Source organism: Hippopotamus amphibius, chromosome 17, assembly GCF_030028045.1.
Source record: "Hippopotamus amphibius kiboko isolate mHipAmp2 chromosome 17, mHipAmp2.hap2, whole genome shotgun sequence".
In the NCBI taxonomy this organism is placed as follows: domain Eukaryota; kingdom Metazoa; phylum Chordata; class Mammalia; order Artiodactyla; family Hippopotamidae; genus Hippopotamus; species Hippopotamus amphibius.
Window position 1 is genome coordinate 24,045,159 of NC_080202.1, and position 508,068 is coordinate 24,553,226.

General features: G+C 36.0%; 4 protein-coding genes across 15 annotated transcripts; 1 reads left to right on the top strand and 3 right to left on the bottom strand.

Annotated features, from left to right (window-relative positions):
- Positions 1-12,378: 12,378 nt before the first annotated feature.
- Positions 12,379-201,563, bottom strand: BRIP1 (BRCA1 interacting helicase 1). 6 transcript variants are annotated; one of them, XM_057715253.1, is made up of 20 exons: positions 201,504-201,563; positions 199,653-199,766; positions 193,976-194,087; positions 192,201-192,374; positions 184,276-184,400; positions 182,591-182,710; positions 143,704-143,994; positions 138,315-138,536; positions 135,674-135,873; positions 130,996-131,128; positions 122,484-122,638; positions 120,153-120,318; positions 119,895-120,035; positions 116,376-116,537; positions 67,965-68,124; positions 66,819-66,940; positions 36,512-36,624; positions 23,021-23,103; positions 19,820-20,053; positions 12,379-18,310 (listed from the first exon to the last, which is right to left on the bottom strand). In XM_057715253.1, exons 2-20 carry the CDS (start codon positions 199,737-199,739, stop codon positions 17,562-17,564), a joined length of 3,549 nt encoding a protein of 1,182 aa, XP_057571236.1. In that variant the 5' UTR covers positions 199,740-199,766; positions 201,504-201,563; the 3' UTR covers positions 12,379-17,561. The 6 variants fall into 6 exon arrangements, with proteins under 6 accessions (XP_057571236.1, XP_057571237.1, XP_057571238.1 ...); XM_057715254.1 differs by having other exon boundaries at positions 201,458-201,533; XM_057715255.1 differs by lacking the exon at positions 201,504-201,563 and adding an exon at positions 201,071-201,323.
- On the top strand, positions 160,584-160,832 carry LOC130840127 (LYR motif-containing protein 4-like). Its single transcript, XM_057715259.1, has one exon. It carries the CDS (start codon positions 160,584-160,586, stop codon positions 160,830-160,832), a length of 249 nt encoding a protein of 82 aa, XP_057571242.1.
- A 1,545-nt stretch (positions 201,564-203,108) lies between the features above and the next one.
- INTS2 (integrator complex subunit 2) lies at positions 203,109-259,135 on the bottom strand. 6 transcript variants are annotated; one of them, XM_057715480.1, is made up of 25 exons: positions 259,047-259,135; positions 257,469-257,775; positions 256,528-256,666; positions 254,647-254,749; positions 252,628-252,741; positions 251,561-251,691; positions 251,221-251,298; positions 248,771-248,997; positions 246,963-247,088; positions 240,433-240,504; positions 240,230-240,344; positions 238,020-238,088; positions 236,026-236,160; positions 234,715-234,891; positions 233,792-233,903; positions 223,144-223,248; positions 220,504-220,668; positions 219,276-219,477; positions 215,826-215,951; positions 210,796-210,994; positions 207,083-207,334; positions 206,628-206,735; positions 206,389-206,494; positions 205,231-205,407; positions 203,109-205,127 (listed from the first exon to the last, which is right to left on the bottom strand). In XM_057715480.1, exons 1-25 carry the CDS (start codon positions 259,063-259,065, stop codon positions 204,958-204,960), a joined length of 3,534 nt encoding a protein of 1,177 aa, XP_057571463.1. In that variant the 5' UTR covers positions 259,066-259,135; the 3' UTR covers positions 203,109-204,957. The 6 variants fall into 6 exon arrangements, with proteins under 6 accessions (XP_057571463.1, XP_057571462.1, XP_057571460.1 ...); XM_057715479.1 differs by having other exon boundaries at positions 207,161-207,334; positions 251,125-251,298; XM_057715477.1 differs by having other exon boundaries at positions 251,125-251,298.
- Positions 259,136-266,288: 7,153 nt separating this feature from the next.
- MED13 (mediator complex subunit 13) lies at positions 266,289-358,502 on the bottom strand. Of its 2 annotated transcripts, XM_057714333.1 has the most exons (30): positions 357,709-358,502; positions 355,638-355,872; positions 347,108-347,276; positions 329,603-329,748; positions 328,575-328,772; positions 326,957-327,151; positions 326,235-326,397; positions 325,929-326,039; positions 317,852-318,532; positions 307,338-307,551; positions 306,249-306,330; positions 303,394-303,515; positions 301,714-301,804; positions 301,367-301,581; positions 300,887-301,083; positions 299,238-300,154; positions 291,913-292,074; positions 288,713-288,936; positions 286,900-287,089; positions 285,552-286,008; positions 282,074-282,293; positions 280,992-281,183; positions 280,576-280,799; positions 278,743-278,885; positions 278,090-278,248; positions 277,787-277,972; positions 275,937-276,085; positions 274,044-274,217; positions 271,320-271,420; positions 266,289-270,961 (listed from the first exon to the last, which is right to left on the bottom strand). In XM_057714333.1, exons 1-30 carry the CDS (start codon positions 357,772-357,774, stop codon positions 270,829-270,831), a joined length of 6,516 nt encoding a protein of 2,171 aa, XP_057570316.1. In that variant the 5' UTR covers positions 357,775-358,502; the 3' UTR covers positions 266,289-270,828. The 2 variants fall into 2 exon arrangements, with proteins under 2 accessions (XP_057570316.1, XP_057570317.1); XM_057714334.1 differs by lacking the exon at positions 278,090-278,248.
- Positions 358,503-508,068: the final 149,566 nt, after the last annotated feature.

The window sequence follows — 508,068 nt, forward strand, 5'->3', positions numbered from 1 at the left end:
GATCACGGGCTCTAGGCACGTGGGCTTCAGTAGCTGTGGCACGTGGGCTCAGTAGTTATTGCTTGCGGGCTCTAGAGCTCAGGCTCAGTAGTTGTGGAGCACAGGCTTTGTCGCTCCACAGCATGTGGGATCTTCCCTGGACAGGGCTCAAATCCGTGTCCCCTGCATTGGCAGGGGGATTCTTAACCACTGCACCACCAGGGAAGCCAGACAAGATATTTTTATGGTCTAATGTGATTTTTTAATTGATGCAGTCATTTAAGGAGTACTGGCATGCAAGTACTAATTTAGTAAAAATAGGAACAAAAAAAGAGAGAAGAGATAAATAGGCATAAATAAGAGAAATGTCAATAAGAAAAATAGATTTACAGAAAAATTTAAAAACTAATATTATTCAGTGGGTGTTTTAAAGACAAAAGGAAAAACAGAGATGTTAAGAACTGTAAATCAGAGAAAATGTAGTTTGTTTACCCTGCATGATAATAAAAATATAAAAAATATATCTTCCACAAGTTATTGTTACATATGATGCAACTGGGTTAAAAATACTAACATTTCTAGAGAACATCTCATTTTCATCAATAAGATGCCAACAATAGCTATAAAAACCACCTTCAGTAAAGCCAGAAACAACAGAACTAATCTTTCATTTGCATGCAGTACATTTGCATGTACAGCCATTTCAGATTTTAGATCTCCAAATACCATCAATGCTTAAAAAGAATTATTATATTAAAACAAACAAAAAAATAATATCCTAATTTTGTTGTGCCACTATTAAGTAAGATTAAACAAGAGAATGAAAAGTAAATTATATCTCAGTAACACAGGTGATGGCTATGTTCGGTTAACGTATGATAAATGATATAATTTCCTAACTCACTAATAAAGTGTGTGATATGGATGGATATGATATACACATAACTATAAAAGAGAAAGTTGTATTTGAAAGCTAATCCCCAGTGGTCCCAACCAAAATAAGGTTATGCTTACCCTCCTGTCTAAATTTCTTATCAGGCAAGACAATAGAACAAAACCTTGTTACAAAATTTTAATTACATTTCCAATTGGGAAGAGTAAATTAAAAAAAATAAAACATATAGCCCTGCCAGAACTTTTCAGTGTTCCCATACTGCCAATTTTACCTTCCTTGGAAGAAAGACAAGCTCTATTTTTTTCCCACAGAGAAATATTAATTGTAAGGCATAATTCACCAGCCCACCAAGGAATAGTACTTAACTATGCTCTTCCTGTGAGCATTCAATTAACTGTATGCTTATAAATGGCATTTCCTCTGAATATGTATTGAAACTCACCTTATAAAATCCACAGCAGTAGAGCATTTCTTGTTGCTAAGGGACTATGATACCATTTCATGATGCTAAAACAGGAATATTACAGTTTAAATTGTTCATATACCTACCTATCATCAGACAATTTTAAAACTAAAATGCTAAATTGTCTAACCCCTAATTCTGTTAATGCTGGGATAATGAATGAACTTGTTCATTTTGATAACTAAAGATTTCTAAAGTAACATTAATAACAACAATAATAAAGCATTATTATTATGACTATTGTTGCATGAGCTCTTGCATCATCATTCCAGGCACCATTCTAAGTGGTTTACAGGAATTAACTCATTTAATCCTTATAACAACCATATTGGTTGGGTATTATTATTTCCCCAGTTTTGCACAAAAATAAAGCACAGAGAAGTTAAGTAACTTGCTCTAGGTCATGGAGCCCATAAAGAGGCAGAAGTAGAATTTGATATCCAACCGGTCTCACTGCAGAGTTCACATTCTTACCTGCCACATTATATTACACTAAGAAAATATTTTTAAAAATTGTACTACACTTGGTTACCTGGGATTTTATTTTATTTTTTTAAGTGATGTTATTCATAGTTACTTAAGAACATACCTAGTCTTATTCATAGAACATATTTGGTGAAAGTACTTCCATCCTCTGATGGAACTGTAAAGTCTATAACAAATTGTTTACATTACTATTATAACTTTGAATCTGCTTGGTCTAGGATATGCACTGGCAGTTTACCTTGAGTTGAAATCAAATCCTTATTTTACAAGGCTAATCTTTGGCTCATGTCTTTGCCTCCAATGTATATTTAATCCTGATTAGGCTTAACAGAACAGATTAAAAGACAGAGATAAGACAGAATTACTTTAACAATGCAAACTTTTAAAGTGGAATTTCACTGCAATATGGAAACACAAATGGTCTAATTTTTCTATGCTGCTGTACTAAATAGCTTTTTACTTTTAGCTTTAATACTTATCGTTTAATGCCAAATACTAAAATACTATACTAGGAATAGCTCATCTTTAGTAGTATACATCTTTATATATTTTTTAATTTAAAGAGAGAATGGGCCTTATTAATTATATTAATCCTCAGCATAGTAGTATAGTTATGCATAAGCAGCTCCATATTAAATTTCAAGAACAAATGTATATAAACTTACCCTTGATTCAGCAAGGTTTCTAGGGTCACTTATTTCAGCATCAATTAAAAGACATGAGAATAGAGACTGGTTGATACAATTTCTACACTGTAAGTAGCTGGTTAAAGAATATTTTTCCATATTCCAGATGGCATTTAAAGATAAACCTGTCTCCATGCCCACAAAAAATTTAAAAAGGCCTTTCATAAACCCTGAACTACCAGATTCAACATCTCAGTTTCACTTATAAAGATCTAATAGAAATTGAACTGCATTTTTTTTGAAAAGGGAAAATTTTAACATTAATCTTTAGTCTAACATAGACAAGAATAGAAAGTAAGTTTAAAAGAAAGTCATAGCTTACATTTGCTAATGTCTATTGTGTAAATTCATTATTTAATTTTACTCTCATAGCAACTTTGAGGTAAGTATTATTGTCCTCATTTTACAGACAAGCAAACTGGGTTTCAGGGAGTATCAGTTAAAGTTAGAAAAAAGTAGCCTGGGATTTAAAATGTCCAAATCCAAAACTCATGCTCCGATCCCTTTGGCTTAGTGCCTCCTAAGAATCAAAACTGTTTTCAAGAGAAAAATGTAATTCTTTCTTTTGAAATAAAACCATGTTTAATTGAGAACACTACAAACAAATCTCTAGTCTATTGTACAATAAGAATAATGCTTACATTAATTAAATGTGAAATGGTACCTTAAAAAATTTTAACACCAGTTAGTTTTAAAACAGAAATTTGGTTATCACATAAGAACATGAGAATGTATTCTTTCTCATAATAGAAGCTATAATGGAAAATACATGAAGATTCATATTCTGAGAAGGCTATTTTAAAAGAATATTACTTTAAATGCAAATAGTTCCTCAGCAATTAGAAAAAGCAAAGTAATTTTGCTCAAACTTCTACATTGTGATATGTCTATAGGAGTAGCGTTGTTCCTTTTATAGTACTTTCATAGCAATAATAGGTATCACCATTATACATCTGCTTTCAGAACAACAAGTTTCTCCATGTTCTTTAGTTGAACAATCCACTAAACAAACTTCAAATATGCAAGGACAATCTTTATGTTGGACTGCCTTTTTAATAAAGTAAGTAAAACTCCAAGTTTTCATGAAGAAAGTGAGAATTCCAGGGGTTAAATGAGCACTCACTATCTTTGGTAGGAATTAATGGTGCTATACAACAGAGGTGTTCAGTTATGGCAGAAAGAAGGCAACAGATCAAGAGAGAACCTCTCCTATACACACCACTCTCCCAATCTCTTTTGGGATTGAATTGCATTTGTGTCTGAAAGTCACTGAAAAAAAGAGGAGTGGAAACTCATGAGGAGACATTGCATGATGTAGCTAAGAAAAAAAAATTAACAACATGGCCTTTCACTTCAAGCTCGAGGGTATACAGATGAAATGGGAAGGATTTGTGTTATAATAAGACTATGAATCTATGAGTTGCAGTTCTCAAAAAAACTTACAGTCTTCCATATTGCACTAAGCTCAAAAGTTCTTAACAACCACATATTCATTTTTTGATAAATGAGTACATTCCCACAAGAAAGAATTTCCAATTCCAGAAAAAATATTGAAATTGGTCAAACCTGCAAAGTACTAAAGGGAACATTATTAGAACCATATGATCTGACCATATGTTTCTGCAGACATTTGTAACCAAAGTAAACATTCAGACTTGTCATGAATGGTCCACCTTTGAGGGGGTAGCAGCAGGGAAAATCCCAAGTTATAGTTTTAAATGTCTTTTATGCTTAAGTATTGAATGAATGGATATTATCATATAACTTATGACTCTCAGTTTTTAAACAGGTAGAAAAGAGTTTAGAGGAATCCACTGATGTTGAAAATGGGTAAATAATAGACGCTTGGTTATTTGAAGTCAGGACTTTGGAATAAAACTAATACGTTTCTCCTTGGCCATATTGCTTCAAGGAATGGGTGGAGTTTAGGATTATTTCTGGGTGAGTGCAGGGCCTGGAATAAATCATACTGTGTGGCCTAGTCCCTTCTACCCAACATTGAAAACAGGTATTGGCAGAATAAAAATGAACATGATGAACAGCCTTGAAAGTGGCCGGAAAATTGTAAAAGGGCAGTAGGCAACCTGCGACTTATTTATGCAAAAGAAAAAGGACTTGGGTTTATAGGTCATTTGTTGGTATATAATAAGCATCCATGCCATTGTTTTTTAGGAAGAGCTGGTGGAACCCAGTCCCTCTTATCCTGTAGGTTGCTTCCATGAGTTACTGCCCATCTTTTACCCAGGTCAAGCCTGTCAATGCATGCATGAGATCTGGATTTTTATGCCTTGGGAATATTTTTTGGGAGTCATTATCAGACACAGATAGATCAATGCCTCATCTGTCTCAATGTGGCATTTCTTATTTATACATTTTTGTTTTGAACAGAGTTTGAGATTCTGTTTTATTTTTTCTTCCTTTGCAATTCTTGAGGCAGTGGAACATATTTTAAAAAGCGATTTAAAAATTGTTTTTCATTTTAGAAGTCAAAAGAAAATGAAAACAGTGCCTTATCTACACTTGAAGACTTTAGAAAATGACAAGGAAGCAATGTAAGTTTACCTACTTTATTCACTGAAGTCTGATAAACCATTTATGTGGCTTTTAAATGGTTAAGGGCAGCAATGTCGTGGGTGACATAAAATCAATTATTTTCTTCTGATCTGTACCCAACTCAGTTAAACAATGACAAAGTGTTTTGTACAATTTAACATTCAGAAATATTCTTTGGGTTTTCATCAGCATGGTACTCTTAGAAAAAGCTTTCCAAAAGAATTCCTAAGAAAGAATAAGGTGAAAAATATTTAGGAAAGGCATAGCACACTAAGAATGATATTAGTTTCCTAAAAAAAAAAACCTACTACTGGATGCAGTAATTTATTAAGGTATTTGTATATATATGTTAGTCAGTTAGAAGACAACTCAATGGAGAATTATTGGCACACAGTGGTAACAATAAAACAAGTATTTATCATTAGAATGTATTATCACCAATATGTACTGTTTCTCATAAAAAACTCTAGAGTTAGATGAAATCCAAAGAATGTGATTGAGTGGCTTTATAATTAGTATCTTAATTTTTAAATTCTTGGTCCTCTAAAATTATACCTTTCTCTTAGAGTGCCTTGAGAAAGAGGCTAAGTTAATATGAACTAAACTACATTAAAAACAGTGTGGCGTGTTGCTATCAATGACCTTGGTCCACGTACTAAATTTCTCTAGGCCTCAGATACCTCATGTTAAATATAAGGGAAGTAGATGATTTCTAAAGTTCTGGCCTACTTTAAAATACTAGAACAGTAATAAAAGTATAATAAACCAATAAAAGCAGTACTTAACTAATAGTTGCCAATCTCAAGATAACATGGTTCAGTTCAGTTTGTGAAACTAAGCAGTGCCATAAATTGAGTACTTACTATTTTAAAGCAGGTACCAGATGCAAGAGTGACAAAGACAAACAAGGTCTTAATTTATACAAACATATAAGTCTGGTACAAAAGACAGAAGCAAAAATAAACAACTTAATGTTGAAAATACTATGTCAAAGTTATGCACTGCCGGGGGAAGCAAGAAAGTTAGTTGAAGTATACCTAATGCAGCTGGGTGGACATGATAACTTTTCAGAGGACTAATGCCTTAGTTGAGCTTCTCAAGATGAGTATGAGTTTGTCAGGTAAAGGGGAAGGGAACTCTGCACAGGTGGAAGAGCATTAGCATAGGCAATGGATGTGAAACAGCATGGTTTATTTTAAAATATTGACAGACCTATCACAAGTAATGAAATTGAAACTGTAATAAAAACATCTTCCAACAAACAAAAGCCCAGGACAGACCAGATGGCTTCACAGGTGAATTCTATCAATATTTAGAGAAGAGCTAACACCTATTCTCTCAAACTCTTCCAAACAATTGCAGAGGGAGGAATACTCCCAAATTCATTCCACGAGGCCACCATCACCCTGAAACCAAAACCAGACAGAGATATCACAAAAAAAGAAAATTACAGACCAATATCACTGATGAACATAGAGGCAAAAAACCTCAACCAAATATTAGCCAACAGAATCCAACAACACAGTAAAAAGATCATACACCATAAGCAAGTAAGGTTTATCCCTGGAATGCAAGGATTCTTCAATATTCACAAATCAATCAATGTGATACACCATATTAACAAATTGAAGGATAAAAACCACATGATCATTTCAATAGACGTAGAAAAAGCTTTTGACAAAATTCAACACCCGTTTATGATAAAAACTCTCCAGAAGATGGGCATAGAGGGAACCTACCTCAACATAATAAAGGCCATATATGACAAACCCACAGCAAACATTATTCTCAATGGTAAAAAAATGAAAGCATTTCCACTAAGGTCAGGAACAAGACAAGGATGTCAGCTCTCGCCACTACTATTCAATATAGTTTTGGAAGTCCTATCCACGGCAATCAGAGAAGAAAAAGAAATAGAAGGATTCCAAATTGGAAAAGAAGAAGTAAAACTGTCACTGTTTGCAGATGATATGATACTATACATAGAAGATCCTAAAGATGCCACCAGAAAACTACTAGAACTAATCAATAAATTGGGGAAAGTTGCAGGATACAAAATTAATGCACAGAAATCTCTTGCATTCCTATACACTAACAACAAAATCAGAGAGAGAAATTAAGGAAACAATACCCTTTACGATCGCAACAAAAAGAATAAAATACCTAGGCATAAACCTACCTAAGGATGCAAAAGACTTGTATTCAGAAAACTATAAAACACTGATGAAAGAAATAAAAAATGACATGAACAGATGGAAAATATACCGTGTTCTTGGACTGGAAGAATCAATATTGTGAAAATGACTATAATGCAAAGTAACCTACAGATTCAGTGCAATCCCTATCAAATTATCAATGGCATTCTTCACAGAATTAGAACAAAAAATTTTACAATTTGTGTGGAAACACTAAAGACCCTGAATAGCCAAAGCAATCTTGAGAAAAAAAAATGGAGCTGGAGGAATCATGCTTCCTGATTTCATACTATACTACAAAGCTACAGTAATCAAGACAGTATGGTACTGGCACAAAAACAGAAATATAGATCAATGACACAGGATAGAAAGCGCAGAGATAAACCCACACAGTTATGGTCACCTAATCTGTGACAAAGGAGGCAAGAACATACAATGGAGAAAAGACAGCCTCTTCAATAAGTGGTGCTGGAAAAACTGGACAGCTACTTGTAAAAGAATGAAACTAGAACACTCCCTAACACCATAAACAAAAATAAACTCAAAATGGATTAAAGACCTAAATGTAAGACCGGACACTATAAAATTCTTAGAGGAAAATATAGGCAGAACACTCTACGACATAAATCATAGCAAGATCCTTCTTGACCCACCTCCCAGAATAATGGAAATAAAAACAAATGGGACCTAATGAAACTTAAAAGCTTTTGCACAGCAAAGGAAACCATAAACAAGACAAAAAGACAACCCTCATAATGGGAGAAAATATTTGTAAATGAAGCAACTGACGAAGGATTAATCTCCAAAATATACAAGCAGCTTATGCAGCTCAATATCAAAAAAACAAACAACCCAATCCAAAAATGGGTGGAAGACCTAAATAGACATTTCTCCAAGGAAGATATAGAGATGGCCAACAGACACATGAAAAGATGCTCAACATCACCAATCATTAGAGAAATGCAAATCAAAACCACAATGAGGTATTACCTCACACCAGTCAGAATGGCCATCATCAAAAAATCTGGAAATAATAAATGCTGGAGAGGGTGTGGAGAAAAGGGAAACCTTCTGCACTGTTGGTGGGAATGTAAATTGATATAGCCACTATGGAAAACAGTATGGAGGTTCCTTAAAAAACTAAAAATAGAACTACCATAGGACCCAGCAATCCCACTACTGGGCATATACCCAGAGAAAACCATAATTCAAAAAGATACATGTACCACAATGTTTACTGCAGCATTATTTACAATAGCCAGGATATGGAAGTAACCTAAATGTCCATCAACAGATGAATGGATAAAGAAGATGGAGCACATATATACAATGGAATATTACTCAGCCATAAAAAGGAATGAAATTGAGATATTCGTAGTGAGGTGGATGAATCTAGAGTCTGTCATACAGAGTGAAGTAAATCAGAAAGAGAAAAACAAATATCGTATACTAACACATATATATGAAATCTAAAAAAAATGGTACTGATTAACCCTGTGGCAGGGTAGGAATAGAGATGCAGATGTAGAGAACGGACTTGAGGACACTGGGGGGAGGGGAAATTGGGACGTAGTGAAAGAGTATCATTGACACATACACACTACCAAATGTAAAATAGGTGGCTAGTGGGAAGCTACTATAGAGCACAGGGAGATCAGTTTGATGCTTTGTGAAGACTTAAGGGGTGGGATAGGGAGGCTGGGAGGGAGGCTCAAGAGGGAGGGGATGGGGGATATATGTATACATGTGGCTGATTCACTTTGTTGTACAGCAGAAACTGACACAATACTGTAAAGCAATTACACTCCAATAAAGATTAAAAAAAAAAAACTATTCTTAAGTATAAAGTTAGCACAGGGTGGCAGGAGATGAGGTTGGAGATGCTGGCAAAGACCAGATCACAAAAAGTCAATTATGTCTTGGAAAACAAACTTATGGTTACTAAAGGGGAAATGGCGGGGTGATAAACTAGGAGGCTGGGATTAACACATACACACTACTATATATAAAATAGATAACAAATGAGGACTTACTGTATAGCACAGGGAACTGTACTCAATGTTTTGTAATAACCTATAATGGAAAAAAAACCTGAAAAAGAATGAATATATATATATATATATATATATATATATATATATATATATATATATATTTGAGAAACTGAATCACTGTGCTGTACACGACACTGTAAATCAACTGTACTTCAATAAAGTGAAAAAAAAGTCTGGTATGTCTTCATGTAGAGTTTTGACTTGATCTTGTATATAAAAGGATTTTAATCAGGTGAGTGAAATGATTTGCTTTTTAGACTAGCTAAATGGCAACAAAGTGAAAGGGGGACTTTCAGGGATGGAGTGTTGGCAAAGGGACTAGTTAAGAACTATTACAGGGACTTCCCTGGTGGCGCAGTGGTTAAGAATCTGCCTGTCAATGCAGGGGACACAGGTTCAAGCCCTGGTCCAGGAAGATCCTACGTGCTGCAGAGCAACTAAGCCTGTGTGCCACAACTACTGAGCCTGCGCTCTAAAGCCCATGAGCCACAGCTATTGAGCCCTCATGCCACAACTACTGAAGCCCACGTGCCTAGAGCCTGTGCACCACAACAAAGAGCAGCCCCCACTTGCCAAACTAGAGGAAGCCCTTGCACAGCAATGAAGACCCAATACAGCCAATAAAAACTAATTAATTAAAAAAAAAGAACTATTACACTAGTCTAGAAAACAGATTATGAAGGTCCGAATTAATGCAATCGCTGTGAAGATGAAAACTAGGGGATAGTTGAGCAATATTGCTCAACTCAAAAACCTGGATGACTTGATAGTTTAATATTTGGAGAACTAGATGGATGACAGTGCCATCAGCTGAAACAGGAAGAGCATATTTCAGAAAAGAATTGTTTTATAGAAATTGAGTTTGAGATACTATGGGATGTCCAAGATGTTGAGCAGTCAGCTGGATGATGGGTCAGGAATCAGCATGTAGTTCAAGAGGATACGATTATCCAGAGGAAGCATATCAACTGGGAAGGGAATTGGGCTGACAAAAGAAGCAACATGCAAATTTAGTCCAGTTACTGGTGGGTTAGGGGAGAGAAGGGAACTAGTCAGGAAAAACACATGAGCTGAAAAGCAGTGCTGAGAATCCAGTTAAGACTAGAAGCCATAACACTGTAGTGGCACCAATCCACGCTACTATACGTAAACTTGAGCAGTGCTCAGCTTTCCAGTGTAGTAACAGCAAAGACAAACTGATATTAAACTAGGTTTGGGGACTTTGCAGAGTTGGGATAGAATGACAGGGGTGGATAGGAGTTCAGGACACCAGCGGGAGAATAGTTCCAGTGACTGACTATGAAGTCCAAACTTGGAAGTGAGGAAGGAAAGACTGAAGGAAGCTGATAAGCTGGGAGAGAACAGAGGGAGTAGGTGTAGGAGGAGGAATGGAGTAGGGTATAGTCAGTGGAAGTGGGTAGATAAAATGGAGGTGAAATCATAGGAGTTGAAGTCAGAAACTGAGGCTTAGGTATGTTGATAAGGTGTTAGGAACCTGGAATTGAAAGTTATGACACTTTGGTTCTAGTTCTAACTCGAATGTCACTAGTTATCTAAGGTAATGTGAAACTTTTGAGTCGTTTTGAGGAGATTCCTTCTCTTTATCAAAAAATATTTACTAAGCACCTACTATGTGTCAAGCAGTATACTATGCTCCAGGATGGTTTCTACCCTCAAAAAGCTAATACACGGGGATATGTGTATAAAAACAGATGATTGAACCTGGTGTACCCCCCCCCCCCAAAAAAAAAAAGCTAATACACCTTAGTACATGTTAACGTATCTTCATTTAATATTATTAAAATATTGTAAAATTATTCTGGAAAGTGCCCCTTCAGATAAAAACTAAGATTGTGAGGTTTGCCTTCAGACTTCTAAAAAGATACCTTTCATAGAGAGATTCTGGAAAACAAAGGTGGACTAATAAAATCAATACAAAAGCACAAAAATATGTCAAATGAGTGGCAAGTGCACCACGATCTTGATTGTGGTCTCATTACAATGTTTTATTTTCCTCATTTATAAGAATGAAGATAATACCACCTGTGTCGCTGACTTTGACAGGCTATTATGAGAACCAAATGAGCTAACAGTAGTAAAAGCTCTATGATACACTATACTACATGCTATACTCTAAGGCACTACAGATGTACTTATGTTCTTGCTTTGTTCCCTCTGGGTAGAGAGCTGAAGATGGGAACTTTAGGAAACGCAGCATATCCTGAAATTCCTCAAGAATATATTTAAAGTGGTAAGCATTTTTCCATTAAAATTAAAAACAAATCTGTCAGGATGCTTCCTGTTAACTTATAGATTATGCTGTTAACTTACAGATCCTCTATAATCATAACTGTGCGTGACAGTGTGCCTACACTCAATAAACACTGCCTTGCCTGTATTACAGCTCTTATCACACAGGACTTATAAGTGTTTGCTTATATGTGAGTTAGGCTGTGAATTCCTAGAGGGTATATCCTTGTCATACTCATCTTTGGTATCCCTAGAGTATAGCACAGCTCTTAATATAAAGTAGGCTCTCAAAATGTCAGATGAATAAGTAGATAAATGATTAAATGCCAGGTAATATGAAAAGTGTTTGGATTCTTAGGGGTCACAGTGGGCCAGAGAGACAGACTTCTCAACAATTAACTTTAATATCATACAGTAAGTATTACACTGGGACAAAGACAGGAAAAATTAACTTTGTCTCAGGGTCATAATGGGCTTAAGAGGTTTATAAAATAGCTGGCGTTTTGGCTCATCAGCTGGCTGACATGAAATTCAATTCCTATTTTAGAATCCAATTGTGCCAGAATAGTACTGTTTATGGACATCACAAACAGAATCTACAAAAATCCAAAATTCTTTGTAGGTTAAAATTGGTAAAATCATACCATTTGGAAAAAAAGAAAGAGAAAAGACAATCTCTGGCCCACAACTGAAGGAGCAGAGAAAGTGTGAGGGATATAATGCTGTTAGGGCAGTAAGAACAACAAATCTGGAAAGAAAAGGGTCACCAGAGTCTAGAAGTTAGTCAAATGAAATAGGCATTTATGAGAGCCAAGTATCATATACAAAGTCTTGATAGAAACACATTATTAATAGAATGTATCAATTAATTTACCCAGTAAATACAGTGTTGGGAGTACAGCAGTAAACAACAGACTGTCCCCCATCCCCAACAAAAATCCCTGCCTTATGAATCTTACATAAAATGTTCTCAGTGCAACTTACAGATTTCCGTGTTCCGCTGATGACGTTTTTTGTTTGCAACATGCACACATCTTAAGATACAAAAATGAAATGTAAAACATAGAAAATACATTTTCACAATATTTAAGTCTTGCTAGTAAAAGAGTAACTACATAGAATTTTTGATAAAGCTCAAAGTGTCTTTCAGCACTTGGGCCAAATTCTAACAGGTTTATTAGTCCTTTTGAAGGTGCCATTGCAGGATACTGAGATAATAATTACACTAGATTACTGTTGCAGTTTCCTAACAACTACCATTTGGACAGTGGTTCAAAATTTATAAAGTACTTTCACATATTGCATATCATCTCATTTAATCATCACAATACTTTTCTTAGGTAGATACTGCTCACTTTTTTCACTCTCAGAAAATAAAGCTGAGGCTCAATGAGTTAAAATAATAAGACCAAGGCCACTTGGTAAATAGCAGGGCCAAAACTAAAACTCATACTTTTGACCCCAAATTCCATTATCCATTATCTTTCTCCTTGTCTGATGTTAAAAAAAAAAAAAAAAAAGCTTTTATGCCCTCTATTGCATCTGATACTCATAATGTTTGATCTATTTCTTATGCAATTATTATTTACTAACATTTTAAGGTGAAAAGACAGAAGTTCAGAGAAGATAAGCAACTTGCCCAAATTAAGTCAGCAGGTGGAATAAGAACATGTTTCCATGTCTAAAAGTAACTAAGCCCATGTATACTGCCAATCAACTTTAAAGACTGAAATATGGAAATATTAATATATCAATCTACCTTACTGTAATTTAGGTAAGCTCATACGAAGGATAGTACAAAGTAATTTTTTATATTTCCTACTGCCTTCTGCTTTAGGTAATAATCCAGCTCCACAAGCAATAAAATCCTGACTGTCAAGGTGGATTACTTGGGTCCTTTTACAACAGATACAGTAAAAGAGATCAATGTTTGAAAGGATGGTTAACATTTAAACATGAATACCATAACACCAGTTTGAAAAAAAGAGAAAATATACCAAGACAATATTTGATCCAAAATAATAACAATAAGAACTTAATATCTCTAAATCTTTTCAACTATATATGAATCATATATAAAAGATAGCATCTAATTTAATTTACATAAATGACATGCCACTTGTACAATTAGTACTTTGTAATAGCAAGGAGACAAAGCAAACCTTTTAAGTTTAGTTTTGTAAATACTGATGTAAAAATTTAATGTGAAATGATGAAATTTTGGGGAAAAGCACAGGAGGATCAGAATCACACAAGACCAAAATGAAAAAATACAAATTATAAAGCATACTAAAATATCTACCTCATTGTGCCTTGTTAACAAATATTTCTTTTAATCAGAATTTACCATTAGATTTTCAAAAGTTAATTTCTGGGAATACAATTTTTGTTTTCCTTGTAATACATTGAAACTTGTTTTTTACAGAGTGGAATTTGCTATAAGATGGATTGTTCTGGATCTTGTCCAGGAGTTTAGTTACTGAAAGCACTTCATTATAAGATGGTTTTACCAATAAGGTGATCCACTGGCTCAGATCACATGGATATTATAACAAGGCCCCATTGTAGAGTACAGGAAGCCAGGCAGCTAATGGTCTATCAAATGAAACCTTAAGAAACAAAATGCTGTTTTTGGTGGGTAGATATGAAAATCGTTTCAGGTTAGAGAATCATAAGCCTAGGTAATCTATTTAAATTTCCATTTCCTGAAGTGATGTCTTTACGTTTAATTGCTGCACAGATATTTTATATTACAGTTTTAGCTTCCTTAGACATTCACTGTCTGATGTGGTCTTAAATTTATGTTTTATTATGAAAAAGTTCAGAAAAAAAAGTTCAGTATTTTAATATTACCTTTCTGTTTACAAAAAATTGACTGCCCTTGTCTATGAAAATAGACAAGAATCTACCACAAGTTTGTAAAGGTTAAAGTAAAATCTTTTGTAGCTTACTGATAAATCTGAGGCTAAAAAGATCATGAGCAAGAATAATTGTGGAGTAAGCAAATAACAAAATAATGCCATCAGAGATTAAATGACTTCAATAACCAGTCTTTCAAGTGATTTTACAACAGGCATTTTGATTTCATGAAGTTTTATAAGCAATTCCAAAGAATTAAATACTTTGAATGTGTTTTACTGTACGAACATAGCATGACAAGGTCATGTTGCAGAAAGATAATATGGAAAAGCCTTTAAAAAATCAGTGTCTTAAATAGAAAGAATGTAAATAAAAAACACTATTCTTATGTGAACTTAGAAACAATACCAAATTAAAAACCATATAATAATTAAATGCATAGTAGTAGAATGAAGAGTTGTCATTAATTTCCAACACAATTATTAAAAGTTTTAAATGATTCATGTAAATTTAAAAAGTCAAGTCATGAAACATCTACTCTTTGAAATGTACCCTTCTTCCATGAATCAAGCCCTTTCTCCAGCTGGTAGTTTTCCTGGTTCATGGCCTGTATGTTCTATGTATTTTCAGCCCTTAAATAAATTCAGTGTTAGATAATTATTTCATATGCATTGAATGGGTAAGGCAAATTACTTGATAAACAATTTCTATCTTATATATCTCAAAAGCCTTAAAAAATAAACTGGCCAAGTAACTTTCCCTTCCTACTATATGATTTTTTAATGTCAGTTTATCTGTTTATCAATCAATCAATCAATCATTAGGGAAGGCTTCATATAAAGCCAGAGTGTAACTCCAGATATATGATTGATGTACCAAGTAATAATTGAGGGTTCGCCCTGTGCCAGATACTCTCTTAAATGCTTTTACATGTTTCAACTTAAACTTTCTAAAACATCTCTTTAAAAAGTATTTTATCACTAATGAAAATGTTCTACCTCATACTCTTCATAAAGGCTAGTACTTTACTTCTTGCAATATACCATCCTCTTCAAAGCTGTGATCTGAGGAGACGATACACCTGCTTCAACCGTGATATCATTGTACAAAATTTTCGAAACACCTCTTGGAATTACTGAAAGCTTGTGCCACATCTCTATGTACATTCTCAGTAATGGAAATTTTCAGCCTTGGAGAGAATTAGATTTTGGAAAGAATAAATTATATCTAGGGAAAGGGATGGTATTTGAGATCAAGTTGGATAATAACACTAAGATAAGACTAAAAAATAATGTGCTTGATTTTTCTCATGTAGTTTACCAATTCTTCTAAAGGCAATTTTAAGGATTCAAAAATATTTTAATTGTAGCACTTTTAAAATAAATACTTGCTTTCCAAGTTATTATGCATGTATTCATTCAATTATTCATGTTACCTTTTATGCAAATGATTTGCTTTATTGTAAGCATTTTGCAACAAAAGCAGATGAAAATTGACTCAGAATAAAATATCAACATATATTCTTTTAAATTATGGATTTTTAAAGTTGAAAGGGATTTACATGATTTTATAGTACTAAACTACACATTTCACAGATGAAACTAATTCCCCAAAAGGCATGGTGATTGCCAACACGGGACTTAGCAAATTAGTGGCAGTGCCAAGAATAGAGTCCAAGTCTCTTTTCTTCCACCTGGTATTTTTGCTACTAGCACACTACCCTTTATCTGTGGATTAAGAACGATACCAAAGAGGACAAATTATTTCACCCTTTCAAAACAACTTAAAAATTACCTTATAATCCAGTGTTTGAAACTTTCTACTGATCACCTATGAAAAAGATCTACTAGGTGGGACTGAATGTATCCCAATCTACACATAAATTCTTTAACTAGTAAATTATCAATTTAAATTTCTTTGAACTATGCTTAGAGTTGTAACATCCAATGCTATAGAAACAATTAAGCTGTCTTCAATATAGATGCCATCAAAATGAAAGTAAACATATGCATATATAATAAATCAGTTTCAAATGAATAGAAGATACCTGACTGTTGAGCATTTTTACTTGAAAATAATAAACCACATCAACAACTTGAACAGCTCATAAAACTTCAATTCAAATCACTCACGAGAAGCCTAAATATCTATTGAATAACAGATGTTTCTCAGAAAAGATTAGTGAATGTATTTTTGTAATGATGTCAGAGAAGAGCTTCTTTTATAACCATTTTTGATCAGAAGTATAGCTTCATTCACAAAAACACAGTGTCAAAATTCACAGAGAGGCTTTCTGGGCCATAAGGGAACATTTTTCAGCTACAATTACATGTTTAGGTTTACTTACTAAATTTATATTTGAAGTTTTCTATCTTAGTTGCATAATTGAAGCCTTTATGTTAGAAAATGTCACTTTTTTCCACAAGGATGATGAAGCTAAATAATTAGAATTGAAAATTTAGAGTCTTTCATTTGGCATTTTATAATTTTATATAAATTTGTTTAAAACATGCTTGATTTTGGTTTAACAAACAAAAAATGTAAAACAATTTCAATTAAAAATTAAAAGTTTTCCTCAATTCTTAATTACTTATAAGTAGGCAGTTTAATACAGGAATACACTTTTCAAGAAAACTGTGATTTCTAAAAAAAAAATCTCTCAGCCTGATCTGAGGTAAAATCTGTAGTGAAACATGACTGAGGGGTGACTGGATCAGATCGCTGTTAATTTTTATGCATCAGTATAAAAAAAATGTATAAAGAGGACTACAAAATACAAATATTTACGTGAAATTTAAAGTGCCTTAGGAAACTACATATCTTCCATATTGATTAATTTAATATTGCATTTAGCTAAGGAAGACTTGGAGGAAAATATTTTTTATGAATCAACTTATCAAAACTTGAGAATAGTAAAACATATTTCTGAACATAGACTTTGGATTAAAGTGAAAAATATATCTCAAATTAAAAAAAAACTATGCCACTTATCCAATGTACAAATTATCATTTACAATAGAGTTTAATATAAGCATGATGACATGTTTTTATAGCTTGACAGTTAAGTATTATTACCTAACACCAGGAAACACATCTTTATTTTCGGAAGGAGACTGTTTAAAGTTCTTTATATCCGTTTCATTAGTTTTTTCCCAGTTCAAATTCATTTATATGAGTCATTTTTACATTACTACCAATGTTATCAACTTTATTTTCTTCAATATGCATGAGCGTATTTAACTTTGTGTCTATGCAATTCTCAGCTTTCATTTCTCTGACTGAATCCATTCTTTTCATAGTTTTAATTTCAAAAAGATCTTCAGCTAAAATGCAATTTGAATTATTAGCCAATCTATTGTCTCTATCAGTTCCGACCAGTTCATTCTTTTCTTCATTTGTATCTATAGGATCATAAAGTTCAGGTGTAAAATAGATAGATTCATCCTCTGCTTCTGTTTCAAAAGCTGTATTTGAAGTACAATGTTCAGCTTCTTCACTTACTAAAGACAACTGAATGTCTGGATCTTCTGGATCCAGAAGAGTGGCATCAATCTTTACTGATGATGGAACAATGGTTTCTGATTGAGGGCATGGTCCAAGCGATGTGTTTACTGTCAAAGATGAGGACTCAGATTTATCAGTGAGTGGCAAAACTGCTTCGCATCCCTTTTCTGTTTTGAAAGTGGAAGTACTAGAGGCACAGTCCTCTGATGACCTAAACTTAGGTGTTCCAGTCAGAATTTTACCAGTAAAATACTGTCCCCCCAAATTACTGCCAGACCAGCTAAATCTGTTTGTTTGTTTGCTGAAGGTTGGGCTTGTGGATCTGGAAATCACAATTTTTTCTGCTCCTATTGCCTGGGCAGACTCTTCCAATAATACTGGATCATCTACAAGTATAAAAATATGTGTTAAATTTCTGCTCCTAACATAATATTTATTATATTAAAATGATTTTTGTTAGAAATACTGAAATAACTATATAGGATACATAATTCAGAGCTCATAACAAGTAGTAGCAGGACTTCCATCTTAGAATATAAAGCACAACATACTAACTCTAGAAGGAATCTTAGGTCTCCAGTGGCACCCAGTACAAGTTATAATGCTGTCTGGTAAACTATCAAATTCCACACCAGGGATCTCAGAAGTCAACAAGAAAAGGAAGGGTAAAAAGAGGAAGAGGAAGAGGGCTGAGTAAAGGAGGGAACAGGCTGTAAAAATGCCTTAAAAACCCACTAACCAGTGACTGAGAAAAACTGACCTAGACTAATTCCCTTAAGGAAACTGACAACCACAAAGACTAAGTCATTGGCTTAAAGTTATAAAATTGGTTGGTAATCAGACCTGGACTAGAACCCAGGTTTCCTGATTACCAGTATAATGGCCTAGGATTCACTATGACATTTAGTTAGGATAGAAGTATTTTACTTTAAATATTTATTTTAAATATTTAAAAAGTAATATATTAAACTGCTATTATATATTAAAACAAAGTGATATCCAATGATAGAGAACACAGTGTGGCAAACTTTTTCTGTAACGGTCCAGACAGTAAATATTTTAGGCTTTGCAGGACATATTGTATCTGTTGCAACTACTCAATTTTGCCTGTTCTAGTGCGATACATACTCAACTCTGCTGTTGTGTACAATATGTAAATGATTGGGTGTGGCTACGTTCCATTAAACTTTACTTATGAAAATAGACAGCAGGCCAAATTTGGTCCATAGGCCAGAGTCTGCTAATCCCTGATAGATTATATTCTAATATATTTTAAATTACATTTTAATTTTCTAGATTATATTCTAATCCAATATATTCTGATATTGTAAAATATTTTTTATCAGTTAGAATAAATGACTCACTTCTCTAAGAAATTCATGTAAGATAAGTATCTATAAATTAGGTCAATTTTTAATATCACTTTTAGAAAAACATTACCATTTGCATAGTGCTTTACAATGTGATATTTATCATCTTATTAGATTTTTACAACCCAACCTGGAGGGATAGGTAGGCAGATATCCTTTCTTCTATTGACTCAACAAGTGACTTGCTGATGGGGTCACAAAGTTAGTTGGTGGCAAAGCTTCTTTGTGGAAAACCAGAAAATATGCGTATGTCTCCTGACAAAAGTTTGGTCCCATTCCGATACATCATACTATTGCATTATTTTATGATAACACCTTATGTAACAAACCAACATATTTAAGGACATTAATCTGTAGCATAACAAATAACATTTCACTAAATACAATGAAAGACTTCTCTACCAAATGTAAATGGGCAGAACTTGTCATAATTTTCTCCTGTTTGGAGATGATGCCTCTTGGTAAAGATGGACTTTTATTTATCATTTTAGGATATGGTAGTTCTTAGAGACATTTTTGCTTTACCTTCCCTAGGATAGTCTGGTGATAGATGGCTTGCTGCTTCTAATGAATAAGTTGAGGTATTATCCTTTAAACAAGCCACTGCAAGCATAGACTCACTGCCCTGTACAGATTTTCTTTCTTCTTTGGATACATCAATGACCTTTTGGTGCTTTTTGGAAAATTCAGCCAAGGACTCCAGTGCACTCTCAAAGGTTGAATGGTGCTGAATCAGCTGTCGAACCCATTTAGAAAGTCCTAAGGCAAAAAGTAAACCCAGCAAAGAAACTTTGGTTATTCACTGAAGATATTATGTATTAAGAAAAAAAATTAGATAACTTCTCTGGTGAGGTAATCTACTTTGAATTTAAAGTATATAGAATGGTTTTCAACATTTTTCCTGACTTTTTACCTTCGTATGTACAATATGCTCTTGTATCAGTAGCACTTCTCTTTACATGCAGTGATTGTCAACTGGATGGAAGGAAGAAGCAGTGGGAGTAGAATGGAGGTGGGGAAATGTATTATTTGTCAATTTAGAATAACTGGGGAATAAGGCAAATTTAATTTTATCGTAATTTCCCACAAAAATTGCCTATCTTTTAATTGCAGAGAAAATAGAAGTTCTAAACAACACAATCTTTTATTCCAACTTTTAAATTTGACTCCTTTAGCAAAAATAAATTCAAGATTACAGTCTCATAGGTTTTGTTTGTTTGTTTGTTTCCTTTCTCCTTCCAATTCCAAATACATCAAACTATTCTGAGGATAAAAGGAATAACAGTTTTATGGGCAAATCATGTCCTATCTGAATATTTATTACATAACTACATTTTAATATATAAATAAAGCTATAAGGGACAAGACTTGACCCTGTGACATGTGAAAACTGCATAAAAATAAACCATATTAACAGCATAGGGACTGCCTAGGTGGCCCAGTGGTTAAGAACCTGCCTGCCAATGCAGGGGACACGGGTTCGAGCCCTGTTCTGGGAAGATCCCATATGCCACGGAGCAACTAAGCCTGTGTGCCACAACTATCAAGCCTCTAGAGCCCGTGAGCCACAACTATTGAGCCTGTGTGCTGTAACTACTGAAGCCCATGCGCCTAGAGCCTATGCTCTGCAACAAGAGAGGCCATCACAATGAGGAGCCTGTGAACCACAATGAAGAGTAGCCCCCACTCTCCACAACTACAGAAAGCCCGTGTGCAGCAACAAAGATCCAATGTAGTCAGTAAACAAATTAAAAAATTTATTAAAAAAATAAAAATAAAAAAAATAATAAAATAAAATAAAACACTTAAAAAACAACAACCCCCCCCCCAAAAAAAAAACAGTATAAGGTGTTTCAGAGCATGACTCACTTCAGAATGAAATTCAGATATCTGAACTTTAAAAAATAAATATTCTCTGCCGATGTTACTAAAACTATCATCTTTTGGAGTAGTTTAAAAAATCACCATGGTGGGACTTCCTTGGTGGCGCAGTGGATAAGACTCCACGCTCCCAATGCAGGGGGACCGGGTTCAATTCCCTGGTCAGGGAACTAGATCCCACATGCATGCTACAACTAAGAGTTTGTATGCCACAACTAAGGAGCTAGCGAGCTGCAACTAAGGAACCCTGGAGCCACAATTAAGGAGCCCACCTGTTGCAACTAAGACCCAGTGCAACCAAATAAAACTAATAATAATAATAATAATAATAATAATAATCTATGTGGAAGACTAAAGCTTTAAAAAAAAGTCACTGGTATTTTAAGCTGAGAGAAAGATAAAGATGGGGCTTCAAGCAACTTGAACTATTGTACTTTTATTTCATATACATTCCTTTAGTTTTTTTTTTTTTGTTTAATGGAGCTTTTCTATCAGCCTATTCTTATGCAAATTGAATTTAAACAAAAATTAGTCATCAAAAGGAATTTGTATGTCGTTGTCCTGTTATTGCCTAGGTAAGATTTCAAATTTTATGAGTCTCAGAAAAAATAAAAACCTTACAGCAGAAAATAATGAAAAATACTTAATTCAAAAAAATCAACAAATCTAAACTATGAGGTAAACATTTCAGTTCTAGATTTTAAAATAAGAAAAAAACTTAAAAAAAGCATTTCTTTAAAGTTCTTTATTTTTGTTTGCTTGGGGAAAATATTTACACCAAATAAAAATATGAAAATTTCCCAAATTGAAAAATTTTAGCATTATAGTATTGCTTTCATTTTGAACTTTTTGTGATCAAAGAAAGCCTTTTCAGTGTAAAATGTCAGTTTGCTTTTGAAAACCTGAAAGAATCTGAGCTCCACCTGCTGACTAAATATAAGCATTTAACATTTGCTTTTGGTTATGCTTTGGCTTGCTTTACAGGGAAAGAGAAGAAAAGACTAATAAGCAGCATTTCCTGCTTCAATCCAGGTGGATATGTTTTAATATTGAACCTAATATAATAATTAGGCTATGAAATATAAAATGTAGAGTCCATACCCATAGACAGCTAATCTGAGAGAAATTAAAAAATTAGCATCTTCTCATTATAGTATGGTATGAACTTTTTAGCTCTAAAGATAACAATAAAAATGCAAGTATTTCCAACAGTTCTTTAATAAGAGATGGATTCCTGGTATTGATTCTAAAGGGGCTGTGTATGAAAACTATAGGCACACAGTATTTGTTCATTTGAGTGCGGAAAAGGGACCATCTACTTGATCTTGCAGCATTCAATGGTGCTTTTTCTTCCTTTTAGAAAATACTAACTCTGACTAATGTAAACTCTATAACAACTGAAGCATTTCTAAACAAACAAACACACAACAATAAAACTCAAAGAATCCAGAACGAAAGAATAAAAAGAATCCTAAGCACTAAAGGATTGCTTGTGTACTTAAATGTAAAAATATTTCTTGGAAAATTAATTTCTGTGGAACAACTTTTTCCCTGACAATGCTAAATAAATTATTGCTATGTTACCGAATCAAATCCCACATTCTGGTGAAACTGAAGGATCTTCAATGATTAATACTACGTCGGTAACTAACCAGAGTCTCCTTCACAAAGATTTTTTGTAAACATAGAAGCATTAAAAGGCTAGATTTCCAGTCAATGTGAATTTTTCCATATTTGATCTAGTAATTCAAATTCTCTATCCAATTCTTTGTCTTTAAAAATAGGAGTCATTAAATACCAAAGATTGTTACTAATTCTTACTCTAAGCCCAGCTGAGAATCTTACCAGATATATATCGACTTGGGTTACTCCTGAAGCGATCATCCACTAGAATAAGAGCCCCCCAATCGTTTTTGTGTCGAATACACCTATAAAAAATAGGGAGAAAACAAAATAAATATAACAGTGAAAATAAAGCCACATTTCTAGTGGGAAAGACAGAAGACTGAGAAAATCAATGATGTGTTGAGTATCAAAATCAATGATGTGTCCTCTAATCAAAATCATTATTATGAGTTAAGTTTTTAGAAACTACTCAACACATTGTACCAAAGTAGGTGTATTAAAAACTCTGCTCCTTTTGCCAACTACTGAAAACTTATATCCAAAAATGTTACATGCATTCTATTTTGAAAGTCAAGAAAATTAGAGAAAATATTTCCCAAAACCTTCCTTACACACACACAATATTTTTTACCTTAAGTATCATATTAGCTGTAGATTTGATGTACATAGCTTTTATTCTGGTTTAGCAAGTTTTTATCATAAATGAATAATTAAGTTTGTAAAAAAATTTTTGCACCAATTGATATAATCGTGTAGTTGTTCTTTCTAGACTGTTAATATGGTAGATTACACTGGCAAAATTTCAAATATTGAGCTTGCCTTTCTTTCATTCCTAGAATAACCACCATGGTCATGGTGCATTATTCTTTTTATAGATTGTTGGGTTCACTTCGCTAGTTTTTTTCATTTAAAAAATTTTAATAATTTTAGTGGTTTTTTTTTTTAGTACAATTACAAGGTTCTGCAACCTATACCACTATCTATTACCGAACATTTTTACCTCACCAAAAAGAAAGCCTGTGCCCATTAGTCACTCCCAATTACCCAGATTATTCCATTTTGCATTAACTTCTGTATGAGGTGTGAGGTACGAATCTAACTTCATTCTTTTCCATGTGGATATCCAATTATCCAAGCATTATCTGTTAAAAAGACTATTCTTTCCTCACTAAAATGTCTTGACACTTCTGTCAAAAATCCATTCACTGTAAATACATGGGTTTGTTTCTGGACCCTCAATTTTACCCCTTGTTCTGCATGTCTATATTACGTCAATACAACACAGTCTTGATTATTGTAATCTTGCAGTAAGTTTGAAATTGAGAATTGTCAGTTCTCTGATTTTGTTCTTCTTTTTCAAGATTTTTGTGGCTATTCTGGGTGTCTTTCAATTTCCATATAAATTTTAGGACTGGCTTCTCAACTTCTGCACCAAATTCAGTTGGAATTCAGGTTAGGGATTATATTAAATCTGTAGATCAATTTGGGGTGAGTGGTATCTTAATGTCTTCCAATTCATCAGCATGGACTTCTTTCATTTATTTAGAAATTTCTTTCAACAATATTTTGAAACTTTCAGGGTACTTTCATTAAAGTTATTTCTAAGTACTTGCTCTTTTGATGCTACTATAAATGGAATTCACTTGATTTCACTTTTGGATTGTTCATTCCTAGTGTATAAAAATGTAACATATTTATATAGTGAATATGCATCCTATAATTTTGCTGAACTTGTTTTAGCTCTAAGTAGTTATTTTTTTATGGATTCCTTAGGATTTCTATGTAGAACATCATGTCATTTGCAAATTTAAAGATAATTTTACTTCTTTTCCAATCTGGATATCTTTTATTTCTTTTTCTTGCCTAATTGCACTGTCTAGAACCTCCAATACAATAATGAATAAAAGTGGTGAGAGTGGACATTCTTATTTTATTCTCAAACTTAGGAGAAGATAAAGACTTTCACCATTCAGTATAATGTTAACTACTGGTTTGTCATAGATGCCCTTTAAGGTTTAGGAAGTACCCTCTATTCCTAGTGTGTCGAGTGTTATATCATCAAATGCTTTTTCTCATCTTGAGATGATCTTGTGGTTTTTGTACTTTATTCTACTATGGTGTTACATTGATTTTAGTTGAACCGATAAACTGGTTGGGTGTTAAACCACCTTGCATTCCTGAAATAAATTCCACTCGGTCATTGCGTACAATCCTTTTAGTAAGTTGCTGTGTTCAGTTTTCTAGTTTTCTGTTGAGGATTTTTGCATCTATAACCATAAGAGATACTGCTCTGTAGCTTTCTTGTGATGTCTTTGATTGCTTTTGGTATCAGGCCTCATAGAATAAGTTGGTCTCATAGAATAAGTTGGTACATGTTTCCTGTTCTATTTTTCATAGGTGCTTGTAAAGGATTGGTATTAATTCTCTTTAAATGTTTGCTAGAATTCATCAGTGAAGTCATTCTGTCCTGGGCTTCTCTTTGTGTGAAATTTTCTGCTTACTAATTCTTCTATCTCTTCACTTGTTATAGATCTATTCAGACATTCCACTTTTTGAGTGTCAGTTTCCAAAGCTGTGACTTTCTATGAATTTGTCCATCTTACCTAAATTATCTAGTTTGCTGACATACAATTGTTGAAGTATTCTTTTATATTTCTACAAGTTTAGCAGTAACAACTCCTCTTTCAATCATAATTTTAGTAATCTGAGTCCTTTCTGCATTTTTTCTTAGTCAGTGTAGTTAAATGTTGTCAATTTTCTTGATCTTTTCAAAGAGCCAGCTTTTGCTACCCTGATTTTCCCTACATTTTGTATTCTCTATTTCCTTTATTTCCATTCTAATCTCTATTATTCCTTTGATCTCTTTGCCTTGGGTTTGATTTGCCCTTCTTTTCTTAATTCCTTAAGGTAGAAGGTTAGATTATTGATTTCAGATCCTCTCTTTTTTTGTTTGTTTTAATATAGGCATTTATAAAAATAAATTTCTGAGCACTACTTTCACTGGATCCTAAAAACTTTGGTGCACTGTGTTATATTCATTTATCATAAGGTATTTCCTTTTTTCTTTTTTTTTTAACTTTTTATTTTATTTTTTAAAATCTATTTATTTACTTATTTATTTTAGTGGCTGTGTTGGGTCTTCGTTGCTGCACACAGGCTTCTCTCGTTGCGGCAAGCGGGGGCTACTCTTCATTGTGGTGCGTGGGCTCCTCTTGTTGAGGAGCACAGGCTGTAGGTGCATGGGCTTCAGTAGTTGCGGCACATGGGCTTAACAGTTGTGGTTCATGGGCTCTAGAGTGCAGGCTCAATAGTTGTGGTGCACATACTTAGTTGCTCCATGGCATGTGGTATCTTCCTGGGGCAGGGATTGAACACGTGTCCCTTGTAGTGGCAGGCAGATTCTTAACCACTGTGCCACCTAGGAAGTCCCATCGCAAGGTATTTTCTAATTTCCCTTGTGATTTCTTCTTTGATCCATTGGTTAGGAGTGTGTTGTTTAATTTCCACATATTTATAAGTTTTTAAATTTTCCTTCTGTTACTGATTTGTAGTTTCATTTGACTGTGATCAGAAAAGATACTTTCTATTTTGACCATTTAAAAATTGAGACTTATTTTGTAGCCTTACATCTATCCTGAAGTATGTGCCATGTACACTTGAGAAGAATGTGCATTCTGTTATTGTAGGGTGGAGTGTGATAAATATGTTAGGTTTGTAATTGTTGGTTTATAGTGTTTTTCAAGACCTACCTTTTTGGTTAATTTTCTTTCTAATTATTCTATCCATTACTGAAAGTGGGGTATTAAAGTCTCTAACTATAACTGTTGAATTAATGGACTGAAAATTTTATTAGAAAATACCTACATCTCTAGCAACAATTTTTGCCTTAATGTTTATTTTGTTTAACATTAGTATAACCAAATCAGTTCTCTTTTGTTTACTGCTTGTATGGTATGTCTTTTTCCATCCATTTACACTTGACATAGTTGTGTTTTTTAACCAAAGCATTTGTCTTTCAGGCAGCATACAGTTAGATCATGATTTTTTTAAAAAAAGTTCATTTTGCCAGTCCTTACCTTTTGTTTGGAGTGCTTAGTCCATTTATACTTAAGGTAAAATTACTGATAAGGTAGAATTTACTTAGCTATTTTGTAAATATCCACTTCAGTATTTGTTTTCTACATCTTTGTTGTTGTTGTTCTTCCACCATTCCTTCATTACTGCCTTCTATGTGCAACAGATATTTGAGCTATTTTGTTAATGGTTGCTTTGAGGATTATAATAAACACCTTAATTTACAAAAGTCTAGTTTGGATTGATATCAACTTAATTTCAATAGTATACAAAAACATTGCTCCTGTATAACTCTGTTTCTTCCCCCCTCACCCTCGTGCTATTACTTTAATATAAATTATATCTTTAAACATTGTACACCTGTGCAGAAAAGAGTTAACACAGCAGGCCAAGTTGCTTATCCCTAGAAAGGCCTGCATATAAGGTAGCCCTTGGTTGGTGTTTAGATTTCAGGAGTGTTCCAATCAGTAACTGATAAGAGAGTCTCACTGTGTCTAAAATATCTGTGCAAAAATACAGTTAATGCTGAACACCTGCCTTGCTTCTGAGAGTCTAGACTTTGGGGAAGTGCTAGGCAGAGGCTGCCTATATGACCAGCCCAAATTTAAAAATTGGGTGCTGAGTCTTTAACAAGCTCTCATGATTGGCTATTATGCATATTTCATACATGTTACCACAATTCATTGCTGGGAAACTAAGTGTGTCCTGTGTGACTCCATTGAGAGAGAAGCCTTGGAAGACTGTACCTGGCTTCCCCTGGAGTTTGCCCATGTCCAATTCTCTTTGCTGTTTTTGCTCTGCATCTTTTCACTGCAATAAATCCTAGGTGTGCATACAGCTATATGCTGAGTCTACCACTGCTCCTGGTGAATAACTGAATCTAAGCATGGTCTTGGAGACGCCCAAGACAATGCCTACTACCACAGACTTAAATTTACTGCTTTATGCAGTTGTTTCAAAAATCAAATAGGAGAGTTATTAAAATATAGTTATGTTGTTTTTTATATTTACCTATTTGCAGATGATCTTTATTTCTTCATGTGGATATAAGTTACTGGTTAGTGTCCTTTCATTCCAGCCAGAAAAAAAGATTCCCTTTAGTATTTCTTGTACAATAAGTTTTCTAGAGATTAATTCTCTCAGTTTTTGTTTATCTGGAAATGTCCTGCTTTCTTCTTAATTTTTGATAGTTTTGTTAGATACAGATTCAAATGATAGTCTTTCTTTCGGCGTTTTAAATATGTCAATTCACTGCCTTCTCTCCATGGTATCCAGTGAGAAATCTGCTTAAATTATTGAGGATACCTTTGTATAACGAGTTGTTTTTCTCTTGCTGCTTTCTAGATTCTCTCTTTGTCTTCTGACAGCTTGATCATAACATTTCCGTCTGGATCTCTTTGAGTTCAAACTACTTGGAGTTTTCTGATTTTCTTAGATGTGTAGATTAATGTTTTTCATCAAATTTGGTAAGTTTCCAGTCACTATACTTCAAAAAAAAAATCTTTCTGTTCCTTTCTCTCTCTTCTCTCCCTCTAGGACTCTATGTGTATATTGGTATGCTTGATGGGGTTGTACAGGTTCCTGAGGCTATCTTAATTATTCTTCACTCTTTTTCTTTTTGTTCCTCAGACTGGAAACCATTCTTTCTTCTTCCTGCTCAAAATGGCTGTTGAGCCCTTGTAACAAATTTTTCATTTCACTTATTGTACGTTTCAACTGCAGAATTTCCATTAAGTTCTTTGTAAAAAAAATTCTATCTAATTATCGATATCCTCCATTTGGTGAAACATCATTCTCATAGTTTCGTACAGTTCTTTAGACATAATTTCCTTAGTTCTTTGATCATATTTAAAATACTTCATATACTAACTACAACATCTGGACTCCCTTAGGGATAATTATTATTGACTGCTTTTTCCCCTGTGTATGGGGCATATATTCTTCTTTGCATGTGCCATAATTTTTGTTGCAAAGAGTACATTTTAAATAACACAAAGTGGCAACTGTGGGAATTGGATTCTTCCCCTCTCCCCAAGGATTTTTGTTGTTTCTGCTATTGTTGTGACTTTTCTGAAATCATTTTGTAAAGTCTGTATTCTGTTATATGTGACAATTGCTAGGTCAGCTTGGTGGTCAGCTAATGATTAGACAGAGATTTCCTTAAATATCTGGAATCCATACGTCTCCCATTCTTTGCCAAGAGGCTTTGCATGTGTTTTGGACACATTTTTGAGCCTCGATCAGGTAGGTAACAACTCTACTTTAGTCTTTACTTCCTGCTTTAGCAGACCCTCAAGATCACACAGACATGAGAGCTTAGGGCCTTCGTAGGTCTTTTGATCACGTGCACATCCCTGGTCATGTGCCCAGTCCTACACATATGAGTGGCCTACTAGAGTCTCAGGAATATGTCAGAACTTTTAAAGCCCCCATGGACATCTCATTTCCCAGCTTTTCTCTTTAAGCTTTTCAATTAGTTTGTTATTTGTCCCAATTTTCATTCATTGTCTCAGGAAGCTGTGAAGTTAAACAACTGACTAGGTGAGTTCTGAGACAGGTCAAATAAAAACATTCTTGTGAAGGGGCTCTTTCAAGGAACTACCAGACAGGTTTCACAATGACAATTCTCCAGGAGTAAGATCCAGCCCTTTCTGTGGCTTCACCATCATGTGAGACCACTGTAAACTTGGAGAGAGGGGGATGGGAACTGTGCAAGTTAAAATGCCACAAAACTCACTGTTCTTGGTGAGATTCAGCCATTTTCATAAATGTTTCCTGGAATGCTGTAATTAGGTTAATTTCTAGAGTTTTGAAAAAGCTGATAACTATTTTGTCTTTTTCTCATTGCTTTGATAGAGAATTTTCAGAGGCCTTTACTTTGTCATTTGCATGGTTCTCACTCAATTTGCTTATATTCTGTTAAGAATATTTATACCTATAGTCATGACAGATATTGGTCTGTAGTTTTCTTTCTTTCCTTCCTTCCTTCCTTCCTTTCTTTATCTTTCTTTCTTTTCTTTCCCTTCCTTTCTTTCTTTCTTTCTTTTTTATATTGCCTCCATCTAGTTTTAGTAGGCTACTGCAGGCTTCATACAATGAATTGGGAAAGGTTCCATCATCTATATTCTAGAAGAGATAGAACTGGTGTTATTACTTCTTTAAATGTTTGGTAACATTTGTTAGTGAACCCATCTGGGTGGAGATTTTTTTTCAGAGGGTTTTAAACTAAAAATCAAACTTCTTTAATAGAAGACTATTCTGTTATCAATTTCATCTTGAGTAAGCTTAGTACTTTGTGGGTATTCAGAAATAGTCCATTTCATCTAAGTTGTAGAATGTATGTGTATAGAGTTTTCCCCATATTATCCTTTGAATGTCTGCAGGATATGTAGTAATATCACCTCTTTTATTCCAGATATTGGTGGTTTGTGGCTTCTCTTTCTTTTTGGTCAATTTACCTATAAGTTGGTAGATTTTATTAATCATTTTAAAATTGATTTTATTGATTTTTTAGTTTCACTGATCTCATTGACTTATATTCTTATCTTTCTTTACCTTTTTTTGTGTGCTTTACATTTATTCTGCTCTTCTTTTTCTAGCTTAAGGTAGAAGTTTAGATAATTGATTTCCTATCTTTCTTGTTTTTGAAAATAAATATCTAATGATATAAATTTCCCAGTGAGCACTGCTATAGCTGTGGCCCACAAATTTTGATATGATTATTCTCATTTCTGGTGCGTTCAAAACATTTTCTAATTTTCCTGTTTTTCTCATGGAGTTTTTAGAAGTATGTTCCTAATTTCCAAGTACTTGGACACTTTTATGCTATTTTTCTGTTACTGATTTCTAGTTTGTTTATTTCCAGTATGGTCAAAGAACATACTTACTTTGATTTCAAATCTATAAAAATATTTTAAGTTTATCACCCAGGATATTGTCTACATTGGTACATATTCCTTGTGTTTATTTTGCTACTGTTGGGTAGAATGTGCTATAATGTCAATTCAATCTAGTTGGTTAGTAACATTAAGTCTTCTATCTCTTTATTGGTTTTGTGTTTTCTACTTCTATCTATTACTGAGGGGAATTATAAAGTCTCCAACTATACTTGTAGATTTGTCTCTTTGTCTATTCAGATGTCAGCTTTTGTGTCATGTATTTTGAAGCTCTGTTTTTAGGTGCATACACAATTAGGATTCTTAAGTCTTTTTGATAAATTGACTGTTATCATTATGCAATTTTCCTTTTAATACCCCTGTAATTTTCTTTGCTCTGAATTCTACTTTGTCTTGATATTAATATAGTTATTCCAACCAGTTCATTGGCATTTTGAATTCTGGTCTTCTTCCCCGAACTGTCTACTATTATTTACTTTTCAGAGGGCTCAAATAGCTGCTCCATGCATTCTATTTAGGTTTTAAAGATAGTACAGAATGTACTTACTCCATCTTATCTAGAATTAAAACCTCTAGACTCTTTAAAAAGTTAATTTTAGCTTGTAAATTTTAATTTTTAATCAAATAAACAAGCATAATTTAAAAGTCAAACAGTATTATAATAGTTTTAATAAAAATAGAATTCTCTTTTGCCTACCCACACCACATCTCCAATTCCCGATCTCAGAAACAATTAATTTAAAATATCTTAGATAGTTCTGGTGGTCATTTGCCTCCATATTTCTAAATAACATTTATACTACTACTACTTCTTGGTTTTTAACCATTAGAAATAATGTACTGACTCTTCCTGTAGGAGATGTTTATCTCATATCACTGATAACTTCACTACCTCTCCATTCTCCTAGTAGCGTTATATCACAATTCTTCTGTAAATCAATACTCAGTGGATTACCATCTACAGATGAATTATATGATGCACTATGATTACATTTCCTTTCCTGTACAAGATGCTTTTGTCTGCCTTGGAGTTAATAACTCTCCCTCTCTCCTTTTTTGCTTAATTTTCTATGTTTTCTATAACTAATTCCCACTTTATCACAGCTGTAAGAATTTTTCTCAATATGGCTGAAACCTCCGTACTCAAAAACCAATCTAGACTACTATGGGACTGCCACACAGATTCATTCTAGAGCTTTCTTTTTTGTTTTGAGAATTCCACTTTTCTGGGTTGAAACTCCAGTTTCCTGCATACTTCGTATTCCTCTTTCTGAATTTTCTCTTCTTTGATGGAGAATATCTTTCGGTAGAATCCCGAGGAAGTATGCATTTGAAGCAAATGTTTTAGGTCCTTTAATATTGAATACTGAAAGCTTTATTCTGTCTTACAGTTTATTGGTCATTTGGGTTGCTTAGAACTTAGATTGCAAGTCAAAAATTTCCCTCAAATAATTGAAGATAATTTTCAACTGTCTTCCAGGTTCTAGTGCTGCTTTTAAGAAGTCTGTTTTAATTTTGATTCCATATCTTTTGTATGAGAGTTGTCTTCTTCTCTCTGGAAGGTTTTTGGACCTTTTCTTTACCTTAGGTACTTTGAAACTGCATAGTGAGGTGCTCTGTAGCTTTTCCCCCTTTACTTGTACTTGAGTGAACCCTTTCATCAGGAAACTATATCCTTCAATTCTGAGCATTTTTCTTGAATTATTTCTTTGACATGTATCTTTCTCTATTTTCACTAGTCTCCTCATATGGAGCTCCTATTTATCAGAAGTTGTTTCCTGCATACTGATCTTCTAATTTTCTAGTTCTTCTTTTCCATTTTCTTTCTCTTTGATTTTTGGATGTGGGAAATTTCAATTTTCTCTCCTAAGCCCAATACTGCATTTAAAATTTGTTGCTACCATATTAATGTCTAGGAGCTTTTTCTTATTTTCTGTTCTTGTTTTATGGAGGCAATATCTTACCTCCCTATCAGTGTTACCGATAGAATTTTTTAAAGTTTTCTTCTATCCAAGGGTTGGCAAACTGTAGTCCACAGGGAAAATCTGGTCCACATCATGTTTTTGTAGAGCCTGCAATCTAGGAATGGTATTTACATTTTAAAGGTTAAAGAAAAAACAAAGAAGAATATGGATGCAGACTGTATGTGGCCTAAAAACCATAAAATATATACTTGTCTGGTCCTTTACAGTACTATTGCACTATTTCTGTTTTCTACAAGTTCTTCCACCCTGCTTTTGTTTTGTTGGTATCATTTTGGTCTCTGTTTTTCATTTTATAGACTTTCTCTGAATATCTGGTGAAGACTCCATGTACTTGTTTAAGAGCAAGGCACTAAAACACTGATTGGCAGCTTTGCATACATGGGTGGGGCTTATAGGCTCCAAGGCTTTGCAGTAAGGTAGGAACAAGGCCACTTTGTTACTAAGTGTAGGTCCTTATTCATGGGGTGGTCAGTTTTCTTAGAGAGGAACAATGTACTTTCCTGCCTTGAAGACATAAGATTGATTGTCAGCCTACTCAGAGCTGAGAAGAAAAAGAGAATGGAGTTCTCACATTCAGTAGGTAGACTTTTCTTACCCCCATATTTAATACATCCTTAGCTGTACCTGTAGTTAAAGAATATATAGACTCTCTAGTTCATTCTATCTAGAGAGTAAACCTGGGCGGGGGAGGGGGCTTTCTAACTACTTCTTATACTAACTTGTAGCCAATCTTTAGTTTAACACTACTTTAACTGACACTTTAGAGCACCCAGCAAGTCCTAAGCTTTTCCATGCTTGAATCTGGAAGATCTTGTTAGCTTTCATGACTATAGATTTAAATTTCAGCTTTCCCTTGCCTGCTAAGTCATTCAATCATTCATCTGTTTTCCACTGTTCAAAATTTATTTACAGCTCATCTGTCATTGTTTCTTCTCCCACTCTTTTCAACTTTATAGGTTTGACATTTTTATTCCTTTACTATCATGGGATTTTGAGAGGGGGTGAAAATTAACATAAATGTTTGATTTTTCCATAGGGACTTAAAAAATCTAAATTTTATATGACATTCTTTTGTGATATTTTAAAGTAATCCATAGGTTCCAAGGCATCAGACCAACCATAAAATTGGGCAGGATAGGAAGATGGATATTGCCAAATATTACATTAACAGTGTTGAAAATCAATGCAAAGTCAGTGTGCTATTCTATTTTGGTCCCACCTTAAGTTTATGTTTAAAGTGTCCTACAGCTGAAAGACATTTAAGTTAACAAAACAGTTCACAGAAAAAGGTTTTACCTTTTCTTTTTTCCACTGTTTTCATACTGCCTTGCTCAAATGAATTATGCCCACTTGAGACAAAGATTATACTTTAGTAAAGCAGTCCCGTTAGGAAACTTATAGTGCAGTTGTAACCTGGTCACAAAACCATCTGGCACATTCCTGAATGCTGTTATTACATTTCATGGACTTATATTACTTCAAATGTTCTAACAGTCCCATGTGGGCTTAAACAAAAGATAACATTTTTTAAACTCAATTTGTTTCTGCTTACTTTAGTCCTTCTAGACATATCCCTTATAAGAACAGAGCCTTAGTATAAGCACCTTTTATGTCAATCAATACACATTACGAGTTTTACCAAACGATGTAAAACATTCACTTGATTTTTTTAGTGAATGTTTCTTTGTAATAAGTCGCTACTTGTTGATACTGTTTCCCTGAAAATCAGTACAATGACCATTGCGCTATCCACTTTTTAATTAATAAAATACTGAAACTATAGTATTATACATCAATATTATAAACACATGCTTTTTTTGAAATGCTCAAAAAGTATGTTTTGAAGCTCTAGAAGCTCTCTGGCCAATATGGTATAGCTGGAAAAGCACTGAAACTGGCATTTTTCACTAATTCAACAAGCACTTATTATGCATCTATGCCCTAAGATGGTTACTTAGAATGTAAAAACGTCTAATACATGTTTAGGGAAGCAGAGAGATATATAAACAGGCTATTCCAATACAATGAGATATATACTATAATAGAGACAAGTATAAAATGCTATGGGTTTCCTAAGGAGTAAATAACTAGTTGAAGAAATAAAAAAAGTCTTCATAAAGGACATGACCTCTTCACAACTAGTTTTGACTGGTAAACTTGTCAAATGAATTGTATGGTAACTTGTATACCAAGGCAAAGAGTAATGAAATTTAATAGCTTAATAGTAAGATGTCTATATTTAATAGTGAGAATTTTCGTGGATACAGGGTAGGACAGAAGGATGAAAAAGCAAGTCTTAAGGTTTTAAATGTAGGTGGGGTCAAGACGTGAAGGTGCATTTAGTAGCTATGTGACGTTAGACAAGTAATTTCATCTTTCACAACCTGTTTAATATATGTAGAAAAGGTTTATAAATGACAAAATAGGATACAAATGTACTTTTGCTTCATGGTTTCTTAAAATTCATGGCATTGCTTATATTAAGAGAAAAAATAATCAACTGAGGTAAAAATATTTATTTTCCTGAAGTTAAGCATAGTGACTAAAAGTCAAGAATTTTGGAACAAATATTCAGGCTCCCTTAGGAACTATTTGCTGAATATTAAAATTCAAATAAAACAAACAGGTCAATCAATAGGAAGAGACAAAGTAAGTAGATGAAATGCTTCAAGAACAATTTCCAGTGCAACTTGATGCCAAGTACCAGTGGGATTTCTAGGCAGAGAAGGGCAGCACCTTAACCACATCAATAGGTTAAACATAGAACTGAATCATTCAGTTTGAAGAGAAACAAGTGCAGAATATTATTCTGAAATGATGGGGAGGGGAGTGGGTAATGTGTTCTAGGACAAATCCAGCTGTTGCAGTTATGTCATCAGCATATGTAAATCTGAACTCACATGCAATCTGGTATGCTTATGTATAAATGAGCTAATATGAAGAAATAAGACACCTGAGAAAAAATCTAATTCCTAGATTGGTTAGGGCAGATAATGCTTACCTGTGAGTCTTCTGGCTAAACCGAAAATGTGTCAAATGGCCATGCTTTCATGATTTTACACTTAACCTGTGTTCATCTATGTGAATTATCTGAATTTTATTTGTACATGGTTATTATATGGTTAAACTAATTACAACTTCACAACTACAGAACATAAAATGTTAAATTAGATTATAAATAATTTAATAATTATAGTGTTTATAAATTTAAAGTGCTGATGTCCTGTGCACCATGTGATATTATGGTATAAAATGGTGATTTAAAAACTAGTTCCAAAAAGCACAAATCTTAATGGACCAGAATCTTCAGAAAAAGGAGTACTATAATTAAATTTTACTGTTAGTTGCTGTGAATTCTTTAGTATCATGAATACAGTTTGTTTTATCTCTTCTTAAATGGTTTTTACCCATAAAATCATCATTTAGGTTCTGATGTTCACAAGATAAAATTTTATTGCTTGGTGGTGAGCTTCTATAAACATTTACTGAGAACTTCTGTTGTACACTCACTGACCAATCATAAATCTTTAAACTTTAGCAAATATTGAGTTTTATTTTGGGTTTCATTTATTCCATTGACTTTCAACTTTCACTTCTGACATCTACCACTGAAAATATACCAATTCTTAGGGTTCTAGTGAAATAAAATTCCATCAAATTTATTATAAGGAATAAAGTAGCAAGGCTGGCTCTACACATAGTCCTGGTCAGAGATAATATTACAGTAATGTTACATTAAATTTTACTCCACTTACCTACCAAGGGCCTGGTTTAAAGCCCTGTATGCTTGAATTTCGTACCACTGACGACCTGGTAAAAGACCTCTTAATTTTGAATGCTGGTCATTATATTGTCGCTTTAGTTCAACCTAATAATTTAAAGATATATAAAAAATATAGTAGGTAATTGAAGCTCATTTAAAAACTCTTATTAACTTCTAACATTTTAAATATCATTTAATTAGGGTAGAAAGATTTGCTTTTCAGTACTAAACTTTTTTCAGTTCACTTAAAACATTTCTGTTCATCTTTACATTACCTAAATTCCTACATGCAGTTAATTAATTAGCTGTGTGATGTCAATCAGTTTTATTGAGAAATAATTTATATATGATAAAATTCACAAACTTTCAATGTACATGTAGATAAATTTTAATAAATGTATAGTCATGTAACCACCACCACAATCATAATTTAGAATATTTTCACAACCTAAAAACTCCTTCCTATCCCTAGTCAGGCAATTTCCTTTATCACTGACCCTGTCAACCAATGACCTATTTCCTGTTTTGCCTTTTCTAAAATTCTATGTAACTGTTATTATACAGTATGTAATCATTTGTGTCTGTCTTTTTTCACTTCGCATAATGATTCTGGAATTCATTCATGTTGAAACATATAACAATAGTTCATTATTTTATGTTTATCCAGCCTGATAATCTCTGTTTTTTAATTGGGATGTTTGGGCCATTTACATTTAATATAATTATTGTTATGATTTGGTTTAAATCCACAGTGTAGAATGCACATTCTTCTTAAGTGCATATGGAACATTCTCCAAGATAGATTATATGTTGGGCCACAAAATAAGTTGTAAAGAAATTTAAGATTGAAATTACATCAAGTAACTTTTACAACTGCAATGGTAAGAAATTAGAAATTAATAACATGAGGAAATTTGAAATATTCACAAATACCTGGAAATTAAAGAATATGTAACTGAACAACCAATGGGTCAAAGAGGAAATCAAAAGAGAAATCAAATAGTACCTTGATACAAATGAAAATGGAAACACAACAAACCAAAACTATGGGATGTAACAAAAGCTGTTCTATGAGAGAAAGTTTATACCAAAAATGCCTACATTAAGAAAAAACAGGGCTTCCCTGGTGGTGCAGTGGTTAGGAATCTGCCTCCCAATGCAGGAGACATGGGTTTGAGCACTGGGCCAGAAAGATCCCACACGCCACAGAGCAACTAAGCCCGTGCACCACAACTACTAAGCCTGAGCTCTAGAGCCTGCGAGCCACAACTATTGAGCCCATGTGCCGCAACTGCTGAAGCCTGCGTGCCTAGAGCCTGTGCTCTGCAACAAGAGAAGCCACTGCAATGAGAAGCCCATGTACCACAACGAAGAGTAGCCCCCACTCACTGTAACTAAAGAAAACCCATGTGCAGCAACGAAGACCCAACACAGCCAATAAATAAATAAATTAATTTTTTAAAAAAGAAGAAAAAACAAAGATTTCAAATAAACAACATAACTTTACATCTTAAGGAACTAGAAAAAAAAAGAACAAGCTAATCTCAGCAGACAGAAAGAAACTACTAAGATAAGAGCAAAAAAAGTGAAACAGGGACTTCCCTGGTGGCACAGTGGTTAAGAATTCACCTGCCAATGCAGGGTACATGGGTTCAATCCCTGGTCCAGGAAGATCCCACATGCTGCGGAGCAACTAAGCCCATGCACCACAACTACTGAGCCTGTGCTCTAGAGCCTGTGCTCCTCAACAAGAGAAGCCACTGCAATGAGAAGCCCTCGTGCTACAACAAAGAGTAGACCCCACTCGCCACAACTAGAGAAAGCTCACGTGTAGCAACGAAGACCCAACACAGCCAAAAATTAAAAAATTTTCCTAATTAAAAAACAGGAAAAAGAAAATCAATGAAACTAAGAGTTGTTTTTTTAAAGATAAACTTTTGCTAATTAATTAAACAAAAAAGGACTCAAATAAAATTGCAAATGAAAGCAAAGATTACAAATGATACTGCAGAAATATAAAGAATCCTAAGAGACTACTGTGAACAATTATATGCAAAAAAAAAAGGATAACCTAGAAGAAATGGATAAATTCCTAGAAACAATCAACCTACCAAGACTAAATCATAAAGATATAAAAAATCTGAACAGACCTATAACAAGTAAGGACATTAAAGCAGTAATCAAAAACCTCCCAGGGACTTCCTAGGTGGCGCAGTGGTTAAGAATCCACCTGCCAATGCAGCAGACATGGGTTTGATCCTTGCTCGAGGAAGATCCCACATGCCACGGAGCAACTAAGCCCATGCACCACAGCTACTGAGCCTGCACTCTAGAGCCCGTGAACCACAACTACTGAGCCCATGTGCCACAACTACTGAAGCCCACATGCCTAGGGCCCACCTCCACAACAAGAGAAGCCACAGCAATGAGGAGGCTGCGCACTACAATGAAGAGTAGCCCTTGCTCACCACAACTAGAGAAAGCTCGTGTGCAGCAATGAAGACCCAACTCAATGAAGACTCAATGCAACCAATAAATAAATAAATAAATTTATTAAAAAAATAAATAAAAAATTAAAACAAAACAAAACAAAACAAATTAGAAACCTCCCAAAGAAAAGCTCAGACCAGATAACTTCATTGGTGAAACTGAAATTCTACTAAGCATTTAAGGAGGAATTAACACCAATTCTTCCCAAATGCTTCTGAAATACTGAAGAGGAGGGAACACTTCCAAACTCATTTTAAGAGGCCAGCATTACTCTCATACCAAAGCCATGTAGGGACACTATAAAAAAAGAAAATTATAGGCCAATATCCTGATAAACATAGTAGCAAAAATCCCAATACCAACAACAACAACAACTGAATTCAATAGCACAGTAAAAGCACATCACAATCAAGTGAGATCTATCCCTAAAATACAAATTGGCTCAACATACATAAATCAATAAATATGATACACTACTGTAACAAAATGAAGGATAAAAATCATATTATCTCAATAGATGCAGAAAAAGCATTTGATAAAATTCAACATCCTTTCACGATAAAAATTCTCAAAAATTAGGCATAGAGGAAATGTACCTCAACATAATAAAGGCCATATAACAAGCCCGCAGATAACATCATAATTAATAGTGAAGAGCTAAAAGCTTGTTCTCTAAGGTCAGGAGGTGACAGAGGTGCCCACTCTTACCATTTCTATTCAACAAAGTACTAAAAGTCTTAGCCAAAGCAATTAGGCAAGAAAAAGTAATAAAAGGCATCCAAATCAGAGAGGAAGAAGTAAAATTTTCTGTTTGCAGATGACACAATCTTATATGTAGAAAACCCTAAAGAGCTACCAAAAAACTCTTAGAACTAACAAATGAATTCAATAAGGTTGCAGGATACAAAATCAACATACAAAAATCAGTTGTGTTTCTATACACTAACAACAAACTATCCAAAAAAAAAAAAGAATTAGGAAAACAATTCCATTTATGGATTGGGATAATTAGTATTGTTAAAATGTCCTGATTACCCAAAGTGATCTACAGATTCAAAAAAATCCCTATCAAAATCCAAGTGACATATTTTACAGAAATAGAAAAAAAGAATTCTAAAGTTTGTATGGAACCACAAAAGATCCCAAATAGCCAAAGCAATGTTAGGAAGGAAGAACAAAGCTGGAGGCAACACATTTCCTGATTTCAAACTATATTATAAAACTTGGAGGGCCAGGACAGGGAGGGTGGTGGGGAGTTGCGGGAGGGAAGGGATACAGGGATATGTGTGCAGATGCAGCTGATTCACTTTGGTGTACCTCAGAGATGGGTACAAGAGTGTAAAGCAAATATATTCTAATAAAGAGTTTAAAAAAAAAAAGCTTGAGTAATCAAAATAGTATGGTACTGGCATAAAATCAGACACTCAGGCCAATGGAACAGAAGACAGAGTTCAGAAGTAAACCCATGCATAAATGGTTAACTAATCTTTGACAAGGGCACCAAGAATAGAAAATGGGGAAAGGACAGTCTCTGTAGGAATGGTGGTGGTAAAACTGGATTATCCACATGCCAAGAATGAAACTGGATCTTTATCTTACATCATATATAAAAATCAACTCAAAATGAATTAAAGACTTAAATGTATGATCTGAGACCAGAACATTCCTAGAAGAAAACAGGAAAAAGCTCCTTGGTCTCAGCAATGATTTTTTGGATGTGACACCAAAAGCACAGGCAACAAAAGCAAAAAAAAAAAACAAGTAGGAGTACATTAAACTAAAATACTTCTGCACATGGAAAAGAAACAATCAACAAAATGAAAGGACAACCTATGGAACAAGAGAACCATAATCTGATAAGAGGTTTATATCCAGAACACAGAAGGAACTCATGCAAAACTAACAACAACAACAAAATAAATAAATATAGAAAAGAGAAAAAACAAAAGAAAACCTGATTAAAAAATGAGTGGAAGTCCTGAATAGACTTTTTTTTCAGAGAAGACATACAAATGGCCAATGGTTATATGAAAAGGTGTTTAACATCACTAATCATCAGGGAAGTGCAAATTAAAACCACAATGAGATATCATCTAACACTTGTCAGGATGGCTATTATCAGAAAGACAAGAGATGGGACTTCCCTGGTGGTCCAGTGGCTAAGACTCCATGCTCCCAATACAGGCGGCCCAGGTTCCATCCCTGGTCAGTGAACTTGATCCTGCATACCACAGCTAAAGATCCTGCATGGATCAACTAAGACCTGATACAGCCAAATAAGGAAAAAAAAAGACAAGAGATAACAAGCGTTGGCAAAGGTATGCAGTAAAATGAACCTTTATACACTGTTGGTCGGAACATAAATTGGTATAGCCACTTTGGAAAATGGTATGGATGTTCCTAAAAGAATTAAAAATAGAACTACCATATAATCCAGCAATCCCACTGCTGGGTATATATCTAAAAGAAATAAAATCAGTGTCTTGAAGAGATGTGTGCAATCCCATCTTCACTGCAACATTCTTCACATCGGCAAGATACGAAAACAACCTAAGTGTCAGTGATGAATGGTGAACGGGTAAAGAAAATGTAAAATATATATACACATACACACATAAAGCAACCATACTCCTATAAAAATTAATTTAAAAAAAAGAGCTCATGTGATGTATGGAACCAACATTGTATAAGATCTGGATTGGGAACCCTCCTGTTCTTGGTAAAAAATAAATTATAATACAACTTTAAAATATATGTGTATATACACACATACACACACATATATGCATGTCTATATATAATGGAATAGTATTCAGCCATTAAAAGAAAATCCTGCCATTTGCAACAACATGGATGAACCTGGAGGATGTCATACTAAGTGAAATAAGCCAGACACAGAGAGAAACACAGCCATGACCTCACTTATACATGGCATCTAAACTGTTAAACACATTGAACCCAAGAATAGAATGGTGGTTGGCAGTAGGTGAGGGGTGGAGGAAATGGAGAGATACTGGTTAAAGAATATAAATTATAAGTTATTTTTGGTTATAAGATGAATAAGTTCTGGGATTTGAATGTATAGCATGGTGACTATACTCAATAGTAATGTATTGTATATTAGAAATATGCTAAGACCTTAAGTGTTCTAACCACACACTGAAAAAAATGTTAACTGTGAGGTTATGGTTGTGTTAATTGACCTGATTATAGTAATTTTACAGTATATGAGAATGAGTCAAAAATTATCTGCACTCCAGTTATATTAAAACTTCTGTTGGCCGCACTGTTTTATCAGCGCTTTCTGTTCTAGGCTACTATCTCCCCAGTCACTACTGTGCAGGTGTGAACCTGTTACATCAGTTAATTTGTAACTGCGGTGCGAGCAAAAATGGATGCCCCACTTGTGATTTGCACAAAAGAAGAGCAGCATGCAGTGATTCGTTTCTTGTGGTCTTGGGGTGTACCTGGTGCCATTATTTACCGAATACTTTGTGCGCAGTATGGAGAAAGTGTTTTGTCATGAAGAAGTGTGTATGAATGGATAGAGAGATTCAAGGAAGGTTGCACAACCGTTAGCTATCAAGAAGGAGCCAGGCACCTGTCCACGTCCATGGCTGATGACAACACTGAGCGTACACGTGAAATGATTGTGTTGAATATATGAGTGACAGTGGATTATGCTGCGAATCATTTGCAAATCAGCCATGGTTCTGCCTAAGAAATAATCCACGACAGACTTAGGTTTCGAAAAGTTTGTGCTGAAGCCTAAACTTCCGATTAAACGCAGAGGATTGCTATCCAAGGGCGTTATGATCTTGCATGACAATGTACATCCACACACTTCTGCCCACACTGTTGACACTCTGCAAAAACTTCATTTTGAGGTATTAAAGCATCCTCCCTATAGTCCTGATCTTGTTCCATCGGACTTTCACCTGTTTGGTGCCCTGAAAGCACCCCTACGAGAACGAAGATTCACTTCTGAGGAAGAAGTGAAGACAGCAGTGCATTTATGGCTCACAGCTTTTTAATTGGAATATTATTGCTTTACACTCTTGTACCAGTTTTTGAGGTACACCAAGGTCAATCATCTGTATTTATACACATATCCCCATATCCCCTCCCTCCCTCGACTCCCCCCCACCCTTCCCGTCCCAGTCCTCTAAGGCATCTTCCATCCTCGAGTTGAACTCCCTTTGTTATACAACAACTTCCCACTGGCTATCTATTCTACAGTTGGTAGTATACACATGTCTATGCTACTCTCTCACTTTGTCTCAGCTTCCCCTTCACCCCCTGCCCCCCCAAACCTCAAGATCTCCAGTCTATTCTCTGCATCTGCGTCCTTATTCTTGTCTTGTCACTGAGTTCATCAGTACCATTTTTAGATTCTGTATATATGAGTTAGCATACAATATTTGTCTTTCTCTTTCTGACTTACTTCACTCTGTATGACAGACTCTAGGTCTACCCACCTCATTACATATAGCTCCATCTCATTCCTTTTTATAGCTGAGTAATATTCCATTGTATATATATGCCACATCTTCTTTATTCATTTGCTGATGGGCATTTAGGTTGCTTCCATGTTCTGGCTATTGTAAATAGTGCTGCAATAAACATTATGGTACATGTTTCTTTTGGGATTATGGTTTTCTCTGGGTATATGCCCAGGAGTGGGATTACTGGATCATATGGTAGTTCTATTTTTAGTTTTTTAAGGAACGTCCAAACTGTTTTCCATAGTGGCTGTACCAACTTACATTCCCACCAACAGTGCAGGAGAGTTCCCTTTTCTCCACACCCTCTCCAACATTTGTTGTTTCCAGACTTTGTGATGATGGCCATTCTGATCGGTGTGAGGTAATACCTCAGTGTGGCTTTGACTTGCATTTCTCTGATAATTAGTGATGTTGGACATCTTTTCATGTGTTTGTTGGCCATCTGTATGTCTTCTTTGGAGAAATGTCTATTTAGGTCTTCCGCCCATTTGTGGATTGGGTTATTTGCTTTTTTGGTATTAAGCTGCATGAGCTGTTTGTATATTTTGGAGGTTAATCCTTTGTCCGTCGTTTCGTTGGCAACTATTCAGCCTAAAACATTTTTTAATGAGGGAATATGAAAGGTTGTTGACCGATGGAGAAAGTGTATTGAAAAGCAAGGAGATTATGTCAAAATATGATGTATTTGTCTTTTCTAAAAGTTAATTAAATTCTATAGCCAGAGTGAGGATAATTTTTGACTCACCCTCGTAAAAATAAGGCACCACATTTTACACCTTAAATATATGCATTTTTTATTTGTCAATTATAGCCCAAAGAAATTGGGGTTTGGGGGTGGTGGGAAAGAGGTCCATACAGTGTTGTGGCAAACTTTCTACTGGCCTTGATCCTGGTTTTGGAAAGATGGGCATTTTACTTCCCTAGTAAAGATCTTTCATGGCCTCAAAACACCACAAATAACATTGAAAGCCAAATGAAAAACTGGAAAAAAGTTCTGTTATCTAATATACAATGAGCTCATACACAATCAATAACAAATCTAACTATTAAAAGTAAATAATCTGTGAGAAAGCAAGTCATCAAAGATGAATGATAAATGGCTGGTAACCCACATGAAAAGATGCTCAACTTTACCAGTAAACCAAGAAATGCAAATTTAACATTTCCATTGTTTTTGTTTATAAAATACTGACAAATATTTATCAAATATTTCCAATAAGTACAGATAGATAATATGTACAAGGATATTCATTGCATCTTTGCAATGAAGAAAATTAAGAAACAACCTAAGTGTACATCAAGTGGATCAATAAAATATACTACATTTATTCTGAGATAAATATTTGGTTTTTATATAAAAAGAAATAGATCTATATATTTTGACACGGAAATTTAGCCAGGATATATATTTTAAATAAAAAATCAAGTAAAACACACACACACACACACACAAATGGCCAGGTGTCATGTTAGGAATAAGGACCACAATTTAGAGCAATGACAATTTTAAACTAGCCCCCCAAAAGACTCTAAACCCTAACAAGAACCACAGGGGAAAGAGAATTTAAAGACTGTCCTTTGAGCCTTTCCCAGATCTCCCCTAATATATTGTTAAATAGTGTCCCTGTAAGTTCAAGATGATCAGCTGCTAATTGAACTGCCTACAAAAACAAAAATCAATATTCTTCAGAGAATAGAATCCAGAATCTCTATTACGTACCATTCACAATGTCCACTACAAAATAGAAATTACTAGAAAGATGATCCATAATCAAGAGGCGGACACTAGAAACCAATCTAGAAAGGGCTCAGCTGTCGGAATTAGTAGGCAAATACTTTAAAGTAGCTGTTATAAATATATTTAAATAACTTAAAAACATATGGTTTAATGACTGAACTTTAGAAAATCTCAGCAGGGAAATGAAAATATAAAAGAAGACCCAAATAGAAATTCTACACCTGAAAAATATATAACTTAAAAAAAAATTCATTAGATGGGATTAACAGCATATTGGAGAAGGCAAAATAATTAGTAACTCAAGATAGAGCAACAGAAATAATGCAATACATCAATTAGAGCAAAATAACTTCATACACACTAACAACACTGGTTGGTGTAAAAGAATCAAAGCATATATAAAAGCAGTCAGTGATGATCTAAACAAATTTAAGAATCGGAGTTGAAACAGCACTAATGCATTTGATACAATATTTACTGCCTCAAAGGCTCCACTATTAAAGGCCATCAAGAATTTCTCACTTTTCCGAGTGACTGAATCTACATTCATTTTCTATCTAGGTAATAACACACAGAGATTGTATTAAATTAAACTTATGCTCCTTTTCTGGAACAGAAATCATAATAAATTCTGCTATATAGTCCTTGAATTTGATATTATAATCACACCTCTTTTCAAAAAGACTCATAGTTAATTATGGGGCATAAAACTACATTCCTATTGAAAGAGGTGTCACACCAAAGGGTACCACATACCCAGCCGTCATCTGGTCTTCATAAAAATCTTTAAAATTACAACATCTCAAAAGTGAACTACTTTTACATAAGGTCAGAGAGAATGGTATACACAAATCAGACTGATCTATTCAAATATATGTTAACGAGCTTTTTCCTATAAAACGCTCTCCCATAAAAAGTAAAATGCAAGTTTTTTTTTTTAATTGGAATATAGTTAATTTACAATGTTGTGTTAGAAAATGCAAGTTCTGAGTGAAAGGAAATTATGTATTATGATTTTACAATTTTCATACACTGAAAAAAGGGAGTTATGTTTTAAGCTTCTCTCAAGAATGCTACAGTTAATTATGCCTCAATAAAGCTTAAAAAAAAGAAACTAAATAAGAATGCCGTAGAAACATTAAAAATATGCATTTAAAGTAAAAAACTGATTTAATAAAACAAAGAAATTCTTGATAACTTAAAAAAAACACTTAATTCCGTTCAGTATTTATAGTTTTGCCTGTGTGCAAGGTATCTGTGATAGGCACTAGGAACACAAAAACAAGTTAAAAATATTTTCTGCCCAGCAAGAGCTTACAAGAATGGAAATGAATGAGTACAAATAGCCAGCAAGTAAATATAAATGCTACAATATTAATTTTGATTACAGTGTATATAAAAGTAAGATGAGTTGAGAAATGAAGACATGCTATGAGTTTGATACAAGAGTAATGAGGGCCTTACCTGGAAAGGCAAAAGGAATGGAAAAGAGGCCCAGTTTCTAACACATTTTGAAGTTACATAACTTAAGTGACAAAGTAGATGTGGGGCTTATTAAAGAGAGAAAAGTCAAAAATGACTCCAAAGTTTCCAGCCACTGAGAGAAGGAATCCAGTAACCCACCGAGAGAAGACAAAAAGAAAAGTATGTTTAAAGAAGATAAACTTGGCTTAAGACATGTTGAAGAAATAATTTCTAAACCAAGAATAGACATTGATAATGAGGTTAGCTAATCAGAAAGTCAAAACTGAAAAAAGTGGGAAATCAAAGATCTTAATAATAAATGATAACAATATCTATCAAGCTTCTATAATGTTCTATGTATAGCACAGTGTTTAATAGTGCTTAATAGGTGTTACTATATCATTTAATCATCGCAACAATCTTAAAAAGTAGATACTGTTACCTCAATTTACAGATTAGAAAAATAAAGTTTAAAAAATTAAGTAACATGTGGAGTGTGACCCAGTGTGTAAGTAGTAAAGCTGGAATCTAGTCTATCTCCAGAGCTTGCTCTCTTAAGAGTAAAAACTCCAGAGTCAGCACACTATATAGCTTCTCTCAGTGAGATGTTAGGTAGTCAGTTCTACTATTGCTCACTTTTCCTATTTAAAAATGGAATGAGTATTAAAATCTAATTAAAATAAAAAACAGTTCTCTAATGACAATTTATTCACATAACAAACTGCTAGTATTATAAGTTTACAAATTGACTATAATTCCTAGGAACTAGCTAATACAATGTAAAACAGTAGGAATTGCTCCTTTCAGTCATTCAGCTTTTAAAGATCTCAATAGCATATTTTTGAAGTATAAGCCTAATCAAAGGTACAAAGTTATTTTCTTGAAAAAATTTCGGACTTCCAAGATAAATTAACAATTTACAGTTTTAAAAAGTTGTAAAACTACTCAAAACAAAATCTCTTCAAAACAGTCTATAATACTTTTAACCTTTTGACATATATATAAGTACACTTTTGACAAGTGGCTTTCAAATTGGAAGATAATGCATTTTATTTTATATCCCCTCAAAAGGACGTGTAAAATTTCTAAGTTAAAACTTATAGCTTGACTATAAAGGAAGTAAACTTTCCTTTAAGTATCATAGAATATGCTTTTTAAAGTAGTATAGTGAATAATATGGCACCATAGGAAATATTAGGTAATATTAAAAAAATAATTTCTGACAATTCAGTAATAAAGTATATTATAATATTTAGGGATTAAAGGAATAAATTTTTAAAAATTCTATCCAACTATACCTTTACTACCTATCTCTCAAAACGTTACTAAGCATTTCTCCATATCAACATTATTTCCCCTCCCCCAAATTTGCATTTATCCTTTGTCAGACATAATAGCTTAAGGATTTTCAAAATTTACTACACCATGTTAAGACAAAAACTTTATAATGATCACTCTGCCTCTGACAACAGCTGCTTTAGGAAATATTAGTTAGAAATGAAATATTTAGAGGCAATATAGCAAATACTAGATTAAATAAAATTCTCTCTCATTGGTCTTTTTCATTAAAATGAGTTAATTTTTTCTGTATAACTACATTATTTCAACTTCTTGCAAATTTTCAAGTACTTTTTTTACAATCCAAATGGCCTTTAATTACTGCCAATATTTTACCTAGGGAAATTATTTTAGGTAAAAAGTAAAGAAAAAAAAACTTTTGAAAGTAAATATATATAAAGGCTAACTTTGAAATATTTTTTATTATATAAAGAAGCAGATATTTTAAAATAAATTTAAAAATTATCTTTGGGTGAATACATTTAATTAGGGAAAGCAAAACTAAGGGTTTGGAAAAGGTAAAAAGCCAGTACACCTCATTTTAATGACATCAGAATCTATTTCACTGTACACTTAGGAATTATCAGGCACAAAAATCACTGCCCAATTTAAAATGACATAAAGCATATGTGAAAAAGCCAGTTTTTCCTGCCAGCAAATAGCCTAAATGTTAAGTAAACCAAAGGCTGAAAGGAATTAGCTGAAATGTCAAAAGACAACCTTTTACTTTTACCTGCTCATCCTTATAAACAGATTCTCATCCCTCAGGCATGCTTTCCAAATAAACAGTTTCAATGTGCAGCAGCAAAAGGCCCATGGCAAGCTCTGCCATCTTGTAACTGTCAAAGAGATTAGTCTTTGATCTATTTGGGAGGTCACGTCCACATTCACATTAGCTATACAGTCTAACAGCATTATACCTGTTGACCAATGCTTCTTTAATGCCTAATGAGACAGACATTTTATATTATGGAAGTTAACTGTGAATGTTTTTTCTAAGTTTTGACAGAAAGTAAACACCATAAAGTGAGCTCAAGTGTGGTTTGGAAAGATGATCGTTTAAACCAGTTAATATTACTTTTCAAATACACTTTACAAGGCTTTCCCAAAATAGAAAGCTATATTTAATTGTACACTCTGGAAGGAGTTTAAACCACTTGCTCCCCATCCCCAATAAATTAGTGTATGTGTAATTTTGGAGGAGTGTGTGAACAGGAGAGAGAAGGCAAACTATTTTATCAGAGGTTGCAAACTGAAGGCCCAAAGTTGTTTTTGTGTGGCCCGTACTGTAGCTTAAAATAATCTGAACTATTTGGCAGCTCTCAACTAGCTCACTCATTTATATAATCTATTTAACTCCTGTATCAGCTTATGTTTGTAACCCATTGGTTCAGGTGTCACTGATTTGCAAAACTTTTTTTTTTGTAACAAGAGTTCAACATTCACACAAAATGAAAAAACCCTTAACAAGGTAGTTTCTAGACAACTGAAAATATCTCTGTATCACAGGCTAAACTGATATAAGTAGAGATGAGATCCTGAATAGCAAAGATAGATAATCAAGACTGAAGTGGGACTTAGGGAATTATGTGAAAATACCCATATAGCATTCAAGCAGAAGTTATATGGGTTTGGATTCTGATTTTATCATTTCAAAATGCTTGAGATCAAATAGTAAGTTCCTTAAGTTCCCCAATGACTCAGTTTTATTGGAGACAGTATAAGTAGTATACTATGGATAGCAGTAGTATATATAATAACCAAATATTTACTGTGTATGTCAACAAGAAATTTAAGTCACAATTTTGAACATTAGATTATTTTTTCAATTTAGTCAGACTCAACAATGCTGGCCTTAAATAGCTCTGTACAAGAGTAGCCTTTTACAAGTTTTATAAGTAGCTTCTGAAGAAATAAATGGTGTGATAAATATGAGCTGGAGCTATAAATGCAACTCTTCACTTTACTACAGCCTCATATGAAAGACGGTGGAATTTGTCCCAATTCATATAGATATGTATTATGATTTCAGCAATAAATGCCTTCCTAAAAGCTATCAATATAGGCAGAATACACTTTTATTTTCTTGTATGTAAGCTTTACTACAAAAGTTCCAGCCTGGAAATAAGATTAAGAACAAATAATCAGCTAAACTTACTAATTAAAAATATTAAGCAAACTTTGCCTCAGAAAAATAAACAAGTTTGAGGCTAGCAAACATTCAAGAAGAACAGTTTTATCTTTAGCCAAGGTACAGAACCTAAAAAATGTAAACATTTATAGCAAATCAAATCTGGAAGACAGAGACTGTGCATTAGAGACATTTATTGCTCCACATCATCGCAGTGTAAACACTTTTACGAGGGTATCACAGTATAAATTCCAATGGTTAGAGTTCTAAACTCAGAATAAGATCTTGTATATGATCTTATATGAAATAACTTAGCTAGATAAAAGGAATATAGCTGGTTTTATTTCATCTGGCATACTTTCAAGATTTCTGAAACACCAAGTTAACCAAATATAGTATATATATTTTTTTAAATGGGGAAAAATGGGTTTCTGCCAAGAGTTAAGAAGCCAGGCTCCCTTTTAGACTTAAATACACACACACACATACACACACACACACACACACACACGAAATGGTTTTCAATTGTTACTTACTCTCCCTGTTACACTACACTAGGAGTTGACCACGATAGTCTACCAAGAAACAAGAATCAAGACATAGTAACAGAAATAGAACTATCTCACATATGCTTTAAGGCTGCTTTGAATAAGACATTTCTTGGCAGAGAAACCTATATTAAACTTTGTGCCATAAATTGTCAGTGTTGAAATAAATAGCCTAAAAATTTCAAATACAAAAAAAAGAACAAAATATATTCCCCTCAAATCAAGCATCTCTTGCTCTCAACATATTCAACCTCAACTGGTTATAATAATTTAGCTACTAGTCTAGAATAGTTTATTGGTAACTCCGTAATATTCGAGCACTCTGAATAAAGGCTTTAGATAATAATGCAAAAACATCTGTCAGTATGGAGCATTAGATCTTAGTGATTTTTTTAAAATTATGAAAATAATTTGTCAAGATAAGAGCCCAGGAAAAAAAGCAGAAATTAATATTTTTCTATTAAAAGAAAAAAAAGACAGTTAATACTTTAAGACATGCAAGAAACAACTTAATGTACGCTTGTTCTGTAAAGCGCTGTTTAGAATTTTTTTTAAGAAAAATAGGCTTTGTTGCAATTTGACTATCCATAATAAAAGATTATCAGAAAAACCTGAAAATGCTTGAATTATCATCTCTAAAAAATACTATACATATATAAATAGTTTTTTAATTTTTTTTTTGAGGGAAGAAGATATAATGGAAAAAGCACATGGCTTAGAGTCAAAGCTTTGGCATTTATTAGTTAAGGGGTCCCCAACCGATGCACAGCAGGAGGTGAGCAGCGGGCAAGCAAGCAAAGCTTCATCTGTATTTACTGCCGCTCGCCACCGCCTGAGCTCTGCCTCCTGTCAGATCAGCAGTGGCACTAGATTCTCACAGGAGTGTGAACCCTATGGTGAACTGCGCATGCGAGGGATCTAGGTCGCTCGCTCCTTATGAGAACCTAATGCCTGATGATCTGAGGTGGAGCTGAGGCGGTATGCTAGTGCTGGGAAGCAGCTGCAAATACAGATTATCATTAGCAGAGAGGTTTGACTACACAAGAGACCATAATAAATCTATTGTTTGCAGATTCATCAAAACCCTATCAGTGAGTGGCAAGTGGCAATTAAGCTTCATGTGGTGGCAGGCTTTATTTATAGTGGCAAGTGAGTTGATGCTTCAATTGTACAGCTGCATCTGGAGACAGGCTTTAGGTCAGAATCCGACACTTATTTTAGTCCGCCTGTGGCCTCCTATTATTGTATTTACCACTTTGTCCGTGCCTCTTTTCTGCACTGTGCACTTGTCTCAGTCACAATTTTGGTAAGCCGACAGCTAACCCTAGCCAAAATGAGTAAAAAACAAAGGTCGCTGTAGAGCTTCTTTGAATAGGGGGGAAGCCCCAAAGATAAGACAGCAGAAGACTCTAAGACTGCCAACAAAAAGAAAGCTGCATTTAAAAGAAAATACCAAGATTCCTACTTAAATTATGGGTTCATTGCAACAGGTGATTCACATTCTCCAAGCCCCCTTTGTATAATATGTGACGACCGGCTACCCAACAAAGCCATGAAGCCTTCAAAACTGCTTCGTCCCACGGAGACGAAGCACCCTGAATTAAAAGACAAGCCTTTGGAGTTTTTCAAAAGAAAAAAACGTGAACATGAAAAACAGAAGCAATTACTGAAGGCCACCACTTCATCAAATATGTCCACATTGAGAGCATCATTCTTAGCGGCTAACCACATTGCTAAAGCTAAGAAGCCCTTTACTATTGGTGAAGAGTTGATCCTGCCTGCTGCTAAGGACACTTGTCGTGAACTTTTAGGAGGCTACAGCTCAAAAGGTGGTATGTGTTCCTCTTTCGGCTAGCACCATAACTAGATGAACTGATGAAACAGCAGAGGATATTGAGGCACAACTGTTAGCATTAATGAGTCACCGTGGTATGCAATCCAGGTTGACGAGTCTACCAATGTTGACAACAAGGCAACAATGCTTGTTTTTGTGCGATATGTTTTTCAGGAGGATGTGCATAAGGATATGTTATGTGCACTTTTGTTGCCAACCAACACCACAGCTGCAGAACCACTCAAGTCTTGGAATGATTACATATCAGGAAAACTGAATCGGTCATTTCACGTCAGTATATGCACAAAAAGAGCAGCTGCCATGACTGGATGACTTTCTGGTTTCACTACTCGGGTCAAAGAGGTCGCTTCTGAATGTGAGTCTACGCACTGTGTCACCCATAGAGAAATGCTGGCTAGCCAAAAAATGTCACCTGAGCTTAACAATGTTTTCCAGGATGTGATTAAAATTATCAACCACATTAAAGTACACGCCCTTAACTCAAAAGTCTGTTCATGCAGCTCTGTGAAGAGGTGGACGCAGAGCACACACGTCTTCTCTTCTACACAGAAGTGAGATGGCTTTCTAAAGGTGGATCCCTGGCCAGAGTTTCTGAGTTATGAGAGTCACTCCAGAGATTTCTTTTAGAAAAAGTCACCACTGGCAGCATATTTCAGTGACACAGAATGGACTGCAAAACTTGCTTACTTGTGTGACAATCTGTCACTTCAGGGAAGGACGACAACTGTGTTAAAGCCGGCAGATAAAGTGGCTGCATTCAAAGCCAAACTGGAATTATGGGGGCAATGAGTGGACACTGGGATTTTTGACATGTTTCAAACATTAGCAGAGATTTTGAAAGAGACTGAGCCAGGGCCTTCTTTCTCCCAACTGGTGCACGATCACCTATCTCAGCTTTCAAAAGAGTTTGAGCGTTACTTCCCAACCACAAAAGACCCCCAAATTGGGAAGGAATGGATCCGAGACCCATTTGTGAATAAGCCAGGTGAATCGACTTTGTCCGTACTAGAAAGGGATCAACTGCTTGAGATTGCAAATGACTGTGGCCTTAAAAGTATGTTTGAGACAACTTCAAATCTCCATACGTTCTGGATTAAAGTGAAGGTGGAATATCCAGAGCTTGCCACAAAAGCACTGAAAAGCCTGCTTCCACTTCCAACATCCTATTTTTGTGAAGCAAGGTTTTCTGCAGTGACAACAACCAAAACAAGATTACGGAGTAGATTGGATGTAAGCAACATACTTTGGGTGTCACTGTCTTCCATCACTCCCAGATGGGACCACCTAGTTGCAGGAAAACAAGCTTAGGGCTCCAACTGATTCGGCGTTATGGTGAGTTATATAATTATTTCATTATATATTATAGTGTAATATAACAGAAATAAAGTGCACAATAAATGTAATGTGCTTGAATCATCCAGAAACCACCCCCTGCTCCCTCACCCCCAGTCCATGGAAAAATTGTCTTCCACAAAACTGGTTCCTGGTGCCAGAAAGGTTGGGGACCGCTGTATTAGTTGTTTGACCTTGGGTAAGCCACAGTACCCCATTTAGCTTCCTTTCTCAGTTTCCTCCTCTGTAAACGGAAGAAAACAATTCCTGTACACCTTACCTCATCGAGCTGGTTCGAGAAAGAAATGACAATGAACACGAAACAGTAAAGCATCATATATTAGAGATAAGTGGGCTGGAGAGTCAGTACTTATCCCATATTTATAAAAACCAATATAGGTTTGGGTGGGCTTTACATACTGTTGTAATATATTGTTGCGTGTAAATGAAAAAAGTCACAGGACTGACAGACAACACAGTCCATCTATCTTAGGCTGTTCATCTCAAATCAGAGTTTTGACACTTAGATCAACTCTCTCTCAAGGCGCTTAACCTATACTACTTAACATATGGACACCTTATTTTAGGTGACTAAAAAGTTTCTTCAGCTTACAAAGTGGCTACGTTTTCATCAAATATCAATGAAAATACATACATTGGCAGGACACATAGAGAACAGTGTTCAGTTTTGAAACATACCTTTTCCTAAATGACTTCTGCAACTGATCTTAAATTTTCTGAGAAATTATAACTAACATTAGCACACTGTAATATCCTTCGAAATATTTTTTGATCACTTTGCAACCAATGAGCTGTATTTGAAGAGAACTACATAAAACACGTTGGTGGTGTAATCTACAGGATGAGGGCATGATTGTCCTCTATTAGTCTAAATATTATTTCTTACATACATCTTACAATCTAGAGCTTCCCTTCTTCCCTAAAGTCACATATGAGAGCCAAATACTATGAATAAAGCCCTTCTAGCAATAATAACTAACAAAATGAAATATTGTCTTACATAAGAAAGCAATGTGAGACAGACTGTAAACAGAACCCTAGGCTCTTAAAGGAATGTGCCAATATTTAGAGGTTTTGTTAAGGGGAATGAGTAGTACTGTATTCAGCAAGTGACAGAGACCTGCACCTACTCCTGGAAGATAAGGAGGTCTCTCATGCAAGAGGCTTGTGGATGTGAGAAGATGCAAAACTAAGTACTGAGGCCCTGGGAGGACTGCACAAAAGTTTAGTGGCAATGGCAGGCATAGAAAGTAGAAGCTAATCCCACTGAGAGGAGGCTCAGACTCAGATTTCACGTGATCAAACACCTTTAAAAATGAACATGAGCAAGAGAAAATGTATATGCAAGATAAAAGATTACATGAGTACTGGAAAACACTGAAAACATACTTAAAACATTAAAACTCTATTACTGCCACAGCCCAACAAATGAATTTTTATACTTTTGCCAGCTAGATTTTTATATTATATCCAAATTTATCTTTCAAACATAAGTAAATGTTTGATTTTTAAAAAACATTTATTGTTTTCTACCTTTGCAATACTATTGTTAGGAATGTTTGATTCCGAGCTTCTCAAATGTGAATGTTTGAGTGTGGGAATAAAGCATGTGGCTTTATTAGCACTTTAAAATCTCATACTTTATCTTAGAAAGTAATGAAGACTTCTGGTTTCAGGAAGGCAAAAATTTTTTTCTTCTTCTTTCTTCACGTCTTAAAAACCGACCCCAAATTAAAAGATAAATAAGAAAGAGAAATAGTATCTATCTTCAATTAAACTAAGGCATCTGTAATCTTAAACCCAAATACGTGACTGTTGAAAGCAGATGGACAAATTGTAAATGACTAAGCAGAAAGTTCAAACCGAGGCACCCACAGAGCTACTGATGGGAAATAAGCCAGTTAGGCCAGCAGCAGTACAGAAAGGCTGAGGAAATGGATGCACAGGGAAACTGTTGGAGGATGTGTACTACAAAGATAAAATAAGAAACAAGAAACAGGAGGAAGATCTGAGACCCAGGAAACTTGGGACCCAACACAGAAGACGAGCAAATCAAATTCCTAGGATGACAGCAAAGGGAAATCTCAGGATACTGCCAGTTAAGTGAGCTTAAAGAGCAACTTAAGACTTCATTGAAGGAGGAGACTGGAGAGCTCCAAAAGGAATGTCTTCAGGGGGAGAAAAAGAACTGACAGGTTCTAATTATCTGACAGGTCTTATAGGAAAATTGTATTAGAGGTGTTGCACAAATTTATTGAAGATTTCTTCACAGATCAAGAAAAATAAAAAAGTTAAAGGAAGGAAGGAAATCATGTGACTACAGTGAACAATATTTTCATAGTCATGATAATGTGAATATTGACTATGGATTTAATAAAAAAATGTGATAGAATAATATTGGGAGGATGTAAGAAGGCAAAGGTGGAGTAAGTGAGCTAAAATCCTATCTCACGTAGGAAGTAAATAGTTAATGTCTAAAATTGATTAAGTAAACATAAAATATGGAGGTAAATACCAGATGAAACAGATAAAAGAAGTGAAAGTTACTGCTTCTCAAAAGCAGAGGCTGGGAAAGGGACAGAAACCAAGAGACTGTTAATATAAGAAACCATCTACAGTTTTTAGTATAAATCAGGCTCCTAGCAAAAGTTTTACTGGATTTTTTCAACTTAATAAAAAATAACAAAAAATTAACGCAGACTGTTCATTTTAATTCATGACATACATTTGTACTGGGTTGGCCAAAAAGTTCATTTGGGTTTTTCCGTAAGAAAAACTATATACAACAATATAAACTATATAAAACAATGGTGTTCAACTGAGAGTGATTTTGCCTACCAGAAGATAATTGCAGTTTCTGAAAACATTTTTGGTTGTCACAACTGTTGAGGGAGAAAGGTATGTTAGTGGCATCTATAGGCAAGTCCAGAGATGCAGCTAAACATCCTACAATGCACAGGGCATCACTCACAACAAAGAATTATCCTGTCCAAAATGTCATTAGTGCCAAGCTTGAGAAACCCTGCCATTAAGTAATTTTAAAGAACAAATCTGGTAATTTTGATGCGATAGGAAATTACACTATGACTTATTATGCAGCTTACTATACTCCTTGGCATACTGGGATTATTTGTCCCAGAGGTAGAAAGCATAAATTGAACTCATTCCCAAGGTATCAAACCTTAATCTCAGTGAAAAACAGGAAAGACTGATGTTGTAAACACTGAACAGTAATGTCTACTACAGTTTATGTTATTTTTGACCTTAAGGCTTTATAATTGGGCTAAAAAAAGTGACACACTCACCTGAAGCCCATCTACATATCTGCACCCTATAAGCTTTAAGAGAATCTGACTAAGTAAATTGATTAAAATCTACCACAAATAAAATTCTGCTCTGAAGAAAAAAATTAAAATTATTTTCAAAGAAGTTAAAAAACTATTTCACTGTTTCCCTTGAGGTAGTGCTACTGATTATGCTATGCCAACAGAAAAAGTGAAGTGTCAATCAACCTTACAAGTCCCCAGGGTGATAAATTTACTTTTAAAACCTTCAACTTACTATGAGAGCAAAAGTAAAAATAGGTTAAAAATTTCCTGTTCTCACCAAAAAATGAGATAAACACAGGAAAATAACTTCTGAATTTTTCAAAGAAACAAAAGTTTTATTTGTTTTATTAATTATCCAAAGGTTTAACTCATAGCTATATTCAGGCATGGCTTTTTTTCTAAGGAAATATAATGATATAAGTATTGGAAGGAAAAGGCAATCAATCAGACTTGCTGAAAATTTTGTGATTTTAAATGTTTCCTCCCCAAACCCAAAATATTCCTTTAAGAAATATGGGAAATCTTAAAAAATTTAAAAATACCTCAGCAATTCATCCATTTATTTTGTATCTTTATGTTTGTTTGTTTTTCAGGAGGGATGGGAACAAAAAATTTGGTTATCTCATTTTTCTCTCTCCAAGGCAAATTATAAGTTGTCAGTGGTAGATGGCATACTTAGAATCTGCTTTAATAGTACTTTTAGCCAAACTATCTTTTAAAAAAAAAAAAAAAGCTGGAAAAAAAAGTTTTCTGAGGAGGAAAAAAAGGTTTAAGTAATGAGGATAAACTTATTCCAGACATTCAGGGGTGACAAGGTTTTTCTTCCATATCTGTGATTTGGCCTAAATGTTTCCAACAATTCCAACAGCAAGTTGCTGGACTCCTAACTGTTAGAGTTTAGTATTACAGCCCTTTAAGTTTATACACACAGCCATTTCCCCTGGGTAACCACATATTATTATCAGGGCTAGATCCAGGTGGGTTTCTGTATCAGATGCTACACTACAACCAGAACTCCACTACATTCTGACCTCAGGCTCTATTCCTGGATCTGGTTTCCCATAGCTCAGAATAAAATCTTGAATCCTTAGAATGGCACACAGGGCCCTAAATGATTTGGCTCCTTAATGAGTCTCCCTGCCTCTATTCACATGCCATTCTTCCCAGCTCACTCTCTATACCTCAGCTTCTTTCAATCCTGGGAATAGCTATCATCTTTCACACCTTAGGGCCTTAGCATATGCTGTTGTATCTGCTGAGAAAACTCTCATCCATTCTGCTCACCTACATAACTCCTAGCCTTCTTTCCTGTGTCAGCTTAAATATCACTTCCTCAGGAAGTCTTTCTTTACCCCCAAAGACTAGGTCACAATCCTGTTATACATTCTCATAGTTCCTGTGACTTTTTTCTTACAGCCTTCATCACAACTGTAATTAACTGTTTCTTTATTACTTTAATTCCAACATTCCTCACCAGACTGTAAACTCCATGAGACGAGCAGCTATAATCTGTGAGTGTATCACCATGTCACCAGTCTATAAAGTTCTTGGTACTCTAGCCAGATATTCAAAAAATGGTTGTTTCACTATTCTGTATAGTCTTAATAATTTGAATAGTTTTGTAATCCAGCCTTTGATGAGGCCATTCCACTTGATCAAATGTTTGTATGTTTGTATCTCAATGTAGACAAGATTCAAATCTCATTTCTCTGCTTCCTCCACCTATTTTAGGCAAATCAGTCAAAGTAAATGGATATCTGGATGGGAGGCGAAAGGTGTTGCTCAACTTCACTTTCCCTAAGCATCAGAACACCCAGATCCTATCCAACCAAAACATCCTGTTACACGTTCAAGTCCTTTACTAAATTATAGACATCATTAGAAACAGCATCCTGTTCATTTTTGCACTTACTGTACTTAGTACAAATTAGGCTCTTAGTGAAAGTTCGTTAATGAATGAATAAATGAATGCTAAAACACTCAAGATCATTAACACAATGATAAAAGTGATTCAAAAGGAATACATGAATCTACTCAAAATTATTAGAAAAGGTTTTTGTTTCTGAAATTAAGTTTGTCTTGATACACTATAATCCCCTGCATTCCTGCCTTCATTCATCTACTCAGGAATACTCATACTCCTGCCAAAGTAACAAGAATAATGAAGGAAGAACATCAATCTACTTAAAAAGAAATGTCAGATCCAAGAATTCTAATATTGCCATCATCTAATAATATTTTGACACTTGAAAGCACTGGTATAATGTGCACTCAATTTTATTAATGCTGTTATCCTCTGGGGCAAGCAAGGGATAACAGCCCTTTTCTGAGGTTTATAAAACGCCAAGAATGCATGGAAGCTTATAAATTTATGTGTTTGTTATAAAGTCAATAACTAATTTAACAAAATTAAAATAGATGCCAGTATTTTTCAATCATTAATGTAGTTTTTCAGAATTGATTAAAAAATAATATACTTAAATAGTTCAGTACCTTCAGAGCTAAAAGAAGTTTCCTAAATGAAAAAAGGAATTTATAATGATTATCATATGCCAATACTAAGACAACTAATCAGATCACTATCTGAATTTTACATAGTTTTCAAATGAAATCTGTTTTGGTGACTCAACATACTATATTACTAAAGCAAAATAATACAGAAACATAAAATTTACTATCGTAGTTATTTTAATCATTGTAAGAGCTCTTTTGATATTGAATATTACCATCAAATTTTATTAAACCTATTATAGAAATCTAAGATACCAACTTGAATATTTTTAAAGCATAAAAATTTTTAGGCACATGCTATGGTTTTATGCATTTTTCTTGAGAGGAAAAGGCACAATATCTATGAAGGGAGAATATTTTTATATACTACTAAACTGTGCTAAGGAACACAAATAAAATGGAATTTAAAATCTAAATATTGTACCTTACAACGTCTCACAAATATGCCCATGCCACCAATTTGAGATGTGGATGCCTGAATTATAAAGTTGAGGGTTGTTGTAAGTTTTTAGATCATACTAATTGGCCAAAGGATTTGCTTTGGATATCCAGTAAAAGGGCAGTGTTGTTATACTGTGACTTAATTGCATTAAAAGAAAACAACTTTTCTTTTAGTTATATTTTCCCACCAACATCTAATCATATAAAGGCCTTGGTTCACTCTCCTGCCCCTCAAATACTTTGCTTTAGTGCACAGAAAGTTTTCTTTTTAGCTATTACACGATTAAGTATGTCCTTACAGAATGATCAGAAGCATCTGGGAAAGGCGGAAGTGAAAAAAATCCTCACTGGGAAAGTTAGCTTAATGCTTGCCCTTCAGAGTGGCCCATTATCAACATTTCACAGTGGGTTTCTTTATTTTCAGGTCCCTGAGGTATGTGCAATAAATTATGACTTGAACTAAACAAGTCACACTTGGCTCCAAAATGAAATTTTCCTACCTCTACTTTCTAGTCCCCAAGGTGGGAAGAGGAAATCCTGGTCACAGCCAAAGAAGTCATATTTTTGGCTCTAACATACATTTTCCTGCTTCTCTAAAAGCCAAACTCTGCAACTGAGACTACAAGAGTTTTAAGTTAGTACTTTAAACTATATTTTAATTTTTACTTCCATAATCTGTCTCAAATTTAAGAAAAAATTTTAGTATCACAAAATTAATGCCACTGCCCTCTTTGTCCTACTCAGATCACTTTTCTAACTCAGACACTGACCTTAACTCTTTAAAATATGAATTCAAATGAAAAAACAGAGAAAATAAAACAGAAATAGACTGTTTTGTTTCCATAAGATAGACTATTTCAAAAAAAAAAAAAAAGATAGACTATTTCAGGTTATCATTTATAAATAATTTCTACTTATTCTGCATGATAGTCTCAGTATTAATGTAAAACTGTAAAGTTCTACTTTATGGTCCGGTAATTTGAAGCATTGTTTTAGGTTTGGAAGAGCCATTTATGGAAATCATTTAGTTCATCAACTCATTTTACAGAAAACAAGAATATGGCACACCCTGAGGTGACTCCCATAGAGTCATGTCTTGTATAATCCTCTCACCTTGAGTGTGAGCAAATCCCAAGGGTGATGGGGTAGTCATTCCCTTGATTAGATCATCTTATAAGGCAAAGGTGTGAGGACATTATTCCTGTGATTATGTTGTTGTATGATTCCATCTTAGGAGACTGGAGCTAGACAGCATCTTTTTTTTTTTTTTTTTTTTACACATTTCCCCCCCCCCCTTTTTTTGAGGTGTACAATTTGATATTTTTTTCTTTTTAGTTATCTATTTTATACATATTAGTACATCTACGTCAATCCCAATCTCCTAATTCATCCCACTCCCCACCCCCCCGCTTTCCCCTCGTGGTGTCCACACATTTGTTCTCTACATCTGTGTCTCTATTTCTGCCGTGCGCTAGTCAGTATCTTGTCGGCTTTGAAAAAATAACCTGCCATGCTGTGAGAGGGCTTGTGAGGAGGCCACATAACAAGAAACTCTGAGTAACCTATAGGACATGAGAGCAGCCCCTGGCTAGATCAGTCCTACAACTATAAGGCACTGAATTCTGACAACATCCTAAATGTGCTTGGAAGAAGACCCCAAGATCCAGATGAGAAAGCAGTCCAGCCAACACAATGACTGTTATTTTGTGGAACTGTGACCAGAGGACCCAGCTAAGCCACGCCCAGACTCCTGACCCATGGAAACTGAGACATAAGAAATGTGTGCTGTTTTAAGCCACTGTGTTTGTGGTAATTTGTAACACAGCAATAGAACACTAATATAAAGAGTGACAGCCTGTATAATCAATATATTCACTCCATCATTATGTTCTACTATGGATTAAATAAGGTGTAAAATGCTACTGGAATTGAGTATTCCCTTCATAACTCCTTGAAAGATCTACGAGTGTAACAACACACTGTGCTGCCTTATTGTAAGTTACATGAATGTTTACTACTGTCCTACTCATTATCACCTAATCATGATCACTATTCATGTCACACCTTAATTAAAGAGTCTAGAAATTGCTCTTATTAATAACAATGTCAAGGAAAACAACAAAACCAAATACTATTTTGATAACATATTAAATGTATTTAACTTTTAGTTTTATTTAATTAATTTTACTTTAATATTTACTATATATTTAATGGGTATAATATATTTAAATATATAAGTACATTTTAAGACAGACTAAATATAAATATATTAAATAAACATATTTAATCATTTATTGAACACTCACTATATTTCAAGGCAATATTTAATTGTAGAGACAAAGATATTTAAGAAAGTTTCCTAATCCTTGAGGTAATCTAACATTATAAAACATGTTTATAAACACTAAAATATCATACAATGAAGGCAGTGTAAGTATGTGCTTTAAGAAGTAATAAAAAACACTGGTAAAAATAACTAAGTAGGTAAATATAAAAGCCAATATTACTGTACTTTTGGTTTGTAACTCTTTTTTTCCCATGTGATTTAAGAGGTAAATGCATAAAACAGTAATTGTAAATTATGTTAATGGCATACAATGTATAAAGATGTTATCTATGACAATAACAACATAAAAAGGGAGAGACAGAGATTAAGATGTTACTTCTAATCCCCAAGGTAATACTAAGTAAATAACTGAAAAATATACACAAAAGGAAAGAAGGGAATCAAAATAGTACACAACGAAAAAAACAGATAAACACAGAAAAGGGCAACAATGAAGAAACTGAGGAACAAAAAGCTTATAAGATATGCAGAAAACAAATAGTTAAATGGTAAAACCAAGCCCTTCCTTATCAGTTATTACTTTAAATGTAAATGGATTAAACTCTCCAACAGAAAGGCAGACACTGGCAGAATGAACACATGGTCCAACTGTATGATGTCTACAGGAGACTCATTTTAGATATAAGCAAGTTAGACTTGTCTTACAACATATACAAAACCTTCTCAAAATGTATCAAATATTTAAATTTAAGAGCTAAAACTAAGAAACTCTTTGAAAAAAAAACCAAACAAACATGGGGGCAAATCTGCATGATCATGGATTTGGCAATAGTTTCCTAAATATGACACCAAAAATACACAGAGCAACAACAAAAAATAAAGTGGCCTTTATTAAAATTTCAAACTTCTGTATTTCTTTTATATACTATAGAAGTGTACAAACTATTATTTTCAATAACTTGTTTGATCACTTATGAATTTTAAGAAATCCATAATGATGCTATGAGTTATTTCAGATACTCATATTTCAGGTACTGACTGTTATATTCTGGCCATTTCCAAATGATAAAAGTCCTTAATTATTATAAAAATTATATATCTATACCCTGAAAGCTTATAAACATCAGTCTTTTGAATGAATGCTTGCTTTATAAATATCCTTTAGTTATTTTTAAAAAAAGGTCAGGACTCCTTTTTGAAGTCCTTATTCTATGTACTTTTGCCATGTGTGGTGGAAAATACCCACCCCCTCCCACTGCTGTTGACTTTGGGCTTGGGCATGTGACATGCTTTGGGCAATATGTTAGTAGATATGACATAAGCAGGCATTTGAAAAGTGCTTACATAGTCAAGCCTGCCCTCTTGTACATCTGCCACTGCAATAACATGGTTTGGCTGGTCTATTGGTCCACAAAGAATGAGATACATATACAGCAGAGCTGATCCAGCTGAGCTCAACCTATGTTAGTCAAACCATAGCAGGGTGACTGAACGCAGCTGAAACCATTGCCCACCCCACTGTCACAGGTGTTGACCCATAGTAAATGACTGGTATTTTAAGCCACTGAGTTTTAGAACTGTTTGTTAGACGGGAAGAAGTGATCTAATCATATGGCAACAAGAAATACACTTCCCTTACAAGTCTTTCCAGTAAAGACTTTTCCTCTTTATCTGTCCCTAGATACTGCAGCTTAGATTACTCTTGAGTCCACCCTATTTGCCCCTTTTAGGAACCACTAGGGAAACTCCTTTAGAATCACCCACCTCTCCCCGCTATGCAGACCTAATTGAAGCTCCTGTTATTTTGCTGTTTTATACAACTAGAACCATTGGAATTCAGATAAGCACAACTATGAAAAGCAGGACCATTACTGAGGAATGTCAGAGTAGGTCACTGGTATCTTTTTTTTTTTTTTTAAATGATAGTCTGAGCTGTTGCCTGGGAAGAACTTATCTTGAGGAAAGAAAGCATTAAGAAAGCCAAGAGTGGTGCAATAACAACATTCAGAATCACGGTTGTTGGGAATGAGGGTAGAGAAAATTGAAGGTAAATGTAATTTTTTTTCTTCACAAGTAACATTTTATTTAATTTTAAGGATTTTTCAAAGAATAACATACTAAACACCTGTATTCTCCCCATATTTTCTTTAAGCTTGTTTTTTAGTAAAACAATTATTACAGGAAAAACTAAACTCCCTTTTGATAACTACCCCCAATATCATTCCTTTCTCTTCTCAGACATAATCACTATATGAGTTTGATATGAAGTCTTTCAGGGCTTGTTACTTTGCGAGTGTAATATTTAGTACAACCTAGTTACTAGCCATAAAGCTATCTCCTTTTCTGGTTCTCAAGGACTCATATATAGGTCCAAGAATGAAAGAAGATATGAGCAAAAGTTGAAAGAGCTAGTTTTGGGGGAAAAAAATTTATATTTAAGACATGGGAAGAATATGTGGTAGAAAGTATGGGAAAGAGATTCTCTCCACTTTAAAGCATAGTTAGTACAGTAATATAGGGCCAAGGTAAAGTGATAAGACATCAAAAAAAGACAGTACCACTGCCAGCAGCAGTGCAATCAGCAACACTCAGCTTCAGTGGAATGAGCACTAATGCTGTTGAGGGTGAACACAACAATTTTCTTGAGTGGATGTCTACCGTTCATCAGTAGCAGTAGTCAGAGGCAGCATTATCCACTTTGTAACAGGAGCCCTGGGAATGGTCACCAGCACTCTCAATTGTAGCACTGGTGGCTGGAGAAAGGCAGTGGAAGCCACCAAAGTTACTGTAGGCTGAAAGGATTAAATACCCCCTGAGGACTTTCAGAAATTTTGAAAGAGGTCCAGAGGTTAGGGAAGAGTAGGAGCTAACTAGAGAAATATTATTACCATTAATATTATATAATTCACAGTGTCTAGTAAAATATTATCAATAAAGAAGATAACTGCCCAGGGAAAGAATTCTTGCTTTAGTATGAGATCCTAACAAGTTGTATCCTGGGAGGGATATGGGTTATACTCAGTGGAGTCAGCTCAGTGGCCAGAAAACCTCAAGTCTTGGTCTCAGGTTGCTAGCACCTTCAAATTCCTGTAGGAAGTAAAAGAAAATCCTCCCTGATAAAGATAACATCACTTTAGGCTTCAAATTATTAATACAAATAATTTTTCAAATATGTTTAGCAAATAATTAGTGATAATGAAGTGAAACTCCTGTTTCTGGCCAAGGCAGAATATCTGGTTTAGGAATATCCCTCCCACTGTAAGTAATTGTAAAACTGGACAGAACAGATAAAAGCAACTGCTTTCAGGGAGAAGACACCAGGGAGCATAAGACTAATCTCAGAGATAAGTGAAATCTATTAGGTGAACTCCATGACTCTCAACTCTCTTCCTGAGTATAATCTTCTGACAGTAGCACAGAGCACTGAAATACAAGCAGAGTATGGTGGTCCTGCTGAGCTGACGTGGAAGATATCAGAACTTGAAGCAGTGGGGCTTCCCTGGTGGCCCAGTGGTTAAGAATCCGCCTGCCAATGCAGGGGACATGGGTTTGATCCCTGCGCCGGGAATATACCACATTCCCATCGAGCAACTAAGCCCATTCACCACAACTACTGAGCCTGCGCACTAGAGCCTGCGAGCCACAACTACTGAGCCCACCGGCTGCAACTACTGAAGCCTGCATGCCTAGAGCCTGTGCTCTGCAATAAGAGAAGCCACCACAATGAGAAACCCACGTGTCACAATGAAGAGTAGCCCCCACTAGCCACAACTAGAGAAAGCCCAAGTGCAGCAACAAAGACCCAATGCAGCCAAAAATAATATAAACAAACAAACAAGTAAATAAATAAATAGAACTTGAAGCAGCAAAAATCACTGAAATCTGCAGGGCAAGGAATGGCATTGGAGAGAAGGGAGATAACTAGAGAAAGGGCCCCAGAATTCCCTGGGGGTTCCCTGTCAGTCTGTGGCTAAGAGTTTCATAAACACAAATTGCTGGGCTCTACCTCCAGAGCTTCTGATTCACTAGGTCTGGATGGAGCCTGGAAATATATAGTTCTATTAAGTTCCCAGGTGATACTGATGTTCCCGACACAGGACCGCATTTTGAAAATCACTCTTATTGAGCAAAAGACAGTGTAAGTTAAACATAAAATAAACCCATATCTCCTAAACCTTTCTCACTCATTTTGAGTCACTAGAGCATTAAAATAAAACGTATGATGACTTAAGAAAAATATATAATTAACTTTACACAAAATTAACAACTTCTGTGATAAATAAAACTTCTTAAGGCTTTGATGGCCTACCTGTAGATCTTTCACATTTGGAAAAGGAATTCCTATTGTTATGACAGCACGGGCATTATCATCTGAGAAATCCAGACCCTCACTCACTTTACCACGACAAACTGCCACCAGAAGGGCTCCATCTTAAGCAACAGAAAATCAACATTTTTAAAAGCACACTCAAAACTCCCAGAAATTTCTTAGTTTTGTCATTTTGAAAAGATGTGATTACTAAGTAATTATAATACCACTTTTAAAAGAATCAAAATTTTAAAATATTATAAGATAAAGTTTTTAAAGTTCAATATCTTCAAATAAAGAAGGGAAACAAAATTACATTCAGGTGCAACATGGTAGAATCAGTCTGCAAACTTTGTATCTCCCAGTTAAACAATACAGAAAAACCATGTCAGAGTAGTAACTTGCATGTGAACTGAGCAACTGTGAATTAACTGTTTTATCTTTAAAATACTGAAATTGAAATCACTACCTTCATCACTAGAATGTAAAGTTATCAGAATAATTTAAATAACTCTAATATATACTATATATCAAATTGAATCAATATTATATTTAAAAGTATTTAAAACACACACACAGAACACTCTTGTGTATAATCTTACCATACAAGGATATTGACAATTATGTTATAGTATCTTTATGATGTTGCACTGTTCATAAGTTACTACTATTAGCTCTTCCTGTCAAACTTTTTATGGGCATTCTCTAACTTTGAAATTTAGCCTTCACTTATGTTTTGAAAACTCAAGTTTACCTCATATAATAAAACATAAGCACAAAGTATATTTTTTGCATAAAAATGTAGGGCTTGTTTGGCTAGTAAGGAAGATATTAATGCACACGCTACTTATCTCCTTTAACAAAACATTTTAGGTAGTGTAAGGAAGTCTGTGGCATGATACCTGAACGCATGCTGTTTCATAAAACTGAACTGGCATCTTCAAGTGAAAATATTCATAGGAGAACAACGCCAAATAAAAGAATTTCTTTAACCTATTTTCTTTTTCACTAAGGATTATAAAATATAATTTTTTCCAAGTGTGACTCGTTTAAAAAAGATAACACAAATAAAATCCTAACAGCACCAACTTTTGACTTTATGGTAAAAAAATTTTTTTCACTGACCGCCAAATGATTTCCAGTTACCTTTTTCTCCTTTGTACTTGATCGCATCATAGTACATCTGCAGTAATTCATCAAAATCAATTTTTTCTCCTCCCTGTGGTTCTACAATGACTGTCTTCACCAACTCCAGTTTATTCCATAAACCAGTGGAGAGCCAACGTTCTTTTAACTTTTCTAATAACTGAAAAGGGGAAAGAAAAAAAATGTTTTTTTTTGTGTGTCCAACTAAACAAACTTACATCTATTTGTTGAAAGACAATGTGACTACAATGTGACTATGGCAAGAGTATTAACCTTTCTGTGCTTTACTCCATAAATGAGGAAAATAATTATATATCATAGAGTTGTTACTGGGTAAATTCATTAACCGATTTAGAAAGCTTTGAATGATGCCTGACACAAAGTAAGAGCTCCACAAATGTCAGCTGCTGTGACCATTACTACTACCACTAACATTACTGCTGCCACTACTACTACTTTTATCATTGCTATCTTAGGGATTTCAAAAGCAGGAAAAAATTACTTCTGTCAGAGTTCATAAATTTTAAGTTATCTCTAAATCTAAGGTGAAGTTCTTAATATCTTAACTAAACATTCTTTAAATGGAGATTCTTTAAGATCATTTTACCTAAGCCACAGGCAGCTATGCTCTTTGAAAATGTGATCATCATTAATAAACTAAATTGAGTAAATATATAAACAGAGACTTAGGTAGCCAACAAGTAGAAAATATAAAGGCACAAATGGAACACATACAAAAATAACCATGTGCTAGATTACAAAAGGACTTTCAACAAATTTCAAAGAATTTTTATCAGAGTAACCACATATTCTAACAACAATGCAATTTTAGATTAAAAGTCAATAATACAAAGTTAGTGGGGAAAAAAAACATATAAGCCCAACATAAAAATTATATTCTTAAAGATCATATGTGTTATGTCAATTACATCTCAATAAAGCTGGGGAGAAAAAAAGAAAATAAATAACAACAAAAAAAGAACATATGGTTTACAATTTATTTTATTTTCTGACTGTGCCGCGCAGCATATTTGATCTTAGTTCCCCCACTAGCGATTGAACCCATGCCCCCTGCAATGGAAGCTCGGAGTCCTAACTACTGGACCTCCATGGAATTCCCAAGATGGTTTAGAGAGGAAAATACAATAGAATTCAAGACATCTTAAATATGAATGATAAAATAAAGCACCCACAATTCAAAACGTGGGATGCAATAAAGGCAATACTTAGAAATATGCTTATAACTTGAAATGTATTTCTTTAAAAAATTTAAAACTAATGTAATTAAGCATCCTTTTTAAGAAGCTAGAAAATTAAACAGAAAATGCAAAGAAAGCAGAAGTTAATAAACATTAAGAGTTGAAACAAAGATAAAAGTCAGTAGTAGAGATTATTATGACTTAAATTGAACTGTTTTATCTATTTGTTTTACGCAGAGTTCTATGTAATATGGGCCAATTATTATAATATAGGCAAGCACCAAGAAATTACTCCAGGATCTCTAGAGAACAAAAACTAATTTTTATAAGATGGTTTATTTCCTCAGAATTTTACCTTATCTATCTTCAGAAATAATCTTAAGAAGATTATAAAACAAAATTTTTAAAAAATCACAGCTATAGTCTAAATGTTTGTAGTCCTCCAAAATAATATGTTGAAATCCTAATCCCCCAAAATGAAGGCATTAGCAAGTGGAGCCTTTAAAGGTGATTAGGTCATGAGGGTGGAACTTCCACAAATGGGATGAATGCTCTAATAAAAGAGATCCCACAGAGCTCCCTTGCCCCTTCCACCACATGAGGACACAGCAAGAAGGCACTGGCTTCTGACAGGAAGAGGCCCTCACTCAACCATGCTGGCACCCTAATTTTGGACTTCCAGCCTCCAGAGCAATGAGAAATAAGTTTCCATTGTTTACAAGCTACCAAGTCTGTGGTATTTTGTTACAGCAGCCAGAACACAGTAAGAAAATCAGTAACTGGTAAAACAGTTCACTGCATACTTATACATTGATCAAGGTGTTTTGATCAACAAAAATAAAAATTTCCCATAACACCATGTTAACAGGTAAAAAAAAACCACATAGGGATATTATTAATTTAAAAATCTTCTTTACTTTGAGTGCCTCGATGGTGGCTAGTAGAATTTACTTTTTGAATATGCACTTTCTGAATCAAAGTTTCTCACCATGCAAATTCTTAGTCTGTTCTGGCTGCTGTTATTCAGCTAGAAGAGTGTAAAAATATCCCAAGGATATAAAACCAGATGAAATGTGTCATGAATTTGCATAATTGTTGGTTCTTAGTAGAATTAAATTCAATGGTGGTATTCTGTTTTCTGGAAACAGATACTATTTCGTCTCTGATTCCTTGAGTCTGAGATAATAGCAATTTCAATGTTTTGAACATTCAAGATCTGGAGAAACACCTAACATTTTACTTAAGGAAGCCCATTAAGTTGATGATTCCAAAATATATTCCATTTTAACAGATTAACATCTATTTAAGGGAAATCTGAGAAATAAAAAAGAAATTGCTTCAATGTACAAAATTCCCCCCAAAGAAATCCAGCAGGGATATTTTCCCCCATTATACAGAACAGAATTCAGAATATCAAAGAGTTATACATGATTTAGAAAACATCTTAGAAAATTTTAAAGCAGGTATGGTATATGCAATATTTCAAAACTTGTTACCAAAAAAAAAAAGACATTCTATCCACTGATTTTGAATTCTAAGAACCTCAGAAATTTATGGACAATGAAAATGGCCACAGGCTTGTAAATAAATCATAAATATCACAATTAAAAAGTATGATATGCACTATCAATCACTTCAGAAAACTTTTATAGCAAATACAAATTAAATTGTCACATGTTACTAGGTCTTTAAAAAAACTATTTGCAAAATAAAGCTGTTAAGCTTCTTGACATATCTAAAGGAACTTTTAGCTTTAAAGCTCTTTGATTCTATTAAATTTTTAAAACTGAATTGTCACGGTATAATACTGACATATAAGATTATAATTTGGACAATAGAAGAGAACAAAACGGAGGAAGGTGGGACACACAAAAACAAACTACTTTTTTCTAGGTTTGCATTAGATCTGAAAAACTTCGTTGCTAATGCAAATTTTATAACTCAGGCAAAAGTTTTTCCCTACATAGTCATTCAAATTTGCTTTAATTACAAAGGAAGAATTATTTAAACTATCCAAACGTAGCTAAGAAGCTATTAAACTAATTTTTTTCAAGAAAAAATTCATGCAACCCAATACCTATTAGTCTTTCCAAAGGTATATTAGAACCAGTTCCAGAGGTATATTTTGGGCAACTCTAGCAAAGCTGAGGCAGCAAGAGACAAAATATTGATCATGACTAAGAGAACTCTTGTTCAGAAATCTGCTCTTCAGTTATATCTATTTTAAATGTGTTGGTGAGAATATGGAGAAATTAGAACTCCCATGTACTGTGGTAGGAATATAAAATGGTGAGGGTGCTTTGGAAAGAAGTCTGGCAGTTCTTCAAAAGGTTAAACATAGAGCTACCATATGACCTAGCAATTACACTCATAATCAAATATCCAAGAGAAACGAAAACATATGTCCACACAAAAACTTATACATGAATGTTCACAGCAGCCTTATTCATAACATCCAAAAAGTAGAAAAATCCAAATATTTTTCAATTGATTAACAGATAAGTAAAACATGGTATATTCATACAATGTAATGTTATTTGGACATAAAAATGAATGAAGTACCAATGCATGCTATAATATGGATGAATCCTGAAAACAACATACTAAGTAAAAGAAGTCAGACACAAAAGACTACGTATTGTATAATTCCATTTACATGAAAGCTCCAGAATAGGCAAATGCATAGGGACAAAAGTAAATTAAAGGTTGCCTAAGGCTGGGGAAGGGAGAAAGTTTGGAGGAAGATGGGATTAAATGAATGTGGGGCTTCTTTTAAGAGTGATGAAAATGTTCTGAAATTAGTGAACTTGGTAAATCTAATAAAAACCATTGAATTTATACACTTTATATGAGTGAATTGTATGGTATGCAAATTATAGCACAGTAAAGATATTTTATTAAAACAATGATAAACAGGATACAGAACTTCCAAGCCACTAAAAGGGGTGGGGGTGGGGGGGGAAACACAAGTCAAGAATAAGAAACAAGAGGGGGAAGACGTAAAAGAAAGCACAAAATAAGATGGTAGAAAGTAAGTTCAAATATGCCACAGAATCAAAGCAAATACAAGAGAGAGAATCAAGATGGCAGAGTAGGAGGACGTGCGCTCACTCCCTCTTGCAAGAGCACCAGAATTACAACTAACTGCTGAATAACCATCGACAGAAAGACGCTGGAACTCACCAAAAAAAACCACCCCACATCCAGAGACAAAGGAGAAGCCGCAATGAGACTGTAGGAGGGGCACAATCATGTTAAAATCAAATCCCATAAATGCTGGGTGGGTGACTCATAAGCTGGAGAACAGTTATACTGCAGAAGTCCTGAGGGTTCGGAGCCCCATGTGAGACTTCCTAACCTGGCGGTCCAGCAACAGGAGGAGGAATCCCCAGAGAATCAGACTTTCAAAGCCAGTGGGATTTGATTGCAGGAGCTCCACAGGACTGGGGGAAATGGAGACTCCACTCTTGGAGGGCACACAAAAAAGTGTGCTCACCAGGACCCAGGAGGAAGGAGCAGTGACCCCATAGGAGACTGAACCAGACCTACCTGCTGGTGTTGGAGGGTTGCCTGCAGAGGTGGGGGGCAGCTGTGGCTCACTGAGGAGACAGGGGCACTGGCAGCAGGGGTTCTGAGAAGTGCTCACTGGCATGGGCACTTCCAGAGTCCACCATTAGCTCCACCAAAGAGCTTGTAAGCTTCAGTGCTGGGTTGCCTCAGGCCAAATGACCACCAGGGTGGGAACACAGCCCTACCCATTGGCAGACAAGCAGATTAAAGTTTTACTGAGCTCCACCCACCCAGCCCAACCCACCATCAGTCCCTCCCAACAGGAAGCACGCATGAGCCGCCTAGATAGCTTCCTCCACAAGAAGGCAGACATCAGAATCAAGCAGTATCAGCAGGATTTCATCTTGTGGAACTGAAAATCACAGCCACAGAAAGACAGAGAAAAAGAAAAGGCAAAAGATGAAGGGACAAGATAAAACACCAGAAAAACAACTAAATGAAGAGGAGATAGGCACTCTTCCGGAAAAAGAAATCAGAATAATGATGGTGAAGATGATCCAGGACTTTGAAAAAAGATTGGATGCAAAGATCGAAAAGTTGCAAGAAAAGTTTACCAAAGACCTAGAAGAATTAAAGAACAAACAGAGATATGCAACACAATAACTGAAATGAAAAATACACTAGAAGGAACCAAGAGCAGATTAACTGAGGCAGAAGGACGAATAAGTGAGCTGGAAGACAGAATGGTGATAATCACTGATGCAGAAAAGAGTAAGGAAAAAAGAATGAAAAGAACTGAAGACAGCCTAAGAGACCTCTGGGACAATGTTAAACGCACCAACATTCGCATTATAGGGGTCCCAGAAGGAGAAGAGAGAGAGAAAGGATCCAAGAAAATATTGGAAGAGATTATAGTTGAAAACTTCCCTAACATGGGAAAGGAAAGACCTACCCAAGTCCAGGAAGCACAGAGAGTCCCAGGCAGGATAAACCCAAGGAGAAACACGCCAAGACATTTAGTAGTCAAATTGACAAAAATGAAAGACAGAGAAAAGTTATTAAAAGCAACAAGGGAAAAACGACAAATAACATACAAGGGAACTCCCATCAGGTTAACAGCTGATTTCTCAGCAGAAACTCTACAAGCCAGAAGGGAGTGGCATGATATATTTAAAGTGATGACAGAGAAGAACCTACAACCAAGAATACTCTACCCAGCAAGGATCTCATTCAGATTTGAGGGAGAAATCAAAAGCTTTACAGACAAGCAACAGCTAAGAGAATTCAGCACCACCAAACCAGCCTTACAACAAATGCTAAAGAAACTTCTCTAAGCAGGAAACATAAGAGAAGAAAAGGACCTACAGAAACAAAAACAAAACAATTAAGAAAATGGTAATAGGAACATACATATCGATAATAACCTTGAATGTAAATGGACTAAATGCCCCAACCAAAAGACACAGACTGGCTGAATGGATACAAAAACAAAGCAAATACAAATTTAACTCATTTATTAAAAATGAGACAGATTGTTTAGAAGAAGGGAGGGAAGGAGGAAAGGAGAGGGGGAGAGAAAAAAAGAAAACCAGCTATATGTTGTTTATCAACAGAGGTGCTTAAAATTAAACCACAAAGAAATCTTGAAAATGAAGATATGCGAAAAGATAAGCAAGGCATATATTTATCAAAAGATGTATCACAGTCATAAAAAAATAGACTTCAAAGTAAAAAGCTTAAAAGGAAACATAGATATATATTCCATACACATAAAAAGTGCATCTACTGAAAAGATATAGCACTTATGAATCTTTATGTACTTAAGACATAGTTTGAAAATATGGAAAAAAATAACTGGCAAGGAATACAGTGATAAACTGAGCAACTCCCTAAATACTATAGAGAACCTCAACATACCTCTCTAAATTATCTACAGATGAATTAGATGAAATTAATATGAATATAGAAGATTTAAACTTAAAAGAATCATCAATCTTACTCTAATATATGTAGGAAACGGTGCTGAATGAAAAATAATAATCCTTTTAAATGTGGAACAGTATACATAAATTCACAAAGGCATATCAATACATTTTAAATATCTGGAATCATATACAGATTGACTGGAAATAGATATTAACAGAAGGGTTACTCATACCAAAACATAATATATTTATCTACATAGAAATCTGAAAAAACTCTCATAAAATTCTAGGTTCAAGAGGAAAACAAAATGGAAAAAAATTACTTAGAAACACTGTAACTATTCTAGGTTCTTTGCTTGTCCATATGAAATTTAGAATCAGCTTGTCATTTTCTACAAAATGTCAATAGCAGCATTATTTAAACAGCAGAACATAAAAACAAGACCAGAAAGGTCTTAAAAATATTTATTAAAGGTAATGCGTAAACTGTGCTACAGAAACACAATGGATTATATGAGGGTGGGTTAAAAATTATCCGCACGCCAACTTCTGCTGGCCTCACTGTCTTATCAGCACTTTCCATTCAAGGCTACTGTCTCCCCAGTCACTGCTGTGCAGGTGTGAACATGTTATATCAGTTCATTTGTAACTGCGGTGTGAGCAAAAAAGGATGCCCTACTTGTGATTTGCACGAAAGAAGAGCAGTGTGCAGTGATTCGTTTTTTGTGACCTGAGGGTGTGCAAGACCACCCACTTCTGCCCACACTGTCAACACTGAAAAAACTTCGTTTTGAGATGTTAAAGCACCTTCCCTATAGTCCTGATCTTATTCCGTCGGACTTTCACCTGTTTGATCCCCTGAAAGCACCCCTACGAGGACGAAGATTCACTTCTGATGAAGAAGTGAAGACAGCAGTGCATTTGTGGCTCATAGCTCAGCCTAAAACATGCTCAATGAGGGAATATGAAAGCTTGTTGACAGATGGACAAAGTGATTGAAAAGCAAGGAGAGTATGTCAAAAAATGATGTTTTTGTCTTTTTTAAAATTTAATTAAAATAAATTCTACAGCCAGAGTGATGATAATTTTTGACTCACTCTCATAATAAATAATGAAAATAAATAAACTTTTGTCATGGATTAAAAAAAAGCAAAAAGTTAAAAATTATATACAATATCATGCCATTTTTTAAATACTCAAAAAAAAAAAAAAAGCAAAACTAAGTAACATATTGTTTAGGAATACATATGTATTCTGAAATACATATGTATGTGGTAAAGTCACTTTAAAAAAAGAATGAAAATAAACTTTAGGAATTATTAATTCTGTGGGGGTGAACAAAGTGATAGAAATTTAAAGGAGCATCCAGATAGCTTTAACAATAATATTTAGTTCTCAAATGATAGTTTTGATGTTTTCATTTTATTAATATACTTCATAACTCATATATATTACATGTGATTTTATATAAGTATGAAATATGTATTTCTTGTTAATGCCTTTAGTAATACCAAGACAGCAGGGTTAGAGGATGAAGATAAAACAAACAAAAACAACAATAAAAATATTAATCCCTAAAATGTGGCAGAAACAACATCAGAAATCTAAGAATAAAGCAGAGAACATTACGGAAAAAGTCCTTGCCTTCATGGCATTTATAGTGAGAGAATATGACACACCTAAAGATGCAGAATAAACATAGCCTGAAACTCCAAAGTTTGCGTATATTTAAAGCCCCAGTTGCTCCTCTACATGAATATTCATATGTCTAATGGCTAATAAAATTCACCAGTTAGATATCTCAAAGGCACCTGAAATGTTTCATAAAAGACCAACATTTATCCCAATGTTTTCTTTATCAACAAAGGATATCACCATTTACTGATTTGCCGTGAACATCGAATCATCCTTAACAGTTCCCTCTCCCCATCATCTTCCATATTCAATCTATTACCAAGACTTGCTAATTTCTGTCTTCCAAATCTCTCTCCATATCCAAAGTCACCAGTTCAAGCTATCATAATCTCTTGAAGGGCTACCCCCATAGGTTCCTGATTGGATTTTCTGTTTCTTATCTATTACTCGTACATCTCAGCCAGAGCAATATTTTCAAAATACATATCTTACCACTTCATCTACTCATATGTCCACTTTAAAAATTCAATACGGGGTAAGCCAACAGATTCTCCTTGCTTCCATGGAAACCCTGATTCAACAATGATACATGGACCAGTTACAGTTGTGAGAAATCCAGAAAACAGTTAAGAGGTTCCAGCCTCCCAGATGACTATGAAACCAGCTGCATTGAAGATGGTAGGAAAATCTTGGCATAACTTCTGTCTTTGTCCCTCCCCAACCCAGCTCAGCATAGTACAACTGGGAGAAAACTTCCAGCTCTAAGCTAACTGCCTAAGGGAGTTAAAAGAAGACTGAAACATATGTCTAATGCACAGACTTTTAGGGGGGCTGCCTAGGGGACTGGTTTCTGTCTTGCTTGAATCTATGTCCTGACAGGAAATGGTGCCAGGTTGGGGGCCACTGAGTAAAATGGCAAAGGTTTAAACTAGCATGCACTCACCTGCCATAGTCTCTTCCCCTGGCTCAGTGCTTAACTACTGTGATAAAATCACCAACTCCCAGCTTCTCCCTAAGGAGGGAAATTATTGGACCATATGTCCAATGTTCAGGCAGGGTGCTGCCTGAGGGACTGGTTTCTGTGCCACATATCTCAGAATACTGACAAGATCCAGCATACTCTAGATGCCAAGGGGCCACTGAGAACAAAAGAGAGCCAAGCAGCTTGCTGCCACTCCAGAAGACTAGCAGATAGAGGCCAATACAGCTTGGCGGCCTCTACCTTGGATAGAGAGAAGAGAATAGTGGGGAATGTACAACATTCCACCTTTTTGGGGGAGGGGGGCAGCCTGAGGGACTAGTTTCTGCTTGTTCAACTCAGAGAGCCAATAGATCTGGCATATTCTAAAGGCCTGCAGAGAACAAAAGAGAGCTGAGTGACTTGCAGCAGCTCCAGAGAATCTGTAGTACCACAGACAAAAACCAGAGGGAACAAAAAATTATGAGCTCTTGAAAAAAAGAAACTGGAAAATCCTTCTAATCAAGAATCTACACACACAAGTCAAGAGAAGGCACATCCACAGAAAAGGTTTGAGAGGCCTCCAGAATCTGCAACTAAGCTAAGTGGTGAAGATCTTTCCCTGTACAAAGCCAGTTCATAAAAAACTGGGAGAGGTGGCTGATTTTCAAGTGATACAAACCCAAAGTTACATGGGACATGAAGAAACAGGGGGAAATGGCCCAATCAAAGGAACAAAATAAATTCCCGGAATCAACTATAAAGAAATGGAGGTATGAAATACGTGATGAAGAATTTTAAATAACCACCATAAAGATACTCAACAAGCTCAGGGAAATGATATATGAACAAAATGAGAATTTCAAAAAAAGAGACAAAAAATATAAAACAGAACCAAACAGAAATTTTGGAGCTGAAGAATACAGTAACTGAAATAAAAAATTCACTAGAGGGGTTCAATGGCAGACATGGTCAATCCAAACAATCAGTGAACTCAAACATAGGTCATTTAAATGATCCAGTCAGACAAGTATACAGAAAAAAGAACGAAAGAGAGTGAAGAAGGCCTGGGGGATTTATAGGACACCCTCAAGAAGACAAATATACACAAATGGCAGTCTCAGAAGGAGAAAAATGTGAAAGAAAGGTACAAAGTTTATTTAAAGAAACAGTAGCCAAAAATTTCCTAAATGGGGGGTGGGGGGGGGGGAATAATGGATATCCAGGTTCAAGAAGGCAACAGACACAAAAAAGTGTGACTCCAAAGAAGGTCACACTGAGACATTATAAACAAATTGTCAAAAATCAAAGACAGAGACAATTTTGAAAGCAGCAAGACAAAGCAAGAAGGGAGTAGGATGATATATTTAAAGTGCTGAAAGAAAAAAAAAAAAGTCTACCTATCAGGATCTGTCTGATGGCACAGTGGTTGAGAGTCTGACTGCCAATGCGAGGGACATAGGTTCGAACCCTGGTCCGGGAGGATCCCATGGAGCAGCTGGGCTCCTGCACCACAGCTACTGAACTACGCTGTAAAGCCCTCGAGCCACAACTACTGAGACCATGTGCCGCAACTACTGAGGCCTGTGTGCCTGGAGCCCATGCTCCGTAGCAGGAGAGGCAATCGCAGTGAGAAGCCTGCACACTGCAGCGAGGAGTGGCCCCCGCTGGACACAACTAGAGAGAGACCGAGTGCAGCAACGAAGACCTAATGCAGCAAAAAATAAATTTATTTATTTATGTATTTAAAAACATAAAGTCTACCTACCAATAACATTATTCAGTAAAACTGCCCTTCAAAAATGAAGGCTAGGAAGGGGAGGAGTATACAGAGGAAGGAAAGTGGAACGGGGTGGGGGGAGGAGGAGGAAGAGGAGGAAGAGGGGAGATAAACACTCTCCCAGAATAACAAAATCTGGGGAAGTTCATCACCACTAGAGCTGCCTTACAAGAAATGATAAGGGAAGTCCTTCAGTTGAAATAAAAAGATGTTAGACACTAACACAAAGCCATAAAAAATGGACTTTAAGTCAAAAACTGTTAGAGACAAAAAAAAGAATATTATATACTGAAAAAAGTGTCAATTCATGAAGATATAATAATTATAAACCTATAAATGCATAAGAACAGAGCCCTAAAACATATAAAACAAAAACTGACAAGAGAGAAATAGACAGTTCTACAATAGTAGGAAATTTTAATATCTCAATGTCAATAATGAACAAAACAACCAGACAGAAATTCAATAAGGAAAAGAGGACCTGAAAAATACCTAACAGACATATATAGAACACTCTACCTAACAAAGCAGAATACACATTCTTCTCAAGTGTGTGTAGAACATCCTCTAGCATAGACCATAGGTTAGGCCACAATACAAGTCAAATTTTAAAAGGATTGAATGGTTTTTCTGACTAAAATGAAACGGAAATAGAAATAAATAACAGAAAGAAAACTGGAAAATTCACACATAAATGAAAATTAAACAACATACTCTTTTTTTTTAATTGAATTATAGTTGTATTAAAATATTATATTGCTTTCAGGTGTATAGCATAGTGATTCAGTATCTTTGCAAATTATATTACATTATAAATTACTACAAGATAATGGCTATAATTCCCTCTGCTATACAATATAAAGAACACACTCAAACAATCACTGGATCAAATCAGACATCACACGGAAAATTAGAAAATACCTTGAGACATATGAAAAAAAAAAATAATGTAACTTATGAGATACAGTGAAACAGTGCTATGAAAGATATTTCAGCTATAAATGCAAACAGTAAAAAGAACTATGTCAAATACCTAACTGTACATTTTACAGTACAACAAATTAAGCCAAAAACTACCAGAAGGAAAGAAAAAACAAAGATTACAGCAGAATAAATGAAATAGAGAATAGAAAAAAATAGAGAAACAAAAGTTGATTCTTTGAAGAAGACCAACAAAACTGACAAATCTTTAGCTAGACTGACTGAGGAAAAAAAAAAGAAGACTACACCACAAAAGAAAGTGGAAACACTACTAGCAATTTTACAGAAATAAAAACGATTATAATAAGACAATACTATGAACAATTGTATGCCACCAAGTTGGATAATAATCTGGATGTAATGGATAAATTCCTATAAACACACAATCTAAAAAAACTGAATCATGAAGAAAATAAAAAAATCTGAATAGACTTAAAGCAAGTAAGGAGACTGAATCAGTAATCGAAAAACTTCCAACAACAAAAAGCCCTAGACCAGATGGTTTCACTGATGAATTCCATCAAATATTAAAGAAGAACTAATATCAATCATTTTCACACTCTTTCAAAAAAATGAAAATGAGAGAACATTTCTTAACTCATTCTAGAGGCCAGCCTTACCCTGATACAAAAGGCAGATAAAGACATTACAGGCAGGGATGTGTGCTCACTCCTTCTTGCAAGAGCACTGGAATTACAACTAACTGCTGAACAATCATCGACAGAAAGACACTGGAACTCACCAAAAAAGGCACCCCACATCCAGAGACAAAGGAGAAGCCTCAATGAGACAGTAGGAGGGGCACAATCGCGATAAAATCAAATCCCATAACTGCTGGGTGGGCGACTCACAAACTGGAGAACAGTTATACCACAGAAGTCCACCGACTGGAGTGAGGGTTCTGAGCCCCATGTCAGGCTTCCCAAACTGGGGGTCCAGTAACGGCAGGAGGAATCCCCAGAGAATCAGACTTTGAAGGCCAGTGGGATTTGATTGCAGGACCTCCACAGGACTGGGGAAAACAGAGACTCCACTCTTGGAGGGCACACAAAAAGTAGTCTGTGAACCAGGACCCAGAGGCAAGGAGCAGCGACCACACAGGAGACTGAACCAGACCTACCTGCTGGTGTTGGAGGGTTGCCTGCAGAGGTGGGGGGCAGCTGTGGCTCACCACGGGGACAGGGACACTGGAAGTCCAGGAAGCACAGAGAGTCCCAGGCAGGATAAAGCCAAGGAGAAACATGCCAAGACATATAGTAGTCAAATTGACAAAAATTAAAGACAAAGAAAAATTATTAAAAGCAACAAGGGAAAAACGACAAATAACACACAAGGGAACTCCCATAAGGTTAACAGCTGATGTCTCAGCAGAAACTCTGCAAGCCAGAAGGGAGTGGCATGATATATTTAAAACGATGAAAGGGAAGAACCTACAACCAAGAATACTCTACCCAGCAAGGATCTCATTCAGATTCAATGGAGAAATCAAAACCTTTACAAACAAACAAAAGCTAAGAGAATTCAGCACCACCAAACCAGCCCTACAACAAATGCTAAAGGAACTTCTCTAAGTGGGAAACACAAGAGAAGAAAAGGACCCACAGAAACAAAAACAAAACAATTAAGAAAATGGTAATAGGAACACACATATCAATAATTACCTTGATTGTAAATGGACTAAATGCACCAACCAAAAGACAGACTGGCTGAATGGATACAAAAACAAGACCCATACCTATGCTGTCTACAAGAAACCTACTTCAGACCTAGGGACCCATACAGACTGAAAGTGAGGGGATGGAAAAAGATATTCCATGCAAATGGAAATCAAAAGAAAGCTGGAGTAGCAGTACTCATATCAGATAAAATAGACTTCAAAATAAAAAATGTTTCAAGCGACATGAAAGGACACTACATAATGATCAAGGGATCAATCCAAGAAGAGGAGATAACAATTATAAATATATATGCACCCAATATAGGAGCACCTCAATATGTAAGGCAAATGCTAACAAGTATAAAAGAGGAAATTGACAGTAACACAATAATAGTGGGGGACTTTAACACCCCACTTACACCAATGGACAGATCATCCAGGCAGAAAATTAATAAGGAAACACAAGCTTTAAATGAAAAAATAAACCAGCTAGATTTAAAAAATATCTATAGGACATCACATCCAAAAACAGCAGATTACACATCTTTCTCAAGTGCATATGGAACATTCTCCAGGACGGATCACATTCTGGGTCACAAATCAAGCCTTGGTAAATTTAAGAAAATTGAAATCGTATCAAACATCTTTTCTGACCATAACGCTATGAGATTAGAAATCAATTACAGGAAAAAAACTAAAAAAACACAAACACATGGAGGCTAAACAATAAGCTACTAAATAACCAAAAGATCACTTAAGAAATCAAAAAGGAAATAAAAAAATACCTAGAGACAAAAAAAACAAAAAAAACCTAGAGACAAATGACAACGAAAACAAAACAATCCAAAACCTATGGGATGCTGCAAAAGCAGTTCTACGAGGGAAGTTTGGAACAACACAATCCCACCTCAGGAAACAAGAAAAATCCCAAATAAACAATCTAACCTTACACCTAAAGATGCTAGAGAAAGAAGAGCAAACAAAACCCAAAGTTAGTAGAAGGAGTGAAATCATAAAGATTAGAGCAGAAGTAAATGAAATAGAAACAAAGAAAACAATAGCAAAAATCAATAAAACTAAAAGCTGGTTCTTTAAGAAGATAAACAAAATTGATAAACCTTTAGCAAGATTCATCAAGAAAAGAGGGAGAGGACTCAAATCAATAAAATTAGAAATGAAATAGGTGAAGTTACAATGGACACCACAGAAATAAAAAGCACCATAAGAGACTACTACAAGCAACTATATGCCAATAAAATGGACAACCTAGATGAAATGGACAGATTCTTAGAAAGGTATAACCTTCCAAGACTGAATCGGGAAGAAATAGAAAATAGGAACAGACCAATCACAAGTAATGAAATTGAAACTGGGATTAAAAATATTCCAACAAACAAAAGTCCAGGACCAGATGGCTTCACAGGTGAATTTTATCAAACATTTAGAGAAGAGCTAACACCCATCCTTCTCAAAATCTTCCAAAAACTTTCACAGGAAGGAATACCCCAAACTCATTCTATGAGGCCACCATCACCTTGATACCAAAATCAGACAAAGATACTACAAAAAAAAGAAAACCACAGGCCAACATCACTGATGAATTTAGATGCAAAAATCCTCAACAAAATACTAGCCAACAGAATCCAACAACACATTAAAAAGATTATACACCATGAGCAAGTAGGGTTTATCCCTGGAATGCAAGGATTCTTCAATATACACAAATCAATCAATGTGATACACCATATTAACAAATTGAAGGATAAAAGCCACATGATCACCTCAATAGATGCAGAAAAAGCTTCTGACAAAATTCAACACCCATTTATGATAAAAACTCTCCACAAAATGGTCATAGAGGGAACCTACCTCAACATAATAAAAGCCATATATGACAAACCCACAGCAAACATTATTCTCCATGGTGAAAAACTGAAAACATTTCCACTAAGGTCAGGAACAAGACAAGGATGTGCACTCTCCCCACTACTATTGAACATAGTTTTGGAAGTCCTTGCCACAGCAATCAGTGAAGAAAAAGAAATAAAAGGAATACAAATTGGAAAAGAAGTAAAACTGTCACTGTTTGCAGATGACATGACACTATACATAGAAAACCCTAAAGGTGCCACCAGAAAACTATTGGAACTAATCAATGAATTTGGTAAAGTTGCAGGATACAAAATTAACACACAGAAATCTCTTGCATTTCTATACACCAACAATGAAAGATCAGAAAGAGAAATTAAGGAAACAATCCCATTCACCATTGCAACAAAAAGAATAAAATACCTAAGAATAAACCTACCTAAGGAGGTCAAAGACCTGTACTCAGAAAAGTATAAGACACTAATGAAAGAAATCAAAGATGACACCAACAGATGGAGAGATATACCATGTTCTTGGACTGGAAGAATCAACATTGTGAAAATGATTATACTACCCAAAGCAATCTACAGATTCAATGCAATCCCTATCAAATTACCAATGGCATTGTTTACAAAACTAGAACAAAAAATCCTAAAATTTGTATGGAGACACAAAAGACCCTGAATAGCCAAAGCAATCTTGAGGGAAAAAAAATGTAGCTGGAGGAATCAGACTGCCTGACTTCAGACTATACTACAAAACTACAGTAATCAAGACAACACAGTACTGGCACAAAAACAAAAATATAGATCAATGGTACAGGATAGAAAGCCCAGAGATAAACCCATGCATCTATGGTCACCTAATCTATGACAAAGGAGGCAAGAATATACAATGGAGAAAAGACAGCCTCTTCAATAAGTGGTGCTGGGAAGACTGGACAGCTACACAGAAAAGAATGAAATTAGAACACTCCCTAACACAATACACAAAAGTAAACTCAAAATGGACTAATGACCTAAATGTAAGGCCAGACACTATAAAACTTCTAGAGAAAAACACAGCAAGATCTTTTTTGGCCCACTTCCTAGAGTAATGGAAATAAAAACAAAAATAAATAGGTGGGACCTAATGAAACTTCAAAGCTTCTGCACAGCAAAGAAACCTATAAGCACAATGAAAAGACAACCCTAAGAATGGGAGAAGTTAGTTGCAAACAAATCAACAGACAAAGGATTAATCTCCAAAATATATAAACAGTTCATGCAGTTCAATATCAAAAAAACAAACAACTCAAACAAAAGATGAGCAGAAGACCTAGACAGGCATTTCTCCAAAGAAGACATACGGGTGGCCAAGAGCTGCTCAACATCACTAATTATTAAGGAAATGCAAATCAAATCTACAATGAGGTATCACCTCACACCAGTTAGAATGGGCATCATCAGAAAATCGACAAACAGTAAATGCTGGAGAGGGTGTGGAGAAAAGGGAACCCTCTTGCACTGTTGGTGGGAATGTAAATTGATACAGCCACTATGGAGAACAGTATGGTGGGTCCTTGAAAAACTAAAAGTAGAGTTACCATATGACCCAGCAGTCCCACTACTGGACATATACCTAGAGAAAACCATAATTCAAAAAGACACATGCACCCCAATATTCATTGCAGCACTCTTTACAATCGCCAGGTCACGGAAGCAACCTAAATGCCCATCAACAGATGAATGGATGAAGAAGATGTGGTACATATATACAATGGAATATCACTCAGCCATAAAAAGGAACGAAACTGGGACATTTGTAGAGACATGGATGGACCTAGAGACTGTCATACAGAGTGAAGTGAGTTAGAAAGAGAAAAACAAATATCATATATTAACACATATATGTGGAATATAGAAAAATGGTACAAATCAACCAGTTTGCAAGGCAGAAATAGAGACATAGATGTAGAGAACAAACATATGCACACGAAGTGGGGAAAGCTGGGGGGGGGGCGCGCTAGGGTGGGATGAATTGGGAGATTGGGATTGCCATATACACATTACTAATAAGAAAAAAAAATCAAACTATACACTTTAAATATATGCAGTTTATTGTATGTCAATTGTATCTCAAGTTCTTAAAGAAAAAACAAAAAAACTCAAAAAAAAAAAAAAAAACCCCAAAAAAGGACATTACAGGCAAAGAAAACTATAGACCAATATCCCTTAGAAATATCAATGCAAAAATCTTCAACATATACTAGCAAACAAAATTCAGCAACACACCAAAAATATTATACATCATGACCATTCGGGATTTACTACTGGAATGCAGGGGTTGTTCAACATATGAAAATCCATCAATGTAATACACTACATTAATAGAATGAAGAAAAAACACACATGATCATTTCAATTGATGCAAAAAAATAATTTGACAAAATTCAGCACCCTCTCATGATTAAACACACACACACACACACACACACACACACACACACACACACAAGGAATGGAAGAAAATTTCCTAAACATATTAAAGGTCATATATGAAAAGCCCACTTTTCAACATCATACTCAGCAGTGAACTGAAAGCTTTTCCCCTAAAATCAAGAACAAGACAAGGATGCCCTGATTTTGCCACTTCTATTAAACAGAGCAATTAGGCAAGAAAAAGAAATAAAAGGTATTCAAATTGGAAAAGGAAGAAGTAAAACTATCTCCACTCACAGATGACATGGTCTTATATCTAGAAAACACTAAAGAATACACACACACACACACACAGACACACACAGAAACCACATTTGTTAGAGCTAAAAAATGAAATCAGTAAAGTTTCAGGATACAAAATCAACATGCAAAAATTGCTTTCATTTCTAATGAACAATCATAAAAAGGAATTTTTAAGAAAACAATTCCATTCACAACATCATCAAAAAGAATAAATTTAGCAATAAATTTACCCAAGGGATAAAAAGACTTGTATACCAAAAACTATGAAACCAATGAAAGAAATTAAAGAAACATAAAGAAATGGAAAAACATCCAACATTTATGGACTGGAAGGCGTCTGTTAATGTGACAATACTACCCAAAGCAATTTACAGATTCAGTGCAATCCTTACCAAAATCTCAACTTTTTTTTTTTGTATGCTGAGAAAACTGGATAGCCACATACAAAAAACAAACAAAAAACAAAAACAAGTTAAACCTTGCCTACACCATACATAAATTAACTCAGAATTACCAAAGTATAAGACCTAAAAACTATAAAACTATTTGAAATAAAAAACAGGGTAAAATATTCAGGACACTGGATTTGGCAATGATTTCTTAGACACCACACCAAAAGCACAGGTAACAAAAAAAATATATAGATGAATTGGACTTCATCAAAATTTAAAAAAAACTGTGCATCAAAACTATCAAGAAAGTGAAAAGGTAATCCACAGAATGGGAAAAAATATTTGCAAGTCATTGATGTGGTAAGAGATTAATATCCAGAATACATAAAGAATTCCTACAACTCAAAAGCAAATAATCCAATTCAAAAATGGGCAAAGGACTTGAACATTTTTCCAAAGAAGATATACAAATGGACAACAAGCACATGAAAAGATGCACAACTTCATTAATCATTAGGGAAATGCAAATCAAAACTACAATGAGATACCACCTCACACTCATTAGGATGGCTACTATCAAAAAAACAGAAACTAAGTGTTGGTAAGGATGTGGAAAAATTGGAATACTCGTACATTGCTGGTGAAAATATAAAATGGTATAGCTACTATGGAAAATAGTTTGGCAGTTCCTCCAAAAGTTTATAAACATAAAATTACCATATGACCTAGCAATTCCCCTCCTAGGTATATCACCAAAAGAACTGAAGACAGGGACTCAGACAGTTGTACATCAGTGTTAATAGCAGCATTATTCACAACAGCAAAAAAGTGGAAACAACTGAAGCATCTGTCAACAATGAATGGATAAACAAAAAACATATGATGAAATAATACTCAGCCATAAAAAGGAACAAAATTCTGATACATGGTACAATGTGGATGAACCCTGAAAACATTATGGTAAATGAAATAAGCCAGACATAAAAGGACAAATGTGATACGATTCCATTTTTATGAGGTACCTAGAATAGTCAAATTCATAGAGAAAGTAAGTAGAATAGGAGTTGCCAGGGACCGGGGGTGGGGGTGGGGGTGGGTTGTGGCGGGGGGGGGGGGTGGCACCAGGAGAATGAGGAGTTACTGTTTAAGGAATACAGAATTTCCGATTGGGATGATGAAAATGTTTTTGGAAATGGATAGTACTGATGGTTGTACAACATTGTAAATATACTTAATGACATTGAATGGCTAAGCAGCAAGTTTTAGCCTGTGTATATTTTACCACCATTTTATAAATTGAAAAAATATAAACACACCCACACATGTACAAAGACAAATACTACACAGTAGTATAAATGAATAAATTAGTTAACATGTATCAACAAGGATGAATACAATCTACAGATGTTGAGTTAAAAGCAAGTTACAGATAATTAACAAACAAATGGTTTCATTTATATAAAGTTCAAAAACAAATTAAGTGTATATAATATATATAATTATATAAACTTTTTTAAAAAACAAGTAAAACTAATATCTCTAGAGATGGGAGAATATGATTGGCAAGGGGCACATGCAGGCCTCTAATGATATGAGTAATGTTCTACTTCCCAAGTTGGGTGGTAGATACTTAGACATCCATTTTATTATTTAAAATGTGCATATTAGTTTTAGACACTTATACACACATTATACTTCACAATTAAAAACATAAAGACTAAACATTACTCTGGTATTAATATGGATGAGCTAGAAGAGGGGTTAGAGTTGGGTACATTTAGGCTACAATACAGTAATCCAGACAGATGTGGCTTGAATTAGAAAGTGTTAAAAAAATTATGCAAAACTTGAGAGTAAGCACTCCACCCCCTGAAAGGCAGCATAACCTTTCAATTTCATATGGAGGCAAAGGCTCATCCAAGGATTATACAGAGAAATGCACTTTATTGAATTTACTGTTCACTGTTGATTAAGATCCAGACTTAGAGAAATTACATTTTAACTTGTATGTTTTTGTCCAGTAGAAATGCAAATGATTTCTGTCCAGGAGAAAAGATAACCCCAAAGGTTACAGTTTACTGACTTGTAGTACATGAACCAGATTTGTATTCAGGCCAGCAATCTTATATTCTATTCCTTCAATACACTGCCTTTAAGTACACAGCTCCTTAAATGCTCTCTGAATCAGCGTTAACATCATACTCATTCCCTCGTTAATCAATAAATAAACTATTTGACAGATGTTCACTTTATATTTACATGTGATTCATGATTTCACCTTTTTGAAATTATAGCATAAAGAACACTAAGCAGACTATGAAAATATTTAAAATTTAAAATGAACAAGGTGTGATCTTAGATTGGATGTGATAGGAAAAGGAGAAGGTTCATAGATGACCCCTGGTTACCTGACTAGCCCCAATATAAATGGTGGTACCATTCATTCATAAAGGCAACACTGGAAAAAGGCCAAGATTGGGAGGAAAGATTACAATTTCATTGTCTTTGAGATGCTCAGATTGATATGTTATGTAGCACTGTGTGATGTTGTGATTTATAATAAGAAATATATATATATGTATTTGGTCTTTGTCCCTGTTCCTGGCACAGAGCTTCTAAAACCCTTGGAATTTCCTGAGCATTAAGAGCTGTAGGGGCATCTTCTGTTCTCAGTTCCTGAAATAGCTCCAGAGCAATAAAGGTGAAAAGACTTATTCACAGCAAGTCCCTTTCAACCACACCTGAGTGTATGTTAATTAGGTGACTTTTGGACAGCCCCCAGGTAATCTAAGGACAGTGGCTGGTTGCCAGCAGAACTGCGATATTGTGATTTATAAGAAAAATATACACTTGGTCATTCAGATAACCAAAATATATTACACATATATATTTGGTCTTCATCCACTATTCCTGGCTCACAGCTCCCCAAATCCTTGGGAATTTCCTAAGTGTGGAGAGTGATAAAGACGTCTTTTGTTACAGTAATGAGGTGGCTTCAGGAGAGCAGCTCAGGATGGGGACTAGGTATCAACAGAGCCAACCACCTGATTAGAGGGATGGAACTATCAGTCCCACCCCCTCTGTTGTTAGGAACCTCCTACTGTGTATCTCTCCATCTGGCTACTGACTGATATCCTTTAATATCCTTTTATAATAGATTGGTAAACTAGTGAGTAAACGAGTTTTCCTGAGTTCTGTGAGCTGTTCTAGCAAATTAATCACACCCAAAGAGTGGATCATGGGAACCTCTGATTTATAGTCAGTCTGTGAGAAGTATAGGTAACAACCTGGGCTTACAACTAGTGTCTGAAGTGGAGGGCGGTCTTGTGGGGCTGAGCCCTTTACCTGTGGAATCTGATTCTATCTCTGGGTAGATAGTATCAGAATTGAGTTGAATCTTGGACATCCTGCTGGCATCCAAGAATTGCTTGTTGTGCTTGCTGGAATAGGGAAGTTTACACACACACACACGTTACACATGCTGGAACAGAGTTGGGAACCCTTTTCAGGAACCAACATACAAAATTTTTAATCCCACCCCCAACCTCCAGGGAGGGGAAAGGGGCTAGAGGTTGAGTCAACTGCCAATGGCCATTGATTTAACCAATTGTGCCTATGTAATGAAGCCTGCATAAAAACCAAAAAGAATGGAGCTCAGAGAGTTTCTGGGTTGGTGACTGCATCCACATGCCAGAGGGTACCCAGTTCCATAGGGACAGAACCTCCTGTGCTCGGGAGCCCTCCAGACCTCACCCCATATACTTCATCTGGCTGTTCATCTGTATCTTTTATAATAAATATCCTTTAATAATAACCTGGTAAATGTAAGTCAATGTTTCTCTGAGTTCTGTGAACCATTCTAGTAAATTAATCAAACTTTAGAAGGGAGTTATGGGAACCTCCAATTTATAGCGTGTCAGTCAGACACACAGGTTAAAACCTGAACATGAGATTGGTGTCCGAAGTGGGGGCAGCTTGGTGGAATGGAACCCTTAACCTCTGGTATCTGATGCTATGCTCGAGGCAAATATTGTCATAATTGAGTTAAACTGTAGGACCCCCTGCTGGTGTCACAGAACTGCTTAATGTATGGAAATCCACACATCAGGTGTCAGAAGCAAAGTTTTGTTGTAACAGATTACTGAGAATAGAGAAGAAACAAAAAAAGTGTTTTTTCTCTACTTAAGAGGGAAAAGTCAGAAATGAATTATAAATTGGGAAACCAAGACAAAGAGACATAACTAAAAGAATGAACATAGATGAGACTGATCAGCAGTAGAGTCCAGATAAAAAAAAAGCCCAGCAAGAAAATCTTACTCCCTCTCTATCACACTGCACATCCAATCCATCAGCAATTCCTGCCAGCACTACTTTCAAACGATATCTAGACTGTAAACACTGCTACCACAGTGGTCTAAGCCACCACCATCTCTCACATGAGTTATTACAGTCGACTCCTACATAGTCATCGTGCTTCTTCTTGTGCTCTCTACCGTCCATTTCCATACAGCAGCCAGCACAATCCTTTAAAAATTAAGTCTAAAGCCTCCAATGGCTTCCTGTTGCATTAGAATAAAATCCAAATCCCTACTGTGGCCTGATTTTACCATAGCTACTTCTGTGACTTCAGTTCTGCTACACCTCTCACCTCACCCCTACTCTGCTTCAGCCCGGGTAGCTCTCTCATTGATCAAACAAACCAGGCACTTTCCTACCCCAAGGTTCCCTCTGTCTGAATATTCTTCCCTCATATCTGAATAGTTTGCTTCCCCGTCTCCTTTTAGGCCTTTACTCAGTGTCATCTTCTCTGACAGGCCTTTCAGAACCATCCAATTAAAATTCTAAACCACCTCTATCTACTCCCCCAGGAGTCTCATTTTCCTATTCTTTGCATTATTTTTCTATACAGCACTTACCATTATCCGTACTAGTCTACCCAGGCTACCATTAAAAAAAAACAAAAAGCAAACAAAACAAAACAAAAAGCAAACAAACAAAAAAACCCCCACATAATCATTTCACAATATATACATGTATCAAATCATTATATTGTACCCCTTAAACTTACATATATGTCAATAATATCACAATAAAACTGGAAAAAAATATACCACAGGTGGGGTGGCTTAAACAGAAATTTATTTTTCACAGTTCTGGACACTGGGAGGTCAAAGATTAAGGTGTGGCTGATACATTTCCTGGTGAGATTCTGTTCCAGGCTTGCAAATGGCCACCTCGCTGAATCCTCACACACTTTTTGCTCTGTGCTCATGCTGTGGGGAAGACAGCAAGATTTCTAGTATGCCTTCTTATAGGGACACTAATATTATCAGACCAGGGCCCCACCCTTATGACCTCATTTAATCTTAACTACTTCCTTAGAGACCCCATTTCTAAACACAGCCACACTGGGGGTTAGGGCTTCAACATATGAATTTGGGGGGAGGGGGACATAAACATTCAGTCTGTGACACCATCTAATATATAAGTAACTTTCTATGTGTCTGGTTTATTTTCTGTCACCCCTGAAATATAACCTCCATAAGGACAATGATTTTTGTTTTGCTCACTGCTGACTGTCTGGTACCTAGAACAGTACCTGACACACAGAAAGTAGGCAATAAATATTTGTTGAACCAATTTAATAAATGAATAAAAAAGGAAGGTTCAAAAGAATGGAAGGTCAGAGAGGGGAGTAAGGAGGGAAAAAAACCACTGTAAAATCAGGTACCAAAGTCCTTAATAAAAGAAGAGAGTTGTGATTTGTAAGATGTCAATAAAGATGAAGGGGAAAGAATGACATGATTAAAAGACATGAGCTCAGAGACTAGAGGTTGTTTTTAGTGAGTTTCTCTCTCTTTTTCCTTCCTTACTTTTTCCCCTCATCCTTCCTGCTTCTCTTCCCTTCCTTCCTTCAGAAAAAGATGGAGAGGTTAAGGTTTAGAAAAAGCAATGGGAAGTAAACTGGATACCAAACCTAAGGTACTAGAGAGAAAAAAACAGTCACAACATGAAAGGTTTGACAAGAAAATGACATGTCCTCTGGGTATATCCAGATTTTAGTTCAGATAAGGAGGTACAAGGAACACTGTGAAAAAGGCGTAGGGGAATTTGGTAACTATGAGACAACATTCCCACAGAACACAATGTGTTTATTTTAACTGCTTTAGTGAAGATTTTTTTAAAGTATCTTAAAAGCCTTCTGTTCAGGATTACACAAGGGCTACATGCAAATCTAGAGTGTAGCTCTACAGCAAAAACATACTGATTATTTTGGTGAAAATTGTCTGTGGCAAATTTTCAGTTTTAAGTAAAAAAAAATATTTAGGTCAATAGCTTTTCCATTCTCATCACAGGTGACACTCAAATTGCACATCTATACATCTTAATTACTTCCCCCTTGCCAGAAAACTCATACAAAAAAACTATACACACACATACCTCAACTTCCAAAATTTTCTTAAGTATCCCAACTATGCACCTAAAAATCAAATAACTTGGAAGAAAGTACACTGACACAGAACCATCTCTCAGGTTCTAAGACTTACATAAATGAAAAATGTGAGGTATCTCTGTTATCAAACAGTTTACTTATTAGCTCATAAAGAGCAAATACTATTCACATAGACATACTAGACTACATATGATACAGATCATTTAATCTACTAATTGATGTTCACATCACTTAGATTGGGTAACTTCAGGAAAAAAAATTTTGAGTCAGATCTCACAAATTAAAAGACACTCTGGAATGTTTATGCCTTATCTGGATATTGTCATTTTACTTTCTCGAACTTCTTAAAACCAGTTTCTCACTAGGGAGGCAGTATGTTAGAATGCAACCTAGTGGGGAAATCCTGCATTCGCTCAATGTCTATAGCTTTTACACAGTTCCAGATGTTCAGTACATTAATAATGCACTAACTCAAAGCCTCTTTTTGAAACTTTAGAAAGTGCAAATTGCATTAAGACCTCTTTGCCCTCATTAATGGTATTGTTACAATCCCGGTCCTCTGGAAAATGTTTTTTGGCATATGTTTAACTTTATAATATTGCCATTTACTCACTTTAATAGCCAGTACTCAAGTCTTAATGCTTTTAATAGGCCTGCCTAAACAGGCTACCATCTTTTGTAATCTTTTGCACATAATTTATTTCATAGGTAAAACCTGTCATATTTTTCCATCTAAAGATGATACTTCATATTCATTTCAAGAAGTACTAATATTTAAGAAATACCTACTTTCTTTTTTTCAGTTTATATGTATCCATAGGTGGCATATGTTAGGAATAATATACATTTCCTTTTAAATAGTAATAAAAATGAAAAGTAAGTAGTAGTGTATTTTATAACATTTTAAATTAAAGGAAAAAGTGGGTGTATCCTTAATTCTTGCTGTATTCAAATGTAAAATATGAGAAAACCAAAAATAATAATTTCTACTGAGACAAATTCTTATACTCTAGCAATCTGTAGATATCTCAAGAGGCTGGGTTGTAGTTCAGGATCAAACTTTCAATGAATACACATGCAGTCAGTAATATACTAGGAAGAATAATATGGAGGAATACTGTCCTGAAGTGAAAGTAAGATCACTTATAGTTGCTGGCTATCTATATGGAAATGAAAAGTCCTACAGTCTCTAACAAGAAATATTCCCTCTCATAAATTTGTCAAAAGAATGAGGACTAAGAATGAAAATGTTTGAGCTGCACTACTGATACTGATATGCTTATATACAGAGTCATTTATTGATATATTTTAATAAAAATATACAATACTTACAATGTAAAATTTTTCAAATAAAACTGAATTTCAGAAATAACTCATACATTTCCTTACCTACTTTGTTGAAATCTCTTGCAAAGAAAATAAGAACCCAATTGCTATTTATGCATGGAACAAATTCTTAACTCTTTAAAACATGAATTCTGAATAGTTGGTTCATCGATGTCTGAAGTAACCATTTGGGATCCCTGGTTCAGGAAGATCCCACATGACACAGAGCAACTAACCCCATGTGCCACAACTACTGAGCCCTAGCACCACAACTACTGAAGCCCACACACCCTACAGCCTGCAGGCCACAACTACTGAGCCTGTGTGCTGCAACTACTGAAGCCCACGAGCCTTGAGTCCGTGCTCCGCAACAAGAGAAGCCACCACAATGAGAAGCCCTGTACACTGCAATGAAGAGTAGCCCCTGCTCTCCACAACTAGAAAAAGCTTGTGCGTAGCAACGAAGACCCAAAGCAGCCAAAAAAGAAAAAAACAAACTATATTTAACCACTTTTGCTAGTTGAGAGTCAAGAAGTTGAAATGCTGTCTTAGTAAATGTTGGCTGAAATCAGAATGAATAAATTTATTCATGCAAATTCATTCATATCTTTCATTTCTTACCTGAGTAGATTGACTGTAGTTTAAAAGTGGGGGGAGGGGGATAGGCAACACATTTTCTATCCCTCTGTTAAAAGGCTAATAATTAAAGTAAGCCAAACAAGGTCAGTGCACCTGCACTATTAGAATCTAAGGTAGACTCTAGGCTGAGAAAAGAAAATGAGTAAGAAGCAACTACTACAACGTTTCCTAAAAGCTGCTTTTTCAGGTATTATCCCAACTTGAATCTGTTGTAAACCTGTTGTTATAAAACTTGAAGGTGAAATGCTTTGGAAAAAAACACCACTTCACAATCGAGTGGCAAAGACCTAAAAGAAAAATGCTTAAAATACAATGTGGTAAGTGCTATTATAGATGTATATGGCTAGGCAGAAGAAAGAGTGACTAACTTTGCCTGAGGGTTAAGGATGGTTTAATAGAATAAACCCTGGAGCTGGATAGAGAGTATAAAACTTCTGAATTAAAAAAGTCAGAGAGTGGATTTCAAGCAGACACAACACTATGAACACTATTGCTGCATAACAAATTATCCACAAATCTAGTGACTCAAAATGACCCACTTTTTAAATAATTTTTTAAACTGTGGTAAAATATACATAACATAAAATTTGCCATCTCAACCATTTTTAAGTGTATAGTTCAGTAGTGTTAAGTACATTCACATTTTGTACAACCAATCTCTAAAACTCTATTCATCTTGCAAAACTGAAACTATACCCATTAAACAACCCCCTTCTTCCCCCTACCCCGGCAACCTCCCCCTTCTACTTTCTGTCTCTATGAATTTGACTACTCTAGATCTGTCACACAAATGGAATCATCCAGTGTTTGTCTTTGTGTGACTGGCTAATTTCACTTAGCATAATGTCCTCCAGGGTCATCCATGCTGCAGCATAAAAACAACACTCATTTTATTATCTCAGTTTCTGTAGGTCAGGAGCCCAGGCATAGCAAAACAGACTGGATTTTCCGCTCAGGGTCTCACTGGGCTAAACTTAAGTTGTCTTCCAGGGCTGCACTTATTATCTGGGACTTGGGGTTCTTTTCCAAGCTCACTGGTCACAGGGAGAACATATTTCCTACTGGCTATAGGACAGTTGCTCCCATTTTTCTGCTAGTCATTGGCTGGGACTACTCTTAGCTCACGGAAGTCACCTGCAATTCTTTGCTATGTGCCCCACCCTCCCATCAGTCAGTTCAACAGGGATGCTGCTTTCTTCCAGACCAGCTAGATATCATACCTCTGACTTTCTCTTCTGTGACCAGCATCAGAAACCTCTCTGCTTTTAAAGGGCTCATGTAATTATACGAAGCAGCTAAATAACCTTCCTATTTTATTTTTTTATATTAATTTATTTATATATTTATTGGCTGCATTCAGTCTGTGTTGCTGCACACGGGCTTTCTCTAGTTGCGGCAAGCGGGGGCTACTCTTCGTTGTGGTGTACAGGCTTCTTATTGCGGTGGCTTCTCTTGTTACAGTGTCCGGGCTCTAGGTGCGTGGGCTTCAATAGTTGTGGCACATGGGCTCAACAGTTGTGGCTCATGGGCTCTAGACTGCAGGCTCAATAGTTGTGGCACATGGGCTTAGTTGCTCCATGGCACGTGGGATCTTCCTGCAGCAGGGATTGAACCCCTGTCCCCTACCTTGGCAGACAGATCCCTAACCACTGCACCACCTAGGAAGTCCTAATCTCCCTATTTTAAAATCAACTAACTTCATTTGCAAAATCCCTTCACAGTGTCTAGATTAGTATTTGACTGAATAAATGAGGGAAGGAGTGTGTACACCAGGGGCTAGGAATCGTGGAGGGGCATCTAAGAACACTGCCTACCACTTTTACATAGGTATGAAAATACACGGCAGCTCAAAGCACTCATAATAATACAATATGCCTTAGAAAAGGGTATACAGAGGATGGGCGAGTGCTAGGCATAAGGCTGAAAATTAACCAAGGTTTCCAGGCAACTAAGCCCATGTGCCACAACCATGCAAAGGATTTTCTTTCAGAAAACTGGGAATTACTAAAGGTTTTTAACCCTTGGTATACCATTAGGATCCAATGGTTCCATTTTTCATTTCTGAACATTTCTAACTCTTTGTAAAGATATTTCAACACTTTTTTTTTTAGCACACGTTCAAAAAGAAACAAGAAAAATGTACTTTAATAAAATAGGATAAAACCTATTATATCTTGCAATTTCCATATGGGTTAACTGAACTCTTCTATAATTTTAAGATCTTACTGACATTACTTTTCCTACATCTTTAAACATTCAGCTGTTTCAATATCCTACAAATAATTCCATAATTATCCATTATTACTCATCAAATTATTCCTAATAATTCTAAAAAAACAAAAATAATAAGAAAGAGAAGAATGATGGAGTCACCTAGAATGATGCAATAATAAACTTTCATTCTTTTTTTGTATAGTATTGTTCAAAGCATTGCACCATCTTTCCAGAAAGTAGAAAAGAAAACTGAGGACACCATATTTGTAACCTGTTTTTAGCTTTCACTGAAGTGTTGAGAACTGAAATTTTTTCATTTATGTCCATAATAGCAAAGATAAGGAAATTAACAAAGGAAGATTTATCATAATTATTAGATAAATAAGAAGACAAAAGAAAAGAGTCAGAGCAACACTCCAATTCTAGTGACAATGGTGAAATTGGATGGTGTAAGTGAAATCTCAGACTATGAATCTTCAGGTAACAATATACTGCACAAAACTTCTCAAATTCAGAAACTGATATGTGATCAATACATATCTAAATACAGGAAGAAATACTGGTATTCTCATCCAGTTAATTATTCAGCAGGAGGGACTTCACCACACAATATTTTATGACAGCAACATTAACCATCTCTTCCCATCTCATTGTTGCTAAAAAGACATGGACATTATTTTTGATTTTTTTATATTAGCACACCAAAATTTACTTGCTACAAAGAGATTTTGTTATATCTAACCTCTTTAGTTTCTAATAATGTTGGCTTTTTTCTTTTTACTATTCCTTTATTCTTACTTCTATAAATTATTCCTATAATGACTTAAAATATAAAAAAGACGGGGATATGTGTATAAAAACAGATGATTGAACCTGGTGAACCCCCAAAAAATAAAAAAAATAAAAATAAAATAAAATATAAAAAAGAAAAATGACACATGGTTATGACTGCTTTTACTGGTTTACCGAGGATTAAACAGCAGAGAAACATGACCAATAGGGAAGAAAAACTGGTGAGGGAAAGACTGAAGGGAGAAAGATCAGTTAATAATAATTTAATTTAGAGATGAGGACCAAACCAAAGCTAACAGTAGAAATAGTATTTAATAAATGAATGAGAAAACAAGTCACAGACTGGGAGAAAATACACGTCTGGGCAAAAGACACATCTGATAAAGAACTACTATCCAAAATATACAAAGAACTCCTAAAGTTAAATGATAAGAAAACAACTCAATTGAAAAATGGGCCAAAGCCTTGAAAAGTCACCTCACCAAAGATTATACAGCTGGCCAGTAAGTATATGAAAAGATGTTCCACATTTTAGGTCAGCAGGGAATTGCAAATCAAAACAATGAGGTTGCACTACACACTTATCAGAATGACCAAAATCTAAAACACTGACAACACCAAATGCTGTCAAGGATGTGGTGGGAATACAAAATAGTACAGACACTGAAAGGCAATTTGGCAGTTTCCTATAAAACTAAACATAAGCTTACCATATGATCCAGCAATTATGCTCCTTGATATTTATCCAAATGAACTGAAAACTTACATCCAAATAAAAACCTACACACAGATGTTTACAGCAGCTTTATTCATAATTGCCAAAACCTTCAGTAGGTAAATGGATAAACTGGTACATCTAGAAAATGGAATAGTATTCCACACTAAAAAGAAATGAGCTATTCAAGCCATGAAAAGACATGGAGGAAACAAATGTATATTACTAAGTGAAAGAAACTAATCTGAGAAGGCTATATATACCACATGATTTCAACTATATCACATTCTGGAAAAGGCAAAATCTATGATGTCAGTAAAAAGACCAGTGGCTGCTAAGTGTTAGGGAGAGCGAAGAATGAATAGCCAGAGCGCAGAACATTTTTAGGGCAGTGAAACTACTCTGTATAATACCATAATGGTGAAAACATGTCATCACACATTTATAAAAACACATTCTATGAGTATTATAGAATATATAATTCTAAGAGCAATCCTAATTTAAACTGTGGACTTCAGGTGATAATGATGTGTCAATATAAGGTCATTAGCATAATAAATACACCATTTTGGTGAGGAATATTGATGTCAGAGACTATGCATGTGTGTGAGGCTAGTACAGTTGTTCATTCTGAACACTCAATTTTGCTGTGAACCTAAAACTGCTCTAAAAAAATTAACTCTATTTTTTAAAAAATTACATAATCAACAGACTTTTCTACATTAAGCTGAGAGCTGTAGAATCTTTTCCTTGATGATATTTTTTCCTTCATGATGTTACGTTACCATGATTTCCTAGTTTTATCATCTTCAAGCTAACATTATCTAAACCAGGTAACTGAGGCAAATGTTATTTCCAAAAACTCTTCAGAAACAGTACTTTGTACCAAGGCAAATACCAATGCATTGGTATAGGCTCTAACCATTCATTTACTATGTCCTATAGAAAATGCCATACCTTTTGAAAGAGTTTTAAAATGTGGCAACCCTTGAGAATCTGGCACCTTAAAACTGAAGGCAAGAAATTGAGAGAACTCACATCTGTAATTTGCATTTGCTGTAGTATTTGAGAATATTCAATTCTATTATGAAAGACAAGAAACCAAATGGATGTATGAAACTCATAAGATGTTTAAACCATAGACAGAAGTTGGAAACCTATAAGACATGTTAAACAGATAAAATAAGTATAGCATATATTTATGAACATAGATGGAAAGGGATGTATCAAGTAGACACTAAGTGTTCGAGATATGCTATATATACATGAAGCAATAAATAGTCAAGATATACTAAATATATCTGAGACATGTGAAACACTCAATTATTCATGAAATCTTAATTCAGCCACCCATTGTTGACACCCATCCTGGCCCCATGTATCCCCTCCCCAAGAAAGGCAAATAAAAGCCATAGTTGTACAACAGGCAATTGGTGGGCTACAGCTGTGGCCAACTACACCTGCCCCTGCTTTTCTTTAATAAAGTAAGCCTGTGTCATTAGCCTTGAGCACTTCCCATCTACTGGGCCAAGTTGCTCAAACTCACTTCTAGTCTTTGTAGCTACAGCATCAGCAAGGAATGCTGATGTGGCAGAGAATGAAAGACAAGACATACGAACACTGCACAACCCAGGATTTAGGTAATGTGGTCCTTCCACCCACTTGTACCCTATCCTAAATGTGTCAACTTACCCTCAATTCTTTCCTTTTACTTCTAAGTGCATGTTTTAAATTTATTTAAATAAACTCTATGATTCAAGCATCTTAATTTATCCATTGGCTTCTCTGTCCCATTACTTTTGGGATAGCCTGCCTGATGAGCGTATTTGGGGGTAACCACTGAAGCAAGGTAATTTCCCACCTGATAACACCCAAATCACGTAAATTCAAAAGCTGCCAATCTGAAACTGTCAGTTACAAGGAAAAATCCACTGGTCTCTATTATAAAGATTAACTATAGATGGATATTAAAAATTATAACCAAGATGAATGCCTGGAGCCTTCAACTTTGTCTAGCCCATATCAAGTTCGAATAAATTACTTTAATATGGAAATGTGTAGTAAATTAATCATAAGTTAAATTTAACCAATTTGCCTGTTATTTCCCCAAAAGCACTTTCTCTAATTATGCTTTTATCCATGGAAAATATAGTTTAGAACCAATGTTGGGGAGTGAGGGATGCACAAGCAGTTAGAATGAATGCAGCTTCTGGATTCATTACTTGATCCTTTGCCAAACTACATTACATGGACATCCTTGACTCTAGCTTAATCTTAACTTTGCTGATCTTATTCTCCCTAGACTCCCTAGATTTTTCACTTAAAAATTATAACCTATATATATATAATATATATATTTTTAAAATTTTTATTGAAGTATAATTGTTTACAATGTTGTGTTAGTTTCAGGCATACAGCAAAATGAATCAGTTATCAATATATTTTTCTAAGGCTTTTTTGGAGCAAGATGTATGAACATTATTTATAGACAAAGGGTATAAATGTCTGTACATATAAAACAAAACAAAGCAAACAATGGTTATTTAAATGGCTACTTTCCAATTACTCTATTTTTCAGAATATTTGATTACTTACTCATTAAAGCAGCTTTTCAACCTATTCCTTCACAGTAGCTCTTATATCTATCTTCCTAACAATAACAGTTTAGCTCACAAGCAAAGTCAAATGTGCAAAGCAAATATAAATACTGAAATATAGCAATATGCAGGTATTTGTATACATGTGCATATTGTTCTAAATAAAAAATAATGGATCGAACTTCCTAGGTGGCGCAGTGGTTAAGAATCTGCCTGCCAATGCAGGGGACACGGGTTCAAGCCCTGCTCTGGGAAGATTTCACATGCCACAGAGCAACTAAGCCCGTGTGCCACAACTATTGAGCCTGTGCTCTAGAGCCCGTGAGCCACAACTATTGAGCCCATGTGCCACAACTATTGAAGCCTACGTGCCTAGGGCCCATGCTCCACAACAAGAGAAGCCACTACAATGAGGAGCCTGCGCACCACAATGAAGAGTAGCCCCGGCTCGCAGCAACTAGAGAAAGCCCATGTGCAGCAATGAAGACCCAACGCAGCCAATAAATAAATAAATAAATAAATAAATATATTTTTAAAAAAAGGATCAAATCAATACTTATCAGATCAACTATATTTCATATACCAAACTCTAGAAATACTACTATGAAGACAGCATTGGACTAGAAAATTAAGAGTTCTAAGGCAAGTACCTTCACTAACAAAACATATGACCTTGGCCAAGTCATTTGAATTCTCTACCTAGAAGGTGGTATGTGCCCAATAAATGTTTGTCAAATGAATACATTAATGAAGGAATAAACAAATGAATGAATAAAAAAGAGCAGAAGTTCTTAAGAACTACTCCTCACTTCTCAGAGATGTACAACCTCCCTATCACAATCCCAAAGGCTTCAACAGCATCAAGATTCCTTTTATTTAACACAGTGGAAAAAATGTTCCTTAAAAAGCCCCAGTTGATCACTTAAAATAAGGCAAATCCATAATCTACCAAAAGTTCATGTGTGTAAATAAGAAAAAAGAAAAATGCTTTGCAGGGAACAATTCGGTTCTCCTTCAAATTAAATGCAGTATAGCTTAAAAATGAGAAACATCAAACTAGTAGCATTGCAAATTTCTCAACATACAAGTTTAATATTAAACAATACTTATAAAAATTGTAACGAGACTGAAACATTTTGCATTTTATTCCTTATCTGACATTCAGTGGTGAATGCAAAATGTTCCCTCAGGGAAAATAGTTTCTACTCACAAAGATGTAAAAGAAAATCAGAGTCTGCAATGTACAAATAAAAAGATCCAAGTTGCTACTTTGGCACCAGAGAGTCTCTTTCCAAAATGATTCAATGGAAACTTTTCTATCCATAAAAAGAGTTTAAAAACTCTTCTACCCATAAAAACGATCTCTCAGAGAGTTCTAAAGCAGTGGTGCCAGCGGTTAAAATGACAATTGAGGGTCAAAATCAAATTTATCTTAGTGGAGGAATGATATTCTTCATGAAACTTGATATTTAGTAAATTTAGAAGGCTCTGAAAGGAGTGGGGGGGTGTAGAATCTAGAACAACAACTTTTCATTTTATTCTTACACAAATGCTGCAGTTTATAACAAAAGGAAATTCATTTCATTTCTCTCAGTGAAAAAGTAAAGTTTTGAGTAAATCATGGATTGTAATTATCTAGACATACAGGAAAAAATTATTTATGTCTTCAATGTGTGATTTGAAAACTTAAATTTGTATGTCCCAAATTTCTCCCTAAATAAATTCTAATGTAAGCTCTCATGTCTTCCGCATATCCAATGTCAAACCCCTTCAAAATGCAAAAGAGATGACATTTAATGACTCTAGCCACTGTAATATGTAAGCGTTGACAGAGGTACAAAGACTATTACAATGCGTTGGTTTTATCTTTTAAATAAATTACATCTACATTCTGAAACAGTTGAAAATACATTTTTAAAGATAAAATTAGGACTTTCACTTTCAGCTGCAAAATATAATGAACTCAGAAGTCATCATACCCATTTTATACAAAGAAAAAAGCTAAACAAACTGAAAATCAATGACTTGGACACATCAGAGAACTGAGGTCATGAGGCAAACTTCTATCCTAAAATCTGGAGAGACAGTGAATACAGAGAATCACAGTCCAGAACTGCTTACTGGGAGCAGAAGACACTAAAACCGTAATTGGAAGGAATGCTTAAATAGTAATTTTGACGAACTGCTGGATGCACACTGTATACTAGTGTAATAGTGAGAAACTCCTAGGTGCCACATCCCTAGGGGGCCCCCGTATTTTTGTAGATACTACCTCCAGGAACACCTCCCCCCCGCAAAGTTTTCATGGTAAAAAGTTTAGAAAAGTCCTCCTCTTTCTGGCAGGGAGAGGGGGAAAAAAACAACCATTTTGAAATATACTCTACACATTCCTCATAACAAAGCCCAGTCTCCCATTAAGGGAGAATACTTTGCCAGAGCCTTATCCAAACTGGGGAAAAGGAAAATTACCCAAACTTCAGCTCACCTAAGGAGATGAATAGAGAGCTAAGAAACCCATGTGAAGGTCCAGGGACACAGGCCCACTAAAAGACCGAGACTTAAAGAATTAGAGGATGCTTTGCTTTTTCCAGTACCTTACCATCAGATCAAAAGGGCTCCACGATGACAATGGATTACAACTGAGAGAGCTGCAAGGCAGACTGTGTTTAAGAATGAGTGTTTAATATGGACACCAAGTGGGAAAAGCAGGGAGCGTTGGGGTGGGATGAACTGGGAGATTGGAGAAAAAAAAAAAAGAAAAAGGAAAAAAAAAAAGAATGAGTGTTTAGGGACATTAGACAGTAACTAAAGTCTACATGAAGAATTAAAGAGTACTGGTAAAAATAACAACATAGGTAAATATAAAAAGGCAATATAAATATATTTTTGTTTGTAACTTTTTGTCTCCTGTCCCATTTAAAAGACAAATACATAAAGCAATAGTTGCAAATCTGTTTTAATAGGCATACAATGCATAAACATATAATTTTTATGACAGTAATAGCACAAAGAAAGTGGGACATAATACAGCTACAGAAGATCAAAGTTTTTACATACTAGTGAAATTAAATTAGTATCAACTTAAACTACATTGTATAAATTGTTTATTGTAATTCCCAGGACAATCATTAAGAAAATAACTCAGAAATATATAGTAAAGAAAAAGCTAAGGGAATTAAAAGGGCACACTAGAAAAATTTAAATGTCACACTAGAAAACATATGTTTAATAGAAAGGAAGGTAGTAATGGAGGAATAGAGGGAGAGAAAGATGACATACAGAAAACAAATACCAAAGTGGCAGATGTAAAAACTACCTTATCAATAATTACATTAAATTAAAATGGAGTAAACACGTTAGTTAAAAGGCAGATATTAGCATAATGGACTTTTTAAAATGATCCAACTACATGCTATCTACTAAAGACATTTTAAATTGAAAGATACAAATAAGTTGAAAGGAAAAGGAATATCACTCATCCATAAAAAGGAATAAAGTATTGATTCATCTTACACACAAATGAACCAAGAAAACATTATGCTAAATGAGGACGCCACACACACCTGGAAAAGGAAAATCAATAGAAACAGAAAATAGATTAGTAGTTACCAAGGGTTATGGGGAGGTAGGAAAGGAAAGTAACTGCTACTAGATAAGAGCTTTCTTTTGGGGGTGAAGAAAATGTCTTGAAATTAGACAGTGGTGATGGTGTAATGGGAACTCTAGGAACTTCAGGACCCAGAGGACATAATTCAACCAGAGAGAAACAAAGTTGGGTCCAGTTGTTATCTACATGTGCCTGCTTAGTCCACAACTCCTCTTGCATGTTTTCTGCATATCTCTGTTACTATGTCCTTGTAACTCTGAAGCTGCCCCAGAGGCCATGAGAGAAGAGTATCCAATCAAGTCACATGTTACCTTCCATGTTACCTTATTTGGGGGACAAAGAAAGCCTAACGTATAGAAAGTTAACAAAAAGTATAAAAGAAATGGCCCCACTTTGTTCAGGGCTCAGCCTCTGGATACGAATCCGCTGGGCCTATGCTGGCATAAATAAATGCTGCCTCGGTGTCTTGCTTCACTCTGTAAAATCCTACAACAATGGTTGTACAACTTTGTAAATATGCTAAAACCTACAGAATTGTACACTTTAAAAGGTGAATTATGTGGTATGTGAATTATATCTCAAACAAAAGGTTTCTGTATAAAAACAGAAAGGAAGACCCATTTGAGATTAAGGAAAACATTTCTTAATAAAAGAAAAATAATCAGAAGACTTCTGAATTTTCAAAAATTCAAGATTTTTAAAAAAGTAACAGGAATCAAAATGAGTAATTAGACAGTAGGAATGATCCAAAAATTATGAATTAATAAAACTTTTTCTCCTCTGTGCCAGAATATTGATTCTTCCAAAGCCCCTGTTTTAAACACTTTTTTAGTTGTAAAGAAGTAATTACTTTCAGTATTACATATCAAATTTTCAAAATTTCTCATGTCTTTAATTTCATACGCCTCATGATAAATAAATTTTTACTATGGTAGTCACCTTCCACACAGAAAAAAAAACCCCAATAACCCATATGATGTGGATCTTTTTAACTCATGGTGTAATCATATGATATGAAAACTCTAATCCAAAGTAACATTTAAGTATGTAATGTTTATTATAATAAATTCAGTGCTTTTAAAATTTCACTTAACTTTTCACTTATTTAGAAAATGTACTTTTACTAGGAAGCCATGTAACAACTGTTATTTTTAAGATCTTTTATTGTTATAAGACAAGGTGAATGTACACTAAAAAAATGTATCTATGGTAAAAATCAATAGCAGTGCTAGCAAAAGTAACTTGAAAATGAGTATCAGAATTGACACTCAAAGGGTATCAGAGTTTCAGAAAGTAGAAAGATGCTTTTAAACAAGATTAAGATAAAACCATTAGTGTGTAAGTCATCAATCTGTCTACATTAAGATGTAGAAAGGCCTGGGACCTGGTATCTTATCAAAGGCAAAGTACCCCACAAAGAGAAAAGGGCTAATGCCTATAAACTTCAGTTGATTTATCATCATAGTTACTGATGTTTCCATGGAAGCTGTTTACAATGTCATTATAATTAGATACATTTTAAAATTGTGAGTTATACATCTGTAAAACAATAATACTTTATCAATTATAACCATTATGTCATAATTATGGACTGGTATCTAATAGTAGATGTTAACAGCATTCTGATCTTAATGTTGTATATATAGACACATTATTCGTTAATTAAAAATAGAATTTCATTATTTTGTTTACCATTTTAAAATCTTATAACATCCTTCCCTTCTTCCTTTTTCTTCTTGGTTGATAATTTGCTTTAGTTAAACTCTTGCCTGCCTCTTGCACCTACATTAGTAGACATTCTAGACTTCATGAAAGTGAAGTAGAATCTTGTTGGGAATGTAAACTACAACATAAAATTGATTAACTAAAAACTCAAGTCATGTCAATTTGTATAAATAACAATTCAACATTCACTTTGCAACTGAATTTTTTTCAGGTGTTTATTTATAGTAGAATACCAGCTAACCTAATGAAAAGTAGAATGTATCTGTTTATGAACTTCTGTTAAAGGGAAAGTGGCAAGGGCACTGTTTCATTGCTGGTTTAACTACCTAATTTTACTGAAGGATACAAAAACAATGCATAGTACAGACACACACTATATTTTTGTGTGAGAAACTCCTATATTATCCTTTCCAGATAAATACATTTTAAGTAAAAAAAAAAAATCTATTTTTTAAAATTTTTGGCCAAGGGGCTTCCTAGGTGGCACAGTGGTTAAAAATCCACCTGTCAATGCAGGGGACACAGGTTCGATCCCTGGTCCAGGAAGATCCCACATGCTGCAGAACAGCTAAGCCCATGTGCCACAACTACTGAGCCTGTGCTCTAGAGCCTGCAAACCACAACTACTGAGCCCGTGCACTGTAGCTACTGAGGACCACATGCCTAGAGCCCATGCTCTGCAACAAGAGAAGCCACAGCAATGGGAAGCCTGCACACTGCAATGAAGAGTAGCCCCTGCTTGCCGCAACTAGAAAAAGCCTGTGCACAGCAATGAAGACCCAACACAGCCAAAAAGTAAATAAATAAAAAGTTGTTTTAAAAAAATGAATTAAACTCTCCAATCAAAAAGCAGAAACTGGCAGAATGGATTAAAAGAAATGAATGGTCCAACTATATGTTGACTACAAGAGATTCACTTTAGTAACAGGTTCAAGCTACTATACATAAAATAGATAAGCATAAAGGATTTACTGTATAGCACTGGGAATTTTACCCAACATCTTGTAATGGCCTAAAATGGAATATAATCTGCAAAAAACCCAAGTCACTGTGTTGTAAACCTGAAACTAACACAAAAATTGTAAATCAATTATACTTCAATTAAAACAAGAGAGAGAGGTTCACTTTAGATCTAAAGATGTGAAAGTCAAAAGTAAAAGCATGGAGAAAGAGATTCCACTCAAATGATAACCAAAAGAAAGGTAGGATGCCATTACTAATATGAGACAAATAAACCAAAAATTGTTACAAGGGACAAAGGATACTATATATTGATAAAAGTGTCAATTCATGAAGAACGTATAAGAATTGTAAACAAAACCAAAACCAGAGCACCTAAGACAGATGAAGCAAACAATGACAGAGTTGTAGGGAGAAACTGATAATTCTATAATAATAGTTGGAGATTTCACTACCCCATTTCCAATAATGAATATAAACTAGACAGAGATAAATAAGGAAATAGAGAACTTCAGCAAAACTGTAAACCAACTGGACCTAAAAGACATATATAGAACACCACCCAACAATAGGAGAATACACATTTTCCCCAAATGCACATGAAATATTTTCCAGGAGAGACCACATGCTAGTCCACAAAACAAGCCTTAATAAAATTTAGAAGACTGTAATCATACAAAATATCTTTTCTGATCACAATGGAATAAAACTAGCAATAAATAACAGAAGGAAAACTAGAAAACTCACAAATATAAGGAAATCAAACAACACACTTTTTTTAACAACCAATAGGTCAAAGAAGAAATCACAAGAGAAATTAGAAAATATCTTGACAAACATGAAAATGAAAACACAACACACCAAAATTTGAGATACAAAGTAAATAGTGCTATGAGGGAAATTTATACCTGCAATCACACACTTGAAAAAAGAAAGATTTTAAATTAATAATCTAATATTACAGCCTAAGGAACCAGAAAAAGAAGAGCAAACAACCTAGCAGAAGGAAGGAATGGATAACCTACATAAAATGGATGAATTCTTAGAAACATGCAATCTACAAAAACTGAATCATGAAGAAATAGAAAATCTGAAGAGGTTTAAAGCTAGCAAGAAAATTGAATTACTAATTAAAAACCTTGTTGAAGCCTAAAAAAAAATAAAATTGTTCATTTACTCAACGGGGCATTTCCTGGCTTATTTTTTGTGACTGTGATTGGAAAATATAAAAAGGTTTTCTTTCTTTTAAATGTTATTCTACTGAAATATAGTTGATTTACATTGTTGTGTTAATTTAAAAGGTTTTCTTAAAGTGCTGAGATCTTGCTTTTCTTTAGTTCCAGGCTTAATTATTAGGTAACATAACTTTTGGTGTAGATGTTCACACTCTGGAATAACTATTGCTTTGTATTAAGAATTTTTAATATGTTTATGTCCATTTTTAAACATTCTTGTGAAAGGAAAAAAAAAAAACCTACCTGATTAAATTTCTTCTGAAAGTAATTCCTTCAATTTATTTACAGGAGGACTAATTTACTACATCTTTGGCTAACAGAGTATGTGTTTTGGTCCCATTCCAGCTGCTAACAAAATGCCAGGAACTGGGTGGCTTAAAAACAATAGAAATTTATCACTTACAGTTCTGAACGCTGGAAAGTACAAAATCAAGGCACCAACACGGTCATGTTTGATGAGGACCCTCTTCCTGGTTCATAGTAGGCACCTTCTCACTGTGTCCTCACATGGTAGAAAGGACAAGGCATCTCTCCAGAGTCTCTTTTATAAGTCACTAATCCATTCATGAGGACTCTATTCTCATAATTTAAGCATCTCCCAAAGGCCCCACTTCCTAATGCCATCATCTTTGGGGGTAAGAATATTAACATATGAAATTTGGGGGGGACATATCAGACCACAGCAGTATGTATACAGATGGAAAGAGAGCAGAAGAGCCAAAAGTATCAATATTGCCACTCAAATATATTATTTACCCTACTGTCCTTTCATATATAACTTCCTATGAAAAAAGAAAAGGGAATGCTACTTCTTTACATTGAAATTTAGCTTAGATTTTCATAAAGTATGATATTACTCTCAGGAATTATATGAGCTTTTAATGCTTTGAGTATTAGGAGGACTAAAATATACTAACTCAATTTAACTCACGAAAATATTATTAAAACTCAGAGTGACTCTAAAAACAAGAAAAGAAGTTTTTCTAGTCAAATACATGAAGTAAAAAGATGGGCAATGGGAGGCAGAGTCAAGGTGCTGGAGTAGGAAAATGCAGGGTTTGTGTCTCCTCACAACCAGGGCAGCTATCAGGCACTGGTGGGGGACCCCAGAAACCTAAGGGGAAGGGAGAAATACCCGCATGACCGGGTACAACATGGCAGGGAGGGAGGGGAGAAGGAAAAGTACAGGTGAGACGGGACCAGTGCCGCTGAGCGGTGGCTGGGGGAGGGGAGGGGTTTCCATGCTTGGAGGGGCCCATTCATGGTGAGGGGATCAGCAGGGATGGAGAGACCTTTGGGGGATTGGAGGTTCAGAAGGGAATGGAGCCAGCATTTCCCTGCTGCCCATTTGGGCCCCAGGCCTGAACCTCCACCCTCAAAGGCCCTCTCTGGCCATGCTGAATTCCTGCCCCCAACCACCCCAGGACTTTTTCAGGCCTGCTGGTCCTGAGCTTAGGCCCTGACACCCACAGCCAAGGCCTTTTCTGGCCTTTTTTTTCCTGCTGTGGTTCTGTTTTGCCTTGTTGTTTTGTTTCATTTATATTTTTATGTTTTTGTAATATATTTTCTACTTTTCTAGTTTTATTTTATTTTTTATTCTTTGTTATTATTCTGCTTTTTTTTTTTTTTTGCCATGCTGCATGGCTTGCAGAAGCTTAGTTCCCAGGCCAGCAGTCAGGCCTGGGCTCCTCTGTTGGGAGCACTGAGCCCAAACCACTGGACTAACAGAGAACCTCAGACCTCAGGGAATTTTAATTGGAGTGAGGTCTCCCAGAGGTCCTCATCTTGACACCAACACCTTGCTCTACCAAACCACCTGCAAACTCCAGTGCTGGATGCCTCAGGCGAAACAGAGGAACACAGCCCCATCCATCCAAAAAAAATGAGACAACAAAAAAGAGTTACAGATGAAGGAGCAAACTAAAAACCTATAAGACTAAATAAATGAAGAGGAAATAGGCAACCTACCTGAGAAAGAATTCAGAGTAATGATAGTAAAGATGACCCAAAATCTCAGGAACAAAATGGAGACACAGATCAAGAAAATACAAGAAAAGTTTAACAAGGCCCTAGAAGAACTAAAGAATAAACAACGATGAACAATACAACTGAAATGAAAAAATGCACTAGAAGGAATCAATAGCAGAAAAACTGAAGCAGAAAAACAAATAAGTGAGCTGAAAGACAGAATGGTAAAAATAACTGGCACAGAGCAGAATAAAGAAGAATGAAAAGAATTGAGGACGATCTTAGAGATCTCCGGAACAACATTAAAATCACCAACATTCAAATTATAGAGGTCCCAGAAGAAAAAGAGAAAGAGAAAGGGTCTGAAAAAATATATAAAGAGATAATAGTCGAAAACTTCCCTAACATGGGAAAGGAAATAGCCACCCAAGTCCAGGAAGTGGAGAGTCCCACACAAGATAAACCCAAGGAGAAACACACCAAGACACATTAATCAAACTAACAAAAATTAAATACAAAGAAAAAGTATTAAAAGCATCAAGGGAAAAGTAACGAATAACATACAAGGGAATCCCCATAAGGTTATCAGCTGATTTTTCAGCTGAAACTCTGCAAGCCAGAAGGGAGTGGCAGGATGTATTTAAAGTGATGAAAGGGAATAATAAACAAACAAACAAACAAATAAATAAAGTGATGAAAGGGAAAAACGTACAACCAAGATTACTCTACCCAGCAAGGATCTCATTCAGATTCAACAGAGAAATCAAAAGCTTTACAGACAAGCGAAAGCTAAAATAATTCAGCACCACAAAACCAGTTTTATAACAAATGCTAAAAGAACTTCTCTAGGCAGGAAACACAAGAGAAGAAAAAGACCCACAAAAACAAACCCAAAACAATTAAGAAAATGTTAATCAAAACACACATATCAATAATTACCTTGAATGTAAATGGATTAAATGCTCCAACCAAAAGACATGGACTGGCTGAATGGATACAAAAACAGAACTCATATATATGCTGTCTACAACAGACCCACTTCACAGCTAGGGACACATAAAGACTGAAAGTGAGGGCATGGAAAAAGATATTCCATGTAAATGGAAATCCAAAAAAAAAGCTGGAGTAGCAATAGTCATATCACATAAAATGAACTTAAAAATAAAGAATGTTACAAGAGACAAGGAAGGATACTACATAATGATCAAGGGATCAATCCAAGAAGAAGATATAACAATTATAAATATTTATGCACCTAATATAGGAGCACCTTAATACACAAGGCAAATGCTAAAAGCCATAAAAGGGGAAAGTGACAGAAACACAGTAACAGTGGGGAACTTTAACACCCCACTTACATCACTGGATAGATCATCCAGACAGAAAATAAATAAGGAAACACAAGTTTTAAATAACACAGTAGACCAGATAGATTTCATTGGTATTTATAGGACATTCCACCCGAAAGCTGCAGAATATACTTTCTTCTCAAGTGCACATGGAACAGTCTCCAGGACAGATCACATCTTGGGTCACAAATCAAGCCTTGGTAAATTTAAGAAAACTGAAATCATATTAAGCATCTTTTCTAACCACAATGCTATGAGATTAGAAATCAATCACAGGAGAAAAACTGTAAAAAACACAAATACATGGAGGCTAAACAGTGCACTGCTAAATAACCAAGAGATCACTGAAGAAATCAAAGAGGAAATTTTAAAAATATGTAAAAAGAAATGACAACGAAAACGTGATGACCCAAAGCCTGTGGGACGCAGCAAAAGCAGTTTTAAGAGGAAGGTGTATAGCAATTCAATCTCACCTCAAGAAACAATAAAAACCTCAAATACACAATCTAAACTTACATCTAAAGCAACTAGAGAAAGAAGAACCAAAAACAAAAATAAAAAAGCAAAATTAGTAGAAGGTAAAAAATCAAAGATCAGAGCAGAAATAAATGAAATAGAAACGAAGAAAACAATAGCAAAAATCAGTAAAACTAAAAGTTGGTTCTTTGAGAAGATAAACAAAATTGATAAACCTTTAGCCAGACTCATCAACAAAAAAAGGGAGAGGACCCAAATCAACAAAATTAGAATGAAAAAGGAGAAATTACAACTGACACCGCAGAAATACAAAGGATCATAAGAGACTACTAAAAGCAACTATATGACAACAAAATGGACAACCTGGAAGAAATGGACAAATTCTTGGAAAGGTACAACTTTCCAAGACTGAACCAGGAAGAATAGAAAATATAAACAGACCATCACAAGTAATGAAATTGCAACTGTGATTAAAAATCTTCCAACAAACAAAAGTCCAGGACCAGATGGCTTCACAGGTAAATTCTATCAAACATTTAGAGAAGAGCTAACAATTATCCTTCTCAAACTCTTCCAAAAACCTGCAGAGGAGGAACACTCCCAAACTCTTTCTATCAGGCCACCATCACCCTGATACCAAAACCAGACAAAGATATCACGCAAAAAAAGAGAAAATTACAGACCAATATCACTGAATATAGACGCAAAAATCCTCAACAAAATACTAGCAAACAGAATCCAACAACACATTAAAAGGATCATACACTATGATCAAGTGGGATTTATCCCAGGGATGCAAGTATTCTTCAATATATGCAAATCAATCAATGTGATATACCACATTAAGAAATTAAAAATTGGGCTTCCTAGGTGGTGCAGTGGTTGAGAATCCGCCTGCCAATGCAGAGGTCATGGGTTCGATCCCAGCTCCAGGAAGATCCCACGTGCCGTGGAGCAACTAAGCCCATGTGCCAAAAAAAAAAAAAAAAAAAAGAAATTAAAAATTAAGAAGCTTATGATCATCTCAATAGATGCAAAAAAAGCTTCTGACAAAATCCACACCCATTTATGATAAAAACTCTCCAGAAAGTGGGCATAGAGGGAACCTACCTCAACATAATAAAGGACATATACCACAAACTCACAGCCAACACCATTCTCAATGGTGAAAAACTGAAAGCATTTCCTCTAAGATCAGGAACAAGACAAGGATGTCCAGTCTTGCCACTATTAATCAACATAGTTTAGGAAGTCCTAGCCATGGCAATTTAAGAAGAAAAAGAATAAAAGGAATACAAATTGGAAAAGAAAGAAGTAATACCGTCACTGCTTGCAGATGACGTGATCCTATACATAGAAAACTCTAAAGATGCCACCAGAAAACTACTAGAGCTAATCAATGAATTTGGTAAAGTTGCAGGATACAAAATTAACACACAGAAATCTCTTGCACTCCTATACACTAACAATGAAAGATCGGAAAAAGAAATTAAGGAAACAATCCCATTTACCATTGGAACAAAAAGAATAAAATACCTAGGAATAAACCTACCTAAGGAGGTAAAAGACCTGTACTCAGAAAACTATAAACTCTGATGAAAAAAATCAAAGATGACACAAACAGATGGAGAGCTATACCCAGTTCTTGGATTGGAAGAATCAATATTGTGAAAATGACTACTACCCAAAGCAATCTATATATTCAATGCAATCCCTATCAAATTACCAATGGCATTTTTCACAGAATTAGAACAAAAGATTTTATAATTTGTATGGAAACACAAAAGACCCCAAATAACCAAAGCAATCTTGAGAGGAAAAAAAAAAAAAAAAGGAGTTGCAGGAATCAGGCTCCCTGACTTCAGACTATACTACAAAGCTACAGTAATCAAGACAGTATGGTATTAGCACAAAAATAGAAATACAGAGCAATGGCACAGGATAGAAAGCCCAGAGATAACCCACGCACCTATGGTCACCTAATCTATAACAAAGGAGGCAAGAATATACAATGGAAAAAAGACAGCCTCTTCAATAAGTGGTGCTGGGAAAACTGAACAGCTGCATGGAAAAGAATGAAATTAGAACACTCCCTAACACCATACACAAAACTAAACTCAAAATGGATTAAAGACCTAAATGTAAGGCCAGACACTATAAAACTCTTAGAGGAAAAGACAGGAAAGACATTCTTTGACATAAATCACAGCAAGATCCTTTTTGACTCACCTCCTAGAGTAATGGAAATAAAAACAAAAATAAACAAATTGGACCTAATTAAACTTAAAGTTTTTACACAGCAAAGGAAACCATAAACAAGACAACCCTCATAATGGGAGAAAATATTTGCAAATGAAGCAGTGGACAAAGGATTAATCTCCAAAACATACAAACAGCTCATGCAGCTCAATATCAAAAAAAAAAAACCAAACAACAACCCAATCCAAAATGGGCAGAAGACCTAAATAGACACTTCCCCAAAGAAGACATACAGATGGCTAAGAGGCACATGAAAAGATGCTCAACATCACTAATTATTAGGGAAATGCAAATCAAAGCTACAACGAGGTATCACCTTACACAGGTCAGAATGGCCATCAACAAAAAAATCTAGGAGCAATAAATACTGGAGAGAGGGTGGAGAAAAGGGAACCCTCTTGCACTGTTAGTAGGAATGTAAATTGATACAGCCACTATGGAGAACAGTATGGACATTCATTAAAAATAAAAATATAACTACCATATGACCCAGCAATCCCACTGCTGGGCATATACCCTGAGAAAACCATAATTCAAAAAGACACATGTACCCCAATGTTCATTGCAGTACTATTTAAAATAGCCAGGATATGGAAACAACCTAAGTGTCTACTGACAGATGAATGGGTAAAGAAGGTGTGGTACATATACACAATGGAATATTATTCAGCCATTAAAAAGGAACAAAACTGGGTCATTTGTAGAGATGTGGATGGACCTAGAGTCTGTCATACAGAGTGAGGTAAGCCAGAAAGAGAAAAACAAATATCGTAATGCATGTATGTAGAATCTAGAAAAATAGTACAAATGAACCTAGTTCCAGGGCAGGAATAGAGACACAGACATTGAGAATGGATGTGCGGACACAGAGGGGAAGGGGAGAGTGGGATGAATTGGGAGATAAGATTTGACATAAATACACTACCATGTGTAAAATAGATAGCTAGTAGGAACCTGCAGTATAGCACAGGGAGCTCAGCTCTGTGTTCTCTGATGACCTAGCTGGATGGCATGGTGGGGGTGCGGGTGGGAGGGAGGTCCAAAAGGAAGGGATATATGTATACATATAGCTGATTCACTTCGTTGTACATCAGAAACTAACACAACATTGTAAAGCAATTACACTCCAATAAAAAAGATGGGCAACAAAGAAAGTCTCCCTTTAAATTCAGATTACTGAAACATTCAAATAGTGTAATTTATCAAAATGAAAATAACGCTCCTTTTTCCTTTAACCATGAAAATATCAAGCTGTCCCCAAGAACAAAAGTCACATATACAAAAATAGCTCTTTCATATAACTAACATTGCTTGAAGACCTTTAGTCTTTTAGATTTTCAAGTAAAACAGTGATAGAACAATCAGGCAGTATTCAATTAAGAAGTAAAATAATATATGTTTAGAAAATTGTAATTCCCCTGTTGCTTCTGACCCTAGGAAGATTGTTGTGGAAATATTCCCTTACCTTGTAAGATGGCAGGAAACACAAAATTCCTTGGCTCACAGTTTGGCACACAGATAACAAAAGTGCTCCCACTTCATCCTGGAACTCAAATGTTTCCGTGTGCTGGAAGGTAGCACAGAGGTTGCGACCCTTGGGGCCTGACCCAATGGTGCCAACCCAAACCTAGAATATAAATATGTTCGCATTAGAGTTATGCTTAAATGATGCAGACAAAATAGCATTTAGTTGGGAGCCTTAATTACATGTACGTTAAAAAGAGATCAATCAAGAGGTTTAGTGAAAATTTATTAAGTTGTTGGGGTTTTTTTCCTATTACTTTTAATTAATTATATATAGATTTAACTTATAAAAGTTTTACTTTAGGCAGACTACTGACATTCACTTAGGATGAAAGAAAAACAGGTTTTACTTATTTATTTCCTTAATAGCTTTACAAAACAAAGCATGTAACAAAATTTTGTTGGATGATGGGAACAAATAAAATGAATAAATCAGAAATGAATCCAAAATAAGAGATGGGGGCTGGTACAATCTGCTATAGGTAAATCTCTAAGACTCAATTATGAGAGGAACTACTGTTTCACAAACTCCCTAATGCTCAAAGATCTATAGTCATAGAAAATCAGACCCACCAAATTTTACAGTTGTGCAATTCCTCTATATTCACATAGATCTAGCCTTAGTATAGTTAATTTGACTAAGAGAAAGTACACATTTTATTAGTATTCTGAAGACAAAACAAACACTTCAGATTGTTGAAAATCTAATACTCCTATACTTTGAAATGACAAAAAGACTGAGATATATTTTGCAAGATGACATCTGATGGACACCAGTTTAATCAACTTTAAACCAAATGATCAACTAGTAATAAGACGAACTGATATTACACGTTTCATGATAAGATGCAATGTTCCTAGCAGCATTACTTACAACAGCTAAAGATATGGGAGCAACCTAAGTGTCCATCAACAGATGAATGGATAAAGAAGATGTGATACACACACACACACACACACACACAAACACACACACACACACACAATAGAATACTACTCAGCCATTAAAAAAACGAAATTTTGCCATTTGCAACAACATGGATGGACCCCTAAGGGTATTAGGATCCCTGGAGAGCATTAGGCTAAGTGAAATAAGTCAGACAGAGAATGACAAATACTGTTTGCCATCATTTACATGTGGAATCTAAAAAATAAAACAAACAAAAGAATATAACAACAGGAAAAGACTCAAATAGAGAGAACACACTAGTGGTTAATAGGTGGGGGAAGGGCAAGATAGGGGTAGGGAATTAAGAGGTACAAACTACTATGTAGAAAATAAATAAGCTACAAGGATGTATTGTCCAGCACAGGGATAATAGCCAATATTTTATAATAACTTTAAAAGGAGTATAATCTATAAAAACTTTGAATCACTATGCTGTAAACCTGAAACTAGTATTGTAAATCAAGTATAGTTCAATCTAAAATAAGAAAGAAAGAAAAAAAAGAGAAAAAGAAAAACAAAACTAAAGAGACACGAAAACCAAATGCCATATATAATACTTGCCTGGATCCTGGATCAAGAATAAGAAAAACAAATAGGTATAAAAGACACATCAGGAACACCTGGAGAAATACAGATTCTACTGTATCAATTTTAAATTCCTTGGATATGATCATAATATTGTGGTTATGCAGGATTATGTACTTCTTCTTAGGAGAAACATGCTAAACTAATTAAAGGCAACATGTCACGATGTTTACAAATTACCTTCTAATACCATATTCAAAATTAATGTAATCAACACTTTGCAACACTCTTCTCTCCCTTTCTCTCATATGTGTGTGTGTGTGTGTGTGTGTGTGTGTGTGTGTGTGTATACAGATGCAATATGTTAATAACTGATGAATCCAGGTTAAGGGTATAAAGATATTCACTGTAGTAATACTATTTTTTCCATTTTTCTCAAGTTATATTGTTTTAAATAAAAAGTTAGGGCAATCAACAGAAGAATGGACAAAGTATGATATATATACACACACACACAATTGGAATATTACTACTCAGCCTTAAAAAGGAAGGAAATTTTGATTCATGTTACAACAAGGATGAAACCTGAAAACATCATGCTAAGCGAAATAAACTAGTCACAAAAAACTTGTGATTCCACTTACATGAAGTATTTAGAATAGTCAAATTCACAAAAACAAAAAGTAGAATGGTGGTTACCAGGAGCTGAGAGGAGGGAGGAATGGAGAATTATTGTTTAAGAACAGAATTTCAGTGTTGCTAGGTGAGAAAGCTCTAGAGATTGATTACACAACAATGTGAATACACTTAACGAAACTGAACTATTTACACTTAAAAATGGTTAAGATGGTAAATTTTATGATGTGTTTTTTATCACAATTAAAATAAAAAATAAAGTTTTTAAAAATTGGGGGAAATATTATAACAGAATCCAGCTGAACAACTAGCATTATTATTATTATTATTATTATTATTATTATTATTTAGTGACATTATAGGTGAAACAGGCTTTTGTGCACTAGATTGAGAATATAGAACCTATAATAACATTCTTTTGAATAAACATATGTGGAATTTACTAATTACTTCCCATATTTATTTGAGCCTCTAAAGAAAATAACTTGAAAACATGGAACATGTATTTTTCCTTTGCTACTGCTTATAGCAATGTTTCTAAACAGGAGCATTCTGGCATTTTAGAAAGCACAATTCTTGGTCATATAGGAGTTTAACATTCAAGGCCCTCACCTACTGAATGCCAGTAATTCCCACAAATATTTCTTGGTTGAAAACAATAGCTCTTTATACAGAACTTGAATTGTATTAGGTCCACAGGTGGTATTAAGCATGTAGCTAACCACTTTAAACTACTCCATGAAAAGAAACAGAAGGCAGATTAACAAATGAAAATTCAAATATTCTTAGGAAAATTAAAGTAACATTTATATGGTATCATTATAAAAAAATTGAGCTTAAGTCACAGGACTCATAAGAATACTTTTAATTCATTTCAGATTTAATTCATTTCAGATACTGTTCAACATGTGCTGAACACTTGCTAACTAACACCAGATACTAATTTAGGTGCAATGGAAGATGAGGATGTAGAAATTAGAATAAGGATATACCATAGTCTAACAGAAAAGAGAAACACAAATAAGTACACAATTAGGAACTACAGTAAAAAATAGAGTTGAATTTTTGTTTTCTTTTTAGTTGTCATTAAAAAATTTAAACATTTCAATAAGGAAATTGCAATACAGTCTTTGCATCTAAAGTGTATATTTTTACTCACTGGGTTGAAGGAATGCTATTTATTGGTATTTCCTTTTGTTGATAAATCTTTTTTTCTAAAACTGAAATGTTAACTTTCCTATCAGGATTTGTTTGCTAATACTTCAGTTACCTTTTAATTTATTTATAGACAATTATACTGAGGTAAAAAAAACTGAGTCTTCAAAAAATAAAAAAAAAAACCCAGCTAACCTGTGAGTTATTAATGACATGATTAGCCTCCAGTTGGATAGTAAATGTAACACCAAGTTCTGATGAAAAGGATTTCATTGGTGATAATGTCCCAGATGTCAAAACAATCGTCCAAACCTTGCCATTAATATCTGAAAAGGCCTAAAAGAAAACAACATTAGATACATAAAATCAACTTTAAAAGAGTCAAGCACATTTATTTACTTGTTGGTACTGAGCAAGAAGACAAAATTTTCATTTACAGCATGATAAGCTTACCACAGCTGGATTCAAGCACCAAAAATTTAGCACGTGAACTGCTGTTTTCTGTCGCAAACGTTTCTTATTTTTTGGTAGAACCAAGAATGCATCTTTATCTGAAATATCAGTGTGATTTATCCAACAGTAAGTCTGTTGAATAGCGACTTTATAATCATCTGCAAACCTAAATGAAAATAAAATGATTATTAAATGGCAAAACTTTAGATAACAGTGTCCTCCAACAACAATCCAAACCACTAAATCCAGCAATCCTGATAGAAAATAAGCCATTAAACCTTAGAGTCAATCCCCTCTTACAGAGGTTAGATATCTAACCATTCACCCTTCACTACTTCCCATCCCTGTGTTCAAACATTACATAAATCATGGCAGAGACAGAATTAAAATGCAAGCCTCCTAACTCCTAGTTAACAGCTCTCTGTATTCTATGTTACATCATTAGTTATAAAATAGTTAACAGTATTATTGTTAAAGAAACTATAAAGTGGGTTAAACTTTTTTATTGCATGAGGAAATAGAAAAACAATTTTTAATGAAAGTTTAAGAAACTAATTTTTAAGTTCCTTTAAAATGTGGATCTCAGTCTTCATCTATTTTTAATGAAAGTACTAAACCAGATGATCTCTGTGATCTCATCCAGCTTATAATATCTCTCAATAAGAGGCTATAAACACCTAAGCATAAACAGAATAAAATTTGGTATTCTCTACCATGTCCTCACAGTAATACTGTTAATTTTACCCTTAGAGAGATCAGAATTCAAAGTTCAAATCAGGAACCCTGCACTGTGTGGAGAGAATTTTATAAAAATACTGGGAGCTGAAAGTATAAAACCCTTAGAAGAAAACATAGGGGAAATTCTTCGTGACATCATATTTGGCTATGTTTACTGGATACTAAAAGCATAATCAACAAAAGAAAAAAAAACTGATAAACTGGACATGATCAAAATTTTAAAACTTTTGTGCACCAAAGAATACTATCAAGAGAGTGAGAAGACAATTCTCAGGACAGGAGAAAATGTTTGTAAAGCAAATATCTGATACAGGATTAATATGCAGAATAACTCCTACAAGTCAACACCACCACCCCCGTTCAAAAGTGGACAAAGGACCTGAGTAGACATTTCTCCAATGAAGATACAGAAATGGACAATAAGCACATGAAAAGATGATCAACATCTCTAGCCATTAGGGAAGTGTAAATCAAAACCATAAGGAGATACCACTTTATACCCATTAGGATGACTATTATTGAAAAAACAGAAAATAATGTGTTGGCAAGGATGTAGAGAAAGTGGGAACTCTTGTGCATAACTATGTAAATCTAAAATGTGCAGCTGCTATGAAAAATAGTACATGGGCTCCTCAAAAGTTAAACACAGAATTACCATTTGATCCTGCAATTCTACTGCTAGGTATGTACCCAGAAGAACTGAAAGCAGGGACTCAAAAAGATACTAGTATATCAATGTATGATCACTGCAGCATGATTCAATAGCTAGAAACAATCCACATGTCCACCAGTATAAGAATGGATAAGTAAAATGTGGTACATACAAACAATGGAATACTATTCAGTCATAAAAAGGAATGATATATGTTACAACATGGATTAACCTTGAAAACATTATATTGTATGATTCCACTTATATGAGACACCCAGAAAGGGCAAATCCATAGACACAAAAGCAGGATAGAGGTTACCAAAGGCTGCGGTGAGATGGAAATGGAAGATACTGTTTCATGGGTATAGAGTTCCTGTTTGGGATGATGAAAAAGTTCTGGAAATTGACAGTGGTGATAGTTGCACAACAATGTGAACACACTTAATGCTATTAAAATGTACATTTAAAATGGTTAAAATGGTAAATTTCATATTATGTATATTTTATCATTAAAAAAACACTTAAAAATACCGGAACCAGGTAACGCCATAACTTAAGGAGTAGTGTGTGGGGAATTGACTGCTTTTCATTTCCCACATTTCATTAAATAGAGACTTTATGTAATAAGAGACTTTCTGACACTGGAAGAAATATATCTAAATTATACTTAAAAGAAAACTTAAATTTAGTCTTAGAGTCCTTTAAATTTGATGCTGAATTAATTAAATGTATTTATTTACTGGTTTCAATACTCATTTTCATTAATAAAAACTAATATCAATTGACTGAGTCTGTGCCAGTAAATAAGGGCAATATTTATACCAGTTGTTTATCATTATCCTATGTACTCATATAAAATTAGTAGGTATTAGACACATGCTAGCACCGAATAAGGGTAATATTTTTAAGAGGAAGAATATAGACCAGATACCTTTACTTACCTGCTATTTTGTCTAAAAAGATAGTCAAGCACCATAAAAAGTCCTTTGAGCATTATTTGAGTTGAACCACTAATAATAGGTACTTCTCTTGCCTCCTCTTTACCATGAATTGATGAGACTTTTTCTTCTTTTTGCAGGACAGCAGAAAAATGTCCCTACAAAAAATTACCGTATTAAGTGTACGGGGGAGGGGAGGGGAGAGAAAGAGGGGAAAAATAAAATTCTTAAAACTGTAATAAAACCCAAATGAAACATAAATTGAAATTTTAATCAAACATTAATATGCAAATGCTAACAATATACTTTGAATTCCCATATATTCTCAAATTCTCTTCAAAGACATTTAAGTAAGAACTTACACATTTAGGGGGTTCTTTACTTCTTCAGGCAATTAGGGTTTTATTCAGTGCCCTTCAAAAGCAATGAACTAAATAAAAATGTACCACATGGGTTTTTCTTGTTGTTTTTGGCTGTGTTGAGTCTTCGTTGCTGCGCATAGGCTTTCTCTAGTTGTGGGGAGCGAGGGTTACTCTTCATTGCGGTTTGCAGGCTTTTCATTGCAGTGGCTTCTCCTGTTGCGGAGCAAAGGCTCTAGGCACGCAGGCTTCAGTAGTTGCAGCAATCAGGCTCAGGGGTTGTGGCACACGGACTCTAGAGTGTAGGCTCAGTAGTTGTGGTGCATGGGCTTAGTTGCTCCACGGCATGTGGGATCTTCCCGGACCAGGGATTGAACCTGTGTTCCCTGCACTGGCAGGTGGATTCTTTACCACTGCACCACCAGTGAAGTCCCCAAATGGTTTTTAAAAAGCTTAAAAGATTTGATATGCCACCTAAATGCCTGAATTATTTCCAGGGAGTACTCTGATACTGAGAATAAAATGACTGTGACAAACAAAATTAAAAGAACAACTCAAAGAAAGAATACATGCTAAATACAAAATGTATGCTAACTGGCTCATTAGTTTCTATGTGGCTCATAAGCTTAAATACAGATGGAAGTGTGGACATTATGACAAAATAATAAACAGAAAAATGTTTTCCCACATTGTAAAAGAGAAAACTCTGAATATTGAAGCAATAAAAGATACTGGTGACAACTCTGATGTTTGACAATAAAATGTGTGTTTAATGAAAATAAAATGGGGAAATAGTTAAGGAAAATAAGACAGATAAATTTCTATAATGAGATACATTGTGAAATAATAGGTATCTATAAAAGTAAAATTAGTCCACTGAACAAAACATTAAATGATACAAGTATATTTTTCAAAAAGAAACAAAAAAGACAACATGAACCTGGAAAAACATTCGGCACTAAAAGTTACTAATGAAAAACAAGTATTAAATTGTTCTTTTTAAAAAATCAAGTTCCCTGAGAATCACCTTACATGAAGGCTACTATTCCTCTCTGATACTGGCAGACAACTGACAATTCAATCTGTAAAACTACAGAACTTCTGAACTCCTGAAGGTAAGGTACTATAGTGGAAACAAAAGGATTGAATGAAATTCTACATACTGAACCATGCAACAACTCCAAGGCTACTTCTGGCTAGGTTACCTAAACAATGGCAGCTGGGTTCATAGATAAATAGAAAACTAAGCAAATGGGGAAATACACACACACACACAGAGGTAACTATTACTTTATAGGAAACCTAGAGTTGTATTAAAAATTTAATCAAGTAACTTACATGATATTACTATCATGAACTATGATAATATATATACATGATGATATGCACACTGAATATTAATACAATTATGCTGAGAAAATGGAGAGTCAAGAAAGGGAAAGAAGGGGGGAGGAAAAGGAGAAAGAGAGGGAGGGACAGAGATGAAAAGAGAGGGTGAGTGAGTGATTCTAAGTGTGTGTGCATGTGTGCGTGTGCATGTGTAAAAGAGAAAGTGTGTGTGTGTAAAGGAGCTAAATCATCATCATACTTAATGGGAAGTCAATAGAGAATATAAAAAATTGAAGACTCGAAAGTAGCAGAAATCACATGTTATTTAGAAAATTGGGGTTAAATATCAGAGGAAGCACGATAAGAGTTAAAAGACCACTGAGAAGTGAAAATTGGGATAGAGGAGTGGAGCAGATGAATGCTCTTCCCAATAGTACTAATTGACTTTTAAATTATGTTCATATGTTACTGTGGTAAAAATTAACTCCTAAAAGATTTAATAATCACAATGATGAATTTATTAGGATCAAAGGAAATCTCCTTAACCTAAATTAAAAAATAACTAAAAATCCTACAGCATCATAACAAAGGGAGTTCAACTCGAGGATGGATGATGCCTTAGAGGACTGGGACGGGGAGGGTGGGGGGAGTCGAGGGAGGGAGGGAATACGGGGATATGTGTATAAAAACAGATGATTGAACTTGGTGCACCACCCCAAAAATAATAAATAAATAAAATTTAAAAAAAATCCTACAGCATCTATGGAATGAGAAAAGCAAATCATATATCCAATACACTGTTCATATCCAGAATATATAAAGAACTCACAGTCAACAATAAAAGACAATCCAATTTCAAAATGGGCAAAGGATTTGAATACAGATTTCTCCAAAGAAGATACATAAATGGACCATAAGCAGTTGAAAAACTGCTTGACATTATGAGTCATTAGGGAAATGAAAATCAAATCATATTGAGATACCACTTCATTCCCCCCACTTCATTCATTTCATTATAATAAAAGAGATAATAACAAGTGTTGGTGAGGATGTGGAAGAAATAAGGATCCTCATACATCGTTGATGGGATTGTAAAGTGGTACAGTCCCTTTGGAAAAGCTTGGCAGTTCCTCAAAAAGTTAAACATTGGACCATATGGACCAGCAATTCTATTCCCAAGTATATACCCAAGAGAATTGAAAATATATGTCTACACAAAATCCATCTATGAATGCTCACAGCTGCATTGTTTATAACAGCCAAAAAGCGGAAACAACCAATAATGGATAAGTAAAATACAGTATATTCATAAAATGTAATATTAGTAATAAAAAGGAATGAAGGGGCTTCCTTGGTGGCTCAGTGGTTAAGAATCCGCCTGCCAATGCAGGGGACACAGGTTCGAGCCCTGGGCCAGGAAAATCCCACATGCCAAGGAGCAACTAAGCCCGGGCACCACAACTACTGAAGCCTGCATGCCTAGAGCCCATTCTGTGCAACAAGAGAAGCCACTACTGCACTGAGAAGCCCACACACCACAACAAAGAGTTAGCCCCCACACTCGGCAACTAGGGAAAGCCCGCGCAGCAGCAGGGAAGACCCAAAGCAGCCAATAAATAAATAAGTAAATAAATAAAGGTTTTTAAAAAAGGAATGAAGTATTGATGGATGAACCTACAACACAGATGAACCTTAAGAACATTATGCAAAGTGAAAGAAGGCAGTCACAAAACACCATATATCATGTTTCCTTTTACATAAAATGTCCGGAATAGGTAGTTCGACAGAAACAGAAAGTAGAATTAGTGGTTTCCAGGATCTGGAGTAGGAGGAAATGGGAGTGACTGCTAAATGGGACAAGGTTTCTTTCTGGGGTGATGAAAATGTTCTGAAATTGGACAGCAGTGGTAGTTGCACAACTCTGTGACTACATGAAAAACCACTGAATTGTATACTCTAAAAGGGTAAATTTTATGGCATGTGAATTATAACTCAAACTGTTAAGAAAAAAATAAAAATAACTTTTAAAAAATACAGCAAGACATATTGCTAAATGGTGTAATACTAGTAATAGGGTCCCTTTAAAGTAAGCAACAAGATCAGGATGTCTTTTTCATTGTGATGAATAAGGTACCAAAAGCTTAAGCCATCAAAGTAAGAAATGAATAAAATGTGAAGGACATGGAAAGAAAGAAAATAGTCATACCCATAGACAGGATGACTGTTTACATAGAAAATTTAATAACCTATAGATGAACCTATAGGATAGTCCAACAAAGTAGTTGATTACAAGAATCAACTACCATTCTATGGACTTCCTAGGTGGCACAATGGTTAAGAATCTGCCTACCAATGGAGGGGACATGGGTTCAATCACTGCTCCGGGAAGATCACACATGCCACGGAGCAACTAAGCCCATGCACCACAGCTACTGAGCCTGCGCTCTAGAGCCCATGAGCCACAACTATCGAGCCCCTGTGCCACAACTAATGAAGCCCACGCGCCTGGAGCCTGTGCTCCGCAACAAGAGAAGCCACCACAATGAGGAGGCTGTGCACCACAATGAAGAGTAGCCCCTGCTCGCCGCAACTAGGGAAAGCCCATGTGCAGCAATGAAGACCCAATGCAATCAATCAATAAATAAATTTAAACAAAACAAAACAAAAAAGAATCAACTACCACTCTTATACACTGAATTAGAACATGCAATTTCTGAATTATACCATTTGAAAAAGAAACAGAAACTTTAACTTAGGAATAAATCTAACCAAAAGCACCTAGGACTTTAAAAAATTATAAAATTTTATTGAAAGATATATAGAAAGAGATAATAAATGATTAGAACTATATCTTGCTCATGAACGGAAAAACTTCATGTTGTAAATTCATCAATTCTTTCTAACTTTATCCATAAGTTCAATGCAATTCCAGTCAAAATTCCAACAGAATTGTTCATAGAACGTTATAAGGTAATTCTAACATTCAAATGGCAGAGTAAGGCAAAGAACAGCCAGGATCATACCAAAGGAAGATAAAGTGAGGAGATATGCCCTACCGTGCATCAGCATTTTTCTAATGCTACAGTAATTAACAAATAGGATAACTTAGTTAAATAGAATCAAAGAACACAATAGAGTACAGAAATAAGTTTACACAAAAAAATGAAAATCAGATATGTGGCAGAAGTGGCATTACAAATCAGAGAGAAATGAATGGACTATTTAGTAAATGATGCTGAGAAAAGGCAAACAGGAAACAAAATGGATTCCTTATTTCATAACATAAACAAAAATAAATCCCAGGCTGACTGAAAACATTTATTGAAAAAAAACTTTAACACTTTTAGAAGAAAATGTTGCATAGCCTAAGAAAAGCTTGCTTAAGCTAAACTCAAATATCACAATTCATAAAAAACATTGATACGTGTGAATGCACTAAAATTTAAAAACTTAAAAAAAAAACCATAAACAAACCAGACACAAGACTATACATACAACAAGCAACAAAGAATTAATATTTAGACTATATAAAGGATACAATCAGAGATATATACAAAGATATATTTTTAAGGATGTTTGTATCAGAACCCTTTCTTATTCTGGGAAAACTGGCAACAGCCTATGTTTCAAATGCTGGATTAGCCAAATAATTCAGAATATGTGCACTCACAAAAATGTTACACTGCAACTAAAAGTTATGTGAAAGAATTTTTATTAAAATAGTAAAGTACTCATAACATGTTACTAAATGAAGAGGTAAAAATAAACGTATCATCTTAAAAATTAATTTATGTTAAGTGAATAAATGCATAGAAGACGACACAGGTAGACATATATCTAAAAGTCAACAGTTATCATTTTTAAGTTTAAGAGTATTTTTTTTCCTCTGTACCTTTCTGGTTTTTTCCTTTTTTTTTTTTTAATTTATTCATTTATTTATTTTATTTTTGGCTGTGTTGGGTATTCATTGCTGTGCTCAGGCTTTTTCTCTAGTTGTGGCGAGTGCAGGCTACTCTTCGTTGCAGTGCAAAGGCTTCTCAGTGTGGTGGCTTCTCTTGTGGAGCACAGGCTCTAGGTGTGCAGGCTTTAGTAATCGCAGTACACAGGCTCAGCAGTTGTGGCACGCAGGCTTAGCCGTTCTGCGGCATATGGAATTTTCCCAGCCCAGGGATCGAACCCATGTCCCCTCCATTGGCAGGCAGATTCTTAATCACTGTGCCACCAGGGAAGTCCCATCTGTTTTTTCCCTTTGACATATATTTTATTTGTACATTTTTTATAGAGTGCACGTATTTTAAGTGTACAGGTCATTAAACACAAGCACATGCACACATACATGCACACGCATGTAACTAAAACTAAATCAGGATTCAAAACATTCCTCAAATCCCAGAGTTCCCTTGTGTTCTTCTCAGCCCAAACTACTTGTTACCCCTGCACAGTGGTAGCCAGCATTCTGACTTCTATTAGCATAATTATGTTTGTCTGTTCTTAAACTTCATAAAAATGAAATCATACAGTTTGTACTCTTTTGCAACACTACCTGACTTCAAGACTTACTATAAAGCTACAGTAATCAAGACAGTGTGGTACTGATGAAGGAACAGACAAGTATATCAAAGGAAAAAAATAGAGAGCCCAGAAATGGGCCAACACAAATATAGTCAACTGATCTTTTGACAAAGGAGCAAAGATAATCCAATGGAGAAAGGCTGGTCTTTTCAACAAGTGGTGACACAGTAACATTTACATCCAAAGAAATGAATCTAGACACAGAACTTATACCCTTCACAAAAATTAACTCAAAATGGACCACAGACCTAAATGCGAAATACAAAACTATAAAACTTCTAGAAGAAAATATAGAAAATCTAGGTGACTTTGGTTTCGGTGATGAGTTTTTAGTTGCAACATCAAAAGCAGGAGCCATCAAAGAAAAAAATTTGAACTTTATTAAAACTAAAAACTTAAGCTCTGTGAAAGATTCTAGGATGAAAAAATAAGCCACAGGCTGGGAGAATATATTTGCAAACACATATATGATGAAGGTCTTGTATACAAAATACCCAAAGAACACTTAAAACTCAACAATAAGAAAACAAACAACCCAATTAAAAAGTAGGCAAACTATCTAAAGAGATACCTCACCAAATAAAATATATAAGTGGAAAATAAGCATGTGAAAAGATACTCCACATCATACGTCATTAGGGAAATGCAAATTAAAACAACAATGAGATACTACTATATATGTTAGAATGGCTAACATTCAAAACACTGACAACATCAAATGTTGGCAAAGATGTGGAACAAAAGGAACTCTTATTCACTGATGGTGGAAATGTAAAATGGTACAATCACTTTGGAAGATACTGTAGCAGTTTATTGCAAGCTAAACATAGTATTATCATACAATTCAGCAATTGTGTTCCTAAGTATTTATCCAAATGAGAAGAAAGTATGTCCATACAAAAACACGCACACAAATGTTTATAGCAGCTTTAGTCATAATTGCGCAAACTTGGAAACCACCAATATGTCCTTCAGTAGGTAAATGGATAAACGAACTGTGGTACATACACACAATGAATGTAGTTCAGAAACAAAAAGGAATGAGCTATCAAAACCACAAAATGAATCTTTGTGGTTTGATATCTTAAATCTTAAATGTATACTGTTAAGTGGAAGGAATCTTAAATGTATACTGTTAAGTGGAAGGAATCTTAAATGTATACTGTTAAGTGGAAGAAGCCAGTCTAAAAAGACCACATATTATATGATTACAACTATATGACATTCTGGAAAAGGCAACACTATGGAGTCAGGAAAAAAAAAAATCAGTGGTTGCCAGAGGTTTAGTAGAGGGGATAAGATGTTTTGAAGGGATGAATAAGTGCAGCACAGAAGATTTTTAAGGCAATGAAAGTATTCCGTATGATATTATAATGGTCAATACATGACTTTATGTTTTCATAAAAACTCATAGAATTATACAACACAAAAAGTGTATCCTGCCATAAACTATGGACTTTAGTTAAAAATAATGTAACAATATTGGTTCAACTGTAATGAATGTACTACTATTGCAAGATGTTAATAATAAGAGAATCTATATTATCTGTGTGTATGTGTGTGGCTGGGGTGGTAGTATATGAAAATTCTGTCCTTTTTGCTCAATTTTTCTGTAAACCTAAAACAACCTGTCTTCTGTAAACCTAAAACAACCACTTTAAAAAGTAAAGTCAATTAATATAAATAAATAAGAACAAAAGAGAAAGGAAGAACATTTTCACCTGCAAAAAAACCAAAAAACCACAACAAACCCCCCCCCCCAAAACAAACACTCTTTTGAGAATAGTGTTAAGTCATGAAGCTCTATCCAGAAAAACATACAGAAGCACATACTCATAAAATTTGAATGTAATTTCATAAGGCTCACAGTATCCCATAGCCCACCCCATGATCTCTCTATACCCAGCTTTATAACCTATAAATTAAGGAGAATAAAATACAAATTTCTTACCATTTTATTTTCCAAATTTTTAACTTTTATAATTGACAAAATATTTACAACCTAAAAATACTGACTTCTTTTAGCTTTAAACAAAGCAATTAATCCCATATTAATTAAGCCATAATTCCTTCAAACTAATAATGCTACTTTTTCATCCATAATTTATGCCATCACTTAAAGATTGTCAAACTTATATAATAAAATAAAATTTTAAAACAAATTGCTACTTTTTTTTGTACTGCATTAACTATTCACTATTAAGTCACTTCTAATTCACGAAATAAATTTCACAGGTAGAAAAAAAACAACTTACCTGCAAAATGGGAAAAGTTGCAGTGGTGATGCCCATTTTATATAAATTTAAGAGCATTTCACTTCCACTCCATATTTTACAGGATGATTCATAATCCCTTTCCACAAGATGTTTAGAGTTTTCTTCTAACCAACTGGAATAAAATAAAACAATTCCATCAACCAGTGTCATCCTTATGTGCACTACTTCAACAGAACAAAGAGAAATGTGACACATTGATCTGTACCCCTTGAAGCTCTTAGCACATAAATGTGGATTAATTAAGACATATTTTAAATAGCATGCGTGTTTCATACTGCAAAGTAAACATATAGCTAAAAAGTAAGCTTTTACTCAGATAAAGAGAAAGAGGCATATGATTTCCCATTTGTGTTTTGAGGATTTACACTGCTTTACACAAACACAAACACACACACACACACACATCTGTGCATTCAATGAGTGCTTAAATGCCTGTATTATGCCAGACACTATACTGGGTAGTAGAAATATAGCAGTAAATAAAATAGGCAAGGTCCTTATTCTTATGGAAATTAGATTCTACTCAAGGGAGGCAGAAATAAACTTAGAAGCAAATATATGAAACAAGAAAATATCCATGGACAAGGTAGTGATAGTGATATAATGAAAATAAACCAGATGAATGTAATCTAATTGCTACTTTAATTTGAATGTCAAGGAAGCTCTCCTTGAGGTGACATTTATTCTAACTGAATACAAAGGGTAGTCAGGCATGGGAGGATCAGGGAAAAAGACAGTACTCCAAGCAGAAGGAATACCGGGTGCAAAGACCCTGGGGTGATTAACAAATTTTGCTTATTTGAAGACCTGAAAGAAAGCCAATGTAGTTGCAACACAATGGCCAGAAAGGAGTAACGGTATGAGCAATGTTAGAGTGATAAGCAGGAATCAGATCATACTGGGCCAGGATAAGTTTAGATTCTATTGAGTGCAATGGGGAGATTTTAAACAGAGGATTTTAAATGAGAGATGTGTTTAAAAGATGATTCCAGTTTATAAGCCAGAATGGATTATAGGAAAAAGGCAAAAATGAAAGGAGAAACCTATTAGGAGGCTGTTACTGTGTTCTAGTTGAGAGATGATTCTGGGATGACATATGAGATTGAAGGATTTGAGATACATTGTGTAGGTGGCATTTATAAAACTTACTGATGAATTGCATGAGGTAAGGCAGTAATCAAGGATAATACTTAGATTTTTGATTTGAGGAACTGGCTGGTACTATTTCCTTAGATAAGGAAGACAGGGGCAGGTGGGGGAAGTAGGTAGGGAAGGAAAGGAGTGTTTTGGAAAGTTGAAATTTTATATCCAAACAGAGATAGAAAGTATAGTTGGGCATATGAAAACAGCAATCCAGGGAGAGGTTGGCACAGACACAGAATCAGGCCTCAGCAGTACTGCTTTAGGGTTATGTAATTTGAGGAAAGTACAGAACTAGAAAAGAAATGAGGTCCCAAGACCAAGCCCTGAGGTGCTTCAACATTTAGACATCAAACAAAGTAAGAACTATCAAAAGAAACTGAGAAACAACGTACTGTGAGGAGGAGAAAAAAACAGATGTCATAGCTGTCTAGGAAAACACATTCCTGTGTGTCTGCTCTACTCTTACTACTTCACTTCTAACACGTCTGGTCTCTACATGTATGTGGGGTTTTTTTCCCACAAGAGCAATTCTCTGAGACACCAGATGGGTGTACTATAATTCAATTCAATTTTGACACTAACTGGAGTAAGCATAGACCCCACAGATTAAGCACGCAGTCTCACAAGATTGTGCCTCCCACTCCCAACCTTAGATGCCAGTTGTAAAAGTCCAGGTTGTCACCTGTGCTTCTGACCAAGCAGCTATAAACCAGGGGTTCCCATGACCCCCTCCTCAGGTTTAAGCATTTACTAGAACAGCTCACAGAAATCAGGGAAATACTTATACTTAGCAGTTTATTATATAATAAAGGATATAAATAAACAGTCAGATGAAGAGATATATAGGGTGAGGTCTAGAAGGATCCCGAGCACAGAAGCTTCTGTCCTTGTGGAGGTGCAGTGCACCCCACTCAAAGTACATAGGTGTGTTCACAAATGCGGCAGCTCTCTGAACTCTGTACTTTGGTATTTTTATGAAACTTCACTACAAAGACATGATGGAACATTAATTCAATATCCAACCCCTCTCTTCTTCCCAGAGTGGAGGTGGAGCTGAAGGTCCCAAGCTTCTAAACATGGCTTGGTCTTTCTAGTGACCAGACCCATCCAGGAGCCCACCAACCATCACCTCATTAGAACAAAAGGAAGTCCTATCATCCAGGAAATCCCAGGGGACTTAGGAGCTTTGTTAGGAACTGGGGTCAAAAATGAAATAGGAGAATGGAAGATGCTTTTAGTGCTCTTATCACTGAGGAAATTACAAAGGTTTTAGGAGTTCTGTGCCAGGAACTAGGGACAGAGACCAATATATTAAATATATTTTCTATTATTCCACAGAAGATATGACAAAAACACTTTTCATAGAGGTGACAGTCAACAGTATCCAACACTGCTGAGAGGCTAAGTAAAATAACAGAAAAATAACCTTTGCATTTAGCAATCTATGGATCACTGGTGATCTTGATGAGGATAGTTTCAGTAGAATTATGCAGACAGCAACACTATTGGGATGGATGAGGAAAGAACGGGAAGTCAGAAAACAGAAACAGCAACTATAGACAACTCTTTCAACAAATTAGGCTGTGAAATAGAAATGACAAACTTCTACATGGCAAAAATACCACAAGGAAAGACACAAGCATATCGCAAAATGGAGGGGAAAATGTTTGCAACTCTTATCACAAACAAAGGGCTAATTTACAAAGAACACCTACAAATCAATAAGAAGAAGAACCATTAAAAACAAGAACAAAAAAAGGACAGAAATGTCAACAGAGAATTGACAGAAAAGGAAATATATATGGCCCTTAAAAATGCTTAATCTCACTCATATTAAGAGAAATGTAAATGAGGGACTTCCCTAGTGGTCCAGCAGTTAAGACTCCACAGTCTCAAAGCAGGGGGCCCAGGTTCAATCCCTGGTCAGGGAACTAGATCCCACATGCCACAAGTAAAGATCCCGCATGCTGCAATGAAGATCGCATGTGTCGCAACTAAGACCCAATGCAGCCAAATATATACATATATATATATATACATTTTTTTTTTTTTTTAAAGAGAGAAATGTAAATGAAGAGTACACTGGGATACTTTCTACCCAGCAGGGTGGAAACTTTCAGATTCTCATACATTGCTGGTCAGAGTATAAAGAATCCCCACTTCTAAACATTTTGCTATAGACATATGAAATGGCATATGTTCAAAGTTATTCAATACAAAAATATAACAGCAAAAGATTATAAACAACCTCAATATCTACTAATCAGAGGCTGGTTAAATTACTGTATACCATGCAGTGAAATCCTAGGCAACTATTTTTTTTTAACTGAGAAAGCTTCCTAGGTCTTGATATGGAAAGATCTCCAAAATATATTGTTAAGTGAAAAAAGGCAAGATACAGAAAAATATATACATAAAGTACAATGCCTCCAGTTAACAATACCACATTGTAAACTTAAAAATTTCCTAAGAGGGCATGTCATACTAAGTGTTCTTATCACAAATAATAATAATAATAATAAAGAGAGCAGAGGGAAACTTCTAGAGGTAATGAGTATCTTTACGTCATAAACTGTGGTGATGGTTTCACAGATGTACCTCCAAATTCATCAAGTTTTATACATTAAATATTAACAGTTTTGTGTATGTCAATCATACCTCAATAAACTGGCTTTTAAAAAATAAAATATATTTTTATATTTAAAATGGAGAAGAAAAAATGTATGTATAGCATGCCATCATTTGGGTAAAAAAGGAGGAATAAGGGAAAGTATCTATATCAACTCATTTTTGCATAAATATGAAATGATAAACTTGTTCAGGAGGACAGAAATTAAGCAGATGGACGATGAGGTGGGAAGAAAGTTTTACAATATAAATTTGTAAACCTCTTATGTTCAAACACGTGGGTGTATAACATCCAAATTTTTTAAAAAAATATATTGTGAAGGGAATAGAAAAATGCCGCAATAAATGGAATGGGATGTAGGGTCAGGGGAGGTTTTTTCCTAAGCTAAAGACATTCTAGATCAATAACATAACGTCTAATGAAAGGGAAATTATCTAATGCAAATTTCAATAAAATACTAAATCTACTATTTTACAATATTGAAATCTTGGTTAAATGAAACTCATCAAACCAGAATCTCACTCAAACTGTAGGATAAAGTGATAAAATAAAGCCATGATCCAGAATTTTAAAATGTTAATTAAAACCATGTTTATTTAATGTTCAGCCCAATATCCTATACACATCCTATGGGACTATTAAATTATCCTATTAAATTAGGAATAAGATTTACCATTATCAATTTTAAAAATCAATTATGTTCATTATATTCTTTTGAGCAAGACAAAAGTTTGGATTAGCCTATCTTTACATTTAATTGGCAAGGAACAATCCATTTCCCAAGTAGCCTGGTCAAAGTTTACTAATTGTAAAATACTTGGCATAATAAAACATGTTTTTAATACAAGGGCAGCACAAATGACACTGAAAGACGAATGTTCTTACTTAATGAGGCTATAGCACAGAGCTCGTAGGGGTTCATGGTCTTTCTTCCTTATATTATTGTTAACCATACTATCTAGTTCATCCCGAGCAAATCGAAGCTGAACTTCCGTTATACTGCAACTTGCTGATTCCCGAGCACAGTCCTCAATGTTATGAGCTTCATCTAAAATGACAACCTGTTCTTTCAGATTGATATCCATCTATAAGATAAAAGAGTTTTCCTGTAAAACATTCAGCAAAATGGATTTAACCGTAATAGGCAAGATATTTCATTTAAAAATTCACTCCATAGGCCAATATCACAAGTCCAACTATATAAGCAATTGATTCTCATTCTTAAAATTTTTAAAGCACTTAGGCCAACCAAATATCAACTCAACAAACAGTTTTCCCATTTTTCACTCTCAAAGTATTTGTAAACTTATCAACCAAAATAATATGTGTTGAGCCAGAATCAAGGTACAGCTGGTTACCCAAGGGGTATAAGGGATCTCTCCAATATAATATAAAAAGCAGAATTAAAAAAAACCTTTAAAACTAAAATAACACAAGATTCAAAAGACTCTCAAAATACTAATATAATATAGTATGTATCTGTTTCATTTCAGTCTTTCCTGCAACCCTTTAGAGAAGTGTTCTTCCCCAACTTCCACATGATGTTTGTGGGACTGTTAATCAAGGAACATCACCACTCTCAATCAAGGAACATCACCACTCTCATGACGTAGGTAGACTCAGAACCCAGGCTTGTCAATTAAATAAAGTATTCCATCCCTCTGTGGTCACAGTGACAAGAATGGGTATGAGATCCAAGCTAGGCCAATCAGAGTAATTATGGGTGACTAACATGAAATCATGTTCTTTTTTCCAGGTTACCTAGCTGGAAAAAGCTAGCTGATTATGGTTATCTTTGCTCCCACTGGGAAGAACCTGCCTGATTATAAAGCCATCACAACAGAGTCAAGTATTTTTTAAGCTATATTGAATATGGGCTTGTGTCAGATGCAATGGAAAGAGTCCTGACTAATATAAAATATCACAAAGCAATTGCCACTGAGTTATGCTGAGGAAATAATAATATACAGAGGGCTGTAGATGGCTGAGAAAGAATCATAAAAGAGTAGGAAATATACTGGGGTTTAAAAGATGAGCAGGATTTGGATTTGGACAGACAAAGACAGAGTAGGGCAATTCAATATAGGTATAATCAAAAGCAGAGATACAGGAAAGAACAAGGTATCCTCAGGGGACCTTGAGGTAATTTTTTAAGAGTTCAAGTTGGGAGTCTGTAGCAGAGAAGGCTGAAAAGGCAGATTCAAGTCAGACTATTGATCATCTTGGGAGTAAGCTTAAGAAATATGGACTTTATCCCATGAGCAAAGAGAGATATGAGATTTTTAAGCAGAGGTAAGATGTTATAAAAGTAATATTAAGAAGACTGACTTGGCATTGATATACACAGTTGCTCAAAGGAAAGAGACCTAGCGGAAATGCAGCCAAATAAGAGGAAGGACAGTAGGAGTATTAAACATAATGCCTATTCTTTTTTTTAATTAATTAATTAATTAATTAATTGGCTGTGTTGGGTTTTTGTTGCTGCACACGGGCTTTCTCTAGTTGTGGCGAGCAGGGGCTACTCTTCATTGTGGTGTGTGGGCTCCTGATTGCAGTGGTTTCTCTTGTTGCAGAGCACAGGCTCTAGGTGCGTGGGCTTCAGTAGTCATGGCACATGGGCCTAGAGTGCAGGCTCAATAGTTGTAGCGCATGGGCTTAGTTGCTCCGCGGCATGTGGGATCTTCCTGGAGCAGGCATCAAATCCATGTCCCCTGCATTGGCAGGCAGATTCTTAACCACTGCGCCACCTAGGAAGTCCCAATGCCTATTCATTTTAAACTTACAGAAAAAGAAAGCTAATGAGAGTTGTACGGTCAGACCTAAAGACAGAAATAACAATTGAATATACCAGGTTATTCACTTTTTGTCTTATGCTACAACAATTGGATGTCTCTAAGAACCAGACAAATAAACACAAATGCTGTATCCAGAGTTCACTTATTCCAAACTCACAAAGCACAACTTGCACAGTATGCATATTCTCCCAATGTAAGTTCTTCAAAACACAGATTCCTTAGATAAATGTTTTAAAAAAATTCTTTCTATTCATAAAGTGACAGCTATATATGGGTCTCAAATCGGGGCAATTCTGCACTCCAGGGGATATTTAGCAATGTCTGGAGACAATTTTGATTGTGACAATTGTGAGGGTACTACTGGCATCTAGTGGATAAAACCAGAGATGCTAATAAACATCCTTCAATGTACAGAGAGCCCACCACAACGAAGAATTACCCAGCCCAAAATGTCATCATCATCGAGGTTGAAAAACCCTGTTATAATTCCACTTCAGTACTAGGTCCTTAAAAATACTTATTACTTTGAAAATTAAAATGACAGTGTCTAAAATTCAGTTTTTAATATTCCCTAGAATATGTTTTCAATAATCTGTTTACACATTTCCATAAGTTAAATATAAAGCAAAAAATAAAGTAAAAGACATTAAAACATCTAAAAGCTTTTACATTCATCACATATCCCAATGAGTAGGAAAAAAAGTTCTTTTAATTTCTATATATCTACTCACAGTTTCCCTTATTTGTGCATCTAGAAGATAGTTGTAGGGACAAAATATTATGTCAGCATCTTGCATTAGTTCTCGTGCTGTGTAATACGGACATGCTTTTAGTTTTTTCCCCAAGCTGACGAGTTCTTCTATATCCCAGGCCTTGCACATCCCTTGGAAAGTCTGTAATGTGTGCTGATCACTAATTTTATGAACACCATGATAAAAATAGCAGGATTTTCCCTAAAAACAAATATGCACAGCTGAAATATGAACCAATACTAGAACAGAAGAAATAAAACAAGTTTATCTCAGAATTTTAGACACATCATTAAAGCCACAAAGTAATGATTTAACAGAGGAGACAGAGTAAATACACCACACCTATAATACAACTATCTTAAAGAACTATACTAGTTAACTCAGATAGAGCTTCAGATCAGTATAGCTGGAGATATCCCAAATTAACTTGAGAAATATATTTTTCAAAGTATGCTTGTTGAGACTTGTTCTGATTAAAGTGATATTAGACAAAAATATTTCTGAAAGGATACACAAGAGCAATATCACTAGTTGCTTTCAAAGATGAGAGCCAAGTGACTTAGGGAGAGGACTGAGAGAGATTTTTCTCTATAGACATTTTTGTACCTTTTCAGTTTGAGCCATGAGACAGTATTACTTAATCAAATATAAATAAGTAAAAACAAAAGAAGGAAGAAAAGAAGAATGGAAAGTGGGAAGGAGGGCATGAGAAATGTCCTAGAGGAAAAAAAAGTTGGAAAATACAAGAGTACCAAAAACACCTAAATTATGTAAAACCCCATTTTACAAAGAATGTACTATCAACATTTTAATGTATTTCATCTCATATTTCTCCTATCCATATGTATATATGGATATATCTCTATAATGTGACCAATATTAAAATAATGAGAACAAACCAAATTTTCCTCAGGATTATTAACAATCTAGCCACTAAACATTTTTTTTTTTTACAAAACTGGGATCACCTTTTTTCTCTCAGCCTATTTTGCTAAAACTCCTATCAGAAATATTTTTTCATATCACTAAGTTTTTTTCATTGTTGTCTACACATGCACACTGGATTAATATGTCATAGTTGATGAACCAGTTTATTACTGGGCATTTAGACTGTTCTCAATTTTTGCTTTATAAATAATGCTGCAATAAGCACTTTTATGCCCATTTCTAAATATTTTCTTAGTATACATTTTTAGAAATGGCATTATGGGATCAGAGAGTATAAATGTTTATGTTTCTTGAAAACTGTATCACCACATTATCCTCTAGAAAATGTATAGCATTTTACATTACCCGTAATATACCCATTTTACATTACCTTTATCAACATTAATATTATTGTTTCTTACCTTTGCCTATTTTAAAGGTAAAAATAGAATCTTGTTTTGATTTGTATTTTTCACACTTTCTAGCAAGGTTTAACATTACATCGTATGAACATTCTAACAGGTTTCAACAGTATTTTGCATTTCTTCTCTCATGTACTATCAATTAATGTCCCTTGCCATTCTATTATTGGAAATAAAAAAATTTATTAACATACACTAATCAAAAAATAAGATGTTTCATAAAATTCAGTCCTAGCAAAGGTGTGGCATACATATCCTATTAAAAGATGTAAAAATTAGAAGTATAAACTTCTACTTCTATTAGAAGTGCACAGGAAATTTGTCAGTAACTATGAAATAAAATTTCACCATTTAATTGTATATATACTGCACTGTTTAATGGCCCCCCAAACTGGAAATAAACCAAATGTCTACCAGCAGGGGATATGTTAAATAAATTGTGGCAAATTCATACAAAAGATATAGCCCTTAAAAAATGAGTTAGATTTGTCTAGGTGCTGATGTGTTTAAGCTTTAAAAATAAATCTATACACATACATTACTGAAAATACTGAAAATACTGAAATATTTTAAATGTTTTAGAAGAATACACATAAAACTTTACAGTAGTTCCCTTAAGGAGATGGAAAGAACTGGAAAGAGAGATCTCTTTTCACTTAATGCTTTTCTGTAATTTTGAGTCTCTAACCATGTATATGTTACTTTTCTTTTTCAATTGTCATTTGGGACTAAGTGGTGAAATAATGGGCCATTTTAATTCATTAATTTTAAAATAATATATCAATTAAAAAATTAAATGTGATTTTGAAATCCAATAGTTATCTTTCCCAGTTTGCAGTCCTTAAGCAGTGGAGATATATATATACATATATATACACACACACACATGTATACGTGTGTGTGTGTTTATCTATGAACTATCCAAAAAACAAATCTATGTTTTTAAAACATTCATACATCATTACATACACAAAAATATCTAGACATTGCTAGAAATGCAGCAAATCATAAAAAGGTCATAATCTATAAAAGAATGTCAGCAAATCTAAGGACAAGGCATGATCAGCTGAGGACTGCTAATTCTCCTAAAGCGATGTCACTTATTGGTCCTCCAAGGTATTAAAAATAAAAATTAGGAAGAAAGGGCTCACCTAATCTCCTTTATTTGCTTTTTATATTATTTTCACTTACTTTGTCTAACCTCTACTACTCTTTTTTTATCCTTCATGCCATGTCAACTTCCCCACACCGAGATGCCATCTTTTGTTTTTGTTTCTCATGTAGTGAAGACAGCAATGGTTAGGAGTTAGAAAACTTGTTTCCTTTCTTGCTAATTAGTTGTCTGACACTGGGCAAACTTCAGGGCCCATTTTTTCTCATGTGACTAGGCATCAAAAGAGCAGTTGAATTAGAAACCTTTTAAGATTCCTCTGACCCACTGACTACGCCATTTCTAAGGTTCCTTCTGGCTCTAAAATTCTATGATTCTGGGATCAAGAGAGAGTTGGAGATGTGCCAAGTACCTTTCATACTGAGTTTGATACAGACTGAGCTTAATAATATGACACTCACCATTTCTTCACTCCAAGCATCTTCCATACTACTCTGAAAGCTTTTATTTGTATAAAATGATCACAAAGGTGCCTTCAGAGTCTATAGTTATGGACTGTTAAATCTCATCTTAACAAAAAATAGTCTTCTACACCTAAAATAACTTTTTAGAGTTATTTCTAGGGCTAGTTAAGATTATTTCATCTTAATTGAAACAAAATTTAACCTTTAGCAGATAAGTGCATTGCTTTTCCAGTATAGGAGCATAAAAGAAACAGTGAACAAAAACACATGTGCCTTTGGATCAAGCCAAAAAATCAGAAAGTTTACACTTTAAGGGCACTTAGAATGACACTGCTGTGCAGGCTGATAGCAAAACCAGAAAAGCTCATCCATTTTAGCAGTGTAATATAACCCTGAGGGGAGTCTGTCAATTGAAGTGTTATCACACTTTAAACTCTTTTTCACTCAAACTGTCAGTTATCTATTTATCATTTCTCTTTGGTAATTCAGCCTTCGTAAACATAGACACCTTTAGTGACTTTGTAATTGGCCGTCATTACAATACCAAATTACCCTGAGGACTTGGGAACAAGAAAAAGAATGTTCATGTATGCCTGGAAGCTAGGCATTCTGAGGCAGAATTAGGTCAAGACAACCACAAGCAGATATCTTCCATTATTTATATCATTAATATTCAAAAATAAAAGAGTTGTTTACTTTAAAACAGAACCTAAGGTCAATGAAAAATTCTGCATATTCAAGTCTATTGGACTTTTATTTTTACATGATTCAAACTTAGGCGAGTAAAGACCAATCAAAAAACATAACCAGCACTGCAGGATTCTAGAGGATTACATAAAATATTTGCTTTCAATACACAATCAAACTTTATAACTGCTTTTACCAATGGGAAAACAAATACATAATAAATTACATAATAATTTTTCTCAATAACAAGTAGTAAAAGATAATGACAATGCCATCAAGTTTTCTTACATAGACTATTATAGCCAAAAAACAAATTTCAAGCATTTGAGGAATTTAGCAGATCAGTTAGCCAGTTATGGAAAGAAGTCTATTTAAGTATAAAATTTATGGGGTTTTATCATGAAGAGCCTTTCCTGTATTTTATTACTTTCTTTAACATTTGGCTTTTTAATATTTTTATCCCTCTTTGAAGAGAACTTTTTAAATACACAGAGTGAAAAGATTTCACAGTTTCTCAGTTAGTTAAAAAGAACTTATACAGAAACAAGTATGATCATAGAACTTCAACAATGGTTTTGATTCAATTATTCTATATTCTCTTTCTGGTTCTGAACAAGTCACTTAAGTTTTTCCACTGAAGCCCCTTAGTACTTATACTTCATATTATCAGGTTTGAGTATCTATTGAAGTTTCTTTTGAATAACCTCAAATAAGGCTTGAATATCCATCTAATTAAAGAAAGCATTGAGAGAGAAAAGCATAATACAAAATAATCTATTCACATTAATATATGGTAGGAGGTGATATATCAATTACATGAAACTCTAGAGGCTATAGCTCTTAGCCTTTTGTGTAGAACCAACTATGACAAAATACAGAAAGACAGAATAACTTTCAAAATATATTAAAATACCATTGGTCATTTCATATATACTATCAATTTTATGGTTCACCAATAATTTCTGGGTATAATTCCAGATCTGTAACTTCAACTTTAGAGTAAACTAGTTATCAAACCAGTACACACAGTGCCAAACTAATACTGCCAAAATACTATTTAAAAATCATGTTTTTAGTAAGAAAGATTTCTCTATTTCCATCTAGCCAAAATTCATATTATCCTAGATTTCTCTGGAAATTTTCAAAATCATCAATTACATATCTTTAGTTAATAACAATTTTTTGAAAGAAGTTTGTACTAATCAGAATTATGAGACAGTACAGTCATTACATTTCTCAATTAAAAAACATTTAAAAATTTCCTGAAAGAGATAGTCTATGTAAACCGCCTTATTTTGAAGTTTTTAAAATATTGGGTTGGCCAAAAAGTTTCTTTTGAATGAACTTTTGAACAAACTTTTTGGCCAACCCAATATGTTAAATATATTAATTAGATCTAGTTAGACTAAATCAAATGTTTTTAATCTCCTTATATGACATCCATGTTTGACTATTTTTGGTAGAGAGATTTAAAAGAAGAAAGTAAGAAGACAAGTGACTCAAATGAAAATTAACTTTCAAGGAATTAAATAAATATCCCCTAAACAAAACCCCATAATTTTAAATTTGAATAAAGATTTTCTTATGGTAAAATTATTTTTTAAAAAAACCAACACTAGCAATCAATTTGATTTTCATAAGTTATTTGATTATCACTGTAAATGTACATATAAAATATAAAATCAACACATTAAAAATTGATGAATTTTAATCTTTTCAGCCTAATTTTTTCTCTAAAATACATTAACTTTACTCACATTTTTTCCATCTAGCAATTCCATGCACCTTTCTTTTCTGTTGAAGTTACCTACTATTTCAGGATGGATACAAGTATGATCCCTGCTGGAAAGAACAGTCATTGGGACCCCTGAGTATGCTGTCCTCCGGAGCTCTCTGGTAATCTGAGCAATCTGCTTGTGTGTGCGTGTCCCAAAATATATTTTGGGTATCTTGGATTTTCCCCCATGATCCTTCTTAGTGGTATTTGAAGAATCTTGACTGTTTCCTTGTTTAGTAGAACAACAGCACCTAGAACAGTGACCAGGGGGCTGTAACAAAGGAAAGAAAAGATAACTAATGTCTGGACTACCATAAAATTGTTATCAAACCTCTCATGGAATCAAAACTATAAGTAGTGAGTCACAACTGTCAAATAAAGAGAAATTTCATGATGTTACATCATCTAAAACTTGCCATTAAAGAAAAAACTACAAATTCAATTTCAAATTGGTTCTCATTCTCAAATAAATTATAAATGTCATTTTTATCATTATAAACGATGTTTCCATATTTGCATTGTTTTCTAACACACTACTCTCTCAAATTCCAAACGTTTTAAGTATATTTTAATTCTCCTCTTTCATAAATTATAAAAGTAAGACAAAAAAGAGGACAACTTTCATTTTTTCTTAGGCTTCAAGTGATCTTGTGATATTACAGTTTAGAGTTGATAGTGCTATTTTTCTTCACAGCACGGTGCATTCAAATATCCTATAATATACTAACATTTTCAAAAGCATTTTAAATTCAGCTTACAAAATAGGAATATCACGTTGAATCTAAAGCATCACTCAAAGACTAGAAGAGAAAACTATTCTCTAGCAAGGTATGAAAATGAAGGCAAATTATTAATATTTAATAATGAAGGCAGGTTGCTTGTGTGGAACAAGCATATCTGAAATTCAATTACCTGCCATGGAATGTAAATCCCTCAGTAAAATTATCATTCAGGATAGCTTTTCCTGGACAATTTTACTCAATTCAGTTTCATAATGAAAATAGTTATATAAATACACCATATGGAACATCAGGAGTATAGTCCTGTATTTACCTGGTTTTTCTCTCCTGTTTCCAAACTCGCAAAAAAAAAAAAGAAGAAGCAGCAGCTTAATGCTATATATTAGAACTCATAGGTTCTTAATAACTACTCCCTTCTCAACCTCTGTTACTACAAAATGAGACAGAATGCAGCCTCATTTAAGAGAAAGACCATGAAATGGTTAGTTTATAGGAATGGTCACTGATAGAGAAAAAAGCTAAATAGCACAGTAGCCTAAGAGAATTTGTACTAGAAGTTTTAGTTTAGTAGAACAAACATACCATTTAACTGAAGATTTTTTTTAAATTATAATCAGTAAGATTAGCCTTCATAAACAAATGCTAAGTCATAGCATGTTACACCACAATACTGGGGATCATGCTGTCTTTTAGCCTCAACTCAGTGGAAAAGCAAGTTCAAATTACTCCTAGTCTCGCTCAACCTTGTCCGCCATTAAATATTACAATACATGATAGAATGGATGTAAATGTGACCCTTCTGGAGCTGTCACTCACTGGGATAAAAGGTTCACTGATGTGCCAAATAAACAGTCAGTCAAAGCAGATAAAGTTACAGCCATGCTGGAATTGTTACATTCCCCTCTCAGGTTGCCAGTAACAGCAGATTTCATTACAGAGTGCTGCCACATTAAATAGCCAGTTCCAAATATCCTGCCTTCTATATTGAATAATTACTTATTCACTGAAAGGATAAAAAGAAGAGTTATGAATGGGGCTCTTGTCAACAGTGAGGCAGGAAACAGCTGATGTGGTTTATGTTACATATGTTGCAATATCTAACAATTTATGGTCACACAGAAAATGGAATGCAAATTATATCATGATATTTCTGGCTGAATTCCTTTCTAGCCTTTGCAATGATCACATTAATTAATTAACTCAGTAAAAAAATTAAGGTTACTCTTGGTAGCAGAATTAGTTTACTTTTTCATACCTTCAGTCTTTTCACTCAACTATATTATATTATATCTCTTCCCTGTGATACAGTTAAATTCACTCTGAATATTAGAATGCTAGGGCCCAATGCACTATTATATTCCATTTGGATATATTATATACAAGCATAAAAGTAATTCAATAAAGCGGCCTTTTTTTCAAGGCTTGGAAAACCTACTTTTTGATATAACACTTTTCAACATGAATTCTACTTAAAGCTTTACCATCTACTCCTTTTATTTTAATTCCACTATTTTTCTAAACAAAAAATTCAAGTGCTACAGAAAAATACAAAATAAGTCAAACACCACCACAAATAACTTGCAGACCCTCCTACATATATCTTCCATATTTTTTCAAATAAAAAGGGATGGTATTATATAGTCTAATAACTTGCTACTTTGTATTCAAATGTTTTAATTTTTAAAATGGGTATGCGTACTAATAATTTTAAAAAGGCATCTGCTTATCTTAAAATATTATGCTAGTAGCTATACTAACAAAAGCAAAAGATCAAGAACTAGTTTCAGAAAATTCTTATCACTAGAGCAGCTTTATTTAGCTAACTTAAATTTGTTTTTCACTCCATAACTGAGAAAATTATAAACCACAGCTAATTTTATATTTTAAATGTTTTTTGTTTGTTAAGTCTTAAAGTGCTCTGAAGTAATTATACCATCTTTGAACTCAAGGGTGACTCCCCAAGAAGATGGTTTTTCAGTGGGTGGTTGGGCAAGTAGAGTAGAAGACAGAAATTATAAAAGTTGATTCTTATTTATTTGCAATATTAAAGAGGAATTATTTCTCCAGAAGTGATCTTCTATTGAAGTTTCTATTTAAAGGATTTGGTATAATCATATTTGAGGATGGAAAAAAATGAATGTGGCAATAGAACAGAAGCTTAAAAAAGAATTATTTAGCACCAGAATCAGCAACTTTCAATTCTGTAAGAAAACCAGAGAAAGAATCCTGAAAACAGCAATGATAGAAAGTCATAATTTCCTCCACTCCAAAAATAGGCTAATATTTTCTGGCCTCTCTCTGAAACCCTTTGACCTAGGGGTTTTGAAACAACAGATGAACAAAATTAAATATTTTAAAGTATTTCTCCTGCTAACAAATGACCAAGTTTATCTTTCACATGGATGTTTTCCTTTTGTTTTTACTCTTTAAATTTACAGAGACCGTATTAGGAAACTGGAGAATAAATTAAAAAGTATTCTCTCATCTAATATATCTGAACATCAAGAAAGATAAAACACACAGGCTCCCTAAACCTATAATCTCTAAGAACTGTAAGTAGCTACACTGTATGCTACAATCAAACTCTTTTAAGAGATGGCTTATTTTCCCATAGCTGGAAAGTGTCTAGAGTTCTTTTACTTCAACAAAAGGCAAGAAAACTTAACCCAAATAACAGCAAAAAAATCTATTATCATTTAAAGAGAAACATAAGAGATACATGTGGGTGTGACAGCTGTATTAGTTCCACATGCAGGAGTCAATTGTTTAAGAATACATTTCAAATACATTTCAAATCTTACAATAGCCAAAACTGTTAGGAGGTCAGCAACCAAGGATTTTAGAAAATTTTGTGTCTAACAATTTCTATTTATTCCCTGTCTCGTCATATTATATAGAGACATATATTGAATTTTTTTGAAATGATAAAGATATAACATTTGATTTTGAAAGGCCAACTTCTGAGTCCTTGCCACTGTTCCTTTCACAAGGCTATAATCAGAAGTTTAAGTAGATTAAGATAAGTACATCAACCTCTAAAGTTTCATAGCTCTCTCCAACCTTTCCGCACAACAACAAAGAAAATTACTATGCCTAAATACTTGGAAAAATAAAAATTATAATGATGACTAAATATGCCTTAAAAAGCAAAATAATAAAGGAGTAGTTAGAAACTACTGCATTGTCAGAGAAGTTATTTTGTAAATTCATAAATCAGGGGAGTATCTAAAAGCAGTCTATGAATTGAATTTTAAAAGCAAGCAGAAAAGGATATATTTAAAATAAAAGATAAGTAATCAAGAAGTAGAGAGGAAAAGAGACCAAAAAGAAGCTTATTTGTATAAAATAAAACGAAAGCTAGGTCCATGAAATAGTGACATACTTTTCCATACGTGCATGCATTGTCTTTCAACCACACTCCAAGTTCCTTGACACAAACTTACATTACTTCATCTGCTCATTCATTGAGCACAGTGTTTTGCATATAACTGTAACTTAATTTTTTCAACTGATGGATTGTGACTAATGTCCCTAAACCAAATACTGTACCATGCACCACATTTTATCTGTAGATGCTTAACAGGTACCCTAATTTGAAGTTCTTCACATATCAAAAAATTACTTCAAAATAAAAAGGTTAGCCTTTAAAAGAAAAAGTACAGGACAATTTGTTATTTTTCACGAACAAAAGGAAAAATCATCTTGGTATGCTAATATTTGGGTCACTTTAGTTGTGAGTCACAAACACATATCTTGACATATTCATTTATTAAGGTTGTCCCTGTGCTAAGCACTCTACATGTACTATCTCATTCATTTATTCAAGAAACATTAGAATTCCTGATATATCAAGCCAAGTAGAAGACAATGACAAGGGTCACTTCATCCCACTGACAAAAGAGGGCTTTACTTTTTAATTGTTCTACATGTGTGTTATAGGAGTTTATCAATACTAGTTTCACTCATGAGTTAAACAGCTGTTTCAAATTGGTACTCTAAGTGCATTATTTTCTGAAGCCAACTATAAAATATTCTTATGGATAAGCTATACAAATTACTTCATAAAAATTATTTTAATTATTATTTGACATTTAAGTCAAATATTTTCTAGCAAGATGGACATTATGTTCCACAAGGGAAAAAAACAAAAATTCTCAATTAAGAGACTCTTTAGAGCAAGTGTCAACAAACTTTTCCGGTAAAGTGCCAGAGAGTAAATATTTGACATTTTGTGGGCCATAAAGTCTCTGTCCCTATACAGAAAAATATTTTCATGATCTCAACATAGGGAAGGATTTCTTAAACAATACACCAAAAAGCACAAATGACTGAAAACACAATCTCGAGAAGATATGTGCACTGTACATAACCGAGGATAAGTATTCATAACATATAAAGAATTCCAGCAAGTCAGTTTTTAAAAAACAAACCCAATTTTTAAAAAGCAAGCCCAAGAACCCAAGAATAAGAAAATCATAGGCGAGAAAAGCGGAAAAAGCCAATAAACATCTGAAAAGATGTGCAACCTAATGCTCAACCTGATTACTAATTAGGAAAATGCAAATTAAAACCATAATTAGATTCTATTTCACATCCACTGGACTGCGTAGAGAGGATATAAAGCAACTCTCTCATACACTGCTGATTCAAGTATAAAGTGGCACATCCACCTTGGAGAACAAATTGGTGATCCAGTAAAATCAGGGATACACAGACCCTTTGATCCAGCATGACCCTGCCAGGCATACATGCTACAGAAACTCTTGCAAATTAAGACAGATACAATAGGGATATTCTTTGCAATAAGGTTTTAATAGTGAGGAAAATAGCTAAGTGTGTCAACAAAACAATGGATAAATTGTGGAGTTCTAGCAATGGAATACTGTATATAATAAAAAAATATGAAACAGAGAGTCCCATGTATCAACATAGACAAGTTTAAAAAAAAAAAAAGTGTCGAGCAGGCTAAGTATGACTTAAATAACATTTTATTCTCCCCATGAACTTCCAAACAAATTGATGACAGCAATAAAACTACAAAAACTTTATACAAAGAATTAGGAATCCCCACTAATAGTAGATAATCCTTGGCGCTAAGGACTGTAGTAGACAATATACCTGAAAAATGCTAAAAAGTGCTTCGAAAGAAACCTAAAACAGCAAATACAGTCATTCCTCCTCAGCAGCTTAATACCTAGTAGAATAACTTTCATCTTAATCCCTCCTGACCAAAATTTTCAACTTAATTTATTAAGAAATAGGTTCTTAATTTACATCCATGGACTGTTACAGAGGAGAGAATTTGAGATCATCCACAAACTACAAATACAATTTTATATGCATTTTTAGAAAGTTAGTCCATAACTTTCATCATGTGCTCAAAGAAGACTGTGACTTATTTGGATGAGGGCTTTATTCCAGAATTTATGTCTGATTTTACAATGGAAATAGAATAGCATTTTCTTAACAACAAATTCGCTAGTCACATTAATTCCGTAAAGGAATAAACAAGTTGATAGTCCAAAAAGATAATTTTATAAACGTTCTTCTAAATTAACTTCTCTATTAATGTTTGTTAATTACATAATATTAATAACATAATTCTAAAACACTTAGTTCACTAATGTTTATTTCTAACTCCATTTTATAGATGAAAAAGTAAAATCTAAAGTTCTTCAAGTTGCTACAAAATTCATGATAAATTTGTGAGAAGCTGGAATTTACAACCTTAAATCTTAAAGCTTTAACAGGATCATTTTTATCTACCATTTAACTTGGCTTAAAAGCAAAACACAGTCCTTTTTAATTTCAAAATGTCATGCACCTATAGATCTAGTGGTAAAAAAAGTCAATGAATACTGAATTATACTTTGAGGCATATGAAAGAGGGTTTACTGTTAATCTTTATCAACCATTTGCTGTTGTCTAAGCCATCTAAACAAGTACTGAATGCCTGTTGTGCAATTTTTTCACATAAGCACACACTCTAGTGGGATAGCAAGTGGCATAACTATACCATTTCAACTTTTCTTTTTTAAAAATTCAAACAGTAGTACTTTACTGCCACAGTTTCATGATTAAACTGCACAAGGCAGCTGTTTTTATCCACTCACAGCAACCAGCAGGTGAACCTGATTCAATATTTATCACAGGCTTTCACAGATCACTGCTAACCAAGCAAACGTTTTAATTAAGCTGGAACTTGCTTCAAAGAGCTCATTCAAGATGTCAATCAGCAGGTAAGGGATCAGATACAGTGTCAGGTGAGAGTGTGTAATACAAATCCACAACTTTCTTCGTCCCATCGCTGTAAATTAGCCTGCTCTAAAGTTCAGACCCTGATTGTAACAGACTGCCAGTCTCCTGGAATGTGTAACTGAAGTCACTCAAATTCTATTGTGAAGGTTGTAAGCAATATGTTAAACTGCAATGGGCTAGCACATTAAGACAGATCCTTTTCACGGCTGTTTTTTGATACCATAAGTGTTTGTTACCCTACTCTCCACTTACTGTTTACTTTCTTGCCTAGTGTAAATGGGAATTTCTTAACACAGTTGCCTCGGTTTCTGAAAAGTTTATAATCAAGAAAAACCCAAAGTGGTATTTTTAATTTTTTAATCTAAATTTATACTAGAACAATCATTATAGAATAACCCTTACAGAATAAGACTTCTCAGTCTAAGAATGAACATATCATAAAGATTACTAACCTATATAAAGAAAAATTCTCCTGGTATAGTAGCACTTATACAGATGTGACTGTAGCAATGAGTCTCAAAGGATAGTGATTAGTCACACTGACCAACCTCATGAGAAGTACCTGGGGTATTTACAACAATAGCAATAACAACAACAACAACAACAACAAAGGAAAAAAGAAGAATCAAAGAAAGGAAATGGAGAAAAAAGGGAACGTTCTTCCTTAGAGAAGATGCTAGCAAAAATTGTAAATAGAATGATAAAAGTTTAAAAGTCACCATTTTGCAACTCCCACGTAATAACTGATTCCTACAAGGTACATAAATGGATGCTAAAATCACTGGGTGAAAATTTTTTAAATAAATTTATTTATTTATTTGTTTGTTTGTTTATTGGCTGCATTGGGTCTTCATTACTGCACACTGGCTTTCTCTAGTTGTGGCAAGCAGGAGCTACTCTTCATTGTGGCGCGTGGGCTTCTCATTACGGTGGCTTCTCTTGTTGCGGAGCATGGGCTCTAGGCACTCAGGCTTCAATAGCTGTAGCACATGGGCTCAATAGTTGTGGCTCACGGGCTCTAAAGCACAGGCTCAATAGTTGTGGCGCACAGGCTTAGTTGCTCCGCAGCACGTGGGATCTTCCTGGATCAGGGATCGAACCTGTGTCCCCTGCATTGGCAGTGGATTCTTAACCACTGCGCCACCTAGGAAGCCCCCCATGGAATTTTAAGTGCACAGTTATATCTCACGTCTGTTTAGGAAGTCCTCATTGGGTGAAATGTTGTTGGGAAACAAGATACTATATAGTCTTCAAGTATCACCTGACAGATTGCTTACTAATTATTACAAAAGAAAAATGTGCCTTTATAATGAAGAACTGGTAGTCACGACTTTAACCAAGTGGTCAATTTTAACATTCGCAGTAGTGAGACAAACTGGCATCATGTGCCTCTTGAGGTGATACAATAAGAAATAAACTTATGCACTCTTCTTGAACAAAAAAATCCACACAAGCCATGAATCAAAAAGAACCCAGGAATAGAGAAACTGTGGTGAAAAGACATATATGTATATTATTTAGTTGGTGAAAATTAATCCAACTGCACTCATGATATTTGCACTTACATACTCTACTTCAAAAACCCTATCCCTTGGGATTGTCTGACATTTTTATTTTCTCCTTTATTGTATAGTATTTTGGTATTTTCCAGACTTTCTTCAATGAAGCTTTTAAAATGAGAAAACAAAGCCATCCTGTGACATCATCTTCTACACATACTGACCAAAATGCTATAAATAAAACCTATACAAAATAGAGATTTTTGCTTCTTTCACCACCACTAAAAATTAGTAGACAAGTTGGGACTTTCCTGGTGGTCCAGTGGGTAAAACTCCGGCACTCCCAATGCAGGGGGCCAGGGTTTGATCCCTGATCAGGGAACTAGATCCCATATGTGTGCTGTAACTAAGAGTTCTCATGTCACAACTAAAGATCTAACATGCTAGAACTAAGACCTGGCATAGCCAAAATAAATAAATAAGTAAACATAGTATTCAAAAATTTGTTTTTAATTAGTAGACAAGTTATTGTCAATATACAAGCTTCTAAAGCAATACTACCCAATAGAACTTTCTGCGATGGTGGAATGTTCTTTACCTGCACTATTCAATATACTTGCCACTAGACACATGTGGCTACTGAGAACTTGAAATGTGATTAGTGCAGCTGAGTAAGTGAATTTTAATTAAATTAAATAGTCACATGTGGCTAGCAGCAACCATAGCAGAGGTGTAGATTTTAACTATTACCACAGGATTAAAGAAAAAATTTTGACTTAGACTAGTGTTCAGTCTGGTGCCAAACTTCCAGTGGAATTCAAATCCATATAGTAAGATTTTTATTCATAGATGCTATCCTACTAGAGTAATCCTTCAGTTTGCTCTATTCAACTGTCTTAAAATCTCCTGTTTCAAACAGCTATATTACTTGATGAAAACAATATTAAAATTAACAATTAATTATTACCATGAGTTCTAAATTTAATCTGGAAAATAAACTAGTGAGAATAACCAAAAATTTTTAGAAAAAAGAAGATGGTTAAGAACTGTATATATTTTTATATATGTAAGAATTTAGTATATATGATAAAGATGTTATACTAGGCACCTCTTTAGACATATGTTGAACTCTTTACTCTGAAAACAGTTCATCAATTATGGCCCCTGCTGAAAAGGTAGATCCAGTGTCTACATTAATAACACATGGCCAAGCCCAAACACACTCCCAAATATAGCAAGACCAGTCAGATTCACTTTCCTAGGAATCTGTGTTTGGGTCATTTAGACCGAGTTGATTAACTACAGGGAACAGACCAGGACATTTCATAGACTTTAAGCCTTTCATTTTGAGATGTGATGGTAAGGTCATATAACAGAGGATAAGTATCCAGAAAAAAACAATCTACAAAAAATGAGAGAACTCTGCAGACAGGGGAAGAAAAGACATAGTAGAGGTCCCAAAGAGAAGACAGAAGCTGCCTAAAAACCTTAGAGTACCAATAAGGGCAGTTGTATTTCTTGCTTAATTTTCTTGCTTGATCTTTCTTGGAGTAGGCTTTTATTTCTTCAAAAGCAAATCACTCCTGATTAAGTCAGAGGTTGAAATATTAAAGAAATAACAAAGAGAGAATTTCCCTAAATTGAAAATATCTCTGAGTCTTGAATATAATAATTAAACCCACTAAGTAACTAGCTTGGTAAATGAAAAAGATTCTCACCTAAAATAAACATCCAGCCATAGAGATTAGAAATTATAGGACAGCCACTCAAAAGAATGCAATGTAGTCATTAAAAATGATGTAGGACTTCCTAGGTGGTGCAGTGGTTAAGAATCCACCTGCCAATGCAGGGGACATAGGTTCGATCCCTGGTCCAGGAAGAACCCACATGCCGAGGAGCAACTAAGCCTGTGTGCCACAACTACTGAGCCTGCGACCTAGAGCCCATGTGCCACAACTACTGAGCCCACGTGCCACAACTACTGAGCCCACACACTGCAACTACTGAAGCCTGCATGCCTAGAGCCCATGCTCTGCAACAAAAGAAGCGACTGCAATGAGAAGCCATGTGCACTGCAACGAAGAGCAGCCCCCACTCGCCACAAGTAGAGAAACCCCACACACAGCAATGAAGACCCAAAGCAGCCAATAAATTAAATAAATAAATAAATAAATAAATAAAACAGTATAGATCAATGAAAAAGAAAATAGGCAGTCCAGAAATAGAACCAGACACATTAAGGAATTTAGAACATAAACATTATAAACGAAATCAAACGACCAACAACAAATTATTTTTTTAAAGGCTTTTTTGCAATTTGTAATACAAATAAAGTAACTAATTTAATATTGAAGAACCCTGTAACACAGTAAAAAAGAAAAAAGACCAACAACCTAATTGACAAAGGCGATAACCAGATAGTTGAAAAGATACTCAACCTCCCTCATAACAAGAAAGAGAAGTATACATTAAAAGTATGAGATGCATTTTTTAACCAATGAAGCAGAAAAATGATCAAAGACTTTGATAACACACGTATCTGCAATAGAGACACATATATATGTGCTTGATGTGAGTGTGTACATGTACCATGTATAATTTGCCTGTGTATTATATGTATATACTTGCTTTTATAATTCTGATAGGATTCACAAGAAACCAATAACAACAGCTGCATCTGGGGCAGGAAATAGAATGGCTGAGAAACTGAGTGTAGGAGACTTTTTAATATAAACCCTTCTGTTCTTGTTTTTTATACCAAAGACATTATCACTTTTCAAAGATAGATAAGTAAAATGTAAATTAAAAAATTAAAATACCAAATCGCCTTCCTCTGGTATTAGACATACTAACTCCCTGTAATGTCGATAACAATGTATACAGAAGTAGGATATACTGACGTCAAAATTTCATTCTCAAAAGAGAATGAAGATTCAGTGAACATTACTAGTAGCAGCAACAACAACAATCTCACACTGGCTATAATTGCACAGTATAAAATTTTCTCACTGACTAAAAAGAAGAACCAATTATGCGACAAAACTGTGACTGGCAAACTTCACCTAGAAATATGGAATATGTTAGAACAGTGTGGTAGTAGCACAAATACAGTCAAAAATAATTTAACTGAATTGAACAGAAAAGTCAGAAAGAAACTCTCACACATACAGTCAAATAATTCTAATCAGGGTGCTAAGACCATTCAATGGAAAAAGGACAACTTTTTCAACAGATGGTGCTGGCAAAAATGGATATTCACATGTAAAACAATGAAGTTATATTATATACAAAAATTAACTAAAAATGGATCAAAATCAAACAAAAAAAAAGAGCTGAAACTATAAAACTTCACCAAAAGTATAGGCAAAAAGCAAAATAGATAAGTTGGACTTCACGAACAAAAAACTTTTGTGCATCAAAGGACACCATCAAACAGAATGAAAGGCAATCCACAGCATGGGAGAAAATATTTGCAAAATCTAAAAAGGGGTTCATGTTCAGAATATACAAAGAATTCCAACTCACCAACAACAAAAAACCAAATAACCCTATTCAAAAAAATAGGCAAAGGACTTGAATAGACATTTCTACAAAGAAGATATACAAATAGACAATAAGCATACAAAATGATGCTCAACATCACTAATCATTAGAAAATGCAAATTGAAACCACAAAGACATACCATTTCACATCCATTAGGATGGTTATTATTTAAAAACAAAACAAAACAGAAAATTACAAGTGTTTGGCAAGAATGTGAAGAAAGTGGAACCTCCCTGCGAATTCCCTGGTGATCCAGTGGTCATGGTTCCATGCTTCCACTGCAGGGGGCACAGGTTCAATCCCTGATCGGGGAACTAAATTCCCGCATGCTGCATACAAGGTATGGTGGGGGTGGGGGTGGGGGTGGGGGGAAGAAACTGGAAACTTCCTACATTGCTGGTGGGTATACAAAATAGTATAGTCAGGCAACTTCTCTGGTGGCGCAGTGGTTAAGAATCCACCTGCCAATGCAGGGGACAGAGGTTTGATCCCTGGTTGGGGAAGACCCCACATGTCAAGGAGCAACTTATGCCCACCCGCCACAGCTACTGAGTCTGCTCTCTGGAGCCCACAGGCCACAACTATTGGACCCACATGCCACAACTACTAAAGCCTGCGCACCTAGAGCCCATGCTCCGAGACAAGAGAAGACACTGCCATGAGAAGCCCATGCACTGCACGAAGAGTAGTCCCCTACTTGCACAACTAGAGAAAGCCGGCATGCAGCAACAAAGACCCAACGCAGCCAATAAATAAATAAATAAATAAATAAATGAACAAATATTTTAAAAGATAAAAATAATACAATAAAATAATACAGTCACTGTGGAAAACAGGATGGAAATTCCTCAAAAAATTGAGGAGAATTACCATGTGATCCAGCAATCCCACTTCTGCGTATATATCCATAAGAAGTGAAAGCAGGGACTTGAACACATAGATAATTGTACACCAATGTTCATACAGCAGCATTATTCACAACAGCCTAAAGAGGAAAACCCAAATGCCCACTGAAGTAAGAATGGATAAACAAAATGTAGTATACACGCATTCAATGGAATATTATTTAATCATAAAAAGGAAGGGAATTCTGATACAAGTTACATCATGGATGAACCCTGAAGACATTATGCTAAGCAAAATAACTCAGACACAAAAGGACAAACATTGTATGATTCCACTTATATGAGGTTCCTAGAGTAGTCAAATTCCCGAAGACAGAAAGGAGAATGGTAGTTACTAGGGGCTGAGGCAAGGGGGAATAGGAGTTACTGTTTAATAAATAGGTAAAGAGTTTCAGTTTGGGAAGATTAAAAAAACTCTGGTTGCACAACAATGTGAATAGACTTAATGTTGCTGAACCAAACAAAAAAAATGGTTAAAATGGTAAATTTTATGTATACTGTATCACTTTTTTTTAAAAAAGTGAAGGGAAAGAAAAGCTGAGAAAAATCTGTTACGAACAGGGCTCCACTACAAATGTTAAACAAAGCTTTTCAAGCTAAAAGAAAAATTATACAAGACAGAAACTTGAATCTACATAAAGGAACGAAGGGCACCAGAAGTAGGAAATAGGAGGATGAGGGAAGATATAATTTTCCTGATTTGTAAACTTGTTTAAAATAATAGAGGTAGACTTCCAGTTTCCATTTTTGAATATAAATAGCTTGGAAGTCACCACTCCATCTTAACAAGCAAAAAGCTGAAAAGACTGAAAAATCAACAACTTTTTCTGGGTTTGTAAGAGGGGGGAGGACAAACCATTGCCTTTAAGACTAGAGAGACAGACAGGTGAGACAGGTGAGACAGGTGAATACAGGGAGTAACAGCTTACCACAGCAGAGACACCAGTGGAAACCAGTGCAGGAACAAGTGCTGGGCTAACAAAACCTGAACTGTAAGTGATGAGCTGCTGGAGGCTCAGTATGCATAACTCTGAGTTAAAAACTCCAGGGCTGCCCAGTCATGGAGGGCTCCCAAATATTGCGAGATTTACGTCCAGGAGCCAGACTAGGTTCCTACAATACACATCGGAGAAAAATACCCTCATGCTCCTAGTAAGGGGAGGGGAAAAGAAATCATTTTGAAATACATCAGAGCACTATGTTCTTCTTAACAAAGCTTGCCCTCAGGGAAAACTAGTTAACCAGAGCCTAACCAGCTGGGGTATTGTTAGAGCCTAATCTACCTGGGGGGAGGGAAATGCCCAACTCGAGCATTTCTAGCCTTCTATGTGAGCAACCCGATCATAGGACTATAGAACACTTGCCCTCTCCGCCATACCTCATTGCCAAATTACTAAAGGCCTGTTTGGTAAGCTCCTTGTACCCAGTATGTTATGTCCAGCTAACAAGAAAAAACTTACAAGGCATACCAAAAGGCAAAAAACACAATCTGAAGAGACTGAGCAAGCATCAAAGCCAGACATGCCAGGGATGTTGGAATGATCATATCAGGAATTTAAAACAATTATGATTAATATGCTAAAGGCTCTACTTAATAAAGCATACAGCATGTAAGAACAGACAAGTAATGTAAGCAGCGAGACGGATATCCTAAGAAAGATTTTTTTTTTAAATGCTAGAAATAAAACACTGTAGCAGAAATGAAAAATGCTTTTGATGGGCTTCTTAGTAAACCAGACATGTCTGACAAAGGACTCTCTGAGCTGGTGGATATATCAATAGAATGCTTGAAAACTAAAAACTGAAGGAAACAAAATCCAAAAAAAACAGAAGAGAATATCCAAGGACTGTGGGACAACTACAAAAGGTTAACATAAGCATAAAGGGAATATTAGAATGGAAAAAAAAAGAGAAAGGAACAGAAGAAATATTTGAAATAATAATGACCAAGATTTTGCCCTAACTGATGTCAGACACCAAACCACAGATCCAGGAAGCTCAGAGAACACCAAACAGGATAAATGCTCCAAAAAACTACATGTAAGCATATCATCTTCAACCTACAGAAAATCAAAGATTAAAAAAAAAAATTCTGAAAGAAGCCAGAGGGGAAAAACACCTTACCCACAGAGAAACAAAGATAAGAATTACATCCAACTTCTCCTCAGAAACCGTGCAGGCAAGAATAGAGTGGAGTGAAATATACAAAGAGTTGACAGAAAAAAAAAACCAACCTGAGAAATTATCCTTCAAAAGTAAAGGAGAAATAAGGATTTTCTCAGACAAAAATTGAGGGAATTTTTTTGCCAGTAGACCTACCTTTCAAGAAATGTTAAAAGAAGTTCTTTAGAGACAGGGAAAATTCTTTATATACATAAAGTAAGGAAGAGCATGGAAAAAGGAATAGTGAATATGAATTTAAAACTTTCATTTTTCTTATTTGACCTAACATATAACAGTTTGTTCAAAATAATACCAATAATATCAATAAATAATAGTATACAGTTGACCCTTAACACAGGTTTGAACTGCACAGTTCCACTTATACAAATTTTTTCAATAAATATAAAGGAAATTTTTTTGGAGATTTACAAAAATTTGAAGAAACTCCCAGATAAACAATGGAGCCTAGAAATACAAATAAATAAGAAGAAAAAGGTATGTCATAAACGCATAAAATATATGTAGAAGCTAATCTATCCTTACATAGGCATGAGGTGAGTGATATTTAATATAAATCAACAATGCATTAGTTTTCTTACTATTTTACAACTTTCAAAGAATTATATAACTATACAGTATTCCTTTCTGTTTCATAATTAGAAAAAACTGCACATCAGCATATCATCACAGGTAAGTGGTTTCTGAAAAAAGATGTAACTGTTTCCAATACAATATTATGAATATGACTGTAATACTTTTTGCCTTAAAAATTTAATGATGATTCATTCATTAGTGTATAGGTCAGGCTACTGTAAAGCAACCACACTGATTACACTAAGTTACCATAAAGCAATCATACGGCTGCTTTTTATTATTAATGTATGAATTTTCACACCTCTAAATAAGTATAAATTTCTTTTTCATATTAACTTTTCATTTTTGATGTCTAATGTTAGAAATACATATAACATCTACAGTGTTTTGTATCATATAAGACAATATTGATGTAGGTATTGACAGATGCTTCATCTTATAGATGATGTAAACTCACAGTGTTGATACAATACTGTAAATATATTTTCTCTTCCTTACGATTTTCTTAATAACATTGTCCCCCTCTAGCTTACTTTATTGTAAGAATACATATAACATACAAAATATGTGTTAACTGACTTTATGTTATCTATTGGTAAGGCTTCTGGTCAACAGCAGGCTATTAATAGTTAAGTATAATCTGTAATTATACACAGATTTTTGACGGCTGGGGGGTTGGTGCCCCTAACCCCTGCATTGTTCAAGAGTCAACTGGATATGCTTATCTATGCATGAAATAAATGACAGCAATGATACAAGGAATGGGGGGAGGAATGGAGGGAGAAGTTAAGATTATACTGTTACTATAAGGTACTCATCCTACCATGAAGTGGTATAGCATTATGGGAAAGTACCTTTGGATTTGCCATAAATACATACTGCAAAATCTAGGGCAAACAGTAAAAAAAAGAGGAAGGGAAGGAGAGAGTGAGGAAAGAAGAAAGGAATATGACAGTTATGCTAGACAGGAGAGAAAATGGAATCAAATAAAATGCTTATTTAGTGTCTATGCCACCGGACAGGCCCTGGGCCACCATGTGAGCCAAGCCCCACAGGTGTTTTCTGTTGGTGCTCCCGCATGGCAGCAGAAATTTTGCAGGTTGCATTAAACTCAGCACCTGCACAAAGAAGACCCACTGGGTTTTTTTCATTCTAGAATGACAGCCTCCAGCCATGCACAAGTGCTGGATCGGTACCAGGCAATGCTGAGGGAGAGCAAGCACTTCACCACCTACAACTACAAAACTTACACCATCAGGAGGATAGGAGATGCTTTCAGAGAAAATAAGAATGTACAGGATTTTGTAAAAATTCAAGGCCTAATGAATAAAGCCAAAAGAGACCTTGGAATAATCCAATTACAGGTCCACATTAGCCAACTGTATTTGACTGACAAACTTCATTGAGAATCAAGAGAAGCCCAGGACCTAGGGAGACAGGACCAGTCACCACCCGCAGCCATGGACCACCTTCAGCATCCATTCTGCTTGGCATGGGGGGGTTCCCAGCAGACCACGAGTGGTCTTTGCATCAGCTTTAAAAAGCTCTTGCTCTGCCTGCCCTAGAAACTGATAAACTGAGTGAGGTTTCCATTCTTCTACAGCCTTAGTGACAAAGGATGGCTGTCTCTCCTTGGTTCGGCTGTTAGAATGAAGAGCTGGAGCTCCTCAAAAGAATGCTGTATATTATTGTGTCTCCTCCACCCCACCCCTCTTTCGTAGTTCCTCAGCACAGGTATAGAGCATTTCCAGATTTTATTTCTTGGTCCTTGACAATAAACAGAATTGTCTCCCGAAGCCTTCTATAAAAAATAAATAAATAAAACAAAAAAAATAAAATAAAATGCTTATTTAAAACCACAAAGGCATAAAAAGAATGGGAAACAGAAAGAGGAACAGAACAAGAGCAACAAAAAGAAAACAATCATAAATATGGTAAATATTAATCCAACCTTATCAATAATCACTCTGAACATCAATGGTCTAAATACACCAATTAAAAGACAGAAATTGTCAGGATCATAAAACAAGACTCAAATATTTGATGTCTGTAAAAACCCACTTTAGATATAGAAACACTTATAGATTAAAAGTAAATGGATGGAGAAAAATATACCATGCTAACACTAATCAAAAGAAAGCAGGAGTAGCTATATTAATTTCTGACACAGAAAACCTCAAAGAGAGAAAAGTTATCAGAGGTAAAAAAGGGCATTACATAATGATAAATGAGCCAATTCTCCAAGAAAAAAAAAAAATCCCTAACATGTATGTGTCTAATAACAGTGTGTCAAACTATATGGGACAAAAACTAATAAAAATGTAAGAGAAATAGCTAAATCCACTATCATAGTTGGAGTTGCTATCAGAAATGGACAGAACTAGCAAACAGAAAATCGGTAAGGACATAGTTGAACTCAACAATATCACCACTCAACTGGATATAACTAACATCTATAGACTACTTCATCCAACAATGGTAGAATACACATTCTTCCCAACTTCACATGGAACATTTACCAAAAGAGACCACATTCTGGAGATAAAACATACTTTAACAAGTTTAAAAAAATAGAAATCATACAATATCTGCTCTCAGACCACAATCAAATTAAACTAGAAATCAGTAACAGAAAGAAAGCTGGAAAATCCCAAAATATGTGAGGATTAAATAGCACATGGCTATATAACACGAGTCAAAGAAAAAAATCTCAAGAGAAATTTTAAAATAGTTTGAGCTTCATGAAAATAAAAACACACCATATCAAAATACATGGTAGACAGTGAAAATAGTGCTGCGAGGGGAATTTATAGAATTGAAAGCATATATTAGAAAAGAATAAAGATCTAAAGTTAATAACCTAAGTTTTGACCTTAGAAAACTAGAAAAAGAACAAACTAAATCCAAGTTAAGCAGAAGAGAAGAAATAATAATAATTAGAACAGAAATCAATGAAATTGAAACCAGAAAATCAATGGAGAAAAATCAATGAAACCAGGACTTCCCTGGTGGCACAGTGGTTAAGAATTGGCCTGCCAATATAGGGGACACAGGTTCAATAACCGGTCCCAGAAGACCCCACATGCCGAGGAACAACTAAGCCCGTGTACCACAACCACTGAATCTGCACTCTAGAGCCTGCATGCCACAGCTACTGAAGCCCACGTGCCTAGAGCCCATGCTCTGCAACAAGAGAAGCCACCACGAGAAGCCCGTGCACCACAACGAAGAGTAGACCCCGCTGGCCGCAACTAGAGAAAGCCTGTGCATAGCAACAAAGACTCAATACAGCCAATAAATAAATAAATTAATTAATTAATTTTTTTTTTAAATCAATGAAACCAAAACCTACTTCTTTGAAAAAAATCAATAAAATCAAGGTCTCTAGCCAGGTTCACTAAGAAAGAAAGAAGACAAAAATTACTAATATTGGAAATGAAGGAGGGGGACTTCCCTGGTGGTCCAGTGGTGAGGAATCTGCGTTCCAATGCAGGGGATGCAGGTTCGATTCCTGGACAGGGAACTAAGATCCCACATGCCATAGGGCAACTAAGCCATGCACCACAACTACAGAGCTTGCGCACCTCAACAAGAGAGCCCACACACCCTGGAGACTGCATGCCACAACTAGAGAAGAGAAAACTCTTATACCACAACTAAAGAGAAGCATGCACACCACAACAAAAGATCCCACGTGACTCAATGAAGATACCACGTGCCACAATTAAGACCCGATGCAGCCAAAAATAAAATTAATTGATTAAAAATAAATAAATAAAGTAAGTATAAAAAAAGAAATGAAAGAGGGACATCACTACTGAGCCTATGGACACTAAGGATAATAAAAAAATACTATGAACAACTCTATGCCCCCAAATTTGATAACCTAATGAAATAGACCAATTCCTTGAAAGACAAAATTTGCCAAATCTGACACAAGAAGAAATGGACACTATAAATAGGCCTAGATGTCCTAAAGAATTAAATCAATAATTAGTAACACTCCAGAAAGAAAGTACCAGACCCAGACAGGTTCACTTGTGAATTCTACCAAACATTTAAGGAAGAAACTATACCAATTCTCTACAATCTCTTTCAGAGGACAGATGCAGAGGGAATGCTGCCAACTCATTCTATTAGGCCAGCATTACCCTAATACCAAAACTAGGCAAAGATATTAAAAGAAACCTATACAGCAATATCTCTCACAAACACAAATGCAAAAATCCTCAACCAAATAATAGCAAGATAATATTAACAAACTGAATCCAACAATGTGTAAAAAGAATTACAAACCACAACCAAGTGTGATTTATCCCAGCTATGCAGGTTGGTTCAACATTTGAAAATCAATTAATATAATCCACTACACATTGGTAGGCTAAAAAAGAAAAATCACATGATCATATCAATAGATGCAGAAAAAGCATCTGACAAAATCCACACATACATGATAAAAACTCTCTGTAAACTAGAAATAGAGGGGCACTTCCTCAACTTGATAAAGAATATCTACAAAAAAATCTACAGCTAACATCATACTTAACAGTGAGAAACTTAAAGATTTCTAAGATCAGGCACAAGGCAATGATATTCCCTCTCATCATTTCTTTTCAACTGTATGTCCTTGCTAATGTTATAAGACAAGAAAAGGAAATACATGGTATACAAATTGAGAAGGAAGATACAAAATTGTCTCTGTTTGCCAACTGTCTATGTAGAAAATTTGGAAGAATCAACAAAAAACCTCCTTGAACTAGTAAGTGATTATATCAAGGTTCCAGGATACAAGGTTCATTTATAAAAGTTGATTACTTTCCTATATAGCAACAATGAACAAATGGAATTTGGAATTAAAAACACAATACCAACTACATTAGCACCCACAAAATGAAATTCTTAGGTATAAATCTGACAAAATATGGACAAGATCTATAGGAGGAAAACTACAAAATTCTGAAGAACAAAATCAAAGAACAATGAAATAAATGGAAAGACAATCCATGTTCATGGATAGGAACACTCAGTATCATTAAGATGTCATTTCTTCCCAACTTGATCTATAGATTCAATGCAATCTCAATCAAAATCCCAGTAAGTAATTTTGTGGATATTGACAAACTAATTCTAAACTTTATATGGAAAGGCAAAAGATCCATTAAACTAAAATCAACCCTACTCCTATCATATGATCGAGCAGTCATGCTCCTTAGTATTTACCTAAAGGAGGTGAAAACATATACCCACGCAAAAACCTACACACAAATGTTGAGAGCAGCTTTATTCATAACTGCTGAAACTTGGAAGCAATCAAGATGTCCTTCAGTAGGTGGATGGATAAATAAACTGTGGTACATCCAGACAATAGAATAGTACTTAGCACTAAAAGGGAATGAGCTATCAAGCCATGAGAAGACAAAGAGGAATCTTAAATATTACTACATACTGAAGGGCTGTAGTGTGAAGAGCTACATACTGTATGATCCAACTATATATGCCATTCTGGAAAAGGCCAAACTATGGAGACAGTAAAAAGATCAGTAATTGTAGAGTTTGCAGAGAGAGAGGGAAGGGATGACCAGGCAGAACACAGAGGATTTTTAGGGCAGTGAAAATACTCTGTATGATATAATGATAGATACTTGTTATTATACATTTGTCCAAACCCATTAAATGTAGAGCACCCAGAGTGAATGGTAATGTAAACTATGGACTTTGGAGATTATGACCTGTCAGTATGGGTTCATCAACTATAAGAAATGTATCATTCTGGTGGGGGATGCTGATAATGGGGTGGGTGGGGAAGGGCATATATGGAAAATCTGCATACCTTCCCTTCAATTTTGCAGTGATCCTTAAACTGTTTTATAAAAATAAAGTCTCAATTAAAAATTCATAGTTAAAAAAAATAACAGATGATTTGAAGGAAAAAATAAAATACTTTATGGTTCGTAATATATACAGAAGTGTATAACAAAAATTACATATGAGAAGATGGAAATGAAAGTATAGTGGGAGAAGGTTTTTATACACTGTATGTGAAGTAAAATATTTGAAAATATAGTGATAAATTTAAGATGCAAATTGTAAACCTCAGAGAAACCCCAAAACAAATAAGCTGAGTTGTACTAAGAAAAAAATGGTGGATAAAACATGGAATCCTAAACAATGTTCAGTTAATCCAAAAGAAGGACAAAAAAAATTTTAAGGGAAATAAGGAACAATTGAGGCAAAGAGAAAATATACAGCAACCATATTGATTATTATATTAAATGTACATGGTGTAAACACTCCAATTAAAAGGCAGAATCTGTCAGAGGGTATAAAAAAGGAAGATTAAATGATGTATAAGAAATGCATTTTAAATGTAAAGACACAGATAAGTTAAAAGCATAAGGATGAAAAAAGATACACTACTCAAACACTAGTCATAAGAAAGCCAGAGTGACTATATTACTTAGGCAAAGTAGATTTCAGAACAAAGACAATTTCCTAATGACAGATAGGTTAATTCATCAAGAAGATATAATATGAAATGTATATACAACTAATATCACAGCTTAAATTCTAGGAAGCAAAAATTGATAGAATTGAAAGAAACAAATCCACAGTTACAAGGTCATTAGCGCCCTCCTCTATAAGTAAACCAAAAAATCAGTAAGGATATAGAAGACATGAACAACATAATCAGCCAACTTGAGCTAATTGACATTTATAGAGTACTACACCAAATAACAGAACAGTAGTCTATAAATGAATACATATTCCTTCTCAGAATTCAGAGCTTTCACAGATTATTAAATTTAAAGGAACTGGAGAATTGGAATCATATAAAATATGTTCTCTGACCACACAAATCAGAAATCAATAAGAGAAAAATATCTGGGGAAAAAACTAAACTATTTAGTGTTTATTTATTGTAAATAAATTTGGGTCAGAAAAGAAGTCAAAAGGAAAATGAGAAAAAAGTAACATAATATCAAAATCTTTGTGATGTACATAAAGCAGAGGGAAATGTATAGCTTTCAATGGTTGTCATGGGGGAAAAGGGGTCCAAAATCAATTATCTAAGCTTCAACCTTAAGAAATTAGAAGAGTAAGTTAAATCTAAAAAAAAATAAAATGAAGGACATAAAGACAAAAGCAGAAATCAATGAAATAGAAAATGGAAAAACATTAAAGAAAAATCCACAAAAACAAAACTTTTTTAAAGATAATAAAATGCATATAACTCTACCTAGACTGATCAAAAAAGAAAGAGAAAAAAACACAAATTCTGAGTATCAGAAATGAAGAGGGCATATCACTATAGATCCTACAGGCAGTTTTTTTTAGAGAGAATATTCTGAATATTATGCCTTATAATAAATTAAAAGACTTGAATAAAATGGACAAACTTCTTGAAAGATACTAATTACCAAAACTGACTGAGGAGCAACAGAAAATCTGAGTAGTCCTATATTTATTAAAGAAATTAAATGTGGGACTTCCTAGGTGGCGCAGTGGGTAAGAATCCACCTGCCAATGCAGGGCACATGGGTTCGATCCCTGCCCCAGGAAGATACCACATGCCGCGGAGCAACTAAGCCCGTGCGCCACAACTATTGAGCCTGCGCTCTAGAGCCCATGAGCCACAACTGTTGAGCCCATGTGCCACAACTACTGAAGCCCACACTCCTAGAGCCTGTGCTCTGCAACAAGAAAGGCGACCGCAGTAAGAAGCCCATGCACCACAACAAAGAGTAGCCCCCGCTTGCTGCAACTAGAGAAAGCCTGTGTGCAGCAACGAAGAGCCAACATAGCCAATAAAATAAAATAAAAAAGAAATTAAATGTATAAGTGAAGCCCTTTCCAAAAATAAGATGCAAGGTCCAGATGGTTTCATTGGTGAATTCTATCAAAAATTTAAGAAGTAATGCCAATACTTCCAATTCATAAGGTCAGCATTACCCTGATATAAGATAACATACACACAGAAAACACTAAAGACCAATATCTTTATCAGCACAGATGCAAGAAATCCTTAACAAAATTTAGTAACTCAAATCTAGCAATATATAAAAAGGGTACTACACCATGACCAAGTGGGTTTTATTCCAGCTTTCATTTAAATGTGAGATTAGGTCAGCATCCAAATATTAAACAATGTAATTCAATATGCCCACAGGATACAGGAGTAAAACCATATGATCCTACTAATGGATGCAATAAAATTTAAAATACAGGGACTTCGCTGGTGGCGCAGTGGTTAAGACTGAGCGCTCCGAATGCAGGGGGCCCAGGTTCAACCCCTGGTAAGGGAACTAGACCCCACATGCATGCCACAGATAAGAGTTTGCATACCACAACTAAGGAGCCCATGAGCTGCAACTAAGGAGCCTGCCTGCCACAACTAAGACCTAGTACAACCAAATAAATAAATAAATATTTTTAAGTAATAATAAATAAAATTTAAAATACAAGATTCAACATTCATTCATTATAAAACTTTCAGCAAACTAGGAATAGAAGTGGGGACTCCCCTGGTGGTCCAGTAGTTAAGACTCCACACTTTCAATGCAGGGGACATGGGTTCAATTCCTGGTCAGGAAACTAAGATCCCACAAGCTGCATGGTATGGACAAAAAAAAAAAAGAAAAAGAAAAAACTAGGAATAGAAGGAAACTTCCTCAACCTGATAAAGAGCATATACAAGACACGTACATCAAACTTCATTCTTAATGATTTTGTTTCCCCCTAAGATTTGAACAACGCAAAGATGTCTACTCTCACCACCACATTCAACATTGTACTGCATATCCTAGCCACTGAGTAAAAAAAGAAAACATATTAAAAGCCCAAAGCTAAAAGAAGTAAAATGTTTATTAGAGATTGCAAACATACAGCTCTGTGTACTTAGAAAGTCCTATAAAATCTCCAAAAACATCATCTAGAACTAAAAAATGATTTAGCAAATTTGCAGGTTATATGGTCAATACACAAAAATGAATTCTATTTCTATAATAGCAACACAAACACAATGGAAATTATAAGTGGAATCATACAATATTTGCCCTTTTCTAACTGGCTTATTTCTCTTAGCATAATATCTTCAACCTTTGTTGTAGCATGTATCAGAATTTCCTTCCTTTTTAGGGCTAAATATTCCACGTATATACCACATTTGTTTATCCATCCATTTCTCCATGGACGCATAGGTTCTTTTCACCCTTTGGCACTTATGAATAATGCTGCTATGAATACTGGTGTACAGGTATGTGTTTCAATACCTTCTTTCAATTCTTTGGGATATATAACTAGAAATGGAATTGCTGGATCATACAGTAATTCTATGTTTCACTTTTTGAAAAACTGGGAATAGGTTTTTCACTTAAAATTATAAAAAGAAACTTTAGAATGAACTCTCTGGTGTTAAACTGGAATTAGATGTGTTGCTATGAATACATAATTTTTAACATATAAATAGAGAAAAATACAAACATATATCCGAAAGTATATATTTGTGTGTGTGTGTGTGTGTGTGTATACACACATATTATACAGACATGTATTGCCTAGTACTGTCTGTTGAAAGGGCCTGGGACAACAACCCCAACAGCAATGGGCAAAGTCAATGCCGAAAACTTGGCTTCCAAATAGTATTTAAAAGAAACCAGGGTTCTTTGGAAAAATGGATGAATCCAGGACTGGGGCGGGGAAACGACAAGATGGAGATGACCCCAGAACATCTTACTATGCCAGAAAGCAAGTAAGTGCTCTAAGAATGATGGATACATGTCAGAAAGACACAAGCAACGTAACTGAACTCCCACTTGAGCATTTAAACAAATCATATAACAATTATCACAATAAAATGGAAAATCATGAGTGCATAAAGATAAATATAAAATTAATAAACAATGTTTGAGGAGGACATACTATTTATATAGTTTCAGAGTTCCTCCCTACAAAGTCCTCTTTAATTATGAAGGGAGAAAGATAACTTTACAGTGATGCCTAGGAGATATCATATTAACTAAGTTATCAAAGTAATCATCAGTAATGAAATAAAAAGAAACTATTTGCCACCTCATAGGATGCAATAGGTAGAATGCAGCACCACTTCTGGGGCATTATTGCCAAAGATATATCACTTTAATCTAAAGATAACAAAACCCAAAGTTGAGAGACATTCTAGAAAGGCTGTAATCTTCAGAAATGTCAAGATCATGAGAGACAAGGGAAAACTGAGGAACAGTTCCAGAATGAAGAAAATAGCAAAATGACAACTAAATGCAATGTATGATTCTCAACTGGATATTTCTGCTATAAAAACTTCACAGAGGGCTTCCCTGGTGGCACAGTGGTTGGGAATCCACCTGCCAATTTGGGGACGCAGGTTCAGGCCCTGGTCCGGGGCAATCCCACGTGCCACAGAGCAACTGGGCCCGTGTGCCACAACTACTGAGCCCACACACCGCAACTACTGAAGCCCGTACACCTAGAGCCCATGCTCCACAATAAGAGAAGCCACTGTGGTAAGAAGCACACGCACCGCAATGAAGAGCAGCCCCAGCTCTCCGCAACAAAGAGTGGCCCCCACTCTCTGCAGCTACAAAGAGCCCTCGCGCAGCAGTAAGGACCCAATGTAGCTGATAAATAAATAAATAAATAAATAAATAAATAAATAAATAAATAAATAAAATTATTTTTTAAAAAACTTCATAGAGACAACTGGCAAAATCTGATTTGGTTCTGAGTATTAGATAATAATGAATCAATTATAATTTCCTGATTTTTATGGTTAGATTGAAGAATGTCTTTGTTTTAGGAAACAGACACTAAAGTATTCCAGGCTTGATGGAACATCACATCATTAACTTACTCTCACATGGTGGGGAAAAATACATATATTTGTATTGTATTTCTAATTTTTGTATAATTTTGTGACTCAAAATCTTTAAAAACTAATAAATAAATCTGTCTGTCTACTGGTCAGACAACTGGTCAACTAACAAAGCAGTTTTCTAAGGTAAAATTACCTTTCCATACCCACTATCAATGAGTGAAAAGCTTCTAAATGGCAATTATAGATTCTACTATCATTAAATATGTACACATGTCAGCTAGATTGCTATACGTATTAAATATTTCTACAGATCAAGAAAAATATCTGTCAACATGATAGACATTTGAAATTTTTGAGAATTATCCTTTCTACTTCCACTGCAGAGGTCACTGTTATGTCTTCTAGAAGCTCTTAAAAAATCATAATTATTGGAGCTGAAGGAAATGCATTCAAGCAATTACTCATGTATTCTATCATCCCACCCTTAGGTAAATTTATAGGTAAAGTAAGAGGTTCACACTAATGCCACCAACTTCTGGCCTCACTTACCAAGATTAAAATAGCATAGGACAAGGATTGGTAAACTTTCTTTAAAGGGCCAAAGCGTAAGTATTTTAAACTTTGTGAGCCATATGTTATCTGTCACAACTACTCAATTCTACCACTGTAGCACAAAAGTAGCCACAAACAATAAGTAAGTGAATGTGTTCCCCAAAATTTATAAAAACTGGCAGCAGGCCATATTCAGCCTATGGATTGTAGTTTGCCAACTCCTGGCATGGAAAAAACATAAAAGGTTAGATCAAAAAGTATACATCAAAATAGACTTTTAGATTTCTAAAAGCCATTTCTATGACCATGATAAACTAGATGAAAAGTAAAAGCTGTACACACTATAATCCAAATTCTGTTGGGAATTTCCTGGCAGTCCAGTGGTTAGGACTCCACACTTTTACTGCCAGGGCCTGGGTTCCATCCCTAGTTGGGGAACTAAGATCCTGCAGTGTGGCCAAATTTTTTAAATAATTTAAAGATTTTTTTAATTATAAAATTTTAAATAATTTAAATAATTTAAAAAAATTTTTTAATTAAACAAAGTTTTAAAATTCTATCCAAATGTTGTTTTTTAAAAGTATATGCATAATGCATATATAAATATACATACACACACATATTTTTTAATGGCCAAAAATTCTTCTCATTTCTATATGAGAAGCCTCTTTTGCAAGGTCACTTTGCAGCTCTTCTCACCAAGAGGTGAACTCCATCCCTTGAATCTGGGTTTGGCCATGTGACTTGCCAGTGACTGGGATATTAGGAAATATGGCACAAACAGAGGTTCAAAAGGTATTTGCACATTGTGGTTTGCTCTGTTGCTGTTCCTGGAACCTTGGGGCCACCATATATGTAAGCTGGGGTTAGTCTGCTGGATGAGAGATACCCACCCCATCGTCCCATAGCCCTAGGCAACTGCCAACCAACCCTATGAAGCAGAGCTGCCTTGCTGACTTGCACCTGACCTGTAGCTGACCTACAACTGACCACGGATGCATGAGTGGCCCAGCTGAGATCAGCAGAAGAAATGCCCAGCTGAGCCCAGCCTAAATTGCTGACCCTCAGAATAGTAAGCTAAATAAATGGTTGGTTTGTTACAAAGCAACTGGTAACTAATTGTGAGTGTGTGTGTGTGTGTGTGTGTTTGTAAAAGGAGAGCAAGCAAAATAACAGGGGTTGATACCGAGGGGATAGTTGAATTTTAAGATTAATGTTAATAACTTGAGTATGCATTTTGGTGGTATCCAAATTTTCACTAAGGAATAGATAATGTTTTGGTATTCAAAAAATGTCAATGTCATTACAATATATACAATGAAATTCAACATTAAAAAAGTATTTTTTATTATTTTCACTAAATATTAAGAGTCTAAAATATATGGACATTCTTGACTTGATGCATTTGGAAGAGTTAACAGATTTTAAGTTCTATCAGAATTTGGGGATAGTTTCAGATATACAGAAAATTAAGCAAATGACAAGACAAATACTTAGCACTAAAAAAATAAAACCTGGTTTGGGGAAAGAACTGTAATTATAATATAACACTTGGCTCATGTTTTAATTATATTGACATAATTATAATAATGTAAACACCAAATATTGTGAGGCTTGAGGGAGAGAAGTAATGAGAAAATTAAAAAGGACAGTAGGAAGACAATGGAAGATATCCAAAACTGAAAATTCAAGAAAAAGATGGTACATGCTTGTTATTTTTTTTAATAAATAAATATTAGAATAAACTGGTAAAATGATTAAAAATTATTGACTTCAGATAGTGGGAATTGGTAGAGGCTAGAACTAGGGTAGGTAGGGTAGGGATCTACTGTTTTTTGTTTGAAACCAAGCAGAACTCTTTGACTCCGACTATACACATATATGCTTTGAAAAAAATAAAAATTTACAAAGAAAAAAAGTCCAGGAACCAATCCAAGTATATATAACAATTTAGTATATGATAATAGAAAAACTTCAAATCAGGAAAAATTATTCTTTAATTGACACCGGGACAATTGATCATCTATTTGGAAAAGCATACAGTTAGAAGCTGGCCTCATACATATGTTAAAATAAACCCTCTCAATAAGAGTGTTAAATGTAAAAAAAAAAAAAAATTATAACAGAACTATAAAAAATATATATTGTAAATTTACACAAAAAGATCCATAAAGATTCTCATGAAAGTGTTCCTCTTGTTTCCTTCTGGGAAGCAGAAAAGGAGATGAGAATAATAGTTTAAGGGAGAATATATTAATTTTTACTCTATACTTGTTTATACTGTTAAAAATTTTTCAAACAATGTATACATTCCTCATAATTTTTTTTTAAAGTTGAGTTTAAAACGTCCTTTGACTCTTTAGTAGGTAAAATATGCAAAATGTTTAAGACAATTTAATCTTCACCAACTGCAGACTGACTCTTTAAAATAAGATATTTTAATGCCAGACATATTGAATAAAATCTCTTTTCTCTTGCCAAGTAACTTTGTTTTTTCCTCATCAGCCAATGAGAAACAAAAATTTTTCCCAGCCATCCCTTTTCTCTCCTTTTCTCCCATTTATAATCCATGAATCTATATTCAACTCAATTTTAGTACTAGGCTCAAATCACAGTTCTACCATATACCACTGTCAATTCAATATCTTTGGGTTTCAATTTTCTTACCTATAAAATGAGACTAATATCTGCTCTATTTTCTTCACAGAGCTGATGTAAGGATATATAAGAGAATGTACAAACTGCCTGGCACAAGTATATATTCCAAAAAGCTATCATTGTATCATTATTATTAACTATTAAAGAAATACAGGTTATTAAGTGTCTGGCATATAATAGTTTTCAAAAATTTTGCTGCCTTGAATAAACTAGATGGTAATATTATTTAATAACGTGTTCCTAGAGAAGCTACAGAAAATAAAGGTTGTTTCTAAATCTTTTGTTTATATTAAGCACCAATTTACCTCTTGGTCCCTGAAATCATTACTTGATCTTTTATTTTTGTGTGCTAGTACATAAAAAACTACAACCAAAATGTACTGCAGAAGAAGGAAAAAAACATTTAAAAACCTGCTTTAAGTCTCCTCTATTTAACAGTATTGTCACACCTCTATAAGTGTATGGATATGAGTAAAAGCTGTAAGCCACAAGAAACAGCAGTAAATAGTGATACACTTTGGCCATTTTTTCACTGATTTATTCAACAAATATGTGAGTACCTACTAGGAAAGGTCCTGTGCCAGATGCTGGTTATAAAAAAGTGAATAAGAAAGACATTACGCTTGTCCTTATGGACATCCTGGCAAGGAGGCAAGTAAAACCGTGGAACCTATAAATATGTAATCATAAACTTTGGTAAGCATCATAAAGAAAAGAACAGGGTGTTGAGAGAGAGAGAGACTGAACGAGGAACTAATATTAAATGAATTATCTATATAATATTACCTGTGAAAGTACAAAAATGAACTATTTTTAAGCTAAAGGTCACGTGGAAGGGTTTATTCAGAGGCAGAATAGTGCGGTGGTTGAGAGGATCAATTCTAGAGCCACAATGCCTGAGTTTTAAATCAGCCTCTACTCATCAGCTTCATGACATGAAGCTAAACTATCTGTGACTCAATTTCCTCATTTATCATTGAAGAAAATATTAACACTTTCCTCATAAGGTTATTATAGGGATTCAACTAAATTCTTTTGTTTTATTTTGAAAATTGTCAAATTCACAGAAAATTTTAAAGGACGTGCAATAAATTAGCATTTATAGGCTGCTTAGAAGAGTTCCTGAAACATGGTAAGTAACATTTCACTATATAAGCAGTTATTTTAAATAAAAAGTAAAGTAAAACTATGAGAAAATGACTTGTAAAATAATGTTTCAAAATAAATTGGTCATTTTCTCCTGAGAATATCTTAAGCATTAAAGGAAGATAGGGAAAGGATGAGGGGGAGGAAAGAGAGGGAGAGAAAAAGAGAGACAGAAAAGAAAGTAAAGGTTGGGGTGTAAGAGAAAGAAAAAAGAAAAACAGCCCAAGGCTTTGCCCACACCAACACTTTAGCTTAAGATCAACAGCGCACTCTGCTGGACCTACCTCTTTTCTACACAATAGGCAAAAATAAGCACTATTGCTATACTAAATCAAAGAATATAATTACTTTTTTACTTTTCTAAAAGTATATACACAATGTTAACATTTATTTAATAAACAAATAAATAGCACGTATAAGCCTAAGAATGTGTCTGTGAGAATACCTCACTTATTGTGAGGATTTACTAAAAGAATTGAGAGAATACACATAAATAAATTCTAGAGAAAATGATCATGAGTGGTGGAATAAGGTAGTATCAGAATGGTAACATTCTATTCTAAAATATAGTGTTTTTTCTTAACTACATTTGGACCACATGGAGACTGATGCCTCACTAGATCTTTGACATATGAATTATCATATAAAGACATGAATCACAAATGTAAGGAGGGACTTTCCTGGTGGTCCAGGGGTTAAGATGCCATGCTTCCACTTAAGGGGGCATGGGCTCAATCCCTGGTCAGGGAACTAAGATCCTGTATGTCGCATGGTACAGCCAAAAACAGCAAAAAAGAATTTTTTTAATAAGTTAATTAATTAAATGTAAGGAAAGGGAAAAAGCAGGGGACACTGGAAGGTAATTCATTTAAGAGAGGAGGTACTGACACCATTTTCTGACTTGAAGAGAGTGAGGAAACTGGAGATGATAGGAACGTAAAAAGACAACTAACCAATTCAATTCACAGTTTGGAAGCTAAATTATTTTCATAAAAACTAAGAAAATCTGAAAGAAAAACATAAGAAGTTTAATGTCAAATTTAGAGGAAAACAGAAATCATTAAACTAATTTATCATTTAATTTATAGAGGAAAGTTTTCCAGAAAATAATACAACTACAGATTTTGAATGTATGAAAACTATAACATTTATATCTTTGTAGGGATAAAAGAACTAAATCATTAATTTATGAATCCAAATAACTATTCTCCTAAAAAATAAATGCTCCCTAATATCATCTTATAAGGATCAAAATAGGAAAAGCATCATTAGAATTTAGAGGTAATAGAATCAAATGGGATATAAAGTATATTAAATCTAGTCCCACCCTCTTTTTCCTCCCATTTGAAGGAACAGGTCCTAAAAAAGAAATGTTTCTTGCCCAAGTTCCTCAATTTACTTTATTCAAATCTGTAGATGATCTAGATTAAAAGATGATACATAAATATGATGCATATCATCTGTCAACATAAGAAAAGTTCTAAAATATGGACTGCATTTCTAAAATTAATTTAAAAGTTTTGGTGAAAAACTAATTTCAAAATCTGATATACAATAAATATTAAATATTATGAAACTATATGTTTTTCTTCTACTTTTAATGAAATCACCTATCCCAGAATTTATAGAAAATATCTTTGTGATTTATAGTAACCCACTTTGCAAAGATTTTACAATGTTACACAATGGGGAAAGGACAGTCTCTTTAATAAATGGTGCTGGAAAAACTGGACAGCCACATGCAAAAGAATGAAACGGGACAACTATCTTACACCACCATTGTGTGTATATATATTATATGGTGAATATTATTCAGCCATGAAAAATAATGAACTCTTGCCATTTGGGACAACATGGATGAACATGGAGGATATTATGCTTAATGGAATAAGTCAGACTGAGAAAGACAAATTTATCTGTAAAATCTAAAAGCAAAAACAAAAAAACCAAGCTCACAAATGCAGAGAACAGATTGGTGGCTTCCAGGGATGGCAGTGAAGAGAAGAAATGGGTGAAGGAGGTCCAAAGGTACAAACCTCCAGTTATAAAATATACGTCATGTGGATGTCATGTACAGTATGGTGACTATAGTTAATAATACTGTATTACACATTTGACAGTAGCTAAGTGAATAAATCTTAAAAGCTCTTATAAAAAAAAATCTTGTAACTATGTAAGGTAACAGATATTAATGACTTTATGGTGATCATTTCCCAATGTATATAAATATCGAACCATTATGTTGTACACCTGAAACTAACATATTAAATGTCAATTATACCTCCATTAAAAAAGAGAGAGAGGGGCTTCCTAGGTGGCGCAGTGGTTGAGAATCCGCCTGCCAATGCAGGGGACAAGGGTTCGATCCATGCTCCAGGAAGATCCCACATGCCGCAGAGCAACTAAGCCTGTGCGCCACAACTATTGAGCCTGCACTTTAGAGCCTGTGAGCCACAACTATTGAGCCCATGTGCTGCAACCACTGAAGCCCAAGCACCTAGAGCCCGTGCTCCGCAACAAGAGAAGCTACAGCAATGAAAAGCCTGTGCACCACAACGAAGAGTAGCCCCCACTCACTGCAGCTAGAAAGAAAGCCCATGCACAGCAAAAAAGACCCAACACAGCCAATAAAATAAATAAATACACACATAAATTTTTTTAAAAAAGGGGGAGAGAGAAAGAAGAAAAAAGTTGTACCAGAAACCAAAGTAAATTTCTAGCAGGGAAAAAAATATTGCTATACTCAAAGGCTCCTTTCTTGAAATAAATTACCTCTACGCATACCCCCATTATTCTTTATTATATTATATCCATAGAAATGTTTAGCCCTGGTTTTCTGAAAAATGAAAAGTACTACTTACTGCTAAATATCCACGTAAGATTTACTAAAAATGCTACCATAAAGCTTTTAAAATTAAGATGACAGCCAAAATACAAAAAACTGCATGTTTTCTTAACAATTTACTAAATTTACTAACAATTTACTAAAGTATAAAAGGAAGAAACATTCACATTAGCTAAAACTTTACATTTTGTACTAATAATGTTTCTATTGTAGCTGCTTACTCTATTTTTGTTAGGAAGAAAAAAAATAACATTGAAAATATAGATCACTTTACCTAAGTATTTGTGGGGTTTTTCATAAAGTTACTTTATATATTCATGCTTTTCACTATAGACTACCAAAAAAAGAACAAATATTAGAGCTCAGCCATATGGTCTTTTCTGTCATTGCAAAAGCACTCTGGTGTCTGATAAATTTACTTTATGCATGCTTAATTAGTATGGTATATATCACTTATGTCTTCGTACAAACAAAAGTTCTGTGTGACTAGTGAAATGCTATCATTTGAGTTACTACAGTTAGTTGAGATTTAGCTTGTTCAATAAATCCTCAAACTTATAAGAAATTGTCAGAAACCCATACCTTTAACATTATGAGTAATAAATCACCCACCTATGAAAAATTATTCCATTTCTAAAGCAATGTAGACTTATACTAGCTAAAGCCAAGGAAGAAAACGTGTAATTTCTGGTTTAAAAATAAAACTGATATAAAGATATAGATACACAAACACATGTATAGATACAATTATACTTTGCCAATGAGAAGATCATAATAAGTGATCAACATAGTGTATAACCAAGATGAGAAATTAATCAAAGAACTTAGTTTAAAATTAAGGTACCCAGCCAGGAGCACTGTAGCTCTGTTTATGGTCAAGTGGTCTAGATTCTAAACAGGCTGAGCTATAAACATCTTTAACACACATTAAAAGAATTTGCTAATTATATTCACTAATCATCAGAGAAATGCAAGTCAAAGCCACAATGAGGTATCACCTCACACCAGTCAGAATGGCCATCATCACAAAATCTGGAAACAACAAATGTTGGAGAGGGTGTGGAGAAAAGGGAACTCTCCTGCACTGTTGGTGGGAATGTAAGTTGGTACAGCCACTACGGAAAACAATTTGGAGGTTCCTTAAAAAACTACAAATAGAACTACCATATGATCCAGTAATCCCACTCCTGGGCATATACCCAGAGAAAACCATAATCCCAAAAGAAACATGTACCATAATGTTTATTGCAGCACTATTTACAATAGCCAGGACATGGAAGCAACCGAAATGCCCATCAACAAATGAATGGATAAAGATGTGGCATATATATACAATGGAATATTACTCAGCTATAAAAAGGGATGAGATGGAGCTATATGTAATGAGGTAGATAGACCTACAGTCTGTCATACAGAGCGAAGTAAGTCAGAAAGAGAAAGACAAATATTGTATGCTAACTCACATATACGGAATCTAAAAGTGGTACTGATGAACTCAGTGACAAGAACAAGGACGCAGATGCAGAGAATGGACTGGAGAACTCGAGGTTTGGGGGGGCGGGGGGTGAAAGGGAAGCTGAGACGAAGCGAGAGAGTAGCACAGACATATATATACTACCAACTGTAAAATAGATAGCCAGTGGGAAGTTGTTGTATAACAAAGGGAGTTCAACTCGAGGATAGAAGATGCCTTAGAGGACTGGGACGGGGAGGGTGGGGGGGGAGTCGAGGGAGGGAGGGAATACGGGGATATGTGCATAAAAACAGATGATTGAACTTGGTGTACCCCCCCCAAAAATAATAAATAAATAAATAAAATTTAAAAAAAAAGAATTTGCTAATTATAAACCTAACTCCTCAAAATTAATATTATTAACCAATACTATATAATATCTTCTATACATACAAATATGTAACTATTTGCTGTTACTACTACTACTGTTGCTGCTGCTACTTTTACTACCACTTACCATTAATAAGCTCCAAAATATGCCAAGTATAATCTAAGTACTTTGTATTAACCTGTTTAATCTCTAGCAGCCCTGTAAGATAGATAATACTACCATCCCCATTTAACAAATGAGCAACTGAAGTAGCAATAGTTTAAAAACTTCATCAAGGTTACAAAGGTAGTAAAGAGCAGAACTATGATTAAAAAACTCAGGCAGTCTGATTTGAGTTTATTCTCTTAATGAGTAAAAACAAAATGAAACAAAAAAATCCTTAAAAAAAACAAAAAAATTCACTTTATCTTATTTTAACTACTATCAATCATAGCTTATTCTATACTTGATTTCTTTAGCTTTGAGGCGTTTACATATTTTTTCCTTATCTTGGTGTTAGAACACTGTTTAGATGGCTCCAGAATTTCTGAAAGGCATTTTAGAGAACGTATAATAAAGTAATTAGAGCATCTGCCAGAGCACCAGATTGCTTAGTGACCTTAGGCAAATTACTTACTTCTCAGTTTCCTTATCTATCAGATGAGAATAACAATAGTACCTGCCTCATAATCATTATAAGAATTCATTAAGATTCTACCAACAAATATTTATTGGGTAACTAATATATGCCATACACTGTTCTAGGTACCAGAGATACCTACAAAAAAGACTGACATTACATTCTAACAGGGCAAATAGATAATAAACAAGTAGACTAATAAATTCAAATAGTAAGGGCTATAAAGACAATAAGATACAGCGAAAGAAAAGGAGCAAGAGAACATTGGCAGAGGCAAATATAAAGCATTTATTATTACTGACAACACTAAAAACTCCTGAGATGACTTCTCCAAACGTAAGGCTTCTCTGCATATAACTGACAATTCTTTTTCCCCACTCAGTATTTTCAAGAATTTAAAGGAAGGCTCTTTGAGGGCAGGGATCATGGTATTCATTCACTCAGTCTAAAACTAGGTTCCTGGCGCTAGATGAGGTGCTTGAAACATAAAGGTGAATAAAACAGTCACAGCCTTCAAGGAGGTCTCGGTCTACTAAAGAACCCGGTATTGTCCATAATGGAACTCAGAGCCTGTGGAGAAGATATTAGGAGTAAGGTAAGTGTTAAAAACTGAGAAATACAAGGAACATTCCAGATGGGAATCTAACTCAAAACTGGGAACACCAAGGAAGGCTTCCTGAAGGATCAGGAGAAGTTGGTCAAAAAAAAAAGTGGGAAGGAGGAGAAAGAGCAAAAGAATACAAAAAGTTTATAAAAGCCTAAAGAATGTACAGGTAAACAGCAGCTTTATAAACCATCTAAAGACTTTTGGAATCTGTCAGTGAGTTGTTTCATCCCCTACCTGAAAAATTAAAAATACAGACAGACTATATGAAGCAATAGTTTTTAAGATATAGGACATCAAGTAAGGAAGAGTGATCCTTGAGTGACGGGAAACAAATGAGATCAAGCCTTATGATTGTTTCAGCTTGTCGTCCTGAGAGTTTCCATGCTGTAGCACGCCAAAGGGGAATCCAGATATAGCCCAGCAAACCCAAGTTGAAGAGACATCGCTGAGAGTCCAGGGAGACCAAGAATACTAAAGTTCACAGGAAAGAATACCAGAATGGAGACAGCTGCACAAAGGATGAACTCCAGAAATCTGCTGAAGGACCTCTCAAGTATCTAGCACAGTACTGATAAGCACAGGCCAAGAGAGTGGGCAAGAACCACCTGAAATGATGAGATACTCACACAGAGCATAGAATAGTGCCTGTTCCCACCAGCCAAGCTGGAAAACTTCATAATTCATGGAGCACTAGGTAGAGGATGCAAAAGGAGCTAGCCTCTATTGAGGTAGCCCAAAACTAAACCCAGCTCAGATCCTACCTAACGAATCCTAAAAGCAATACCCGAAAGGATCAAGCTAATTCAAAGTAATGTAACTGCAACCCAGAACAAAACTCAAGAGTATTTATAAAAATAACAATAATATCCAGTACCCAACAAGGTAAAATTCATAATATTTGGAATTAAATAAAAAATTACCAGGCATGATTCCATTTACATAAAACTATGAAAATGAAAACTAACCAATAGTGACTGAAAAAAAATCTGTGGTTGCCTGGGGATCGGGAGAAAGAAAAATGTCCATTGGTCTATCTTGCATTTAGGATGGATCTTTTCCTGGCATCATTTTGTAATATAATATCATATACAGGTCATTTAGAAAATATTTGGTTCACTGATTTTAAAGATCTTACAAATAAATGTTAACATATTTCATTATACAATATCAAAAAGTCAAATACATAACCATCAGTAAATATCATCAGAAAAATCTTTAAATATCAGAAAACTGCTAAGCTCACAGTGGTATACACAATTTTTCAAATTTCTGATTTTTCAATTGAAAGCTCAAATTTTATCAGGCTCACTTTATTTTCGAGAATTACCATAGTTAGTCTGTCAGTTATTCTTTCAAGTAGAAACAATGTTCTGTGAAAAAAGTGGCTAGTTCGGCTCACAATCCAAACAATCCTACAAGTGCTTTTCCTCAAGACAGCTATCCTACTCCTGAATGCGAAAGTGTTTTACAAAAACTACTTTATTCTTCTCACAGAATGTTAACAATCTCAAAGGTGAAGATTTAATAAAATTAGTACTTTTTACTGCTTTGTCAAGGACTTAAGTGTAACTGGCTTTTCTTAACTGTACATTAACGACAGTAAAGAAAATTTGCACCATCAATGCAAATATCAAAGACAGTGGGGAGAAAAATAAACAGTAAGTAACATTTTAATATCACTATGAAAATACTTCTGACCTCACAGACTACCCGGAAAAAAATCTCAGGAATCTCCAGCGCTCCCTGGACTATTCCTTGAGAACTGATGCCCTAAGGACACTGAAAGAACTTTAGGAAGTGGAGTGCACAAACACTAGAATATAAAAGAGGAAAAAAACTTTCAGATCTCGTCCTAGTCCAATTCTCTAATTTTATAAATGAGGAAACGGGGCACAAAGAGCATAGGTTTACCATCTCAAACAGTAGCAGACATGTGATAGCACTTAGGACTTCTGAGTTGTTTTCTACTCTTCTTTGATTATACTATTCTTCCTCTTTTTCAAAAATGGATTTAGCAAATTCCACATTTTCCTTCTTTAAACTGAAGAATGGCATAAATACATACATTTTGTGGAGAAAGGGAGTTTATCTCTCCTAATGGAGAGTTGAGTTTTGTGGTCTTTCCTGAAGCAACATTTGCATCCAAATTGTGAAACTCCTTTTCTAAACAATGACGTTTTCTAATCTGTAAATATAGAACCAAAATGAAGTTTATTGTAACTGAAGTTTGATGAAGCTAGTTGCTCTCAAAGATCAGAATAGCTATAATGCGTGTTTTCAGCATTAAAAAAAAAGACTATTTCTCACTGGCAACAATTAAAAAGTTTCTAAAAACAAACAGGCGCCTTATTATAAGACTTAAATAAAACAGAATACAGTAATACCTCTCCAATTCTGACCAAAATAGCTTTAATTAGCAATGTGTCAAAACTATAGTATTGTAAAATGATCTTCCCATACAATAGTCCCACCATATGGACACAAAGAATAGTATTATGGCAAAGTTCAATTACATATCTAATTGGAAAATAAAAGTAAATAAAAGAGGAAACCTTATTCTAAATTGAAAAACAAACACAGAATAAAAAATTTAAATGTAAATATTCCTTATTTCCTACATTATAGAATAAACTACTTGATTACTATTATTATATTACTTACTAAATATTTGATAATCTACATTGTATTTGACTAAATTTCTTGTATAAATACCACTGTTTTTTTTCCAAACTATCTATGCCCTTTCATATTTGCCAAAATCTATTTACTTAAATCATAAAGGGGAAAAAAAAGCATTTCTACTGATAATTCCATTAAAAGAAATGACAGACAATGAAGTCAGGGAATAAACGGTATATGTTGAGCCCTACCTCACAACATCCAACTCTACGTACATATTTCAGGGGAAAAATAAACTTCTAAAGATACACACTTCATTTGTAATTGGTGCTTCTCCAAACAGAAAAATAGAAAAAGGATTCATTCTATTTCTAAAAACAAGGTTTAATTATGGAAGTTAATAAAGATTGTAAATAGAACAGATAAACTACATAAAAATGCAAACACCTTTTGAGTATATTCAATTAAAAATATACAACCATCTACAAATGACATGCTAATTAACTAATAATCTTTTTTATTTGTAACTGTCTATTAAAGTCCATCCTGCCTGCCTCAATGCCATGAACTCTATGAGAAAACACTGTATTCACCTTTGAAAAGCACATTTCATTTAAAATTTCTAGTAATTTAGGTCCTTCAATAATTTTTAGAAATAAACATATTTTATAATGTATTGGTATTAAAAACTCAATAAATAAGAGTTAAACCTTGTCATCACATTAAAACTATCAATATCAAAAGTATCTATGGCCTAAATATTCATATGAGAGGTATACTGCCCAAAAGAAAATGCCATTATTAGATTAAAAAAAAAGAGGAGTTAAAAAGTACAAGATAGCTCTATTACTGATGCATGCCTTAAGTAAATATTTTATTGTCAAATTCCTTATATATAAGAAAATACCATTCAGTTTCACTTTAATGACATGCTACTATGAATAATCTATTATAACAAACTCCTTTGTAATGAATAACTATATAAAATGAAATTATAATAATATACCATCTAATTTACATCTGACACTACCCAAATAATCTCTACAAATGCCAGTGAAAATTTGATTGATACTTGACTACCTTGTTCAGCTATAGCTAACTGGATTACTTCACTGCCAATATACTGTTTACCTGCTGTGTAGTTTCTAACGGTCGAATTCTTTTCTTCTCCACTTGAAAATCATTTTCATCTCTGTACATGGATGCCTGTTTCTTAGCAGACAGCTTTGCAGCCAGTGTAGTTTTTACAGGAGAGTCTTATATAAGAAGTCATAAAAAATTAATATAAATAACTTACATTTAGGTAATGTTTCTAGAAAAAACTGGAATCAAGATGTAAGACTTTAATCTGTAAAAATACTGAATCACTATGCTGTACACCCAAAACTAATATAATATTGTAAATAAACTATGCTCGATTTTAAAAAAGATGTTAAGACTTATTTCTAAAAACTTCATAAGATACTTTAAAACAGGAAATGCTAAACATGTTTAAAAGCACTTATTTACCACTCAATTTACTTTAACAAAACAGCAAACATTTTGAGAAATATGCTTTCAAGAGGGAAGTCCATAAATGGTCCTGGGAAAACTGGACAGCCACATGTTAAAAAATGAAATTAGAACATTCTTTAACATCATACACAAAAATAAACTCAAAATGGATTAAAGATCTAAACTTAAGACCAGATACTATAAAACTCTTAGAGGAAAACATAGGCAGAACACTCTTTGACATAAATCGCAGCAATATCTTTTTTTGATCCCTCTCCCAGAGTAATGGAAATAAAAACAAAAATTAAAAAATGGGACCTAATTAAACTCAAAAGCTTTTGCACAGCAAAGGGAACCATAAATAAAACAAAAAGACAACCCACAGAATAGGAGAAAATATTTGCAAATGATGCAACCTACAAGGGGTTAATCTCTAAAATTTACCAACAGCTAATTTCTCAATATCAAAAAAACAAACAACCCCATCAAAAAATGGGCTGAAGACCTAAATAGACATTTCTCCAAAGAAGACATACAGATGACTGATAAACACATGAAAAGATGCTAAACATCACTAATTATCAGAGAAATGCAAATTAAAACTACAATGACAGTCCAATGGTTAGGACTCCAAGCTCTCACTGCCAAGGGCTCCGCTTCAATCCCTGATTGGGGAATTAAAAGCCCACAAGCCCAATGGGGTGGGAAAAAAAAAAAAAAACCACTACAATGAGATATCACCTCACACCAGTCAAAATGGCAAAATGGCCATCATCAAAAAAGTCTACAAAGAATAAACATATGCATACCAAGAGGGGAAAGCAGGGGAAGGGGGAGGTTGGGGTGGAATGAATTGGGAGATTGGGATTGCTATATATACATTACTAATAAGAAAAAAAATATCAAATTGTACACTTTAAATATATGCAATTTATTGTATGTCAGTTGTGTCTCAAAAGTTCTTGGAAAAAAAAAAGTCTACAAGCAATAAATGCTGGAGAGGATGTAGAGAAAAAGGGAAACCTCCTACAATGTTGGTGGGAATGTAAACTGGTACAGCCACTGTGGAGAACTATATGGAGGTTCCTTAAGAAACTAAAAACAGAGCTACCATATGATCTAGCAATCCCACTCCTGGGCATATATCTGGAGAAAAACATGGTTCAAAAGGATATGTGCACCCCAATGTTCATTGCAGTGCTGTTTACAATAGCCAAAATATGGAAGCAATCTAAATGTCCATCTGCAGATGAATGGATAAAGAAGATGTGGTACATATACACAATGGAATATTACTCAGCCATTAAAAAGAATGAAATAATGCCATTTGCAGCAACATGGATGGACCTGGAGATTATCATACTAAGTGAAGTAAGTAAGACAGAGAAAGACAAATATCATATGATATCACTTATATGCAGAATATAAAGAAAAAATAATACAGATGAACTTATTTACAAAACAGAAACAGACTCACTGACCTAGAGAAGGAATTTATGGCTACCAGGGGGGTAGAGTGGAGGGGTGAGGGATAGAATAGGAGTTTGGAATTGACAGGTACACTCTGCTATATTTAAAATAGATAACCAACAAGGACCTACTGCATAGCACAGGGAACTCAACTCAATACTCTGTAATAATCTAAATGGGAAAAGAATTTGAAAAAGGATACATGTGTATATACAACTGAATCGCTTTGCTGTACACCTGAAACTAACACAACAGTGTTAACCAACTATACTCCAATATAAAATAAAAAAAATTTTTTTTAATAAATAAAACAAAATATCTAAATAGTTGGGGGGCTTTTTGTTTTTGTTTTTTAAATATTTATTTATATGACTGTGCCAGGTCTTAGCTGTGGCATATGGGATTTTTTAGTTGAGGCATGTGAACGCTTAGTTGTGGCATGAGCGATCTAGTTCCCTGACCAGGGATCGAACCCAGGCCCCCAGCATTGGGAGCACAGAGTCCTAGCCAATGGACCACCAGGGAAGTCCCTAAATAGCTTTTTAAAAAAAGAGAAAAGTCCAGTTTTGACTTTCAATAGGTTTGTGCTTTTGTAGACCACTTAAATAACGTGCTTTAAAAAATATAACTGTTTAAGAATTCTCTCAAAAAATTTTCATCTCTATAAAAATTTTTCTTTACAGTGCCTTAATGTTCCTTTTCTACTAAATTTCTCAATGATCTTTAGGCTTAAAAATATAGTAGAATTAAGCTCCCCAAATCTGCCTTTTAATCCCACAATCCTGAAAGCTCAGTCTCAAGGTTATCAGTAACATCTTAATCACCAACTATTATCCCCATTTTATAAATGTGAATACTAGGTTTTAAAAGAATTCAAGTAACATGGTCACATCACATAACTAGAAAAAGGCAGAGCCTGGATGTGACTAACTTCTGCTGCCTGATTCCAAAATCCATACGCATAACCTCTAGGCATACAGCCAAACATAACACTCTGTCTTCTTGGAACATAACAAATGCATTACCTTTTGCTTTAATATCTGTAACACTGTTCTTAACTATTCCTATACATTGGTTTCTCCCTTTCCCTAAACGTGAGCATTCTTAAAAGTACCTTCCTTACTCGCTGCTCTCCTCTACACATTCACTCCACTCGCAGGGCTTGAATTCATTTAACAAGCATTTATTATATTGTGTCCATAAAATTCCAGACACATGGAAAACAATGAAGAAAAAAGTTCCTGGGCTTAAAGGATTTACAGACTATTAGGGGGAAGGAAAAGCCCTATAAGCAGGTCCAATATCGTTTTCAAAAAACTAATCTGAGTCTGCTCAAACACAGAAGAGAATCCACGCCACAGAGCATTGGTTTTCAAGCTTTTTCTGAGGAGGACTATATTTTTTTAAAGAAATATTGCTTAGGATTTCTAAAATAGGACGAAAGACCTCGAACTTCTCTGATCCACTATCCCCTTCTCCCTTTAAGCTATGTTTCTTCCTAAGACTTTTAGGAACATAGTTTGAAAACCATTACGTTCTAAAATCCTAATAGTTTTGCCTTTCATACCTAGGTCTTTAATCTGCCTAGAATGAATTTTTGTGTATGGAGTAAAACAGGGCTCCAATTTCAATTTTTTCCTCATGGATATTTAACAGTCACAGTACCACTTATGGAAAAGTCCCTCTTGTGCCCTCTGCTCTATACAAGCACTTCTATAAAAAATCAAGTTTCTGCATACATGTAGAATGGAATTGGGCTCTCTATTGTTTTCCACTATGCTAATACCAAACTGTTTTAACTATTATAGCTATACATATATGTGACAAATCAAAATATTTCACAGAACAAGTCCTCTCACCTTGACCTGCTTTTTGAAAACTGTCTTAGCTATTCTTAGTCCTTTGCATTTCCATACATATTTGAGAAAAGACACGTAATTTTGAGCTCTACAATTTCCTGGCAAATTAATAAAATAACCACAAACAAATCTAGATCAGTGGTTCTCAACTAGGGCAATTTTAACAACCCCACCCTATACCCCAGGGACATCAGGACATTAGGCAATGTCTGGAGACATTTTTGGTTGTCACAAGATGGGGAGGTGGTGCATACTACTGGCATCTAGTGGACTGAGGCCTGGGAGAGGCTTCTAAACATCCCACAATGCACAGGACAGACTCTACAATAAAGAATTATCCTATTCAAAAAGGTAATAGTGCCAGTGTTGAGAAATCCTACCCAAATAAATGAAGGGGCAAATTGGTATGGGCCCATTAAAGGGTAGGGAACATCTACCAAAAACAATAATCTAGTTTTAGAGAAACTGAACTGCCATGTGCCAAATAAGACTAACCCCAATGCATGAGAAAAAAAAATCATATTATCTGCATATACAAAAAGGCTTATCTTCCTGTACTTTATAGAAGCTTACCAAAGGAGTTAAACTCTCTACAATACAAAGTTACAAAGAAATGAGATATATTCAGAATATATTAAAAACAATAACAACCACCAATCCTGGAAATCAGTAAGAAACAACCCAACAGAAAAATGGGCAAACAACCTGAAAAGGCATTTCACTAAAGGGGATACTCAAATGACCAATAAGCATAATAAAAGATGCTCAACATCTTTAGTTACCAGAGAGATATCAATTAAAATTCATGAGAACATCACACAGGCACCATGACTAAAATTTAAAAACACTCAATATCAAGTGCTGACAAGAATGCTAAACAATATAACTTCCATATACTACTAGATGTAGAGTGGGGGATGCATAAATTGGTTCAACCATTTGTGGAAAATGTTGGCAGTATCTACTATAGCTTAACATATGCATACACTATGACTAGCAATTCCACTCCTAGATATATATCTAATAGAATATGTTTACCTATCTGTACCAGAATGAACAAGAATGCTCATAATAGCTGAAATAATAAATTATGGTATATACCTTCTTATATACCATAAAATACAGCAATAAGAACTACTGCTATATGTAGCAGTACAACGTACTACTACTGCAATAACTACTGAACTACTACTACTGCAACAACACAAATGAATCTCAGAAATACACTAAAAGTTGACAGACAAGCGTACAGACATTAAATTAAAAAAGATATTTTACTTTATGAAAATTCATCAAGCTATACACATAGAATTTGTGTGTTTTTCTGTATTTAGGTTATATATTTTTAAAGAATTTACTTAAAAATGTAAAGAGAGTATCAGAATACAACCCAGATTTACCCCATCTGATCCTTGAAGAGACTACTCTAAACAACTCTAACTCACAATTATATTAAAATTTAAGTTGTGTACATATTGAAAACTGATTTTTACAAAGGCACAAAGGCAATGCAGCAGATAAAGAGTAGCCTTTTCAATAAATGGTGCTGAACAATTAGATATTCATGTGCAAAATGAACTTGGATCCACACCTCACATCATATACAAAAATTAACTTAGACTTAAAAGTAAAGCCTAAAACTATAATTGATTAAAAAAAAGAAACTTGTACTCAAAAATATATAAAGAACTCTCAAAACTTAAAAAGAAAAAACTAATAAAGAGGCAAAAGATTTCAACAGACATTTCATCAAAGAAGATATACAAATGGCTAATAAACACATGAAAAGATGCTCAACATCACAAGTCATTAAGGAAATGCAAACTAAAAGATATCATTGTAAGCTTATTAGAATGGCTAAAAAGATTTACCATAACAAGTGCTGACAATGATGCAGAGAAATGGGAACTCTCATATGCTGCTGGTAGGAATGTAAAATGGCATAACTACTTTGGGAAACAGTTTTGAAGTTTCTTAAAAAGTTAAACATAAGTGATCCAGTCATTATTACACTCTTAGGTATTTACCCAGAAAAGTGAAAGCACATGTCCACAACAACAACAACTTATACACAAATGTTCAAGCAGCTTTATTTGTAACAGCCCAAAACTAGAAACAACTCAAATATACATCAGCAGGTGACTGGATAAACAATCTGCAGTATGTCCATGCAACAGAATATTACTCAGCAATAAAAAAGAACTAACTGTTGATACATGCAACATGGATGAATTTCAAAAGAATTATGTTAAGTGAAAGAAGCTAGGCAAAATAAGTGTACAAACTGTATTACTTCATTTATATAAACTCTAGAAAATGCAAACTAATCTATAGTGACAGAAAACACTCAGTGGTTGTTTGGGGAGGGTGAATTATAAAGAGGTGGAAAGGAGGAATAACAAAGGGGCCTGAGAAAACTTTTGAGGATGATTGACATATTCACTATCTTGATGCTAGTGAAAGTTTCAGGGAAATACTCTTATGTCAAAACTTATCAAAATGTACCATTTAAATATATAAAGTTTGATATGTCAAGAATATTTCAATAAAGACGCCTTAAAAAAATACAAGTTGTACATAAATATTACAAGCCACAGTTCTTATATTAATAATTAGCTCAAAATCAATTCCATTCATTCATACAACAAATATTTATCTAGCTCCTACTATATGTCAGGCACTCCTGGATATGCAATGGTGAGCAAACTGACACAACCCCTGACTTCATGCAGTATAGAGTCTGCTAGGGAAAGCAGAGATTAATAAAAGATGCACACAGACACATAGATAATACGAACTGTAACAAGTGCTATAAAGGAGAAGTACACAGGGAGATGACAGAATGTAATAGGGAAACCAAATCTAGTCTGACAGAAAGATCAGTATGGCTGCCTTAAAGAAGTGATGTTTAACCTGAGAGCTAAAGGAAGAGCAGGATAACAAGTTGAAGATGGAATTTTCCTCAGAACAGAATAAGCAAAGGCTCTGGAGGCAGGAGAAAACATGATCCTTTGAAGGAACGGAAAGAAAGCCACAAATGTTAAGGGTCAAAACATGTGTAGACAACACTATTAGTCACCTCTCCAGCATCTATTTCACTTCCTCTTCCTCATTCCTAACAGAATCACACTTTAGTTCAAGCAGCTACCATCCTCCACACAGTCATGTGCTTTAGAGGAAGACGACTCCATCCTTGATTTTAGGAAGTGGGTACTGTTTTGCCTTAAGCCAATCATGGCAACCTCTTTTCTCCCTGCCAGTGATCAGTTAAGGAATGGCATGAGTGAAAGCAGGAAAGGAGTTATTACATGGTCTAAACAAGAGATGGCAGTTTGGACTAGATAGGTATTGATGGAGATAGAGGTTTGCATGGAGGCATACGAAAGAGCAAAGTGTACAGGATGTCTCCTAGGTTTCTGGCTTAGACAAGTAATGGTCAACCTTTACCATATAGTCAAAGCAGAAGAAATATTCTTTAAATTAATAACCGTACGTTATTGATAATATATTTCTCTTAAATAAATCTAGTAAGAACTATTTAAGGATCATACTTGAAGCACACCTGATTCTCATATAGGATACTGGTCTCAGAAGTTCAGGTAAACTTATCAAGAATGAATGAGGCTAGGGGGACTTCCCTGGTGGTCCAGTGGGAAGACTCCGAGTTCCCAACACAGGGGGCCTGGGTTCAATTCCCAGGCAGACAACTAGAGCCCACGTACATGCCACAACTAAGAAGCCCACATGCCACAACTAAGATCCCACATCCCACAAGTAAAAAGATCCTGCATGCTGCAACGAAGACCCCATGTGCCACAACTAAGACCCAGCGCAGCCAAAACAAATAAATAAATATTAAAAAAAAGAAAATGAATGAGGCTAATTAGATTTTGTCTTACACTACAAATCAAAATGTTTTATAAAATTCTAACATATAATTAACAATACTGCCTACAAATAATATCAATTTCTGAATATCAGTTATTTAGCCTTGCCTTCTTCAAACAGGATTTAAGCTAGCAAGATGTGTGAATCAATTAAAAGTGAGGCCAAGAATAAAACAGTGCAAAGATTTCTGACCACTCTATGCATTATTCAAAATAATTTCAAAGAAATTAGGTGGAAATACATAGCCAATTATGCTAACCAAATTTATCCACATTAGGTCTCATAACAGCAATAATTAAGACCCCTATTACAGATACCAACAGACCCAGGCAAAATATAAACTACCTTGAGAAGTTGACAAAGTGCCATTTCTTTCAGAAGGTGGTGTACTTGGACTGTTGAAATGATATGAAGTTCCCTGGTTCACATCATTCTTTGTAAAATTCTTTGAATGGCAGGTACAATAACACGACAGTGGTACTTCAGCTTTTTTACTTAAGCCTTCATCCACTGGCTTCCCTAAAAATGAAATAACCTGTATTTATAATATTTCTAATTAAAAAAACAGTAATCTTCCTCTGCAGCTAGGGTGTGCAACCACCCTATTTTTTGCCCAGGATTTGTCCAGGACTGGGAGGTTTCCCAGGATTCAGAATTTCAGTTCTAAAACTGGGAAAGTACCTGACAAATGTGGACAAGTTTATCACCCAATTTGCAGCATCAAATTAGGACAGGAGAGAAACACTTATGCCAGAAACATTTATAGAGAAGTTATCAACAATTTACATAATTTACAAAAATCTAATAATAGTCAAAGATTAAAAATGTAACAAAGGCACAACCACTCCAGTATTCATTTGTACTGAGATATATTAAAATACCAAGTATGCCTATATTCTTAATTACTTATATTCATAATTACTTCTATTTCCTTAAAAGAATTTGAAAATTCAATATGTTAAATAATAATGTAAACACATAAGGATTAAATCATTCCCACATTATACTTCTATTTCAAAAAACATGTTTCATGATATCATTTCTGATATATGTATCAAAATACATTTTAAAGTCAATACTCAAATTAAATAAAATGGGTAATTTTCAATGCTTGAATACAAAATTGTAATAGTTCTACATGTTTGCCTACATTGCATAAATATACAATTCAGATATAAAAAAGCTGAATAATTTATTTTACTGTCTATAAATAGTACTGACATTATTTTCCCATTTGCACTACATAAATACTAACTTTATCTTCCAGAGTCTCCCATTAAAAATTTATTAATAGATAATCTCATTTTCCCCAAAGATAAACATCAGTAATAAACAAAATGGATAACCAAAAGCTTATAAATATTTATTTTTTATTTTTAATAGTCTTACCAGTAGCACAAATACGTCTTTTCAAAAAACATATATATGTATATATACACACACATACATTCATACACAAACACATCCACGGTTAACTTTAAATTCCAATACTTTAGGTCAAAGCCATCTAATTATGTAACTAAAATGTATCCATTATCATATTTCAGATTCATTCTTTATATTAGACAGTCTTTCACAAAAGTACATGTTAATAAACATTTGTGAGCAAATAAAGCAATGGGAAATAATATGAATTCATAAAAGTAATATTACAATAAACTTCTGCTTATCTGGCATCCAAACAAGTAGAAAGATCAACTAGAATTTTTCTTTTTTATGTATCCCATTACCTAATGTTGTGAGATAAGCAACTATATTAAAGGATTTACTCAAAAAAAGCAATTATTTGTATTGATATATGCTACATAATCATAACGGCCCTATCTCTTGCATCTCTTACATACAAATTATCATCTAATTATTTTCATAATTGTTATTAAAATTAGCATCCCAAGATTCTTACACATACTCTGAATCATCAAATAAAGGACTATTTCATGTTTAAAATTATTTTAGGATTAACTGAACATATTTTGCTATAAAGATATATAACTGATTATAAAGAAATATCTTAAAAGAGAATATTTAAATTGGTTAGAAAATGGCTAATTGAGTAAAAAGTACCTTATTAGATTTTTTTTTTTCAATAAGCAACCTGAAGATATCAACCAACTACTTACCACTAAAAGATTGTTGCCATGCTAAAGCAGAACAAAGTAAGGCTAAGCTTTTCCCACTCCCTGTGGGGCTCTCCAGCAAACAATGTTGCTTACTATTTAATCCTCTGACAATCTATGGACACAAAAACAATTTTAAAAAAAAAATCAATAAACAACTGACTTCACTGAAGTCTCTCTTCATACAACAACAAGAAGTAAAGTTGCATGCACTTCAGGGAACATAGCAATAGCAGACAGAACTATATAATTAAGTTAAATCTAGACTTTATTCCTTTATATCTCTCCCTAAAATTATGTTAGCCTTAAACCATATCAAGCACAAAAGAAATGAAAAGCAGGCCCAGAATTGTGGAATGTTAGCTCGTCTGGGTCTGCCGGCGTAATAAACCTGAGTTCTCCAAAAAAAAAAAAAAAAAAGAAATGAAAAGCAATTTGTGCCTTACTTATGCAAGAATCATCATTTTTATAAAACTATGATACACTAATATCTTGATGAAAACTTAATGAGGGATACTGTTGGTGGGAGTGTTACAACCACTTTGTACAGAAATTAAAAATTTCTAGTAAAGGTGACAATACCCAACTCCAGCAATCCAGTCCTAGATAAACACCCAAAACCTTTTCCAAAAGAATGCAAGGAAACATGTACAAAAACGTTCATAGCAGCATTGCTTATAACTGCAAAATAATGCAAACAACTTAAATGTCTATCAAGAGGAAAATGGGGAAATAAAACTCTAGTATATCCATACAATGGAATACTATACATCAATGAAAATGGGTTGTTAATCAATGGGGCTACATCTTAAAAATAATGTTAGACAAGGGAACAAGGTTGCGAGGAAAGGAGGGCTTGGTGTGCTACCACCACTTCTTCTGCCTTCAGTGTCTGCACCTTCCACAGAGCTTCTAACAGCACTACGTTGGGCCAGGGTAATTTGGAGGTTCACAACCTCCATGGTCCATAGGAGCCACTAAGAGGAGGATCCAGGGAGAAATTACCATTTTCAGTGGAAAACAAGTGGTGATTACTAGTTACAATGACTTTGTACTTTGGATCTGGATTTGTTTCACCTTTCTTTATAGTAAGACACCAAACACTTAAAAAATAATCCATGAAATGGATGAGGGGAATCTTCAAGATGGTGGAGAAGTAACATGTGGAGATCACTTTCCTCCCCACAAAAACATCAAAAATACATCTACGTGTGGAACAATGCCTAAAGAATACCTATTGCACACTGGCAGAAGACTTCAGACTTCCAAAAAGGCAAGAAAATCTCCACATAACTGGGTAGGGCAAAAGAAAGAAGAATAAAAAAAAAAAGGAGACAAAGGAATAGAGATGGGACCTGCGCCCCTGGGAGGGAGCTGTGAAGGAGGAAAAGTTTCCACACACTAGGAAGCCCCATCACTGGCAGGAACAGGGAGAGGGAGAGCTTTGGAGTTTCAGAGGGAACCACAGCAACAGGGGTGCAGAGGGCAAAGCTGAGAGAATCCCACACAGAGGATCTGTGCCAACTCCCCAGCCTGAGATGCTTGCCTGCCCACTGGGGTGGGGGGTGGGGGGATTGGTGCTGAGGCTCAGGTTTGGAGGTCAGACCCCAGAGAGAGGACTGGGGTTGGAATCTAAAGAAACTAGAGAAAAAAGAACAAAAACAAAAACAAAAAAACCAAAGTTAGTAGAAGGAGAGAAATTGTAAGGATTAGAGCAGAAATAAATGAAATAAAAACAAAGAAAAATAGCAAAGATCAATAAAACTAAAAGCTGGTTTTTAAGAAGACAAACAAAATTGATAAATGTTTAGCAAGACTCATCAAGAAAGAGGGAGAGGACTCAAATCAATAAAATTAGAAATGAAAAAAGTTACAACTTCTCCACAGAAATACAAAGGATCATAAGACACTATTACAAGAACTATATGCCAATAAAATGGACAACCTGGAAGAAATGGACAAATTCCTAGAAAGGTATAACCTTCCAAGGCTAAACCAGGAAGAAACAGAAAATATGAACAGACCAATCACAAGTAAGGAAATTGAAACTGTGATTAAAAATCTTCCAACAGACAAAAGTCCAGGACCAGATGGATCCAGAGGTGAATTCTGTCAAACACTTAGAAAAGAGATAACACCTATCCTTATCAAACTCTTCCAAAAAATTGCAGAGGGAGGAACACTCCCAAATTCATTCTACAAGCCCTTCATCATCCTGGTACAAAACCAGACAGATAGGGCTTCCTAGGTGGTGCAGTGGTTAAGAATCCGCCTGCCAAAGCAGGGGACACAGGTTCGATCCCTGCTCCAGGAAGATCCCACATGCCACGGAGCAACTAAGCCCGTGTGCCAAAACAAACAAACAAACAAACAAACAAAACCAGACAGATATCACAAAAAAAGAAAATTACAGACCAATATCACTGATGACTATAGATGCAAAAATCTTCCACAAAATACTAGCAAACAGAATGCAATAACACATTGAAAAGATCATACACCATGATGAAGTGGAATTTATCCCAAGGATGCAAGGATTCTTCAATATATGCAAATCAATCAATGTGATACACCATATTAACAAACTGAAGAATAAAAATCATACAATCATCTCAATAGATGCAGCAAAAACTTTTGACAAAATTCAACATCCATTTATAATAAAAACTCTCCAAAAAGTGGGCACAGAGGGAACCTACCTCAACATAATAAAGGACATATACAACAAACGCACAGCAAACATCAGTCTCAAGGGTGAAAAATTGAAAGCATTTCCTCTAAGATCAGGAACAGGAAAAGGATGTCCACTCTCACCAGTATTATTCAACGAAGTTTCAAAAGTCCTAGCTAAAGCTACCAGAGAAGAAAAAGAAATAAAAGGAATACAAACTGGAAAAAAGAAGTAAAACTGTCACTGTTCACAGATGACATGATACTATACATAGAAAATCCTAAAAAGGCCACCAGAAAACTATGAGCTAATCGATGAATTTGGTAAAGTTGCAGGATACAAAATTAACACACAGAAATCTCTTGCATTCCTATACACTAATAATGAAAGATCAGAAAGAGAAATTAAGGGAACAATCCCATTCACCACTGCAACAAAAAGAATAAAATACCTAGGAATAAACCTACCTAAGGAGGTAAAAGACCTATACTCAGAAAACTATAAGACACTGATGAAAGAAATCAAAGATGACACAAACAGATGGAGAGCTATACCCAGTTCTTGAATTGGAAGAATCAATATTGTGAAAATGCCTATACTACCCAGAGCAATCTACAGATTCAATGCAATCCCTATCAAATTACCAATGGCATTTTTCACAGAACTAGAACAAAAAATCTTAAAATTTGTATGGAGACATAAAAGACCCCAAATAGCCAAAGCAATCTTAAGGAAAAAAGAAAAAAAAACAAAAACAAAAACGGAGCTGGCAGAATCAGACTCCCTGACTTCAGACTATACTACAAAGCTACAGTAATCAAGACAGTATGGTACTGACATGAAAACAGAAGTATAGATCAATGGAGCAGGATAGAAAGCCCAGAGATAAACCCACGCACCTATGGTCACCTAATCTATGACAAAGGAGGCAAGAATATACAATGGAGAAAAGACAGCCTCTTCAATAAGTGGTGCTGGGAAAACTGGACAGCTACATGGAAAAGAATGAAATTAAAACACTACCTAACACCATATATAAAAATAAACTCAAAATGGATTAAAGACCTAAATGTAAGAGCAGACACTATAAAACTCTTAGACAAAAACACAGGAAGAACACTCTGACATAAATCACAGCAAGATCTTTTTTTACCCACCTCCTAGAGCAATGGGAATAAAAACAAAAATAAACAAATGGAACCTAATTAAACTTAAAAGCTTTTGCACAGCAAAGGAATAAACAAGATGAAAAGACAACCCTCAAAATGGGAAAAAATATTTGCAAACCAAGCAACGGACAAAGGATTAATCTCCAAAATATACAAACAGCTCATGCAGTTCAATTTCAAAAAAACAAACAACCCAATCAAAAAATGGGCAGAAGACCTAAGCAGACATTTCTCCACAGAAGACAACCAGATGGCCAAGAGGCACATGAAAAGATGCTCAACATAACTAATTATTAGAGAAATGCAAATCAAAACTATAATGAGGTATCACCAGTTAGAATGGCCATCATCAAAAAATCTAAAAACAATAAATGCTGGAGAGGATATGGAGAAAAGGGAACCCTCTTGCACTGTTGGTGGGAACGTAAACTGATACAGCCATTATGGGGAACAGTATGGAGGTTCCTTAAATAACTAAAAATAGCATTACCATATGACCCAGCAATCCCATTACTGGGCATATACCCAGAGAAAACCATAATTCAAAAAGACACATGTACCCCAATAGTCACTGCAGCACTATTTCCAATAGCCAGGTCATGAAAGCAACCTAAATGTCCATCAACAGACGAATGGATAAAGAAGATGTGGTACATATATACAACAGAATATTACTCAGCCATAAAAAGGAACAAAACTGAGTCATTTGTAAAGACATGGATGGACCCAAAGACTGTCATACAGAGTGAAGTAAATCAGAGAAACAAATATCATATATTAACACATATATGTGGAATCTAGAAAAAATGCTACAGATGAATCAGTTTGCAAGGTAGAAATAGAGACACAGACCTAGAGAACAAATGTATGGACACCAAGTGGGGGAAGGAGGGAGTGGGATGAATTGGGAGGTTGGGATTGACATATATACACTAATATCTATAAAACAGATAACTAATGAGAACCTGCTATACATAGCACAGGGAACTCTACTTCACTTTGCTGTACAGAAGAAACTAACACAACATTGTAAAATAACTATACCTCAATTTAAGAAAAAAAAAAAACACAAATGAAGAGCATTGTAAGAGGTGCAATCTCTCTGAAAAAAGGATCCAACTCTTGAACTCAACATACTAGATATGTTTATAAATAAACTTATGGCATAAATCCTTAAAAAATAATAATAAGAAGAATATTAATGTTAAGTAAAAAAAAAAAAAAAGTTCTCCAGAAAGATAAGTATAGTATCACATCATTGTGCAAAGTTTAAAAATATGTAAAGTATACTCTATATTGTTTATGGATACATACATATGCAATAAAAGTATAAAAACACAGCTAGGAAAGAAAAGTAACAAATTCAGGATATTAGTTACCTTGTTACTCATAAACAAGTTATAAAGTAAATATGGCAAAATATTAAGATTTAATAAAGCTGGTAAGTTGGTTTACTGAAGTTTGTATATTAATTTTCTATATGATTAAAATATCTCAAAAAATTACAGTGAAAAATGTAGTATTCTCTGTAAAAGACAGTAAATACTTTGTATTTCAAAGTAATTCAATAAAGTAAAGCAGTAATTCAGTAAACAGAAGTTCCAAATGAGCTGAGAACATTGTTCAGAACCTTCTCCTTTACCTCCTAATCATAGACATACACAGTTCAGCAGCAATCAGTATTATTTATCCAAAGGTTAGATGTTCTTCGATGAACCAAGAAAATATTTTCAATCCATTTACTATCTGAGAAAATGCAGTCACAGACTCAATGTATATTATGAATTATAAGCATCTGTATCTTAATAAAAACTTAAAATAACTGCTGAATAATACTTACAGAGTTCATCATAGCAAGCTGTGATGGATAAGCTTTACAAGGAAAATTAATCTTCACCCCACCAATTGTATATTCAGAAGACATCATGCTTTACTGTTTACTTCAGATTCCTAACTGCAACAGAAATGAAAGTCAATACTGAAACAAAGCCATTCAAAGAAAAACAGATACCTAACACTATGACAGAAGTCTAGAAATAAAAATCAGAATTAATAAATGTATAAACAAAACAAATGGAAGTAAAAAGATTTCCTACTCTTATAAATCACAGTGCTTAAAGAGCATGTCTTAAATCTAACAAATATGTATTTGCATCCCTATTTTGCCAAAGCTGTACACCAGGAGTTAGGAAGTAGGTTCTAGATCAGGTTCTGACAACAACTCAGATGCTACCCTGACCATGTCTCTTCACTTCTCTAGACTAAAATCCTTATCTGTAATAATCCCTAATTTAAAAATTGTTGCAAGGAAGAAAGCGCCTTGGCACATAGTAGGTGCTCAATTCTTACTTAAAGTTCCGTAGGATATAATTGAAAGAAGATGGGCTTTGAAGTAAGGCAAGTCTAAATTTGAATTCCACTGTGAATCACTTAACCTCAGAGAGCCTGTTTCTTCATCTGTGAAATGGAGATATCTAACTGATAGGGTTTTTATGAAAATTAGCCAGGCACTGAGTTAAGAATTAAATAAGGTATTGGGATTGCCATATATATATATACATTACTAATAAGAAAAAAATATCAAATTGTACACTTTAAATATATGCAGTTTATTGTATGTCAATTGTATCTCAATAAAAGTTCTTTAAAAAACAAAAACAAAGAATTAAATAAGGTAATGTACAGAATGTGCCTAAACTCCAGTATCTGATACAGAGGAAGTGATCTACTTTAATCACCACCTCCTCTAAACCACCCTTTCTTAACCTAGGATCCATAGAGGTAATTCAAAGACTGTGATCTCTTGATACTGCATGCAGAGTTTCTGTGCATGACTGCGTTTTTCTGAAGAGAAAATCCAAAAATTTCTCATTCCCAGAAATATATCCTAAGGAAATAACTGAAAATTGAGGGGAAATGATATACTGCTATCAATGAGAAAAATTACTTGCAATGGTGGGGGGGAAAAAGATAAATTCGATCTGGGGATGGAGAGATGGTTAAGATACCAGTTCAACAGATTATGAAGCCAATAACAACCTTTACCAAAGCTTAACATATCCCCAAAGAAGTTAAGAACCACTATTCTGTTATTTTCCAGTTCTAACATTTTGTGTTTCTCTGAAGCTCCGAGAATGAAATTTGGCGGAATCTCACCTAGTTACTCATAACCTAGAAACCAACCCACCCCCCCGCCCCAGTTGTGGCTACAGGCATCTCAAAATGGGGAAGGTTCCCCACACTCAGTAAAGAACAAACCAAGATCTGGCTCCCGCCGTCGCCCCCTCCCGCCCAGAGGGCCCGGGGCTAATAACAAGGCCTCTGTTCCAAGATGGTAAGTGCAGTGTCCTCCCTCCCCAGGTTTTCTTCCTCATATTCCCTCCTCCCTCGGCAAGTTGGGATGCCCGAGGCCCTGGTGATCCAGTCAACCCGATGGGCCTACAAGCCGAGTGGACGAAGGCAGAAGGCACCCTTCTGGCCGACTTCGCGCTCTTCACATGAGACAGACTTGCCCGCCCTGAGGAAAAAACCCAAACAACGCTGACTCGGCTCCGATTCACGCGAGAAAAGGAAGCTGAAAGGTGAGAGCAAACACAGCGGAGTCCTGGCAGAGAAGAAAGGTCCTAGCCTCTTTATCTTCCTCACCGCGCTGCGACTCCCGGCCCAGTCGCGGGCTCCCCTGCCGCTTTACCTTTTCTCCCCTTCAGCTCTCATCAGTCCCTTCCACAACACTCTTCGCAGACGAATTCCCGCCTCCCACCCCCCGCCTCCCAGCACCCAATCGCCGGGCGAGCTCAGACAACCAATCACCCGCCAAGACCAGAAACCAAGCAACCAATCCTGGCTCGAGGTCAGGGGGCGCGCACTCTGGCACCCAATGGAAGCCTCCGCCGTAAGAACGGACCCAAGCTACTTGGCGGCACCGGAAGGCGAACAGCGGGGGAGCGAAGAGCTCGGGTAGAGCCCAGGGTTTTAAAGGAAAAGTCTTCTCCGTTGCACTTTTCGAAAGCGGTGATTTAACCTGTGCCTCTCGTAAACTCTAAGTCTCACATTTAAGGTCTGTAGACCAACGGAGAGGAAACACCGTTAAACCGCGCCGAGTTCTCTCAGCATTCCTCAGGCGCACCCGATTCAAATTCCCGAACTTTCCGGAAGCCAGAATATAAAAAACACTGAGGCGGGAATTGCCAGACTGCTGAGCCAAACTGGGCGGAAAAGTTCGATGACAGCTGGCTACAGCGTCTCCTGATAGTCAAGGCTTTCCCAGATACCACATTCAACAAGAGAAATACGCTCGGGGTCTCCTTTAAGGATCGTCAGCCTTCTGTCGCTCCTAAGACCAGTTTATCATTTGCCAAGAATTTCCTCAAAGGTAGGGCGTTAACCATGATCTCGCCAAACTTGTTTGTTTTTAACTCTAGCGTAAACTTGGCTCAAATACTAGTGTCCCAAAAAAGCAAAACCTGAGACAGTTTCTCACATCCTGAGAAACCAGTGTGGGAGAGTGGTTTGCTGCCGGACGGAGCAGCAAAAGATGAGTTGATTTGTTTGCCTCACTTTCAGTTTTATTACATCTTCCCAAAATGACAAAACGTACAGTCATAAAAATAAATTCTACCCTTTAATTTAGTAATCTCAGGCTCAGAAATTTATCATAAAGTAATCTAAAAGGAAAAGTAGTAATACCTCAATTGATAATAGTGCCTATCCTATTCTGAAAAAAATCATAAATTTCCCAGTCTAGTAGTAATAAGGAGATGGTTGTATCAATTCAATCATTATGGAGCCGATAAAATAATTATAAAAACCAAACAATTTGCAAAAAACTTTCCATAAAAATATAGTGGAAAATTTAATTTTTTTTTAAATGAAGAAAAAAGCAGACTCCAAACTGGATATTATGGAAGTCCATTGTGTGAAAATAAATATGCATAAGCAAAGATGAAGGGAAAGTATAAAAAAAGGTAATTTACTGGTAAGACAGTGCTATGGAGGATAATTTATAAAAATAAATCCGTAAAAATACCTTCAAATTATTATTCTGCTTTTACACATTTTTTAAAACATCAAAATCTTCTAAGTAACTGCTCCCGGGTAAGTACTCTGATTTTTCTCTCCTTAATTCCTAAGGCTCTCAACTGACTCTCATCTTGTATTGCCCTTTGATGTATGTGGCATAACAAAAAGGGATACACACAAGCTCTGGAGCCAAACAGTCCTGGATTACAGTCCCTTGAACTCTTCCTTTCAGGTTAACAGTGGTGAAACGAAACACAAAAAATACATGTTCATTTGATAAAGAATATGAATGTTTATAAACCAATATTCAAAATAGTTGCACACATCTTTTTTCCACTTGAATAAAAAAAAATCACATTGTGACAAATTTTATAACCTTAACTTAAAATACATGAATATTAACATTTACTAATATATTTACACATTTTATTTACATCATCAACAAACCTGATGAAAAACAACATATTATTTTAACACAGCAGGTTTTGACTAGTCTTTGAAAATTGATCCAGGAATGTGCACTGCATTTACTTAGAAAACCTTTTCTGAACTCCTAGAGGTTACCTACTCACACAAAATATTCCAAAGCCTCAGTTTAAACAAAAGAAAACAAAACAGGAGCAGTTGTATTTAATTGTAAAAGATTACAAAACTGCCTTGTTTAAAAATATGAAAATTCTTATAGTTTGTTTTTCAGTGTACACTTTTTTTTGCATCAAAATTACTTAATTGAACTTTAAGCATCTAATAAAAGTTATAAATACTCTCATCTCTGATTCTGTGCACTTCATGATTCGAAACAGATACAAATTAGTTCTTATATAATACCCTTATGAGGTAGGGCCAGTAGTAATCCCATTTTACAAAGAAGGAAAATGAGATGTCACTATTTGCTAGTGAAAAGGCTGAAATTATATTTCTTTTCTTAAAAACCACACTTTCTTATTAGCCTGCCTTATTTCTTTTATAAGTGAAGAGGTCCGTTTCAAGTGCGGTGGGAAAGGGGGGTTCATTCCGGTATATCTCAGAAAGCAAAGAGAAGTACCTTCTACACTGGATACTTCATTAAGAAAAAAAATGAAGATTATGGACTATCTGAATGCATCTACCTAATCAATGGACATTACTAAAAAAGGACTGCAAAATCCTTCCACAACACAGTATTTTCCCCTTGTTAATTTTTCCTGAGGTCCAAACAGTATATATTTTCATACTTTAAAATCTTCTAGAATTATGATGTGAATTATAATCCTGATGACAAACCAAGAGCTCTTTAATCCAGTGGGTTTTATTGCTCTAAATTTTAATTAGATACCAATGTATTTCCCCCCTGACCATTATAAAAATAAACTTTAAAAAAACTAAATGAGACATCCTTTCAGTTTCTTCTCTGCACAAAGATGTTTCTGTAAACACTTTAAACCAGTATCTTAAAATTCCAAATTATTCAAGTATCTCTTTAAGCATATGGCTTCATATATTAGTAGAAATTGAAGCAAATATGTAAAATCTTAAAATCCTCATCTGTAATTCCATGAAAATCATTTACAAAAGGCTATTTGCCTTTTTTAAAGCCTTCTCCATACTGTTTCTTGAGAACTGGAATTCCACCTTGCATTACTATTACTTGCATTGCAAATTTTAGAGATTTCTATTTGGGTATCTAAACTCCTAATTTTTCCTGAATTCTCCCTTCCCTTTTTCTCCCTTTCATCATTGCATCACGGTACTCTGTTACTGGCTGACAGGTAAACACTAGGGCTACCCACAGACTTATTTTTATAAGAAATTAAATTAAAGGCATGGCAGTTTTTCTTCACTTCAAAGGCTTAATGCAAGGCCATATTCAGTTTTCAGTAATGAGTTTCTTAAATGTGCTCCCAAAAGAAAAAGAAAAGCTCAGCTGCTACAAAAAACATACCAGCAAAGTAGATCCAAAGAACTGCCAGTCAAATACAAGCAAGCATAATTCTCAAGAGAGTTCTAAATTGCATTCATGGTGAACTGAATCATTTTAGTGATTCCAAGACGTTACTGTTCCCATTCAGTTTAGTTGTTATAAGATGCAGATTCATGTTGGGTATATGCAGCAAACAGCTTCATTTTTTTGTTTTAAGTTTTTTTTTTTAAATTCCACTAACACTCATGTTTATTATTTCAATTATTGTGCTTTCGATACAATGACAGAGCTGTACATCAGGATCCATGCTTCCAGTGTCCCTAGGTCCATTTTTATAAGATGGATCTTTACAGATTCCAGACCATCCACTTGGTTTCTCCTTTATTTGTTGAAGACCTGAAAACATAAGGAAAAATAAATAAGTCAAGAAATGTGGAAAGGATTTGGGCCTTTCTGCTGGAGAGATTAAAACAACCCTTGAAAATAAGTTACTGCTTACGTGTAATAATTGGATCGATGTCTCTTGTCTGAGTGGCAACATCAGAGGCACAGACTTGCCCTATTTGGATCAGTAAAGACATAATATCCTCATACAGTGGAGGAAATGCTCGGCAAAAAGAGACCAAACTTGGCAGAGTTGGCATGAAAAAAGCATATCGCTTAGCCTGTGTTAAAACTGTTAAAAAGAAATGAAACAATTTTTCACTTTACAGATACAGATTCAACATACCTGGCCTATACAATATACTAAGCACCACACACTATGCTGAGGATACTAAGTTTTCTAAGACATGGCAGCCCCTGCCTTCAGGGAACTCACAATCTAATAGTCAGCTATCATCCAACATATAAATGCTTATATCCAAGCACTGTGATAGGTACATTATATGCATCGTTTCATTTAATTCTCACAATCTTATGAATGAAAAAAGTATTTCTCTGATACCTATTTAATATATGAGAAAACTCTTAAACCTTAGGGAGAGTAAGAAGCTTGTTCAACTCCAGTAAGCAGTGGAGTTGGAATAGAACTCAGGCAGTTTAAGTTCTTAACCACTACAAATAATTATAACATGAAATGAATACGATGGAAAGAAAAATGAATAGATTGTTATGGAAGCACTGAGAAAGAACATGAAGTTGACTAAGCCGTAACTTTTAAAGGTTGAATTATAGTTCCTATCTTTTAAAGTAGTTTATTTTCATACCATTTTACTTAACAGCCTGGAAGGTGGTTAATGTTAGGGTGTGTTTTAGAACTTAAGGAAACAACTAATATACTTACCTCTTATTTATACAGATGATTATATTTTTATGGAGCTCTAAGCATTTGTAATAAATTGTAACTTGTTTTCTATTGACATAATTCCATTCAGAGAGTAGACTTGATTTCTATTTACAAAATGTGGAATTCTTAGTATATTTACTATAAATCTAAATATAGTCATTCAAAAAATGAAAGATACAATTGGCCTACCTATTCATCTGCTCTACACTATACATCACATTTATCATAGGAAAATTTTCAAAAAGAATAACTCGAAAGACAGCATAAATTAAACTAGTAGTGACAGAAAACATGGTGTCACTAAATTCAGAAAAATATGTACTACTTTATGTTAGAAATTTTTGTTATTGATGTCAGTTGGCTACACACCTGTTAGCAAAGTTCCCATGACATTGACAGCTAAGCGAGCCACACTGAGTGACTTTGGTAACGCATACTGGATACACAAGTGAGAAAGCAACTGGATAGCAAATATCTGCAACACAAAATCCAAATATTACATGTTTCTGAAGAAGGTCTTTAAGTATTAAAAATTGTGAAGTGTTTTATATAACTAGCAAGATTAGAGGGAGATCAAAATTTTCCTAAAGTTCCAAAATGCTCATTACCTGTTTTTCAAGTTCTGGCTGTGCAATAAGTTCAGGTATGAAATCCAGACAGATGTGCATAGATGGAATACCTGCGACTGTCAGAGGCAAAAGTTCACATGGATAACCCTATCTCAACAAGAAAGGGGGAAAAAGTTAGAAATAAAATAACTATAAGTCAAATACAGATAAAAATATAAAGGAAGGTTTCACTTCCTTTACATAACAGTTGCTCAGAAGGCTACAATGCCCAACTTGTTTCCTGGCATTTCACCCCTCTGAGGCACTAAAATAGAGATGATTATATGAACACTTTATGAAATCAAATTTTAAAAATCTGGATTTTTCTCCATATTGCAAAGGACCATGATCATTTCCATGACCTCCAGTTTCTAAATGATTCCTATTAATTAGAACTTCAAAACTACCCCCCAAAATAAAGTTCAACCATAAAGCATCATTCTTTGAAACCAGACCTGAAAGTGAACAAGTTTAGCAATGTTGGGATCTGCAATGTACATTTGGTGCAACAGACAACAGATAAGGCACTGAACTTCTCGAAGGTTACAGAGCAAATTCTCTTCTCCTTCCTCCATTCCCTTATTTGGAGTGCTGGCAGTAATACCACTTTGAACATTCCTTAGCAAGCTGTCTGGATTGACACCCTTTGCCTTCTCCTCTTCAGTAGGTAAGCAAATCTCCAAGAGAATCTGGACAGCTGCACTATCCTACAAGCAAATAAAACAGTGAATTTAAGAAGGTTCTGAGAAGTTTGTTTGAAAACCAAATCTGATTTTGTTTTCACAAGATGTGATAAAAATAACTGTTTCTTTAAAAAACAAAAACAAAAAGCAAAGAGGTACTTCTAAGAGCAAAAGTGAACACCTATAAACCAGTGGTTCTCATCTTTTTTAGGGCCATGAACCCTTTTAAGAATCTGAAGAAAACTATATACCCTCTCAGTATAAAAATTAACATATGTAAACAAACATACGGCACAATTTTAGAGTGGTCACACATCTCTAAGGCAGATCCATGGACTCCAGTTTAAGAACATTTACTATAAGAATATTCTAATTCAGTGTCATCTAAAACGGGCCTGTGGCAAAAAATGACTTCTACCAGAATCTCCTTTCCTTCTTAAGTTCTTACTTCTCCCAGGATCCTGTCTTATATTCACCACTTTTTCTCACTTCTGAAGATGGTGGTTAATAATTAACGCCTAAAATTCACTCCCCAAAGTTCTTTTTCTTTTAATTTGAAGACAGGCTCTTTAAGACTCTGGAAAGATTCTGCCTTACCATCCATTCCACCTGTACAATTCATTGTTGCTCAGTCTATAAGCTTGAGTGTCATTTCACAGAAAAGTAGTTTCTTGAAGGGTGATCTACTTAATGCCCCTACCTATAAAGGAGAGCTATAATCACCCTCATCTAGCAGGAAGGAGGAAAAAGAAAATACATAACATGCATCTCTGAAAGAAAGCCACTGCCTGGGATAGAAGAAAACAATTACTCCATCTAACTGTTTAAGAACTTGAATATAAACTAAGGTTAGCCTTACATTATAATCATTTATAAAGTAAACTTTATAATCATTCTTGAGGGGTTTGGGGTTTTGGGTTGCTAGTGTTTTGCAATGTTTTTTTTGTAGACTCTGGAGCCAGCCTGCCCAAGTTTGAATCCTAGCTTCCCCACTTACTAAATGTATAACCTTGAGCAAGTCACTTAACCTCTCTGGATTGCATTTTCCTAATCTGTACAACTGGAGATAATACTCCATACCTCATAGGTTGGTTGTAAAGAGTAAATGAGTTAATATACATAAAAAACTCAGAATAGCACCCACTATATAATAAGCTTTATATAAATGGTAGCTATTACCATCCTCAATCCCTTATCTGAAACTCTGAGGCTCAGATTTATTTTAGAACTCAGATTTTTTTTCTATAATATTATATAATACCTCCAGCAGAGACTAAGGCAGTTTATTGTAATCAAATATATTAATATTTCTGCAGCAAAACATACCAATATTCACATTAAGTGGGATAAAGGCCATAAATAGCTTCACATCAGTTCTGGTCAAGTTTTGTCATAAACGGGGTCACATCAAGTCAGGTTTTTCTGCCAACTGAATTATCAAAAAAAAATGCTTCGGGCTTCCTAGGTGGCGCAGTGGTTAAGAATCCACCTGCCAATGCAGGGGACACAGGTTCGATCCCTGCTCCAGGAAGATCCCACATGCCACAGAGCAACTAAGCCCGTGTGCCAAAAACAAACAAACAAAATAAACTAAAAAAAAAGCTTCAGTTTTCATAGCTTTTTGGATTTCTGTATTATAGATAAGGGATTGTGGATCTATATTATTACTCTAATTCCCCTTATTGCCAATGAAAAGATTTTGGAAAATATACTTCAAACTAAGAAAACATTTCTACTTTGAAGACCTCAAATTGCTTAATATTCAATCATCTCACATGTCCTGCATTAGTCAAAAATTACTACCTAAGGCTTCAGTAAATTCTATATTGCTAAATATAAACTTTAACTACTTATTTTGTCATAGTATTTATCCCTGCTTGACAGTTTACTCTGTGTGTGTGTCCGCGTGCATGCGCGTGTGCATGTGTATACACTTCTTGTCTGTCTCCATTTGATTTTTTTCCACCATTTGATTCTAAGAAACAAGTATTATATTTTGTTAAAACGTAAATATCACTAAAATGACTATTAAATAAATAAATCATGAAGATTATTCCTGATTTTAATATTACAGTCCATCTGATATTCAGAAGCAAAAGTAACAACATTATAATATATCTTCTGTAATAAAAGGAATGTACAATATGTCACCACTGTACTGGGTTGGCCAAAAAGTGTCTTCATTTTTTTAAGTAAAAATAAGACACATTTGTCGTTTTCACCATGAACTTGACTGAGCAATGCATTCAACCCTTTTGTTCCACTAACTTCTGCCATTTTTCAAGCAACTTCATAATTCCATCTTCCCAAAACTTTTTATCTTTTTGAGCAAAGAACTGTTCCAGGTGCCTTTTACAGTCTTCCAGAGAACTGAAATGTCTTCCATTAAGAGAATTTTGTAAACACAGAAATAAATGGAAATCCGAAGGTGCAGTGCCTGGTGAATACAGCAGATGAATCAAAACTTCCTAGCCCGGCTGTAACACTTATTGCCTGGTCATCAAAGAAACATGCAGTCTTGCATTTTCCTGATGGAAGAGTATGTGTTTTCTGTTGACTAATTCCAGATGCTTTTCATCGAGTGCCACTTTCAGTTGGTCTAACTGGGAGCACTGCTTGTTGGAATTAATCATTTAGTTTTCCAGAAGGAGCTCATAAGAGGACATTCTTTGGATAAAGACTGGCCTTTGGTGTGGTTGGTTGTGATTCATTTCACTTGCCCCACGATCTCTTCCATTCCACATTATTGTACAGTATTCACTCTTCATCGCCGGTCACAATTTGTTTTAAAAACAGAATGTTTTCATTACATTTAAGTAGAGAATTACATGCGGAAATAGGAATGAGAAGGTTTTTTTCACTTAATTTATGTGAAACCCAAACATCAAGGGATGAACATAACCAAGCTGGTGCAAATGATTTTCAATGCTTGATTTCAGCATTTTCAGTATGTCAGCTATCTCGCGCATGGCAAAACACTGATTGTTCTCAATTAATGTCTCAATTTGATCACTATCAACTTCACCTGGTCTACCTGACCATGGAGCATCATCGTCCAGTGAGAAATCTCCAGCACAAAACTTCACAAACCACTTTTGACTTGTTTGATTAGTCACAGTACCTTCTCCATACACTGCAAAAACCTTTTTTGCGTTTCAGTTGCGTTTTTAACCTTTCTTGAAATAATAAAGCATAACATGCCAAAAATGTTGTTTTCTTCCATCTTCAATATTAAAATGGCTACACAAAAATTCACCAATTTTGGTGTCTTTTTTTAAGTGCATGCTGATATGACAACTGTCACACGTAGTCTAACAAAATTGTTTTGAATGAAGTTAAAGACAACTAAGTGCTACTAGAGCCATCTTGCAGAAAAAACTGAATGAACATTTTTGGCCAACCCAATATATATAAGGCCATCTATTTAACTGATTATATTAACAGGGAAACCCTTGCCCTTTTTTGACTAAATTTTACTTTATTACCTGAGCAGCCAGTAATGCATTTTTCAATTCCTCTCTGGTAACTTCTGGGCCATCAGTCTGTCCAACTAAAGCTATTGTATTATTCTGAGAAGGCCTATCTTGCTCTGCTGTTTCCTTCAGATGAGCACTAAGGTAGGCTTTGGATGCCAGAAGATATCCATTCAACATGTGGAGAGTAATATCCATCAGTGGGGGGCATCTAAACACAGAAAAAAGAAAAGAAAAATACATGAGAAAGAATATAAACTTATAAATTAGAACATGGTCAGGCAATGTAAATAATTAAGAAAAACTTGAACAGTACCTGCAAATCTGAAAAGAGTAGAAAGACTTTTCTACTGAAAAGTCTACTTAACACTTTTCCCACTGAAATATTCATTCTCAAAATGAAAGCTTAATATATACAATTCTCTATATTTCAAGATTGTATGAATAGTATTAACTATTTCATCTCATCAGCTAAAATCAAATATAATGTATGCCCTAGAAAAAAGGCATTCCTTCACTTGATCTTAGCCAAAAGGCCAAGAAGAGATAAGGCATTCCTTTTTACAAAAAATGGCACTACCAATATATCTCTTAGATATGAGCCTGCAAGGCAGCTATACTCAAAGAGAAATAGTCTAGGGACTTCCTGGCAGTCCACTGGTTCAGACTTCACCTTCCAATGCAGGGGGTATGGGTTTGATCCCTGGTTGGGGAGCTAAGATCCCACGTCTCACGGCCAAAAAACCAAAACATAAAACAGAAGCAATATTGAAACAAATTCAATAAAGACTTTAAAATGGTCCACATCAAAAAAAAAAAAAATCTTAAAAAAAATAGATAACCAACAAAGACCCACTGTATAGCACAGGGAACGCTGCTCAATATTCTGTAATAACCTAAATGGGAAAAGAATTTGAAAAATAATAGATACATGTATATGTACGAGTATACCAAATCACTTTGCTGTACACCTGAAACTAACATGACATTATTAATCAACTACACTCTAATATAAAATAAAATTTTTCAAAAAACATAAATAATCTATTATTGATAAGATAAAGGAGGCTAGAATATTTATTCTTTCTACTATTGTTTATTCTTTGGAGCAAGACATCTCTGTATTCCGAGAGCACTTCATCCACTTGAGGGTATGTTATTTACTGAGCCTTAGTTTCCTCAACTATAAAATGAATACACGGGACTTCCCTGGCAGTCCAGGGGTTAAGACTCCACTCTGCCAATGCAGGGGGCACAGGTTCAATCCCTGCTCAGGGAACTAAGATCCCGCATGCCCACAGCATGGCCAAAATAAAAACAAAACAGAATGAAATGAATACAATTATTCATTCCTCAAAATTTGTTATAAATTAAATTTAAATGAGATAAGGATACAAGAATTAAATGTAAGAAAGGAAACCAAACAAGGTAAATCAGTAACCACTAAAATATTAAAAGCCAAGCCCTTAGAAAAACTTGACAGTGCCACTTCCCAGCCTATCACAGACTGAATATGTACACATAAACAGGCAGTACAGCTTTGGTTTTAACTGTGAAACACTGGAAACAGCTTAAATGTCCATCAATATGTCAATACTTTTTCTGAAATGTTCAAATTTTCTGTAATAAACATGCATGTATTAATAGCGAAAAAAAAAATCAACGGTTAAATAAACCATGGCAATATTCCCAAAATTGAAGTTAAGAATCACCTGGAGTATTTATTAAAATCAATCAATCAATCAATCCTAAACTCCACCAGACATTCTGAATCAGTTTCTGGAGGCCTGTATATATGGAATACAATGCAGCAGTTAAAACAGAGATGGAACTATGCATACTAATATGGCAAACATGTTGAGAATGGTAAGTTTTTTTAAAAAAGAACAAAATAGAGCCTACCAAAAAACCACTTATGTTTTTTAAAACCACCCAAAACAAAAAACAAATTTGTAAATACATAGAAGGTGAAGCTACATACACACCATTATGACAATAAAGCTTCCTCTGGAGATGGAACTGGGATTGGTCAAGAGTTAAAGAGGAATTTTGCTTTAAAATGGCAACATGGTAGATATGAAAGTACAAGACTTTTCACTGTACACCTTTTCCTTGTTAATCTTCTTGCTTGTGCACTTATTAATGTATATTATGAAAACTTTCATCCATACATAAAAAAGGGAATATTATAATGAACCTCTAAGATTCATCACCCAGCAGCAACAGCTATTGACACATCGCTAATCTTATTTTACCCATACCCCTCATCCACTTTCCCACCACCACCACTGGTTAGTTCAAAGGAAATCCAAAATGCCATATATATATATTTTTTAATATATTTTATTGGCTGTGTTGGGTCTTTGTTGCTGTGTGTGAGCTTTCTTTAGTTGTGGTGAGCAGGGGGCTACTCTTTGTTGTGGTGCACAGGCTCCTCATTGCCGTGGCTTCTCTTGTTGCGGAGCATGGGCTCTAGGTGCTTGGGCTTCAGTAGTTGCAGCACATGGGCTCAATAGTTGTGACTCACGGGCTCTAAAACACAGGCTCCATAGTTGTAGCGCACTGGCTTTGTTGCTCCGTGGCATGTGGGATCTTCCTGGAGCAAGGATCGAACCCATGTCCCCTGCATTGGCAGGCAGATTCTCAACCACTGTGCCACCTAGGAAGCCCCCAAAATGTCGTATCTTTTCTACTGTTTGATATTTTTAAAAACCATCTAAACGATCACTTGGAAAAATAATCAAATTTTAAAAAATGAACAAAAGTAAAAGACAAACCAATAGAACAAATAAAAGAAAAAACTGCACTCTATATACAAAGACCTGATATCCTTTATACGTAAAGAACTCTTTAAATCAAAAAAGGTAAGCATTCCAATAGAAAACTAGGCTAAAAGGTAAAGAAGAAATACCAATAGCCAATAAGTATATCAAAATATTCAATCTAACAAAAATATAAATTAAAATGGGAATCAATTTTTCACTCATCAAATTGGAAAAATTACATAAAACAGTGGACAGTGTACAATATCAAACACCGCTATAGGAATGTAAACTGGTTCAGCCTTCCCGGATGGCAGAATGAAAACATAAATCAAAAGACTTAAAATGAGCATGTTGTTTTTGCCTCAATAATTCCATTTTTAAGAATCAGTTCTAAGGCAATACTTAGTACACAACAGCGCTATCAATAATAAAAAAAGTAGAAAAAAAATATCCAAAAATAAGGAACTGAATTAAGCATAGCATATCTATGTGGAATACTATGTAGCCAATTAATATAAGAATATCAATTAACATGAGAAAAGGTTCACAAGTTGTTAAGTGAAAGATCTAGGCTAGAAAAACATTTCATACATTATGATAGCATAATTTAACAACTTCCTGAACAGCTGGAGGTGATTTAGGTGAAAGGTTACCTACTGAAGTGGATTTTTAACACTGATAAATTGCTTTAGAAGTGGATCTTCTCTAAAAGTGTTATTTACTGTTGTTTTCTCTTTACTAAATAGATAATGTCATTTATACTGTTTATTCTTCTGATTCCTCTTCCCTCTGAGACCCTGATCTCACCAAACCATATTTGGCTGATTCTGCAGATTTTGTCACTTCAAGAATGTCATCCCCAGGGTTAAAGACAGATAAGTATATTAGTGTAACCTAGTCAGTCTTCTTTACTCCAGTTTCTTTCCCCTCTAAAGTAATCAGTGTGAACCTTCTCTTAAGTTACCACCTAAATGATCTCTTTGCCTAACATTCAAGGCCCTCGATAGCCTGACCTTAACCTAACATTTCAACTCTAAATTGTGTTCTCAAAGAGTTAGCCCTCCACTGAAGCCTTTTTCATTCTTGCTTTTACACTTTTGCTCACACTATTCTTTTTCTCACAATACCTTCTTTGACCTCTTACACCCTATCATTGTAGTATCTGTTCATCTAAATCCTATTTCTATCCTTCAGAATACTACTCAAGGCCTGCTTCCTCCTGAAACTCTTTTTTTAATTAATTATTTTATTTATTGGCTGAATTGGGTCTTCGCTGCTACGCACGGGCTTTCTCTAATTGGGGAGAGCAGGAGCTACTCTTCGTTGAGGTGCGCAGCCTTCTCAGTGCAGTGGCTTCTCTTGTTGCGGAACACGGGCTCTAGGCACATGGGCTTCAGTAGTTGTGGCTCAAGGGCCCAAGAGTTGCGGCTCGCAATAGTTGCAGCTCTAGAGCACAGGCTCAGTAGTTGTGGCACATGGGCTTAGTTGCTCTGCGGCATGTGGGATCTTCCTGGACCGGGGATCAAAACCGTGTCCCCTGCATTGGCAGGTGGATTCTTAACCACTGTGCCATCAGGGAAGTGCCCCTCCTGAAACCTTTAACAGCATTCATTTACTGTACCATTCATCCGCATATGTCCATATTATTTAACTTTCCAGATATTTGTCTTATTTCCCCACACAGGTGATAATCACTTTAAAGGCAGACCCCTCAACTTGTAAATCTTTGTTATTATTTAGCTTAGCAACTAGAAATTCAAATATTAATGATGTGAATTAATTAATCCCGCCTCTTGAGGTAAAGCTACTTCAAAGCAACTGATTAAGTTCAGCAATGGGCAAGGAATTATAGACAAATGTGGAAACAATGAAGCTAACATCACAATGAAGGATTCCAAAAAGATCAGTTTTAACGCATGTAATGGTTCACCATAAACTGATTTTTTAAAAGCCTTTTTCAACAATGCTAGGAGAAATAGTATTATTTTTCACTATCTTGACTCTGAGAGAAAAAACAGCTACTATTGAGGGCTGCCAAAACCAAGGATGACATTTTGTTAAGGCTAAGTTTATTAATCACATGTTTAATATGTAATTAATATTAATGAATGTTTATGAATATAGACAACTCAAAAAAACCCCAAAACTTCACAGGTTATACTGCCAAGTTATCTGCAAGAACACTAAGATATAAATTTAAACTGAATTTCTTCAATTTCCTTTGATTCTCCAAAGCATAATTCTATATAGTAAAAATGAAACTCTAAAGACACATACCTGTACACCCTCTGATCACATCTTAGCACAATGAGAGGATCTATCATCAGATCATTCTGAGTATACTTTTGCTGTCGTACAAACTTTATTGACGGTTGAAGTGCATTAACTGTCATTACCCACAGCCTGAAAGGAAAATAATCACATATTCAAAACTAGCTATATCATAATTGAAACCTATAGCCATCCAGTTCCTTTTATCTTCTACTTTGAAAAAGATTAAAACATACAAACAGAAAGAAAGGAATGCCAAAGAAACAGAGAATGTAGAGATGAAAAGAAAAAAAAAATTCTTAAATCTATAATTAATTTCCTTAAAGGATAGAATATTATGTATATGAAACAAGAATAGAAGGCATTTACAGATTCTCAGATAAGAAAGAGCTCTCAGAAATAACAGGAATATTTTAAATTCAAAGGAAAGATCAGAAGATAACATAGAGGAAATATATAGAAAATGTACTTAAAAGATAAATTTTAAAATAGAGGAGAAAATCTTAGTAAGTCCAAGAGGTTTAAAATCCACATTGCAAAAAATTCTAGAAAACATAAAAAATTATTAAAGAAAAAAAAATACAAGAAAATGTCCTAGACATGAAGGCATTAGCATTAGTCCACCAATGAAAAAAAAGGTCAAACAAGTGCCCAGCACCATGAATTAAAAAAGACCCACACCACCCAATCCACAAATGGGCAGAAGACCTAAATAGACATTTCTCCAAACAAGACATACAGATGGCCAACAAACACATGAAAAGATGCTCAACATCACTCATCATCAGAGAAATGCAAGTGAAAGCCACAATGAGGTATCACCTCACACCAATCAGAATGGCCATCATCACAAAGTCTGGAAACAACAAATGTTGGAGAGGGTGTGGAGAAAAGGGAACTCTCCTGCACTGTTGGTGGGACTGTAAGTTGGTACAGCCACTATGGAAAACAATTTGGAGGTTCCTTAAAAAACTACAAATAGAACTACCATATGATCCAGTCATCCCACTCCTGGGCATATACCCAAAGAAAACCATAATCCCAAAAGAAACTTGTACCATAATGTTTATTGCAGCACTCTTTACAATAGCCAGGACATGGAAGCAACCTAAATGCCCATCAACAAATGAATGGATACAGAAGATGTGGCATATATATACAATGGAATATTACTCAGCTCTAAAAAGGGATGAGATGGAGCTATATGTAATGAGGTGGATAGAACTACAATCTGTCATACATAGTGAAGTAAGTCAGAAAGAGAAAGACAAATATTGTATGCTAACTCACATATACGGAATCTAAAAATGGTACTGATGAACTCAGTGACAAGAACAGGGAAGCAGATACAGGGAATGGACTGGAGAACTCGAGGTATGGGAGGGGGCGGGGGGTGAAGGGGAAACTGAGAAGAAGCGAGAGAGTAGTACAGACATATATATACTACCAACTGTAAAATAGTCAGTGGGAAGTTGCTGTATAACAAAGGGAGTCCAACTCGAGGATGGAAGATGCCTTAGAGGACTGGGGCAGGGAGGGTGGGGGGGAATCGAGGGGGGGGCGTCAAGGAAGGGAGGGAATATGGGGATATGTGTATAAAAACAGTTGATTGAACCTGGTGTACCCCCCAAAAAAATAAAAAAAATAAAAAAATAAAAAAAATAAAAAAAAAAAAAGACCTCAGATAAATGCAAAAAAAAAAAAAAAAAAAAGACCCACACCAAAATGTATCATCATGACCTAAAACTGAGGCCTATTAATTTTATTAAAAGCAGCTTTATTGAGGTATAGTTGACATACAATAAACGGTATATATTTAAGGTACAAAAAAAAAAAAGGTAACATCATGAATTTCAGAAACAGTAAAAAGAACGTAAAACCTTTAAGAGAGAAAAAACAATGGTCACATACAAATGATTGGGAATTAGTATAAGATTGGATTACTCGAAAGCAATCAGGGAAGCTCTAATTACTTCAACAGAATAAAGGTTTCAGATTGCTAAGAGGAAAAATAAGCTAGAATTCTACACCTAGGCTACATATCAATCACATGTGAGGGGAAGAATAAAAACCTTTTCACATATGAAAGCCTCAAAAAAAAAAAATTTCCCAGACACCCTTTCTCAGGAAGCAACTGGAATGTGAGTTCCACTCACTGAAATAAGGAACTAAATCAAGGAATAGAGAAGCATGGACTCAAACCAAGAGACAAAGCAATTCCAGATGGCTACTGCGCATGTCCCAGATTGAAACACAAGGGTGGAAAGCTCTGAAAGGAAGGTTTCCAAAGAAAAATGTTACTGATATGTTACCTGATGTGTTACAACTAACTGTAATGTAAATTTCCACTCAGTAATAGTTTGAGAGTGAATTGGTTATTGATACAAAAACAAAAAACAAAAAAAAAAAACCTGAACAAATGGAAAAGAGGCAAACAACTTAGCGTTTGTATGTGGGGTATGGAGGAGGGCAGTTGTTTGAGAGAGAAATTGTAATCAAAGTATATCATATACATCAACTATAAATAACAGTTATGCAGTCATAATAATATGCACACTGAATATTTTTTTAAGCAAAAATTCTGACACAACTGTGTTGGGAGAAATGGAGGAAGGGAGAATATATGGGAGAAGAGGGACGCACGCGGGAAGCAAGTAAGAGTGTTAAATATCTTGTATAGTAGGAAGTCAAAAGATAATTCCTAAATTGGAGAGTCAGGAAATCATAGTAATTATAAGCAGATGACTGAGATATATGGCGGGACATAAATGCCAGAATTAAAAGATAAAAGGAGCTGAGAACAGCTATCTCTGGGGAGCAATAGTCTAAAACGGGAATGTGGGGGCAGACCTATTTACACTTTTAACATACGTGCATTTATTAACTTGATATAAGTAAAAATCAAACTTAAAAAGTATAAATATTCCCAGACCCACTGAATCAAAATCTCAGGTAAATCCAGCCCGGTATTTGTTTCTAGAGCAGACCAAATGTTTTTGATTCAATCTATGGACCAGCAGAGGCCCATCTGACTAAAGACAAAATAATGAATCCAGCATTCCACTCTGTTTTAATTGGCATGGGTTACAACTTGGGGATCAGGAGTTTTAAAAGCTCTCCGGGTGATTTTAATGTACAGCAAAATTTGGAGCCACTGCAATGATGCAAGACACAATGATAATCTAAATCACAATCAGCCACAATGACTACACATGAGAACTCCCTTTTAAAGAACTTTCTCAAGTTGGAAATACTTGAAGGTATTTCTCTGTTTCTTAAGATACAGTTTATTCTTTTCCTTAAAGTTATAACAACTCTTTAATTAGTGCTCTTCAGAAAGGATTTATATTGTCAAAAAGTTTTTTTAACAATCTTTTTCAACATTTAAGTTTAGGTTATTGTATACAATCACTGCTATACAATTATCTACCACATGTAACAGTACACTGAAATTACCTTCTAGGCATCACAGTATTAAGAACCATCCATAGTTTATTGACCGTTTGAAGAATTCGCCGTGGAACCCCTGAATTCAACAGCTGATTCATATTGGATGTTAATACTTCTGCATATGGTATAAGTTCACTGGCAGACAGCAGAGTCAAGTGTTCTAGAATCTGCATCACTTGCGTGTGACTTACCGGGACAGCTGAAAATGCTAAAAGGAAAACTTCTCAGTCATAATCTCAATACCATACAGCCTACCAAATAGGAAGTAATACTGTTCTATCAAACTACAGGCCAAACAAATTAAGAAAACAATATTGCTTTAAAAAAAGTAAAACTTCCAATTCTAACCACAGTTGTGGGTATACTTAAAATTAGGCCCTTAAGAAAAAATTCATGTTAAAGTGCAGTTATTTCATAAAGAACAAAAAATATCTCATTTTAAAAATCACATTAGTGACAGTGACCAAAAGACAATGATTCACACTGACTTAAAAAACTGGCTGAAACATGAATATATAGCCAAGTATTGCTTTTGGTATTAACATTCATTTGAAAAATTCACACTTCTTGACAACTTCCTTCAGGTAGCCCTTTTATGTGCTGTAAGCAGATGTTAGTAAAAAATATCTAGAACCATGATCCTTCAATAGAATATAGTCACTGGTAACCACTTCTGGCTACTAAGCACTTGAAATGTAGCTAGTCCAAAATGAAATGTGCTATAAGTATAAAATACATAGATTTAGTATGAAAAAACAGTAAAATTTCTAACAGTTTTTTTATATTGATTACATGATAAAATAATATATTAGCTATATTGGGTTATATAAAATAATTATTTAAGTTAATTTTGCCTGGTTTTTTTTACTCTTTTAATATGGCAATATACAGAAAGTTTAAAATTATATGTGTGGCTCACATCACATTTCTATTTGACAGTGCTGATCTAGCATATCATCCATTTACAGCAGATACATTGTTCTATTCCATGGCACTTATTTCTGACCAGTTTTAGGACCTTCCTAAAACCACGTGACCTGTTTAGTGATATAACGTAGAACCTTTGAGGAAACTGATGTCAGAAAAAAAATGGTTAAAAATCCTTAAACTCAAAGAGAATTACTTTAAATATATTCCCCAAAACCCTGTTACATTTTCAGGAATTCTGCATGATTTTAAGATTTCAATGGGCCTAAAACCTCTTTGTACTAAAAGGATTACCAATTTACTATACCTTCTTGAAGTTGTTTAGGAGAGTGGCTTTTGGCATTACTAGTCAGGAGCATTCGCCTTAACAGGGCATCAGTCCCTGTGATTTCTTCTTCACAGATCCAATCATCCACAATGCACAAATGTGGGTAGTTAGTTGCAAGGAGACGAAGTAAAGCGGAATGCAACCCTTGAAAATTTACAAGAAGTCAACTGGATTCTTCATTCTTTAACATCAAAATCTTCTCTCTCCTTTGTCCCCTCTCTCTTCTCCCTTTCATCTTCAGCAAGCCAAAGGAATCTGCACTTCTTATGCATGCATACTACAGCTTAAGAACTTCTGTTCAGTAGTTCAGCCAAGGAATCTGCTTAAATGAAGATCCCCAAGTGAACTGATACTTAGGAAGCTGGAAGCCACTACTTTTACCAAAAAGTTCTCAAGCTTTCTTCCACCCTATCCCAGCATAAAAGTCTCCCGTCAGGAAGACTCTGTTTGACATAGCAGTAGTTCAAGAGCTGAGTTGGGAGGGAAAAAACATAAGGGAAAAGAATGTTCACTCGTAGGAGATCATATGCGGTTTGAAAAAAGCCTCACTCAGAAATTCCAATAGGCTTGGGAATTCCCTGGAGGTCCAGTGGTTAGGACACCGCACTTCCACTGCAAGAGGCACGGGTTCGATCCCTGGTCAGGGAACTAGGATCCCACATGCCGAGCAGCACAGCCAAAAAATAAAAAAATTTTTTAATTTTAAAAGTAGAAATTCTGATTGGCTTCTATAGGAGAACATGTCCTCTCCTCCAACCCAGCTGAGAATAGATGAGTAAAGTTAAAGTTGCCCAACTTGAGTGCCTAAATGTACACTTTATGCACATTTTCACGCTAACATTCCTACAAGGTAAGCAATATTGTCTCCATTCTACTATAAGGAAATAGGCTGAAAGATATTCACTAATGTTACCAAAGTCACACAGCTACATCAGCCAACCCAAGCAGTACTGATGAAACCCACAAGAGGGTGCATTTGTCTTCTTTTAAGAAGGGTTAAGGAAGCGCAAAAGGATTGGGAAACCCTCTTTTGACTAAATCTAAGTCTTGTTTCTAACCTTTTGTTTACAGCACAGACTACTCATTATTATTACTGTGTAATATCAATAATGAGAAAATGGTGATACTGTAACAATGCCTATTTAGATATACGTAGTACCACTATGTTATTTACCTAATAAATGTTGCTGCTACTAAACAATTATCATCATCTCCAAAGTTGCAAGTGCTAGCAGTAAGAATAAAAGTACTTCAGATCCAACTATCCCCTTATTATGCAACTTAGATCAAGTCAAACCACTGCTTTGTCCTAACAGAGATAAGCATCTGTTTCCTTTCTCACAGAAACTGCTTAAAATGAATGCTTCTGTTTGAAAAGGCACTGTAACAATCAAAAGTAGTATTATTTTAAAGTTTAAATGCACAAGTATATGTGTAGTCAAGACTATACCAAAACAGTCACAAAAATGACTGCTTACAATAGTGCAAATTAATCTACACTTCATAATCTCTTCAGTAAAACATGTTAGTTGCCAAATGCTGCCAAATATAAAGTCATTTCTCTAGAAAGAGATTATGCAAAGATATAAGTAAGTAAATGCAGATATCTGGCTAAAGATGACCAAAGCAAGCTCACATTCATCCTTGAAACCAACTATAACAAAGACAAAAAAAGAAAATTCCAACTTCAGAAAAACAAACCAAAAAGAAACATACAACCCACACATGCAAACATTATAAAAAGGTGTTAGGAAAAAATTTGAATTTCAAAAAAAAAGTACTATATTTCTATTTGACAACTTTACAGTAAAAATATTACAGTAATTCCACACTAAGGAATGTCATGGAGCAATTAAAAACGATGAGGTCAGCATTTCCTCGGTGGTGCAGTGGTTAAGAATCCACCTCTCAATGCAGGGGACACAGGTTCAATCCCTGGTCTGGGAAGATCCCACATGCCGTGGAGCAATTAAGCCCAAGAGCCACAACTACTGAGCCCACATGCTGCAACAACTGAAGCCTGCACGCACACATGCGCATGCACCTAGAGTCTGTGCCCCACAACAAGAGAAGCCACCGCAAGGAGAAGCCCGCCACGAAGAACAGCCCCTGTTCGCCACAACTGGAGAAAGCCCACGCACAGCAACAAAAACCCAATGCAGTCAAACATAAATAAATAAATAAATCTTAAAAAAAAAAGGTATATCTATATGAAGTGACATGATAAGATTTCCAAAACTCCAAGAGAAAAACGCAAAACTCAGAAGAGATAGGGTATAATACCATTTAAAATTTTAAAAAATAATTTTTTCTTGTGTGTGTATCTATTAGCTTTAACCATATGAAACTGCATTTCTGTAGGTCAAAAATAGTTGAATACCTGTAATTTCATGTGGTTCAACCTATAGAAAGGAATATCTGAAATTACACACCAAAATGAAACTGGGGCCCTGGGGGTGAGGAGTGGTTTGCAGGGAGTAAGACAGTGAGGGAGGTAAACAGGAATTTCACTCTTAAGTTGGGGTTTTAGCATTGAGCACCTATTATACTTTATAACATTATAAATAGGTATTTTTGAACAATAAATGATAGCAGTATAAAAGCAAATAAAACAAGTACCTCCCAACTCCTGCTGCAGTCCTTGAGCCTGTCGAATAAGGAATTTGATGGGAATCTGATCCATTAAAGATGACGAATATGATTTGGGCTTTCTTTGCATGGCAGCTGTCAGTCAAAGATAAAAAATGTTAAGATACAGTGTCAGAAACAATAGAAATCTTAACCTTCAAAACAAATGGGTACAAACACAATGTCAAATTACTTTTAATTCACTTAATCTGTGAATATAGTTCATAAAAGATAGAAATCTTAACCTTCAAAACAAATGAGTACAAACACAATGTCAAATTACTTTTAATTCACTTAATCTGTGAACATAGTTCATAAAAGATGAAGAATCACTACCAAAGTAGTGAATACACAGGATGAGCAACAACATACTTAAGGGCAAGATCTCCGAAAATGCCCCGAAACTGAAACTAGTGGGAAGAAAAATCATAAGTGAGAGAAGCCACCTGCAGAAGTACCCTACACTTAAAACAAACAAATAAACAAACAAACAAACCAAACCTGAGAAGTCAACATTCTCCCACATCTAATTAGGAAGACCAAATGTAGTCATGACTACATGGCTTAAAGCTTCATGATGACAACAGCCTTGATTTAATCATATTATATATTAGCGCTGACTTTTTGACGAAAATTGGGAAATATGAATGACTTCCTTCTCTCACAACCTCTACCTTCAACTAACAAGTTTATGCTTTTTTTTTAAACAAATCCATCTTAATTTCTATTCTTTTTCTGCTATCCTAATTCAATGCCTACTCATCATTTATTTAAATCACTATCATGGCTCAATTTTCCAGACTCCAATTTCTCTTCGCTTTGATCCATCCTTCACACTGCTGCCATAGTCTTCATATTTAAATTCTCATTTAGCCAGATCACACATCTCTGGCTCCATGCTCAAAAACCTCCCATGGATTCCCAGATCCCACAGAGTAAAGGTCCCTGCCAATCAACACTCTTTCTCTGCCTCATCTCCACCATATGCTATATGCCTCACTCCCTCATCTCATTTCAAGGTACTTTGCTTGTGTACAACTGAACTATATAAGCATCTCAACCAGAGTGTCCATAGTTTGAAAAAGCATATCAATATACTTATTCTTTTCCAAATACAAACCACACAATGTAAAGCTCAACAAATTTTCATTGAAGATAAAAAGCACATGAGTGCAAGTGTTAGAATAAAGGTTGAGAATCATTGCTTAAACAGACCATGTACCTCTTGGTTAGATATGATCCCCCCTGTAAATTAATAAATTAGCAACCCAGTTTTCCACACAAATCTTTCATGAATTGAGTAAGACTGTATCCCAAAACACAGTTAAAAAACAAAACACAGCTTCCACTGACAGTCAAATTCTGGTTCCAATACCATCCAAACTGGAAAGGAAGAAGTAAAAATGTCACTATTTGCAGATACGGTATTACATAGAAAACCTTAAAGACGCGATCAAAACACTGTTAGAACGAAAAGAGGGTGGTAAAAAACAAAAAACAATGAGTATTTCGGCCCACAAATGTGTGAGTGACTCTCGTGCAAACACTGAGGTGAATACATGGGACCTCTACAGTAAGATGAGGGAGCTAGCATTTAAGGAGCACCTTAGGGTACACGGCTTTGTGCCAGAACCAAATAATTTCCTAAAGAGGGAAGTAGAGTTGGTTGGTAAATGAGTGGCTTAGGAGGCTCTTCTGGACACCAAAGTTCCATAAAGGTAACAAGAATAAAAAAAAGGAAAAACCTGTTAAAACTAATAAATTCAGTAAAGTTGCAATATATAAAATCAATACACAAAAATCTAATTTCTAATATACCAATAACAATCAGAAAGAGAAATTAAGAAATCAATCCCATTTACAATTGCATCAAAAAGAATAAAACACCCAGGAATAAATGTAATCAAGGAGGTGAAAGACCTATATATTGAAAACTACAAGCCAGTAATGAAAGAAACTGAAGATAAAAATAAATGAAAAAAGAATGAAACTGGACCACTATCTTATATCACACACAAAAATTAACTTGAAATGGATTAAAGACTTGAACCTAAGACCTGAAACCACATAACTCTCAGAAAAAAACATAGGTGGTAAGCTCCTTGACACAGGTCTTGGTGTGATTTTTTTAAAGTTGACACCAAAGCAAAACCAACAAAAGTAAAATGAGCAAGTCAGATTACTCCAAACTACAAAGCTTTGGAACAGCAAAGGAAACCATCAAAAAACGAAAAGGCAACCTACTAAATGGGAGAAAATATTTGCAAATCATATATCTGATATGGGGCTAATATGCAAAATATACTTTTTAAAAAATCAGTAACTCGGGCTTCCTAGGTGGAGCAGTGGTTGAGAATCTGCCTGCCAATGCATGGGACATGGGTTCGATCCCTGCTCCAGGAAGATCCCACATGCCGCAGAGCAACTAAGCTCATGTGCCACAACTATTGAGCCTGCGCTTTACAGGCTGTCAGCCACAACTATTGAGCTCATGTGCTGCAACTACTGAGGTCCGTGCGCCTAGAGCCTGTGCTCTGCAACAAGAGAAGCCACCGCAATGAAAAGCCTGCACACCACAACAAAGAGTAGCCCCTGCTCTCTGCAACTAGAGAAAGCCCATGTGCAGCAACGAAGACCCAACACAGCCAATAAAAAAATTAATTAAAAAAAAATCAGTAACTCAATAGCAAAAAACCAAATGATCCAATTTAAAAATGGGCAGAAGATCTGAACAGACATTTTTCCAAAGAAGACATACAGGTGTCCAATAGGTACATGAAAAGATGCTCAATGTCACTAATCATCAGGGAAATGCAAATCAAAACCACAAGATATCACCTCATACCTGATGGAAGGAGTATTATTAGACAATAAACAAGTACTGATGAAGATAAGGACAAAAGGGAACACTTGTGCACTGCTGGCAGGAATGTAAATTGGTGCAGCCACTACAGAAAACAGTATGGAGGCTACTCAAAAAATTAAAGATAGAACTACCATATGATCCAGTAATTTCCCATCTGGGTATTAATCTGAAGAAAATGAAAACACTAACTTGAAAGGATATATACATCCACATGTTCACTGCCACATTATTTACAATAGCCAAGATAAAGAAACAATCTAAGTGTCCATCAATGGATGAATGGATAAAGAAAATGTGAGATACACACACACACACACACAGACACACACACACTGGAATATTACTCAGCCACAAAAAAGAATGAAATCTTGCCATTCGTAACACCATGGATGCAACTGGAGGGCATGAGTCAGAGAAAGACAAATACCATATGATCTCTTTTTATATGTAGAATCATTTTTAAAAAAAAGCCCTCAAAGACACAGAGAAATGATTGGTGGTTGCCAAAGGAGCAGGGGATGAGGGGTTAAAGAAACAGGTGAAGAGAGTCAAACGGTAAAAAGAGACAAAAAGAAAAAAAAGAAAAAAGAAATTCAATACTAAAAACCAATCTGAAACCACAACTCTGTGGCCCATCTTGAAGGATATAAAATAACATTATTGTTTGTATGAAATAACATTAAAGAGGAAAAATGGAATATAAAATGGTATCGTTAAGATAAATAGATTGATTATAACTAGGCAAAATGCTAATACATACACTAGTAAAGATAGATTATTTTGAATAATAAAAATGGGTTAATATTAATTATATATGTATATATTAATTATATATATGTGTGTGTGTGTGTCTATATATATACTTTCCAGTGATGGTCAAATCCTGTTTCCAACACTTACAACTAAGGGAAGTCACTTAACTTCCCTGTGCCTCAGTGTTTTCACCTGTAATATAAAGACAACAACAGTACTTATCTCATAGAACTGTTGTGAGGGTTTACATGAGTTAACAGGTGTAAAGAGCTTCAAATAGCGTTTGGCACATAATAAGCACTCAAATGTTAGCCAGTATTCTATATTAAGATCGATATATCAAGATCAGCTTAGGGTAAAGTATCAACATTTAAGTTTCTGGACCTATGAAACTGAAGACAAAATCCTGTTCACATTTTAATGATTCCATCAAAGAACTAACAGCCCATGAAGCCCTGCCTAAAGCAATTATTTCTTTCTAACATCTCCGTGAAATACAACATCAAGGACATACTTAATCTTTCAGTAAAAGACTAAATTATAATTATGAAAGGCCTATGGGAAGACTATTGGTTTTATATTTTCAATATAAGCAATCATATTTCCAATTTTCTTCCAATGGAGGCTTACAATGATTCAATTCTAACTTTTAACCTCATCCTCAATGAAACTGTGGAAATGTTTTGAATACTATTTACATGGCCCCTAGTTTTTGTGACATTTTAGTCCTTAAAACAATGCTATGGAAAACTAATTCACTTATTAAATTAGTGTAAACTTAATACCAAAGCCAGAAAAAAAAGAAGAAAGAAATGAAAAGAAAAAGACAGGGAGAAAAGGCCAATTTCACTTATTTAAACACAGATGTAAAAAAATCATATTTAAAAAAAAAGAAGACAAGCAAATCAGATCTAGCACCATGCTAAAAGAATAACATTCCCAGAGCTAGTAGAGCCCACTCCAGAAATATAAAGATATTAATTATACAACAAATTATATAAATAGACCAAACAAATTATCTCAATAACTGCCAAAAAAGTATTCACTTGATAAATTTAAAAAGATTTCTAAATGGTACTCTAAGAAATTCAGAGACTAACTAATACAAACTAAATGTCAATACCTTTCCTATAATCAGCAACAACTTAAGAAAAAATTATACAGAACCTATACAAAGTAAAATTTAATTGACATAAAAAAATAACGAATAAATTCACTCATTTATTAAATGATTATTATGTATCAAATATTCTAAAGGCTAGATATGGTAGCAAAAAAAGATAAAAAAATCAACCTTCATGAAGCTTACTTTTTTTTTTTATAAATTTATTTATTTATTTATTTATTTATTTTATTGGCTGTGTTGGGTCTTTGTTGCTGCACATGGACTTTCTCTACCTGTGGAGAGCGGGGGCTATTCTTCCTTGTGGTGCAAGGGCTTCTCATTGGGGTGGCCTCTCTTGTTGCAGAGCATGGGCTCCAGGCGTGTGGGCTTCAGTAATGGCAGCACATGGGCTCAACAGTTGTGGCTCACGGGCTCTAGAGTGCAGGCTCAATAGCTGTGGCGCACGGGCTTAGTTGCTCCGCAGCATGTGGTCTCTTCCTGGGGCAGGGATTGAACCCATGTCCCCTGCATCGGCAGGTGGATTCTTACCCACTGCGCCACCTAGGAAGTCCCATGAAGCTTACATTTTAATAATTTAAAAGAAAAAAATTATTTCAGAAAAAAATTTCCTGGCAGTCCAGTGGTTAGAATTTGGTGCTTTCACGGCCAGGGCCCAGGTTCAATCCCTGGTTGGGGAACTAAAATCCCACAAGCCGCATGGCAGAGCCAAAAAAATAAAAATAAAAAAGCCTTTAAAAAATTTATTTCATATTCCTCGCTGTAAAGACTTAATATTGTAAAGATGTAAATTCTCTCCAAATTAATCTATGTTTAACATAATTCTAATCAAAATCCCAATACAATTTTCTTTTGTGGAATTTGACAAAATCATTATAAAGTTCATGTGAAAGATTACGTATATGAGAATGGACAGAAATACTGAACAAGAACAATGGTGAAAGGGACTGGAAATGTCTACCATTAAAAAAAAAAAAAAAACCACACAGGTTTGTAATGAAACTTCTATATACATCAGAGCAACTTTCAAAGTAATAGGAAAATGACATGTTATTCACTATGTGATGTTGACAAATAACCAATTATTAAAAAAAAAAGAATCTGTACCCCATACTTGACATCAAAATTAATTAAAGGTATACATAAATTTTAAAAATGATAGTAATGTCCTAAAAGAAAATATAGGTGATTTAGTCATATAATGTTAGTATCTTGCTTTCAAAGAGTTTCCTCTTTAGGGACTTTATAGGTGGCGGAGTGGTTAAGAATCTGCCTGACAATGCAGGGGACACAGGTTTGATCCCTGCTCCAGGAAGATCCCATATGCCGCAGAGCAACTAAGCCCATGCGCCACAACTGCTGAGCCTGCACTCTAGAGCCCATGAGCCACAGCTATTGAGCCCATGTGCCGCAACAGCTGAAGCCCGCATGCCTACAGCCTGTGCTCCACAACAAGAGAAGCCACCAAAATGAGGAGCCCACGCACCACAATGAAGAATAGCCCCTACTCGCCACCGCTAGAGAAAGCCTGTGTGCAGCAACAAAGACCGAACACAGCCAATAAATAAACTTAAAAAAAGCTTCCTCTTCATAAAATTCTATAATTAAAACACATCATAAACAAATGATAACACTCAATACTGGAAAAAAATTTGCACTCACTTCTTATACAAATGTCTTATACAAAATGTCTAGAATGGTATAACCTATCTGGAAAGCAATATGGCAATTTTTTCAAATCTTATAATTCAAAAATCTTTGATTTAGTAGTTCTGTCCTAAGGACAGAACTAATTACACCCATATACAGAGTTAGCTCTAAGGATATTCATTCCACCACTCTCTCTAATGGCAAAAACTGGAAATAATTTAAATGCCCAACAATAAGGAATTTGTTAAGTAATGGTACATATTTATGAGGAAATATTATATAGCTATTACAAATCATGTTTCAGGAAAAAATTTACTATAATAGGCAAATGTTTAACATGTATTATTAAGTAGAAAGTGTAGATTAAAAACATGATTCCAACTCTGTGAAAGTTATCATATGTGCAAAGACTGAAGGGTTTTCTAGCAAAATTCTATGGTGATTACCTCTGGGCAGTAGAATTATGGGTGGTTTATATTTTGGTCTTTGTACTGTACTTTTCTCACTTCCTCAATTTTCTCCAGTAAACACACTTTTTTTTTAAACACACTTTTAATAAATATTTTTATTTTAAAAACCAGTTCTTTTGCATTTAGTAAAATATGTAAGCAATTAGGTAAATAACAAAATAAATTTAAAAATCTTTTACTCTACATTAGTCATATTAACTATTAGAACCTTTTTTAATCAAACTTGATTTTACAGCACTGAAACTTCAAGCTGCCAAGAAAAAACATCTACCAATGTTTGCTTAAAGGTTTCTGCATTTTGAAAGAGGCAGTTGAAGTTAACTTTCTTCTGTGAAGAAAATAACTATCAAGTACAAAGAAAAACTTCAAGTTCAGGAATTTAGAGGCAATGAGCATTACAGTTTCCCAAGTACCACTGTGTCTTATTCTGCTGGTAACAGAGAAGGAAATTTTACATGAAACAGGACAGAAGCAGAAAAGGCAGCCATACCTTATTTTTAAATGAAGTTAACTCTTGAGGGAGAGAGTTAAGTAAGTAATACTTTTAGCTACTTCAGAGTGAGATTGTGTTCAGGATCCCACTGGCTGCTTTAAGAGCAGATGAACAGTTCCTCATGTATTCAATATTCATTAGTACTGTTTTTACTTCAAAAGCACATAAAAATAAACTTTTATCTAGTAATAAAGTCTTCAGATGTAATAAATAGGAAATACTTTTTTAAGTTTAAAAACTGGAAATATAACGGTAATGTTCATATTTTAATTGGGCATTAGTACACAGGGATTTATTATATTATTATTTCTTACACATATTCTTTTGGACCAATATAATATTTAACTAAAATTAATATACACATTATAAACATTTTAAAACAAATCAAAAATATGTATGTGAAAAATATGTATATATACAAACACATTTTTTTTAATGACTATGATATTCTAATACTTGGCTCTATCTCAAGTGTCAGAATTCCATACTTCAGCTTCTACAGCTACCTGGTGGCTGCTAATGTTTATTATAAAGGCCAAAACCACAGACCAGTTAACAAGGTACTGAAACTACAACACAACTTCACAGGTAGGAATAAATTTGAGGCATAATACTTACCTTTTTTTGGCTGTGGAAAAGCAAAATTCTCTCATGTTGTGACCTATTCTGCAATTTATTCTCTTTGGCAATAAGAAACTAGACTAAAAAACAATCTCCTAAACTATGGGAAAAAATTCTCCAAGCAAAGATTCTCCAATCCCTCCATTTATCTTCTGCATCCCAATCTCCTCTCACCTATCAAGGACATCTCTCCAGGGGTTCTCTCATCAACCTTCTATCTCTACTATATTACTCCCAACAACACACAAACATTCTTAGTTCTACCGCACTGTCTCTAGTATATGTCCTCTAATTTTGTTTTGAATTCACTACAATCAGGCTTTCACCCTGAAAAAAAGTGGTAACTTTACTAGTAAAACTGTAAAGATCAAAGGACCTCCAGCAAGCTATATGCAGTCATCAGCTGAGCCTGAGTCCTAACCTTACTTGATCCATCAACATCATTTGACACAGGTAATCTCTCTCTCCTCTTTAAAACATTTTTTCCTTGGCCAACCTCCAGGACAACACATCCTCCTAAGTCTCCTCCCACACCTTGCCCTTTGGTAATCTTTCTTAATATCATGATTTTAAAAATCATATATATGCTGAAGAATCTCAAAGCTTCAGCCTGGGTATCTCCCCTAAATTCCAGGCCAGTATTTGCAACTGTTTCCATAACATCCCTACTTGAAAGTCTATCAGACATCTCAAACTTAATACATCCAAAACTAGCTTCTGATCCCCCACAAACCTGCTCATTTATTTCAGTCAATAGCCATTTTATAGGTCAGGCCAAAAGCCTCCACATCAGTCTTGGCTCCTATCTCTCAAATCTCATGAATCCATCAGCAAAACCCCTCAGCTCCACTTTCAAAATACACATACACTGCTACCAGTCCAAACCACCACCATCTTTTGCCTAGAATCTTAGTAAAACCTAATAACTTCCCTCTAATCTCCCAGTTCCTTTTCCAGTACTCAAACCAGGCTGAGTTGATCCCAGTCTCCCAATTCCTGGGATTGACACATATACATTATTATTTTTTTTAATTAATTTTATTTATTTATTTATTTATTATTTTTGGGGGGGTACACCAAGTTCAATCATCTGTTTTTATACACATATCCCCGTAGACACATATACATTATTGATACTATGTATAAAATAGACAACTAAGGGGAACATACTGTATGTAGCACAGGGAACTCTACCTAATGCACTGTGGTAACCTAAATGGGAGGGAAGTCCAGAAGGGAAGGGATATCTGTATGTGTATGGCTGATTCATTTTGTTGTACAGTGGAGGCTAAAACAACACTGGAAAGCAACCATACTCCAATAAAAATTTAAAAATTAATTTAAAAAAAAATCCAGGCCGAGTTGTACTCCTAACCTAAAATCTTTAACTTTCCAATTAATTAAGATCCAACAGATTATTGCATAAAGAACACCAGCTTCACCCAAACACAGAGTTGAACTAAGCACATCATTGGGGACTGGGATTCATAATCTTTAAAGGTTCTGCCAGTCTTAAAAATTGAGTGACTTGATAATTCTGCATGGTATATACACAAAAGTTGGCTATACTAGTCTCTGTACTTTTCTGTATTAAGATTTTTTGGCTACACAGTAATTTAAATTAAAACTAAGGGTGCATCTTCGTCCCCTGATACAGTATTAATGTTCTGAGTTCTCCCCAGAATACCTCCTTGTAACTCATTCCTCTACTATCTGTTAAATCATAAGTGTCATATTCCTTAACAGGATGAGTTACATGTGGATGAAAGTGGGAGACTATTACCTAATGCTTATTATTAGCCCATCTTCTCCCTAATATGACAAAGACTATAATTATAGCTGTGGGATATCATCTGTACAACCCTAACAACTGTAGTCAGGAAAGAGAGTAGCTGAGAAATTCACAGTATATTTAACACGCAACACTTTGGATAAATAAAAGAAACTGATCTGCCACACACTGAAAAGTAACTTTAATTTACAGCTTTCAGAAAGTAAAATCACTCAGCTATGACAAAATAACCTCCCTGCATTATATACTCAATGCCTACAACTTTTTAATGACACTGTTTTTGTTTCAAATATGGAACTAAATACATGTAACAAGCCTTAAATATAGGTGAATTTTCTTTTTCAAATAAAGGAAAACATACTATTTTATCCTAATATCATCTATGCTAAATCTGTCCTTTTAACATATGAAATAGCTAAGTCTGAAAGCCTAGTTTAGTGATAATTTTAATGGCAAAGGAAACTCTACTATTGTTTTTTTTCTATTGTTTGATTAGATTGTTCTCTTCACACTAATGGAAGGAAGAATAGGGCAAAGATTGAAATCAAGCAAAAAAATTTCAGTTGCAGTTCAGGTTTATCTCCTAATTTACATTTAGTTAGTAAGGTCACTAGAATTGTTAAAATACAGACAGTTATCCATTAATTCTGCCTGCTAAAGCAGCACTGAGCCTTCAGGGATGGCCATATGCCCACACATACACGTATTTATGCATCAGAGTACACAATGCCTACACTGCGAAGACTACAGAATGATGCTGGAGCTTGTTAGAATATCTGACCTTATTTTCTCATATAGCAGCCTGGAAAGTAACAAAATATAAGCAAATAAGATGAACTATCACTAGAAATACTTCCTATGTACAACTTACCTAAAGTCTTTGTGTTTGCTAGGAGAGCTTCTTCGTAAGAGAGTATATAATAAAGCACCAAAAGCTGTGCTGTGATACTGAAACGCTGATTAAAGCGGATGTTGTTGTCACCCTGGAGGTAATATTATAAATACTTTAAAATACTGTTAAACTTCATGAGTGCTTTTTGATAGCAAAAGTATTCAAAATAGATTATTCAGTGTTGCTGCTCCCAAGCTCAAACAAATTGGGAGAAATGTTGCTGTGTTCACATTAAACTCAAAGAGACAACCTGAAGTCTAAGTTAAATCTGAGATGGGTTGGGAGATGAAAAGCAACATGCTTAACAGTCTTTAAGATAAGAAAAAAAAGGCAACAGCAGTCCCATCAGGCTGCTTCTGAAAAAACTTTACAGGAGCCTCAAGTATTATCTGAAATTACCATGAAGAAAATAATTCCTAAAAAGGTAATGTACAGTTAAGTATATCTGGGGAAAAAAGATTTTCTTCATATTTTCCATAAATAATCTGGTAGATCTTAGATTATCAGGAAGCTAAATAAAGCTGGTTGAATGTGTTGAAATGTCATACAGTCCTTTGTTAAACACACAACCTCCAGGGCACTCCTTAAGCCTTAAAATTGAGTTCTTGGGACTTCCCTGGCGGTCCAGTGGTTAAGACTCCAAGCTCACAATACAAGGGGCAGGGTGTGGCCAAAAAATAAATAAAATGAAAAGGTTTCTTGAAAAGTGCCTATTAAACAAACCACTTGGAACTAATACCACTCTTTTAATATTTATAAGCGATCTAAAAAACTGAGTACCATTTTAAATTCAGAACCACCTAGAAGTTGTTCTCCTTTAATAGTCAGGGAAAAAATGTGGAGTCAGTCTGAAGAATAAAAGAAAAATAAGTTAATAAATGTAAAAAAAAACACTATTTTACCCCAATGACTCCTTGGAAAATACTGAGTATCTCCTGTTCTGTGACTGGCTGATTTGTGGCTTCTGGATTAGATTTAGATGCAGGAGTAAGTATAGAATTTATGTACACGTCAATCAGAGGAAGTAATTGAGGATGGAGTGGAGTGGAGGTTTCACAGAGCTGTCTATAAATCCAGTCCTAAAAAAGAAGGGTACAGGCACTAAATCAATTATGGCAATAAGAAAAAGCAAGCAAAATTTTTAAAGCACATATAATTTTACATGATTTATGAATCAGTGAAACTCACTATTAACTTTTAGCAACTATTAAATATACTATCCAGTTCCACAACTGCCTGTGATTTAAAAATAAATACTTTTATATCCTAAAGTCGAGAATATTGTCCAGTAGAAGATAAATCTACAATGATGAGTTTGAGTTCTGAGTTTGAACTTTGGGTTTTTAATTTGTTAGTTTTTAAGTAGTGGGGAAAACACTGTTAAGTCCCTTCTATCTCTGTATTTAGAGCCCCATATGTGTTGCTGTACAATACCCCACAACAGAAAGAAATTTAGGGAGAGACACAGTTCTTCACAACAAACCCTCAGATTAAGAAAGTGGCTTTGGCAACCATTTATGGGAGATTAGCTATCTACCAAATAGAGACCAAGAAGAAATGTTGGGTGTGCATTTGGACTCTTAATTTTTATCCATTTCACTTGCTAAAAATATAAAGAGGCAAAAGATACAATCAAGATGGAAAATAACTAAATCATAAAGATGAGCATAATTAAATATATCAATGCATATATTGTTCACGGTTCTTTATAAGTAACATAGCCTCTTAGAAATGGTTCAAACAGATTTCTTTTACCTTCTGGGGTTCAGCCTTTTCTTTAGAGGATCTTTTAACTGTTTGATATGGCCAACTACGTAACAAATTGAAAACATATCAAAAATACGTGCAGGTTAGATGGGAGATGGCCTCGTGACAAATGTACAAATACTGGTCATGGCTAACCAGCAACTTTCTCAGTTTGGTGAACAAAACCAAGTATAAAAAATGGCAATTTCTACTAAGGTTTAATGAAATAGCTAAATGCTATTACTGAAAATTTAAAAGGTACCAGTGTACATTTTGTAAATAAGTGAACAGTTATACTGTCTTAAAAATATGAAATTAAGAGCCTAATTACTATAACTATATATAACGATTAGTAACTAGACACATTTCACACACAAAATCCACAGTAAAGGTCTATAAACTGAAATAGAAATGGGAAAAAAGCATTAACTTAGGTTGTAGCTTGAAATGTAAAAGTAAGGTCATACTTTTATTGATACTTTGTGCTTGGTAAAGGATCGACTCCTCAGAAGCTGGTAAATACAATGAATAGGCAAAAATCCAGTAATATTGGCACTTAGGTTGCTGGTGACAGGGACCCTAACTGCATGAGCAGTGACAACCTAAAAGGGAAAAATAGTATTAATACATATGACAGAACCAAATTTAAAATTATTCTGAAAGAAGATTAGCCAGGTAGACTGTCAATACTTAATACAAATGTGGTTTGCAGCAAAGACTGAACCCATGCCCTCAGCAGTGTAAGCGTAGAGACCTAACCACTGGACTTCCACAGAATTCTGAGAGTATTAATTACCCTAAAAGAAGCAACAATTACAGATCTATGAGTACTTTCAAATTAAGACATATACATATTTTTGTATTCTGAGATTTAAATTGATAAATGAACCTGGGAATTAATTTTAAATTTTAGCAGAGTCTCCATCAAAGAAAAAAGCTCTAATTCAAAAGGATACATGCATCCCAATGTTCATGGTGACACTATTTACAACAGCCATGACATGGAAGCAACCTAAGTATCCATCAACAGATGAATGGGGTGTGTGGGTGTGTGTGTGTGTGTGTGTGTATACATATATGTGTGTATATATATGATGGAATATTACTCAGCCATAAAAAAGAATGAAATAATGCCATTTGTATCAACATAGAAGAGCCTAGAGATTACCATACTCAGTGAAGTAAGTCAGGCAGAGAAAGACAAATATTTTATGATATCACTTATATGTGGAATCTAAAAAGCAGTAAAAATGAACCTATTTACAAAATAGAAACAGATTCACAGACACAGAAAACAAACTTATGATTACCAAAGGGGAAGGACGGGGAAGGATAAATTCAGAGTATGGGATTAACAGATGCATACTATCATATATAAAATAAACAATAAGGATTTACTGTCAGCACAGAGAACTATATTCAATATATTATAATGAACTATAATGGAAAAGAATCGAAAAAATAAGAACATAGATATATACACATATATATGTATGACCAAATCACTTTGCTGTATATCTGAAACTAACACAATATTGTAAATCACCTATCAATTAAAAAATAAAAGAAAAAAAAAGAGAATAGTCTCCATCACTGAAAAATTAAAATATCATTAGGATTATCCATGGACAAAAGTGCTGAGACCAAATGAGAACAGGACTAGAATAAGGAATTTAGACGCAAGCTTATAATCCAGTTAGACATGCACCTTACAGCTGAAAGGTTTAAATAGTCTCTGTTATTTTTCTCCTGACAATACCAATTGATTACGCTATGTGACATCCCTACCATCAATATCTAAGACTATATCTGAAGTATCTACTCAAAGTCTCCAAAATATGTAAATTTATTTACTACATGCTTTTGTTTATGTAGTAAATAGCTTTAAAAGTAAATTTTAGGGCTTCCTAGGTGGCGCAGTGGTTAAGAATAAGCCTGCCAATGCAGGGGACATGGGTTCAATCCCTGCTCCAGGAAGATCCCACATGCCGCGGAGAAACTAAGTCCTTGTGCCACAACTACGGAGCCTGCACTTTAGAGCCCGTGAGCCACAACTATTGAGCCCATGTGCTGCAACTACTGAAGCCCACGTGCCTAGACCCCATGCTCCACAACAACAGAAGCCACAGCAATGAGGAGCCCGCACACCACAACGAAGAGTAGCCCCCACTCACCACAACTAAAGAAAGCCCGCGCACAGCAAAAAAAAAAAGACCCAACACAACCAATAAAATTAAATAATTTTTTTTTAAAAATAGCAATTTTAAAAAGAAAAAAAAGTAAATTTTGAATAGGATTAGTCTTTACAGAAGTTTCAAAGATTAAATAAATCATCACTGGAAACTAAAAAGGAATAAAAAGACTATATATTTCTCTTAAACTGAAACATACAAGTTTTTCCCCAAAGAATGTTGTAAAAGAAAGTTAAAGAATTACCTAAGAATAAAGTTAAAAGAAGTACCTGCTCAGTAAAAATTTCCTGTGTGAAGATAGTCTTCATCCTGCTCAAGGAGCTTGGCTTAATTACAATCTAAACAGCCAAAAGAATTTCAATAGCATGTGAAAATAAAACATATGAAGAACAATGTTCTCTGGTAAATGTATTATCGACTGTGATATATAAAATTAATGTTCAAACACTCTATTTCAAAAGTAGCTTCTCAAACCCAACATTAAAGTGTGTTTTTCCTCAGAAACTGAACCAACATAAAAAAGTACTTAGTAAATATACCATTATTGGCATTTCAACTCAGTGGGAAGTGGATTATTCAATAAATGGAGGTGGGATGGCTAGCTCTCTGGATAATACCCATAAAGATTTGCACATGACACCAAACCCAAAATCAACTCCAAATGTATTAAAGATTTAAATGTAAAACATGAGGCCACAAAAACACTAGAAGAAAATATAGGTGAACATTTCTATAAACTTGAGGAAAGAAAAACATTTCTAAGCATAAAAACAAAGTAAGAACCACAAAAGGAATACTTAATATATTATACACATAGAAAATAATAATTTTCACATGGCAAAAAAAACTGGGAAAAATCAACTGCAACATATTATATTGTACTTCTGCACTTTTAAAGACAATACGGATTATAAGATGCTCTGCTGATTTAATAGTAGCTTTTCAAGAAAAAAAGAGGGGAAACACTATCACATTAACATTACACATCAACTGTAAAATGAATCCAAGTTTCAATATTGGGTAAAATATGTGTCGAAATCAATGAAATATTGGGTTGGCCAAAAAGTTCGTTCAGGTTTTCCTGTAACATGTTATGGAAAAACCCAAAGGAACTTTTTGGCTAACCCAATATGCTATATAAGGCATAACAGCATTTCATTTACATATAAAGAGCCCTTCTGAATGAGTAAAGGGAAAAATCAATAAAAATCCATACAGAAAAACTGGTACATCAACTAGCCTTTCACAAAAGAAATAAACCAGCTAAAACACATAGACTTTTTAAAACTACCCCAAAAAACCTCTATATAAACTATAACTATAAAAAATAATAATGGGGCTTCCTAGGTGGCACAGTGGTTGAGAATCTGCCTGCCAATGCAGGGGACACAGGTTCGAGCCCTGCTCCCACATGCCGCAGAGCAACTAAGCCCGTGCGCCACAACTAATAAGCCCGCGCTTTAGAGCCCGTGAGCCACAAATACTGAGCCTATGTGCTGCAACTATTGAAGCCCACCCGCCTAGAGCCCGTGCTCCACAACAAGAGAAGCCACAGCAATGAGGAGCCCGTGCACCACAACAAAGAGTAGCCCCCACTCACCACAACCAAAGAAAGCCCACGCACAGCAAAAAAGACCCAACACAGCCAATAAAATAAATTAAAATAATAATAATAATAACCAGAGTTTCACTGGTAATCAAAGACATGCAAAATAAGTAAGACCATTTTTCATCATATTTGCAAAAATTAAAAAGAATGGTAATGCCCCGTGACAGTGAGAATTTAGGAAAATAGGCACTCTCATTCACTAATGAGAACAGTTAAACTGGTATAACCTTTCTGGAAGACAATCTGACAATACTCATTAAACAGTTTAACATCATCATGCTTTTACTTAGTACCGCTTTCAAGAACTTTGTCCTAAGGAAATAATCCAAACAGTGTTTGAAGATATACATGTATGTGTGCCCGTGCGTGTATTTACATACATAAAGATATTCATCTAAGCATTATTCAGAAACTGGAAAATCTACAGGGCAAATAGGAAAGGATCCATTAAGAATGTCATGATCAGCCCGTATGATGGACAATGCAGCCACTGAAAATTATGTTGTATTAGAAAATTTACTGATGTGAGGAAGTGCTCTTCATATATTGGTAAGTTCATTAAAATTACAAAATATGTATATCAATTTAAAGAAAAAACAGATACCAGACTATTAACAGTACTTCATATCTCTGAACATGGAATTATATTTTTCCCTTCTTTATTGTGTTTTCTAAGCTTTCTACACAGAACTTTTATTATTCTTGTGAATAATGTTTTCATAATGTATTTTTTTCTAAGACCTTCTGATAGTTTCAAACTACTAAACAACTAAAATTACTTCAGAATAAAAACAATCCATTTACTTAACATTATAAGAAAATGTCCAGCTTAGAAAGACCTTCTTTAGAAAGAAGACAAAAGGAAATTACCTTCATCCCCAAAGTGGAACAGACCAAGTCAATGATAGCGCTAAGTTGGTTGCTATGAAAGTACATAGCAACCAATAATAACATCTCCCCAAAAGAAGCAGAGACGCCTGAAGTACTGTTGAAACAGAAGAGAAAATATGAATTTCCAAAGAAAGGATAAGAAAAACTTACTCAGCTAACTAAAACAAATGAAGTCATCTTACCTCTCAAAATAAGCTTCTTCTTTTATCATCCAGCTTAGCCACACTACCATTAGCTGCTCCTGTTCAGGTGTACTATTTAAAACATACCAGAAGTCACTGGTTTAAATCAGATATACAAGCATAAGAATAAAAAAGCATTCTGGAATTATCTTTGGTAGAAATTATTTTTTCCTTAAATTACTTGCTTGTTGAATTGGCCATTAATTGTCATTGAGATATGAAGTACTTCTACAGAAGAATGAGAACCTTTACTTTTCTCTATGAATATGAATAGTCAAACCCTCTCAAACTCTCAGTTATGGCAATTGAAGGTTGGAGAGAGTAAATGTCCCCACATTCCTTGGAAAAACAAAGGTTAGGGACTGAAATGTTAGAACTGTACATACTAACAGCTGATACTTATTTCATATAGAGAAAAATCTAGTGTGACAATAATCATCGGTTAAAGACCTAAATGTAAGGCCAGACACTATAAAATTCCTAGAGGAAAACACAGGAAGAACACTTTGACATAAATCACAGCAAGATCTTTTTTGACCCACCTCCTAGAGTAACAGGAATAAAAACAAAAATAAATAAGTGGGACCTAATGAAACGTCAAAGCTTCTGCACAGCAAAGGAAACTATAAGCAAGATGAAAAGACAACCCTCAGAATGGGAGAAAATATTTGCAAACGCATCAACAAAGGACTAATCTCCAAAATATATAAACAGTTCATGCAACTCAATATCAAAAAAACTAACAACCCAATCAAAAAACGGGCAGAAGACCTAAACAGGCATTTCTCCAAAGAAGACATACGGATGGCCAAGAGGCACATGAAAAGCTGCTCAACATCACTAATTATTAGAGAAAGCAAATCAAAACTACAATGAGGTATCACCTCACACCGGTTAGAATGGGCATCATCAGAAAATCGACAAACAGTAAATGCTGGAGAGGGTGTGGAGAAAAGGGAACGCTCTTGCACTGCTGGTAGGAATGTAAACTGATACAGCCACCATGGAGAACAGTATGGAGGGTCCTTGCAAAACTAAAAATAGAGTTACCATATGACCCAGCAATCCCACTACTGGGCATATACCCAGAGAACACCACAATTCAAAAAGACACATGCACTCCAATGTTCATTGCAGCACTATTTACAATAGCCAGGACATGGAAGCAACCTAAATGTCCATCAACAGAGGAATGGATAAAGAAGATGTGGTACATATATACAATGGAATATTACTCAGCTGTAAAAAGCAATGAAACTGGGACATTTGTAGAGACATGGATGGACCTAGAGACTGTCATACAGAGTGAAGTGAGTCAGAAAGAGAAAAACAAATATCATATATTAACACATATATGCGGAATATAGAAAAATGGTACAGATCAACTGGTTTGCAAGGTAGAAATAGAGACACAGATGTAGAGAACAAACACATGGACACCAAGTGGGGAAAGCGGGGAGGGTTGGGGGAGAATGAACTGGGACACTGGGATTGCCATATATACATTACTAATAAGAAAAAAAATATCAAATTGCACATTTTGGATATATTCAGTTTATTGTATGTCAACTGTATGCCAATAAAAGTTCTTAAAGACACTGTTCCTGCCCAGATGCCAAAAAAATAAAAATAAAAATAAATAAATATATGAAGTATATTGTATGTCAATTGTATGTCAACAAAAGTTCTTTAAAAAAAAAAAACTTGATCATCGGGACTTCCCTGGTGTTGCAATGGTTAAGAATCCACCTGCCAATGCAGGGGACATGGGCTCAATTCCTGGGTCAGGAAGATCCCACATGCCATCAAGCAACTAAGCCTGTGAGCCACAACTACTGAGCCCATGCGTCACAACTACTGAAACCCGCACACTCTAGGGCCTGTGCTCCACAACATGAGAAGCCACCACACTGAGAAGCCCTCTCACCACAACTATGAGTAGTCCCCACTTGCAAGCAGCAACGAAGACCCAATGCAGCCAAAAAAAAAAAAAACCTTAATCATCAAAAAGTCACAAATTGAGTATAAGGAAAGTAATAATTCAGATCACCTTTTACCTGGAAAATGAAATTTAGTTTAGAGAAGCATTTTGAGCAGAACTCAGAATTACAGAGAAGGGACTTCCCTGGTGGTCCAGTGGTAAAGAATTCGTCCTGCAAGCAGGGGACATGGATTTGATCCCTAGTCAGGGAACTAAGATCCCACATACTGCGGGGCAACTAAGCTTGTACACCACCACTACTGAGCCTGCGCACCTCAACCAGAGAGCCCACATGCCCTGGAGCCTGTGTGCCACAATTAAGAGGAGAGAAAACCCACATGCCACAACTAGAGAGAAGCCTGTGCCCGCCATGATTAGAGAGAAGAGTCCGTGCGCCGCAACAAGAAGATCCCGCATGCAGCAAAGACCCAATGCAGTCAAAAATATTAATTAATTAATTAATTAATTAATTAAAAATTACAAAGAAAAACATGATCACTATTCAAACAAGAAAAAGTAGAAAGAAACAGCCAATCAACGGAACAGAATAGAGAACTCAGAAGCACACACAGGCACCTTATCTTTGACAAAGGAGGCACGCGTATACAATGGAAAAAAGACAGCCTCTTCAATAAGTGGTGCTGGGAAAATTGGACAGCAACATGTAAAAGAATGAAATTAGAACACTTCCTAACACCATACACAAAAATAAACTCCAAATGGATTAAAGGCCTAAATGTAAGGCCAGACATTATAAAACTCCTAGAGGAAAACATTGGCAGAACACTCTATGACATCCATCAAAGCACGATCCTTTTTGACCCACCTCCTAGAATCATGGAAATAAAATCAAGAATAAACAAATGGGACCTCATGAAACTTAAAAGCTTTTGCACAGCGAAAGAAACCATAAACAAGACAAGAAGGCAACCCTCAGAATGGGAGAAAATACTTGCCAACGAAGCAACGGACAAAGGATTAACCTCCAAAATATACAAGCAGCTTATGCAGCTTCATAGCAAAAAAGCAAATAACCCAATCCACAAATGGGCGGAAGACCTAAATAGCCATTTCTCCAAAGAAGACATACAGATGGCCAACAAACACATGAAAAGATGCTCAACATCACTAATCATTAGAGAAATGCAAGGCAAAGCCACAATGAGGTATCACCTCACACCGGTTAGAATGGCCATCATCAAAACATCTAGAAATAATAAATGTTGGAGAGGGTATGGAGAAAAGGGAACTCTCCTGCACTGTTGGTGGGAATGTAAGTTGGTACAGCCACCATGGAAAACAGTTTGGAGGCTCCTTAAAAAACTAAAAATAGAACTACCATATGATCCAGTAATCCCACTACTGGGCATATACCCAGAGAAAACCATAATCCAAAAAGAAACATGTACTGTAATGTTTATTGCAGCACTATTTACAATAGCTAGGACACGGAAGCAACCAAAAGGCCCATCAACAAATGAATGGATAAAGAAGATGTGGCATATATATACAATGGAATATTACTCAGCTATAAAAAGGAATGAGATGGAGCTATATGTAATGAGGTGGATAGACCTAGAGTCTGTCATACAGAGTGAAGTAAGCCAGAAAGAGAAAAACAAATATTGCATGCCAACTCACATATATGGAATCTAAAAAAAAAAAAAAAAAAAAGGTACTGATGAACCCAGTGACAGGGCAAAAATAAGGATGCACATGCAGAGAATGGACTGGAGGACATGGGGTTGGCGGGGCAGGGGCGAAGGGGAAGCTGGGAAGAAATGAGAGAGTAGCATAGACATATATACACTACCAACTGTAAAACAGATAGCTAGTGGAAAGTTGCTGTATAACAAAGGGAGATCAACTCGATGATGGGTGATGCCTTAGAGGGCCAGGACACGGAGAGCGGGAGGGAGTCGTGGGAGGGAGGGGATATGGGGATATATGTATAAATACAGTTGATTCACTTTGGTGTACCTCAAAAGCTGGTACAAGAGTGTAAAGCAATTATATTCCAATAAATAGCTTAAAAAAAAAAGAAATAATACAAATAAAATCCCTTCAACCATTATGATTAATATCAGAGAAACCATGTCACCATGAAGTAGTAGACACTACTAAGAAGAAACAATCAGAATAAAAAAGAGCTCTTAGAAATTAAAAACTGGACTTCCCTGGTGGTGCAGTAGTTAAGAATCCACCTGCCAATTCAGGGGACATGGGTTTGAGCCCTGGTCCAGGAAGATTCCACATGCCTCAGAGCAACTAAGCCCATGAGCCACAACTACTGAAGCCTAGAGTCCGTACTCCACAACAAGAGAAGCCACAGCAATGAGAAGCCCTCGCACCACAATGAAGTGTGCCCCCCCACCATTCGTGACAACCAGAGAAAGTGGCGTACAACAGCGAAGACCCAATGCAGCCAAAAATTTACTAATGAATTAACTAATTTAAACAAAGAAGAGTTGAGGTCTCTTTAAAAAAAAAAGAAATTAAAAACTAAATAGGATTAGAAGACAAGGTTGAAAACAAATCCTAAAAGGTAGTATAAGCAGTATCTTTTTGAAGTGATTGAAATGTTCTAAAATTAAATTGTGGTAATGGTTGTACAATTTTGTAAATATACTAAAAACTATTAAATTGTACACTTCAAAATGACTGAATTTTATGGTATGTAAATTGTGTCTCAATAAAGCTATTTTTTAAAAAGCAGAACAAGACAAAGATAAGGAAAATAAGAAACAATAAGAAAATAAGATGATCATTTCAGGAACTCCAATACCCAAATAAGAGGTTTTAAACAGAGAAAATCGATGTGGAGGACATTACCAACAAATTAGTTCAAGAAAATTTCCTAGAACTGAACAACGTGAGTTCCTAGCTTGAAAGGGCTAACTAAATACCTAGGATGAGGGAATTCCCTGGAGGTCCAGTGGTTAAGACTCGGTGCTTTCACTGCCAGGGCCCCAGTTCAATTCCTGGTCGGGGAACTAAGATTCTACAAGCCACGTGGCATGGCCAAAAAAAAAAAAAAACAACCTAGGATGAAAGACAAAAACAGGCCCATACAAAAGCATTATCATCTATAAATTTCAAAACCCTAGGGACAAAAAAGCTAACCCTACATGATTCCATATTTAAAAAGAACAGGCCACAAAAAAGACCAGAAATCAGAATGTCATCAGATTTCAACAGTAACACTGGATGTTAGAAGACAATGGAGCATGACTTTCAAACTTCTCAAAGGAAATTATTTCCAACTTAGAATTTTATACCCCATCAAACTATCAGTCAAGGGTCAAAGTAGAATAAAAACGTTTTCAGAAATACCCAGTCTCAAAATAATTTACCTCCCACATACACATTCTAAAGAAGCAAGATGAGGGAGCAAATGAAAAAAGATGGAGGGACTTCTCTGGTGGTCCAGTGGTTAAGACTCTGCGATCCCAGTGCAGGGGGCCCGAGTTCAATCCCGGGTCAGGGAACTAGATCCCGCATGCTGCAACTAAGAGCCCACATGCTGCAACTAAAAGATCCCATATGCCACAACTATAACATTCCTGCATGCCTCAACTAAAGATTCTGAGTGCTGCAACGAAGACCCAGCACAGCCAAATAAATAACTATTTTTCTTTAAAAAGAAAAAGAAAGAAGATGGAGACATAAGATGCAGGAAACAGGAGACCCAAAAAAGAAGAGCTGAAGCAAGTCCCCAAAATAATAATAAAGAGTAATTCCAGGATGAGAGCTGTGTACCAGGTGCAGAGGCAACCAGTTCAGATGGGAGGTCAAAATGCTCCAGGAGAGACTTCCTCATGAAAATGAAACTGACAGAATATCTAATGAGTCTGAACATCTTGAGAGGAGAGTTTGAGATTGCATTAACGTAAGTACAATAAAACACAGAGCAAATGAAAAATAAGCACAAAAACACAGGATAATTATTAATGGAAAAACAAGCTTTGCAAAAGAAAAGTAATCATCTACTGCTTGGTTGAGCTCCCAATAGTGTAACATAAACAACTATGTATTGGTCAAAGCAAAAATAATAATAACTGTACTGGGAGAATGGGAAGATAGAAAGGATATGCAGACGTGTAGAGGACAGAGAGAAAAGAGAGAACTAATTCCTCATTCTCATAGTGGGAAGTCAACAAATACTCCTAAAACGAAAAATCAGGATGTAGCAAATACAAACATGTTAATAAACATGTGGTGGTAAAAACCAAAAGAATCAGCTATAAGATCTGAAAGAAGATGCCTCTAGGGAAAGCGAAATGGGGAGTAGAGGAATAAGGACTACTATTTGCCTCAAATCTTGAAGAATTGTTTTGACTCCTTTAAACAGTATGTACAAGAAACTTTGGTAAAGATAAACAGAATAAGTGGCATACAGGAGATGCTACTGATACCCTTTTATTAAATGATAATACCAATGTCCATATCCAGACCATTCTTGTAGTAAGCTCTTAATTAATTTTATACATATGTTTAATAAACAAAAGCAGACCTTGAGAAAACAGAACAATCATATCGTTGGGGGTACCTGACAAGTGTAGAAAAGGCCAGCAGCATACAAAAGGAAAGTGAAACAAAGCGAACCCCAGCTGGTGTGGCAGGAGGACGGCTTGTCATTAACTGCAGTAATTGCTCAGCTTCTTCCTCAGTCGGTCTAAAAAAGGAATACGTTATTAGGTTTTACTTTCTTCAGTTGAGAGAAGGAAGAAGGGACTTCTTAAGTTTAACCTTTCAGATAAAAATTTTGAGCTTTATAATGATACCTCACTATTTACAAAATCTTTAACATCTTAAGATGTCCAAAGCAAAAATGTTGAGTTTACAACCAGTGTTTTTCCTCAGGCACAAATACAGGTAGCCCCCACTTCGCACAGTAGTGTGGGACCATAAAAATAACCATGAAAGCTGAAACTGCATCATGATCTTAATAATCAATGGGGAAAATTACAACTGTTCCACCACCTTCAAAATTTTTGTCAAGACATTAAAAATTCTGTTGGTTATAATGCATACGGAAATTTTTTAAAGTAGTAAAACTAATATTTACATATCTTTCTATAATTGGATGTATTAGAAACACTGGGAATGAAAGTGTTTTCTTTGTAAAAGATTTATCAAGAGTAGTTTAAACAGCCCTTGCCACCTTCTTATAATACAGAGTGAGCATCTTCTCTAAGCCTTGATCAATTATCATACCCCCTTTCTAAGTCTGGATCAGCTTCCAACATTTTATCCTCTGTACTTCCAGTAATGAAATAGCTGAAAGTTTCTTTAATGTGAAGATTTTTGCCAGCATCAGTCCTCTGGGTCTTCATCCTTTTTGTCACAATACTTTCCTCAAGTTTGCCTTCACTAAGAAGTTCATCTGGCTACATATCTAGGGTCTCTCAAATGGCAACAATGTCAACATTCTCACAAGTCAGCTATTTCTTCTACTTAACATTCAGTTCAAATATCACTTTCACTGTTAACTACTTTGTTTCTCTGCTACACTTTCATTTTTATTGGCCAATTCCCTCTTTCGATTATCCATTTTTGTAAACTATTACATGGGTTTATTCACTGAGAGACAAGGAGACGATACTACTACCCACTTTGCTGTCTGTTCGTGAACTGAGTAACAGCCGTACAGTCACCAGTTGCCAAAAGACTTTAAAAGAAATGACGTGCTTGGTCACTGCTCATGATGTGCCTCTTTTATTTACGTAGTAAGCTGTGGCTTGAAAAGCTCTCGGCAAAGTTTGTACTTTATACCATAATTTGGTTAATGTATCGTGGTAACTGACACATTAGTTGTTGAGGGAGCAGTGTTACTTAAGAAAAGTGTGGTAACAGAAATTCATATGTATGAGAGACATGAAGTGAGGACTATATGCATAACAGTTGAAGACATTATTCAAAAGGATGTAGTCCAGTAACTAAGAAATCTTGTGCTTCATAATCACATCACAGCAACTTTAAACAAACTATGATCTCAGTTGTAAAAGGAAACACAGGACAGATTTACTCCGACTAGCTGCATGGGCTGGGTAAAGGATCACTCACAGATCAGTCATTACAGTCATGTCAAACTGTGGGTAAAGTCATAGGTTTCTCACATTGCTCTGACTCCTTCCATATTTACATAATTCTGTTTACAATCAGACAAAAACAGATGGATACATCCCAGCTACGAATGTTTTGACTTGGGACTTCATTCTTGACATAGGCCAGCTCACTACCTAAGCCCAACAGAAAACCCAAACCCTCTGATTAAAAGGCCTATGGCTCACTTTCTTGGGATTAGAAACAAGAAAGTAAAATGACAAAAAGGTAAAATATCAAATTAGTGAATACTTGAGTCCAGCGATCCCCATCAAAGCACAGTACAGACGTAAGAGTGCACTGGCTTTCACAACATGCTCTTCTTTCAGCCCCGAATACACAGACACATTGGGCTCCATCTCCACATCAGCTTCTTCCACAACGCGGGTACTTCTTACTGTGGGAAGAATGCCCATCAACTCCAGAAGAAGCTGCCTTCTCATTTGCCACAGGACAGAACTACTGGTCTCTCTTTTTCTCTGTAAGAAATACGGACCACAAAAGGAAGAAAGCATGGAGCACCTACTAAGGCAAAAGGAAGTTCAAACAAAGCTCTCCAGTTAAACACTTGAAACCGATCCATTTGAGGAGGCTGTCCCAACTGCAGAATCTCATTTTAATCCATCGAGCAAACTCAGTGGTTCATTTGACAAATACTCTGCTCACCCTAATTTGGACTGGTTGTACAGAAAATATTACATGAATGACAATTTGAAGTGTAAAATATATAAATAATGCTTTCAAATACATAATGACTAGTGGAGTCATATGTACAAAGTGCTCAGATTTTGGAGACAGAAGAGCTTGGGTTTAAACAACAGCTCTGCTATTAACTGATTACGTACTTTTAGGTACGTAAGTTAACCTCTCTGAACGCCAATTTCCTTAAATGAGAAGGAAATGAATATTTTATTAACAATATTTAACTCCCGGGACTGCTGTAATTAGGAGTTTACAAATCTACCACTCCCCCCCCCAGTTCTTCAGGCAGGGATAACATCCAGTCATCTCTTACTCAGCAGGGCCTGACATACTGTGCTTGACATACAGCAAGCACTCAATATTTGTTAAATAGCTGAAGAATGAACAAAGATAATAAATATGAAACCAGTTCTAAACTAAAGGACTAGGCAACAGTTAGGTATTATTTTTAGAGTGTTTCAAAGTGAAACATGGTAAGCTTGCTTGAATAATAATATAGTTCAAGTAAGAAAAGTTTATCGCCCACAAAGAACAATTACGAACAAGAGGATCATACCAAGTGCTTAGCACAGTGCCTGATATATAGAAGGAATACAAATGTTCACTTCCTTTTCAAAAGCAAAGTTTAAAATTAGTTTTCAGATGGGCTAGAAGTAAAGTAGAACTTGGATACAGAAAAGTACTGTGAATTAATAGCATTAAGAAAATAGACTGAAGAAGGATCTAAGCAGTACACATGCTACGTCAAGCTCACTGACCTCAACAAGTTAAAAACCATTCTGCATTAGTTTCTTTGTAGGGACAGGACTCTATTCAGAGTTACCATGAGATGTTTTTTGAAAAAGTACAATATTTTGCAAGTTAAAAACTGTTGCAAAATATAATATATATTCATCAACAGATGAATGGATAAATGTAGTAGATACATACAATAAAATATTAGCCTTAGAAAGGAAGGAAATTTTGACACATGCCACAACATACATGGACCTTGAAAATATTATGCTAAGTAAAATAAGGCAAACTCAAAAAGAGAAATATTGTATGATTCCACTTACACAGGGCATCTAGAATGGGCAAATTCATAGAGACAGAAAGTAGAAAAGAGATTACCAGACACTGGGAGGAAGGGGGAGTGGGGAATCATTGTTAAATGGGTTCAGAGCTAATGTTTGGGATGATGAAAAAGTTCTGAAAATGAATAGTGGTGATGGCTGCACAACACTGTAAATGTACTTAATGCCACTGAACTGTACACTTAAAAATGATTCAAGTGGTAAATTTTACATTATATATATTTTACCACAATAATATAATAATATATACACACACATATTAAAATTACAGACTACAGTAACGACTTGTGTTGATGACCTAATGTAGCAGTTCTTGTGTGTCTGACCCAGAAACCTGGAGATTACAATACTCTTTCAGGGAGTCCAGAAGGCCAAAAATATTTCCTTAACATTATAGACCTTTTTTACTCATTTTCCCACAAGCATACAATGCAGTTGTTCCAAAGGCCAGATATTAAAGGGATTTGCAAAAATGTACAATGATCCCACTTTTCTCAGTAAATTTTTGTTTTGGAAAATATGGTCATTTTTCATTAAAAAAATGTTAAGTCATATTAAATGAGATTATTATTGTTATTTTTAAATGAATTACATAAACATTTCAAAAATTTCAGTTTTCACTTCTAGTATGGTAAATATCAATAGATAAAAGCCTACACAAAAGCTCTTTGGTGTCCTCAGTGATTTATTTTAAATGTTAGGAGGTCCTGAGACTTAAAAAGTATGAGAACCACGGGCTTAATGACATCATTCTAAAAGTGTTTCTTTCTCTTTTACTGATTACTAAAATAACCTGATCCTTGGCCTATACACATATTTCTCCCTCACCTGCTGTCCATTTCGGATAAAAGTTCCAAACCAAGTCCGGACCTTTGCGTTTGTTCCAAGAAGCAAACCACTAACAAAACAAACCAAGTCACTCACTCCATCTTCACTAGCTTCATTTTTAGTATGATCCAATGTCAAAGCCACTCCAAGACCTGGCAAGTGACATTCTTCCACCTAACAGAGCAAAGAAAACAAACTGAATTCAATATAATAAGGAAAAGGGCCAGGATGATCTAGAATCTAAAGCATCTAAAGTTTGGGGGAAGACATACCACAAAACATAAAAACCCAGAGAGGAACGTAACACATGCAGTATGTAACTGTAATTCCAAATCTCTACAAGATACTAAAACCATCTTGAGAAAAGTTCCTGGTCCTAATATAAAGGCTTCTGTCTCATAAAAAAATAAAAAAAAAATAAAAAAAAATTTCTTACCACCATGCCTCGGACCTTCAGGGCCTGAGAAGGATTCATTTTACATAAGAAGCGTAAGGCATCCGTCCTCCGCCTTCCTCCAAGACTCTCTTCATCTTGTCGTTCTCCATTTTTGATGAGGCCCCTACAAACTGAACATTTAGTAGCCTCTATTACTTTAAGTTTTGTAAGTAAGATATCAGAAACAATTTTTTTCAGCCTTGAGAATCACTTGCTTATGCAGATTAGACACTACAGAAGAAGAGGATCAGGAAACTTGAAAGCATAGCAATAGCAACTGGTCAAAATAAAGCAAAGAGTGAAAAAAGACTCAAAAAATGAACACTGACGTGTGGAACACCAAGTAATCAAACATACTTATAATTAGAGTTTCAGAAAGAGAAAGGAATGAGAGACACATATATTTGAAGAAATTTTTCCAAATTTGGTGGAAACTATAAACCCAGAATTTCAATAAACCCCAAACAGGATAAACACAAAGAAAATTATACCAAAACACATCATAATCAAATTTCTGAAAACCTGTGATTAAGAGAAAATCTTAAAAGTAACCAGAAGGCTACTTAAACTAGCAGTTTGAAATAGAGGTGAAAATTTCAGTTGATTTTTCTCAATTTCTACCCTGTATTTTTCTGCAAGCTGACAGCAATGAGGCTAAAACACAAAGGTCTGGTTGCTGGTATTTCTGACTACATACATCTCATACTGCTCTCTGGCTATTTCATAAATATATGTTCTCTCCCCTCTGTTCATTGAGCATAGGGGTTATATCTTCTATTTCTTTAGTATTTTTTACTTCCCTATTATAGCACTGGTGACAAATGTAAAAAAAAAAAACAAAAAACAAAAAAAAACACTGCTGCACACTCACTGTACTTAAATTTGTAATCTCAAAACAATTTTGAATTCTCTAAACTCAGTATTTCCACAATGAATACACACTAATAAATTTTCAAAAAATAAACTCTCAAATAAAACCCTGTAAATGTTTCTGCTTAACTCAAAAAATAGGTCCTGTACATGCCCAAGCTAATCTCTTCAATATCCCATTCTAACATTACATTTACCTTCATTAAAACTATCAGGAACATTGGCCACCAACAGACACAAGAACCAGGCACCATTTCTAACATGGAGCAAGGCTTCAGCTACATCAACTATAGGAAGCAGGGACGGGAGCTCTATAAAAAAACAAAATCAGTGTTACTACTAAGGAGTGATATTTCATTGTATTACACATTAAGCATCTTTTGACATTTCACCAATGTCATTTAAAGGTACAGTAAAACCTTGGTTTGCGAGCATAATTCGTTCTGGAAACATGCTTGTAATTCAAAGCACTTGTATATCAAAGAAAATTTCCCCATAAGAAATAATGGAAACTCAGATGATTCGTTCCACAACCCAAAAATATTCATATAAAAATGATTACAATACTGTAATATAATACAAAATAATAAAGAAAATATAAAATATAAAGAAAAATAAACAAATTAACCTGCACTTACCTTTTAAGACCTTTGTGGCTGGTGAGGGAGACAAGAGAGGAGGGTTATTATGTAGGAGGACTTTCACTATCACTAACGGAATCACTGCTCTCTATTGGCTCAATGGAATCTTATTCTTTTCGTGCAGCTTTAACAAGGAACTTATTCAATGACACTTGCTTTTGCCTCCTTTTGAGGATTTTGTGGAAAAGTGACATTGCATTATTGTTAAACAGATTCATTGCTCACACTGCTACAGCTTTATTCAGGTGGTGGTTTTCTACAAAATTTTACACTTTTTCCCACACTTTACACATCTCCCTAATCTCATCTGCAGTGAGGGATTCCTCCGCCTTTTTCTCCTCCTCCTCTGCAGACGCGATCTCCTCCATAACCTCTTATTGTTGCTCGCAATGCAGATCCATCAGGTGGTCAGCTCCACTGGCTCAGTTGTGATCATGTGACATTTGGCGCCAGGTACTACTCATATTGCAAGACATCACTCGTTTATCAAGTTAAAATTTATTAGAAATGTTTGCTCGTCTTGTGGAACACTCACAGAACAAGTTACTCACAAGCCAAGGTTTTACTATAATTAAATTAAGGTACTTGCTTTTCATAGTCTAGAGCTGAATTGTATAGTAGGATAGCCACTAGCCACATGTGACTATTTAAGTTAAAATTAGATTAAATTAAAAATAGTTTCATTCCTCAATCACACTAGCCACATTTCAAGTGCTCCAATAACCACATGTGGCTAGTGGCTACTGTACTGGGCAGCACAACAGAGAACACTGTCATCACATCCACTGTGGTGGACAGCGTTGGTCAAAAAAGTTATTTTCAGGCTTCCCTGGTGGCGCAGTGGTTAAGAATCCGCCTGCCAGTGCAGGCAACACGGGTTCAATCCCTGGTCCAAGAAGATCCCACATGCCATGGAGCAACAAAGCCTGTGCGCCACAACTACTAAGCCTGCGTGCTGCAACTACTGAAGCCCAAGAGTCTAGAGCCCATGCTCCGCAACAAGAGAAGCCACTGCAATGATAAGTCCTCACACTGCAAAGGAGAGTAGCCCCCACTCTCCACAACCAGAGAAAGCCCGCACACAGCAACGAAGACCCAATGCAACCAATAAATTAATTATTTTCTTAAAAAGTGACTTTCATGAAAATTTTCTCTGCATTTTTGTCCTCTATCTTTTAATTCTGATCATGCATACCTATTATAAGGAACCAGAAAATACAAAAAGTGCAAAGAATAAAAATAAAACCAGCTTTAATCCAATCACTCAAAGTTAATAATTTGAAAGATTTTATTTTAATCCCTCTACAGGCATTACTTTCAACAAAACTGGGATTATATTCTACTTACCATTTTGCCACTTGCTTTTTTCATTTAACATATCATGAACATTTTCCAAAATGATTAAATTTCTTCAAATATACCATTTTAATGGCTGCACAGTATGCTACACTATGGAAAAAATATGATTTACTTAATCATTATCCTACTATTAGTCATTTTTGACCTAACCTTTTAAGGTACATTCTTAATTAGGTGAACTATATCTGAAATACATCTTAGCACTCATTATAGTACCTGCTTGTAAGATACAAAGTACATCTGCAGCTTCCTCCAAATAGACTGGACTCTCAAATAGCTCAGATGACTTGAAAAAAAATTCTCCACTGGACTCAGATACCTTAAAAAAAAGAGAGACAGAAAAAAAAAGATAAACTCTTAATTTCAGGTAATGAATTAGATCCCTTACTATTTCTGTAATTATTTTTGGAGCTTACAGACCATGTCTCTTAATAACTCATTAATATACTGTAGCAGAATATGCAGTACTGGATCAATTTGTACCAATTTAATCACAATTAGTCACATTAATTATTATTCCATACGTGCAATAAGCGACTAGTTAATTTATTTCTATATAAATATTTGGAGACATTTGGAATTAAAGATAAGACAAGCCAAAGAAATGAACTAGGAATGCTACCTACATAATTTGCAGTTCGAAAAAAGCTAAAAAACTATAAACTTAAAGCAGTATAACAGCTATAAATTCATGTTCTAAATGAAGTATGGGAAAAACAAAGAATAAAAATTTAGGCCAACAAAAGTACCAATTAACTTTTCTGAAAATTTCTTACGGAAGTTTCATCACTACATTTCCCACATGCTGAAGGGAGCTGAAATGAAAAACTGGAAATCTCCCAGAGGAGGAAGGTCACTTATTTCATTAGAGCCACCAAGTACAGTATTAAGAAAAAGATGTAAGAAAATATTAGTTAAAATTAAAGACTACTGGGAATTCCCTAGCTGGTCAGTGGTAAGGACTCCACGCTTTCACCACTGAGGGCCTTGGTTCAATCCCTGGTCAGGGAACTAAGATCCTGCAAGCCACACGGTAAGGCCAAAAACACACAGAAAATCAAAAATAAAATAAAAAGAAAAAATAAAGACTATCAGTATAGTAGAAAAGAGCTGAAGTAAATAACTTTGTAACAGGGAAAAAAAAGTTAAGATTTGTAACCTATCTTAAAAACTATCTAGAACTAACTAAATCCACCCCCTCCACCCCCCATCAGTATTTTCTTTGGAAACAGAATTTAGGTTTTTTTGGTCCAAATTTATAAAACTAAACTTTATTTATTATAAATTAACTAATCTTGAGATTCTCAAAGTAAAAAACATTTGCTTCTCAAACTCCGGACCCAATCTCATATAAGACATCTTAACATGAAGATCCAATTTAGTTCTTTGTATGGTAACTCCTGACATTCACAAATTTAAAATTCAGAGTTTCAATTAACCATCATCACCCAAAAGTCCATGACCTAAAGTAATCTATGTATACCTGAAACTAATATAACATTGCAAATCTTCAATAGAAATAAATAAATAAAGTAACCTATCATTTTACTGACATGAGAAGTTGAATAGCCTTCATTAGTATACAGGAACGATTCAGTCATCTAGTGAGTGAGGCTAGCCAAATATCCTACGTTCAGTTCAGCTTTGATACTTCCCACTCACTGTTATGTATGAGGTACGTAATATATTCAGTGTCTAAAGGAATCGCACACATTTTTCAGGAATCATGTATATAACTTCACATTTTACGGGGGAAATTGTATCCTACAGAGGTATCAAATTTTATCATTTATACAAGTCTTGAGCTATATAGCTTCCTAAATATGAAGAAGCCATTGAAAAGACTCCACACAGAAAAAAAAAACCTTATGATACAGAATGCAGGATAGGCATAAATTAGAGAAAATAGTAATTAGAAACAGCCTTTAAAAGCAGGCATTTAATATCCTTTCAAGCCTTTGAAAGGAAGATACTTACATAACAAATAGAAATATGTGTACAAGAGGATGCAACCTGCCTGCCTTCTTGCCTGTTTCTCCCTTTTACGTGTAGACATCAAATCACACATATTTTGAGCTGTGACTAAAATAAATGCACCTTGTTCATAATTGCCAACAGTTCACTAAGCACAAGACGCAATCGACGAGGTGAATCACTGTGTTCAAACTCTAAAGTCAGTCCATGCTGAAGCTGTGATACCAGGATGCTCTCACCACTGCCTCCTCCAAGTTTATGCCTAATAAAGTACAAACGTGTAAAACCATTATGAGAACACTTGCACAGAAACAACAGCATAAAAATTATCTTTTATAGAAATAATCTACAAAAGAATGTATGAATTCTTTCCATATATTTCATGAATACATTACTTCTGAAATACTACTTAGTTTATTTCAGAGATTCACAACCTGGGTAAAGACTCCATCACAACTGACAGTTAACACCCACTTCCATGAACTACAGTGGCTCACTACTGAATCCACAATGGGCAAGGAAGGACAAAACATATGTCCAGAATTTGGGGGACTCAATGTAAACTTAAAAAACCCCCCATGGGACTTCCCTGGCGGTCCAATGGTTAAGACTGCACTTCCACTGCAGGGGGCGCAGGTTCAATCCCTGGTCAGGGAACTAAGATCCCTGGTCAGGGAACTAAGATCCTGAATGCTGCGTGGCAAAACAAAAACAAAAACAAAAAACACTTCCCAGATTTCAATAAATCCTTCTGCTCTAGGGGCAATTACCACTGAGAGTAATTGGCCTAATCAGTTTAGCCTGAATACAACAGTGTATACATCCAAAGCTCTCAGCACAACATTTTACAATATGGAATTCAAAAGATCCTAGAATTTTAATTATAAATAAAATATAACTAAAAAGAAAATGCTCTCCAAAGTTTAGATTCCCAATCTTCTCTTTTTTGGAAACGTGCACTGCAATAAGAAGCTCTAAAAGCTCCAAAAAACATTTGATTCCCTCTTTTTTAACAAATTCAAGTAAATACCAATCAATCCACATATTATGTAATATTACATTACCTAAGCTGCTGTTCTTTGCTGGCATCCTGTTCTAAAGCATGAAAGTCCACAGACAACAATGCAACAATGGAATTGACAGCTTCCACTCCAGAGAGAAGACGAAGGATGAGTTTTTTATCCTGAGCCCAGCTTTGGCTCTGGTCAGCAGGAGCACAAAGTGCCATCCGCACCAAGCAGGGCAGGAGAAGTCTTAATTCTGGATCACTTAAAGATGCCAAACGAACAACATCCACCTTCTGCATTGCCTCAAAAGCAAAAGGACTGACAAACTGAAGGCTTGTACACTCGGTCATTATCACTGTTGATCCTAGTGGTTTAAAAAAAGAAAAATGCGTGAGTGCCCCTCTTTTTAAAACCTCTGAAAAATTGTGGTTTATCTTTAATAGGCCCCGATGTTGGCAATATTTCTGGCACAATTAAAGGCTCCCTATGTTTCTACTGCCATCTGGAAAATATTAAAGAAAACAGAGTATATTAATGTCTCTCCCAGCCTTAGGGATCTCCTGTTCTAATACTCCCATTTTGCAAAGAAGGAATACGAAACCCACAGAGATTAAGTAACAGGCCCAGAGGAGTATTACAGTCAGTGGCAAAATCCAAGGCTGAACTCTCATCTACTAAATTCCAGTCCAAAACTTTCCCCACTGTACCAGTCATATGAGTGCCACAATGCAAACAAAAGTAAAAGGACAGCATCGTTAAGAACGCTCCTCTTCTGTCCCTCTTTATTTTCACACGCCTACCCCACATATGTAAAGAACCGTTAGGCTTCTCCTTCCCTCCCTCCACGAGTCGGTGGAAGCACTGGTAAAACGCCTCACTAGCCAGAAGCTATGCCAGATTCAACGCTCTGGAGACCATAACACTATCCTATATTCCCTGCCTCACTAGGTTTAAAAAATAAAAATAAATTAAAAGATAAATAAAAAATAAAAAAACCCACAGCTGTGAAGGTGCAATTAGCTGTGGGAGAAAACTGAGTCCCACTTGGGCGCTTCTCTGTCTTCAAGAGTAATCAGAAACAAAGCGGGTAGTAAGACGCCAAAGCCATCCCCCTCGAGACCCAAAGACTAGTAGAATCGTGGATAAGAGAGTCGTAGGCAGAAACGTTGTTTTGCTTTCAAGCAAGAGCTGGCCTTTTAACAGAGGGGCGGGCTGACAAAGCCGAGGAGCCAAGACCTCTAAGTTCATAGGTCTCGCCCCGGGCGTAACGAGAACCAACTAATCCCTCTGGCTGAGAAAAGTCGGGCACGTTGCGGACATGGACCCCGAAACGCTCTGACGTCTGAGAAGCGGAAGCTTCATACCTTAAGATCTACCCTCCAACCTCCCGGGACCCCACCGGGATTCGGCACCCTCGAGGCGGGACGCGATAGAAATCTAGAGCGCGGTCCGAAGTTGGGCCTAGGCGATAATCCGGATTCCGCAACACTAGCTGTGCCCTGAGTCGACCTGGGCACCAAAAAGCCAGTCGCCGAGACCAGCAGGGCCGGCGGTCTGATGGGGGCTGGACGGAGACACCGCTCAAAGGCAGAGCCCAGACTGAAGGCAGGGGAAAGAGGAGGAGACTGTTTCAACCTGCACACAGCACCTTCATTCATCCCCAGCGTCTGGCTCCCGTCGGCCACCGTACTGGACTGAGAGAAAGGGTGGCTGCGAAAGGAAACCCGGAGACGTCGGCGATGATGCAGCGGCGCGCGTGCGCGGCCCCACCCCTTCCGCCTCCTCTGCTTGCTCTGCCCAGCTTCACCCTGGGAGGTTTAGGACCTGTTCAGTCCTCTTAGGTAAATCGTTAAGCGCCTCAGAGCTGCAGTTTCATCATCGCAGGACTACCGTGGCATTCAGATGACAACGTATGTAAAAGAAATGTTAAAGTTGGCCCCACTATTCTTTGACCAGAACACTGATGGAAACAGCGTACACATTTCTTTCCATCTCTGCCTGTGCCCTTTCATCACCACAGTTCTAGAATCCTAGGATTTGCGGGAGAATTTAAAAAGTAATCTAATCCCAAGCCGCCTTCTGCTCTCGAATTCAACACACAGTCATAAGTTAACAGTTTCATTTCGGGTTCTCAGGAACCCTAGATCCTTAAAGGACGATGGAGGGAGTTTCAGGGATTCTCTAGGGAATCTTTGCAAAGTTGTGTTTGACACTTCTGGAAAGAGGGTCCCCAAAACTTTCAACAACTGCTCAAAGAAGTATTGATCACCCAGAAGATTGAGAATCTCTCAGTCTGTATATGTTTTCATATTATTTCTTGTCCCTGGTTCAATCGATGTATATTTAACACCTATTCAGCAGATATTATGTGAGAAGCTGAAAAATTTTACAGAGATACAGTACTTCATACTTCTTAGTTTCCAAAGCTTTGACAAAGGGATAATCTCTTTAAGGTCTGCTTTCAACATGAAAAATCAAGCAAAGGAAGAAAAGAACTCATCTGTGTTGCAGTGTTTCTCAAACTTTTCCACCTGGCCCACAGTAATGCATTTCACACTGTGACCTAGAGCACAGATATACATGTATATCCACAGTTACATGGAAAACAAACGTTTTATGAAATAATATACATATTACATGTTATGTGTTCTGTTTCACTTCTTCAAATTGCTGGTCACTGCACACTAAAATTGATTTCACAATCAATTTCACAATGGGTTACAAGCTGTACAACATTGTCACTTTTTAAGCTGAAAATCTATTGAGGACTTATTTACTGAACACTTGCTAAGCACTAGTGCTTTATATGTATTATATGGTTTATTTAATTCTCTGAGGTAGGGAATATTCTCCATTTTACATTTGTGGGAGCTGAGAGTGAGAGGTTAAGCAATTTCATTCTCCCTGGATGATCATTTCACAAGGAGAGTGAAGGGAAATCAAACACTGATTTGGAGGATGAAAGAGAGGAGGAGGTGGATGTAAACTAAGTGATTAAGATCTCTTCCAATTCCGTTTATGATCCTAATGGAGAAACAACATGTACATCCATCTTGATCTACAGAGAATAGCGAATCACATCCAACCTGAATGAGATATCTAGAGTGTAATGGTGATGAATATTGATACTTACCTTCCTCCAAGTACCTTTCTCTCCCAGTTTTTATCCTGGTGAATATCACCAACCCCCAGAGTTGCACAAGCCGGAAACCCAGAAGTCATCCTAGACTCCAGCCTCTCCCCCTCACGTACATTTAGTCAGCAAAAGTCTTTCAAGTGTACATTGTAATGTTTGCCAGTGAAATCATTTTTGTAATCATTATATAGAAATCAGACATCCTGGTGAAAAAAAGATTTATTCATGAGCTTTTGAGTTTTAGATCTGCTTCCTCTGAGGCCTGCTCTCTAACTACACTAAAGCCAATTTTTAAAGACTTGGCAGCTCAGATGTTTAATTAGACAGGTTTGGGAACTTCTAGAATGATAAATAATGCTAAAAATTAACCTTTGATTATCAAAGGAGTGTCTTATATAATTATGGTGTGCCCTTTTGTTATGATAAAATGCTTGAGGAAATAATCCCTTTTTAAGACCAATGTGGTACTGAGGCTCATTACCATTTCTACTCATGAAAAGATATATTTTATCAATTCTATGATGACTTTTTTTCACGTTTTAGCATCTCTGAAACTGGGATGTCTTACAATTGATAGTCGTTAAACTGTATTTGACAGCATTTTTTTTTTCTTAGTAGTACATAAAATAATGTTTTACAATTACTAGTGTCTTAGATTTGATGAAACGTTATATAGTTCCTATACTTTAAGTCCTGGATGAAGTGAACATTCACCTCTGACTGGCTTACTTTGATTTATTTTTTTCCACTTTATTTTTCAGTCATGCTAGGGGAAGAAAGAATAAGAGAAACAAAAAAAGAAAAAACCAGTATCTACTGTGTTTCAGTATCTACTAGGCACTTTTATGTAAATTATTGCCCAGTAAATGAGCTTCAAGAAATTAGAAGACTTAGGTATTTAAAGAAGCACCAATGTTCTTTGAAAATAGAATCACAAAATTTCAAAACTCCCAAATACCCTTAAAGTCTCACCTCTAATGTTCCCTTATAAGAAATCCTTTCCTGACAAATCACCTGTCTCTTCATTAGACTTAAGTGCCCTTCTTTAGTGCTCCCAAGCCACCCTTTCCTTCTTTCCATCATAGTACTTCACATATTACACTGTAATTGTAAGACTTTTTAGCCTGTCCTTCTCACCAGAAAGTACTTTGAGGGCAGGATTCATATTTACTTCTTTGCCCTTGGCACACAGTATGGCACTTGCTATTGGTTTTTTAAATTAATTCAAGCATGAATTACGAAACCTTATTAAATAACCTGCTGAATGTACATTTCCATAATCAGTTTATCAATGCTGTGAAAATAAAATATGAGCTTGATTTCAGCTATTCCCTCTTGTATATGCACTGCATTGTCATTCATATCACTTTAGAGGGCTTATCAAACTATGTTTATGCAAGTATGTTTCTCAGTAGACTGAGGGCTTAAGGTCAAAGGTTTGTATCTCATCACTAGTGTAGATAATCAATTATTGAGCTAATGGTGCTTTATTGAATAGTGCTTTATCCTGGCTTCTAATGATCTTGTTCATAGAGTCAAGTAAATTTGTTAGTTGTTTCTAGGGCCTAAGTTTTTTAAAACTTTAAAAACTGGGCAAGTTGTACATTTCCACTCTTTCAGAACCCTTCGTGTTTCTGAACTCATATCTGCAAGTTTTTTCAGCACCCAGGATGCAAATCATTTGGGTGTGGAGACTTGTCTCAGATTTTAACTCCATCACGTTATTTTACATTTTAGAGCTTGAAGGCCCTTCAAGCTGATGTCTTTTTAGTGGGGATAGTTTGGGACAGAAGGGAGATAAAACTTGAGTATGTAAATATGTTACTTTGTATCTTTTCCATCCTTGCTCTTGCTAGAAACATATTTGTTATTGCTATTAAGCATCTTTTTTCTCTTGCCAGCCTTAGTGTAGTGGGAGCTCCCCCAGAACAAAGTAACACTAGGGCCTGGAGGCCATAACTCAACTAGAAAGGAATGCAATTGGATCCTGCCCGTTATCTTTATGTGCCCATTAACTCTGAAGTCCCTCTCACATGGTTCCTGCATAAATCTGTTGCTATGTAACTCCTGCCTAACTCTGTAACTTAGCAACAGCCCAGAGGCCATAGAAGGGGAAGTATCCAATCACATTATATGCTCCTTTGCTTGTTACCTTATTTGGGAGACAAAAAAAATTCCAATGTATAGGAGTTTAATGAAAGTATATAAGGGGATGCCCTGCTGTGTTCAGGGCTAAGCCTTTGGATATGAATCCACTGAGCCTGTGCCTGTACAATAAACATTGCTTCCTGCTTATAGCCTTGGTATCCTGTCTGCTGCTGCCGATTCCTATGTTAATTCATTCTGGATTTGACTCTTTTAGAGAACATAGATATTATATTAATTATCCCTCACATTTGTATTTTAAAAATTTCAACTTTTTTTTTTTTTTGCTGTTTCCTTGGAGGTTCACAAAGCTGGTTAGGAAGATATGGTTACTGTTGAGTTCATGTACAAATGAGCAAATTGAGACTTCGCAAGTGGCTCAATGATTTGCCTGAAGTCACAACCAAGAAGGTGGCAAAAGCTAGGTGTATAAAAATCCTAATCCAGTGATCCTAAACTATTTCTACTAATGTGAAAAAAGTTCCAAGTAATTAAAATTTTATAACTTCATTTTAATTATTTGCAAAACTCACACTAAAGCTAAGTTCTGTAGTTTCTGGTATTTATTACAAGAAGTCTATTCGAAAAATATTACAGTGCCTTACTACATGCTAGGTGTTGCATTGGAACTGTATGCAAAATAGACCAAATTTCTGCCCTCATGGAGTCGTTTCGTAACAATCAATTATAAACTGCAAGAAAAACACGATAAGGCCCCATACAGTGTGTTACAATAAGTATATAACAAAAAGAGTATATAACAAGGGACCCTGATCTGAGGGAAGGGTATATGTGGTAATTAGGGGGAGGCCTTAAGGCAAGAATAACAGTGGGACTTTCAAAGAACTCAAATGCCTAGGAGGCTAGGAGAAGACAGGAGAAAGGCCCATTTTGAGGCTTGTGGAGAAGTAGGCAGAGGACAGATCATCTAAGACTTGTATCTGTCTTTAGAGCAAGAAGCAGCCATAAAGTGTTTTAGCTACCAAGTAAAGAACATACTGAAAGTAGAGAGTGCAAGTTAGGAGGATATTGCAGTGGTCCACCCAGATAATGTTCTTTTACCTCATACATTTATGGCATTGCATAGTGCTAATTTAGACTAAGGTCAGGCCAATAGAGATAGAAATGGCCATATCTGATAGTAAATACAGAAGACGAACAGTTTTTGATGACTGGTTACAAGGAAGAGTTTGTGGTTTGCTCAGCTGAATGGATGGTAGTGCCATTCACAGTGACAAGGAGCACTATTAAGTACCAGGTGGCTTTTGTGGAGTAAGACTGTTGATTTTAGTTAAAAGTACATTAACTTTAGAAAAAAAAACAAACAAACAAAAAAAACAGAATCAAAGCAAACCCAGGCATTCTGAATGCAAGCCTTTAAGACACTACATTGTTTGGGGACTGTTGAAATGCATCACTAAGATTCTTTTCTCCATAGTAGGGAGTGGCAAAGTAAGGAAGTTTTTAAAACATCAACCTTTTACCTTCACAAAAGGTCATTCCTGAAACAGTTGTGGTGGGTTGCTCTGAAAGAATAATACAAAACAAAACAAACACCTCAAACAATATTAAACAGAATTTCTGGTTAGACTCTGAGAATGAGGGTTCTTTAGTTTTCAGTCCAGGATTGATATCTCTTCTAGAGTATACACAGGAAGATACTGAAAACTATAGCATTAGTATTAGTATACTTAACTCAGGAATACTTTCACAGCAGTTAAATTTATCTTTTACCATGACCCAAAGCCATAGTTTCTCTTCCTTTCTCTTCTGTTTTTGCTTATGTGAACCCTTCAAAGAACCCAGTGTGCCCTCTGGACCTCTGTACTTTAATTATATGTTCTTGGGGGCATGGGGAATTGACTTAGCTGAACAAGTTGTTAATAGAGCAATATACCCTGAATAGCTTGTTAGGCAAAGCCCGGACATTTCATTTAACATGCTTGAGAGAGAAGGGTTTCCATTAAATGCTCAAGCTTCCCTAGAAACTGTAACATTTCAAAAGTTATTTACTACAAATAGTTTGAATAGAGCTCAAACAGCATTTCTAGCTTTATCCTGAAGTAGATGTTCTGCCTCTAGATTTCTTAAAAACTTAGTGACCCTATATGCTCCAAATATTTAATAATTCTGTAGTAACAATTCTGTCTCAGGTATATTTTCATAATAAAATCATTAAACAGGAAAAAATTTGTTAGCACATGTAATTTTGATTCTAGGATTGTGGTAAACGTATTTGTACCTTTAGAAATAAGGTGATATTATTTCAAGTCACCATCAATCAAGTTCATTAGTAAGTACATACAGGTATACCTGAGAAATACTGTGGGTTTGGTTTCAGGCCACTGCAATAAAGCGAATATTTTAATAACGCAAGTCACATGAAATTTTTGGCTTCCCAGTGCATATAAGTTATGTTTACACTATACTGTAGTCTATTAAGTGTGCAATAGTATTATCTCTAAAAAAGCAATGTACATACCTTAATTAAAAAATAAACTATTGCTAAAAAATGCTGTCATCTGAGCCTTCAGTGAATAGTACCAGTAACATCAAAGATCATATATCACCATAACAAATACAATAATAAGGTTTAAAATATTGTGAGAATTACCAAAATGTGCCACAGAGACACAAAGTGTGAAAATGTTAGAAAAATGGTGCTGATAGACTTGCTTAACACAGGGTTGCCACAAACCTTCAATTTGTAAAAAATACAGTATCCGCCAGGTGCAATAAAGTGAAGCACAGTGAAATGAAGTATGCCTGCACGCTTATGTAAATAACATGCTACTGATATCAAGGGGTCAAGATCACTTGCATGTGCAATATATTCCTTGTAGAACATTTCAAAATGTTCACATTCCACGGTTTTACCTCTCAATCTGTAGTTCTTAATTCATATGGAGAACTTGGCAGAAGTTCTACAAGAAAATATTCCCAGGGATTCACTAGCATCTTGAACTTTCAAGTCTTGGATTTTGCCATGATGTAGCACAGTGGGTCACGATGTAAAAAGTGTATTTGCCGAAGGTAGGGAACAGGTCTATCTCTAAGCAGCTTGAATTTTTAACAAATATTGAAGAAAAAAATCATTTCCTTCAGTAAACCACTCAAAATAGGATTTTTCAGAGAATGATTTTCAATACTGAAAATCACAAATAGTAAAGAAAGGGTTTATGAGTTGGGCAACAAGTGAGTACCCCCCCCCCAAAAAAAGAAGCTTGATTTGCAGTTATTTTTATTTATTTATTTAAAAATACGTATTATTTATTTGGCTGCGCCAGGTCTTAGCTGTGACATGTGGGATCTTTTTTTTTTACTTGCAGCATGCAGGATCTAGTTCCCTGACCAGGGATCAAACCCAGGCCCCCTGAGTTGGGAGCATGGAGTCTTAGCCACTGAGCCAGCAGGGAAGTCCCTGCAGTTATTTTTAGTCATACATAAGGTTAAATTGTTTTAAAGGTAGAAAAACATTACAGGTAATATAAACCATCAGACAGAAAAAAGTTTAAGATAAAGTTCCAACAACATACAAATCCTTTTAAAGGATTCTTTTTTTTTTTTTTTTTTTTTTTTTTTACTTCTGCTGTTCACAAACGATTTTAAAATGACCACAACAATTTTGGGATTTGTCCTTACTCAGCTTAAGTTTAGACAAAAATATTTTAAACAGCTGCTAGTAAAAAATGGGCAGAGCTATTTTCAGTGGGTTGTTCAAAAGTGAACAACACATTTCTGGGAATTCCCTGGCAGTCCAGTGGTTAGGACTCCGTGCTTTCACTGCCAAAAGCCCAGATTCAACCCCTGGTGGGAGAACTAAGATCCCCCCAAGGCTGTGCAGCACGCCCCACCTCCACAAAATAAACACAATATAAAAAACCACTTATGTTTCAAAAACATCTATGTGATTTTAAAAAACTGGACAGAACTAAGTGCTAAATATTTGAAGTTAGCTTCTTTAGACTGGAAAACTGATATCAAATGGATCAGCCTAAAAGGAATTAGTATGTAGGTATATATACAGTTTTGCGGTACACTATACACAGATGTATGATTAAAACCTTTTAAAAAATAAAATACTTCAAAGAAGTTAGATGTCCATCAGTCAGTTTTTTACGTTGCCCCTTTTCATTTATAAGTGACATAAAAACCCTACGACTACTATTTACAAATTTAAGATAGAAATATTTTCAACAGAATGAGACACCACAATGAAGGCTTCATGAATAATTTATTCCATTTGAAGTTTTTTTTTGTTTTTGTTTTTTTTTTAAAAAGTATAAACCTTTTCATTTCCTCAATCACAATTTGTACAACTCAGTGTTATGGCATTCGGCAGCAATAGTGTTTGTTCCTTCTTCTTTTTTTGTCACATTAAAAAAAAAAAGCAATTGGACCATATTAAATGTCACTGCTAAACAACAACTTTAAAACGCCCCTTCATAAAGTGACCAAGCTATTTTTGAGAAAGTTGATGCTGACATGTCCAGTAATGACATTACAATTTGTAGTTTAAACTCAGTAACTTTAAGGTCCACAAATCCAGTTTACTTTGAAAACTAAAGCTATTTTAAAACTTCATGAAAACATCAACCTGAGGAGTATTTTAGGTCCCAAATCCAGTTTTTAAATTAATACTCCACAAAAAAAGAAAAAGAAAAAAAACCCATATATATAAAAATTTAAACCACATTTCTGGGTCCATTAAAACACCAAGGAAAATCGAAAGGTTAAGATTTCTAGCAGATTTTTTTGAGGAGTTGGGGGAGACAAAAAAGAATGTATGTCAAAAACATTTTTCCTTAATTTAGACACACTAAACTCTTAAGAGGAAACCCAGACCAAAACATCACTCATGCAACATTAAATGTATTAATAGGTTGATATGCGATGCCACAGTGGATGAGTAGCAAATTATATGATGCAACAGCATTTAAAAACTTCCTTTTAATGTATTCAATTTGAACATTTTAAATAATGCAACATAGTATTTTGATATTACAGTATTAACATAGTGCTTGATTAAAGATCTGCAAATCTTTGTAGTAACACATTAAGTTAAAAAATTACCTCAGAAGGTAAATATGAAGACGAAAGAAGAATATTTTAATACAGTAATCTGTGCCATACTGACAATTGAGTAAGAATACAGCTGAGGATAGTTGACTAAGTAGTAAGAGCTTAATTTTAGTGGTTTAAGAAAAGTTAGAAAGATTTAAAAATTACAGCTACTTTAAAATTTAAGGATTACATACATATAAGTACACTTGGTGGCCTTCTGGCCAAACAATAAGGTGTACAGAAATTTATTCATACAGTGTTAATTCACAGTCCTGATAACTGAATGGCTTGCATAAGAAAGGTATGGCTAGATGTTTCTCACTGGCTGGAAGCAGACATTATATAACTAATCTTTTAAAATGCCAAAATATTCAACTCCCACCCTGCTTTGTAATGGATAACTGCACAAAAAACAGACATTAGCACTATAACAAAGAAGTCAAGGTGTTGGTGATCAACTGGTATAGAGTATATTACTTTGCTTACCTATTTAAACAAAACAAAACTACCCAATACTTGTCTGTGACAGTACATTAGTAAGTCAGATCCATCATTCTGCATGAAAGGCTTAATTTTTTTTCTTCTGAAACAAGTCTCCTGACCTTTTCTAATGGCTATTTAATAATTTTCTATTTGAGTGTGAATTTATATATGAAGGGGAGAAAAAAAACCTTAACAGTAAATCCTGTATATTTAGGAACTATTCCCTGATTCCCAGATAAAAAGGAATTGTATAATGGGTTCCTTCCTTATGGCTCCATATAAAAGAAACTGTCAGGGAATAACTTTTTTAAAAATCTGTTTTCAAACTGAGGCATGGTTACTACAGGCTAGTGCTTTTAAACAATTGAGAATATAGCTTTTATTTTTGAGTCACTATTGAGTTAACAAAATATATAAAAAATACTGTTTTAATAGAAATTCCAAATAAGCATCTTTCCCCTCAAATCTCAGACAAGTTTTTTTTTAAGGTACAGAACATGCCAATATAATCTGTAGTGTGTTCGTATAATTTAAGAACAAATGCAGAGATGTGATCTTTAAATTTTAACTTCAAAATATGCTGACCATTGCAACTGCATTATAATTTTGAAGAAATGATTAAAGAGCTTTGTCACCAAATGTGTTTTCTCTAAAGGAAAAACAAGACTTGCTAATGTTTTAATATACACAATTTGAAGAAATTATACTGTTCACAAGAAAGTGATATTTAGGCTAAGCATATAGTATTTACAAAACAAGTTTCAGTTAGAAAAAACAAAAAACAAAACAAACAAAAAACAATAAAACATACCGAATTACAGTTTTGTAAATACAATCGGTTTTGCCCTTGTAGAGAATTAGTGAACATACAAATTCAGAATTTAACTAAACTGCTTCCAAGAAAGACAGGTAGACTTGGCGACTGTGAATTCAAGTCAGCAACACAGGTAGGAGGCTAACTTGGACTCTCTTGTGAGCAGCACTGTAGAAAGGATTTTTTAAGGGGATAAAGCCTGCATAAAAGCAGTTATCTTGGCATGTGCAAACAAGAAGAGGGAAAGCTGTATTGAAGGAAGGGGTGAATTAAAGTCCCTAAAATTCAAGTCCCTTCTTTAGGGAGGTGAGAACCTCCTTGGCATATGTCCTGCCTTAATCTGAGCTGTGTTATAGAAAAGTACAGACTCTGGTGTTTGGGACTGCCATCTCCAAACCAAGAAAATTAAATAAATAAAAAAGGCAAAAGGAAACATGTTAAGTTTAGAAAATGGTTCTTTAACTAGTGGAATAGTCTGAATACCAGAATTCACTGAGAATCTATTTACACCACAGTTTGATTGCACACACACACCCATACGTATGCATACTCTCACACACATTCCCAACCTTTAATTAAAAAAAAAAAAAAAAAAGTCAAACAATCAAGAGTGACTGCTTTTAAAATAATTTGTAAAATGCCTAGAGCTGGGCTAAATTTCAACCTTATAGCAGATCCTGAAGATAATTTTCATAATTAATAATATTCCCATGCCTAGATGTGCCACTTTTAAAACAACAACAAAAAAATGTAAGCACGTAACATTAAACACCAAAATTAGTTTAAGCATTCAGTAGCAAATGTTTTTCTTGTAAAACTAAGTTTCTTTCACTGGAAATGGCCTGAAATATTAGTCAAACCCTAAACCATAGTACAAAATATAACTGAAGAATTCTCATTTTATTCTAAGTTAAACCACCTAACAATATCACTTGTATATTGCCATCATGTTATTCTGTAAAGGTGTGATTGATATATAAAATGTTTTGTAAGACCCGGTACCTTTTCAATTATAAACACAGTGAACTTCATTACTGTACATGTACTCTGCAACTACAGCTTAGCTGTAAATCCTCCACACACAATGGTATGGACATTATTCCCCCTCTATCCCCATTAAACTGTACATCAAGACAATACAAATTTACTGTCCCACCCACCCCCTTACAAAAAAATAATACTCTAAAAGCAACCCTACTGCAACTTTTTAATTAAGACGATTACATATATTTTAGACCAATTGCTTTAAAGCAAGAAGGCAGTATAAACCTTCTAGGAAAATTTTTATAAAAGGTTAAGAAATATAAGACAATTTATACATTTAAAAACTTACAATAAATAAGAGATGCAGGCATTTTGAATACTAGATACTATAATCCAATACAAGAACATCTTGATGTTCTGAAGCCATGTGTTGAAATTCATTGTTCCTCATGTTTCCTTCCCCATGCTTTTAATATTCATTTAACATGACTGGGTACTATGGCTCATTACTTTTCACAAATACTGTGACTGGGAAAAAAAAAGGTTAATTTTGCTACGAAAATGTTATAATACGTTTTGTATGATCAGTCACCACCCTAAAGAGTTCAGTATAGTCAATGAAAAATAACAGGGTTATCGCCCCTCCCCCCAAATCAAAACAATATTTGTTGAAGTAATAAGAATTAGACCCCATCACAAATGACTTTCACTGAGAAGATAACTGTAACTTAATCTTGCAGCGAATATCTTTTTTCCTTGTTCTTTTCTTGCACAGTTCCATCAAATGAAGATCACAGCATATTCATGATAAAGTTATATAACTGATTCAGCACCACAAAATGAATTGGGAGACATGAGCGTCTGTCCTGGATTGCAGGGTCACAGGTTAGCCAGGAGAGTGCATTGTACTGTTCCAAAACAAACCTGAAAAGCAAGTAAACTATGTAAGTCATGTAGTTACTTGCACTGTAAATCTTGGAAGCAATTTCCAATGATGGCACCTAAGATTCAAAGTCACTTTAAAAAAAAAAAAAGAAGTGGAAGGTATGAAATAGAGAGTCTTGGGGAGATTAAAGAAAACTGATTTTTATTAAAACTGTTCTCAAAAGTAGATTACACGTGTTAGAAAGAAAACCACTCACTCTGAATGATATATAATTCATCTAGCAATCCAAGGGTACACAACTGTAAACTATTGCCAAAAATGAAAAAAATAGATAAGGATCAACATTATATTCTTTCAAAGTTGCTATGGAGAACTCAATGGTAAAAAGAGCTGTACCTGAGGACATCTGAAGTCTGATTTGAGTCAAGTGGGTGGGAGTGTTTACTGTGAAGCAGCTCGTCAGATTGCACTGAAGGCACGTGGAGGTGCAAAGAGGCCTAAAAAATAACAGATAATCAGTCAGCCAAATGGAAAAAATCTGTTGGTTTTACCTGACTCTCCTAAGGTCTCTTCCTTGATGAAATATATTTTAGACCTATGTAATGAATGGGAGCCACTATAAACATGTTTGTTCTTATGTAATTCATTACATAAGTAATTTTTAAATGCATAACCTAAAACTTTTTCAGCTTTATTGTTTTTGAAAACACACAATAATCCTAAAAAAAGGATTTCTAATTATTTTCTAAGTGTAACCTGCCTAGATGTGTAAAGTAAATGTTTAAGAAAGAACAAAATTGATAAACCTGAGTACAGTCTCTAGTTTACATAGACTATGCAAATTAACCTAGGTCTAGCACTGAAAAAAGTAATAGAAGTAAACACGTGCAAGTATTTTACTTATAAAGCTATAAATCTTAAGCAGAGCCACTGCTGGTGGAATTGTGAGCACTATAAGTAATGTAGTGCACAGATGCATTCTTCTGCCCAATTTCATAATGGAGGCCTAGTAACAACTGGCACACCCATTTAGGTATGGCAATGAAGAGTGAAATGGGGTACTACTCTTTTTCACATTTCAGTTTCCCAACCAGGGATCAAACCCGCACCCCCTGCAATGGAAGTGCAGAGTCCTAACCACTGGACCGCCAGGGAAGTCCCTGCAGAAATTCTTGATAGGTCTCATTCTGTACACTACTGTAAAAGGTACTATTTTATATTTAGATGTTCTCTCCTCTACAATTGTAATATGTGTATAAAATCTTGTGTTGTATATTCAGAAATACAACCAAAAATACATGTTTCAACTGCCCATAAACTCTTGATTTATGAGTTATAAGCAAAAATCTCTCATGTGACAGATCACTACGAATCAATGAATGTAATTAGTACCAGTGCTCTAATTTCAATGATAAAAAGATTTTTTAATCATCTAGGTAACAACCTATTTTTTCCCAAGCCAAGAGAAACAGACCAGATGGTTTTATTGCCTATGGGATAGAAATAAAATGGGATGTATGAAAACAAAAGGTGAACAAAATTATGGTAAGTTATGCCTTACCTGGTTATTCAGACCAGAAGTCCTAATCTTGTTACACTGTATCTGAGGGTGAATGACCACTTTACACTATCCTCTCTGCAAATAAATATTGAGTAGAAAAGAATCTGGATAGTCCCTTGGACTTTTTATAAAGTGGTGTTTCTTAAAAATATGTTCTGTGAAACACTATTAATAGGTATTACACAATCCTCTTCCTGTGTATTAAAGTAAGTTTGGGAAATGTTAGGTAAATAATGTTATTTGCTGCTGTTTTTCACAGCTTTTAATGTGTACTGTAACAACAAAGGGGATGGGGGGCGGGGGGGGGGCGGTGGGCAGAAAGCACATGCAGCACTTCCTAAAGGATCAAAGAACCCTTTGTTTTGTAGGAACTCTAGGGATTACTGTGATGCAGAAACCCCTTTGGGAATATGTTCTTGTAATTAGATCTGTGTAGACCATTGTGCATAGAATAGACTGGAAGGGGAAGAAAAGTCATATGCTACAACTATTACCTTAGCCAACACTCTAAATATATTATCTCACTAATAGTCAATTCAGATCAACAGCTCTTGTATTCTTCATGAATGTGCTACAGCAATTTATTGCTTAATCGCAAATGTCAGACTCAGCAGTATGTGAGCCAAGGGAATCAAGATTTAATAGCAACAAGCCTACTTGTTCAAGTACCCACTAAAATATAACCCTAAAAAACTAAACTTTACACACACAAAAATCAGTTAGCAAGTAGTTAAGTTAGCATGATTTATAAAACAAATCTGTCAACTTCTGGTGGATTTATGTAAGTGAAATCAAATCTTAATTTGTTATTTTGGAATCATAGTAATAGCAGCAGGAACAAACTCTACATAGGGCTTTCAGATCCCATTTTACCATTTTATGATTTATCTCAACCTTGTTATATCACTTGCTAATTAATTTGTTTTGATAAGTCACTATGGGTCTGAGAGAATCTCATTACTTGAAAACCACTCAATAGTTTTAACACAGCAATTTACACAAAGCTAGAAAGCTTTTTTAAGGAGCTACTAAGTGGATTTAAATATCAAATATTTTTACAAAGATTATGAATCCTTTAATTTCCAAAATAATGAGGCATAATAGGAGTGCAGTATGATGTAATTCAAAGAATAACACTATATAATCATTAAAAGATCCAGGTTTTAATCTTAAGTCTACTACCAATGTATGACTTTGGACAAATGAGTTTTCCTGAACTTTTAATATGCTCACCGAAAAAATGAAAAAGTTAGATTAAAGATATGTCAGGTTTCTACCAGGTCTAAACGTCTATGTGTGCAGCTGAAAATAATTAAGAGCAAGGGTCCCAGAAATTCGATTTAAAGTTATTTAAAAGTTTAAACTTAATATGAACTAAAGAATTAGAATTGTTTCATAATTAGATTACTCTCGTGATCGTGTCTAGAGAGTTGTATGTGGCAATGCATTTAAGACCTCAGACAAAAGCTACAAGACTTCAAAAAGCCACTTGTCTATTTCTTGGGACTTAAGCCGTCAATTAGCATTACTTAGGAACTGGCCAACAAAAATAGCAATACCTTAAGAAAAAGGGGACACTGATATTGTGCTTGAGGACATGCTGACCAGAACCAGTCAGGTAACGGACCCGCTTTGGCAGTTGATACAAAGTAACCAAGGGCCAATGGTTGCTGAAGAATATTAGTTACTTCATCATGAGATTCTGTTGAAAGTAGCCGATCAGTACCCTGACCCTTAAAAAGACAAAATTAAAAGTGTGTTAGTTCATTTGATATAGCTAGCACTAGCTATAAACACAGAATGGTTTATGGCAATCAGTCTATTTTATTACTTCATTTTAAAAAATACTGAAGGATATTTTAAAAAGTCAATTGCTATGTATCATAATTAGTAATAGCATTAACTAATGAGTTTTAAGAGCTGCATGAGGAAATGAACATACCAACTATTTAACAAGTTTGTATTATGTCAAGCCCATGTTCGGTGTGTGTGTATAAACCTTTGCAGCTGACTGAAAAATACAAAAGATTCACTGAACTTTCTAACTTATTTCCTAATACCCCCTCAACTAATTCCTCCATCACACCCCAATCCAAAAGTGGATTAAATTTAGCTTTGTTCATCTAGCACTATCTATAAAATGACGTTAATAGTGTTTTGGAAAGCATTATGGCAACATGAAGAGACAACTATTAAGTGATGCTCATGTGCTTTAGTCAATGCATTCTTTGGTATTTATTTTAAGGAAATAGATAAAAAGAAGAAAAATGATATACATAGAAATGCTCATGGCAATTATTACCTACAACAGAAAAAAAGACTTAACTGTCCAACATTTGGGGAATGATATAACAAATTATGGTAAAGAAACAATGCAACGTTAAAAAGCTGCTTAGGGAATTCCCTGGCAGTCCAGTGGTTAGGACTCCACGCTTCCACTGCAGAGGTACACGGGTTCCATCCCTGGTCAGGGAACTAAGATCCCGCAAGCCGCTCAGCCAAAGATAAAAAATATAAAAAGCTGCTCATAGTTTTTGAAAGCTGCAACATGTGAAAGGAAGGTAATTTGCTAAGAGTAAAAATGGTTTCTGGGAATTCCCTGGCGGTCCAGTGGTTAGGACTACATGCTTTCATTGCCGAGGGTGAGGGTTCAATCCTGGTCTGGGAACTAAGATCTCACAAGCCGTGTAGCTTGGCCAAAAAAAAAGAAAAAAAGTAGTATTGGTTTTATTAAAGTGGTATGATTACTGGTGCTTTTCCTTATGTTTTTCTTTCTTTATATGTTTCTTCTTTTTCTTCCCCATAATCTCATTTCTTTCCAGTTAAAAAAGAAAAAGGAGGAAAAGATGCACAGTAAGGTCGGACAAAGATCCTTCTTTATTGTAAACATATGTATATTACAATAATCAAATAACTACTATATATAATTTCATTCAAATAATCATGTTATTCAAACGAAGCCCAATTAGTTTTGAGTTCAAACAGGACAAGACAGCCTGCTTCCACAGCTGCTAAAAATAGGGGGGTGTGGGGCCACAGGGGTCAGTGTTTTTTCTGTTCTTATGAGAAGATTATTTCCTTTATGTTCCTTATCACAGCCCTGATATGAATGGCAGCTCTTAGAGTAATATACTGATTCTCAGATAATCTAATCCTATACCTGAGTAGAAGCTATGGTGAAGTGGCAGGAAAACTATTAATATAAAACAACAATTACTGCCAAGTAATCTAGAAAATATGAAGTACGAAGTCTGAGAAAGCAGAACCTTAGAGACCCTCTTAATAATCTACAACTCAATGCACTGATGTCTATAAGGTAGAAGTACATGAGTGTACTGCTGTAATGTTCTTGCTAATTTTCAAGGAAAAAAAGTGTTTCATTTCATTGATATAATCCATTACTAAGTTACTGAATGACATTTAGATAAACTAAACTTTTATAACAGGGTTACCTTGCCAGCATCACCTCCATGGGGGTAATGAGATCCTGGAGAATGAACAGGAGATCCCGTTGGAGATGCAGGAAGGATATTAATGATATCAGGGTCAAGATCATCTCCTGTGTCTAATAAATCAAAGATACCCATTCCATCTGCTCCATCTATATGGGAGGAAGAAAAAAAATACTCCATTTTTCATATCCCATGGTCATGTACAGGAGAGAGTTAATGGACTTTAACCAAAATGAGTTACTTTAATCAAAATCTACTGAATGTCTACCATGTGCCAAGTATTGTGCTAGGAGATAAATAATCAACTATGCATAAATAAGCATGTGGTAGTCTGAATAATGCCCCCCCCTCCCCGGCAAGATGTCCACATCCTAATCCCAGGAATCTGTGCATATGTTACCATAAAGAACTTTGCAGATGTGATCAAGCTAAAGATCTTGAGATAGGGAGATTATTTTGGATTATCCAAGTGAGTCCAACGTAATCACAGGGGTCCTAATAAGAGGGAGGCAGTACTGTTAGAGTCAGTGAAGATGTGACTACACTAAACTGTTGGCATTGAAGATGATGGAAAAAGGGGCCATGAGCAAGAGATGCAGGTGGTCTCTAGAAGCTGGCAAAGGCAAGGAAACAGATTCTCACTTAGAGCCTCTAGAAAGAACCAACCCTGCAGATACCTTGACTTTACAGCCCAGTAAGACTGATTTTGGACTTCTGACTTTCAGAACTGTAAGATAATAAATGTGTGTTGTTTTAAGCCACTAACCATGTGGTAATTTGTTACAAATAGCAACAGGAAACTAATACAAATGCTAGGAATGAAAATGTATTTAAAATGAGACTATTCCTGACTAATTCCTTAAGTCTTTATTAAATAAACATTCAAAATACTGTGTAGCACACTAAAAAAGGAGAATAATTAATACCCATACTTGTGACTTTAGAGATGTGCCATTTTCTAAGGTAACTCAGAGTAACAATGCAATATCACTTATTTTCTCTTCTACTAAAATGCAATCTATCAGTTCATCTAGAAAAGTTATAAATTACTGTATTATTTTGGCAAGTCAAAATACAAAAAAATATAAAATGATCTGCAAAGTTTATGTAGAGGTAACTCAGCAGCACATACATAAACCTGTACAAATATTTTATGATAAATGTTGCCTTTTAAAATAAGTAAACATTTATGGGATAATTCATAGCACTATTTCTGATATCAATAAGGTAAAAGAACAGTTGTATTAGTTTCCTGTTGCACTTTTAACAAATTACCACAGACTTACTGACCTGAAACAACATACATTATTCTCTTACAGTTCTGGGGGCCAGAAGTCCAAAATCAGTTTTATTGGGTTGAAATCAAAGTGCTAATCATTACATCAAAATCAAGGTACTGGCAGGGCTATGCTCCTCCTTGAGGCTCCAGGGGAAAATCTGTATCCTTGTCTTTTCCAGCATCTGGATCCATCTTCAAAGGCAGCAGCATAGTCATTTCTCTCTGACTTTGCTTTCCTCTGCTTCCACCTCATGGCCTTCTTCTCTTTTGTGTATAGTCAAATTTCTATCTTCCCCTTATGAGGATATGTAAGATTGCATTTTGGGATCTTGCATAAAATAAGCCAGGATAATCTCTCCATTTTAGGATCCTTAACTTAATCAGATCTGCAAGTCTTTTTTTGGGGGGGGGGGGAGGGGCACAGCAGGGGAGGCATATACAGTAACATTCACAGGTTTCAGGAACATTCACAGGACACAGATGTTTTGGGAGGTATTATCCAGCCTATAATCAGCCACAATAATCCAGGTTTACTTTATATTTGCAAACTTTTACAGAACAATTCACCTACCATTGTTGGGATTGAAAGCTAAGTCCAAATTTTCAGTGGTATAAGTAGCTGAAGCTACTTGCACAGAAGCAGAAGTAGGAAACACAAGTATATGAGTACATGATGTATCCTGTGGGGTATTGAGCTGAGACGTCTGCATGTTTAGAGTGGTGCTTCTTCCAAATACAGAACCAGTTGACACAGAATCTGAAAAGAAAATGAAAGGTATTTTCTCTTTTAATAAATGAAGAATCAATTTTACATAATACTTAGAAACTTAAGTGCATAAAGAATTAAATCTGATATAAACTAAAGATAGGTAACCTGGCATAATAACAAAAGATCCTTGGGGTTCCATTGCTACCAAGCAAGCACTAAGAATGGTGGGAGAGTCTGCAGCAGATATACCACACATTCTACACATGTCTTTCAGCCTTTTACTTAGAGACTGCAAGTTTCGACGACTCAGCAAACAGCTCCAATCTGTGGGTATCAACAGTAAAAAAAAATAATAATAATAATCTCCAAAGTAACAGCATTGTTAACACTCTATAGAACAAAAGTTAAAACGTAATGGTTTTAAAATTAATGTATTCCCCAAGAGTCATCAAGTCAAAAATCTCTTATTGATGATTTTATTCAATATATCTTTTAACCCCCCAACTTTAATGTACATCAACATCAATTAGTGCCTGCTGAATGTAGGATGAGTTGAATAATAAGCACAAAGGGGTAAAAAAATGGAAGATGACAAGAATAGTAGCTGTCATGTACCAAGTGATATAAAGTTGCAATATGTGCTTTTAAAATTTGAGTTAAGCCATTTGGTTCCTCTTTAAAAACAAAACAAAACAAAAAACTAGATTTTTATAACCTCTGCATTTTATTCAGGACCTATTCCTAGATATGGTCTGAATAGTATATGAATCATCGTAAAATAGAAATTTAAGTATTAAATAATAAAAGCACAATTTTACCTTTTAATTCTCCGTGACCAATCCTTCCTAGACGGCCAATTACAACTCTCCATGGCAATGAACTCATTTGTACAAGTCCTAAGCACCACTCCCAAAGTTTCTGTAGACCAAATCTTCTAGCAGATCCTTTTTTCCGACGAGCCCTATTGTACAGAATAGAGACAGTCATAAATATTTCTAAAATTTCTATGATGACATTTCAAAAGAGCTCAAATTTGTGAAAAACTGGTCCCTTCATTTTAATGCCTGATATTTTTTACACAAGACCTAAGAACATATATAAAATCACAGGTTTGGCATGATAGTTTATATTTTGTTTAATACATATTAAAACATATACTTAAACTTAAAAATTGTCCACGAACCACCAAAATTCACCAGAAACACTGTTCTATACCAGAGACTGGCAAACTTTTTCTTTAAAGGGCCAGTATTTTAAGCTTCGCAGGCCATCAAGAGTCTTCTTCAACAATTCAACTTTGCTGCTGCAGCATGCAAGCAGCCATAGACAAAAGTTAAACATATGAGTGTGGCCAGACTTGGCCCATGGGCTGCAGTTTGCCAGCCCTTGCTTCATACTTTAAAACGAAGAATATCAAACAAAAAACCCCCACACTTCTCAGAACAGCGCTGTGTTTTCTGCATGCATGTCCTTTATCAGGCAAGTACATAACATAAGCGCTCTGTGGTTCAGCAATAGTGGCTACCATTTACTGAGTACTTACTACGTACCAAACAGTACGCCCAATCAACTTACATGTAATACCTCATTTCATCCTAACAACCCTATGAGGCAGATAAAATTATCCTCCTAATTTCTCCTGAGAAAAACTGAGCTATAACTCAGTTAGATAAAGTAATTTTCTCAAGATCACATAGCCAATAGTGGCAGGATTGGGAACTGAATTCAGATCTCTCTGACTCCAGAGCTAAACCTCTGAACCATCATCTCACTTCTACTTTCAGTAAAATGGCAATACACTAACTTTGTATTGGGAAGGTGGTATTATTCTTCTCTATTCTCTTTCTCATCCTTCACAAATCAATGTTTTTATATTCCGTTTCTTCAGTGCCACTATAACCAAATAATCACTAAATTTTTCTGCAATAACCAATCTCTGAACTTTATTAAAAAAAAAAACATAATGTTTAGATAATAAAGAAAAAAATAAAGAGTAAAACCAAATCTGAAAATTGAAAATTACTTCATGGACTTTTCGGGTTCTCTTAGACAGTGTTCACTAACACTGAAATATGTTATTAGAAGTGCCTATTAAGTGATAACTCAGTATGAGGCTCACCTGTTGTGATCTAGTAGTTACAGCCTTCATGAATAACTGGTCATGATACCCAACTATTATCAAGAAGAATTCTAAAAAGAAGGCCACCATTTTCAGAAGACACTTCAACATTTAAATGATAAAATTTTTAGTAAACAAAGTTAACTCAGTTTTTATTAGGGACTGTATCTTAGATGGTATATAAGAAAAGTAAATGTTCTAGGATGCTTTACTGGATTTTAACTTGCAGATGGCTTTCTACTTCCATGTTTCAAAATTTGTTTACCTCAAGGTTTACTACATAGAATATATGGGCTTTAGCCTCTTTTGTCTATGCAACAGAGATTAATCAAAATTATTTTTAATTCCCTTAAATTATACAATGTAAATATTCACTACAAAAGAAATGAAAAGCACCCACAATCCTAAGAGTTAATACTTTAATGTACATAACCTTCCAGTTTTCTATTCAATGAAAATGAAACATAATGTGTGTGTATGAATTTTTTTTTAACGGGATGATACAATGATACATTTAAGGAAATAAAAGTACCTATTTGGGACATCAATGTTAATGATACAAGTTTCTAAAAGTTCTCCATATAGATCTGTGCAAGATGCAAGAATCCATCTTTGATCATGTGATAAACAGTAGCCCACGAAAAGAACATTATATTTCTGTCCAGCTTCTCCAAATGTTTCTCCTAGCTCTGTCTGTTTATCCTTCACTGGAGCCAGAATAAAAGGAGGTGTATAAAGTCGAATACACTCTGGTCTCTGTAAAATAAAACATTAAGTTACTATGGTACCATACAATCACAGAAAAATCTTTTATTGAAAATAAAGATATATCTCTACCCATTATAAGATAATTGGAAAATGAGGGCTAAACAGAGATCTGCACTTAGTTTTGCATAAAATCATAAAATGTAGTCATTCAATAACTTTGGTAATGGAAAACATACTTACATCAGGACTTTTAAGAGCAGTTTCTATGGCTAAACCTGGACCAAAACCAGTCAATGTTTTCACATTGGTTGATGTTGGAAGTGGTCTCCGACACTGGGTAAAAGCCGAAAAAGCCAGGGATTTTAAATGCTGGGTATAGATTTGTCTATCTTCGTGCTTCACAGGTTGCAAAAGGTACTGACAGGGAACAATCTAAGAATTACAGGCAAACAGTACAAACATTAAACTTTCAGCAAGAGAATAAAAAGAACAATGGGTATAAAACTCTAAAAACTTTATTACAAAATTTAAACAAAACCTAATTAAAATGATAATCTAAAGAATGATATTTTCTTCTCATTATACAGATTCTTAATGAATACTCAATTTTACTAATGAGCTACGTAAAAATCTTTAAACATTTCTACATAGCAGTTATATTGATTACTGCTGCCACTGACTGCCACAGTCTTGTTGTAGTCTATAAAGAAATAATTCAAATTCTCTGCATACAACTCAATATGGTTAATTCCTCTCTACTTTTACTTTGTAACCTGTCTTATTTAGAACTCTAGCTTATATCAGTCCATTCTTGATTTTCCTACTTAAGCTTATGAACTTAAAAATCAGTTTATAAAAGTAACACAGGAGAAACATTTAAGGTACTTAATGCAGTATTTTTTTTTAGTACTTTTATTGAGATACAATTGACACAATAAACTGCATATATTTAAAGTGTACAATCTGATATTTTTTCTTATTAGTAATTTATATATGGCAATCCTAATCGCCCAATTCACACTCCCACCCCCACCCTGCTTTCCCCACTTGGTGTCCATATGTTTGTTCTCTACATCTGTGTCTCTCTTTCTGCCTTGCAAACTGGCTTAACACAGTCCTTTTATTCTCCATTATTACTGTGGCATGATTGCAAGTTTGTCTTTTATAAACTCTCTAAGATTTCTATTATAATATCATTTAAAGTAAATATAATAGAAGCTGGCTTTTAGAAAATTGACGTGGATACAGAATAGTAGCTTTGAAACTTCTATCAACATCAAACTGTTTTAAATAAATTTAACTTGTAACATTTATCTTCTTACCTGTACAGAAACAGTACTCTTAATATGAGGAGGAAGAGTCTGGACCATTTCCAGAAAACATCGAAGTAACCCCAAAGTCCATACATTAGAAGAATTAGTGCTCTCATCTTTATTTTCATATGTAAAAGGATCAATTATATAAACAACAATTGCAGGTGGATAAGTGATTGCATGTGAATCACCATCTGTGGGGATGCCCACTTTGTCCCGATCCATTGTGCTAAAATTTGAAGCAGAAATAAGACAGTTAGGGAAAAAGTTGTACTATACCTTCTTGGAATAGCATCAAACCAGGTTCTTAATACCCTCTCCCCACCTTTTTTTGGGGGGGGTTGGTAGTGGTGCTGAGAGATTCTCAAAACCAGGGACATCTTTCTCTCCAAAGAGAACCATAAAAGTTCACAATTTGATAGTGTACAAAGACCCTTGGCATTAGAGGTCTTGCATTAAAAAGAAGAAAGAGAATTCTTAAAACCATAGGGTATCAGAAATGTCAGAGAGCTCAGTGCTTAAGTGATAAAACTGAGACAAAGATAAGTTAAAGGAGCTGCCCAAGATCACAAGGCTGGCTACAAGCAGAGCGAGACCAAAAAGAAACAAATTTTCCAGACTTAGTCAATGTTCTATTACATTTTTAGAATATACACATTCGTTTCATACTTCATAACTACAATGGTGATTAAGCTTCATTCTTTGATGGTGATAAAGCTTCATTCTTTGATGGTGACATAAATTTTTAAAACTCCTAATCTATTTAAATGTTCAAGATGGAAGGATCTAGCTGGGTAATTAAGAGTTTCTTTTTAATCACATATATAACTCTGGGCAAAACTGCATCCAGGTAGCTGAAAGATACAACCAAGCTCAGGGTAAGTTAACCTATAAATCAAAAGGGAATACCTTCTTCATAAAAGGAATAAAGAGAGCTGTCATCATCACTTTTGTCATTATAAATAACTTAAGTGTTTTAATCGATGAATTTCAGTAAAGTAGCATGATACAAAATTAATGCGCAGAAATCTCTTGCATTCCTATACACTAACAATGAAAAAAGCAGAAAGAGAAATTAAGGAAACAATCCCATTCACCACTGCAACAAAAAGAATAAAATACCTAGGAATAAACCTGCCTAAGGAGGCAAAAGACCTGTATGCAGAAAACTATAAGACAATGACGAAAGAAATCAAAGACGATACAAACAGATGGAGAGACATACCATGTTCTTGGATTGGAAGAATCAACACTGTGAAAATGACTATCCTACTCAAAGCAATTTACAGATTCAACACAATCCCTATCAAATTACCAATGGCATTTTTCACAGAACTAGAGCAAGAAATCTTACGATTTGTATGGAAATGCAAAAGACCCCAAACTGCCATAGCAATCTTGAGAAGGAAAGATGGCGTTGGTGGAATTAGGCTTCCTGACTTCAAACTATACTACAAGGCCATAGTGATCAAGACAGTATGGTACTGGCACAAAAACAGAAAAGAAGATCAATGTATCAGAATAGAGAACTCAGAGGTAAACCCAAGCACATACGGGCACCTTATCTTTCACAAAGAAGGCAAGAATATCCAATGGAAAAAAGACAGCCTCTTCAATAAGTGGTGCTGGGAAAATTGGACAGCAACATGTAAAAGAATGAAATCAGAATACTTCCTAACACCATACACAAAAATAAACTCAAAATGGATTAAAGACCTAAATGTAAGGCCAGACACTATAAAACTCCTGGAGGAAAACATAGGCAGAACACTCTATGACATCCATCAAAGCACGATCCTTTTTGACCCACCTCCTAGCATCATGGAAATAAAATCAAGAATAAACAAATGGGACCTCATGAAACTTAAAAGCTTTTGCACAGCGAAAGAAACCATAAACAAGACAAGAAGGCAACCCTCAGAATGGGAGAAAATACTTGCCAACGAAGCAATGGACAAAGCGTTAATCTCCAAAATATACAAACAGCTCATGCAGCTTAATACCAAAAAAAAAAGCAAATAACCCAATCCACAAATGGGCAGAAGACCTAAATAGACATTTCTCCAAAGAAGACATACAGATGGCCAACAAACACATGAAAAGATGCTCAACATCACTAATCATTAGAGAAATGCAAGTCAAAGCCACAATGAGGTATCACCTCACACTGGTCAGGATGGCCATCATCAAAAAAATCTAGAAACAATAAATGTGGGAGAGCATGTGGAGAAAAGGGAACCCTCCTGCACTTGGTGGGAATTTAAGTTGGTACAGCCACTATGGAAAACAGTTTGGAGGTTTCTTAAAAAACTAAAAATAGAACTACCATATGATCCAGTAATCCCTCTCCTGGGCATATACCCAGAGAAAACCATAATCCAAAAAGAAACATGTACCATAATGTTCACTGCAGCACTATTTACAATAGCCAGGACATGAAAGCAACCTAAATGCCCATCAGCAAATGAATGGATAAAGAAGATGTGGCACATTTATACAATGGAATATTACTCAGCCACAAAAAGTAATGAAATGGGGCTACATATAATGAGGTAAGCCAGAAAGAGAAAAACAAATACTGTATGCTAACTCACATATACGGAATCTAAAAAAATGGTACTGATGAACCCAGTGACAGGGCAAGAATAAGGATGCAGATGCAGAGAATGGACTGGAGGACATGGGGTTGGTGGGGGAGGGGATGGCAAAGGGGAAGCCGGGACGAAGTGAGAGAGTAGCATAGACATAGATACACTACCAAATATAAAATAGATAGCTAGTGGGAAGTTGCTGTATAACAAAGGGAGATCAACTCGATCATGGGTGATGCCTTAGAGGGCCAGGACAGGGAGAGCGGGAGGGAGTTGCAGGAGGGAGGGGATATGGGGATATATGTATACACAGCTGATTCAATTTGGCGTACCTCAAAAGCTGGTACAAGAGTGTAAAGCAATTATATTCCAATAAAGAGCTTAAAAATAAATAAATAAATAAATAAATAAATAACTTAAGTGTTTGGAAGCATGTTGTAAAGCGTATAATGTACCTTATATCCTATTGCTCCTACCTTACAGATAAGAAAACATGCTCAAAAAGGTCAGGTAACTTTCCTAAAGTGACACAGCCAGTAAATGGCAGAGGTAAGATTCAAATCCCGGTACAACTCTTATGCTTCTGAATAGGGTCATTCAATAGTGACTTCTAAACCACCGGAGTGATTTGCATAGGCAAATCTATTTGCCAGTTATGTCACATAACAGACTCAAACATGACAGGATAGTTAGACTAAATGGTTTTCAAGTTCTTCATCCCCTCCCCTGAGATTCTATGATAAAGACTTTATGAAGAGTTTTCATTATAATTTTATAGGTAAAATACACATAAAAACTAAAATTTCGAGGATAAGAGCAAAGGTGCTTTATGTTCTTATTTAGATAAGAAGAAGCATGTATTTATATTTTTGCAAAGGTAGTATATTTAAAGATACCTTTCAGACACATCAGGATGTGGCTGAGTGGGAACTGAAGACGACTCTCCAGAAATCCCAGCTGTCTGTAGAGCTGACTGCGATTGCCCTCCTAGCTGGCCATTTTGAACTGTACTTGCTTGTGTAGACATGGATCCCACAGCACTACTGTTCATACTGCCAAAGGGTGGAAATGAAGGTAGTTTATTTGATGATATTCCACTATTCAAGCTGGAGGATGATGAAGATGAAGTTGTGGTCAAAGTTGAGTTAGCTGTGGCAACTGAAGAAGACATGGCAACACCTGAAGTCATTGTCATAGTGTTGCTCGCTGTAGATGCTAGGGTGGCAGATGGAGTATTAGCATTTCCAGTACTTGTCATCTGAGGTGGAGTAATCAAAGACTGACTTGTAGGGGCAACTAAATTTGGCTGGGAAAGTAGAGAGCTGTCCAATGGCTGGGAAGCAAGATAAGGACCTAAAGACAAAAAGAGGCAGGATATTTAATTCTTTATTTCACTGATTGGTTCTTTATTTACTCTACTATGTGAATAATAATTCCTAGTTTATACTTTTTTGGTAATTACCCTCCCCCTAAGTGGCTTGCTAACAGTGTAGCAAATACTAGCTTTCTATTTCCCCTAGAAAGTGAAAAAACAAATTTTAAATGGAATTGAAAAGTAAACCAGTTTATACAAAATAAAGAAATGGTTTCCATGAAATTTAATAAAATTTTCTTCTGTAGGCATAATTAATTAAATAGAAATAACAGTATCTAGCAAATTTCCATTAAACCATTCAAAAAGTTCCTAGGTCACAAGTTGAATAGTGACTATACTGGGAGCTAACTAAATACAAAATGGAGGAATGTTATGGAGTTCAAATTATAGGAACACCTAATGAGGTTCAATGTTTTGATTCTGTGTCTCTTTGGAATAAGTCGAAAGTAAGCCCATTGATATTTAATTTAAGGGTGTTAAAAGCAAGTCTTCAATAGCTGTCATTTTCTTAATTCCAGCAAAGAACAGTCTCTGTGTTACAGAGGGAACTACAAGTTGTTTTATCACTAAACCACTGAAAAATCAAGAATCTTAATGTTAATAAAAACATAAATCTTCCTACTTGATGGGATCCCTATCACAGTGATCAACAAACTTTTTCTGTAAAGGATCGGATAGCAAACATTTTTGGCTTTGCACAGTCTCTGTCACAACTACTCAGCTCTGATCTTGCAGCACAGAGGGAGCCATAGATATCTGTAGATAAATGAGCATGGCTGTGTTCCATTAAAATATTATTTACAAAAAGCTGGTGGACTAGGTCATACTTTGCTAAAATTGGCCTTATACAATAAATACAAATTCAATACCTAGGTCATATCTGCAGACTTGTGCATAAAGCTTGAGTTTAGAAAATGCTTCACTGTTACCATCAGCTGCCTGAGAAAACCATTCTGCTACCAACTTTTCTGATAGTTTCTTGGATGCAGTAGATCCAACTCTCATGATTCCATCCGTCAACAGTCGAGAAATAGGTCTATGTTGACCCAATCGGCAAGACTACAAATACACATACAGAAATTAGAATTAGTGAGCTTGCTATAGTTTTTTAGTACGTATCATAAAATAATGCATTTAAGCTATTTAAAAATAAGCTTTATCATTTATAATTAACATTTGAAATAAAAATATCAAGGGTGAAATGGTGCCATAGGTCTTTTTACTGTTTACATTAGAAATCCACTAAATTTCTATCAAAATTAAAATATTTCTGATGAAATAAAACACCTAGATAATAATAGTGGCACTAGAGCCATGTAGTTTGAGTAACGAAAACTTGCAGAATACAGAAATAACTGAGCATAAATATGCAGCCATTTTAAATTGTATATCTATCTCAATTCATGTATATAAATACATATATCCAGTTCACCCTCCAATTCTGCAGGCCACTAATGTTTGTTACAGGAAGCCCCATCTCAAATAGGTTTGCAACACTGGATTAAGAAAATTTAGACAAAGTATTTCTTTACAATCAAAAGACTTTCAGAGGCTTTCAAAGACTTTCAAAGGCTTTAATAATCTAACATGTATAGTGAATCTCTAAAAGATAAATAGATTCACGTCTCCCCCAAACCTAACTATGGAACTTTTTTCTGGGAAGATTTTGCAGGACAAGTATTCTAAATAACACTCTGAAAATATTTACTTTTACAAAACACACTACAGATACCTTGCAATTACATAGAACATTAATGAGGAGCTAAACCAGCACAAACTAACGATTCAGACTGCAAAAGAAACTAAATTTAAAAGACCAGATTTCCAAGCATTTGTGGGAAAAGGAAGATACAATCGGCCCTTCGTATCCTTGGGTTCTGATCCACAGATTCAATCAACCGTGAATCAAAAAAAAAAAAAAAAATTCCAGAAAGTTCCAAAAAGCAAAACTGGAATTTGCCATGTCTGCAACTACTTATACAGCATTAGGTACTGTAAGTAATCTAGAGATGATTTAAAGTATAAGGGAGGATGTGTACAGATTATATACAAACACTATGCCATTTTACGTACGACTGAGCATCCATGTATTTTGGTGTCTGCAAGGGGTCCGAGAACCAATACCCCGAGGATACTCAGGAACGACTATAAAATGAAGTAAGACTTTATATTCCAGAGTACTTAAAATTTATAATCATTGCACTCAATTATAGATACAACATGAGAATTATAACTTAAAAGATCAGCCAAGAATTTCAGAAATAAAATGGATCCTAGAGTGGCCTATCATAGCTTCATTCTACACATGAGGAAAGTAAGGCCTGGTGTCAGCACCTGAGGTTCTACAGAATTAAGACTAGAATTTTTATAAATGTAATTTTTTCCTGGCTATTTAACAATGCTACCCTTTGTTTCACAAAAAGAGTATCTTAAATGGGACATACGTGTTCTCAATGTTTTTCCTCCAATACAGCAATTTCCACTGTGACCCATCGCGCACACATCTAACAGAGGGTCTGGGTCAAAGCTATAAAGAATGTAACTGGCTGGTATGCGAACTAAACATCTAGTCTGACATCATTATTATTCTTTATGAATCAACTGAAATGTCCAGTATGTTTTATATATAAACATACAAATCATAAGGTAGTTTTAAAATGACACCTTTTTTTAAGCACCTACCTCATATATTGCAGTCAGATCTCTAAAAAAGCTTTTGGCTCCATTTAACAAGGCTTCATTTTCTGGACATAGTACAACATAAGCTATATCTCTTTGAGATCCATAGGGTTCCAGCATAAGTCTCTCCCAATAAGGGAGAGCAAATGGAGAAAGCACCAGAAAATCAAAATCATAACCCAACAAAAACGTGGGGATTGGCAGTGGTTCTGGGGATTCATCAGTTCCTAAGTAAGAAAAGACATATTTTAAGAAAAGATTTAAAAGAGGAACATTTAAATGTCAAGAGTTAGTGAAGTCATTATTATTAGTAAAAATATTTAATTAAAGACAAAAATACTTAAAAGCCAGTGATTGAGACTTTTACAGTCAGGAATTTGCTAACTGATCTTTACAAAACATGTGACTTAATCCTTCACTTAAATATAAAGAAATTAATTTGAACAAAAAACTTATTAGTACAAAAGAAAATATGGGAGGGTTTTTAAAAAAATTATATTAGTTTCAGATACACAACATAGTGATTTGATATTTTTATACATTATGAAATAACCACAATAAGACCAGTTACCATCCATCACCATACAAAGTTGTTATCATATTACTGACTACATTTCCTATGTGTACATTACAACCCCTTGATTTATTTATTTTATAGTTGGAAATCTGTACCTCTTAAACCCCTTCACCTATATCGTCATCACTTTATTTGGAATAAATTTAGACTGGGGAAAGCCTTTTAAGCATGATGTAAAAAATATCCATTTAAAAACTGATTACTCTGACAATATAAATTTTAAATTCTGGCATGAAAAAAACAGTATAAACAAAGCCAAACAATTAACAATAAATTGGAAAAAAGATTTGCAATGCATATAACAAAAGGTTAACTTCCTTACCATAGAAAGGGGACCTATAAATCCATAAGAAAATGATCAACATCCTAACAGAAAAATGGGTAAAGGATATGAACAAAGTTCACGGAAACAGAAATACCTCTTATCCATAAAAAGATGCTCAATCTCATAAAGAGCAAGGAATTTAAAATAATAGCAAACAATTATAACATTTACTATGTGCTAGGTAATGTTCAAAGATCTTTACATATATTAACCCATTTAATCCTCACAAAAACCATGAGGCAGATACAAATAACCTCATTTTAGAGATGAGAAAGCAGGAATAGAGAAGTTAAACAACGTGTTCAGTTATTACATAAGAACGGGCAGAGGTGGGATTAGAATCCAGGAAATCTACCCTCAAAAAGTCTATACGAGTCTACCTCTCAAACTACAATGAAACAAATCATTTTCTCCCATCTACTCAGCACCCTACTGGCAAGGGTTTGGGGAAACAGGCATTTTATTGCTGTTTAAATTGCTATCGTAGGGAGCAATTTGGCAATATTTTTTTTCTTTTAATGTACACATGCTTTAAGCCAGGGATTGTGTGCATTATAGAGTGGTTGTAATGATAATGATGCAAATAACTGTATAATTCCATTAACAGTAGACTGGTATAATAACATCATATGTAAAGAATAATGGAATATATGTGGCCTTAAAAAAAATAGTTCCATATGTACTGAGCAGTAAGGTGCAGAACTCTGTGTGTCTACTATTTTGGCTTTAAAAAGAATGTAAAAATACTATAACAATAAATGCTGGAGAAGGTGTGGAGAAAAGGGAACCCTCCTACACTATTGGTGGGAATATAAATTGGTATAGCCACTACAGAGAACAGTATGGAGGTTCCTTAAAAAACTTAAAATAGAACTACCATATGATCCAGCTAATCCCACTCCTGGGCATATATCTGAAGAAAACCATAACCCAAAAAGAAACATGTAACATAATGTTCATTGCAGCACTATTTACAATAGCCAGGACATGGAAGCAACCTAAATGTCCATTGACAAAGGAATGGATATAGATGGGTACATATATACGATGGAGTATTACTCAGCCATTAAAAAAGAATGAAATAATACCATTTGCAGCAACATGGATGGACCCAGAGATTATCATACTAAGTGAAGTAAGTCAGAAAGAGACAAATATCACATGATATCACTCATGTGGAATTTTAAAAAATAGATACAAATGAACTTAATTCACAAAACAGAAACAGACTTACAGATATGAAAAACAAACTTACGGGTACCAAAGGGGAAACATGGGGGGAGGGATAAATCAGGACTTCAGGATGAACATACACACACTACTATATACAAGACAGACAGCCAACAAGGACTACTGTATAGCCCAGGGAGCCCTACTCAATATTCTGCAATGACCTATATGAGAAAAGAAACTAAAAAGGAATTAATATATGTATATGTATAACTGAATCACTTTGCTATACACCTGAAACTAACACAACATTGTAAATCAAATATAATTCAATAAAATTATTTTTAAAAAGTAGAAAAAAAATTTAAAAATACTATAATTAAACTGCATTTTTCACTGAATAGCTAGTGTTTTTAAAATGAAATTTACATTATTTAGCCATTAACAAAAGGAGGAAAAGGAAAATATGAGCAAATCTACTACTTCTGTACATAATGCATTCTAAAACCATGCAAAAAAGTAAAGGATTTCAATATTAAGAACTATTATTCCAAATATATTTTAAAAGTTCCAATTTGATTCCACCTTTCAGAGACAATCTTAAACAGATAATTCAAGCATTTTGAATGTTCCTTCCACTACAGTTGACCATAAATCTACTGTGTACCATATTGAGAGTATTCATTTGCTACTCTTGTCACAACTGGCAAATTTGTTTGTTTTGTTTTGTTTTTTTAAATGAAGACCTTGGGGCCTTTATCACTAGTATTATCCTCTCTTTTTTTTACCCCAATTTTCATTCAATTTTGTAAAACAGTAACTTACAAGAAAAGCAGTGTTTCAGTCTTTACTTGGCAGTATGATTCTTTCTTCACATAAAATCTTCCTGGTCAGTATAATATGTAAAAACAGATCTTACTTACTGTTCTTTCTGAAGTGGGGTTGGAGAACCCAGTAAAATGAATGTTGAAAATGTTCAAAGCAAGGAAGGCTAAGATTGACCACACTGGCCTTAAGTCAGGCATATGCCACAAAAACATTTAAGGAAAATAAATGTGCTTATTAAAGTTGGGCAAAGAAACTGATAACTGATATAAAATAAGTCAATACACATTACTATAAATTACTTACCGTAAGAGCCTCGGCCAGCCATTTTATGAAATTGTTGCCAAGTGAGAGGACCTTGAACCCCCCAAGGCCTTACTGTTCTTTTTTTCTGAATAGCATCCTGAAGAACTGGCTGAAGAGATAGGAGCATTCGAAGTATATCCTGTGAGCACTGCATACTCACATCTACAACCATTTAAAAAAAAAGAATTGCTATTGTCAACACACAAAAAAATTTATGACAACAAGAAATACATCTAGGGAAGTTCAGGTCTTCATTACCAAGATTAAGCACCTGCTTGTATAGAGAACTATATTAAGTTCTATCTAAAATGATCTGTAGACATGGTTTTACTAGGTATTTAAAACCAAGAAAAGACATAATAAAAAGTTATTGTAACTCATCTTCATAAAAAGTCATTCATTAGCTCATTAATCAATTTATAAATTAATCAAATAAATTTCTTCCTTTTTGCATTTATTTTGGTTGATTTTGGTTTTGTTTTTGTTTTTGTTTTATTTTTTTAAATACATTTATTTTTTTGGCTGTACAGCACACAGGATCTTAGTTCTCCGACCAGGGATAGAACCCACCCCCCACCCCCCCCCCCCCGCAGTAGAAGCGCAGAGTCTTAACCACTGGACCACCAGGGAAGTCCCTATTTTGGTTGTTTTTGGTGCTTATAGGTATCTCACTAGAAAGTACTCCGCCTCACACAGAAATAAGTTATAAACTATGCACCTTAATTACCACCACTTTGGTAAAATGACCAGAGAGATAAGACTGGTTACAATGATTAAAGCTTAATTTGTGAAAAATAGTAGACTATAACAACTCTGAAATATATAACTTGCACAGTAACAGATAAACTTGTTCACACTGCAAAAAAGTGTTGTAATATCCACAGATATTTTATAAACCTAGACAACACATTTACGGATTATCAAATTATTATGACCTACATTTCTGACAAACTATCAAAATGGATATGAAAGACGTTACTCTTAAATGTCAAATGGCTTTTTAAAAAACCATTAAATATTACTGATATAAGTAATCTGTCCCTCCACTATGGTTCAGTTGTATCATTAAACCTGTTTGAGCACTCTGTTAAATCATTAAATCATTAAACTTTAATTCATTATTATTATCGCCTTATTATTTCTTGTTTTAATTCCCTATATCTAAATAGTGTACAGAATCAGAAGTAATTTAGTTTCAGATATACTGCTTAATAACTATTATGCTTAAATAAACTATTATATACACAATAGAATACTATGTAGTCATTAAAAGTGATAACAGAGCTATTTGAAATGGACTAATGACTAATACACTTGTAAATAAAAAAAGAGGTTTTAAAACTATCTATGGAAGATATTTTACACAAATATAGAGCTATGTGTATTCATATGTGAATATTTACATAAAATCTAGAAAAAGTTGTCATTGGCTAAGGTTGTTTATTATAATCAAATGAGGAACTTTAAAAAAAACATACACGCAGAGCTTATCCTGAGAAATTCTGATCTGAGTGAAGCTCAGGAATCTATAGTTTGATTTTAATTCAATGAGATTTGCATCAATACTCTTTCATTCTTTAAAAATATATATTTAATGAAGACCTACTATGGGTCAGAGATTATGCTAGCTGTTGGGAATACTGTGTAAATAATTTACTGTGTAAATTCACGTCTTTAGGGAATCTTATAATCTTGTGGGGGAGAATGCATGAAAAATAATACAATTGTATATTATGACAAGTGCCAGGTCTCTATGCTGATATCTGGTAGAAAGCAATGGTTTTCAGAATATAAAATGAGTTTTTAAGAGTGATTATGAAGGATAGCTATATAGATCAATAAAACAGAAGTAAACATCCAGAAATAAAATTTCACATTTACCAGTCAATTGATTTTTGACAAAGGTGTCAGGACAATTTAATGGGGAAAGATAATCTTTTCAATAAATGGTTCTAGGACAACTGGATATCCACATGCAAAAGAATGAATTTGGACCCCTTCCTTACATTATGTACAAAAGTTAATTCAGAATGCATTACAGATGTAAATATAAGTGCTAAAAGTATAAAATTCTTAGGAAAAAACATAGAAGTCTTCATGATTTAGGATTAGGTAAAGCCTTTTTAGATATGACACTAAAGGAACAAAAAAACAAAACAGAATAATACACTGAACACTTCATCAAAATTAAAAACTTTTCTGCTTCAAATGATACCATCAAGAAAGTGAAAAGACAACCCAGAGAACAGGAGAAAATATGTGCAAATCATAATCTGATAAGGAACTTGTAACCAGAAGATACAAAGAACACTGACAACTCAATAATGAGAAGACAAAAAAACCTAATTTAAAAATGGGCAAAGGATCTGAAAAGACATTTCTCCAAAAAAGAAATATAAATGGGCAATAAGCACATGAAAAGATGCTCAACATCATTAGTCATTAAGGAAATGCAAATCAAAACCACAAAGAGGGGCTTCCCTGGTGGCGCAGTGGTTAAGAATCGCTTGCGAATGCAGGGGACGCAGGTTCGAGCCCTGGTCCAGGAAGATCCCACATGCTGCGGAGCAACTAAGCCCGTGCGCCTCAACTACTGAGCCTGCACTCTAGACCCCACGAGCCACAACTATTGAGCCCAGATGTCGTAACTACTGAAGCCCGCGTGCCTAGAGCCCATGCTCTGCAACAAGAGAAGCCACTGCAATAAGAAGCCCACGCACTGCAACCAAGAGTAGCCCCCGCTCTCCGCAACTACAGCAAGCCAGCACACAGCTACTAAGACCCAATGCAGCCAATTTAAAAAGAAAAAACCAAAAAACCAACAACACGAGATAATACTTCACAACCCAATAAGATGATTATAATAATAATAAAACACATAAGGACAAATGTTAATGAGGATGTGGAAAAAGTGGAACCCTCACACATTGCTGATGGGAATGTAAAATGGCACAGCTGCTTTAGAAAACAGTCTGGCAGTTCCTCAAAAGATAAAACAGAGTTATCAAGTCCATCCAAAAGTAATAAAACCATATGTTTACAAAAAACTTGTACACAAATGTTCATAGTACCATTATTCATATCAGCCAAAGAGTGGAAACAATCCAAATGTCCATCAACAGATGAATGGGTAAATAAAATGTGGTATGCTTATAAATGCAATATTATTTGACAATAAAAATGAGTGAAGTACTAACATGCTACAACATGGATGAACCTTGAAAACATGTTAAGAAAAAGAAGTCAGTCACTAAAGACCATATAGGGTATGATTTTATTTATATGAAATGTATAAAAGAGGCAAATCTACAGAGACAGAAAGTAGACTGGTGATTGCCTAGTGCTGGGAGGGAGTGGTTGGAAGAAAACGGAGGGTAATTGCTAATAAATATGGGATTCCTTTTGGGGATGATGAAAATGTTCTAAAATTGACTGTGGTGATGGCTACACAACTCTGTGAAAACTAAAGACTATTCAATTGTACACTTTAAATGGATGAACTGTATGGTATATCAATATATTTGCTTAAAAATGAGTGATCATGAGGGAGGGAGGGAATACGGGGATATGTGTATAAAAACAGATGATTGAACTTGGTGTACCCCCCCAAGAAATAATAAATAAATAAATAAAATTAAAAAAAAAAAAAAAAAAAAAAAGGCTGAATAATAAAACCTCTGCCCTGGGCCTGAAAAAAAAAAAAATGAGTGATCATGGAGTGGTGTAATGATGGGGATGGGCAAAAATACGGGGCCATTTTTACTTCTACTTTTCTGTATTGTTTAGATTCTTAACTTTCTTTTCAGCAAGTATATATTTTTTATAATTAGAACAAAGCTTTTTCTATCTTGAGAAAAATAAACATTACCACTAAATTATACAAACTACAGTCGGTAGACTTTTAATTTCTTCAAACAAATATTTCAACATCTTGGACATCTACTATATGCCAGGCATTGTTCCAGGTATTTGGACATAACAACAAATAAAATCGATAAAAACCCTTTCTCTTACACAGAACTTACATAGGGTGAACTTAAAGGAGTGAGAAATAACAATCAATAAATTATACAGTATGTTAGAAGGTAATAAGCCAACACTACAAGAAGATAAAGAGGAGTTTGCAATTTTACTCTGAGAAGATGACTTCTGACAAAATTTAGAGAGATAAGAGAGTTCCATGTAAATACCTGGAAGAACAGTGTCCCAGGCAGAGGAAACAATCAGGGAAAGATCCCAATACAGGAGCTTGTACTATTTTATGAAGCAGTTATAACTTAATGAGAAAGTATTCCAATATGGCACATTTAGGTTTTATAGCATTATTTGTTTTTATATTGAAATTTTAAATTGCAATATAAAAAGATTTTTGTTTGTTTTGAATTACTTTCTCAATATAAGTTCTTAGGACAAAATTTATCTTTATGGTTGCAGTTATCTGTTTACATCAATCTTTACTGTTAAACAAAAAAATGCACACAAGGTAACAACTCAATATTTTCTATAACTTGGCAAATAAGTTGGGTTGTTTTTTTTTTGAGCTATAACTGACATAACATTCATTTCAGGTGTACAAGTTATGATTTCTTATTTGTATAAATTGCAAAATGATCACCACAGTAAGTCCAGTTAACATCTGTCACCATACACACAGTTACAAATATTTGGAATACCACTAATGCTACTGCTGCTGCTATTATTACTACTGCTGCTGCTGCTAATATTTGAGTACTTTGTGCCAGGTACTGGTCTCTGTTTTATATGTATTAGCTCATTTGATCCTCTCAACTTGTATGAGGTAAATACTATTATTGAGACTATCTCAAGAAATTGATACAGAGGTTAAATAACTTGCCCAAGGTCATAGCATAGAGTGATGGAGCCATGTTTCAAACCCAAGTAGTCGGTTCCACAGTCTATGTTCTTAACTCCTATCTATTGGTAAAAATAATCCTGCCCTTTCTTTGAAAATCTATGACTTTTATTTATACCTTTTGCTTTAAAAATTTGACCGTTAAGTATAGTGAGTCTGGTGAATCATCAAACTATATCATGAACAAAATTTAACCACTGGTCCATGCATAGCCCTATCTTATTCACAAATTTTCTTAATAATAATATTATGAACAACTATGATCTCACGGCCCAAGAAGTAGAATATTACCCAATCTTATTAACTGCTTCTCCCTATCCTATCCCTCAACTTTTAAGAATTACCCACTCTCCTGAATTTTATGTGTATCTAAAAAATAATTTAGTTTTGCCTATTTTAGAATTTCATAAAAAAATATTTCACTATATAAAATCTTTTGGGGCTTGTTCTTTCTCCCTTCCCTCAATACTTTTACTAAGATTCGTCTACTTGCTATAATATTTTTATTCATTTTCAGAGCTTATGTAAAATTCCACCTGTACTACCATAATTATTATCCATTCTCCTGTCAGTGGGCATTTGGTGTATTTTTACCTCAACCCTGCATTACAGTTTTAGTTCTCCAAGTAGTCTATAAGCAATTTAAATATAGGATATCTGCATATCTCCCAGAATACCAAGCACTTGTTTTGCACATGTGTCAAAAAATGGCTGGATTAGCAAATGACATAGGAACCAAATCAAAGTTATTAAATGGCACATATCACCTGAGAATATAAATTCTTAACCAAAACCACATTTTGAAGAAAGGCTAACTTTCTGCATAATTACCAAAAGTCAGAAAAGTTACTCAGTGGTATACTGAGACATCTTTTTAAAAGTATAAGTTTCCCAATGGTTATGCCTGAAAAAAAAAAAAAAAACTAATTGATGACTTTAATAATGGCAGCTTATATAAATTCAGTAATTACTATGTGCCAAGTACTGTATTAAGCAATTCATATGAATAACTCATTATATCTTTATAATTACACACAGGTATCTGACACTGATGATCATTCTTCTCTTTCTTCAAACATTTCCTATACTTGGCTTCCAGGACACCATACTCTCTTGGTTTTCTTCCTAACTCCTTAGTTTCCTGTCCTGGATCCTCCTCTTCTTTCCCATCTCTAAATGTCAGTTCCATCCTTGGACTTCTCTATCTACAGTCACTCTCTAGGTTTTTTCATCCATCTCCAAAGTTTAAAATACTGATAACTCACATGTAAAATTTTTTAACCTCTAGCCCCAACTGCTCCTCTGAAATTAAAACTCCTTTCTCCAAATGTGTACTTGACCTTCTCCCCCAATTGTTCCCCTCCTCTCTAATTAGCACCATCATTCATCCAGTTGCTCAAGCTATCCTTGATGCCTCATCTTTCCTTACATCAGCAAATCCTGTAGGTTCTATTTTCCAAATATGCCTAGAACCTACTACTCACATCTCTATTGCTTCCTATCTTGTCTAAGGTACTATCATGTTTCACCTGACCTACTATAACTGCCTCCTAACTGATCTATCTGCATCTGCGCTCACCTTCACCACACACAACACAATAGCTAGAGGGATCTTTAAAAAAAAATAAACAGTAAAAGGATCATGTTACTTCTCTGCTCAAAACTGTCCTATAGCTTCCCATCACTCTTAGAATAAATTACAAAGGCCTTACTTACATGGTACATAAGACCCTACCAACTGCTACCAGTCTCCCCATCACCCAATTCATTCCAGCAACAGTGTCTCCTTACTGTTTCTCAAACATATTAAGCACACTACTCCCTCACCTGAAAACACTATTCTCTTGGTTAGCCACACAGCTCACATTTCCCCACTCTATTTAGGTCTTTGCTCAAATGCTCTCCCTCAGTAACGTCTTCTCTAAACATACATCTAAAGTAGCACATTCTTGTCTTTTTCCACTCCTTTACCCTGCTTTTCCTTCAAAGCACTTGTCACTAGCTGATATCATATAATTACTTATCTTTTTGTTTATTTTGTTATTTTGAACCTTATAGGGCAGCAAATATGTTTGTTTAATACTGTACTTTATAGAAGAACAGTGCCTGGCACAAACTAGTTGCTCAATAAATATTTAATGAGTGATAGAATGTTGAATAAAGCAGACAACTAGCAATTTTCTGCTAATTAGCATGTGCGAAGTACCTTTTATACTCCTACACGAGTACATAACTACAGACTTCTAATAACCATCCTTCCGTTGGTGAAATTAAACTAAACTGCTAGGAAATTCTCCCTTTAAAAATGTCATTCTTAAAGCAGTTTTAAGTCCAAATTTAAGTGTCTCTATCAGCTACATGGGAAACTGCCTTTAATATCGTCTCCTAAGAAAGAAAAGTCATATAACTAAAGGAAAATAAAAGAGAAACACTATTCTATTAGCATACTTACCATTTCTTTTGGACCAGGGGTGTAAGCATGAACTTTTCACAAGTGCTTCATCAACTTTTCCTCCTGACATGTTATCCATGAACTGACGCCCATGTTCTAATGCAAGGTAGCAGTCATTGCAACAGTCCCGCTCTTCAACACGTACCCAACTGTTAGTTATACCAATTTTGGGAAAAGGATCTTGGTCTGCAGCTCCAAAAGGTGAAAATAAATTAGTGCACTGATCTTGTAGCAATAGTATCAACTCATCAGGCAATTTTTCAGATTCCTTTAGTCCTCCATTAACATGTTCAGCAGAAGTAGCCCTGAGAGCTTCAAAACGTTTTTCTGCTTCTTTGCCACATTCTGTGTTGCGTCCTATGATATCCAGTTCATCTTCAAGAAATAATCCTGAATTGTTTCCAAATTTTCTGTTCATGACAGCACTGAAACCACAGGTACACCTATACTGTGCTTCCTGCGTTGGATCTGGAATGTAAACTCCAACATCGGCACCCTTGATATTCATGTTGCAGACACAGATACAGCAACTATCAAAGTTACAGTCTTTAAACAAATTCATAACTGATTCTGAAAGAATGAGGTTTACATAAAGACTGTGTGCTTCAGGGATGGAAGGAACAGTTGCAGGTTCAACAGAATTAAGGGGTCTGCACGTGGATGGGGTGGAAGCTGGTGAATATAAGTCTGAATTTTCATATTTGACTGAACCTTGAGCACTAGCTGGTCCACCAGCTCCACGAGGAGTCCTTGGAGTCCTTGGAGTCCTTGGAGTCGGAAACCTAGGGGTAGACGGAGAAGGAAGAATTCCTGCTCCACTGTTACTAGGAGGTGCACTGCTTGGAGGCATCCCAAAAGAAGTATGAGTTTGAGGTGTATAAGCAGGGCCATATTCTTGATCCATAGTACTTCCATCACTAGTGTCACCAGCGCAAAAGAAAATCAAAAACATATATAAATGAACATATTATATTAGTAATGTGAAATACAACTAAAACTGTCCCAAATATTTTTCAGTAACACTGAAATTTATGAAAATACGAGTGAAAAAATTAGAGTACAATTAAAATCTATTTTTGGTTAATATATTCACTCTAGGTGATTGTTGTGGGGTGAGACCCAACTAACCAGGTTCCATTATAAATAAAGTTTGTATACACTCTTCCATACCTAGACATCTGCAATTACTATCTCTACATTTCTTATACTACAAATACCCATATTTCACTGATTCTAAAATGCCACTGATTGTTTAAAAAAAAAACAACAACCCGATTTTAGAGATGTTTACCTGTAAAAAAGGACACTGCAATTTTAAGATGTTACCAATTATAAGACACCCCAATTTCAGAGATACTTCAATATAAAAAGTGTGTGAAATATGACAAATGTACAAATGACAGTGATTAGAATTTTAGACCAAAATAAAAGGTGCTTCCAAAGACAAAGTTTATTGGTCTTAAGTGTTCCAATATGTTAACCATACCAAACAAACACCATTATAACGTATTAATCAGAAAATGATTTTTAGAATTTTCAAAAACCAGTATCTTTTTTGCAGGTACCAACATACTAAGTGCTTCTATGAAAAAAATTAAAGCTATATAAGCATTCATACACTATAGCAATATTATAAATTTAAATCATACCCCTCTTTGATGAATGGCATTGTAGGCCCTGAAGGAAGCAATTCCAATTTTCCAACAGTCCAACTCTGACGGTAAATACACTCTTCTGGCAATTTGATAGGAGGCAGACACTGGCTTGGTAGAGTTTTTAGAGGTGCAAACATGGAACATCCCACTAGAACTTGACAATTTTCAGGCTTATAGACATAAGAAAAATCCTACAATATAAAGACCATGACTTTCAGCATCTTATCTTCCAAGGGAAAAAAAACCAAATTGACTCTAGCATTTTTTTCCTTTCTTTAAACAAAATAATACAATGTAAATGTAATTCTACTCTTTTCTGAAATGCATTCTTAATAGTGTCACCATAATTCAGATTTGTTAACTACAAAACTAGAGTCACTATGAAAGCATTTTTGAATATAGCAATAAACTAATTCTATATAAAAACATAGGTAGTGAATTTATTTTTCACTACTAGAAAAATAAAATACTTACTTTAATTTCAGAAGGTTTTGGGCTACAGAATCCTTCATCAACCTCAATTTTGAACTGTGCTCCTATACTAGAACTATTTCCTTCTAGAACAGTCCCTCCGGGTGTTGTATCCATACTGCCATATTCTTTATTATTCATATTCATTGGGGAAAATCCCATAATATGCTGTTCCAACGATGGTGGTGTAGGATACATTTTATGAAGATCTGCAGTGCCTATATTTAATAAAACACACATTTTAACAAAAGACTAACAAGAAGTTACTCTGTGTTTAAAACAAAGCTGGGGGGAACTTTGCTGAGATTAAGTTTGCAGATTTATCTGGGACACAGATTTGGGAAGCTTACTTATGCAAGATAATGGATCCAGATTTCCTGTCTTTGATTCCTTGCAGCTGGATTTATCATCTGATCCATTCGCCGATTTTTTAGATCCAGGCTGTTAAAAACACACACACACATTTCTCTGAAATTTAAATCCAATGTGATCAAGATAGGAATCATTCAGATGTAACTTGAAAGTAGAGCCCATTTGTGCCAGAGCCAAATATATACTACATACAATTTAAAGATATAAAACAATTTAAAGACATAAAACACATTTTAAGTAATCAATAACCCAGATTAGTTTTTTCTACTGATTTGATAATGCTCCAAATAACAGAGGAAAAAGTTCTTTCAAGAAAACGACCAATATTTTCAAAATACATAGAACAACCTACCACTTAAAACCTATTAAAATTTTAAAAAATAATATATAGTAAGAAAACCTACAAGAAGTTTCTAACATCAGAATTGCCTCTTAGTAAAAGATACTCATAAAGCATTTGTCCCTTTACATAAAAGACATTAAAGATTCCTGTATAATCACTCACCCCTCCAAATTCTTATTTACACCTTTACCTTGCTTCATAATCTTCCTGCCCCTGCAAAAACGCTACAACAGGTAAAACTAAGCAAAACTTCAGAAAGATCTCAAACGACAAAGCAGCAGGATCCCTAACTAAAGGTAAGTTTTAATACATAGAACAAAACAAGTTTTAGAATCTCTAATCTTTCATCAGTGTTGTTAGAGCTGACAACTTGGTTCCTTGTCTCCTGTTAGCCACTTTGTCTTAGATATGTAGACTGAGCTGTGATTACAACCTTTGACCTCAGAAGAGCCACTGATGATACATGAATGGTAGAGAGAGAAGGTATCAAAGTATTCAGGGATACATTTACCTAAAATATACTATATTATGGCATGTAGAGTAAAAGTTTATGTATAGTGATATCTGCTTTATGTCACAGATGAAAAAGGAATTCCCTTTTATAATACAGCACCCAATTCATTACTTTGCCAGAGATTTGATATTCTAGGGAATCTCATTTTAAGCTTTAATTTCTTTTATCTTTACCTTTTTCCTGCAAATGTGTTTTAAAGATTAAATATTACTTTTTCTTCCTCTTTCATTATTACAGTATGTTGATGTCTTATAATAATGGCTGTGATGCAAACAAATTCAAAAGAAGTGGTATTCCTTAATAAATTGACAAGGCATATAATTTTAATGTTAATTACTTATTATTCTCTAATTGTGACAATTCTTGGGTCATTTCTAAAACTAGAGGATCAAAAATTAGGTAAATAATTCTGCTTCTTAAGGACTGCAGAAAAAGAACACATGGCAGAGCTCAAATTAAGCTTAATTATACGTGTCCTTCAAACAAAAAATAAAGAAAACCCTCAAAGTTTATAGTTAACATTATGTCAAGAATGCTCAGGGAATTCCCTGGTGGTCCAGTGGTTAGGACTCTGCACTTTCACTCCTGAGAGCCTCATGGTGCGGCCAAAAACACCAAAAACAAAACAAGAGCTCAAACATGAGGTTAAAATAGAACACCAATTAAAGACATTTTATTCCAAAATACTTTCTATTGCTCAGGGCTAAAACACAGTATTCAAGTCACATATCACTTCTGAAAAATAAACACATAAAATCAAGGAAAACAAATTATAACTGTAATCATTAATAGGATACTCACTGTCAGTTCATCTTCATCAGAATTAAAAAGATTATCAAGGTCAGTGTAAGATACAGCCAGGTCTGAGTCATAAATCAAACTGGTTGATGGAGGACGAGCATGACTAGTAGGGCGTGGAGCATCTACATATGTCAATCGGAAAAACAAAATAAAAAATTCTACTACTGACCAAATAAGTATTATTCTATTTATTTAAGCTAGACATAAAACTTCAAATTTATAAGGGTGTCATGCACTAAGAAATTGTGATTTGTTTAAAATTTAGACTCTTTTTTTTTTGTTTTTCACAGAAATAAAGTTGTAAATATATGGTGATACCTTCCCCAGGAAGCTCACCAAAGGCTATGTAATCCATAACACAGCTAAGTAATCTACATTAAGATGTCAAATAAAAATATAAACACTATCAGGACAACAGAATTAAACACACACACATTTAATTTTTCTATCTTCCTGAAATATAAAGGAAGCACAGAATAATTAAGTTCTCTGGCTCTTGAGTCAGACAAACTATTAATATGTTGTTGTTCTTGTTTTTTAATAAATGTATTTATTTATTTATTGGTTGCGTTGGGTCTTTGTTGCTGTGAGCAGGCTTTCTCTAGTTGCAGCGAGCGGGGGCTACTCTTCGCTGGGGTGTGAGAGCTTCTCAGTGCAGTGGCTTCTCTTGTTGCAGAGCATGGGCTCTCAGTGGGAGGCTTTCAGTAGTTGTGGGACCCAGGCTCAGCAGCTTTGGCTTGCAGGCTCTAGAGTGCAGGCTCAGCAGTTGTGGCGCACAGGTTTAGGTGCTCCGTGGCATGGGGATCTTCCCAGACCAGGGATTGAACCCGTGCCCCCTGCACTGGCAGATGGATTCTTAACCACTGAATCACCAGGGAAGTCCTAATTTGTTGTTTTGTTTGTATGTTTGTTTGTTGTAGGGGTAGAGAATCTTTTCATTTATACATACACATATAACTATTCATCTTTGGATTCTTTTCCCTTATAGGTTATTACAGAGGGCTGAGCAGAGCTACCTTGGTATACTTAGGTCCTTTTTGATTATCTAACTTATATGTAATAGTTTTGACTTCTTAATCCCAACCTCTTAATTTATCCCTTCCCCACATCTTTCCCTTTTGGTAAACGTAAGTTGTGTTGTTGTTGTTGTTGTTGTTTGTATATAAACCATGTTTTATGAGCTTTTGGCTTCCTTTCTCACATGGAATGGATAATCCTTTTTCCTTTTTTTTTCTTTTTTTTAAACTTTTTATTTTATATTGGAGTATATCCGACTAGGAGTGTTGTGATAGTTTCAGGTGTACAGCAAAGCGACTCAGCCATACATATGCATGTATCCATTCTCCCCTTGACTCCTCTCCCACCTAGGCTGCCACATAACATGGGGCAGAGTTCTCTGTGCTATACCGAAGGTACTTGTTGGTTATCCTTTTTAAATACAGCAGTGTGTACAGGTCAATCCCAAACTCCCTAACTATCCCTTTCCTCCACCCTTCCTCCCAGTAACAGACTATTAACTTGAATCCCAACTCCAACACTAACAGTACAACAAGAATTAAATGTGATAGAGTGTAGATAAAGCACTTATGCCCAGTGCCAGGCACTTAGGTGCTCACTTAAGTACCGCTTAAATTTCATTTCAGTTCTAAAATTTTATTTTCCTTTTTGCTTTCTTTCCCCAGTTTTAGAGAAAAAAATGTATGACTACTTTAGAAAAAAATAAAAATACAAATGAAAGTTAAATTCCTCTTATATTCCCACACAAGAAAAAAAAAAGTTTGGTGTATAAACATTCCAAAGCATCCTCAGGATGGTTAAATGACTTGAAATAGCCCTCCCTTTCAGAAAGATGAAAGTCACTTTCCAAGTGCCTCTGCATATTGGTCCTAAAGATTCACCAAAGCAATAATTCTGAAATTTTAGAGTGTGTAAAAATCATCTAGGATACTTATTAAAAATCAAGATTTCCAAGTTTCACCTCAAAAGATGCTCCAGAATGTGGCAGATGGTCCACATTTTGAGAAAGCCATACCACAGGGACAATTACATATTCCCTATATCCCAGGGTGGGTAAATAGGCTAAAGGTAGGTAAATAGGCCCAAATGTTAACTCACCAATCAACTTAGAACCATTAACCACTAAATTTATTTCATGAAAGACCATCTCTTCCTTATTCGAATACTTTTTTCTTATTCCTGTTTTTGGTTGCACAGAGCCTGACTGACCCTCCCTATTTATTCCAAATACTAAAACAAAACTTCGTCCCAAAAAACACATACCAAAGGACAACTTCCTTTGCCTCCATCAAAAGTTAAATAGATCTTGTAAAAGAACTAATATATCATGTCTCTCTATTCTAGTCACAAGGAGCACAAGTCAGACACTTTCAAAGTGGAGTCTTCATCATTGTATCTCCAGTGCCGAGAACAGTGCCTACAAATAACATGTGCTTAACAAATATTTATTAAGTTAATGACCTCGGCAACAGTTCTAACTTTGGGAGAGGGGAGAAAAGGACAACCAAATTACAGTAAAGTCTAATTCATAAATTGAGTTTTTAGATCTGAGAGGGATCTTATTAGGTGATGATCTTATCCTATCTCCTTATTTTATAGATGAGAATTATTTTTATTTGTTAAAAAAGGAAAGAAATTCCAACAATTCAAAGCAGAATTTCTACACCTAAACTTGCTTCTCCCAGTACAAGATAAACAATACACCCATCATTTTAAGATAAGTCCTTTTCTATGAAACATGCATTATGCAAAAAGGAACACAAAGTCCAACAACATCAGATTACTTTGAAGTAACAATCCTGGAATGAAGTATTTTGATTAGGAAATAAAAGTTTTACCTTGCTTGATAGAGGGATTAAACAATGACATAGCATCTTCTTCATGTGATAACACTGTTACACTAGATGGCCCATCTTCTACCTGCATACAATATTACATATTAAACTGAAATACATATTTTACCAATAATAAAATATACTAACTATTGAGTAGCCATATATCAAGCATTCTGCTGGGTGTTCTACAGACATAATCAATAACTCTCACAATTAACCCATATAAGTAAGCAGTACGCTCATCTTGCAGACAAAAGTAGTTCTAAAGATAACCCAGGAAATACAGCTGATAAGTAGTGGAGCTGGGATTTCAACCTAAATCTGTCAAATTCCAAAGTTCATGTTCTTTCTACAATACCTACTGCCTTCCCAGTTACTACTGTTCTTATATTTACAGAAGAACAAAATGTCAAGTACCTAGCAAACAGTAAGGCTAAATAAAACTTTGTGAAATGAATTCTTTGTATTAAACGTATTATTGGATCCTTTTTGCAATTTTACAGCTTTTAATTTTCAATTTTGTACTTAAGGCAAAATTCTTATCTAGCAGACAACTTATTTTAATAGATAACACTGTGCTTAACAGATCCTCAAATATTTGATTTTTAAAATTTTAATCAAATAAGTATTTGTACATCCTGCACTTTACTAACGTAACATTTTACTTTCAGGGGCACTATAAATTCTTGATTCACATATTCAAAATATGTATTTTATAAACTCAGTGATGTGTATTTTACTGAATTTTTGAAAACTGGTAATTCACTTACAGCATAGTTTTAACACAGAATCAAAACAGTTCGTCTACCTAAATGTCCTGATTTCAAAATAACAGAAACTACTGTACTCTTTCGCCAATCTCAAAACTTTTACAATAAACAATAAAGATCTATTCATTATCAGAGACCAGCCATAATTTCAAGCCCATACAAGCTCTTAAATTTTGTACAATGTGCCTATTTACCTATTTTTAAGAAATGTTTTTCTAAGTTAAAATGATGAATCTTTTTTTTCCAAATAGAAATGTGGTAGTACATGCAGAGCTACAAATCATCAGTGACACTTTGGGGTACTCTGATTTCTCTTACTCACCTTGTGTTTTTTCCCAGCTTCTCTCTCATTATTTTGTCTATCTTTCTTATCAGGAAAGAGGAATTCCTCATCTCCTTCAACAAATGCATATGGATCAATTTTAGGTTCTTGTTCTGAATCAGATGCTATTGCTGAAAGATACTGATTTTTAGTTTGATATTGCTGCATTAATTCATCAGAAACTTTTAAAGGTTTCTTACATTGCACCATTAACCTGCATAAAAAAATAAAATTAGAAAATTAATCATATTCTCCACAAAAACATACCAGATTTCCAAAATGACTTAAGTATCATAAAATTTTTAGATTAAAAAAAAAGAATTATTTACAGATGATCTAACCTGCAATCCTTCATTTTACAAATGAAGAAACTGAGGCATAGAAAGGTTATGTGATTTACTGACGTCTCAAATTTAGCAATAGAGAAATGAAGCTAAAATCCTGGTCTCATAGTCTTTCCACCAAAATGTGCTGTCTTTTGGTTATCCACTCTGTTTCCAGGTCCTCAAGCGCATTAACTTGTCCAAATCCATTCACTTGAAAGGGATTCAAATCGAAACTGTTCTAGCACAGGAACTCTCAAAATGTGGGCTATACAGTGAGACACTACTTTTATACAATTAACACCTTTATACATTTATACAATGAAAGTGATTATCCTTTTCCTACTGCCATGAATGGATATATTTTAAGTTTAAAAAATTTAAGAGCCTGATCTGTTTCATGAAAATAACATTATTACCATAAATAATTCCAGCAAAATGTTTTACAGTGCCAAATGGAGTTTCAGCGCAAGTATCTCAGAGGTTTTTACTAATCCCATTGGAAAATCAATTTTCAGTCTTTTGATTCCACATGGTGAACGATAAATATGTTTCTCTATACTCTCCTAAAATATCCAATAAAATGATAGAGGACAACAGAACAAGAGAGAAGACAACACTGAAGTTAGAAAGATGAACTATTGGAAACAGACTAGAGAAAGGTGAAATCTAAGGCTTAGAGAGGGAAGCCACAACAAGCTGATCTGCACCACAGAACCCTGGAAATCATCAGGACTTTTACATCTCTGAAGACCAAGGTGCTTGGTGAGTGTGAATAGAGAAATGATTCATTTTTGGTTTGCATATGACACAGTTAGACTCCAAATTCAAGTTCTCTATGGTTTGCAAAGTTGAGATTCCCATGCTGCCCTAACAATGGTAGCCAGGCTTCTAGTCAGATAATGTTCAGAATCCTGCAATAACTATTTTATCCTGAGTAAAAAAGCAAAGTGCTTGTAATATCCAACCAAAGCTTTCCATGATCTGTCTCCCCTTTTCCCCTCCAACCTCATCTTCCACTATTCTACTCCTTCCTCTCTTACTTTTCTTCTAAGGGTTCCCTTGATATTCCTCAAACGGGTCAGACACGCTCCTGGCTATTCTCTTTGTCTGGAGCATCGCTCCTCCAAACATCTGTATGGCCAACTCCCTCACTTCCTCTAAGTCTTTTTTTAAATGTCACCTTATCTACAAGATCTTATTTAAAATTGCAACATGCCCACTGCCTCAACATTGATCCCCCTTACCCTGCTCTATTTTTCCCTCCATAGTATGTACCTCTTAACATACTATATAACTTGCTTATGTTCATGGTTGTCTGTCACTCCCACTAGACTATAAGCCTCTAAATGTCAGGGATCTTGTCTGTGTTTACTGAACCATCCCAAATGCCTAGAGTAATGCCTGGCACATAATAGGTGCTCAATAAATATTTGCTAAATTAGTACATGAAATCTAAAAGCCACACAGGACTGAGATACTGTATTTGCATTAATAATTCTAAAATACGGTATGTCGTACTTTGAAATAAATCATCTTTATCCATTAGAAAGTGACACTGCTGCTGCTACTTGTCTGTCCTGAGTATTAAGACAAAAAATTATAAGTAAGATTTGCAATCAATGAAGGCATTTGCTAGTTTATAAATTCTTTGCATGACAGAGATATCATATCTTGTTAATCTCTTCACCAATGTCCAGCACTAGAAGCACTCTATACCCTATAAACTAAGGTTGAAACAGAGGTCATCAAAAGAAAAACTGACATTTTCTAAACATGCTATCAAATACGACATATGTCACTGTTATTTCAGTGTGCCTCAGATTTATCCCAAAGTAAAATCTCAAGTCTACAAAAACTTTCTTCCACAGGAACATAGTGCTAATACAACTGTCAATGGGGTATGTTCTACAATTATCTGTTAGAATAGTTCTCTGTTCTATAAATGAATAAGCATTTATTTCTTAAGAGAAGCTTTGTACCTCACCATATTAGGCCCTAAATGTTTCCTGAATTGTCTAACAGATACCAAAAGAAATTTTTTCAAAACAGCATTTCCATCTACTTTGACATATATATTTTTTATTTAATACTTAAAATAACATCATGAAATAGGAACCAGCGGGTGTGCTCTCTGACTTTCATATGAAAATTATGTTGAAAGAAATGGTCACATGGTGGCAGAGTTAGGGCTGGAAAGATTTTAAGTATGCAAATTCACATAACTATTCATAGAGGAAAAGTATAAGAACCTACTCCCCTCACCCCCAGTCACTAACCTGAAAGACTACTCTGTGTTGAGGTGAATAAAACAACTGTTTTTCATATTAAGTTGTCCTCTAACAGAAGCATAAAAACTGCCACACTGTTTATATAAGTAGTTGTTAAGCTAGTGGGCAGTAACATTAAAAGGAAAAACCCTACTGCACATGGCTCTATTAAGAATAAAAATGAGTAAACCAAATGCAATACCTAAAGACAACTTTTTGTTATTTTATTGAATGGTTCTCACAGACAGTGGGATATGCAAAGAATTTAAATGAAGTCAATAATATCAAGAGTATCAAGTCACAATAAATTAAAAATATAAATTATTTACATTATACATCCTTCTATACTTAAAACTGATAAAAATAGAAATAAAAATTGTGATTTTTTTTTAAAGAGATGCCAGACTAAAAACAAGTTAGCATTTCATCACTATCCAATTATATAGTATACATACACTTTTGTGAACAGGAACAACACACCTCTCTTTTTCTAAAAGGAACTTTCACATATAGCCAATAGTTAACTACAGAGATAGTATTTCAATCAAATATAAAGCTAAATACAGACAAACTGGAAAAGAATGATTAGGTACAGCCGTGAACAGGAAACTCTGCAATGCTCAAAGGCAAACTGAAATTAATTTTATATTATTAACTATTATCTCCTTCCTTTTACTACAACAAAATAACATACTATCCTAAACTGTACTTGCAGAGAATTTAACATGGCCTATAGTATATGTTTTTATGCCTTTATTCAATAAAAATTCTTCCAGACAAGGTGTGACAATATTTTAGAACTGGCAATTATAGCAGGGGATAATAAGCTATGGTTCAGGAAATGTTAATTAAGAAATGAACTGAATAAATCTCAAAAAAAATTTTAATAGTACCTTTTCCAGTACCATCTCCAATATTCAGAACCAATCCTTAAATTGAGTCAAGCTAGCTGCCAAAATTATAGCTTTATTGCATTAAAGATATCAAATAAGGAAGACTTAAAACAAGTTTATTTCATTATAGACTTCTTTCTATGAAACAAAGTAATTAGAAACTATTTTTTAGAGATCAAATAATGCATTATATAAATAGATACATACAATAAAAATCTGGTATATACATATATACAACATAAGAGCTAATTCTGTTGATGGACATTATGGTTAAGATATCCTGATATATGCTTTATAGTGAACAAGACATGGTAAGAACTATGCTCAAGTACAGTTCTTTGTTCAGGGTTTAAAAAGGTTCTTTCTGAATCAGAATAACAGACTGTTTTAAGCTATCACAAATTCTACTAAAACTAAGTGCTAGACCCTTGAAAAAAATATATTAAAAAAACAACTGTAATGTTTCTTGGCAGAAATTTTGCTTTCTTTAAAACTTACAAGGTCTTAAGCCATTATTCTAAAATAGATGATATCATTAACTAATAAAGAAACTAAAAATAATTAGAAGCAAAAAGAAAATAAAGATATTTGCCACAGATGTGTATATCTTGTCTGGGAGATATGCTATGCTCCACCCCCAACCCCTCTCCCCTCCAACTAAATTCTAACAAATTAGAAAAGGAATTTGGCTTTAAAGTAGCTGCTAAAAAATTTGGCATCAACTGCTGCACATGAAGTCTAAGAATAAAGGAAATGCTTAGAAATGATGAAGTACTAACTCTGCACGAGTTAAGCAGTCACCACCATCTAAAGCTGATTAGAGAAATAAAGAATATTTCTTATTGTTTATCTACCTATTATGAAAGCCTAATGCCACCCTTTAATAGCAATCAATGGAAAACTGCATTTATTTATGCCAAATGGAAACTGAATTGTCACTTAACACAAAAAAAACAAAGGTCTAAATTTCTCTTCCATAAGTCAACTATTATAAAGAAACTATTTTTTTTTATTTCTACTGACGCATTCTTGCCCCTCTTCGTATTATGTATCTACTCTAACTGGCCGTAATGTTCTTTAGTCTATTCCACAACATCTATAAAATCCCTCCATCCCTACTATGTCTTTCTAATTTCCTGATGAGGCCCCCGTATCACCTTATAAATAACATTTTGCCACTTCATTATATAGCTTTACCCCACTCTTCAGCTTTCATTTCTCATCATGACACACCAAACCACTAAGTAGCACCCTATAATCTATCCATACCAAACTACATAAAGCTTCTGATCTCCATAAATGGAATTAATCTCCACTCTGGCTCTGCATCCTTATTATATTTTATATATACTTGTATCAGAGAATTTAATGTCATTTTCCATTAGACTACAATTTCATTTAGGGCCAGGACCAAATTTATTTTACACCCCACAGTGCCTTACAGCATCTTGTATATTATAGAAACTTCAGTTTTAATCAAACTGAAAAAAATGCATCTTTGAGGAATATGAATTAAAAAAGAAAGATAATCTTCCTAAGAAAGCAGAAAGCATGTAGGAGTTGCAACAACACTGTTATCAAAAAAGATAAATTTACAATGACTGGGTAATACAAATTCACAAAATTTTTGATATAAAACAAACCAGGCTTTTGAATGGATTACCCTACAACCAGAAATGTTTGATCATATTACATCTTTAAAAATATAGAATGCTTCTATAAAGAATTTAAGAAGATTATTTAAATTTCATTAAGAAAGCATAATAGTAATTCACAGAATTTATTTTTAATGACAATGGACATATCTGACTTTGTCAACTGGCTTTTCCATTTGCTATAAGATGACTGATCTTCATGATACCCCATAAATCAAGTAATATTAAGAGCAGGCACTTGAATTAAAAAGATCTTGTTAGAATAATTTATTAACTATGAGAAAAAATAACTTTTGTTTTAGCATAATACAAACACTGAAGACCATGCCAGGTATTTTACTGTGGTTTGGGGAGACTAAAACAGTATGGGAGAAAGCTCCTTAGTGACACTAATCATTAAACATGTTCTGCATATCTCATTTAATAACTTATTCTAGAGTTCAAATTTCAGTTAAAAGTTATTTGTGACATTAAAGCACCTCAACACTACTAACGTTTTGGACCGGAGAATTCCTTGTGGTAGGGGACAGTCCTATACATTCTAAGATATTTAGCAGCATCCCTGGCTTCTACCTACCAGATGTCAGTAGCACACACCCGGCTGTGACAACCAAAATGTCTCTAGACACTGCCAAATGCCACCTGGGGGTGGGGGGTGGGAGGTGGCCAGAAACTGCTCCAATTGAGAACTACTGCCATAGAGCAGTAACTCCAGGAAAAAATAAAAATAAAATCATCTAGATGATTAAAACATAAGACCAAAACTTGAACTTACCAAGTATAAAACAGGTATATTCCATAAATGTTTCTTAGTTCATATAGCAGCTAGGCCTCTGATGGTTGACTTTCAGTGATATCTACCCTATTCTAATCTAGTATTACAAGACAAAAACAAGGATTCTATCTACAAGTAACTAGTGACACAACATACATTTTAGTAACCAGCAAAACTGAAACAGTATTCATATGAAACATTCAATTAAAAAGAAAAAAAAAAAAAAAACCCTATTCAATCTTTTTGTTGTTTTCTTTTTATGAGGTAGAAAAAAGTGGTGGCCAGGAACAGGTAGAGGCATGTTATTTCCTTAATTTACGTAATAATGACCCAGAACCATTCTACTCTGCATGCTACTCTTCCACGTTATGCTTCTTTCTCATTCTTATTCAATGAGAAAAATGTCAAAGTAATTTTAGAACAGACTCATGTTAAGCTGTATTAACTTCTAAGAGACCTTCATTTCACTTACAGATGCTCATGCACACCAGCAGCCAATACACTTAAAGTTATGGCTAGAATTCTTAGATCTAATGAATATAATATGTCCATAAAAACTGACTCTTAAAGTTCTTAAAACTGAAAGTATTTACATCACTACATTTTTATATACATTAAATAAGAAAACATAATACCTAGAAAAAATAAATTTTAAAATCATAAAGTAATCTAGGACCATACTGTCATTTTCATTCATCCAACATTTGCTGAATGTCAACTATGTACCTAGGATTGTTCGGGTGGGGGGGGGGGGGGTGTAGGTGTGTGTGTTTCAGTTGGAAGAACACAGTAGTACACAAGACAAAGTCCTTGCCCTCACAGAGCTTACATTCTAATAGGGAAGAGACAATTAACAAATATATAATTTCAGATAATTATATATATGGAGAAAATGAAAGCAGTGCACAAGATAGGTTGTGACTTGGGAGATTAAAGAGAGGCCAAAGTTTAGGTACAGTGGTCAAGGAAATACCTCCTGAGAAGGTAACTTTTGAATTTATATGAACAATAAAGGGTGAGCTGTTACCCCTCTCTGTAATGCAATTCTCAAGGCCATGAGGAATGACCTTAACTTTTTGAAGGAATAGCAAGAAAGTTGGTGTGGTTAAATCAGAAAGCAAATATGAGGGTAGTAAATACAAGTGAAGAACTACGTATGCAGGAGATTGTGTAGAACCTTACAGATGAGGAAAAGAGCATGAATTTTATTCTAAAGGTAAAGGGAAACTACTGAAGAGTTTTAAGCAAATAAGTAATATTATATTTATCTTACAACGATCACTGTGACTGCTGTATAGAGACTATATAAAGAGTAGTATAGAAACAAGGAGACCCAACAGTTTCATGCAAGAGCTGAAGCTACCTCAGATTTTTATATTACATCCAGCACAGATAAGATTAAGATTTTTTAAGATTTGTTTCCAAGACATCATTTGTATTCCAAGAGATCTGCTGACTAATTTATTAACTTAGTCACCTTCCATGATCATAAAAGTATCCTGAAGTCCCTCAATTTCAAATCCAGATCAATTTTAATTAAAAAAAAATCATACTGGAATGCTTTTAAGATTCAAAGTGCTAGATGAAGCACAGAGGTTTGTCTACTAAAATAATAACTAAGGAATTTTAAAAGAAAATACATCTCTAACAGTAGGGAAAATGAGACAGAAGCTATAAATGGATCAGGAATTTTACTAAGTCTCAGGGAAGCTCAAAATCAATGAAACACAGTAGAGAAAGTCCATGGCTTAGAATATGCAAGAAGGGGCTAAAGGCAAACTATATAAACAACAGGAGAGCTGAACCATCTAAAAACCAGAGAAAACCTGAACTTATATCTCCAGACAGAAATGAAAAAAGAGAAACAGAAATGAAAATGAAGAAACAGAAAGATTTCTGTTTTTTATAACCATTTTTTAAATTGAACAGTTAATTTACAATGTTGTGTTAGTTTCAGGTGTACAGAAAAGTGATTCTGTTTTGTGTGTGTGTGTGTGTGTGTGTGTGTGTGGTCTTTTTCAGATTCTTTTCCATTATAGGTTATTACAAGATATTATAATATAGTTCCCTGTGCTATACAGCAGGTCCTGCTGGTTATCTATTTTATATATAGTAGTGCGCATATGTCAATCCCAAACTCCTAATTTATCCCACCCCACCCTTCACCATCCCAGTCCTGAAAGGGTTCCTTTTCTGAGAAAAATGAATAAACTACCTGGTGAAGGCTCAAGATCTGTGTCATCCTTTTCATCCTGGAAGTTCAGGTACAAGGCCTCCCCTCCAAAACATCCCCTACCCTGTTACCATAAAGCAAAGTGTCTGGAACTGATACACAGTTAATACTAAAATATTTATTGAATGAATAAGTCCTGCCAATCAACAAGGCTCTACCTTTATATGTAGAGCCTAAAATGTGTAAGATGAAACGATAATAATAAGAAATATAAGACTCACTATAGTAAAGAGCCAAAATAACGTAACTCTAAAGGAAAAAAGTGCACTTCCCTGGTGGCACAGTGGTTAAGAATCCACATGCCAATGCAGAGGACACGGGTTCCATCCCTGGCCTAGGAAGATTCCACATGCCACAGAGCAACTAAGTCCATGCGTCACAACTACTGAGCCTGTGCTCTAGAGCCTGCAAGCTACAACTACTGACCCCACACACAGCAACCACTACTACCGCAGCCCAGGCACCTAGAGCCAGTGCTCTGAAACAAGAGAAGCCACCATAATGAGAAGCCTGCACACCACAATGAAGAGTAGCCCCTGCTCTCCATAGCTAGAGAAAGCTGGTGCGCAGCAACAAGGACTCAAGACAGCCAAAAAAATAAAATAAAACAAAGTAATTAATTAAAAAATAAATAAATAAATGGGAAAAGTTACAGTATATTAAACAAGGGGCGATTTTTTTTTTTAAGTTTAGAAATTAAAAAAACATGAGAAACAAATAATAAGACTTTAAGAAAAGGGCTAGAAGTTGAGGAATCCCCTCAGGAAAAATAGGATGGAAAGTGAGAGAAAGTATATTAGTTCAACATCTGAATTCTAGAGGCTCTGCAGAGAATGGGGGGAAAAAATGGAGATATTATCCAAGAAAAGAGAAATTTCCCAGTGATAGGACATAAAAGACTTCAAATTGAACCAGCCCTCCTCAAAAGTTCAGTACAAGGACTGAATAAAAGACCACTATATATACACATATTCTTGTGAAATTTCAACATTCTAAGCTGAAGACACTAAAAGCTTTCAATGACAACAGACTGACAGAGAAGGAAATGTAATCTTTGCAAACTACTTGGCCTTGCATTGATAAATAGTTTTAATGAATATAACGGTAAAATGAATATAATGCTTGGTTAATTTCCACCTTTAATAAAAAACTCTATAACGGATTCACTTTGCTCTACACCTGAAACTAACATAACATTGTAAACTACTCTTCAATAAAAATTAAAACAAAACACTATAGATAAAAATGCAAAAAGTTTGTGGGACAGATAATAATCAGAACAACATAGAAAGTAAAGGGAGACCTGAAAAAAAGCCTATTTCTGCCCCAAAGAATGTCACACATATTGTGGACAAAGAAGGCAAACCACAGAACGGAGGAAGATATCTGTAGCACATATAACAAATACAAGATTAATAGCCAGAATATGCAAATAATTAGGGGGGGAAAAAGGACTAAAAATGATATTTGAGGCACATAAAACTAATACAAGATTAATAACCAGAATATGAAAAGAATAAATCAGGAAAAAAAAATAGACTAAAACATACGATATACAGGCCCATAAGCACTTTAAGTGACGCTTAACCTCACTAGGAATCTGTAAGATGTATAGTAAGACAATAATATGCCATTCTGCATGCAGCAGATTAGCCAAATTAAAAATCTCATAACATCAAGTACTGTGGAAACTGTTGAACAGCTATTCCCATACTCTGCTGGTTGATGAGGGTGTAAACTAGTATAGTTTGAAGAATAACTTGGCAACGGTCCTATTAATGTTGAATATTGACATATCCCACGGGCCCAGCAACTCCATTTTTTGCTGTATTCCCTAGAGGAATTCTTAATATAAGTGTACAAGGAAATGTGTACAAAAAAGTTCACTGCTACATCCTTTGTGAAAAACTGAAAACTAACCAACATGTCCATCTCAAAAGAGTAGGTAAATAAACTATGGCATATTCATAACAAAGGAATACTAGAGAGCAAGTAAAATGAATTAAATAGAGCTACATGTATAAAAGCGTGTACAGAAATAATAAATACCAAATCAGGACAGTGGAAGGAAGTATAGAGGAAGAAAAATAGTACACAGGAGTTCTAATTGTATGTAAAATTCTTAAGCTGGTTGATGGACAAATGTTATTATTTTCTCCACTTTTTTGTGACTAAAATATTTCATAACAAAGAGGTTCCCTGAGGAAAACACACAGTAAAGAGATTATGCAAAATTAATACTCAAATACTCAAAGGACTTATTATTGTAAATCCTACCCTGAAACCATTCCGGAGTCCTACTATTAAGTACTTACATCATTTCCACCCTTAAATTGTAATAGTGACTATTAAAAAACATACATACTCTGTAACTGATGTTACACTTTCCTGTCCAAAAGGTCCAACTGGATCATCCTTGAATTTATCACTTGGAAGCTGAGGTGGTAAAAACTCTAAATCTTTTTTCTTTGGGACCTTGTAATACTTCCAGGCTATATTAGCTTCATCTTCTTCCAAGTTTACTGCTGTACCAACATATATTGTAGGTTCTACAGCTTCCTGGAATTGAGCTGGGAAAGACTGGGATAAACTGTCTATCCTATCTTCAACTGGTTTAGAAGGAACCAAGGGATCCGGTGTTGGCATCTGATAAAAATGTTGACTTTGAGGAGTTGAAGGTGTTTTAGTCACTCCTTCATCAACCACATCACATGGGTGAGGACTAAGTGGGGGCGGTTGAGGTGAATTTGCCATTTCAGTGCCATGCATCTGAGGAGTCTTTGCTACATCATTAGTTCGGATGTTTGAAAATCTCACTTGACTGTCTGGAGCAGAGATCACAAGTCTTTGGCTGGCTGAATCTGTGTCCATGCCAATGTCATCGCTAACAGATACACGATGGTGAAAAGGAGTCAAGGGGCGTTTTTGTGGTTTTTCACTCTTTTCTTGCTTTTCATTGGTCTTGTGCTTTGGAAGTACTTGTTGCTGACTTAAAGATGGTGCCTGTCCTTGTTGTCCAGGATTTCTTGGTTTGAGATTTTTGTGCCTGAAAAGTGAAAAGAAAGGTTTATTTATAGTATAACTATTATATCAAAGTATACAAGTTAACAGTATTAGAAATTCTGGATGTCATTTTTTTTTCACACATAATCCTAAAAGTAAAATTACTTGAAATTACACAGAAAAAAAAATTGTGCTCAGTGACCTAAAAGTAAGAGCATGCAGAAAGCTTCACAAAAGCCAATCTCTCATGTTCATTTAATATGTGATCAGGTAGTCAAAGATGATTTGCCTTACATAATCTAAATATCTTAGTATCTGAATAAATACGGAGATAAGATTCTAGTTACTTTAACATAAAAATGTATAAAATGGTCTCAAATTTATTCATTTATGAATGTACCTGATATTTCGCCATTAGTAACTGTTATAAATAAATGTCAATGGCTTGGCTGAGCTCAGTCATCATCTACAATCCTACAGGAACCAGATAGGAAACTTATTCTTCTAGACTGAAGTCAGATCAATCAAGAATGAAGTCAGATCATTCTGGATAGTTCTGGAATTGACTTGTTGATGGGCTCCATATCATACCTACCTTCCTTCTCCCAAGGCTTACCACTACAGAAAGAATAAGCTGACTGAAAAGGAAAAAGAAAAGGGAATACCTAAAAGAATTTTTTTCCTCATGATGTGAAGCAATTCTAAATTGAATAACTTAAAGCTATATACCTAAAAATCTAATAATTTTATTCAGAGTTTAAGTTTTCTTTCAGTCTAGTAAAAATACTGTGTACTTTGAGATTTTCAAACTCAACTGATATTAATGTACATAAAAATGTTTTAAAGTAAAAACTAGAAAAAATGTGCAGGGATTTGGAGTTAAAGCAGTAAGTATTCATTAGTTTTTTTGTTTGGTTTTGTAGTTTTCTTTTTACAATTTATTTTATTAATGGTTTTGTTATCAGAGGTAACCTGAAAGAGTATTAAAAAGCAGTAGCTGGCACTTTTTCAAAGAACCCTCTCTACTGAGGGAATATGCTGAGATACCCTCTTGTACAGAGCCTGGAACCTCTTATCGTACATGGCGGGGCGGGGAGGGGGGGGCATGAAAGTTATCAACGAAAACTGCAGCTTTGTCAAAAAGACACAGGAGGAATTCATCATTACTCTGACACCAAAATCAAAGACATCATAAGAAAAGGATATCATAGAACAATATTCCTTAAGAACACAGATGTAAATCACTAACAAAATATCAGCAATCGAGTAATATATAAATTGAGAATATATCATAACCAAATTGAATTTGTCCCACAAATGTAAGGTACAACATTCACAAGAAAAAAAAATTATTCATCACATTAACAAAATAAAATAGAAAACCATAAGATTATCTCAAATAAATAAGAAAAACAAGACAAAATTCAACACCTATTCATATAAAAAGACTCAGCAAGCAAGTACTTGAACTTAATCCAATAAAGGACATTTATAAAAAACTATAACATCATAGTTAATAATGGAAGGCTAAATATTTTCTCCCTAAGACTAGGAACACAAAGCAAGAATATTAACTCTCAATATTTCTTTTCAACAATTTAGTTGAAAGTTTTAGCCAATGCAATAAGTCAAGAAAAAAAAAGAGATCTTAGAGATTTCAAAAGAAGGAAAAACTGTCTTTATTCACAGTAAACATGATTAGAACTTTACAATGAAAGCATCAGGCTGACCACCACCTTCTTAATTTTAACATTATTAAAAGTGGGATAACCAGGCATGTGTCACTTCTGATGTGACACCATACAAAGCAACACAGCACTGCCTATGAAGTATTCTCAACGCCTATGAAATATTAAACCGGAATCTAATTAAGACTCTAGATCAGCAGTATCCAAAATAACTTTCTGTGATGATAGAAATGTTCTATACGTGGCTACTGAGGATTTCAATGCGGCTTGTGCAACAGAGGGACTAAATTTTTTATCCTATTTAAATAGTTACTTTTACTTTAAATAGCCACAGGGACTTCCCTGGTGGTCCAGTGGTTAAGACTCTGAGCTTCCACTGCAGGGGGCACAAATTCATCCCTGGTCAGGGAACTAAGATCCTGCATGCCGCACTGGTGTGGCCAAACAAACAAATAAATAAATTTAAATAGCCACTAGTGGTTACAAACATAGCTAGTATTGGAGGACAAGGCTCTAGAGCTACCTTCCATTTACAGAAATGCAAGGGATAAAAGAAGTTAAATGACACCAAAAGTACAAGTTAAAATACATGACAAACAGAAAATCCATTATGTGGGACATTCTATAGGGCAACTGACCTAGTTTCTCCTATCAAGTCAATGTCATAAAAGGAGGAAGAGGATTAAGAGAGAGACCTGGAAAACTTAACAATCAAATGTATACTCCTTGTTTGAATCCTAGTCAAACCAACTACAAAAAGATACTTCTGAGACAAATCTATAGAAGGTATCGAATCATAGCAATAAAATACTGTTCTTTTTATCAGGTGTGATAATGGAATTATAGTTATGTAAGAAAATATTAACTTTTTCTGAGTTGCATACTGAAGTAGGAGTGAAATGACAATACTTAAGATTTGCTTTAAATATCTTTGGCAACAGTGCAGCATAGGGGACTAGCCAAATAAAGCATTATATCTCAACAGTATCATGGAGTACTATGAACTTAAATAACAGAATGGAACTATAAGTGCTAACAAGGAAAGATACCCAGGAAAATTGTTTTTCAAAAAAAGCAAGTTAAAGAACAATATACATAGCATGATTCCATTTGTGGAAAGAAAGCAGGTAGGCAGATCTACATACACACATAAGAGGGAGAACTTCTCATATTAAATTTTATATTCATGTGCATTATTTAAATTTTTTAAATAGCATTAAAAAACAAACAGCAGGTCCTATCCAATGTAAGAATAATCCCTTCTCTAACCATCCCCTCTTTGAATATTGTCATTGACAAGGACCACATTACCTTAAGAGGAAATGTATCCCATCACCAAATAGCTCCAGTTGTTGGAAAATAATATATATTGAATAGAAACTTGCCTTTTCTATATCAGACATTTATGTGTATGTGTGTGTGTATGTGTGTATTTTTTCCTATATCAAGACATTAGTCCTATTTTGAACTCTGTTTCTAAAGCTGTGCTGTCCAAGAATGGTATCCAAAGTCACATGTGGCTAACTAGGCACTCAAAATGTGGAGAGTCCAAATTGAAATGTGCTCTAAGTATAAAATATACACCAATTTTTGAAGATATTTATGAAAGAAAGAGTGTCAACTATCTCCTCTAATTTTTTTTTTTTTTTTGCTTTGGAAAATACAGTTGATTTCTATAAAAGTATTTTATTCAAGTTAATTTGTACTGGGCTCACTGTTATTTTTTAATAAGTTAAACAGTGCTTTAAAATTTCTCTAAAATGATGTAAATAGACGTAACCGAATTAAATTAAAGCACGTTCAGATCCTGTATAATTTTTAAGAGTATAAATGAGTTTTGAAACCAAAAATTTAAGAATTCATCAAGTTATGCAAGGCACAAAGGAAAGAAATGATCTCTAATAATCCAAGATGAACTATTTGGTTATATTCCAAGTATACAAGGGATATGAAAAGTAAACAGCCATACATTCTTTTATCCTTCCATAAGGCCAAGAATCTATTCACTTGAGCTATATACGAATAGCAGTGGTGGCTCTCCAAAACTTTGGTAACGATTAATCATAGTCCCTTTCTTCTATATAGACCTTTTTCTAAAAGCTACTCTTCTTTAGATGAACTGAATTTCATACTAGAAATCAAACTAGTTGTCCTGAAAGTATTGATACAACGCAACAGTGATTCCTTTACATTATCTTTCCTATCGTTCCTAGTATTTTAGTGTCAATATCTAAAGTTTATTGTATTGCTTTCTACTTATACATCTTGCTAAGTGTTAATTTTCTTACGAACATTCCAGCAGACTAAAGCCTAATATCCATAAATGCAGTTTTTAATCTCACTAATAACTAAAAAATGCCAATTAAAACAATTTTATGCTTTTCACTTACTATAATGGGAAAAAAATAATTTTAAGGACAGTTCTCAGATCAGTGAAAGCATAAGAAAGACCAGCACTCTTACATGCCAGAAGTGGGAGTAAAACTGGTAGAATCTTGCTTAAGTCAAAAGAAAAGTGTTTAAATAGCCTCCTCGCCCACAACTTTCTATCACATCACCCACCTAATTTTATTTCCTTCTTAGCACACATCACTCTTAAATTTTAAAAGGATTAAGAATTCTTTTGGAAAACAAATTAATTATCTGCCCCACTCCCCTCAACATTCAGACTTCACAATAGTAAGAGCCTTGTTCACTAATGTATCCTGAGCCTTGGACATCATCTACGACCAAAAAAATCAAACAAATAACTGATAGTCACAGAGGTATTATTTTTTAAAAAATAAACGCAAACAAAAAACCTTTGGAAACAACCTATTTGTCCATCAAACCCAGAATGATTAAATATACTATGGTATTTCCATTCACTGGAATACCAAGAAATTTTTTAAAACAATAAAGCAGATCCACAAGCAACTAGAATGGAGAGATCTAAGGCACATTAAGTGAAAAAATTAACTGCCAAATACATCTGTATTATGTTTATGTGTTGAGAGGAAAAACACGTATACACACAAAATTACAGAAAAAAGCATGGAAGGATAATACCTAATTGGCAAGTAGTTACTTCTAGGGAGAGAGAATAGGACTTGGAAAAAGAGAGTGGTCAAGCGGTACTTCAGCTTTATTTGTATAATTCAAATTTCTTAAAATCACATATACTCATGCAAACTGCTTAAATAACTATGTAATTTTTTTTTTCAAATCTATTTCTAAGAGAAAGGTCCAGTCCTGTCTTTCACAGAGTAAATTTACTACAGAGAAGCATTTACCAAAAAAAAAAAAAAAAAAAAAAAAAACCCAGAGGAAAATGAGGTAACGGAAAAAGTACTAACAGCAGGGAGCTTCAATCACTTCTATGACTAAAAGGACAATATGATAATCTCACCAGATCACAGAAGCTTGGGATGGTGCTAGAACCACAGCAGGAACTGCCCAATGGTAACCGGGACTCGGAAGGGGCTGTTAAGAGGACAAAGAGCTGCTGCTAGAGTTGGCTCAAAAAAGGGGTGGGGAAATACCCTAGCTTCTTCCCTCCTCTCATCAACCAATCTTCTGTTAGTGCCTTCAATTAGCCAACTCCAAGAAGCAAGTGAGCCTAGTCAAATCATCACACTGTGCATCTTAAAATCATACAATGCCATTTGTCAATTATATCACAATAAAACGGGGGGGGGGGGGGATGACAAACAAACACATGTTGAAAACAAGGAAGCCTAGGAAATGTAATTCCCTGCAATACAGAACAGAGCAGGGAAAAGGTAGGGATAGATTTGAGAACAAACTGGCTGACCAGCACAGTTATCAATGTATGCCCTACCTTCTATACTCTATGGCAGGAGAGGATACTCACTTATGGTGGCTCCAAGTCCGTTTCAAGCCTTACTTAAGAACTAAAGAAGAGAACCAGATTTGGGGGGAGGGGCAGGAATAGAGGAGGAATCTAAAGTACAAAATGCAATAGTAAAAAAAGTAAATGATTAGAAACACTATATTTACTAGAAGGGTAAATTTACCAAAGCAAGTCAAATATATAGATTGCATGAAATTTCACCATATCAAACCTCTACATACCTGGGAGGAATTTGTGGAAATATGAGAGAAAGTATGTTTTCAAAAATAAAAGTTCGGCTTAGAGACCAAGAATTAAAACTTATGTTTACGAACATGCATTCTGAGTGTCTTCCTCTAAAACTATTCTAGACTAACAGACTTAAAACCCAAACCTTTCAAAAAGAATAAAGCAAAGCCTAGGTTAGAAAATAAACAAGAAGAGCTGCTTGATAAAAATGCCAATATAGGGAAAGAAAAGCCTAATTTCATTTAAGCATTCTATTGGTCTTAGACCAGGGATTGGCAAACTTTTTCTATAAAGGACCAGATGGTAAATATTTTAGGCTTTGGGGGCCATACAGTCTGTCTTGTATCTACTCAACTCTGTAAACGTAGCCACAGTTAACATGTGTATGAACAGATGTGGCACTGTCCCAATAAATTCTTATTTATGGACACTAAAATTTGAATTTCACATAACTTTCACAAAATATTTTCCTTTTACTTTTTTCAAATATTTAAAACTGTAAAAATCATTTCAGCTCACAGGCCATACCAAATAGGTGAGCCAAATTTGGCCAACAGATCATAGTTTGCCAACCCCTGGTCTCAGACAAATAATGCATTGAAGCCCTGCATTTCAAGACTAGGTTTGCTCTTTTCCCCCAAGGTGAGTGTGGTTTTTAACTATTTTAAACTGTTAAACAGGAGGTAATTTATCCATATTTTTACTCCAATCTATCAACAACAGAGGCAAGTTTTTAACAAAGTTGTCAGACTTTAAAAAATTGTACAGTCTCTAATCCAAATAATCTATGGAAAATAAAACAATCTATGCAAAAACACGTCCAAACACTTCCATGACAAGGAGAGGTGGCCAACTATTCATTCACAAGTTCTGGTTAGGAATGTCAATGCCGTTATTTATTTGATTGCAAAAGCATATGATCTACTTTTAACCTGTAGAATAAAATAATAAATTGTAGGCAATATAATCTTTATGCCTGTGATAAATCTCATCAAAGTCCCCAACATATAAAATAAATACCACTGCTTAAAGAATTTCAAGTACATCCATTCTTCTACCTACCTTTCAACACACATAGTCTATTAGAAACCTTGTACTTTTACAGTATGGCTTTGGTTCCTTGCAGAATCTTATTTTTTGAATCTTAGTTCAGCATTTCACCCACAGCGAGACCAAAGGGATGTTATAAGAAACTGCTGCACAAAACCCAATATTGTATTTACTATAAAAAAGACTGAGAAAAATTTTATCTAGTATATCATATATCATCTTTTTAATGAGAACCCTCGGGAGTAATTTCTCAAGCACAGTGCCATTTAGGAACACTTTTCTCAAGAGACTAGTATTCCTCTTACCTTACAGATGCTAAATATTCCATAATTTAGTAAAAAACTCTTTTACTTGCCTGTGACCCCAAGCTTTCACAGTCCAGCTATGGTAACTGTATAAGAACCTATGACGTACATTTGTATGTACTTCTATAATTAGCTCCACGCTACTGAATTTTTGTTTTCCTCAAATTTTTTTCTTTTGAAAAAAATCCTAACACTGTTTACGTAAGCTACCTCAAACAAAGTCAGGTTTAAGTATGCAACAGCTTAAGAAACTACCACATATACACATATGTACCAACGTCACTCAAATGGGAAAAAAAAAACAAAAACCACTACCTCAAACAGCTGCAGTTTGTTCTTTGCGTGGCTTCAACAAAATCCCAGGATGCTACTTTATCAGCTGTCTCTTCTTCACACAGACCACCTGATGAAGCCGAATATTTCCTCCTAAGATTTGAAGTTATAAAATTCTTTAGAATTCACAAAATTTTTTGTAACCCTGAATCAAGCATTAAAATTAAATTTCTATAAATCCATTTTGTAAATTAAAATCATACGAATGACTGTTTATCCTTTAAATACCTCTTATCTACAAGTAACTACCAGCACGCAATTTTTAAACTTGAAGACGAAAATACATACTTGTTCTGTGCTCTGTTCATATTGCATTCTTGCCAAACTCTATCCACCACATGATTTGCTAATTTTCTGGGTATTTTCCCACCATGGTGGCTAGTACTATCAGAGCTGAAGCCATCAGATACTGAAGAAAATGTGATCCACTTCTGGGCAGACTGAGGATCAACTGAAAAGAAAAAAGAACAGGCTGTAGGAGAATAAAGGTAGGTTTAAAATAACTATTTTGATTTTTGTTTTTTTTTAATTTCTGATACAACTTGCTCCAGCTATCTGGTAAGCCTACTTATATTTTGGGGCAAAAAATGCATGTCACTTTACTTAAAATATAGAAAGCAAAAAAAAATTTGAACAGGGGATGGGAACTGGGTGGTAGTGTTATATCAGCGTTAATTTCCTGACTTGGAAGATTAAATGGCAGTCATACAGGAAAGTGTCCTTAATTTTGGGAAACAGACTGAGTATTTAGGGTGATGGGGCATCATGTCTGCAGCTTGTTCTCAAATGGTTCAGAAAAAGACCAGTGATAAGGAACATATGCATAGAGAGAAGGTGATGGAGCAAATGTTAACAGTTTGGGAATCTGAATGAGAAGAGTTCTTTGTACTGTACTTGCAAATGCTTCAAATATGTTTGAAATTATTTCAAAGTAATTATTTTTTAAGTGTTTACCATATTCAAGATAACAGATTTATCACTAGAGCTAATGAAACAAACTAGTACAATACCTGTTTGAACTTCCTCAGGAGATGTAGGTGGTGTAAGAGTAACTGAAGACATAGCAGGATCTCTTGTGGAAGCAGGCACTTGGTGGACACCCAAGCAAGAAGCTGAACAGTGAGAGGATCCCACAGAGCTAGGAGTAGGAATGTCTGACTGAGGGACTAGAACAAAGCATGCTGGGTAGATCATTCGGACACCAGCTAAAAGGAAAAAAAAGGAAAGTCAATTACCATTGTGACTGTAGTGGGATTAGTTTCACTCAGAAGTGCAGTAATGGAAAATTATATAAAGTATGATCACATTTGTTAAAATTAAAATACACTTAATGTAATTTTGTAAATATACACTCTTTCTGGTATAAGGTTTTTCTGGAAGAAACCACAAGAAGCTGGTAGTAATGGTTACCTTTGATGACAGAGACTTAGAAGAAAGCAGCTTTCTCTTTTTGCTTTTGGATTTTCTAACCATGAAAACGTATTTCTTTAAAAAAAAAAATATTTACTTGCAAATTTGACCAAATTTATTTTAAAACTTTAACAAAGTTAACTGGCACTAGAAATATGGACCATTTTCTGTTTTCTTCTTCACATGTCTCTATTTAAAAAGCCTAATATATGTTTGTGTTTTGTTTCTGTTTTTGATGTAACTACTCTGGTAATGTATTTATTGAAACTGAATATTGATATTCCTTTTATTAAAAAAACAAATAAGGTAATCTTCACATATAATATTTACCATATGAATCCATTAAATACAGTGTTGCAAATTCTAATCTGCTCAACCAATTATCTGCTCAACCATACATTCCCCACAGCTCCCATGTCTCTCTAAGATGGAGTATATATCTTCACCTCATTGATAGGCTGGGCTGTGCAATTTGCTCTGGAATGTAAGTGCATGTGATAGATGCCACATCCCAACAGGAATTTTAGATGTATTTGCAGGATCAGTGCAGCCTCTCCTACTTTATGTCCTCTGCTTTGTCTCTGCACGTCTCAAATACAGTTTACCTTGTTAACCTAGGTCCCTGAGTAAGGAGATACATATAATAAAGCTAACCTAAATAGAACTGACCTGGACAAAGCAAATCAAAGCCACAAGTTCTTTAGGTATGTATTTTCTGCCTTTTAAGTTATCAGAGGTGACAGTTTTACCAAATGTTAAAATACTACATCACATAGGATGTTAACTTTCCAACCTCCAATTATTTTCTTCCCGCCTTTAGCATGTTTCCCTCTAGTTGGAATATATTTCCCTGTCCCAGTGACTCTGGCTTGGCCATATGACTAACGGAGTGTGAGCAGATGCAACATACATCATATCCTAGCAGAAGCTTTAAATACACTTATATAATTAGGCTCAGTCCCTATCATTCCTCTGTTCTTGTAAGAATAGTATGTCCCAGATACTGGGTACTCCTTGAACTTAGGTTGCAGGATGAGAAGATACAAGGAGACAAACAGCAACCAAGCTTCAGCCCTTATGTAATGTAAGCAGGAAATAAGGAAGAAATAAATGTTAGCTGATAAAAGCCACTAAGATATTAGTTATTATTCAGCAAAATCTAACTAATACATATAGTCACATATATCCCCCTTAGGATTAAATACTCAGAATCCCTACCAACAAGAACTTCTACTGCAGCTAAAGAATCATCTTCCCAATCCATATCTTCCTGTTTTTCTTCAGACATCTCCTTCAAACAAGATGAGATAGGATAGAACTGTTTCCATTCACCAATCAATTTTTTTGTAGCTGAATCGGACATCTTGAATGCCTGTCCTGTGAGAGTGCCATTTAGTCCAAATGGGCTTAAGATAACTAGAAACCCAAAACAGACATTAAGTAAGTAACTAAAGACGATTATACCAAATAAAATGACATTGAACAGCATGGCAAGTAACTATGCAATTCAAAAAAAGGAAGAAAAGGAAACCCATGATTGATTCCAGAGAAAATCAACACTGAGTTTATAAAAAACTTAAAATTTTGTCTACCCAAAAATCTCAGATGGATAGAATTTCAACATAAATTTGGAATATTTGTATATCCTTCAACTTCTCTTGACTTTCCACTAAGGAAAAGCAATTTGAGGAAAATAATGTGTGTGTGTGTATAAAAATATATATATATATATTAAAAAATATATATATATATATATAAAAACCTAAGTACTTAATATATGCTGCTCTGTAAATTTTTAAAGAGCAAATACTAGGCTTAGAATTTAAACAAGAACTCACCTGCCAGTCCTTAAAAATAAATTGTCAATCTTATAAATATTTCATCTAGAGTTCAACCACTTTCATGGTATGAATTATATAAAAAGTCTTATGTACCTATGTTAAAAATGACTTATGTGACCTGATACACAAGATAATCTTGAAAATATAAACATGTACACCATCTAAAAGCTATTCAAAAGAACACTTTAAAATATGCTAACATTCATGTACAAGAAATGTTAAAAATACTTGTATTAAAAAACTTGATTGAGTTAATACTCTAACTGGGAAGAAGTAAACTATATCAGAATCATCATTAGGCTAAAGATCAGGGTGAAATCTCATTAATCTCTACCAATTTCAATAAGAATTTTTTCTTTAAACAACAATAAAACATCAAATAACCAAGCCAATAAAATAACCTACCTTGAAATGGGCTATTGGACTGTTGAGCAAGGGTGATATGTTCTTCACTAAGAAGGTATACAGGTTGATGTTGGTTAATTTCCACACTGGTACAAACATTGCTGTCTCCATGCAAGAAAAAGGTGAAAGAGCAGGACAAGTGTTCACTAATAAAGAAGAAAAAGTTATATTTTAGTAATGATTTATAGCCAAAAAAAAAAGTCAATCTGCTTTTCTTTTTCGTGAAATTATACCACAAAAATGTACATTCTCTTTAGCCCAGAAATTCTACCTCATCATCTAAAGGGAAAAAAAAAAAAAAAAAATCACAGATATGAGTAAAGATGTAGCTATTAAAAATGTCCTTCACCGGGGCTTCCTAGGTGGCGCAGTGGTTGGGAATCTGCCTGCCAATGTAGAGGACATGAGTTCAATCCCTGCTCCAGGAAGATCCCACATGCCGCGGAGCAACTAAGCCCGTGCGCCAAAAAAAAAAAAAAAAAAAAAAATGTCCTTCACAGCACTGTTTATAATAGAAAAAGCTGCAAAGAAAGGAACCAGTTAAACAAGTTAGGCACACCCACATATACAATTATGATATAGCCACCAAAATAAATAAAGGTGGGGGAGTATGTTTAATGGAAAAGGTAGGCTACTAAAATAGCACAGTCTCACTTTTTTGTAAAGGGAAAAAGAAAGGTTACTTTGGTGAAAAAAATCTAGGTGTACAACAGAATTAAAGGTGACCTAATTTTTTTGTTTATTTTCTCCTCTATAAAAAAAATTAAATACAAATATATTTTCTCATTTCATTATTTCTGAAATTGGGCTGAATGCAATTAATCAAGCATTTAATGTACTGCCCTCCCCCCCATCCCCAATGAATAGTTATTTTAAAGCAATGATAGGTCTTACTATTGAAGGTGCCCTAGAATCAAAGTTATATGCAAAACAGAACATCTTATGAAACTTAGATATGACTGGGTATACAGGTCAGAAAATAAAAGTTCCTGAGAGGAAAGTAGATGTATCCTTAAGATACAGTTTAGAAACGTCAACCGGCCAAGAAGAGAATGAGATTATACACTAAGAAAAAAATCGACTTTCCTTATTCCTTCTTCACACATTTATCTTAACAATCATCTTAAAGAACCAGTTCTTTAAAATATAACCCTTAAAAAGCTCAAAATCTGTTGCATATATCTATAAAAGCCCCTTGAATTATTTCTGGACAAGGCAAGAGCATAATGAATTAAAACTAAGTCATAGTAAAAAGTAATACTACATAGTTAACAGAAGGGGGAAAACAGAAGATAGGAAAGAGGTCAAGAGTAATGCAGAGCTGAGAATTTCATCATCATTTATATGTCAACAAATAATGTCTAAAGTTGACAGAAGAAGAAACCAAAATTTAAGCATAGCATTCAAGTTAAAAAGATACCAACAAAAAACTGAAAATAATATAACTAATAAAACAAATCTTTCATGGTAAAGAATCAGTAGACACTGTCTAAAGTTGATCAATCAAGGCCTAGAGTTATGAGCATCTCTGGAATTATGGCATTAACCACCAGAAGAAGTAAACAAAAAAAATTAAAAAACAAAAATTAATAACAAGTAAAACCTGGTTACTCACAGGGAATGGGACTAGAGTAATTAAGAAGGGATCTTTACTTTGTCTAAATTTATAATACCATTCTGTACTATCTGGATCATATTACTCTTAAATTTTTTAAATTTATGAATTCTATGCATTAATCATTGATTAGTGTATTTTTCCCCATCCCAGTAGCTTTTGTTGTGTTTTAAAAAACAAACTTATTTTCAGAATAATTTTGAATTTACAGAAAAGTTACAAAGATAGTAGAGGTCTCATATACCCTTCACCCAGTTTCCCCTAACATCTTATAAAACTATGCTAAATTTGTCAAACAAGTAATTAACAGTGACACATTACTACTATTAACTAACTCCAGTCTTTTATTTGTTCACCATTTTTTTTCCACTTATGCCCCTTTTCTGTTCCAGAATCCAATCCAAGATACCACACTACATTTAGCCAGTTTTTTTGTTCCTGCTTTATTGAAATATAATTGATGGTTATAGAAAATAAAATTATTTACATTATTTAATAAATAATTTAAGCTTATTTCTTCTGATTAAAAAACTAAGTCTATTGGAATAACTATCGATTGAATAACATTGACTGTAGAAAATAAAACTTTACATTATTTAATAAATGAATTAAACTTGTTTATTCTGATTAAAAAACTAAGTCTATTGGAATAACTATGGTTGCATAATTACAAAGACTAGAGACATTTGTTCTGATATAAAAGTACTGTTGACCCTTGTACAACACAGGGGGGTTTGGGGTGCCAACCCTCCCCATGCAGTGGAAAATCTCCATATAACCTAGTCCACCCTCCATATGCAGGGTTCTGAATCCACAGATTTGACCAACCATGGATCATGTAGTACTATAATATTTACTACTTCAAGAAAATTGAAATCATATCAAGCATCTTCTCAGACCACAATGCCATGAGACTAGATATCAATTACAGGAAAAAGCAAAAAACACAAACACATTGAGGCTAAACAATTCACTATTAAACAACCAAGAAATCATTAAAGAAATCAAAGAGGAAATAAAAAAATATCTAGAAACAAAAGACAATGAAAACACAACAACCCAAAACCTATGGGACGCAACAAAAGCAGTTCTAAGAGGGAAGTTTATAGCAATACAGCCCTACCTTAAGAAACAAGAAAATTATCCAATAAACAACCTAACCTTACACCTAAAACAATCAGAAAGAGAAGAACAAAGAAACCCCAAAGTGAGCAGAAGGAAAGAAATTATAAAGATCAGAGCAGAAATAAGTGAAAAAGAAAGGAAGGAAGCAATAGCAAAAATTAATAAAACTTAAAGCTGGTTCTTTGAGAAGATCAACAAAATTGATAAACCATTAGCCAGACTCATCAAGAAGAAAAGGGAGAAGATGCAAATCAACAGAATTAGAAATGAAAAAGGAGAAGTAACAACGGACACCTCAGAAATACAAAAGATCATGAGAGACTACTACAAGCAACTACATGCCAATAAATTGGATAACCTGGAAGAAATGGATAAATTCTTAGAAAAATACAATCTTCCAAGACTGAACCAGAAAGAAACAGAAACTATGAACTGAACAATCACAAGCACAGAAATTGAGGCAGTGATTAAAATCTCCCAACAAACAAAAGTCCAGGGCCAGATGGATTCACGGGCAAATTCTATCAAACATTTAGAGAAGAACTAACACCTACCCTTCTCAAACTCTTCCAAAACATAGCAGGAGGAGGAACACTCCCAAACTCATTCTACGAGGCCACCACCACCCTGATTCCAAAACCAGGCAAAGATGTCACAAAAAAAGAAAATTACAAACCAATATCACTGATGAATAGAGATGCAAAAATCCTCAACAAAATACTAGCTAACAGAATCCAACAGCACATTAAAAAAATCATACACCATGATCAAGTGGGGTTTATCCCTGGGATGCAAGGATTCTTTAATATATGCAAATCAATCAACGTGATACATCATATCAACAAATTGAAGGATAAAAACCATATGATCATCTCAATAGATGCAGAAAAAGCTTTTGACAAAATTCAACATCCATTTATGATAAAAGCTCTCCAGAAAATGGGCATAGAAGGAAATTACCTCAACATAATAAAAGCCATATATGAGAAACCAAAAGCAAACATCGTTCGAAATGGGGAAAAACCGAAACAATTCCCTCTAAGAACAGGAACAAGACAAGGGTGTCCACTCTCACCATTTTTATTCAACATAGTTTTGGAAGTTTTAGCCACAGCAATCAGAGAAGAAAAAGAAATAAAAGGAGTCCAAATTGGAAAAGAAGAAGTAAAATTGTCACTCTTTGCAGATGACATGATATTTTACATAGAAAACCCTAAAGAATCTACCAGAAAACTGCTAGCGCTAACTGATGAATTTAGTAAAGTAGCAGGATACAAAATTAATGCACAGAAATCTCTTGCATTCCTATACACTAACGACAGAAGAGCAGAAAGTGAAATTAAGGAAACTCTCCCATTTACCATTGCAATAAAAAGAATAAAATACCTAGGAATAAACCTGCCTAAGGAGGCAAAAGATCTGTATGCAGAAAACTTTAAGACACTGATGAAAGAAGTCAAAGACGACACAAACAGATGGAGGGACATACCATGTTCTTGGATTGGAAGAATCAACACTGTGAAAATGACTGTACTACCCAAAGCAGTTTACAGATTCAACGCAATCACTATCAAATTACCAATGGCATTTTTCACAGAACTAGAGCAAGAAATCTTACGATTTGTATGGAAACGCAAAAGACCCCGAATAGCCAAAGCAATCTTGAGAAGGAAAAATGGAGTTGGTGGAATCAGGCTTCCTGACTTCAAACTATATTACAAGGCCATAGTGATCAAGACAGTATGGTACTGGCACAAAAACAGAAAAGAAGATCAATGGAATAGAATAGAGAACTCAGACGTAAGCCCAAGCACATACGGGCACCCTATCTTTGAAAAAGGAGGCAAGAATATCCAATGGAAAAAAGACAGCCTCTTCAATAAGTGGTGCTGGGAAAATTGGACAGCTACATGTAAAAGAATGAAATCAGAACACTTCCTAACACCATACACAAAAATAAACTCAAAATGGATTAAAGACCTACATGTAAGGTCAGACACTATAAAACTCCTGGAGGAAAACATAGGCAGAACACTCTATGACATCCATCAAAGCAAGATCCTTTTGGACCCACCTCCTACAATCATGGAAATAAAATCAAGAATAAACAAATGGGACCTCATGAAACAAAAGCTTTTGCATAGCTAAAGAAACCATAAACAAGACTAGAAGGCAACCCTCAGAATGGGAAAAAATAGTTGCCAAAGAAACAGTAGACAAAGGATTAACCTCCAAAATATACAAACAGTTCATGCAGCTTAATACCAAAAAAGCAAATAACCCAATCCACAAATGGGCAGAAGACCTAAATAGCCATTTCTCCAAAGAAGACATACAGATGGCCAACAAACACATGAAAAGATGCTCAACATCACTAATTATCAGAGAAATGCAAGTCAAAGCCACAATGAGGTATCACCTCACACCGATCAGAATGGCCATCATCACAAAATCTGCAAACAAATGTTGGAGAGGGTGTGGAGAAAAGGGAACTCTCCTGCACTGTTGGTGGGACTGTAACTTGGTACAGCCACTATGGGAAACAGTTTGGAGGTTCCTTAAAAAACTACAAATAGAACTACCATATGATCCAATAATCCCACTACTGGGCATATACCCAAAGAAAACCCTAATCCCAAAAGAAACATGTACTGTAATGTTTACTGCAGCACTATTTACAATAGCCAGGACATGGAAGCAACCGAAATGCCCATCAACAAATGAATGGATAAAGAAGATGTGGCATATATATACAATGGAATATTACTAAGCTATAAAAAGGGATGAGATGGAGCTATATGTCATGAGGTGGATAGACCTAGAGTCTGTCATACAGAGTGAAGTAAGTCAGAAAGAGAAAGACAAATATTGTATGCTAACTCATATATACGAAATCTAAAAATGGTACTGATGAACTCAGTGACAAGACAAGAATAAGGATGCAGATGCAGAGAATGGACTGGAGATCTCAAGGTTTGGCGGGGCAGGGGGTGAAGGGGAAGCTGAGACGAAATGAGAGAGTAGCATAGACATATATATACTACCAACTGTAAAATAGTTAGCCAGTGGGAAGTTGCTGTATAGCAAAGGGACTTCAATTCAAGGATGGATGATGCCTTGGAGGACTGGGACAGGGAGGGTGGGGGAGAGTCGAGGGAGGGAGGGGATACGGGGATATGTGTATAAATACAGATGATTGACCTTCGTGTACCTCAAAAACTGGTACAAGAGTGTAAAGCAATTATATTTCAATAAAAAAATAAATTAAAAAATTTTTAAAAAAATTTACTGCTGAAAAAAATCTGCATATAAGTGAACCTGTGCAGTTCAAACCCCTGTTGTTCAAGGGTCGACATATAAAATCTAAAGTAATCACCAAATCAAGATAAGAGACTGTTAACTAATAACTTAGAGAACCATCCATCCAAAAACAGACCATTGCTAATGCTCGTTTAAAGTAAATTCAATTTTATTATTGCTTTCCAGCAGTGGCAAAGAACCTATACTACAAAACAGACAAAAAAGAATGAAAACCAAACAAACACAAACCTAACTCTAAATGCTTAAAAATTAAAACAAAACATACAATGCCCTCTCCCCACCCACAGACATTCAAAAGAACTCCCAATTAAACTTAGTATTATATTCAGATCTAAATGCACTATATACTAAACCACCAAGTGAAGGCAAGTGTTATTCCTTTATTCAAAAAGTATTTTATAGCAAAACACAAAATACTATGCTAAGCCCAATTATTTAATTACAGTTATGGTAAGTGCCATAACAAAAATCAGGCACAGGATGCTAAGATACTGTCTTAAGACCTAGATAATGAAAATAAACTTTTAATCCCTAAGGGAAAAAGAATCACACTTCGGTAACGTCATAAAAGTTATTCTTACGTCCTATGGTGCCTTACATCAGTCTACCCCTCAATACCTACTATTTCACCAATCTCATTTCTTACTAGTCTTCCTCTATTACTTCCCCTTCTCCCTCAACTGACCTCTGCTGTTCCTTAAACACATCAGGCCTTTGTACTACTGATACTCCATCTGGAACACTCTATAGATAGCTACATTCATTTTCATCAGGTTTTTGTTGAAAGACCTTCTAGGTGAGGTCTTCACTGATCACCCTACTTTAAATTGCCCCTCAATTCCTCTTCTGGGATTTGTTTTGACTTAAAAAATAATCACAATCTAACATATTATACAGTTTATTTACTTCTTATAGTCACCAAGATTGTAAGCTCTATTAGAGGAGGAATCTGTTTCCTCTATTCAATGTTGTATTCCCAGCATCTGGAATAGGTCCTTGGCACATAGTACTAAATACTGTAGAATAAAGTCCACATCTGAACTATTTTTTCCAATCAAACATATTCCTTTTCTTATCAAGAGTATATCTATATAGTTGTACAAGCCAGAAATAGAAATCATTCCAAATTTTTCACTTTCCCAACACTCCTTACATTCAACTAATCCATCATCAATTTCTGCTGATTCTAGTTCTTAAATTATTTTTTATTCTTTGTCTTTTTAAGGTCTGAGTAGCTGTTAAAATCACTAATTTATCTTTCTTTACACCACTGCCAGCTATCTAAAAATTAATTCTAATCATGTAACTGGGAGCTCAAAATCAACAGTTCCCCCATGCCTTCAGGACTAACTCAAAAAACCCCTAAAACCTTAGCACAGCACTTTAGACCCTTCACAATCTGATCCTTGCCAAACTGCCTAGACAGAGATACTTAATCCACCAAGAACTACCCCTTTGTTTACCACAAATTTCTCTCCATTTCTTAATCATTCCTCAAGACTCCTTTAAGCATTATTTCTGTGCTCGCATAATATTCTATGCTTATCATAATATTTATCATAGCATTACTATTATTTACTAGTTGAACTCCCTGCCAGGTTGTAAATTCCTTGATGAGAGGAATTATAACTTTAGTATCTGTGGAAGACTGAGTTACTGGTCCCAATTCTTCGCCCCCTCTCTCATTTTTTAATCACTGTAAAAAACACAACATAAAATTTACCATCTTAACCAATTTTAAGTGTACCAGTCAGTAGTGTTAAGTATATGCATAACGTTGTGAAACAGATCAGAACTTTGTCATCTTGCAAATCAGAAACTACACTCATTAAACAATTCCCCTTTCCACCTTTCCCCTAGCCCCTTAAAAGCATCATTCTACTTTCTGCTTCTGTGAACTTGACTACCTTAGATATTTCACATAGATAGAATCACACAATATTTGTCTTTTTGTGACTGAGGACTTAGCCAAGGATTTCACTTCGCATGTCCTCAAGGTTCATTCATGGTGTAGCACATGACGCTTTCCTTTTAAAGGATGAATAATAATTCACTGTATGTATATAACACATGTTGCTTAGCCATTATCCATCAATGGATATTTGGGTTGGTTCTACCTCTTGGCTATTAAGAATAATGCTGCTATGCACATGAGTGTGCAAATAACTCTTCAAAATCCTCTCAATTTTTTTGGATACACACTCTGAAGCAGGATTGCTGGGCTATCTGGTAGTTTTCAATTTCTGGAGGAATCTCCATATCATTTTCCATAGTTACTGCACCATTTTACAATCCCACTAATCACGCACATGGGTTTCAATTTCTCTACCCTAACATTTGTTATTCTTTATTTTTTCAATAGTAGCCATCCCAATATATGTGAGGTGATATCTCACTGTGGTTTTGATTTATATTTCTCTGATTAGTGATGTTGAACATCCTTCATATGCTTATTGGTCATTTTATGTTATGTTCTTTGAAGAAATGTCTATTGAAGTCTTCTGCCCATTTTTAAATTGGGTTATTTAATATTTTGTTGAGTTGTAGGAGTTCTTTACAATGCTGCATATTTACACTTCATCAGATATATGATTTGCAAATATTCTCTCCCATCCCATAAACTGCCTTTTCTTTTCTCTTCATTCCATACATACACTGCTGATTATGTCCTTTGATGCACAAAGGTATTTGGGTTTGATATACTCCCAATTGTCTATTTTTGCTTCCATTGCCTATGTTTCTGGTGTCATAAGCACAAAATCACTGCCAAATCCAGTGACATGAAGCTTTCCTGCTATGTTTTTTCCCAGGAGTTTTATAGTTTTAGGTCTTACATTTAGGTTTTTAATCCATTTTAAGTTACTTTTTTGTATACAGTTTAAGGGTTCAACTTCATTCTTTTACATGTTTTCCCAATACCACTTGTTGAAGAGAATGTCCTTTCCCCGTTGAGTGGTCCTGGCACCCCTGTCAAAGGTCATTTGAACACATACACAAGAATTTATTTCTGAATTTTCTATTCTCTTCTGTTGGTTTACATGTCCATCTTTATGCAAGTAACCATACTGTTTTGATTACTGTAGTTTTGTAAAGTTTTGTTCTTCCCTCCCTTTATCCAGACTTTGTAGTTCTTCCTATTAGAGGTGAAATATACTTCCCCAACCCTTGACTTAGGCTCACTTTGTGACTTGCTTTGGCCCAGCAGAAGCTTGAAATATACTTATGCAATTTAGCCTGCTCTCTGGTGTTTCTTTAATTACCATAAGAACATGACCTGACTGGTTCACTGGTCTAAAGAGGATGAGAATCATACGGAATACACCTCTACCCACACTATAGTTTACAGTGTGACTAGACTGGCTAACCTCTGGCTGATGTGTAGGTACATGAGTGAGAATACATAACTGCTGTTTTAAACCCCTATGTTTTGGGGTGGTTTGTTACACAGCAATAGCTGATATAGAAACTGGCACCAAAGGTGAGGTACTACTACAACAAAACCCTAAAATGTGACACTAGTTTTGGAATCAGAGGATTGGTAGCAAGGAATATAAAACACTGAACAACAGTGAGAAAAATGGTAACCCATATTATACAATAGAGAAATGCTTCATAGAACTGTTGTTGCCTGAAATAATCTGGAATGCAGAAAACATGCCTAAACGAATTTACAGAGTTGGTGGAACACATCAAATGAAAATGTAATTTGGTTGTTACTACCTATACTTGATAGAGTACTAAAAGAAAGAGAAGCACTCAGAAAACAACTTGCTGGCTTACAACCATAATTTAAAGGAAATATAAATAGCCCAGAAACTATAGGGCTGGAAAAAAAATGTTTCTCAACAAAGCGATGGTGTGGCCTATGTTATAACACAGCTCAAGAAAAACACCAAATCAAGAGTGTGATTCTCATACCCTTTGTTAATACCACACATTACTCTTGATACCAGCTGAAACACTAGGATTTTTTTAAATTACTCATATGCCTCATATTTATTTTCCTCAAAGAAAGCATCTAAAGTAAATAAACATATATACAACTAATCTCATTACCAAATGCAGGAATGCCTATTAAGCCATATTTGTGCTTTTCTTTCAAGTGTCCTTTTTTCTGACAGAATTTATATATTCTGTAACTCAACCACATGGCTTGCAACCAAAAAACCAAAACATAAAAAAACAGAAGCAATACTATAACAAATTCAATAAAGACTTAAAAAATGGTCTACATCGAAAAAAGAAAAATCTTAACAAAAATACAGCTTTCAACTGTTTCATTTCATACATAAAATATTCAGAGAATAATCTCTCTGCTCCCACTATTTATCTGCACTGCCCTACTTAACAGCAATCTCTCAATTCCAGCTGCCTATTTTAAGAAAAATATCACCTTCTATACTGCTAGTTTATGTTTCCAGTACAATCTGATCTAGTTGTAATATAAAATGGTTTAAAATAAACCAAGTTTGTGCATGATATAGAAGGAAAAAAACTAAACATTCTAAATATGGAATAAAATTTCTGAAACTCTTACACAGGTATACCTCACTTCACTGTACTTCGCAGATAACTTTGAGTGCTTTACAAACTGAAGGTGTGTGACAATCCTGCATCAAGCAAGTCTGTCGGCACCATTTTTTCAAGCATACATTCACTTCATGTCTCTGTGTCACATTTTGCTAATTCTCACATTTCAAACTTTTTCATTATTATACTTGTTAAGGTGATCTGTGATAAGTGATCTTCAATATTACTACTGCAAACAGATTACGACTTGCTGAAGGTTCAGATGATGGTTAGCATTTTTTAAATAGTTCTTTTTTTCTTTATTTTTTTGGCTTAGGGTCTTAGTTGTGGCACCTGGGCTCTTCGTTGAGACACGTGGGCTTCTCTCTAGTTGTGGCATGAGAGTTTTCTCTCTCTAGTTGCAGGCACGCGGGCTCCAGGGAGCATGGGCTCTTGTAGTTTGTGGCACGCAGGCTCTCTCGTTGAGGCGTGTGAGCTCAGTAGTTGCAGCACGCGGGCTTAGTTCCCCAACCAGGGGTTGAACCCGAATCCCCTGCATTGGAAGGCGGATTCTTTACCACTGGACCACCAGGGAAGTCCCCTTAAATAAAGTATTTTTAATTAAGTTATATACACTGTCTTTTTTTGTGTGTGTGTTTTTTAAGACATAATGCTACTGCACACTTAGTAGACTACAGTTAGTGTAAACACAGCTTTTAAATGCACTGGAAACCAAATAAATTCTTGGGACTTGATTTACTGTGATATGTGCTGTCCTGTGGTGGTCTGGAACAGAACTTGCAACATCTCTAAGGTATGTCTGTATTAAAGTAATATAGTCGGAAAATATTACAGGCCAAAGTGAATATTAGGTAATACTGCCATACTAAATTCACAATGGCTTGTCTTTCAAGGAGAGAGATCATTTTATAACATCAGCTCATTTTTGGTACTTAGCACTTAGAAAAGTAGAGTTAAAACAAATATGTGCAACTACAATGAGACTCCAAGGTACTATTAAGCTACTATAAAGTACTGTAGAGAATAAAATGGCTCTCCAGGAGCTTTTACTATAATAACCAAAACAAAAAGGTATGAGTGAGGCAGAATTTTACAAATGAAACCTGAACAGATAATCTTCTGTTATAGAAAAGTGTTCCTTAAGTACTGAAATTAAACAAAAGATTCTCTATTTCTAAGACAGAAAATGAAAATATGCTTATAGATTAAAGTTAGCTGTTCTAATAATATAACAGTTATCTATACAGCTTTAGGAGGTGCTATATCTAATCTCTTTTTAGTCCTTCTATTAGGCAGGTACAGAAAGATGATAGTCCATCTTGCTGGGAGGGAATTCAAGGCACAAAAAGGTTAAGTGGCTTGTCTTAAAATTATAAACCTAGTTAAAGGGAATGTTGACTTAAAATTCTAGTCATCCTAACAAACCAATTAAAAATGAACATACATTTCTCCAAAGATATACAAATAGCCACCAAATATGTGAAAAGATGCTCAACATCACTAATCATTTAGGAAATGCAAATCAAAACGACAATAAGATAACCACTTCACACCTATAAGGATGGCTACTATTTTTTAAAAAAGGAAAGAAGTGCTGGTGAGGATTTGGAGAAATTGGAATCCTCCTGCACTGCTCACAGGAATATAAAATGGTACAGCCACTGTGGAAAAGACTTCAGTGATTCCTCAAAAGATAAAAAAAAAAAATACTGTATGATCTAGCAAATACACTTCTATGTATATTGCCAAAAGAATTGAAAACAGGGACTTGAACAGATATTTGTACACTAATATTTATAGCAGCATTATTCACAATAGACAAAAAGTGGAAACAACCCAAATGTCAGATGACAGATGAATGGATAAACAAGATGTGGTATAAAAATACAACAGAAAATTATTCAGCCTTAAAAAGAAATGAAAGTGCATGCTACAACTTGGATGAGAACCTTGAAGACATTATGCTTAGTGAAATAAGCCAGACACAAAAAGACAAATACTATATGATTCCACTTATGTAAGGTACCTGGAACAGTCAAATTCATAGAGACAAAAAGTAGAATGGTGGTTACCAGGGGCTGGGAGGGGAAGAAAACAGGAATTATTATTTAATGGGCAGATTTTCAGTTTAGGATGATGAAAAAGTTCTGGAGATAGTGTGATGGCTACACAACAAAGTGAATGTACTTAATGCCACAGAATCATACTCTTGAAAAAATGGCTAAAATGGTAAATGTTGTTGTGTACATTTTAACACAATTAAAAAAAAAAGACTCCTATTCAATCACTGGATTGATAAAATTTATATAACTGGTCCTATATTTCTATTTCTGTTATGTTATCTAATAATAGCAACATGTTATGGTGATACTTTTAAAATTATGCACAACTGTTTACAAACATCTATTTTAACATTATTTGAAATAATTAACATCCCCCCACCCCCCCAAAAAAAGAATCCTAGTCATACTAATTCCTAGATTTTTATTCCATTAATTCAATAGTTTTCAAACCTGTTTCTCAGTAGAATCACAAAGAGATCTTTTAAAACCTCCAAAGCCCAGACCACACTCCCAGGTTAATACACAGATTATTTTTTTAATCTCTCAAGGTGATTCTACATCCAGACCAAGTTGGGGAACCACTGCACTAATCTATATTTCTGTAGCCCTCAGAGTAATTTTTTAAATTTCTTAAATTTATAGGTATAATTTCAATATCAGGTATCCTTACCATATCTCAATGAACAAAAGATCAATTATATTAAAATCCAGAATATAACACCTTATCTGTGAATTTTGTATATACTTCTGCTCACTTAGTGAACATATTACTTATATCATACAGTAAAGAATACTTAGAAAGCAACGACATATTATTCTGGTTTATAACTTCAAGTGTATCTCCCTAATATTTTTAATTTCTAAGTCTTCTGTTTTAATATTTCCTATAACTTTAAAAAGATGTAGGTACAGGAGATGCAGCAATCTACAGGGTCCATAACCTATCTCCTATTTTTCATGCCCTATAATCCAGCTCCAACACCTGCAAGATGTATGACCTTGGACAAGTTCTTTAACCTCCCCGTGCTTCAGATTTAACAACTGTAAAATTGGAGTAATAGGTCTGTTTTGAGAATTAATTTAATACATATTAAGCCCTGATTTCAAGCACCACCTGGTCAGTTATGCTTCTGAAAAAGTTTCTCATTCCTTCTTTCCTTCAGAAAAAAAATTTATCTATTATCGTTCATAAATAAAACCAATAGTTGAAAAAGACAGATCTGTATGAATCTCTAAGAATCATAGTAAAAAATAATAGTAAGAAAAGCTTAATGGGAAGGAAAAAAAGAGAAAAAAAAGTCTTTCTTGGCACTTAATTTTTTTCTCATAAACGTTTCTGGAAAGCATGAGAATGTGGAAAACTGACCACGCAAATCCTAACGACTCAAGCATCATAGAGAAATTTCATGGGTCATAAGTACTATTATATCATCACTGAAGACTTCAGAAATAGGATGCATAATAATCTTGATGACAGACATTAACGACAGACTAGCACAGACAGGCTAAACGGAAGAAAAACAAGACAGTTAACTATGCCCAACTTGGCAAACAGCTGGATACCTTGACATAAGACGGAGTTTCCCCTACTTGTGAGATTCTAGAATACACTCAAAATTTAGCATACAATTCTAAGAGCGTTCGTAAGCCAGAGAGAAGAGATCTTTTACCAATAAACACTACAAAGCTCAGCTGGGCTTAAAGCCCTAGCACCGTGCTGTTAATGCAAACCAGTATACAAGTGACTCTCAAGTACTTGTAAATGTGACCAGACCACACTGAATGAATGTTAGATTCCAAAGACTTAGGTTAAAAAAAAAAAGGCAAATATCTCATTCATAACATCTGCATATGTAATGACATGCTGAAATATTTTAGATATATTGGGTTAAATAAAATTAATTTCACTTTTTTAAAAACTTTCTTTAATGTGTCAGATTTAAAAATACATGTGACACGTTATATTTCTATTAGACAGTGCTACCTTAAAAGACAAGAAGAAAGTAATTGAGTCCTTAGAAAATATAACAGTGATAGCTTTTAGCTTCCCTAGAAGTTCAGGTTTTCAGAGATACTGAGGAACCCAACCAAAGGACATCTTAAAACTATTTAAAACAGCTACTAATATATCACTTTAAATCTTGTGGTGCTTCTTTTAATTAAAATGGAGATGAAGAGACTGTGTAAAAGCCGCAAGTGTGGTGGAAGATAAACATAGCTTTATGGGTGAAATTTAAAGTATAATCTTTCATTTATTGCCAAAAAACAAAAAACAAGAAAAAAAACCTTGACTGACTTTTTAAAAAATCTTTTATTAATTAATTAATTAATCTGGTAGTGCCTATCTACCAAATTAATTGATAAAAGGTAGATGGGCACTACCAAAACAATAAGACAAACGAAGAAAACATGAGATCCAGGAAATACGGGATCCAACACAGACGAAAAGGCAGAGATTTCCCAAGATGACTGCTGTGAAACAGGCCTTATAGAACAACTCCTCTAAATTGGAACAGAACAATGAAGGACTCAAATAGTGATATTAAGAAAGAGAAAGAGAGAAGAAGCTAAAAGATTACACAAAATCCTTAAAGGCAGGGTGGGAAGATGTATACTTCTGGTAGATAGCCTAGGGGCGAATTACCAATAAGTACATAGATCAGGGGTCAGCAAACTTTACTCACAAAGAGTCAGAGGAATATTTTAGGCTAAATATTTTAGGCTTTGTGGGGTCATCTTGTCTTTCATCACAACTATTCAACTCTGCTGTGAAAGCAGGCATAAAGTAGTCCAAAAATGAAGGAACAGGGCTGTGTTACAATAAAATTCTATTTACAGGAACAGGTGGCAGGCTACATTTGCCTTGTGGGTGGTAGTTTACCAACCTCTGACATAGATAATTAAGTGAAAAAAGAGATAATCATTAACACTGGGGAAAACAAAATTATACAGAGGAAATGGAATATAATCCTAATACACTACATGGCTCACTAAAAATGGTATTTATAAAATTATAATAATAGAAACAATTGGTATTGTTTTTACCAACTTTCATAACTATATTGGCAAGATAAGGGAAAAAAGAGAAGGGAAGGGGGAAGAGAGTATATAAGTATGCCAATGTCCAAGTGGTTGGGGAGGAGGGGGTAGTAGGATAAGATAGCTAAATCATTAATAGAAAGTCAGTAGATTAAATCCTGAATAACTGAAATAACAGAAAACTCAAGCATCAGCATGTTATTTGCTTGTAAGTTTTTAAACAGGTAAGTTAAAAGAAAGCTAAAAGAATTAAAAGGGATTGCCTCTGAGGAGCACATCTAGTAGTTGGGGCTCAGGATTATAGGTTTTCATTTTAAATCTTGGTAATCAGCTTGACTTCTCAAAACTATATAAATGTATATGGCAAACACTGCTAACTGCCTACTTGATATCTATTCCTCTTCTTCTAATTAACTGCCTACCTAGTATCTATTCTCCACTTCTTCTTACTAATCGGAGCCTTATTCTGTTCAGAGTGGCAATGTTCCCATACAAAAAATACTTCTCTCAGTAGTATAGCCAATGATATGTCAGCTAAAGTTTCCAGAAAAGAAACTACTTTCTGATCCAAGGGTTACCCCTTCTCACTTCCTCCCTCCCTTCCTCTTCCTGCCTGGAATCCACTGTGAGTGAGGTCTGGAGATGCAACACTTACTGGGACCATGAGGATAAAAGCCAAAGGCTAAAGATGAAAGAGCAGAAAATTCGAGGGAACCTGAGTTTTGATGATGTTATTGAACAGATTATCTACCTCCTCGCTACCAGACTCCTCGCTATTGAGAAAAATTAATCCTTATATAAGCCACGTAGTTAGGTTTTCTGTCATTTGCAACTGAATGCACTCCTAAATTGTACAATTATTCTGATGACAATAAAGGTTTATTTTAATTTTCAGAGAGAAAAAAATGAAAGTCTTGATTTGTCCAGGCTTATTACCTACTCATCCATTCCACTGAAACTAAAAAGGGACGTTTGAAAAAACTTCAGGTGCGCACGAAAAAAGATGTGCACATGACGTAAAGAAAAGACATCTCAACAATGATTACAATCACAACCAATACTTCATTATCCTCACATCTTTTAGGGAAAACTAATAAATTTCCTTCATTTTCTGTTTTCCCACATCCCATCTTACTCACCACTGTTTCATCTCTTTCGAAGTCAGTAATTCAACAGTTGCTTGGGACTAAATCTTCTAACAGAGTGCACCTTATGTTATTTAAATCAGATAATTGTAGTAACCTAAAGCTTTTAACACTACAGGTCTTAAAGTCTTCTGTGTCTCCATCTGCAACTATTCTACAAATTAGTGTCATAAATTTGCTTCATTCAAAGTTGTAGAAAATTAAAAACACCTCCAAAGTAAACATGTCATACAGAAAAATACAAATTTAAATTACTTTAATTAAAGCAAAAACAGAAGTTTGAGAATGAGAAGGATTACCTCAACCCAAAACATGACTACAGATCACCAACTAAAAACAAATATTAACACTGTAATTTTAACAGAGTACCATGAAAGTATTTCCACTAATACTAAAAAAGTATACTTCAATGCATAAGTCTGCTTTCATCTCACATTTTTTCTACCATCCCAAACCAAAACTTAGGCCACTGTATTAACACACAGCCTATTCCCACTGCAAAAGAATGAATGAAGGGATCAAACTGAATACCTATAGTACTTTGCCAAAGTTAACCTCCTGAATGTCTGTAAGATATTAGTTTGTTTTATCACATATTTTCTGTAAAGTCATTAAAGTTAACAAGCCTAAAGAAACATCAAGTAAGAGTTTAAATAAGACAGCTTACCTTTTATTTATAGGTTTTTCATCTTTTTCATAAGGCTTTACAAACCACTTGCCAATACGTACAAAGTTCCGGTTCATTAAACACCGTTCCAACAGATTGTGAACTGCTTTGAAAAGCAAAGTACGGCATTCATAGGAAAGTCCATTCTCCCACACTCCATCTTCCTCTTCTGTAAAAGAAATGAAAGAAACAAAAAGTAACATTGTGGCACTATATCTACTTAGAGCTAAATAAAAAGTGTTATAGTTTAATCGCTAAATTCATAAACCCTACTCCACCTCAAAATATTGAGCTACAAACACTTCAATATCTTTCTAGACATTAAAATATCAGGTTTCAAAGCTACTCCACAGAGAATAGAAGGCCAAACTGCCATGGATTCTATTAAATTACCTGAAAATTATTTTCCAACCATATAAAAAGGCAACAAATATTGCAAACATACTGATTTGGCTTCTGTATAAATGAAAAGGACATCTGTATAACAAAGGGGAATATTACACACTCTATACCTAAGATGTCAATTTCTTAACAGGCTCACTTGTTACTTTGTCCTAATTCCTCCAGTCACTGACCCTGCCAAAAAAACTAGACAGTTAATAATTAAACTCAAAACATTTTATGTCCATCACTATTCTAATCCATGAGTCAACCATAAAAATAAGTGATGGATAAAAAGGAAGCTTTTGGCACAGAGCCCAACAAGCAGTGCATTATCAGCCACTTTAGGTCTCATTTCAACCAAATGATTCCCATGCTTACCATTCAGTATAGGTTTCTCTACTTGGGGGAGAAATTAAAAAATTTAAAGACAAATTTTAAATGGCACTTCTGATATCAAATTATAGCAATCTTCACTAACTATACAGCTTCAATTTTGCCAGCAAATCTATTAACTACTCCAAGTAAAGTTACCAAAAAAAAAATTAATGTTATTTTGAGATAAGTATGGATGTAGTCTATAAAAGTGCATCTAAGAAATCCTACTATAAATGATAGCTACTACCATCAGCATTTTAACTTTTGTAACATCTTTTTTTAATTTTATTTTATTTTTAAAATTAGTTTATTATTATTTTTTTGAAGTACACCAAGTTCAATCATCTGTATTTATACACATATTCCCATATTCCCTCCCTCCTTTTGTAACATCTTAAACTGCTATTTCAAACATAATTTAGTATCATTCTACAGCCTATATAACTTTACAAACATTTTATAAATATGGGTCTTCTTTCAATTTAAGTAAAAATAATCTTTCTTAATTCAACACTAAAAATGTATATAGCCTTCCAATAGAAAAATTATAACCTACGATGCTTTTGAATAAAAGCAGAAACACATATTAAGAGTGATACATGGTTTACATTCATAACTTATGCAACAAATGGGCAGAATAAACATTAACTCAAAAGCATAATGACAGTGGACTTTAACTGCACTAGAAATTTGTGCCACTACAAAAGTTAATGTTGATATTATGTTGTTCTTTAAAGTGTTTGCTAAATTAGTCTTTCAAACCAACTGTGTTTCTTCTGAAAAAGATAAGCTTTTAAAAGAATGAGGTAAGCTTTAGAAAATGACAATACTTGAGAGTTGAAATAATTTTTAAAATCATTAATAATAAACAGAAAAAGTTTCCCACACTCTACTATATTATAGACATCCTTATCTACTTCCATTTAAAGCCACAATTTTTACAAGTTTCACATTACTAAAGAAAACAGTAGGCTAGAAGAAAAGGGAAGTGGCACAAAGTGACTTCACTTTATCTAAAAGGTCTAGATCACAAGTATATTTGTGAGTTGCTGAGAAAAATGAAAAAAAAAAAAAAAAAAAAAAAGACTCTTTCTCAGTCTGCTTTCAGCCGAATCAGATTCTACCATTTCAAAATTAAATACCTACATTAAGAGTTTTATTTAAAATTGTGTGATTTATGATTACTAAAAGTACATTTTTTTTAAAGATCTTTCCCATCCTTTTCTAAATTTTTTTATTTTTAAATTGATGTATTTATTTGGCTGCATCGGGTCTCTTAGTTGCAGCATGCAGGATCTTCGACCTTCGTTGTGGCATGAGGGATCTTTAGTTGCGGAGTGTGAACTCTTAGTTGTGGCATGTGGGATCTAGTTCCCTGACCAGGGATCAAACCCGGGCCCCCTGCATTGGGAGCGCAGAGCCTTAGCCCCTGGACCACAAGGGAAGTCCCAGGACACATATTCTTAATTCCAAAACAATTATGCTGGAATTCTTCACTTCTTTATAATCTGTTTAGTGTACTTTTATTTTTATTGCCTTTTACCTCAAAAATCCTTACCTTCTAAGAAGCACAATGGAGCACGATATTTGCCATACACAAGTAGTCCCTACCAAAATCTTTTTTTTCTAACTACTTCTAAGTTTTAAAGCAACAAAGAACCAAGACACAATTACCATTAGTCACTATAAATTTCAAATATCAGAAAATTATTCACTTAGAACTTGAGAATGAATTTGCCTTTTCCTCCAAAACAGTAAATTAAAAATCTTTAGAATAGTAAAAGCTGTAATACTATTGTATTACATAAATACAATTTATATAAATTTTCACATAAAATTCTGAATATTTTATGCTTTTATTTTAAAAAAATCTATTTCAGTTAAACCTGTGGTTAAATAGTTTAAGAATACTAAATATAAAAAAAAAATACTAAATATAGTTAAGGAAATTAATCAGGATTAACATTCAAGTATTTCTCCCTCATTGCTCTAAATTTTGTCTAGAGAAACTCAGGTGAACTTAATCCTCATTTTACATAACACCTTCAAATGCCCACAATGCTCATTAACACTAAATGGGAGTTATGCATAAAAAAAAGAACAGACCACCTGTTAAAAGATTTGTTGGCCTTAGAAAATCCTAAGCATACCTTCACCTATACTATATGGTAGGTAACTAAGCAACCACTACACTGAAGTAACATAAGTTCATTTTTCACTGCTGAGGAAATAATAATAATTCTTAATAACATTCAATGAAAAGCAGGAAGGTTTCTTTTTTTTTTGGTGGGGTGGGGGTGTCACTTAGAAACAACACGCCTACAGAGTCAGGGTTCTAACTTAATATTATAATAACCGTAATAAAAGTACTTCCCTCTATGTGTTGTATTCAGAGATATAAAAAGTGAAATGCAGGGGGCCTGGGTTCGATCCTTGGTCAGGGAACTAGATACCTCATGCCCCAGCTAAAGGAGCCCGCGTGCAGAAACGAAGACCCCGCATGCGGCAATGAAGACCCAGCATAGGCAAATAAATAAACTTTTTTTAAAAAAGTGAAATGGTACAACCAAGCCACCCAAGACATAGTGATATGCACCTCTTACTTTAATAAGTCCTTGAATCTCAACACCAGCATTATAACAGAAAAAGGACGGAGGGGGAACACATGGCAAATCTTTACCTAGCGCTTTTGAACTTAACCAACCATAGTCTAATGGAAAAAGTCTGCTTAATGTATTTAAATGTTTTCGTCCTCTTGTATCTGTATCCCCAGAGAAAATAGTTTCAATTCTGTGTTTTTAGTAATTTTCCATTACCCTTAACATTAGAACTCTTAATCGTCATTGTTACTTGAAAATATTTTACAAAGTATTTGAAGAAAACAATGTATAAGTTCAAATGCTAAATTTGATTTCCATAAAAATTGTTTTTCTGAGGATACGGATTATAGTGATGCAAAACTATGTGATAGGTCATCAAAATAATCCTCTATGGGGGGAGGGATCGAAAACAAAAAGTTAATATACCTAGTACTTGTACTCAGTTTTCTCAAAACTGACATCTTTAAATATCTCCACAGTAATAAGCCAGTAAAAAAAAAAAGGGAATCTTTTCTTAAATAAGTCTGCCAAGCTATTAAAATGCAACATGCACTAATGAATAACTGGGTCAAAAATGTTCACTGTAGAAAATACTGTGTGTTTCTTGAAAGAAATGTTTAAATGTCTATTTCAGTGTCTATCCTGAACAATAATTGCCCATTCATAAGCTATTCATTCAACAAAATTACTGAGAGACTTAAACCGGCAGCATTATTGATCACCAAAACCTGAAAAACTTGGTTTAAAAGCAGCCTAATATGTTTATCTTTGAAGACTTAAAAGATACACTTTCTTGCTCAAAATGGATAGTACACAAAGAAGCATGGCAAACAAAGTTGTCCCTAGAAGACGAGCAAACGTAAAAAGCTGGATCACAAGTAAATTATGGAACAGAAGACAGAAATGAATTACCTCTTCAGGCTACCTGGGGCACAAAACAATTTTTTAGTTTGGCTGACACTAGACTCCTATACTTGGCTGCTATTTATCTATTTGTCAATCTTGTTAAAGCTGCCACTTAAGGTTAAATTCCACTATAACAATATCCTTCAGTAAAAGCATCCAAAATTAAATTCTAAGACTAAACAATGGCCTATTTAGTTTGACAATATTTACGATGAAATTCTGCTACAATGAAAAGTATTTGGACATGTCACTAAAATCCCGTATATATACCACAGGAGCCAGGAAAAATAAATATTTTTAGCCCTGACTGATTCTGTTTTTTCAGTTCTCAAGGTATCAGTTTTCTCAGAGTCTCATCACATTCTAGCTACTATTTTTTTTGTTTTGTTTTTTCATTTTTTAAGATGCAAACCTCAGAGAGGGAGTAGTTGTTTTTATTTTTGTTTCAAGGGAAAAACTAAAAGCCAGTCATGACAGAATAAAATCCGAAAAAGGTTAAGGCACAGAATAAAAACACCCAGAAAACTCTTCTCCTTGGAGAACACACTAATGATAATGAAACAATCTTGCTTTGAAGCAAACTAATAGTACACTTAAAAGAACCAATCGGTCCTACCTACTATAAAGACTTTTGACCAGAGGAATTAAGCTAAATTTTCCCACCACCACATTTATATATCACACAACCACTAAGTGAGGACTACCACAAAGTTTAAATTTTAAAAAATTAAAATCTTAAAGGCTGTAATCAAAGAGGGGTTCTGTTCTCCAATTCTTTTTCTATCAAAATATATCTATACTGATCCAACTATCCATTCTCTTAGAGGGAACAGAGCAAAAAGTAAAAGAAAAGAAAGTGTTTGGCTTTGGGATTCAAGGGATATTATAAACAAATATCTTTTGGAGTTACAGTTAGGCCAATACTAGTTAGCACAAATCCTGACCCCCAAATCATCCCGTCTTTGCAGATTACTAAATAGTATTGACTAGTGCTACAAAAAAGTAACTGAGGGTTAAAGTATGTATCAAATCAGATTTGGTTTGCTGTAACAGACTTTTACCAATTAGCAATAAAACCAGTTTACATTCTATTTCTACACATCAGCAAAACTTGAAAGGAAGGTGACCCAAACATGTGCTACATGTAAGAGGCAGGCAGAAATTTAAAATGCACTATGGAACCTGACCAGACTCTTCAGAACTATCAAGATCATCAAACATAAAGCAAGTCTGAGAAACTGTCACAGTCCAGAACAGTAGAAGGAAACATGACAACTAAATGTAACATGGTATCCTTGACAAGATCATAGGATAGAAAAAGGATATTAGGTAAAAATAAAAGAAAGCCAAAGAGAGTATCGATTTTAGGTAATACCAGTGTATTGGTTCATTAGCTGTGAAAAATATACCATTTTGATGGAAGATGTTAACAATAGAAGAAATTAGGTGAGGGTTATTTAGGAACTCTCTACACTATCTCTGTACTTTTACGTAAATCTAAAACTATTTTAAAACAAAAAGTTACTTTTAAAAAATACACTATGGATGACACAAAGGAGATTAAGGGAGTTAAGCAAAGGCAAGTCTGTACTTTTATTATGGAGTTAATAAGAAAAACTGAGAATTCTAATCTGCCAAAAGGAATGCCTACCTCCTTCCCTTACCAAGAAGGGCAATATTATCACCATAATCACAAATATTTCAATAACGAAATGTGGTAGGTGCTAAATCAAACAGAAGGACACTGCCTGTGAAGAGCAGGCTCAAACTAAATTAATCAGCTTTTTAGTTACCACCTGGGTCCTTCCGGTTCCCCTTTCCTCACTACTACACCTCCACTTGGAACTCAGGATTGCCTCCTGCAGCTGATGCCACCCCTACTATCCAGCTGCTCTCTTCTCAGAGGAGCTTAAAAGAAGGGGATAGAGTGCCACAGATGGGAAGAAATAAAAAAAAGGTTAGCTAGAGAGACAGAGGCAGACTAATTACCCCAAAAGGGAGGCAGACGGTGTCCCTGGAGCAAAGAAAAGGGTGAGACAAACATACTCTATCTGAAAGACCTTATTATTCTCTAAGATATGTCTGATTTAAGTAGAAACATTCTAAAGTAAATGACAGGTTTTAAAAAAAAAAAGCTAAAACATTATAAAAATACCAGTGGCTACACAAACTGCTTAAAACAGTACAGGACAGACTTTGGAACAGTAAACCTGATTACATATAACTACTAATATATTTTGGTTTACTATTTCAATTGCTTTCACTCTGATAAATTTTTAAGTTATTTAATATTCAATGGCCTTCAGCAAAATCTGACAAGTAAAGCCTAATCTCCCAAAATCACTTTCATTATGTTTAAATCAATATTTTAAAGTATAGGCATTAACATTTTTAAAAAATTATGCTAAAAAAGTTAAACTAGAGAAGAAATAATTTGATATACATGTAACTGAAGTTTCAGGAAAAAATTATTTAAACACATAACATAAAACAGAAAAAAAATACCCACATAGTATTTTAATACACATCAAAACAGCTTACATTTAACTTTAATAGGCTTTTAATTTTCAATATGTTAGTCTTACTAAGGTAAGACTAATTTACTATTTATCTGTTAAAATGATCTTTGATTCCACAAAATGTATTTCATGGAATCGGGGTTGGGGGGCGGGGAGGGAGAATGATCTGTTCAGATGTTCTGCCAACTTTATTGAGAAGACTGAAACCCCAAATCAGCATTATGGTTTATCTATAGTTGTCAACAACATTGGAACAGTCGTCAAATATTTTAGTCAGGTGGTTTTTACGACCACTTAACTCAAGCATACCCAAGTCAATGAAAGAAAAAGGAAGCAGGCAGGCTTAGCTTTTGACATGACAATTACAAAGCATCATCTTGCTGATGCAGTAAAGGAATATTACATCCTGATGTATGCATACGCATACATTTTACACACACACACACAAACACATAGCACTTAACATATTTTGAACCACACTACATACTTAGAACTAAGGGCTATACTCTCTAGCAGGATCTTATTAGGAAAGCTGCAAAAGCAGGAAAGCATTTATCATAAACGAATTGCAACCACTCTCAAAAGTAAGTATTAACACTGAAGGGTTTGTTCATTAGAAGGTAAAAAGCAACTATCAAAACAAATATGACAACACATATTCCTGCACAAACGATGGTCTTACTAAGCGCTTGTTTGAGATAGTCACCTGGATTACATCACATCCAAAAATAAAATAAGTTCTATAGGTCAAAAGGACAATAACAGAAACTTCAGAGTACATGAATTCCAATAAGAAAATTTCTTTTAGTTACCTAAAAATCCTAAATTTTCTGGTCAAGAATCATTGCTACACCTTGCTGAAATCTGTGGTACCTTGAAGCAAACAACTAATCATTTGCATTCCTATTATCAAAGATTCAGTTAACTAAAACTCTACAGTAAACACAAGCTTCAGTAATTACATGAACAGCTACAGTTTATCTTTCTAAAATAACATTTTGTCCTAAATATCAAGAAAATAAAACAAGTAATTTTATTGATTTGCTCATAATAAAATTTTCTCTCAAACTTTTCAGATTATGACCCCATGTCTCACTATAAAAGCTAAACAAGTTGGCACTGTTTCATATCAAAGATAGTCTTTGATGGAACAGTATCTAAAATAAGTGAATCACTTTCCAAGAATAAGAAAATTAACATACAGCTTCATATATTAATAATGTAACAACCACAAATAAAAATAAAATAATTATATGACTGGAGGAAAAAAACACATGAGAAAGGTACAATACAATATTTCTAGATACTTCTACAACTGTCTGCATATTCATACAAAAGAGAGCAGTGGCAGAACTGACTCAAAGATGAGTTATACTTGGCTTCCAAAGTATTTTATGACTTTGTTAGGAAATGCTCCCCTGATTCTATTTTTCTTAAGTTAATTAATATAACATGCCTTCCTTGGGCCCTGTCCGCCAGAAAATTCATGAGAAAGCTGGGTGGCGAAAGAATAGTTATTCAAGACTTTAAAAACCTGCCATAATATGCATAATTTTAAGTAAAATAAAGTAACCACAGTGAAATAAAATATGAAGCTGAATTTTTATCTGGTTTCATACTCAACAATGTTACACACACACACACACACACACACACACATCTTAATTTGTAATACAAATGTTAAGAAAAGTATACAACATTGCCATTTGGTTAGTTACATTGTTAGAAATGATAAGTTGCTTTCACCTGACAAGTCATGATGGATAAGGTCAGCAAAATTGGGGTCTTCACCCCACCAAAATATCCACAATTCTCTTCTTCCAGGTCTTTGATCTCGCCGCCAAACACCAAGAACGTCTGCCTTAAGGCAGCGACTAAAACTGCTCAAAATGGGGTCTTCCTCTGTCACCGGAAACAGAATAGGCGCAGAAGTTGGGCCTTGCCATACATATCTTTTCCATTTAATTCCCGTCAAGTCAGCCTGAAGAAAAGAAAGCATGATTATTTATTATTGCATATTCAACTCAAAATCAAAAGTACTCACTATTAAAGTCCCTTATTTCATTAAGACATTACAATTTTTCAACATATGCTTCCAATATTGAAAGCAGACTGAAAAAAATGCTTATTTTGATAATTCAACCAAAAATCAAAGGAAAAGAACAAAGACAGTTAAAAAATTAATACTGACATGTCACTGAATAGCAAGTCAATAAATATGCATCCCAAGGAGAAATAAAAGAAACTTAATAAAAGTTAAATATAAACATGTACTTTAATACTGCACACCGAGTAAACATTTGTTCTCTGCCCTAAGTTCTAACTGGTTACATTTGTTTCTTGGTGTCAAACTTGTAACAAAATTAACTTTGAAAGGTTCATCATTCCATGTTTATAGAAGTCAGAGCTCTAAGGAAAAGAAATCTGAACTACAATTGAAAAAATTCTTGTTAAATCTTTACATATCCCCTTTAGGACAAGTCAAATAGCTGCTCACAAAGAACCGTCAGATTTGTGCTAGTCTTATCTTCAAAGAACCTGATCCTAAAAGTACCAAAAATAGACTGAGTTGGAGAAGACAGAAACGTAAAACCTGCTGTTTATCTTATTACATCCAAACAGATGCTGATTAATGGATACTGTACAAGAAAACATTTTATAAGAGGTAAGGGCATTCAAAATCTCAATTTAGCATCGTGAAAGAAACTCATTACAGCGAATTCAGTAATTCTTCAATCTAACTTAAAGGTGTAAAGCCTAAGGTGCCAAAAATGAAACTGCTGATACATGACTGGCAGTTTACACTTGCCAACTAGTTGTGCTCCGCCCACTCAATTCACTTACCTATCACACACTCTCTTAATATTTCTCATAGGACAGGAAAAACGAAAAAAGAAAGTTACCGAAACTTTAAATCATTGATGAAACTAAGCTACTATCCAATTGAAGACTGAATATTTGCAACAGTTGGTACTTTTCAAAGTCTTTACTGGATGTTCCCAGACCTGGGCCAATCTACACAACTGGCATCCCTACATCCAGCTTCCCCTGACTTTTCTACAAAAGAAGGAGCAGCCTCCTCAAAACAGTCTAAAAACGCAGGCAAAACAGACAGATATAAAAATATTCAGTACAAAACCATGGCACCTCCTCCATTAGTCCGCTCCACTCTCACACAAATATAATGTTCTAATAAAAGCAAGACGGCTAGAAATGGTCAAAACGGCAAACTGTTTTCAAAGTTTAAAAGAGACAACATATGAAATAGCATTTACTATTTTTTTTAACAGAGTCTGAAGTCACCCAAGAAAGAAACTAACCCCCTATAGTTTGACTCACATAAAAAAACGCAAAACGAAAAGAGAGCTTAAGTTCCGGGGTCCTTCTTATTGGGAGAAACCAAAAGAGCAGAGCGAGGCAGTGGGAGAATCGGCGATAATGGAAAGTGGGAGGAAGGGGTACATGGTCAGTAGGGAGGAAAGCAACAGTTCAGCAAGAAACACAGAGGGAAATGCCAGCGTCCTGCCAGATAAGGAGCCCAAGTTGAAGACAAGACTACGGTGAGGGAAAAAAAGGGGTCGGAAGCAAGCAGAAAAAAAGGCCGACACTCCTAGAACCGAGCCCGGGACGGCGGGAGAGGAACGCATCTCCGGGCTGGTGCGGAGCTCGCCGCGGCGCCGGCGCCGGCCCCGGCTGGGCCTCGCCCGGGGACTCGGGCATCTGGATCCGACCCGGACCCCCTCCCCCACGGCCCAAGGGCGCACCTCGCGGCCCCTCCCCCACCGCCCGCTCGCCGCGGCCCCCGCCCGGCACTCACCAGGCAGAAGAGGTTACAGTGACAATCTTCCAGGCTGGCCCCGTTCGGCACGAAGGAGGAACTCATCGTCCCTCACAGCAGCCGCCGCCGGCGCCACAACCCACCATCCGCCATTACCGCCGCCTCCGACCAGAGAGAGAAACACAGACACCGGGGAGGGCGGGGGGGTGGTGGTTGGGGGGGGCGGTGGAAGAGGAGGCCGCCGGGCCGCCCGCCCTCCCCACCCGCCCCCCCGTCGCCGCGAGCAGCACCCAGCCGCCCGGGGCCGAGGGCCGGAGGCGGGAGGGCCGCGCCGCGCTCGCCCCGCCGGCCGGACTGCGGCCGCCGCGGAGCCCGCGGACGCTCGTCCCTCTCTGGGGGACAGAGGGGATGTGTGCCCCTGCCACAAGAAAAATAATAAATTACACAATAAATAATTAAAATCGAGTCCGAGAGGGCAGAGCCCAGGCCCTGGAGGATTCTCCCGGGCGGAGAGGAGCCCGCAGAGGGGCGGGAAGGGCGAGAACCGGGAGAGAAGCCCAGGCCCCCGGCCCGGCAGCGGCGATGTCCTTAAGCCCAGAGTCTCCTCAGTGGCGGAGGTGGTGGCGGCGTCTGCGGGCTAAGACCATTCTCTGGCTGTGTCTTCGTGTCGTCCCTGAGCCAAGCCGGCCTAACGTCCGCTCTCCCGCGGCCTCACCGCCGGGACGCCGTAGTCTCCCCCATTTTGTGGGCCCAGCGGGCGGTGTTTTTCCCCCTTTAATCCGAATTCACGGGTTTTCCCTTCGCTTTAATGGCGGCCACAGGGACCAGCTCGCCCTCTCTGCTCGCCCATTGGCCGCCTGGAGGTCACGTGGGCCCGGGCTCCGTGGGGAGGGGGAGAGAGGAGGGAGTGAGGGAGGGCTGGGAAGCTTTCAGCAGAGGCGGTGAGCCCGGGGGGACGGGGCAGCTAGCTGGTGGCCACTAAGACAGCGCCATCTGCTGGGTGCCCCGGCCCGTGTGAGATGACCCGGGTCCTGGCCCTATCTTTCTCCTTGCCGGAGAATTTACAGTACAAGAGGGTTCACATCCCAAATGTGAGGATTAATTGAAACCAGTTTGAATTCTTTGGAAGAGAAAGTGTTGCAAAAATTTCAAGCCATTCTCAGTTATTACACTAGGCCGTTGGGGTGCAGAGCAAACCCCTGGGCTTGGGAGTCAAATGATCTGAGACAGGACTTGGCCACTTGAAAGCTGTGATATTAAGAAAGAAACATAAACGAAACAAGATGGCCTTGTGGTTAACAGCCTGGGAGTTAGAGCCACCCTCCTGGGTTCGAACTTTGAGGGAATCACTTACCTGTCTGTGTCTCAGTTTACTTATCTGTGAAATGAGGAAAACACATCCCCTACCTCACAGGTTGTTGTGGTATTGAGTTAATACAAAGAAAACACATAGCCCAGTGCCGGGCCCAGATAAACATTGCTTGGCGTTACCTATTATTGGTCATCATTACCTCGTGTGGTTACTGTGAGGAGTAAGTGAACCAGCGTATGTAAAGTGCCCACCAGCGTGTCATCTCTGTGAGAACCGGGACTTTGGTTTACCACTGTGTCTCTAGTATCTAAAAAAAGTTCCTAGCACACAGTAGGTGCTTGATGCAGGTAAATTTGAGAATGAATGAATGGTAAAAACTGGGAGCCAAATAAAACATTAGTTCCCTTGCCCACAAAACATTCAGTTCTTGACTGGATTACACTTCAACGTGGGAGTTCAAACACTTTTCCTGAGAGTTTTAGAGGGGCGAGAAGGAGACAGAGACAGAAAAGAAGGGGGAGGGGGAGAAAAGAAAAAAGGAAGGAGGGAGGGAGGAAGAAGTAAAGGTGATTCAAAAAATTGGAGACATCAGCGAATTAGGACTTTACCATAATTTTTAATCTTAATTGCCTCTGTAAAATGACGGTGGATTCTTCTATGTCACTTCTTCAGCCATGGATTGAAAAGCTTTCCTCTTCTATCTATATAGATTCCTATATGGTAGTGAAGAGCCCAGATCTTGAAGCCAAAAGCCTATAGGAAAAGTTCTGCTACTTGCCAATCTTGGATCAAAGTTGACTTTAGATCAAATTAATTTCTCTTACTCTCAGTTTTCTCATTGTAAAATAGGGATAACAAAAGTACTTTTCCCCTAAAGCGTCTGGTGGATGAAACAGTGCAGGCACAGGGCTTGCCACAGTGCTTACTAAATGTTAGCTATTCATATACTTTTAAAAATCATTATGGAGCACCTGCTGCTTAACTGAGTGTGTTCCTGATCTGGGCTAGGCCTGGGATACAAATATGAATAAGATACATGCATATCCCTAAAGATTCCTGAAGCAAGGCAGTAAAGGAAGCATTTCCCACAGAGTGAGATAAAATACAATGTAGGTAATTGCTTGAATAAGGTATGTATCAACTACCACACAACAGGAGGGCTGGAGGAGGAGCACCAAAATCAGAGAAGGCATCTCAAAGTCGGTAGCATTTGAAATCAGATTTGAAGGATAAAATGAATTCTTATAAAGCCCTTTGAAGCAGTTAAATCTTATTAAACCCAATTCAGATCCAAAGGCCACATATCAAAGTCAATTATACAACCAGGACTAATTCAATCCAGGAGCTAAAATCAACTAAGGTTCACATCGTTTCTAACTGAGTTCCCACACTGGGAGACAGAGATCCCCAGACCCAGTAAGGTAAGAGACCCTCTGCTCATCTCCCTTTCCCTGAGACAATCCTCAGGCCCTCGTTTCCACTGCTTTTGTCACTCTGAAAAGTCCTCCCCCACCATTTATTTTATCTAAAACCATCCTTTTCAGAAGTCTTGCCCTCCATTGCCCTGCCCCCGAACTTGAGGCCCTTCCTCAGGATTCGAGAGGCAGACAAAATCTGCCTGAAACCCACCAGAGGGGAAGTAACATTTGATTGAGTCTCATTTGAATGTCAATCTTCTCAAAAAGAAGGGAGAGACAAGGGGCGGGGAGGCAGGAGGGAAAGATGAAAAAGTAAAAGAGAGAGACTGAGAGAAAAAGAATGGAGAAGCAAAGTGCAGGGAAGGGACACCAACTGTGAGAGGAATGGAAACATCATGGGGAGGAGAGAAAAGAATAACATCAGCACACCTAGAGCATGTCAGTAGCCACCTGCATTCTCTTAAAATGACATTTTCTGTGATTTAAAGCATAAGGGAAGGGACTTCCCTGGGGGTCCAGTGGTTAAGACTCTGTGCTCCCAATGCAGGGGGCCGGGGTTCCATCCCTGGTCAGGGAACTAGATCCCGCATGCCACAACTAAGACCTGGAACAGCCAAATAAATAAATATATATATATGTTTTTAAATTCAACCCTGCCTTTGGCTTAAGATTAAAAAAAAAAAGAATAAGGGAAATAAAAACAGTGTGTATACATTGTCAAAAGTTTGGAAGGTATAGAAAAGTGTAAAGATGAAAAAATTTTAAATCTATATTACCCTCCCCCCAAATGCCCATAATATTCATAATTAATGAACTTGTAATGTTTTGATGTATTTCTTTCCAGACTCTTCCATACACACACACACACACACATACATATATATTCCCTACATGGTTGAAGTCATACTATAAATATATTTTACTACACATACTTGTCACCTAGAATATGGCAGTCAGGTCACGTAAGGACATGGTACAGGATATACAAGGAGCTCATAATCTTCTAGATATGGCACTTGGACAGTTGGACAAACTAGGATCAAAACTCCACACCATGCCTGCTAGCTCCCTAACTTCCATTTACTTATTTGTAAAATGTATGTAATAATACCACTTATATATTAGCGTTGTTGTGACAATTAAAAGAGATAATCCAAGTAAAACAGGAAAGCCGACCAGGAATCTTAAGATGAATCTAGAGGTTGCCTTGAGTTGACAATCACCTATTGTCTCCCACTCTTTGAAATGTGCATTCATTCATTTAAAACTGTTCTTTAACTTCTTCATCCTTTTAAGGGCTCCATTCTGAATGGGAAAATGCAGGTTCCAGGCCTCCAGGAAAGGTGACAGACTTACATCACCTGAGACTGAGAAAGTCCAGGAAAGGGCAACATTTGGCCTTGGGACTTATGCGCCCCTCCTGATTCTGAAAACTCCCAGGGTCTAGAGCAGCTCTGTCCGATAGAAACATAAGTGCTAAATAAGTAATTAAATTTTTTCAGTAACTGCATTAAAAGAGAGAAAAAGAAATAGGTGAGATTAATGTTAGTTATGTATTATATTCATCCCAATATAATATAAATATTATTTCAAATGTGGTCAGTATAAAAATTTACTATTGGGATAGTTTGCTTTTTTTCAATCAAAACCTGAAAATCTACATGTGTTTTCATTTATAGCACATTTCACTTTGGGCTAGTGGCTAGTGGCTACTGTGTTGGATAATACAAGTCTACAGTCAAAAGCTGAAAGCTAAGAACCAATTAAGCTGTAGAGTGAGTGGTCTTGAGCCCGGGGACAATATTGATTTTCTTAAGGTCATGTTAATGGTTTAATGTTGTACTTAATTCAATAGAAAACAAAAGGCTGAGGCATTACAAACCGCTTTATTTAGTGAATGCACAGACACTCTTAATTGAATATAGAAATACACAAAGTAAATTAGCAAGTGGAGACAATAAGAACACTTTCTGGTTCTAAGCCTCAAATATCCCGAATTGTCTTAAAAGATGCCTTGACTTGCCATTTTTCTTAGTAGTACAGCATTTACTCTCAACCTCATTTATTTCTGGATAAATGTTTTATTTTAATCTTAAATTTGAAGTCAGTTCCCCCTAATTTCCTCACTTTGAAACTTGGGTTGTAAACCTTCATAAGCAGATCAGATAGCCCCTTCTGCCTATCTTTATTTTACTTGAGATAGTCATTTGACTTCTCCGGAGCTCTGTTTCCTCACAAATAATAAACAGATTGGATTAAATAATTGGTGTGATTTATCACCTAATATGTAATGCTTAATATACGTCAAGCACTGTGCTAAGTATTTTTCATTAATTATCTATAATCCTTGCCACAAGCCTCTGAGGTAAATACATACAATATTATCCCAATTTTCTAGATTGGGACACTGACGTTTAGAGAGCAACTCGCCAAAGGCCAAAGAGGTCTGTAAAGTATGCTAATCTATTGTGAAAGGTTCAAGAGAAACTTCCTGGAGGGACTGTTGAAATCTTGAAGGATGGAGTCCGGGGTTAGCTAGAAGATGCAGGTGAGAGGGGAAGGAGAGGGACAGAAGGAATAGGGGAAGGACTGGAAAGCCTGGCACTGGTAAGAAAAGATTTGGCTGAAGAAGTAACCCCCAAGGCCAAATCATGAAGAGTTTGGATTTCATCCAGAAGAGAATGAATAACCATTGAAAACTTTAAACATGAGAGTGCCGAGCTAAGATTTGTTTTTAGAAACAAGATGCCAAGAGACTTGTTGGGGGCATTGTGGTAATCCAGGCAGGAAGTGAAGAGGCCTGAACTAATTAAAAGGAGCTTATCTGAAAACATCCTTTCTTTCTGTTTTACATTTATTCCCTCTAACAAGGTATCAGCAAGGAAGATAGGGAAGTAGAGGAAATCACTTTCGCAAAATGCTGAGCATTCCTTTCTTACTGAACAGATGATTTTTCTCAGAGTAGCCAAAGTTGAGAGAGGAGACAAGTGCAGTTTGCTGAACCTCCTCTTCCTGCTAAAAGGTTCCAGGCAGGATTTTGGTCTCACAGGATAATTATTCCTGCCAAGATACAAACTGGTTTGCAATTTTATTGTTTGTTTCCCCCAAGAAAAGGTTCAAAGGAGTTCAAAAGATGTGACCAGCCAAGAAAACAGGAAGATTATTCTAGAATCTCTTGGTTCCACCAAGAGTGTATAAGGGATTTAATAGTAATATAGATGAAGGTAACAGAGTTTTATACCATTTCTACCACTGGCTTTGACATTCACTCATTCATTCACTTAATACCTACTAATATTTGCTATGAGCAAGGTTCTATGCTAGGTATTATGATGGGGCAAATATGCAAGAGTACATCAGAAATAGATCTGATCCTCAAGAAGCTTATTAATCTTAGACAATAAGACATGCACTAAATAACTAAGTCATGTTCGAAAATGACTAAAATGGGTAAGGATTAAATGCTGCAGAACTGAAAGAAGATGAAGGAACAAAAGGTAAGTGGAGAATGACTTTACATGTAAAGTGGATAATAATTGATGTCTAAGATTTGGACTTGCAGAGATTTGGGGAAGAGACATTTAGGCCATTGTTTCCCAAACTGGAGTTTGAGGCCAAGGTTCTGAAGAATGTTATTGGGAATTCTGTGTGAAAAATGTCCTCGGTTGTGCGGGTAATTCACCTGTTTGTTTTCAGATTAATTTCCTTTTCTCCCTCTGCCCTGTTCTGTATTGCAAGAGGTTGCTCCTTGCACATGACATTTCTCAGTCTCCCTTATCAATTTCCTTGTGGTTTGGTTTGGCCAGTGGAGGTAAGGGTGGCAGGTGAGGGGCCACGGAGAAGCTGGGTCTTTCCTTCTCCTTGTGCTTCAGGCAGTGTCTCCAGTAATGGCTGCATCTTCTTTGTGGCTCCAACTGCAGATGGGCAGCCCCTCCTCTGTGGTCTCAGCTTCTGCTGGGAAGTCCTGGCTCTTGGGCTGGTGTGTTTGTTATCTATTGCTGCATAAGAAATCACCTTGAGATTTCACAGCTTAAAACAACAAACATTTCATTATCTAACACAGTTTCTGAGGTTTAGCAATCCGAGAGTGACTTAGCCAGGTGGTTCTGGCTCAGGGTCTCTCATGAGGTTGCAGTCCAGATACTGGCTGGGGCAGCAGTCACCTCAAGGCTAGAGTAGGGCTGAAGAACTGATTTCCAAGTTCACCCACATGGTTGTTGGCAGGACATAGTTCCTAGCTGCTCATTGGCCAGAGGCTTCAGTATTCTTCCAGGTGGCCTTCTCCTCAGAGCTGCATACAACATGGTAGCTTGCTTCTCGAACAGGGAGTTACCCGAGAGAGAGAGAGAGAGAGAGAGAGAGAGAGAGAGAGAGAGAGAGATACCAGAATGGAAGCTGCAGTCTTTTCAATAACCTATTCTCAGAAGTAACTTACCATCATTTCTGCTACATGATGTTGGTCACACAGAACAACTGTGACAGAGTGTGGGAGGGGCCTACAACCAGGGTGTGAATACAAGGAGGGAAGGATAATTGAGAGCTCTCTTGGAGGCTGGCTACCACAGTCCATCCTCTGGCTGCCAATGATTCATGTCCCTCCCACATGTGAAACATACTCACTTCCTCCCAAAGTCACTGAAAGTCTCATCTCATTATAGCGTCAGCTTGAAGTTCAACATCTCATTGTGTAAATCTGATCTAGGTGCAATTGAGGCTCCTTGGGTGTAGTTCCTTACATACAGCAACTTGAATACACTTTCTCTCCCCCTGTGAAACTAAAACGACACCTGATGTGCCTCTGCATACATCCAACACACAGTGGTGGGACAGATGTAACGGGGTAACTGCTATAGATAGTCCTGTTCCAAAATAGGGAAAATGACAAGCACAGAGGAGTCACTGGTCCATTATAATTCTGAAAACCAGCTGAACAGATGCTGAGCATTCCTTGATTAAGGCTCAAAGCCTGGGAATAATTCTCCCTGGCTCTCAGCTCCATGTTCTAGGGTTTTGGTTCTGACCCCTGAGTCATCCTCACTTTTTTTTTTTAAGGAAAGGTTTCTCAGCCTACTTCTTGCCAGTGGAAATTTGGGGGTCCAAAGACCTCTTTTCATTCTGTACTATCTCTATCCCTTTTAGTCCAAGATGGCAATGTTTCTGCATACATATTTATTTTAAAAATGTTATGAGTCTTCCATGAAAGTTATTGAAGTCCACTCCATTAGATGAAATTCACACCTATGAATATCTTTCAGATAAGCTCTTCTCTACCTTGGGCTTCTGATGAGATGACTGATGGACAGGGCCCGTAAGCTTCCTAGGTGCTTTACTGTTTTATTGAGAGACTGTGTGGAACATAGCTCTAATCTCCTTAGATGACCTTTTGTCTGACCAAATAGTATTCTGATGCACAACCTTAAATCTTTCGGAGATCTTAACAAAAGATTTTACAATCACACCCTTGGCTTCATCTTAGGACTGTTTTACTAGCGGTGCCCTGGATTTGTGGCTCAGAAGCTATATCTTAATTTTAGCATTGTTTGCCATTTAAGAGAGGCTGAGAATTTTTAAAACCATCAAATTGCGTCTCCTTTTTGTTTAAACTGTTAACAGTTCTTCCTTTAGTTTCTCTCTCTCCTCTCACATTTTACTGTAAGCGACAAGAAGAAAGCTCTGCTGGGGCTTCCGTGGTGGTCCAGTGGTTAAGACTCTGTGCTTCCGTTGCAGGGGACACGGGTTCAATCCCTGGTCAGGGAACTAGTATCTACATGCCATGCAGGGTGGCCAAAAAATAAATAAAATAAAATGAAATGAAATAATAAAATAAAATAAATAGAAGGAATCTTTGTTTGGAAATCTCCCTAGCTAGATCACCCAGTTCATTAGACACATTTTCTACCTTTTGGTTACTGCAGGCAATAGTGTTACTGAACTTTCTGCCATTATACAATAAGGATTGCCTTTCATCCAGTTTCAAATAACATTACCTCTTTTTGTTTGTTTGTTTGCAAGCCTTCACCTGCAGCTATATCAAAGATTGTGATACTTCTATTAACAGTTTCTTCAAGATACTTCAGGCTTGCCCTAACACTCTGCCCAAAGTCCATTGTCGAGTCCTAAAATTACTCATGCATCTCAGGCTTTTGTTATGGCTAAATCTCACTTCCAGGTAGCAACATCTATATTAGTTATCTATTTCTGTGTAACATATTATTCTGAAACTTAGCAGTTCAAAACAACAAATATTTATTATCTCATACAGTTTCTGAGGATCAGGAATCCAGGACCTGGCTTAGCTAGGTGGTCCTGCCTCAGGATTTCTTGTGAGGTTGCAGTCAAGTTGTTGTCTGGGGCTGCAGTCATCTCAAGGTTCACCTGGAGCTGGAGAACCTGTCAAAAAAATCTCTTATCACATCTGGGCAACACTGCCTCTTCTCTTAGTCTCACAGCCCTAAGGGTAGCATCTCCCCACACTGTTCATCTCTGAGTTGTCCCACTATTCTCCTATTCACCCTCTGAATTCCTCCAAAAAGTTTTAAACTAGTTTCTCATGTTAGATTTCCTGTATTGAGCATAGGTGCTGTTTTCTGTTCTGGATTCTGATTCATATAATCGTCAACTAAGTCTGACTGAGGTGAACAAAGCTTTGTTTGAGTTGAATATAATTCTTTACTGTAGGACTTCTCAGAGCTTTTAATATGCTAATACGCATTGTAGATCTCTTTGAGGAATCTACAACATGCAGCATTTCCTAAACTCTTGGTCATAGTCCCTGTTTTTGTTTTGTTTTGGTTTTATATGCACCTAATAAGCCAAGAATTAGAAACATGATAGTTCAATTTGACTGAAACAGTAAGTATGTAAAGGAAAACACCAGAAAATATGGTAAAAAGAGGGCAGAGGCTGAATTATATAGGACAGGTGTTTGAATTTGATCCTAAAGGCATTGGTGAGTCATTAAGATTGCCTCCTACTGGGTGAAAAGTTGGAATTGTTGAGCTAAACTGTTTAATCATAGAAATACACTTTATTTTCCTTTTATATGCAGAATTACCTTGTATAATTAACAAAATAGAGAAAAGAGAATCACATTTTAAACCCTTCTCTTTCTATTGCCTTTATCTTTGATTCAATAGGGTTGAAGAACCCTGGCCCAAGCTTTAGGAGTTCCATATTGTTTGGCTTCTGTTTGTTTTTTGTTTGTTTGTTTGCTTTTTGAAAAAGGTTTATTGCTGGTTGCAACAAAGGAGAATATCCACCATGAGAAACTCTGGGGCATCTCAGTAAGAGGTTGTTTCCAGTTTTCAGCTATTATCAATAAAGCAGCTATGAACATTCATATATAAATCATATGATTATACGCTTTCATTTCTCTAGGAGTAGAATGGCTGGATCATATGGTAGGTGTGTGTTTAACTTTTAAAGAAACTTCCAAAATGTTTTCCAAAGTGGTTGTATTATTTTATTTTATTTACTTATTTAATATTTTTAAATATATTTTGGCTGCGCTGGGCCTTAGTTGCAGCACATGGGATCATCGTTGCGGCATGTAGACTCTTAGTTGCGGCATGCATGTGAGATCTAGTTCCCCGACCAGAGATTGAACCCAGGCCTCCTGCATTGGGAGCGCAGAGTCTTATCCACTGGACCGCCAGGGAAGTCCCAAAGTGGCTGTATTATTTTACACTCCCTTCAGCAGCACATGAGACTTCCAGTTCCTCCTCACCCTAGTATCTCATTTTGGCTTCTGTTTTTAATACGGTAGAAAAACAGCTTCGTCAGAGAAGTTAAAAGATGGAGGAATTCTTCTGAAAAGAATTGGTGACAAGAAAGGAAGATGGAAGTATATCTCAAGGAAATAATGCGCTGGTAATTAGGAAGAGAAAAGACATCATTTCTGAAAAGCAATATTTATTTATTTTTAGTTTATAAGACTTTAATCAAAGATTTGCATAACTATGTTGAGTTCCAATTTAGATGGTAGACAATGGAAACTAGAATATAAACAGGACTTTTCCATAGTCAAGAGAGGGCCATCCCAGCCATTGAGTCTTTCAGAGGGTCTCCTCCTCAATTGCTCCTGTGTGTTAAGTTCTTTCTAAGTGAGAGTGCCTTTTCTCTGAACACTTTTCTTTTTTTGAAAAGTAATATTTAAATGGTAGTGTGTGTAGGAGTTACTTATTTGTGCAAAGTATCCCAAAACTTTGTGGAGGTATTCACCTTTGTAAGACTCTTTCCCTCTGTTTTCCAGATGGAAGGCAGAAAAGAATAATACTTTCCAAAGCCCTTTTTGTATATTCACATGCAGATAGCCGTGATCAAAGAGATGAATTACAAAGAATAATCAAGAACATAAATATGTACATATTTTGAATCAGTAGTAAATGGGTTTGACAGTTTTCAATGCAAAATAATTTCATACTTCATATATATTTAGACCTTGACCTTTTTATATATTTTAAAAAACTTAAAACAAATGGCACTTAGAAAACACACAAAATAAGCAGGCCCATTTTTAGAAAAGAAAGTATGAGTAAACCAGATTAAGACTATATGGTTTTTTAAAATTTAATTTACAAAGCAGCTGCAGATGTTCCTATTATTTTATTATTAAAAACAGTTAACACAAGTATTAGGGTAGGCTAGTTTTCTTTTTCTGTGCAACTCAAAATGATGACTTATGAAGGACCATAGACTATATGGATTTGTTGGAATGCCATGTAGCTACCAAAAATGACAAGAACCTAGCTTAATGTCCATACATGGAAATGTGCACATGGAGTAATATAAATAGAAGAGACACAAAACAGCACATAGACTCTAAACCATGTAGAAATTTATGTATGTATAACATTGTGTAGTAGAAAGAAGGAGAATCAGAAGCACTCAGTTCTAGTTGTGACAGGGCCTTCACTTGGTTGGGTATCCACATCTGAGCAATTTATCTGCTTGTTCTTGGCTTCCTCATCTGTGAAGTGAAGGAGTTGATCTTCACTCATTTCAAGTCCATTCCCAGTGCTTCACAGTTCAAAAGTTTGGAGTGACACAAATATAGTTTACTGTTTACTACCTTCTTTCCTGTAAAGTTGTTTAGGTTAATGATAATATTAAAAGGATACCACATGTCTTTAGTAAGACCTAGGAGAGAAATAATATTAATCAACAAATAAGATTCAGTGATAGATAAATATACTATTTTCTTTAAACTGTGTTTAAAAAAAAGGCAAGAGGAAGTCACTGAAGGTTTTGGAGTAGAAAAGTAGCATGAGAAAAGCAGCATTTTAAGTCAGGCAATGGTGTGCATCAGGCCTGAAAACAAACGGAGAATGAATGCAGGATGACCCATTAAAGGGCAATGGACAGTATACTAGGCATGAGGCAGTGAGGGATTGAACTTGGGAGGAAGCAGTCATTTATTCATTTATTTAGTTGGCACTGATGGACCCTGAACTGTGCTAAGTGCAGAGGGAACAAATAAACTGTGAGCACACAATTATTTTCTATCCCCTTCCCCAATTTAATTATCTTTATAGAATTTATCATGACCTGAAATTTTATCTAAACAGTTGTTTGTTTATGTATTATTTTATTTTCTCTCTCACCCTCAAGAATATAAGTTCTATGAGGGCAGACAGTACCATACATACATAAGTACTCAACAAATACTTGCTGACTTGAAGAATAAGTAAAATTTATATTGAATCTTACACACAGAGTCAAACAGCTTTTCTGATACACTTCTATGGCTTTGTAGCTTCAGGCTAATTTAGCACGAAAAGTCCCTAGAAGACCCTCCTGCTGTGTTTATGATAAAATTAAATTATTGCTATGACTGCCCTCCTTTCAGCCTACTACTAAAGTATTTCTCCAAAAATTTTGCTCCCCTTATGCTCAGAAATTCTTTTTTCTTTTTTTATTTTATTTATTTATTTATTTATTTATTTTGAGGTACACTAAGTTCAATCATCTGTTTTTATACACATATCCCCGTATTCCTTCCCTCCCTCTACTCCCCGCCACCCTCCCCGAGAAATTCTTTTTTCTTCTGATAGAAATGAAGCTAGGAGAGAGAGATGATTACTTATGCTTTACTCTCAGCACTTCTTTCTGAATTACCTGTATTTAGATATTTGTTTATTAACTTAATACAGTGATTAAATACTCATTAGCTTTTTCCTTGCAACTTCAGTTCACAAACGCAGCTGAATGTAAATAATACCAGACACCTTCTCTCTCAAAGCTGTTGGGAGATACGACAGAGGTGAGGGTTAGAGGTGGGGAGCTGGGGGGGTTGGAGGGGAGCTCAGAAGGTCAACAATTAGCAATGGTTTTACTCCAGTCTCTCTGTGGTTTTTACAACTCCCCACTGTCTTCAGCCTTAGAACTGCTCACCTCAGTCCTGGGGCTCCAACACATCCCTCTCTGAGCAACACTTGAATCTGCCTCCCTTAAAAATAATAGCACTTCCCATTTGTAGAGTACTTGTAAGTCTACAAAATGCTTTTTACCCATATGATCTTACTTAAATCTTATTTAATCTCTTTGTTCTCAAACAGATTATTAGTTTCCAGTTTTATTTTTTTTCTAGGAGAACTAAGAGGAAAACTAGAGTAACAGATGCAGGAAAAGGAAGTTTCTAGATGGTGAATTATAAATTGACTAAATGCTAACACTATAATCATGATGAGACCAAAGCTATCTGAATTGGCTCAGCTTCCTCACTCTGGACAGAGTTGATTTATTACCTTCCAAGGGCTCTTTTTTTTCCTTTGTCCTCCACTGTCTGGATCATCCATGATTGGTTGTCCTGGAAGGTTGATACTACTCCCAAGGGAATGTAGGTAGGTCCCACCTGTTTCTCAGTCTAGTCGATACCTGGCTCTGTCTTCCTTGCAAGCTGGAAACTGGCAGCTCCTTATCTCATTCCCGTCTTCAGGTAATCTCTCTATTAGCGTGCCCTTATCTCCTATTGGGGTCCTATTGCTAACTAAGAAATAAATGGTTCTTTTTGTTCTGATATCTCGCCTCTAAATTCTTTTCTCCTATTCATCTGACCTCAGACTGTGTCTATTTTCTCTTGTTGTTGTTATTGTTTTTCTGATACTTCCTGCCACTACTTGTTGATTCTCTTTTCGTCTTGCAAGTGGGCAGCTGATAACCTGTTCTGTCCTCATTATCTCAGGTTAACAATTCCACTTGCTTTCTTGGGTATTAACCACTCAGGTGCCCTGGGAAACTGTGACTTCCCAAAGTCATCTCATTACATTTTTACCAAGGCCAGCCCAATACCTTAGGGACCCTGGTAATAATAAAATAATAATTACTATTATTGAATTCTCACTGACACACAGTGCCAGGCAATTTACATAAATGATTTTACTTAATCCTCTACACAACACTTTGAGGTCAAATTTGAGAGGGTGGGTCAACAGAGGCTTTACTGCATGACTGTAAATTAAACCACATAAAAAAGGTATGGGTATGTTGGGGTATACGACCAGTCCTGTACACTAAGACCTCCAACTCGCAGGAAGCACTTCATGGAAATTGTACCATATGTAGAAAACACTTATCCTAAGTTGGAAGAGAAGTAAATCCTGATGTACGTTTACTAAATCTAGAGACTGCAAATGAAACTGATACTAAGACTTCTTACGGAAGTCAGTTACATCAGTGACCCCCCAATCAACCACACTTGATGGCATTTATATCCTTATGTAGTCCTTCCCTTTGAATCAGAGCTGGACCTGTGACTTGTTTTAAGGAATAGAAATGGCAGGAAGAGGGACGCTGTGTCTGTTCCAAGCCGAAGCTTTAAGAATGTCTGGGACTTCCTAGATACTGCAGTGGTAAAGAATCCACCTGCCAATGCAGGGGACACGGGTTTGGGCCCTGCTCTGGGAAGATTCCACATGCCACAGAGCAACTAAGCCCATGCACCACAACTATTGAGCCTGTGCTCTAGAGCCCGTGAGCCACAACTATTGAGCCCATGTGCCGCAGCTATTGAAGCCCGTGTGCCTAGGGCCTGTGCTCCACAACAAGAGAAGCCACTACAATGAGGAGCCTGCACACCACAATGAAGAGTAGCCCCCGCTCGCAGCAACTAGAGAAAGCCCGTGTGCAGCAATGAAGACCCAACGCAGCCAATAAATAAATCAAATAAATAAATAAATTTATATATAAAAAAAAAAAAGAATCTCTGGCAGCTTCCACTGTTCTGCTTTTAGGAACCCGGAGCACCATATGGATAAGCCCATGTGGAGAGGGAGAAGCCCTGGGTCCACATGATGAGAAAGTGAGCTCTTGCCTTGCCAACATCCATCCCAGTTGGGTCTGGCCTTCCAGACATCCCTGACAAAGTGTCAGACCCACAAGTGAAGCCGTCCTGGAGATTCCAGCCCCAGCTGCCATCTGACTACAGCTATGTTAGAGACCTAAATGAGACCAGCGGAACAGACCAGCGGAGCATTCAACCAGTCAACCCACACAATCATGACAAATTAATAAAAACAACAAAAAAGACTGTTGTCTTTTGGTCCATTTTGGCCCTGCCGCACAGTTTGTGTGATCTTATTTCCCCGACCAGGGCTCAAACCCATGCTCCCTGCAGTAGAAGCACAGAGCCCTAACCACTGGACAACCAGGGAATTCCAGTGGTTAGGGCTCTGTGCTCTCACTGCTGAGGGCTCAAGTTCAATCTATGGTCGGGGAACTAAGATCCCACAAGCTGCAAGACCAAAACAACAAACAAAACAAACAAACCCCCAAGATTGTTGTTTAAGCCACTACATTTTGGAGCGGTTTATTAAGTAGTAATAGATAACCAAAACACTACTAATATTAATAATGTTAAAGGTTATGGTTGGTTTGGAGTCTCATTAATTAATATTATGTCAAGAGGCTTAAGAATACCAGAATCCAAAAAGAATCTAAAAAAAAGAATGGATATATGTATCCGTGTAACAGATTCACTTTGCTGTACACCTAAAACTAACACAACATTGTAAATCAATCATACCCTAATAAAAATTAAAAAAAAAAAAAAGAATACCAGAAACCTACCTCAGACCACAACCATCCCCTCACCTTCCAGATCTGGAGGGAGAACTATACACAGGAGACAGTAGCAGAAGAAAAATAACACCTGAATTTTTTTTTCTTTAAGAATTTTTATTGAGATACAATTGACATACAATAAACTATATATTTAAAGTGTACAATTTGATATTTTTTTCTTATTAGTAATGTATATATGGCAATCCCAATCTCCCAATTCATCCCACCCCCCCTCACCCCCCACTTTCCCCACTTGGTGTCCATATGTTAAATAACACCAGAATTTTAGCTAGGCTTGCACTTTCTGATAAGATGGTCTGAGGTCACATTCCTAGAACTGGAGGCTTACAGGGCTTTCAGGGGCAAAATTAAAAATATCTAACCACCAGGACAGCTAGGACCCTGCCTAATCAAAATGGACACTGACTGAACCAGGCCACACCTTCACGGTGTCACTACAACCTAGCTGTCCCCTCTCTCTAAGCCTGAGAGCATGCCTGGGTTGGATGTCACTCCGTCCCACGGGGACAAAGGGAGAAGAACCCCGAGATATCATGCGTGACCCTACCTGCTGGGAAAATGGCCTGGTTAGTGTCTTGGACTCTAACCAATGATATTAGTCACTCATCTCATGAAGGTAGGGGAACACCAAGGAAGAAGCTGTAGAAGTGTCCCCTTCCCTAGAGCCTTTACATATTATCTCATTTAATCTTCACAGCAACTCTGAAAGGTAGATATTTTTCTTGCCATATTCCACATGGGAAAGTTAAACATTAGAGAGGTTGAGTAACCCGTTTGAGGTCACACAGTTAATATCAGGAATCACATGGGTGGTTGGGAGGGGTCACTAAGGAGAGATGATTTTGGAGTATGACGCACTGTGAAGTCACTCACATTGCCATCTCAGTTTCTTGTTCAAGTGAAAAACAAAGTCAAATGAACGTACTGTACCGTTAAAGTCACCCAAGGAAACAGGGCCCAAAGTCACCCTTTTTTGTGGCTTGATTATGGAACAGGTGGGAGGAAGGCATCTCTCTCTACTTCATCAGAGAAGTGGCTGCACGCCGGCTGTGGTTAGCGATATGAGTCAGTGCATAGCCGCTCAGAAATGTATGTGAGACCTCCTCCCCATCCCCCCAAATCCTTAAGAGATACAGAAGGGACCCGAGGTTCCAATGATCTCCTTGTGGAGGCTGCTTCTGTCCACGTTATCCGATTGTACTGTCAAACTAAAGCGGCCTGGAGAGATGCGTGTTACACAAACATTACATCTCTGACAGAAAACTGTATATTTGTTCCACACCCACATTCTCCATTCAAGTTCCGAGAAGTTTGCAATTATCCTCAAAAGACGTTTCCAGACAAGGCTTACTCAGCTTTGGTTTTCAGTAGTATGAGATTATTTTGTTTTGATTTTTTTTTCTCATTTCTTTAAACTTGGTTGACCATTCTAGACTGGTATATAAAAACTGGTTATGGACTTCCCTGGTGGCGCAGTGGTTAAGAATCCACCTGCCAATGCAGGGGACACGGGTTTGAGCCCTGGTCCGGGAAGATCCCACAGGCCACGGAGCAACTAAGTCTGTGTGCCACAACTACTGAAACCTGCATGCCCAGAGCCTATGTTCTGCAACAAGAGAAGCCACTGCAATGAGAAGACCATGCACTGCAACGAAGAGTAGCCCCTGCTACTAGAGAAAGCCAGTGCACAGCAATGAAGATCCAACGCAGCCAATAAATAAATAAATAAATTTATAAAAGCTGGTCATGAACCACACATCTATTCCCATTCACTCTTCACCTGCTTCTTCCTTCTCTTCTCATCCTGAATTCTTAGGCCTACATGACAATTTGATTTTGGCATCTCCCTCTTTCTTTGTGTTAACCCCACTTCTTTCTTCATGGGACTCCACTTTCTCCTTCAGGCCACCTGGACTTTGACCTCTTGCCCTGTTTTCAGTTGTTCTAACTCCTCTGGCTTGGTATCCTATATTGACTTAGCTGAGACTCTTCATACTAAGCCCTGGTATTGCAGAATTCCACCAGCCAACTGCAGTGGGTGGCACCTATTTTCCAAGCCCTGTGCCTTTGGAAAGAAAACTACCTGACAAAACAATGGCAGAGGAGAGGGAAGAGTTGCTTTTAATGTGCACTTGCTGGCACTGCCAGCCAAACATCTATCTGCTTGCATCTGCACCCCTTTCCTTCTGGATCCAAGAGATTTAGGAAGGATAAAAAAAATCCATGATTACAATGAGTTTGTTTAGCAGTTATCTACTAAAATGGAACACGTGTGTATACTTCTACCAAACAATTCTACTCCTAGATATATACCCAATGCGTATACAGAATATATACAGATATATATATACAGAAATGCATACACATGTTCACCAAAAGATGGGTATGAGAGTGCTCACAGCAGGACTATTCATAACAGCTAAAAACTGCAAATAATCCCAACGTCCAACAGCAGGAGAACATATAGAGTAATATATTCATACCTGACGCTATATAACAGTGGAAAAGAACAGACAACTGCCATGCACAACGTGGACGAATCTTACAATGTTGACCCCAAAAAGCCACATACAAAAGAATACGTAATATACATTTCATTTATATGAAATTCTAAACCAGAAAAAACTGATGCATGTTGTTAGAAGTCAGAAAAAGCAGTTACCACGTGGGGAGCCGTAATCAGGTGCAGATCGAGAGGATGGAATGCTGATGACGTTTTGTTTCTTAATCTGGGTACTGATTAAACTAGCGTGTTCATTTTGCAAAAATTCACCCAGCTGTACCCTTAAGATTCATGTATTTTCCTATATACAGTATATGTGAATAAAGTGAATGACAGAAAGAAGAATTTCCTTGCTTTGTCTTGAAAATGTCATTATAAAACACACTCAAGGTTAGTGGCTGGGCAAATGGGTTTTCTGGTATTCGTAGCTTTCATTTTGGAAAACCTAGCAATTCCTATGAACCAAAAAAAAAAAAAAAAAAAACAACCCTATAGATTCCTCTGCTATAATGGAAACATTTCCCCCCCCAACAGAACATCATGATATGTAGCAGGACGTGGTCAGTGGCATGGCACGCAGCCAACGCTCTCCAGGTTCCCAGGGGAAATGGACGGAACGATACAGCGTGCCCAGCTCTAAGAAGGATTGAGGGGTGGTGTTCCGGGATGAGTTAACCAAGTTGGCTGGATAAGACAGCCTGCAGCCTGTAGAGTATGGGGCCATAGCAAATCTGGACACTGTAAAGGGCTGACGCTGGACTAGAAGATCAAGAAGATGATCTTTGTGAATTACCTAGCCAAAGAAACAGGCAGAGCAACTAAGGCTAGGTACAGGAAGACAGGATAGAAATGGAGACCATCAGGACAGAGTAAGTGGATTTGGTAGAAAATGCAGCACAGGAATGAGCAGCCACAGGCTGTCTATAGCGCCTCTACAGTCTCAGTGGATTGGGAAAGAATTGTGAAAGGGCTGAGCTGTTCTAGACAAAAATGCTTTACTCTTTCCACTGTTCTACACAGCCTCCCTTTCTGAGCTCTTTGTTTGGGTGACATCCCTCACTCACATCCTACCTCCAGACTCTCCTTCTAGCTTCTAGGATTTTAGTTCTTTGAACATTTCTCAGCTCTGCCGGCTTGCACGATGTGGGCATCTCCCAATGTCTTGGGTGAGAAATTCCACACCTTAGCCAACAACCTCCTGACCCCTCCCAGGTTAACCATATCCTTGTCCTTCAGTCACCATCACCCTCCTAGGTGGTGCCGGAGATCCTTGATAGAAAGAAACAAGCAAGCCTTTTGCCTCAGAACTCAAGATCATTTCTTTACTGCTAGAGCCACTATATACCGTCTTTTATTCTGTCCCTGTTCCAGTTTGTTCCCTTTCAGATTGCGTTATTGTACTTGGCAAATTCATGCAAGTTGACATGGGAGTCTTAGAACAAAGTCCACTCGTGTCTGCTTCCATGCTGGGAATTCCTCCAGGCTAGAGTTCTTTCTGTCCCCTTTGCTTCTACTTATTCATTGACTCCATATACCTTGGCACCACTCTAAGATGGTGAGGGGACCAGGTACTCTATCCTTGTCCCCCTAGGATGCTACCTTACTTGGCCACCTTTGTTCCATTTTATCTTATCAGGAGAGGGTAATCAAAATTCCCTTTGTTTCTATGGCATTTCTTGCTGCTTACCTGGCTATTTGATATTCTCTTTCCTAAAATGTTGCAAACTAAGATCTGAACCAACAGTAGCAATAAAGGATAGTGGAAATCTGCATTTTGGAAACTGGTAAAATGCGGTTGAATTCCTGGATCTATTATCTGCTAGTGAGGAGACTTTGGACAAGTTACTTGACTTTTCTAAGCTTCAGTTTCATCATTTGTAAAATAGTGATCTAGTCTTGGAGAGCTGTTGGGAAGATTAAGTAATAGTATGTGAGGATAATCAAGTAATATTATGCGAGGCTTATGTGAACAACTTAATAAATGCTTGTTGTTATTCTTGGAAGATTTGTTATAAGAACAGTTATTATCCACCTTCCCAGTTACTGAATAGTGTTAAGGATTTCAACTGATATGAAAAATAAAATGCATTTGCTGTGAAGTACACAAATGAGCCCTTCTCTGAGCGTCCACCAAGAGAAGCATATACAACTCTGCAAAGAAGCACATTCAGAGGTGCAGAAGAATGCAACTCAAGGATGAAAATTAAGCACCAAAATCATATTATGCATTAAAAAACACAAATATTAAGAAAATGATAGAATCAAGGAAAAGTCACAGTCCTAAGACATTGCTGATCTCAATAAATGGCTGTTGACTGTGGAAGGGCCTAAGGGAAGTTGGCTCCAAAGTAGTCTATGCTCAGTCTACCTACGTAGAATTCTAGAAAGGAATAGCGTTCATGCTGAATGTGGCAGCAGGCTGAGGGTATGAGAGAACAAGGCAGCAACAAGAAATGCAAGGGTTTGAGCAGCAATAAGACAAAGGCCAATTCATAGACAGAAATCAAGAGTGAGCAAATAAATATCAGAGGGCAGAACAAGATAGGATGGCCAAGGTACATGCAAACAATCTGCAGGGAGGAGAGCTGTTGATCAGTCAAACAGCTAGTGTCAGAGAGGGTCACAGGAAATGTGAAAGAGGCAGAGTTGGAGGGAGAACATATAGTACCCAGATCCAGTAGAGAAGGACTCTCAGTACAGAAGCAACATGTTCTCTTAGCCTCTGCAGCTATTATAGTTCTCTCACCCTGGTGAGAATGCATCTGTAGTGAACCTGGTCAGTAATCTTGCTGGTGGCAGTGACTATATGGTCAGGAGTGGGGGGTAAGATTTGATGAAGTTCTCTGGAAAAGTATTTCAGTGCTGTTTTCACTGGCTTCTTGGAGGCAGGTTTATCTGAGTATCATTGATGGAAAGAGGGGACTTGATTGGATTGTGAATCTGATCAGTAAATTCCCAATGGGCAGTCCTCAGGTCCATAGCCTTCCTGGCTAATAAAATGGCAGCATTATCCATGGTCTCTTTCTGAGGAAAATACTTAACGTGTCTAGTAGTTTTCCTGACTTTACACCTCAGTGGTGAAATAGAGAAAATATTGTCCTAGAAATATGTTTTCCTTTTAGATGTACAGTGCCAAGTACATCTTTAAAGAGTCCAAAAAAGTCAATCTCAAAGCCCCTGAAGGAATCTTTTGTCTGGTGGTATATCAAGTTTTATATAGATGAGCTAGGTTCCACAGAAAATTTGGGAGGCCAGGTAACCCAGTGAAAGTGCATGGGTTTTAGTGTCTGACAAATCTAGTTGGAATTTCAGCTTTGCCACTTAACAGCTATGTGACTTGGCACAAATTATTTAATCACTCTGTGTCTCAGTTTCCCCAACTATAAAATGGAGATAATAAAACATAAAAGAATTTGTAACTATAGTGTGTAACTGCAGAATAATTGCTCCTCAAAAATGTCCATGTTCTAATCCCTGTAACCTATGAGTATGTTGAATATGTTACCTTACTTGGCAAATGGATTTTGCGGATGTGATTAAGGTTAACGACCTGGAGATGGCAAGATTATTCTGGACTATCTAGGTGGGCCCAAGATAATCACATGAGTCCTTAAAAGCAGTGAACCTTTCCCAGATGAGGTCAGTCAGAGGGAGATGTGACTCTGGAGGGTCAGAGAGATGTGATATAAAGAGGACTCAACTCACCAACACTGGCTTTGAAAATGGAAGAAGGGTACCACGAGCCAAGGGATGCAGGTATCCTGTAGAAGCTGGAAAAGGCTAGGAAACAGATTTTTCCCTAGAGCCTCCAGAAAAGAATGAAACCCTGATGATATCTTGATTTTAGTCCAGTGGGGCCCATGTTGAACTTCTAACCTTCAGAGCTGTGAGATAGTAACTTTCTGTTGTTTAAGCCACTAAAGGTGTGGTAATTTGTTACAGCAGCAATAGAAGCCAATATATACAAGGCACCAAAAATGACTCAGGGCCATGGGGATAATTGACAGCATGGCTGTTCAATTTACCAATTGATGATTCATAATAATCAAGCAGTAACTATGGATGATATGATGAAAATGATCTTCATAACTCCTCATAAATATTATTCCAAGATAATACTTATTTTCTCCTCCTAATCTGCCATTTTAAAATGCAGATGTGGGCAAGCGAATCTGGCTACCCTAGCTCAAGAGCAATAAAAGAGTTTTCTTAAAATGTGGAGTCGGGACTTCCCCAGTGATGCAGTAGTTAAGAATTAGCTTACCAATGCACAGAGCACAGGTTTGAGCCCTGGTCCGGGACGATCTCACATGCCGTGGAGCAACTAAACCTGTGTGCCACAACTACTGAGCCTGTGCTCTAGAGCCTGCGAGCCACAACTCTTGAGCCCACATGCCACGACTACTGAAGTCCGCTCTCCTAGAGCCCATGCTCCACACAAGAGAAGCCACCACAATGAGAAGCCTGTGCACCACAATGGGTGAAGAGTAGCTCCCATTCGCCACAACTAGAGGAAGCCCTCATGCAGCAACAAAGACCCAACACAGCCAATAAAAAATAAATAAATAAATAAACTTTTTTAAAAATGTGGAGTAAAAAAATAAGATACGGATGACAGGAGTTGTAGACTGAGCCTCAGCTGTATCTCCACTCTGAATTCAAGCATGTCAGGACACTCCTGGGCTGGCCACAGAAAGGGACAATGTGCTTCATGCAGAAAAATAATAACTTGATTCCTTGGTGCTCACGTGCGGTCCTCAGGCTCCCCAAAGCTGAGACTCCCAACACGTGCCAATTCACTCAAGTTACATTTACTAATAAATGGCTTACTATCAGGATACATATTTGCAGAAACCCAGGGAAGGATGCGCAATCAAGGTCAGGAAGAACAAGTATAGGAGGGAGGTTATGGATTCACAGCAGTGCCAAGACCTCAGCCACAGATTTTGTGAATCTTTACTTTTAAGTGACTCAGCTACTCCCTGTGTGTCTGCCACACTCTCCACTCACTACTGCCTGGCTTTCTTACCATCTACTCTGTGTGTCTTTTCTGCATCATAGGTCCTGCTTACTCATAACTTAGGTTACTCATAAATTGACCTAGTCAAAGCTTTGACTCACTCAAGTCTCCTCCTGACTTCCCCAACTTCTCTTAATCCTGCAGACTTTCAGCTTTATTCGTGCATTTAATTCATTAATTTGAAAACTACCTACTGAACACCTACTGTGTGCCCCCATGCAGTTCATTGTTTATTAGAGAGACATTAACCAAATAATCACAAAAGTGCTTCAGGTGTATTCTAATTGCCTCGGTTTCTTTGCTCAAACCAAGCCTTGGGATCAGTTGCTAGAAACTCTATGGACTAACTGGCCTCAGAAGCAGGAGCAATAGGCTGTCATGTTTATTACTAAGACACTCCCCTTTCCCCAGACAGAGCTGATTGGACTAAGGGTTGGCATTTGACCAAGGACAATCATTACAGTGGCTGGCCAGCAACCTGCAGTTTAACTCAAACTAATAAGCTTCCCATAGAAGGAAGAAATTATAGTGTAGCAGCAATTACATAGAATTAACATATTTACCATTGGGGGATAAACCTTACACTTCAGACCAGCAATCTAAATGTGGAAGGACTTTATCCACAGGGAGCGTTCTCATTCATGAGATGGAAAGTTACAAGGCACTCATTTGATTCAGGGACTCTGAGGAGGAAGCAGGGCAGAGAGCAGGAGTGGTTTTGAACATAACATAGGGCTGGGTTCATTACTCAAGTCATGGCCAGAGTGAGGCATTGGGAAACTCTGCCACATTCCTTGCAGGAAGGTATCATAGCCTTAGGTAGGGATAAATCAGTGACAGTTTCCATGAGGTGTGCTTCCCAGGGCTGGCTGGAAGAAGTGGCAAGGGCAAGAGGCCTTTGGGATTCTTTGAGACAGTCCTTAATCTGAGCCTAAGTGCCAAAGGTTTCCACATAGTGCTGGTTTTTATGCCAGACTAATGTCACCATGTTTACTTTAGGCAGTTCTCCATGAAGCATTTTCTTTTATTTTTTGTTTGTTCGTTTGGCTGCACGGCTTGTGGGATCTTAATTCCCCGACCAGGGATCGAACCCGTGCCCCATGCAGTGGAAGCACGGAGCCCTAACCACTGGACCGCCAGGGAATCCCCTCAATGAAGTATTTTAGACAAGCCATGGTGTGCAAAGGCATCATGGCCACAACTACAGCATAGGACCTTGAGTTCCCCTGTAGGAACCCGTAGATAGGAGTTGATGTGGAGAAATTCAGATTGCAGGGGCAGTCCCTGACATCATTGATTGTGGGCTGGCAACAAAGTTGGCATGGCTCAGTTGGCTACAGGTGCTGTGCTGCATTACTGATGTGGCTGGAAAGGAGGTAAACCCAGGGTTATTGGATAGTAACAGCATTCTCTAGAAGGCAGATTGACTAAAGGACTGGTGGTTCCTGGGAGTTTGTGTATTTTGATTTTTGGAACAGGATGTCAGCACATTTGTTCTGCTGTCTGAAGATAGGCTTGATTTTGAAATAAAAACACACAGAGGACTAAAGTCCCTCTGGGACCATCTGGTATTATGTCCCAAACTTGACTTAGAGAGAAGTATTTGATGTTGGTCCATAGTTACTTGAGGTTATGGTGGTTCATGCAGACCTAGTCACGGTCCTGGAACACGGAAGCTGGAATCCAGGAACTGTAGCTCTGCCAGCAGCAGAACAATGACCAAAAGACTGGCTATATTAGCATTCACTGTGAAAGCCCAGGGGTTGAGGAGAGACACGCAGGAAGAGCACTTCAGTGTTTGGAAGACCTCTGGCTACGAAAGACCACTGGCATCCCCCATCCCAACTTGGTACTAAACTTTGGAGGCCATCTGGTTCAGCTTTCTTGTGTTACTGGTATAAATGCTAAGGTCCAGAAAAGGCAAGTAACCTTGTCTATTTCAATGAATGGTTAAAGCAAGAACAGGACTCATGGGATGACTTCCCTTTTAAACAAGGTCTGGCGAGGAATGACCACAAAGCGGAAAAGCAGGCAATGACATGTCTTTTGTGTGAGCACCATATTTACACACATGCTGAGGATCATGTGTTCAGTGGTTTCCTAGCAAGTAGTAGAAGTGTTAATAAAATTGTCCTAGATCCTCATTTAATCATCAAGTGACATCATTCAATCATTAAGTTGGGCAAGCCAGAAATCTCAGTGACCCTTGCTCCCCAACCCATATCCAATCCAACACCAAGTCTTGTCAATACAATCGTCTATCCATTTCTCTCCTTTTTCTTTATAACTCTGGTCTGAGCTACCATCTTCTCTCAACTGGACTTCTGAGACAGCTTTCTAATGGTCTGTCTACATTTCCTCTGCCTCCAATCTACTTTCCTCAGAGCAGCCAGTGGTCTTCACCCTTCCCCTTATTTTTTTTTATTAGCAGACTTTATTTCTTAGAGCAGTTTTAGGTTTACAAAAATTGAGCACTAGTGCAGAGTTCCCTTATACCCGCTCTCTACTCTACTCCCAGTTTCCCCTATTATTAATATCTTGTATTAGGGTGGTACATTTGTTGCAATTGATGAACCAATGTTAATAAACTATTATTAACGAAAGCCTATAGTTCATATTGGAGTTCACTCTTTGTGTTACGCAGTTCAATGGGTTTTAACAAATGCATACTGTCATGTATCCACTATTACAGTATCATGCAGAGCTGTTTCACTGCCCTAAAAAAGCCCCTGGGCTCCACCTATTCATATCTTGACAGTAGTCTTTTTTTTTTTCCCTTCCCTGAGCTTGTGAAATCTCAGTTCCCCGACCAGGGATTGAACCCGAGCCCTCAGCAGTGAAAGTGCAGAGTCCTAACCACTGGACCGCCAGGAAATTCCTGTTTCGTGATTTTTTCAAAATACAGATCTTACCCTGTCCCTCCCCTGACTCAGCCTCACCTTGCACCACTCTCTTTCTACTTTTCCGTCTCCAACCATATAGGTCTTTTTGCTTCATTTCCTCAAACCACACTCCGTTCTGCCGCAGAGTTTTTGCTCACACTGTTTCTTCTTCCTGAAGTTCTCCTTTCTACCTCCAGCTCCACCCCCAGGTCTTATCGTGGTTTGTAATTATGTTATGTGTGTGATTATTGAATTGGCTTCCTTCTTGGCTCTGAGCTCCTCACTGGTAAAGCTGTGCCATTGTAGCCATAGTACCTAGCACATAGTAGGTATGTAATAAATATTTGTGGAATAGTACTAATAAGTAAATTAATAAATGAACAGAGTTTCACCTGATTGTGTAGCGCTTGTGTAGAGACGGTTTGTAATGAGTGCCAGGGATGAAAGGGAAAGCTGATAAGAAACAAGTAAAAAGGTTTATCCAATAAGCTGAAAATATAGCTGAAAATTGGTAGAGGCCTCAATCCATCAGATTGTGTCAGAGAAGAGAGCTGGATCGGTAGTCATAGTGATAGAGAGTTTACATTTTCCACGGTGGAACTGTACTGGCGGTGACAAAGTACAGGGTGTGGCCATAGGAGTACACTTGAAGTAGATTGGAAGTGAAGACACTGAGTTTGAAAGGTCAAGGAACTAAGAAGCTGGGCCACTGAGTGGCTGTTCCACAAAGTCAGCAAAATCCGTCTCCCCACAGGATGAAGAAATGAGCCAGGCGTTTAACACAATGCGCGGGTGTAACCAGGTTGGTAGATGACAGGAGAGAAGGTGGCTAGTTGAATGGCATGGATTTCAGTGGGGCAGGTTTTTCATAGTAGAATAGAGAAGAAATTGCTCAACTTCTAGCTTCAGGAGCTAGAAGAATGTTGCTAGCGCCTCTCTCTGTGTGGGGCATGGAGGAATAAATAGCTTCTACTTGAAAGGACTGCAGGGGAAGTGGTAACCTCAGGGGAAAGCCAGGTTTCAGTTCAGGCTGGAAGGTGGTGGGAGATTAGCTAGGTCTCTAGTTGCATGTAACAGAAATCAACTCTAGCTATTTGTGGCCAGCAGGGAGTAGAGGGTTGGGGGAGTAACCACTGTGGGTGAGGAGAGGTGCTATGAAGGTCTTTGTGAGCTGAGAAGGTACTCCAAAATGTGTCTACTATAGTTAGCTCTGTAAAGAAGTTGAGGAAGTAGGAGAATTTGTTCACCAACAGACAGGAGTCCTAAGGACACAGATAAATGTCTGGTGGGGTAAAAAGAAGCAGCAGTAGAGAAGTACGGGGATTAGAGCAGTTTATAGAGTCCAAATGGTGGTGTCAGGAAGGTGGTATCTAGAATGGTAGCTAATGGAGGATCTGTAAGCACAAGGTGACAGTTGTCCCATCTGTCCAGTGCCTGAACTCCTGTTTCATTCTAGATTTCTGTCTGCCCCTGATTCATCTTTACCCACTGAATCTGAATTTCTGACCTCTGCCATCTCATCTCCTTCCTTTGCCCCAGAACATCTCTTAGATCCTCACTGTGCCACCAAACCCTCTGCTCCCTCCCTAAGAAGCTTCGTTCTGGATTTTCTTTTTCTTTCTTTCTCTCCTTCTTTCTTTCTTTCTCTCTCTTTCTTTCTTTCTTTTTTTAAATTTATTTATTTATTTATTGGCTGTGTTGGGTCTTCATTGCTGCACACACGGGCTTCCTCTAGTTGCGGAGAGCAGGCGCTACTCTTCATTGTGGTGCACGGGGTCCTCATTGCAGTCGTTTCTCTTGTTGCGGAGCACAGGCTCTGGGTGCACGGGCTTCAGTAGTTGTGGCACATGGGCTCAGCAGTTGTGGTGCTTGGGCTTAGTTGTTTCACAGCATGTGGGATCTTCCTGAAGCAGGGATCAAACCCATGTCCCCTGCAATGGCGAGCAGATTCTTAACCACTGCACCACCCAGGAAGTCCTGGATTATTTCTTAAACTAACACCTGGTGTACAGGTCTGATGCTGACCCAGCCTGCCTCTTGAGCCCTGTCAAGCCCCCTTTTATTTATTTATTTTTAATACTTGGTTTTGTCTTTGTTCTAAATTTATTTTTTTTTATTTTTGGCTACATTGGGTCTTCGCTGCACACAGGCTTTCTCTAGTTGCAGTGAGCGGGGCTACTCTTCGTTGCAGTACGCAGGCTTCTCAGAGCGGTGGCTTCTCTTATTGCGGAGCATGGCTTCTAGGTGCACGGGCTTCAGTGGTTGTGGCTCATGGGCTCTAAAGCTCAAGTTCAGTAGTTGTGGTGCATGGGCTTAGTTGCTGCATGGCATGTGGGATCTTCCCAGACCAGGGTTCGAACCTATGTCCCTTGCATTGGCAGGCAGATTCTTAACCACTGTGCCACCAGGGAAGTCCAAGCCCCCTTTTATCTTTTAACTTACCATATTATATTGTAATTATTTTTATATGTCCTCTCCTCTTCTAATCGAGGTTTCTTCAGAACAGGGCCATTTTTTTGTTCTTGTTTATACTTTTTCCCTCTAATTCTTGTGACCTAGACAGGGATTAATTTGTTGGATGAATGACTGAATGAATGACTGAGTGAGTGAATGGACTTTTATCTATTATTGCCTTGTTCCTGTAGCCTAGAAATGTTGAACTCAGAGAGGTGGCCTCTCTGGTGAGACGTTTCCATTCTTGCCCACGCTTTTCGATCATTACTGATTTCTTGGCCTTGATTCCATGCTTGCCAGACATAGACCAGCTGCCAGGCTAGACAAATCCAGCTCATGAGACACCCTGTCCTGATTCTTCCTGGACTCCCTTTCCTCTCTCCTTCTAGAATATGGACCTGACACATACTGATTGTTTTCTCCATTTCCCAAAATTGATACCTCTACAACATGGGCTGAGTCCCTATCCTCGAACACTTGGATTAGGGCCAGGATGGGATGAGACCAAGGACAGGCTATAGGGGCTTCAACTCTATAAGTGATACTTTGTTTCTGAAGATGGGTACATAAGCATTCATTATTTTTTATATGTTTTGTAATTCTGAAATATTTCCATTAAAAAATTTAGGATGAAAAGTATAGTCAGGGTCTTCCCTGGTGGTGCAGTGGTTAAGGATCTGCTTGCCAATGCAGGGGACTCAGGTTCAATCCCTGCTTCAGGAAGATCCCACGTGCCACAGAGCAACTAAGCCCATGCACCACAACTACTGAGCCTGAGTGCCACAACTACTGAAGCCCTTGCACCTAGAGCCTGTGCTCTGCAACAAGAGAAGCCACCTCAATGAGAAGTCCACGCACCGCAACGAAGAGTAGCCCCCGCTACTGCAACTAGAGAAAGCTCATGTGCACCAACGAAGACCCAATGCAGCCAATAAATAAATAAATAAATGTATTAAAAAAAAAAAGGTACAGTCAGCCCTCGGTATTTGTGGGAACTGGTTTTAGGATGCTCTGCAGATATCACAATCCATGGATGCTCAGTCCCATAGTCGGCCTCTATATCCTTGGATGCAGAACCCGTCAATACGGAGGGCCAATTGTACTCAGCTTTTACCTTAGTGGAATGCCTCAGGGGGATCTGGGGCTAGAGATAACACTGGCTGATGGACTCTTGAGGCTGCGAGGAATTCAATCAAAACATTCAGCAGAGAGGGACAGAGGGGCAGAGGAGAGTTTCTGGGTCCAGAGCCAATATCTTAGACCATAGGCTGTAAGTTCAGTTTGACTCTGAAAGCCTTATGAACCTATTGTGTTTACCAGTGAAAAGCCTCAAAATAGGCTATTCCCAGCTTATTCGCTTATTTGTTGAGCTGTTATCTGGAACTGGGAACAAGGTTTTCTACAGAAACAATATTACAAATTGTATCTCTGCCCCAAGGCCAGCCCACAAAAGCTTACAGAACCCTAATATACCTAAATATTGTACTAATAATACTAAAGACCCTGACCACTACTTATAACAGTACTTCTGTGGGCAAGTGCATTTATAGTTTTAGTACCAGTACTGCATATTCCTCAGCAGTGGGAGTCCTCTTGACCCCTGACCTTATTTCCACAGCACTGATTCTTATCAGAATGGCCCCATACATGGTGGAGGACAGATTAGTTGCTTTCTCTTGCTATAGGATTCAAGCTGGAGTTCCAAGTAATTCATCTCCACTGAAATGATCCCAACCCCCCCAGCCCCAATGTATCCTGGCCCATGATCTAAGTTTAACCGCCCAAGCACAATACAGAGCTTCTTATTTGTATATGCCTTGCATGCCCTATCACAAGCAGACACTTAAACTCTGTCACATTAGGGACCTCACCTGCACATCTCTGGGACATCAGGGGAGACAACTAGGAATCCTCATTTCATGAGAGAAGTGGCGTGGGAGATTCCTGAGTGTGATACAGAGGAGTGCAGTCAAAACTTCTCACTTGGGGAGCTCACTTAGAGAACTGAAAACTGAAGAATCCATACGGTATTTTGAGGGCCTAAAAACAGAACTATCGTTTCTCTGTAGGCAAAATGTCTTGCCTGTTGGCTATAAAAGTTGTAATTGTAGGAAACCTTCTCATTACATCTAACGTTCCAGCCACAGTAGTGGAGGACAATGACACACGGTGGTCCTGGTAACCAGGAGAAGTGGTGAGGATTCAAATTCGACCCTAGGAGAGCAGCAGAAGCCATCGAAGGAGAGCAAGCTGAGGCACTCAGGATTAGAGCATCTGCAGACAGTTGGGGCTTAGAGCCCTTGAACCACACAAGGCTTATTTTGGTAATAGCACTCCTTGGGAAACTACCTTGCCCCCACTGAGTATAGTCTTGGTGGGACTATAAATCAAACTGCCTTGTTCTCCCATGCACAAGGACCTAGGCAAACAGGCTCTCCTGAGATATGAATCTTGAATGATGTGACATAGATACAGAAAATCTGGTTGGCACCCATTGTCCCAGCAGCTGTGCCCTCAGACTGTCAAGGACTTCCTGCCATCTAAACCTCTAGAGATATCCTGGTTCCTGTCCTTCTCTAGGAAGATTCCCCAGCTTTCCCATAAGTTCTATCAGCTACCCATTATCCTTCTAAACACTTATCTTCTACTCAGATTTTCCAGAGTCTGTTTCTGTTGTGTACAATTGAGGAACTGTAACTAACATAGAGCTTGATGGCAGAATGTTGATCAATCAGGGCAAATCTGCTACTACAACTTGTAAAGCAACTCAAAGCATAAATCTACTGAAGGCATAATTTTAGCATGTCACCCCCAAATACAAAAATGATAATTCATGTCATTGAGAAGTAATGGGCTCTACTTTTACCCCAGAAAGCCAAGGTGGATGGATAGAGGGAAGTTTAATATGAACATTGCCCTGGGAGCAGGTAACCTGCCCTGGGAGCAGGTTACCCTGCACTATGCTATCTATCATAACGACATAATAATTACAATGGTTGTATTAAATGGTAACCATGGTTTTATCTCATTTATTTACAGAAATAAATACATTTATTTACATCAATAGAAAGATGTTTAGGAAAACAGGCAAATTGCAATGCTATTCCTTTGTCATCACTTAAAGAGGACTGAACTAAGATTCAATGTTAAATTGAAGAAAACAACTGAGACAGTGTATCTGGAAGTGTGTCTGTTAATTAAACCAAACAGTTGGCCAAATAAAGTGAGGTATGTTTCAACTCAGCTAGTTGACATTTTCTATTTGTTCCACAACTAGCAGGCCGGGTGGCTGGGTTTGTCTGAAAAAGAGCAGGCTACTTTACCTGTGGTGCCTGGTTCAAAGAGGTCCCATTCATCCCCCCAGACAGTCTGCTGGATCTCAGTTCATGGGATAGCCTGGTTCTCAGGCTCATGAAGGGAAGTTTCACAAGCCAGTGGAGCACAGGTTTGTGGGTTCCAGTCTTCAGATTGAAACCATCTTGGACTCAAGGGGATCAGACAGCTTTCTCTGGTCTAGCTGGTCTCTCTCTCACCTGATATAAGGCCACTGCAGCATGAACAGAAACTGGGGACATTCAATGTACATGTTTTCCCTGGATTTCTGGCTCTGACTAGAGGCCCATGACCCACCACATCCTGGAAAACCCACTCCCTCTCCCCATTGTCTTATTTCTGCCATCATTATAGTCTGTTCTTCCCATCACCCCATTTCCCATCCAAGCCAGATCTCACCCATAATCTTGGTATCCAGAATTCTGGATGAGTGTGAGACCTTCAGGGAAGTGGTTTTAGATACAGAAGTACTCCCTACTACATAAGTGGGACCATTCAACAACAGATCCGGTGTCCTTCACATATATTCCCTTCAGAGTTAGAGTCAGAGACTTTCAGCAGGTGTAACTGGCCACCTCCCTTTTGTGACAGTTTTATCAGTCTCTTCGCCTCCTTCATCCCAGTCCCAATGTCCTTTGTAATAAATAGGAAATTCTGTCTCTGTAGAATTACCACAACTTCTACAAGTCCTCTATCTGAGATCACTTTCTGCTGCTACTGATCTTTGACATCTGGCATAGGTCTTTACAAAATAAAAACTTTAAGGAACCTGCAACTTCTCCCTGACCTGGAAGGAAAATGAAAGAGTGCCTATGATTAAGTCTAAATACATGGCATTGCTATCGTGCCTATGCATTGCCTTAGTCATTTATGAACAGCAAGTTGTACGACTTCCTGGAGGTCATGCTCTATCGGCACAATCTCATGAGATACTTCCCCAATCTGACATGAGCCCACAAAGCAGGTTCTTTGACCACTGGCAGTAGCAGGCTGACTGACTCCAGGCCAACTTCAAGAATTGTGTTAGAGACCCCCATGGCTGTCTACATGGTGGCTTTGAACTTTCTACTCAGCCAGGTTCACCAAAAGCATTGAGTTATTCCTGGAATTCTCACTGGCCTCTGCCTTTCCTGGACCAAAATTAACCTTCTTAAAAGGAAGACAAATTTTCCCTTAGATCCAGAGTTAGATAAAGCATTCTAGCAGTTGAAGACTTGCTTGTCTCCTTCCCAACTTTGACTTACCTTGATCCAAACTTCTGTACACCATTGACACCAATGCCTTTAACAGGGCAGTGAGGGCCATGTTGCCCAAATATTGTATAAGAGAGCCATGGCTCTGGCAACAATCAATACATGTGGCAGAAGCTGGCCTGGTTGATCTCAACTACCTGATTTAAGAATGGGAATCATTTATTGTCCACTGCTGCCTTAGAGGGTTGAAAGCTTCAAACTGGACACAGGTATCCAGTATCCTGTGACAATGTGCTTGGATCACTAGAGCCTGGAGCAGCTGAGATAGGCCCAAGTGAGCCCCTTTCTTTGAGTGTTCTGATTTTACTATCTCTTATAAGCCAGGTGGGCTCCCTATTTCAAAGTACCAGGGAGGAGAGAAAAACTTGGAAATCCTTCTGTGGCCACAACTAACAGAAGCAATCCAGTGTCGATGTTCATGGTGCCTAGCATAGGCAACTAGCATAGAAAACTAGTCGCCCAGGAGTAAGCCAGGGAGACCCTGAATGCTATGAAGCTTCTTCACCAGGACCAGTGGCTGTATTTCACAAGAAGAGAGCCCTGTCACAAGTACTTTGCTACCTATAAGGGTACATTGATTCTCACCTTATATCACACGTCAAAAGGAAATCCTGCTAATTTCAAGTATTAAATATAAGATAAAATCTTAAAATAATAAAAGAAAATGCAATAAGATAAAAAGATAAGACTATTCACCTTATCTCTCACATAAGGAAAAACTGTATAATCATTAAATCAATAGATGAAATGCCAAACTAATAAATAAATTCAATTAAACAAAAGAAATATCTTCTATAACCAAGGCATCATAATAAAAATAAATGCCAATAGTTAATATGACAAAAGGTTAATATACTTTAAAATCTTTACTATGTTTTATTTAAATAAATGCATAAGAAGAACATGGTGATCCAAATTTAGAAGAATAGGTAAAAGACATAAACAGATAATTCATAACAGTTGAAATACAAATGACTAAAAAATATTTTAAATCTACAGTTCTATTAGTATCATTTATCAAAGGCCATATTACTTAAGTAGATAACATTCAATGCTGGCTGGTGAGAATGCAGAGAAAAATGTAGATTTGGCCAAAATTTCTGTAAAACAATTTGACCTTATATACCAAGAGTCTTAAACCTCTCAGGCTCTTTGAACCAATAACTCTATTTTTCAGGATAGCTTCTAAGGAAATAATCAGAAATGTGAACACAGTTTTATGCACAAGATATTTACCACAGTATAATTTATAATTGAAAACAACCTAAATATTCAATAAGAATGAAAGTGTGTTAAAGTAAGTTATGGTACATCCACATGAAATTCATGGCTCCTATACGCACTTATTAAAAACAATTCTGTTACATAGGGAGATACTTGTAAAATGATGGTAGATGTAAAAGACAGACTACCATATTGAATATACTCATAAGCTATATATTTAAAATAAGACCAAGAGACCAACTAAAATTCTGGGAGTACAAATCATTTTTGTTTTATTTGTGCTTTTCTATATTTTTCATATTTTTGAAGCCCAATAAATGTTGTCCTTTAAATTACCTCTGGACTTCTGACTAGCAGCGCTTTCTTTCATTTTTTTCTACAACATTATCCTATAATGAATTTTTTGATGGAGCACAAAGAACTGCAGCTTAGATAATAACTGGCAAATCCATTTTATATATTAGATAATTACATATCTATTATCTTGGAGCATGACTGAATCAATTAGCAGAGTTTACTTTAAGACTGAAATAATCATTCTAACAGTTTAGTCTGAACTGGTTTAAACAGACTCCACCCAGACAGCAGCCTAGATGCTTTTGCCCTCTGCTGACTTTGCCTTAGGTCCTATTGCTAGGCTCCATCTTTGTCTTGTTCTTGGCCTTGATTTGCCATCTGTGTAGGCTCTTCAACTCAAATGTGATTCTTAATCTCTCACAATGCTCTTGTCTTGATGTTTTAACAGTTCCCTGGTTTTCCATGCCAGTTGGCATGGTACCTCCAATAAGCCAGTAAGTCACACGCTTCTTGGGACTCCCCTGGGGGCACAGTGGTTAAGAATCCACCTGCCAATGCAGGGGACACAGTTTCAAGCCCTGGTCCGGGAAGATCCTACATGCCGTGGAGCAACAAAGCCCGAGCGCCACAACTACTGAGCCTGCACTCTAGAGCTGGTGAGCCACAACTAACTGAGCCTGCATGCTGCAACCACTGAAGCCCGCCCGCCTGGAACCCAGTCCCGCATCAAGAAAAGCCACCGCACTGAGAGCCTGCACACCACAACAAAGAGTAGCCCCCACTCTCTGCAACTAGAGAAAGCCTGAGTGCAGCAATGAACATCCAACACAGCCAATTAATTTTTTTTGGAATATAATTGCTTTACACTCTTGTACCAGTTTTTGAGGTACACCAAAGTCAATCAGCTGTATTTATACACATATCCCCATATTCCTTCCCTCCCTCGACTCCCCCCCACCCTTCCCGTCCTGGTTCTCTAAGGCATCATCCATCATCAAGTCGATCTCCCTTTGTTATACAGTAACTTCGCACTGGCTATCTATTTTACAGTTGGTAGTATATATATGTCTATGCTACTCTCTCACTTCGTTCCAACTTCCCCTTCACCCCCCCGCCCCCCCCAACCTCGTGTCCTCCAGTCCATTCCCTGCATCTGCATCCTTATTCTTGTTTTGTCACTGGGTTCATCAGTACCATTCTTTTTTTTTTTAGATTCTGTATGTATGAGTTAGCATACAATATTTGTTTTTCTCTTTCTGACTTACTTCACTCTGTATGACAGACTCTAGCTCTATCCACCTCATTACATATAGCTCCATCTCATCTCTTTTTATAGCTGAGTAATATTCCATTGTATATATATGCCACATCTTCTTTATCCATTCATCTGTTGATGGGCATTTAGGTTGCTTCCATGTCCTGGCTATTGTAAATAGTGCTGCAATGAACATTACGGTACATGTTTCTTTTAGGTTTATGGTTTTCTCTGGGTATATGCCCAGTAGTGGGATTACTGGATCCTATGGTAGTTCTATTTTTAGTTTTTAAGGAAGCTCCAAACTGTTTTCCATAGTGGCCAACACAGCCAATTAATTATTTTTTTTTTTAAAAAGGGGGGCACACACTTCTTTATTGGCCCTTTTTCCTTCTCTCAGATTGTTCTCCATGAACAATCTCCCAGGCCAGTGAAGTTGCCTGGGCCAGCTCCCCATCCTGACGATCTGGCACCCTCCGGTGGTCATGGATGACCATGCTTTGGCTAGCAGTGAGTTTCAGAGCTAAGTCCTACTTAAGAATCCCCAGGCCTGTTAGGGCCCTCCAGTGACAGTTAAAAGGAGCTGCTATCAGAATTTACTATCAGATCTTGGCAAACCTTACTTCTGATTGGTTCCTTGAAATTCAACCTCCGGCAACTTGCTGATGGAGAAATTTACCAAAGGCCCTGCTTTCCTTTTTCCTGTAAATGTATTTGTATCAGATGCTAAGATTTACATTCTCAAAGGAAAAGCCTTTTCTCGTTTTGCTAAGTACTAACTTAATTGAGTGCCAGATGCTGAGCTAAATGCTTTACATACATTATCACACATAATCTTCACAACAATGCTGGAAGATAGGCACCTATTTTTAATCTCCATTTTACAGGGGAAGAAACAGAGGCTTAGAGAAGTTATGCAAAAATCAAGGTTAAGCTAAAGGTCAAGATCTCCCTGCTAGTTGATGGCTGTTTGTATTCAAAACCACCCCACCTGACTTGAGGCCCAGGCCCCCTAATCACTAAACCGTACAGCTCTGTAGAAAACTGGGATGCTCAGAGGCCATGTTTTCTATCACATAGAGGACCTTAGTCTGCAGCCAGAAGAAAGAATTAAAAAAAGAGGGAGAGAAGCAGAGAGAAGAGGTGAGACTAGAGTTCCAACAGGGCTTGAGTCCTTGGCTCCAGTTGTTCCTAAGGCTTCCTTGTCCTTCTCCAGACTTGGTTGCTTTATCAGATACTTCAGTTCTTCCCACAAACTCCCCCTTTCAGGTCAGTCTGATGTGGCTTTCTGCCACTTGCAATGCAGGAGTCCTACTAAAACAGGAAACAAGTAGGGTACTTTTGAAGATAGTCTAGGTATTAACACCCAGAGCAGCATTAGACAGAATAGTGATGAACTGTCTGATCCATAGACACAAGTCAAAAGGAGGTTTATATAAAAATATATGTATGCACTAAAACTTAACTAAACTGAACCAGAAGGCCTCAGGAAGAGGTGGAAGCATAGCCACAGTATGCAACAGCCACTCCGTCATCCCTCTCAGGGCCTTTTGACCACTCAGTGAATCAGCACCACTCTCTCTCTCTCTCTCTCTCTCTCTCTCTCTCTCTCTCTCTCTCTCGACCAGGCTTCTTCACCGGCTCATCTTGTATCCGTCTACAAAAGTGGCCACTCTAGCCTCTGTACTTTTATGGCCTTCCAGTTCCAAGATATGCCAAAATTCCCTTTGTGTCTCTTATTGTAGGTTCCCAAGAAAGAATATTTTATTTCTTCTTTTTTCCCTTTTAAACCAAAGTACATGAGGTATATGTCACTGGATAGAGTTTATGGTCAGGCCCTTGGACCAGGTATTCAATTAGCCATGGTCATGGTCATGTGGCCCACTGACCACTCAGTGAGGTCAGTGGGTAGGGATTTTATTAGAAAGGGATGTGAGCAGGCCAGTAATAATTGGCATCTCTAACCGAGCCCACTTAAATATAATTTGAACTCTTGCCAACAAGAAAAATTAAGCATGTTGCAAACATGGGCAACCCATTTCCCAAAGACCCTCTTTAATTATCTCAAGTTGGCAAGAGAGCTCACCTTCTGGTGCTTTTAGGCTTGTGTGCCATCCTCTACGTCAGAGTGCAGCTTCTTCAAGTTCCCAGTCTGCCTGCACCTACCCTAAACACTCTATAGTGAGCTAGACTACTCCACTCACTTGGGAGTCTATTAATTTTTTCCCCTTAACCACACTAAACACTTTGCTTAGTAAAGCATTTTGAAGATTTAGAAAGTGACTGCTCAGTCTGCTTAGGATTTATATCCCAAACAGATGTGCCAAGAAGTCATAGGAATCAAACTGCTGTTCTGTGAGTAGAATAATATATTAACCTGCCTTTTAGTAGTTTCGATTACACAGCTGTACAAATTGCAATGGAGTCTTCATAGCTTAAGCTGCTTTTATCAAAAACACATCACTTCTTCAGGATGGAAGTTTTAACATCACAGCCATCTTGATGGGCATGCATCCTTGCAAAATATTTCTCATTACTTGAGAGAAAATCATCCAGAAAATTGAGATAAGGCAGTGCTTAACTTACCTTGAGGAATCATCCGCCCTTTTATATAACAACTGAACAGGATCATTTCATGATGAAAATAAGGAGCTCCTAAATAACAGTACCATCATCTTACACTTTTAGTCTTTCTGAGTCTCAATTTGCTCAACTGTTAAGTTAGGATGTTAGTACCCATCTTATTGGCTTATTGTAAGGAGCCAATGAGAACTTTATAAAGAGCTTAGCAAACTGCCAAACATAGTAAGTGCTCAATAAATATTAGCTACTATAATTATCATTACATTTTGTTTCTCACCTATTTTTCAAGGTTTTGTTTTCTTTTTTTTTTTCTTTTCAGCACAGTTTCTCATTTAACCCTTATGACTTATAATTAGGTATGGTGGTAAGTATATCTCCATTTTATGGTACAACAAATGGAAACAGAGGGGTGAAATAATTTATCCAGGATAAGTGATTTTTCCCAAGGTAACACAGACAATAATTCACATGTATACTTTCAACTGAGTGTCCCTTTTGCACAGAATGTAAGTTTTGTGACAGAGACTTTAGTAAAAGGAGAAGCTTAATATTATACTAATGGAAGAATCCTCCACAGCTTTCATCCAAGAATTGTTACTCAGCTAGAAATGTTGTATAGACATCCATTTCTGGCAACCTGGAAAGCTAGATAACCTGAAGGGCCATTAGCTATGAGACAATTAAACTCTGATTTGAATGAAAACTAAAAGGCATTTAAAAGTTTTTCTTATGTTTCACGAAAGAGGTCAAAAAGTAAAAAAAAAAGTGAGCTCAAATAAGAACAGGAAGCAATAAGCAAACATAAAAGCCAGAGTTGCCATGGGCAAGTGCCAGTACCAGTCCAGGACAAGGAGATGAAGCATGAGGGCACACTGCAAAGTGTGGGAATTATACCTGAGATTCCTGCTTTGAGCCTTGTTCTGCAAGAGGAGCTTCAAATATCCCTGATCAACTGCATCCCAGACCATCCCTCATAATCAAATACAAGTACTCTCTGGAGAAAAGCTACTCCCAATTTGGGTCCTTGGATTTCCATAAATTAAGTTTAATAAAATATGAGCTTGCAATTAAAAAAAAAATCACCAACACATAAGCCACCATGAGTTAGGATCAAAAGAAACAACAAAAATAAATTTATAAGAACTGAAGAACTAGAATTGGAATTGTCATTTACAGATTATTAAATAACCTTTTATGAACCATAAAAAAATTAAATATGGAATTAAATAGATTAAGAAACAAGAGACTATTAAAATGACCAGAAAGATTGGTAAAAGAACCAAATAGAAACTTTTGGCCCATAGATATAGATATATATTTTGAAATTAACAACTCAGCGAATGTACTAAAAACAGAAAGAAAAAAAAAAAAACCCAGCTAGACAGGATTAGTAACCTGGAAACTGTATCTGAGGAAATTACTTAAGATGCAACACAGAGAGCATAGGAGATGGAAAATATGAAAGAGGGGTTGAAAGACATGGAGGATAGAAAAAGGTTTAATATATGTCTAATAAGAGTTCTAGAAGAAAAGAATAGAGAGAATAAGGAGAAAGGCAATATTGAAAAAGATAATGGCCAAGAATTTTCCTGAACTGATTAAAGATAAATCCATGGATAAAGCACAGCATAGATTGTGAGATAAATAAAGAGAAATCCACATCTAGACATATTGAGATAATGAAATGGTGTGACACCAAAAGTGAAGAGCTTAAAAATCCCAGAGAAAAAAAAGCCATGGCACCTACAAGGAAGAAACAATAAACTACCAGAAGACTTCTTTAAAAAGGAAGTATAGCAATAATTTATTAGCGCTCAGAACAACCCTATGAGGTAGTTACTATTATTGTTTATATTTTAAGGTAATAAAAGCCTGGCTCAGAGGGAAAGGCCAAGGTCACTCAGATACACAGTAACAAGGATGTAGCTTAGAAACATGAGAATGAGTCAAAAAAGTAGGTCATAAAATACTGCTTCAGCCATATGCAACAGCATATGAATCTTAGAACATAATCTTAGGATGAATCTTAGAAACATAACGCTGGGTAAAAAAAAGCAGGTGGCAGAAAACTATATACAGAATATCATTTTTATGAGGTTCACAAACAAAACTAAGTAATACATTGCTTAGAAATACATGTACACGATTAAATTATTTTAAAGCAAGAGAGTAATTGCTATAGTCTGAATGTCTGTGCTCCCCCCAAACTCCTACGTTGAAAAAAAAGCCTAACGTGATGATATTAGGAGGTGAGGTCTTTGGAAGGTGACTAGGTGATGAGAGCAGAGCTCTCGTGAAAGGGATTAGTGCCCTTTAGAAGAAGCCTGACAGGACTTCCCTGGTGGCGCAGTGGTTAAGAATCCACCTGCCAATGCAGGGGACAGGGGTTTGATCCCTGCTCCAGGAAGATCCCACATGCTGCAGAGCAACTAAGCCCGTGAGCCACAACTATTGAGCCCATGTGCCACAACTACTGAAAGCCTGTGCTCCACAACAAGACAAGCCATCACAATGAGGAGGCTCACCGCAACTAGAGAAAGCCCGTGTGCAGCAACGAAGACCCAACGCAGCCAATAAATAAATGAATAAATAAATTTATTAAAAAGGAAAATTAAAAAAAAAGAAGCAGGAGCAGCCTGACAGAGCTCCCTAGCCCCTTCCACCACGTGAGGTTACTGTGAAGAGACGGCTGTTTACGAACCAAAAATCAGGCTTTCACCAGACATGGAAGCTAACCATGTGGGCATTCTGATTTTGGACTTCCAGCTTCTAGTACTGTGAGAAACAAATTTCCGTTGCTTATAAGTCATCCTGTCTGTGGTATTTTGTTACAGCAGCCTGAACAGACCAAGACAGGAAAATACACAATACTTAGGGTAGTGCTTACCTCCTGGGAGGTAGAGCAGAACAGGATAGGGAGATGCTCATGCTGCAAAGGCAAAGGTAATGTTCTAGGTCTTACATTGAGTGGTAGGTAACAGGCACTCATTTTATCATTATATTTAGACATATTACTTCTATTCTTTGGTATGCCTCAAATGTTACATACTAAAAATAAAATAAAATAAATTGCCAAAGAACTAATTTTTAACTGGATTTTTACAATGTATATTTAAAAGCCACTGGTTAATCCTTCTGACGGATGGTTGAGGAATATAATTAGCCTCTAGAGTTTAACTGCCAAATTTTTGCAGTGAATCTCAAAAAGGCTTCCTACGTAATTAGTGGAAGACAATGATGGAAGTCATTCCTGGCATGGGATTTTAAATTCCTGGTCTTGTATGTTCTCTCCAAATGCAGTAGCCTATTCACACAGCTCTAATAAGAGGTGTTTTATTCACATCATTTGTGTGGGTATCTTTAACCTTGTATTCCAGATGGTAAGGAAAAATTTCTACATAGGAAAAATGTGTTTACAGGATAATTATATTAGAAAAAGCTAGTTTCATTTTGTGTTTGAGGTCATGTAATTAAGGTGATAACAAATGAAAAAAATTTATGGATTTTTTTTTTGGCAGTAGGATTAGAAAGCAAATTCACTTTCTCATATCAAAAATTTTATGAACCGATTTGTTCAATTTTAAAGGTGAATAAATACACCTGGCTTTCTACTGCAGCAAGAGAGATTTACTAGATAAACACGATATAGATGTATTTGCACTGGACTAAATTTACATATTAATCAGGTTCTAATTGCTTTTTTTAGCCAATTTTATGCAAATACACTTACTGCTATTTAAACATTTTTCAGAATGTTTGGAAAGTGCCCAGGCCAAAAACACTAATTAACAATTAGGAAGCAAAATCAAAATTGTTTGATATTTTCATGCTACATCTTGAGAGAGAACTCTTTGAAATGATACTGATGATATTGTCTTATTTTTCAATCCTTACACTATAAAGTCAAAATCACTAGACCATTTTTATAATTATTTCTCCTATTCTCTATATGTCCTGCATACTTTAATAATTTCTGATTATCATTAAACTGTCTTTGAGTTGGATGAATTACCTGGTACCAACACTGAGTTTTACTTGTTTTGTACAGGTGTGTGTGTTTAATGCAATAATAGAGGTTTATATTGTCTTTTCCTAATCAAAGTCCATAAAGTTGATCTTCCTTCAAGAATTTCACCAAAAAAATCTCAACATCTCATACTGTTTTAGTACAGGAGAGGGTTTAGTAGACATAATATATGCAATTTTTCCTTCATGAAAAATGAAGATTAATTTGTTTTAATATGGGTAAACCAGCTTAGTGGTTTAATAGGTTTAATGCATTATGAATTGGAAGGCATGGTTTAAAAGATTTCTGTACAATTTTTCACTCATTTGATTAGTAATGCAATCTGAAATTAATACTATAATTTCCTGGAAAAGTAAAAAGGATTTTCCCATAGGTAATTAAGATAAGCTCTCAGAATGCATCCCTACTGAATTTGTATTTACTAGTATGCCAGGTCTCAAACACTCCTTTTACAGTTTTTTTAGTTTTCAGAAGTGATATTCATTAGTTTAAATATACTTGTGAACATAGAGTAGACTTTGACATTTGCAAGGCATTTGTCCAGAGGCTTTTATGATTCCCCAAATTTAAAACAATCAAACAAAACATCAACAACAACAAAAGTAAAACTCTATAGCATAAAACTTGGTCTATGGAGAGAGAAATCAAGCTGTGCAGAGAAGCAGACTACAGAAGAGCCAGAATCTTAACAATTCGTCCAATTCCCCTGTACCCAATGACACTTGCTTCCTGAAACCTGGCTGTCTTCCAGCCTGAGATAACCTTTAACTGTTATAATACATTCCTTCTTCAGCTTCAAGCTACTTTAAGTTGGTTTCTGTTACCTTCATCGAGTCCTAATACACATATTTATGCTGAACTATATGGATATATATACAAAATCTTTTTTATATCTTACTGATGTCATAAAGTTAAGAATCCTTTTGCTAAAGAATGGTACCTGAACCAGTTGGATTCAATCTGACTTTTGCAAACAAGATTTTGGGGCTCAATGAGCACAGCAAGTAAGGAGCATCCTTTATTGAAGGTGGCCCCTTCTTATTTGGGTGGTCCGCAGGTTGCACTGTGCAACTAGATTTGGGAGGTAAATGAAAAGAGTAAAAGGATTTCAGTATACCAGTTCTTTGCCATAGAGGTAGTATCTCTTTCTTTGAAGCCTAATACTGAAACCAGATGCTTCGCTTTATGACTTCCTTCTCTCAAACAAGATAAGAAGAAAAACATACATAAGTCAGTGAGTGTTATCAGGAAGTGATTATTAGTTTTGCTGAAAACATAACACCTTTGGGGCTTTGAATGAAAGTACTAATTTAAACCACTCCTAGAATGAATAAATATTCAAAAAGAGTAGTACATAAACTTTGCTTGCCTCAGGCTAACATCAGTATTTATGACTCTATCATGTGTTCTTTAGAATTTTCGTCTTTCATCTGAAAAGTGATTCTTTCACCTGGATACCCTTTGGGAATGAAATTTAGATACAAAGCAGTCATAGCTTGGATCTTGCCCTTTGTATAATAAATCAATTGATGCAACTCCTTTCCATTAAGAATAGCTCACTATTAGCCAAGTGGGCGTGCTTTAAATTAACCTGAAATGCAGGAGTTCAGTCAAACTGTAAATCTATGGATTATAGTCTCATTATATCTAATTCTATGTTTTGTAAGAGTCCCTTACAGAGGACATTTTATAATTAACATTTTAGTAACATCAGGACTGAAATCACATATAGTGTCTCAAAATACTCTGTGAGCACCTCGGAGCAGGGACTATGTCTTTCCTATTTTTTCACTCTCAGCACCTGCATGCTGGGGTGATTGGAGAGTTGTTTAGTTGTGTGTAGAGCTGGATTAATAGCAGTAATGGGAGAGCAGGGCCGGAAGAGAGAAAATGAAACAATATGGAAAGAACGTGGTAGCAGACTTAGCAAAAGGGTAAAGACCAAGGATAAAGAAAACATGGAAAGGACATGAGGGCAAGTATGAAACAAAATTTTGTTCATCCTGAAATACAGTTATACCCAGGATTCAGAAACTGGCACACTTCCTAAACCTCACTCTTTTGGATTTCAAGATTAGATTGGATCTAGTCAGTGAATCAGAGGGGAGGGGAGATAGAGGAGGAGGCATTGCTATTAATTAAAGTTCCATGATTCAGCTGTATGTGTGTATCTCAATTACAAATTCAGGTGTACAAAGAATGTAAGTTTCTTTTCCTGTCACTTAGTTTCCATTGAAAGTTTCCATTCCATCAGGTATATAAATCAGGATGTACTAAGAAGACAAAAACCACAGTGTTTCAGGCAGGAGGGGATTTAATATGGGGAATAAGATGCTTATAACTCTTTGCAAAGGGTTGGGGGAGCAAAGGTTATGGAAAACCACCAATAATCTGAAGAAAAAAGGAAATCTTAAACGCTATCTCAGCTGGCTGCATGGCCAAGGAAGAGGGAATTCAGGTGGCCATTACAAAACTTCGTTTTGCTATCTCTTGAGGCCCATGTGCCTTTGATGTTGGAGAAACAATAATGGCTTCTGTTTCTCTTCTACCTTCCAAATCTCCCTGGACAAGGCTCTAACAGGGGAGTTTGGTGAAAGCAGTTGCTGGGCTTCCTTCTCCTGCAATAAATGGTATTAGAAAAACTAGGTAATCATATGGAAAATAACTAAAATTGGATCCTTAGAAATCCCACTTGATCCTGGTGAATGAAAATGTGCTGTTAAATTTGGTTTGCTAGTAATTTGTTGACGGTTTTTGCATCTATGTTCATCAGGGATATTGGCCTGTAATTTTCTTTTCACTTAGAAAAGTGTCCTTATCTGTCTTTGGTATCAGGGTAACGCTGGACTCATAAAGTGAGTTTTCAGTTTTTTGGAAGACTTTGAGAAGAATTGGTATTAATTCTTCTTTACATGTTTGGTGGAATTCACCTGTGAAGCCATCTGGTTCTGGGCTTTTCTTAGTTGAGAGATTTTTGATTACTGCTTCAATCTCCTTACTCATTATAGATCTGTTCAGATTTTCTATTCATGATTCAGTCTTGGCAGGTTTTATGTTTCTAGAAATTTATCCATTTCTTCTAGGTTGTCCAATTTGTTGGCATGTGATTGTTAGTAGTGTCTCATCATAATTTTTATTTCTGTGGTATCAGTTATGTTTCCTCTTTCATTTATAATTTTATTTATTTGATTCCTCTTTTTAATCTTGGTTAGTCTAGCTAAAGAATTGTCAATATTGTTTATCTTTTCAAAAACCAACTCTTAGTTTCATGGATCTTTTTTATCTTCCTAGTTTCTGTTTCATTTATATCTACTCTAATCTTTAAAATTCTTTCCTTCCTTCTGCTAACTTTGAGGTTAGTTTGTTCTTTTTCTGGTTCCTTGAGGTGTAAATTAGGTTGTTTGAGGTTTTAAGCGTAGGCATTTATTGCTATGAATTGCCTTCTTAGAACTGCTTTTGCTGTATCCCATAAGTTTTGGTATGTTGTGTTTCCATTTTTGTTTGTTTCAAGATGCTTTTTACATTTTAAAAAAATATTTATTTATTTATTGGCTGTGTTGGGTCGTCATTGCTATGCGCGGGCTACTCATTGTGGTGGCTTCTCTTGTTGTGAAGCACGGGCTTCTAGGTGCGCATGGGCTTCAGTAGTTGTGGCACACAGGCTAAGTAGTTGTGGCACACAGGCTAAGTAGTTGTGGCTCTTGGGCTCTAGACTGCAGGCTCAGCAGTTGTGGAACACAGCTTTAATTGTTCTGCGACATGTGGGATCTTCCCAGACCAGGGCTTGAACCTGTGTCCCCTGCCTTGGCAGGTGGATTCTTAACCACTGTGCCCCCAGGGAAGTCCTTAAATTTATTTATTTATTTACTTATTGGCTGCATTGGGTTATCATTGCTGCGCAGGCTTTCTCTAGTTTTGGTGAGCAGGGGCTACTCTTCATTGCGATGCACAGGCTTCTCATTGCGGTGGCTTCTCTTTTTGTGGAGCATGAGCTCTAGGCACACAGCCTTCAGTAGTTTTGGCACATGGGCTTAGTTGCTCTGCAGCATGTGGGTTCTTCACAGACCAGGGCTCGAACCCATGTCCCGTGCATTGGTAGGTGAATTCTTAACCACTGTGCCACCAGGGAAGTCCCTCAAGATACTTTTTTATTTCCCTCTTTATTTCTTCTTTGACCCATTGGTTGTTCAGCAGTATGTTGTTTAATTTCCATATCCTCATGAATTTTCCAATTTTCATCCTGTTATTGATTTCTAGTTTCATACCATTGTAGTATAGTATACAGAAAATATAGTTGATATGATTTGTCTTCTTAAACTTATTAAGACTTGTTTTGTGGCCCAATATATGATCTAATCTGGAGAATGTTGCATGTGCACTTGAGAAGAATGTGTTTTCTGCTGCACCTTAAAAGAAATTATTCCTCAGGAAGGATTTCAAAGGTACAAATCAAGAGAATCTTGTGAATAAATCCACCAAGTTTATTATAAAAGGACAAGTGTTGTAATTGTCATTCTCTCTCTTCCTCTCTCTCTCTCTCCCCCTCTTTCTCTTTTCACCTATGTCTCTCTCAAATTTGCTCCACCTTCTCCAGGTGGGTAGGCACCCACTAATCTAGGCTGAAAGGTCACAGAGCAGGGTGTCCCTAAGTCTCCTTGTGATGATGGCAGGAGATGGGGATGATGAAGTCGAGGTATGGCAGGTACTTTTCTTGCTCTCATTTCAGAGGCTACTCCCAATAATAGATTCTCCATTATGAGGCCCTGGGTACTCACCTGTGCTCTGCAGGACAATATAACTTTGTCATCCTGCCATGCCTCTTAGCCCCACCTTCTTCACAGCTCCCCTATGTCTCTTAAGATCTATTCTTCCATTGCTAAGAACTCTATTCTTCTTACCTTTAAGACTCCTATCCCTCCTGCTCAGCCTTCAAGATCCAACCCCAAGGGCATGTCTCCTCAAACCTTCTACAGTCCCCTCTCCCTCACGTTATCATTCTTTCAGCTTCCCCCTCCCCTGAACTTCTCAAACATATCATTTACCCTTCTTTCACAGCATTGATCACCTTGAACCTTGTGACATACTGTAAGCAAATGCCTCCTTATCTCTCTTGATGGAGGTTGGGGACCAATAGCACTCTTTGGATCCAGGATCCATGTCTGATTTAAATCTGTGCCCCCCATGGGTCCTGGTACCGTGCCTTCAGTATAGCAGGTGCTCCATCGTGTCCACTGAATCAACCACTTGGCCCTTGCTCCACTACAACTGCCATTCTCCTGAAGTCTGGGGCCCTGCATGTGCTCACGGCAACTCCCTTGCCTACTTGGGAAGCTCCCCCTATCCCTTCCCTCCTTTTCTCCATTCTTTCCCTCTACAACCGTTCTCATCTCTCACCCTCGCTTCCCCGCGCCATCTCCTAGTTAATCCTAGACAATGCTTCTTTAGGGACATGTCCTTTTAGCAGCTGTTGATCTCCTTTTCTACCTCCTGCTATTCCTGATGTTTACATCCTCAACTCTACTAGTACAAACTGCCCTTGAGGCTCACCCTAACCAGATTTCACCTGTTCAATAACGATATGCAAGAAGGCCTCAAAGTATTGGGTTGGCCAAAAAGTTCGCTCCGGTTTTTCTGTAAGATGTTCCAGAAAAACCCAAATGAACTTTTTGGCCAACCAATACAACTTGCTCTCACTCTCACCCACCCTTGGGGAGGACTCTTCCTGGAACTGAACCCAACACTAATAACATGGTGAAAAAGAGAGACAAGAGCAGTACCTGCCTTATAATCATGGTGCATTAGCATTTTTATGTAAGTAGTTTTTCTTGTGGGAGGCAAGACCTAACTTGTTCTAGTTATAAATCCATATAATAAGCCAGGTTCTACTGTAACATTTACCCATTTCCTGATCTCAAAATACTAAACTTGAAAGAAGAAAATATGCCTGTGAGGACTGAAAACTATCAGTTTGAATTTTCCTAGCCAGTGCCTAAAACTCACACAAACAGACATACACAGCTTTTTAGAGAAATTTTTCTAACAATGACTTTGTGCTGTAATTAGAGGGAAGGTATAGCTCTACATTCTACCAGTGAGTCTTGGGCTGAGAGAGGCTTCCAGAGCCTGCAGCAAAAAAAATTCAATCTGGCTAGAAGGTCACGTTGTATAGTAAATGAAATTTCTTTGAACCCTCATCTCTCATCTTTTTATATATAACACTCAGGTTTCCATTTTTTTTTCCTTCCTAGGAGGAAAATTTTCATTAGACAATGTGATGTACGGTAAGTAATTATAGTGAAAATGAACAGAACTATAGCAGACACTAGCAGTTGTCTACCCCAAGTATGCTCTCTCCTTCTTTCTTACTAACAGAACCCCTATATTGTTGGAGGTATCGATGTACCCAGCTAAAAACCTGGCATCCCTTAAAAACCATGTGGCCTCATGACTAAATTCTGGACAATCAGATAAAAGCAGAAAGATGATGAGGGACTTGGGGACAGACTCCTTAAAGGTGAACTTAATCAGCTGGGAGGTAGAGTCCTTTTGCACTTCCTCCTTTTTCCTGTCTGGAATATGGACGTGATTGTTGGATTTCCAATAGCCATCTTGGACCATCACTAGCTATGTACTAGAATGGTTGATCTGTAAGATAGAAGAAACCTGGTGTCTGATAACTGTGGGGCTGCCAAATCAGCCCTAAATATCTCCTTCTAAACCTCTTTCATGTTAAAAAGAACTGCCTTACTTAAGCCACTTTTATTTTGAATTTTTAATTCTGTACAGCTAAATATAATAACTAACAAAATAAACAAGCTTAGTAACACATTTTATTGAATTCCAAATGGACAAATTAGAATTTACTTAAATATCCTTATTCTCAAATACATTCTTAAATGACTACAAGCCAAACTATTTTAATTTTTAAATTATATCCTTTATTGTTGAAGGCATAGTGACTGTAAAGAGGCAGAAGGAAGGTTCTGGGATGCTGATGAAGTTTTTTTCTTGATCAGCTGTGTTCAATTTGTGAAAATGCATTGAGTTGTACTTGAGATGTGCACCCTTCTCTGTATATATTTTATTTATCAATAGAAGTTTAAAAATCTATGTATGGTAAATTTGTCTTTTGGAGTGGAATTACTAACCAGTTTAGTTATGATTAGAGATTTTAAAAGGTTAAGTCCTGAGAGAATTGTGAAGACTAAATGATATAATGAATGTAAATTACTCAGTTTTAACCTATTGAGTCACGCATCCACGAGTTGTTGTTGTTGTTGTTGTTGTTGGCTGCATTGGGTCTTCGTTGCTGTGCACAGGCTTTCTCTAGTTGCAGCGAGTGGGGTCTACTCTGCGGGTTTTTCACTGCGCAGCATGGGCTCTAGGGTCACGGGCTTCAGTAGTTGCAGCATGCAGGCTCAGTAGTTGCAGCATGCGGGCCCTAGAGCACACAGGCTCAGTAGTTGTGGCTGGAGGGCTCTAGAGCACAGGCTCAGTAGTTGTGGTGCACGGGCTTAGTTGCTCCACAGTATGTGGGATCTTCCCGGACCAGAGATTGAACCTGTAACCCCTGCATTGGTGGGCAGATTCTTAACAGATGAGCCACCAGGAAATTCCCCGTGAATATTTTTGGAGAACCTTATTATGCACTAGGCACCCAGGGTCAGCTATTACTATTAGCCCTAATGTAATTGTTTGCCAATTTGTGTTCCTCCCATAGACTATAAGCTTCATGGGGACAGAGACTATAGCTGTTTCTTTCATGTTGTACACACAGTTGTTTAACACAGTGCCAGGCAAATAGTGGCTCTTAGTGTAATGAATAACTGAGTGAATATATTACAGGTTAAATAACCTCTCGTGGAACACTAGGAGAATGTATTTCAGTTTCAAACAACTGACTTAGAAGTGATCTTTTGAATTTCATTTGTAAATTAAGGGCAATCTAGGGCTCTTCAGCATGGGTATTAAATCAAGAACTACAAGTAAAATTTCAGGCAATTCTCTTAATGCTTCAGAAATTATGTAGTCAAAAACATAAGAGGGTGAAAATCATAATGCAATTATCACAAGAAACCATCAAAAGCTCTTAACTACACTAGTTAGAAAGAGTGGAACAGATTAACTTCTTGATATCTAAAGAAAATGCAAACACTATGACTAACACATACCATATCAAAATAGAACATTTTCATTGCATGGCAAGAAAGAAAATACATCTGTGTTTTAAGCACTCAAAGAACAAAATTGAAAATGTGAGCAACTGGAAAATGGCAGCCCATAGAAATTTCCTGCTAAAATACAGTACATGTATGACTATAAATTTTCTTTGTAATTTAGAATATACTCCTTGATGGTTTTAAAAATCATCTACATTTCAAAATGAAAGAAATATCAGTTTGACATTTGTAGGAGACCTATTTTGGGGGTGCATACCCAGCCCACAATGCTTTCTGCCTCCTTGACAAAAAGGTAAGCCTACACAGCCATTTTTGTCACATAACACTCCAGCCACAGCTTATTGGACAACTGGAGAACTCTTGACCTAAGATGAACCAATCAGAATCTTTCTCCTGAAAATCTAAATTAGTAGGCATTGAGTCTGTAGTGGACTGCAGAACTTGAAGAGCTCCAACTTATCTAGATTTGGGGCTGACGTTTGCAGCATTAGCCTAGAAGACTTGTACCAAGGCTATCCAAAGTTTCACAAAAGCCAAAATTATGAGGGAGCAGAAATTATACACATAAGCAAAGGGAGGCTATTTAAAAAAAGGAAAATGGAACATTTATGCTAAAAAGTGCACAGGCAAGACACCATGGATAGGGTGCAGGATAAGGGTTATTCCTGTTCCTGAATTTTCAGTATCTATCAAGTCTGGCTGACTTTGTTTCTTGCCTTTTTAAATTATTAAAGTAACCAACTATCACCCTGTCCATGCCCAGTGTCCCCAACTCTACTTTTTATTTGAGCAAATATTTCTTCAGTATCTACCATTTGTCAGACACTGTTCTTTGTATGAGAATAGAGTAGTAAATAAAAGGGAAAAAAATAAAGTTATTGGGATCAAGTGGGATCATTATAATGAACATACAAACAGAATTATAACACAGGGCAGTAAATGCAATGACAGAGATAAATGCAAAACGTTATGGGAGAAGAATAGCTTACTAGGCTTGGGTGAGCCTCACTCAACATTTTATCCAAAATAGTTTATTTTGTATCTTGCAACCCAAGAACAAAAGAACCCCCTGCTTGAACATCTAATTTAAATTTATTTACACTGTTCACCCCATTGTCTCACCTCCGGCGAGCGGTTAAGAATGCCTTAGAGCCTACCCAGGTTACAATTAGGCTCCACCACTCGTTAACACGTGACCCGGCACATATTACGGAACCTCTGTGTGCAGCAGGTTTGGCTTTTACTTCACGGGATTGCTGTGAACATTCGATGAGTGGTTCGTACGTAGAGCTTTAGAAGCGTGCCTGAGGTTCGATGAGTACTCAACAATTGTCAGTTGCCATTACTGTTGTTGTTGTTGCTGCTGCTTTTATGTTAATCTCATGTTTGTTGCAGTTTTAAGAAGTGTCAGCTGGGAAAGGCTAGGTAGTAGTTCTTGTTTGCACATATATGTATACCAGTGTACTAGTTATCTTACCACAAATAGTTATTTATTGTCAAATAGTCGGGAAGTTCCTGTGAAGGTACTGGCTCTAGAGTCTCAGCTCTGCTATCAGAAATCCAGGCTGACCACTGTCTTCCATTAACATATTTTCTTTACAAGCAGAGTACAAGACTTTCTTTCTCAGTAACTACTTCAAGCCAGGCCTGCTCTCTGAGCCACCTTGATTGGGTCCTGGGTGTGCCCAACTCTTCAGTCTTACTTTAACAACAGAGTTCTGAGATCTGTCATTCCTGCTGATGAATGATCTCATCCATCAAAAGAACTTTTAACTCTCCTAATTTTATTTCTCAAAGGGAAATCTTAACTTCAGCTCATGCCCAATATGAAAGATCATGTCCACCATCTAAACATAACTTTATTCCATTTAAAATTACTGTATGCTTTTGGCCTTAATAAAATAAACTAGTACTCCTTAAGACGAGTTGAGTCTAAAATTGTCTTCTTCCCATCTTCTTGGAATCCTTGCTATTTAGATATCTCCGCAGGGGCAACTGCTTAAAGCTTTGACTCATCTACATGAATGAGAGTGCTTGGCACTTAAGTATCCTTTAATAGCTATCACTCTACAGAGCAGATGTTTGCGTGTTTCGTGGGCATCATAAATATTAAGAACTATGTTACATGGTTTGGAAAGCACTTCCCATTAATTGTTAATGCTCACTATGTGGATAAGAGAGGGAGATTCCTTGAGGGAAAATCAAAATAGATTTTTATGTCTAACATGACTGTATTTCAATTTCAGGGTTGAGGCTGGAGAGAATTAGTCTCTGATTTCTTGAATATCATATGAAAGTTCTAATTAATGTAATGCTTGAGTGTTCCTTGTTCCTTATAGCCCCATAGTGAGATATGTAATATGTAACTATAACAGGAGTTATGGTGGAACGAGAAGGCAGAGGTGGAGTCAAAGGCCAGTTTCATTTCTTCCTAGCTCAGTGACTGTGAGCTTATTAAGCCTTTCTGAATTTAGTTATTTAACCTATAAAACAGAGACTAATAACAGCTACCTCATAGGGTTGTTACGATAATTTAATAAGAAATATGTGTAAAGATCCTAGGTCAGTACCTGGATTACAGTTAATTTTGTTTTATATCAAATAGAGATGGTGAGTGCTTAATGTGGACTATGCACACAAAAAAATGGCCAATGGGTGACTAAATTCTTTGAACTTTTGGCAACTTAAGATTGCTCAGGGTTTCTGACCATCATATAGAAGGCTGGGCCCAGTGAGACTTCAGATTTTTCACTGATGTCTCACATACAGTCCTAGTGCCTAGGATCTTTTTTAGCTTCCTGTGGCATTTATTCATTCATGTGTTGAGGGCTCACTAGGCATCATGAAGATAATATGGTCTCTGACCTAAGCAAGCTCACAGTCTAGTAGAGGACAAAGATGTAAAAGCAATTTCAATATCATGTGGTAAGTATCATCCCTAATCAAGCAAGGCAGAGGGTTGTGAAAAGCCAGAGGGAGCACACAGTTCTGTTCATCTGAGTAACACAGCTGTACTGAGGAATGAGAGATCCAGGTACCTGTCTAGGCACCAGTATAGGATGCCACGAAAACCAGAATGTGCTAGTTAACTCAGGTTTCTGTACAGAACTCCTTACCTTCCTAGTAAAAGAAATTTGGTTTTGCCTCCTCCAAAGACAATACTTTCACATGGAAATTTAAAAAACCAAAAATCTCCTCTCTAGAGTTGACCTATGTCTGTTGATTAGTTTTGCCATGAGCAGCTGCAGATGAAGTCAATTGAAATTCTGAAATCAAGGCATGCATAGCACCAAGCTGTTTTTTCTGGAATGAGTTTTAAATTGTTGAACAAAGCCTAAATTTTAAATTCTTTGGTATGTCTCCCAAGTAGTCTGATTCAGTAAATTGCAAAAGAAAATCGAAATGAGAACAAGAATTACAGAAAAATGAGATTTCTCTTTTCCAGAACATTGACTCTACTTCAGGTGGTGGAAGTAGTTGAACCTCTTTTTTAGTATAGTAATAAAAATACTGGTTTCTCCCTAACCCCACCTAATAGATATTGAATAAATATTCTAAGTGTATTATTTTGAAGAGGCACCAAATTATTTGTCCATCTGGATACTTTGTGTCTGAAACTTTCCCTGGAATAGGAATACAATGGGAAAGGCATCACAAAGGATGTGACTTGTGGCTACCTCCAGGGATGAAGTTTGTCTGGGATGAGGAAGAGGAGAAAAAGGAATTTTTCCTCTTCCCACCGATTCACCTTACCAAGGTCTCTGATTTCTTATGCTGTGTTCTCTCTCTGGAATGGCATCTTCTGACTCTGACCGTTTCACCACCATGAAGGTGAGGCATAGCAGTTTGGTTTTTAAGCATTTCTTAGAAACCTTCCCAAATTGGAAAACCCACCAAGATAACTGCCAAGATATTTCTTGACACGTTATTTTGACTTAAGGTTATTAGTTAGGATTCCCAAGAGGTAACAAATGTTTATTAGGCTTGGGAATGTTGGACCAATGTAAGGGAAGAAAATACAGCCATTGGCGTAGGAATTTAATTAGTTGTTCTTTTAGGTACCAGAGAATAGAATACAGGATCTTCTTCTTCTGAACTTCAAAGAAAGAGCCTCCCTTTAAATCCTGAAGTAGGGAAAGTACCTCCAAGTAATAGTGGCTCTAAGTCCTTTGCTCCATGGAAAGTAGCCAAGGACAGTTGAACAGGGCTGATGGTCTGAGTGGGATCTCCCAGCTCTTAGTCTCTGTCTCCCTCAAGCTGAGCCAAAGGGTGATGGTAAAAGCAAAGCCTGGAACTTAACTATAGCAATGCTCTTCTCCCATGGCAAACCCAGGGTCTGCATGGGGGGTTCATCCCACTCCTCTGTGCCTTGAGATTCCTTTCATACCCTGGCTAGAAACAGAACTGGGTAGAGACAGAACTTTTTATACTATAGTTCCTGGAACCCCCAAGTAGAGCAACTTCATATCTCTCTAACTCCTAAGCCTTTTCAACCTCAAATTCCTATGAGTACCTCTGAAATCTCCACACCTTAGAAGGCCAGAGTAAATAATAAAATAATAAAAAGTAGGTTTTATTTTGGCCTGCTAGGAAAATTGGGACAATGGAAGGGCCCTTTAGAATCACAGAATATTGGTGCTTCTCAGAGAATATTGTCCAGCTCCTTTATTCTACAGGTAGATAAGCTAAGGCCCAGAAAGGTAAAGTGTCTTGGCCAAAGTCATATAGCTTCTTTGTTTGTTTGTTTCAGTATTAACTAGCAAGAGTTTTATTAAGCAAAAGCAGAAGTACGCTCTCGAGAAAGGATGAGAGCAGGTTGTCTGGAAACCAGTCAGTCATACAGCTTCTTAGTGAAGGCACTAAGATTAGTACCCAGGACTCCATCTGGAGGCCCTTTTCACTCTTTCACTCTGACTTTCATAAAAAATACTGGTAGAGGGAATTCCCCGGCAGTCCAGTGATTAGGACTTGACGCTTTCACTGCCGTGGTCCCCAGTTAAACCTGATTGGGGAACTAAGATCCCCTGCCAGGCTTTCGACACAGCCAAAAAAAAAAAACTGGTAGAAATCAGAACATTTTAAGAGAGAAGACTTATGAGGCAGGCTAGCATGGTGCAAAGAGCCCACAAATTGAAATGGGAAGAAGTGAATTTAAGCTGTAATCATAATTACTGGGTATGCAACGTTTCTGAACCCAAGTATCAGTTTCTTCATCTACAAAATGGGTTAGTTTTATTATAAGACTGTTGTGGGGATACAAATACTTTGTAAATCATAAAACATTATACAAACAAGGAGCTCTACATAAGGGATCTGAGTTGGGGGGAGGGCAGGAAGGGACAGTTTACAAGTTGGGCCTTAGGGCTCTGAAATTGTGGGCAGAGTGTTTTGTTTTTGTGCATTTTTCTGGGAAGAGGATCCATAAATTGCATTAGATTTTTATTTCCCAGAAAAGGTTAAGAAAAGCCATTGATGTTAGTATTCAACACAACTGTCACTGACCTGAGAACTATTCTAGTTCTACAGAAAGATGAACAAAACTTAATTCTTGTGCTGGAGGAAGTATTTTTGAGAAATTCATAGAGTTGCCAGATAAAATACAGGTTGCCATTTAAATCTGAATTTCAGATAACATTTTTTAGTATGTCCCATGTAACCTTCATCTGAAATTCAAATTTAACTGAGAATCCTGTATTTTTATTTGCTAATTCTGGCAACCCTAGAAATTTACTCTCATTAGCAGTGAAAAGGTGATGTGTTTCAGTGAGCTTGCCTTCCAGATCTCGTAACACTTTCCTAGTGGCAGAGAGTTGGTCAGGGATAATAATGTGTTCAAGAAGCAAAAATGAAAGTCAGGGGTCACAATGAAGATTAGACAATTTAGGAATCATTTTGAATTAAAGCATGTCACTTTCTTGATGCCACAGCAGGGACAGATTCAAGTTTTGTACATCTTGAAATCTGTAAAATGTTGCGGACCCTCTTTAAGAAAAAGAATTCAGGGACTTCCGTGGTGGTCCACTGGCTAAGGCTCTGCGCTCCCAATGCAGGGGGCCCGGGTTCAATCCCTGGTCAGGGAACTAGATCCCACATGGATGCTGCAACTAAGAGTTCGCATGCCGCAACAAAGATCCCACATGCTGCAATGAAGATCCTGTGTGCCGCAACTGAGACCCAGCGCAGCCAAAATAAATGAATAAATAAATATTTTTTTAAAAAAGATGCACATGCTACATTTAAAAAAAAAAAAAGAAAAGGAATGCAAACTTACAAGAACAAAAAGAACACTTTTATGTATAAAAGTATATGTTTATTTAAATGAGAAAAAAATTACAATAAATTCCTGGATGTTTAGGACAGTGCCTGGTAAATAGTAAGTACTCAATAACTTAAAAAAAGAGAGTGGATTCTGAGAAGATGGCAGAGTAGAAAGCACCAGAAATCTATCTCCCCACCTAGACAACAACTGTACTGGCAGAATATGTCTGATGTAGTTTTGGAACTCTAGAGTCTATTGAAGGCTCACAACTTCCAGGTAAAAGATGAATGGTAAACTGTGGTTAATTTCAGTCAATTTCAGTTCTTAGCACTGTAGCAGCTAAGTATCCCCCAGACCTCAGCCCTATTGCAGGCAGCTATGCATGTGTTCCTGAAGCAGCTGGCACACAGCTTGCAGAAGCCAGAGTGGGCAAAAAGAACCCTGTCCTCCAAATATCATGAATCTGTGCTCTAATCACTGATTGCTGCTTCTAATCAAATAGGTGCAGTAAAGAGGCTGTGGCCATTGTTGTTGCACACTCCACACCCCTTGTTGTAAACCAACCCCCCTCAAGTGAATTGATTTTCAAGGGGTATAAAGGGCCAGACTAGGAAATTAAAAAGCAACCACCTGTACGGGAAAAATTAGAAAGTCACCATGCATGGCCAGGGGAAGGCCCAGGCTCAGAAAACACCTGAGAAGACCTTAAGTTTACACCTCAGGCTAATCCTTGGCACAGAGAGAGCCAAAAAATAGAACCAAAAACAGGAAGAATCTGATTTCCAGAGTTACCGCATTATTAGATTCTAATTATTAGAGTATTAGATTCAAAGTACAGTTTTCAACAAAAAACCACAAAGAATACAAAAACAGGAAAAGATGGCCCATTCAAAGGAAAAAAAAAAAAAAAACAAACCACCAAAAAACAGAAACTGTCCCTGAAAAAGACCTGATGGTGAATCTAGTAGACAAAGCCTTTAGCATGACTGTCTTAAAGATGCTCAAAGAACTAAAGAAATATGTGGAGAAAGTCAAGAAAACAATGTGTAAAATAAACAATTCATTTATTTATAATGTGCAGCACAGTGACTATAGTCAATAATATTATAGTGCATTTTTGAAAGTTATCATAAGAGCAAATCTTAAAAATTCACATCACAAGAAGAAAATTTTTGTAACTTCATATGGTGGCAGATGATAACTAGACTTATTGTGATAATCTCTCAGTGTATATAAATATTGAATCATTATGTTGTCACCTGAAACTAATATAATACTATGTCAATTATACCTCAATAAAAAAAGGAAACAATGTATGAACAAAATGGAAATATCAGTAAAGAGATAAAAACCTTAAAAGAAAAAGAAATTCTAGAACTGAAAAGTACAATAATCAAAATGGAAAGTTCGTTAGAAAGAGTCAAAGGCAAACTTTAAGATAGGACAATGGAATTACTGAATCTGAGAAAGAGAGAGAAAAAAGATTGAAGTGAACAGAGCCTAAAGGAATTGTGGAATACCATCAAGTGGACCAACATACACATTATGGGAGTCCTAAAAGGAAGAGAAAGATGAAAAGGCAGGGAGAGTATTTGAAAAAAATAATAGCTAAAAACTTCTAAAATTTCATGAAATACATGAATATAAACATCCAAGAAGCTCAGTGAACTCCCAGATGAACTCAAACACCAGGATACATTATAATCAAACTGCTCAAAGCCAAAGAGGAAATTTTGAAAGCAGTGAGGAAGCAACTCATCACATACGAGGGATCCTCAGTAAGATAGCTAGCAGGTTTCTCATCAGAAATTTTGGAGGTCAGAAGGCAGTGGGCTGATATATTCAAAGTGCTAGAAAAAGAAACTGTTAACCAAGACGCCTATATTTGGCAAAACTGACCTTCAAAAGTGAGGAAAAAATTAAGACATTCCCAGATAAACAAAAACTGGGGGGAATTTGTGACCTCTGGACCTGCCTGTAAGAAACACTAAAATGAGTCCTGCCAGTTGAAACTAAAAGGCACTAGACAGTGACTCAAAGGTACATGAAGAAATAAAGATCTCAGTAAAGGTAAATACATGGGCAGTTTTAAAAGTTGGTACTATTGTGTAACTCTGCCTTTTGTTTTCTACACAATTTCAGAGACTGATACATTAAAATATTAACTTATGTTTTTAGACACAATGTATAAAGGTGTAATTTTGTGACATCATCAACTGAACGAGGTAAGGATGGAGCTGTAAAAGGAGCAGAGGCTTTGTATGTTATTGAAGGTAAGCTGGTATAAATCCAAATTAGAGTGTTATAACTAAAGTTACAGGATGTTAAATGTAATCCCCAATGGTAACCACAAAGAAAATAGCTAAAGAATTTACAAAAAGTAAATGATTTAATGTTGCATTACAAAAAAAAAAAATCAAACTAAACACCAAAAAAGACAGTAACGTAAGAAATAAAGGTCAGTGACTTCCCTTGGTGCTGCAGTGGTTAAAAATCCACCTGCCAGTACAGGGGACAAAGATTTGAGCCCTGGTCCAGGAAGATCCCACATGCCTGTGTGACACAACTACTGAGCCTGTGCTCTAGAGACTGCAAGCCACAACCACTGAGCCCGCATGCTGCAACTACTGAAGCCTGCATTCCTAGAGCCCATGCAACAAGAGAAGTCACCACAATGAGAAGCCCATGCACTGCAACGAAGAGTAGCCCCCACTTGCCACAGCTAGGGAAAGCCCGCACTCAGCAACAAAGACCCAACGCAGGCAATAATAAATAAATAAATAAATTTATTAAATAAATAAATAAATAAAAATTTTAAAAAAGAAATAAGGGTCAAAAAAGCTATAAGGCATATAGATAACAAATAACAAAATGATAGAAGTAAATCCCTCCTTATCAGTAATTATACTTTAAATGTAAATGGATTAAATTCTCCAGTCAAAAGTCAGATTGGCAAAATGGATAAAAACACATGATCCAACCATATGCTGTCTACAAAACTCACCTTAGGTCCAAAGACATAAATAGGCTGAAAGTGAAAGGATGGAAAAGAAAATCCATTCAATAGTATAACAGCTATACTAATATCAGACAAAATAGATATTAAACCAAGAAAGCTTATAAGAGATATAGGACATTACATATTAATAGAAGGTTCAATACAACAAGAAGATTTAACAATTAAAAAAATTCATGTACCTAATAATAGACCATCAAAATATATGAAGCAAAGATTAATAGAATTAAAGGGAGAAACAGATAGTTCTGCACTAATAGTTGGAGTTCCATATCCCATTCTCAGTAATGGATAGAATAACTGGATATCCACATGCAAAAGAATGAAGTTGGACCCTTGCCTAACACCATGTACAAAAATTAACACTAAATGGATCCATGACCTAAATGTAAGACCTAAAACTGTAAAACACTTAGAAGAAAACATGGAACAAAATCTTCGTAACATTTGACTTGGCAATGATTTCTTGGATATGACACTGAAGGCACAGGCAACAAAGGAAAAATAGACAAATGTGACTTCATAAAAATTAAAAATGTTTTACATGAAAAGGTACGATCAAGACAGCCAAAAATCAACCCAAAGAATGGGAGAAAATATTTGTAAATCATGTCTGATAAAGGATTAATACCCAGAGTATATAGAGAATTCCTAAAACTCACACACACACACACACACATACACACACAAATGGGTGAAGGACTTAGTAGACATTTCTCCGAAGAAGATATATAAATAGCCAATAAGCACATGAAAAGATATTCAAAATTACTAATCATTAGGGAAATATAAATCAAAACTACAGAGAGATACCACCTCACACTTATTGGAATGGCAACAATTTTTTTAAAAAAGCAAGTGTTAGCAAAGATATGGAGAAACTGGAACATTTGGGCCTTGGTGGGAATATTACGTGGTATAGCTGCTATGGAAAATGGTATGGAAGCTCTTAAAACAATTAAAATAGAATTACCATGTGACTTAGCAATTCCACTTTGGAGTGTATAACCAAAAGAATTGAAAGCAAGGTCCTGAAGAGGTACCTGTACACCCACATTCATAGCAGCATAATTCACAATAGCTAATACATAAAGCAACCCATGTCTACAAAAAGATGAATGGATAAGCAAAATATGCTATATACATACAGCGGTATTTCAATCAGCCTTAAAAAGGAAGGAAATTCTGACATATGCTGTAACATGGATGAACCTTGAGGACACTTTGCTAAGCGAAATATGCCAGTCACAGAAAGACAAATACTGTATGCTTCCACTTACATGAGATACCTAGACTAGCCAAATTCATAGAGTCAGAAAGTAGAGTGGTGGTTACTAGGGGCTAGGGGAGGAGGGAATGGAGAGTTATTGTTTAAGGGGTTTAGAGCTGCACTTTTGCGAGATGAAAAGAGTTCTGGAGATAGATGGTGGTGAGGGCTGCACAGCAATATCGCTGTATTTAATGCCTCTGCACTATACACTGAAAAACAGTTAATATAGTAAACTTTATGCGATATCTATTTTACCATGATAAAAAAGTGGGAGAAAAGGAGAAATCAATGTTTCCTGTGCATGACACATAACACAAATACTATCTGGGTGGTCTAAAACTCTTACTTTGGATTTACGTAATTGATGAAGGATTAACACCTTGAATATGAGGGTACTTAATAAATATTTGTTAATGAATGTTTTATTTCTCATGGGGATATTCTCCAGGAATGAAGAGCAGTGAAATGTCATGATAATCTTTATGTCACATTTCTTGAATTAAGCAAAAGAAATTTGGGAAAAGATATCTATATGGACTTTTAGAAACAATATATAATTTGTACCTTTTCTCAATTTAACTTTTGCTTTCCTTTTTTGAGCATTTTGGATTACAAGTGCATGATAGAAATTTAAAATTTAGAAATACAGCTTTTCATATTTTATATAGCCATTTTCCTTTTTTCTTAAAATGAAGAGCCACCTGCCCTTTGAAATAAACTATCCACAGTAAGTAACATCCTCATTATTGATTCCACAATTTACTGGCAGATATAATGTGGTAATTGTCCAGTTGGTTGTTGCATTAGATATATTGTTACAATAAGTGCCAGGGTTATTTATTTGCTTACTTATTTAAACTTTTTAACGTTTTTTTGCCTACACCACGCTGCTTGTGGGATCTTTCTTCCCTGACCAGGGATCGAACTCAGGCCCTGGCAGTGAAAATGCCAAGTCCTGACCACTAGACCACCACGGAATTCCCTGCTAGCATTTTTAAAAAAGTAACTTATCTAATTTCTTTTTCACATATATTTTATAGATTAAAAAAAAGGTTTTTTTTTTAGTTTTAAACTCTGCTTTTAAAAATATAAATATGTATGCTGTCATCACTGCGACAATTTGGCCATGTCTGATGGCTCAGGGGTCTTGAGGCATTTAAAAGAACCTACATTTAAATGAACCTGTATTTGTGGATTTAGCTAACAGTGGGATTTGATTAAATGAGTCTAATAATGTTTTAATGTTAAGAGGATTGAATGTATAAAATATGTTTTATTAGTTGTGCAAGCAATGCTTAAAGACTTAGTAAATCTTTTAAGATTAATAAATCAGGTATTAATTAAAAAATAAAATAAAATAAAGATATAAATATGTATGGAATAAAAGTCAGTTTTAAAATTTATTCTATTATGGACTTTTTGGCCAACCCAATATATTACAGGCATTAAGCAATGCTAATAGAGAAATTCCTGACACAGTTCCTTCTTAAAGCATTTGAAAATTCATACAAATTTATGCATGGAAAACAAATCAAAGGGCACCTATCAAGATCTAGCAGTTGTGGAGAAAAGGGAACCCTCCTGCACTGTTGGTGGGAATGTAAATTGGTACAGCCACTATGGAAAACAGTATGGCGGTTCCTTATAAAACTAAAAATAGAACTACCATATGACCCAGCAATCCCACTACTGGGCATATACCCAGAGAAAACCATGATTCAAAAAGTTACATGTACCACAATGTTCACTGCAGCATTATTTACGATAGGCAGGACATGGAAGCAACCTAAATATCCATCGACAGATGAATGGATAAAGAAGATATGGCACATACATACAATGGAGTATTACTCAGCAATAAAAAGGAATGAAATTGAGTTATTTGTAGTGAGGTGGATGGACCTAGAGTCTGTCATACAGAGTGAAGTAAGTCAGAAAGAGAAAAACAAATACCGTGTGCCAACACATATATATGGAATCTAAAAAAATGGTATTGATGAACTCAGTGGTAGAGGAAGAATAAAGACGCAGAGGTAGAGAACAGACTTGAGGAGATGGGGAAGTGGGGAAGGAGAAGCTGGAACAAAGTGAAAGAGTAGCATTGACATTTATATACCACCAAATGTAAAATAGATAGCTAGCGGGAAGCAACTGTCTAACACAGGGAGATCAACATGATGATTGCCAATGACCTACAGCAGTGGGATAGGGAGGGTGGGAGGATGCTCAGGAGGGAGGCTTAAGAGGATGGGGATATGGGGATACATGTATAAATACAGCTGATTCGCTTTGTTGCACAGTGGAAACTGGCACAACAGTGTAAAGCTATTATACTCCAATAAAGATCGGAAGAAAAAAAAGATCTAGCAGTAATAATCTATGGGTGATAGTGAAATTATAGGCAATTTTTATCTTCTTTTTCCCTGTCCATATTTTTTTATTTTTCTCAAGTAAACATATTAAAATGTAGAGATAATGAGAAATGATCTTTGGGATATTAAATTTGCTATTTCGAGGTCTGAATTTTCACTTAGCATATTTCATCATCAGTAATGGACTGGAACTATAGCTCACCTTGCCATCTGTTAAATGGGAATGAAGGAACTACCTTCTTCAAACAGTTACTGTCAGAGCAGTAGAGAGCTTATTTAAAAGCACCTCACATAGTGCCTGGCACACTGTATGTGCTTAATCAATGGTAGCTCTTGTTATTACTAGTGTATACTAAGATTATAAAAATAAACTCTGTAGACACCCTTTAAGCCTTATTTAACCATATTTCCAAATCAACAGGAGGTGAACATTTTGACCCTTTAGAAAAGCAATCAGAACTAAGCTGCTTTTTTTCTTTTTTGTTTTCAAATTTTCAATTAATGAAATATTTCAACATATAGAAAATAAAAAGAAAAACCCACCCTCTTTCTTACTCTTCTTAGAAGTGAAATATTACAGATAAAACTAAAGCCCTAAACTCTCCCTTCCTCTTTCCTATCTCTCCAGAGATAATCACAGTCCTAAAGCTGACATATTACTTGCACATTTTTGTACTGTTTCTACTTATATCCATACTATTCATATTTATGTCCATACTTTATGTCCCTAAATAAAATATATAACTGTTTATGTGTGGGGAAACATGAAGCCCAATCAGAAATTTCTTCCACTTGAGATGCTTTTTCTTCCCCACTTCCCTATCTTAAACAATAATTTGTTTTTAATAAAACTTTGCTTTATCAATACAAAATGACTCCAATTGTAAATCTTGCACTCCATATTAATGCATGTTTAGCTTTAAACCAAATAAAATCACAGAAATATAAGCCTAACCTCCCTGAAGGCTCCATGTAGAATAGTTTGCAATCTGCATTCTAATTATGACTTTTAAAACACAGAACTTAGAAAAGTAATTGCACCTTAATGTTTGTTCATTTATTAAATTGTTTCACTCTAAAATGTTTGTTCTTATGTAAACGGAACAAATCTAATTAATCAAGTCAATAAGGGAATGCAGTTATACACAGAAATAAAATCCTTTTCTAAACCTTATTCAGGGAATTCCCTAGCAGTGCAGTGGTTAAGACTTTGCCTTCTAATGCAGGGGTGCAGGTACGATTCCTGGTCGGGGAGCTAAGATCCCACATGCCTCATGGCCAAAAAAACAGAACATAAAACAGAAGCAATATTGTAACAAATTCAACAAAGACTTTAAAAGTGGTCCCGGGTCAAAAAAGTCTTAATAACTAACTAACTAAATAAACCATATTCAAATTTAAAGTGCCAAATCATTGTTGGAAAAGAATTACTACTTCTTCAAATTATTAATGCCAATCCTATCCCTTCAAATATTGTTTTTCAACCTGAAAATATAATTCATGGAGAGCTGTTACTGCAAACAATTACACCTTACCAGTACACATACAGATAGAGGATTACAGATAGAGTACATATACAGATAGAGGATTGATGTCATCTTGCATGGTGAGTCCATGCTATCTCCTACTGGTCACCACTTCTCTTCCTAAATAATCACAAACCATCCACTTTAAAAGCCATTCTAGGATTTTGTCTGCACTGGCTGCCAAGGTCTTTTCTAGGATTGACAGCATTAAGCACCTGCTTCATTTCGAAAACCAGCAAGTCTTCAGTCTTCCAGCACTTCTGTTGTTCACATTTCAATGAAAATGATGCCAACAACTGAGTTATTGCATCTGTAAGATCTTTCATTCTTAGCTATAATCCCTCTGGGCCAAGAGCTTTAAACTCAATGAGATCATACAGTACTCTCTAAGCATCACCACCACATTGCTTGTCTCTTAAATATCTTATCACCTTTCCTGGTCAGAATACCATTCTTCTTGATAGCAGCAAAATAGAACTTGAATAGATCCCCTGTCCTTTGCATTTGCTTTTCTCTTAACATTACACCATCTACATCAGGGAGTCTAGTCACTGCCATTGTTATTAAAAGCAAGGAAAAGAATAAAGGAGTTGGGTTTACCTTCTCCTAGTTCTTCCTTCTGCCATTGAGAAGCAACTAACATTCAGCTTCCTTCTGTCCATAGTTGTCTCCCCAATCATTGCCTCATAGGAAGTAAAGTTCCTTAGAATTAGTGTAAGGGTTAAAAAAGGTAACATGTAAAAGCCTTGGAACAGTGCTTAGCGCATACAGAGTGCTCAACAAATTTTAGATAGTATTAATATTTACCCCAAATAACCTCCAATTTAAAAATGGAAAAATAAGTCTTTCAACAAATGGTGCTGGAACTGAATATCAACATGCAAAAGAATCAAGTTGGACCCTTTCCTTGCACCACTCACAGAAATCAAATCAAATGGATTATAGACCTAAATGTAGGTGCTAAAGCTATTAAACTTTTAGAAGAAAATATAAGAATAAATCTTTGTCATTTGGGGTTAGGCAAAGCCTTCTTAGGTATGACACCAAAAGCACAACTGACAAAAAAAAAATAGGTAAGTTGGACTTCACAAAAATTAAAAACTTCTGTGTTTCAAAAGATACCATCAAGAAAGAGAAAAGACAACCAACAGAATGGGAGAAAATATTTGCAAATTGAATACCTGACAATGGACTAGTATCCAGAATATATTAAGAAATGCTTACAACTCAAGGGACTTCCCTGGTGGTCCAGTGGTTAAGAATCCACATTCCAATTCAGCGGACGTGGGTTCGATCTCTGGTTGGGGAACTAAGATCCCACATGCCGTGGGGCAAGTAAGCCCGCATGCTCTGGAGCCCATGCACCACAACTAGAGAGTCGGTGCGACACAATGAAGAGCCTGCATGCTGCAACAAAGATCCCGTGTTCTGCAACTAACACCCGATGCAGCCAAATAAATTAAAAAAAAAAAAAAGAAATGCTTACAACTCAGTAATAAAAAGACCAATGAGGGGGAGGGGAGGGAAGAATTGGATGAAGGAAGTTGAAAGGTACAAACTTCTAGTTACAAGATAAATAAGTACTAGGGATGTAATGTACAAGATGATAGATATAATTAACTGCTGTGTCATATATGAAAGTTGTTAAGAGAGTTAAAGAAAGAAAAGAAAAAAAAGACCAATAACCAATAACCTAAAAATGAATAAAAGATGAGTAGACATTTCTCCAAACATACACTGATGGCATACATTCTTCATTAGGGAATAAAGAACACACATTCTTCATCAGGGAATGTTCAACATTATGCAGACATACGCTTAACAGGGATTCTCAACACTGGTCATTAGGGAAATGCAAATTAAAACCACAATGAGATACCACTTAACACCCATCATGATGTGAGTCAAAAAACAGATAATTGTGTTGATGAGGATGTGGAGAAACTAAAACCGTTATACACTACTGTACGAAACGTAAAATGGCTCACCCACTTTAAAATAGTCTGCCAGTTCCTCAACAGGTTAAACATAGAATTACTATGTGACCCAGCAATTCCACCCAAAAGTGATGAAAATACATGTCTACACAAAACTCATACATGTTTATAATAATAGCCCCAAAATGGAAACAATGCAATGTCCATTAACTGATGACTGGACAAATGCGTATATCCATACGATGGAATATTATTCGACAATAAGAAAGAATGAAGAAATGATACGTGCTACAACATGGATGAACCTTGAAAACATTATGCTAAGTGAAAGAAGCTGTCACAAAAGACCATATGATTCCATTCATAGGAAGTGTCCAGAGTAGATAAATCTATAGAGACAGAAACTACATCAGTGATTGCCTAGGGCTGCTAAAGGGTTGGGGTCAATGGGGAGTGCTTACTGGGTTAAATGGGTATGAGGTTTCTTTTTGGGGTGACAAAAATTTCTAAAATTGATAGTGATGATGGTTGCATAAATCTGTGAATATACTTAAAAACCACTGAATGGTACATTTAAGTGGCTAAATTGTATAGTATGTGAATTATATCTCAGTAAAGTCGTAGATAGGTAGATAGATAGACTCAGGAATTTAGGAAATTCCCAATGTTTAGGAAATTTAAGAAAGTTAGGTTCAGCCTTCTGCTTACAACCGAAGAATTAAAGTGAGTGATAATGGTCTATGTGTGTGAGTAGGAAAAACTCACTCTTCCCTCCTGTATGTTTCTTCTTTACTACTCACACAGAACACTTCAATTCCAACACTTCTAGACACCAAATGTGTGGATGTTTTTCCACCACAAAGCTACCCTCTACGACATCAGCTGGGTGTCTTATAATTCAATTCTGAAACTATCTACCTGAAGTTAGCTCAAATCTCACACGAGAAGGGTTCAGTCCCAAAAGACTGCACTCCCCTCACACTTCAGATGCCAATCACAATTCCCAGGTTGTCACCTGTATTTCTGTATTCTAGTCAGACTGGCTATTGGCTATAAATCAGGGTTCCCATGACCCCCTTCTTGGGTTTAATAATTTGCTAGAATGGCTCACAGAACTCAGAGAAGCACTTATTTATATTTACTGGTTTAAAAGGATATGATAAAGAACACAGAGAACAGCCAGAGGAGGAGCTATGTAGGGGGAGGGCTGGAGGTCCTGGGCACAGCAGCTTCTGTTTCTGCTTCACCTTCCAGATACATGGATGTGTTCACGAACCAGGAAGCTCTCTGAACCACATTCTATTGGCATTTTTATGGAAGCTTCATCACATGTCTGCTCTTGACATAACAGAAGCCAATGTTGGCCAAAGCCATTTTGTGATCTAAGCCTGGCCACAATGCTTGCCGTTGAACAGGTCTCAGTAATTAATTATCTTAAGGGACTAAAGGAATGCAGAAACAAACAGGTATTATCAGCGAAGAGAAGTAACAACAGCAAAGATAATGTATCAATTGTAAAGACTCTCCATTATGTTTCAGTGGAAAAGATTACCTGAAGTGCTCAATCACCAGATCAACTGGAACCTAAGGGATGATGACGTTGACCTTTTCTGACCCTCGTGTCTTCAATCAACTCAAGCTTGGACTCTGTTGACTGCCCAGGCCCTTTCATGAATATGCATGTACCTTAGCTTAAAATGTCCCCAATTCTGCTGTTTGCGGAGACACTGCTTTGGGAAAGATCCCTGTGGTGTTCTCCTTACTTACTGCAAGTAATAATAAATCCTTTCTTCTCCCCATATTTGGCTTGGTTGTATCTTTTGGCTCAACACCCACCAAGAGGCAAACCCAGTTTTCAGTTAACAGAACTGCCCAGCTAAGCCACTCCAGGATTCCCGACACCCTGAAACTGTGTGAGATAATAATTGTGTTTTAAGTCAATAAATATTGGGACAATTTTTTATTTAGCAATAGACAACAAATACAGGGACGGTTCAGGTATTGTGTTGGACTATTTTGTCTTTTATGATCCCTTTGGCTTTGAGAGTCTATGGTCAGGTATGAGATAATGTACTTGCCTAAAAGATTATTCCCCTGTGGGGAATAATGCTAAGCAGATGAAAATGAATTGCCATTGATATACATTATTTGGGGGCTATAATGTAGAACCTGACTTTAGTTGTGGTGATGAAGTCATACCTCTATAGAACTGGTGTTAGCTGGAAGGTATGACAGGAAACATACCAGTCTCAGAAGGCTCTGAGATTCTAGAAGTGAGAAGGAGCACTAATTAGAAAACTTGGGCATATAAAAACCATTCAAAGAATCCTAAGTATCCACTCTGGGCATCTCCTTTGCTTATTTCTTTTATGCTCTTTCTTGCTCTGGATCCATTTTTGGTTACCTGGTGAAGTTTTTGGTTTTGTTTTGTTTTTTTTCTCCAGGCATTATTTCATTTAATTTTTTTGACACTATCTTGAGGGTGGTTTTATTATTATCACCTTTTTAAAGAGGAAGAACTGTCTTTGTCTTTTGTCTTTGTCTATCGAATCCAACTCTCCACCCCTTTCTGGCTACCAGGTCTCTGCTCTTAGAATCCTTCTTACAGGTAGACCCATTATCCAACTCTACCATTTCTTTATTCTTGGTTCCATCCTAGCACCTCCATCTACCTGGGCCTGATTGACTTATCTAGGTTTTCACAGAAATAGGCTGTGCTCCACCTAGTACCTGTCAGAACTTAGGGGTCATCATCCACTCCTGACCATGTTCTATACCTAGGAAGCTTCCCATTTAGCCAATATTCCAGCCCATCCTCTCCCTTCTTGCTGCCCTGGTCAATTAGTCTTAGCACATGGACTCTGTCAGATGCAGAAGGTGTTAGTGTAAAAAAAATAGGTGGGAGTCTTTTTTGACAGGCTTCAGAGCTATATCATATTTTGAACACTCTCAGGCTCATTCTGTCCTGGAAACCTATATCTTTGTGATTTCTAGTCTACATCTTGTTGTATACATTGGATCTTTCTTTTATGTAATGTCTTAAACGATTTCCCAAGTTCTTCTCTCTGACAAGGAAATGATGAAACAATCTTTGGAGATTCATTAAACATTTATTTATAAAATTTTAAAGATGGTCTTTGAGATATAGCACTAGGGATTGCCCCTAAGGCTCTCAATACAAGTTTAATAAAATAGTGATTTTTCTTAGAGTTATAGGGCTGGGGCAAAATAGAGCCTGAAGAAATAGTGGTAGAGAAATATAAGGTATGAATTTGCCTGTTTTCCTAGACACTTTTTTTTTTAAAGATTTTTAGAAATAAATTTATTTATTTATTTGTCTGTGTTGGGTCTTCATTGCTGCACACAGGCTTTCTCTAGTTGTGGAGAGTGGGGGCTACTCTTTGTTGCAGTGCGAAGGCTTCTCATTGAGGTGGCTTCTCTTGTTGCGGAGCACAGGCTCTAGATGCACAGGCTTCAGCAGTTGTGGCACGCGGGCTCAGCAGTTGTGGCTCACGGGCTCTAGAGCACAGGCCCAGTAGTTGTAGTGCACAGGTTTAGTTGCTCCACAGCATGTGGGATCTTCCTGGACCAGGGCTCGAACCCATGTCCCCTGCACTGGCAGGTGGATTCTTAACCACTGAGCTACCAGAGAAGTCCCTTTAAAGATTTTTTTGATGTGGACCATTTTTAAAGTCTTTATTGAATTTGTTACCATATTGCTTCTGCTTTATGTTTTGGTTTTTTGGCCCCGGGGCATGTGGGATCTTAGCTCCCTGATCAGCGATCAAACCCACATCCCCTGCATTGGAAAGCAAAGTCTTAACCACTGGACTGCCAGGGAAGTCCTTGTTTTCCTAGATTCTTAAACAAATTTTCTGTACAAACCAATGCCAACAACTGCATTAAAAGTAGATGAGAAAAAGTTATTTTAGATGAGTTCAGCGCCTACAAAATACTCAAGTAAATTGTGACTACTACTTTCAGTCAAATAGATGTTGCAAGACATCCTCTCCTTTTGATCCTAATTGTTCAGATTCTATTGCCTTCCTCATCAGTAGAATTCACTGGGTGTATAGATAAAATCTGCAGAAATCTCAGCAATCAGGAGACAACTCCACAGCCTTTTAACTATAGCGCTTTACCTTATTTTAGCACCTTATATTTCCCCACCACTTTACACCATGACATTCCTACATTGAAATCATTGTGTAAAATGAAACGTGAAGGGAAGCAGTTGTCAACCTTAGAAAGATCTGAGCATTTACACACCTGGATCTTTACAGTGGGCAGTTCAAAGGCAAAGTCATTTATCTAGTCATGGAGGAGAGTTAAACTGAAATTATGACTATTCGGTGTCTTTATTACTTTGAAGACCAAAGTGTGTTTGATCCTTGTCCTGATACCTGCTTCCTGGTAACACTGTATGGAGCAGATTGATGCATCTCAGAGTCCACTTTAGCATTTAAGTTTTCTGCATATCACTTTCCCAAACAATCATAAGGAGCATAAAGAAGGAAACTATTGTACTTAATAAACACAAGTGACAGTGTGGGAAATAAATACTTACTCTTAAATGTAGGGTTTTTAATTCATTTGGTCAATATAAAAGAAACACATTCCCATTATAGAAGATTTTGCAAGTGCCAAAAAGGAGAAAGAAATAAAAAATCAGGTCTATATACCCACCACCCAAAAGATAACCATTAATAACACTTCACTGCATTTCCTTTTGGGCTTTTATTCATGCACAGTTTCAAAAAAATTGCTGTGATCTATATATATCTATATCTATATATAGATATATATACATAGTGTGTGTGTCCTATTTTCACTTCCACTTATAACACAAGCAAAAGTGCATACTTTAAAAGTTGTGAGTACAGAGTGTAGTAAAAATATGTGTTTCATTTGAATTGGAAGTCAAGATTATAATAGCATTTTGAATATCATAATACATATTTCTTCATTCTACCACATCCTTTTGTTGCATTAAGTTGAACATTATATCTTTCCTAGATTTTGGAGAGTGTTATCATTTTGGACAGTGAATATGATTGTTAGCAATTATTATATTTTATGACAAATTAAACATGTTTTAAATTTGTTAGATTGCACTAGGTCTGATATTTATATCATGGATTATTTTATTCATCTCATTAACATGTTATCAAAGATTTTAGCATTACCTTTGAAATGAAATAATTCTATTTTTTATAAGAATAATAATAGACTTCTAGAAAGAGAAAACAAATATCATATATTAACACATATATGTGGAATATAGAAAAATGGTACAAATCAACCAGTTTGCAAGACAGTAATAGAGAACACAGATGTAGAGAACAAACATACGGACATCAAGTGGGGAAAGCAGGGGGCTGAGGGAGGTTGGGGTGGGATGAGTTGGGAGACTGGGATTGCCATATATACAATACTAATAAGAAAAAAAAATATCAAATTGTACACTTCAAATATATGCAGTTTATTGTATGTCAATTGTATCTCAATAAAAGTTCTTAAAAAAAGAATAATAATAGACTTCTGTGAATCAATGATTTAAAAACCCCAACTTACAAATATTTATTAAACTCTTCAATGTTACATTAGTTTTCCTCCCACACACCCATACTGCAGTCCTGATATGACACATAAGGAGTAGTAATCAAGAATTAAATTTTTCTCTTTAAAAACTGTCAAAAACTTGCTACACCAGCATCCAGCAACAGGAGGAGAAATGTCTCCAGTCTACTACACTCCCCTCCAAGCCAGGTTTTAATTTGTTGAGAAGGGGGAAAAAGCCTATAAAAATCTTGGCAAAATACAGAGCTGCTAATTTAATCAATTTTAGTAGTTAAGGCAGTGATTCCAAGTGCTAGCGCAATCTGTTGAAAGAACTAATTTCCAAGGTAGGGGAGACTCAGTTATTTCTACTTTTTCTTGCCAGTTTTCCTATCTAAGGGTATGTGGGCAGCCATCATGCACCCACTGAGGGACCCCACTCTCAAGATTAAGTAGGATTAGACTCTAACTCAAACCTTGAAGTAGCAGAGAAATATACTCTCCTTTTCCCAGGAGAGGGCTTTTCAGATGCCGATCAAGTATACCTCAACTGATACAGTAATAGATACATGCCTGAGAATGCAGTAAAAACTAAAATCAGGCTGAACCAAAAGAAATAGCTGGGTACATTTTACACATTGCCAGAGCAGGGTTGGGGGAGGGAGGGATGGGGGGCGTGGGATGCTCTACTTCTTACCTGGCCCTTAAATCTTCCAGCTCTCATTGCCTCTTGTCATTAAATTTCTTTTATAGCAGTGTAGTGGCACCATATTTTGATATATCTACAGATATGTTTCTAAGTCCTGCTAGTTCATTTGCACCCCCATTTAAAGCTATACTATGAAGCACTGATTCGGAGACAGGCTGTTACAGCAGAAACAGTTTTTGAGTATGACAAGCTCAAACCCTGAAGCTCTCTGAGCATGGACAGTTTGGAAGATCTGTAGGTGCCACCTCTGAGACTTAATAAAGTTCACTTGGACTGGAAGATGAAGAGAGAAAATCTGAAGGAAAGAGAAGGGTTCCTAAGAAAGAATTCAGGGTCCTTCCCTAATGCATCCCATGTGGTGTAAGGAGCAGGGGCAGAGGAAACCTGTGGTGCATTCCCAGAAAGAGCCCAAGGAGGTTTCAAGATACTAGAGTCCTCCTCACCCAGCATGGTGAGGGCACAGAGGAAACACCTGTTCCTTGGCAGATGGGACAGAGGCAGCCTTGAAGCATCCCTCGGGCCTCAGTGTGGCGTGGAGAGAAGCAAAATGCTTTTCACACACCTGAGAATAACACAGACTTGGGGCAGGAGCTTAGACATCTCACTTAATTTTCTTCAGTCTAGGAATGGTGAGGGAACATGGAAGCAGGGAAAGAGGGTGTATCCAGAGAGCCTCTGCACTCAGGAAGAGAGACAACAGAACAGCCACTTGGGCCACAGACAGAGGAACCGGACAGGATGTGGTACATTCCAGCAAATGCTAGCACAGACTGATGAACAAGAACAAGACACTACCCACTGCCACCCTGATGCTATAGCACTATGTAAGGTGCCAGATGTCAGAGAAAAAGGACAGTGGGAACCCTAAACTGACTAGGATTTAGTATCTGTCACTTGGCAGAATAATACAAAGAATAAGAGAGAGCAATTAAGTTGTAGAAAAATGAAGAAAGGTACATTTCTTGAAAACCTAATTCATACTATGAGATTTATGCTGGTTACATGCACCCTATAGAATTTTCAATAAATGTACACCATGAACCAAACACTTTTTAAAAAACTTTACATGTATTAGACTTTGAAACGAGTTGGACATCATGTAGGAGTATGAAGAAAAGAATATCATTGCTGTGTTCTGATAAGAATATCGTTGTTGTATTCTGATCAATGTTATGCTCAGATTGGAATCACACCTTTACCATATTTCTTTGGGGGTGGGCTAACTATTTTCCTTTGTTTGTTCAAGAATGGATCAATTCATCAAGATTCTAGAAATAACTGAAGTATTATGCTGTACTGCCAGCTTACACTAACTGCTCAGTTGATGGACTGACAGAGTACTGCAATCATTTCTTCTCAGTTCTTGTGGTGAAGTAATCCAAGTGTCATTACCAGCATCTACTTCTCATCAACTTCCATATCTCTGCTATGCCATGATGACCTGGGATAAAGTCAGTGGGTGGGGAAAAGGGCTGTCAGAAATCATAGATTAGACAAACCGTAGGGGACTGCAGGAGAGCATTTATTTCAGTTCTTGCTTCCAAGCAGGTCTGCAGCTAAATCATTCATGAAGAATGATTGTCTATTCTATTTTTAAAGATCCCCAAGGGACTTCCCTGGTGGCGCAGTAGTTAAGAATCTGCCTGCTAATGCAGGGGACATGGGTTTGATCCCTCACGTGGGAAGATCCCACATGCTGCAGAGCAGCTAAGCCCGTGTGCCACAACTACTGAAGCCCATGTGCCTAGAGCCTGTGCTCTGCAACAAGAAAAGCCACTGCACTGAGAAGCCTGTGCACCCCAATGAAGAATAGCCTCCGCTCACTGCAACTAGAGAAAGCCTGTGCACAGCAATGAAGACCCAGCGCAGCCAAAATAAATAAATAAAATAAAATAGAATAAAATAAAATAAACCCAATATTAAGACACGACTGGCATCTACCTGAAATTCAGCCCTCCCACCAAAGGCACTGGGCATAGGCAGTCTGCATAGGGATGCTCCCACATGAGAACACACCTGCAAGACTGCAGTAGGTAACTGTTTCACCTAAATTCATAGGGGCAGAGAAAGTTAAATAAAATAAAAAGGCAAAGGAATTACTCTCAATTGAAAGAGCAAGAGAAATGCCTTAAAAATAATGAAATAGAAATAAACAATTTATCAGATAAATAATTCAAAATATTGGTCATAAAAATGTTAAGTGAATTAGGGAAAATAATTGACCTATACACTGAGCATTTTAACAAGGAAACAGAAAATGTAAAAAAGACCAAATCAAAAATAAATTATTGAATAGCTGAAATTAAAAACACACTAGCAGGAATGAATAGCAGACTAAATGATACAGAAGAATGCATAAGTGATCTGGAAGATAGAATAATAGAATCACCAATCATAACAGCAGAAAGAAAGACAAATTTTTAAAAATGATAGCAATTTAAGAGATGTCTGGAACGACTTAAGCATTCCAACATTTGAATTATAGGGGGTCCCCAAGAAGAAAAATGAGAGAAGGGGTTCAAAAGTGTATTTGAAGAAATTATGACCAAAACCTCCTAAACCTGAAGAAGGAAACAGATATGCAGGTACAGGAAGCACAGAGGGTCCCAAACAAGATGAACCCAAATAGACCCACAGTAAGACATATCACAATTAAGATGGCAAAAAGTTAGAGAGAGAATTCTAAAGGCAGCAAGAGAAAAAGAGTCATATACAAGGGATTCCCCATATAGCTATCAGCTCATTTCTCTGCAGAAAATTTGCAGACCGTATGGGAGTGGCATGATATATTCAAACTACTGAAAGGGAAAAACCTGCAACCTAGGATACCCTACCCAGCAAGATTATCATTTAGAATAGATGGAGAGATAAGGAACTTCTCAGGCAAAAACTAAAAGAATTCATCAATACCAAGCCTACCCTAAAAGAAATGTTGAAGGGTCTTCTCTAAATGGAAAAGAAGTAAGAATCTATAAAATGGGAAACTCCCACTAGAAAAGGCAAATACATAGTAAGGATTGAAGATCATTTAAGTAAGCCAGTATGCAGATTAAAAGACAGAAAAGTATAAAAGCAACTTTAACTACAATAGACAGTTAAGGAATAAGTATGAAGATGTAAAATATTATATCAAAAACATAAAATGTAGATTTTTTTAGAATATGTTTGAACTTAAACGCCTACCAGCTTAAAACAAGTAGATATAATTATGAGTCAACATACATGAACCTCATGGTAACCACAAAACAAAAACCTACAATAGATATATAAAAACTGAAAAAAAAAAGAACACAAACATACTACTAAGGAAAATCATCAAACCACAAGAGAACAAAGAGAAGAAATAAAAAGAGAACTACAAAAACAACCAGAAAACAAGTAATAAAATGACAGTAATTACATACCTATAAGTAATTACTTAAATGTCAATGGACTAAATGTTCTGATCAAAAGATAAAAGGTGGCTAATTGGATTAAAAACAACAACAAAACCCCAAAACCCTTCAATATGCTGCTACAAGAGACTCACTTCATGGCTAAAGACACACACAGACTGAAAGTAAAAAGATAGGAAAAGATATTTCATGCAAACAGAAATGACAAGAATAGCACTATTCATGTCAGACAAAATAGACTTTAAAACAGAGGCTATAGCAAAAAACAATGAAGGGCATTATATAATAATAAAAGGATCAATACTGAAGGAGGACATTGTACTCATTAACATATATACACCCAATACAGGAGCAACTAAATATATAAAAAAATACTAACAGATAAAGGCAGAAATTGACAATAATACAATAATAGTAGGAGACTTTAACACTGATATCAAGAGACTGATCATCAATCCAGAAAATCAGTAAGGCAACAGAGGTCCTAAATGACACAATAGATCACTTGGACATAATTTATATCTACAGGAAAGTACATCCAAAAAAACCCCAGAATACACATTTTTTTTCAAGTGCACATGGAAAGTTCTCCAGGATAGACCACATATTAGGTCACAAAACAAGCCTCAACAAATTTAAGAGGATAGAAACTATACAAAGCATCTTTTCTAGTATGAAACTAGAAATCAACTATAAAAAGAAAAATGGGAATAGAACATGGAGACTAAACAACATGCTACTGAAAACACCAATGAGCTGGTGATGAAATCAAAGAGAAAATCAGAAAATACCTTGAGATAAATAAAAATGGAAACACAACTTTCCAAAATTTATGGGATACAGCAAAAGCAGCTCCAAGAGAGAAAATATTTGCAAACGACATGGTCAACAGGGGTTAATATCTAAAATACATAAATAGCTCATACAACTTGGTATCTATAAAAACAAACAACCCGGACTTCCTAGGTGGCACAGTGGGTAAGAATCCGCCTGCCAATGCAGGGGACATGGGTTCGATCCCTGCCCCAGGAAGATCCCACATGCCGCGGAGCAACTAAGCCCGTGCGCCACAACTATTGAGCCTGCGCTCTAGGGCCTGTGAACCACAACTATTGAGCCGGTGTGCCGCAACTACTGAAGCCCACGTGCCTAGAGCCCGTGCTCTACAACAAGAGAGGCCACCGCAATGAGAAGCCCACGCACCACAACGAAGAGTAGCCCCGGCTCGCTGCAACTAGAGAAAGCATGTGTGCAGCAATGAAGACCCAACACAGCCAATTAAATAAATAAATAAATAAATAAATAAATAAATAAATAAAAATTTATTAAAAACAAACAAACAACCCAATCAAAAAAATTGGACAGAAGATCTAAATAGACCTTTTTTCCCAGAGAAGACATGCAGATGGCTAACAAGTACATGAAAAGATGCTCAACATCTCTAATTATCAGAGAAATGAAAATCAAAATAGCAATGAGATATTACCTCACACCTGTCAGAATGGCTATCATCAAAAAAGCCTGCAAATAACAAATGTTGGAGAGAATGTGGAGAAAGGGGACCTTCGTACAGTGTTGTTGGGAATGTACATTGGTGCAGCCACTATGGAAAACAGTATGGAGGTTCCTCAAAAAACTAAAAATAGAAATACCATATGATCCAGCAATCTCATTCCTGGGCATATATCCAGAAAAAATGAAAAGACAAATTTGAAAAGATACATGCACCCCAATGTTCATTGCAGTGCTATTTACAGCAGCAAGATATGGAGACAATCCAAGTACCCATCAACAGATGATTGGCTTAAGAAGATAGATAGATAGATAGATAGATAGATAGATAGATAGATAGATAGATAGATGGAATATTACTCAGCCATAAAAAGAATAAAATATTGCCATTTGCAGCAACATGAATGGACATAGAGAATATTATATATTTAGTGAAATAAATCAGACAAAGACAAATACCATATGATATCACTTATATGTGAAATCCAAAAAATAATCCAAATGAATCTATATTCAAAATAGAAACAGACTCGCAGACATAGGAAACAAACTTATGGTTACCAAAGGGGAAAGAGGGAGGAGGGATAAATTAGGAGACTAACAGATACACATTACTATATATAAAAGAGATAAGCAACATGGATTTACTGTTTAGCACAGGGAACTATACTCAATATCTTGTAATAAACTATAATGGAAAACAATCTGAAAAAATATATATTTATATATATAAAACCAAATCACTGTACACCTGAAACTAACACAATATTGTAAATCAACTATACTTCAATTTTTAAAAAAGACTCCTACAAACCTCCCCTGCCCATTTTCTTTCTTTTTCTTTCCTTAATGAATTTATTTATTTATTTATTGGCTGCCTTGGGTCTTTGTTGGGTCTTCATTGATGCATGCAGGCTCTCATTAGTTGCGGTGAGTGGGGGCCACTCTTCGTTGTGGTATGCGGGCTTCTTACTGTGGTGGCTTCTCTTGTTGCAGAGCACATGCTCTAAGCATACGGGCTTCAGTAGTTGTGGCAAATGGGCTCAGTAGTTGCAGCTCATGGGCTCTAGAGCACAGGCTCAATAGTTGTGGCACATGGGCTTAGTTGCTCCACGGCATGCGGGATCTTCCCAGACCAGGGATCGAACCCGTGTCCCCTGCACTGGCAGGCAGATTCTTAACCACCAGGGAAGTCCTCTTTCTTATTTTAATGAAAATAAGCTTTATTACATCAAGTAATAAGTACAAAGATGTAAACAATTCCCTTTTCTTCCAGATGTTTGTATCAACTTACAGAAAGGCAGAACTGAAATCTACACACAGTCTTAGGAAAAATTTCGCTCCCCTGCCTATTTTCCTTTTAAGTTTTTTGTTAAAAAAAACCTTGTTTTAAACAATTGCCACTGATTGTTTTTGACAATCAGTGCTGTTTGCACAGAGATAGTTCTGAGGCAAATCAAATAAAGACAAGCTATGAGTATGGAGCTTTAAGCAAGCCACCAGACTGGTTAAATAGTGACAATCATCTGGGGAGAGGTCTCTTGTGGAATTCCATACCCATTCTGTCCTCTCCAGTGGTTGCTAGGCTTTTGGCTTTCACAGATATAGGAGCCGTGAGGCTGTTGATTTTCAAGGCTACTGCAGAGCTGGGGAGGTGGGGATGGAATGAGGGCAAATTAAAACACCATAAAGATCATCAAATTCTTACTGAACTCAGCTGTTCTTCCGAGTAAACATTCCTCAGATTTTTGTAAGCATTTTGTTAATTTCCAAAGTTCTGAACAAGTTGATTTTGATAGGTTTTTTTTCCCCAGTGTCCTTGTTGCCTTTATGGAAAAGTAGATTTTCAAATGCCTTTATTCTGACATTCTGGAACTTATCCCGAACATAGGTTTGAGCTGAGTGAGAGGTAGCAGTGTAACAGTAGATGACATGGGAGTATGGGTCATCTGCTTATGTAACCTACTTGTGCATATGCCCAATTCCGGAATTATTACTTCCATCTTACAATGGATTGCTACTAGGTCTGCTGATCTTATGCCTTAATGAGCAGCTCTGGCCACATGGTCACTTGATAAATGGATGCGTGGTCTCTATCAGGGGCCAACAGCTGTTTTTGAACAGTGCACAATTCTCAGCTACAGCTGGCATGGCCTTGCTTCAGAGTCCTATATGTGTCAATTGTGATTTTCATATCAGGGCTGACAATGTCACATGATGCATTTTATCATTATAGATTCCTCTAATACCATAGAATAGGATGGGTCACATGGACCAAAAAAAAAGAGCTGCTGGCCTTGCAGCCTGGAGCTAATATGGAGCCCCTTCCTGCTCTGGGTTTCACTCAAAGTTGGTAGACTTCTTTATGACTTGGTAAAGTTTAAAACAATATTTCCAAATACGTAATATGCTGTCTCCAAAACCCAAAGAGGTCTCCCAAGCATTATGCTTCCTTAGTGGTAAGAAGTGCAAGATGGAATAATTTGCCCTTTACTTTGGAGAGGATGTTCCACTATGCCTGACCACTGGTTCCCAAAGAACTTCACTAGTGTGACAAGCCCCTGAATCTTTGTGGAACCTTCTGAAACACATGTCCTATCCGGGCCTCCAATAAGTGTTTGTATTTCTTACTCGTCTGGTCCAAATAACACAATATCATCAATATAGTGGACCAATGTGATGTTCTGCAGAATGTCCAGATGGTCAAGGTTCTGTTAGACTTTATTATGACAGAGGGCAGGAGAGTTAACACAGCCCTGGGTCAAGACTGTAAACATATACTGTTGTCCATCCCATGTGAATGTGAACTTCTTGCAGATAGAGATGGATAAGAATGTATTTGTCAGATTAATGGCTAATACCACTTACCTGAAACCATGTTAGTTTGCTCTAACAAAAATACCACTTGCAACACAGCACCTGCAATTGTGGTTACTACTTAAATGAGCTTTCCATCCTTCAAGTTCGGCCTGACATTCTTGTTTGGGTTAGATTGGTGAATTAAATGAGGGAATATCATCCTTGCATTTGTTAAGCCCTTAAGGGTAGCTTTCATCTTTGACGTGTTCTCTGGGGTCTAATATTGTTTCTGATTTGTTCTTTCTTCGGTGGGCAAGAGGAAGCAGTTTCAGAGGCTTCTACTTGACCTTCCCCACTATAATAGCACTTATCTTACAGGCAAGAGAACAAGTTATTGGGAAGGGAAATCTGCCATGGGTTCTGAATATCCCTGCACATTCTTGTTGGGTATGCCAAGACGTATGCCAAGGTCTCAACTACTATCTCAGGAGATTTCTCAGTGTTGTTTGCAGCAAAGAACCTTGAGAGAGGAGCTAACATCTCCCTCCAGGACAAAGAACAGGCTTGTATAGTGCTTATTGTAAAAATGGTAGATTCTGCAAGCTCAGTGATCTCCTGCAATGCAACTCACTGTATGCAGGTATCCACCTGGATCCTCCATATTACCCCCACGGGAATTGAGGGGCAGGGAAAACTGAGGAAAATATGGCTGCTCATGCTGCTTGCTGTGCTGTAAGATAGTCCTTTGTTTCTGATCCAGGATTCTCATATCTTATCAGCATCCATGAAACAATAACAGGTTACTTTATTAGCTTGTAAGGAAGGCAAAATTCCCAGACAGGAATATGGGGATCTGCTAACTCCCAAATATGTCCATTTCATTATACGTTTGGAGACTGAGGAAATTGGATGGGTCCCTGGACGCAGTGTGAGCTACAGTGTGACCTATTTATTACCTAGCCCCCAGGCAGACTACGATAAAGCTTTGGGTGCCCAAGGATCAATGTCAACTCAGACTTTGTATGCAAGAATCCTTAAAATATGTATTACCCTTTTCTGAGGAAATGGCCAGTGGTTCCTTCGGAGAAGCACGGAGGGAGTCATGATCATATATACTTGTTGTGGTGCTTATTCCTGAAGACCTGGCCTCTTCTTCAGTCAGTGGGTTCTGGGTTATATGACTGTCCTAAATTCCTCATCATCCATCCTTGACTTCTTTTGGCTGTATAGATTGAACAATTCACCTTTTGATTCTCTTATCTATCTTGCCCCTGGGAGGCATGTTCTTATTAACTTTCTCCACAGCCCTCCTTGGGTCAGTTCCTCCTCACTGTCTCTATGTGCTGCTATTCACTATGATAACTGCGTCCACCTTGCTTCTGAGGTTTAAGTGCTACCACCAGGGATCTTAACAGCCCCTATGCTCTTAAAAACCAAGTTTTGTAACAGCATTAACACTGGCCTATCCATAACAACCACACTAAGTTTCTTAACAATGCTGGTTCTCCCCAGTAAAAATTTCTTATTGCTTTGGTAAATAGAGTGTCCTCCAGGCCCATATGGAACATAACTGGCTGGTGGGTTTTCTGGCATTAAACAGAATATCCACTCTAACATGCCCATTTCTTTCAGCCTTTGGATCACTTTCCTCCATGATTTGCCATGATAGTTCCAGCATTTCAACTTCACTTAGAGTGGACTGTCACTGTTCAAGACTCTAAAAGGCAACCAAGAAGCTTAATAACACCATTTCCCTGGATCCTTAACAGGAATTAAATCTTGTATCATGGGATATTGGTCCCTTATCAATAAACTCTGTTATCCAACTTTATTCAGTGCCCTTTGATTTAGCAACCTCAGAGTCTGTTTCCCAGAAAACTCAATCTATGGCCCATATGCTCTCCTGGCTCTTAAAGGTACGTGTTAGCTACCTCCCACAGCAACTTTGGTGTATAATCCTTTTCTCCCTCAGCAGGCTTACCACTTCCCCTGCTAGGTTATGTTGTGACTTGAGCCTGTTGGCTCAAGTTATCGACTTTGTGGTCAGGAGAGGAAATGGGAATAAATCCTCTGGAGGGTCCTGCAAGGCAGAACCCCTAGAATGTCTCCAATAAAGGGGAGAAATGCTAATCTTTAACAGGGAGGAGTGGGCTACTTCAGGAAGTTCAGAAATTTCAGAAGAATTTTTAGTGCATTGACCCAGAAGATTTTGAGTTCATTTATATAGTATTCATTGATATAAACCCTCATCCCAAATCTAGGGTTCCACTTCTTCACAGTTAGGCCCCTGACCTTGGTATAACAGACCTGACATGACAGAAAATCCAATTTTCTTTGCAAGCTCTGGTATTCTTATAAGTCTTGGTCCTGCTCCTCAGCTTTTTCTGCCCTCCAAATGATGAGTGCCTCTTTATATGCTGCCAAGGAGGGCCTCTGATTCCACACTTCACCTTACATAGGTGATTAATGACCCTTAGCCTTTCATCGTCTTTCTCTAAGGCATTAATAGCCAGGAGAAACAGTCATCCAATTCCAAAGTCCTTATATTTATGTCCCTTGGAACTCTCAAATGACCCTCCAGTACATCCCCTTCCACCAGTTTTCTATCCTAGTTCCTCACAGATGGAGTTTTCACAATTACACCATAACCACTTCCCAAGGGTCAAAATCTACACCAGCGATCAGGTCTTCATTGTAAGTCAGTTGTTGGGTGGAACAGCTCCAAAATCCCATTTTAGTCCACTTCTCCTAAAATCTCCCAGTCCCAAATGTCATTTGGTTAACTGTCATTTTGTCAATTGGGAGCCCTGGGAAACAGACTCTGACATTCTGAGATTTATATGCAGGAAGTTTATTTGATAGTGCTATAGGGATAGTGTTGCCAGATAAAATACAGGATGCCTAGTTAAGTTTGAATTTCAGATAAACAACAAATAATGCAATATTTGGGACACACGCATATTAAACATTACTGTTTATCTGAAATTTAAATTTAACTGGGTGCTCTGTATTTGTATTTGCTAAATCTGGCAACTCTATCTAGGGAACAACACCTATGAGAGGTGAGGAAAGCAGGCTTGTAAAGGGAGGGGAAGTTGAACTATGAAGCAAGAGAGGCTTCAGCTGACTCTATAGGGACATCTAGGGATCAGAGACCCCCTTGAGGGCTCTCTGCCTTGAGGAAGGGGGTAGGACTTTATTTCTCCACATCAATCAGCCACGGGATGCAGGCTGCCCCTTGGAAGAGGACATGACTTTGCACGAGGTAGCTCTCTTTGGCTGAAAGCAATTCCCAGAGAGGTATCAGCTGAGAGCCTTCATCTCAGCAGACTGTGGAATGTGTGCCTCAGTCTTGAAGGGGGATCTGGATGTAATCATTGCATCAGTATACGTACTAATCAGAATCTGAATTTTAACAAGATCTGCAGGCATTTATCCACATTAAAGTTCAAGAAGCATTGGTTTAAGTTCTCAAACTTCTATGTGTATTAAAATCACCTAGAGGGCTTGTTAAACCACAGCTTGCTGGGCCCCATACCTGCAACTTCTGATTCTGTACCTCTAGTGTGGAACCTGAGAATTGGCATTTTTAACAAGTTCCCAGGTGGTAATGAGCTGCTGGTTTTACAGCTGACACTGAAGAACCACTGGTTTTAAAAATACATATATTTATTATCTTATATACCTAGAGACAGGTGAATATTACAGCTAGTTCAGCTCCTCTAACATGCCATCAAGGATATAGCCTCTTTCTTTCTTTCTGCTCTGCCATCATTAGCATATTGGCCCTCTGTCTTCACACTGATCACTTTCTGGTTTCATCGTGGCTGCTGTATCTTCAGTTATTACATTCATGGTCACAGCATAAGGGAAGGAAACTGGGAAGCACCAGCTATGATCTGTTTCTTTTATGAGAAAACGAAATTTTTTTGAAAGTCCCTCACTCCTGCAGATTTCTTTTTTTTTTCTTTCATAAATCCACATTGTTTTAATTACTTTAATTACATTTGTGATATATCCATGGAGGAGCGAATTAATAAAGAGGGCAAGACCATTCAAAGTCTTTGCTAAGAAACTTACAAAAACCCTTGGGACTTCCTAGGTGGCGCAGTGGTTAAGAATCTGCCTGCCAATGAAGGGGACACAGGTTCAAGCCCTGCTCCGGGAAGATCCCACATGCTGCGGAGCAACTAAGCCCGTGCGCCACAACTATTGAGCCTGTGCTCTAGAGTCCGTGAGCCACAACTATTGAGCCCATGTGCTGCAGCTGCTGAAGCCCACGTGCCTAGAGCCCATGCTCCACAACAAGTATTGACAATGAAGAGTAGCCCCTGCTCAACTAGAGAAAGCCCGTGTGCAGCAACGAAGACCCAATGCAGCCAATAAATAAATAAATAAATTTATTTAAAAAAAAAACTTACAAAAACCCAACAAGCAAAAAATACCCTTCACAATTGTCATTCACTCTTAGGAAATGAAATAAGATGAATCCAAACCCAAGCAGATAATAAAAATATGTATTCATTTCAATAAAGTGCCAAAATCTAACTAATCTCTCCATCACCTGTGTTTATCTGAAAAGAAACAAACAAAAACACTCACGTCTCGACTACAATGTTAGGAAGGAATGAAGGATTGCTGAAAGGAGATTGGCACTAAAATCACATCTTGTCTGATGTATTATTTTTCTTGAAAATTAAATATTCTATTATTGTAAAAAAAAAAACACGTCTCAGTTGCTTAAAAAAAAAAACAAAACTATTTTTTTAGAGCAGTTTTAGACTCAGAGAAAAACTGAGAGATTTCCCATATACCCCCTTCCCCGACACATGCAGAGCCTCCCCCATTACCATTATTCTCCACCAGAGTGGTACATTTGTTATAACTGATGAACGTACACTGACACATCATAATCACCCCAAATTCAGTTTACCTTAGGATTCACTCTTGGTATAATGACATGTATCTATCATTATAGTATCATACAGAGTATTTTCACAGCCCTAAAAATCCTCTGTGGAAAAAAAAATTTTTTTATTTGCTTAGATTTTTTTTTGGCCTGTTTATTCCCCCCTTCTTAAAGGGAACCAAGTTTGGAGACTTCTTTTTATATCTCATTGTCTAGAAATGGGTACAAGACCAACCTATAAGCTACATGATCTTCTGATCTCATCCTCTTCTCTCCCTTGTTCATTACACTCCAGCCACACTAGACACCTTAATGTTTCTCAAACACATAATGCATGTTCCCGCCTCAGAGTACTGACATTTCTATTCTCTCTGCCTGGAGCATCCTCTCACCACCTACAAACATCCACCTAAATGTATGGCTCAATCCCTCACTTCCTTCAAATGTTATTCAGATGACATCTTCTCAGTCAAGCCTTCCTGACCTCTCTATTTAATGCTACAACACACTGCCTTCATGGGTGGTATTCCCTGATCTACCCCCACCCTCCTGCCTTTTTCTATTAATAGCGTGTACCACCATCTGATATACTGTGTGTTTTATATATTTGTTTGTTGATGATCTGCCTCTGTCTCTAGTATGTAAGTTTATGAATGCAGGAATTTTTCTCTGTTTTGTAACTTGCTGTGTCCCCAGGGCCTAAAACAGTGCTGTTACATAGTAGGCCCTCATTAAATATGTGAGGAAATGCAAAACCCAAAGAGATTGATTGATTAGTTGATTGATCGATTGATTGATTGACTGATTTTAAGGAATTGGCTCATGTTACTGTGAGGGCTGCTAAGTCTGAAACCTGTAGGACAGGCTGGCTGGCTAGAAACTCAGGTAAGTGTTGCCGTTGCAGTCCTGTATCCAAATTCCATATGGTAGCAGACTGGAAACTCAGGCAGGGTTTCTATGTTGCAGTCTTGAGGAGAATTACTTCTTCGGGAACTCCGTCTTTGCTCTTAAGGCCTTCAACTGATTAGATGAGGCCTACACATTATGGAGGGTAATCTGCTTTATTCAAAGTCTACTGAGTGTAAATTTTTTTAAATTTATTTTTATTTATTTATTTATTGGCTGCATTGGGTCTTCATTGCTGCACATAGGCTTTCTCTAGTCGTGGTGAGCAGGGGCTACTCTTCGTTGTGGTGCGTGAGCTTCTCATTGCAGTGGCTTTTCTTGTTGCAGAGCACGGGCTCTAGGTGTGTGGGCTTCAGTAGTTGTGGCACATGGGCTCAACAGTTGTGGCTCGCGGGCTCCAGAGCTCAGGCTCAGTAGTTGTGGCGCACAGGCTTAGCTGCTCTGAGGCATGTGGGATCTTCCTGGACCAGGGCTCGAACCCATGTCCCCTGCATTGGCAGGTGGATTCTTAACCACTGTGCCACCAGAGAAGCCCTGTAAATATTAATTACATCTTAAAAAAAAATCCTCACAGCAACATCTAAACTGGTGTTTAACCAAACGACTGGGTACCATAGCCTAGCTGAATCGAAACATTAAATTAACCATCGCAGCACAGAAAAAAAGGAAAAAAAATCATTGAAAGCTACACAATCCCTATTCTTGAGGGGTGGTAGAAAAGACAGGTAGGAAATACAGAAGAATGAGGGCAATGCTATACTACAGAGGCACAAAGAAAGTTCTGTGGAAGAGTGAGTTTTTTGGGCGACCAGCTGGGAAAACTTTGTGAGAAAGTAGTATTTGAATTAAATCTTGCAGGATACATGGAATTTTGACAGGAGGAAAGCACGTTTCAGACACAGGGGCTGAAAATTCATGGCACATCTGGTAAATGGCCCTGAGTCTTCAGGAAGCCAAGCCTTGCTACCATAGCATTCACCTCCTGTAACTTCAATTCAAATGTTAACATTACACTGCCTTAATTTGTTTATTATATTTATTTTCATGTGTGTAAGTCTTGTTTCCTCATGTTTGCGAGTAGGCAAGGATCATATATTATACTTCTTTTTCACTCCTCATAATTCTCAGCTCATAGAAAGTACTTAAAAATGTACCTAACTAAAGTATGTGCCTAAGGTGGACTTGCTTGTCCACCTTAAAAGGGTCTTCTCTTCTTGTATCCATTTTTCTTTGAGAAACCAGCTTCCCTTTGCTAAGTATGTGTAATTTAAGTGGAATTGATCCCTTCCCCGGACCAGGAGTGGGTACATGATCCAGCCTTGCCCGATTTTGCTTGGGAACATCCAAAACCAGGATGTTAGCTTTTCCTATGAATATATGAGCTACTTACATCTTTCCAATAAATTTCTTTCTTGTTTAACTTGGTCAGAGAACCCTAACTAGTACATACCTGTCATTCAGATCAGACCATATAACAAAATACTAGTGCATACACGGTAGCAGCTAAATTTATGTAGAGACAAAGTGTCTAAGAAGAAATAAATAGTTTAATCTTAGCTTATCAATTGAGGCATAGCATACAAAATTATTCACTCACAGAACATATTATTAGGCTTATATTATGCAATTGATTGCATTGTGCTAGGCACTGGGCAGATACAAATATGAAAAAGGTGTAGTTTTTGCTGGCAGGAGCTTATAATTTAGTAGGTAAGAAAAAAGAGGGATTGGGCTTCCCTGGTGGCACAGTGGTTAAGAACTTGCCTGCCAATGCAGGGAATATGGGTTCGAGCCCTAGTCTGGGAAGATCCCACATGCTGTGAAGCAACTAAGCCTGTGTGCCACAACTAACTGAGCCTGCGCTCTAGAGTCTGAGTGCTGCAACTACTGAAGCCCACATGCCTAGAGCCTGTGCTCTGAAACAAGAGAAGCCACCTCAATGAGAAGCCCATGCTCCACAACGAAGATTAGGCCCCTGTTCTCCGCAACTAGAAAAAGCCCATGCACAGCAATGAAGACCCAATGCAGCCAAAAATAAAAATAAATAAATAATAAAAGAAATCTTAAAAAAAAAAAAGAAAGAAAAGAAAAAAGAGGGACTTCCCTGGTGGCACAATGGTTAAGAATCTGCCTTCCAATCAGGGGGTGAGGGTTTGATCCCTGGTTGGGGAACCAAGATCCTACATGCCGCGGGGAAACTACTGACCTTGTGTGCTCTGGAGCCTGTGTGCCACCACTAGAGAAAAGCCTGCATGCTGCAACTAGAGAAGCCCATGCCCCACAATGAAAGATCCTACATGCTGCAACTAAGACCCAATGCAGCCAAATAAATACATAAATTTTTAAAAAGAAAGAAAGGAAAGGAAAGGAAAGGAAAGAGAAAAGAAAGAAAGAAAGAAAGAAAGAAAGAAAGAAAGAAAGAAAGAAAGAAAGAAAGAAAGAAAGAAAGAAAAGAAAGAGAGAGAGAAAGAAAGAAAGAAAGAAAGAAAGAAAGAAAGAAAGAAAGAAAGAAAGAAAGAAAGAAAGAAAGAGAAAGAAAGAGAGGAAGAACCTGCCTTCCAGTGCAGGGGATGCAGGTTTGATCCCTGGTCAGGGAATTAGATCCCATATGCATGCCACAACTAAGAGTTTGCATGCCACAACTAAGGAGCCCACAAGATGCAACTAAGGAGCCAGTGACCCACATCTAAGGAGCCCACCTGCCGCAACTAAGACTCAGTGCAACCAAAATATATAAATAAAATAAATTAAAAACAAATTAAAAAAAATAAAATTTAAAAAAAAGAAAAAGAAAAAGACACCCTCAAATAATACAATTATATTAATTATTAGGGAAGCTCTTTTACAATCCAGGTTCTTTCTTTCTTTTTTTTTTAATATTTATTTACTTATTTATTGGCTGCATTGGGTCTCAGTTGCTGCATGCAGGCTCTCTCTAGTTGTGGTGAGCAGGGGCTACTCCTTGTTGCAGTGCGCCAGCTTCTCATTGTGACGGCCTCTCTTGTTGCACAGCACAGGCTCTAGGCACACGGGCTTCATTAGTTGTGGCACACAGGCTCAATAGTTGTGGCTCACGGGCTCTAGAGCGCAGGCTCAGCAGTTGTGGCAAATGGGCTTAGTTGATCCGTGGCATGTGGGATCCTCCTGGACCAGGGATCGAACCCGTGTCCCCTGCATTGGCAGGTGGACTCTTAACCACCGCGCCACCAGGAAAGTCCCCAGTCCAGGTTCTTTTTGATTTAAGTAGCAGCAATCAATTCACACTGGCTTAAGCAATAAAGGGGATTTATTGGTTCTTGCAAAAAGGAAGAATGCAGTAGACTGAGGGACTCAAACCAAATTGTTGGGTTTCTCTTCTCTCTCTCTCTCTCACACACACACACACATACACACACACACACACACACACACACACACCCCAAGGCACCTGTTAATACCATGTCAGTTTTTTTGACCCAGAGAAGAGAGAATTTCTTTTTCCTCAATTCTATAAATATAGATCCCAGGGCAAGACTCTGGTTGGGCTGGTTTGCTCACATATCCCCATCCCCCATCAGTCGTCAAGGCCAAAGCAGTAGGGTGTTATGACCAGCAATGCTGGGTATATGCTACCCTTTGTCCAGCATAATGGGTTACTGTGATTGGTATTCATATCAGAATTACAGAGCTGGAATGGAGAGGAAAAGAGGTGGGGTTAGATCATGTTACTGGAGATAAAGAAAAGGGATGCTGGAGAGAGAAAACAAATGTCCACTTCAAGTGCCAGGAAAGTGATTTAGAGCACTTAAGGTAGAGCAGGGAGAGAGAGTTCACTTCCAGGGTGCTCAGTGAAGGATTCCAGGAAGAGGCACCTTTGACCTGAGCATTAAAAGATAGGTGGAACATTAGGAGGTGGAGGTAGTAAAGAAGTTAAGATGAAGGAAGGGTCATGAAAAAAGGCATTGTGATAAAGCAAAGGGCTGGTTTGGGGTGTGTTTCCATTTGGTGGATTCCAGAGGGTTCACATGGGATCTGTAGGAAATAAATAAGTATAGCGGGATTCAACTCTGAGTCTAAACAGGGCTCAAGTCTCATGAGTTGGGACCTGCCGGCTATCTGTTTACACAAGAAACTAAGCAGTGTCCTGGGGAAAAAAATGACACAAACTCTGCCTAATAACTATGCCATGAAAGGTTAGGAGAGGGGGGTTGAGTTTTCTATAATTTCTTCTTTTTAACTAGATTTTGTTAATTGAAAAAGGAAGACATATATTCTAACAGTTCAAAGGGGCATTCAGTATCCTGATACAGAGGAATGCAGGCTGTGCCACCAGGCCCTGTCTCTGTCTCTCCATATCCCTCCTATTTACTCTTCCCTTGTTGAGATAGGCACAGGTGATAAATCGGGCATGCTGCCTAAGCAGATGTGTGGACATCCGGGATACCAAAATGCCAGTCACACCTTCTTGCAGGCACCCCTCTAAACACAGTTTACAAGAGATCCTCTAAGCATCTCCCATTTTACTTGCTTGCTATGAGGAGGGGAGGAAGTCACACTACCATGAACACAGCACTCCCAACCAGGTTCATGCTTCTCTTTTCCTATGGTGCTCAAGAGACCACAGGTGTGCTTTCTTGAGTAACTGACAAAGGAGTGGAGTTTGAGAACACACACTTCAGGATTTATGTAACCTAGGTATGAACTTATATGAAAATCATTTTTTGTGCATATTGCAGCAGGAAAAAAGAATTGAAAACCACTGTTGCAGAGACAGAATATATAAATACACCAAATAAGACTGAGGATAATTGAGTATTCTCTTAACTTCAGGGAAAAATCACGACTCTCAGAAAATAACCACATGCTGGACAGGATGTTTATTTAAAACATTTATTTGAATACATATGAGGCAGAGTGAATATAATTACAGAATTATTCTGCTTATAAGTTCATTATTCCATTATTTAGATAGCACTGCCAATTTTAAAAATAAAATAATTTTTACCTTTATTTAAAAAAATAAGTACCCTTTTGAGGCTTTTGGGAACAAATAGATGAGCAAATATAGTTAATCAGAACAGTGGATATTTGTAATTTGCCTCTCCAGCATAATAATAATTCCTTTTCCAAGTCACAGCCAGAGTTACTGCATACAGCTGCATAGGTTGTATACCACACAACTCCAAGGGGGTGCCAATCACATTGCCAATTGTGTGAAAGATAACCCTTGGAGTTGTGCAGTGCACAACCTGCGCAACATTCAGAGCAGACCTGGCCACAGCCCTAATTTTCCTTTGTGATTCACTGCTCACCCTGTCACAGTCAACACAATCTGACAGGGTCTCATCCTAGAGTTAGAACACATGACAAGGCCTAATACATCACATTCCTCTGGCCCCGGGGTCAATGGTGGGCACATGAACTAAACTAAACTAGTTCAATCAGAGTGGATGTCAGGGATTCTTAATGGGATGTACATCCTTATGACATAATTTTCCAAATGAAAACCCTTTTTTTTCACACTAATAGTACCTAATGAAGACAGCAAATATCAATAAAATGTGTCAATATGAAGGACTTACGTTTTTTTCTAAGCAACAATGATGGTATCTTCATTAACATAGTGACTCTCTTGTTTGGTCTCTCTTGTGCCCAGTTGATGACATTGAGATTGGATTTCAAAAGGTCTTTTGGAAAAAAGGTTTTGTCTGACAAAATGAAACTGAACTGGCATTGCCGTAATCCCTAAGTAACCATTCAAGGCTAGAACAAATGGACCAAAACATATTGGAGGTAGTGAGTTTCCATCACTGGAGGTGATCAAATCCAGGCTGAGTAACTGGTTAAAGCCCGCAGTAGAGGGAATTCAAACATCCACAGGGGCTTGGACTATTATATTGACAAGGTGATGTCTTCAACGTGGTCTTTAAAATAGTAAAGATATTCAAACATATGCACACAAACAGAAACATGATATTCTAAGAATTCAATAGACTGTGCTATCGATCTGCCTCCAAAAATCTTTGGAAGCACAGAAGTGTAAAGATGCTTTCCTTTGCGGGGTATCATTCAACTGAATTGTGGAGCCAGTATGTCAAGATTATGAACCAGATTCTTGGGTGGTTTTCTTCACAATTTTGTTGAGATAGTTGCTTCTTTGTGCATTATGTTATTTTTATGTTACTAATTTTAAATTTTATGAAGTTTCCTCCCATATATTTTCCCCATGTAGCTATCTAAAAAGCACATACACAACACAGTGACCAATTTTTTGTCATTTATGTCTTTTCCTTTACCAATTTATTTACAGATTTATGGTACATTGCCTTTCATAGTTTGAAAATTAATGTTAAATCAATACTTTGTATAAATTTATTATAGTTTTACTATAAACTATTTTGCAATAGATTGTTTGACCAATGTGGCGTAAAACTCTGTTGTATATAAATGAAAACATTAAGCAAGTTCAAGGCATAAAATCAGCCAGCACTCTAATATAGCAGCTTGTGAGTGAGAAACTATATAGCATTTTTATGTAGCATATGGGAAAACTGTGCAGCATGGGGGTTTTGAGTATTAATTCTACAGTTGTACTAAATCTAAATGACAGTCTCTATCTACAATCCAGCCAGATTTAAAGTGCTAAAATTTCATTGATGCTCTGAATGCTGAATTTTCTAAGTGGTGGTGTTCAAGAAAAGTCCATCTTCATAAAGCAAGTTTAGACCCCTTAGCATCCATGGAAATCACCCTAACTACTGGGTATTCCAAATGTAGTTTTCTTTCAAATTCCGGAGTCTTTCCAAAATTGCTCTACTATATCGAGCAATCTACCATCTTTTAAGCAGAAGAAAATATCTATCAATATAATGTAAAGAAGTTGTGTATGTGCTTTTATTCTTTACCTATCTGCTTTTGACAAATAGTAAACTGGAAACTACACAACTTACATAGGAAGAACATGTACATAATAGCCACAGTATTTTTTAAAGGCATCTACAAGTACAGCTGAATGAATTTTCACAAAACAAACACATCCCTATAATCCTCAACCAGATCAAGAAACAGAATGTTGAGATTGGGATTGCCATACATACATTATTAATAAGAAAAAAAATCAAATTGTACACTTTAAATATATGCAGTTTATTGTATGTAAATTATACCTCAATAAAAGTTCTTAAAAAAAAAAAAAGAAATAGAATGTTACTAACTCCCCAGAAGCACCACTCAGACTCACTTCCAGTCACTAGCCACCCCACCCCCAAGGTAACTACTATCCTGACTGCTAACTGATAGATTAGTTTTTCCTGTGTTTATACTTGATATAAATGGGATAAAACGTTAGTACTTATGAATGGCTTCTTCCATCCAATTTAGATTTGTGAAATGTAATCTTGCTGTCATATATAGCTTGCTCCTTCTCATTGTTACATTATATTTCATTTTTTAAACATACCACAATTTATTTCTCCATTATACTATCAGTGGGCATTTGGTTAATTTCTAGATTTTGGCTATTACAAATCATGCTGCTATGAATATTCTGGAGCATATCTTTTAGTGAATGTAAGTACACATTTTTGTTGAGTATATATCAAGGCGCTATTTTAATTCTACACAGGTATAGTTAATACAACTACTCTTTATGTAATATGCACTCAGCATCATGGACAACGACACCTTTTTTCTAGTCACGATGTTTGGAAGGCAGCAGACAGTTTTTCAGATCCAAGAAAGATACTACATTTCAAAACATTCTAGGAAGACATTGGAAACACATTTAGATTTTTATAGATTTAAGACGTTAACTCCGAAGTGCAAGAAATTAGCTTACTTTTATATCACTATACTTAATTCCTATTTTGAGCTCCCATTCTGCCCAATGGGTAGGAACTTAATTCCAGTGAATGCAGAATGTCCCTCTCCTACCTCTTTCTGAGCTGCACCTAAATTCCAGAGATGGACATGATGTCGGGGCCTCTAGTTGCCATCTATTCAAGTTGACGTGTTCATTCCTACCTGAGCCCTGCTAGGTATTGGGATGCTTTCCTGCTTCTGACCTTTTTGGGTCTGCTGGCCCCTTTGCTGAGGTAGGCTCTCTCTCAGCCCTACTGCCTCACAATCCATGTTCACAGTCATGAATAACATTCCTTTGTTCCCACATCCTGTTGGGCCCATAAACACTCTATTAGTCCAGAATAGAGTAGGCAGCTTGGCTTTGTGTCTATTCTACCAAATCCATTGTTCATGGCAAGACCTTTATACTTTGAATCTTTTAGGCCTTGGGTTTTTTGAAACTTAAAAGTTCAGGTTCTTGTAACTCAAAAGCTTTTCACTTGTACCATCCTTTGCTCAAGGCACTGAATGCTGGTGACTGCAGGGAAGTGGGGAAGTTGGTGGAAAGGAATATTGTTCCACCACTTAAATATATATTTGATTCTGGTGCTCCTTTGAATTCCCTTCACAACTTAATTTAAAAAACAAATACCAAACAAACAAAACCCTTTTACATTACTACCTTATCGTGACCACAACTAGATTCATACCCGATTGAATTCAGTGTACAATTTGGTAAAACTGAGGGCTGTTTGTTGTTTCTGACATAGCTTAAAAATTCTAGAGAAAGAAAATTTAATAATAGCAACCAACTACTAGCTACCATTTATTGAGTACAAACTATATACCAGGTGCTATAAATGTATTTCCTTATTTAATTTTATAGCAATCTCATGAAGTAGGGTACGATTCCTTCATTTTATAAATGAGAAAACTGAGGCACAGAGAGGTGAACTAACTTGCTCAGGGTCACAAAACTAGAATTTGAAACTAAGATCTGCAACAACCACCACCATGTTATACTACCTCAATGCAGAGTAAGGACAGAATTTGGCAACTTTGTTATTGCTTCCTCCATTAAAACATGAAAGTCCAAGAAAAAGTGCCCCTTCAAACAAGAAAACTTCAGCGCTCCTTACTACTGCTTTCTGGATCCCAGTTTCCACAGCTTATTTGAAACTGGACCTACTATGTAAATACAGTGAACTATCTGTTACAATTTCTAAGGTCAATTTGCAACATACAAAACTATATACATGAGGAAAATTACAAATCTCTGATGAAAGAAACCAAATAATTAAATAAATGGAGAGATTTCATATTCATGGATAGAAATACTCAATTTTTTCAAGATGTCAGTTCTTCTCTACTTGATCTATAGAGTCAATCAATCCCAATGAAAATCCCAGAAAATTATTTTGTGGATATTGACAAGTTCTTTAGTTTATATGGAGAGACAAAACACCCAGAATAGCCAACTCAGTATTAAAAGAGAAAGATCCAGCTGGAGGACTGACACAACCTGACTTCAAGACTCACTATAAAGTTATAGTAATTGAGACTGTGGTATTCATAAAAGAACAACTAGATCAACGGAACAGAAAACAGAGTGCAGAAATAGACCCACATAAATATAGTCAACTGATCTTTGACAAAGGAGCAAAAGCAATACATGGGAGAAACTATATTCTTTTCAACAAATGGTGCTAGAACAACTAAACATCCACATGCAAAAAAAAAAAAAAAAGAATTTAGACAAAGACCTTACAACCTTCACAAAATTTACTTAAAATGGACTACACGGGACGGGGCGGGGGGGGGAGTCATGGGAGGGAGGGAATATGGGGATATGTGTATAAATACAGCTGATTGATTTTGGTGTACCTCAAAAACTGGTACAAGAGTGTAAAGCAATTATATTCCAATAAAGAGCTTAAAAAAAAAATGGACTACAGACCAGAAAAGAGAACCCTCCTACACTGTTGTTGGACATGTAAATTGGTGCAGCCACTACGGAGAACAGTATAGAGGTTCCTTAAAAAACTAAAAATAGAGTTACCATATGATCCAGTAATCCCACTTGTGGGCATATATCTAGAAAACATAAAAACCCTAATTCAAAAAGATATGTGTATTCCAATGTTCATAGAAGCACTATTTATAATTGCAAAGACACGGAAGCAACCTAAATGTCCATCGACAGATGAATGGATAAGAAAGATGTGGGAATATACATACAACGGAATATTACTCAGCCATAGAAAAGAATGAAATAATGCCACTTGCAGCAACATGAATGGACCTAGAGATTATCATACTGTCAGTCAGACAAAGACAAATATTATACAGTATCACTTATATGTGGAATCTAAAAAAATGATACAAAGGAACTTATTTACAAAACAGAAACAGACTCATCGACAGAGAACACAAACTTACAGATACCAAAGGGGAAAGGTGGGGGAGAGATAAATTAGGAATTTGGGGTTAACAGATATATACTTCTATATATAAAATAGGTAAACAATAAGGAACTACTGTATAGCACAGGGAACTATATTCAATATCTTATAATAACCTATACTGGGAAAGAATCTGAAAAAGAATATATATATATATATATATATATATATATATATATATATATATATATAAATATATAGGGGCTCCCTAGGTGGCACAGTGGTTGAGAATCTGCCTGCCAATGCAGGGGACATGGGTTCGAGCCCTGCCCTGGGAAGATTCCACATGCCTGGGAGCAACTAAGCCCGTGCACCACAACTATTGAGCCTGCACTTTAGAGCCCGTGAGCCACAACTATTGAGCCCATGTGCTGCAGCTACTGAAGCCCACACGCCTAGAGCCCGTGCTCCACAACAAGAGAAGCCACGGCAATGAGGAGCCCACAAACTACAACAAAGAGTAGCCCCCACTCACCGCAACTGAAAAGAAAGCCCACGCATAGCAAAAAAGACCCAACACAGCCAATCAAATAAATAAATAAATAAATAAATTTATTAAAATATATATATATAAAACTGAATCACTTTGCTGTACACCTGAAGCACTGTAAGTCAACTATACTTCATTTCCATTTTTTATTTAAAAAAATTTTTTGGCCACACCACATGGCATGCAGGATGCGGCATCTTAGTTCCCTGACCAAGGATTGAACCTGTGCCCCCTGTAGTGGAAGCACAGAATCTTAACCACTGGATCACCAGGGAAGTCCCCAACTATACTTCAATCTTAAAAAATATATATATATACACACACACATGCATATATAATTTTATATACATATATATAATTTTTTTACATAGGAGAAAACCAGATAGCCTTGGGTTTGGTAGTGACTTTTTAGTTGTAATACCAAAGGCACAATCCAAGAAAGAAAAAATCGATAAGCTGGACTTCATTAAAATTAAAATTTTCTGCTCTGCAAAAGACACTGTCAAGAGAATGAAAAGAAAAACCACATACTGGGAGAAAACTATTTTCAAAAGACACATCAGATAAAGGACTGTTATCCCAAATATACAAAGAACTCTCAAAATTCAACAATAAGAAGACAATCCGAGGGACTTCTCTGGTGGTGCAGTGGTTAAGAATCTGCCTACCAATGCAGGGGACATAGATTCGATCCCTGGTCTGGGAAGATCCCGCATGCCATGGAGCAACTAAGTCCATGTGCCACAACTACTGAAGCGTGCGTGCCTAGAGCCCGTGCTCCGCAACAAGAGAAGCCACCACAATGAGAAGCCTGTGCGCAATAATGAAGAGTGGCCTCTGCTCCTTACAAAGTGGGAAAGCCTGTGTGCAGCAACGAAAACCTAACACAGCCAATAATAATAATAATAATAATAAAATAAATAAACAAAACAACCTGATTTAAAAATGGGCCAAAGACCTTAAGAGATACCTCACTGAAGAGGAAATATAGATGGCAAATAAGCACATGAAAAGATGCTCCATATCATATGTCATCAGGGAAATGCAAATTAAAACAATGAGATATCACTACACACCTATGGCCAGAACACTGAACACCAAATGCTGGCAAGGACGTAGAGCAACAAGAACTCTCATTCACTGCTGTTTGGACTGCAAAATGGTACCGCCTCTTTGGAAGACAGTTTGGCAGTTTCTAACAAAACTAAAGATACTTTTACCATACCAATTCAGCAATCATGCTCCTTAGTATTTACCCAAAGGAGTTTTGTGTGTTAAGTCCACACATACATACACCAAAAAAATGTGCACAGGGATGTTTATAGCAGCTTATTCATATTGCCAGAACTTGGAAGGTATCAAGATGTTCTTCACTAGATAAATGGATAAATACACAGTGGTAACTCCAGAGAATGGAATAGTATTCAACACTAAAAAGAAATGAGCTATCAGGCCATCAAAAAACATGGGGGAATCTTTTTTTTTTTTTTTTTTTGGGCACACGGGCTTAGTTGCTCCGCAGCATGTGAGATCTTCCTAGAGCTGGGATCGAACCCGTGACCTCTGCATTGCCAGGCGGATTCTTAACCACTGCGCCACCTAGGAAGCCCCAACATGGGGGAATCTTAAATGCATATTACTAAGTGAAAGAAGCCACTCTGAAAAACCTACATACTATACAATTTCAACTACATGATATTCTGGAAAAAAAATAACGATTGAGATAATGAAAAGATCAGTTTTTGCCAGGGTTTAGGAGAGAGAGAAAGATGATTAGTTGGAGCACAGGGGATTTTTAGGACAGTGAAACTATTTTATATGATATCATAATAGTGGATATACGTCATTACACACTTGTCCAAATCCACAGAATGTGCAAAGCCAAGAGTGAATCCTAATGTAAATTATGAACTCTGGATGATAATTATGTGTCAGTGTAGGTTCATCAGTTGTAACAAATGTACCACTCTGGTGGGAGATATTGATAATGGGGAAAGCTATGCATGTGTAGGGGCAGGGAACACATGGGAAATCTGTATATTTTCCTCTCAATTTTGCTGTGAACCTAAAATTTCTCTAAAAAACAGTCTATTTTTAAAAGAAGAAAAAATTATATATGAGCAAGCAGTCATTAAAACTGTTTGCAAAAGGCTTATGAACTAAAGTTGACAAAAATTGTTCAACAACATGTGGTTATGTGTGTACAAACACACACAAACACACCCCCCTTACACAGTTGACAATCCCAAGTGCTACAGTACTTGAGCAAATATCTGTAATGACAATTAAGTTTAGTCAATGCTTTCAAAAATAAAAACAGCTGACAATGATATATTGTACAGCAAAGGGAATATATCCAATATTTTATAACTACACATGGAGTATAACCCTTAAAAATTATGTATCACTCTGTTGTATATTTGATACATGTAATATTGTACATCAACTATACCTCAATAAAAAAAAATAAAGGCAGCTGATTTTTTTAATATTATCAATGAGAAAGTTTTGACCTAAAAGCACTGGATAGAATTAAGACATTTTTATTTCAGTACTTTAACCTTTTCTGCCCTGAAGTAAGGGAACAAACCCCAGAGTTTTACATTTTGCTTCCTATTAACTAAGGGACTGCATGCTCATTACAGAACATTTGAACCTTAAAGAAATACACAATAAAGAAAATGAAAGTTCCCCCATAAAATTATCTCCCCAGAGATTATCACTACCGGTGATATGGTACATAATTTGTCAGATTTTTTTTCTATCCACATATGAGATCAGCGTCTCTCTGTGCTTAAAAAACATAATACCAACTCCAAAAGCCTTGGAGAGCAACAGAGAGCTTTATTGCATCTTTGAGAAAATGAATAACATGAAAATTACATTGCATGTCATTGTAAAACTTCCAAAGTGTTCACTTTATTTTTCTTCCACCTCACAAAACTGCTCTCTCTCTCTCACGGTCTCTTCCTCCAAATTCATAGCCACCATTTCTGAAAACTCCTTCCTTTTCCATGTGTCTTATGCTTCCGTTTATTTTCTCAAGTGAAGCAGTCTATAGGCTTTTCCAGTTTTCAGACTGATCCCATTATTAGCTAAATTAGTCAAGTAAATCAAGGACCCTTCCTCCTTAGAAAGATTGGGACGGCAGGAGCAGCAATGGAAAATACTCATAATTTAACATTCTTTCCTTATCATACATGTGTGGCTTTATCTATTATATGAAGAGTTTTTTGAGTTATTTTAATAAAAATGAGATTATTTTATACATTCTGCTTTGTGATTTGTTTTTCATTTAATATATGTTAAACATCTGTGAATGTCAGTAAAAACAGAGCTACATCATGTTTTATAGTCACTTAGCATTTCATTACATAAGGGTTTCATAATTTATCTCACCAACCCCCTACTGTGGGACATTTGGTTACTTCCAAATTTTTGCTATTTTATGTAATGCTGCAATGAATTTTCTTGAAAGAGTAGAGTAGAATCCATCTCATCTAACCCTACTGGGACCAGTAGTTAGTTGGTTAATCAATTCAAGCAAGGAATCGCAAAAACGGATACAACATGTTTTAAATGCTTTATATTAAGACACATAAATGTGTTCTTCTCCAATATTTTGACAAATAGTCAGGGTCTTTTATTTTGAGAATGAGTTCACTAATTACATATAGTTTTATATCATGTTTCTTGCATAAACCATTGCCAAAACACAAGGTTTACAATTTCCCACTTCAACTTTTTTTCAGTGTAAAGTTCAGCAGGCTGTGGGCATCTGTTAGTGCACTTTAGAGAGGGAATTATAGTGTTGGTTATTCTGGTGAGTTGTTTAACTGGAAACTGATTAAGAGAACTTCTACCATATATTTGTAAGATAAATTCTTGGAAATGAAATTACTGGATCAGAGGGTATGTGCACTTGAAACATACAGCTATTGTCAAATAGTTCTCCAAAAACATTGTCCCAATTTATGTTCCCAAAAATATTGTGTCAGAGTTTTTATTTCTCAAATATCCTCACCAATAGTGGATATAATGAACAGTTTAAATCTAACAATGCTATTTATTAATTTATTCAACAATATTTGTTAAAATTTCTATGTGTAAAATTAACTCATAATGGATCATAGACCTAAATGTGAGAGTTAAAACTGTAAAATTCACAGAAGAAAATTTCTATACACTGAATGTTTGTATTCCTCAAAATTCACATGTTATATCCCAACACCCAAAGTGATGGTATTTAGAAGTGAAACCTTTGGGAAGTGACTAAGTCATGAAGGTGAAGCCCTCATAAATGGGATTAATGCCCTTATAAAAGAGACCCCAGAGAGTGCCCTTGCCTACCTACTTAAAGGAGGCAAAAGAACTGTACACAGAAAACTATAAAACACTGATGAAAGAAATCAAAGATGACACAAACAGATGGAGAGATATATCATGTTCTTGGAATGGAAGAATCAACATTGTGAAGATGACTATACTACCCAAAGCAATCTACAGATTCAATGCAATCCCTATCAAATTACCAATGGCATTTTTCACATTACAGTTTGTATGGAAACACAAAAGACCCTGAATAGCCAAAGCAATCTTCAGAAAGAAAAACGGAGCTGGAGCAATCATACCCCTGACTTCAGACTATACTACAAAGCTACAGCAATCAAGACAGTATGGTACTGGCACAAAAATATAGATCAATGGAACAGGATAGAAAGCCCAGAGATAAACCCACACACATACAGCCACCTTATCTTTGACAGAGGAGGCAAGAATATACAATGAGAAAAGACAGCCTCTTCAATAAGTGGTGCTGGGAAAACTGGACAGCTACATGTAAAAGAATGAAATTAGAACACTTCCTAATACCATACACAAAAGTAGACCCAAAATGGACTAAAGACCTACCTGTAAGGCCAGACATTATACAACTCTTAGAGGAAAACATAGGAAGAACACTCTATGACATAAATCATAGCAAGATCCTTTTCGACCCACCTCCTAGAGTAATGGAAATAAAAACAAAAATAAACAAATGGGACCTAATTAAACTTAAAAGCTTTTGCACAGCAAAGGAAACCATAAACAAGACAAAAAGACAACTCTCAGAATGGGAGAAAATATTTGCCAACAAAGCAACTGGCAAAGGATTAATCTCCAAAATATACAAAAAGCTCATGCAACTCAATACCAAAAAAAAAAAAAACCAACAACTCAATCAAAAAGTAAGTGGAAGGACTTCCTAGGTGGCACAGTGGTTAAGAATCTGCCTGCCAATGCAGGGGACATGGATTCGAGCCCTGCTCCAGGAAGATTCCACATGCCATGGAGCAACTAAGCCTGTGCGCCACAACTACTGATCCTGTGTTCTAGAGTCCATGCTCTGCAACAAGAGCAGCCACCGCAATGAGGAGTCCATGCACCGCAATGAAGAGTAGCCCCCACTCGCCGCAACTAGAGAAAGCCCAAGCGCAGCAAAGAAGACCCAATGCAGCCAAAAATAATTAATTAAAAAAAAAAGTGGAAGACCTAATAGACATTTCTCTAAAGAAGACATACAGATGGCCAACAAACACATGAAAAGACGCTCAACACCAGTAATCAGAGAAACGCAAATCAAAATCACAATGAGGTATCACCTCACACTGGTCAGAATGGCTATCATCAAAAAATCTGGAAACAATAAATGCTGGACAGGGTGTAGAGAAAAGGGAAGCCTTCTGCAGCCCAAACACATGAAGTAAAAAATACAGGAGTAAATCTTTGTGCTCTTAGGTTAGGCAAAGTCTTAGATATGACACCAAAACACAAGTGACAAAAGAAAAAATAGGTAAATTGGACTTTACCAAAATTAAAAACTATTGTGACAACTCAAAGAATAGGAAAAATATTTTTAAATCGTATATTTACAATGGACTTGTATCTAGAATTTATAAAGAAAACTTACAACTCAATTTTAAAAAGAGAAATAACCCTATATAAGAATAGGCAAAAAATCTGAATAGACATTTCTTCAAATAAGGTATACAAATGGCCTAAAGCACATGAAAAGATACTCAATATCATTGGCCATCAGGGAAATATAAATCACATCAATAAGATACCACTTCACATTTACTAGGATGGCTATAATAAAAAAGATAATAATAAGTATTGGAGAGGTGTGGGGAAACTGGAATCCTAATACATTGCTGGTGGGAATGTAAAATGGTGCAACTGCTTTGAAAAACAGCCTGGCAGTTCCTCAAAATGCTAAACTATAGTTACCATATAACCCACCAATTCCACTTCTAGGCATATTTCCAAGAGAAATGAAAACATGTCCACACAAAAACTTGTAAACGAATGTTCATAGCAGCATTATTCATGGTAGCCAAAAAAGCAGAAACAATTCAAATACCCATTAACTGATGACTACATAAATAAAACGTGGTATATTCATACAATGTAATATTTTTAAGCAATAAAAAGGAATGAAGTACTAATAAATATTACAACATGGATGAACCCTGGAAACATGCTAAGTCAAAGAAGCTAGTCATCAAAGACCATCTATTTTAGGATACTATTTATATGAAATGTCCAGAATAGGCAAATCCTATAGGGACAGAACACAGATTAGTGGTTGCGCAGGTCCAGGAGCTTAATGAAATGGGAGTGACTAGTAATGGGTACAGTGTTTCTTTCTAGGGCTGATGAAATGTTCTAAAATTAATTATGATAATGGTTGCACAACTCTTTACAATGTGAGCCTACTAAAACCCACTAAATTATACACTTTAAATGGGTCAATTGTATATGTGACTTATATCTCAAAAAAACTGTTACATTAAAAGAATTATGCCTTGCAATGTTCTAGGTGCTACATATACAACAGTTGACATATGTCTCCCATTTACCCTTCAAGATTCACTCTCCACCCTTCTCCATTATGTGCTCTGCTCACAAAGGCTGATCTAACAGATCACATCAAAAGGGTTCTCAGACTTTGGGTGGGTTTGGCCAATAGGGAGCCCAGGCAGGAGATCAGAGCTGGAAGGAAGGTGGAATCATGATATATATTCTTTCAGCTTCCAAACTGAGAGGGGACCTAGTGCCTGCTGTGTCTCTCCAATAAAAGTCACTGATCTTACAAGAGAAGCAACTTTACATGCTGTCTCTTTTAGGTTCTACTAACTACTATAACTACTCCTCTAGCCATTTTGGGCCTAAAGATGGTAACGTCACACCAGCCCTAGGGTACTATAGGAATCTTTGTGGTTTCCCTATACTTGCATCTTTGTAAATAACCCCTTAATAAATAAATAACCACTTTGTAAATAAACCTTCCTAAACTTATTCTGAGCATATCACCTATTTTCTACTGAGACCTTTACTAAACCAGGCAGACAAGACCTCTGCTAGCTTATAGTTTTCATTCCAATGATCAAAGAAGAAAAATTAATAAGAATATTCCAGGCAGAGGGAACAGAAAGTACAATGGTGCTGTTCCAGATAGATGCTTGGCATGTTTGCTGCGTAGAAAGACCAGTGTGTCTAATGTGGAATGACTCAATGGGGTGTAATAAGAAAAAGAGCAAAGTGGTGGGTAGGGCCAGACCCTATAGAGTCATATGCATACTATTATCTTTTTACTTGCCTGACATATTTAACTAAATATAGACAAAACATAAATAAAAACACAACTTTCAGTATTTGTAATACAATCTGTTATTTGCATGCTTGATTTAAAAAACCCATGCTTAGATGATTGAACTTGGTGTACCCCCCAAAATAATAAATAAATAAAAGCAAAAAAAAAATCATGCTTTGTATTATAGGATTGTCAAGTACTTTTTTAAAAAATTTATTTATTTATTTATTTATTTATTGGCTGCGTTGGATCCTTGTTCTTGCATGCAGGCTTTCTCTAGTTGTGGCGAGCAGGGGCTACTCTTCATTGTGTTGCTCGGACTTCTCTTTGCAGTGGCTTCTCTTGTTTCAGAGCACAGCCTCTAGGCGCACAGGCTTCAGTAGTTGTGGCACATGGGCTCAACAGCTGTGGCTGGCGGGCTCTAGAGGGCAGGCTCAGCAGTTGTGGCACACGGGCTTTGTTGCTCTGCAGCATGTGGGATCTTCCCAGGCCAGGAGTCGAACCTGTGTCCCCTGCATTGGCAGGTGGATTCTTAACCACTCTGCCACCAGGGAAGCCCCTTTGTTCTGCTTTTTAAAAATTGAGCTTATTATTTAAGGTAAAGTAACTCCTTTGAAACAGTAGAAATGTGGAACTGGCCAAGTTGTGTGGGCTACGTAATGAAACAAATCCTCCTGTGACAATGGTAGTATTTAAGTTGAAGAAAATTTACCTATAAAACAAATATTGCCATATACACACTGAGTTTTAGGGGTGAGAAATACCTACATTCTATATTCTCATTATAGCTTCTTTATAATAAAATATTTGTGGATGTTTATAGGCCTCCTCTCTGGAAAATCTGTAGGCAGCCTGGTAACTCTGTATTTATACAAAAGCCAAAGAACAAACTAGGAACATATTAGAGATGGGGAAAAGACTAAGGAGCGAAACCAAAGAAATCAGTTGAGCTTTAAGTATAAATAAAGCACAATTAACATTTTGCAGAGCAAAAATTCATAAAAATAAATATTCTGTTTCTTCTTACATCTTATATATAAATTATATCATGCCATGGGTAAAGATTTTAAATAAAGAGTTGCCAGGTTGACAGTCAAAATTCTCTAGCATAAATTCACCAACAAGGGACTGCTGTACAATCTTTTAAAATTTTTTAATACTCAATGTATATACTCTAAAGAATAGGGCATGTAGACTCACAATCTCTTTGCGCCTTAATTTTCTGTCTGTAAAAGTGTAGTAGTGGCTTTGACTCCTTAAAATTCCTATTTCTGGTAATAAATACTTACTCACTTTCAGTTTCTGACTGGTTAGAGCGCCCTCATGTGTGTCTTTGTTGTAATGTTTTAGGTATCTGAAAAAGTATTAATCTCCGCAGCAATACAATTATAAACTATTTTCCCATTTATAACAGCTTCAAGTATCACTCAGTAAATGCTAAAGAGTGCGATTAATCCACAGGTCACTACCAAACTTTTCATATGCCAAATATTATTTTAAAGTAATGAAGTTATTACTTGCCCCGGTTCAAATTTTAATGACTTAAAGAGTTTTTTCCTTAAAACTTCTAAGATAAGTTTTTCACTATCATATTATCTTATTATCATGACTAAATGAAAAGATGTAGTCAATTAAGTTGCTAATTATATGTGATAGCCTGAATACACATTTTCAGGGGTGGATAACAGCTCAAGGAACCAATTCTAACTCAGTTTTTCCAAATAAAAATTTACTTGTCTAAATCATTGCAAAGAGATTTCTTTCTACTCAAAAAGACTATATTGGAGGGAGCCAAAAGAGAATTGCATTTTTTGGAACTGTACATAAAATCAAAAAACTCATAAATCCAATAATATTTTAAATGGCTTTTATCCAACAAGTATTTATTGAGGGCCCCCACTATGTGCCAGGAATGAGATGTCAAACTGAGGAACCCAAAGTTACTAAAGTAAAGCAAAAAGTACTGTTTTTTCTCCTTTTATAAAATGACTTGGTAATAAATGCCTCACCCAAGAGAGTTACTGTAAAAATCTAATAACATATGTAACCACATGTTTTCAAAGAGAGAAATGTTATTAAAATGTTTGCAAGAGAAACCTTGGTGATTCCAAGGACATATTTTAGGGGTTGCTTTGTGTGTGGAAAATCTTTGAATGTGAGGCCCTACTGACGTTTTATTTTTGGTCATGCCACGCAGCATGTGGGATCTTAGTTCCCCAACCAGGGATCGAACCCTTGTCCCCTGCAGTGGAAGTGTGGAGTCTTAACCACTGGACCACCAAGGAAGTCCCTCTACTGACTTTTTCTTTTTTATTTTCTTATTTATTTTTATTTTTTAAAAAATATTGATTTATTTAGCTTGCACTAGGTCTTAGTTGTGGCATGCGGACTCTTAATTTCAGCATGCATATGGGATCTAGTTCCCCGACCAGGGATTGAACCCAGGCCCCCTGCAGTGGAAGCATGGAGTCTTACCCACTGGACCACCAGGGAAGTCCCCCTCTACTGACTTTTTAAAATTAATATTTTTCATTAAATTTTCATGACAGAAGATAAAGTGGGAAGAGAGAACTGTGTCACCTAAGAAAAGAAGTCTGAACTATTATTTTCCTCATTGCCTCTTCCTTCTTTTTCTTAGTAAGGTAGGGCATGGATTGGTTGGGGATACCAGTTAAGTCAAGAGGTCAGGTTGGCTATACTAAACTAGCCAGAATGGAGCAATGATGCTAACCTGGCAGAGTCAGCGTTTTCACCTTTCTAAAATCCCTGAAACCAAAAACATGAGCAAACCCATGATGTTCAAATGTAGGGAGTATATGAGATGATTCTTAGTGATTCTCTGATTCTAGGCCTGTAGAAAATTGAATAGACTGTTTTGGGGTCCTCCCATCAAGGGTTAGAACCCATTTCCTACTTCCAGCTCCCCTTTTCCTATCTCCCACATAACACAGCCTCCCTTCCTGCTGTCCTCTACCCATTCAGAATCCACCACTGCATTCCAAAAAAAAGTTCTATGCCCCACAATTCTGTCTTCTCCATGCCCCAGTTTAAATTCCCATGGTTTCACGTGATCTATTATTCAATTGTTTCCAACCGTTTAAAAGTTTGATGACGTTCCCCCTCCACTTCAATTTTTAAACTTATTATGGAAATTATTTAACATATCAAAAGCAAGTAAAATAGTATAATGAATCCCCCACATACCCATCATCCAGCTTTAACTACTGCCAACATATGGGAAACTGCAAGCATTCTGACTTGGTTAAACTAGCACAATAGTGGGAGTCCCCTGGTGGTCTACTGGTTAGGATCTTGCACTTTCACTGTCATGGCCAGGGTTAAATTCCTGATCAGGGAACTGAGATCCTGAAAGCTGCATGGCCAAAAAAACAACAACAACAAAAAACCATGAGAGTGGGTAGCGATTAGAGAATCAAACAGAATTTCTGAAACAAAAAATATAATATTTAAAAGTACAAAACCAATGGAAAGATTAAACAGCTGAATAGTTCAGCTGAATAATTAGTGACCTAGAAGATAGTTCCAAAGAAGTTACCTAGAATATACTATAGAGACAAAGAAATGGAAAAGTTGAAAGAAAACATATAGATAAACTTATAGGTCATAGATGATGAAGTGTAAAGGTCCAATGTACATCTAGAACCAAAAGGAGAAAATGGAGAGAATAGAGGAGAGGTCCTATTTGAAAAATTACAACTGAGAATCTTCCAAAATTAATGAAATTCAAATTCTGAGTTTGAAGAAACTAAATGAATCCCAATCTAAATAAAAAGAAATCTACACCAAGACATATCATTGTGAAACTACAAAAAAACCAAAGATAAGAAAAAGATCCTATAACAGCTAGAGAGAAATACAGCTTACCTACAAAGGAACAAATGAAAATAACAGGACATTTCTCAGTGGCAACAATGGAAGCCAGAAGACAGTGGAATAATATCTTTAAAGTCTGAGAGGAAAATAACTGTTAACCTAGAATTACGTCCTAGCAAAACGATCTCAAGAAAGATCTTGAAATGATGATACTTTCAGAGAGACTGTGGAAGATACCAGCAACTAGGAGGTCAAATACTCTAAAGGTAATTCTTAAAGTTTCTAGTGAGAAATTCTGAGGAACTGGGGTTTGTAAAAGGTGTGAAAATGCATAGGCTGAGAAACAAAAAGACTAAGGGGACATTGACTCTAACCACAACTACTTCCAATCCCACCTTTACTTTTTACGTCTGGAACATTTTGGTTACACTGGAGGTACATGGTTTACTTTTGCAGATTTCAGGGAAGGGAACATCTTCTGCTCCATCTCCTCATGCTACCAACCCCAAAAGGTTTTCCTGGGCCCATAAGCTCTTAGGAGGAGTGGTTAATATGATTGGTCAGAGTCCAGGACATTCATTGGGCCTATTTGCTTATGCTTCCTGACTCAGGTTTCTCTTCTGCCTCTTACTGGGGGCTCCTTTGAAGACTGTGCCATGTTGGTTTTGGAAAAGGGAGAAAAAGTTGACATAACAACTCCAAAGTGGGAGTTATTGCATTCTCATCCTTGCATGTAGCTCCCTAAAGCTCCCTCAATCTGGGACATCAAAGGGAGGAGGGGACCCAGGCATTCCTTGGCTTCTGAATTTATACCATAAAAATACCTCAGAACCTCATCTGTGTCCTCTAATACAGATGCTCATCACTACTCTAAGGTAACGTAGACTCACTTCTGTTCCCAGGGAAAGGACAAGCGGCTTCTCTGCCAAATCCAAACACACAAGAAATAACCTTTGCTAGGCTCATTTTCCTTATCTCAAAATGGAAGAAAAATATGGAATTCACAGGGAATTAAAGGTTAATTGTCTTGGTGAAATCACCTAGCACTATAAAGAGGCTGAATGTTTACTGTATTAGTAAAGAAACAGGAGAAATCGCAAAAACCAAATCTGGACCCAAATACACACAGAATTCAATATATGATAAAACTAGATCAATGGGAGAAAGATGCCTTATTCAATAAATGTAATGAGACAACGGTTTAGACTCTTTTTTTTAAAGCTGAATCATTACTTTATGTCAAAATAAAGTCCATATGTATCAAAATTTAAAGATAAAATATGAAAGCATAAAAATACTAAGGGGAACATGGATGAATATTTTTATAATCTTGGAGTGCGAAAGGCCTTTTCAAGCATGTGTTACCAAATTCAGACTGTTATAAAGAAAAAATCTTTATAAATTTTGGCTACATAAAAATAAAAACTTAGACCTTTTAAAATGACATAAAATACTATCTTAAAAAAAAGGAGACATACCATGTTCTTGAATAAGAAGAATTAGGAAGGGAGGGAATACGGGGATATGTGTATAAAAACAGATGATTGAACCTGGTGTACCCCCAAAAAAAATTAAAAAAAAAAAAAAGAATTAAAGCCATAAAGATGTCAATTATTCCCAAATTAACAGTCCAACCAGAATATATTTATTTTTTTAATTAACATATAAATGCAATTCCAGTCCGAATACACTGATTTTACATCAGTAATGTACTGATTGATACATTGGTTTTACTGGACAGTAACTTTAACATTCATATGGAAGAATACATGAGAATAGTCAAGAATATTAGGAAAAGAAGACCAAGTGAAGGGAGACATGTCTTACTGTAATTCAACTTAAAATGAAGCTATAGTAAACAAAACAGTATGCTATTGGCACAGGAATAGACAAACAGATCAGTAAAAAGTACGGAGACTCCAAAATTGATTAAACTACACATAAGAATCTACCAAAGGACCAAAATGGTTTTATATATTGTATGGTGCTGGAATAATTGAGTATACATTTGGAAGAAAATAAACCTATTTCTTAGAGCAGACACTGATAACTGCCTACATAATTTCCATTCAGAAACCAGACTTTGTTTAGGGCAGTGATGTGTCCAGTCAAAACTATTCACCTCCCAGAACTTCCCTGGTGGTCCAGTGGTAAAGAATCTGCCTTCCAATGCAGGAGACGCGGGTTCGATCCCTGGTCAGGGAACTAAGATCCCACACGCTGCTAGGCAACTAAGCCTGTGTGCCACAACTACTGAGCTTTTGCGCCTCAACTAGAGAGAAAAGAAAACCCACACACCACAGTCAGAGAGAAGCCTGAGCACAGCAATGAAGTGCCTACGTGCCACAAAGAAGATCCCACATGCCACTGCTAAGATCTGATGCAGCCATAAAAATAAAACAAATAAAATAAATTAAAAAAAAAACTATTCACCACCCTAGACTCTCTTGAAAATAAGGGTGACCATGCCATACTCAATGAGACCTAATTAGAAGTCTAATGGGTAGAACTTCCAGGAAAAGTATTGTTTTCTGATAAAAAAGAACTTGCCTCTTACCCTTCTCCCTGAAAAATTCTTCCTGTCTATAACATAAATGTGATGCTTAAAGTACAGAAACTGTATTTCATGGGAAAGAAAATCATAATCTAAGGATTGTGGAACAGAAAGTGAAAGCAGCCTAGATCTTTGATGGCATGGTAGAGCCACATACCAGTCCTGATCATTTACTTCTATTCTTCGTGTTACATGAAAAAAAAAAAAAAAAACCCTACCTGATAAAGACACTGTAGCAGGGATTATATTATGTACATCTGATTGAAAATTCTGATCAACTCAGCCTCTATCTCGTATCATGTACAAAAATGAACTTCAAGTGAATTAGATATCTAAATACAAAATGATAAAAGTATGGAGGTGTGTATGGGGAGACTCTAATTAAGAAGAATCATTGGTGCAGCCACTATGGAGAACAGTATGGAGGTTCCTCAAAAAACTATAAATAGAATTACCATATGATCCAGCAATCCCACTCCTGGGCATATATCTGGACAAAACTATAATTCAAAAAGATACTTGCACCCCTGTGTTTATAGCAGCACTAGTCACAATAGCCAAGACAAGGCAACCACCTAAATGTCCATCAACAGATGAATGGATAAAGAAGATGTGGTACATATAAATATACAATGGAATATTACTCAGCCATAAAAAAGAATGAAATAATACCATTTGCCACAACTAGATATTATTGGATAGAACTAGATATTATTATACTAAGTGAAGTAAGTCAGAAAGAGAAAGACAAATACCATATGATATCACTTATGTGTGGAATATAAAATACGAAACAAATGAACCTATTTATTAGGCAGAAATAGATTCACAGACATACAGAACAGACTTGTGGTTGCCAAGGGGAACGGGGATGAGAGAGAGATGGAGTGGGAGTTTGGGGTTAGAAGATGCAAACTATTACATATAGAATGGATAAACAACAAGATCCTACTGTAAGCACAGGGAACTATATTCAATATCCTGATATAAACCATAATTGAATATAATATTTTAAAATGTATATATGTATAACTGAATCACTTTGCTATACAGTAGAAATCAACACAACACTGTAAATCAACTATATATCTATTTAAAAAAACTTAGATATTAAAATAAACAAATAGACAGATAACCTGGGGGGGAGGGCAGCAAGAAGAATCATAAAGGAAAGTGTTTTGCTTTTTGAAAATTAAGTTTTTTCTATCATGAAAGCATAAATCAAATCAAAACAAACAACTGACTGGGAAAATATTTGTAACATACGAGTTATCATCCCTAAAATTATTAGAAACAAATGACCAATAGAAAAATAGCAGGGCTTCCCTGGTGGCACAGTGGTTAAGAATCCCCCTGCCAATGCAAGGGACATGAGTTCGAGCCCTGGGCCAGGAAGATCCCACATGCTGCGGAGCAACTAAGCCATGTACCACAACTACTGAAGCTCGCGCACCTAGAGCCCATGCTCCACAACAAGAGAAGCCACCACAATGAGAAGCCCATGCACCGCAACGAAGAGCAGCCCCTGCTTGCCGCAACTAGAGAAAGCCTGTGTGCAGCAACGTAGACCCAATGCAGTCAAAAATAAAATAAAGAAATTTAAAAAAAAAGAAAGAAAAAGAATCCGCCTGCCAATGCAGGGGCACGGGTTCGAACCCTGGGCTGGGATGATCCCACATGCTGTGGAGCAACTAAGCCCATGTGCCACAACTACTGAGCCTGTGTGCCACAACTACTGAAGCCCTCATACCTATAGCCCATGCTCCGCAATGAGAGAAGCCACTGCAATAAGAAGCCCGCGCACTGCAACAAAGAGTAGCCCCCACTTGCTGCAACTAGAGATAGCCCACGCACAGCAACGAAGACCCAACACAGCCAATAAATAAATAGATTTTTAAAAAGAAAGAAAATTTATGCTAAAAAAAAGAAAAATGGAAAAGGGATACAAATAGGCAAGTTGCAAAAGAGGAAATTCAAATGTTCAATAAAAATATGAAAAGATGTTCAGTCTCACTAGTCAGGAAAATGCAAATAAAAACAAGAATAAGATATCACTTGTCACTGATTGGCAAAAATCATAAAGAGTGATAATATCCGGTATTGAAAAGGATGAGTAAAGGAAACTCATACATGCTGGTGGGAATAAAAATTGCTTCAACAAATTTGGAAAATATTTGAGCTAACAGTCCCACTTTTGCAGAGTCTTTCCTACAGAAACAAAAGCATCAAAATGCAAGATAAATACACTGAGGACATTGGGTATTACTTATCGTGGCTATCATAGATTGTTGCAGTAACTGCCTTTAATTTGTTCACACCTCCTTGTATGCTTGCCCTTTTTGTACTGTGATTTGCTATTCCTCCCAATGAGAGTTAAAGTCTATTTCTCTACCTCTTGAATACTGGACTTAGCCATGTGACTTCCTTCCACCAATAGGATGATACAAGTGTGGAACAAACAGAAGCTTAAAAGTAGAGTATCAGCAGTATTCTGTTCTGTGGAACTGAAAACCACAGCCACAGAAAGAGACAGAGAAAATGTAAAGGCAGAGGACTTTGTACCAGATGAAGGGACAAGATAAAACCCCAGAAAAACAACTAAATGAAGAGGAGATAGGCACCCTTCCAGAAAAAGAATTCAGAATAATGACGGTGAAGATCATCTATGACTCTGAAAAAAGACTGGATGCAAAGATAAAAAAGTTGCAAGAAAAGTTTAACAAAGACCTAGAAGAATTAAAGAACAAACAAACAGAGATATGCAACACAATAACGGAAATGAAAACTAGAAGGAACCAATAGCAGATTAACTGAGGCAGAAGGGCGAATAAGTGACAAGAAGACAGAACGATGAAAATCACTGAGGCAGAAAAAAATAAAGAAAAAAGAATGGAAAGAACTGAAGACAGCCTAAGAGACCTCTGGGACAACATTAAACACACCAACATTCACATTATAGGGGTCCCAGAAGGAGAAGAGAGAGAGAAAGGACCTGAGAAAATATTGGAAGAGATTATAGTTGAAAACTTCCCTAACATGGGAAAGGAAATAGCCACCCAAGTCCAGGAAGTGCTGAGAGTCCCAGGCAGGATAAATCCAAGGAGAAACATGCTAAGACACATAGTAGTCAAATTGACAAAAATTAAAGACAGAGAAAAGTTATTAAAAGCAACAAGGGAAAAACAACAAATAACATACAAGGGAACTCCCATAAGGTTAACAGCTGATTTCTCAGCAGAAACTCTGCAGGCCAGAAGGGAGTGGCATGATATATTTCAAGTGATGAAAGGGAAGAACCTACAACCAAGAATACTCTACCCAGCAAGGATCTCATTCAGATTTGATGGAGAAATCAAAAGCTTTACAGACAAGCAACAGCTAAGAGAATTCAGCACCACCAAACCAGGCCTACAACAAAGGCTAAAGGAACTTCTCTAAGTGGGAAACACAAAAGAAGAAAAGGACCTACAAAAACAAAACAATTAAGAAAATGGTAACAGGAACATACATATCAATAATTACTTTGAATGTAAATGGACTAAATGCACCAACCAAAAGACAGAGACTGGCTGAATGGATACAAAAACAAGACCCATACCTATGCTGTCTACAAGAGACACACTTCAGACCTAGGGACACATACAGACGGAAAGTGAGGGGATGGAAAAAGATATTCCATGCAAATGGAAATCAAAAGAAAGCTGGAGTAGTGATACTCATATCAGATAAAATAGACTTTAAAATAAAAAATGTTACAAGAGACAAGAAAGGACACTACATAAAGATCAAGGGATCAATCCAAGAAGAAGAGATAACAATTATAAACATATATGCACCCAATATAGGAGCACCTCAATACATAAGGCAAATGCTAACAACTATGAAAGAGGAAATCGACAGTAACACAATAAGAGTGGGGGACTTTAACACCCCACTTACACCAATGGACAGATCATCCAGACAGAAAATTAGTAAGGAAACACAAGCTCTAAATGACACAATAAATCAGCTGGATTTAATAGATATCTATAGGACTACATCCAAAAACAGCAGATTACACGTTCTTCTCAAGTGCACATGGAACATTCTCCAGGATAGATCACATTTTGGGTCACAAATCAAGCCTTGGTAAATTCAAGAAATTTGAAATCATATCAAGCATCTTTTCTGACCACAATGCTATGAGATTAGAAATCAATTACAGGAAAAAAACTGTAAAAAAAACAAAAACACATGGAGGCTAAACAATACGCTACTAAATAACCAAAAGACCACTGAAGAAATCAAAGCGGAGAACAAAAAATACCTAGAGACAAATGACAATGAAAACACAATTATCCAAAACCTATGGGATGCAGAAAAGGCAGTTCTAAGAGGGAAATTTATAGCAATACAATCCTACCTCAAGAAATAAGAAAAGTCCCAAATAAACAACCTGACCTTACACCTAAAGAAACTAGAGAAAGAAGAGCAAACAAAACCCAAAGTGAGCAGATGGAGAGAAACCATAAAGATCAGAGCAGAAATAAATGAAAAAGAAACAAACAAAACAATAGCAAAAATCAATAAAACTAAAAGCTGGTTCTTTGAGAAGATAAATAAAATGGATAAACCTCTAGCAAGACTCATCAAGAAAAAGAGGGAGAGGACTCAAATCAATAAAATTAGAAAGGAAACAGGAGAAGTTACAACGGACACCACAGGAAATAAAAAGCACCATAACAGACTACCACAAGCAACTATATGCCAATAAAATGGACAACCTGGATGAAATGGACAGATTCTCAGAAAAGTATAACCTTCCAAGACTGAATCAGGAAGAAATAGAAAATAGGAACAGACCAATCACAAGTACGGAAATTGAGGCAGTGATTAAAAATCTCCCAACTCACAAAAGCCCAGGACCAGATGGGTTCACGGGCGAATTCTATCAAACATTTCGAGAAGAGCTAACACCTACCCTGCTCAAACTCTTCCAAAATATGGCAGAAGGCGGAACACTCCCAAACTCATTCTACGAGGCTACCATCACCCTGATACCAAAACCAGGCAAAGATGTCACAAAAAAAGAAAACTACAGACCAATATCACTGATGAATATAGATGCAAAAATCCTCAACAAAATACTAGCTAACAGACTTCAACAGCACATTAAAAAAATCATACACCATGATCAAGTGGGGTTTATCCCTGGGATGCAAGGATTCTTCAATATACGCAAATCAATCAACATGATACATCATATCAACAACTTGAAGGATAAAAACCATATGATCATCTCAATAGATGCAGAAAAAGCTTTGGACAAAGTTCGACATCCATTTATGATAAAAGCTCTCCAGAAAATGGGCATAGAAGGAAATTACCTCAACATAATAAAAACCATATATGAAAAACCAAAAGCCAACATTGTTCTCAATGGGGAAAAACTGGAAGAATTCCCTCTAAGAACAGGAACAAGACAAGGGTGTTTTGGAAGTTTTAGCCACAGCAATCAGAGAAGCAAAAGAAATAAAAGGAATCCAAATTGGAAAAGGAGAAGTAAAATTGTCACTCTTTGCAGATGACATGATATTATATATAGAAAACCCAAAAGACTCTACCAGAAAACTGCTAGCACTAATTGATGAGTTTAGTAAAGTAGCAGGATACAAAATTAATGCACAGAAATCTCTTGCATTCCTATACACTAACGACAGAAGAGCAGAAAGAGAAATTAAGGAAACTCTCCCATTCACCATTGCAACAAAAAGAATAAAATACCTAGGAATAAACCTGCCTAAGGAGGCAAAAGATCTGTATGCAGAAAACTTTAAGACATTGATGAAAGAAATCAAAGACGACACAAACAGATGGAGGGACATACCATGTTCCTGGATTGGAAGAATCAACATCGTGAAAATGACTGTACTACCCAAAGCAATTTACAGATTCAATGCAATCCCGATCAAATTACCAATGGCATTTTTCACAGAACTAGAGCAAGAAATCTTACGATTTGTATGGAAACGCAAAAGACCCTGAATAGCCAAAGCAATCTTGAGAAGGAAAAATGGAGTTGGTGGAATCAGGCTTCCTGACTTCAAACTATACTACAAGGCCATAGTGATCAAGACAGTATGGTACTGGCACAAAAATAGAAAGGAAGATCAATGGAATAGAATAGAGAACTCAGAAGTAAGCCCAAACACATACGGGCACCTTATCTTTGACAAAGGAGGCAAGAATATACAATGGAAAAAAGACAGCCTCTTCAATAAGTGGTGCTGGGAAAACTGGACAGCAACATGTAAAAGAATGAAAGTAGAACACTTCCTAACACCATACACAAAAATAAACTCCAAATGGATTAAAGACCCACATGTAAGGCCAGACACTATAAAACTCCTAGAGGAAAACATAGGCAGAACACTCTATGACATCCATCAAAGCAACATCCTTTTGGACCCACCTCCTAGAATCATGGAAATAAAATCGAGAATAAACAAATGGGACCTCATGAAACTTAAAAGCTTTTGCACAGTGAAAGAAACCATAAACAAGACTAAAAGGCAACCCTCAGAATGGGAAAAAAATAATTGCCTATGAAACAACGGACAAAGGATTAATCTCCAAAATATACAAGCAGCTCATGAAGCTTAATACCAAAAAAGCAAATAACCCAATCCACAAATGGGCGGAAGACCTAAATAGACATTTCTCCAAAGAAGACATACAGATGGCCAACAAACACATGAAAAGATGCTCAACATCACTAGTCATCAGAGAAATGCAAGTCAAAGCCACAATGAGGTATCACCTCACACCGATCAGAATGGCCATCATCACAAAATCTGGAAACAACAAATGTTGGAGAGGGTGTGGAGAAAAGGGAACTCTCCTGCACTGTTGGTGGGACTGTAACTTGGTACAGCCACTATGGAAAACAAATAGAACTTCCATGTGATCCAGTAATCCCACTCCTGGGCATATACCCAAAGAAAACCATAATCCCAAAAGAAACTTGTACCATAATGTTTATTGCAGCACTATTTACAATAGCCAGGACATGGAAGCAACCGAAATGCCCATCAACAAATGAATGGATAAAGAAGATGTGGCATATATACACAATGGAATATTACTCAGCTATAAAAAGGGATGAGATGGAGCTATATGTAATGAGGTGGATAGAACTACAATCTGTCATACACAGTGAAGTAAGTCAGAAAGAGAAGGACAAATATTGTATGCTAACTCACATATACGGAATCTAAAAATGGTACTGATGAACTCAGTGACAAGAACAAGGACGCAGATACAGAGAATGGACTGGAGAACTCGAGGTATGGGAGGGGGCGGGGGGTGAAGGGGAAACTGAGAAGAAGCGAGAGAGTAGCACAGACATGTATATACTACCAACTGTAAAATAGATAGTCAGTGGGAAGTTGTTGTATAACAAAGGGAGTCCAATTCGAGGATGGAAGATGCCTTAGAGGACTGGGGCAGGGAGGGTGGGGGGGACTCGAGGTGGGGGGAGTCAAGGAAGGGAGGGAATACGGGGATATGTGTATAAAAACAGATGATTGAACTTGGTGTACCCCCCAAAAAAAATAATAAAAAAAAGAAAAGAAAAAAAAACATATTACATATGTAACATAACAGATCATGCTAGAAACGAATAAATATAAATTAAAAACAATAAAAATAAATGTACTCCTCTCAAAAAAAAAAAAAAAAAGCACCATAACAGACTACCACAAGCAACTATATGCCAGTAAAATGGACAACCTGGATGAAATGGACAGATTCTCAGAAAGGTATAACCTTCCAAGACTGAATCAGGAAGAAATAGAAAATAGGAACAGACCAATCACAAGTAATGAAATTGAAACTGTGATTAAAAATCTCCCTACAAACAAAAGTCCAGGGCCACATGGATTCACAGGTGAATTTTATCAAACATTTAGAGAAGAGATAACACCCATCCTTCTCAAACTCTTCCAAAACATTGCAGAGGAAAGAACACTCCCAAACTCATTTTATGAGGCCACCATCACCCTGATACCAAAACCAGACACAAATACTACAAAAAAAGAAAATTACAGACCAATATCACTGATGAATTTAGATGCAAAAATCCTCAACAAAATACTAGTCAACAGAATCCAACAACACATTAAAAGGATCACACACCATGATCAAGTGGGGTTTATCCCTGGAATGCAAGGATTCTTCAGTATACGCAAATCAATCAATGTGATACACCACATTAACAAACTGAAGGATAAAAACCACATGATCATCTCAACAGATGCAGGAAAAGCTTTTGACAAAATTCAACACCCATTTATGATAAAAGCTCTCCAGAAGGTGGGCATAGAGGGAACCTACCTCAACATAATAAAGGCCATATATGACAAACCCACAGCAAACATCATTCTCAATGGTGAAAAACTGCAAGCATTTCCTCTAAGATCAGAAGCAAGACAAGGATGTCCACTCTTGCCACTACTATTCAACATAGTTTTGGAAGTCCTTGCCACAGCAATCAGAGAAGAAAAAGAAATAAAAGGAATTCAAATTGGAAAAGAAGTAAAACTGTCACTGTTCACAGATGACATGATACTATACATAGAAAATCCTAAAGATGCCACCAGAAAACTAGTTGAGCTAATCCATGAATTTGGTAAAGTTGCAGGATACAAAATTAACACACAGAAATCTCTTGCATTTCTATATACTAGCAATGAAAAATCAGAAAGAGAAATTAAGGAAACAATCCCATTCACCATTGCAACAAAAAGAATAAAATACCTAGGAATAAACCTAACCAAGGAGGTAAAAGACAGTACTCAGAAAACTATGACACTCATGAAAGAAATCAAAGATGACACAAACAGATGGAGGGACATACCATGTTCTTGGATTGGAAGAATCAACATTGTGAAAATGACTATACTACCCAAAGCAATTTACAGATTCAATAAAATCCCGATCAAATTACCAGTGGCATTTTTCACAGAACTAGAACAAGAAATTTTACGATTTGTATGGAAATGCAAAAGACCCCGAATAGTCAAAGCAATCTTGAGAAGGAAAGACAGAGTTGGGAGAATCAGGCTTTCTGACTTCAGGCGATACTACAAGGCTACAGTGATCAAGACAGTATGGTACTGGCACAAAAACAGAAATATAGATCAATGCAACAGGATAGAAAGCCCAGAGATAAACTAAGATCAACTAATCTATGAAAGGAGGCAAGGATATACAATGGAGAAAAGGCAGCCTCTTCAATAAGTGGTGCTGGGAATATTGGTCAGCTACATGTAAAAGAATGAAATTAGAACACTCCCTAACACCATACACAAAAATAAACTCAAAATGAATTAAAGATCTAAATGTAAGGCCAGACACTATAAAACTCCTAGAAGAAAACACAGGTAGAACACTCTTCGACGTAAATAACAGCGAGATCTTTTTTGATCCACCCCCTAGTGTAATGGAAATAAAAACAAAAATAAATAGGTGGGACCTAATGAAACTTCAGAGCTTCTGCACAGCAAAGGAAACTATAAGCAAGATGAAAAGACAACCCTCAGAATGGGAGAAAATATTTGCAAACGAATCAACAGACAAAGGATGAATCTCCAAAATATATAAACAGTTCATCCAGCTCAACATCAAAAAAACAAACAACCCAATCAAAAAATGGGCAGAAGACCTAAATAGGCATTTCTCCAAAGAAGACATATGGATGGCTAAGAGGCACATGAAAAGCTGCTCAACATCACTAATTATTAGAGAAATGCAAATCAAAACTACAATGAGGTATCACCTCACACCGGTTAGAATGGGCATCATCAGAAAATCTACAAACAGTAAATGCTGGAGAGGGTGTGGAGAAAAGGGAATGCTCATGCACTGTTGGTGGGAATGTAAATTGACACAGCCACTATGGAGAACAGTATGGAGGGTCCTTGAAAAACTAAAAATAGAGTTACCATATGACCCAGCAATCCCACTACTGGGCATATACCCAGAGAACACCACAATTCAAAAAGACACATGCACTCCAATGTTCACTGCAGCACTATTTACAATAGCCAGGACATGGAAGCAACCTAAATGTCCATCAACAGAGGAATGGATAAAGAAGATGTGGTACATATATACAATGGAATATTACTCAGCTGTAAAAAGCAATGAAACTGAGACATTTGTAGAGACATGGATGGACCTAGAGACTGTCATACAGAGTGAAGAGAGTCAGAAAGAGAAAAACAAATATCGTATATTAACACATATATGTGGAATATAGAAAAATGGTACAAATCAACTGGTTTGCAAGGTAGAAATAGAGACAGATGTAGAGAACAAACATATGGACACCAAGTGGGGAAAGCAGGGATGGTTGGGGGGGAATGAACTGGGACATTGGGATTGCCATATATACATTACTAATAAGAAAAAAAATCAAATTGTACATTCTAAATATATGCAGTTTATTGTATTTAACTGTATCTCAATAAAAGTTCTTAAAAAAAAAAAAAAAGAAAGAAGCTTAAAAGTAATTGCAGGGACCTCCCTGGTAGTCCAGTAGTTAAGACTCCACGCACCCAATGCAGAGGGCCTGGGTTCAACCCCTGGTCAGGGAACTAGATCCTGCATGTTGCAATTAAGAGCCTGAATGCTGTAACTAAAGAAGCCTGCGTGCCACAATGAAGATCCCGCATGCTGCAACTAAGACCCAGCACAGCTAAATAAATATTTGTTTTTAAATAATAATTGCATATTGGAGCTTGCTCTTTCTTGATGATAGGACCAGCCTCATGGAGGATGAGAGATCATGTGGAGAAGGCCCTGGTTATCCCAACCATCCTAGCTGAGGCCCCAGATTTGTAAGTGAGGCCATCTTAAACCATCTAATCCCAGCTGAGCTGGCCCAGACTAGAACTGACCAGCCAACTCTCAGAATTGTAAGAAATAATAAACATTTGCTGCTTTAAGTCAGTAATTTAGATGAGTTGTTTCACAGAAAAAAATAATTGATACAGTAGTGAAATACAAATAAAATGAGGTACAAAGAATTTGGATGTAATCAATGGGAAATGGTGAATGAGTTATTTCACACCCCTGTTACAGACTATTATGCAACTATTACAATGTTTGGGTCTTCATCTACTAGTTCAGAGCAACATTGTCCAATAGAAAGGTAATGTGAGCCGCATGTGTAATTTTAAGTTTTTAGTAGCTACATTAAAAACAGTAAAAGGAGATAGATGAGTGAAAGAAGTCTTGCACAAGAGTATAAAGTTCTCTAATAACTAAATCTATGGTGAAAAAGAAAAATAGGGATTGCTTTCAGCATGGGTTAAGGACAGGAATTGACTGGGAGAGAGCACATAGAACTTTTTGGAGTTATGAAAATATTCTATACGTTGATAAAGGTTAGGGCTACATAGGTAAATATATGTGTCAAACTCACCAGAATGTATACTCAAGATTCGTGCATTTCACTTTATACTAAAAAGTTGTAGGAAAATTGAACCCTAGTTACCAGTACATATGCTGAAGTCTTTAAAGATGAAGTGTATTGATAGTATATGCAATTTGCTTTGAAATGCACAAAATAATAAGATGATTTGATAGATAGATGGACTAGGTGTTTATGGCTAGGAATGGTTAGTTATACTATAAAGTGAATAGACCAAAATGTTACCTATAGAATATAAACCAGAGGGTAGAAGGATATATGAGTGTACACTATACTATTCTTCCAACTAATTCATTTTTAAAATTTTTCATAATAAAATGTTGGGGGAAGGAAGAAAGTTACAGAAAAACACATCAGTATAATTTTGTTTAAAAATATAAAATGTGTTGTAGAGGACATATTTATTTATGCATAGATAAAAATATGAAAGCTATACACAACTGCAGAAATTGTCAAGCTGATCCTAAAATTCATATAGAAATGCAAGGGACCCAAAATAGCCAAAACAGTCTTGAAAACGAAAAACAAAGTTGGAGGACTGACACTTTCTGATTTTAAAACATACCACACAGCTACAGCAATCAGGATAGTGTGTTACATATATAAGAACAGACATACAGATCAACAGAATAGAATTAGAGGCCAGACACAAATCCTCACATCTACGGACAACTGATGGTCAACAAAGATGTCAAGAAAATTCAATGGGAAAGAAAGTCTTTCAATAAAATGGATATTTGGACTTCCTAGGTGGTCCAGTGGTTAAAAATCTGCCTGCCAATGCAGGGGACATGGGTTCAAGCCCTGCTCTGGGAAGATTCCACATGCCACGGAGCAACTAAGCCCGTGCGCCACAACTATTGAGCCTGTGCTCTAGCGCACGTGAGCCACAACTATTGAGCCCATGTGCTGCAACTATTGAAGCCCACGCGCCTAGAGCCCGTGCTCCACAACAAGAGAAGCCACTAAAATGAAGAGCCTGCGCACCACAATGAAGAGTAGCCCCTGCTCGCAGCAACTAGAGAAAGCCCGTGTGCAGCAATGAAGACCCAACGCAGCCAATGAATTAAATAAATAAATTTTAAAAGTAAATAAATAAATAAATAAAATGGATATCCACATGCAAAAAATTAAGTTGAGCTCCTACTTCACACCATATATAAAAACCCCAAAAGGATCAGAGACCAACATGTAAGATAAAGCTGCAAAACTCTTAGAAAAAAACAGAAGTAAATTTTTGTGAACCTTGGGGTAGAGGCTGGTTTCTAAGGTATAACATTAAAAGAACAAGCAACCAAAGGAAAAAAATAAATTGGGCTTCATCAAAATAAAATTTAATGCTTCAAAAATACCATCAAGAAAGTGAAAGACAACCTGAAGAATGAGAGAAAATATCTGCAAGTCATATATCTAATAAGGAACTTGTACCCAGAGTACATAAAGAAATTTTAAATTCAATAACAAGAAGACAAAAACCCCAATTTTTAAAAAGATCATTTGAAAAGATGTTTCTGCAAAAAAGACATACAAATGGATGATAAGCATATGAAAAAAAATGTTCAACAACATTAGCCATCAGAGAAATGCAAATCAAAACCACAGTAAGATTCCACTTCACTTCCATTAGGATGGCTACAATCAAAAAGACAGATAATAACAAGTGTTGGAAAGGATGTGAAGGAATTGGAACACTCATACACTGCTAGTGGGAATGTAAAACAGTACAGCCACTTTGGAAAATAGTCTGGCAGTTCCTCAAAAAGTCAAGCATAGAGTTACCATATGACCCAGCAATTCCATTCCTATGTACATGTATATACTCAAGAAAAAAGAAAACATATGTCCAATATAAAAACTTACACGTGAATGTTAATAGCATCATTATTCCTAATAGTCAAGAAGTGGGAAACTCAAATGTCAATCAGCTGGTGAATGGATAAACATACTAGCATATCCACATGATGGAATACTACCCGGCAATAACAAGGAATGAAGTACTGATGCAGGCTTCAACATGCATAAACCTTGAAAACATTATGCTAAGTGAAAGAAGCTGTCACAAAAGACCACATATTGTGTAATTCCATTAATGTGAAAAGTCTATAATAGGCAAATCCACAGAGACAGAAAGTAGATTAGTGGTTGCTGGTGGAAGGACAGATGGGGGAATGAGGAGTGACTATTAATGGGCACTGGGTTTCGTTTTGGAATGAAGAACATGTTCTAAATTTATAATGATGATGGTTACCCCGCGAATACACTAAATCCTACTGAATTCTATACTTTAAAAGGGTAAATTTTATGCTATGTGAATAATATCTCAATAAAACTATTATTTAAGAAACATACTTAGAGTTTGTTGTCTGGTACACAGAGGTGACTTTCACATCTCTGCCAGTAGCAAGAGGGGAAAAAACTGTAATTGCAGTAACTGCTGCTAAGGAAACACCAGCAGTTTCTAATTTTATGCTGTCCTATATTTTGCTGTGACTCGTAGCTTTCGATAAAGCTATACTTGAGGGCATAACAGAAATGTCTTTTATACTTTATTATAACAGCTAAGCTGGGAAATAAACTCACCAATTGCTTTTTTTAAAAAGGAAATGAGCTAAAAACAACATAGATGTAAGTGTAGCTTAAATAAACCTTTGCTCAGTAAGATGAATGTGTTCACAAGAGAAGGAAAGTTTGGTAGTAAAAATAGTTTAAAGTGTTACATTATTTTAAAAAGCATTTTGTTTCATTTACTGTAAATGGTCAAACATCATTTTAAAACAGATGGTAAATCTGTTGGATAGTAAAAAGAAATGACATCTTGTTTCCATTTTCCTATTCCTTCCAGTTCATCTCTTTATTGTAAATCATTTCCCATTGTTGGAGGATATTAAATTTAAATCAAACTGAAAGGAAAAAAAGCATGTGGCTATGTTCATAAATTTGTGTTTCTTAGCACTGCTGCCTCTTATAGCTATTTTATGAAGAATATTTCAAACTGATATGTTCTTTCTGTATCTGAACAAATTGAGTTTCTTTTCTTGAGCAAACAGCTCTTTCAAGAAACCTATTTACAAAAAGAAAAAATATGTAATTGTGATACATAAACATTTAAATAAATTTTAATATTCTTCCATGAGAAAAGATCTGGAACTGGTAAACATTTAAGGAATGGTATTAAGTTTAATTTGTAATCATAAATAAGATACACAGCGCTTACCATTTTCTTGGACTAAAGTGCTATACATGAGAGTGTGTATGTATGCATGCAGATATACATGCATATATGTGAATGTTTATGTATGTGTATAATGCTTACAATTACTTAAATAAATAAAAATTCCTTACAATAGCCCATTATGATTAGGAAATGAAGAAAGAGCAAGGTTAATGTGTCATTTAAAGCTTGTGTGTCTTTATTTATTTTCTGTTTGGATGATCTGTCCATTGATGTAAGTGGGGTGTTCAAGTCTCCCACTATAATTGTGTTACTGTCGATGTCCCCTTTTATAGCTGTTAGCATTTGCCTTATGTATTGAGGTGCTCCTATGTTGGGGGCATAGATATTTACCATTGTGATATGTTCTTCTTGGATGGATCCCTTGATCATTATGTAGGAAAGAGCAAGGTTAATAAGCAAATTCTCCAAGCTGAATTCAGGGAGTTTGGCACTATAGATCATGTTTTTGATAATTACTCTAGGTACATATCAAGAGCTCTGAAAACATTAAACAAACCAATAGATCCTTCCTATCTTCTATACCAAACTGCCCTCTATAAAACACCATGTGCCTTCTTTGGACATGTGATGCATCTAAAGTTTATTGTAACATTCTTCCCCCAAGAAAGAAGGTAACTAATTTCTGGTTTCGAACCCTCTTTGATCTATGACAAAACTCTCTAGGTTTAGTAAATCCAAATACTTTTTCCATCTAAACCACATTACTTTAGGATCAAGTGTAAGTACAGTTAAAAGATGCACTGGGGGGACTTTCCTGGTGGCACAGTGGTTATGAATCCGCCTGCCAATGCAGGGGACGTGGGTTCAAGCCCTGATCCAGGAAGATCTCACGTGCCACGGAGCAACTAAGCCCATGCACCACAACTATTGAGCCTGTGCTCTAGAGCCCACCAGCCACAACTACTGAAGACCCCATGCCTAGAGCCTGTGCTCTGCAACAAGAGAAGCCACCACAATGAGAAACCTGTGCACTGCAATGAAGAGTAGCCCCGCTCACCACAACTAGAGAAAGCCCATGTGCAGCAACAAAGACCCAGCACAGCCAAAAATAAATAAACTTTAAATAAATGAAAAAAAAAGAAAAAAATGCATTGGGGATGTCACTGAGGGAAGACTGGGGCTAGAGATGGGACCAGAAACCACCAAGGACCAGGAAGCCCAGGACCAGAGTGGCTGCCCTGGAGGTCCCACTCTCACGCATAATGCTACCCCAGTCACCCCTCACTCTCCCCAAGGGATCTGAGAATGTACCAAGAGTCCCCCCAGCCTTAGCCAGGGGACCCTATATATAGGGTCCATGTGCAATAGGGAGGGATGTCTTCTATTTTTTGCTATCCCCTAGCCATCCACTGTTGGGACAGAAGGAAAGGGTATTTTCAAGACAAAGCACAGGTAACGCAAACAAAAGTAGTGAAGTTGAAAAAAAAAAAAAATTGAAAATAGGTTAATACATATCTTTATTTTCCTGAAGGTAGAACACTGAGCCACATGATAGAAATAAATTTTTATATAAGGAATGAATCTACATTGATACTTTCGATTTTTAGCTTTAAAAAAGCAAAATAAAACATACTTTTTAAGATTATAAAGATAATCAACTTTATACAACTAATTTCCTTGGAACAATTCCCAAAAGACATTTTTATTTTGGGAGAGAGATAAAAATTGCCTCCCTACAGACAAGTTCTACAACCAGATTGCTCTGTGACATTTTTTCTAAAAGCATTCATTTAAAACACGTCCACCTTGTACCAACGTCAACTGAGTGATAGTTAATGCCTGGAATTTTGTGTTAAGAAGGAATCTCAGGGGACTTTCTAGGTGGTGCAGTGGTAAAGAATCTGCCTGCCAATGCAGGGGACATGGGTTCGAGCCCTGCCCTGGGAAGGTCCCACATGCCACAGAGCAACTAAGCCTGTGCGCCACAACTACTGAGCCTGTGCTCTAGAGCCCGTGAGCCACAACTACTGAGCCCATGTGCTGCAACTATTGAAGCCCACACGCCTAGAGCCTGTGCTCCACAACAAGAGAAACCACTACAATGAGGAGCCTGCGCATCGCAATGAAGAGTAGCCCCCGCCCTCAGCAACTAGAGAAAGCCCGTGTGCAGCAACGAAGACCCAACGCAGTCAATAAATAAATTAAATAAATAAATAAACTTATAAAAAAAAGAAGGAATCTCAGGATGAAATTGATATAAGAGGTGGCCAATATGCTGGAGTAGAAGGAATCTTAATTTACCTCCTCCCACAGACACAGCAAAATTACAACTACTTACAGAACAACTATCTATGAGAACAACCTGAAGACTAGCAGAAAAAATTTTCCACAACTAAAGACATAAAGAAGGAAACACAGTGAGATGAGTAGGAGGGGCAGAGATGCAGTATAATCAGGACTCACATTCCGGGGTTAGTGACCCACAACTGGGTAGAACACCACAAATGTAGAGGTACTCCCTAAGGAGCCCCACATCAGGCTCCCCAGCCCAGGGGTTCTGCACTGGGAAGACAAGCCTTGCAGAACATCTAGCTTTGAAAACCAAGAGGACTTATGTTCAGGAGAGCCACAGGGCTATAGGAAGCAGATTTCGCCCTTAAAGGGCACATGCAAAATCTCAGACGCTCTGAACAGTAGATTGAAAAGAGCCTGGGTCAGACCTACTTGCTGATCTTTAAGACCTCTCAGAGAGGCAGGAGGCAACTGGGACTCACCCTAGGGCTGGAGACAGTGGCAACACATTTTTAGGAGCTCTTTCTACCATGGTAACACTATGCTGGCAAGCATCACTTTAGAATCCTCCCTCCAGCCTATTTAGAGCCAGGGGCCCAGCCCTGCCTATCAGTGGCTAGCACCAGCCCTGAAGCCCCCGGGCTGTGCAAACAGCTGCACAGGGACCTGGCTCTATCCTCCAGCAGGCCAGTACCAGTCCTGCACCTCTCCAGGATACACAGCCAACCACACTGGAAACCTACCTCATCCTCCAGCAGGCCTGCAGCCACAGCACAAGGCATGACCTCATAGCCAACTGGGGCAGGGGCCAGCCCCATCTACTAGCATGCTTACAACAGTCAACCCCACCATAACAGGAGGGTACACACAACCCACTAAGAGGGCACTGCTAGAGCATATAACTTCGGTGACAAAGGAAAGCACGCTGCTTGGCCCCATAGTACATCTCCTACATAAATCCACTTCTTAAAGGTCAGGAAATGTAACCAACCTACCTGACACACAGAAATGAACACAGAGAACTGGGCAAAAATGAAGGGACAGAAGAATATGTTCCAAATGAAGAGACAAGATAAAACCCCAGAAAAACTGAAAGGAATGAAAATAAGCAATCTACTAGATAAAGAGTTACAGGTGATAAAGATGCTCACCAAACTTGGGAGAAGAATGGACGAATACAATGAGAATTTCAACAGAGTTAGAAAAAGTAAAGAACAACCAAACAAAGCTGAGGAATACAATGACTGAAATAAAAAGTATACTAGAAGGAATCAACAATAGATTAGATGATAAGGAGAAATGGATCGGTGATCTGGAAGACAGATTAGTGGAAATCACCCAAGCTGAACAGAGAAAAGAAGAAAAGAATTTTAAAACTGATGATAATTTAACAGACCTCTGATAAAGTGTACTAACATCTGCATTATAGGGGTCTCAAAAAGTAGAAGAGAGACAGAAAGAGGCAGAGAACTTATTTGAAGAAATAATAGCTGAAAACCCCTAACCTGGGAAAGGAAACAGACATCCAGGTCCAGGAAGTAGAGAGAGGCCCAAACAAGATGAACCCAAGAGGTCCACACCAAGACATGTTATAATTAAAATGGCAAAAATTAAAGAAAGAATTTTAAAAGAAGCAAGAGAGAAGTAAATAGTTATGTACAAGAGAAATCCCATAAGGCTATCAGCTGATTTTTCAGCAGAAACATTGCAGGCCAGAAGGGAGTGGCATGTTATAATTGAAGTGATGAAAGGAAATAAAAACTACAACCAGGACTTCTCTGGTGGTCCAGTGGTTAAGACTCCATGCTTCCAATGCAGGAGGCACAGGTTCGATCCCTGGTCGGGGAACTAAGATCCCATATGCCACATGGTGTGGCCAAAAAAAAAAAAAAAAAACTACAACCAAGAATACTCAGCAAGGAAAAAAACATGACAACCAAGAATATTCTACCCAGCAAGGTTATCATTCAGATTTGAAGGAGAGATAAAGAGTTTTACAGACAAGCAAAGATAAAAGAATTTAGCACCACTAAACTGGCTATACAAGAAATATTAAAGGGACTTCTCTAAGCATAAAAGGAAAGGTCACAACTAGAAACATGAAAATTATGAAACAAAAAAACTCACTGGTAAAGACGAACATACAGAAAAGGCAGATCAACCACTTATAAAGATACTGGGAAGGTTAAAAGACAAAAGTAGTAAAACCATCTTTATCCACAATAAATAGTTACAGGATACACAAAACAAAAGGATGTAAAATATGATGTCAAAAACATTAAACATGAGGAAGGGGTAAAAATACTGGATTGCTAGAATGTGTTTGAACTTAAGTCAGTAATGTAAAATAATCTCACACACACACACGCACACACAGAGTGCACACACACACACAGACATATATATATAGAGAGAGGGGTTACATATATAAAATTCATGGTAACAACAAACCAAAAATCTATAATATGTATATACACAAAAAAGAAAAAGGAATCCAAACATAACACTAAAGGTAATCATCAAATCACAAGGGCAGAGAGTAAAAGAAGAAAAGAACAAAAAAGAACTACAAAAACAACACCAAAACAAATAACAAAATGGCAAGAAGTACATACCTATCAATAATTACTTTAAACATAAATGGACTAAATGCTCCAATAAAAAGATACAGAGTGGATAAATGGATTTTTTAAAAAAAGAACCACATATATGCTGCCTACAAGAGACTCACTTCGGATCTAAAGTCACACAGACACTGAAAGGGAATGGAGAAAGGTATTCCATGCAAATGGAAACGAAAAGAAAGCTGGTGTAGCAATACTTATATCAGACAAAATACTTTAAAACAAAGTTTGCATTGAGACAAACAGACAAAGAAGGACATTACATAATGATAAAGGGAAACAAGAAGATATAACAACTGTAAATATATATGCATCCAACATAGGAACACCTACAAACATAAAGCAAATACTAACAAATGTAAAGGGAGTAATTGACAATAATAGTATGGGACTTTAACACCCCATTTACATCAATGGACAGATCATCCAGTCAGAAGATCAATAAGGAAACACTGGCCTTAAATAACACATCAGACCAACTTAATTAATAGATAGATACAGAATGTTTCATCCAAAACAGTAGAATACACATTATTTTCAAGTGCACATGGAACATTCTCCAGGATAGATCATATGCTAGGCCACAAAACAAGTCTCAATAAATTTAAGAAGACTGAAACAATATCAAGCATGTTTTCCAGCCACATGGTATGAGACTAGAAATCAACTACAAGAAAAAAACCTGCAAAAAAAAAAAAAAGTGGAATCTAAACAACATGCTATTAAACAACCAGTGAGTCACTGAAGAAATCAAATAGGTAATCAAAAAACACCTGGGGATAAATGAAAATGGAAACAACGATCCAAAATCTATAAGATGAAGCAAAAGCAGTTCTAAAAGGGAAGTTTATAGCAATACAAATCTACTTCAAGAAACAAAAAAATCTCAAACAATCTAAACTTACACCTACATAAACTAGAAAAAGACAAACAAACAAAACCAAAAGTTAGTAGAAGGAAAGAAATAATAAAATCAGAGCAGAAATAAATGAAATAGAGACCAAAAATGGGGGGGGGGGAATGAATGAAACTAAGAGCTCATTCTCTGAAAAGATAAGCAAGATTGGCAAACCTTTAGCCAGACCCATCAGGGAAAAAAAAAGAGGGCCCAAATAAATAAAATAAATGACATCAGAAATGAAAGAGGAGAAATTACAACTGACAATACAGAAATACAAACAATCATGAGATTACAGTTGACCCTTGAACAACATGGGGATAAAGGGTGCCAACCCATCACACAGTCAAAAACCTGCATATAACTTTATAGTTAGCCCACTGTATCCTCAGTTCCACATCCATGGATTTAACCAACTATGAACTGTGTAGTACTGTAGTATTGATTGAAAAAAATCTGCACAGAAGTGGACCCATGTTGCTCAAGGGCCCAACTGTACCATGAACAATTATACACCAATAAAATGGACAACCCAGAAGAAATGGAAAAATTCCTAGAAACATATACTCTCCCAAGATTTAATCAGGAAGAAATAGCAAAAATGAACAGACAATTACTAGTAAGGAAATTGAATCAGTACTTTAAAAAATCTCCCAACAAACAAAAATTTAGGACCAGATGGCTTCACAGGGGCAGTCTACAAAACATTTAAGGAAGAGTTAACTCCTATCCTTCTAAAACTATTCCAAAACATTGAAGAGAAAGGCCTGCTTCCAAACTCACTCTATGAAGTCAGTATCACTCCAATACCAAAACTAGACAAAGATGCCACACAAATAAGAAAATTACAGGCCAATATCACTGATGAACATGGATGCAAAAATCCTCAAAATATTAATAAACCAAATTCAACAATACATTAAAAAGATCATATACCATGATCAAGTGAGATTTATCCCAGGAATGTAAAGATGGTTCAATATCCACAAATCAATCACTGTGATATACCAAATTAACAAACCGAAGCATAAAAATCATATGATCATCTCAATAGATGCAGAAAAAGCTTTTGACAAAATTCAACATCCAAAAAGAGTGGGAATAGAGGGAACATACCTTAACATAATAAGAGCCACCTATGACAAACCCACAGCCATATCATACTCTAAAGTGAAAAGCTGAAAGCATTTTCTCTAAGAGAAGGAACAAGGATGCCCACTCTCACCACTTTTATTCAACACAGTATTGGAAGGGCAAGTCACACACAAAATTTCTTCACTCAAACAAGAGAAGAAATTTTAAAAATCCAAATTAGAAGTAAAGAAGTACAACTGTCACACATCACAGATGATATGATACTACATAGGAAACCCTAAAGATTTTCTACCAAAAAATTATTAGATCTAATAAATGAATTCAGTAAAGTAGCAAGATACAAAATTCATATATAGAATTCTGTTACATTTCTATACACTAACAATGAACTTTCAAAAGAGAAATTAACAAAACAATCCCATCTACAATTACATCAAAAAGAATGAAATACCTAGGCATAAATCTAACCAAAGTGGTAAAAAACTTGTACTCTGAAAACTATAAGACAGTGATTAAAAAAACCGAAGACAATGCAAACAAATGGAAAGATATATCATGCTCATGAATTGAAAGAATTAATACTGTTTAAATGACCATACTATCCAAGGCAACCTACAGAAGCAACACAATCCTTATCAAAATACCAATGCCATTTTTCACAGAACTAGAACAAACAATTCTAAAATTTGTATGGAAACACAAAAGAACTCCAATAGCCAAAGGAATCTTGATAAAAAAAAGTACAAAGCTGGAGATATGCTTCAAACTACACTATAAAGTTATAATAGTCAAAATACTGGCAAAAAAGAAAAGATAGACATATAGATCAATGGAACAGAATAGAGAACCCAGAAATGAACTCATGCTTATATGTTCAATTAATCTACAACAAAAGAACCAAAAATATACAATGGGAAAAAGACAGCTTCTTCAATAAATGGTGCTGAGAAAACTGGGCAACTACAAGCAAAAGAATCAAACTGGATTACTTTCTCATACCATATACAAAGTAAATTCAAAATGGATAAAGTCTTAAGTATAAGACCTGAAGCCATAAAACTCCTAGAAGAAAACATAGGCAGTATGCTCTTTGACAGTGGTCTTAGCAGTATTTTTTTTGGATCTGTCTCCTCAGGCAGGAGCAGCAGAAGCAAAGATAAACAGGACTACAACAAACTTTTAAAAAAGCTTTTGCACAGTGAAGGAAACCTCTGCACTCCCAGTGCAGGATGCTGGGGTTCAATCCCTGGTCAGGGAACTAGATCCCATGTGCATGCCATGCCGCAAATAAGAGCGCACATGCCACAACTAAGGAGCCAGTGAGCCACAACTAAGGTGCCCACAAGTCACAACTAAGGAGCCCACCAGCCACAACTAAGGAGTATATGTGCCACAACTAAAGGAGCTGATGAGCCACAACTAAGAAGCCTGTGAGCTGCAACTAAGGAGCCCACCTGCCACAACTTAGTAGACTGCCTGCTGCAACTAAGACCTGGTGCAACCAAATAAATAAAACAAAACAAAAAAAAAAAAGGCAGCCTGTTGGGACTTCCCTGGTGGCACAGTGGTTAAGAACCTGCCTGCCAAGGCAGGGGACAGGTTCGACTCCTGGTCCAAGAAGATCCCACATGCCCCAGAGCAACTAAGCCCATGAGCAACAACTACTAAGCCTGCACTCTAGAGCCTGTGAGCCACAACTACTGAGACTGTGTGCCACAACTACTGAAGCCAGCACACCTAGAGCCCATGCACACCTAGAGCCCGTGCTCCACAACAAGCCACCACAATGAGAAGCCTGCACACTGCAATGAAGAGTACCTCCCGCTCGCTGCAACTAGAGAAAGCCTGCACACAGCAACAGACCCAATACAACCAAAAATAAATATAAATAAACAAATGAATAATTTAAAAATTATAAAATTTTTGTAAAAGGCAACCTATTGAATGGAAGAATATATTTGCAAATGATACATCCAATATGGGGTTAATATCTAAAATATATAAAGAACTCACACAACTCAACATCAAAAAAATAAACAACCTGATTAGTGATAATTTTGTAAGTGTGAAACTTTACGTGGGTTTCCCCCGCCAGAATAGAATCAGTTCCTTAAAGTCTACCTAGGGTCCTGCTATCTGTCATGTTACCTTGTGATGGATGTTTCCACCTTTTTCTCCAATCTCTACCCTATCATTACTGTACTTTACAGTAAATACAGTCGAACCAGAGCCCTAAAGTCCTGCTGATATAAAGTGTTTCTGTTTTAATTGTACAAAACTTCTACCCTTAGCCACATTAGCCATGAAGTGAGGTCAGATTAATTCAGGAATCTGAGACTAATGATTTTGTTTTTCCTTAAATCTTTAGAGAGCAAATCAAAGAAAAATTATAGTGGGAAGGAGAAAGTGGCTTATCATTGTACTCTTTGGTTTTCTCATTTTTATTTTTGAAGACTACTTCACAAGATGCAGCTTCTGCAGAACCAACATGACATGTCTTATGAGCTTATGTTGGTAGAAATCTGATTCTGGTTCCTTCTTGGGAATGATTTGGGACGCATACAGGCACAGAAAGACAGATGTTTGAAATCTTTGTTCTGAGGTTTTTTTAGTGATCCCCAACTCATTGTTTATCCTGGGGACCTTAAAATAATTTCCCTCACAGAAACAGAATTACTTCATTACTGCTTCTACAGCTAATTCATTGTTTTTTGTAATTCACTGGTCTTCAGGAATTGATATTTTATGTTGTCTCATTTTAATTTTTTAAGCCGTTTATTATCTCTGAAAGCTTTCTGTTTGCTTGGCTCTGGCTATACTTGGAGTTATACTGATTATTGTGATCATGCCCAAACAACGTGGCCTACGTGAGGTAGGCCTTCTTTTTTCAGCCTAACAGTGTCCCATGCTCTTTGGCGTATTTCAGTGTTTAAAGTTGAATAAATGAAGAAGACTAAGGCAAAAACAAACACAACCTGATTAAAAAATGCACAGAAGTCCTTGAATAGATATTTTTTCAAAGAAGACATACCGATGGCCAACAGACATATGAAAAGATGCTCAAAATCACTAATCGTCAGGGAAATGCAAATTAAAACGAGATTCCACCTCCTACCTGTCAAAACAGCTATCATCAAAAAGGCAACAAATAAAAAGTGCCAGTGAGGACAGAGCAAAGGGAATCTTCCAGCGCTGTTTCCTTAGAAAACAGTATGGAGGGTCCTCAAAAAACTAAAAAAAGAACTGTCATATGATCAAGCAATTTCACTTCTGAGTATTTTGCTGAAGAAAACAAAAACACTAATTTAGAAAAGATAGATGTACACTCATGTTCACTGTAGCATTATTTATAATTACCAAGATATGGAAGCAACCAAAGTGTCCATTGATAGATGAATGGATAAAGAAGATGTAGCACTGATATACAACGGAATACTACTCAGCCATAAAAAAGAATGAAATTTTGCCATTTGCAATAACATAGATGGACATGAAGGGTATTATGCTAAGTGAAATAAGTTAGAGAAAGAGTGTATGATCTGACTTATATGTGGAATTTAAAAAACAAAACAAATAAAATGAAAACAGACTCATAGATATAGAGAACAATCAAGCGGTTAAATGGGATGGGTGAGGGAGTAGGTGAGATAGGTGAAGGGGCTTAAGAGGTACAAATCTCGTTATAAAATAAATGAGTTGCAAATGGGCAGAAGACCTAAATAGACATTTCTCCAAAGTAGACATACAGATGGCCAACAAACACATGAAAAGATGCTCAACATCACTAATCATCAGAGAAATGCAAGTCAAAGCCACAATGAGGTATCACCTCACACCGATCAGAATGACCATCATCACAAAATCTGGAAACAACAAATGTTGGAGAGGGTGTGGAGAAAAGGGAACTCTCCTGCACTGTTGGTGGGACTGTAACTTGGTACAGCCACTATGGAAAACAATTTGGAGGTTCCTTAAAAAACTACAAATAGAACTACCATATGATCCAGTAATCCCACTACTGGGTATACACCCAAAGAAAACCATAATCCCAAAAGAAACATGTACCATAATGTTTATTGCAGCACTATTTACAATAGCCAGGACATGGAAGCAACCTAAATGCCCATCAACAAATGAATGAATACAGAAGATGTGGCATATATATACAATGGAATATTACTCAGCTATAAAAAGAGATGAGATGGAGCTATATGTAATGAGGTGGATAGACCTAGAGTCTGTCATACAGAGTGAAGTAAGTCAGAAAGAGAAAGACAAATATTGTATGCTAACCCACATATACGGAATCTTAAAATGGTACTGATGAACTCAGTGACAAGACAAGAACAAGGACGCAGATGCAGAGAATGGACTGGAGAACTTGAGGCTTGGGGGTGGTGGTACAGGGGATGAAGGGGAAGCTGAGACGAAGTGAGAGAGTAGCACAGACATATATATACTACCAACTGTAAAATAGATAGCCAGTGGGAAGTTGTTGTATAACAAAAGGAGTTCAACTAGAGGATGGATGATGCCTTAGAGGACTGGGACGGGGAGGGTGGGGGGGACTCGAGGGAGGCTGGGGGGGAGTTGAGGGAGGGAGGGAATACGGGGATATGTGCATAAAAACAGATGACTGAACTTGGTGTACCCCCAAAAAAATAAAAAAATAAAAAATAAAATAAAATAAATGAGTTGCACCTGAAGCTAACATAATATTGTATGTCAAATATATTTCAATTTAAAAAAACAATGAGCTTGACATCAATTGTCAATAAGCCACCGTAATTATGGGCAGGTAGAGTGGTAGCATGAGTGCTATGTGTCAATATTTACCATCCCTGAATTAGTAAATACAACTTCTATTTATACCAGAAGTCATATTTATATTAGAAGTTGCTTTACAGAACTGTAGTTTATACCAGAGCTTAAAGTAAAACTGGAAATATAATATACATATGCCAAACTGATAATTACCATTTTTAATAAAAAATAATACCATCTTACTATCCCCCATAATGAAAACTTAACACTCCAAATTACTCTCCAAATGTTTAGGGAATGAACAACTGAGGATCAGCCATGTCATATCAGGGTGGGAAAAAAAATCTGTGTTCAAAGGAAGCAAGCTGGGGCCAAGATTTAAAGAAAGAGATATAACTGGACACAGGGAAAGGAAAAAACATTCTATGAGGGAAAGGGACAGATACAAAGGAAAAAGGAAAGTTTCCCTGTCTATTATAAAGACTACTAAGAAAAAATATCCAAAACTTGGAAACAGGCAGAAGAGATTACTGGGTTCAATGGAATGCAGGATGTAATTTAGCAGACCCTCTGGAAATTATCTGATTATGGAGGGATGTGCATCTTAATTTGACTTTCTATTAACAAGACTATTTTATGACTTAATAGGGGTAGTGGTTAACTTGTAGGTAACTGATAACAAAGCAACTGCTCTTCCTATCAGAGAACAGTGCAAATGATTCCTGTCCTTAGCAATACAAATATAAATCTCTTAGTACAGGTTTGTCTTCCATCTGGTGAAAAACATAACCTCAAATATTATGTCTTCAGCCTTGTAGGAATTTGCATCTATTGACAAATTTATTTCAGCATTCCTTTGACTATTTAAATTCTCTGTTCCTTGAATTTTTCTTTGAACTAGTCTTAATAGCTTATATGTTTTCTCATTAAGGAATGAATTGATTAAATTTTTGAAATATTTTTCTTTTATATTTGAATGAGTCATAATTTTAACTTTTTGAAAATTACATTCTAGCAAGAGTCTGTATAGGAAGGTAATAATAAGCTAGATAAGTAGGGGAAAAGAGTTGTAGAGAACCTAATAACAGGTAACAAGAGGACAGCAAAGGAGTGCCATCATGTTGTTAACAAATATCTACTTTGTTCTAGGATGGTAAAGTGGTGACTGAGCATTTATTACTAAGGTTGTACTTATGCCTCTGTGGGCTATGTAGGTGTCCCCATTTTAAAAGCATTTTCTGAAGCTGTAAGGATCATAAAGAAGTAGCAACTTGCCTATAAAGAAATGCTGGAGAAGTGCGGAAATCAGTAGAATATAGTAATATGGAAGTCTAGGGAAGAAGGAATCCAGGTGAGAACAATTCTTAGTGTAGAATGCTGCAAAAAATGTCAAGTAAGATGAGGTCTGAATAGTGTCCATTCGTTCACTTATTAAAATAAATATTTATCGGCTATTTAGTATATGCCAAGAACTATATCAGGCATGGGAATACAATAATAAACAAAACCAAAATAGTGCCTGCTGACATTGCATATAATGGAAGAGACAGACATTAAATAGCTCATTTAAGAAATACATATTTAGAGATTCCAATGCCAGCCAAGAAGGCATAGTTCACTAAAGCCTGTCCTAACCGCTGATTATAACTAAATACTTTGGATAAAATACAAAAAGCAACTACCTGAACAAAAAGTAAACAAAAGCAATATTGGGGAGAAGAGTCAAACTTGGAGAAGGGGCCCATACAGGAGTGAGTCTCCCCTTGTGTGTGTGTGTGTGTGTGTGTGTGTGTGTGTGTGTGTGTGTGTTTTACTTGAGGGTGGGTGCCCAAGTGAAGCTGTGGCAGTGACAGCATGGGCAACTAAAACTCCTAAAGAAACCCTACCTTTGTAGACAGAGGACTGAGAAAACAGGTCCCTGGGGTTCAAAGAGTTGTAGGGGAGAAAACCCCATTTTTTCTCTATTTTTCTCTCGTGTGGCATAGGCAACTAAAATTCCTTAGAGAAATCCCAGCATTCTAGCTACAGGACAGAGGCAGGAAGTTGAGGAGAATCCAAGAGAGAAGAGAATTGGAAAAAGGGTTCTACTTCTGTGTATGAAAGAGGGTATGTCAAGGGCTCACTTCAGAGGTACACATATACAGAATACCCCAAAGCAGCACAGCAAAGTCCTTGAGAACTAAATCACACATATAAAGCAAAGAACAAGTCTGAGACTAATCACTGAACTATCCTGACATTGGAAACCATATGGGAAAAAAGGGCAAGACAGAATTTTCAGTCTCAATCGAACCAGGATGATGGAGTGCTGGAAACAACAACAAAAAAATCAACATGCTTCAGAGGATTTTAATAGGCCCCAGAGTATCCACAAGAAAATATTCAAAATGTCTAGGAAGGGGGTTCTTCTGATGGACATTGACGTGTCCTACCTTAATGTACCGCTCAAATATCCATAGTGATTTCAGTTGTGCCCAATACAGGCATCCCTTTAACAGATCAGGTTTCCATTGCACTTCATTGGACATCATCCATGAGTTGGTAAAGACTAAAACATAGGGGCTTTTTATCATTGTTCAATTCTGTCACCACTGCTAGGAAAACAGCATGCAATTCAGCCCACCTAGCTGATTTGTTTTTAACTTTCTTTGATCATAGTGGTAGCCTTCCAAATAGGATGTTATCCATTTATCTTACAACTGCCATCCATAAACCAATCAGCTCTTTGTTGGTCAGTTGAGAACTGTTTATAAGGCATTGTCCAAGTGATGACAGAATCTGGTGGCTCCTCATACAGTTTCAAAGTCAGTCCTAGGGGAAAAGCGGCTCCCTGCTTGTGAGTACATGATCCTTGCATTCCACAGGTAGCACGATGCTATATAAACCATTTCCATTTTATTATGGAACTCTTCTGGGAATTGCCCTCCCCGAAAGAATGTTTTTCTGACGTCATCCAAGACATCATAGGCATTTCTGGTTTCAAGATTTATTTTCTATCCTTCAGTCATAGGGGCAGTTTTGAATACTGTTTGATAGCAAGCTAGTAATTGCCCCACAGATAGCAATTCGCTAAACTAAGGTCCTAGTACTCAATGCTGGGAGGTGCTCACAGGCTTTTGCTATAAGCCCCAGTCTCTGTTCCACACACAGCTATTGTGCAGACAATTTGTCCATGTCAGAACTCCAGTTTGTACTCTATACTGTTTGAACTCAGGCAATCTTATTGGCTCCCATTTAGCATATCCAAATAATACTGCTTGAAGGACAGATTTACATGTGTTCTGTTTTATAATGCTAGTAGGCGAAGTGTCCATCCCCATGATACAAGCAGGTAAGAGACCCAACCACTTCACATAAAGCCTGTTCAAACATACCAGATCTCCTTTGAACTTTCACCTTAATCCCATCAACCCTTACATTCCTAGCTGTAGCCGCCATTACAACTTCATCAACAGATTCTGGTTTTACAATACTAGTTGAGGGGAGGCATTCCCCAGTCAGACATAATATTCATTTCTATGGAACATTCAGATAAAGGAGACACAATTTCTTTACATAAAACCTTCCAATTTTATAATCCTATCAACATTTCTATAATTTCTCAATCTGATTGAAGTCCAAATTAGGGTTTTATAAATGGGTTTCCATACTACAGTGCATGGCGCTTTGCTGTAAATAAGTCCCAGAAATACCTCCACCCCCTGTCCACTTTACCCACACAACTGCATTTAGCTTTGGGGGTTGGACCAGAAGACCTTGGCCCCTTGGTAAATAGTCACCTTGATTAATCTACTTAACCATCACACCAGGGACTTCCCTGGACGTCCAATGGTTAAGACTCCGCACTTCCACTGCAGGGGGTTTCAATAAGACCCATATGGGAAGCTGAGACAGCCAATCTGATAGGACTTCTCACACTGTTGTTTGACTTTGCAGCAGCAGAAATTATATGTGGTGCCCATGTGACGGGGCCCCCTTAATCACAGCATCTACCATAATCTGAGTAATAAGCATATTCAGTGGGTGGATAACTTGCATAAAGAATATCAGCTGCTTCATCTGGGGTGTTCTACTTGGTGATTATAGGTGGAGTTGGGTGGTCCCCTTCTCAGAATAAACACACTTTTACAGTGGCTTTTGTCCAGTCCATGAGGCTGGTTGTTCCTTCCAGAGTAATGTCCTCTGTGTCTGGATCACACATAGCCATCTGTGATTGTTCAGCTTCAGGTATCAACCCAAGCAAACTCTTCTACTCTGCAGTATTTAAAACCAAAGATAGTGCTCCTAATTTAGCTATTCTCGCAATCCATTTTAGTTCAAGTTCTACGGAAAGCTGATGATACTGATCTACAAAATGAGACAGCTCCTTCACACTAAACCCCTTGGTTTCAGGAGTTTCTGAAACCCCCATGTTGACTACCTTCTTCGCAACCGGAGGTATTAGAGGTAATTTCTGTTGTTCCAGCATAATTTTTCCCTTTGAGGGTAGTTTTGAAGCTAGTGGCCAAAGTTCACACCAACCAAAATCTGAGGTTGGTCCAGCAACAAGGCCTGACCCAGCACTTTTCCCCATTTTGGCTATTACAGATAACAATAACCAAGGGATTATATGGTCAGCACATAATTCTTATTATTTTGCATTTCTTTACAGATCCAATAAGCCAACTCTTCAGGATTCAGGTCTACCACCAGTGCTAAATTCCATCAGTAATTTTTACCTTTAGAAACTGATTGCAGTGCAGCTGCAGTTTCATACCATGGGTGACTAGGTAGCCATCCAGGGATCAGAGGTTCCCCATTCCCCATTTTTTCATCCTTTCTTTTCACAAATTACATGTTTCCTTGAGCCAGGAGCCATTCTAGCAAATCCCATTTCTCTGATACCAGCTAAAGGAAAACTTACTCTACCCACTGAACACTTCTGACGCAAAGCATGTGGTTTGGTTTTGTTTTGTTTTCCACCAAATCAACTAATTTTTCAACTCTCTGGACACAAACTGGGTGCCCTATAATTTAATTCACTCTGGGTAGTGTCAGTCTCCACAGATTTAAGGGCAGTCCCACAAGATTGCCCTTAATCTAGATGCTGGTCACAAGTAATGGGTCCCCAGGATAGCCACATTTTTTTATGACTTGGCTACAAAGTCAGGGGTTCCCATAACCATTCCCTTGGGTTTGATAATTTGCTAGAATGGCTCATAAAACTCAGGAAAATATTTACTTATATTTACTTTTTTTTTTAAATAAAAGATACTGTAAAGGATACAGATGAAGATTTACACAGGGTAAAGTCTAAAAGGGTCCCATGTGTAGGAGCATCTGCCCCCGTAGAGTTGGAGTACACATACCCCCTTGGTATTTAAACATCATCAGTCAGAAGCTCTCCAAACCCCACAGTTTAGTGATTTTTATGGAAGCTTCATTATGCAGGCATGCTCGATCATTACCTCAGTCTCCATCCCTTCTCCCTTCTGAGGATGGATGTAGGACGGAAAGTCCCAAGCTTCTAATCATGGCTTGATATTTCTGATGACCAGCTCCCATCCTAAAGCTATCCACCTCATTAGAACAAAAGATGCTCCTATCACCCAGAAAATTCCAAGGGGCTTAGGACCTCTATATAAGATGCTCCTATCCTCTCCATTGCATAGGAAATTACAAGGGTTTTAGAATCTTTGTGTTAGGAACCAGGGGTAGAGACCAAATATACATTTCTTATTCACACAGCTATCATAAATTCATAATTATTCTTGGAGACTTCAGTACTTCTCTCAGCAATGGTTAGAATAGAAAATCAGCAAAAATTGAGAAGAGCTAAACAACACTATCAACCAACTTTGACCTAATAAGGTATTTGTAGAACATTCCACTCAACAACAGCAGAATACAAATTCTTTTCAAGTGCACCTGGAATATTTATCAAGACATATGATATTCTAAGTCATAATACAAATTTCAAAGAATTTAAATCATAGAGTATATTCTCTAAATATATCAGAATTAAATTAGAAACCAATAATAGAAAGCTATCTGGAAAAATCACAAATATTTGGAAATTACACAACACACTTCTAAATAACCCATGGATCAAAGAAAAAGTCACAAGGGAAATTAGGAAATATTTCGAACTGAATTAAACTAAAAATACAACATATCAAAATTCATGAGATTCAGCCAAACCAGTACTTAGACAGAAATGTATAAAACTATGTTTAAATTGGAAAAAAATAAAGATCTCAAATCAACGATCTAAGCTTTCACCTTTATAACCCAGATTTTTAAAAAAGTGAATTAAATCCAAAGCAAACAGAAGAAAAAATAATAATAAACAGCAGAAATCAATAAAATTAAAATAGAACAAATGAGAAAAGTAAATAAAATCGAAATAAATGAATTTATTGAATTTATCAATAAAATCTATAAACTTCTACCCATTACGTCCAGGAAAAAAACAAAGACAACACATTACCAAAATCAGGAATGAAAGAGGTAACATATTCACAGACACTACTGATATTTAAAAGATAATAAGGGAATATTATAAACAATTTTATGCCAATTCATTCATAGGCACAAACTACCAAAGCTCACTCAAAAAGAAATATATAACTTGAATCATCTTATATCTATTAAAGAAATTAAATTTGTAGTCTGAAGTTTTTCCATAAAGAAAATTTTAGGATGGATGGCTTCACTGGCAAATTCTACCAAATCACAGACTAAGAAATAATACTAATTCTATACTCTTCTATAGAGTATAGAAATTCTATACTATAGAGTTCTATTCTATACTAATTCTATAATCTTTTCTGAAAATAGAACAGGAGGAGGCATTTCCAATTCAAGCCAGCATGACCTTGTTACCAAAGCCAGATAAAGACATTAGAAGAAAAGCAGTATCTCCTATAAACATACATGCAAAAATCCACCACAAAATATTAATCGAATGTAACATATTAAAAAAAAATACCCTACAACCCAGTGGGGTTTATCCTAGAAATGCAAGGCTAGTTGAACACTTAAAAATTAGTTGAATAGTAACACATACCCAAGGAATGTAGATGCAAGGAATCAATAAAGAAACAAGCATTACTGGGCTTCCCAGGTGGCAAAGTGGTTAAGAATCCACCTGCCAATACAGAGGACACGGGTTTGATCCCTGCTCCAGGAAGATCCCACATGCCACGGAGCAACTAAGCCTGTGCACCAAAACAAAAAAACAAAAAAAAGATACAAGCATTACTAAAATGGAAAATACAAGCATTACTAAAATGGAAAATAAGCAAACGTAGATCTGACCAATAAAACCAAGAGCTAATTCTTGAAAAAGGCCAACCAACCATCCAAACAAAAAACCCCCACCCTTCAGCAAGTCTAATTAAGAAAAAAAAGTAAGAGATTCAAGTAAGCAACCTTTGCAACAAGAAGGTGGACACAACAGAAACGGAAAAATCAAAACATTTTCAGAGACCTGAGCACTAACTTTTTGGTATAGTTTTGATTTTTGAAATCATGTTAATATTTTATATATTCAAAAAGTGAAATTAGTAAAGATGAGAAAAACACTAAAAAAAAAAAATTAGTTGAGGGGGGACTTCCCTGGCAGTTCACTGGTTAAGACATTATGCTTTCACTGCCATGGCCCAGGTTCGATCCCTGGTTGGGGAACTAAGACCCTGCAAGCTATGTGTGGCACGGCAAAAAAAAAAAAAAAAAAAAAGTTTACATAATCCACCATATTAACAGACTAAAGAAGAAAAACCATATTATTTCTCAATAAAGGTGGAAAAGCACTTGACAAAATTCATTATCTATTCATGATAAAAATTCTTAGTAAACTAGGAAAAGAAGGGAACTCACCTAACCTGAAAAATGTTATCTACAAAAGAAAAATCATAGCTAACAATAATAGTGAAAGATTGAATGCTTCCCCCCTGAAATCAGGAACAAGGCAAGGACGTTTACTCTAACCATTCCTATTCAACATGTTACTGGCAATTCCAGCCAAAATGATAAAGAAAGAAAAGGCATATAGACTGAAAAGGAAGAGGCTGTCTGTATTTGTAGATCACACTGCCTAAGTATAAAATACCAAGGGATCTAGAAAAAGCTCCAAAAACTAATAAATGAGAATGGACAATGTCATTCAAAGCCACAGCTTTTATTCCAAATTTTCTATCTCCAGATCTTTATATCAAACTGCCAAATGGATATCTTCACCTGTATGTCCCATGAACTCCTAAGATTGAGTACTTCCAAAGCTGAACTTAGTTATCCCTCCAGACTTGGTCTTTTAAAAAAATACATTTCCTATTCTCTTTGAGAATATGACCTATTAGTTGTTCTAATAATTATAGCTATCCAATATTGATTTATCCATCCACCCAAGCTACAAAATGGAGATTCCTCTTTCCCACCTCACATCTACTTGGCAACTTAGGGTATCAGCTAACTTTTGTTATGAAACAAACTGCTCCAGATCCGGAGGCTTAAAACAAAATATTTATTATTTCCTGTGATTCTGTGGGTTGACTGGCTGATTCTTCTGGTCTGCACCTTCTTAGTTGGGGCTGGATGGTCTAGGACGGCCTCACACATATGTCTGGGGCCTCAACTGAGAAGGCTGAGATGCTTGGAACACCTGGAGCCTCTTTCCAAGTGGTCTCTCATCTTTTAGGAGGCTAGCCCTAATTTAATTACATGGTGGTAGAAGAGTTTCCAGCAATAAGAGGGCAAGTCCCAATGTGCAAACATTTTTCAAGCCTCTGCTAAATTACAATTGCTTTCATCCCAGTGGCCAAAGCAAGTCACATGAGTTAGTTAGTTTGGAATAGGACTACCTAAGGGTATGGATACTGGTAGGTAGGGAAAACTAGCTCAAGAAGAGGGGCATAACTATCTGCCACCCTTAATCCTATTGATTCTATCTCCCTACCTCTCCAAACTCATTCTTCCTCTAGAATCCCACTTCACTGAGATGTTCAAGACCTTCTCATGTCCTATCTCTACTACTTGTAACAGTCCCCTAATTGAACTTGCATTGCTGTTAAGTTATCAGAATGTGAATTTTCTGGAAAAACACAAATCTGGTCACATAACTGCTGCTTAAAACTTGAAAAGGAGTGGGTATGTTTATAGGTATAACAATCACTTTGCTATACACCTGAAACTATCACAACATTGTTAATCAACTACAGTCCAATATAAAATAAAAAGTTAAAAAAAATCTCAACAGCTTCCCTTTGGCCATTAGAATAAACTATAAAATAAATTCCTAAATGAGACCCACAAAATCTTTCATTTTCTAGCCCCTATTTACTCTTACTCTTGGCTCATATGCACTGTACTCTTCCAGAAACAAAAACCTAAGTCCTTCAATTGCTGTGGAATTACAATATCATGACTTTACACATATTGTTGTTTTTATCTGAAATGCCCTGTTACTGCTTATATCCTGGTGTTTTGCTGAAAGCCTTACTTTTAGTTTCAAAGTTCATAGGGTTCGCTGGTAAAATAACCACTCTACACTCAGTTAAGTAAGAATTTAGAAAGAATTTATTAAATTAACAAAGATCATAGTATACTAATTAAGAGAATACTTAGCTAAGAAAGAATAGTAAAGGCAGAGTTTTATACAACACTGAATTGAGGGAGCACCTACATCCAGATCCAAGCAACGCTGGGAAGTCCCTGGAACAGCACTCTGGAGTCCCAATTGGGAAGGGTCTTGGGCAGCGCGTCTACTCCACAGGTGAGACTTAAAATTGGCGTTCTGGGGGCTCCTGCTTATAATTCCAGGCCGCAAACAGGTATCATCAGGGTGAGTGTAAAAATGCAGCTCTGGATTTACTTTAACAATGTTGTTCGTTTCATCATGTGAATCACAAGATTCTTCAAACCCTGAGGGACTGGCCAGGTCCCCAGGGCTCAAGAAATTCCAAGGCCCACTCCCTTTCTTATGGTAAGCGCCGTTTGACGTGCTAGCAGCAATTGTTAGGTGTGTAAGCAGCTGGGCAGTCCAGGCAGGGTCACAGGTCAGTCAGAGGCCTACTTCTGTCTCTGAAGCCGGAACAAGACTATATTACTAACTTCCCCAACACCTGTCAAAATTTCAACTTATTCTTCAACATTCATGTTAAATGCCACAAATTTAATGAAGCATTTCTTGCCTGGCAAAGTTCAATGCTCCCATTGCATCTCACAAAACCTTCAATTATACTGTTAATTCCAATACACTATAATTACTTGTTTGGAGACCTGTCTAACCACCTATTCCACTGTGGGATGGGGATTATGTCTTTTTAATCTCTATCTCTCCAACAATCTAGTACAATTCTTGACAGTAAGTACTCAACAAATGTTTTTGAATTAATCAATTAAAATGTCTATTTCCAACATTCCAGATGATAGTGAAAAGAAAACTTATCAGATAAGTCTGTTACTGTCAAATCTTGTCATTAACTCAGTACTTTTCTTCAAATGTTACTTTTCTGTCAAGTTACTTGAGTGGAATGCAGTTCCAAATGCACTAATAAACTTTCAATATGAACTAATATACCTTTGATAAATTATGAATGTGTTAAAATGAGAATTAAATCATTATATTAAGGTATATAAATGTACTAAGTTTACAAATGCACTAAAATTATCAATGTACTAAAACATATTGATGTCCCATTGTGGTGGTAGCTGGATTACGTGAGACTGAGTCTCTTTTTTCTGTTTTCTAAACGCTCATAAATTGTAAAGCTTAAAATAAAAATATCCATGCTGGACTTCCCTGGTGGTGCAGCGGTTAAGAATCCGCCTGCCAATGCAGGGGACACGGGTTCCATCCCTGGTCCGGGAAGATCCCACATGCTGCAGATAAACTAAGCCTGTGTGCCACAACTACTGAGCCTGCTCTCTAGAGCCCCTGTGCTGCAAACTACAGAGCCCACGTGCTGCAACTACTGAAGCCCACACACCTAAAGCCCACGCTCTGCAACAAGAGAAGCCACTATAACGAGAAGGCCCACTTGCCGCAACTAGAGAAAGCCTGCACACAGCAACGAAGACCCAATGCAGTCAAAAAATAAAAAATCCACGTTGTAATTGGAATGATATATCAATACTATACAAACAAGTCTCCTTGAAAAAGTCTTTACAGCCCAGAGTTTAGCTTCAGCCTTTGCTACAGACCGAATTCTTGTGTCCCCTACAAAATTCATATGCTGAAATCCTACCGCAATGTGCTAGTATAAGGAGGTGGGGGTAGATGGTTAAGGCCTTAAGGCAGAGCCCTCATGAAGGTAATTAGTGCCCTTATAAAAGAGTTTCCAAAGAGCTCCACCCCCTCCAGCCATGTGAGGACACAGCCAGAAACAACATTGTCTATAAACCAGGAAGCAAGAATTCACCAGACACCAAATCTGCCCTCACCTTGCTCTTGCACTTCCCAGGCTCCTGAACTGTGAGAAATTTGTTGTTTATAAACTATCCAGGTTATATCTTACTGCATCCCAAAGAGACTAAGACAGACTTACTGACCCACAAACCTAATTTGTCCAGAAGACTTAACGTTAGTGAAGCTCATGGAGACATATACAAAAAACAAACAAAAAAACGCAAAACAAAAACAAAAAACCCAATATCTTGCAATATCTCAATTGACAATGGGAAGCAGATTTCTAATACCGGTTGGGGGGAGAGGGGGACTGCCTTTCTAACCAAAGGAAATGGTTTGGTATTTCTAGAAATTAAAGGTAAAAAACTTGAGGTTCAAAAATAGGCTGTTGGTGGTTGTAGGGGATGGGGGGAGATTCATGGAATACAATTAAGCATCATTTAGAATAGATTTTGCCTAGGGACCAAGAGGCAAGGTTTCTTTGTTTCTTTCTTTTAAACTTTTTCTTAACAAACTCTTTTATAACAGTTTTAGGTTAACAATCACAGCGAAGACAGTACAGAGTTCCCTATACCCCATACAAGACAGGCTTTTTAAACTAACTTCTCCTTCCACCACCCCCACCCCCCAACCATCCCCCACTTCTCTCCGCTTCTGATCGCCTCAGGTTTCGGCACGGCCTAGTTCCCACAGTGCAACTTCAGGATTGTAACGAAAACCCAGTTCAGTCAAAACTTCACCGCCCTGCCACAACGGAGCCAGCTGAGCCAGCAGACACCAGAACGTTCCCGCCCCGCCCCGTTTTCTCAGAGGCGCGCCGACCCCTCGCCAACGTGGCTCCTCCGGCTCACGCCCCGAGAGACGCGAGCCGAGCGGGACCGAAGGGCTTGGCAACCTCCAGAGGC

Coding starts and splice junctions, on each gene's coding strand:
- LOC130840127 (XM_057715259.1), top strand. CDS start 160,584: ATGACAGCCTCCAGCCATGCACAAGTGCTGGATCGGTACCAGGCAATG.
- BRIP1 (XM_057715253.1), bottom strand. CDS start 199,739: ATGATGTCTTCTGAATATACAATTGGTGGGGTGAAGATTAATTTTCCT. Junction 131,129..135,673: donor CTGTGCTATAGCCTCATTAA/GTAAGAACATTC, acceptor ATTTTATTCCAG/TTGGTTAGAAGAAAACTCTA. Junction 120,036..120,152: donor GGTGCTTGAATCCAGCTGTG/GTAAGCTTATCA, acceptor GTTTTCTTTTAG/GCCTTTTCAGATATTAATGG.
- INTS2 (XM_057715477.1), bottom strand. Junction 248,998..251,124: donor TTATCCGAAATGGACAGCAG/GTGAGGGAGAAA, acceptor TATTTCTTACAG/AGAAAAAGAGAGACCAGTAG. Junction 240,505..246,962: donor GCCTTTTCTACACTTGTCAG/GTACCCCCAACG, acceptor TGTTTTAAATAG/TACACCTGAACAGGAGCAGC.
- MED13 (XM_057714333.1), bottom strand. CDS start 357,774: ATGAGTTCCTCCTTCGTGCCGAACGGGGCCAGCCTGGAAGATTGTCAC. Junction 306,331..307,337: donor AAGCTGGGAAAAAACACAAG/GTGAGTAAGAGA, acceptor TATTGTATGCAG/GTAGAAGATGGGCCATCTAG. Junction 303,516..306,248: donor TAATCCCTCTATCAAGCAAG/GTAAAACTTTTA, acceptor TGACATATGTAG/ATGCTCCACGCCCTACTAGT.